Source organism: Ctenopharyngodon idella, chromosome 2, assembly GCF_019924925.1.
Source record: "Ctenopharyngodon idella isolate HZGC_01 chromosome 2, HZGC01, whole genome shotgun sequence".
In the NCBI taxonomy this organism is placed as follows: domain Eukaryota; kingdom Metazoa; phylum Chordata; class Actinopteri; order Cypriniformes; family Xenocyprididae; genus Ctenopharyngodon; species Ctenopharyngodon idella.
The window spans coordinates 22,871,337-23,361,300 of NC_067221.1; the positions used below are offsets into that span (position 1 = coordinate 22,871,337).

The 489,964-nt window shown below is 37.7% G+C and overlaps 17 protein-coding genes and 1 long non-coding RNA gene across 28 annotated transcripts; 8 read left to right on the top strand and 10 right to left on the bottom strand.

Moving 5' to 3' along the window:
- Nucleotides 1–7,423: 7,423 nt before the first annotated feature.
- On the bottom strand, nt 7,424–51,052 carry st6galnac5a (ST6 (alpha-N-acetyl-neuraminyl-2,3-beta-galactosyl-1,3)-N-acetylgalactosaminide alpha-2,6-sialyltransferase 5a). The gene is made up of 5 exons (XM_051914488.1): nt 50,365–51,052; nt 49,523–49,714; nt 20,995–21,407; nt 10,836–10,943; nt 7,424–10,169 (listed from the first exon to the last, which is right to left on the bottom strand). The coding sequence occupies exons 1-5, from the start codon at nt 50,377–50,379 to the stop codon at nt 9,923–9,925; spliced, it is 975 nt and encodes a 324-aa protein (XP_051770448.1). The 5' UTR covers nt 50,380–51,052; the 3' UTR covers nt 7,424–9,922.
- A 30,310-nt stretch (nt 51,053–81,362) lies between these two features.
- Nucleotides 81,363–188,507, bottom strand: st6galnac3 (ST6 (alpha-N-acetyl-neuraminyl-2,3-beta-galactosyl-1,3)-N-acetylgalactosaminide alpha-2,6-sialyltransferase 3). Of its 2 annotated transcripts, XM_051914499.1 has the most exons (5): nt 188,286–188,502; nt 146,169–146,363; nt 126,922–127,331; nt 95,339–95,446; nt 81,363–90,448 (listed from the first exon to the last, which is right to left on the bottom strand). In XM_051914499.1, the coding sequence occupies exons 1-5, from the start codon at nt 188,301–188,303 to the stop codon at nt 90,259–90,261; spliced, it is 921 nt and encodes a 306-aa protein (XP_051770459.1). In that variant the 5' UTR covers nt 188,304–188,502; the 3' UTR covers nt 81,363–90,258. The 2 variants fall into 2 exon arrangements, with proteins under 2 accessions (XP_051770459.1, XP_051770468.1); XM_051914508.1 differs by lacking the exon at nt 146,169–146,363 and having other exon boundaries at nt 188,286–188,507.
- On the top strand, nt 177,224–209,177 carry LOC127523651 (uncharacterized). The gene is made up of 4 exons (XR_007932913.1): nt 177,224–180,699; nt 201,959–202,069; nt 204,899–204,941; nt 208,332–209,177. It is a non-coding gene; the product is annotated as an uncharacterized LOC127523651 (long non-coding RNA).
- A 10,908-nt stretch (nt 209,178–220,085) lies between these two features.
- cope (COPI coat complex subunit epsilon) lies at nt 220,086–226,035 on the bottom strand. The gene is made up of 10 exons (XM_051914519.1): nt 225,832–226,035; nt 225,580–225,642; nt 225,194–225,294; nt 224,882–225,034; nt 224,750–224,803; nt 224,417–224,498; nt 223,365–223,520; nt 222,347–222,415; nt 220,432–220,506; nt 220,086–220,297 (listed from the first exon to the last, which is right to left on the bottom strand). Exons 1-10 carry the CDS (start codon nt 225,931–225,933, stop codon nt 220,250–220,252), a joined length of 903 nt encoding a protein of 300 aa, XP_051770479.1. The 5' UTR covers nt 225,934–226,035; the 3' UTR covers nt 220,086–220,249.
- A 1,641-nt stretch (nt 226,036–227,676) lies between these two features.
- On the bottom strand, nt 227,677–239,424 carry slc25a24l (solute carrier family 25 member 24, like). Its single transcript, XM_051914417.1, has 10 exons — nt 238,921–239,424; nt 238,644–238,770; nt 238,212–238,299; nt 237,804–237,915; nt 237,187–237,345; nt 232,481–232,618; nt 232,294–232,401; nt 230,194–230,361; nt 229,888–230,026; nt 227,677–229,221 (listed from the first exon to the last, which is right to left on the bottom strand). Exons 1-10 carry the CDS (start codon nt 239,041–239,043, stop codon nt 229,037–229,039), a joined length of 1,347 nt encoding a protein of 448 aa, XP_051770377.1. The 5' UTR covers nt 239,044–239,424; the 3' UTR covers nt 227,677–229,036.
- A 5,364-nt stretch (nt 239,425–244,788) lies between these two features.
- Nucleotides 244,789–249,251, top strand: dnajb4 (DnaJ heat shock protein family (Hsp40) member B4). The gene is made up of 3 exons (XM_051914462.1): nt 244,789–245,296; nt 245,658–246,235; nt 248,194–249,251. The coding sequence occupies exons 1-3, from the start codon at nt 245,086–245,088 to the stop codon at nt 248,425–248,427; spliced, it is 1,023 nt and encodes a 340-aa protein (XP_051770422.1). The 5' UTR covers nt 244,789–245,085; the 3' UTR covers nt 248,428–249,251.
- Nucleotides 249,252–249,754: 503 nt separating this feature from the next.
- gipc2 (GIPC PDZ domain containing family, member 2) lies at nt 249,755–264,488 on the top strand. Its single transcript, XM_051914475.1, has 6 exons — nt 249,755–250,314; nt 257,354–257,539; nt 258,075–258,255; nt 258,766–258,884; nt 259,009–259,090; nt 263,452–264,488. The coding sequence occupies exons 1-6, from the start codon at nt 250,048–250,050 to the stop codon at nt 263,601–263,603; spliced, it is 987 nt and encodes a 328-aa protein (XP_051770435.1). The 5' UTR covers nt 249,755–250,047; the 3' UTR covers nt 263,604–264,488.
- Nucleotides 264,489–265,857: 1,369 nt separating this feature from the next.
- txndc12 (thioredoxin domain containing 12 (endoplasmic reticulum)) lies at nt 265,858–274,499 on the bottom strand. The gene is made up of 7 exons (XM_051914601.1): nt 274,291–274,499; nt 273,711–273,771; nt 270,736–270,788; nt 269,862–269,935; nt 269,197–269,266; nt 268,774–268,857; nt 265,858–266,769 (listed from the first exon to the last, which is right to left on the bottom strand). Exons 1-7 carry the CDS (start codon nt 274,391–274,393, stop codon nt 266,690–266,692), a joined length of 525 nt encoding a protein of 174 aa, XP_051770561.1. The 5' UTR covers nt 274,394–274,499; the 3' UTR covers nt 265,858–266,689.
- Nucleotides 274,500–285,952: 11,453 nt separating this feature from the next.
- Nucleotides 285,953–289,592, bottom strand: zmp:0000001127 (uncharacterized). Its single transcript, XM_051914587.1, has 7 exons — nt 288,210–289,592; nt 287,951–288,102; nt 287,761–287,847; nt 286,942–286,983; nt 286,734–286,850; nt 286,532–286,573; nt 285,953–286,434 (listed from the first exon to the last, which is right to left on the bottom strand). The coding sequence occupies exons 1-7, from the start codon at nt 288,229–288,231 to the stop codon at nt 286,315–286,317; spliced, it is 582 nt and encodes a 193-aa protein (XP_051770547.1). The 5' UTR covers nt 288,232–289,592; the 3' UTR covers nt 285,953–286,314.
- Nucleotides 289,593–292,355: 2,763 nt separating this feature from the next.
- Nucleotides 292,356–302,923, bottom strand: zgc:153615 (uncharacterized protein LOC777747 homolog). Its single transcript, XM_051914531.1, has 7 exons — nt 302,756–302,923; nt 301,485–301,603; nt 296,477–296,594; nt 296,175–296,375; nt 295,894–296,017; nt 295,684–295,777; nt 292,356–294,013 (listed from the first exon to the last, which is right to left on the bottom strand). The coding sequence occupies exons 1-7, from the start codon at nt 302,783–302,785 to the stop codon at nt 293,923–293,925; spliced, it is 777 nt and encodes a 258-aa protein (XP_051770491.1). The 5' UTR covers nt 302,786–302,923; the 3' UTR covers nt 292,356–293,922.
- Nucleotides 302,924–306,743: 3,820 nt separating this feature from the next.
- On the top strand, nt 306,744–326,269 carry LOC127523566 (glutamate-rich protein 6). Its single transcript, XM_051914403.1, is given in 12 exon segments — nt 306,744–306,996; nt 307,705–307,763; nt 307,979–308,089; nt 308,184–308,276; nt 308,961–309,130; nt 309,776–309,849; nt 320,720–320,889; nt 320,974–321,056; nt 322,138–322,293; nt 323,798–323,837; nt 323,839–324,021; nt 324,160–326,269. Coding segments are annotated over 12 exon segments (1,428 nt in total). The 5' UTR covers nt 306,744–306,968; the 3' UTR covers nt 324,421–326,269.
- Nucleotides 326,270–328,383: 2,114 nt separating this feature from the next.
- selenot1a (selenoprotein T, 1a) lies at nt 328,384–333,073 on the bottom strand. 4 transcript variants are annotated; one of them, XM_051914554.1, is made up of 8 exons: nt 333,011–333,073; nt 332,559–332,653; nt 331,790–331,867; nt 331,171–331,281; nt 330,811–330,937; nt 330,302–330,389; nt 329,654–329,820; nt 328,384–328,889 (listed from the first exon to the last, which is right to left on the bottom strand). In XM_051914554.1, the coding sequence occupies exons 3-7, from the start codon at nt 331,834–331,836 to the stop codon at nt 329,696–329,698; spliced, it is 498 nt and encodes a 165-aa protein (XP_051770514.1). In that variant the 5' UTR covers nt 331,837–331,867; nt 332,559–332,653; nt 333,011–333,073; the 3' UTR covers nt 328,384–328,889; nt 329,654–329,695. The 4 variants fall into 4 exon arrangements, with proteins under 4 accessions (XP_051770514.1, XP_051770525.1, XP_051770532.1 ...); XM_051914565.1 differs by lacking the exon at nt 332,559–332,653 and having other exon boundaries at nt 333,011–333,029; XM_051914572.1 differs by lacking the exon at nt 333,011–333,073 and having other exon boundaries at nt 332,559–332,781.
- zgc:92744 (uncharacterized protein LOC436846 homolog) lies at nt 333,067–336,267 on the top strand. Its single transcript, XM_051914613.1, has 3 exons — nt 333,067–333,282; nt 333,516–333,591; nt 335,901–336,267. Exons 1-3 carry the CDS (start codon nt 333,202–333,204, stop codon nt 335,939–335,941), a joined length of 198 nt encoding a protein of 65 aa, XP_051770573.1. The 5' UTR covers nt 333,067–333,201; the 3' UTR covers nt 335,942–336,267.
- A 264-nt stretch (nt 336,268–336,531) lies between these two features.
- fuz (fuzzy planar cell polarity protein) lies at nt 336,532–340,700 on the top strand. The gene is made up of 3 exons (XM_051914431.1): nt 336,532–336,748; nt 336,805–337,853; nt 339,023–340,700. The coding sequence occupies exon 3, from the start codon at nt 339,090–339,092 to the stop codon at nt 340,368–340,370; it is 1,281 nt and encodes a 426-aa protein (XP_051770391.1). The 5' UTR covers nt 336,532–336,748; nt 336,805–337,853; nt 339,023–339,089; the 3' UTR covers nt 340,371–340,700.
- Nucleotides 340,701–347,104: 6,404 nt separating this feature from the next.
- gpt (glutamic--pyruvic transaminase) lies at nt 347,105–370,202 on the top strand. 5 transcript variants are annotated; one of them, XM_051914361.1, is made up of 12 exons: nt 347,105–347,349; nt 347,800–347,989; nt 362,049–362,138; nt 362,356–362,464; nt 362,964–363,097; nt 363,762–364,005; nt 364,793–364,872; nt 365,051–365,187; nt 365,877–366,051; nt 366,716–366,871; nt 366,956–367,068; nt 369,585–370,202. In XM_051914361.1, the coding sequence occupies exons 2-12, from the start codon at nt 347,849–347,851 to the stop codon at nt 369,673–369,675; spliced, it is 1,470 nt and encodes a 489-aa protein (XP_051770321.1). In that variant the 5' UTR covers nt 347,105–347,349; nt 347,800–347,848; the 3' UTR covers nt 369,676–370,202. The 5 variants fall into 5 exon arrangements, with proteins under 5 accessions (XP_051770321.1, XP_051770327.1, XP_051770318.1 ...); XM_051914367.1 differs by lacking the exon at nt 347,105–347,349 and adding an exon at nt 347,354–347,372; XM_051914358.1 differs by lacking the exon at nt 347,105–347,349 and having other exon boundaries at nt 347,418–347,989.
- A 26,310-nt stretch (nt 370,203–396,512) lies between these two features.
- Nucleotides 396,513–401,859, top strand: c1ql3b (complement component 1, q subcomponent-like 3b). The gene is made up of 2 exons (XM_051870484.1): nt 396,513–397,407; nt 398,120–401,859. The coding sequence occupies exons 1-2, from the start codon at nt 396,850–396,852 to the stop codon at nt 398,297–398,299; spliced, it is 738 nt and encodes a 245-aa protein (XP_051726444.1). The 5' UTR covers nt 396,513–396,849; the 3' UTR covers nt 398,300–401,859.
- A 434-nt stretch (nt 401,860–402,293) lies between these two features.
- On the bottom strand, nt 402,294–409,223 carry pter (phosphotriesterase related). Of its 2 annotated transcripts, none has more exons than XM_051877972.1 (5): nt 409,137–409,223; nt 407,885–408,329; nt 405,069–405,334; nt 403,152–403,292; nt 402,294–402,940 (listed from the first exon to the last, which is right to left on the bottom strand). In XM_051877972.1, exons 2-5 carry the CDS (start codon nt 408,314–408,316, stop codon nt 402,730–402,732), a joined length of 1,050 nt encoding a protein of 349 aa, XP_051733932.1. In that variant the 5' UTR covers nt 408,317–408,329; nt 409,137–409,223; the 3' UTR covers nt 402,294–402,729. The 2 variants fall into 2 exon arrangements, with proteins under 2 accessions (XP_051733932.1, XP_051733925.1); XM_051877965.1 differs by lacking the exon at nt 409,137–409,223 and adding an exon at nt 408,931–408,999.
- Nucleotides 409,224–440,629: 31,406 nt separating this feature from the next.
- On the bottom strand, nt 440,630–477,379 carry mmp16b (matrix metallopeptidase 16b (membrane-inserted)). Of its 2 annotated transcripts, none has more exons than XM_051878274.1 (10): nt 476,958–477,379; nt 466,446–466,594; nt 459,667–459,786; nt 451,900–452,204; nt 448,179–448,340; nt 447,134–447,351; nt 446,916–447,054; nt 446,225–446,375; nt 446,027–446,142; nt 440,630–444,641 (listed from the first exon to the last, which is right to left on the bottom strand). In XM_051878274.1, exons 1-10 carry the CDS (start codon nt 477,075–477,077, stop codon nt 444,277–444,279), a joined length of 1,845 nt encoding a protein of 614 aa, XP_051734234.1. In that variant the 5' UTR covers nt 477,078–477,379; the 3' UTR covers nt 440,630–444,276. The 2 variants fall into 2 exon arrangements, with proteins under 2 accessions (XP_051734234.1, XP_051734226.1); XM_051878266.1 differs by having other exon boundaries at nt 451,885–452,204.
- Nucleotides 477,380–489,964: the final 12,585 nt, after the last annotated feature.

The following is a 489,964-nucleotide window of genomic DNA, read 5'->3' on the forward strand; positions in this document are numbered from 1 at the left end:
TTATTCATTATATTTAATGAATAATCCAGAAACTCACTCTCTCAAAGTTCTGTGAACCCATCCCCTAAACTGCAACTAGCATCCCAAAGGAAGCTTAACATACAGACAGAACTAGGTGTCCTGTTACAGGACACAAGAAAACTGATAAGAACTTTTTATGACCGTCAGGAATTTGTGACTCTGACTACATTCTTTCTGAGAAGGACAAATAAACCCTCTTAATCCTATATATTCTATATATAACCCCATGAGAAATGTATAAACGTGTATCCAATTTTCCCCTCTCATGATTTTCTTTTTGTAGGGTTTATTCTATGTATTAATTCTCTCTTTTGAACTATTTTTGTATTAATGTTTCAGAGTTGCAAATTTATAGTCAACTAAAATCACATGGGTAGCATGTTTGGTATCTACGGACTCCAACTTTCGTTTCCTATTTGGTAATTTATGTTACATGTTACTAACTCTGTGACACATCAGTATTATAAGAATCTAGAAGGTTCTTCTCTCAAACATCGAATCCAATGTCTTATGCTAATATCTTGCTACAGAACAAAGACTCGTAAAAGTTTCCCTCCGAAGGGAAAACTCCTTATTGGCTCAGTCACCTTAAGAGGGTGTGGCATCTTCACGCTTTAAAATCACTGATCACCAGATCACAGGGCTCTTCTTTTTTTACTGAAAAATGCTGATGCGAAGATGATGCTGTAGGCCTATTGGAAGCTTCTAAGGAACCCCAAGCTTGTGCTAGGCTCCGGCCTAGACCTTCCATTCACCAAAGATCCTCTGAATCCAACTGGTTCTCTTTCATCAAGACAATATCAGCAAAGATTCAACGGGATTCAATGGTAAACTATGCATGTATGTGTGTGAATGTTAGAGTAGTTAAGTGTTTAGTCTAATTAATAAAGTCTTGTTCACGTCACACGTAAAGTTGTCCGTGTTTCATGCTCATATACTGGAGTCCCTAATTATGCCGATCCTGACTACATGCTCTGAGTAGTACTGTACAATAAGATTGTTATTTCCCATAACCTGAAAATGAACATTTCTTAGAATTAATAAACAATTAAGACTGAATGTTCATTGGCCAAACAGGTTAATTGGTTTAAAATATTAATTTTATTACATTAAGTTAATTTTATTAACTGATCCAAATATTTATAATTAATTATAACTAGTTATGATTAATTATCATATTTATTTTGAGCTAATTTGCTACAAAGTGCATTTCTTCCTGTTTTCTTTCATACAAAAAGTTGCATCGTATATGGACGTAAACGTGCTCTGGCCCGGAACGTTCAGTGCAGTGTGAGTGCGGGCCAGCGGGGGAGTGGGGAAGGGGGACAATCGCACTCGGGCACGAGTTCAAGGCAACCGTGCCTAGTGTGAGTACACCCTAAGTGGTGTACGCAGAATAATATAGGGTTCATAGACAATTGGAAAAGTTTTTGGGGTAGACCTGACCTGTTGAAAAGAGATGGTATCCATCCCTCCTGGGATGGTGCCACTCTTCTCTCTAGTAATATGGCACATAGTCTTAGAGCTGAACAAAGCGGGCCCTGGTCAGGAAGCTGATTGACTGGCTAAACCGACCGCCTGTCAGCTGTCTCACATCACAGAAGTCAGATAAAACCCAACACACAGAAACTCTTTTACCTAAATATCATCACATAGAGACTGTGTCTGTTCCCCAAATTAGTAAATACAAAAATCTCAGAAACCCATTTAAGGGTAAAAAATTAATTGGTGTTCAAAAAAAAAAAACAAAAAAAAAAAAACAGATATAAAACAGATGAACAAATGATAAAGCTTGGGTTGCTGAATACTAGATCCCTTTCTTCAAAAGCACTTATTGTAAATGATATGATCACAGATTATAAACTAGATGTACTGTGTTTGACAGAAACCTATCTAAAACCAGACGATTACATTACTTTAAATGAGTTCACCCCCCAAGATTACTGTTATAAACACAAGCCTCGTCTGAAAGGCAAAGGGGGTGGTGTTGCTGTAATTTATAGTAAATCTGCAGCAGAGCGATGACATCTCAGATCATTATATAGTCTCGTGTATACTACATTTAGCCAAGGCTGCAAAACCGACTCCCTGTTACAAGAACAAGAAATAAAGCTTCAACTTCTGATGTTTCCAAACAGCACAGCAAGATTGATAATATTAGAGAGAAAATTATAACCATGCAACCGTCTACTACAGTATCACATCAGACAGTGCATTTTAGTGTCCTTGGGGAAAAATTCCATTCATTCATTGCTACAAGAGAGGAAGAATTGTCTAAACTCATTAAATCATCAAAATCAACAATATGTATGTTAGACCCTATACCAGGGGTGGGGAAAGTTGATCCTGGAGGGCCATTGTCCTGCAGAGTTTAGCTCCAGCCCTGAAAAAAACACTCACCTGCCTGTAACTTTAGTAATCCTGAAGACCTTGATTAGCTTCAGGTGTGTTTATTTAGGGTTGGATCTAAACTCTGCAGGACAATGGCCCTCCAGGATCAACGTTTCTCCATCCCTGCCCTATACCGACTAAGCTATTGAAAGAGATGCTTCCAGAGGTCATAGATCCTCTTCTTAATATCATTAATTCATCTTTGTCACTAGGATACATACCAAAAACTTTTAAGCTGGCTATTATTAAACCTTTCATTAAAAAAACACAACATGATCCTAGAGAATTAGTCAGTTACAGGCCGATCTCAAATCTACCTTTTCTGTCAAAAATACTAGAATAGGCAGTATCGTCACAACTACAGTATGTTCCTTTTTAGAAAGAAATGGTATCTGCGAGGGTTTCCAGTCAGGATTTAGACTGTACCATAATACTGAGACTGCTCTCATTAGAGTTACAAATGATTTGCTCTTTTCATCCAATCATTGTTGTATCTCTCTGTTAGTGTTACTGGATCTTAGTGCTGCATTTGACACTATCAACCACAACATTCTTTTGAATAGACCCGAAAATTATGTTGGCATTAGTGGAATTGCATTGGCATGGTTCAAATCATACTTATCTGACAGTTTGTAGCAGTAAACGAAGAGATGTCATACCGATCACAAGTTCAGTGTAGAGTACCGCAAGGCTCAGTATTAGGTATCACTCTGTACATGATACCCTTGGGACATATCATTAGAAAACCTAGGTCCAAAACGCAGCAGCTATAGTTCTTACTAGAACCAGGAAGTATGACCATATTAGCCCGGTTTTGTCAACATTGCATTGGCTCCCTATTAAACATTTTAAAATCTTGCTAATTACTTACAAAGCACTAAATGGTTTTGCTCCCCAGAACTTGAGCAAGCTCTAAACACATTATAGTCCTTCACGTCTATTGCGATCTAAGAATTCTGACCAGTTGATAATACCTAGAATATCAAAATCAACCACAGGCGGTAGATCCTTTTCCTATTTAGCACATAAACATTGGAACAGTCTTCCTAGCATTGTTCGGGAAGCAGACACATTCTGTCAGTTTAAATCTAGACTAAAAACACATCTCTTTAACCTGGCATACACATAACACATTATCAATTTTTATATTCACATCCGTTAAAGGATTGTTAGGCTGCATAAATTAGGTCAGCCGGAACCGGGGAACACTTCCTATAACACCTGAAGTACTTGTTACATCATAAGAAGAATGGCATCTATGCTAATATTAGTCTGTTTATCCCGAGGTTTACTGTAGTCAGCCGGATCCGGGCCATATCCAGATCAGATGGAGGACCTGCAACTAAACATGAGCACAACACATCCCTGAAGTGTCAGCAGAGATTGTGTAAACTCTTTGACACGACAGCCAGTGGCACAGATCCTCAACAAACCCAACTTCATACCAGCGTGATGAATTCGATCTTCAACCAGTTGGAACTGGATTAAATATTTTGACTGTTCTGATCCCAATCTGACTTCTGACCTGTAATGCTGCCTGAATCATAATCATGCACTATTCGTTTGTTGGCCAGAGGAGAAGTGGCCCTCGACTGAGCCTGGTTTCTCCCAAGGTTTTTTTCTCCGTTTTGTCACCTGATGAAGTTCGAGTACCTTGCCGCTGTCATCTCTTGCTTAGTTGGGAACACTTGATATTCAACAATGTTTTTGATCTGCCTGCATTGACACCATTGTTTGTAAACTGAACTGAGCTGGACGATGACATCACTCTTTTCTTCAGAGCTGTATCGATAAATGCACTAAATTAATAACTAATGATTTTTACAAACCTGATTCCAAAAAAGTTGGGACACTGTACAAATTGTGAATAAAAAAGGAATGCAATAATTTACAAATCTCATAAACTTATATTTTATTCACAATAGAATATAGATAACATATCAAATGTTGAAAGTGAGACATTTTGAAATGTCATGCCAAATATTGGCTCATTTTGGATTTCATGAGAGCTACACATTCCAAAAAAGTTGGGACAGGTAGCAATAAGAGGCCGGAAAAGTTAAATGCACATATAAGGAACAGCTGGAGGACCAGTTTGCAACTTATTAGGTCAATTGGCAACATGATTGGGTATAAAAAGAGCCTCTCAGAGTGGCAGTGTCTCTCAGAAGTCAAGATGGGCAGAGGATCACCAATTCCCCCAATGCTGCGGCGAAAAATAGTGGAGCAATATCAGAAAGGAGTTTCTCAGAGAAAAATTGCAAAGAGTTTGAAGTTATTATCATCTACAGTGCATAATATCATCTAAAGATTCAGAGAATCTGGAACAATCTCTGTGTGTAAGGGTCAAGGCCGGAAAACCATACTGGATGCCCGTGATCTTCGGGCCCTTAGACGGCACTGCATCACATACAGGAATGCTACTGTAATGGAAATCACAACATGGGCTCAGGAATACTCCCAGAAAACATTATCGGTGAACACAATCCACCGTGCCATTCTAAAACTCTATAGGTCAAAAAAGAAGCCATATCTAAACATGATCCAGAAGCGCAGGCGTTTTCTCTGGGCCAAGGCTCATTTAAAATGGACAGTGGCAAAGTGGAAAACTGTTCTGTGGTCAGACGAATCAAAATTTGAAGTTCTTTTTGGAAAACTGGGACGCCATGTCATCCAGACTAAAGAAGACAAGGACAACCCAAGTTGTTATCAGCGCTCAGTTCAGAAGCCTGCATCTCTGATGGTATGGGGTTGCATGAGTGCGTGTGGCATGGGCAGCTTACACATCTGGAAAGGCACCATCAATGCTGAAAGGTATATCCAAGTTCTAGAACAACATATGCTCCCATCCAGACGTCGTCTCTTTCAGGGAAGACCTTGCATTTTCCAACATGACAATGACAGACCACATACTGCATCAATTACAACATCATGGCTGCGTAGAAGAAGGATCCGGGTACTGAAACGGCCAGCCTGCAGTCCAGATCTTTCACCCATAGAAAACATTTGGCGCATCATAAAGAGGAAGATGTGACAAAGAAGACCTAAGACAGTTGAGCAACTAGAAGCCTGTATTAGACAAGAATGGGACAACATTCCTATTCCTAAACTTGAGCAACTTGTCTCCTCAGTCCCCAGACGTTTGCAGACTGTTATAAAAAGAAGAGGGGATGCCACACAGTGGTAAACATGGCCTTGTCCCAACTTTTTTGAGATGTGTTGATGCCATGAAATTTAAAATCAACTTATTTTTCCCTTAAAATGATACATTTTCTCAGTTTAAACATTTGATATGTCATCTATGTTGTATTCTGAATAAAATATTGAAATTTGTAACTTCCACATCATTGCATTCCTTTTTTATTCACAATTTGTACAGTGTCCCAACTTTTTGGGAATCGGGTTTGTACAACAGAATGAATCAATACCGAACTTACTTAAGCTGGACAATAACACTATTTTCTTCTAGAGCTGCTGTACAGCCAAAATTATGTTCCCTCTATCACTGTAAAGCTGCTTTGACACAATCTACATTGTAAAAAGCGCTATATAAATAAAGGTGACTTGACTTGACAAAGGCTATCTTGTCAACAGAAGGTCTACTGTCGCAAAAGTCACAGAAAATTGTATTGATGGTTATGGGAGGAATGTGTCACAAGTGCATTACACTCTGATGTTTATGGGGCTGCGCAGACGCAGATCAATCAGAGTGCCTATGATGACCCCTGTCCACCATCGAAAGCACCTACAGTGGGCATGCGAGTGTCAGAACTGAACCTTGGAGCAGTGGAAGAAGGTTGTCTGGTCCGATGAGTCATGTTTTCTTTTACGTCACGTGAATGTTCTGCTGGGAAACACTGGGTCCGGCCATTCATGTGGACATAAATTTGACGTGCCACCTACCTAATCCTTGTTGCAGACCAGGTACATCCCTTCATGACAATGGTGTTCCCTGGTGGAAGTGGCCTCTTTCAGCAGGATAATGCACCCCCTGACACACTGCACACATTGTTCAGCAATGGTTTTGAGGAACATGATAAAGAGTTCAAGGTGAAAATTCCCCAGATCTCAATGTAATTGAGCATCTGTGTAGTTATATTTATAGTTATCATTCTTGGTGTGAACAGGCCTTTACAGTGAAATATTTTCAACTTAAGTAAATAGAGCCAATCCATAAACATTAAAATACTCACTGTATCAATAGCCACCAGATATAAACAATATGCATGTTAACATTATGTTAGTATGAAAAAAATTACACTTTACAATAAGGTCTCATTTGTTAACATTAGTTAATGCATTAACTAACATGAACTAATAATGGGCAGTATATTCTTGCAGCATTTGTTAATTAGCTGCATCATTCTTCTTTTTTCAAAATAGACTGAATTACTGTGGCCAGATCAATTATGATAACAGCTATATTAATTATAACAGGAATGACTTTAACTTGCAAACCCTTTTTCCTACTTGCTTTTCTCCACAGCTGTAAGCAAATAGAAATAAATCTCCCAGAATTCTAGTGCGTCCCCACAAGACAGACAGGCCTATATCAGCATTTATACAACGAACAGTCGCTTTTGCAATAATTCACGCTATAATAGGCCGACCCATCACTCATAGCTGCGTGGTGTATCTGCAAACATTTGTGCATTCAACAGCAATGCCAACTTGTCAGTCATCTGGGGCGCATTAATGCGACGGCTGCTTTAACAGTCCCGACGCGTGTGTACATTTGCATGACTGACAGGCGCAGCGCGGTCATGGTCACTGATGCGTGGCCTCCTGCTGTGACGGGCATAATTACACCTGTATGCGTCCTGTACATCTCTGACATGCTCCGCTCCACACTGACCACAAAAATAATGCATGTTGGGTTTCTATTTCATTTTAATACTCTCTGTGTTGCCTTCATGCAGCTGCATTTCTTGTGGGGTTCAATATGCTGTTTTACCGGATCTTGCACCAAGACTGCGTATCCTTACGCATTCCATCTGAAGTCATTTAAATATTTCAGTTTTGATAAATGTGAGGTAAGAACTCTAGATCAAAACTGCAGGATCAAAGTGCTTATTAATTGTCATTTTCTTTTTCGTTTTAATAAAACAAACTGTTTATTGTTCATGTTAAAGCATGTAAAATCAATCTCACAGTCAAGTAAAATCATTTGCTCCATTTATCTTCTGTGTAACGATTTCTGCAGTGTGCAACTTTCTTATCTCAGAAAATAGAAAAATAAGAGAATAAAACAAAGATAGATAGATAGATAGATAGATAGATAGATAGAGATGCATAAATAAACAGCAATCCAGTGTCAGTGGGGACAATAAAATAGGCATTTAAATATTATAGTGTTCATTAATAGCTACACAGGACATTATTGGTTTTGTTGGTTATTTAAAGCAAGACACTACAGGCAAAAACATGATTTTTTTCATGCACTGGTCAATTTTGGATTTTATAATTTTATAAGTTTTTTTTTTTTTTTTCATAACTTGTTGTTTAGTAAGGGAAAACTCCAAAATACACTTTTAGGTGTTTGTTTTAATGTACTTGATCTATTTGTGTCTGATAAAGGCTGTTTTCTGATTTATGAAGTGTCAAAAAGAGAAATCCAAAATCCCCTTAGTAAAACCCTTAAACTGTAATATTTCAACAAAATTGAATACAAATTGAATACAATTGAATTGAATACAAAATATGAGTGCATATTTAATTAGAAAGTGTATATAATTTGCATATTTAATCATAACATTTCATAAAACTTGTAATAAAAAAAAAATGATTGCAGTTTTTAATGTAATCAATCAGCTTTTTTTACCTATTCACCTGGGGTGTCTTGCCTTAAAGACAACATGAATAAAAATGTACTTGTTTACTTTCTTAGGGTACGTTTACACGACAACAATGTACTAAAACATTTTAAAAACGTTAAAGACAACAACATTGTCAAAACGATCCCGTTCACACGGATCCGTGAAAACAACTAAAAGCGCTGTATTATTTATGCCAGGCCAGTAGTTGGCGATGTCACTTTGTAAAGAAACACTATGCATTTTTGTAGTTTACATGGAGACGATAACAGTATAGTTTTCAAAAACTTGCATTTTCAGGCCCCCAAAATGCTGTTGTCATGTAAATGAACGACCTCACGTTTTTAGTTGAAAATGGTGTCATGTAAACGGCCCCTTAGGGGGTTTTCACACTGGGCTCGTTTGCTGCGGTCCGAGCCCGGGCGCAATTGTTTCCGGTGCCCCCCGCAGCGTTGGTCTGGTTTCACACTCAAATTGATTCTATCGAACATTGGTGCGTTTGCGATCATCTTACATCATCACAGACGTGCACGCCGCATGATAGAAAACAGAACGCAGGTCAGTAAATTGTGTTTTTTTATTAATTTGGTGCTATTCTGTGCAGCAGAGTAAACGACACTTGAGTTTACTGTATGTGCGTCGCATGTAGATGTTTTTCCGCTGCTTGCAAACAGACTATTTTGAGGAGACAGCTGATTACCATTCATTTGCCGCGAATACACTGCAGGCTCACTCCTGCTCGAATCCAAGGTAAATCATCAACACTATCATCTCTTACATGTGTTTTATTTTAGTAAATATATTATCATCGGCTAAAACGTATGTGCAGGTTACTTTACTTCCTGAACAAGTGCGCACCCGAGTCTGTGTTGTTTTCATATTCATGTGAACCGTGGCACAGTTCAAGTGCAACCGAACTCAGACCACCTCCTTCAGGTAGTCTCGGGTTCGGTACCCCAGTGCACACCCGGGTTCGCATGACAGCTTTCACATTAGCGATTTTTCACGCGAACCGTGCCCCGTTTCGAACTAAACTGCCAGTGTGAAAGCCCCCTTAGTGCACATTCAATTCTCATTACAAATTGTTTATCGCTTCATGCTGTTCCAATTTTTAAAAAATAGTACTCATAATCAAAATTAATAAAAAAATATTGCTGTTCAGCTGATGTCACAAACAACTATCTCCAACCACCTGTCATATAGAGACCATGTTTCACAGTCAAATCAATTCCAGCTGAATAAAATGAAGTTGCACCATTTTGATCTCTCATTGAATATCCTGTTTCTCTTACATATATACCATATTATGGAACTAAAATGACTTACACTTTTACATTGACTTTAGCATACGTTTTGGTCCAAGCAGATTCTCAACACCCCAGAGCTCTTGGATCCACCACCCTTTTTCTTTCACACTGTATAAAACTAAGAACTCCCAGTGATACTCAGTTAGTTGCTGATGAGAATTTCTGAAATTTGAATGTGTACAGATTGCTGGAATGCTTTTCATACCAAAAAACAAAAAAAACAATGAATATGCAAAAGAACAGGTTTAAGCATCAGTTCTCCATGAATCGCTGTCCTCCCAGAGCTCCCTGTCCCAGCCAAGACACGTAAAGCTCCATCCACATGGCAACAGGAATTAGCCACTGATCCGTTTGAGGCAGTTTGAGATCTTTTGAAGGCTCTGGTAAGAGTCACGTCTTCTGCGATCGGGGAAATGCTGTGGTTGCCGTGTTATTTCTCGGTAAGGGCGGAGGACTCCAGTCCGGCTGGTAGAAATGGATGTTGAATGTCCGAGCCCAGTTAGCAAAGACCCGCTTCTCTGTGATGAAGCGATGGTGGCTGCCTCGACGGCCTCGCTCGTGGGAGATGTACATGGCACATTCGTCCGGACCCGTGGGTTCGTAGTAGTGATATGGGACAGAGGGGTGCTGAGACTCCCTGTACACAATGAGAGCAGAGATTAAAATGGGGACCGTGTTAAACTTACCATTGCATTCCCAGATTCCCAAATTAATCCTGAGCTAGATATTCATTTTCAAGGCAATTAACCTGATTTGGTTCAGAGAATAGTTTGCTTTAAGGGGAATAAATTGATTTTATGTAATACATTTAGGTTGGGGGGAAGGTCGTGTTTCAGCAGGGAATCACAATGAATCATTTCATTTTCGCCTCTCGGTTATTTTTCCCGTAGCTCTAGTGCACAGCAGAGACTGCCAAGGCAATATTACACACTATGCAGGGAGAAAATCAATAAATAAATATATAGAAAGATTTGATCTTTGACCACATTGTAAATGTGCAATTTAAACAGATTTTGAAACACTGAAACATGACAAAAAAAAAAATGCACTGATGAGTGACCTATTTCTAAAAGTGATGCATGATACATTGATAACTTATCAGTTTTCAGCTGATATTAGTGATTTATTTATCATATATTTATTTATCATATAACTTCTTTCAAAAACATTTTAAAAAATCTTGAACGGTAGTATATGTTAAATCAGAAAAACACAAAAGAGAGACATTTTCACTAGTGGTCTCAGACTTTTGGACCTCACTGTATACCAAAACCCAAAAACAATGCATTGAAATCTGACTTACCTACAGAAATCTGGAGGCACCATGCCATAAACATTGATTCTGTCACAAAGCTCTAAGGCAATAGTCATTGTAAACCAGCCTGTACTTAACCACGAGTTAGAGATTCTCCTGAAAAGAGAAACAGAGAGAGAGAGAGACTGTCTGCTGAGAACAATACATTGAATACCAAACTGCGAGGTATGCTGTAGTTAACATTCCAGAAGACATTTCCGTTAGAAATTCTACACACGCAACCCCAAGATTCTGTTGCGTTTAGAGTAACGTCCAGATGTCAGGATCATTTCTACAACTGAACGTTATCATCAACTGTTCATCAGTTCTGCCAACCTGCCGTCTGACATGAAAGCCCTGGTGAATCTTTGACAAGTAACACATTAATAAAGGAAAACAAACAGCATTAGTGAACAACAGCCCAGACATGATTGATTAGAAGCCTCTGATTAATGTTAAATTACCTCAGACAACAGAGCATCCACTGTCTGGCATATGCAATGTAAATAATCTCTTGTGCATGTGCTAGAATATACAATGGAATTGATCAACATCTAAACTATAACCTTTTCACAGTTATGGGCTCTTCACACAGAACGTGACTTTCCATTCCACTTCAATGCTTTCCTTTTAATTTATATTTTTTTCCGCATGATATGGCATTTCAAGAGCACAGCACTCAAGATAAACAAAAATTAATTTTTTAAAGCACGTCTCTAAACTTTTTTTTAACTTTTAGTTTGCATTTTAAGGTCACATTTGAAGGCTGTATACGTCAGAGGCGGTCTCATTTAAGAAAAGTAACTGTCAGATTCCAAAGTAAGAAAGAAATTACAATATTTTACACCTTATGAGGAATACCAGTCAATTTTATTATGGTTACTTTTCTTGATGACGTATACAGCCTTCAAATGCAACCTCCAGAGGATTCAGCCTCCGAAATAAGACGCAGCTTTGGAGTCTCTACTAACGAGTTGAATTGAATCAGGTGTGTTTGATTAGGAAGAGTTCAAAAATGTGTAGTGTTGGTGTGCCTTCAGGAGAACACGGTGGGGGAACGCTGCACTAGATGGATAGCTTTGACCTTCACGTTGTGTCAAGTTAAACACGCACTTCAGAATCTCGTAATAGCCGTAAATAGTAGGTCATCCGGGTACTTTTTGCCTACTGTTTTATGAATGCTGTAAATTCGTACATACTACTCTTTTCACATACTCTTTTTGGCTGGAGTATGCAGGGAAGTATATATTTGGATGCAGCCAACCACTCTTTTTTTAATGAATGAATCAGTGTTTTTGAACAAATTGGTTGAATGAAAAATTCAATGACTCACTCATAAAGACAGCCACTTATCGCAATCTACTAGCGACTCAAATCCTCAACACTATACAGACTTAAAGTTCCCCTATTATGCTTTTTTAAGGTTTCTAATTTGGATGTCTTCTACAATAGGTTTACATGCATCTAAGTTCAAAAACACTTTCATTTTTTCATAATATACACTGCAGTATCACCTCTTTTCCCACAGTGAAATGGTTCAATAATTGATTTAGTCTCTCCTTTCCGTGAGCCTGCTCTGCTCTGATTGGTCAAATGACCCAGTCTGTTGTGATTGGTCTACTCTGCTTTTATTGGTCAGATGGCCCAGTCTGTTGTGATTGGTCTACTCTGCTCTAATTGGTCAGATGGCCCAGTCTGTTGTGATTGGTCTACTCTGCTCTGATTGGTCAGATGGCCCAATCAGTTGTGATTGGTCTACCTCTTACGGCTTACCATATATGAATTTCAGCTCTGGAGGCTTCCTCAGCACTTGCTATACAGTGATACTAAGGGGCTGTTTACACGTCACCACTTTCAACTAAAAACGGAAAACTTTTTATGCGTTTTGGCGGCCTGAAAACATAGTTTTTGAAAACGCTCTCCGTGTAAACATCAAAAACGCGAATCTGTGAAAAAGATTTCGTCATGCGCATGCATATAATATACATGTTCAATCTATAGTGTTTCATCGCCATCTAATGGCCTGCCAGCAGAATACAGCGTTTTTAGTCGTTTTCATAGATTCGTATGAATGGGGATAATTTTGACAATGGTGTTGTCTGTATGCGAAAAACGCAAAGGAAAAACTTCTCCGTTCTGAGCATATCGTTGTTGTGTAAACATACCCTAAGACTAACAATAGTTTTTACCATATCAATTACAGCGTGAATCCTCATCCTTTGGAAGTGCATGCAAAGTGGATTTGCTTTTGCATCACAGAAAATAGTGTCTTATATCGACAACATAAACCAAACTCTTCCACGCCTCAGTTACAACTACAGTGTTTGAGGGTGGGTCAAAGCAGATGTTGTTCGAAGGCAGCAAATGATAACCATAAGCTCCATAAGGCATTATGCAAATTTGTTACAAAACAACGTAGGTTCGTGCAGGAAGTAAAACTGTAATTACTGACAATTCTTTCTTTTGTCAGACAATAACTCCATTTATCTTGCACTTTGATTTTTGAAACTTTGCAGACCTTTTACATTGACAAACAGATATATAACACACTACATGAAAGGTAATATCTGAAAAAGAATAATAGGGGCACTTTAACACAGACAACTGAAACACTGTTATATCAGCACTCTTGAAATGCCACTCAGTTAATCAAATTCCAACACCAACAGTTTTGGGCCATAATAAATATCAAATAAGTTCTGAGTGGCTGTTATTGTGCCACTTCAAGCACCAAATTTAACTTTTAGTGTGGATATACAAATTGCTGAAAACTTGTGCAGTCACTCCTTTTTGAGTTTGAAAGTTTAGTAATATGTACTGGTAATTTTGCTAGAGGACATGAAAGGATGGTGCGTTCAAAAGCAAAAATATATTGGATTACTCATATACTACAGTATGTATGGTGATCAGGAGGGGACATTCGGTTCGGTTCGGTTACTTAGTTTTGTCATAGCCATAACAAATTAACTCGTGGAAACATGATAATATGTCTTAGCCACAAGATCATTTTGTCGAGGTAACGACATTTTTATGTTGTGGCCAAGTGATGCGAAGTTGTGGCCTTAAGATCCTATGTTGAAGGAATGACATTAATATTTTATTTTGAATGAAGAATGACAAAAAAAAAAAAAAAACTGCGTATTTAAGAAATTATTTTATTAACCTATATCATAGGCCTACTATTATATAATAGGCTATTATATTGCAAGAATGCATCATGTATCTCTTTACCTAATTAATGTTCTGTATATTGTGTTACTTAAAATATGTTTTGTAAATACTGTGAATGCCTGACAATCATGCCAATAAAGTTTTGACTTTATGACTTTATGACTACGCCAGTATATGACAATAAATGAGTGCCTGTTTTCTTTTACAAATGTAGGCTATAGAGGTTACCTCATGCCTGTGACAGCATTTGAATGAAGTTTGAATAATTTTTAATAATTAAAAGAATATTTAAGCTCCAAAAAAAAAAAAAAAGGATCTCATCCCAGTGTCGTTTAAATCCATTCACTGATATGTATGCTATCTTCATTGTCGTGCACGCTAGAAGCCACATGTTACAATCATGTTCCCACGAGTTGATGGCTGCATCCGAAATCACATACTTCCCTATACAGTAGGCAAAAAACGTATGTGACAAAAGAAGTATGTCCGAATTCACAGTACTCATAGAAGAGTAGACAAAAAGTACCGAGATGACTTATGGAGAATTATGGAGGTGGAAGAACTAATAAAATTGAAAATCATTATCTGTAATGGATGTGTAGATTTTCTGGACTTCCAGCTGTACTTGAAGTGCAAATAGAGGATGTTTGACTCATTATTGAAAAATATGTATGACTGTTAGTTCAAGGTTGATTCATTTATCTTATAGTCTTAGGAAAATATCCAAGCATAAAGATGCCCCCAAAGACATGAACATATTGTGTCATTTGAGGGTTAAATGAAGTCAATAATTGAATACATTACTATTTTTGTGCTATTTTCTTTCAATGATTCTTCAGAAGAAACAAACGATTTCTGGAATGCACAGGTCGATACAACACTGAGTCTTTGATTAGAGGATGATGATGCCTGACAATGTTTAGTACATAAGGAGCACTTACAGAAATGTGTGTGGTACAGTATTACATGAGACTGTTCATAAATTAAAGGCGGCAGAGAGGATGACCACAACCTATGCATTTCAATTATCCAAAGAATTCAAATGTGTATTTTAGCCAATAAAGTCACTAAAAAAGACTTACCAAACATAATATTCAATATTCAATATCCGGCAAATACTATCCAGATATCATGGAAACATATTGCTTAGATTTACACTTATAATCCCTGTGAACACAGTCTGGCAGACCGTATTCTTCAGAGCAGGGGTGTTTAGAAGCCAGTATGACCAGATACAGGAGAAAACAACAGAAGAGGAGACAAACAAACTGCTAAGTCGTGTAAAAACAAAATGCCAGAATATTGGGCTGTGTTTGTACCACAGGACTGTCAGTCACTGCCAGGCCAGAGAGCAAAGGCACTACGTCCCGACTGCCAAGTGTTCTTGCAACGACTATTTATATGACCTACAATGCACGAATTATAGCACCATTAGCCTGAATTATGTTAAAAGTAGTCTTGGGGTCTAGCAGTAAGAACCGCTTCAGAAGGGCTTAACAGATTGAGTCTCTCAGGGCCCTGTGATTCTTTAATAAAGCAATAAGCCATGAGACGCCATGCGTTACAGTGATTTTACCATGGGAAATGGGTGTCCACAACATGACTAGTGTAGCTTATTGCTTTTGTAAAAAGGCAGCTATATGATGAAAGACATCACTTTTCAATAAAAAAAAAAAAAAAATCATATGTTTAACACATTCCTTTTATAATTAATAATTTTGAGGAGGAAAGGACAATATATTTGTTATATTGCATAGAAATGTATACATACAGTACTGTGCAAAAGTCTTAGGCACGTCAGTATTTTCAGCTCCCCCAAGCCACTTATTTATATCTTTTGCTATAGTGTGTCAGTAGTAAATATCAGTTCACAATTCAAAACATTCATTTTGGTATTAATTTTAATAATCCAGTGAGATTTTTGAATACACAAGGAGTCTGACAACAGCTGGTGCTCCACACTGAGATCTGATCTCACCATCATTGAGTCTGTCTGTGACTATATGAAGAAACAGATGAAACTGAGACAAACTAAATCCAGAAGAACTGTGGCCATTTCTTTCTTTGCGACGTCTCGCGCATGACACGGCATTTGAATTTGGAGAAGAAACACAAAACTGACGGGAGCCGCTCCGGTAGGAAAACAGTGATTGGATCTAACACCTTAAAGGGATAGTTCACCCAAAAATGAAAATTCTGTCATCATTTACTCACCCTCAAGTTGTTCCAAACCTGTATGAATTTCTTTGTTCTGTTGAACAAAGATATTTTGAAGAATGTGGGAAACTGAACAGTTCTGGGGCACCATTGACTTCCATAGTATTTATTTTCCTACTATGGAATTCAATGGTGCTCCAAAGCGGCCTGGTTACAAACTTTCTTCAAAATATCTTCCTTTGTGTTCAACAGAACAAAGAAATTTATAAAGGTTTGGAACAACTTGAGGGTAAGTAAATGATGACAGAATTTTCATTTTTGTTTGAACTATCCCTTTAAGATGACGCACAGCTCATATCTCTGTCGCTGTAAATTACTGAAAGCGAAACCACACACAAAACACCGGCTCTATTACACTGTATGACGTGACAGACAACTAGTTGTCCAGTCCTGTCCCGTTCACACAGCGCGAAAATTCCGAGAATGCGGTTGTGAGTCCTGAAAATTTACGGGTGTGAATTCAGTTATAAAATGCGGTTGTCACACCTGTAAATAACCGTACTGTGTGTGAACGTAACCGTATTAAGGACTCAAATACAGGACTGACAACCATATTCTGCTGCTGTGTGAACGTGGCCATAATGACAAGCTGCTTCTTTTTAGTTAATCAAAAACATACAGCGCAACCTTTATAGTTCGACTGATAAACAAATTACTCCAAACAGCCGGTTTTCTCAGTAGTATTTTATAAAAACAAGCTAATGACTGACATATGTTATTAAGTGAAGTTCCTAAACATAATTTAAGGAGGAGCGAGCCCATCTAATCTTCCAATCAACAGCCAGTATATAAGCAGCTGCTTACCTCTCTTCAGTCTCAGCTGTTCCAGCATCCCTCCACCTCCCCAAACTCCACCTTCATCTCAGGTACCTTGCCCTATGTAATCATATCCTATATTTATTGACTGTGGGGGGTATATCAGAGCTCGAGTTGAAGCTGCTTCATCGAGCCCCTCATCAGTGGACAGCAAGCCAAATTAGCTAACCTAATACCCTAAAGATTATATGGGCAAACGAACTCGTTAAATGTTTGTTATATTTAGTATTGTTGTATAATATATGTATAGGGCCAATGATTGAATTGCATTTGATGCGTTTAAAAAGTCTTTGTAGACACACCTTTGAAACTCTTTTAAATTAATTATCAATATGATTTTCTGTGGAAAGTCCAAGATACAAATTCTATTGTGGTAAAGGCACATCTCATTGAATATCAATAATGTCACATGACTGTAATTTTTGAATCTTAATCCCTGGTTATTGTTTGTGATTAATGCATTTTTTTGTTTCTTAGTTTCTGTTTCTTAAAGTAACTTTTGATAGACCAGCTCTTTGAAATTCTGTATGCAAACAAACATGGGAAAACACTGATCAACCCAATAAAACGACAGCAGCCATCCTTCTCCTGCCCAAGTCTGCCATCTAACAGTGGCAGATTTTTGTTGAGTGTTGTTGAAATGATTCTCACAGCAATCTTTTGTCTTCTCCACTTTTAATTTGCCACTTTGGAGAATAACACCAAAGAAACAGATACAAGATGAAAGAAAGACACACTTTGACATCTGCAATACGACTGCTGTGGTAATAAGGGACAGAAGCTACAAAACACTCCTTTATCATTCTAAGCCAGTTGTTGTAATATTTGCATTTCTTACTAATAAGCCTCCAAAGAGTTTTAAGGAGAACTGCACTCTGTAAAAAGAAGAGTTTTTTTTTTCTTTTTGCAATAAGACCCACATGAAAACACATTCATTAATGAGAGCGTCAGGATGACATATCACCAGGGCTTGACATTAACACCCGCCAACCCGCCAAATGCGGGTGGATTTCAGCAGTGGCATTTAACGCAGTCACTCCTACTAGCCACTTTGGTGTGTTAAATTTTATTTATAATTTTTCAATTGTAGTCTTTTAAAAAGGCATCTGAAATAATAAACTAATTGCAATGTACTGTAGATTTTTCGATACATATCGATACTGAAATATCTGAACTGCTTCCAATACTCATTTTCCGCAGAATAGATACTTGATACCAGCTGCGCTTTCTCACTCTCTCATTTCTCCGACAGTGAGTTGACACACAAGCCCACCTTACTTATTCATTTGCTCCGGATGAATATTGTTGGTGTTACAGGGCTTGAATTTTGGTGTGGGATTTGGTTGAATTTTGGTTTACTGGTGGGTTTTCGCAGGAAAAATCGAGCATGTCGCCGTTGCCTTTGCGTCACGTCTGTATACATAAAGAACGAGTCCCAGCTAGTAGGCTATATCGCATGTGAGGAGGATCACTTATAGCCTTTTTTCACAGCAGCTGGAATAATTAAACTTATCATTTTAATGGCGGATTGTATGGTATGACAAATTAACGTTAGTGATTAGACTGTACAGAAATTGAAATCTACAGGTAATGCTAATACACACTAAATACACATAGTCACGCAATGCTGATGTTGTCTTGTTAACAATTTGAGAACAAAGTATAACAATAACAATAATTTGCACGGTTTGACATGATATGAGCTAAGCGATCGTTAGATTTAATCACCATTGGCAGCGCAATTTACTGTAATGCTTTTTTTCCTCAGTTATTTGTGTAGATGACATTCTCCAGTGAAAATTCTTACTTTGGTCATACTTCCAAGACTACAATCTGTGATTCCGAAGTACAGTATCCACACCGATGTGGTGATTGACAGCAAACATTAGATTCATCCACACTGAGGAGCCGTGCCGAGGCACAACGCATGTAAAGATAATAATTCCGCAAACAACTGCAATTGCAGGTTTCAAACAGAGATGGCGACAAAGAGGCAAAATTATGGACTGCAGCTTTGAACAGTCAAATACACACAAAATAATGTCAAAACGCCAGTCTTGGGGAGTATTCATGTAAACACAGTCAGTTGTGTTTTAAGTGAACGTAAACAGTTGAGAAAGAAAATGTGTAACAGTGTAATGGATCCACACGTCAGGTCTTAAAGTGACAGCAACCTAATATACCTGCTGCCAAATTATGAGATAATATTAAAAATATCTATATGACAGTTATTTCATGGTATCAATGACAAAATTGTGGCCAGTAAAAAATTCTGAGTGGCTATAACTTTGGAAAACCATTAGCCACAGTGACTGGTTAGCAAAAAAAGTTAATGTCAAACCCTGCATATCACCATAGGTATATTAGTGTTCATTTGAAGGATCGGAATAAAACCAGGGCCTATATCCTGTAAATTTACAGTATACACTCTTTAAAAAATAAAAGTTCCAGAATGGAACAGTGCCAACATCTTCACAGTGATGCCATAGAACCATTTTGGGTTCCCAAAGAACCTTTCAGTGAACAGTTCTTTAAAGAACCATTTTTTCTTAGTGTAAACAACATTTAAATCATCTGAAGAACCCTTTTCCACTTTAAAGAACTTTTTGTGCATTTGGAAAGATTCCATGGATGTTAAAGGTTCTTAGTGTTTTTAAGAGTGTACAAAATTACAGTTGTGACAAATTCATGTTTTGTGGGCAAAGATGACTACATCCGGCTCCATTCGCTCCACACACACACACACACACACACAGGCGCCGAGCGCCCACGGAAAAACACAACATATTCTCCATTAATTTTAAAAAATAATGCTAAAAAAAAAAACGATTGCAGCTTTCAGACACGACTTTCTTCTCATTTTTATAGCTCATTTGAGGCCATTTTTATTGCGTTATTGTAATGACAATGTCGAGAGCGCATTATTGTAACGTGAGAGCGCATCCATGTACCGAATCTCTCCACACGCGAGGCGGATTTCATGGCTCTGCTCTAGCTCAGATTTTACGTGTGCGCGCTCAAATTTTGTTCTGTACACTCGTGAATCTCTACTTGCTCTTTCTCTAGAGTTGTCTTCTCTCCTGGATTTAACATTGCCAGAAGCTTTCAACCACCAGACTTTCACGATTGACTGATGAAATAACACAGTGTAGGCCTACCTTTAAATTGTAAAGAAATAACGGATTCCTTTTGATGAGATAGCATTTCAAGGTGATATTGGTCAGTAAGTTCTCTAGTTAATTTATTATTTATTAGTTATTGTTTAGTCAAGCACTTATTATAAATAGGTATTTATTGAATTTTATTTAGTGAACCGCTACTGATCATCCGGTATAGGCTTTATGGGGGGGGGCGGGGGTGAAAACACCAGCAGAAACATAAATTGGCACCTACACACACACACACACACACACACACACACACACACACACACACACACACACACACACACTAAGCTCCTTTTTGCTTTGATTAAGTGGAGATCTTGGCTTAATGTTCAAATCTAGAATCAAACACAAACTGATTTCCCATGTGATCCTGGAGTTGAAAGGGAAAAAGAGGTTGGTCTTCTCAGAGAGCAGTAAATGTGGAATAAGAATGGCCTCTGCAGACTCTATTCTAGGACACTTATCATCTTTCCCCATATAACACCTTTTTTAAATAAAAAATAGGTCACAAAAAAATTAGGGCATGCCACATGCATAGTATTGGCAGCTTGATGAAAACGTCTGTCATCACAATCATGTAAATGCATGCTTTCAGTTAATCATGTTCTGAAGATCCATTTCAGTTCAGAATTGGGTTTGAAAATATTTCGCTTTATACAATGTAACATCAAAGTAGTATATCATGACATATTTAAGCTTATTTTCTGGACCGTAGCATTACAGATACTAAAATTGGCCTCACATCAAATAATACCATTTTAAATTGACTCTGTAGAACGTAGTAAAGTGCCCATTACCTGTCTTTGCCGGTCTCTCTCTTGAATAGCTCATCAAACTGGAGCATTTTCTGCCAGGAGATGATATAGACCTTGAGTTTGGGCAGCACTTGGTTCATAAGCCGCAGGTTGTTATAAACCAGCCCTTTCCCATCCCGTCGCATGTAACTGCTGGGTCCCCAGAAGATGAAGACCGTGTCCTGACTGGAGTTGAGGAGTTCATGGCGGCTGCGCAGCACTCTCTGCATGCTGGAATGAGCGATGACCCTCAAGCTCGTGCGGTGACCCACGTCCGCCCCGTAGCCACGGGCTGTGGGTGCATCATTCATTCGGATGACGCACTCCGCCTGATCGATCTCTTTTCCACGACCCCCACCGGTTAAATGACCCGAGCTGGTGACCAACGCGCAGCTCCTGCAGTGCATCTTCAGAGGCTGTGGGGAAGAGAGAAAATATTAGCTTTATGCAAGCATAAAATCGTAGTCAATATTTCATACTGAGTCTATAATACATACAGCGGTCATTTAAATAATGTATATGTAAGGAAATGTGGTCACCAGTGTACCAGTTCAAGGCAAACAAGATCAACATCAATGTCTTATTGGTGTTTCCTCAACTACACTTTCATGGCTTAGGGGGTTGCGTTTTATTAAGACGAAGAGATTTCAACTTTTTTCTGCTTTTTGTTATATAAAGGTCAAATTAAAACTGTTAAAACCTTTTTACCATGCCTTCATCAATTATTTTTAAGCTTGTTATTTTCAATTGCCTTTAATTTAGTGTTGTTTTACCCAGACTTTTAATCTGAAGGCAAAACAATATAGGCAAAGCATTATTTGCAGGGGTTTTTTTTTCATGCATGGTCAATTTTGATATTTTGGGCTATTTGGCTTTTCATTACATGTTGATGGCTACTGGAAAGAAAACATCCAAAACACACTTTTATTGCACTTTATCTATTTGCATCTGAAGATTTTAATTACAGTACGTATCTCTAAAAGCCATTTTCTTGAAACAAGAGTTTTGTCATGCACTAAGCCAGAACGCTCCACTTCAGTAGCACTTACATACATAAAACTTTAGAATTTCATTCCTGTCTAATATTTTGAAGGTTTTTGAAAAGAGGTTTGTTCATATATCATTCACCTGGTTTTATACAACATTTAATTTTAAAGTTTTATAAACATTTGAGTGAAAAACAAAATCCCCTCAGTAAAAAAACCTGACTCCAAGGGCTCTATCACACACCTGGCGCAATGCGACACCAGGCGCGACGCAAGAGTTTTTTGCTAGTTTCGACGCAGTTATCATTTTCATGTCCTGTGCCACGTTGTTTAAATAGCAAATGCATTTGCGCCCATTTGTGCGCCCATTGGCATGCTGGTCTGAAAACGAGGTGTGTTCAGGCGCATTGTTGGCGCATTGCTATTTTGAGGCAACTGAAATAGACTGCTGAAACCTGGTCTAAAGTCAATGGCGCAATATTTTTTTGTTATTTAACCCTCTGGCCCTCTTCGGTCAATTTTGACCGAAGAATTTCATATTTTGAAATGTTAAAAATCGTAGCTTCATCGGAATGAGATGACACTTGGTGACTTTTGTCGCATTACCAATATGAACACACAAAAAAATCAAGGACATGATTCGGACATGTTAAAGGGTCAAAAAAAAAAAAAAATAGCCACACTTACATTCTTTGCGGTCAAAAATGACTGACATAGGAAATAAATGGGAAATACGAAAAATTATGAAAACTCAGAGAATCTTTTGGTGGTACAAACTACAAATCAGCCACTGTGCAGAAAAAAGTACACAGCAATGAAGGGGTGACACTCCTAATGCCAAGAGTGCAAAATAGACACATACACCCCCTCCCCCCACACACATATATATGAACTAGCACGACTATAAGACAGAGCAAGTTAATACAAATGTGTGAAATAAAATCAATAATTCAGCCACAATGCAGTAAAAAAAATGAACAGCAAGAAAGAGGTTACACTCAAAAACAATTAAGAGTACAAAACAAAAACACCCACTCAAACACACACTCACATGAACCGGTGTGGCTGTAACAATATGGTAAAATTGAGCCAAAACTCAAATAAGAGGTTGAAATCAGATCAGACCCAGATTTGTTAAGCTGTAATAAAACATACCTGTTCATTTTTGTTATATTTTTTATTAAATTTTGATGTTATGTGTAACAAAATGCCCTCCTCAGGTTTGACTGTAGTAAAATTAATGCAAAAACTGACACTTCAAATCAACATTTCAAACCAAAAAAAATCTAAACCTTGACAAAAAGTAGTCTTTGAGAATGTCTAAGTATAAATCCAAATCCAAAACTTAATAAAAATAAGTATTTGTGTCTAAAAACCACTAGAGAATTTATAAGCCACTTTATATAGAACTGTATAGGAATCTAGTGGTTACAACCACTAGATTACATAAGTATTACATTGGCATTACATAAGTTTTTCTTTTTTTACCCCCACCAGATGGCACTAATCTACCTCCAAAAAAATGTTGTCTCTATTTTAACATGGAATACTGCTTTAATTGAAAAATAATAAAAAAAAATATATTAGAAAAAAATTAGTTTTAAAATTAGTAAAATTTGTATTATTTTCAATGGAGAAAAATAGCTAATAAAAATTTATAAATATTGCATAGTATCGTAAAATACCCTCAAAAAATCAAAAAATATTATTGAACAAAAATATATTACATTGGTTTTCCTGAAAAACAAAAAAGTTACATTTCAAGGCTTCGGTAACTTTTGACCGTAAAGAAGGTAAGTGTGACTCTTAAACGAGCCAGAGGGTTAAAGAGCACATTAGTAATATGCGCCTATATGCGGGTACACAACGCGCATACACTCTGCTTATTACACACACACAGGGACGCGCAGCAGCACACAAAAATGCCAAATGTTAAAAATAAAAGGATTACAATGTAAAAGATTATTATTGTGAGCATAAAGATAAAAATGCTTTGATGGAATCTGGCTTGTCCAGTAGATGGTCTGCTTGCGCGTTTAACCTAGTGCATGAGCAGATCCGTTTCCTCACTAGAGAAGCATTCAGTTTTTCCGCTTGCAAATTCCGCCATGTAAATAGTGAATCCGCCATGGTGTGAGTGCAACTGGCTTTTAAAGGGAATGGAAGATTGGTTTATTGCACTTTATGCTAAAAACACGCCAATTACTCATTAAGAGAACAGGGACAACCCTTTTAGACCATGCGTCGGACAAGCCGACCATTTTTCCAGTCATTAAACTAGCAAAATAGGATTCGGACTCGCCGTGCACTTTAGACCATGCGCTTAGATCATTAAAATAGGGCCCTAACGGAACGTTTACATGACAACTATGTACTAAAAACTGAAAAGTTTTTTGCGTTTTTGAAAAATTTCATGACCTACAGATGACAACATTGTCAAAACGATCCCCGTTCACAAGGATCTGCAATAACCACTAAAACCCCCCTGCTGTATTATGCATGCCAGGCCAGTAGTTGGAGATTTCAGTTTGTAAAGAAACAATACACGCCTGTGCACATATGCATACTTCTACGTTCAGACTGAACATGTATTACATATTCACATGATGTTACAGTTTACACAAATTCACATTTTTTGAAATAAATTATATTCAACTGTGTTTCTTTTAAAATATGCACAAAAAAAGAAGAAGAAAAAAAAAAAGAAAATATTTTATAATTGTGTGTATTTAGGATATATAAAATACTAGCTATGAAAATTAGCCTTAGCAAGACAAAGGAGTCAGTCATTTTATTTCGAAAAATGGCATTCTCATCAAAGAATGTTACAAAGATAATTACTCCCAATGTCCAAAAGTGAGTAAATGATAATGACAAAAGCTTTATTTTTGGATTTTTGGGTCAACTATCCACTTAATATCCATCATTGACATGGTGGAAATTATATGTTGGTTTTAGAAAAAAAAAAATCTTTGGTGACAGTAGACAAATTAAAATTTGAGAGTGAGAGTGTAAAAACTGTGTTTTTAGAGAATTTATTTTAGAGAGTAGTTAATTTCCCCAAGGCTCAAAATTGGGGAATTGAGGTCCATTGGTGAAAAAACATCCGTATATGACTGAACAACAGTTTAATTTTGTCTCCAGACCATGTTTTGGTGCTCTCAGTTATGGGTCAGGTAGAATGCACTGAGAATCAAAGCAGGCTCTTCAAATTAAAAGATCTATTCAGAGGAAAAAGTCCCAGTTTCAAAGATGTTGTTGACATATTGCACTGCAATTTTTCTTAGGGTTGTATTTATTCACAACATCTTGGTCAAATATAATCGAAGCGGTTAGTAATTCAGGCCTCCAGACCTGAATAGTTTGAAAATCCATCCAGTTTCTCCTGTACATCTCCACATTCATACCACATACTATTCCACTGCATGCCTTTCCATTCTCTACAGCTTTCCATGAATTATTCCAAGCTGACATAAAAGCACCATTGGTATTCTTATAGTGATAAGGGCACAGTCCCTCCAGCCCCATCCTTGGGGGATAAAGTGTTTCAGGAATAAAGGCCCATCTCCGCTTCTCAATGAAGTGTCGCATTTACGGTGAATTTCCTCTTCCCCATCCTCTGTCACGCTCTTTAAATCAATAATATGCAAAGAGCGCAGCCAGCGTTGCGTAATTTGTCCTGGATGAAGGCATCTGCTGTGAGAGAAATAATAATAACAAATGGCGCCATGTATTCTGCAGGCAATGCAGCAGCATTTGCATGTCTCCTCTTGGCGTCCGTTGCTCTCTAGGTAATGAAACTCAGCCGCAGGTTAAAGAAGACACAGGTGCTGCTCCACTGACATAATGTTTAATGAGGCCGGGAGCAGCTGAAATCCTTGTGGGCCGCATGAGATTCCTGTGTTGCCCAAAAACCTTCATTTAACGACTGAAAAACATCCTGGTATAGTCGATACTTGCACAGGAGACTCTTAAGATCTGTTCTGTACAGATGTGGCATTAGTGAGGGTTAAATGAACACAATAGCAGTTACTCAGAGTCATTGTCCAACAAATCTTACCATGACTGTGGACATTTATATCTTCCCTGGGAAAACAACAATAAAATTGATTTGAGGGCATATGCAACTCAAATCCATCTGTTTTGTAGTCTAAATATCACACAAACACATGATAAACCTAATCCATACCACATTTATACATTTATACATTTATACATTTATTCAGGCTATGTCTGCTCTAATCTGGATACAAGTGAAAATGCATAAAACAAAAATTGCACCACTAGTCCACCAAGACAATCTAATATTAATTGCGGATCCATGTATTTATTGGCTAATGTAAAAACTCTTAAAACTAACAATATATTGTATTATAGTAGATGTAAGGAGGAAACTATCATAATAACCATGAGGTTTATGTCAATAAATTTTGTGCATTTATTATTGTAATGATACAATTACAATACAACTCTACAATTTTAGGAAAGATGAAATACGGGACAAAATTTTCTTAATAAGTCGGGACACAAAAAATAGAGCTGAAATATGGGACTGTCCCGGGAACAACGGGACATCTGGTCACCCTACATATGTTGCTCTAAAACCTTTACATACCTTTCAGCATTCATTGTGCCTTCCAAAACATGCAAGCTGCCCATACAGTATGCACTTATGCACCCCCATACCATCAGAGATGCTGGCTTTTGAACTGAAAGCTGATAACACGCTGGAAGGTCTTTAGCCTGGAGAACACAGTGTCCGTGATTTCAAACAAGAATGTCAAATTTGGACTTGTCTGACCATAGAACACTTTTCCACTTTGAAACAATCTATTTTAAATGAGCCTTGGCCCACAGGACATGACGGCGCTTCAGGACCATGTTCACATAAGGCTTCCTTTTTGCATGATAGAGCTTTAGTTGGCATCTGCAGATGGCACGGCGGATTGTGTTTACCGACAGTGGTTTCTGGAAGTATTCCTGGGCCCATTTAGTAATGTCATTGACACAATCATGCCGATGAGTGATGCAGTGTCGTCTGAGGGCCTGAAGACCACGGGCATCCAATAAAGCGTCCCCTTGGAATTATAAGGTTCTATCTGCGTTCTGAGCAGTTTTGAGATATTGAGCTTCAAAGTTTTTGCATTCCATATAGCAAAACCTATATGGGGAACAAGTTTCTTTCAAACATGAAAATGACAGGGACCCTAAATGTATTCTAAATATACAATATCAAAATCCTCTCAAATTTGTAAATGGTGATTTTTGGAAAGGGTCAAACGCAGATAGAACCTTCTAATTCTAAAAAAAACACTTGAAATTATAAGGTTCTATCTGCCAAAAAATTAATTGAAGCAATAATTTTCAAGAAATCCTTTTAATTGCGCTGCTGGCTAGCGTGATGTCTAACTGAAAATAACTCCTCAGCAATCAGGTACAGCAAAACACACAAAAAGACTAATTCCCTGGAATTTGGGCTGCTGTCATTGACAAGATCATAAATAAAACAGTCAATCATGAGGTTTCTAATAAACAATAAACAAATTATTTAGTCTTCTCTTCACTGATTTAGCGTTTATCTGAACTCTCTTCCGCTATCGCGGCAACATGACAAAGAACGCTGATCCTGATTGGTCCTCGTGTGTGCATGTGCTGATTGGCTCACGCAGATAGAACCTTATAGAACCAAGTTAGAGTGAGACTTTGTAGATAGAACCTTTTTGTTTTCTAAAAAAAAGTACCAACATGTACATAACTTAAAAAAAGAAACATCACATAATGTAAATAAGTTGTCACAGAATATGAATATGTGAATAACTCAGTTTTGACAAAAGTGTCAGATAGAACCTTATAATTCCAAGGGGACGAAAGATCTTCGGCCTTGTCCCTTACGCACATAGATTTCTTCAGTTTCTCTGAATCTTTTGATGATGTTATGAACTGTAGATGATGAGATTTGCAAAGCCGTTGCAATTTGACATTGAGGAACATTGTTTTTAAAGTATTCCACAATCTTTTTATGCATTCTTTCACAGCTCTGCCCATCTTTACTTCTGAGAGACTCTGCCTCTCTAAGACATCTCTTATATAGCTAATCATGTAACAGACTCATGTAATCATTTAACTTAATGAGTTGCTAGATGTTCTCCCAGCTTTTCAAAACTTCTTGCTTTTTTCAGCCATTTGTTGCCACCGTGCCAACTTTTTTGAGACCTGTAGCAGGCATCAAATTTGAAATGAGCTTATTTAGTGGATAAAAGTGTAAAATTTCTACGTTTAAACATTTGTTATGTTATCTATGTTCTATTGTGAATAAAATATTGGCTCATGTGATTTGAAAGTCTTTTAGTTTTCATTTTATTCAAATTTAAAAAACGTCCCAACATTTACAGAATTTGGGTTGTAAAATGACAGTGCCAGATGAATAGCATGAAAACTTTATCATGTCTGGTCTCTTTGTACAATCTCTGTGAGCTTTTATTTCGTCAGTGTGTACAAGAAACTTTTTGAAAACACTTGAAAGTGCAAGTGTGGACAGAGAGTGTTTTGAAATAAAAACACTGTTTTCAAATGTATCCAGATTAATGTAGATGTAGCCTCAGTCTAAACAGTCTCTGATTTTCAGATCATTTGGAGAATTGTTTAAATTTCATTTATATGACTGTGCCACATTCGCTGTGTAGTGAATAGTGAACGAGTTGACTGAGTCAGCAGGTTTAAACAATGTATACACATGAATGCATAATATGTGTCTGTCATCCAAATTGATTCATGTGTCTCATGATTTTCCACAATGACAGTTATTCACAGTTTTAGGAGAAAGTTTCTTGGCATGCTGCTAACGCTTACATCGTTACTGTAGAAACCGTTGTAAATACACCACATATTGATTACAATGTCTGAATAAACGGATCAGATTTTATCACTTGCAAAATGACAAAGTGAAGAGAGTCAATCCTAAAGATTGATTTGAAAACCAAATTGGATTTGTGTGCAGTTTGAACAAAATGCCTCACTGTCCTGAGTGTTTTCTGCAGTGTTTCAGCTTTTACTTCACACTGTGAATTACATATTGCAGAGAGAGCAAGACTCTGTCCATCAAGCTTGAGGAAATGTCATTGGAAAACGGCAGTATCAGATTGGCAGCCATCTGAGAAGCAGTTGACAAGAGTAATCTTACAAAATGACACATGAATGCTACCCTGGCATGACGACTTGAGAATGGAAGCATTTTGTGTAATTCTATTAAAGGTCAGCAAAGGTTATTTGTGCTATGTGAAGGTTCAAAATAACATTTTACAAAAAAAAAAAAAAAAATAAATTTAGCATTGATTTACTTGATTATTAGCATTAGTTAGTTGTAGCATTAAAGGGTTAGTTCACCCAAAAATGAAAATTCTGTCATTAATTACTCACCCTAATATCTTTCCAAACCCGTAAGACCTTTGTTTATCTTCTGAACACAAATTAAGATATTTTTTATAAAATCCGATGGCTCAGTGAGGCCTCCATTGCCAGCAAGATAATTAATACTTTCAGATGCCCAGAAAGCTACTAAAGACATATTTAAAACAGTTAATGTGACTACAGTGGTTCAACTTTAATGTTATGAAGCGACGAGAATACTTTTTGTGTGCCAACCCCCCCCCCCCCCCCCCAAAATAACGACTTTATTCAACAATATCTAGCGATGGGAGATTTCAAAACACTGCCTCATGAAGCTTCGAAGCTTCACGAATCTTGGCTTTCTGAATTGAGATTCCATGATGTTTAGTCGGTGCTTCATGGAACTCATGGAAGAGAATTAAGAATGAAGGCAAAAAGACACAGGGAGGAAGGGAGGGAGGGAGGGAGGGAAAGAGGGAGTAATTAGTCTCAGTGTACATGCTGCAGGCAAATCTAGAATTAAAAAATAGATATCTCTTTCAAATCAGAGCAGAGAGAGGAAATAAAACTGCATTTGCATTGTGGGAGGAAGTGGCTCTGGGGCATCATCGATTAAAGGGCCTGCCGAGATCGCTGACTCTCTGCAAATCGCTCTGCTGACCCGAACGGCCCACGGTGTACATGATATACGGAGCTAACAAAGGAGACGCGATGGGGCGCACCAGCCATAACGAAACGAACGGCAATTAGCCAAATCCCATCGGCGTCCCATCATCACCCTGCTGATGCTCCAAGCTGCATGTTCTTGCATACTCTTAATTAGACAAAAGCTTTTCATTTTTGCTACACAGTCCACTAAAAAAAGAAGTTTATCCCAATTATTTGGAGCTTCCAAATAACAGCACAGAGGCCAGATGATGGAAAAGGGAAGAGAACAGAGGAGTTTTATTATGTTTCAAACAGAACCAAATAGCTGTAGATGAGGGTATGTCTCTTTCCCGAAAATGAAATGTACCGAAGCGTCTAGTGATGTTCTTGTCTATGATGTTTGAAGGAAACAAGTCAAGTCATCACCACACAGACTCATAATGGAACAGCACAGAACATTAATCTCTAAATGACTGTTCTGGCTGTGAGACTTTCTGACAAAGTTGTTTTTGTTCCAGAAAAACTGAATATTATTATTATCTACCAAATGCTGTTATTGTCAGAGGGTGTTATTCTTAAATCTTCACAGATCTGTGTTTTTGCTGACACTGGCTCATTGGTAAAACGTGCCTGCGGTGACATGTGTAAAATTACGTTGTTACTTACACGTTTTTGCAACACTTTAAAACTGAGATATCCAGTGAGTGGTGCTAAAAGCATATTCAGTTTTATCCGAAAACAGATGAACACGAATCTGTTGATGTTTTATTGCTTTGGTTGTTGTATGTATCGCAGTTGTATGGAAATGAAATGCCCAGTGAGTGGAGCTAAAAAGTTAATGCTCTTTAATCATTTTTGAAAGTAACGTACCACCTACTAAACCGTACACTAAACCTAACCAATAGTGTTAACATAAGCAAATGTGAGATTTAAAAAGTGTTAATTTCAACTGGAAACTGCAGAGAATCGTATGTATAGGTACATTTTTGGAGTTTTGCAAAAATGCAGGTAGAGGAAAGGTTTTTTTTTTTTTTTTTTCAATAAGCCTGGTCTTTTTTACCTTCTCTCTCTCTCTCTTTTTTTTTTTTTTTTTGCAGGTTATGAGAAGACCAACATGGAATCTGCACTCAGGCAAAACATTCTGCAGATATTGCAGACCTGGAAAATGGAGAAGTGTCTGAACTTCATAAAATACTATCCACTCCTGACATTTCATTTATTAAATATTTAAGCTAATCTTATTGTGCTATCAGCTGCCAATAAGAGACTAATACTCTCAGCTCTGTTTACTTTATTTTTTTTTACTAGATTTAAATCCATTTCTCTGCAGATTCCTTTCCTCCATTCTTCCCCAAAATTGCATTGAAAATGCAAGGCCAAAGATTCTGTTTGCACCTAGATATTATTGAAAACCTTTTAAAATAATGTCCACTTGGATAATTATCCATGGTGTGTATTATCAGCTTCAACATGTGCCGTGTTGTCAATGGATAATGTACATTTTTAGCAATAAGTTTTAAATATAATTTATTATTATTTTATAAAGTTTTGTGTTTGTTATTTGCTCACATTATATTTGTGTATATCAAAGTTAACCTGCAGAGCCACAGCAAAAGAAATTTTAAAAATTGGTTAATTGACCCTTCGCAAAGTAACCCTTAGTTACCGCTGCTTTGTCTGACAAGCCAAGGCGCTGTCACGCCACACAGAGTAAAAAATACATCGCGAAGCAAAGAGGACACTGACAACATGACAGACAAGACAGAGCAGGTTACTTGTGATATTAAACAAAGTCCCATCTTTCAAACTGTGTAATTTTTTAAGAAATTCGAACAATAAAAACCGTTTTGTGGCTCTTTAATGTATCGTGACAGATTGCTGTAGCGCCTCAGCTCAAGCTGCTCGTGAACCGATCATCTCTTCCTAACTAGTTAATTTATAGCATCAAATAAACATGAATGAACATGAGAAGGAATGTTGTTTCAAACGCGGAAAGACGTCAATACACACCATTTTTCAAGTTCAAGTCCACCAAGGTTAATCTTCTAGCTCCTGAGTCCTGACTGCTTTGTCAGACAAAACGGCGGATTTGGCATTGTGATTGGTTAGATCGCTTGTCAATCAAAACTCCCGACGAAGGGTCAATTGAGATAGCGGTCTGTGAATGTGATTAAACAGACCATGCACTGCAAAACAATGGCAAGAAAATACAAATTTCTATTGAGAATTTATTATAGAGTGTGTCACAGACTCTCGAACAAATGATTCGGTTCTTTTAATAAATTGAAGAGTTGGAATCAACTAAATTAACTGTAAGTTTTCATTACTTTCTCTCATCTCCATCTCAGAATAAAGCAAAATTTGTTTACTTATGGTTAAGTGAAATTCATCACTATATATATTATTACTATATTATTACTATGAGTGAAATTAAAGTTGCTATTGCTAACCAGCAACTAACAGGTTTAAAATCAGTCACCACCATTACAGTAGTGCTGTACGAGTGTTTTATTTTTGGCAAATGAGTCAAAATGCATTTAAAGTATCACTCCACAACCTATGACAATTTTGGCCAGATGTGTCCAATCTTGCCCCAATTAAACACACCATAAACAACTAATCAACTAGAATCATACTAGAAACTTCCAGGCAGGTGTGTTGAGGCAAGTTGGAGCTAAACTCCGCAGGACAGTGGCTCTCCAGAACCAGAGTTTAGACACCCCTAATTTAGTTCCCGACAACATATTATTCAAGTACTGGCATATCATTAAATTACACATAAGCATTGCAGGAGAGACATGTTTGTCAGGGCAGTTTGAATGTAACCCTTCCAGCATCATCTGTGTTTGTGAAAGGTAAAGCCTACAGATTCATCTTCATCCTCCAACTTAATCTCTGAGCCACAGAGGCTCCTCTGACTTCATACTGAGGGCTCATAGCCTCCTCAGCAGGGAAAGAAACACAGAGAATGTGTCTCCAGTACTTCTGTTCCTCTTAGGTAATATGACTGAATGGGAAAGGGAAAGACAGCAAGTGCGAGATAGAGAGAGAGAAAGAGCAGTAAAACAAGAAAAAAAAAAAGAAACAGGAGACACTGTCAGAATTGAGATGAGACGAAGACGCTCCCCATTGGGATGATTGCTTTGCCCTGAATACAAAAGGTGCATCCCTGCAAACACTTCGTGTTGTTTGCGAGCACAGATTAGGTCTGGCCACAGACATCCGCAATTCTTTAAAACAAGCCCTCAGGGAGGAATTAGCATCCATCCCCGGGCTTATAAACCAGAGATGGGCCGCAATGATAAAAAGCTCCTCTCAAGGAGAGCAATGACGGGGATATAGAAAGGAGAAATGCACTGTAGAAGGGACAATCATAGTACAAGTGCGAGGATGGGTTAGGATTGCAAGAACAAGTGCTTTAAAAGGGGGGAGGGTGTTCTGAAGAGGGGACAAAGGAGAAAAAGATTCAAGCATGAATCATGGGAGTACTTGAAAGAGCACTTTTCTGAAGTATACGATGACATTTTATAATAACATGCAGGTCTGACTGACCCAGAAACACCCAGAATAGTATATTTTAATGTCAAAAACATGTTATAAATACATTTATGTAGTTAATACTAAAGTGTATACATTTTACAATGTCACACCGTGTCCTAACCAGACGTGACGTGACGCCACGGCACGCGATAAAAGGTATCTTTTCCACGTTAATCGGAGTTTTTGTCCTAACCAGCCATGACGGCGACACGCGACAATTCTATTTTAGAAACAGTTTCTATTTGGTATGGCAATGATAATATCAGGTATTGTTTATGTGCTTTATTTTATGTTAAAAGCGTCTAATCCGTATATCATTCTGTGTTCCCAGCTTTTTAGTTGTAATGAAAACAACACTGGCTAATTCACCTCAGATCTTGAAAATAAATAAATTTTCACAAGAATGTTCAAACTGTCAACTCAATGCACACAAACAAGTGTATTCTATGACAAAGATCGGTTCAGTCACTCCGTATGTACTTTAAATAATGTTTAAATTATGTAATATTTATAAATTTTACTATGTACTTGCGCATTTCATTGTGTCTGCTGTGTTCTTGCCAAGAGAGCCCGCCCACACTCTCTTCTGATTGGCTGTGGTTTTTGATTGATTTTATCGCTTTTTATCTCTAGTAATTGTATGTAGGCTTTAAAATACATAAAATTTGTGTTTATTTGTGAAGATTATCAGGATGAACAAAATGTTTAAGAATCATACAATTTTTTTGGTAACAGAGCTTATTTTCAGCAGTAATCCAAAAGCAAATAGAAAAATCCAGTTGGGTTTTTTGTCGAGGGAACCAGGGTGATGCCAACCTACGGGTTGGCCTACAAAAATATGTCATCAATGCAGCACTCTCTGCAGCATAATAAAATAAAAGTCACAGGGACCCAGTGCTGTCACTGTTTGGACAAAATAGTTGAAAGAAACTTTAAAACATCTTCCTTTCTGTTCTGCAGAATAAAGGATGTCAGACCACAGATATATACCACAAGTAGTTTACTTCTGTTAAACGTCCCTTTCAGGTTGCTGTTAAAATGTTATTTTTCAATCATTTGCTGATAAACAAAAGTCTGGCTATGGGATTGCAGTAGCTGTGCAACACAGAACAGAATGAAATGGCTGTAATGTAGGTAAATGAATTAAGTGTGTATTAAATGCATTAACAAATTGAACATTAAGCCCTATTCAGACGGGACTTGTTTTCCTTGAGGAGGTCAGGTAAATTTGTGTTTTTAATTCACTTTTTTCATCACACAAATTGTGTAAAAAATATGGAGCAAATTATCCACCTAGCTGTTCAACAAACTGAGAGGTCCTCTGAGAAATTGAATGCTGTCTAGATTGTTTGAGGAATGTGTGAAATTGCAGTATTTTTTATTTTTCACAATGCTTCTCTGTATGTATTTTGACCTTAATAACTGAGGCAAAATTTATTGCTGCACTGCCTGGTGAAACTTCATTATGGATTTAAAGCTGTCAGCCAACTTTTCGAGTAAAATAACAGTTGGTTCAGCTGGCATCCCATCTGATGTAAAAAGGGATTAAATCAATAATAAGAGTTCTACCTCGAACTGCACAGAACGACCAGCATCAGGTTTGATGACCTTCTTAATTAATTACTTAATTAACCTTTAATTATATTATAGATAATGCAATAGTTATATCACAATATAAGTCTTGTGTTCAATAGATTTTGTGATGAGCAAGTAACTTTCAATAAAACAACTTGAACTGAATTTAGTTGAATGATGATCGTCCTGTGTAGAGCTGCTTATAAGCTTAATCGAATTTGTTTCATAATTGACAAATTTTGCAACATTGACACTACTGAACTGAATTAAATGAACAGTGAACTGACTCAAGCTGAATAATGACACTTTTGTCTTCTGTAAAGCTGCTTATAGCTGAATTGAACTCGTTTCATTATTGATGAACTTTACGCAGTTATTGAGCTGGACTGAATCAACACTGAGCTGAGTTTAATAATGTTGTCTTTTAGAGATGTTTTACAACAGATTTTGAATGTGCCTCACTGATGAAGTTTGCATCGTTATTTTCCTGTTTATTACTGTGAAGCTTTGAAACAAGCTGTATTGTATAAAGCGCTATATATAAAATTAAATCAAAAGGTGATTTAACTTGACTTTCCATAAAGGCCATATCCAGGCTAATAATAACTAAAGAGATCTCAATCCTGTCCATATCAATATGTCCTCTGTTAATAAATGGTGTTTACATATTAATCCTGTCCAAAGAGGTCTATTTAATTAATCGTATAAATTAACGTTTTAACTTTAGCAGCCCAAAATTATATGAAGTTATTTGGGGTGGAAGTCTTTCAAACAGCAGAAGTGCCAGTGTGGTCAAAGCCGATCAAAGTGTGATCAAGCAGATGAGAGAATGATTCGAAAAGTTCACAAACACAAGAAGTAAGTAAACAACTTCAGATAAGATGCTTCACAGAATAAGAACCCAAATGCTTCTGAAGCTTTTTTAGGGTGATTCTATTTGACATTTTATATACATGCTGAGTGTATTTGAGGTTTTGCTGGACTAAATCGGTTAAAAGTGTGCAACAATAATAACAGACACAGCTCTAAAGACATATAATGTTACCCATAAAGACACACAGTATTCATTAGAGACATCCTATCATCTCCATATAAAAACAGGAATGCACGCATGCTCTGCCAGTCATTAACTTCTCTTCTCTTTATCAGATAATGATAATGATCCTGGGCTTCTGCTGAGCTACTGAGACTCTAACCTTGTGTTGATAATGCTCTAAATTATGCCTCATTTCCCCATGGGCTGTTGAGCGGATAGTACTTGTTTCATTGGTTGCACACTTGTGTCGCACGAGTTGAACGCAAAAAGCTCTTTTCACACTCCACATTCAAACATAACCACAGACAATACAGCTGTTTATCGATCATCACAACTTAGGCACTATTGCACTATTCTAGAAAGTAGTCTGCTGTATTAACTTTGCATCATTAAATACACATTATGTTTATGAACTGTAAAACTTACATACCTGAAACACTGTCACCATATTTTTGCATATCTCCTAGTAGCCACAACTGCCAGTTTCAAGTTCACCAGGAGTATAAAGAGGCACATTTAGTGCAATTAACCCTGAAGACTCGGTTCATTTAAAAGTGATTAATGCATTATGATTAGACTTGATAACAAAGTCCATTGTCCATCTATAGGGTTTATTATCATTTGCGATTCACCACTCAGACCTCTCTTTAAACCCCTGACCTCCATAATAGCTCTAAAGAAAGTGCATTCATATCTCTAATAGCTGGCAGATATCAGAAAGTCATTAAAGCGCGCAGATCAAGGAGATGCTGTCGCAAACGTTCTCCATTCATCTCTCACATTCTTGCTTATCCTTCAGCAACAAGACTGATCCCGAATTACTATGGAGTCCCAGCGGGGATCTGCATATGCATAAAAATGAATGATAATGCTGTGCTATAAGGCTTAGGAAATCTCACACAATGGGCTGTCAAGTGTGTTTGGGACCAAACTATTGTGCGATATTTCAATCTGTCGTGTTACAAGCGCTGATGAGAGCTGTCAACAGCATCAATCATAGCCATGAAGCTGTGCTATTAGTCAATGTTGAAAAGTGGGTAAAACCGGCAAATTCCTCTCGGAATACCACTTTAGTTTAAGCTAGCAGAAAGTGTCAGCTTGTTCTCGGATCGCTGTGATTTGAGTCCAGTGGGGAAACTAAAGGATAAATTGATGTAAGAAATCATTTTCCTTTGTTGCTATTGTCGTTTGATAAAACCTGCACTGCTTCCTCAGGATTATATTTTAAAGGGCCCCTATTACTCTCATTTACAGGGTCATGATTTATTTTAGAGGTTTACATGATTTAATGTTCCAAAAACTCATATTTTTCTTATAATTTGCTTTGTTGTCGCACCTGTTTTCAGCCTCTGTCTGAACGCTCTGTTTTAGGTTTAGTTTCTTTAAAACTCACCTTCTGAAATGTGCAGTCTGCTCTGATTGGTCAGCCGGCCCCAGTCTGTTGTGATTGGTCTACCTCCTACCTATCAGTTCGAACATGAGTCTTATAATGACAGTCAGGAAGAACAAGCTGATTGACCCAAACCACCATCGCAAGCACAAATTGTGCAGAACGTTTCATGGTGGTAATGTTTTATTTTATTCCTCACTTACATTTCAGATGTTTTGTTATAACTTATGTCATTTCTTTACATCACAGTAAAACTGTATGTCCATTAACACACTGACCTGCATGATTCAGTAAGCAGTCGTTAGACCAAAGGTTGTGGTTGTCCTGATTAGGAATAGTGTTAAAAATACATTTTACCCACTGATTCTTCGATTCCTTTGCCTTTGGAAGTCCATGTAATGATGTTTTGCCCTCCCAGAGAAAAAAAACAGCATTTCCTTAGAAGTAATAAACTCTTCTTGGTGTCATAACTGCCTTTGTTTGACGGCTAGCTAAAGAAGCCAGCAAATATGCAAATGTGTTACATGATGACATAGCTAAATTACAGAAATAATGGCAGGACTACAGATGAGGCGTTTCAGTGTTTTCTATTGGAGAGATTCAGTACCTTTGCCGTGGACTGTGCTTTGTAACTTTACAGATTGTTTACATGCACAAACAGATATTACACATTAAAGGAAAATATAAATAGCATACTAGGTTCCCTTTAATGTTACTCTTTCATCTAGAAACATACTTTAATGTTTATTCCCTCCTTTTCTTTTTTTTCTTTTAACTACGAAAAGCTCATTTGGAGCGACTTTATAAGAATTATTTGACTTGGTGGAGCAATAATGAATTGCTCCATGTGGTTCACGCAATATGTTCCGACTCTCCCGGGAAATGTTATCGGCATACAAACTTATCAAGGCCAGATTACATAGAAAACACAAATAACAGCTTGATCGCTCTTTTCTGAGGCTGAACGACAAACTCATCAATCACTGCTAAATAGCTGCATAATGCCTTGGGCTTCTAGAGCACTATGGGGCAAAAAAAAATCATTAATATCCAATTCATCTGCTGCTTTCCCCTCTACATTTTTCACCAGGAGAATAGCCAGAGGAAGATCAATCCTTCTGTTACGTATGTACACCTTGCTGCAGACCGTAGCGAGAATATGTCGTTGTGTAGCGGTTTGTGGTTTGCGCGATGCCTCTTGAGACTCAACTGGCAAACATCATTCCCTCAAGCTGACGGATCAGAGAAAATAAGAGTTTAAACATGAAAACCATAAAATCATCATTCTGTACAGACAAGTGCTTCCCAAATTCCCCTATTTCTTGCTTTGTACTGAAACATCGAGCAGGTTCCTGACCTAGAATGCCCAACTGGCCTCGTCCACAATATTACATTCATGAAGGAATTCTTGTTGGAATAAAAAATGTTGGGGATGCACAGACATTAAAATTCTAGACGATGCTGATAAGCTGATAATTAATGTCATGTTATGGATGACAAGCGCTAAATGGATGTTATTAAAATTATAAATGATTTATATAAACACGGGCCAAATTGTTATAGCAAAGCAACTGGGTCAGGGTATCTCTGTGTCTTGTGTCTTGTTCCTGGTCAGCAGTGGTGAGAATTTACCAACAGTGATCCAAGCAGGGACAAACCACAAACCAGCAATAGGATGTTGGGCACCCAAGGATCATCGATGCATGAGGAAAACAAAGGCTATCCCATCTGGTCCAAGCCAAACCTAGGTCTAGTGTGGCACAAGTCACACAAAATTTATTGATGGTTATGGAAGAAATGTTTCACAACACACAGTGCATCACACTCCGCTGCGTATGGGGCTGTGTAGCCGCAGACCAATCAGAGTGCCTATGATGACCCCTTTCCACCGCCGAAAGTGCCTGCAATGGGCATGTCGGAACTGGACCTTGGAGCAGTGGAAGAAAGTACCAGGTCCGATGAGTCCCGTTTTCTTTTACATCACGTGGACAGCTGTGTATGTGTGCGGCGTTTACCTGGGGAAGTGATACCACCAGGATGGACTGTGGGAGGGAGTGTGATGCTCTGAGCAATGTTCTGTTAGGAAACACTGGGTCCAGCCATTCATGTAGATGTAAATTTAACGTGCCACCTACCTAAATATTGTTGCAGACCAGGTACACCCCTTCATGACAAATGGTGTTCCCTGGTGGAAGCAGCCTCTTTCAACAGGATAATGCACCCTGACACACTGCACACATTATTCAGCAATGGTTTGAGGAACATGATGAAGAGTTCAAGGTGTTGCCCTGGCCTCCAAATTCCCCAGATCTCAATCCATTTGAGCATCTTGTGGGATGTGCTGGACCAACAAGTTCGATCCACAGCGGCTCCACCTTGCAACCTACAGAGCTTGATGGATCTGCTGCTTACATCTTGGTGCCAGATACCACAGTACACCTTCAGGTGTGAATGTTTGAACCTTTTTTAAAAGTTGTGTTTGAGTCCCTCAGTTGTGCTCAGTGTGAAAAGACTGATCTCAAAATCATTCAGTCACTGCTGTAAAGGGTTCAAATATGCAAAAAATGCTGGAAAACTGAAGAATCTGCAGGACCTGGAGATTTTTCTGAAGAACAGAGCTCAGTTTAACTGCTCAGGACAAACAAGAGACTCATGAACAACCATCACAAAACAAACAAACAGTCGTAGATCATCCAGGTAACCACACACAGTATTAAGAATCAATGGTTCACATACTTATGAATGGGGTTAATTTAATAAATTCAGCTATTTTTTTTTTTGTCTTGTGGATTATATGTAAACATCTTTTATGTAAAATATCTTACTCAGGAGAGTACTAAATAAAAAATAACATGCATTTTGTATTATCTCCTTTATTTTGTTAAAATTATTCACATTTTCACAGATTCTGCAAGTGGTTCACATACTTTTTCTTGCAACTGTACATTTTGTATGCACATTTTGGAAATTTTATTCAAATCTTGGTGGTTCCATCAGCAATTTTTATGAAATATTCTGTAATTCTCTTGAAAATATTTTCTCATCTCAACTTATTTAAAGGAGGATGTATAAATATACCTTAAAATTTAAATTAAAAAACCCATTTAACACTTAAGGTTAGAGTTAGTTTAAATCCATAAAAGTAAGGAACACCAAGCACCTTAGCAAGCAGCACTAATAACTTTGAAAATGATGAATGAATTTTAGCAACTACTAGGCCATCATAGAAGTCAAATCTGCATGACAAACAAGCTTTGGGAGGAACAAAATTGTAGCACCTAATGGAAATGAGGTATCAGGCACATAGTAATATCTGAATTGGCAGATACTGACTGTAGGGGAATGGCATTTACAACCTTCCCTTCCAAATACCCTCTAAATTGTGTTCCTGATGTGTACATATCAGTACGCATTCAAAGCTCCCCTGCTGGTTACATCCACAGGTTGTGTGTTTTCAGAATGAGAGCAGAGAATGTTTTCAGCCCAGAGCTGAGAGCCGTGCAAATCCACCATCACTGGAGACATCAGCCCGGCTTGGTGAGCTGAGGGAAGACCGTTGGGATCACTCGCTCTCTCTCGCTCTCTCTCACTCAGATTCTCTTCCCTCTCCACAGTCGAGAGAAGAACTGACACTCATCTTGTCCCACACTGGGAGGATTCAAAGGAGCAGTCATCCAGCAAATGAAATGCAGAGAGAGCTCAGCAGAGAGCAGGGGGACCAATCCTATTACTATCCACCTTTCGGAAACTGTTAATTGCACAGGCTGGGATAAAATCCTTTCCGAATTGTGACTGACAAAATTAAATGAGCCTCTTACCTCTAATATTTGACTGTGCTGTGTCAACATTACTTGACCACAGCTCAAGACAATAATTACTTTTGACCATCGGAGTTGTTTATTCGCTCACACCATTTGCGTTATTGTTGCACACAATTCACTATAGAAACTATGCAAATCAGGTAATAGTGGGAACTAGGTCTGTCACAATATCAGTGAAAGTATTCAAAATAATTATTCAAATATTGTTTTATAAAAATCACAAAAAATGTGGTTAAAAATTTAAAGAAATACATAATGCTATCAGTCAAATTTCATCAGTTTTTTTTTTTTTTTAATCTTTTACTTTAATTTGCATTTTAACAAAAAATAAATAAATAAATAAATAAAAAATAATCGCACTAAAAATACGAGTGAGGCAAAGATCGAGTTTGTAACACAAAAAGAACCTGCACATCTTTTCTTCTGGAATCCAAAAGTCAGGTTTGTTTACAGTGTCCTGCTTTCGCATTTTATATCCTGATTTTGTACAGCAATAGTAGCTACACATTGCGTCTTTTCCTTTTTTCCATTTTATGATGGGTGGCAACCAGAATTAAGGTGCAATACCACCACCTACTTGTGTTGGAGTGTCAACCAGTTGCTGGATTATTTTTGATATTATTGTACAAGAATTGGACAATGAAACTGAAACACCTGGTTTTAGATCACAATAATTTATTAGTATGGTGTAGGGCCTCCTTTTGTGGCCAATACAGCATCAATTCGTCTTGGGAATGGCAGATACAAGTCTTTCACAGTGGCCAGAGGGACTTTAAGCCGTTCCTCTTCCAGAACAGTGGCCAGGTCACCATGTGATGCTGGTGAAAAAAAACATTTTCTGACTTGCTCCTCAAAAATATCCCAAAATGGCTCAAAAAATATTTCGATCTGGTGACTGCAGGACATAGGAGATGTGCAACTTCATTTTCATGTTCATCAAACCATTCTGTCACAAGTCTTGCTGTGTGTATTGGTGCATTATCATGCTGATACACGGCACATCCTTCCAGGTATACGTTTGATCCATTAGGTGCATGTGGTCCTCCAGAATGGTTCAGTAGTCCTTGGCTGTTATGCGCCCATCAAGCACAGTAGGGAATGCCTATTGCAGCCCAAACCATCACTGATCCACCCCCTTGCTTCACTCTGGGCATGCAACAGTCCAAGTGTTAAGCCTCTTTGGGGTTTCTCCACACCGTAACTCTCTCGGATGTGGGAAACACAGTATAGGTGGATTCATCAGAGAACGTTTTGCATTGTCCACAGCCCAAGATTTACACTGTTGGCACCAACGAATCTGACATTTGGCACTGGCTATAGCAGCCTGACCATGAAAAGTGACTCTGTAGAGCTCCCGTAGAACAGTTTTGGTGAAAACAGGAGAGTTGAGGTGTGCATTTAATTCTGCAGTGAGTTGGGCAGCTGTTTTTTTTTTTTTTTTTTTTTTTTTATTCAATCAGGGTTAGTACCTGGATATCCCTTTCAGACAGCTTCCTCTTACGTCGACAGTTATTCCTCTTAGATGTGGTTTGTCCTTCGTGGTAGTATGCCGACATTACCCTTGGGTACCACTCTCGATACATCACAAAGACTTGCTGTCCCGGCCACAGATGAGCCAGCGAGATGCACACCAACAATCTGTCCTCTTTTGAACTCTGATATATCTCCCATTATGTTGTGTGGTTTGCAATATTTTATGTGCAGCTGTGCTTTTGCTCTGCTAATTCAAACTTTACACTCTTGTAATTGTATCATTGCAATAATAAATGGACAAAATTTATTGACACAGTTTCATCCTTACATCTACTATAATACAATATATTGTCAAGCTTGATAGTATTTACATTAGTTAATAAATGCGTGGATCTGTACTTTATATTGGATTGTCCTGATGGACTAGTGGTAGAACTTTTATTCAGCGTGCCAGAGGTTCTGGGTTCTAATCCGCCCTCGTATCATTTATTTTATTTTTTTCTCATTAAAACCAAAGATGTTCATCAGTGATTGTATATCAAGAGCAGGGACACGTTTATGTGCATTTTGTTTTGTGATTTCACCGGAACTAATAGAGAGTCTCCGATAGATTGAAGCGCACATCCGTGTGAAGACTGCGCAGTGTGCACGAGCGCAAAAGAAAACACTGTTGCGCCACTGATAAAAAGAGCACTCATATGATTTCAAAAACACATCCCAGCGCCAGATCGCCTATTATTTAACACAAACGAACGAATTGCTAATCAACTATGCTTCTTTTGTATTAGATACATCTGTGCTGCGAGATGTTTCAAAAAGTGGTGGGGACAATATCGACCCTGGCAAAAAGTGGTGTCCCACCCGCAAATTATGACTATGTTGACGGAATTTAAAATCTGTGAAGATTGGCCACCAGGATATAGGTGTGAATCCTCCAATGCTATATTAGCCAGTGTTTCAGTTTCATAGTCCAACCCCTGTATTTGTAGTATTAACATGATATCAATATTTAATTTTTTTAAATTTACATTTCACATTTCAAAAATTCTGTTTAAAAATGCAAAAGGTCTGCACTCAAACATTTCAAACAGGAGATAAAATAGTACAAACGTTTCAGCTATTTGCCTTCGCCAGTGTCAGTGACATTTCAAAAATTCACATTTATCTTCAATACAGTATATTGCGATTTTTTTATTTATATATTTATTTTTTATTTTTGGAGCTTTACAGCCCCTCATCACCATTCACTTATGAAAAACAGCAGTGCAAAAATTAAACTAAACTGTTTCAAAATCTTTCTGGTATAATCATCCACAATCGCAGAATGAGGTTAATAAGCATAAATCCTTTGATGGCCACATTCATGCAACGTTCGTATATATGTCCTCTCAATTACTGAACACTCAAAGTGTACACAGATCCGAACTTGTGTGCAACTAATGTGGTGTGTAATGAGGAATTATAAGAGCTATGGACTATAAAATTGTTTTCTGTTATCCTAATAGTTTATGGAAAAAATGAACATTTTGTCATTATTTACTCACCCTCCTGTCAATCCTGTTTTTTTTGTTTTTTTTCTTGTGGAACACAAAAGGAAATATTTTGAAGAATACGTGCCTCTATTTTTCATTGTATGACAGTTCTTTGTAACCATGAGCTGTCAAGATCAAAAATGACAAAAACATCATAAAAATAGTTTGTTCAATTTGTGTTCAGCAAGTCTTTTGAAGTCATAAGTTTTGTGTGAGGGACACACTGAAATTGTTATCTTTTTTGTGTGCAGTATGTCCAAAATCTCACTGATGTGATTTGAATATGTGCATAAATTCAAATTTCAATTCAAATTTCAATTCAATTTCAATTCAAATTTCACACATTGTGATCAGTTCTGACACACACACACACACATGCACGCACGCAAGCACGCACACAGGTTTTTTATCTTAGTGAGGACATTCCATAGGCGTAATGGTTTTTATATTGTACAAACTGTACATTCTATCCCCCTACACTACCCCTACTCCTAGACCTACCCATCACAGAAAACATTCTGCATTTTTACATTTTTAATAAAACATTAAATATGAGGACTGATGAAATGTTCTCATATTTCATGTTTACGTCGTAATACCCATGTCATTATACAAATTTGTGTGACACACACACACACACACACACACAGTTTAACATGTTTTGAATATACACACATTTGAATGAGATGCCATGGGTCATTATTGCCTTTTGTGAAGAAAAAAAAAACATTAAGCCAAATTTCTCCTTTTGCATTCCACAGAAGAAAGAAAGTCATATGAGTTTAAAATGAAATGAAATGAGGGTGAGTAGTTTTCTTGTTCTTATTTGGGTGAACTATCTCTTTAAGTTCTGTGAAACGTACAGTATCTTGGCATTTCAAATAATTCAGCTGGGTTTACAAGCATTTTAAATAGTATTTGATAATTCTATTTGCGTCCGTGTGTGGTTGTTTCAAACTGAACCCTTCCAGTATCTTCAAACCACATTAGCAGGCTGTACATTCTCTAACATGCTCTTGAGAATTGTTTCCTTTGAACTGGCAAGTCTGAATTTGGGGCAGTATAATATGCATTCTTTCTATACTGTCAGCCAGACATCACTGATGTAATGGTGGACTTTTTAATCCACCCACATAATCCGGTGGCAAACAAAACAATAAGCAGCACTTGGCATCTACTTTAAAAATGTGCAGGGGTTTAATCTTTAAAGTCTTAAAGCAGCATAAATGCATGTGCACTCTGCCGTCAGTTATACCAACTGCTTTTAAGCAGATTCATGCGCTTTGACCTTACTGTCCTGAAAAAATCACAAATGCTGAAATCATACATTGCTTTCACACTGACAGCCACTGATCAAATGCAGAATCTCAAATTCAGATGCTGAAAGAAACAGACCTCCCAGACATCCATTGAGGCTGAGGTACTTAAACAGTGCTTGAAAAGACATGCGCTGAATTCTGATCCACTGAGCTTGAGTCAGACAGTCATAAACAAAAGTTGCAAAAACATTCATTAAAACACACATAATTCTGCATATACAAAAACAAATATAAATACATAAATACATTTTGTGTATCTATCTATCTATCTATCTTATAAATAAATTTTTATTATAAATAAATTCTGTAATTTTTTTCTTCTACACTAGATAGATAGATAGATTTTTTATTAGCATTAATTAAATTCTATCTATCTATCTATCTATCTATCTATCTATCTATCTATCTATCTATCTATCTATCATGTTGTGTAATAGTGAAGACAGAATTTAATATCCAAATCCAATATCATCACATTTTTTATCAAACCACACTCATATATAAAGTTGAATAAACATATGATGATAATGTATTTTATTTTCAGAGAAAAGAAATTACAAAAACATTGGTGACACTTCACAATAAGGTTTCATTTGTTAACATTAGTTAACTACGACATTAACTAACAGTGAACAATACTTCTACAGCATTTATTAAATGTTAATTTCATCCTTTACTAATACATTATTAAGATCAAAAGTTGTATCTGTTAACATTAGTTAATGCACTGCACAGCAAAATCCCCAGAGTTAAATAAACTTTGCTCAGAGAACATACTGTATGGTCCCTCTCTACATATAGAGTTAAAATAACACTGAAGCAGAGTTAAAGTTAATGAGATAATATGATGTTTGTGGAGTTGTTTAATCAGATCTTGAGAGATTTATTGTCTTTTATCTTTAGTTGATTTCATCTAAGGCTGTGGCTGGAAGTCATTTGTAGTTGTTGTGTTTCTCTTCAGTGATTCTGCTTGTTAACAGCAGGTGTTCATCACTAATGCTCAATCATAACTTAATTAATCTCATTAACTTTAACTCTGCTTCAGTGTTACTTTAACACTATATAGGGAGGGACCATATGTAATCTGAGCAGAGTTGATTTAACTCTGGGGATTTTCATGCATGTAAACTAACATGAACATGTACATTTTTAACTAACATTAACAAAGGGTAAGAATATATTGTTCATTGTTAGTTCATGTTATTGCATTAACTAATGTTAACAAACAAGACCTTATTGTAAAGTGTGTTTGAAACTTACACAAAAAAAACTGCTAGAGAAACATTTGTAACTTTTATTAAGGTATAGTGCTTGTGGCAACTTTGTGAATGACTACCTGTGAGGATACATGTTGATGATATGTTTAAGATTAATTATTAATATATGTATAGTACAATATACTGTATTTCACAAAGGTGTTAACACCCTGTAAGATCATTGAATATTACAAAACATCTGCTGTCTGCACTTGTGTCTTGCTCAATAGCAGGAATTATTCCACCATAAAGACAGCAACAATGAAATAGCAACATGTTTATTGGTCATTATCAAGGTCAAAGTTTAGGGTATTTGCATGCTACTCGTGTAAAGATGCTCAGTCCATATTTAGGTTCTGGCCTACATTGTTTAAACAACATGAGTTTTAAAGAAAGAGTTTTGATTAATATATTATAACTAATGTCATTATTAAATGAAATCATTCAACAAATGTCAACTCAAGCCATCAGATACTTCGCAAAAATAAAACTGAGCACCGGAAGACCAACTTACAGAGAGCCGTCAAAGTAATTCTGCAATCGATCACAGAGTCATTTGGCTTTGTCAACAGCTCTTCTGTGACTGAAAGTGCACCGCAACTACCATAACAGTACATTTTCTATCAGCCCTCATGTGAACAACAATGGCAGACATTGGCAGAGGCATCAGACAGAGGTGTCAAATCTCATTGCAGAAAAATTGCTTTGGGTTATCAATAACAGAAAGAAGAGGGCAATGAGGGATTTCGCTTGAGTTGAAGCTGATATTGCTAAAGGCAGGTGAGTATCGAACCACCCGTCTGCCTGAGCCAGGGGTAAATAGTGATTAATGGGCAATGGAGGAAGGTTTCGCAAAGAACTGTGCGAGTGCCTGCGATCTAATTCTTCCCTTCAGCCCTTCTCTGTAGAATCTGCTAAAGCTCATGCAACTCAGATGATTTGAACAAGAGAAATGAATTCAGTGATGGAAGTGAAATGGAAAAAACTTTTTTTTTTTTTTTTTTTTTTTGACTGAAACTGCTCAAGTTAAGATGAGCTTAGAGAACACCAGCACTGATGTTATGATTTTTCAATCTATCTTGTTTATTGATTAGAAGTGTCAGCAACTGAATGAGCTTTAAATCAGTCAGAATGGCTCAGGCAGCATTGACTGAACTGGCTCAAAGCTTGGAAAAAGCTAAGAGAACTATGTCTGTCTGTAGACATTTTAAATGCCACAGTTTAATTTTTAACCACAAGCCCTTCCAAGATCATTGTTCAAAAATGTATTGAGGTACTTTTCTATTGCACGGCCTAGATGAAACTGGTTTCCACTATCTAAAATTCATAAAAAGCTCACCTCTTAAAAAATGGCATTGAGCCATAATAATTTAAAAACACCAATCAGACTAGAGACAAAGCATAACCTTTTATTTCATTGTTAGAGCAGGATTAATTTGAAAGTCAATTTCCTTAAAAGCTATTGAACATTTTCACCTTTATTGCAGAGGGAAACATATGGTGATAACATGTCCCAATACCACAATCATGAATTTATAGTATATTTCTGGTTACTATTTGTTGTAACTTACCAGTATTTTTTACAGAAGTAGTTCTACAATTTATTACAATTTCAAAGGAAACTGATTTCACAGTAAATATGAAATAACAGTGATTAGCTGTCTGCATTTCAGTGATCTCTTGAATATAAGTAGTATAATATTATATAATATTTTTATCTAAAATTATGTCACCATTCTAGACTTTTCTATGAGTTTTAGCCTAATTTTCTATTTTTGAGGTCAAGTCAACAGACAAGAGATATAATTTAAGATTATTAGCACAAAACAGTCTAAAAATGACGCAAAAGACAATGACAAATTTATTTACAGATCAGTTTCCAGTTAATCAAGCCCAGCTTCATGGTTAATCCTTTAAAAGTATACATCAAAAGTTAGATATAACAACCAATAACAACCAATCCGATCTAACACAATAGTATCGCAAACCCTCTCCCCCATTATATTTGGACTGTTAAGCACAAAATGGCTACAGTACATAAAGTGCAGATTGCAAGTTATGATCAGGCTTAAAGGTCAATCATAATGCTCAAACCGTTTTCTCTATGTAACAGTGGAACCAATTGTAACACTATTATGGGCTGGGAGAAAATGAAAGCCAGCCAGCAGGTACACTAATCACCATAATGGCTTCAAACATAATGGACTTCAAACCAAATCACTGTTGTTATCCCACAGATATCACAACCACCTAGCCTGCATTGATTCATAGTAAAGTTGTGAATATAGTATTTTATTGTAGGAAAATTTATATTTAACCTGATACAATGATATAAATATAAAAATGTATAATTTAATATATTAATATTTACTATATAACTATATTTACTTCGTCTATTGCTAATAACCACCTTGGGTCAGTTATAAACTTGCTATCTTCTTATAAAACACAAATGGACATACAAATGTGCATCACTCTTGTAATAACCTCTTATATTGTTACGATAGATATTTGTTTATCCGTTGGTTACAGCCAACTTCAGCTGAATAGATAAAGTACAACCGTTTACCTTGTGCTCAATGATGCTGCTGTATCCCTGCAGTGCTGGAGGCGCGCGCGGCGCTCTGGTGGGCTCCACTTTCTCACCTGACGCGCCCTTTGACGCGCTGGATGCTGTAGTATTATTATTATAGCTGACGCTGTACACGAACAACAGACTGGTGCACATGGTGATCGCGAGAAACACGGCTACTCCATGACGCTGGAAAACACGAGGGCAAAAGTTCAAATCAACCACAGAGCGCAAGGTCATAAATCATCACCAACTCATGCGCTCGGCGCAATCAATTATAGGATACAAATCACATTTCCATGCTCAATTATTAATAAGATTGAGATTATAAGAACTTGCAGGTTCTTACTAAATGTTGATGCCTAAAACTATGTGCTTCAAATCATGCAATGATGGTTTTGCAACAGCAACATTAAACAAAGTAAAAATATTGTATTTACTGTATGTTGATCATGTCATACCAAGAAAGCTCCCTTATTTCAACGAATGTTATTTATTTAATAGTGCAACACTAAAATAAGAAAACTATTAGCATCATTTTACAATACATAAAAATTCATAATAATCTCATGAAAATCATTTTATAATATTTTTAAATAAATTTACAAATGCCACGTTCTTTCCACAAAGCAAAATTTCTTCTCTTCAAAAATTTAATTTCCGACAAACTCCTCATTATTCAGAAATGGGGATTAACAAGAGGTTTTTTTATTTTTATTTTTTTATTGTCTTTAATCTTCTTCATTCATCATGTGAATACAACAGAGAGCCGCAGTACTTCAGCAACAATGCTGCACAGGAGAGATGCGAGACATTCAAACTGTTTTCAATACAATTACCATTGGTGTCTTCATCCTGAAGCCAGCTGGAATATTCCTGGGAATGTGCGCATGAAGATCCACTTTTTCCCCTGATTGTTGCTACTTCATCAGATTATGCCGTCATTAAATTGCCGCGCTCCGCTCGCGCTTGGAGATGGCAGTGTGTGTGCTGTGCGCGCGGATTGAACCCATTCTTGAGAGTGGCGAGCACAGACCGATGTGACACCGCGCGGTCCTAAAGAACATTGTGTTTGAGTGTGAACTCTGATTCAGCGTTTAGGACAAATTGCACATTTGGAGTCATTGAGGCGACATGGAAATACAATAAACATCTGTTGTAAGAAGCTGATATTTAAATTGAACCTAGTGCTTTCTTTCAACATGTGCCTACAACTACAGATAATATTCCAGGTTGAATACAATTAAACAGTATTTGTCACACTCACTTCCTAATGCATATTGCACAGAAAAAAAGAAAAAAAAAATGGTAATGAAATAACCTGTCCCGATCTGATTGGCTGGCTGCAACACAATTTGAGAGTCGGGTTGCCTCAGTCAGATGGGAAACAAAGTCAAACAAGGTACCAGGGGGCTATATATAAATGAACAGATATTATAAATCAGGGGTTTCCAAACTCGGTCCTGGAGGGCCACTGTCCTGCAGACCTTGTCCTCCAACCCCAGTTAAACACACCTGAACCAGCTAATCAAGGTCTAATTAGGCATACTAGAAACTTCCAGGCAGTTGTGTTAAGGAAATTTGGAGCTAAACTCTGCAGGACAGTGGCCCTCCAGGACCGAGTCTGGACACCCCTGTCATAAATTGTAATAATACCTCTGAACAAAATTTAACTGTACTGGAGTGTGAAACAGCAATTCTGAAGGACATCTATCACTTTATAAATATAAGCAGTAAGGTACGAGAGACAGGAGTGCCTGCAACCCCACAATATACAAATATTAAAGCCAAAAATATATATTTTTTCAAATTAAATTCATTAAATGCCATCTTTCTGCAAGAAAAACAGCAAGTTCTTTGGTGCAAATGCCTCATCTGATAGCAGATCTCAAATAAAAAGAGACGGAACAGTTTACATGCGCTGTGTCAGTTTTATTTATTTTGATTTTTTAAACGTTTCCTCACACATACGTACATCCTACTGCCACACAATAAAAAAATAATAAAGGTAGGCCTAATTGTGACCTTTTATCTAGACTTTTTTTCTTGCAATTGCGAGTTTAGGCCTACAACGGGGCTAAAAGGCACATCCAAAAAAAAAAAAAAAAATGTTGTGCTTTTCACTACTCCCAAAGTGTATGGTTGCAGAAAAAAATCTGTTTTTATTGAGCATTGATCCAACAACATATTTTGTGTGAAAATATATCATAAAAGTGGTTTGTTTGTTTGTTTGTTTGTTTAAAAATCTTATAAATGTATGAGGTGGCAAGGTGGTCACCAGCATGGGGCAAAAGGCACAAATACTTTAGGTAAAATAATGTTTTTAATAATGTTAAGTTAACATAAGTTAATACTTGTTCAAAACAATTACTTCAGCAAAGTTTGTATAGCTATTATTTTTGGTTTATTTTGATAAATAAAAGAATAAATTTTTGTTCAATAAATATACTGTCATTAAAATATGCTCATTTTCAAATAAGTTATTTAAGTTATTTAAAAAAAAAGTAAAGATTCTGAAAGATTGAATGATCCCATAATAATTTAATATAGCTTTACAGTAGTAAAAAAAAAAAAAGATGTTTTATTATTAGGGCTGTCCATTTAACGCGTTACTTAGATTAATTATTTTGAAAAAAATAACGTGTTAAAATTATTAACGCATTTAATGCACTTGCCCCGCCCTAGAACTACGTAGGTCATGTGACATTTCATACAGTTGATGACGAATATGATGCAGGGCAACAACTCACTGCGTAATGAAGCCTATAGAATGTAGTTAGAATGTCCATAAGAGTCAAGATATGGGGCAAAAATTGCCCCGTTGGAGTTTTTGTCTCATATTTACATAATGTGACATAGTTAAGCAAAACGAGCAACGAGTGCAAAATCACACGAGTGCTGCACAAGTGCAAATGTAATACTGATTACAACAGTTTAATAAATAAGAAGTTAATATTGTATTTTAGACACAATATTGTCTGTTTTGCTAAATTTTGCCAGCGAAAATAGAGTTGTGCTCAGAATTATTGGCACCCTTGGTAAATATGATCAAAGATGACTGTAAAAAATAAATCTGCATTGTTTATCTTTTTGATCTTTAATTCATAAAATTAGCAAAAATCTAACCTTTCATTGAAGGAAAAGAATTGAAAATGTAGGGAAAATCACATTATGAAATAAATGTTTTTCTCCAAAACACGTTGGCCACAATTATTGGCACCCTTTTATTTAATACTTTTTGCAACCTCCTTTTGCCAAGATAACAGCTCTGAGTCTTCACCTATAATGCCTGATGATTTTGGAGAACACCTGACAAGAGATCAGAGACTATTCCTTCATACAGAATCTCTACAGATCCTTCAGATTCCCTAGCTCCATGTTGGTGCTTCTTCTCTTCAGTTCACTCCACTCATTTTCTATAGGGTTCAGGTCAGGGGACAGGGACGACCATGGCAGAAGCTTCATTTTGTGCTCATTGACACATTTCTTGTGTTGGTTTTGATATTTGTTTTGGATCATTGTCCTGATGGACAATCCAACCATGGCCCATTATAGGATTTCTAGCAGAAGTGGTCAGGTTTTGATTTTTTATCTGTTGATATTTGATAGAATCCATGATACCATGTATCTGAACAAGATGTCCAGGACCTCCAGCGGAAAAATAGGCCCACAACATTAAAGATCTAGCAGTATATTTAACCGTGGGCATGGGGTACTTTTTATCTTTGTGTGCACCAAACCTATCTGGTGGGTTTCCTGCCAAAAAGCTCTTTTTTTAGTTTCATCTCACCATAGAAGCCGGTCCCGTTTGAAGTTCCTGTCTTGTCTGACAACTGAATATGCTGGAGATTATTTCTGGATGAGAGCAGATAATTTTTCTTGAAACCCTTTGTCCACTCAAACTCTCCTCCTCACCGTGCATTAGGATGATATAGACACACGTCCTCTTCCAGGCAGATTTGTAACATCTTTAGTTGATTGGAACCTCTTAATTATTGCCCTGATGGTGGAAATGGGATTTTCTTACAGCCACTTTCTATTTTGTGAAGCTCAACAATCTTTTGCTGCACATCAGAACTATATTCTTTGGTTTTACCTGTTGTGATGAATGATTACAGGAATTTGGCCTTTGTGTTTCCTCATGTTTATACTCCTGTGGAACAGGAAGTCATGGCTGGACAATTTCATGTTCATTATCACCCTGGTGTGCAAAAAAAAAAAAAAAAAATGTAAATATAAATGGGAATATACTTCAGAGATATTTTACTCATAAAAAATTCTTGGGGTGCCAATAACTGTGGCCAATGTGTTTTGGAGAAAAACATTTATTTTATAATGTGATTTTCCCCCCACATTCAATTCTTATCCTTCAATGAAAGGTTAGATTTTTGCTAATTTTATGAATTAAAGTTCAAAAGGATAAACAATGCAGATTTATTTTTACAGTCAACTTTGATCATATTTACCAAGGGTGCCAATAATTCTGAGCACAACTGTATAAAGACAAAGCAGAACTGTTCATCTCCAGGCAACACGCAGCGCGTTTCATTTCGGAATCTACGTTTTGAATGAATCGGGTGAACCAGGACTTGAAGCGGCGCTGCACAGACCAATCGGTGTAGCCTATGACATCAAAGTACCACAAGAGCGATTCAAAAGCATATGGGGCTGTCTGCTCTCTAATCCATTCATAAGACCATTCATAAGACCATTTCATTTAATAACACAACATTAGTATTGTTTGGAGACACAGTAAACCTTGGATTTGTTTGGAACCATTTGCATTGGCAAAAAAGCAAAAACGGACAATATTCTCAGTCTAAAATGTAGGTCACCTTTATTGAACTGTTGTATGAAATCAATATCACATTTTGCAATCCTGTAGCAGATCTAGGCAGGTGGAGCAGGGGGAGGTGCTGCAGGACTAGCTTACATAAAACACTAAACCAGACTATTTAAGTGCTGAATATCTCATTATTGGTTGCAGGATCAGCAGAGGCCAATCACCTTGTGCCATGATGTGATTGCTTGCAGACTGCATGTAAAGGACCTATCAGCCTGCGCCCTCTAGAGTTGCAGCACTTTAATTTTCATATGCTGTGCAATTAAAAATAACAAGTTTAAGTTTCCTTGTTGTTTATTCACTCATTTATTTAATAGTTCACTTAATTTTATTATCACAGGAAATGACGCGAACGATTTGTGAATCATTGTCCATCATTTTGCGAGCAACTGGTAATAAAGAAAAATGCCACGTCGCAATATTGAAAATATTTCCATTTTAAACCATGAAGGCTAGTGGATATCACACAAACAATGGAGACAAATCGAGATAATCTAATTTATTTTCTTAATATTTCTCTTGTGGCCCATAGTGAGAAAAATTAGTATTTTAAATTAGTAAGTTTTTTAAATGAGGAGTAAGCTACCTAATATTTTATTATCCTCGCAGCGCATCGGTTATGCGGTGATGCGCTATGATATTGCGGGGCAAATTGTGAAGGGCTAAACGGTGTTCAGGCACGGCATTAAAGCGATTAACTGTTTTATCCAAATCTACACCCATGGACCATGCAGTGTTCAATATTGCAATGTCCGAGTCTCTCCTGTCTCATGGTGTTTCTCGTGTGTTTTCAATCGGTGCAAGTGTAACCCCTCACCCAGGTCCTACTCGCCCCGCTCTGCGCGGGCCTCGAACACGGGTCTCCAGTGTGGGAGTCGGACGCTCTAACGAGGAGGCTAAAGGCTGCAACCTCTAGCATCAGTTGCTAAAGCCTCTTTTGAGATCAGAGAAGTGAGGTTCCTCCGTTACACTCACCCCCCTAAACCTCACTCCCATCCGGGTTGCGGCACCAATGTAACCCCTCACCCAGGTCCTAGCCTAAAAACAGAAAACTTGCTTTGGTAACACTTTATAATAACTGCACACTATGAAGCATTAGTTAAGCATTAAACAGTCAATTCATCATTTATAAAGCATTAATAGACATTAATAAGCAGTTTATAAATACACCTATAAATGCTTTGTTCTTGATTTATAAGCATATCTATAATGTGTTTAATAATTGTATTTTCATACTTTATTATTGATCAATTTATCATTTCTAAATTAAGTATTACATTATTTACAAATCAGTTATTTAGGAGTTGTCAGTGGTTCATAAGATCATTTATAAAGTGTAAGTAAATGATTAATAAACTATTTAAACATACATTTATACATCTTATTATTTAGACATATAGTAATAGTTACTCAGTATGTTAATAAATGCTTTATTAATACATATTCCTACTGTAATTCATGATTAATTCAGGTAGTTATAAAACATTTAGTAGTTGTCAGTTAACTATTGTTGTGAGCTCATCTAAAGTGAGCACTATTCATGCCTCGTAAAGCTTTACAAAAAGATTTAAAGGCTCAGCGATCTTCTGCACTGCTGTTCTCTAATGTTTTAAAGTTAGTACTGAGGTAGTTTTGACACTGTGAAATATTTTATTACATTATTAATGTTTTATAAGAACATTATTTGTTTATTTTGGCACTCCTGTAATCCTGTGTTGGCAGTGGTAAAATTTTATTCAGCAATGTTTACACTTTACAGAAATGTATTTTTATATCAGATTGCAAAAGCTTAGTTTCATTTTACTACACAGTTATGTTTTCTGGAGGAGTACAGGGATTTTTACTTTCTGTGAAATTGCAGAGGTTTACTTTTAATTTTATATCAAGTTACCCATCGTAAAGTTTCATTTTTTTCCTTGAAATAAATATTTCTATGTTCTGTATCCTTTACATCTCCTTTATAAAAGCTTTACGAGGCATGAATAGTCCTCACTTTAGATGAGCTCACAAAAATAGTTAACTGACAACTACTAAATGTTTTATAATTACCTCAATTAATCATGAAATACAGTAGGAATATGTATTAATAAAGCATTTATTAACACACTGAGTAACTATTACTATATGTCTAAATAATAAGATGCATAAATGTACATTTAAATTGTTTATTAATCATTTACTTACACTTTATAAATGATCTTATGAACCACTGACAACTCCTAAATAACTGGTTTGTAAATAATGTAATACTTAATTTAGAAATTATAAATTGATCATTAATAAAGTATGAAAATACATTTATTAAACACATTATAGATATGCTTATAAATCAAGAACAAAGCATTTATAGGTGTATTTATAAACTGCTTACTAATGTCTATTAATGCTTTATAAATGATGAACTAACTATTTACTAATGCTTAACTAATGCTTCATAGCGTGAGTTATTCTAAAGTGTTACCCTTGCTTTTTGGCTGTTCATTTACACGACAACAGCATTTTAGGTGCCTCAAAATGCAAACTTTTGAAAACAGGTTTTAAAGTGCAAGTTTTTAAATTGCAAAACGATAGGCCCTACCATTTTTGTCTTTGTGTAAACTACAAAAACGTGAATTTGTGAAAATGGTGACATGATGTGCATGCGTATTACATGTTTAGTCTAAAGGCACGTAGTGTTTCTTTACAAATTGATATCACCAAATACTGGCCTGGCATGAATACAGTTGTTTTCACAGATCCATGTGAACAAGGATAGTTTTGACAACGTTGACATCTGTACGCAAAAAATACAAAGGAAAAAACTTTTCCATTTTTAGTACATCATTGTCATGTAAACGTACCCTCAAACAAAACTCAAACCCAGAAAAAAATGTAACAGTACCCTAAAATCTCAAAATAATAATAATAATAATACACTTTTTCATTCATTGTACTCATCAAAGCAACACCACCTCCAGTTCAATGTTATGAAGACTGAACTCACTGTCATCCCACTAGACAGTCCATCAGTACTGTTCTGTATGCTCCAGCTTTAGTCTTCTCTGCTTTACTCTTCAAACTGGGTATTGCACCACTGCTACTATTGTTTGCAAATTGTCATTTCGACCACAGAAAATGTTAATGACTTTCAGAAAAAAACAAAAAACAAAACAAAACAAAAAATGCTCATGTGTAATCTCAGATCATGGCTGATAATGACATTGGGGGAGACAACATCCTCTTTAAACTCATTGATACAATAAATGTCTACAAAGACCAGGTCCAGCATTACCTCGACTGCAGTGGTGTGGGCAGGGCTCCACACCATGCTCTCGAACTCAATGAGCAGCCCCACGGGAACGGCGGTTGTAGCTGGCACACACACCTGGCTGGTCTCTGGGCACAGAGTGGGGCTGGCAATGTCCTGGCCTGGGCAGATGGTAAAAGGTGATTTGTTACACACAAGCACCCACTCCACAAACACTACAAAATCGTCCCGTGGACCGTCCACTGGGAGGCGTGCCTTGGACCGCTCACTAAAGCTGGTCTGGGTGGCGAGTTTGTATGGGTATGGCCCTCCAGTGGAAGTTCACAGCAGGCAGGTCCATATCACACACACACAAAAAAAAAAAAGCTGAGAAGGAGAAAGAAAAAAAAAAAAACTTCTCGCACAATATTTAAATTAGGCGCGTTTGAAAGGCAGACGCTTCAAATGGCCTCATATAAAAAACTTTCACTTTAGCCTCTATCAATGCAGTGCACACAGCACAGAATTTTTTCGATTTATTCCACAAAAGTACAATCGATCACAAATAGAGAGCATCTACCAATTTAAGTTTCCCAGCATTAATCTTGTATGGTGAAAAAAAAAAAATATATATATATATTTCAATGGATTTCATGATTGAAAGGAGTGCGCAGGCATTTTGTTTGTGTAATATGTAACGGCAGAATCCAAACACTTTGTATTAAAGAAACAAAAGAACGCACATCACATTAAAGAGCATTAATTAGAACTAAACAAGGGTAGGCTATAGGCTACGACACCAGATAAGAGTAAAGACGATACAAATTTAAACAATGTCCTATTGCTTTCACTCACTACTTTGCTTTCCGATGCAATCTCCAGTCTTAGATCAAATTAATTTTTGTTGAAAAATAACTGGGTTGATCATGCTAAGTCCCATCATACAGGTTTAAAATTAAGTTAAGCATCCAATATTGAAAATAAACTGAAACAATCTAAACAAGGTGATCGCGTATGTTTTTATAACGTTGCAAAATGAAAAATGACACACAAGGTTTCATGTAAGTCTAAATAAACTGTTTTAAAGATAGACGTTTATTGTAAAGTTCAAAGAATTTTAATTTCTTGTCAAAACTGTGTCTGTCCATTATTTTCTGACAGCCATGCGAAGAGAGTGGGCGGGTATTTAAATTATGTCGCCCTCTGAATATAGTTACGATGGCTGGATCGCGTTTACATTACACTGAGATCCGACCACAATGCGTCCTCGACTACCTCCGAACCAGGACACGTTGATCGGATAACCTTCCGATCACAAACGCGTTTACACTTGTCTTTTCAATGCGTATGTGGACAACATTCAGACACAGGTCGCATGTTAATGCCAAGTGTAAACACAGCCTAGGTCATAGCTGCCTCCCCTGTATGGGTTACTAAGTAGGCAGCGTAGGAGCCTCCCCCACTTGGGGTTTACTTAAGCAGGCAGTTTCCTCTTGGGCACCAGAGATCATTAATGTGGTAGGTCTTCTGCTCCCACAAGAAAGCTCGAGATGACCCCCAGACTACAGGGGCTATTGTGGAGGGTACTCTCCCTGTTAATGGGATACCGTGTTTCTTTGGACCTCCATGCTCTGTGTTACCCAAAGTGTCCTCTAGAGGATGCAGTGTCTCGTTCCCCTTCTCAGAGAACCATGGTTACATGCGTAACCTGAGACGATTCTATTATTGTTGTTATTTACTAATTTATATTATTATTATTATTATTGCTATTATTATTATTTGTAACTGTATATTATACTGTATGTTGTTATTATTTATGTTATTTTATATATTTTAACTAATTTATTGGTTAATTTATTATATATTTTATTATAACTTGCTTGACATTTACTCCACAGACTCAGTCAGTTCCCTTGTGCCCCCCACTATTTCCAGCCCTGGTCTATTCATCTCTTATTGGAAAGTTCTTGACCAGCATAAGTGGATCAGACTTTATGCTGCTAGCCAAAAGTCTGGCTCTGAGAGACTACCTATATTCCGTCCTACTGATATAACATCTTTTTCCCTTAAGCAGTTAACTGCTCCAACTGAACTGTAACTTCAATCAGTGCTCTCTACACCAATTTAGATAAAAAAAAAAGCCTCTGCTAAAAGAGAATGTAAAACTAATGTAAAATCTACTGTGTTTTCAAAGCTTATTTAAAAGAGGATGGTAAGATCAGTCCCCTGACACTGTCTGATGCTGGAATGAAGAGGTGTATGCAAGACAGTTCGCTTTAGATCCTTGTTGATATTAATTTTTGTGAAGACCACTATGCCGAATGAGTCTTCCAAACCACACTCCATGCACACTGTGTGTGCTCACCTCATTACATTTGCTGCCAAAAGGCACTTGTGTGGATGTTGCTATGACAGCCACATTAGGAGAGAGAGAGCACCAGGGAGAGGAGCAGTGCCTGATTTGTTATGTGTCGTCAAGATCATGCATATATTTCATAATTCTTTCATTTTTCAAGTCCCTTTGAGAAGTTGTGAAAATTAGCAAGGCTTAGCGACACACATGCAATGCAGTGGGATGTTTGTAGGTACAGTAAATGGCAGACAACACAAAAAAAAAATAATGCTCTGTATGAGTTTTATGCTTAGTGCAGACATTGTGATTTTTATCTGAACGCCACATAGTTATGGCTCATCTAAAAGCGAAATTTGAAAAGCAGCATTTCTCGCCTCCATTAAACAGACTAATACATATACTGGTGTTACACAAGTTCAGTAAACAAGAAGTTTTGAATGACTTACTGTATAGTTTAGACACAATATTGTCAGTTAAAGGGATAGTTCAAAAAATGTTGTCATCATTTACTCACCCTCAATTTGTTTCAAACCTTCCTTTCTTCTGAAGAGTGTTAGCTATTGACAAAAAAACAAAAAACTATGGAAGTCAATGGCTACCGTCAACTGTCTTGTTGTGTTTCTTTTCTAAACAAATCAGTGTTTTCTATAGATCAGTTGAGTGAATGAACCAATGAATAACTTGCCCAAACTGAATGGATGTCAATGAGTCAGTGAAACGTTCCAGTGCTGTTGTGCTGTCAGCGCTCTTGGAACAATGTTTGAAATTTAATGATCTTTTATGTACAGTGGCAAGAAAAAGTATGTGAACCACTTGCAAAATCTGTGAAAATGTTAATAATTTTAACAAAATAAGGGAGATAATACAAAATGCATGTTATTTTTTATTTAGTACTGTCCTGAGTAAGATATTTTACATAAAAGATGTTTACATATAATCCACAAGACAAAAAAAAAAAAAAAAAAATAGCTGAATTTATTAAAATAACCCCATTCATAAGTATGTGAACCATTGATTCTTAATACTGTGTGTGGTTACCTGGATGATCTACAACTGTTTTTTTGTTTTGTGATGGTTGTTCATGAGTCCCTTGTTTGTTCTGAGCAGTTAAACTGAGCTCTGTTCTTCAGAAAAAATCTCCAGGTCCTGCAGATTCTTCAGTTTTCCACCATCTTTTGCATATTTGAACCCTTTACAACAGTGACTGAATGATTTTGAGATCCGTCTTTTCACACTGAGGACAACTGAGGGACTCAAACACAACTTTTAAAAAAGGTTCAAACATTCACTGATGATCCAGAAGAAAACATGATGCATTAATGGTGAAAACATTTGGAATTTGAAGATCAAGGTAAATTGTATTTAATTTGTCTTCCGGGAAACATGAAAGTATTTTCTGTTGCTTCCGAAGGGCAGTACTAAATGAAAAAAAAAAAAAAAATGATATTCAAGTGAAATAAGAAAAATCTGGACCTCTTCATCCTGTTCAAAAGTTTTCACCCCCCCGGCTCTTAATGCATCGTGTTTCCTTCTGGAGTATCAGAGAATGTTTGAACCTTTTTTAATAGTTGTGTTTGAGTCCCTCAGTTGTCCTCCATGTGAAAAGATGGATCTCAAAATCATTCAGTCACTGCTGTAAAGGGTTCAAATATGCAAAAGATGGTGGAAAACTGGGACCTGGAGATTTTTTCTGAAGAACCGAGTTCAGTTTAACTGCTCAGAATAAACAAGGGACTCATGAACAACCATCACAAAACAAACAAAAAAAAAACAGTCGTAGATCATCCAGGTAACCACACACAGTATTAAGAATCAATGGTTCACAAACTTTTGAACTGGGTCATTTTAATAAATTCAGCTATTTTTTTGTCTTATGGATTATATGTAAACATCTTTTACGTAAAATATCTTACTCAGGACAGTACTAAATAAAAAATAACATGCATTTTGTATTATCTCCCTTATTTTGTATTATCTCCCTTATTTTGTTAAAATTTTGCACATTTTCACAGATTCTGCAAGTGGTTCACATACTTTTTCTTGCCACTGTATGGTTGTGTTAGATCTGATGAAATCTCCATGTCAGAAATATCAAATCCAGCTCTGGACGCCGGATTTTGTCAAAAGATATCCGCTTGTCTGGTGTGTGCAACCCAGCAAACCTGTCAACAGAAAGTCTTGTCTGGTATTCTACTGGTACTCTATACAGTTTTTTACAACTGCTTACACACAAAATCCTTACTTGTCACACAATTTTTTGAAACCTGACACTCAAACACCAATGGTTGCTTTCTTAAAATAAAACAGGTTGTTATTGAAAACCCTTGGATCCTTCAGTTGTTTAATGTGGAAATATCGAAATGTACTAGTTCTGGGCGATACGTTGGAATGAGAATGTCGATGTGAAATATGGTGGGAGACAAGTCTGTTGTAAATGGTAAAAAATATTTTACATTTTTAACAATAAAATAATTTATTTCAATAAAATTATCCTATGACAGAGCTTATAGACAACAAATGAAAGGTTAATCACTTCTTTCATGGTTTGCCATATGCAAAATAAATGTTTTGTTAGATACTATGTGTAAATAAGTGATAGAAATGGAAACAATATAATAATGTAGAATATCATAAAAAATGAAAAACGTTTGGATGTTTTAATTTTTTTTTTATACTTCCATACTTTTTCAAAGACTTACCTATAGTAGGATATTTCCAGGTGCACTTTATAAGGTAAGACATTTCAACAATGTGGTTGTACCTTAGTATATATTTACCTCATGGGTTATATTATTGCATGTTTTTATTAATAACACATGTTCAGATTAAAAAAATAAAATAAAATAACTTGGTGAAAATTAAATACTTTCCAAAAACATTATTTGAAGTCATATAAGGATAGAAGAGGTCTATCATTCTGTTCTACTGAGGTCTTTACACATTACTTTTTTAGAGGAGACAGATATTTGGCATTTTTATTTGCTTTTCACACTTGGCCAGATATTCAGTATAAAACAAAGTCAAATATAGACCAATATTCCCAATAAGATCACACATATGTAGCTTCCTTACAAGTAATCAACAGACAGGTGTTTGAGACAGTCATCACCAGACGGATGGTTTTGAGCTATGAAATATTAAGGAGAAACAAATTAAAGATCAAGAAGAACATAAAACAGGAAAGTAATAAATGGCACCTGGGTCAGAGCCGGAGGGGGTTAGGAGGGCACCAAGGCAATAAAATCTAAATGGGAAACGTGAGGCACAGGCTATTATTTATGTTTCATACAATCTTTTCATTAAAAGAATGGCCATCGCTAAGGAGCTTTCCTGGAAAAGGTAATCAAGAAATGTGTTACCAAGAAACACTGGGATGTGAGCCTTGTAAAGCACAGCGTGTGCTTGGATCTTTATAAAGACCTCAAAGGTGTCAGAATATTTAAAAAGCCTCTTTGCAACATCAAGCATGTCAACATCCACGAGAGACATGTTAAAAGCTTTAACCTTTTTGTGGTATTATAGACAGTATTACAGATAATAAGGCCCAATTATGTCAAATAATCATTGATGGACCTTTTTATGGCCTATTAACAGGATGGGTTCAAAATGCCAAGAAAAGTGCTAGCTTGCAAGATCATACAAAGATATTTGTCCATATCTTCTTGTACTAAAGCATTAAACTAGAAGAGTCAGACTAATGATGTGAAATAATGATGTGAAACTGCCAGTGATTTTGTCAGTGATGTGTTCTCACCTGGACCTAAAACACTGCTGAACTCCCGCATAGTGAATAGAGCTAATTGGGATCCTTGTGAAACTTGATGATTTTCACAGAAATGCAAATGATCCTTTACCTATTTCAGAGCTAAAATTACTCTTACTCCTGTAATGGGTCTTACATCATAATTCAACATCAACATATCCAGAATATTCCTTTTTATATGACACAGGCTTAGAAGCTGGAGATCATAAGCAGAAACATCGCCTGTCGCGATTACTGATTAATCGTGGTTCCCATTCAGTCAGTCACGTTCGACGTTATGTCAATACTGATGTAATGGGGTCTCGCCTGGGAGCCCAATCACCTCCAAAGGTACAAAACAAGCCAATGGGAATTGGCCAGTGAGATTTACATGCCAGGCCACACCCCTGGTCCCGGGTATAAATAGGACCGGCATACTCACTTCCATTCATACTTTTGCTTCGGAGCCGATCAGTTGTGGATTGTTCTCTCACCTCTACAGAGTGAATTTCCTCTAACTGAGCAAAACCAGCAATTTTAATTGCTTGGAGTCATCTCCAAAACAGCAATTTTTATTGCTTTTATTGTTTTTGTTCCGGTGGCAGCTCGGATCTCGCTAGCTGGTGGGAAGGCACGTTCAGCGGTGGGTGTGTCAGCGCGCTGGCACAGGACGGTGCAGTACTTATCCCTGTGTTCTTCAGCTGGTGGGTATTCTAAAAGAGCGAGCACAGGCGATCAGCGTCTTTTTTAAGATGTCTTTTCGTCCGTGTGTTTCTGGATGTGGTCGTTTCCTGACCTCGTCTGACGGCCACAATCACTGTATCACTTGTCTGGGTAAACAGCATGCTGAGTCAGCGCTCGTGGATGGCACATGCCCTCACTGCGACCTCACTGCTACCGCTGGACAGGCGGCCTCCGCCATGCACGCCATGGCCATCTTACAGGTCCATCAGGCGAAAGCTCTCAAGGAGCTGCACGAGGGTAGTTCTGAGCCAGGGCTCTTGCAAGAACTGCGCACAGCGACTGACCTTGCCCTCCGGGCGACGAAAGTCACGGCGCGGGCCCTGGGTCAGACGATGTCCACTCTGGTGGTCCAGGAACGACATCTTTGGTTGGACCTGGCCGAAATGAAAGACTCCGACAAAGTCTGCTTTCTCGACGCCCCCATTTCCCAGGCCGGCCTCTTCGGCGACACTGTCGAGGACTTCGCACAGCAGTTCTCGGCAGTGCAAAAGCAGACGGAGGCCATCAAACACATCTTGCCCCAGCGTGATGTTGCCAGTATTCCGCCGTGGGTTGGCCACCAGTCTGGTCCTCGCTGAGGGCGTCCCCCTGCGGCTGCACAGGCTCCCGGGAGGTCGGAATCTTCCCATCCTCCCTGAGCTACCCGCAGGAAGGCGATGCCACCCGCCCAGGCCGCTAAGCCCTCGAAGAAGAAGTCTAAGAAGCGGTCCTGAGACGGATGGCCTGGAGGCGGAGGGGACTGCTCTGTCCCAGGAGACGGTGAAGGCTCCGCTCCTTCCCCCGGGAGAGGGCCGGGTGGAGAATCCTGTGTTTCCTTTTATTTCTGTACCCACTTTTTCAATAAAAGAGCAGTTTTTAAAATCTCTGGGCCATACAGGGTCTGTGCTGACAGTGGGAGATGCACCGCTTCTTCACTCTCAGCCACACCCTCTTTCGCCACGGGCAGGGCTTTGGCGCTCCGGGGACGCGCAGCCGGAGGCGTCTGGCGCCAGGTCCAGTACTCGTGTGCATGCCCGATGGGTCAGCCCTTGTACTGGGCTAGATGCCCATATGATGTGATTCCCCTCGGGTAATCCCATATGTGTCTGTCCACATTACGGTTTCCCTGACGGTAAACCCGTGTCTTTTCCTGGGCGGCTCTGCTCTGCCCTGTCTCTGAGCGCTAGAATTCCTCCCGGAAGGTAGTACCTACATCAGAGATCTTCCATACGCGTTACTCCCCCTCAGGTCAGTCCATATGTGTTTTCTACACGTTACCTCCCTTCGGGCAGGGTGTGATCTCCGTAGCTTTCCCCTCCTCATGGAACGCTTTCCTGGCGTTTTGGTCATGGCTGAAAAACGTGGGAATCGAGTCCCGAAGCACTCTTCCCCAGGGGTAAGGAACAGCAGCTTCGACCATCTCCTGAGTAACGCCCTGTCCTCTCCATCCCACTGGTATGGAAGACACCTCAGGCTTACTCTAGACGCTGGAGGGTTACAAGTCTGTGCTAGCACCTGCATTTGGGCAGGCCACAGCTTGCCAGCATCTGCTTCCCTAACACTCGTGGATCAGTTGCTATGGCGCTTTCCATTGGACCCCATTACGTCAGTATCGACATAACGTCGAACGTGACTGACTGAATGGGAACGTCTAGGTAACTACTACCCTGAAGGAGGGAACGGAGACGTTACATCCCCTTGGCCATCACCGCTGAGCAGCCAGGTACCTATCTCGGCTCCTCAGCAAAATATGAATGGAAGTGAGTATGCCAGTCCTATTTATACCCGGATGCCAGGGGTGTGGCCCGGCATGTAAATCCCACTGGCCAATTCCCATTGGCTTGTTTTGTACCTTTGGAGGTGATTGGGCTCCCAGGCGAGACCCCATTACATCAGTATCGACGTAACGTCTCTGTTCCCTCCTTCAGGGAATGGGGGTTACAATAGTAACCTAGACGTTATTCGATATAGTCACAATTATTTGAGACAACGGCAATAATTGTGCAGTTTCAATTTCAGTCACATATGGGCAAATAATACTTTAGAAAATTTTATAAAATACACAAAGATAATCAAGGGTCTTCCTTAATACAAAATCAAGGTTTGAGTTTAATCATACTACATTATATATTGGTAACACTTATACAATGAGGTTTCTTTAGGTAACATTAGTTAACTACTTTATTTAACATGAATTAAGAACGATCAATACTTCTACCACATTTAATAATCTAAATTAATGTTAGTTTCAACATTTACTAATACATTATTAAAATCAAAAGTTTTGTTTGTTGACATTAATTAATGCACTGTGTACTAACATGAACAAACAATGAATGACTATATTTTTATTAACTAACATTTGCCTGCTTTATATGTTGTGTCTTTGTTTAACGTCTCCATGTTTGTTTTGTGCTTGAGCACATGGCTTTGTTTATGTTGGCCATGTGCTCCCCTTGTCTTGCTTCCACACTCCCTCATTTAGTCCTTTTTTCATAATTACACTCACCTGGACCTTGTGTGCTCTACTCCCTTTATATTGTGCTTCCTTGCTTCATGTCTTTGCTGGATTATTGTGTTGTGTTTGTGTTTTAGACCTTTCTCTAGTATTGTGTTCATACCCAGGTGTTATTATCTATATCTGTAGCTTCTTGTATTGTTGCAGTTTTTGCTTTGAGGTGTTCTTCCCTTAGATGTATAGGTTTAGTTTTTCTGTCACATAACTCTAGTGTTTGCCCTGCCTTGTCCTTATTTAATGTTTGAATGGTTTTGTTCTTGTGTTTTGTTTCTCCCCTGTTGTGTTGTGCATCTGTGTGTGTTTGAGTCCTGTCCTGGCCAGCCTAAGACTTCACTGACTGCTGGTTCCCGGCCTGCTCAATCCTGTGCCCAAGTCTCCTGTCTAGACCTCTGATGCCAGTTGCATGAAGCTAGTTGAACAAACTCTGAGTTTCAGAGTAGGTTTAGTGTTAACAAATCCAGATAATTCCAACCTGGTTTAAATCAGGTTCAGTGGTCTCACAATGCTCGGTATAAACGTTCTCTGTCAACTCAGGTTTGTTCCAGAGTTTGCGGATTAAGCTTGATTTATACTCAACGAGTCCGCAAGTTCGCTTGGGTGCGAGTGATAAAAGTTATGTCATCACGGCATTGGCAGAAGTGTGCATTGAGTGTGCACGAACCCATTTCACATGGCGGTGTGCACTGCAAATTTTGTAACTTTCCACGCAGCTCCTCATCCGAAGATGCGCAAAAGCAAGGAGAATCTGAGCATGTACGACTCACCTCATCAGCACCCAGTTTGCGCGTCTAAATTAGTTGCTTACATTTACAAAATGTGCCAACAATACCAGAAATAATATCTTATAATGAAAATAAAGGTCCATGTTGAATCTCAAGGTTTACTGGGTTTTACACAATTCTTTATGCATTGTCGTTTTGGTGTCTATTTTTGGTGAAGTCATTAGAATAAATATCGTCACGTGTACCTTACTTCTTCTCACCACTGCTTCCTGCTGATTCAGAGAACAATTTCTCAGAGTCGCCCCCTGTCATTTCAAAGAATAGAACAACGGCGAACGTGTCAAACATCTTGTCCGTTTGGGGAGATGCGTGCGCAGTCAGTGGAGGCTCGCGGTGCGGAGCCAGGCGAAAGTATGGCTGAATCCCAAATGGTACACTTCTATGCACTTTCGGTCTTGTGGACTTACAATGGCTACCGTGTGCACGTGTCAGTTAAGTCTACGAGACTGTAGGGTGTAGGGTGTCCCATTCACCATTTTAGGTTTCCCCTTTGTGGCTGCTATGCGCCCTCGATGTGCACTTCTGCTGAGTTTAGGGTGCCATTTGGGATTCAGCCTATAAATCAGGCTTTACTCTGAAGCGCGTGCACCTACGTGTGGCAAACAGCCAATCACACGGAACATGGATAGCGTCAGTTTGATTCACTTCTTGTGAAAGAGACGGCAAATTCACTTCTCTTCTGAAGATTAAGAGATCGTTATAAAAAAAAACATGAACACATTTACAAGGCAGGAATAAACATTGCTGCTGCAGTGAAAGCTTGAGAAGGCAGCTGAATGAAAATATCTGACTATGCCTAATAATTTATATAGGTTTAAAAGCTTTATATATTATATTTATATTAATTTAAAAGCAAAGTTTAATATTAATTGTCAATTAATATAACAATTATATGAATATATTACATTAAAGGATTAGTTCACTTCTGAATGAAAATTTCCTGATAATTTTCTCACCCCCATGTCTTTCTTTCTTCAGTCGAAAAGAAATGAAGGGTTTTGAGAAAAACATTCCAGGATTCTTCTCCATATAGTGGACTTCAGTGGGGTTCACTTGGTGGAAGGTCCAAATTGCAGTTTCAGTGCAGCTTCAAAGGGATTTACGTGATCCGAGACGAGGAATAAAGGTCTTGTCTAGTGAAACGATCTGTAATTTTCTAAAAAAATAAAATAAAATGTAATATACTTTTTAACCACAAATGCTTGTCTTGCACTAGCTCTGCGATCCGCACGCATGATGTAATCACGTTACAAAGGTCATGCGTGACGTAGGTGGAAGTACCAATCTAGTGTCTACAAAGCGAACGTGCAAAGATTAAGCCAAATATCCTTTACAAAAAAAAAAAAAAGGTAAAACAACGATATCGGACAATTTTAAAGTCAGAGGAGAAAATTAGATGAAGTTCTTCACGCTACCGTGGTACTTCCGCCTACATCACGTGTGACCTTTCAACATAATGCGTGGCGTATCGCAGAGCAGTGCAAGACAAGCATTTGTGGTTAAAAAGTATAGAAATTTTTAGTTAAAAAAAAAAAACAAAAAAAAAACGACCAATCGTTTTGCTAAAGAAGACCCTTATTCCTCGTCTAGGATCATGTAGAGCCCTTTGAAGCTGCACTGAATCTGCAATTTGGACCATCCACCCGATGAACCCCACTGAAGTCCGGTATATGGAGAAGAATCCTGGAATGTTTTCCTCAGAAACCTTAATTTCTTTTCGACTGAAGAAAGAAAGACATGAACATCTTGGGGTGAGTAAATTATCAGGAAATTTTCTTTCAGAAGTGAACTAATCCTTTAATTATACATAATAATAATAATACTAAATAAATATAATAATATAATAAAACATTTGCAGCAAACGATGAACAATTTTGCCTCTAAATATATTTCACTCTAAACTGCTTCAATTTGGAGAGAGAGATACAGGGGAAGGGCTTTATTGAATCAGATTCATGTCACTTTACTTACATCTGATTGGTCCAGTTTGGGTTTGCAATCTCTAACCCCAAATAAAAAACATGCTCTGGAGCAGGTTACCATGGCAGTGAAACCCGCTAAAAACCAATCCACCTTCTTGAGCCCGAAAAACCAGAGTTTGCTCAAACTTAGCTGGGTAGCGACTGAAATTATCTTTAATCTTAATATTTTAATTATATTTATCTTTAATCACTCTCATGGTAGTTTGATGTCATACACTGATCAGTCTACGCAGTGCCACTTCAAGTCGAACACATCTAATGACCGTTAATGAGAGGAGACTGGAGAGCACGCACTTCTTAGATAGTTGGAACAGGTAAGGAAACACAGGTAGGTAATTGGAGAGTCTTATGAGGAGAACACTGGAGGAATACAAGGAGATCTAAGGAGAATAACTAGGAATCTACAGGAGACAACTTCAGATAAGTAGAAGTAGATCAGGTAATGAAATGTTAATCGACATTGGAGACCAGACGATGAGTGACTGAGAAGTGTGTGCTCTTATACTATGGTCAGTGGCCCTCCAAGGCTGGATTTGAGAAAACCTGCTCTAGATGGTGCAGGCGGAGAGGTCCTTAATTCAGTCTGCTTGCAGTCACATTGTTCTGGCACAAGCTGATTGGTTCCTGTTGCATCAGCAGCCGGTGAGCTTGCTGCTTAACATTAAAATATTTAGTCTGTGTGTGCTATAGCTGTTTGCAGCATGCTTTCAGAAACTCTCCACCTGTATAGATTTCATGTACTGCATGCTATAGGCCTATTGTGCAGCAGCAGCATGTCCTAAGCCCTATTCGGACAGGACTAGTTTTACATGGAGAGGTGGGGTAAAGTAATTATTACCAGAGCTTCTCAGTGATTTTAGTCCCGTCCGAATGTGCCATCTCAGTAATAATTACAGACAATGTCAGTAAAGATTACGGCGACTTTTACCTTCTATAAAAAGGTCCAGAAAAATTACCTCGGATAATACTAATCCCGTGCAAATAGACCTTCTGTAAATATGTACGTAAATATTCCATCATTTCCTTTTTAAAAGTAGTTTTCCATGTTTTTTTAAAGTATGGAGGCACCTCAGTTGCATTCTAGGCAGTGGGACAAGTCTGTGGCAAAACTTAAGTATTTTCCACATACCAATTAGATCAAAAAGAAGGTCGAAAGCACTTGGCAGAGGCACAAAACTAATTTTAGCTTTAGCTAAGTGTCTATTACCAACAGAATCCAATCAGAATTTAATTAATAAATCGTTTGACCGGACCTAACTGTTATATAGGTTATATATTTAGATTATATGTGTTTGCGCACATGGTATCAGGAATATACCCACATGACGACAGGGAGGTGACGGCAGTGCGTAAGTCGAGTTAACCCTCCCACTTCTGCTAGTTTTACTGAGATTTCTTATCCTGTGCGAATTGGCCATTAATATTACAGACATCCTGTGGCAAAATAACATTACCCCATCTACCCATGTAAAACTAATCCAAAATAATGGATATCCAAATAGGGCTTTACATGCTCATATCAGCATGTTTGTGTATGAGTTGGCAGTAGCAAGTCTCGTACTTGCTCTGCAGCAGCAATAATCAATAGCAGATCTATTCCAGCAAGACCAAATATATTACAATTTTCATATCCATTACCGTGCTAAACACTTTGAGTACTGTCATGATAGAACTGTTATAATGTACACAAAGATAGTCAAAGGTCTTCCATCATGCATAATGATGGTTTGTGGGTTAATTCAGACTGCATTATATTATGTTAAAGTATATTCCATTATATTATATTATTGTCAGGAAATACCAGACTCAGAGACAGAGACAGTTCAACCCAAACATTTATTGACAGAGATGATATGCACAGTTAAGCAGCTGAGTACTGAAGCAGTCAGAGTAATGAGCAGATGAATACTGAATGACAGAGTCTCTTTCTCTTTTACCGGAGTAACAGAGGACTGATGGTGACTGGAACTTAAAGGGAGAGCATACACCTCTTTGCGGAGTATGGTGAGTAGACAGGTAAATATAATGTTTCAAACAATAACATGAGATCGCTGGAGTTTCACAAGGAGATAGCTAAGTAGAGCAGGTAAGTAGCCCGTAATCCATATTGGAGACCAGACAAAGGGTCATTGTCAGGTGTGTGCAGGTGTGGATGATAGCCAAGTGCAGGTGAGGGACAGGAATGATGCTGGGAAATGTAGTTTCTGACTAGATGACTGGACTGGGGAAGATGGGCAGATGGAGAGTGTATGTGACAATTATATTATAATTAATTGTAGAAATATTAATTAGCATTAAATATTAACAGCATTAAAGTAAATCATATGGGCCTATTATATTATATTATATTATATTATATTATATTATATTATATTATATTATATTATATTATATTATATTAAAAACAGAATTAAATCGTTAATCACAATTATTTCTGACAATTAATCATCAGCACAAAATTCAAAATCGTGACATGCCTAAAGGGGAATGATGAAGACAATCTAAAACAGACTTCCATTAACAAAATATAAAGACTATTTCATGTAAATATACATAAAAATATCCTTAACGGAAGCTCTGTTGAGTTCTCTAATATATAGCGACACAGTATCGTCCATCACCTCAATGCGTTCCCCTCAGCAGTGCCATATTTCTGCAGGGAACAGATACTGGAGTGAAAATAGGCCTCCCTCCCATTTGTCACCAGCGTTTGGATAATGAACAAGGTGGATTGGATGTACTTGCTAATTATATATAGGACAAAGAGCCGACCAAAGCCTTGATTCAAGGTCTCAGCGCTACTGCGGCAAGAGCTCTGGTTGATGAAGAGAATGCACTGAAGTCTTAAATTTGTCGTGGAGTAAAAAAAGAAATACATAAAAATGCTCATTATCATCAGGGATGCAATCATCTAGTGGAGAGTCATGCTGAAACGACATGTGTAGCCATTCTTTAGCTGCTGTAATGAGCTCATTTGGCAAGTCATCACTGCACTTCTGCAGATTCCTCCGTGGCATAAAAAATGTATTCATTCATTGGTAATATTACTGCATTCACTTTATTGATTTTGGAGGCCTGTGCATCTCTTCATTTACCGGAATATTATACTGTAAGTGTATTATTGGGGTCCAATTTAGGTAACCCTGTTGTTCTTCAAACAGGGTCAATGACATTATGCTCTTTTTTGTTACACTTTATTTCAATGATCTATTATAGACATTCTACTAACTATAAGTAACTTTGCAACATGTCAACTAACTCTCATTAATCTGCAACTTGTAGACAGTCTACTAATACTCTAATGACTTGAAGTTTACATCAAAGATACTTTTAGTTGCGGGTGGGTGGGGACTGGGGGTGGACAGCAATGACCCAGGCGAGAGACAGCACAGTAACTTGCAGGAAAATTAATGAATACTAACACAGTCCCTTTGATTACAGGAAACACGCTGCTGAAGAAGATGAGGAGGCACCACACATGGTATTGAGGTCTTACAAACTCAGGACGAGACAAGACAATGATGGTAAGGTGAGTATAAATATTGTCCATGATAAGGGAGTTAGTAGTGAACAGGTGAAGGTGTTCTGCATTCCAGCGAATGTGAAGGAACCGGGGTGGGAGAACATGGTAGAGGTGTGACAGGATCCCTGCAGACCCACATGACTGTGTCAAGGTCAACAAGTTTCTCAAAATTTTGGTGCGACTCCCTAAAAATATAGGCTAATGATACTTATTTATTTTTTTTAAATGTGCTGATGCACCAAATGTCAAAGTACTGCCCACTAAATGCTTTTTACTTTTTAAAAATACTTCAAAGCTATTTTTTTTTTTTTTTAAATGATGATTGAGATGGTTGGATTCATGCACCCATAATGATAATGATTATAAAATATATACATTTTTAGAGTCAATAAATTTAAATTAACTTAACATATATATTTTAAATGATTTTTCATTAGACTTATTTCCTACTTGTCAGACGTTTGAACTGTACCCCGTCTAAAGGAAAAAGCAACGTCCAGTAAGATATTCTTCTTTTTTACACTTGTTCCTCTCTCAGTTTGGTTAGAGCTGATGATTGTCCTTTGCTCAGAGCCGAGCTTTAATTAAATTGCTCCCTGAGGCATGATGGAGCTGGAATCTAGTTTCAGGGGTGACTACACTACAGGAGCTGTGAGACTCCCAGCTCTTATGCCTGGCTAACTTATACACACCAACCCTTGTAGACATTTTGCCCTAATCCACATGACACAAAAAGAAAAAAGCAACTACATCTTGTTTTCCTTTATGTTTGTTCCTTAATAATTAGTCTTCATGACTATCCCTGTTAGGGAATTACTTTTAGGCTAATAGGCTGAAGATCTGATAGTAGTAAACAGGGGTCCCTCAACTGCAGTTCTTTATTAGTAGTGCTTGCTGACACGGTGCTAGCTACATCTATATTGTAGTTAATAAGTATAGTGGCATTAAATGCACTTATCCTCTATTTGTCTCATCTTGAGAAACTGATGCTTACTGGTTTTTATGGTGCATTTTGGGAATTTTTAGGGAGCAAATGACAATAGGACAGTCCTAGAGATAGCTGATTTCCTGGGCGGTGCACTTATAGTATGCAGTTATGTGTTCTGAAAGTTTTTAGCATAGTGCTAATGCTAGTTGCTAAGGGAATATATGATACATGAATGAGTGTTAACTATGCAGTGGTGGCTTCAAGATTTTTTTTTCCTTGGGGGTGCTAAGGGGGGGAGGGTATCTTAACAGTTCGAGCCTACGTTTGTTGTTATCTTCTGAGATATCTTGAGATGTGTCTGAATTCTTTTTCTTCACATTTATATTTGCTTATGTATGGACGCTTGTTGCCACAGAATACAAAAAATAAAAGATAATTACGACTTTTTATATCAGAATCCCGACTATTTTTCTCACAATTGCGAGTTTATATCAGAATTGCGAGATATAAACCTGCAATTGCGAGTTATAAAGTCAGATTTGAGAGTTATAGGCTAAAGTTAGAATTGGGGATATAAACTTGCAATTCTGTCTTTTTTCCTTGCAATTGCGAGTTTATATTTCTCAATTATTACTTTTTTCTCTCACAATTACGAGTTTATATCCCACAATTCTGACTTCTTTTCTCAGAATTGTGAGATAAAGGCCTAAAATCGTAATTGCGAGTTATAAATTCCAATTCTAAGGGGGGCATTTTCTTACAATTGCAATATCTCGCAATTCTGACTTACTTTTCTTACAGTGGTCCGCTACCAAGCCACTGGTTTATAATAAATGTTTTCTGGTGGCCCACGGTCAGTTCACGGTTTATAATCAGTTCCTCCGCTAACCAAAATGCTATCAACTAAGACTTTCCAATATTTTTTTAGGCACACCACCCTTTGAAAATTTTCAATAATTTGTGGCATCCTACACTAGTGTTGTCACGACACTGGAATTTCTAACTTCAATACAATACCTTGAAAAGTATCCGTATTCTATACCATTTTCGATACCATGGGGAAAAACCTCCCTATATGTCGCATAGATATTTTTAATATTATCTCATTTTTGTCCATCCATTGAAAGCCTAGGCAATCAATAATTTCTTCTGAAGAGATCACTTTATATGATGACAGATTTTAATGTAGGTCTTAATTCATACATAAACATTGCTCAAGTACTATTACAACAATCTCACCTAAATGTTTGCTCACTCAATGTATTTGTGTTTTTACAATGGGCTAATTTTGTTGCAATAGCACAAGATAATTTGATTTTAATTAAAAGAAAGATTTAGATTGATTTTTTTTAAAGAAAAAAAAAAGACAACAGGCGGCAATAAAATAAGAACAAATAAACAAATAAATAAGATACAAAAATAAAAAGAATAAAGTTTTTTCAGGTAGGTCTAAGAGTAGTAGGGCTATTCAGGTAAGAAATACTACAGAAAATGAATGTAAAGTAATCAAATGTAAAATAACACTGGATAATCTTCATTGTAAAAATTTAATCCAGATTAATCGATTAAAGTTACAAAAGTTAATCAGTCAAGAGCAGCAAGTGATTTTTTCTTTGTCTTTTGTTGTTTGATTAACATTAACAACATAGAAAGTGGCATGTTTATTAAGCTGCTTTCACTTTAAGACCTGATTTGCGTACCCTGTATACATATGTTTTCTTTCTGAACTGTTTACGTTTACTTAGGACCATTGTGCTCAGGTGAATACTTGACATGACTAACATTGTGACATTATTTTTCTGTGTATTTGACTGTTAAAGTGCATTTGGCACTCGCAAATTGTATGAGAGGTGGTGCATGCTTTGGATGTGAGCGCGGGAATGAAAATTATGCAACCCGCGCAATCCTGTGATAAAACTCACACCAACCTTTCTTATGATTTGCATTTTTACTATCCATTTGTGTGTGTTCTTTGTTATTATTAGAGACATCAGAGATTGGTGATATATGTTAATGCTTTATACACCTTTTCAGCAATTTAAAAATGTCTGAAGGATTTTTACACGGCATCCCTGCTCTCACCAGACGGCACCCCAGGCTGGAAATCATAAAACTAAGATACTGAATCACATTTTCTACTGTTTGATATGTCTATTTAAATTTCTTAAACCTTATAGGATCTCTCTCTCTCTCTCTCTCTCTCTCTCTCTCTCTCTCTCTCTCTCTCTCTCTCTCTCTCTCTCTCTCTCTCTCTCTCTCTCTCTCTCTCTCTCTCTCTCTCTCTCTCTCTCTCTCTCTCTCTCTCACTCAGAGCCGGCAAGCATTTATATATTCTTTATAGCTAATTTCTGTTCTCTCATCAGATATTTTATATATAATCATCTTATTTGAGGTTGTGGATGATTGTCCTGACATGTATCTTTACAAAGTTCTTCTGTAAAAAAAAATCTTTCCTTTTATTTAACATTTAGTATTATTGTTAAGTAATTTAAACTGGTCTTCTTAAAATTTTAAAGGGTTAGTTCACCCAAAAATGAAAATAATATCATTTATTACTCACTCTCATGTCATTCTACACCCGTAAGACCTTCATTCATCTTCGGAACACAAAAATATATTTTTGATGAAATCTGATGACTGAGTGAGGCCACTATAGAGAACAATGCCACCGAACCTCTCAAGATCCAGAAAGGTACTAAAAACATATTTAAAACAGTTCATGTGAGTACAGTGGTTCAACCTTAATATTATAAAGTGACAAGAATACTTTTTTTTTTTGCACAAAAAAACCCCCAAAATAACAACGTTTCAACAATATTTCATGATGGCCGATTTCAAAACACTGCTTCATGAAGCTTCTGAGCTTTACGAATCTTTTGTTTCGAATTAGTGATTCAGATCTCCTATCAAACAGCTAAAAGCTGAAATCACATGACTTTGGTGCTCCGAACCACTGATTCGATTCGTAAAGCTCCAAAGCAGTGTTTTAAAATCGGCCATCGCTAGATATTGTTGAAAAGTCTTTTTTTCCCTTTTTTTTTTTTTTTTTTGCCACACAGAAAGTATTCTCGTCGCTTTATAATATTAAGGTAGAACCACTGTATTCACATGAACTGTTTTAAATATGTTTTTAGTAACTTTCTGGACCTTGAGAGGTTCAGTGGCTTTGCTCTTGCTGCGAGGTCAGCAGCTTGTACTGCAAGTGTAACACAGAGATAGTATGTTAAAAGCACATTTTAGTTCATATTCATGGTGTCTCAAAATAGCACAGCTGAGTACACTTAGATGTTCTTAAGATTATCTTAAGAAGTACTAAAGAAGAATTTTTAGTATATTAAGTACAAAATTAGTGCGCGAAAAAGAGCACTTTAAGTACATTATAGAAGTGTACTTTTTTCACCTGGGTTGGTACACATATAGTATAGGACTCATACAAGTATACTACTAGTACATTGATATTAGTATGCTTACTACATAATGTATACTCAGAAAATACACAACTTTACACAAGTTAACTTGGAGTATACTTCTTTTTTTGTAAGGGTTAGCAGCATCGCAAACCTGCTCAGTCTAATTAACTTGACATTACTTGAAATTTGTTATTTCTAGAGTAGATGACAACTGATCCCATCCTCATCAGCTGTAAAACAAACTTTATCTCTCCATGACTCCAAGAAAAAGTGACACATTTCAGTAAGGTTATATAGCTTGAAATGTCCCCATGACGAAATATGATGTTATCTGAGTGATTCTTTGAACCGTTGCCCATTCTCTAGCAAGTCTCAGTCTGCCAGCATGTTCCTCATTAAAATTTGATTGGAGGCGCTTTGGTCTTTGACTTCAGAGAGAGCTGAGCTGATTGATATTGTGAAAAGGAGGTATTAGTGTGATTAGAACTCCACCACTTAATAGCCTCCATCATTTAAATTGGCACTCATGCAGAAATATGTTTAACTTCTGTCACATTAAGGTTAATGACAATTAATTTAAGCTAAGAAATCTGATTAAAATATCAATTACATCATAAAAATACCATGTCATTATTCTTAGGTGTGTGAAATCTGTGTTTATGCAACCCAGTTTTATTTCAAAATTTAAGATGACCAGACTCACTAGCAATCAAACAGTTTAAAGGGACCATTTTTTTTTTTAACTGTCAAGTATTCATTCTGAGAACCTCTGAAACAAGCAAATAAATTTAGATATGCAGAAAGTCTAAGCACATAAGACAAATCACAAATTAAAATTGTTTCTCTTAGACAACAATATTAAGCAAATGGAGAGTTTATACTTCCTCCTTCTCACATGTTTCTCATGAGAAAAAGATTCCATTTATCTCACATGTGCCTCATCTCAAGTTTCATAAGAGGAAGAGAGAAACTCCATTAAGCCTCCTCAGAGCAATAACATTTTGCTCTGGGAAGACTCTCCCTAGCAGAAGCTTAATATGGCATATTTACAATACATATTTCTCATAAACCCATGTGGTCATCATTGCCAGCAGCTGTATGGACTCAGCTGCAGGTAAAAATCAAGCCGTTTATCAACTTAGAACAGGCCACCAGCAGCAATGAACCCAGAGGCTTTGGCTTTGAGGGTCTATATTTCAGCCTGCTTATCAGTTCTCCATTTGGCTCATGTTGTTTTACCTTTAAATGGGAAAACACAAAATGCTTTTTATCTCAGGCTGGAGTCAATGAAAAGATATAAAAACTTTAATGGGGAAAAACTCATTTATTGTAAACATTCTGCAGGAGAATGTGATTTTACAGCATCTGCTTCAGTCTCAGAGTATCTTTGAAGCAATCTGTTGCAGCAGGCAGGGAGCAGTAGTTAATTGGGTTGTGGCAGAAAAAAGGATAGCTGATGTGATTCAAGTCCCCTGTCAGGGAAACCTTGAATTACAGCATTATTTTTTAAGAAACTCGCCTTCTAAAAGTCAACAGAATGTGACCGAGCAACATTACGCAAATACGGCCTATTTTAATGATTTCTTGGCCTGCTCAACACCACTGATGTTATTTTGTGGAACTATTTGTTAGTATTAAGATTGTTAATTATGCATTAAGGTCAGTTTTAAATAAGAGTGTCCATAATAAAGAACATATTTGGTTGACTTATAGTTTTGAGAAAAGTTTCCAAAGAAAGAAAAGAAAAAAGTTAGAATAAGTTTTAATGATTCTAAAAATGTCAAGTGGTGTAACCATCAAATAAAATGTAATAGCATATTTTCTTTACATATTGAATACTGTATATGTAAGCATACACATCCCAATAATTATTTTCAAAAGGTGTATATATATTCTTGGAAAACATTGTATATATGGTATATGGTATATAGCAGCAGATTGGCAGCAGATCCTGTATGATCACTTTCGCCTGCAAAATATCATGAATGATTAATAAATATCATTAATAAATATAATATTGCACCACAAAACAGCTTGAACTTGAACAGCTTGCCATGTTATGAAAAGGTCAAATTATCTGGATTAAAAAAAAAAAAAAAAAAAAAAAAGTCTTATTTTTTCTGTATGTTGGTTGCACCACATGACGTTGATGTGGTGGACAAATATTTTTTAAATAAGCAGTGAAGCTTATTCTTTTAATGATGTGTTTTTTCTTCATTATGATATCAAGACAGTTGTACCACCCTGATATTTTTGACTTTAGGCCACCCAAAATATCCAAAAGATTTTGAATTACAAGTCCTATACTGATTGGTTTCATCACTCTGTCTATAAGCTGGTGTGTGGTGGGCGTTCTGGTGTAATATGGCTGCCGTCGCATCATCCATCATGGATGATGCACATTGGTGGTGGGTGAGGAGAAGAACTAAATTGTCCTAAGAAGAAGGTTTTAGGACAACTTTGATATATATATATATATATATATATATATATATATATATATATATATATATATATACACACACACACATACTTTCATTTTTTTTTCATTCATTTTTTGGACCAAGACAAAAAAAAAATAAATAAATCACATCACATCACATCATTGTGTCAGGAAAGGGTGAAGGGATGAGGCATGGACTCAAGGAGGCAGAGTAATGGGCTTTTATTTAAATAAAAGTTAAACAAAACACACAAAAACTACCCCGTAGGGGAAAACCTGGCAGCTGGGAAGAATAAATAGGGAAGGAAATCAGAAGGTTAACAAGGGAGAGCAGGTGGGGCAAATGAACCAATAATCAGGTAACAAGAAGGGCGGGTTAAGACCATAGAAAGGAGAGCACATGGCACATAGAAACAAACAAAAAGCTATGTGCTTACACAAAACATGACACGAACACGCAGCCAACGAGAGCTCACACAGACTGCATGTCCACACAGAATATGACATGAAAGCATGCGGCTGATGAAAAATACGAACCACGTGCTGCAGTATACAGAACATGACAACAGAAGAACGCCTGGCCAAATAAACATGTAAACCAGGCGCTCTACAAAAACACACAAGACAAGAGCACACGGGCGAGTGAATGAACACTTTTGTCATGAAGAGACAAAACATGGAGCATGAATGTCCGAACCCCGACACTGATCCAAACTAGACAGAAGTGTCGGGATCCGTGGAACACCATGATCTGCACATACAACACAAGTGGACGAAAGAGCATAAGGGTCAAGTGAACTTATAACACCCACACAAAGACAAGAAAATAGGAGTGTCAGAGCTCTATCACCAAACTAAGGGTACGTTTATGCAAGTGTTTCCTGCGGGATTTTTCACATACAGATGTCAATATGATCCCCATTCACAAGGATCCGTGAAAATGATTAAAAAATGCTGTATTATTCATGACAGGCCAGTAGTTAGCGAGGTCACTTTGTAAAGAAACTCTACACGCCTGTATACTGAATACGCATACACATGATGTCACTGTTTTCACAAATTCACGTTTTTGTAGTTTACACGGTGATGATAATGGTATCATTTTAAAAAAACGTGCATGATGTAATCCGTTTTCAAACTTTTGCATTTTCAAGCCCCCAAAACGCCACTGTTGTTATAAATGAATGGCCAAAACACATATGTTTTTTGTTTTTAGTTGAAAACGGTGTCATGTAAACGGACCCTAAGAATAAACCAGACCAAAGTGACAGAACCCTGACACATTGACCGATAATTAAAGATTTTTTAGAATGCAATATGCTGCATACTCATTTCATAGGACTATCAAACACAAAAGTCACATATTTAATTTTATCATTTATTACAAACAGCCAGACAGCAAGTACAAAAATGAGTGTGACAATCACATTGCTTAAAAAGCGAACATTTTGTGAATGCGTAACATTTTTTTTCTTTAAAAAAACCAAACACTGCAGTGCAACAGACAATAAGGAAGACAAGAAAAGAAAAAAGCAGCATAGTTACAGATGTTAAAGAAGACAAAGTGATAATATTAAACAACACGGAACAATCAGCTTCCACAACAGCAAAAATTTAAACTCCATAACAAGAAAAATAATATATTTTCCAATAATATAAATAAAGCATCATATTAATATGTGCTGCTGAAAAAGAACTTAAACAAACCTAAGATGGTTTCTGATCTTAGCTGGCATTTGGTCTGACAAATATGCCCATCTAAAACCAGCAAACTATCTTAGTAGATGGTTTTCTTTTCTTTCCCAGCAGGGTTATCAACAATATAGCTTTAAAACTTAGAAAACAATTATTTTATAATGCAACAAAGTGAACTGCTGATGTACATGTAGATACTCCATGCGGGTGTTTTCTCACACAGTTTTTCTTACAGTCATTGTAATTCCACAGAACAGCAGTGAAACTGGGGTTTTAAACTGTGAGCAGAAGCCTAGATGGGAGCACAGTACATATGGCAATGCCATCTGTTCAATGAAGGGCATCAGCACATTCCGGGAGAAATTATTTTGCAGGGAAATGTATGCATTTGATTAAAAAAACTGAAGTGATGAGTTAACTGACCTGCTTCAAAAAAGTTTCAGATGAACTACAGAATGTCGAGTGAATATCATTGACATAGCGGTCAAATGCCCACTGGCATTTAGCCTTAGAGGCCTTACAGGACTTTTAGAGTTACAGCACATATAAAGAATGTGAAAATGACAGATATGTTGAAATGAGATTTGCAAGCTGGAGTTGATGGGGTATTAAAGCTCATTTCCCCTCACTGTCCCATGGTTCATTTAGATTTTAATGAGGAATGTAACCATTGTTCATTATCACTTCCACTGCTCAAATGCAACCACGTCTGGAAACAACAGAGCAGGAAATCATCAATTCCACAAAGGCTTCATTAATGTATGTCACCAACTAATAATCTGTAATTTATTATGTCATTTTCCGACCTGGACTTTCTTATACTCACCAAGGTTGCATTTATTTAACAATATAGTTTTAAAAAATAGATATAATTATCATCAATGTTGAAAACAGATTTTAATGCTCAATATTTTTGTGGGAAAAAGTTATACACTATTACTATTATTATTATTATTATTTTATTTTTTTAGAAACTAATACATTTCTTCAGCCATATATATATATTCAGTGTGTGTGTGTGTATATATATATATATATATATATATATATTCATGTTTAAACAACCTTTACACAGGTCTTTTCCAGTCAAGATTAAAAAAGCAAAGTCTAAATCAATCCCTCTAATGCTATGATGATATTCACACATTCTTAGACAGCAGGAATGAACAGGACATGTCAAGACAAATGAATTACACCTAACTTCAACTGTTCTACTCATAAATGAGCATGAAGAATCTGTAAGTCAAACTAACTGCTCCCTATTTGATTGTGCACTGCTGATACACCCCAAAATACAGTAGACTGACCTGTAAATAAATATAATGTAATTATATCATAGCAGAGGACTATGCCCAAACAGTTTGAATCCAATAGGTCTCTTTTGCCTTGAGAAACAGACATCTTTTATGCACACCACAAAATAGTTAACATAGAAAACAAGGTTCACTGATACACTGTGATACACTTTCAAGGCAAGCTTCATATCACAACACAAGATGATACAGTGCTTTGCAAAGGTTTTCAGACCCCTATTTATTTCTCTCATTACTCAAATCCAATTTTAAATTAAATGTTTTACATTTTTAATAAAAAGAAAAACTGTGTATGTCTACACATTTGACTATATCACAGAGCTAGTATTGAAGCAATGATAGTTGGAAAGCTGGCTTTATAAAAGTCTTTTGTGGCATGTACCGCTTTTCACAGCTATATTGAGGCGTAATTTTGTCCCATTTTCCCCAGACAGATTGATATTTCAGGTTAGTCGGTGACTCTTGTGCACTGCTGATTTTCAAATAGCACCAGAGATGCACAATTGGACTGAGATCAGAGTTTTGACAGGGCCATTGTAGGAAATTTACCTTTTAGGCCACTCCATTGTTAAACCAGCCTTGTGCGTGGGATCATTTTTGAGCTGATATTCTAGAATTATCCATTCTTTTTTAGTAAGATGCCAACTCCTTACTTTTGAAAAGCAGCCCCACAGCAGGATGCTATCATGACTTTACTTCACTGTAAGCATGATGGGTTTTATTTTAGTTATCATTGTTAGGTGAATTGAAAAGCAATTCATCTTTTCCCATAATTCTGTTAGGTCACGGTTATGCTTTTTAACTCCATGTGTTATATGTTATTCGTTTGCACCACCTTCCAATACAGGATATATAAAGATATCTTTGCATAATAACATGTCATTTTTATTTTTTTAAAGAGTTGATTTAGATGTGGCTTTCTTTATCATTAATTAAATTCAAAGTGTAATGAACATTTCACTACAGGTTGTGACTTTGGCACCACTTTGATTTTACTTAAAAATTCAAGGCAGTAATTAAACAAAAGTTTTCCATTTTAATGGGCTGAAGTTTTTACAGTCTAAGTAAATGATCTTATGATTTTTACCCACCAGATGACAAAACATTCATAAAAAAAGCAAAGTCTAGGGTTCTGAATATATAAAAAAAGTGCCGGTGGGATCTTTTGGCCTAGACCAGTATGCAAAAATCAGTCAGAACACCGTAGCAATCTAGCTTAGAAAGACGGCGTCGAGTTTTCCATGTACTAACACCACTGTAAAAATAAAATGCTTAAGTAATAGCTTGTTATATTGTGATATTCTCCTCATCTATGAATTTGTTTTACATTCTCATAACTAATTTATACATAATTGTCTGTGGGAAATCTAAATGATGATCCTTTCATTGTTTTTTACAGAAAATGTGGAAATTATTGTACTGATTCACAGTTAGAGGACAATTGAAAGGCAATTGTGTCCTTGTTAGTGGGATTGTTACTTTTGGAAAGCACTGTGTATTTGACTGTTAGTAGATTGCTCTAACAATGGCAGAAAACACTCAGGAAATCATCACTAAAAAACAGACATTTCTGATTGCAGTAAATGGCCAAAACCTTAATTATGTGAGAACATAAAAAAGAAAAACAAAATGCAGCAAAAATACAACAGGCTAACTAGAATGAAAGATAAAAAAAAAAAAAAATAAAAAAGGACACTTTATGCTGCAAAGTGTACACCTCGAGCACACACCCTTTCAAAAGGTTCAAGAAAAGCACTTACGACATTTGATAAAGAAACAACCTAACAAGTTAAGCTCAAAACTAAAGTCAGTATTGCGTTTTTCTACAAACAAAAAGAACACAAAAAGTGTGTTTGACTCAGTCGGGCATCTGGGTGACAAGTCAACATTCACATGCTTGTGCTGAACCGCTAAAGCTGCTGCAGATCTGTGGAAAGGCATCGACTGCATCACGCAGATCATGAGACTGAGATAACAGAGATCAAAGATTCATGACCTCTCCTTCCGAAGCTCTGATATACACAACATGGCCGCAAGCATGTGGACACAAATTTTCAGTTAACAGGTGTAGCTATTTCAGCCACAGCCATTACTAAGAAGTTAATTAAATCAAGAATACAACCATTTAATCTTCTAAAACATCTTTAGAAGAATGGGGCCCTTTTCTCTTTCAGTATTACAAAGTCACTGTGAGAAAAGAAAGGTCCATGGAAGAACTTGACTGGCCTCCACAAAGCATGGCATGAATCCCATTGAACAGCTCTGGAATTAATTTGGAAAGCTAAGAGAGCCAGACTCCATCATCCAGCAACAACACCTGACCTCACAGATGCTCTTCTGTCTGAATAGAAGCGCATTTCTGCATCCATATTCCAACATCTGGTGGAAAGCCTTTCCACCTCTGTGTTAATGCCAATGGCTTTGAAACAAGCACATTTTGGGTATGGTGTTCAACTATACTGCAAAAATACTGCAAAGTATTTTTGTCTTGTTTTCCAGCATCACACTGTTCAAAAGTTTGGGATCGGTAAGGTTTTTTAAAAATGTTTTTGAAAGGAGACTCTTATGATCACCACACAGCAAAATCCCCAGAGTTAAATCAACTCTGCTCAGAGTACATATGGTCCCTCTCTAAATAGTGTTAAAGTAACACTGAAGCAGAGTTAAAGATAATGAGATAATTAAGCAATTAATAAGACTGTGACTTAAGTCACTTGTAGTTCTTGTGTTTTTTCTTATTTCTTCAGTGATTCTGCTTGTTAACAGCAGGTGTTCATCACTAATGCGCAATCATTTCTTAATTAATTGCTTAATTATCTAATTAAATTTAACTCTGCTTCAGTGTTATTTTAACACTATTTAGAGAGGGACCATATGTACTCTGAGCAGAGTTGATTTAACTCTGGGGATTTTGCTGTGCAAGCAGTAATACTGTGAAATATTATTACAGTTTAAATACCCGTTTTCTATTGTAAAATATTGTAAAATGTAATTTATTCTTGTGATGGCAAAGCTGAATTTTTAGCATAGTTACTCCAGTCTTCAATGTCACATGATCCTTCAGAAATCATTCTAATATGCTGATTTTATGCACAAGAAATATTCTTATCAATGCTGAAAACAGTTGTGCTGCTTCATAATTTTGTGTAAACCGTCATATTTTTTCAGGATTTTCTTTTCTTTTTCAGTGTTTCTTTACCAAGTGACATCGCCAACTACTGGCCTGGCATGAATAATACAGCGTTTTTAGTTGTTTTCATGGATCCGTGTGAACGGGGATCAAATTTGTCTAAAATAAAAATGTTTCCATATTTATATATCGTTCTCGTGTAAATGTCCTCTTAGGCCCCGTTTACACTAGTGCGTTTTTGTTTTAAAACAGCGTTTTAAAATGAAAACGATCCTTGTCTATACTGGTATTTCCACAGCGTTTCAGAAACGATCTACGTCTACACTACATGGCCGAAAACGCATGTCACATGACTGTTCATGCACACCGGGCATGCACGTACAAGTGTAAACAGTTGCCTCTTGCGCATGTAGGTAGCTGCAGTATAAAAAAAAAATGCAGAGTTTAACTGCACAATGGCTGCTAAAAATGACAACAAAGCCAGCAAAGATTGCAGGTCAGTCTCCATGTTATTGTTTACATGGTCGTCAAGGATACGCAGAGTGAACCTGAGCATCGTTTTCAAAAGTCTCCTTTTTGGTCTGTTTACACTGAAACGCAACCCCGGCGTTTTCAAACTAAAATGGGCTCTGCAGCGTTTTGTTCGAAAACACCGGTGTAGTGTAAACGGCAGGCGTAACCGTAGCAAAACTTGAGCGTTTTAAAAGGAAAACGCACTAGTGTAAACGGGGCCTTAGTGATGTTTATGAACAAACAATGGGGTAAGAACAATATGAAAAATAAGCAAAATATCTTACACTATTTATCTCCACCAAATGTATCTTTTTTTGTTTTAGATATTTTTAAGGGGAAACAAGACAAAAAACAAAATTTTTGCAGTGCATCCACATACTTTTGGTCATGTAGTGTATATCATGAGAAGATCAAGTAATAACGGAGTCATGAACAGCAGAAGCTAAAGTCAAAAATACATAGAAGAGTGAAAGTGCTGTTTGTTGACCAGCTCTTTTTTTATACCACATGGTGAACAAAATCAATATAGACAACAGGAAATGATGATCCCGGGTCAGCACTCTGAGAAATTGAGCTGGCATCAATTGTTTTAATGAACAGGTTGGCCAGAGGTGTGAGCAGTATCTCATCAAAGTGCTCCAGCAGTGGTGCTTCCTTCCCGTTCTGTGTATCAGTCTTATATTTTCATGCCATATATAATTCTCTCTTCACACAGCTAGCGCATCCAGCACATCTTTCTCTCCAGGAAAAAAACTGTCACGGTGCTCAGGCGATGTTGCAGTGCTGGTCAAACATGCACAGAGTGGTGCATAAGAAAAGAAAGGCTGTCCGGGCTAAGCTGCCAGATGATGTCAGAATCACAAGCTGATACGAAAACTTGTACCGGTGACGATGAATGTTTTCGATATACATGCAAAAACAGTGCATGCTGTGTTTGATGGGGAAAAACACAACGACAAGAGCAGCATCTAAAAGCAGTAGGGGAGCCTCAAGGGCGCTGCATTGTCTGCTGGTTTATATGATGCTACGACACTAAGCTACAGTAGCTGATCAAATTAACCTGCTGATCTGACAACAGGGACAGCATACCTTCATCTCATGGGAATTCAGGATTCTGACAGTTGGTGGACAGGAGTGTCATTTTTAAATAAGCAAATAAGGCGTAAAAAAGGAAGGATAGGTGCTGAGTTGCACAGTCAATGTACCTTATGCTACACTTCATACAGGCACAGTCTTGACATTCACATTCACTCACTCTGAATCGTACCTCATGTCGTTTGTCGACAATAGACCTACTTATCGTAAGCAATGCTGCTTTCTTGTCATGGCACATAACAGAATATCACTACAGTCTCAGATCAACTACCATCTGGATTCTACTTCGTTTTGTACAGGGAGTAAATAAAAACAGAAATAATAAGTTCCTGAATGACCTATTAAGCGGTTTAAAGGAAGTTATGCGAGTCACTTTGGGAATTTTAGGATTTGGGGCTCATTGGTTTTATGAGTTTTGTACTAAAGTAAAATGTTTGACAGTGGCAAACTGGCTTCAGTCTAATGCTTGTCTATGAGATGAAAATAGCCTATATGAAACTAGGGCTGGGAGATATATCAAATTTTCACAATATATTCATGATGATCATGATGACTTTGCAGGCAATATAAAAATAAGGAGCACTGTGAATCATAATGTAATGTGCTTTTCATTTAGCCATTACGTTTTTCTTAACACTGTCATACTCAAGTATGAAAGTGTTTAAAGTAAACAGAAATGTTTTAAAGGGTCATGAAACTCTAAACCAAATTTTCTGAGATTTTAACAGAGTTATATGTGTTGAACATCATAGAAGTCAATGTCAATTTTAAACCTTTTTGCGCTGTTTTCAACTTCCGGGTTAAAATTCGTCTTTGTGCCAACGTCACAAGATATGACGTTTTCTTGTACTACAGTAGGGTGATGACTCATCGGTGTCTGATAATTATTCATGAGACTGCGTGTCCTTATCCTATGAGAAGACGTGTTGCTTAATTCAGGACAGTAAGCGCTTAATTATTCATGACAGCATGCACTGATTTCCTCTGACAGGCGCTTCAAACAGTGAGACTGCATACAATAAGCAATAGATTCATTAATGGATCAAAAACGAGGGTTTGTTTTTGCTTTCTAAGAGTTTCTGCGTCGCACAATTTCTCTTCAATATCTGTGTCTTCGACACAAACACGATTTATCCACACTGTGAGTGTAACCGGTCTTTACGGCTGTTTAACCGAACAAACGGCTTATAAACATGCCGCAAAATAAGTCTCAAAAGTTATCAAAGATGCAACAGTGTGTTCATTTATGTATTCGATGTAGAGAGCAAAATGTGAATGACTGTGCATTTATTTGTGCATTAAACTAAAGCAAAAACCATGTGTATATTGTGTTGCATGTAATGGTAATGCAGCGTGCATTTGTGGGAAGCTTTGATGCTTTTAAAAAGCTAAATAAAACCGTCTGAATCAGAAGCCGTTGATGTGTTGTCAGTTTCCCCCAAGCGGCAACCTCCCCCCTGTTTCTCTTGAAGCCAATACGGAAGTGACTTAAACTGCAATTCATCGACTGGCCTCTAGGGACAGAGCAGAATCTCATTGAGCTCCATGTTAAAATGGCCAACTTTACAGCAGAAAAAAAAACATGTTTATAGCTTTAGGTTTCAAAAATGCTCTTCAGAAACCTACGGGTGACGTCACGGACATTACGTCCATATTTTTTTTTACAGTCTATGGCCTCCCCTCATCCCCCTCCGCTCCGCAGCTTAACCACGCCCACTTTTGTAGCATTTTTCAAAACTGTGGTGAGAACTGACTGCTGCTGAAACAAGGGGTTTCATGGCCCTTTAATAGCATATCTGATTTCGACTTTAATAGCAAAAACTTCATTAGAGTTTATATGTTCAATTACTTTCTGTGAATCAGTTGATTCAAAATTTTGATTCTGCTATTTGCACAGAAGTCTCTATGGCATATTTAATTTTCATTTGTTTTACTATGTTGCTTTAGTTTCAGATAAATTATTAAATTAATTAAATATTGTTCTTCCTTGGGTTTATTTGGTGAAAAACTTTTTTTTTTTTTCCCACAGATTTTTACTGTATTTTACTTCTTGCACTAATCGTTTGAATCTAACTACAGCCACTGCTGCAGTTAGATTCAAACAATTAGTCCAAGAAGTAAAATATATATTTATATATAATTTGGTATATTGGCCAGCCCTAATATAAGGGGATAAAAGATAAAACAAGGAAATTACGTTCTACTGTAGCCCATCTTTTCTGCAATAAGTGTATGTGCTCCGAAAGAAATATATACTACTTGATTGTCCAGATGAGTACAACATGAGAACATGCAAAATCCACTATTTGATCACACCAGTTTCATTAGAGACCTGTCCTCATGGTCACGAAGGGGTACTTACTTCACTTGGACAACTACCGTTTGAAATCACATTCGGAATGATTCATTTAGCCACTACATGACAAGTTTCATGTGTGTTACTTTAAGATGGAGGGGGAACGAGCCAACAGGACCGTAGTGTTAAGGAATATTCTGAAAGAATGGGAGTCTTGGTCATGACAGGTGCCATTCTGGACTGAAAAACTTGATAGGGTGCGTCTTTGCCCACTTTGCAAAAACTGCCTTCTCTGTGATGAAACGGTGCCCGCCATAAGGGGCGCTCTCATGCAAGAGGTATTCGGCACATTCGTCACGACTTCCTGCTTCATAGTAGTGGTACGGGACCTTCCTGTAGCCTTCTGATCTAAAATTAAAAAAAAAAAAAAAAAAAAAAAAAAAAGGTGAATGGAAGAAAGTGTTATTTTGTTATTCCATGACAATAAATTGTACTGTAAAGTGCCATTTTCAATAGCCTATATTTTAAAGGGTTAGTTCACCCAAAAATGAAAATAATGTCATTAATTACTCACCCTCATGTCGTTCTACACCCGTAAGACCTTCGTTCATCTTCAGAACACAAATTAAGATATTTTTGATGAAATCCGATGGCTCAGTGAGGCCTCTATAGACAACAAGTTAATTTACACTTTCAAACATACTAAAAACATATTTAAAACAGTTCATGTGACTACAGTGGTTCTACCCTGATATTATAAAGCGACGAGAATACTTTTTAAAAAAACAAAATAATGACTTTTCAACAATATCTAGTGACGGCCGATTTCAAAACACTGCTTCGAATCTTTTGTTTTGAATCAGTGGTTCGGAGCACCAAAGTCACGTCATTTCAGCAGTCTGGCACGCGATCCGAATCACTGATTCGAAACAAAAGATTAGAAGCAGTGTTTTGAAATCGGCCGTCACTAGATATTGTTGAAAAGTTGTTATTTTGTTTTTTTTGGCGCACAAAAAGTACTCTCGTCGCTTTATAATATCAAGGTAGAACCACTGTAGTCACATGAACTGTTTTAAATATGTTTTAGTACCTTTCTGGGCATTTGAAAGTATAAATTAACTTGCTGTCTATGGAGTCCTCACTGACCCATCGGATTTTATCAAAAATATCTTAATTTGTGTTCCAAAGATGAACGAAGGTCTTACGGGTGTGGAACGACATGAGGGTGAGTAATAAATGACACTATTTTCATTTTTTTGGGTGAACTAACCCTTTAAAAGGCATTTGCAACTATATTAGGTAACATTTTATTTCGATGGTGCACTTTCGACATTCTACCAACTATAAGTAAATTTGCAACAACATGTCAACTAGCTCTCATTAGAGTATTAGTAGACTATCTGCTAACACTTTATTATGATGGTCCCCCAACAAACATTTTAATAACTATAAATATCTTTGCAAATACATGTCAACGTATTCTACAAACCTGAACCCTAACCTAACAGCTTACTAATACTCTAATGAGAGTTAGTTGACATGTAGGTGACAATTTGCTTATAATTAGTAGAGTGCCTGAAATGGACCTTCGACCTTCAAGGATATTTTCTCTGGAATGCACTGATGACAATAAAGACAGCACAATAAAGATTATGAAGCATGCAGCAGTTTTGATATTGTTAAAGCTTTAACCCATTGCTTCTTTTTATTCAAAGACCGAGTCCATAAGGAGAACTCCCGCTGAGAGCTTTGAAGACTTTTTTTTCCTCTTACTAATAGATTAAATTTTTTCTCGCCCAGTAGCACCTGTTGAATTTTAATTACAAGAGATCCAGCGAGGTCAATTGCAACAACAGCTCAGCACATTATGCTAAAATAGATACTTCCCAGCTGAACTGCCTTTCATCAAAATGAATTTGTTGTAGCCACTGTTTTCTCATTTGCCAGTCTTTACAGGTGACTGGGATTTGCTGTGGAATGAAAATTGCTCATTGTTTTGAAAGGGAGAGCGGAATGAATAAATGGTTGGGAAAACAGACTATAATAGCTACTTTACAAACACGCTAATCACATCATTGCGTGCATTGCTTATGTCTGTCTGCAGTAGGGGGGTTGTGAGGTTGTTAAGGACACTATCATTAAAATGGAACCATAGTGTGAGACTTATGATAAAGGGGCTTATATGCTGCTAGTGAACTATTAAAAACAATGTCAGGCAGCAATGTGTTAGAAAACAGGACAACAGAAAAAACATTTTGACACCAAAACTTATTGTAGTAGTAAATAAATCAATTGTACTATTGAAAAATGTGTTTAAAATATTATCAACATATAAGTTCACTTGTGGAATAAATTAACCTTATATCATGGTCTGTTTGAATACTTGATTCTGATTGGCTAGAAGGTGTGTCAAAACGTATAAATAAAATAAGCACCGAAAAAAGGATTAATTCACTTTCAAATGAAAATTAACCCAAGCTTTACTCGCCCTCAAGCCATCCTAGGTGTATATGACTCTCTTTGTTCTGATGAAAACAATCAGAGAAATATTAATAAATATCCTGACGCATCCAAGCTTTATAATGGCAGTGAACAGGGGTCACTAGTATGAGCTGAATAAAGTGCTTCCATCCATCATAAACATACTCCACACAGCTCTGGGGGGTTAATAAAGGCCTTCTGAAGTGAAACGATGCATTTGTGTAAAAAAAAAATATCCATAATTTACAAGTTATGAAGTAAAATATCTAATAATAATAATAATAATAATAATAAACTTTATTTTCTATAACGCCTTTAAAAAGTAGCATCTCAAAGCGCTTCACAGAAGAAAAAAAAAAATGCAATTATACAAACAATACTTTAAAATAAGTGAGATATAACAAAACACACCAAATAAGAACATACTGTCAAAAACAAGTAAATAAAAATATCAATTTCAATATAATCAAGTAAAAGCTACTCTAAAGAAATAAGCTTTAAAGGAAGATTTAAAAACACTAAGGGATTCTGCTTGCCTAATTCGAGCAGGCAAGGAATTCCATAGTCTTGGAGCGACTGAAGAAAATGCCCTTTCACCCATAGATTTTAAACGGGTATGTAGAACGATTAAAAGGCCAGTTTCCGAAGAGCGGGGAGCACGCACAGGTGTGTAGGGGGCTAAAAGCTCAGAGAGATAGTGAGGAGCCAAACCATTCAAAGCTTTATAAGTAAGCATGAGAACTTTAAAATCCACACGAAATCTGACAGGGAGCCAATGTAAAGACTCCAAAACTGGAGTGATGTGATCCCTTTTCCTGGTTCCAGACAGGATTCGGGCGGCTGAATTTTGAACCAGCTGTAATTTATTTAGGGTAGCATTTGAGTCCCCAACCAGCTAAGCATTACAATAATCAATGCGAGAAAACACAAAGATATTGATCAACTTTTCAGCCACCGGAAGTGACAGCATAGGATGCAATCTGGCAATATTTTTTAGATGAAAGAATGATGTCTTTACAGTGTTCTGAACATGGGGATCAAATGTTCAATGTGCATCAAATATCACCCCTAAATTTTTAATTTTGTTTGAAATTCCAGTGTAGAGCCATCCACACTTAAAATTAAAGACCCAGCTTTACGTATCTGGTAGGGTGAACCAATGAGCATTACCTAGCTCATGATCTAGCTTCCGCCAGACCGCCTTCCGTATTCTACGTACGAAGAAAGTGTAAAACTCTTAAAGTTCAAAAAGCTTACGCTACGTCCTACGCCTTCCCTATTCAGCTTACGGAAAAAGTGTAACTGACGCGACGCCACTTTACACTTTCTTTGTAACTTGAATACGGAAGGTGGTCTGGCGGAAGCTAGATATTTTACTTCATAACTTTTTCTTACACAAATGCATCGCTTCACTTCAGAAGGCCTTTATTAACCCCCCAGGGCCGTGTGGAGTACACGTTTATTATGGATGGATGTAGACGGAAGCACTTTCTTCAGCTCATACTCGTTGGTCCAGTTCACTGCCATTATAAAGCTAGGATGCGTCAGGATATTTATTAAAAAATCTTTGATTGTGTTCATCAGAAAGAAGAAAGTCATATACACCTAGGATGGCTTGAGGGTGAGTAAAGTTTGGGCTAATTTTCATTTGAAAGTGAACTAATTCTTTAACCTAATTAACAATTATTTATATCCGTCCAATCAAATTTAGGTAGCACTTTATTTTACAGTCCTGTTCCCCATGTACATATTATGTATATTTATTACAATAACTGGGTAATAACTAGGTACTAACCCTGAACCTACCCCTAAACCTAACTTTAACCCATGTAGTTACCTTATATTAACCAGTACTTTCTTAGGTAAGTACACTGTAAGTGCATGTAAGTGCACATGCTGTGAAATACAGTGCAACCCAAATTTGTGTTGCAAACATCAATAAGAGCTTTAACTTTTCCATGCTGGCAAGTGACCATGGTCTAAGTGTGATAATTTTAATGCACTTCACTTTGCATTGAGTGGTTCTTTGCCTCCACTTTGTGCATTAAAATCGTTAAATGCACACCTAGCTGTCATTATCTCTTATCTCGCTTACTGTGAATAGACAATTTCTAAATGGTTGCTTTTGTGTGATGCTACATCCGCATCCCTAGGTGTGGCTACATTTATTGTTGCTCAGCAACATTTCATAATAGGAATCTGTGCAATGGGAGTTTCGTGTGGGGGCAAAAAAGTTTTGCAATATGACATTAACACAAGTTACTTTTCTAAATGTAAGTACATAATAGTTAAAAACACCTAATATAAAGTGTGACCAAAACTGGAGTTATGAGGTTTAGTCACAAGCTCAAGTATAAAGCTATTTACTATAAAGTTCTATTCAAGCTCTAGTATAAAGTATAGGCAATAAATAAATAAATAAATAAATAAAAATAAAATAAATAACTTTATTAATCAGTATTTTTTTCTAATCAAACCGGTTTGAAACAGACTTCAGAGAGAGGGTCAGAATGAGAATTAAAAATAATCATTTTTGCAAATATATGATTGTCTTTTGTCCAAAACCCTTTACTAACATTCTAAGTAAACCTCAAGGAACATAAATAAAATAATTTAAAAAAATCTCTCTCTTTAAAATTTTGAAGCAAAGATATTGGTGTGTATTTTTGTTTTATGACAGAGGGTTTGTTTCCTTCCAATGTTCAACTGAAACTCACAGCACTGCTCTTGTATCAGCTCTGCTGTCATTACACTCTGGAAACCAGTGAGGCTGCTTTAAAGACCACTGTCAAGTGATAGATTGCATGTCAGTCTTACTTGCAGTATGTGTCATTGATCATTCCGTAGACTCGGATCTCTTTGCACATGTCCATGGCCAGTATGAGGGTGAACCAGCCGGTGCTCAGGTACGACCCCGACTGAATCCTGCCAGCAAAAAATCATGATGTCAGCACTCAAAATACCCTATTTACATGTGTAGATTTTGTTATTCCAAAAGAAAGAAGTGGTTGATAAAACATGCATTTGAGAGATCTACATTCAAATAATCCTCATTATAGTTCCCAAAATGTTGTAATATCTCTTTCAGAAAGAGAAATGAAGCACCTTTGTGTAGAACATAAACCTTACTGATGAAGATAGTTAGTGAGGGTGAACAGGACTAACAACATAGAAGCTGCTCTATCTAGAACAGGAAAGAGCTTTACAGGTAAGAAAGGAATAGTTTGCGTGAAATTAAATCCCCAAATCAGAGATCAGTTTGAGGTAAATAAAGTCTCATCATGCTCCCTTGCCTTATAAAAGCACCTCCACCGCCTCAGTACCTCCATCACACAGTCCTGATGCTTATATTCCCTGCAACTTGAGCCTGTGAAACTCTCCCCTGCAGGGCTCAAGAAAGTGGTCAATCATCAAGACATATTAGAGCACGTGGCCATTTAGAGAAGCTATTGGCACCTGTGGAAAAATCCATTTCCCAGGCGTTTTGTAAAGAACACCGGTTTCATCAGAAAGAGCAGACCTGCTTTCAAAGTAAAGGCATTAATTCCCAGCCATCTACCCTCCTCTGCTCTGTGCACCATTAAATTGCCATTCATACAGTTTCTGAGACATTGTTCAGCTGAACATAACAACCCTTAATGACAGCTTCTCTGGTAGCTAAAGAAACCTAAAGGGATAGTTCACCCAACAATGAAAACCCATATGCTGTTATTTTTTTCTGTGACAAAAGAAGAGAATTTGAAGAATGTTCATGTAGTTCTTTTCCATACAGTTCATCTTGAACATGAATGATAAACTCTAAAAAGGAAAACACCACAAAAATAGTCCATACAACCAGTGTGCTATATTCCAGGTATTCCAGGCTGAAGACTATGTGTGAACTGAAATTTAAAGGGTTAGTTCACCCAAAAATGAAATTTCTGTCATTAAGTACTCACCCTCATGTCATCCCAAACCCGTAAGACCTTAGTTTGTCTTCGGAACACAAATTAAGATATTTTTGATTAAATCCGAGGGTATCTGATCCACACGCAGGCAGCAGCAATGGCATTGCACCTTTTGAGGTCCAGAAAGGTACTAAAGACGTCATTAAAACCGGCGACGTGACTATAGTGGTTCAACCTTAATATTATGAAGCGACGACAACACTTTTTGTGCACAAAAACAAAACAAAAATAACGACTTTATTCAACAAATTTGTCTGTCCCCTGTCATACTGCTATGCTATTTTCCTTGCAGAGCTTCAGTGTTTACGTTTGAACGGCGGCTCAGTCTTGGCCAGCTCTGGTCACGTGGCACGACGCATGCGTGTGTTGCTGACGCAGGAGCCGGCCAATAATGAGTCGGCGTTCTGACATAAACACTTCAAAATACATTCTTCAAAATATCTTCTTTTTGTTTTCCAAAAGTAAATGTGCCAATTTTAATCTCCTTTTTTTTTTTTTTTTATTATTATTATTAAGAAGAGATTTTTTTTGCAGTGTTGGAACAACAAATAATTTTTATTTTTGGAGGGCACAATTGTTATAGCTAAATACAAGTGAAGTTTTCGAAGCTCATCTGTGCCATAGAAAATAATTTCGACTTGTTTTTCATGCATATAAATGCAACCAAAATCATGTTTTCAGTAATGCATATACAATGGAAGTATAGAAGACACTGGAATGAGCCTTCAAATAAACACTATTTGGAATATATAGCCACAATACTTACACAACATTATATATATGCCACAATTGTGATAGAATTGCTTAGTAACTTTGCGGAAATGGAGAAGCACTGCTATTCTTTACCTAATTGATTTATCTAAACAGCTCATTTTTTATGGTGTGGTTCTGCTGACTAATACGGCTGAACACTGCTTCCCTAAGATGTTTTAAACTATTTCTTCCCCTGGGATGAGTTTTTCATTTAGCCAGAATAGTAGAGTTGCCTAGCGCTCTTGGTCTGTGCCAATTTATCTTTGTGAGGAAACTAAGTACAGCCATTATTACCCGACACATTAAAGAAGACAGACAGTCGCTCCAAGCTAAGGTTGTGTTTACTTTCACTTCGGCAAGATCTATTAATAACCCCGAGGCTGTCAGCAGTTGCTAGTAAATGATAGGCCTTTAGTAAGTGCACCAGCTCCTGTTCTTAAGTGGTTTTACCTGGTCAGCACAACTTCAATTTATCCACCAGCAGCTAATGGTGCCGTATCTGTTTTCAGTCATGTCAATATACAGAGAGTTTGTCACTCCTTTATTTAAACTTTTTACCTCAGCCATTGCTGAACTCATTCTGTGAGAGCAATAAAAGGTTTGAAATGTATTATTTTTATTTTACTTTTTAATATTTAAAAAAAAAAAAATATATATATATATATATATATATATATATATATAATTTAAAGGGGTCTTATTATGTTTTTTTTTTTTTTTTTTTACATTTTCAACATTCTTTTGTGTGTAGTGTTGCTATTTGAGCATGAAAAAGGCTGTTAAAAAGCACAGTCACTCCAAAGAAAGTAATTCTCTATATCTGTGCGCACTGTTTCTGAACTCCTTGAAACACCTCGATTGTAGTCTTGAGTTTTCTTCCAGGAAAGAACACATCACAATATTTCTCAGTTAAATAATTCCCGCTCAAGGCATACGCAAACAAGGGGCGAGGTCTGGTTGAGTTGTGGTAGTACTGTGTTGAAACTCGCGGTTATGGTAAGGTGCTTGATATTTCCCCAAACACGCTCGAATCGGTTGACCAATCACAACACACTGGTCCAGTCGACCAATCAGTGAGCATTGAACTTTTTGGAAGAAGGGGTTTCATAGAGACCATAAATAAACAGAGTGTTACTAACAGACTGTAAAAAGAGGTGCTGCAACAATGTCAAATATGTGAAAAATAATGTTTTTTGAACATTCAAGCAAAGCCTATTCTAACAGACTCCAAAAATATAAATCAAGACATTGAAAAAGGGCATAATAGGTCCCTAATAATACTGCATCAATTAAATAAAGTATAGCCCCAACACAATAAATAATTATTTTCATGATTTTTTTTTTTCTTTTGTCAAATCACCTTAGATTCACTAATATTGTTCAGATAGCATAATAATTTGAGCTTCTATTGATTGAAACAAATCCCTTTCTTTGTATTAATTTAAATTTCTAGTTTCGGTGAACTCAGAATTTTAAGGCAACCAGGTTACATCCTTTTATGGTAACACTTTATAATAAGTATAGAGTAATAGAGTAGGTGTCACAATTCTATTCAGTTTAGTTTTGTTCATGCTCCTTTGTTTAATTTTCCCGCCACTCATCAGTTACCACTGACACTAACGATCAGCTGTTTGTCCTTTAGCTCATCACCTTTGTGTATTTAAATTCCTGCTGTTCACTTAGTCTTTGTCTGTTCACGTTTGTGTTATGGCGTGTTTCTCTGCCTTTGTTGGATTACTTTGCCTGTTTGGATTAAACTTCATATTGGATTTTTTATCTGTCTGACTCTTCATCTGTTTGCTTGCATGAACACCTAAAAGTGTGACAGTAGGCTACTTATACAAATCATTTGCAAACCAGAGTTGGACAGTGATGGAGAGACTCAGGAGGAAGTTAAAACTTATAGAATGCATCTGGACATTTCTGAATGGTTAGTGGGTAAATTTATGTAGTTGCTGTGGAGTTGATTCAACTCATCTTCTAGCATGCGCCGTCATGTTAATCTTTTTTGCAAATCCAGCGTTGAATTGACCTTCGTTTGTGAAGCAGTCCAGTGTAAAATGACGGCATGGTAACAACACTCCACTACAACAACTCTTCCTCTTCTCTAAAGCAGCCCGACATGACCTCGCCCCCTTTGTTGCGTGTTCTCAGGGGCAGGGTTTATGTCAATTTTAGGGTTAGTGTTGTCACTAACCCAGGAAGCAGGCCATTGTAGTCCCTACCAGCCATTTGTTGTAGTCTTTAAACAGAGAATTCTTTAAAAGAAAATATCTCCCTTTGCATTGAACTTTGAGCGTTGTAACTTCACAGACGCTGTTTATGCTCAAACAACAACATTGCACACTAACTAAAGTTAAAAAAGTGAAATCATTATCAACCACCCCTTTAACCAAATTATTATTTTAGCTCATGTAAAGAGTTAGATCATGTTTTTTTATGCGTTGTTAACTTATTAATCATAAATTTAGATTAGGTCACAGAAAATGTTTGTAGAGTATAAAAACCATTACGCCAATGTAGAGTTCCCATAAACAACATATGCAACATATGTCAACATGTATGTGTGTGTGTGTTTGTGCTTTTTTGTGTTAGTGCTTAATGTATTTGTAAACATTTTAAGGAACACTGACTATGAATGCAATTAATTTCTAATAAAGGTTGGTTTAAAGCACTTAATTAATGACATTTTTCCATTTTAGACCTAATTTAAATTTTATTTAATTCTAATATTCAGTTAACAATTCCTTTACTATGAGCTAATTAAACAATAATAATCGTGTTAATTACAGTCACAATGAATGAAGAACTCACTATTTGTATATAGCCTATTAATATATTAACTATGAATTAACTATAAACTAATGGTTTGTTAATGATTTGTAAGTACTTTATTACTATATACTTAATATAAAGTGTTACTGTATTAATATAAAAAGAAAATAAGATCACAACATGCTGAAAGCAAGAATTAAACATGTATTTTCCAAAATAACCATTACAGCCATAGTTGTCATTTACAATAGTGACAGAGACTTTTTGCCTTGGCCAACTGAATACATCAACAATGAAAGCATATCCAAATGCTTAGCAGGAGTTTCATTTTGTTAGTGTGTGTTTTGAGAAGCAATCTGATGAAGGAATTTGTCGAGATTTATGTTTTTCTGAGTGATCGTTGCGGTTGTCATCCGTGACATAAAGCGACAGTGTTCTCTGCTGTGCACGGCTCTCAGACACGCTCTCTGCTTCTCTGTTGCTTGTTTGTGTGCTTTAAAATTAAATCAGATAGACGTTCTGAGATGTATTCATTAAAACAAAAACTTTAAACACTTTAAAATAAGATTTGTTAACATTAGTTAAATACATTAGTTAAATTGAACTAACAATGAACAATATTTCTACAGCATTTATTAATCTTAGTAAATGCACTGTGAATTAACATGAATATGGACATTGTATTAACTAACATTAAATTTATAAACAAAGGTTTATAAATGCTGTAAAATATATTGCTTTAAAATATATATTAATATAAAATGTATTGCTCATTGTTAGCTCATGTTAACAAATGAGACCTTATTGTAAACTGTTACCTAAAAACTTCTATCAGTGCAGGTTAAAACCCTGAACCCCATAAAAAAAAATTTGCAAACAGGTTATTTTCCAAGCAGTCATGCTCAAAAATTCATGCATTTATGCATTCACCTACAAAATCCCTCAATCCTCCCTCAAATCACTGTAATGAGAACAACAAATTTGATGTTAAAAAAAAAAAAAATTACTTTAATAATTGTATGCTATTAATACATTGTTTACATTGCAGTGAAATGGAAATGGCAAATACTTTACTACAGACCTGATCTCTGATCAACAAATTTAAATATTAAGCTTAACTTAATTAATATTCATAGGTCAAGCCTTTGTCGTTTTGAGAGATTGCAATGGCACATATGCAGCCGCTTGAGTAAATCTTGATGGTTGTCTTGGCCCACTTTGCAAAAACAGTTAAGTTAGCCATAAGGGATGCTTTCATGCACGAGATGCATTCATCAAAACATCATGATTCATGCATTGGCATATTCCTGGATGTTTTGAACCCTGAACAAATTCTCAAAGGAAATCTAGACAGACATAAGTTTTGTTTGTGCATTCTGTAAATAGTGCTCCATAAAGTTTCAAGAGCTAGAACTCTTTATGAGTCGTATTATCTCAGTCTCAGCAGTGAATGAATGGCCTCAAAGGAAATAAGTGCACCAATAAGGTGAGCTCAAATAATACTGAATCTAACTGAGTTTCTGTACATAGACGAAAAATGGAAAATTCCAAAATGTTTAATGTGATGAGTCGATGCATTATCTAATTTATCACACTACTCACTTTTTCCTGTTTTGGACTGCTTACAGAACAGATTTCATCTGCAGAAATATTCATTAATCTATGACAAGATAAAGCCTTGTGTTCTGATCTCTATCAGCTCAGAAACAGCACTGCATGCTTTTACCATCTTTCATGGTTGGAAATAGATCTAATGTCTTTAATATCAGTTTCAGCTCATCTTGTGCATTTAAAGCAGGGATTTCTGGATTTAATTCACTGTGAAGTTTAATTTCATAAATGTGTGTGGATTTTTTTGCATCAAGTCATACTAAGATCAATACATGTCAAAGATCCTTATTATTCTTAAAAAAACAAAACAAAACTGAAACATGCACAAAATCCCGCTATCCTCATTTACAGATAGAGATTAATATTGTAAATAGATTAAAATTGATTAAAGATTGGTATTATAAACTCATACTGTGTTCATGAATTTATTAAGTATAACTTATCGAAGTGTATCGAATTGTAATTTAAAGAAACATCCGAAACAATTACATCTAAGTTAGGTTTTGTATTGCTATTCCGGTTCATCTCATTCTAATTAATTTATCTGCACTTGAATAAACAAGAAAAAAATACACTTGATTCATTTTTGCTTGTGAGTAGCTGGTGCGTAACAGTTAAAATTGCATATGCAGTATATGAATGCATATTTTAGGTCATATAACAGGTCACCATTTCTTTTAGGTTTTCCAGATATAAAATAAGGAAAATGCTATTTAAACCGATTTCGATGGAATCGTCACACCTGCAGGCTGTTACCTGTTTCTGTTACCAAACGCATGCACTGTTTTGTATGTGTTAAACGCAAGCGAAATGTCTTCTTTCTATCATCTACACATCAAAACAAATAAAATAACTTTACAGAGACAGCCAGAATTGACATTTTTTAGATCTAAAATCCATCTTCAAGGGCTAAATTGACTTTGTTGAACTACAAATCTAATCTGGGCATAGCTGCATTTGCTGCAGGGAGGAATATGAGTGAGCAAAATAATGAACAATTTCAATATTTGAATTCTGCTCACATCCCATCTCTGTAATGTCTCTTTCAAAGGCTCCAGGATCTGTGATAATAGCCAATGAATGATGAGGCCTTTTGAATGCATTAGGACTTTTATTCCCTCACTCTATTCATAGAGTTTTTCGGCAACGCTTGGATTCATGGACTATAAAGCCATCCATCCTGACACACGGTTGATTCAACAGAACTTTCCCAAGAATACACAAATGGCGGTGCCTCAGGAAGCACTCTTTGGATAATGGTAGGTCATTTCTGCTATTTTGCTGACATTCAGCCAAATTCTACAAAGAGCGGAAATTACAGTGGCTGCTAAAAAAGAGGAAATGGATTTCCTAATACCATAAGTATGTAGTAATATGTCAGATAGGTGCTAGGGAAGTCAATATCGAATATACTTATTAAAATTATGCAGAGCGACTTTGTGCAGCCGAGCAAAATAACAAATAAATGAAAAGATAAGCACATCTCAAAAATCCTCTGTGAGCATTCAGAACGAAAACAGTAAGCTGAAGAACTAATCAAAATAAATACCTTTGTGCCTCCAGTATGAAATAAGGGATTAGATTTGAAATAGGGGTCAATGCTGTTGAAAAAGTAGATTTCAGACTTCTAAAGGTATTTTAGTGCAGTGCGACATATTCACATGGAGCCTTTCCTTTACATTTCAACATTTAATAAATCAACTACTGTAGAAACATATGCATCAGGCTTCAGATGGGTCAAAATGTGTTAACTATTCTATTACCTTTTATTACTTTTTTTCACACGTCATTGGAAATATGTCATCTTCTAATGTGCATATAAAAACCCCTTTTTTCTTAAATTGAAGAATATTTTAATAATCCAAAGAATCTTTTTTTCCACTGTAAATAACCTTTTATGCAATGGAATGGTTCCATTGATGTTAAAGGTTCTTCACGGAACCATAGATGCCAATAAAGAACATTTATTTTTAAAAGTGTATAATCACTGTAAACAGGTTTCGGTTTCCGGTTTTCACCCAAAGAGGTTTATACTGGAGCAGAAGAAAAATCACATCAAAAAATGCCACAAATCATCGCCAACGAAAACTGCATTGTTGTTCATACTTCTAAGTAATGCTACACGTGCCCTTTCAATGAACACACAATGCAATATATCGATAAAAACTCAATCCAGATTTACTAATCACTAATACACTAATACACAAGCTTTAGAAGATTCAAATGAATGAGAGAAGAATTATCACGATTAGAATGATGGCTTATTATCTTGAATGTATTAAACGATATTCAAAGAATGAAGCTTGATTTAATGCAGCACATTTCTGAATGCTCCCAAGCCAGCTGCATATTATTCTCCTGCTCCATAAGTAAATAAGTCAAGCAAAGCCTGAAATGACTGGGTATAATTTAGGTATATGTGATTCCAGCAGTTTGGCAGTTTGACACGTGATCCGAATCACTGAATCGAAACAAAAGATTCGAAGCAGTGTTTTGAAATCGTACTCGGTTACTAACGTAACCCCGATTCCCTTAGATACGGAACGAGTACTGCGTCGTTTGCCTTATTATTACTATAAGGCAAGACACTACAGGGGAAAACTCTGTTTTCACCGATTTCTGAAGCCTTTTTCAATCACGCAGTGAAACTGCACGGCCATTGGTTCGTGGAGCTGTATGTAAATGAACCAATGATGGCGTGGCAAAGCCGCGCGAGCTAATGATGAGCGAGCCCGCCAGTGAGAAGAGCTTTAATAAAAATAAGCTCTATAAGCTCACCTGACAGAAGACAGCAGGTTGGATGAGCTGAAACAGGTGCTCTAGGACGCTGCAGGTGGCTCGGTAACTCGTAATCGACGCAGTACCAGTGTAGTATCGAAAGGGAACGGCCATCACTAGATATTGTTGAAAAGTCGTTATTTTGTTTTTTGCCGCACAAAAAGTATTCTCGTTGCTTTATAATATTAAGGTTGAACCACTGTACTCACATTAACTGTTTTGAATATGTTTTGAGTACCTTTCTGGATCTTGAGAAGTTTGGTGGCATTGCTGTGAATGCAGGCTTCACTGAGCCATCGGATTTCATCAAAAATATCTTAATTTGTTTTCCGAAGATAAACAAAGGCCTTACGGGTGTAGAATGACATGAGGGTGAGTAATAAATGACATTATTTTCATTTTTGGGTGAACTAACCCTTTAAAAAATGCCTCCAAGCTTTCAATTAACTACTGACAACATGGTGTCTACAGTGTTTCAGATATGCTTTTGTTTTTTAGAGCTGCATCTTGGCAACTTGCTCATCATGGCTACATTTAAAGTCCACTCAGTGTGTTTGAACATAAAGTGTATTTAGTCTGATTATTTCCAACCAAACAGTCAGCAGATCTAATTATCTCTAATGACATTATACTGTCACATTATATTGCGTGATGTGCAGGTGCACTCATTAATATAGAGGGCGAAAGGGTCTGATTCAAGTAGGCATAGAGCGGAAGCAGACCAATGATTTCCAGAGGCAGAATTGTGACTACTTGACAACTGTTGATGAGAACCATAAGAGTCTTTCTAGGCAATTAAATGTTACATTTAAACCTGCCTGTTAAATGACAATAAAAAATGGACAGTTCAGACTTCAAATTCTGATAGGACGAGCCACACAGTCTGTGAAGATAAATGAATTATGTACTAATACGGCAAGTTTCTACATTGCTTGGTAACTATAAAAAGCCTATAGTCCCGTACATATCCACTGATGCGGAATGAGCTCATTTTCTTTATTAAGGGTCTTTAATTCAGTCTTTTTGAACAATTAGCAATTATTGACCATAATAAAACAACCACCCTCAAGCACATTTTATAGACACACCCAGAAAGTACAACTAAGTATTACAGTGTAATACAGTTGTAATAAAGTGATTATAAAGATGTAACAGGTAAAATGGTGGCAAGCAAAGTGAAGAATTCACAAAATGGAGTCTCTGATTATCAGTAATATCTGCAGTGACTTAGCACCTGTGTGTGTGTGTGTCAACACAGAGGTCAACAGGACTATCATGGCAACAAGGTAATGTGACAGTGTGATTTAGGAGGGCTGTCCGCTGTTATCTGCACATAGTTTACCATGCCAACCCCACACACAGCCTGACAGCGAACCGGTAAATGTGCGACATTTAAGATAAAAGAACTCTGTCTGGAAGATTCTGCTTGGCACAACGCACTGCAGGTACTGTTCAGATACAGAGATTGCACAAAAGTTTACACATGGTCTGGGAGAAAACATGGAAAGGTGAAAAGGTAAAAAAGGGGGGAGAAATAAAGGATAATTAAAGCAGAAAGGAAGAAAGATCAGAAGGAATGTTAAAAAAAGGATCAAAGATAAAGAAAGCTAGGAAGTAAACTAAAATCTTTTGTATTCAAGTATTTATCACAACATCACCACTGACAGCCACATTTGAACATTTTAAAAATGTCAATAAAACAATTTCAAACTTTAATATTTCAATTTAATACAATTTTATTTTATTAAAATTTAATAAAATTTAATTTGAATGGAGTTAAGTGGTTTAGGTTAAATTTATGGAGTAGATTTAGAACCAGAATATTTTAGAAATAATATAGTTCTAGCCAGGGGTGGCGCTAGGGGTGGGCTAATGGTGTCATGACTTCGGTTTGATCAGCCAGGTTTTGTTGACTTTGTCTTTATTGTCTGTGTGCTTTGTTGTCTAGAGCACATGGTCTTCGTTTTGACAACTTAATTTTGTACTTAATGTACTGAAAATTCTTCTTTGGTACTTCTTAAGATAATCTTAAGAACATCTAAGTGTACTCAACTGCTATTGAGACACCATGAATATGACCTAAAATGTGCTTTTAACATACTATCTCTGTATTTTAAAAAAATTTATTTAGTAACCACTTGTAATACATTAGTGTATGAAAGATGGGTTCAAGTGTAATACATGTTTTTGAGGATCCAAGTGCCATTTTCTCCCCTGCTTACTCTTTCTCCTTCTTGTCCCACCACACTTTACATCCTGTTTCCTGTCTTTGCATTCTCAGATCCATTGAGACTCAGCTTCACCGCTCTAACACTCTCTTCACTCTTCACCCTCTCAGCACTCTCATCATTGGATTACGAGTTGATTTAGTCGTTGTGCTATTGGCGACTTGCGGACTCCTCTTCCCACTTTGGCTCTGCTGAAATCTCTTGCCCCAGTGGATGCTGATATGGATGCTCAGTACTGCCCGGCTTGTCCTGCCTGCGGCCTCCAGTTTGGACTCTCTCTCTCCCAGTCTTGTGTTCCTGTCATTTTTTTTTTTTTTTTTTTTTTTGTGCTCATTGAGAATAAAATAAACTTTTGTGTTGTACCTGCAATTGAATACGTATCTCTCCCTGACAAAACGGTCTGACCAATATGGATTCAGGAGGCTCAGACCAAGTCAGAACTGCGGTAACTCAACAGGGCATTTTTCTGGGCCAGCATTCCAACCAGTTAACTGGCACTTCACGGGAAGTCAAGCTCCTGATAGCCCAGGTAGCCGAATTCAATGCCCAGATACATGAACTCCAGTGCGAAGCCATGGCCAGTAGATCAGATCCTGCTAAGGTAAGGGACATGGCCAAGTGGCCATCCCCTGACTCTAAGAAGGTGCTGCAGCAGTTCTTGGGGTTCTCCAAATTCTAGGACCGACATCCCTAAGCCATTCCATTCAGGGAGATGGTGGTGTGGTCCCTTTCCTGGGATGTCGAGCGGCAAGTGAGGGAGGCCATGGGGGGTTGGTACCGAGGGAGTGTCTGGTGGGGGCCAGTTGTTTGTGCCGGCTGCACTGCATCCTGAGGTCCCCCGGTGGGGGCACAAGTCCAGGGTAGCCTGCCATCCGGGGGTTTGGAGGTTGCTGGCTGCCATCCGTCAGTGATTTTGGTGGTCATCCATGGCTTAAGATGTCAGGCAGTTTGTGCTGGCTTGCTCGGTGTGCACGCAAAATAAGATGTCTAAGTAGACTCCTGTTGGTCTGTTGCAGACTTTGCTTATTCCCTGTCATCTATGGTCACACCTGGCCCTTGACTTTGGCAGCCCATTTTGTACTCTGGCCCAAGCTCCCTTCAGCCGGATCCATGGTCTTATGGTGGAAGTGTTCTCTGACAGAGGACCCCAGTTCGTCTCCCGGTTTTAGAAAGAGTTCTGTAGACAGATCAGGGCCTCAACAAACTGGTTTTAAGGTTTTCACCCTCAGACCAATGGGCAGCCCGAGCAAGCCAACCAGGACCTCAGCAAGCTCTCTGCTGCCTGGCATCACATAGTCCAAGCTCCTGGAGTCTGCAGCTACTGCGGGTTACATATTTCCACAACTCCCTGTAAGGTAGCGTCTCCTTTTCAATGCCCAGAAGCCACGGTCCCACTTGCCTTGGCTTTTGTCCATATGTGTAGCTGCACTTGGATGAGGGCTAAGGAGGCCTTGGCCTAGGCTTCCAGATGGACCAAAGAGGCAGCTGATCATCTTTGGACTCAAGCTCCCCTGTACGTCTGCAGGCAAAAGGTATTGCTGTCCACCAAGGACCTGCCTCTCTGGGTGCCTTATAAGCTGGCACCCAGGTTCATTGTGCGACAGTGCGGCTCCCTTTCAATTCACAATTTACAACAAATGCTAAAAAGAGGTGCTCTACCAACAGAAGAGGAGGTGCAACCAAAAAAATCAAAATGCATATGAACTGGAAAAAGGTGCAACACTCACTCTTACAGTGCTCTAACTTTATTAATTAAAAAACATGTTTTTTACGTTGTCAGTAGTGACAACTGCTTGTAAATGTGGCAGTGAATCCACTTTATTGTTCCACATCACTGACAGACGTAATAAGCAGCAAATATCTCACATAAAGCAGAATATACACACATTGTGATCTTCTCAAACTTTAGTAATTCCAGCAACTATTTTTGGTTACACTTCATTTTAAGGTGTTTAAGTACTGAGAAATATTAATTAACTACATGTTCTTAATATATAATTTAGGGTTAGGATTATGGTAGGGTTTAGGGTTAGCTTCTGTTAATTATGCATAATTTATAGTTCTAGTAACTACATGTAATATGTGTAACAAGGACACTGTCAAATAAAGTGTTACCCTATTTTTTGTTTATTTAGTTTCTATTTTGCACAGACTAGTTTAAACAGCTTAATAACTGAAAGTTTAAAATGCTGCTTGGTGAATTATTATAATTATATTACAATAACGGTCACCTTTATAGCTCCTCGTTCTACAGAAAGGCTGCAGGGACAAACTTCTTGTGTCATTTTTTTTTTTTTTTTTAAAACAAGAAGACTTCAGGCATGCTTGATGCTGATACAGTTAGAATAACCTATTTAGTTTTGTCTCCAGACTCCAGTGATATTTTAAAGTATATGACAAATATTCCAATATTAAATCAAAGGATGGCTCCATTTGCGTCCACAGAAGTCTGGGCTAAAGCCTCGAATATCGAATACAGCCACTGACCCTAGAACCACCCATGGTGCTAGCATTTTATCAACAATATTCAAGCAACTTCTACATTGATATTACATTTTCACAGCTGAAATATTTTTTTTCACTTTTACTTCCAAAATTGGCTCATTGGCAATGCATGCCTCTACCTACATTTTTGCAAAACTCCAAAAGCGTAGCTATACATACAATTCACTTGTAGCGTCTGGACCAATCAGACACACAATTTTTCATTATATTTAATGAATAATCCAGAAAACTCACTCTCCCAACAAATTTCCGTGAATCCATCCCCCCAAAACTGCAACTAACATCCCAAATGAAGCTAACACACAGGCAGAACTAGGTATCTGGTTACAGGATACATGAAGACTGATTTATGACCGTAAGGAATTTGCAGAGACTCTCACTTAATTCTTGTTGAGAAGGACAAATAAACCCTTTTAATCCCTTATATTCTATATATAACCATTTGAGAAATGTATAAGCATGTATCCAATTTTCCCCTCTCATGATTTTCCTTTTATGGGGTAAGCGCTTGCCGTTTTACTGCCTCTAGCGTTCATTTCTGTTGGAAACTGCAGTGATATGTACACATTGGTACGTATTTTGGCGACTCGCGAAAACGTTCCCACAGGTACGTATTTCCTATGAGACCGGGTTGATTAATTCCAGTGATGGGAATAACGGCGTTATAAATAAACGGCGTTACTAACGGCATTACTTTTTTTTAGTAACGAGTAATCAAACAAATTACTTTTCCTCCCATTACAACGCCGTTACCATTACTGAGAAAAAAAATGTCGCATTACTACAATTGAGCTCACTGAAGCAAAATTTTCATCCGAGTAGGCTCTCTCTCAGCCATAGGACCTGCAAAGTTTTTTCTCTGGTGTGTGTTTGGGTTAGTCATACACAAATATAATTTTAAAAACTGATAATAACGTACAATACTCTGTGTGTGTGTCTGTGAGCATGCGAGTGAAGCGCGAGCATGCGAGAACTAGAATACCCTTTGTGACATGCTGAATCGAAAATATGTGAAATAAGTTTTTTTCTAGTCGACTAGTAGTTGTTCATTTAAGCCATTAGTTGACTAATCACATTTATATTAATTTGATTTCTTAAATACTGGAGAGAATAAACCATAATAATGAGCGTTTACGTGATATAGGCTACATAGCACTCAAGCGCACGCATAAAGCTTGCCATAAAGAACCGGCAAAAGTAATGATTATGAATGTGACAGCAAGGAGACATTTTAATTGTTTATTAATAAAGAAATGTTTTCTGAATCAGTGTCGGCTGCAAAGATGAAGTTGACATTGCTGACTCTCATCATCTTCGCATAAGCTACTGGACGCGCCTAGAGAAAGAATGCACATTTCATTCGGATTACATCAGAGTAGCCTATTTCTTTTCGTTTTTAATTATTTTGTTTTAAAGTAGATATTTCAAGCTTTCTATAGATATTTTTCTCATGTCTGTTAGGCAAGCAGCCTATACGCTGAGTTTCGGTTCATTTAGCCTATAAGATGCGCTCTAGTTCACGCGCCAGTGATAGCGCCGGCGCCTCCATATCATGATTATATTGTCTGCTATATTTGCTTCTTATTTATTAAATCCAGGCAATTGGTTGATGAAACATTGATTAAAATTAAGATACGATTTTTACAAAACGAAATTCACTTTAAAGAAAGGCTTTCTACAAAACAAAACTTAATGAAGTGGTCAAAATCATGTCTGACCCACTCCATGTCTCCCAATATATTGCACATCTTATGATGCATCTTACTCATGATGTTCACTTTTCATAATCAAATAGATGAATTTCAAACATAACATAGGACTATTTAAACATAAATATGAAACTACGTTTTCTTAAATGGCTACCAACACGTAGTACAGTACAGAGAAATTTCATGTTGTGAGCAAGAGCGGATCATGAGTCACGAGTCGGATCAAGAGTAATTTATTTTTAGACTTATATTTAATATTAGGGGCATCCAAGTTATTTGACATATTTTAATTTTTACTTATTTATTTTTTTAAAGTAATGCAATAGTTACCTTCCCTGGTAACTAGTTACTTTTATAATGATGTAAGTACTATTTGTGAGAAGTAACTAGTATCTATAACTAATTACTTTTTGAAGTAACGTGCCCAACACTGATTAATTCTCTCTTTTGAACTCTTTTGTATTAATGTTTCAGAGTTACATACTATGGTCAACTAAAATCACATGGGTAGCATGTTTGGTCTCAACAATCTTTGTTCTCGATTTGTTAATTTACATTACATTTTGCTAACTCTGTGACATATTAGTTTCTAGAAAGTTCTTCTCTCAAACACCCAATCAAATGTCTTATGCTAATATCCTGCTAGAGGACAAAGAGTTGTAAAAAAAAGCTCCCGCCAAAGGAACAGCTCCTTATTGGCTCAGTCACCTCCAGAGGGTGTGACATCTTCACACCAAAATCACTGATCACAAGATCACGGCAGTTCTTTCTCTGATAAACTCTGATGTGAAGATGATGCTGAGCTAGAAGACTTCTAAGGAACCCCAAGTTTGTACCAGGCTGCAGCCTTGTCTTTCCATTCACCAAAGATCCTATAACTCCAACTGGTTCCCTTTCGAGGGAACTCGCGCTGCGTCCGATGGGATCGCTTTGGGAAAGCCCCCAGCATGATCGTGTCTGATGCACGTCTGTCAACTAGTCGAATGGCGAGAGTGAACGTCACGGGCGGGTGACGTCACGACCAGGAAAGGATAAATACACATCCGGTGAGACCGGCTTCAGCTTTTCTGCCTCAGCAAAGCGCTCTGTGTGTGAAACTGTCTGTCATATTTATTGTTGTCTGTCCCGATATAGTACAGCTCAATATATATATAATGGCGAACCAGACATTTAAATCGTGTGCTTCTCCTTGCCCTCGTTTCCTTATGGGTGGGGATACACACGATTTATGTGTCATGCGTTTGGGAGCGGAGCATGCTCTTTCAGCCTTCGAGGGGGCTGAATGTGAGCATTGCGAGAAGCTTCCTCCCAGAACACTCTGCTCCCGCCTCTCACTTTTTGTGAAAGTGAGCAGGCCAGCGTTCCTCATGGCTCTGGACCCGCGGCTGCTGAGGCAGTGTGGAGAAAGATGTCATGGGGTTCGCAAATGGATTTTTCAGCGGGGCTTGAGATGGGCACGAGTGCCTTTTCTCAGCCCTCACCTGGTAGATCCATCGCCCCCCCTCTGGTGTCGGAAGCCCACCCAGCTGCTTCTTCCGCCCAGGGAGAGGGCTTGTCGCTTCAGCACTCCAGTTCTGAGGAGGTGGATGTGCTGAGCATCGATATGGGGGAAGAAGACTCGCCATCTCTTTCCCCAGAATATGAGGAGCTGGTGGAGGTGATCACTCACGCTGTGTCAAAGTTGAATATTGAATGGCCAGCCGAGAAACAGGGCGCTCATCCTAAAAGCAAGCTTGACGAGCGTTTCCTACCATCAATTAAATCATCTCCACCAAGGGGCCTTCCTTTCTTCCCTGATCTACATGATGAGTTAGCTAGATCATGGAAGAAGCCATACTCATCAAGATTTTTTAGCCCTCACATCAAGCACTACTCAGATATAAGGGGACTGAAAGAGTATGGCTATGGGGCGATGCCCCGGGTTGAACAGACGCTCGCGAGCTATCTGTCCCCGGGTTCAGCATCATCCCTGAAGGCCCCTACGCTTCCCACTAAGCCGCTAAAAGCTACATCAGGGCTGGTGGGTACAGAATATATGGCAGCAGGTCAGGCTGGTGCATGCTTGCATACTATGCCATTTTGCAAGCGTACCAAGCCGACCTGCTGAAGGATGGCGGGGAGGGGATTGGCCCAGATCTTTCTCCACAGATCTGTCTCTGAGAGCCACCAAGGAGACCACCAGAGAAGTGGGGCGGTCTATGGCAACCTTGGTGGTGACGGAGAGGCACCTGTGGCTCAATCTGTCCGATATGAAAGAAAAGGACAGGGCCTTTCTCCTCGACGCCCCGCTTGCACCATCTGGCCTGTTCAGCGATGCTGTAACCTCGGTCGTCGACAGGTTTCAAGAAGCCAAAAAGCAAGCGGAGGTGTTTAACTCCCTCGGGTCGGCGGTCACGCCGGCGATACCACCTCCTTTTTTTCCTTACCAGTGTGAAAGAGGCTCAAAATACTCCTTCAATGTTGCACATACAATTAAGAGTTATACACCATTTTAATCTGTGGAATATCTTCTTTTATTTGTGTAAACAAAATGTTGTGCTTTTTGCAAAATAAAGAAAACTAACATGATGCGTGATCTGTCGTCTCCCTCTGAACGAAGTCCAATCTGATAGTTCTCAGAAAATGAACTGTAACTTAGTGAATACTAATCACAAAAAAATTAGACTTATGTCTAAATAAACGTTGAAATGTCAGGTTTTAAATTGTGTAAGTCAAATCGAAAACAAAAATTCTGTGTTTATGTAATCTGTATGAAAAGAGACACATGTCAGAAGTCCGTGATTCAGCTCATTATCCACTAATGCAGCCACGCCCACGGAGCGAGCGCTATTCTGAGGCAATACACATATACATCGTCTCAATCGTGTATTTATTGTCTTGAAAAGTGTTTATCTGTATGTTAAAGCCATGGTTAGAGACCTCTGGAAGACATGTCGTTAGTTCCTGGAATGTCCTGTTCTTCTTTAGATTAATTTGTGGTCTAAATGTGCACAGAGCGCCCTCCGGCTGCAAGTATGAATTGAAAACACAGTATCCAGCGTTCATAGTGATGACAATAAATATTGAATAAATATTACTCCTCTGTCTAGAAAATTGACAAACATATGAGAATCCATCAATATTTCTCCAAATGTGCATGCTTTTAAGCTAAAAGGCTATATGAAATTCCATAGAGGTAACATGAATGTTCAGACGCTTTGCATCACAGAAATACATTATAAAGTATATAATAGAATACCATTATTTTAAATTGTAATAATATTTCACAGTATTGCTGTTTTTTCTGTATGTTTGATATACACCATGATGAGCTTGAGACATAATCACAGAGGGTTTTTTCAGAGCCTACCTGACTGAAAGGCCTCATTATTATGCAGGTCATTAGAGGTCTTTATGCGATTCTTTTGTCTTCTCAGGTGTGAATTACCTCATTATTCATGACGATTCACGCCTCCACGCATACTGTGTTTCTTGACAAAAAGTGTCTTACAAAAACTAAATCAATATATTGTTTTATATGAACGAGTAGGCAGGATAATTTTTACATCATTTTGAAGCAAAAACTCTAGTCTACAACCTCCAATACCCAGAAGTCTTGTGAACACAGATTTAATATATTTTTTTTGGCTTTATTTCAGTGACTTAAGTTTTTTTGTTTTTTCAATAACCACGCATAAACGTTATTCCTTCAAAAACACAAACATGTACATACATGTTCCTCACATATTATTGAAGCCTAGTTTGTGCTGAATACAGTGTAATGACACTTTTTCCATTAATATGTTTATGAACAACTGAAAAAAGTACAAATGTCAGGGCATGTCAAAACTTCTCCAGGGCCCCAAAAATCCTCAGACCCCAGCTCTGGGGTTGCTGGGCGTGAGCAACCACAGCCGTATAGCTCCTCATATCGAGCGCAGCAGAAAGAGAGTGTCTCAGAGATACGGTGGGCCAGGACGGCACTCTCAGCCCAAGCGAGGGTCGTACTTCAGGCTAAGAAGGCTGCGCAGAAGAAGTCCTGACGCCAGAGGTGTCAGACCTCTGAGGGCAGCCCCACATGGGGTGGAGCGGTGTTCACCTCAGTATACGGTGCTCGTCCAACCTCGTGGCCCTCAGGGGGCCGTTCTGCCAACCCTGCCACCCTTGGTCCTTTGGAGCACAGCGGTCTGATGCCAGCTGCGTCCAGCGTGATACCTTTTGGCCTGCTGTACATGAGACCCTTACAGTGGTGGCTCAGGACCAAAGGGTTTTCCCAGAGGGGGAACCCACTTCATATGATCAAGATCACGTGGCGATGTCTCCACGCCTTGGTCATATGGAAGAAAAATTGGTTCCTGTCCCAGAGCCCTGTGTTAGGAGCCTGATGTCATCGAGTCACTCTCACGACGGACGCTTCTCTCAAGGGGTGGGGAGCGGTAATGGAAGGCCGCTCAGCTCAAGGTCTTTGGAGGAGTCATCATCTTTTGTGGCACATAAATTGCCTGGAGATGATGGCGGTCTTCAATGCATTGAAGTATTTCGTCCCAGACCTGAGGCGCCATCATGTGCTTGTCCGGACAGACAACACGTCGGTGGTCTCTTACATAAATCGACAGGGGGGTCTGCGTTCGCGTCCACTATGCAAACTGGCACATCAGATCCTCCTGTGGTCCCTGGGGAAGATGCTCTCCTTGAGAGCAATCTATATTCCGGGGACCCAGAATATAGGAGCAGATATCCTGTTGAGACAGGGGCTGAGGCCAAGGGAATGGAGACTTCACCCAGAGGTGGTGAAGCTCATATGGGAGATTTATGGCCAAGCGGAAGTGGATCTGTTTGCATCTCAGGATACAACGCACTATCCACTTTGGTTCTCCCTCAAACATCCAGCTCCACTAGGACTGGATGCCATGGTACAGACGTGGCTGAGGCTGCGTCTGTACGCATTTCCCCCAGTTGTTCTGCTCCCGGGAGTTCTGGAGAAAATTTGCCGGGAAGGGATAAGCCTACTGCTAGTAGCACCTTACTGGCTGAGTCGAATGTGGTTTTCGGACCTGGTAACTCTCCTCGATGGCTCACCTTGGAGGATTCCGATCAGGAGGGACCTCCTATCTCAGGTGGGGGGCATGATACTTCACCCCCGCCCAGAAATGTGGAACCTGTGGGTTTGGCCTCTGAGGGGGCCCAACTCATAGAATCTGGTCTCTCAACTGAGGTTGTAGAGAGGTTGTAGATGAGCGACAGTTAGATCCAGTCTACTGCCCTATCGGTTCAGTACTAGAGTTCTTACAAAGTCGCTTCTCATCCGGGTTAACCCCATCTACACTAAAAGTCTATGTTTCTTCTATTTCTGCCTACCATGCCCCTGTGGATGGTACTACTGTGGGGAAAAACCCATTGATGACTCGTTTCCTTCGTGGCACCCAGAGGCTGAGGCCGGCAACATGCACTAGGGTCCCTGCTTGGGATTTGGCTATTGTTTTAGAAGGTTTATCTACAGATCCGTTTGAGCCACTTGAATCAGTATCAGATAAGTTTCTGACACTAAAGACTGTCTTCCTTCTTGCCATTTCGTCCCTAAAGAGAGTAGGAGACCTTCAGGCCCTTTCAGTATCCCCTACGTGTCTTGAATTTGCACCTGGGATGGTCAAAGCATTCCTTTACCCTAAACCTGGGTACATTCCTAAGGTTCTGACCAATGTTCCTTGGCCTATAGTGCTGCAGGCCTTCTGTTCTCCTCCATTCTTAACCCCAGACCAGGAGAATTTGAATCTTTTGTGTCCAGTGCAAGCATCGGACACATACGTCCACAGAGCTGCCCTGTGGAGGAAAGCAGATCAACTGTTTGTGTGTTTTGGACTGCTTAACAGGGGTCGCCCTGCATCCAAACATACAGTAAGCAAGTGGACCAGGAGTATGGCGGCCTCCAAGGCCTTAATTTCGGGAGTTTCCCTTAAAGAAGTCTGCGATGCGGCTGGTTGGTCCTCGCCTCTCATTTTCGTGAGGTACTACGACCTTGACCTGGATGCGGCTCCAGGGTCAGCAGTTTTACTGTCTTAGTGTGCCACAGTTTCACACGGACAGGTATTTTGGGATTACGGCGTTTTGGTATATTGTTCCCAAAGCGATCCTATCGGACACAGCGCGAGTTCCCTCGAAAGGGAACGTCTCAGGTTACGCATGTAACCATAGTTCCCTGAGAAAGGGAACGAGACTCTGTGTCGCGTTGCCATACTCCCTGCATCCCTGTGATCGATTTGCTTCGGCAATTGAAACTGAAGCCGGTCTCGCCGGATGTGTATTTATCCTTTCCTGGTCGTGACGTCACCCGCCCGTGACGTTCACTCTCGCCACTGGACTAGTTGACAGACATGCATCAGACGCAATCACGCTGGGGGCGTTCCCAAAGCGATCCTATCAGACGCAGCATCTCGTTCCCTTTCTCAGGGAACTATGGTTACATATGTAACCTGAGACGTTCTCTCTCATCAAGACAACATCAGCAAAGATCAGCGGGAGCCTCCACAAATTGCATCAGGACAGTTTAATTCAAATGGGTGAGACATGCAAGTATCAAACTCTCATTATTTGATACATTAAGTATCCTTACCCCCCTTTTAAATAAGGGCGTGTTAGAACTAAACTGATGGTTTGCTCAAGGCTGTTGATCTGCTGAATTTCAAACAATGCTATAACTTCTTGCTTTCCTGTATTCTGCTTCAGCTCTCTCTTTCCCTTGGCAAACTGTATGCATGTATGTGTGTGAATGTTAGGAGTTTAATTGTTTAGTCTAGTTAATAAAGTCATCCGTGTTTCATGCTTATATACTGGAGTCCCTAATCATGCAGATTTTGACTACATGCTCTGAGTATTACTGTACAGTAAGAATGTTATTTCCCATAACCCGGAAATGAACATTTCTTAGAATTAATAAACAATTAACCAAGTGTTCGCTGGACAAACAGGTTAACTGATTGTAATATTAACTTTACTAAATTAAGTTAAATCTATTAACTGATCCAAATATTTATAATTAATTATAACTAATTATAATTAATTATTCATATTTCTTTTGAGCTAATTTGCTACACACTGCAGAAATGAATACTATTGGCAAAAAAGTGTAATTCTTACTTCCACAGAAGACGAAGATGATGATTTAATAACAATAGAACAATTAAGATTTATTACAATACTCAGAATAACCAGCCAACATGCGAGACAGTGTGCTATCGCACAGACAAAAATCGACAATGAACATGAAACAAGGAGGAACTTAAATACACAGAGATGATTAACTAAAAGACAAACAGCTGTGATGATTAGTGTAGTGTCCATGTTGACTGATCACTGGCGGGAACAAAAAGACAAGGAAACACGTGATGAATGTAAACAAGCTAGAGAGTGAATGCACTGAACTAAATAGAACAAAACTGTGACAAAAAGACCAACATAACTGAGACAAAACGACCAACAACTTTTATTCCTGTTTTTTTCCTGAGTCAAAAACTTGCTCAAAGTCAAAACAAGCTCAAAGACTTGTAGAAGCAAGCAAAAAATAGCATGGTGCTTTAGTTAATGTGTTTTTATCTCACGTTTTATTTTGTTTACACTTTTGGTTAGGGTTCAGGTAGGGTTCAGAGTAGGTGTGCGTTATTTTAACACGATAGAGCATTAACCTTTTAACGCCACTCACTGCACATTTCATTTACGAACTGTCACAATAAATGTAACAACTAGCATAATAAAATGTTGTGAGATTCACTTTCATCTTTTTTCATCTATTAGCGCTGCACACTGGACATTTGTGCAATATCATTTTGCAAAAAAATGTTGCCACATTTTTCCAATGAGCCTGGGTTGTTTACTTCCTGTCTTAAGCCTGGTTAAACAGTGATTTTACTATAGCACTTTTTGTAATGTCTACTGTTAGAACTGACAATCAGCCTCAGATTGCTTCCACTTAGAACAGTACAGTATCAGGAGACCTCGCAATTGCTCAAACTGAGCACAGTCATTCTCCTGGAATCCTTAAGCTTTCATTCATCATGTGCAACATTAGAGCTGTCATCACACATATCTGAAATGTCATTGCTGCTCACAATCAGATGGGTGGATGTCTGACACTCAGAATAATGGAGTGTCTTTCACTCGCTTCCTCTGCTGCTGGGTTCACACTGTTGGCCTGATTGATGGTTCACACCGGACTAATGAGACAGAAATGGATGTTCTGATGTACTCTTGGGATTTCATTCAGTGTCTGACAGGCATTCAAATCTGGAATTAGATGCTGAACAATGTGAAAACTGAGATTAAAATTAAAGAGAGATTAATAATAAAGCACACATGCATTCAAATGTCTAAAGCATATAATACAAGAGCAAATCATCAGTGTTTTACTAGCTGCCATTTCCAGAGGTGTAATGTACTTGAGTAAATGTAACTAGTTACTGTACGTAAGTTTCTTTTTGGCTACTTTGTAGTTGTACTGAGTATCAAAGATATTGGCAACTTTTACTCTCTACTTGACTACATTTTTGAGCAAGTAAATGTACTTTTTACTCTATGCAATTACAAATTACATTTTTCATGGCAGCTAACTTTTTCTGCAGCAGTTTGTTTCTGATATAAAGAAGCAATATTGCCATCTAAGGGCATTGAAGGTACTATATCTTGTGCATTTTGCCTTTACTCACCCAAAACTTGTCAACAAGGATACTCTACATGAATGTGAGTGCATTAGCAGGTAGTTGCTGATCGCAGATGTTTTATTTATTGGATGAGGAAATGACTGCAGCTGGTGATGAGGCTCAAACCAGCACATACAGTAGACTTTGACTATTTAATTTGACTTAACTTTGTTTTATTTATCCGCTATATTGACAAGACTATTTTGAAGGATATTGGTTTACTTACGGCCTTTCTGTGCACTTGAGCTGTAGGTGTTTAAAAGGTTGTTGTGCCGACCTTGATTTATTGCAACATTTAGGTGTTCAGTTTTATTTTGATTTTAGAAAATAAACTTGATTTCTCATCTTACAAATCAATTGTTTCTTATTTTCACTGGCATGTCTCTCAGGACTAGTGCATCTCTGAGCATACATTCAGCATGAGTAAAATACTTAAGTACTGTTAAAATCAGATACTTTAAGACTTTTACTCAAGTCATATTGGAATTGGTTACTTGTAACTTGTAGTGGAGTCATTTTCGATGTAAGGTATCAGTACTTTTACTCAAGTACGGTTTTCAGGTACTCTTTACACCTCTGGCCATTTCTGAATGAAACTACAGTTCCCTTTCATTCAGTCATGAATGTCAACAAATAAACTGACATTATGGGATCTCACTTGGGAGCCCAATCACTTTCGAGTGGTTAAAAAACAAGCCAATGGACATTGGTGAATGAGATTTGCATGGCAAGCCACTCCCTGTACTGGTATATAAGCTCACGTGCAACTCGCTCATTCAGCTTTTTGCTTCGAAGCCGAGCGTTTGTTTTAACAGCGCTCTGCCAAATCTGCCTTCATGTGAATTGTTCTGCGTTGGATATACGGCACATTCAGCGGTGTTTCGCCATTGATAGAACAAACCTTGCACAGATAAGTGCAGTGATGACACCCCTGGGTGCTTCAACTGTTAAAAGAGCAATTTCCTTAAAAGAGCAAGTACGGGTGACATGCGTCTTTTTAAAGATGGCATTCCACCTTTGTGTTTCTGGATGCGGTCATTACCTGGCCCCTTCTGACAGCCACGATCACTGCCTCACGTGTCTGGGCTATAAACATGCTGAGGCAGTGTTCATTGATGAAAAAGGTGGAGTCCCCTCTGTTGTTCCCCATTCTGGTTTCTCTGTACCGCAGATGACCACTTTGGTTAATACAGAAGGTGATCTGAGGATTGTAGTGGGAGCTCTCCCGCCAGGCCAGTCTCCTAGGGCCTCACACTCCTCACATACATCACAGGCTGTGGAGTTTCCCGATGAGCCTGCCGGTGCTTCTCATAAGGGATAGAGCGTCTCATTTGGAGCTCCCACAGAGGACCAGATGATTATCGCTGCATTGGAAGGTAGGCTTGAGTCCTCCGGGGTAGAAGACTCAGCAGCACTGCCTCCTTCGGGGAGAGTGGTGCAGGTCGATTTGGATCCAGAGTTGACTGCCATGCTTTCCTGGGCCGCTGCAAGCGTCAGGCTTAAGTGGAACCCTCCACCCTTTCCCAAACACTCGCAATTGGATGATTGGTTCCTGCACTGCATCATCCTACCCCAGTTCCTTTCTTCCCGGAGGAGCATGAGGAGGTTACGAAGTGGAAGGTACCTTTTACTATCAGAAGCCACTTTGCTGCCTCCTTCACTACCCTTGATGGTGGGGCAGCCAAGGGTTACACGGACATTCCCTAGGTGGAGTGTGCAATTGCGGTGCATTTATTCCCATTTTCAAGGCATGTAAGTTCTCGGCCGTGCTTGCCGCCAAGGCTTACAGTGCTGCTGGACAGGCTGCCTCCGCCCTGCATGCTATGGCCCTCCTGCAAAATACATCAGGCACAAGCACTAAAAGAGCTGCATGAGAGTACTTCTGAGCCGGGGTTGATGCAGGAACTGTGTATGACGACTGACTTCGCCCTCCGGGTGTCGAAAGTCACAGTACGGGCCCTAGGTCAGATGATATCCACCTTGGTGGGCCAGGAACGCCATCTTTTGCTGAACCTGGCTGAGATGAAGGAAGCCAACAAAGTTTGCTTTCTCAACGCCACCATCTCCCAGGCTGGCCTCTTTGGCAACACTGTCAAGGACTTTGCCCTGCAGTTCTCGGCAGTACAAAGGTAGGCAGAGGCAATCAAGCACATCCTGCCCCGGAGAGATGCTGCTGCCACCAGACCAGTGAGGGCTGCACTTCCAGTGTGCTGTGCGCTTCATTGCCTTCCTCACTCTCATGTCCCTCTTCTTTCACCACAGTAAGTTTCTTTGGTTAGGCGATTCAGTTCGCCCGGCGGCCCCCAAGGTTCAGCGGCGTCCTGTTTACCTCAGTCCTGTGTGTTGAAATTACGCTCCTGCTGGCAAAGGACGAAATAGAGCCGGTCCCTTCAACCCTTGCTTTCAAGGGTCCGTATATTAGCACAAGGTCCTCCCTTCAGGCTGTTCCTATCACCCTGCATCTTCACGAAGGTCATGGAGTCTGCCCTTGCCCCGCTAATGGAAGTGGGCATTCGTGTTCTCAACTATCTCGACAACTGGTTCATTCTAGCTCACTCTCGAGATTTGTTGTGCGAACACAGGTACCTGGTGCTCAGGCACCTCAGCAATCTGGGGCTTCGGGTTAACTGGGAAAAGTGCAAAATCTCCCCTATGCAGAGTATCTCTTTTCTCAGTATGGAGTTGGACTCAGTCATCATGACGGCACGTCTCACGAACAAGCAAGCACAGTCAGTGCTGAACTGCCTGAATTCATTCAGGGGGAAACAGCGGTTCCACTGAAACTATTTCAGAGGCTCCTGGGTCATATGGCATCCACAATCATATTGCTCGGACTGCATATGAGACCACTTCAGCACTGGCTACACGGCCAAGTCCCGAGATGGACATGGCGCTGTGACATACATTGGGTGACCATCACACTGATCTGTAATCGCACTTTCAGCCCGTAGTCAAACCTTTCCTTTCTACGGGCCAGAGTGCCTTTATAACAAGTGTCCAAGCATGTTGTTGTCACAACAGATGTTTCTAGGACGGGCTGGGGCACTGTATACAATGAGCATGCAGTCCTGGGTTCCTGGATAGGACCTCAACTACACTGGCACATCAATTGCCTCGAGTTTTTAGCAGTACTGCTAGGCCTGCGCTGGTTTTGACAACACATCAACAGTGTCATACATCAACCATCAGGATGGTCTACGTTCTTGTCGCGTGTCGCAACTCGCCTGCAATTTCCTCCTCTGTAGTCAGCAGTGGCTCAAGTCGCTCCATGCTATTTACATGCAGAGTGAGCTCAATCATGCAAATGATGTGCTTTCACGACAGCTCACTCTCCCGGAGGAATAGAGGCTCCACCCCCAGGTGGTCCAGCTGATCTGGAGTTGATTCGGAGACACACAGATAGAATTGTTTGCTTATCCGTAGTCCTCACATTGCAAGCTGTTTTGTTCCCTGTCTGAGGAGACCCTCGGTACGCATGCTCTGGCACACAGCTGGACCCCTGGGGCCTTTGCAAGTATGCATTTCCCCCAGTGAGCCGGCTCGAACAGACACTGTGCAAGGTCCTGGGTCAAGGTGGGGTGGCTGCCGTCCGAGAGGGAGCGGAGGAGTCGCCGCTGTTCGCCGTGGGCCGGAGCCTACTGCCGTCTGCCATGAAGGGGAGAAGCAGGGAAAGGGAGACTCGCTGCCCTCAGTTGGAGGAGCCATCGCCGGCCGCCAGGGGGCGGAGGAGGATTGAGCCGTCCACCAAGCGTCCAGTACCATCGCATGGCACCACGAGGAAAGGTCTCTCGGCTGGCTGAAGACTGCGGCAGTGTGTCCGGGAACCGGACCAAGATTTTTTTTTGGTCTCTCCCCTCCCCTCCCCTCTCTTGTCTCTGTCGCTCCTTGTGCTTCCGTCTCCTTTTTTCTCGTCTCATGTGGCTGCCGAGACTGGCCCCCGGGGGGAGTAGAGTGAGATTAGGAGTACCCCCCGGCCTGCGAGGGGCGATGGGGTTATGTGACGAGCAGGGCGGGGTGAGAGCCGGGAGAGAATGGCGTGAGGCCGGTGGCGTGGTGGTCTCCTATCTCACGGAGGAGCTCCGGAAGCATAAAAGGTGGAGCGATAACAGTGAAGGACGCGAGAGGACCAGGCCTGGATTTTCGGCCGTGAGGGACTTTTACTTTTACTACAGCATTTTACTTTCATTTTGTTGTTGGTTAATTTTATATTGTTATTAAACTTTGTTGAACGTTCACCGGTTCCCACCTCCTTCTTCCCGTATATACAAACTGTGTTACAGAAGCATAGAAAATAAAATAGAAAACAGTTATTTTGAATTGTAATATTATTTTACAATATTACTGTTTTTACTGTATTTCTGATCAAATAAATGGAGCCTTAGTGAGCAAAAGAGACTTCTTACAAAAACATTAAAAAAACATCATGTCATTGACACTTAAAACATAATCTTAAATCTGACATCAGTCTGTATGTGCTGAAATTAATCCAGTAAAAACAGATATTGATATACCAAAAGATAAGCAAAAGTGTTTATTTCACACGCCCCCCAAAACCAAACAGCCATTAAAATCCATTACCATCTGAGTAGACCTCAAAAGGATTAAAAAGTGTGTTAAGTGACATGTTGCAATCTCTCGTGTCCATATACTCTATATTTAATAGTTTTCATAGAACCTAACCAGAGAGTGAAATTGGTGCAACTTCATTTGCCAAAGGAAAAGAGTTGTTAAAGGATGCAAGACACAACAATTAATTTAATTAATTACATGATTAATTACACTGTTCACCCTTCCCTTACCAGTATCCCACCTCAATCGCAGTGTTAAAATACAACATGAACATAATAAGTTCAAAGTACCTAACAATTATTATCATTATTATTATGTAAGTACATAGTAGTTAAAGACACCTAATATAAAGTGGGATCCATGTTTGACTGCATAGTTGAACTCTCTGTATCTGTTTCTTTGATATAACAGCATCCAAAGGCATACAAGTTCTTCTTTTGAATTCTGCTGCAGTCTTCTGTGATTTTAGACTGTATTAGCGATAATTCTATGCCTCTCAACTACACAGTCCAATCGCAGGTGTTGTGTATAAACGAGGTTTCTCCTAAAATGTGATTCAAAACAAAGGCTTTACTGCCAACTGTTTCCTGACATGCCAATCTGCTCTATTAAGGCTGATTTATTACTGACATTACACACACATCTGCTCATGGCCATGCATTCACTCACACTCACACTATAAGTGGCTCTTCTCTATGCAGTAAATGGCCACATCTCACCTACCGGATGTACAAACTGCAGCACACTGTTAGGGACATCACTATCTGCTTGCTTTTCCTCTAAAGGAATTGATGTAGGATAAGCGATAATCCTCTTCAGCCCTCCTTAGGAATATCTCTTATCTGTGCTATAACACAACAGCATTAGGACTATCATGTGGGGATTACTCTTGAAAGGCAGAACTATCGCAGGATTTCAGTCGGACTGATCAAATGTAATCTAAGCCTCTCCATGAAATAGAGATTTTTTGGAGGCTTTTTAGAGAGTAACAGTGAACCTGCTGACTTTGTGAGCGCTCAACTTCAAATGAAACATTCATGAGGGTGTTATGTTATGGTCTGATGACTGTAATGAGTAATATCAACAGCTGATTAATTCCTGCGCTATGAGCGCACAGTGTGCCAGACTCATTAGCACACAGCGAGTGCTCTTCAGAACTCAAATAACCTTGAGAGTCCATTGATTTCTTCTGACGACATCTCACCTTTGGTACCACTGGGATGTTGACAACAACACAAGGAAGATTTTACCTACTCCGCCTTCCTGAGAACATGGAGTTATTGGAGTGGCATTTTACAGAAAGCTACAGATTTTACAGTTATATTGCGTATCTAAAGAGGACAAAGAACACATTGGTTTTCAGGTGTGACTTTTTTTAGGTATGTTTTGTAGGCTGTTACATGTGTCTACAGTTTTGTAGGTGCTATCGAGCCATTTTGCCACACCTAATTCTGAAACCCATATCAGATGTAATTTTCACCACTTCTGACGTGTGTGCAAAGTTTCATGAGTTTTCAAGCATGTTTAGGCCCTCAAACATGCAATTCATTTCAGAGAAGAAGAAGAATTGACCGAGCAATTACAATAGTGTCCTCACACCATCAGTGCTCAGGCCCTAAATAAAATGTCATGAGGTGTAACCATCATATTTTATTAATTAATAAATATAATTACATTTTTTGGGGGGTTAAGTTGCACCACATGATACTTTTCAACTTTGCCATAAAAATATATATTTTAATATTAGACTTATTGATTAATATTATTTCCTGTTTTAGTTTTCTGCATGTTAGTTGTACCACATGACTTTGACTTGGTGAACAAAAGTTTTCCAAATATTAATACGTTTTTGTTTTTTTTAGAACCTATTTGTAAAGTGTCACCAATGTAATTCTACTTCCTTAAATTTAAATTTGAATAGCAATTATCCATCCTATTTGTTAACTCAATTAAAATTCACTGAACTGCAATTTCAATGGTATTCTCAATTTAGTTCTGAATGGTGCACAACTCACAGATACAAGCCACTGCCTGGAACCTTGAGAGTTAATGTTGTACAGTTACGTAATAAGTTTTACAGTTTTAAGGCTACGTTCACAGTCACACTGTCAGTTTTTGGGATTGACAACTGCATTTACTCACAGGTGTGAGTTTCAAAATGTCCCGTTCATACAGCAACTTACAGTAGCATCTTGAATAATGTCTGTACAAATGTGCAACAGGAGTCAAGCCCGAATTCCCTTACCAGTAACCATAGCGACAGTGATCAAAGAAATATCAAAAATGGCGATGTTCATAAAACTGAAGAGTCCAATCGAGCGAGTTCATCCATAAAATCTTCATTAACTGACAGCAGCTTTTATATCTGGTTGGAGAGTGGAGCATTTGAGTCACGTAACACAAAACTGACAGGAGCAGCTCCAGCGGAGAACAATGACTAGATCTAAAACCTTCAGCAAGATACCGAAAGCGAAACCACACATGAAAACCCGCAACACAGGGTAAACACATGTTTGTGCAGCACAGAGCAGCTCTTTCGCACTGTATGACGTGACAGACAACTAGTTGTCCAGTCCGGTTCTGTCCACACAGCAAGGGTTTTCTGAGAATGCAGTTGTGAGTCCTGAAATTTACGGGTCTGAGTTTGGTTATAGAATGCGGTTGTCACTCCCATAAATAACTGATATGTGTGTGAATGTAACCATATTAAGGACTCAAATAGAGGACTGACAACCGTATTCTGTGCCGTGTGAACGTGGCAAAAGATGTTTAATGTTTAGAATCTTGGCCAGATTAACTACCTCCTCCATACACAGACATGTCACAGACTACAGGAGGTGGTTACGGTGCTCTCACCTGTCTTTGCCTGTCTCCTTCTTGAAAACTGTGTCACAGTAATTCATGCGCTCTTCTGTGGTGACGTAGATGCGAGACTGTGGGTAGTTTTCCACCGCTTGCCGCAGCATGTTGTACACAATGCCCTTGCCATCCTGCCTCATGTTGCGCAAGGGTCCCCAGACCACATAGACAGTCTCATTCCCCTGGCCGAAGAAGTGCTGGGGCTTCTGGATTAGCAGAGGAACACTAGTGTGAGACACCACTCTCAGGTCCGTCCTGCGGCCCACGTCCCTCTCAAAGCCCCGGGTGGGTGCGTTGTTCATTCTCCATATGCAGGAGGACTGGTCGATCTCAGTCCCTGCCTCACGCCCCAGCATCTGGCCAGAGCTGGAAACTATACTGCAAACCTCACAATGCAGCTTCAACGGCTAAAAGAAAAGAAGAGAAATGGGGCTAATTAGAATTAGCGGTTCATTTAAATCATGCATTGCAAGCTTTCATAGTCTATTTTACCAAATTAAAGAAAATAATTATATACAAAATTACATATAAACTATATACAAAATAGTGTTATTATTTTATATAAAATTATTATTATAAGTGATGAAAAACTTTGTGCTGCTTTTGTGGAATCTGTGATATGTTTTTTGTTTGTTTGTTTTCCAGGATTCTTTGGTGAATAAAGAATTTCAAAACAACAGCATTTATTTGAAACAGAAAACTAACATTTAAAATGTTTTTACTGTAAGTTTGATCATGTAAGTTTGATCATATATAAAAAGAGCAGCATCCTCTCACATTCAACAGTTTTTTACCAGCAAATTTCTTAACATGTATAAATATTTGTATGAACATAAAAAGATGAAACAACTGAGACATAAACTAAACAAATTTCACAGATGTTTGATGAACAGAAGTGGAATAAGGAGTCCCTGAACAAAGGGTGACTTATCAAAGGTCAGTATTTGTTGTGGCACCAAATGCTTTAAGTTCTACAGTACATCTCATCCTTATGGACTGCAACAGATTTGCCAGTTCTTGCTGTGAGATATTACTCTACTCTTCCACCAAGGCACTTGCAAGTTCTCAAACATGTTTGGGGACACAAATGGTCACATGTGGTTTGGTGCTGCAAGGATGATCAGTTGTCCGTCCTGTCTCCCTGTCCTTACATTACAGACTTTGCAGTTTATTGTTCTGTTCACATCTGCTGTCTTCATGGCACCTGCAGCAGGTCTATGGCATGTTTACACAGGTGATCAGGGACTCTAGGCATCTTTCTCCTGGTGTTTCTTAGAGTCAGTAGAAAGGTCACTTTAATGTCCTAAGTTATTGGAAATGTGACCTTAATTGCCTACCACCTGTAAACTGTTAGTGTCTTATGGACTGTTCTACAGGTGCATGTGCAAAAATTGTTTAAGGTTCACTGAACAAGAATGAAAAACATTATTTTGTTAGTTTATTTGAATTTTACAAAATTATTTGAAAAAGGGACATCTTATATATGCATTAAATTGACCAAAACTTACAGTAAAGTTATTTTTAAACTTTTTTACTAAAACAATATAATTTGATTCTGTCTTTTGTAACATTAAAAATGACTAGTCGACTTTAAAGGGTTAGTTCACCCAAAGATGAAAATTTTGTCAATAATTACTCACCCTCATGTCGTTCCAAATCCATAAGACCTTTGTACATCTTCGGAACACAAATTAAGATATTTTTTGAAAAAATCTGTGAGCTTTCTGGCCAATAATGATCCGCCGTTCTGACATAGAACCTGGAAGTGCTGCACTGTGTTTACTACGAGAACAGCGTAGGAGACTGACATGGAAGAGAAGAAATTGTTGAATAAAGTCGTTATTTTTGTTTGTTTTTTACGCACAAAGTATTCTTGTCGCTTCATAACATTTAGTTTAAACCACTGTAGTCACATGGACTATTTTAACGATGTCTTTACTACCTTTCTGGGCCTTGAAAGTGGTAATAACGTTGCAGTCTATTGGAGATCAGAAAGATCTCGGATTTATCAAAAATATCTTAATTTGTGTTCTGAAGATTAAAGAAGGTCTTACAGGTTTGGAACGACATGAGGTTGAGTAATTAAGGACAGAATTTTCATTTATAGGGGGGTCTAGGGGCATCGTCCCCCATTTTAAACAGCTTATTGTACATTTAAATTAATCGTCGTTCTAAACTAATGCGCTGCTGCATTGTAACATGCACACACATACAGACAGTTGCTCGCACATGTGCAGATCGCGCGCACATAGTAGCGCAGAAATGTATTGTCAACACTGTTCTGAGATTTATCAATAAAATAGCTTAGAAACTGAAAAGTTCTAGCAAAAATTTCTTAGTAACTAAAACCCACAGTTTCACTATTAATAGAGAGACTCTGCCATATAGATTAACTGCAGAACATGAGATCCAGGGGGTGAGGTTGGATCCAGATCCAATTCCTGCCACTTTACATATCCCTAAACCTACCCATCTCCACCCCCTGGATCTGGATCCAACTCCTCCCACTTTACATATCCCTAAACCACCTCAGGTTATGACTATAACCATAGTTCCCTGAGAAGGGAACGAGACGCTGCGTCCAGGACGCTTTGGGAACACCTCAGCATGATTGCATCTGATGCACCAGTGTCACCTTGTTTCTCGGCTGGCCAATCAATATTTAACTTAGCAACAGCATGAGTAATCACCTCCACCAGCTTCTCATATGCTGGGGAAAGAGATGGCGAGTCTCATCACATCCACCTCCTCAGAAGTGGATTGTTAAAGCGACGGGCTCCCTCCCTGGGCGGAAGAAGCCGCAGCGCGGGCTTCCGACACCAGAGAGGGAGCAACTGATCCTCCAGGTGAGGGCAGAGAAAGAACGCTCACGCCCGTATCAAACCCCTCTGAGAGATCCATCTGCAAACCCCATGATCTCTTTCTCCGCTGTGCCTCAGCAGCAGCGGGTCCAGAGCCATGAGGAACGCTGGCCTGTTCACTTTTCTCAAAAAGTGACAGGCGGGAGCGGAGCGTGCGAAGCGGTAGCCTCTCACAATGCTCACAGTCAGCCCCTTCGAAGGCTGACAGAGGATGCCCCGCTCCCAAACACATAACACACAAGTCGCGTGTATCCCCACCCATGAGAAAACGAGGGCAGGGAGGAGCACACTGCTTGAATGTTTGGTTTGCCATGACTGTGACTGTGACTGTAATATGTAACTTGACAGACAACAATAAATAAGACACACAGTTTCACACAGAGCGCTTTGCTGAGGCACAAAAGCTGAAGCCGGTCTTGCCGGATGTGTATTTATCCTTTCCTGGTCGTGACGTCACCCGCCCGTGACGTTCACTCTCGCCATTGGCTAGTTGACACACGTGCATCAGACGCAATCACACTGAGGCGTTCCCAAAGCGTCCTGGACGCAGCGCAATTTCCCTCGAAAGGGAACTACCCGTCTCCACCCCCTGGATCTGGATCCTGGATCTTGTGTTCTGCAGTGAGAAGCTACTGGAAACCTGTGAGAAATATAATGACCCAAAGACAAAAGAACTTATAAAAAACAGTCTGTTATGTAGGAGCAATTTCCTTGTAAGCAGCGCTGTGTCATATGCTATAGCTGTGTACAAGGCAACCCACCTTCGAGTCTCAGCTTGAGGTTCAGGCTTATTTGATCATTAATGTCACCATTAGCAACTAGTCGACATCGACTCGACTTTAATCACATAAATGTCAACTTAAAAACATCTGAAGTTATTCTTATTTTAGAATAAGTTTTTATTTTATTTTTATTTTATATATATTGACATACATACACAACACAAAAAACATCTATGCCACTATAATGCTTTAAAATAGAGTAAAGTACACTGTATTTGTGAATTGGCTTGACAATTGCCTGTTTCTGGCATAAACAACAATGAAATACTTTCCCATTAAATTGTTCACCTAAATCTCAGTCTTACAGCTCAATCTATTGAGAGGCTCTGTGGATACATGACATTGCGGTGATGAGAGATGATGCTGTGTGCTTTCAAGTGCAGCCAAGTGTGGCATTATTGTGAACGTTACTGTTATATTCAGTTTTTGTTAGAGTCATGCATTCCACCAGATAAGGATCCACTTTTATGGTGGAAAGAAAATATGAAGCAATGTAAGAAACTTAGCACTTAAACTGGGCCCCAACTCAAATAATCAGGTGGTAAGGTGGAGGTGGTAGGTGGTACTTGGCCTGAAAAGTCTGAGAACCACTGTAAAATATAAGTCTGCTTAGTCTGCTTAACAAATATACTAAAAATGTGAGTATGCAGAGTGTGAAATGCATACTTTGACAGGACCCTTAAACACTTACCCCTCTAACCAGCAATGTAATGACTAATCATCAACATCATGGCATTAAATCTATCACTTTGGTCTTTCTATTTATCCGCCTAGAATACCAAAGGGATGCTAAATGCCATGAGATTGCCCTAACAAATTGGAGCATGTTTGCCCTGCTTGGTTGATCTGCAAATCCGAGAACAATTTACTATTGCTCAAGACAGGATAATGGTGGCAGGGACCGATCAATAGCTTATGACTGACCAGCAGATCAGTAACAATTAGGAAGTAATTTGAGTTACGCCTCCTTAAATGTTACATTACTCACATTATTCTATTGGGAACAAATAACCGATAAGACAACCACTGAATCACTGTGACTGTGACAGTGAAAAACAACAGCAGTAAGCCTTCAGACACACTTAGTGCATGGCAAATGATAGATATTTGGCATCCAAAAATGGAAATGAGATTATGTGTATCATCATACCAAAGAAACATGGAAATTAAAGTAAAGAAGATGCACAAGATATTTGTGCCATATTGAGATATTCTAATTTGCCTCAAATTTATAATAAATATGTCAAGTAGGACAGAAGATATTGGCTAAATCCACACTGCTTTGACTAATATAATAAGTAACTACCAAACCTGTTTTCCTGCATCACTATATGTACAGTAGGTATTATAGCATAACCCCTATTTAGAAAAGCCAGTCATGAACAGGAACAGTCAACTTTAGGTCTGTGGGGTAGAAAGATGACTGGAGCTTCCTTGAGTCTTGCCTCATGAGTATAGCCAAGGTTTCTTGATTGTCTAAATCATGTCAACTAACCACCAGGGTGCCTCAGGGTTCAGTGCACAGCCCCATCCTCTTCTTGATATATACAATCTCACTATGCCCAAACAATTTAGTTTTTTCTGATCTTTGTTTTGACTCCCACCTTATGCCTTTTATTTTGAAAGTTATTGTCTCTCTTGTCTATAGTGGCTCAGTGGGTAGAAGGCAGGAGGCCTTTTTGTGTGGACAAGTTATTCTCCCTCATCCACGTGGATTTCCTTCAGGTGGTCTGGTTTCCCCCACAGCCCAAAGACATGCAGATTAGGATTAGATTGGATGCTGTTAAATTGGTCATAGGAGTAAGTGTAAGTGTGTGCTAGCACTGGGATTGCATAAGTTTACTGTCAGTGCTGGGTTCCGTCAGGAAGCGCATCACACAACACTAAAGTCTGATTAAAACCACCAGTCTTTATTTTCACAGAAAACTGAAAGATGACCTTTCTCCAGCCAAAACTTTATGCTAGATGTCAAGAAGGTTTTTAACACTCAAGGTTCTCATAGTGTTTTGCCAAAAAAAAAAAAAAAAAAAAATTGGCAGTGGCTATTTGCACTAAGTGAAAATAGCGATAGATGCTATTTACACTAAGTGCAAATAGCGATAGATGATGTTTACACTAGTGTAAATAGCAATTAGATGCTATTTACACTAAGTGGAAATAGCAATATATTCTATTTACACTAAGTGACAAAAGCAGCATTTTCTTGCGATATGCTATTTATACAAGGTGAAAATAGTGATAGATTCTGTTTACACAATGTAAATGTAGCAGTTCTTTGCAATAAGAGTAAATAGTAATTAGATGCTATCTATACTTTATATTGGCAGATACTATTTGCACCTCAGTATTTTTGTACATTAACAGGATGCAATAAAATCATAGAGTGTAAATGATTATATTTATTAAAATTATTAAATAGATGCTGCCTTATTGGGAGAATAAAAACCCTCCCTACACCTTCCCCTAACCCTACCCAATAATCACTTTTAATATTATTAAACACTCTTTCGCATTTTTTTTTTTTTTTTTTTTTTTTTTATGTTTAGAAGATTGTTTTCATTTTTATTGAAAATAAATGCGAAAAGTGGATTCGAACCTGCGTTGATCGCATTAAAAGTCAGGTCTGTGAACCTTACTTGCTACTGCTGCGCCACTGAAAACATAGAATTATTAGTGTCTTTTTAGTTAGTGCAAATAGCGTTTGCCAACAAGGGATGCTATTTGCACTTAGTGTAAATAGACACTCCGAAAAAAAATTGAGCACTCCAAATGAACCTAGATGTAAACTAAACTAATATCTTGTAAGATGGTCAAGTGTGTTTTGGTTATACCTACAATTGCAACAGGTATGAATTTAATAATAATTTCATTTAATTTTTATTTTATTTTATTTTTTAACTAAAAGTTAATTAAAAACGTGCATCATGTTTGCTATCTCAGTTCAGTTTGAATTGAAATAGATAATAATTTAAAAAATAATAATTAATTAAAAAAAAAAAAAAACATTCTAAACTTCTAAATGATGAACAATAAAAGTTAACACATCGTGAGCACAACCAGCACAAAATCATTTAAGGGAGACTGGGGAACATTTCAGTGCAGCCATAGACTCTCACTTGTTCTTCTAAACCTAGTCTGTCTCAACCTGCTGCTGGACATACAACTCACACTGATGTACACATATTGATTGTTTGGTTGGAGCAGGAACACACTCTCTCTGAGTTGGTAGTCATTAAACTGTTCTGGAACATCTGGACTGTGCCTGGATTTCATTACCAATCTGGCCAGAATAACAAAGAATATATGAGCACACGCAAACACACAGGAGAAATTAATAAAGTGATCTGATGTATAACAAAAGAATTACAATGCACCGCTATTCAATATCATATCATATTTCATCTACAACAGGAAGCCGTGTGCAGCAATATATATTAAGCAATAGGTTATTATGTCAAATATAAGGTTATTTAATGTGCTCCTAATAAAATATTATGCTAAAAATATCAACAGTAAAGCCTCCCCTAAAATTTTCAGAAGGAGATTATATACTTTACACAAGCTTTTTTGAAAGTTACAATAAAGCACGTTGATAAGTGAATAGCATAGTTTATGCGTACTGTTATGCTATAACTTCATTGGTTTGTTTTATGACTGGGCTTCACGCATTAGCACTTTTGATCTAAAACCTCATGCAGAGTTCAGCACCTCTGGATATGTTAAATCAGAATGAAAACAAGGTCATAACAAAGAGAGAGAGAGAGAGACCAAATGCAAATAGCAATGACTAAGTGAGTGTGCTACAAAGCAGACCAGAGCTTTTATCATAAAAAATAGTCCTGCTGATTAAAGACACAAGTATGTTTGTCCTAGATTTTTCAGTTCTACCCTAGAGACAGTGTTGAGTAGTTTACTGTAGTTTAATAATATGTAATAAAAGCAGGTAATTAATGCACTTAAAATCAGACTTTTTCAGACTGCCGCTTTGTCATGATGCTGTAAAGAGAATATGCTCCTTTTTTGCAATTTTTTAAAAACAGAAATCTTCTTGTGAATGACATCAAATAAATGATTAATGGAAGATTAAAAGTAACAAGATTAAATTACTTAAATCTAAATCTAATCTACCCAACACTGCTGGAAGACATAAACAAATGGTTTGCATTGTGGGATCCTAATCAGTTAGGGATGGATACACAAACACATGCGTTTTGCTGAGAGAATGAATAATGGGCTTTTAAGAATATGCACACACTTTAAGCCTGGAACCTTATTTGAATCAAATTTATTCATTTACATACTCATTTAATTTTGTTCTGAAAAAAAAAATGGCATGTGGTACTGTAATTACTGCAATATTCAATGCACACTGCTTATACAATGCTGATAGACAAAGGAGAAAGAGAAAGACAGGGAGAGAGAAAGAGAGAAAGTATTCATTTTTCATTTGGTATTCAAGCCAGAGATGGAATACAATGCTTCTGACTACTGTGAGCCTTGATAAACTGAACTCTTCAAGCTTTTTTTTTTTCTTTCTTTCTTTTTTTTTTTTTTTAAAATGTGTGTGGCATTTTAAGCACAGAATTAATGTTGCCTCCCCCACTCAGCAGCCTAACTCCAGTAAACATAATAAAACCAAAAACTAGTCCTGATTCACCTGTCAAAACAAACACAGTCTCTGTGACAAGATACAGAGGAGATGGTGCATAAATTACTGGCTTCAGGACTGCTGAATAAACTTTATTTACCATAAGCTCTATTTGCCAAGACTAAAAAGCATACACAATAAGTGGTAAAACTAAAAAAACATAAACAAGTGAAAATGAAGATAAATATAAGCTATAACTAATGGGCCATTACTAGCTGAGAATGTTACTTTTGCAAATTTAGTTTAGTTGGTCCATATGGTGAAGCATTAATTTAATTTTCACAGCTTGAAAAGGCAAATTCAATTTAATTCCACTTTCCTTTAGAAGGCTTAATACATTATATATCCGTGCTTAATTAGTAAACATCTTGTTTAGAGTAAAAATGTGAATATTTTCACTGCAATATTCTGACGGAACTGTGTAAAAATGTTAAGCAAATGAATCTTTAATGAGAAAACTGCTGGAGACAAATGCTTATGTCAGTTTGAGATCAAATTTCTGTTTCAGTTAACAAAAGCATATTGATCTTATGACAGCTTGAAATTAAGCAACTCTTTGAATCAAAATTTAAATCTGTTTGTAATTATTAATTTAAGGAGTATAATTATTTTATTGGATTTTACTCTTTTTTTTTTATTCTTTAAACTTTCTAGGATCTGCTGATGATTCTAGTAATCTCACATGCTCTTCCCATCTTGCATGAATAGAGTATTATACATATATCCTTGAAGAAAGGGCTTCAAAATAAGCATAAGACAATGTGTACACACACAAAAAACACTAGAACAGCATACAGTCATACTAAGTGATATCATACTTGATAATCAGTTATAATAATAAATCTTATGGGATTACAACTAACCCTGAAATTCATTAAGATGCTTCAGAACTATTCTATAAATTATTCATTAAGAAAATTATATATCTATTTGTGCCAAACAGGGGCCTCTATGGGATTCTGTTCCACCACTTCATTTTAGGCCAAAAAAGTGATCTTAATATGCATGTGTGAAGGTAATATTATGCACAAAAGGTTGGATAAAACGTCCTCTGCTGACAGAGCCCAGTTTTTAGGCATATAGCACTATGTCCTTGGGATGGCTATCAGCCTAAACATCGCTCATTGTTAAAGGGCAAGTCGCATATTTCTGTCAAAATAAATGCCAGTGGAGACACATTTATGGTCTCTGATAAGATTAAGGCATGTAGGAACATAATCCTGTGCTGATAATATGCACTAATGACATACTCAATCAAACACCCCGGTTTACTGCAAACAAGGACAAAAACAGAATAGAAAGGGAAAAAAAAGAATAGATCCAAAGTGAGTTACCAGGATCAACACAGACAATAGACTAACACTACTTTCCAAATGACATGCACGATGCCAACGTAGAGGACTACAAAGGGAGAATAATCATGATCCCAAACCAAAAAAGTATCACTTCAAAGGGAACTTTGATATGAATGCTTTCATAGGATGTTTTCAATAATGTTCTTTGTTATTCTAATATAGAAGGAATTGAAAGAAAATAGAGTTACACTTTATTTTGTCACGATTGTGTTTAGTTCTATATTTGATAGGCTGTTCTGTTTCCCTTAGTTCCTGTTTCCTTGCTCTGTTTAGTTTCGGTTTTCTTGGTTCCCTATTTGTTCTTATGGTTACTTATAATTATCAGCTGTGTCGTATTTAGTTCCTTGTTCATCCCTGCATATATACTCCCTGTTCAGTTTTGTCCTCTGTCGATTATTGTCTGATGTAATGTGTTGTGTTACTCCCGTGTTCATCATTAAAGTCTATTTAGAGAAATCCTAGTTCGTGCGTGTTGCTTATCCTTCCCAGAACATTACAATTTTAAGGTGTTACTACAAATTTAAGATACTATGATTAAATAATTCTTAGTTAACATTTTAATTTTATTTTCATTTTAATTTCACAACTGGTGTTACAGTTGCCCTCGACTTCACAGATTAAATGGGACATGAACTGAGAAATCAAATTTTCCTTGATCTTTTGACATTTAAGAGGTCATCCTACTACAGAAATATACGTTTCAGAAATCAACTTCCTTGTTAGTCCAAAAACAGCTGTTACTGAAACAATGCTCCAATAATGACTTGTTTTGGATTTTGTCTCAGTATGACGTCATAGTGCGACGAAAGCAGAAGATCATTGCCTACTTCTATATCACGTCTTTGGCCCCGCCCACTGATTCACACATGTAATAAGAGGTGAGTAAATACAAGAGAGAGACTTTAAATCCGACAGTAACTTTAAATTCGAAAGCATCGCAATTTTAGACAGCAGAAGAACAGTATAGAAAATACAAAAATGTTATATACAAAAATGTTTTTCTTCTCAGAAAAAGTGTTATCCCTTGTACAACTGTCCTCTGTTACAGTCACCCCTGGTCTTCCTTAAAGTAAGTCCATCATTCACATGGAAAGCAAGCAAGAACATGTGAGAACGATAATTTAGGAGTTACTGACAGCTTACACAGCAACCTGTCTGAAAGTACACACAACCTTGACAGAGGGCCACAATCTTAACCTTTTTGACCTCATGGGACACCATGAATGATTCATGGGACGCACTACACAAATTTTGCTGACACTTGGCCTTATGTTACTTGCGGGTAGGAAAGAGACGTATTGATGTTGGACATTTTTCTAAGTGCTAAAAGCCTTCGCTCACTCCCTACGGCTTTATGAGACAGATTGAAAAAAAGTGCTCTGAAGTCTGGGTTGCTTTTAGAACAGTGATTGTGTTGTTTGCGTGGCTGACGGGCCATTGTGGACCGAGTCCCTGTTGAGCCAGATCAGTTACTTGTGATTCATGTGTGTTTCTAAGGGGTAGAAAAGCAAAGTTGCTTGAAATGCAAATGGATATGGGCTCTGGGCAGCTGTGTAGACAGTTCAGATGTTAGAATACGTTAATGTTCATTGGCTCTGCTATTGTGGAACTTATGAAAGAAAGTGAATGATACACCACATTAGTCCAACAGCCCAGAGAAAATCAGACAGCCTTTTTTCATTAAAGCTGAGATGAGAAAAACAAGAATATGCCGCATCTGCGACTTCACTTTGTCAAGCTACACCAGGACTGTATAAGCATGTAAACAAAGTACAATATTTTATAAATATATATATATATATATATATTTTTTTTTTTTTTTTTTTTTTTTTGCAGGACTGTGCTTTATTTCTGTGCCAAAAAAGTTTAAAGACAAAGAAAAATCAATATTTCTGGTCAGCAAGGCATATTTTCATTTTGATATATCATGAATATTTTGTTTTTGTATTAATGTTTCTTAGATATTGTCTTTTTTTTTTTTTTTACTGATGCACCAAAATGTCGGCAACTGAAAATATTCCTTCAAAACAGTTTCAGAGTGCCAAAATAATTGTTCGAAACTCTTGACGATTAATTAGTGCTTCTACAAAGCCGTGTTTTGACTCTGTCAGTCAGACAGTGTCTATTTGATGAACACACACATGGATAAGTTGCCTACAAGTACAATAACAAAACTTCACTAAACACTCCTATTTTTATGCCTACCATCCAATAATCACAATAAGCTTTGTGTTTTGTTACTTTTGACATTAAACAAAGTCTAAGTGTCCATATTCTGTCAATTGTATTATGAAATTCAAACAAACGTTTTGATGCTTTTTAATGTTGCATGACATATAAATTCAATTTTTATTTGAGTGTTGATTATTAAATAAATCTGATCATTATAATCGGTTTTCAGCATCACTATTTTAGCTCTTTCCCTGCCAGCATTTTATTTTGTAGTTGATAAAAAATATTCAAGTTTCATTCATTCTTTTTTTTTAATTTTTTTTTTTTTTTTTTTTTTTATCAACACTTGAATGTGGATAAGTTTTGTTAAAAAATAAATGAATAAATAAATAAATAAACAAAAAGTCGGGAAAATCATGTTTTTGTCAAGGACTTCATCCGGATCAGACTAAGAATGATGATCAAACCATAGATGGAGTAGTTTGAGACCATCAACACCCCCAAAGCTTCACAGTCATATTCCCTTTTCAAGGGTTTAACATTTCCTTCGGTAAAGTTAGGCAGTTTTGATATGCTGTTGAATCTTTGGTGATCACATTAGTTTATTTGTGCGTAAGCAACTTCTATCCACTCCTTCTGGTTTACGCAGATCTTCTTCTTCGTTTGTTTTTGGATACAGAGATGCTGTATTATTTTAGAAGATCTACAACAGTGCCTCTACTGTATAACAGTGAAAACATGGATTGCCGGAAAAACTTGTCAATGGCAGGGAAAGAGTCGCCTGATACAACAAAAAGACTATGGCTGTGTTCGAAATGGCATACTATTACTATTTGAGGAGTAGTATGTATACTGTGCTTAATATGCAAATTTTCTGTATGCATGGAATACCCGGATGACCTACTATATTTGCCAGCATCTAATAAATACAACTCAAGAACACTGAAATCAGTATGAAAGCTGTGTTCGGAATGGTATACTACAAAACAACTCCTACTATATTGCACTATACAGTGTGTATACTGTGAATAGTATGTGAATTTTCTGCATGGAATTCCTGGATTACCTACTACATTTGCTGAAATCTTATGTATATATCTGAGGACACTGCACGGAATACTGTTTCCCACAATGCAACACGCTTCATGTGACGTTTCATCTTCGTGAAGAGTGAAGAGTGCAGCGTGAGTGAATTGGAGGTGGGGAATAATTATAAATGTAACCTCTAACACTTTTATAAGTAGGCTACATGTCACTGTATAGTACAAACTAGCTGTTTCCGAAAACACAATCATTACATAAATTGCACTTTAATCTCTACTGAATGTTTCCAATCAAGTCAAATCAAGCCACCTTTATTTATATAGCGCTTTATGCAATACAGATTTCAAAGCAGCTTTACAGTGATAGACAGGAAAATAATGATTCAGTGATGCAAACAAAGTTCGATGCTTCAACAGACCACTTAGGCTATTTAGAGCATTATGTTCAATAAAAACAAATCTTTCTCATTTTTGCGTTCTCATCCAGATTTAACCAAAGGCAAAAGTGTCCCAAAATAAAAAAAAAATAATAGCCTAATGGTTTATGATCTATGCCCCAAGTATATCCATAGTAGTTCATTTGCATCGTGATGCACTCATGTCCATAAGTTTCCCGCAACGATTAGGCTACAGGTCTCATAATGATGACCAATCTGTTTTGGGAAAACGTGCACTTTGTAGTATCTGCTTTATCTAAAACTTCAAATTATAATTTTGATGCTGAGTCAGTCATATTAAATTCTCTTGACCAAAAAAAAAAAAATACATATAAGCATATCAATGACAAAATATAGCCTATTTACCTAATATGTATGGCATAATTTCCCACAAATCTTTTGGAAAACCCAGCTATAGAGTTATTTTTACCTATGTAAAATTGAAATTCTACACAGTAAAAAGTGGTAGGTGTTCCTGTAAGGACCTATATTGTTACCTGGACTCTTAAAAAACTTACCCTCATATAATCAGTTTGATTCAAACATTATATTTTTGACTTGAATCAAACCAGTTAATTTACATGTTACCACAATAAGCACATTTTTATGTTACATTTTTTTTCAGTGAACATATTTGTTTTATTTTAAGTGAAAAACATGATTTAATTTCACTGAATAAACTTGACTTTAAATAAACAAACAGAATTTTTAAGGGTTAGATCAAGACTGTTAATGAGGACAGTCGAAAGGTAGAACATTTTCACTCAGATTTACACATAAAAAGCACATTTATTTGTAAGGTAATAAGCTGCACAGCTGTGCTGAATTAATGTTCAATGTTTGTCATGTGACAACACTGTAGCATACTACTCTGAAACATTATTAGTTGCATATTGTATACTATTTCACACACTATTCTTAAAAAAAAAAATGTAGACAGTATGCACTGTATACTGGGCAGTAAGCAGTAAGTAGTAAATTAGTGTGCCATTTCGAACACAGCCTATTACAGCAACAGTTCTCCCAAAAATAGCAAGCAAAGGTATAGCAACAACATGAGGGTGATTAAATTGTGACAAAGTTTTGTTTTGGGGTTGAAATATTCCTTTAGGACTAAAGGAAAACAGTTTGGAGGAGCTAAATATCATCTTAAAAATGTGCTCTGCTCCATGTGATGTCAGAAGGTATAGGTACATTTTAACTTCAGCCAAAAAATGTTTAATAAGCAAACAGACAGGGCAAACAGAGTTATAATTGAAGTTTTAATGTAGCAAAGAATTAAAAGAGAAATATAAAAAGAAACTATTGGCACACCAAACACAGGTGAAATTGAAATACCTCCTCAAACAACCTGCTTCAGTAAGTATTAAAATAGACACATTTTGTACATTTTTAAAATTTCATAGCCATTTCATTAAGCTTTGAAATTGTGAAGTGGAAAGGTTTGAAGATTTTAAACAGAATTAATTAAATCCTGTCGTAGTTTGCAATTATCCAGAATATTTCAATGCAGAAATATTACAATAAGTAGAAAATATTACATTAAATGATTAATGAAAATGTGGAATTCCAACTGAGGGTTGCACGCTTAATATGAAATTCTAACCTACCGTAGTACTAGACAAATACTACAGCAGATGCCTTGGTTTCATTGAATAATGATAGGAGCGCTGAAACAGACTTACCCACCTAATCCATTTCAGTGCATGGCAGAAGTTCAGAGCAAAGTATTGACAAGAACATCAGCAGGAAGATGAGAAGCATTCATCTCTCTTTGAGCTGACAGACAGACACTGATCTGACAGGAAAGCCTGCTCTACTGTGAATGTGAGAAGCTTGACTACAAACGCCCACACTCCATCATTCCAGATGAGAACATACAGCCTGTTTCTAAGTTCTATTTATGAGTACAAAACAATTAAAATACAAAACATCATAAGGACAAATGTAAGAATTATAGTAAAGAAAAATGCTGGTGAAAGAATGTACTAAATATGTAGATGTATTTTTGATGTTACCCTTGGGGTGGCAGTTTTGTAAATGTAAAAAAAGGACTACAGTAGTATAAAAAAGTACAAATAATAATAATAATAATAATAATAATAAAAAACAAAGATCAAAAGATCAAGAAATACTCTCTCTCTCTCTCTCTCTCTCTCTCTCTCACACACACACACACAAACACACACACACATTATATATAAAGACAGATAGGGCGAATTGTTCACTACACCAGTAACAATAAAAAGTTTATGTGACCCTTTAAAAATTATCAACGTTTAGAAGTTTTCAAGATTATTATTTCAATGAGGAGTTCTTTTCAAGCGAAAGTAAGTTTTATTTAGAGCAGTCAAGGATTAAAAAAAAAAAAAAAAAAACATTCTATAATAAAGCCCATTTCACTGAGATTTGATTCACTGAAGCATTTCAAAATTGCCTTGTAGCAATCTGCGGTGAAATCAGTGGTGTTTTCTATGGAATTACAGGGGTGCAGATTTCAAGCAGCTTCAGTTATTAATAATATTTTTCATTTTGGCTTGCTATGGTCTAAAATAAACAGTTTTTGGTGTGGAGAGGTTTGTGACTTTGAAAGAGCTCAATTAGTTGGAGGTTAGAGAGGCTGCCCAGCAACTAAAAGATCTTTCATTCAGGCATGACTGTTGTAGCAGCACTTTGTAACCTTGACAAAGGTATTCAACACAGCATTAGTATTAGGACCCTATCTGCCCCTGTTTTTGTGCACAAAGCAGCATGAAAGCACTAACAACAAAATAATTCCAACCCTCCTGGCCCATTTCATCTATACTAAATTGCTTTCAAAAAGCTAAATGCTTTTAAGAGATCAGATTGGAACAATAAATTTAATTAACTTTTCCTCTTTAATTTCTTTAGTAATTTTCTTTGTTCTATTGTAAGTTGGAGAACAAGCCGGCCTCTCTGCACTAATTGTGGCAATAAATCACCTGAGCAGTTGAAACTACATGAACTTGGCAGTTATGAGTCAAAGCCTCATCTGTGTGTGGGGAAAACTCTTCAATGACCTTGAATATGGCATAGATGACTTGGCAAAACTTCACTTAAACATTTGGGCTGCAGATTCTTTCATCATCCACACATCCTTGAAAACATCTTGAGGCAAAATAGACTAAAATTATTGTTAACATCCTCATAAATATTTATGCTAGTAGAATTCAGTCTTAACAACAGACTCATTAGCACTCAATAACATAAAAACCTTTTTTTATTTTGGAAAACCTTATTAAGTGGAAAAAAAGGTTTCAAGATTATTTAAATCGCCACCTGTAAAACTCTCAGTGTGAGTAACTCATAACCTACTAATAATTTACAAAGTATACTGAGAATGATATGACTGACCATAGTGCGCTTAAAGTAAAATAGTCATGTGGTGACAGCAAGTCCACCCTCACTTTTTCACACAAAGTGACGGCCACTGCAACGAAACAAAATGAAATTCACATTTCATTGCTTCAGGGCAAAGCAATGTAGCATTGTAAAATATTATAAGACACTTTTGTTTGCAGTAAACATTAATAACGTGTGACAACTGGAAGTGATCAGGCTATTTCTAACTTGCTTTCAGTGATGCTGCATCCACATGGGTGATCTACGACAACAAACTGTTAAATTTTAAAAGTTGCAAATAAAACAAAGATTATCAGAGTATGTTTTCTTTCTACTTAAAAATTTCATGTTTAACCCCCTGGGGTCGGCGGTCGCGCCGGCAATACCACCTCGCTTTTTTTCTTATCAGTGCAAAAGAGATTCAAAATACTCCATCGACTTTGGTCATACAGATAAGTGTTATACATTATTCGAAACTGTTAAATAAATACTTTTGTTTGTGTACAGTCACAATAACGACAAAACTTTGTGCTTTTGTAAAAAAAAAAGAAGAAAACAAACAGTGTGCGCTTTCTGCTGTCTCAGTCTCTGTGAACTTTTTTCTGAAACACGTTTCAAAAATGAACTGTAGCTCAGCGAATACTTGCCACACAGACATGACAGATATATCTTTAGAAAGCTTGAAGGTCTACTTTTAAGTGATGTTAGTCAACTTGAAAACAAATATTCTCTTTTTATGTAATCCATATGAAAACAATGAGAGGTATAATCTTCCCTGCCTGGCCTCATTATCTGTAATGTGACCACACCCACGCACAGCGCAGCCTTTCACACACAAATCGTCTATGTGCGAGGCATGCAAACCTATATACACCCCCATAACCTCAAAACAGCTTCATCATTCCTCTGCTTTCATCGAGTTTGGAAGACGCGCTCTGAGTTTACCTTGAATTTACTTCAGATGAAGAAGAACGTGATTGATATCCAGCGGAGGTAAGTCATTTATTCCCACTTACATTAGTTAACATGTTATTGTTACATAAACTGTTCTTCAAACAGTCTTGCGTTTATTGTCTTCATATTTAATAAGTCAAATCATTTCTATCACCTTTTTATTCAGCTACAGTGATAGTGGTATTAGGGATATCTTTGAATGGCATGTTATTTTACTTCTGTGAGGCATATTTGGACTTTCTGCGCAAGGGTGCCCTCTGGCTTCCAGTATGAATTAAACATACATAACATTTATAATGATTTATAGTTATAGGCTGCCTGCATTTTTCTCAAATGCAGGCACTTTTCTGTAAAGTAAAAGTATTACCATTATTATTATTATTATTATTATTATTATTATTATTATTATTATCATCATCATCATTATTATTATCATTATCATTATTATTTTATGCAGCCCTACAAGCAGGCACAACAAACCTGGTATTCTTTATATTTTTTTAAATTTTAAATCACAATTTTAACCAAAATCACAATTAGATGCAGCCCTAGTTGCTTCTGATATCAGCATGTTCACAATTGTTTTGTTGTTTTTTTACAGGGACCAGATGCCACCGATGAGTCCTGCTGACTCAAACTTTCTCAAGTCTCTTCAAACTGTTTTTCTCTGAATGCGCTGTACCAACACCAGCAAGCTGCACTACGTGAACATGGTAAAATGAAAACCAAACACCTTGGAAATGACAGGTATGTTGAACAGGAACTGTTTCAGGAATGGCAGGTGTGTGACTGTTCAAGTTTCTGTCTTTAGATCAGTGTGCTCAATAATGTGCCTTTTTGGCCTTCGTTATGTATATTTGGATTATATTGTGTTGTAAATAAAATACAATCAATCAAAAAGCCATTCTTTTAAATCTCCTCACATTCTTTGTTCTAGTTCCCTCACAGTCCCACATGACAGGGCCATTAGGGAGGGGTCTTTGTCTTCCTAGGTGTCACATCATTATTCATGATCATTCATGCCCTCCCCGCAAACAGCCTTCTGACACAAAACATGTCTTACAAATTTTAAATCAATATATTGTTTTATGTGAATGAGTGGATAGGATGATTTTCACATCATTTTGAAGCAAAAATTCTAGGCTACAACATACATTTTTCAAAAGTTTTGTGAACAAATATTCAGTATGGGTTTTATGGCCTCATTTCACAAACCACGCATAAATGTCAGTTTCTCAAAACCACAAACTTTTACATACATGCTGCTCACATATTATTGTAGCAGACTTTAGCCATGAAAATGTTACAAGTAACAGAAATAAGCACAAATGTCAGGGCATGTCAAAACATCAGGCCCCAGAGGGTTAATTCGATGTTACTTGCCGTTTCTTTGTAATTAAATTTACTAGCAATTTATGAGTGAAAATTGTTTCAAAGCCAATTTTATTTTTCAGTGCAGTTGAATTGGTGAAATGAGTGAGATGTACAGTATTTGTATCCAGCTTTGACTGTAAGACAAGCCAGTTTGTATTTTTTTTTTTTTTTTTTTTTTGTTTTTTAATATAATGCAGCTCAAGAGTGTAAAACAAGGACAAATCACTAAATATTTTAAGTGTGCTCTAGTCTCACCTCCTGGCTGGGGACGCTGAGGTATCCACGGTGGGGTTTGAAGGCTTTATGCGGTGTGCGGGAGAACATCCAGTTTCTACTGAAGCTCTGGCCGAATACAGGCTGCAGCAGGAAGTAGGGTTTCTCTGAGTAATTAATCACCACCAAAAACAGAGACACCACCACAATCAGACTGGTCACTATCACTGACTTCTTCTGTGAGGAGGGAGAGAAGAACAGAAAATATGGCGTCATTTGGTTTTTCTGATTCATGGGCAAAATGTGGCATTGAAACTTTTAGACAAAATAGTCATAGTCATAGTTGTTTTTCTTTTTTAAAAAAATTATAGTGAAAAGAGGTGCTTAACCTCTGAAACAACCTCAAGAGGTCAAATTAAGTAGTATATTAGCTGTTTTCATTTCTACTCATTTCATAGAAGGTTTACCTTTTTTGCAAAGTAATAAACATTAAATAAACATCAGAATTATTAAGTGGTATCATGCCGTTCAGCTTTAAACATGATGTGGTGCAACCTCTTCTAAAACGCTAAAATATCTCAAAACTGTCCTTTTTATAAAAAATCTCAGAAACAGATTTTTAGCATCCTTTTTTTTTTTAAATGGAAATGTCATTTTTGATAAACTGGAATCTGGGCTTAAAACACATCACAGAGTCAGCCTTCCTTGATGTGTGTTGCAAACTGTTGCTGGCTGATGATTCAAGAAAGTGTGAAGTTCTACTTTGATCTTACTGATGCATTCGACACCACAGCTCATGCAATTTTGTTGGAGCATTCATGACAGTGGGCAGGGATTTAAGGGACTGTTATTGAATGCTTTTCCTCCTATTTTAACATAAGAACTTTCGCTGTAGAATTGGGAAATGTTTCCTCTTCCCCTGAATCTATTCTTTTTGGTGTTCCACAAGGCTATATGTTGGACCCAGTTTAATTTTCTTTATATATGCATCCATTGGCTCATATTTGCTCATATTCTACCATCTTTAGGCTGATGATATTGAAATAGTTTTTACTATATCAATTCATAACAGATTATTCGAATAAAAAAAAAAAAAAATGTTAACTATATAATCGAAAAGGTCAAGACCTCAAAGATGAGAAAGGGTGTATTTAAAACAACATATTTATCATGCTCAGTTATTTATATGTTAGATAATACTTTATATAACCATACAACGAAACATGTTAAATGATAATAAGCCAAATCAATAATATCTTAATAGAACAAAACTCTTATTTCTCAGTAATGTCCTAATGGTCTAAGCAGTCCAAAAACTCAACCCTTGCAAACAGAAGTCAAAAGTACAGCAGAAGTCATTCTGTATTCCTTAAAGAGGATTAAACTGAAGCTCTTTTCTCTGTTTTGCACTCAACTGATCGCAGAGGACAATTCAAGCCAATGAATTGTTCATTTTTTTCCCCCATTAAAATATTCTCCTCCTTCTCATGTATCTGATATGACATATTTCCACTGAGTATTAAAAAAAAAGTCAGAAAGCTCTTAAAATTTGACTTCTTCCACTCTCTGTTCTCTATTCACGGTGGAAGATGGAGAACTGTCAAAGCTATCTCTGCATAATGATGTGTGGGTGCGTCAGAAGAAATGTATAAAACTCAAGAAAAATTACTCGAAACATGCCCATCCCGATTAGACTAAATGCATATGGTTTCTGGTCAAGTACTTGGAATATTATGGACATTCTATGTCAGACATGAAATATTATGTAATATAAAATAGGTTAGGTCATTTCTCTTTGAAATAACACTCTCTATACATCTTATGCAATAAATGTTATAGCAATTCAACTTTTAAGAAACCCTATGAAATCAAAATCAAAGTTTTTTGGCTTTTGCTCCAGGTCAGTTATCTCTGGAGTCATGAAGAAATGTACTAAAAATGTTAATGAACCATCTATGAGATGACTAGCAACAAGTAGCAAATCTTGGTTCTAAAGGGCTGTGAAGTAAGCTAGAGGACATTTGAACATTTAATTAGCAAAATTTCAGCAACATTTTGAGGGCAAAAAAGGCCCATTGCCTATTGTCAATAGTGTAGCGATATACGAAGCACAGCTCACATAAAAGTTTATTTCAAACCAAAGTAGTCTGTTGGTCAACGTGGCGAATTTTCATGACCAGCTGAACCTGGTGTAAAATCTGCATGGTGAAGTCTTCCATGGAAAATTCCAGATCCCAGATAGGATTCCTACAGAAATGACTGGGTTTTCCCAACAAAAATTCTCCAAGCAACAGTAGATATGACTGCATCTTTAAATAGGATTAAAATTATTTAAGTTTCAAGTGCTTATCTTTGCATCATGCCTCAAGCAACTTGTGTGTACAGCAATGTAACCGATGCATCTCCATGCAATAGAGACATATAAAAGCAAAAGCCCCCTCTTTCACTGCTAAGGTGTGGATGTCTATGTTCTTTGATGTAGTTTGATGGCCCGAAATTTGCCATCTAGAATGGAATCGTGTCTGGAATAATAAGGTGGCTGTCAGCAAATCTTTCTGAGCCAGTGGGGCTCAAATCTGGCACATCAAACATCTCAGGGAGGGTGTTTGGGTTTGCACTTCACAGGAAGACATCAAACATGAAGAGTTCATTTCAAAAAATGACCATTTAAATCTCAGACTAAAAGATTGCATTGCATAGATTGCTGGAATGTTACATCATTATCTCAGGAATGGTCTCACATTCCTGTTGTGTCATTGAGTTGAACAGTGCAGACTTAAAGGATAGGATGCAGCTTGAATAGAATCAAATTTTTTGTGTATATATTTATTTTTTGGTAGAGACTTTCTCACTAAAGTGTTTTGAAATTAATTTATGCTAAAAAAAAATAATAATAAAAAAAATGTAAAAACACTTAACATCCCTGTTTGATGCACCTTGCATGTAATCAATATTTTTGCATTGATATGTATTTTTTGGTAGAGCCTTTCTAACTAAATTGATTTGAAATTAAATTATGTTGAAAAAGAGTATTTTAAAACACTTTCTAATATCTCTGTTATATCCTGCAAAAACAGATTCCTTCTCACTGCGGTTGTTAAAAGGCTGTATAATCATATTACAGACTAAAATTTGATTTGGTTTTGATAATCATCCAAGTATCCAAGTCATAGAGCAAAACTGATTTAGCCCCTAAAGCGCTTCAAAACTCAACCAACAGAGAGCAAAAGGAGAAGGGAAAAAAAAAAACATCTGCTTGACCGTTCATCTCATCTGTTTTCATGGCGAGGGGGAATAAAAAGAAAATATCCCTCCACCATGATTTGGATCTGTGGCCACAAATCTTGGCAAAGTGATGTGTCAGATTCAGGAGTGAGGTAAAGGCTTATAGGGGAGAAGAGAGCAAGTCGAAGAACTTCCATCAGCAACAGCATATGACTCATCTCATCGTTGTACTATCCATCAGGATAATCATTGCACAGGCCTTGTGTTCTGCACAATTTCACCCATTTCGGTGGAGAGGAATTATTCAAAAGCAGGGACAAACAGAAAGAGATGAAAGAGAGAGAGAGAGAAAGAGAGCAAGAGAGAGAGGGCAAGAGCGCCATCATAAGACTATTATGATACTCAAAATAAAAGAGACCAATATGATCCAATTATGGACAACTGAGTGACCATTAATAGAAAAAATCCTAAACGCTACCATTGCTACCATTAGGAAGCTATTACAGACATTAGTTATACAAGAGGAGAAGAATAGTGGTGAAGTGGTAAACTAGATTTTTATGTTTTCTGAAGAAAATATGAGTGGCGACAATGTAAAAATGTGACTGAGAGGCTATGTGGTTGCTAGGTTATTGAGGGCAGCTGCCCCTGCTTTATTAAGTGGTTGCTGAGGTGTTTAGAGTGATTTTAGCATATTTCTATGGATGAGATATGGCACACTAGGTCATTGATTTATGGTTTCTTACATGCTGTGAGTGTTTGGTTACAAGGTTATTCTGGGTGATTGGTATGGTGTTTTGGGTGTTTTTATCACATTGCTATGGCTGCTAATGTGTTGTGGGTGGTCAGGTGTTTTGCATAATTCTTTAGCACATTGCTTGTGGTTGCTAAGGTGTTCTCAGTGGTTGCGATGGTGTTGCTATGCAGTTATTAGGGTGTTCTGGGTGGTTGCTATAACATTGCCAAAGGATTCTGGGTGGTTTCTAGGACATTGATATGCAGGTTTACTGGACTGTTGTTGTTTTGCGTAGTTTTTAAATACATTGCTTGTGATTGCTAAGGTGATCTGGGTGGTTGCTATGGCGTTGCTATGCAATTGTTAAGGGATTCTAGGTGGTTTCTGGGACACTGGTATGCAGTTCCTAAGGTGTTCTATGCACATTACAATGTGGTTGTTAGGTGTACTGGGCTGTTGTTGTTTTGTGTAGTTTTTAACACATTGCTTTTAGCTGCTGAGGTGTTCTGAGTGGTTGCTATGGTGTTGCTATGCCGTTATTAAAGTTGTTTTAGGTGGTCTGGCACCGCTAAGCACTTGTTAAGGTGTTCTGGGTGGTATCTAGGGCTTTACAATACAGTTTTGAGTGGTTGCTACAGTGTTTCTTTGTATTTGTTAAAGGGATAGTCCACCCAAAAATGGAAATTCTGTCATCATTTACTCACCCTGAAGTTGTTCCAAACCATGTATTTTTTTCTTCTGCTGAACTCACGCACACAAAAAAGATATTGATATATGAATAATGTTGGTAACCAAACAGTTGACTGGCCCCATTGACTTACATAGTATTTTTTTTCCCCATACTATGGAAGTCAATGGGGCCCATCAACTGTTTGGTTTCTGACATTCTTCAAAATATCTTCTTTTGTGTTCAACAGAAGGAAGAAATTCATACAGGTTTGGGACATCTTGAGGTTAAGTAAATAATGAGAATTTTCATTTTTGGGTGAACTATCCCTTTAAGGTGTTCTAAGTATTTGCCAGAGTGTTTCTATGCAGTTTCTATGCTGTTCTATTGCTATGTGGTTGCAAGGTGTATTGAGCTGTTGCTAGGGTATTGCTATACAGTTGTTAAGAAGTGCTAAGTTGTTGCTAGGACGTTGCTATGCAGTTGCTAAGATGTACTATATGGTTTATAGTTGCAAAGTAGTTCTGGATGTTTGCTAGGGCCATTGCTATCCATTTGGCGCATGGTATTAAAAACATCCAGGTCTTCTAATAGTTTAAATTTCTTCAATAAACCAAGTAGTGTTCTTCCACTATTCATTATGGATGATTTAAGCACATTGCTATGTAGGTGCAATTATGTTTTGGGTGCTTGCTAGAACTATTGCTATGCAAGTTCTTGTGGGGTTTTGGGAGGTTGCTAGGGTGTTTCGATGTGGTTGATGTGTTCTGAGTGATTTTATGTTGAATTGCTATGCAGTTAAAGGTGTGGTAAGTAGACTTTGAAAAACACTGTTTGGAAGTTAGTCGGGCCGACACCAACATCAAACGTGTAACCAATCAGCATTAGGGGGCGTAGCTATAATGGTCGAGGAGACAGAATGAGTAAGAGGGAGATTTGGAAAAAAAAAAAATGCAGAGAGATGATGAGACAATACAAAACAGCTCAAAAGAATATCACTGTAATGAAGGGTTATGACTGGGCAAGAGGACCCGCGTTAATATTAGAAAAGCTTTCCAGCGCTGGAGAGAGCTAAGCGGGAAGGCCTGAAAATAGACGCGGAGGCTGCTTTGATTCGGCCTCACATGTGAGTAGCACTAGGTTTGAGTGTCATGATTGTCTGGAGCTGCTGTGCTGTTGGCGAAATGTAATTGTAAAGAAATGTAATTCTGGGTTATTGATAGGGTGTTGCTAAGTGTTTGCTACTGTGCTTTTGGTGGTTTCTAAGTGGTTGGTTGCTTAAAGGTGCAATATGTAAGAATTTTGCAGTAAAATATCCAAAAACCACTAGGCCAGTGTTATATATGTTGTTCAGTTGAGTACTTACAATATCCCAAATGTTTGCAACTATTTGTAAATCTTGAGAAAATTGCAATTTTAACCAAGGCTATGGGACGTGTGAGGAGTCGCCTGTCAATTGTGTCATACCCACGTTACCCTCGGTTTCTGGTTTTATTTTGTAGAAACCATGGAAACACCAAAGACACTTTAATATTTACATGTTTTAATAGACAAGGGAACAACTGTTTTGATATATTTATAGACAGAAAACTTATTATTGTTATATAGCTCAACACGTTTAGTCTTATGGTTTAGGCTAAATCTAAGTTTCTTGATTTTTTTTTTTTTGCGAGTACCATGTTTTACCATGCCTCAGAGAAAAAACCCTATTTTGTCAAGTAGCTAACATAGCATAATCAGATGCAGCTTTATTTTTAGTAACAGTAATACAGCATTTTCTCCATCATACAATACGTTTTAAAATGAACTGCATGCCAACACAAGCCATCCAGCATTTAATATGATATTCTAAAATTGATCTAGTTTACTGCAGTGTGTAACAAGTGTCTCACAGTAGCCGCCGAGCGAATGCACAGAGTAACGTTATAACATTTTCAACACACTCAAATGTATCTAATATGATAAACAGAGCTGCGTTACCTCATACTCATGACTGTGCCATAATAAAAGTTCCGCTGCTCGCGGTGTGTGTTGCGCAATCGCTCCAGTGGCCTCGTTCATCTCCCACAACATTCGGTCCTGCTCTGCTTCATACTACAGTAACGTTAATAATCGCATCCATGAATATGATTTCTTCCCGAGTCCTATCCCAATTCTATTCCACTGTCCGTTGAGGTGAAGACCACATGTCCACCAAGATTCCGCGCTCAAACTTGGCGTCATCAAGCTACGCCTTTGTTTTGAATAGGCCTCTAGCAACCTCTAGCGGACAGAAAATATTACATATTGCACCTTTCAGTCAAAAAAGCCTATACCCCATTCCCCATTCACTCTTATTAATAACAAAACTATGTGTAGACGTAATTGTTTAGCACTCTACAATATGACTGCCAACCATATTATACTGTGGGTATTAGAGCTGCACGATTTTGGTTAAATTGAGAATCGCAGTTTTTTGTTTCAAAGAGAGATCATGATTCTCCCACGATTCTAAATAGACATCAAAACAAAACAAAAATAAAATAATGTAATTTACTAGAGATTCTGACAAAATGTTAATTGCTGCAGTCTATTTAAAATGTTTTATTAATCTGAATGATTAAAAAAAAAAAACAGTTTGAATGATTAAATGACTCATAAATACTTCACTTGTTTCATTGCTGGATGAATCAGCATTTTTGAACAAATCTCTTGAATGAATGATTCAATGAGAAATACATTTTTTATGATTCAATGAGAAATACATTTTTTAAACAGTCACTTGTCACCACCTACTGGTACAACGATACAATCAATACAATCATTAAAGTGCCAAGTTACTACTTTCAAGAGGTGATTTGCTCCATTTTAATTGCTTTCATAGACAACAGTGTTTATATCAATATTATAACCTTTTATCTTAGTACTTCTGTGATAATAATGAATATTTGTAACACAGATATAACAAAACTGTGTGGTTTAAAAGACTTTGTGAAGCGGTTTCATACATGACAACTGCTCTCTCTGGGCCAGCAGCAGCACCAATGCAGATTTGAATGTTCCGGTGTGATTTTGTCAAAGGTTTAATAGACATATGTGAATCGTTATCATTTAGGAAATAGATAACAAGGGTATTTCAATCGAGATTGCAAACTTTAAATGATTAATCATGCAGCTATAGTGTGAATGTGGAAATTTACATGAGATGTTGACCTATAGAAGTATAAAATACACCCTGAAAGAAACAATTCCTCATTTCAAGGGATATCCAATCATCCAAGTATGAAGAGACACCATAAAAATCAAGGTTCCTCTCTAGACTGGACACTCAGTTGGATATATTCTGTTTCTTTTTATGAAGCTTCTTTACGACTGGGTCTGACAGGGAGTTTTACAGTGCTAGAGATTGCAGCTGACACTGTGGCTAACAAAGCTTTCTCTGTGGAACATCTCTCTGCTGAGGGCTATTTCTAGAGCCACGACCAGACTCATTTCAACAAGTATTGATCTCCGTTCACAGACTGAGCACTAGGCATCACAGCAATCCCATACACTGACTAGAATCATCCTGTCAGCCTGGTAAGTATGTGTGAGGAGGAGAGTAAGCGAGTGAGAGAGAGAAATTGGATTTCTCCCAGATATAAGGTGGGAAATTAAACACATCTGGAGGAGCAAAAACATGGACGGCATGCTGAGATGCATGCTAATAATGCATGGGAGGAATTCTGATGGGAGCATTTATATATCTATTATCATGTGTGTGAGAAATAGTGAAATATTTATGTATGACAAGTCCAAATCTTGGTAATGATGAACAACAAGCCACGAATGAGAATGAAAGGTGAATTTCAACCACAATTGTTAGAGAAACAGTATGAGGGAAAGGTGACGAAAGTTGAAGTACCTTGGTTCGATGCAACAATGTATTGTTGCAAGCACATTGCTGATCAAATTAAAGGCACTGGCATATCGGGCATAAGCATGAAAAGAGAAGATATTTAAAAAAAACAGTGGTTTATTAACAATTAATTAGGTATATTTATTATTTTGTATATGTTCTACACTTTTACAGTTTTTTTTCCGCATAATTAATAAAAAGTCTAAGCATGTTGGATACATTAGACAGACGTTGGTTTTCGTCGCTGTTTTTCAGCATCAACTTTTACCTCATTGTAAGGTTTGAAAATTGTCTTTTAAGATAATTATTCATTACTTTTCTGTCATTGTGACTGTCTTATAATGTACGCATGGCATACATCTAACAGCTAATTTTAAATTAAATTGGCTGCTCGAGTAGGTTTATCATGGTGTTACATGTGATATCTAAAGCAAAGACGAAGAAAGAGCACAAGCTTTACACAGAATCTATTTTCAGAACTCTTCACAGTAGTAGCAAGAACTGCAATAGCAAGCATGGAAATTACATTTGCAATGCAAAGATGTTTCCCCGACAAACTGTTTCCACACCCATGGCAGAGTGAACCATTAAAGTCCAATTTCAATTAATAATAGATTTTAGAAATATTTACTGAGTGTTTGTGTTCTATCCTCTCCTCCAGTCCCCAGCTAGTTCTCAAGAATCATTACTAGCCCTCAAAGGAAATGAGATGGCACAACTCACAAACAAAAACTCATCTTCTAATAAAGTGGATTTAATCACGTGATTGCATAAGATTTTACTTTCTTCTAGACAACAAAATGAGATGTTAGACAGGATGTTCATCCTGCTTTTTGTATGCAATGAAAGTGAATGTTAAGACTTTGAATACAGCGTATAATAAAGTAGGTCTTTAGCACCACTATTACTAACAGGCATCTGCTTTTTATTGTCTGTTTTGCCTATGTTGGTCAACAAGAGATGTCAGAAATAGTACATGTACATTAGGACATTGCATTTTTTTACAATGGAAAATTGTCAGTTTGACCCACATAGACAGCTGTTGTGCTCAATGTGTTAAGAGTTTTGAAAAAGTGACTTAAGTATTGAGAAATGTGTCATAGTGATTGTAAAGAATTGTAATGTAGCTGTGTACAGTGCACTATATGCCCGAGTGCTGTACTGACAGTAACCAGCAGAGGGAACCCTGCTCTGCCTGACTGTATGTCATGCTTTGCTAACCAGAGAACACAAGCAGTTTTCAGTTCTGAGACAAAAGAGAGGAATCTGGAAGCCTTGCAACATAAGTTGAGTTTGTTATTTTTAGTAAGAGTGTCATAGGACACGTTATAGGACATCAACTTCAGCATTTGCTCTTACAGAGCACACATTTAAAACTAAACAAAAACTTAACTTTTCAAATAATTACAAAGAAACAGCAACACATTGAATTAAACATGAAATTGTAAATTAGAAAGACTGAAATTAAATCATACTGGATATTTCTGTTTTATTTACAACTTCAAAAAATAATTTTAGTGTGTTCTGCTGTTCTACCTCGCACTGAAAAAAGACTGTAGAAGAAACAATTTTCACTAGTAAATTTTGCAATTAATTACACAGAAACAGCAAGTAACATGTTAAAATAAATGTGATATTTTGAAGTAGAAAGACTGAAGTAGGCCTAGTATTTCTTGTAAAAATCTTTTTATTTACAACTTTGAACATTTTTTTTTTTTTTTTTTTTTTTTTTATGCAATATCACAATACTATTTTATTTCTGTGTACTTTGTAGTTTATTGTGTCTCCAATGTCAGTAGTTTCCATGCACTTATTTTATGCAAAGTTTGGGATATTGCATAAACATTCTGGTCTGAAACACCATCATGTGAATTCCAAGTTGTGCTTGCTTGAAGTGGATGCATTTTTTTATTCAATAAGGAGAAAAACTACGATAGAAACACATTTAAACAATTCCTAGATGTGCATCAAAAAATTGGGATTTGGACCAATATCATTGCACAGCATCAAATGTTGCTCAGGTCCTTCAGAAATGCCAGAGCCAAAGCTTGTCGTCAATAACTGGCTACTGTCACTTAGACCTGCCTGCAGACACAGGAGTGTAGCACCGATTCCTGGGCCCTACGCAAAGACAGTGTGTTCCTATATATATATATATATATATATATATATATGGTAACACTTTATTTTAGGGTCTTTTAACTAGTTGCTTATTAGCATGCATATTACTAGTATACTGGCTATTTATTAGTACTTATTAAGCACATATTAATGCCTTATTCTGCATGACCTTATTTTACATTCTTAATCCTTCCCAAATACCTAAACTTAACAACTACCTTACTAACTATTAATAAGCAGTAAATTAGGAGTTTATTGAGGGAAAAGTCGTAGTTACTAGTTTATATGTGTTCCCTATACTAAAGTGTTACCATATATATATATATATATATATACACACACACAGTAGTGGTCAGAATTATTGGCACCCTTGGAAAATATGATCAGAGATGACTGTAAAAATAAATCTGCATGGTTTATTCTTTTGACCTTTAATTCACAAAATTGGCAAAAATCTAACCTTTCATTGAAGGAAAAGAATTGAAAGTGGGGGGAAAATCACATTATGAAATAAATGTTTTTCTCCAAAACACGTTGGCCACAATTATTGGCACCCCTAGAATTTTTAATGAGTAAAATATCTCTGAAGTATATTCCCATTCATATTTACATTTTTTAGCACACCAGGGTGATCATGAACATGAAATTGTCCAGCCATGACTTCCTGTTCCACAGGAGTATAAACATGAGGAAACACAAAGGCCAAATTCCCGTAATCATTCATCACAATGAGTAAAACCAAAGAATATAGATCTGATGTGCAGCAAAAGATTGTTGAGCTTCACAAAATAGAAAGTGGCTGTGAGAAAATAGCTAAAGCATTAAAAATCCCCATTTCCACCATCAGGGCATTAATTAAGAAGTTCCAATCAACTAAAGATGTTACAAATCTGCCTGGAAGAGGATGTGTATCTGAATCGTCCTAATGCACGGTGAGGAGGAAAGTTTGAGTGGCCAAAGACTCTCCAAGGATCACAGCTGGAGAATTGCAGAGTTGAGTCTTGAGTCTCAGAAAGCCTAAAACAAATACACGTTCGGGAGGGTTTCAAGAAAAATCCTCTGCTCTCATCCAGAAACATATCTCATATTCAGTTGTGAGACAAGACTGGAACTTCAAACGGGACCGGCTTCTATGGTGAGATAAAACAAAAAAAAAAAAGAGCTTTTTTGCCAGCAAACCCACCAGATGGGTTTGGTGCACACATGGATAAAAAGTACCCCATGCCCACGGTTACATATACTGCTGGATCTTTAATGTTGTGGGCCTATTTTTCTGCTAGAGGTCCTGGACATCTTGTTCAGATACATGGTATCATGGATTCTATCAAATACCAACAGATAAAAAAATCAAAACCTGACCGCTTGTGCTAGAAATCCAATAATGGGCCATGGTTGGAGCTTCCATCAGGACAATGATCCAAAACAAACATCAAAACCAACACAAAAATGTGTCACTGAGCACAAAATAAAGCTTCTGCCATGGCCATCCCAGTCCCCTGACCTGAACCCTAAAGAAAATGAGTGGAGTGAACTGAAGAGAAGAAGCACCAACATGGAGCTGGGAATCTGAAGGATCTGTAGAGATTCTGTATGAAGGAATGGTCTCTGATCTCTTGTCAGGTGTTCTCCAAACTCATCAGGCATTATAGGAGAAAACTCTTATAGAGCTGTTATCTTGACAAAAGGAGGTTGCAAAAAGTATTGAATAAAAGGGTGCAAATAATTGTGGCCAACGTGTTTTGGAGAAAACCATTTATTTCATAATGTGATTTTCCCCCCACTTTCAATTCTTTTCCTTTAATGAAAGGTTAGATTTTTGCAAATTTTATGAATTAAAGATCACAAGGATAAACAATGCAGATTTATTTTTACAGTCATCTTTGATCATATTTACCAAGGGTGCCAATAATTCTGAACACCTCTGTGTGTATATATATATATATATATATATTTATTTATTTATTTTATTTATTTTTTTGACACACTTTTTTTGTTGTCACACTTTTTAAATAATAGTGCACAATTATACACAGAGCACTCACTGATAGAAAAACAGTTGTACTATATATCATGTAACACTCCTGTGTTTGAATTGTGCATCCAGACATAAAAATGAAGTTTTGTGTTTTATTAACAGACATTGTGCCTTGAATTCCAAAACATTACAATCTTTCTAAACTATTTAACATTGCAGGTACCTCTACAATCATGATGAACACAGGATTGATATTATCCCGAGCCATATACAGGTGCTGGTCATATAATTAGAATATCATCAAAAAGTTGATTTATTTCACTAATTCCATTCAAAAAGTGAAACTTGTATATTATATTCATTCATTACACACAGACTGATATATTTCAAATGATTATTTTAATTTTGATGATTATAACTGACAACTAAGGAAAATCCCAAATTCAGTATCTCAGAAAATTAGAATATTACTTAAGACCAATACAAAGAAAGGATTTTTAGAAATCTTGGCCAACTGAAAAGTATGAACATGAAAAGTATGAGCATGTACAGCACTCAATACTTAGTTGGGGCTCCTTTTGCCTGAATTACTGCAGCAATGCGGCGTGGCATGGAGTCAATCAGTCTGTGGCACTGCTCGGTTGTTATAAGAGCCCAGGTTGCTCTGATAGTGGCCTTCAGCTCTTCTGCATTGTTGGGTCTGGCATATCGCATCTTACTCTTCACAATACCCCATAGATTTTCTATGGGGTTAAGGTCAGGTGAGTTTGCTGGCCAATTAAGAACAGGGATACCATGGTCCTTAAACCAGGTACTGGTAGCTTTGGCACTGTGTGCAGGTGCCAAGTCCTGTTGGAAAATGAAATCTGCATCTCCATAAAGTTGGTCAGCAGCAGGAAGCATGAAGTGCTCTAACACTTCTTGGTATACAGGCTGCGTTGACCTTGGACCTCAGAAAACACAGTGGACCAACACCAGCAGATAACATGGCACCCCAAACTATCACTGACTGTGGAAACTTTACACTGGACCTCAAGCAACGTGGATTGTGTGCCTCTCCTCTCTTCCTCCAGACTCTGGGACCCTGATTTCCAAAGGAAATGCAAAATTTACATTAATCAGAGAACATAACTTTGGACCACTCAGCAGCAGTCCAGTCCTTTTTGTCTTTAGCCCAGGCGAGACGCTTCTGACGCTGTCTGTTGTTCAAGAGTGGCTTGACACAAGGAATGCGACAGCTGAAACCCATGTCTTGCATACGTCTGTGCGTAGTGGTTCTTGAAGCACTGACTCCAGCTGCACTCCACTCTTTGTGAATCTCCCCCACATTTTTGAATGGGTTTTGTTTCACAATCCTCTCCAGGGTGCGGTTATCCCTATTGCTTGTACACTTTTTTCTACCACATTTTTTCCTTCCCTTCACCTCTCTATTAATGTGCTTGGACACAGAGCTCTGTGAACAGCCAGCCTCTTTTGCAATGACCTTTTGTGTCTTGCCCTCCTTGTGCAAGGTGTCAATGGTCGTCTTTTGGACAACTTTCAAGTCAGCAGTCTTTCCCATTATTGTGTAGCCTACAGAACTAGACTGAGAGACCATTTAAAGGCCTTTGCAGGTGTTTTGAGTTAATTAGCTGATTAGAGTGTGGCACCAGGTGTCTTCAATATTGAACCTTTTCACAATATTCTAATTTTCTGGGATACTGAATTTGGGATTTTCCTTTGTTGTCAGTTATAATCATCAAAATTAAAAGAAATAAACATTTGAAATATATCAGTATGTGTGTAATGAATGAATATAATATACAAGTTTCACTTTTTGAATGGAATTAGTGAAATAAATCAACTTTTTGATGATATTCTAATTATATGACCAGCACCTGTATTACGCTACATGTCTGATATTTATGCTATCATAATATGTGTATAGTTTAAGAATAGTTGCTGAATAGTATACATGGTAGAAATAATGACACTTGTGATATTATTTTAATCTTTCATGACTGTTACTGAGACGGCCAATTTTTATATATTTTAAATATTTTAACTTGGTCTCTTTGGAAAGAAATTTATGAGGAATTGTTTTCCCTTACTGTTTACTTTTTGCCTGATCTCAGCTTGAACAGCGGCAGCGCGATTCGAAGATCACCACACTCCGGAGTCCGGCGAGTCCGCTCTCCCTCACAGCCATTTAGCGCTTTGCAACGTTCCTAGACAACCAATCAAATCATGCGAATTGTGTGCATGCTGTGCTTGTAGGAGGCGCCAACACAGACGTGTGCCAAAGCTTGCGAACAGAGAAATAGCGCAGACATGGTATATATGCGCACAATTGTATAATAATAATAATAATAATAATAATAATAATAGTAATAATTTCAGGATCGTTGAGGGCCCCTCACACGCCAGGGCCCTATGCACTCTGTCACCCTTTTCCCCCCACTTTTCCACCCCTGTGCAGACACATGACATCTGCTGCAGATCACTGGCAAACATGAAGTTTGTAAGACAGGCCTACATCTAGCTTGCATTGATTAATGGTTTCTTTTTATAGAAAAATAAGAATTATGTTGGCAGGAGTCTGATGTAATGAGGAGGCGGAAGCCGAGTTGGAATCCATGTGCTGAAGTTTATTAGGAACAGTCCAAAAGAAGCGTGAGGCCAGGCAAAGGGTCAAAACCACAAAAACAGTCCAACAGGCAAACAGGTTAAAGGGTAATCCAAAGGCAGGTGTCGTAAAGGCAGGCAAGATGGTAAAACACAAAAGCAATCCAAACAGGCGACCAAGTCAAAAATGGCAATCCAATAATCAGTAATCAGAGAAAGCAGGCAAAGGGTCATACACAAAGAAAACAGGCAGCAGATACAAACGCTCGGTAAGGCAGTAGAACTGGCAATACTTCGCAAGGCCTGTTTGGTCATGCCACGCTTAAAATGGCTGCCAAACAGGAAGTGACTGTAGAGTGAGCAGAGGGAGTGGCACACAGTCAGAATTCAGGTGAAGGCTCCCTCTGCTGGTGTGGCATTACAGAACCCCTCCCTCTAGGAGCGCCTCCTGGCGCTCTACGTGGACGTCCCCGTGGTTGTGGTGCTGGTCGATCGGGTCTGGCTCGATGAAAGTCCTCAATGAGAGATCCAGGTGCCTGCAGAAGGCTTTCCAGACCTGAGATGTGAATTGGGTTCCTCTGTCAGTGACAATGTCGTCTTGTAGGCCATAGACCCGAAAGACATGATGAAATAGGGCTTGTGCTGTCTCCATGGCTGTAGGAAGACCTTTTAAGGGAACCAAACGGCAGGACTTAGAGAAGCGATCAATGATTACCAGTATAGCCGTGAAACCATTTGAGAGGGGCAGGTCAGTGACGAAGTCTATGGACAAGTGTGACAAGGGACGTTGTGGAGTTGGCAGTGGTTGGAGGAGGCCCGAGGGCAACTCCTTGGGGGTCTTGGATTGTGCACAGGCATGGCAAGATTTAACATAGGTTGCAACGTCTTTAGTCATTGATGGCCACCAGAAGGAGTTTTGTAACAGGCGGAGGGTACGGGAAATTCCAGGGTCACCTGAGCTTAGAGATGTGTGGACCCATTGCATGACTCGTAGACGAAGAGCTTGTGGTACATAATGTTTGTATGGGGGACTGTTGGCAGGTGGTGGTTCTTGTTGATGGCCCCGTTGGATCTCTTCCATTAGGTCCCAAGTGACTGGAGCTATAATGACTGATGGAGGGAGAATAGACTCAGGTAAGATACTGTCAGTGGGGGGATCATGGCATCTGGACAGGGCGTCAGCCTTACTGTTCTTGCTGCCTGGTCTGTAGGTGACTGTAAACTGGAAGCGAGTGAAGGGACCAACGAGCTTGACGTGGATTCAGACGTTTAGCACTTTTAATGTACTCCAGGTTTTTATGATCTGTGATGACTTGAAAAGGATGAATAGCCCCCTCAAGCCAATGTCTCCACTCCTCAATAGCTGCCTTCACTGATAACAGTTCTTTGTTTCCCACATCATAATTGCGCTCGGCTGAAGTCAGTTTTCTTGAGAAAAATACGCAGGGGTAGAGTTTACCTGGTTGACAGTGACGTTGTGAGAGCACGGCGCCAATCCCACAATCTGAGGCATCTACTCCTACCACAAAGGGGAGATTGGGGTCAGGATGCTTCAGGATAGGAGCTGTGGTGAAACTGTCCTTGAGTTTGGCGAAAGCTTTTGTGGCTTCTTCAGACCATTTGAGTTTTGCAGGTTTTCCTTTTAAAAGTGATGTCAATGGGGAAGCAATCTGACTAGTTTCTAATGAAGCGTCCGTAGAAGTTCGCGAAGCCTAGGAACCTCTGTAATTCCCTTATCGTAGTAGGTTGGGGCCATTCAGTGACTGCTTGAACCTTGGATTCATCCATCTTAACACCTTGATGGCTGATTTTATATCCCAAGAAGGTTGTTTGTTTCACATGGAACTCGCACTTTTCAGCCTTGACATACAGTTGGTTCTCCAGAAGACGAGTGAGCACTGTCTTGACATGACTAATGTGGTCGGTTTCAGACTTGGAATATATTAGAATGTCATCTATGTAGGCCACTACATACTGGTTCAAGAGATCACGAAAAATTTCATTGATTAAGCACTGAAAGACTGCAGGTGCGTTAGCCAGTCCATAGGGCATGACCAGATACTCATAGTGCCCCCTAGTGGTGAGGAAGGCAGTCTTCCATTCATCCCCTTCACGAATTCTGATCAAGTTGTAAGCACTTCTGAGATCAAGTTTTGTATAGATCTTGGCTTCACGTAGCTGTTCTAGGGCTGCAGGAACCAGTGGAAGGGGTTAACGGAACTTGACTGTGACATTATTCAGTCCTCTGTAGTCAATACATGGGCGTAAGCCTCCATCCTTCTTTTCTACAAAGAAAAACCCTGCAGCAGCTGGTGATGTCGAGGGGTGGATAAACCCATTGTCCATGGCTTCTTCTATATACTCCTCCATAGCCTGGGTTTCACTACGTGATAGAGGATACACTTTACTTTTAGGGGGCATGGCATTGGGCAAAAGGTCAATGCCGCAATCCCATGGTCGATGAGGTGGAAGTTGTGTGGCTTTAGTTTTACTAAACACTTCGGTCAGGTCATTATAACAGGCTGGAATCTTTGTGGTTTGTTTGGTGTCTGGGCTTTCAATGCTTGTAGTGAGACATGGTTGGGTTACGGTGGAGTGCATGCAATGGGCTAGGCAAAATTCAGACCAATGAGTCAGCTCACCGTAATGCCAGGAGGTAACTGGATCATGGATAGATAACCAGGGAAAGCCAAGGATGATTTCATGTCTGGGTGAGTCAATGACGTAGAGAGATATGGCCTCTTGATGGAACAATCCGATTTGAAGTATAAGGGGTTGTGTCTGTTGGGTGATTCCTTCTCCTATGGGTGCGTCATTAACAGCGCTGATCTTGATAGGTGGTGTGCACGGTTGAGTCGGAATGCTGAATTTAGTGAAGAGATCTTTATGAATAAGGTTCAGGGCTGCTCCAGAGTCGATCAGAACTGTCGAATCAATAGAAACATTTTCAGTAGTCAGCCGAACAGGAAAGGTAAGTGACTTGATAGGGAGGAGAGAAAATTGTTCAATATTTACGCGGGTAGTATTCTTGTTGGTTTTCCGGGCCTTGTGAGGGCATTCCATGCTGTGGTGGCCTGCTTCACTGCAGTAATAGCAGAGGTTGAGCTGTCGCTGTCGAATTCTCTCCTCCTCAGAGAGCCTGGAGAACCCCAGTTGCATAGGTTCCTGACTTGGCCTTGATTCAGGTAGTGAAGTGAGCTGAGAAACATGGTGAAACTGATGTGTGGTAGGAGTGCTTGACTGTGACCATCGAGCCGATCTCCTCTTGGGAGTATTTCTCATTAAGTTATCAATTCTGATTGCAAGTGTCACATACTCAGAAAATGAAGAATTCTCACCCTTGCAGGCCAGTTCAGTTTGTAGATCAGCATTGAGACTTTGTTGAAACACAGCCTTCAATGAAACATCATTCCACCTACTCTGAGCCGCGAGTGTTCTGAATTCAATGGCATACTCTGCAGCGGTACGATTACCCTGAGACATTTGAAGTAGTTGTGCCGATATATCCCTGCCCCCAGCGGGATATTCAAACACATCTCGTAGCTGATGAATAAAGTAATCATAGAAAGTCCTAAACATCAAATCAGCCTCCCAAATCGCTGCAGCCCAGTCGATCGCTTTCCCAGAGAGTAGTGTCATCAGAAAAGCAAATTTTTTCCCATCAGAATTAAACTTGTCCTTCTGGTTATCAAAAAAAATCTCCACCTGGCGAATAAACCCTCTGCACTGTTCAGCAGAACCGTCAAACTTATCAGGCATAGCAAAGCTTACCGTTTGCGGCGTGGGTGGAGGAAGCGATCGAATGTAGTGGGTCAGGTATTCATTGGCAGACTGGAGCTTGTCGAGCTGTTCCTGGTATCCTTTAAGCATTTTACTTTGATAAGCAAACGCTGCTTGAAGCTCAGAAACTTCTGCTGGATTCATCGGTGGCGAAGTATTCTGTAATGAGGAGGAGGAAGCCAAGTTGGAATCAATGTGCTGAAGTTTATTAGGAACAGTCCAAAAGAAGTGTGAGGCCAGGCAAAGGGTCAAAACCACAAAAACAGTCCAACAGGCAAACAGGTTAAGGGGTAATCCAAAGGCAGGTGTCGTAAAGGCAGGCAAGATGGTCAAACACAAAAGCAATCCAAACAGGCGACCAAGTCAAAAATGGCAATCCAATAATCAGTAATCAGAGAAAGCAGGCAAATGGTCATACACAAAGAAAACAGGCAGTAGATACAAACGCTCAGTAAGGCAGTAGAACTGGCAATACTTCTCAAGGCCTGTTTGGTCATGCCATGCTTAAAATGGCTGCCAAACAGGAAGTGACTGTAGAGTGAGCAGAGGGAGTGGCACACAGTCAGAATTCAGGTGAGGGCTCCCTCTGCAGGTGTGGCATTACAACTGACTGCATTAATAGAACAATCATCCGGGGTTATTATTGTTTAAACTAAAAAAACATTTTCAATACTTTAAATAAATGTTAACTGAAATAAAATAAAAAATATATATAAAAAAATATATATTTATCTTTGTGTAATTAATGCCCTAACATGGTATGTTTTCTAATAATTGAAAAATCAGGGCTGGTCGGCTCCAACACATTGCGTGGAGGCATAAAAAAGAAAACTTTTTCATATTCTTTAATATTTAACCACAGAAGATTTAATTTGGCATTTTACACCAGTGGTTCGAAACAAGGGGGCCACAGGAAGATTACAGTTTTTTAAATAAACTAAAATCAAGGTTGCAAACTGCAATCATGTTTCCACTACATTGCTTCACAGTTGGGATGGGGTGTTTGTTGTGATGAGCAGTGTTTGGCTTCTAAAAAATTCGATATTTAGTCTGATAGCAAACAGCAATTTTGGTCTCATCAGACCATAAAAGCTTCTCCTGCATGCATGCTCCCTCCTCAGCAACAGTGGAGTGTGTGTGTGTGTGTGTGTGTGTGTATACTATTGTACTTTGTTTGCTATACTATTGTACATTAAACAATGTACAATATTACATTGTTTAATTTATCAACATAGAACTCATGTTTGTGATAGTTTCATCCTTTCATCTAATATACAATATGTTGTTAGTCCCGAGATTCTTTATGTTAGTGAATAAATATACAGACCTAGATCCACTGTTAGTGTTCATGAGTTCTAATGGTCTAACGGTAGTCGTGCTTCCCACACATACTTTACTTATGCGGGCCGCACAGGTATATTAATGGCCGCAAAAATATATTTTGGTGAGACATTTTTGCTTTTATTATTTTTATCCTCTGATACTTTTTATCCGCCCAAGATGATGAAACCATCCTCAATCTATTTAGTCACGAGCCACGTTCTCCATGAAGACAAAGAAGTTTCAGCAAAGAATAAATGGATTTTCAGCCCTTGCATTGGCTCTAATAGCCTACTACTAGGTATATTTATGGAGATGAGAAATAAAAAACCCGCTCTGTACAGCTATGATCAACTGTTCGCTCTTCAACGCATTTTGTACCTGCTCATTCTGTGTGCACGAGAACTGTTTACTCCCGCTAACAATCCCACATGCGCTGCAGAGACCCACATGACGTGGATATTTCACAGACAAAGACCTGGTATGTGTGTGATCATGTTCGTTCCAAATTGCATTTATAAGAGCACCTCGCCACAACCAGAAAATTAATGGGTCTCTAGTCCTCTGCTGGATGTATATGGTAATTACACTCGTTTATTTCAACGGAACGAATAGAGAGTCTCCGCAATGGTTAGCGATGCTCCGTAGTATCTTTATCGCACGGTCACTCAGTTTTTGAGGACAGTATGTGTTCTAGGTAGATTTACAGCTGTGTCATTCTCTTTCCTTTTGTTAACTATTTGTTTTAGATCACTTTATAAAAAATAAAAAACAAAACAAATGAAGTCCACTGTGATTTAAAACAACAAAAGATGAAAATGAATACATTAATACTTTATTATTTATAACAACATTGCCTTTAAGGCCCAATATACTTACGGCGAAGTTCTTTTTTTTTTTTTTTTGTTCTTCGTTTAGGGGTAAAATTAAGTTTGAAATACGTGAGCAGCGATATACTGTTATCGAACATCTGACGTCACCCACAATGCTGAGAGTGGCATTTAGAGGAATATGTAAATATGTTCTGCGTGCTTTCCTCACAAAATAAACACAACAAAAATTAGAATTTTTGGTTTTTTTAATAGAAAGCAAGCATTTTTTAAAGCGAGCTCTGCAAATTAGCACTCCAGTAAGTCACGGCATGTTTATTTATATGCCATTTTTTATTCAGTAGATTGCTTAAAAGCAAGCAGCTTTACAGTATCAAACATGAAAAACAGTGTCAGTGCCTCATTTTATCAGAACACAACATCATTTTCTACTATAAAGCGGCTATCCAGTGTGTTCCAGTCTAGTGTCCCCAGTTTCTCTTGAAGCCAATACAGAAGTGACTTAAACTGCAACTCATCGACTGGCCGCTAGGGACAGGCTCCAAAAGAAAGCAGAATCTCACTGACCCCCATGTTAAAATGGCCAACTTCACAGCAGAAAAAAACGTGTTTACAGCTGGTACAAATTGTGGTTTTGGTCTATACTGCTAATTTTCCCCTTCATGACAACTCTGAGGAGGGTGAATTTGTTTTTTTTTTTGTTTGTGCTTTTTTTCTGGATTATTTTATACAATTATCAAATAATATGGCTTGCTGTGTTAATGGTCAAGACTCGAGACAGATGTGCATCTGTGTACATGTGCACGCATGTGGAAGATAAACAGAACACACGTTGTTGGATGGTGGCATTGGCCAAAAGTTTTGTTTGTGAGATTTACTATGACAAACGCTGGAGAATATACTTCTCTCAAGACACCACAAACTCTGACAGCACTGCTTGGATATTGTAACTAAAACTGCTGCACTATTTTGAAAAATTATACTTTGGACGCAGGCTCATTTGTTTGTGAGTCTAATGTATACGATCCAGTTTTAAAACATAAACGCTGCTCAGGTTGCATAATTTCTGGACGCTCATGGACATTATACCCAAGTGCAACGGACTGGATTCATCTCGCGATCGCTATTTCATTACAAAAGTATGAAGGCCCGTTTTGATTTTGCGTGTTGTCATTTGCACACCCGACACAAATTACAATATTACTGGTGCTGGAGCATCTATATTGTACGGAAGCCCTAAACGGCCATGGATTATTATTTTTTTCTATCTTGTTTTGTCGTGATCACGACTTATTTTCTCGTGATCTCGAGATAACAAAAGTTGTTTTGTCGTGATCACGACTTAATTTTCTCGTGATCTCGAGATAACAAAAGTTGTTTTGTCGTGATCACGACTTGATTTTCTCGTGATCTCGAGATAACAAAAGTTGTTTTCTCGTGATCACGACTTAATCTCTGCTGTAAATTACACAAATGTGCCAACAGGTGTCAGTATATTACCAAATATAACTGATGATGTGCGGTAAATTTCCACTTTACTGTATTAGTTCATATTGGCCCAGATTGTACGAGTTTCGGACAGAGTCTTCGTGATCGCTTTATTTTGTGCAGTATTGTGTGCGTTAAGTAATTAACTTAACTGTTAAATGCTTGAATATGATTATTTTGCTTGAAAGTGTATCTGTTATCGTTCTGACTAGTGCATGACTCACCACAGTTTCACGACCGCAATAGTTCGGTGTGATACTAAACTTATTGCTTATTAAAACTAATTTTGATGTCACTGTATTCTGTTTGCACCTTATTGTGTATCTTTAAGACGCCATTTTAATCATCGCAGTTTCAGTGTTCGTTTCACTCACTCAATGTATATTGATAAGAAATATGATTTATAGCCTATGTCATTTAATTCAGTGATAGTGTGTAACCTATTTTCTACATTTCTTTGTTGGAAACAACACACATACATAAACACTCTTCTCAAACAGCATCCCAAGATTGTTTTAGCCTATATCAACTGGATTCAAGTTTTGTTTTTTGGAAATCTGGAGTATTGCACCTCTTTTTAATGGAAACTGGAGGAAGACAGTTTAATCACAGCCTATCCTACATGACGAATAAAAATAACAAACACATTATGTAATATAATTTTATTTCAAACGAATGAGGAAAATAAAGTGGGTTTAATCGAATAATTTATAGAATTATAGAATAATCTGGCATCTTTCTGAAGGTATACTCTGGCTGCGCTTGAGATGTTGAATGCTCTGTTGATCATTAAACATGTTAATTACACAAATAAAATGTTTAGCATACATTTATTGAACAGTGATTGATTAGCCTATATGTAGGCTATTTATTTATTGTAAACTTTATTATTAAGTGAAGTAAACATTTTGCTGAAATATCCACAAGATATAAGAGCGCATGATTTATCCGTCGATCAGATGCGCGTGAAAGTTGTGTTCGTTACTATAGCAACAGTAGAATCCGGGTACAGTGTGTTTCAGAATCAATCACTGTAAAAAGAACTTTTATCTCGAGATCACGAGAAAATTAAGTCGTGATCATGACAAAACAACTTTTGTTATCTTGAGATCACGAGAAAATAAGTCGTGATCACGACAAAACAAGATAGAAAAAAATTATAATCCATGGCCGTTTAGGGCTTCCGTAATATTGTAAAAAAGACACCGTATATTGACAGTAAACCTTTAGAACTTTCAGATGATATAACTTATCTTTATTTATATATTAGATAGTGTCTGAGATAGATAGATAGCTCCTTAGCCTGATAACATGATCACGTTGTGCTAGGCGGGCGTGGTTTCAGCAACTAGGCACCTCAGTTCCAACCACGTCCTGCCTCTTTGCCCGTTTTCAGTTATCCGGGAGTGATGCGTGATGACGCGCTGCCAAGATGGCAACGCCCTCTTTTCCGCTTCAAAAATGCTCTTCAGGAATCTACGGGTGACATCACGGACACAACGTCTATATTTTTTTACAGTCTATTATTTTCAGCCACAGAGATCATACCTCGACATACTCAACAGAATTGAGTCAGAGAAGCGTTCCGCATAAAAGAAGGCAGAGTCTCAGCGCACACCTCCTATTACATTATTGTCACAGACCAAGGGCCGGCGTGTGCCTATAGGTGAACTAGGCAGCCGCCTAGGGCGGCAGCACAATCATGGCAGCAAGAAAGAGAGGGATTTAGTTTTTAATTTAATTAATCTATTTATTTTTTGGACATTCGTTTGGAATTACTTCACTTATATCAAAAAGTTATCACCCAATTAGTTATTCTAAATCTAAATGAACTATCCTTCATTCTACCAAGTACCAAAACCCGCTCGCCCTGCCACCAACCAAGAGCAGCATATGATCTGCATGCAATGTAGCCAAACACATACATATCTGTTGATTTCACAGTGGCCAAGTTAGCACTGAACAAAAACTCTGTTGTTTTGAGTGGTGAGTGGACTCTGAGTTTTGCATGCTCACAAATCTTCTCATAATAACAAAGAAGTGTAGACATTTTGTAAATAAGAGATTAATTGTGCAGACAGCTTCATTTATCATAATAATCTTTGTGAGATCGATAATATGACAACGGACTAACAGACTTTTACAGTCATTGTCATTCTGTTAACAGATTGTTAGGTGGGAATCAGCGATGCTCGACAGTTTTAACTTGTTTTTGTTTGCAGTGCAATTGTAATGTAAAATAGTCTAGCCATCGTGATAATGCGTTGTCACTCACCCATAGTTACTACACTTACCATAGTAAAACCATGTTCTTTCTTAAGGGTGTTTATCAGTCAAATTCATTTAAATGTAAATTGAACAGGTATGAAATATGGTGACTAAGAGAAAAAAACACTGCTAATGAGAAGACAAGAGTTGCGTCCCAAATGACGCACTATACACTATGCACTTATGCACTATGCACTTATGCACTATGTACTCATCCGTGTAGTGCGTGAGTTGTATCAGGTTATTTTGTTATTTAACAATGGAGTCTGACAGCCCCTTCCCCTCCGCTACGTAATTAAAGCTGCGACAGTTGAGTGCATGAAGTGTCCAACATTCCACACTTCGTTTTTTCCGTTAATTTAGTGCATCATCCGGGTATTTAAAGTGTACTTTTTTTGGGGGGAATTTCAGTGTGAACGCACTACTTGCACTATTTATGCTTAAAAACGTCATAGAATAGTGCATAAGTACGTGAATTGGCACTTGACGGCGGTAGGTTAGTGGGGAAATATATTTATTTATTATTCAGAATGCGCATTTGGAAGGGAATTATATTAATAAACATTTCAGCAGGTTAAAGATAATTAATGTTAATGCAGAAAATATGATTAATTGTTTAAAAAACATTTGGCAGCCCTAAAATGTAGTAATAATCTGCGTTTTCATGAGAAGCTCTCTGTACATAAGTGCGCTGAACGCTGACCGGAAACGCTCGAGCCGTAATAAGTACAACGCGGAAGTAGTTGTGCAAGTAGTCCATTGTGATTGTGAAGTGGGGGTGGCACAACGGTGTTTTGCCTAGAGCGGCAGTTGAGCTTGTGCCGGCCCTTTATGGACCAATGGTAGTACGAAGGTTTTTTGCAGCTGGAGCGAACTTTTCCTGAGAGTTCACTTTGGCAAGCCGTTTCGAACTCCCAAAAAAAAAAAAAAAAAAAAACACAAAACGAACTTCGTTTTGGCCTGATTTTGTTCGAAATGACGTCACATAAGTTCGTTCTTCGATTTTGTTTGAACTATATTGGGGCCTTTGGTGTCTCCATCAAACGGACCGCATGGACTGCTAAACTCCTTTAAACAACCCAGTAGGCCGAACTATAATGAGAATTTATACTGAAAGTTTATAAGTTATATATATATATATATATATATATATATATATACACACACACACACACACACACACACACAAACTATAGGTCTACCAAAGTAAGTTTTGTAAAAAGTGACAAACCCCTGATAAAGTCTCCAAAAACACTATCCTACTGAAGTTGTTCGATGTATTGTTCTTCCTTTATTCAATTTTTTCATATCAAATTCTTGCATAGATATTGCCAAACTGAATGCTCAATATCTGTCCTACCTCACCCATCAACTGTTTAGCATTTAAAAGGCTTTCATAAACCAGGTCACTGAAGATGTAATCTTGGTGACATGACACATCTCTAGAGAGCTCTGAGCCAGTTTGTCACAAATTCTCCACAGTGCATAACCTCGTTCCTCCCCCAATCACCCGAATTAAAACTTCATTAGGGGGAGTGAAATTGAGAAAGACCAGAGTATGTGGCTTTAGGCTTTTGAAATATAAAACACTATAAACTAGCTCATTGGTTACTATACTCATGGATCATCACAGCAGTATTTGACGTCAAAGCATAATCCCTAAAATAGAGAAGCCTAAAAATAAACGTATAAATTGTGATCATGGCACAACTTTAATGATTTATCTTCTTAGGGGACCCGGACCAAGCTATCAATACACATTAGGCAGTGGACATATATTTTTATTGAATATACACAGGGTTAGGAGTTTTTTTTTTTTTTTTTTTTTTTTAATTAAGTATTCCACTCAAGGTGGAAACATGATGCAAAATGTTATTTGTAAAGGTTTTTTTTTTTTTTTTTGGTAAATTAAAGACTTTGGATTATTTATTAAAGTCCAAATAAAGTGGAAATCATGTTTGATAGCACATGCATGGCAAAGCATTTTAGCTTAGCATAAAGCTAAATCTTCTCGTGACAACTTACTGCTGCAGAACCTACCTCAAAAGTTTATAAAACAACTTTGTTTTCAAATTGCATGTGGAATCTGTTTATAGAATAAGGCAGAAAATATATTTATTGTAGCTTTTTACATAATACTAAATACTATACCTGCTTATTATTTCTCATACAAACATCCTCTATCCTTCTAAGATACCTGAAACAGGATAAAGAACATTGACAAATCATACATTTTATTATATTTTTTATTGGATACATGTTTTATCTAACTATTCTGGCTGATGGCGCAATAATTCCAAATCCTTCACAATCAACTATCTTGAGCTGTGACGTCAAAGATCTCCAAAAACAAATTTAGGCAGTGGAGAAAAAAAATAAAGAACACAAAACAATGAAGATAATCCACACTGGAGAACTCAAGGAGAACAAGGAACAGTGGTACAATTCAAGACAAAGAACTGATTGAATCAACTAGAAATAGGGCTAGAAATATTCAGGGATAACAAGGAACTGAACAAGAGACAGGTGGGACTAATCACACTCATTGGTAACCATAGAAACAGAAAACACAGGAACAATATGACCAGTAAAAAGAACATAATCCTGACAGGTATAAACATGGTAAAGATATCTCCACTGGAATTTCTACTGTCATTATGACAATTCTGCTTGTTTTCAGACTATTAACAGAAAGTGTTGTTGATATAAATAATTAACTACAATTCATTTTGTTAATCCATAAAGAATCCAGGTTCTAATTTGGTATGTTCTTCAATAAAAACAACACTTTTATTGAAGGGAAAAAATAAATATGATTTCATCTATGATTTCATTGTTTTTGTGTCACTGCAATACCAGCGAGAGCACCCCTGGGTGTCAAGAAACACTCAAAAAAAATTAAGCCTTTTTTAAGATTTACGGATTTTAATTGTTTAGTAAAATTCCACCAAATTGAATAATCCTTACATATTATTTATATTATCAAATAAGAATTTTAAAGGAGTAAAAAAAAAAATTAAAGCTTAATAAAACATTTTATATAAATTTTAATGGAACAAGGGAATGAACAATTCCAGTTTTAAATATTAAGTTCAGAAAATATGTTATATGAATAACATATATATGAATACAAATCACATAAACTAAACACATAAACTGGTAAATTCCCTTGTTCCAGTAAGATTCATACAAAATGTTTTATTAAGCTGTATTTAAAAGTCTTTTTTTTTTTTTTTTTTTTTGTGTGAAGGAAGATGATGTGAAAATTATATAATGGCCATTTTCGTACACAGCAAAAGTTTTCCCGCTCAATTTTTACCATGCAAAGCAGCATTTCCCCTAAATATAATCTCCACTGCCTTTGAACTTAATTTTTGCATTTGAACATGTGACAATTGAAAACAAACCGAAAGTCCATGAAACTAAACTAACTGAAGATAACTGTTACATCACACCCCCCTCTGGCAAGGCGCGACCTCGTGCCGTAACAGGATGATGGTATAGGGAGGGATGAAGGGGGCTTGGGAGGAGGATGTGGATGAGGCGAATGGATGGTTGAAGGATGTAGAGAAGGGATGGCAGGACGAGACAAAGGGATGGTGAAGGCAGGATGATGAGACCCAGATGGTACAGGTGGAGGAAGTCTGATGGCACAGACCCAGAGCTCCACAGAGTCAACAGTCTGCGGAAGGAGACAAAGGCGGGAAGAGCCAAGATGTTGTAGGTGTGGCTGCTGACATCTGGGGTACGACCAACGGAGACAAGGTGACAAACGTCGCAGGTGGAGCCAGAGTAACCAAGGACTGGGAGGAAGAAGGAAAAGGAAAGGAGGAAGGACACCACTGCAGCCTTAGGGGAGGAGGGACGGAGCGCATCGGCGCAGTGGCATAGGTGGAGTGACGACTGACCAAGGGGGAGCCGGTGGGACGAGGGAACATCCAGCGTTAGCGTCAGTTCTGGCAGGTCACGTCAGTCAAGCTCACATCAGCTGACTCCCAGGTGACTCACGTCAACCTATAGGAATACACTGCCTATCACAGCATCCATATATAAGCTCCTCAGTATTATCAGTAGCTATCGCATTTATCAGGAGCTAATTACCCTCCTCCATCCCCAGCTCCTCCTCTCGTCAGTCAGGATTTGGCCTTATGATTCCCCTGAATCAGACTAATTCTTGAAATATGTGTACGTTATTGACATTAATGATATCTGCATATGTTGGTTCTGTTCTGTTTACCCTAAGGGGGTTTATTGCTTCTCTCCCGGCTCTTATCCATGCTAGGCTGCATGGATGCGCAGGGAGCTCTTGCCCAGAACAGAATCATACCGCCAATACAAACTCTATGCATTATCAATCATATTTGACGACAGTGGTCCTGACAGAACCAGTGGAGCCACTAGGCCGAGTGTCCCTGGTGGAGCCAAAATTGGGAGGAGCCAGGATGGAGCCGATAGGGCCGAGATGGAGCGAAGGGATCCGAGGCCGGAGGCAGAGCCGCAGGACCCAGCAGGATATCTCCAGAGATGGCGCAGGGCTGCAAGCTTCTAGCAGCGGTGGGGCTGGAGGACTGGCTGAGCTCTGTGACGATAAAGGTGACACAAGATTGTACATGATGAAGGTGAATTGGACACAGTCCAAACAAATCAAAGAAATGAGCAAATCACCATCCATTTCGTTCATAATTCTGTCTTTAAACAGCGACGATGGTCCAACTGAAGAATTATCGTTCTCAGTGCTGTCCTGGAACAGTGATGAAGCATTAGATACTGTGTGGGCTAGGGTGAGAGTCGATCTTTCCTCACTGGCATCTCTGCGCATTCTCTGCGGTTAAAGGTGGTAACTTCATGTCTGGGTCTGGCTGTGCTCTGAATCGGGGCCGTACGCTCTTCAGTCTGGTGGTGTCTAGGAGATTTATGGGGTCATGAAAGTTCACCCCGATCCAGAACAGGTTCTTCAGGGTCTCGTCATCGAGTTGGCAGATAATGGCAAGATGAAAAAACCCAGCAGAAAAAGAAAGGAAATTGGTGCTCTCCTGAGTCACCTTTATGAACATAGTGTTCCAATCCATGTTTGGTCCAGTCATCTATTACGGTGTGTGCACGGCAGGCAGATGAAGACACAAAAGAGTAAGGTTCCAACACAAAGTTTACTTAGATTAATCCAAACAGGTAGCAATCCATACAGGTAGCAGACTAACACACACATATGCATAAACGTGACCGGACAATGAGTGCAGGAGAAGGTGCCGTATAAATAAACTCAAACAAGATCAATAATCAAACACAGCTGAAACAAACTAACTAATAATGATGGTAGCTGAGACAGATGAGTGGCAAGAATCTGAACACGTGACAATTGAAAACAAACTAAAAGTCCATGAAACCGAAACTAACTGAAGATAACTGTTACCAGTGGCGTGTTTAGGCTATTGGGGGCCCTAAGCAAATCTCCGGGAGAGGGCCCCAGCGAGCGTGTATAATATATTATTATATATTAATTATAATAATATAATTTATTACAATTTATTATAAGCAACACAAGACTTTAACAGCTAATGACATTTACAGCTGGAGAGACTACACTTTTTTTTTTATGTTTATTGTCAATCTCCATCTAACTCAGCCAGTTAATATAACCTTAGATGTTAAATGAATATGGTCCCTGGAGGATAGGTTTTATCAGCTGGCAATTTTCAATGCACATTTGCACAAGAGTGCAAGTTGCAACTATTATTAACATTAATGGAAAGATGAGGCTTATCAGTATGTCACAATATCATCATAGTTATGCATTTGGATTCACAAGCTTGCATCGAGTCAACATGTTGCTTTACTGTATCAGGTAGGCTACAGTACATGGCAAATTTTCTCAAGAAAAAAAATCTCTCAACTAATGCTGTATAATACACATGGGAATCAGTTGGTACATTAATATTGAAGGTTAAATGAACCAATTTTTAAACAAACTTAAATTACACTTAAAGGGTTAGTTCACCCAAAAATGAAAATTCTGTCATTTATTACTCACCCTCGTGCCGTTCCAGACCCGTAAGACCTTTGTTAATCTTCGGAACTAAAATTGAGATATTTTTGTTTAAATCCGATGGCTCCGTGAGACCTACATAGGGAGCAATGACATTTCCTCTCTCAAGATCCATAAAGGTACTAAAAACATATTTAAATCAGTTCATGTGTGTACAGTGGTTCAATATTAATATTATAAAGCAATGAGAATATTTCTGGTGTGCCAAAATTTCAGCAGTTTGGCGGTTTGACACGCGATCCGAATCATGATTTGACACGCTGATTCATTACGCTCCGAATCTTCCTGAAGCAGTGTTTTGAAATCGGCCATCACTAAATAAGTCGTTATTTTGTTTTTTTTGGCGCACCAAAACTATTCTCGTCGCTTTATAATATTAATATTGAACCACTGTACTCACATGAACTGATTTAAATATGTTTTTAGTACCTTTATGGATCTTGAGAGGAAATGTCATTGCTCCCTATGTAGGCCTCACGGAGCCATCAGATTTAAACAAAAATATCTTAATTTGTGTTCCGAAGATCAACGAAGGTCTTACGGGTGTAAAACGGCATGAGGGTGAGTAATTAATGACAGAATTTTCATTTTTGGGTGAACTAACCCTTTAAGGAAATTTTTATAATAAGTTATAATAGGCCTACTAACTTTAAAATTATTTCTACTCTAATCCTTTTTTTTTTTTTTTTTTTTTTAAACATTTAAATAATGGCTGTCAACTTGATGGATTTATTCAAACATGCATTATATAGGCTATTGAATAACATTAAAAATTATAATTAATATGCAATATGGTGCATATATTTAGCTAAATGCTCATCTCTAGAGTTAATTTTTCTAGCTGACTAACGAGTTTATTGTCACTGAATATGTTTGTTCTGAGGTAAATATGACGTTACGTTTGTTTGTTTACAAGCTGTTACCGTCATTTCGCGGTTGAAACACTGATTAAACGATTACACGAGACATGATATGGATGACGGAAAGTTGTTCTGTATCCTTTAACATACCTTTAGGTGTTCATTCATGTTTATTTCGCGCTGTAACTGGTATAACAGCGGAGGAGAGGATCAGTTCACGTGCGCGTCAGGCTGCCGCTTCTTTTGAACTGAAGCACTGCGATCTGTCGCGTCACATTAAATAGCGCCCAATCCGTATTCTCGTGCTTTTTTAAGTGGATATACGGAAATCCTTGACCTTTCCTAGTGGGTATAAGGCATATACCTGCGTATCACGTTAACTACACCACTGGGGGATCCCCCTAGGGAGAAATCGCGGGGGCCCCACGCAATTGCGTGCTTTGCGTGGTGGGTAAACACTCTACTGACTGTTATGTGGTTGTCTACACAAATCAGTGTCATTTATTTATTGGCATATTAATTTATCTATTTATTAAATATTAAATAATATTAAATAACATTTTAACTAATGTTTTAGTAAATGTAGATGTCAATACGTGAAACACATTTTAGTTTACCTGTCAAAACATTTTACAGTCTATGACATTTTAAAGGTTTAGTCTAGAAAAATGGGACAATTTGGAAATCCAAAAGTGTTTGCAATACAACTATAGCCTTTTTATGTCTTGTTCTGTAAGATTTCTTGTCAATCCACACCTACAACACTCACCTTATAACTTACTACAGCCGACACAGCCAGTGATTTCTGTGCTATGCTTTCCAAGGCCGAGACAATGTCTGTCAGCTCTGTGGGTGATTAATGTGAACACTGAGCTGTTCTCTGACACCCTGCACTTAAAACAATTGAACACCATTATTCCTGGTGAGGGTCAAACAAAAAAGGTTCACGTTTGCTGATGTACTTCCTAGGCTTTATATTTTGGTATGACCTGGAACTTTGCCCGGACACGTATATCAGCTCAGTTGCTGCCTTGTGAAATTATCATGGCATTTTTAGATCTAGGACGCTGTGTACTCGAGGCAGGTCCCCGGCAATGACCATCTGGTTCAGGAAATGGCTGTTAGAGAAATACTGAGCCAACACTGAAAATACTGTATGTTATATGCACTGACTCTACCTTCAAATTCTTTTAAAATCTCTGTCTTTGTCTATGACAAGAGAAAACAATTAGCAAGACATTTAACCCTCTATTGCATGATGTTAAAAATATTAAATACATTACAAGCTCATGATACATATAAGATGGCAATAAAATGGTTACAAATGAAGAGATGACTTTGAATGAACCAATAATAATATTATAAACCAATAATAAACTTAATTTAAATATATATATATATATATATATACATACACATACACACACACACACACGTGCATCATATCTTTTTATTTAATTAATTTTTGAGGTGTAAAAATAGTGAAATAAATAGAAATAAATTAATAAAATAGCTTTCCATTATCACACAATGTAGCCTTCTAGCAACATAAATAACCCTCACAAAAAAATTTACATGTGAAATAGAGGGTTAAGTATCCACCAAGTGGACAAGTATCCACAAAGTATGGCACTAGCCAATCTTCTATTTTCAAGTTAATACTGAAGAAAAGATTGAAAAGAATCAGAATCTGCTTACTCAGCAAATGTATTTATTCTCTGAGGGAAAGATTAATGCTTGACAAAACCACAACATCTGGGTTTGGGTTGGAAAATTCACTGCTTAAATAAACATTTCTTTAAAAAAAATTCATGTCACTTAGGACCTTGAGACTGAGAGTACAGTAACAAACACCTAGGCATATGTACATATTGCTAAACACAAACACAAACTGGCATTTTTCTCTGTCAAGTTTCTAGATGTCAATCTAGTCTATGAACATATCTAACCCTGTGAACATAGAATTACTCATAATTTTCATCCAAAAAGACTCCTTTCAATTTAGGACTCAAGGATAGGGAGACCAAAATGTAGACAAACATACAGCTTATCAAGTGGAAAAGGAAATCTCAACTTACTCCCTGATTTTGAGCTAGTAAAAAGACGAAAGGGTTTGGCAGAACCTGGAATGATCTTTTTTAATAACACAATGCAGATGTAAGCCAAAGTGGCTTGAACTCAAAATTGTGCTGTCATGTTCTATAAAACATTTTGTACCTGAAGACTTTTAAAGTGGGGGTCTAATGCTATTTTATGCATTCTGACTTATTTACACTGTTAAAGAGTTGCATTCTCATGCTAAACATGGCCAAACTGTCAACACAGGAGTTGGACGTATGACAGAGTATTTCTGTGCCAAATACACTCCTTCCGGATTAGGATAAATTTCGGAAAGTTTTTTTTTTTTTTTTTTTTTTTTTTTACAGGTATTGCGTAATAAAGGGCAGAATTCCTTGTATGGGCACTTCTCTCTGATCAGCGTGTGCCCGCGTCACCCAGAGCAAGAGCAAGAGCACGCCCATCAACGTGCTTCGTTCAGGTTATGAAAGCAGAGAGATTTTTTAAACAATGTCACCAAAGAAGTGTATTTTTTCTTGTGAGGGAAAGATACCCTTTTTCAGTTTCCCAAAGTACCCAGCGTTAAGGGAACAGTGGATGCAGTTTATTTTTCCGGGGCAGCAACGGAGTTTGCATGTATGTTTGTTTGTTCCCGGAATTTCGGTGATGAATGTTTTGTAAACAAGTCCCAGTTCGACACTGGATTTGCAGATTGCGGAAGGTGAGTAAAACTGCATTGTCTGTGTCTGTCTGTGTTTTGATGGAAATCAAACGTTTTTGTTCCCTTTTTATTTATAATGATGTCGCAGCTTGCAGACGATCGCTAGGAGGAGCTCGGCTTTTTCGGAAAGAGTCGGTACAGCGTATCTATCTTTTATAAATATGATAAAACTAAAGATTTTCAGAGATATGAAGGATGCAATACTACTCTATAGGTACTCTAGATTACCATGAGATTGGCAGAAACTGTGTGTGTTATGTACCCTTTAAACTAGGTTGACACATGAGATATGTTTGACACCACAATGTGATTTCTAAAAAGCGGTTCTGATCGGAACCTTTTTTGGATTACGGGGGAAACCGGAGCACCCAGTCAAAACCCAAAGCCAGCACTCCAACCGGGGAGAACAGAGCCAATTGAACCAAACTAGAAGCAAATGACAAAATAGAACAGACCAGGAAAAAATGAACAAAACAGAACAAATACGTGACAGCCGGTTAATCGACATGGGCAAATTGCAATCAAGGATTTTTTTTAAATCAAGTACTCAAATTTATTTGAGGAATCGTGACAGCCCTAAATGACAGATTTTTTTCATTTTGGGGTGAACTATTTATATTTATAATTATTTTTTATTATTATTATTCTTTTTTATTTTTATTTTTTTATGATAGAGTGCAACATATTTTCACCACAAAATTTTATCCTGATTTTGATCCTTTTTGGTGCTTGTCTTATTATGAGTAAGAACTTGATTACTTTAATTACACCACTTATTACAATAAATGTTGATGCAACATGAACTTCATCAAAATAGCTTTATAAACTGATCTCCAGATTTTAAGAAAATTCTGATTTATCACAAATGAAAACAATGTTTGGTATCCAAAAGCCCAGCATATAAAATGCCTACTTTGCCTTTGTCTTTTAAATTATTATTATTATTATTATTATTATTAAAATCAATATTTATATTATTATTATTAATAATTATTATTTCAAATCATAGGCATGCAGTGATATTGAGTAACACTGTTTACAAATTCATCTAAATCAAAAGTGACACTTGGGTTGACGGTCCAAGATGTCACCATAATTCATCACATACTGTTTATAATTAAGGGGATGGAAGTATACCGTACAATAATAAGAGCACAACTGATTCTGTGCCATTCACTGCATAGGGTTGATTAATTCTGTGCTAATTAATTAAGTCAAGCCACTGAGGAGAAGAAATATTTATATTTAAAGTTTCATTTTTATTAAATGAATATTTGATTTGCATCTTATTAAACGATAAATGTGAGCTGCAATTTCTACAGTAAATGATGACATATGATTTGCATTTCACAATCCAAAATCATCCATTAGAAATTAAACTTGATTACAGAAGGTAACCAAAATTCAGTCTGGATTCACATCTGTTGTGTGCACATGGATCAGAAGTCTAAATCCTCAAACAGCCACACAAGCAGATACCTACATTATCTCTCCCTGTCCTCCTCACATTCCTACTAAGCTACTTACCCACATCAACACTGTTACCATTCCAAGCCAGATTACCAGTCAAATGAGATGTCATCCAGTTCCAGGCCTAGCTGTTTTTCTCCTCCTCCTAAATAAGGCTGAGCTACCATTACAGAGCTAAATTCTGCACAATAACACATCCAGACAACAGAGAGTTCTTGCTGGACATCTGAATGAAACAAGGACCAAAGTGGACTTAATAAAGGGTAAATCGTCTTCTTGGAAGGTTAATGAGTAAAGTGCTTGCTAATCTGTTTTACCTCCAACCTTTTAAGCTTGGTTTTGTTGAACAGCAAAACAGGTGCTTTGAATTGTTGCATGTGCCACACCTCAGAACCAGGGCTAGTTCAGCCAAAAAAAATATCAAATTTTGTTTCTATTAGGGATGCACAGATATTAAAATTTTGGCCAATAAGGTTAATCAACTCAACGGTTGCTGAAGCATGGCACCTAAACCCAAAGAATTTACAACTTTAATGTACATAATTAACTAACTAACTTTAACTAAGCCAAACGCATCCTATATGAGATTAATCAGATATATACACAAAATAAACATAATACTACAACTTAAAGTGTCGTAAAATGCTGCGAATGCTCAAGCGAACTTGACTATGCTTGTCATGAAGGCTGAACTCCGTACACGCGCTCTTTCAGCCAGAACGCGCTCGTCGCACTAAAACACACAATTTTTAAAGTCCCCCTCTAGTCAATAATTTTATCCCTTAAAATTCATCTTTGATCACCAAAATTACATATTTAAACATTTTTTCCTGTGAAAAAAAATATATTTTTATACCAGCAACACCAGCAACTTCAAACTGCAGGTTTGAGACTGTCTTTTTTCACCGCAGAAAATTTGCACATGGTTTGTTTTAAAGCATATTAAAAACACCACATAGACATATAAACATTAAAAACTTGATTTTCACCACAGGGGGACTTTAACTGTTGGACAACTCAGAAGTTAAACCTCTTAAAATTAGCCTAATAGAATTGAGTGTAATCCCATCCAAACTGTCTGTTTCTCATCATCTTACTGATAATCTCTGGATTTAGAATCTTTGGGTTTAACATGTTTGCAACATTCAGTTTGATTTCGTCTAGGGGTTCCCAATTACTCGTTAGAACATCCCGACTGACAGGTGTTGTGTTCGAAAACGCCCCCTATTCCCTCATTCACTATTTCGTACATTGGTCCACTAATTTAGTTGAAGGAGTGAATGAAAACGAGTGAGTGAATTCGTACACTGAGTGTGCTGGAAGGGCTGTCGCTTTTGCATAGTTTGTGCTTGCTGTTTAATAATCATTTGAAACCTTAAACTGGCAGCTCCAGTAGTAATGAAAATTATCTTGAGCTCTGTCATGAAAACTAGCATGTATAAACCTTAATTAAACAATTTAATAATCAAGTAAAAATGAATTTATACCTGTATCATGTTACGCTGTAGCCACTTTGGGAAGTTGATGGATGGAAGATTCAGCTGCAGGCACCATCATATGTTCAGATGCGAGAATACATTCTGCGCATGGCGCGAATCTCACAGTGCATTATGGGTATTCCCTGGCCATTGAATGTACATCAGTTGTACACTCGTTATTGCGGTGCATTGTGGGATTGAATGAGTGCACTTTGTATGGTTTCGGGCACCCTTACAAATGGCTGTTCCCTCAAATAGTGCCCTATTTAAGGGTATAGGGCACGATTTCGGACATAGCCAAGGTCCCTACTCCCTGTCAATATCACACATATTAGAGGAGTTTAAGGTTTGATGACATTAAATACTTTTACAAATAAATATAAATTACCATATTTCATTTAATATACATGTGTATAAAATCCATATAAATATTAATTTTATTTTGTTTATATAGTATCCATATACATATTAATTAATTATACAATTCTCTTAATCTAATCTGTTAAATTCAAAAGCCCTAAACTGAATGATAAAATGTATATTGCGATGTTTAATATGAAAATAAATATATAATTTGGTTACATGTCTTTTTATCTTATTTAACCTGTAATTATGATAGTTGACTTGTAACTGTTGCTTCTCACACAATTTACACCCTTGAACAGCCGCATAAAACATACCTGCTTCGGCCTTAAGATGGCGAAATACCCTTTTAAGTCCACTTCGCAGTGCACATATGGTGGAATGGAACCACCCCTCAAATGAGTGTGTCAGACATAAAAAATGTGCAGAGCAGGGAGGTGCAAGGACTGGAATTGGGAACTCCTAATTTAAAACAACTCAAAACTGTCTAAAGCACAGCATACATTCTTTAGAGTAGATAAAAATTATGTTTAGAGATAGACTCATATAAGACATCCTTCCTATTTGAAACATTTTTTTTTGTGTGTGTCTACATAATCTATCGATTAAGATCAGTAGGTAATTACAGGAAAATTCATCAGAATAAACACAAAGAAAACTTTCACACAGTGAATAATCCAATATGGATTATCTAAACAGTGTGCAATTACCTAGATAACATTTCACATTTTCATAATAAACAGAAAATACTTTTACACTTCTCAACAAAAACTAAAATTGAAATCACAATATGGCTTAGTGTGATTATCAAATCACAAAAGGCTGTGGTTTATTATACTTAATTAAATTTAATAAATATAATCTGTTTTGCTACATGTGTCAGAGTGACACAAGCCACTGTGTTCATTTACACATGTGCTGTTCATGATCCAGTTTTCAGTGTCTCAAATGCAGAAAACTCCATGTGATGTGAATTTAACCTGTATTTGGACATGCAACATGCAGGTTGGCTTTACTTTACATTTTTGTGAATAGATGATAACAGCATTTCACTGGATTTGTAATGACAAGAGTTCTGTTTCCAAAACTGCAGTTTTCCACCAAAATAAAACCTTAAAGAAAAGTGAAGAAACTAAGACAGGGTATATTGTACGTTTGCTACAATCCACTCTTAAAAATCATTGTTCCAAAATGGGTTTTTGTTTACACTTTATTTGGATTTCCACTTTAGACATTCTAGTAACTATAAGTACATGTATAACTATAACTACATGTCACTTAACTCTCTTTAATTTGCAACTTCATGTCAACTAGCTAGTAAATAGACTGTTAGGTCAGTAGAAGTTTACTGTACATGCAAAGTTACTTATAGTCAGTAGAATGTCTTTTGGGGACCATCAAAATAGTGTTAGCAGATAAGCAGACAGTCTACTATTCTAATTACCGGTAGTTCACATGTAGTTACAAAGTTACTTATAGTTAGTAAAATTGTCTAAAGCAGACTATCAAAATAAAGTGTTGCTGGGTTTTTTTGCAGTGATTCCATAGAACCACCATTTTTGGTTCCCCAAAGAATCTTTCAGTGAACAATTCTTAAAAGAAAATTTTTTTGTCTTAGTGTGAAGAACATTTTAATGATCTAAAGAACTTTTTTCCACTATAACCTACAACTGAGTATAATACTGAGTCGGCATTCTGATGTAGAACTCGGAAGCGCTGCACTATACAACGTAAACAGCATAGGAGAATGACAGGGAAGAGATGAATTTGTTGAATAAAGTCGTTATTTTTGTTTTGTTTTTGCGCACAAAAAATATACATAAAATTAAGGTTGAACCACTGTAGTCATGTGGACTATTTTAACAATGTCTTTTCTACCTTTCTGGGCCGAAGATGAACGAAGGTCTTACGGGTTTGGAACGACATGAGAGTGAGTCATTAATTACAGAATTTTTTATTTTTGGGTGAACTAACCCTTTAAATTTGCTAAATATCAAAATTGCTGTTGAATCAACCTAAATATACAACATTTAATTTAGTTACACTAACAAAATCAAAGATTAAATGGTTAGATCTAGTAGAAATGGCTTTTTAAGTTTACAATTTGAGATATTTTTACAGTGAAGTGAGCAGACGTGCAGAAGGCTGAGTGCTGAACTGACCACTGCAGCCATGTGAGGTGGACAACACTGGAACTAATTCTCAGCAATTACAAAGAGGCACTCAGTGGCATACTGCACTCTGACCAGCTCTTGAAGGTTACATTACCATCACAAAAAAGTCCAAACTGTCCAGAAGAAAAGCAATCTGCTTAAAGTGAATTCCTACCGAACTCCAACACTTCACATCAACATAAGCAGGAACATACATTTTATATGAGCAGCTTTAAATAGTTAATCTGTCCCTCTTCTCTGTTTGCCGATTGCTGTCTGATGCAGACGTATAGATTAAGAGCGATGATAAAGCGCTGACAAAGGCACCTCTTTATCAGACAGTACAGCCAACTGAGGCTATTTACAGCCACACACGAATCTCCTGATTATATGTCTTCAGTTTCAATGAATGGCATAAAACATTGTAATTTAAACTGAAATTGTTACTTGTTAAACATGCTTGCTCTGTGTGAACAACCCTTTGCGTGTAAGACATCACTGCTTCTTTTAAACATAACTGTTAATCATGCCTTTGCATTTACTGTGAATATTCACAAAATTAAAACATTTTAAGCACAATGTACAAGTGCTATGCATAGTCTGCCCAACTTTACACAGCTGGTTTCCAAAAACTGAACCCCCTAGTTTCACCAAAAAGAAAAGCAAAAGAATATTGTTTTCAAACAAGTTTTCTGAACACAACTCATCTGCAAATGGTGAGACACAAAGACAGTTCCGCCCCCAACATGAGTCAATGATGCTGTTATCAGGCTGTTTAGGATGATCAAACAAACAAAGCAAAGTTTTGATAGTACAAATCAAACCTATGAAAGGTTGTCTTCACTTGTTAAGATGGTAAAACATTGGGGAAAAAAATACACTTCAGCTTTAATACTGGTTGGATCACAGTAGTGAACAACACTAGCTGAACAAAACTATTTTTTAAAAAAATACTACAAGATCTAAGATGTAGATAGAAAGGAAATTAGAAGTGTGACAATGTTGGGATTTAAGGCTGGAATACACATCACTCTAGGCATTATACACTTACCATCTTTGTAAATGGTTACAGAGGAAAAACTGAGCATTGTACACTAAACTAATGAGGATCACACAATACCAGACTTTTAAGTCTTTCCCAAGTTTCCAACACAACAAACTCACACAGAAACATCGTTGCTGAAATGAATGAAAAATGAAAACAATATGTGTTCTAAAATCAGCTCAAAAATTAGCTCAAAATCAGCTCAAAATAATAATAACATGTTTTCAGACTATGGAATTATAAAACAATGTCTGCATCATATAGCCTCCACTACATGATTTTCTGCAAAATATTCTTAATTTTATATCTTTTATATCACCATTTGTATGGTATTAAATCTAACTTTCTTCAAACAATTCACTGCCCATGTGAAGTTTCACAGTTTGCAAAGAAAAACCTTTACAAAGGTTTTTTTTTAAAGGGATTTTTGTTTTCTGACTGACAAAACAAAAACAGAGATTCAAGCATGTTTGAAAACGCAATCTGTCTGGATGTTTTTTTCTGTCCTTTTTCACATCACAATGGACAGAATGATTCATCCAGACAAAACAAACCCTCAAACCACACATATCTTGAGTAGCGGTTCATGATGCATGAAAGTCTTTATTTGTTTATGAACAGAAGGTTGTAAAACGTCCAGTAGACGATATAAAAGCATGAATTTACATTACTGGTTGTAATAAAGTGCATATAACGGGAAAACTAATAACTTTGTTGCATTTTATGCCTCTTACAACGAATGGTCTTTGTAGAATCAGACATTGTCACTGGTGTTTTTGGATACATTAAGTCCCATCATTGCATAAACCAGCATACATCAAGTAGCCTAAATCTGGTCGCAAAGTCTAAGCAAACTAGGCGATCACACGTGTCGCACATGAACAATGTTTAAAGACACGAAGCTTCTACCACACAGTTACATTCATTACAAAAACACCGATTTATATTATATAACCCTCCGTTTCTCGCTGCACACTTCAGATTTTAAAATCCCAACACTGCGAATGTAATCTGAGCAGCACATTAATGTGCATTACTGAATATAAAGCGATACAAACACTCAGCTGCTCGACTTACCTTCCAGATCCAGGCCATCTTAAGACTGAATAAATAGCTCACAGCGCTGAAGTGCTCGTATCAATCTATAGGCGAAAAGGCCAATACTGGCTGTTTATTGGTTTATTTATATGTGCCATGGATGCCCATCGTCGGTGTGGCTTTGAAACATTTCAGTAAATATTGTGGAGTACCGTTATTCATGCTCTATTCCATGATCTACAGAGCTCGGGTTGACGTGCGCTCCTATTGGCTCGTGGCTGCGACAGTCCCGCCCCCTTCATCATGTGACTGTGATTTTTCATTTCTGTGCTATTCAGTGTAAAGTAGGATGATCAGTGTGAATGTACTTCACTATTGTAACAAAGAGAGTATATTTATGCAGTAGGCTACTCAAGAGTAACACAATCATTGTCTTTTTATAAGACAATTTCATTTTCATTTCTGTGCTATTCAGTGTAAAGGAGGGTGATCAGTGTGAGTGTACTATTGTAACAAAGAGAGTATATTTATGCAGAAGGCTACTCAAGAGTAACACAATCATTGTCTTTTTATAAGACAATGTCATGTTATTGCTAGAAAAATTATAGCTTGTAAAAAAAAAAAGTTATTGTTAAAAGTCAAACGTATCATGTCACAAGGACATTACAATATGTTTTGTCAGATAAAAATATTAACATGACAAAAATACATGTGGCTAATAGGTTATAAAGTAATTTATGGTGCTGATCAGAGAAAGAAAAAAAAAAATAGAGAAGAAAAACGAAATGAGGAACATACCAATAAAGGAACACAGTGATACGAATGGAAGAATCAGTTTCCGGTCAATGAGCGAGATGGGCAGCCTTTGTTTGCTCTGTAGTAAAGTACTTGGCATATACAAAACCTACAATGTCAAAAGACATGTGAATTCGATGTGTTTGTATGATGTATAAATCGATAAAAATAACCGCATGGGCGCACTCGCAGCTACTGGCGGATGCTGCGCGAAGGATTGCGACGTGACAGAACGCTTGATATCCTCAGAGATTGTGATTACAATGCGCTCAATGTTGTTTGTAAAACGAGTTGAGAAACATTTGCCTTTTTAAGGCGTTTGTGGCCTATATAACATTCTGTCATTGTTTGGTGATGTTGTTGAAGAGAATTTACATCCAGAGTTAAACAGTTAGGCTACTTAAAGTACTACTGTTGTGTGTTCATTGAGCATTATTATCTGATTACTGTAATGTCAGTAAGTTAGTTTTTATTTGCTGGAATACATTGTTCTCATTTTCTGTGACATACTGTAGCCTATATCAGGGGATTGTGTACGTGTGTTTAGCCTATTGAACAAGAGAGTTTCACTTTGATATGAAGAATTCACTCTCCCAGCTATTTCAACACACTAAAAAACAAAAACAAATTTCTTATTTGTTGATTTTGCAGAGTGTGACAGAAATAAAATACTGTATGTGCAACATCTGTATAATAATAATATTATCGGCTAATACCAAAACATTAAATCTGATTGGTTTTCATTGGTGACATCATATGTAAATGATATAAGGCCCGTGAGACTTGCACTTGGACCATAGTGCGGTCCACTGGGAAAAAAGGCTGAGAACCACTGGGACAAAATGTCCTCAGAAAGATGGTAATATCCAAAATCCTTGTCCTTGTGGGGACATTTTTAATCCCCTTATGGAAAACAGCTTATAAATCCTACTAAGTGACGTTTTTTTTTTTTTTTTTTTTTTTGAAAATGTAAAAATGCAGAAAGTTTTAGGAAAGTTAAGGAATACAATATATAGATTGTACAGTATAAAAATCATTATGTCTAAGTCCCCATACAACATGGAAACTGGCACATGCATATCAGTATTATAAAAGATATACATCATAATTATATTGTATGTTTTTTTTTTTTGTTTTTTTTTTCCATGTTCTCTAGAAAGTGCTAACAAATGCTTAGAATCTAAAAGATCACAAGAACCATTCATTAAAAATCAGTTTACATATGAAGACAATTTAAAAATAAAGCATGCTGAAAATGGTGAGAGATTTGATGAAATGTGCAAATGTTATTGAAGCTAAACTAGGTCACAGTAACATGAAACAGAGAGAATTGTGGCTGATTCTACATGATTACACAGCATGGAAGGTCATGAAGTGCACAGCACAATGTAACACTGGCTCTGCGTTAATTCAGGCATTGTGAGGCTCTGTGAGATGGATTCTGAATGATGGTCTCTCTTGGGCTCTGTAATCCTCTGCCTGCACTGACAGACTCAACAATGCAGCTTGACTAGAGAAACTTCCCTTCATAAGTTTTCAGGCCCTTCTTGACAAAACAGTGCACAGGAATGCTCATATTTTCAAAATACTCTCAGTGTCAGCTTGCACAAAGCCATGCACATTCATTTTTGGTTTTCGGGAAGTAGTTAGTGCTATGAGACATTTACTAGAGAGAGAGAGAGAGAGAGAGAGGAGAGAGAGGTTTATAACTAAAACACAGCTATGAGCTACTGAGCTCGGTGCCCTCCTCAACCATTATTTAACTAATTCAGCATCAGGGAGATAACCCACCCTTAAAGGGTTAGTTCACCCAAAAATTATCACTTGATTTACTCACCCTCAAGCCATGCAATAGGTGTATATGACTATTTTCTTTCAGACGGACACAATCGGACATATATTTAAAAATATCCTGGCTCTTCTAAAGTTTATAATGGTAGTGAATGGGGCACAATTTTGAAGCCCCCAAAAATGCATCCATCCATCATAAAAATAATCCATACGGCTCCAGGGGGTTAAAGGGTTAGTTCACCCAAAAATGAAAATTCTGTCATTAATTACTCACCCTCATGTCATTCCACACCCATAAGACCTTCGTTCATCTTCGGAAAACAAATTAAGATATTTTTGTTAAAATCCGATGGCTCAGTGAGGCCTGCATTGACAGCAAGATAATTAACACTTTCAATGCCCAGAAAGGTACTAAAGACATATTTAAAACAGTTCATGTGACTACAGTGGTTCAACCTTAATGTTATGAAGCGACGAGAATACTTTTCGTGCGCCAAAAAAACAAAATAACGACTTTATTCAAAAATTTCTAGTGATGGCGATTTCAAAACACAGCTTCATGAAGCTTTGAAGCTTTACAAATTTTTTGTTTCGAATCAGTGGTTCAAAACTGCCAAAGTCACATGATTTCAGTAAACGAGGCTTCATTATGTCTTAAGTGTATCGAAATGTCAAAGGTTCACCACTGGGGGGCGTGACTTTGGTAGTTTGATACACGCTCCGAACCACTGATCCGAAACAAAAGATTCGTAAAGCTTCGAAGTTTAATGAAGCGGTGTTTTGAAATCGCCCATCACTAGATATTGTTTATTAAAGTTGTTATTTTGTTTTTTTGGCGCACAAAAAGTATTCTCGTCGCTTCATAACATTAAGGTTGAACCACTGTAGTCACATGAACTGTTTTAAATAAATCCAACAGCCCTTTTCTGCTAAATTTCTGCTACTTTTATCATATCCTGACAACCTCCATAATAACACTGCTGGTAAATATAAAACCACATGATGAATCAAATTTCATCACAAGCAGCTTTTCCACAAGCTGAGGTAAATACTAATATATAGAAAGTGCACAGTGTCATGCTGTACACAAATACAAACACCATCATGGTAACACACAACACTAAAATAATGCAATAAACATTCATTTAACAACATAAGATGTAACATCTTATACAGTAATGCAACTGTTAACAAATTAACAAGTTTTCTAATGTAGCATTTTTACAGTCTTTCTACAGTCTTCCAGTAAAATTACAACATTTTGTTTTACAGTGTATGTTTTCATATGTGTTTGGATTCTTGGATAAAGGAACATACATTATCAAGCAACTGATAAAAATAAAACAGCATATTTGTCAGGTAAGATAGCAGCAACAGATAACGCAGATATTCAGAATGAAGGCATTATTAGACACTTTGTGGCCTGAAGTTTATTTGATGTTGGGAAACTGGATTATCCAATAAAGAGGGTAAATAACTACCACTTTGAACTTTGCTTTGAAGTGTTTCATGCACTAATTAGGACCGCATCGCTAATCTGTCAACAACAATTAAAGGGATAGTTCACCCAAACAACATTCTGTAATCATCTACTCACCCTCAGGTCATTCCAAACCTGTATGACTTTCTTTCTTCTGTGGAACACAAAAAGAGAACTTTTGAATAATGTGCTGGTCACTCTTTTCACGTAATTACAATTAATAGGGACTGAAGCTTTGGAGCTTCAAAAAGGATGCAATTTCATTAAACAGGTCTTTACAAACTAAATCTAAAGTTTTCTAAAAGTCAAATGATAGCTTTGGGAGAGAAGTAGCAATGTCCATGACCAAAATGTCATAGCATAATGCAGTTAAATCATGACTACTCTCAAAGTAGTTCTAGCATTGTATTGAATATGACAATGTTAAAGGGGGGGTGTAATGCTATTTCATGCATTCTGGCTTATTTACACTGTTAAAGAGTTGGTTAAACATGGCCAAAGTTTCAAAACATGAGTTGGACGTATGTCAGAGTATTTCTGTGCCAAATATACTACTTCCGGTTGTGGACATGTTTTGCCAAATTTTTTTCGAGTATAGCCTTTATCACGTAATAAAGGGCGGAATTCCTTGTATAGGCACTTCTCCCTGATAAGCATGCACACACACACCACCCAGAGCAAGAGCAAGAGCACGCCCATCAATGCGCTTTGTTCAGGATATGGAAGCCGAGAGATTTTTCAACAATGGCTGTGTCTCAATGCAGGAGCTGCACCCTTTGAAGGCTGCATACATCATCGAGGCAGTCTCATTTAAGAAAAATAACCGTTAGATTGCAAAGTAAGAAAGAAATTACAGTATTTTACACCTCACAATGAATATCAGTCAATTTTATTACGGTTACTTTTCTTAAATATGACATCCTTGATGCAGCCTTCAAATGCGATCTCCGGAGGACGCAGCCTCCGAAATGAGATGCAGCTCCTACAGTCTTCCAGTCTTTACATTTTCAAAAAAAAAAAAAAGGATGCAATTTCATTAAACAGGTCTTTACAAACTAAATCTAAAGTTTTCTAAAAGTCAAATGATAGCTTTGGGAGAGAAGTAGCAATGTCCATGACCAAAATGTCATAGCATAATGCAGTTAAATCATGACTACTCTCAAAGTAGTTCTAGCATTGTATTGAATATGACAATGTTAAAGGGGGGGTGTAATGCTATTTCATGCATTCTGGCTTATTTACACTGTTAAAGAGTTGGTTAAACATGGCCAAAGTTTCAAAACATGAGTTGGACGTATGTCAGAGTATTTCTGTGCCAAATATACTACTTCCGGTTGTGGACATGTTTTGCCAAATTTTTTTCGAGTATAGCCTTTATCACGTAATAAAGGGCGGAATTCCTTGTATAGGCACTTCTCCCTGATAAGCATGCACACACACACCACCCAGAACAAGAGCAAGAGCACGCCCATCAATGCGCTTTGTTCAGGATATGGAAGCCGAGAGATTTTTCAACAATGGCTGTGTCTCAATGCAGGAGCTGCACCCTTTGAAGGCTGCATACATCATCGAGGCAGTCTCATTTAAGAAAAATAACCGTTAGATTGCAAAGTAAGAAAGAAATTACAGTATTTTACACCTCACAATGAATATCAGTCAATTTTATTACGGTTACTTTTCTTAAATATGACATCCTTGATGCAGCCTTCAAATGCGATCTCCGGAGGACGCAGCCTCCGAAATGAGATGCAGCTCCTGTCACCAAAGGAGTGTGTTTTTGGTTGTGAGGGAAAAATTACCTTTTTCAGCTTCCCAAAGAACCCAGCGTTAACGGAACAGTGGATGAAGTTTGTTTTTCCGGGGCAGCAATGGAGTTGTGCACGTATGTTTGTTTGTTCCCGGAATTTCGGTGATGAATGCTTTGTAAACAAAACTGCATCAAATGTCTGTGTTTTGTTGGCAATCGGCACATAGTGCATAAAATGTAAACAACACAAACGTTTTTGTTCCCTTTTTATTTATAATGATGTCACAGCTTGCAGATGATCGCTACGCAAAAGCTGTGTGCGCTTGTGACTCTTTAGCTCTGCCCACGACATGCCTCCAAGAGCTCGGCTTTTTTCGGAAAGACTCGGTACAGTGTATCTATCTTTTATAAATATGATCAAACTAAAGACTTTTCAGAGATATAAAGGATGCAATATTACTCTATAAGTAGTCAAGATCAACATGTGATTGGCAGAAACTATGTGTGATACACCCCCCCCCTTGCTACTGCCAGTAGATACATTCTCACAGCAGCGTGTCTGTGTAAGATATACTGCTGCTGCATTAATAGACATACATAAATCCCTTAGCAGATCTAGACAGGTGGAGCTGGGAGAAAAACACTGAACCAGACTATTTAAATGATGATCAAGTAATCTCATTGGCTGCAGAATAAGCAGAGGCCAATCAGCTTTTGTCATGTGGTTAGGGTGTGATTGCTTGCAGATTCAGCCTGTGCCATCTAGAGTTTCATGACTGAACTAGATATTTGTTCCAATATCAGCAGGGCTGTGATTCAGCAATAGTGTGTTACTGATTTTATACAACAGCTCAGGAAACAATAAGCTAATACTGACTAACTACTAACCTTGATGACATTGCCATAATAACAAGAACTATTTCACAATGAAAATTTACTGGACAAATTAGCTTTACTTGATTATCCATACATCATTTTTTTTAAAAATCTTAAATCTTAAAGGTGACCTATTATGCCCCTTGTCTTCAGAATGTGTCTGTGAAGTTTCAGCTCAAAATACCCCGTGGATTTTTTATTATACCACTGGCTATTTTTGGGTGTGGAAAAAAAAATGTGTTGATTTGGTGTGTGTACCTTTAAATGCAAATGAGCTTGTGCTCCCCGCTCACAAGCTCATGATTCCAATACAGTGAGGAATAAATTATACAGGAGAAGCTCACACAGCAAATATAACTCTCAAAATGGATCATTAAAAACTGTTCGTGATGCAGCATATCAGATCACGTAGGTATGGCATGTATTTTGAGGATGTTTGCTAACATTTGATTCTAAATGAGTTTGATAGCGTGCTGCATGGCTAACATGGCTAAAGCTACACACTGTTGGAGAGACTCAATAAGAATGGAGATGTGTTTATGCATTATACAGACTGCAAGCATTTTGGGGTTAAAAATGAAATTAACAACATGGCTCTGGTCTCCGTGAATACAGTAAGAAACATTGGTAACTTTAGCCACATTTAACAGTACATTAGCAGCGTGCTAACAAAACACATTCAGAAAGACAATTTGCAAACATCACAAAATATATATGAAATTGGATCATGAACAGTTGGTATCGATCCATCTTTGAAAATCATCTTCTGTTCAAATCCTGTGTTTTACTGACCCTCGTGTGCAAAGCAGTCTGGTGTAAAATGACTTGCACATACTGATATGAATTTATCTGGACACATTACCTTAGTGGCTCAGATGCCAGGAGTTTATGGAGACTCATATGTTTATTATTATAGCCATTAACAGATCAGTGATAATGTTTAGATAGCTTAAGGACGGTCGCTCGAGTGCTGCTGTCCTGCAGAGTTTTGCTCCGACCCAACTCACCTTCCTTCACGTAGCTTTAGTAATCCTGAAGACATTCAAGTGTGTTTGATCAGGGTTGTAGCTGTACTCCAGGACCAGTGTTACTGGTACACCATTGTCGCTTGTGAAAACAAAATGGCTGCGCTGTGGGTGGAAACATACAGATTAAGGGGTGGTAATATTATAAGATCCCCTTCCTACGTCACGAGGGGAGCGGAATCTGAACGGCTTGTTTTTTCACATGCTTGCAGAAAAAGGCTTACCAAAACAAAGTTAGTGGGTTGTCCTTTTTCACGTTTTCTGGTTTGGTAGATGCACTGGGGATCTGATTATAGCACTTAAACACAGAAAAAGAACAGATTTTTATGATATGTCCCCATAAAATATATGTATCAAATATGATCAATCAGGCTTTTGAAGAACATTTGTACATCTCTCAGTCATCATTGCATTGCAATGTTTAGTCACAATTAAGATCAAGACATAGTAATTATTTTCTTGTTCAGGAAGCCTTTTCTTTTGGATAAACGTCACAATTTGATTGATTGTCTGGTTAAGTGTGCTTCCACTGTCACAGTTCTGTTCTGTTTGGATGCTGCTTTCATCTAAGGCTGGCCACACAAAGATTTTAAGCCCGATTTTGAGCCAGATTTGCACCCCCAAACAATCAGGTGGGTGCAGCCTGATTCGAGGCATATTGCAAATAATTTTTGTGTCTAAAAAATCCTCTATTGTGTGGTATCATGTCATTATGATTATTTAACTGCTCCCAATAGAGACGGAGCATCCCCGATCTCAAATCTTATGACTCTTGATCGGGCTGCCTCTAACAGGAGAGCCTGCTAACAACGTCGATTGTCCTCCATTTGTTTTTCTTCTTAAGTTCGCGTTCAAGTTCTCCGTGAGATCTCGGGTCACTATGAAATCGTTCCTACAATCAACAGCTGTGCGGTCTCACAGTCCGGCTGAATCATCCGGGGTGCTTCTCAATATCCCTCCTCGTTTTCCCGATGGGTCAAAGGGGAGAGTCTGGGGCTCTGTGACTGGAGGTGGAGACAGGGGATCCTCGTGCCAAGGCGATGCTGGGGACTGGAAGTCCCACGGCGAATCCACAGTACTGCACGGAGACAGCTGAGGATGAGATGAGGGGCAGACAGGAACCAGAGGAGTAGTAGCTTAAGAAATATGCTGGTTAAATAGAGGAGGTGGGAGAGGGAGGGTTGTGGGCAATCCGAAGACACAGAAGGCGCTGGAGATACTTGGAGCACAGAAGACACAGAGGGCGAGGGAGATACTTGGAGCACAGGAGATACAGGGGGCGCTGGAGATACTTGGAGCACAGGAGATACAGGGGTGAAAGACATAGGAGTATCTGCAGAAATAGCCTCTGTAAACCAGTCTATTAAATCCTCCTCTAAATAACCTAATAGGTTCCCAGGGTCCATATTATATTCACACGCAGCGGCGGGAGTGTGGGCGGGGCTTCCATCCGAGTCCTCAAGCTCCACTAAAACTCCCTCGGGGACAGGCGTTGTTGCCGACTCGCACACCTGGTCAGACATAATATTGGGCTCAGGCTCCGGGGTGAAACACGGCTCAGCAGGGCTCGCTGGGACTTTCTCCGCGAAAGGCGCAGGCTCCGTGTCTGCGCCGGAATCAGACTTTAGCTTCGTCTGGCTGGGTGTAAGCTGACTGGGAGCTGGGTTAGGTGGAGGGGTGCTGATAGGCTCCGCTGGGCCGATGGTGAATGTCGAGTTGTTGTTTACCAGCACCCACTCCACACATGTGGCGAAATCTTCACGAGGACCGCTCCCTGGGAGGCGTGCCCAGGACCGCTCACTGAGGCTGGAGATGTAGAACACGCAGAGCGAGTGGTCAGGATAGTGCGTGAGGCACGCCAACTCCAAAAAATCCATGGAGTGTGACTCCAGGGAGCGGTCCTTCTGCTCCAAGCAAAGCAGGGCAACAGTGGGTATGTCCATGGTGACGAAAATAAATAAACAAAAGAAAACACCGTAAAATTAATTGTGCTGGTCCGATCTTCTGTCACGTAACGGTATGTTTAGTAAGTCGCGCAACAAGGGAGAATTCCAAAACACAGTATTTAATATATCCACAGGAAGGTAACACAGGCAAATCCACACACGAACATAAACATTATACATCGACGAGATCGGACAAAGAACTGAAAGACACAGGGAGAATATATACTAGAACAAATGAGAAGTGATTAACAGGGCACAGGTGAATGACATTACTAATTAGACAGACTGGGGAAAAACTAGGTCACCAGGACTGAACCAAAAACACACAAGACAGAGGATACATGTGACACTATGCATAGGTCGCACATGCGCATTGAATTTGTTTTGCACTAATCAGTTGTTCCACAAAGTGGCAACACTGGCCCAGGCCATTGTTTCACAGTAGAAAACATAACTAAACAGACACAACAACAACAAAACAAAATACCGGAGACTGCAACAACAACAGACACCCGTGTTGACAAGCGCTTGTGTGAGGAGGTTATGAGATAGCCGCAACTTTAGTTTAAAAGAATACAAAGACATTTTATTTGTCATAACTTCTGGAGAGAAATAGCGCAGACACTGGACAAAGATGAAACTTTCTAGGGCGCATGTGCTTTCACGCACGCCATCAAATGGAGTATACTTTGAAAGGCTATGCCTTCAGCTATACGCATAACGCGTAAAAAACTAAGTATACTTTGGGCTCACGTTGAACATCTCTCTGCACTTAGATTGCACTTTTACTCAGGCTAAAGATTGATTTTTTTTTTTTTTATCCATATTTTAGAGGGCTAGACAATTGTTCGTAGTTTGTTAGCTCACTGTATGTCACTGGTGGCAGCAGTTCACTATTCTAACTAAACAATTTTTATGCATCTGTTAAATGGGTCTGTTACGCGCTATGTACATAACTTTTGTGTTTCATTCATATATTGTTATCCTGAGTAAACAGTGTGCACATATGTGTTAGTGTTTCTCTCTTTCTTTCTCTCTTCCTCTATGCTCATTTGAATGTAACAGGTCCAACTGTTTTCATGTGCGGGGCAGAAGTGACTCAACGTGTGGATTTAAGCTGTGTGAGAAGCCTGCTCTTTGAGTTCCCTCTCTTGCTACCTTGTTTTGTAGCGCATGTGTGTACGTGCTTCCTAAACATTGTGTGCCATTGCCGGTTTGCTGTGTGCTCTTATGCCCTGTTAACCTCGTTGCGAGGAGTCTGAATTGTTAGCAGTATAGGCCGGTAAATGTATTAGCTATAATTGCCTTTTTAATCAGATGGACTGCATGTGTGTGCAGTGGGAGGGCCTCTTTTGTTTAACTATACATTTTCTCCTCTTTATTGGTAAGCAGGGAGGTAAGAACTGTATCTTTTATTTTTCTATCTTTTATTTTTAAGAATTGTATCTTTTATCTTTCTTTACCGCTTTTTTGTTGTTTTGGCAAGCTTTCCTACACAAAATAAACACCTTTTGAGCTAATTTAATGTGGTGTGTGTTTGTGGGAGCAGGAGACAGAGCTCCGGGCACTCTCCATGTTACGCTTAGCTGCTCAGTGTGTAGTACATAACAGGTCACATGTGTGTTATAGTAAATCAGTCACAATTAATTACTTTTTTAGATGGTGCTATCATGGTTACTTTGTGTATCTAAAACACATTTCTGTACAAAAATGTGAGAAAAAGATCATGTCTTCTAAAATTGGCCTACAGTGTGTACAATATACAAACCTGCCTCAACTCACCATTTCGTTAGCAGAGACCTGAAATGGATGGATCAGGTAGGGAGACATCCAAAATGTGTACTGTTGGTGTGCCTCAAGAAACAGAACTGGGGAACTGTGCATTGCCGTCTGTGCATCGATTGCTATTTCTGCATTGTGTTGGAGAACTTAGTTTATCAGCAGTGTATGGAACATTACCTAATAGGAGTATTTGGAGATCAGTTAAAAGGGCAATTTATTTACAATTTCCAGTACGTTAGCTAACAACCATACTATAGTGTTAGGTAGGTAATTTCTGAAACGTAAAACAACATGGAGAATGCAGTGTCATGAAAGTGATATCTACTGCCCTCATGTGGCGGTGAGAGGAAACAACCACTGCCACCAGCCACTTCAGCTGGAAAAAAAAAATCACCTACTGTTCTGTACTGACTAGCAAAATTCAAACCTGTAATATGATACTTCATACTTCTAAAGATAGAAATATTACATTTAATATACTTGCAGAAACACTAGTCTACTAGTTATGTAGGAAAGCCTGGGGCAAGTTGAACTATATTTTATGGTTTTTAGACAAAAAGTACAAAAATAGTTAACTTCCTGCTCACATGTTTTCATTTTTCAGAAAGTCTGATTTTTTACAATAGAATCACATGGTCAGTAGCACAATATTTAAATGAATTAATAACAAAACACACTTCTGATCATAGACTTCAGATATGATCACTGAATCAGACCTCTTCACCAAAATGATAACTTCATATGTTTGTTCCTCTTTCCTTCAGTGATTCTGTTTGTTAACTTCAGGTGTCATCACTAATGGTCACCCTGAGCAGTGTTCATTAAACACAGGGTATTTTGTGTAACATCCAACCTTAAAGGGGGGGTATAATGCTATTTCATGTATTCTGACTTATTTACACTGTTAAAGAGTTGGATTCTCATGCTAAACATGGCCAAAGTTTCAAAACACGAGTTGGACAAATGATGGAGTATTTCTGTGCCAAAAATTCTCTTCCAAATCCTTACAGGATTCGGGATCTTTTTTTTGAGTATCGGCCTGAGTGATGTCAACAAGGTCGGAATTCCTTGTACGGGCACTTCTCCCGGAAGGGCGCACGCACACACGTCGACCAGAGCGAGAGAGCAAGAGCACGCCCATCAACGCGCGTTCGGGTTTACGGAAGTCGTCGGCAGCACTGCACAGGTCACAGGACTTCACGAAATCAACAATGTCACCAAAGAAGTGTGTTTTTGGTTGTGAGAGAAAGATAACCTTGCTTCCCAAAGAACCCAGCGTTAAGTAGAGCTGAGAGTTTTGTGCTCACGCAATACATTGATGCGCTCTCAACATTTGTTATTAAAATAACCATAGAAACTGATAGTTGCAATCACTTTTTTATTGGTTAAAATGAATGGAGTATATCTCGTGTTTTTCCGTGGCTGTTCGAGCCCTCAGGATCGGCATTTATGGTTTCATAAACAAGGCCTAGTTCTATGCTGGATTTACAGATTGTTTGAAACTGAAAGATGGAGCGGTCACAGCGATAATGATCCCGGTTATGAGTCGGAACTGCAGGTGGTGAGTAAAACTGCTTCAAATGTCTGTTTTGTTGGCAATAGGTGCCTAAGTGCATATAATGTAAACAACATGAATGCAGTGAACTCATAAATTCATTATTCATCATTCACTATACGCTATATTCATTATAGTGATTCAAAAGTTATCCAGGGATAATGCGATGGTGTATTGTGTGTGTTTAAATACATCTATTTAACTGACCATTGATAGCTTGCAGCCGATCTCTACACAAAAGCTGTGCGTGCTCGTGACAGCTCGTCACTCTATCTCCGCTCACAGGACATGCCTCAAGGCGCTCAGCTGTTTTCGGAAATACTCGGTACAGCGTATGTATCTTTTATAAATATGATAAAACTAAAGACTTTTTGGAGATATGAAGGATGCACTACTACTCTATAGGTACTTAAGATTAACATGAGATTGGCAGAAACTGTGTGTGATACTCTGATGCCGGAAGTGATTGCTCGCACTCATTGACATATACAGGCAAGAGATCACTTCCATCATCAGAGCGCGTTTTTAGACCTCACCAACCGGATGCTCAAGGCAGTTGGATATAGTGGTGTATCAGAGGTAAAAAAAAATGATATAAATACTGTTCGGTTTCGCGCACAAACCGATAGTTTCGTGTCTTAGGACATCAATGTGTCGTCACGAGCCGCAGGGTTTAATTTGGATTTGTCTGTGCATGTTTTTTTGACTCTTATAGATGGAGTTCCCATTGACATGCATTATGCGACTGAGACACCACAACGGTTAAAAATCATCATTTGTGTTCTACTGAAGAAACAAAGTCACCTACATCTTGGATGCCCTGGGGGTAAGCAGATAAACATCAAATTTTCATTTTTGGGTGAACTATCCCTTTAAGCCATTTTTTTAGCCAGAAAATTAGTTATCCTTAATGTAAAGGATGTTCAAAGAATAATGTTCAATTAATGTTTTCTGCCAACAATATGAGAACATTCATCAAATACTAATGACAATATGTGATGATTTCATGAACATTATTTTGAAAGTGTTTAATAAAGAGATTTAACTAAGAGAAAGGTTAGGAACAATGACTATGGGATAGGCTACAAAACTTTCCCCACAAGTTAGTTGAGTTCATGAGTTCACACTTACAAATAAGTCAGATAGAGTAAACGGTAAGCATATTTGGCATGCTCTCCGAGAGGGCTCCGTGCCCGGTATTTGGCCCGAACCCAGAGTACTCCCCCCGTATTCCTTACTGTGGTAGGAACAAGCCAAGAGTGAGGAGTCGGGGTGGTGGAGGGATGCTGAAAACTGTTGAGGAATGTAGGTGTACACATAGGCTTCCTCTCATACTGATAGGATAGACGTGGTAATTGCTGATGACAAGTTGACTGGATAGATTATTCGCATGTGTTCCTCCCGAACTTTGTTAATGAAACATCATTTCATGAGTTCACACTTACAAATAAGTCAGCTAGAGTAAATGTTAAGCATATTTGGCGTGCTGTCCGAGGAGAGGGCTCCATTCCCAGTATTTGGCACGAACCCAGAGTACTCCCCCAGAAAAGATGCTGATAAAACCCTAAAACTTGCAGAGTGCAAAGCTGATGGTGTGCCAATCGTAGGGAGGGGGTTAGTCGCTGGATCGGGAGGGCTTCTTGCAACATCAGACTGGAGTTTGGTGGTCATGGCATCAGATGGGTGAGCCTCGTTGGTAGTTGACTGGGGATGGTCTTGCGTGGGCGAGCTCCTGCATGAGCGAAGGAAATGACACTGCTTCGGCAGTGGAAGCACTTTGGATGGAGAAACGAGCTCCTGCAGGAACAGAGAAGATGACGCTGCTGTGGCAGTGGAAGCACGTTGGACGGAGAAATGAACTCCTGCGGGAACGGAGGAGAACACGGCTGCGGCAGTAGACCAAACTTGCTTTCAACTTGCTTTTCAACTATCCAATTAGTAAGTTTGACGGAGAGCTGAGCTCCAGCGGAAGAGATAACACTGCTGCGGCAGTGGACCAAACTTGCTTTTCAACTTGCTTTCAAACTGCCTAATGGGCGAGTTTGGACGGAGAATTGAGATCCTGTGGGAGCAGAGCAGATGACACTGCTGCGGCAGTGGAGCAAACCTGCTTTTCAACTTGCTTTCCAACTATCCAAATCTGTATTTGTGGGATGGACTTTTGGGTTAAAGCTGGACGTGATGGTGAGTTCTGAGCATCTGAGAAAACCGAAAAAAGCCAATATGAGCATTGCGTCAAGTGTGAGGGTGGTATTGATGGAGTGGTAGCCTCAGCGGAGGGTGGAGATACATTTGGTGAGTATGTCTAAAGTTATGGGTTGTCTGGCACCTGGGTGGGTGGGTTTGAGTTTTGGATGCCTTTGATGAGCAGAGATGTCTGTGAATTGGCTATTTCTGAGAAGAGCTAACCGAAAATAAGTTTGTGGAAATATTGAATTCTGCTTAAGTAACCCTTGCTGGAGCTGGCTGGGAGATTCTTGATGCTGTTGAGATGAGATATGAATGAGGTAATGGTGAGCAGAGAAAAATCGGGAAAAAACAGGTTGTTTGTGAAGTGGAAAGACTTAAAACATCTCCATGCAGTTAGATAGGATTGGAGGGTTATAAGTGAGACGGCTTGAAGAATGGAGTTGAGAGAGGCGTCAAGGAGAGGTTTCAATGGGTGGTTTATGGGAATATCAACTCTGAACAGTGAGGTACTGGGGTTGGGATTGGGTCCGTTTCTGGTGTCAGCAGCCTGAATTTTTGTGAGGATCTGTTTTCTGATGTGGCAGGTGATGGGGGGGTGGTTCCAATGCTTTAGCGTTCGGTGGGATGGGTATTGGCATTGCGGAGAACAGAATGAAAGGAGATCTAGCTTGGGGGAGAGTGTTAGAAAGAAGAAAGGCAGGCGGGCGGAGGCATACTCACACTAAGAAGGCGACATGTATTGATGGAGGCTGGTATTGCGAAATGGGGCACAGCGCTGGGGAAAGCTGTGATGTGTAGCTCGGCGCAGCGAAGAGGAGGCCTGGCAGCGGCGGAATCTGGGGCACGGCCCAGACTTGCTGAAGGCCTGCTGCCACTTGAAGACCCAGTCTTGCGAGGGAGGTAATTAGTCTGCGTTAAACAAAGTTAGCTTTATATTCTGTTACTGATGCCCAGTTTATGTATGCCGATACGGTGTTATGTTGTGTTGTGTGTTGATGTTATATGTTGATATGATTACAGCCAATGATTTGGCAGAGGTGTCATTAGTATACGTTATGAGCCAATAGCTTTTAAGTATCATAGCTTCACGTGCATGTGACAGGCCAAGGTATTTGACTCATTTGCCATGCAGATCATCACTCGCGATGAAACGAGAGCATGACGGCTGGCAACGTCGAAGATCCATTGTTAATTGTTTTTGCGGATCCGTGTGAACAAGGATCATTTTGACAATGTTGTCACCTGTAATTTAAACTTTTCAAAAATGCAGAGGAAAAACTTTTAGGTTTTTAGTACATCATTGTCGTGTAAACGTACCCTAAGATTATATGCCATTTCAGTCAGAATACAGTGGGAAGACCTTAAGAAAATGTACAAAATAAGCTTGCGCAATTTACATATGAATGCACCCAGAGTCGGCGGAAAAACATACTACCAGCATCAACTTTCGTTTCTGCTCTGACAGCCGCAAGACCCCGCCGAACATATACATCTGGGATGGAAGGAGGGTGAGTAAATGATGAGAGAATTAAATAGTATGCCATTTAAATAATATATCAAAGGGTGGTCACACCAAATATTGATTGTATTTAGTTAATAGAAGTTCATTAATAAATAAAATCTATTTATGACAGTATTTTTTGAAAGCATCCTCACTTTACAGCATTTTTACACAAGTGCCTAAAACTCTTCACAGTACTGTATCTTTGCAGGTCAGTGTCCTACTGTCCTACTGTCCTACTGTCGTTAGCAGCTCTTATATGGTAGACTGAGTACAGTTGTAACATTTTTGCTCTTTCCTGTACTTCACAAATACTCACCAAAATAAATGTTGGGTTTTTCAGTTGTAATATTTGAGTTATTTTAGGAATGTGACAGGAATTGTTTTACTGTTTCTAATTCAATTCAAATCAAATCAAATCAATTCAATTCAATTCAATTCAATTCAATTCAAATCAAATCAGCTTTTATTGGCCAAGTATGCAAAGCATACAAGGAATTTTTTCCCGGTATCAGTCGTCCCACATGTATATGTACTGTATTATAATACTTGCAAATACCAATATACAGTGCCTTACAAATAACCACACGACAACGCAATAATTATTAGCTAAAATACTGCCCTTAGTTACGATATTACACAAGAAAGAAGTGACAAGTAAATCAGAGTCTTTATGGCTACCGAAAAGAAGCTATTCCAAAATCTATTAGTCCTTGTTTTAATTAGAGTATAACACCTTCCAGAAGGTAACAACCTGAAAAGCTTGTGTGCGGGATGATGAGGGTCACGGACAATCTTCTCCGCCTGTTTCAAGACACGGAGCCAGTGCAGATCCTGAAGGGAGGATAAATCAGTCCCTATAATGCGTTCAGCCGTTCTGACCACTCTCTGAAGCTTATACTTGTCTCGTTGGGTGGCAGAACTGTACCAGACAGTGAGTGAGGAGCACAGGACCGATTCAGTCGTAGCCTTGTAAACTTTACACATAACTTCTCTTAACAGGTTGCACTTCCTTAATTGACGGAGGAAGTACATGCTCTGTTGAGCTTTTTTAATAATGCGGACAACGTTGCTCTCCCATTTCAGATCACTGCAGATGGTAGTGCCAAGGAACTTGTGGGATTCGGTGTTACTCACTGTACAACCATTGATTATAAGTGGAGACAAACAGGATAGACTTTTCTTAAAATCAACAGTCATCTCCACAGTTTTACTGATGTTAAGTTTCAGATTATTACATATGCACCACGAGTAGAGCTGTTCCACTTGCTGCCTGTATACTGACTCATCTCCATCCCGAATAAGGCCAATAATTGTAATATCATCAGCAAATTTTAAAAACTTAACTGTGGAGTCAGAAGAAGTGCAGTCATTTGTATATATGGAGAATAACAAAGGGGAGAGCACACACCCTTGAGGGGCGCCGATACTAAGGATGCTTGTGCTAGATGTAAACACCCCCATTCTCACCTGCTGCACTCTATTAGTGAGAAAATTAATGATCCAGCTATGAATAGGATATGGCACCAAAAGCTGTTTTGAGAATAAGAAGCAGTTTGAGATTAAGAATGTCAGGTATAATTGTGTTGAAGGCTGCGCTAAAATTCACAAAAAGAATACGTACATAAGACCTTGGAGAATCGACATGCTTCAGAGTAAAATACAGACCCAGGTTCAGCACATCTTCCACAGACCTATTAGACCTGTACGCAATCTGAAATGGATCCAGCAATGAACCGATGATGACCTTTAGATATGCTAGTACCAGCCTCTCAAAACATTTCATAACCACTGAGGTTAAAGCGACTGGTCTATAGTCATTCAGGCTTGAAATAAAGGCTTTTTTGGAAACATGTAATTGGTGTTACATATAAACATTGTTTAACTTAAAAAAAAAACAAAAAAAACATGTAAATGTAACTATTGTAACATCCAGTCCTTGTTACTGCCAAGCATACTGCTAAAAGGACAAAGAAAAACTGCATGAATCACTTGTGACATTGTACTAGACCAACAAAATGATTTCTGTTAAATGAGAGAATGTGCACGTTGTATTCAAGGTTCTTATCATGTGACGACAAGTAACGCAACCAAATGGTATCTTAACATGAATCCTCAAAACCCTAGCAAAGCAGCTGGACCCAGTCTGCACTTACATTGTCAAGAGCTCGGTGACTCGCCCTGAGGTTTCAGTCTGACAAAAAGTCTGTCAATATCGTAAACATAATCACAGAAGTACTTAAAATGTGACCCACGAAGTCAGAATGACCAGCTATTTAGTTATTCTTGTCTTACAGATTCATGTGTCTTTCCAGGTTCCAGTGATATTTTAGCATTAGGATACTATTATAGTTTTTATTAATATTTTTATTATTTTGAATTAGATGTTTATATCTTCCGTTTATGAACCGGCCGTACGTGTTGTGTTCGTTTACAGACAAAGCATTATGAAAATTGATTAAATAAATGCTTTGTTTATTATGAGGACCAGCCCATGAGTTTTAGTCGAGTATGAAACTTGCAGGATGTTTTAATGGTACAAAGACCTCTTCTATGTTAAAAGATTAAGGCAAATTGTCATAAATGTTTAGGTAACAACTACATCTGTCTGGGGGGAAAAACAGCAGAGATTAATTCAATATTATTGTTATTTTCACAGCTTATTACCACAATATACTCTCATTATAAAAAAAAAAAGAACATTAACTGTTCTTTTATTTCGGTAACCGGTAACCTTTTGGGAAGGAGACCTCAGAACACTGTTCTCAGTTTTTGAATGCGACACGGACATCATCCGCCATGTTGACATTATCATGTGACCTATGACGTTATCACAAGTGCAACAACTTAAAAGATATGAGTGACAGGTTTAATTCATCTGTAAATATCTTGATATTTATTAAACTTGTTAATTTTGTGGTCTTGTTGAAGAAACAGCATTTTTTGATTGTAGTATAACCAATAAATTTTGGGTTAATTTAAGTTCTTATATTTTGAATTCCTACTAATCTGACCCAGTTTTATGGCACTATGAGGTGTTAGTGCACCTGTCGCTCATATATATTTTTTCATTTTTATTATTGCAGAACTTATAATTACATAGAAGATCAGGGAAAATACCATAGTTGTATCTTTAACAATGAACAATAATAATGACAAAAATTTTCATCCACAAAAATGGCTTAAATCTCATTTATGTTTTCCTCTTTTTCTTGTTGAATTTAACTCTCGTTGCATCCCTCAGGCTTATAAATATAAATAATTTTTTTATGCATTATGATGAATTATTCAAAGATATTTAACCTTGTCATTGTGCTTTTTTCTGTGTATATAATCTCATACTATCATGTACGCAAACCCATGTTTTTTTTTTTTTTTTTTTTTAAATGAGCGACAGGTGCACTAACACCTCATAGCACCAGTAACTTGACAACCTACCTAGTACAGTTTTCCTCAGCGTTTGCAATGTCTGCAGAAAGGAGACAATGGGCGAAGACCTCACCTTTGGAAAAGACTGTTGATTTTATACTCTAAAAATGTAAGTATCACTACTTAAAAATTAAGATTACCCCAGAATGAATTGCATTGCTAGCCCACCCCAACACTTACGCACAATAATAATGATAAATTCTGACCAATACTTAATTATATTACTTTTTTTTTTTTACTGAAAATTGCTTTGGTAAACAAGTAAAATGTTTTATCATATGACATAGCTATGCATGAATACACACCAGACAAATGCAGCCAAAGTGAATACATCTCAATTTATTTTCAGCCAAGCAATGAATTAATGCAAGAATTAAAATAATTTTATGTACAATAGGAAACATGAATAAATGGGGAAAAAGAATGAATAAAAGTAACCATCACAATTAAGAAATACATATACAAGTCAAGAACGCATGAAACAAAGCTTTATTCAAACTTATTGTTCTAACAATCATGTATTTACAGGCAGTGAACTCCACATTCTACTGCCATCTCAACACAGCTGTGCCAATTCTGCAGCTGACCACTGTGGCCACCTTCGCCTGTCTTTGCTGTCCATCATGTCCCTCATTGCTGCTCTCCTCAATAGGGACATTGTTGAGCCAGAAGATGAGGAAGACCATGTCGTCGGTCCCCCTGAACCCCACAACCTTAAAGCAAGAGTGGGAGAACGTGTCTGCTCCAAACATTTGTGTGCCTGAACATGACTACCTGTAAAACATTTAAACAGATTAAAACATTTTACTATTCATGTCAGCATTCCTTTATTACTTTTGTGGTGTAGGTTAAAAGGTTAAAAGTATTTGGCGTGCTGTCCAAGGGGAGGGCTCCAATTTTGGCCCAAAACCCAGAGTACTCCGCCAAAAACCAAAGAGCAAAGGACAGCCGCCAGACTAAAGACCCCCAAAATGCCCCAGGATTTGGCGGGCTGGTGTTTCCAGAAGAAACCTCGCTGGACAGAGAAAAGAAAAAAACATAACCGCTTGACCGGGAGGGCTCTCGCAGCATCCAACGGGAGATCAAGACTCACTGCATCGGACGGGTATGCCTTGCCAGACGGAGACAGAGAAAACATGGATGCTCGACCAGGAGGGCTCTCGTGGCGTCCGACGGGAAATCAAGACTCATTGCATCGGATGGGTAAGCCTCACCGGACAGAGAAAGAGAAAGCATAGACGCTTGACCGGGAGGGCTCTCGCAGCATCTGACGGGAGATCAAGACTCACTGCATCAGACAGGTAAGCCTCGCCAGATGGGGAAAGACAAAACATGGACGCTCAACCAGGAGGGCTCTCGCATTATGGTTGGATTGGTGACAAAAAGTTGAAAATATACTAGATGAAATGTCCTTTTTTAGCTTGGTCTGTCTTGCTTTGTTTAATCAAGTATGAGATTGTTTCACTATCAAGTACTGATAAGTGGATTTTTGGATCGAATTTGGAAGTGATAGCAAGTTCAGAGCATCTAAGACAATAAAAAAAAAGGCTAGAATAAACAGCGTAGAGTGTGTGCGGATGGTATTAAGGGGCTGGTAGCCTGTGTGGAGGGTAATGCATTTTGTGAGAATGTTTAGCGTTATGGGTTGTCTGGCGTCGGGACGGGTGGGCTGGAACAGTTGAATCCCTTTGATCAGGACGGAAGTTTGTGAATTATTTATCTTGGGGGGAGGGAGCGCCATACATCAATTTGTGGAAAAATTGGACGCTACTCAGGTAGCCTTCGATGGATCTGACTTGGAGGCCCTTAACACTGTTAAGGTAGGAGATGAAAGAGGTGATTGAAAGGAGAGAAAAATCGGGATACGGCATGTTATATGGAAAGTGGAATGCTTTAAAATATCTCCATGCTGTCACATAGAATTGGAGAATTCTGGTAGAAACTACTTGGAGGGTGGTGTCCAGCGTTGCATCGAGGAGGGGTTTTAACGGGTGGGTTACGAGAATATTAGTTCTGAATAGTGAGATACTGGAGTTGGGAATTGGTCCCCCTCTGGAACCAGCGTCCTGAATTTCTGAAACGGAAAGCGAAACAGAGAGTCAGCAATTTGATTTTCTGACCCGAGACATGTTTAGCGATTATGATAAAATGATCGCATACCGAGATCCAGATTAGACGTCTTAAAAATGGCATCAGAGCAAGTGAATTGGAACAGCCTTTGGTAATGCACTGGACTGTTGCTTTGTTGTCGCAATGCACTAAAATTCTGCTAGTAGTCCATCCTTTCCCCATTGCAGTCGGGGTTCAAAATGATTAGAAAATCATCTAGCAGGTGAATGAGGTGAGGAATTGCGTAATTGTTCGACAAAATCCAGCAAACAGCTTCACATTAAATGGTAAAAATTTTGGGGCTGCTTTTGCATCCGAAAGTTAAGCGAACAGCGAAATAGAATTTCCCGTGCCAGGGCACCCTGAATAAGTGCCATGAATCCGAGTGAATGGGCATCACTTTGAAAGCAGACATGATGTCGATTTTGGCAAGCCAAGCGCCCTGACCCATGATTTTTATCATTTCGATTGCATGATCTATGTCGTGGTATTTGAGAGAGAATTCGTCGAGTGAGATCAAGCTGCTTATGCTTGGGAATGGGGAATTATGCAGAGCTGAGAGATCGATTATGAGGCATTTCCTCCTCGAAAATTTTCTCGTAGCTACTCCAATGGGGCTAATACGAAAAACTTTGAATGGGGGATCGTCAAAAGGGCCGATCATGAAGCCTGACTCGACTTCTTTTTTATTCAGGTTGTTTACAATGTTGGGCTCAGCGACAGTAGATTGGAGATTATTACAGATGGTGTTTTGGGAGAGTGGGCATTCCACCCCAGTTTTAAAACCGTGTTTAAGGCTGGGCAGCAGATAATCAGTGCAGTCCGAGTCCGGGTGGTGAGCTAGTTCGATAGCTAGACGAAAAATATTCACAGGAGTCGGTCTGTCATTTTTTTTTGATTGACAGCTTTAAACACAGGGCATACAGGACGGGCACGAGCACCGCCGCAGAAGTTGCATATGTGTAAGTACCGACAACGCTGTCTGGTGCACATGCCAATATTAAAGTTGTTGCAAGGCTGTCTGCTGTCAGCAAAGGAAGATGCTCTACGTCTGAAGTCAGAATTGTGTGGATTTGTGTTGATTGTTGCAGGTCTTGGTATGTAGCTGGTTGATTTAACAGGGGCTGTGTCTGGGCAGGGGGGGATGGAAGGGTTCATTTGTGGGCACGCGCATGAAATATTCCTGCAGCCTAGGAATACTTTGCTATGTAGGTCGGGGTCGAGTGCACTTCAGTAGGGGCACTATAGGACAATGCAAGCTCCGCCATGAGTGTTTAATAATTGTTCAGTTTGCACCGCCAATGGGGGAAGGCTGAACAAATTATTTCTGTGAAATGGCTGAAAGCGACAGTGAATTCAGAAAAAGAAATTAAACATGATGAATATGGGTTTTGATTTTTTAAGGTGACAGAAAAATCTCCGCAGTCTATCTGGCAGTTAGAATCACACACGGGAAGCTGTGAAAGTAAACTTGAAAGGTCTACTTCCGCACCTGCCAGGATCTGTGCTCGGATGTTGTGAGCCACTGGGGGTGGTTCCGAGGCGACAGCATTTGATGGGACGGGCTTCGGAGTTGCTGTGAACAGAGAAGTGAACAGAGAATGATGTGATTTTGTATTTAGGAGAAAGCTGTAAGGGAGAGAAACCGGGGCCACGACTGTCGGTGGAGGCAGCCTCACACTTGAGTCGGCCTGTGGGGCTTGAGGAGGGAGATTGAGAGAAGTGTAAGAGGGACATGGAGGAAAAGACTGAGAAGGTCTGTGTTGCAAGTGGAGGTAGCCTCACGCTTGCTTGTGCTGCTGGAGCTGCAGGCCACTGAAAGGGGGAGGGGTTAACGGTGGTCACAGAAAGATGATGAAATGCCTGAGCGTACGCCGCTAGTGGAGGCAGTCTCACGCTAGCATCTGATATAGGAGCTGGAGGTGACTCCAAACGAAAGGGGTTAGAAACAGCGGGAGGAAAAAACTGAGAGGCTGCGTGGGGGCCGGCAGGCCCAGCTGCATATGGTGCTGCGGCAAGAAGAGCCGCGGTGAAAGGCTGAGCTGAAGCGGGAGGCGAGTGAGGTCTTGTAGAGGTGGAATCTGGGGTGTGGCCCAGGCTCGCTGAAGGCCTGCCGCTGCGGCCCAATGCTCACAGAGAATCAGATCTTGTGCGGAAGGAAGGTGTTGGTCTTGGGCGAGGCGAATTCGGGGCCCCATGGGTTTTGCTCTGCCTATTGGCCGCTTTGGAGGTAAGGTAACGTATAGATTGTACAAATCCGCTTTGTTCATCCTGCACGAGGGCTGAACGTCGAAATTAATCAGTGCTTGCCTCAGACTCAATACTGTCCACTTCCCAATAGGTGGAATCATTGACACGGGCGAACAATAGTTGGATGCCGGGGAGGAAGCTGGAATTCTCACCGGTGGTGATGAGGGTAGGCCTGGGCGTCTTAGCAAGCGAGTGGCTGCTTGAGCAGGCTGGCGCCCGCTTGCGCTTGGTGGCAGTATCTGGTGAAGAAGGAGTGGTCCTGGGGCCGGCTGATTGCGGCGGAGGATCAGGAGAAGAGCTGAACTCGTCGTCAGATGGGAGGAGTTGAATTTGAGACATCATAGCAAACGGGTGAACCAAATGCGGATAAACTGTCAAGCGAACAGAGGTAAGACTGCTGTATATATACCTCTTGTCGTTAATTGAGTTGATTAACTGAATGCTCTCCACTCATGTTAATTAGGTTAATTATCTGAACATGCTCCTCCCAAACTTTGTTAATAAAACAATATTTAAATTGTTGAGGTAGTTGCTGATGTGTTAACACTTTTTATCCCACACAAATGTTCCTTAATTTATCAACAGCACTAACAGACAAATAAAATAGATAACTTATGTTTAGTTACTAATTGTAGATATGTTTTTTTACATTACTTACATTCATGTAATGTAAGCAGTGTTGACAACAGTGAATTCTACTACATAATAGCACACATACATCACTCACATGTCTATTTCATGTTGTAATTTGCTCATCATCTGCAATAATTATCGAAAAATGTTCCTGTCAGATGTTAAATAAACATTTATTAAACATCTCTCTAGCAACTTTACACATCCAGCAATTCAACAGTTTACTGTACAGTAGTTCAACAAATGCGATTTTAACACAAAGAATCGTGTTTTTGGTTACTCATATTTGAAAACACCTACATCGATCTTCTCCGCTTACATTCGATTATGACGTATCCTCTCCCGTGGACTTACTACTCCTTTCACTTACTGTTTTATCCTACTATATAGTAGGTAAGTAGGCATATTCGAATGCACTATTAGTAAACGCACGTCCGACCCCATTTCGCTTCCAGCAGGTGGTCTTGGAGGCATTTCCCCTCCTGACTCAAGCATTGTACCCCCTGCCTTGCAAAGTGCTTTCTTCATTATAGAAATTTGATGAAATAGCATGTATCACATGTTCTTATAAAGCATACGTGACGTATTCCTCAGGGTGGTGCTAAGCGCTACTGGCCAATAAATGGTGTGATGGTATAAGGGCTTCAGACATTCGTCACAACGAAGGTGTTCCCATAGCCATGGCTACGCAGTGTCTTGTTACCTATTCAGGGAACAAAGGTTACATACGTAACCGAGACGTTTTGATTTATTTTGCATTCACATTCACTAAAATATAATATCTACAATGAACATACATGATGTTTTTAGACCTGAAAACTGCAACAAAATAATGTGTCCTCAACTAATCGTAAAAGGATGGTCAATTTTTTCAGAACACCTGCATTGCACAGAGCTGCTGCCTCAGCCCTAAATAATTGGTTTCTCACTATTCACCTATGACTGTCTCCACTTCAAAAACCACATTATCAAATTTACTGATGACACCACCATTTTTTGTTTCATCAGTGATGAATGAGGCGTAAAACAGACTTGGATGTCAGCAAAACAAAGGAAATTATTTTTGGGCAACTCACTATTTTGCAATCAGATTACATTGGACAAACTTTTTATATGACAGATTTTCCTTCAAAAACTGATCAGATAAAAAGATAAAAAGACAACAGATATAATTTCCTCCACTGGGATAAACTGAGTCAGCACTTTGTCCTATAACACTTTCTGTTCTTTCTACAAATAAGGTCACACTATTCATATTTTGCAATGTTTAAAAATTAGTCTTATGTACCCGTGGCCAAAAGTACTGGCAGTGACATCAATTTTGTGTTTCCAAAGTTTGCTGCTTTAGTTGTTGTGGTGTCAATTCACATTGTTTCTAGATGAGTGATCAGATGAATTTAAATAATTGCCAAAAAGCTTCATTGTTCAGAAAAAAAAAGAAAAAAAAACTTTATCTCAAAAACCCAAATTTCACTGTTTTTTGTCCTTGCATGGCAAAAAATGACCAGCTTCACTAATCATATCATCAGCACATGGGAAAGTGTGAACAAGTACTAATCAGGTAAACTAGCTATCATTCACGGGTATGTGTTTCCCAAAAGCATCGTTAGCCAACTATGGTCGCAAGTTCCATCATTATCAGCATAGTTCAATGAGTCAGTGTTTCGTGAAACCATAGTTCCAACAAACATTTGCAAACAGCATCGAAGTTGTGTGGTTGGAACGACAGCTCTCAAGCTGTGGTTAGAAGCATGATTTCTTGTTTTCATGACATGTGGACTTATTAAATTCTTATCTTGAGCAAAATAAGCAAGCTGACATTCAGTACAATCTATATCTTTTATTTTAAATATATACAAATGTCATTTACATCTTTTAGTTTGTCAAGAGATTTAAAGCATCGTTTTTGAAGTGTGTGCATGTGCTCTAGTACATAAGAACGAGCCTATTGAATCTGGAAATAAAGCAAAAATGAGAAAATGAGAACTGCCAACAGATGCAATGTCTGTAATTTATAGCAAAAAAATAAAAAAATCTCAAAAGGATTCATTAAAAGAAGTTATTACTCCACCACCTGTATGAAATTATTAACTAACGTGGTTAAACAACAAATTTGCAACAATACAGTTGTGGGAAACAGTCGTGACTAGCTAGTAGATTTTTTTCAACGATGTATTGTAAGTGTACTATAGTTATGCAGCGAATTACGTCATTGTATGGGAAACGCACCCCTGATTGGATTATAAGAGCAGACTGATTGCTATTAAACGAGGGAAGAAGTGCTTCCAATCATTGTGTTCTTGTGTTAGCAATGGTTGCTTTGCATCAACATGGCTTCACATGCAAGGAAATGGCAAAGAATATTGCACCTCAAAGAACATTCATCAAGAACTTCAAGGAGAGAGGTTCAACTGCAGTGAAAAAGGATTCAGGATGTCCCATGGTGTCCAGCAAGTGCCAGAACTTTCTCCTCCTAAGGAATCAGTTATGGAATCATATTACCACCAGTGCAGATGTTCTGCTCAAAGTTTACTTGTTGCTTGTATAGTTTTGTATAGTTGTATAGTTTGGCACCCCCTAGTGGCAGTTCTCTAGAAAATTAGTGATCAAATTTCTCACACAGTGAGTTGTGATATTAAGTTTATTCATAGCTTTGATAATAGGTATATATACAACAGACTTCTGTTGAGTGGCTCATTCCACCATGTCCTCAAATTAACCCTCGCTCTCTCAAAACATTGTCTGTGATAATCGCCAATCTGCTCTAGCAGAGCCCGATATAGTAGACAATCTGATTAAAAAAGAAGTCGAATCAGGTTTCATGATTAGCCCTTTTAATGCTTCCCCCCTTTGAGATTTTCCATATTAGCCCTATTGGAGTGGCTGCTAGGAAATTCTAGGGTAATACACGCCTAATAATCAATCTGTCAGCCCCGCGTAAATCCCTGTTCCCAAGCATAAACAGCCTAATTTCTCTCAAAGAATTTTTTTTCCAATACCACGACATAGATCAAGTGATTTCTATGAATAAAATTCAAGGTACACTGGTGTGGGAAATTCTACTTTGCCATACAATTAACTTTTGGATGCAAAAGCAGCCCCCAAATCTTCGATATGCTATCAGAAGCTTTTTGTAAGATCCTGACTTACAACTATGCATTTCACCTGCTTGACAATTTCTTAATCATCTCGCCTCCTGACGCCATCCCAGCTACGCATATCTTCACAGTTCAAAACATTTTTCGCAGAGCATTACTATCTCCCAGGAGAAAACTATGGGCCCAGCCACATCCTCCAAATCCCCCCCCCAGCTTTTAGACACACTACAGTCCCATTCGAGTGTCTGTTCGAGCTTTACCCTCTTGTCCTAGCACCCTTTTTGCGGGGAAAGAACGGACCAACAACAGTATTCTAGTTCATTGTGACAATGAAGCAACCATTTAGTGCATTAATAAAGGCCACGCTCTGATGCCACTCTTAAGACGTCTCATCTGAATCTCAGCATGCGACTAATTTATCATTACCAATTTATAGTGAAACACATGCCCTGTTCAAAAAATCAAATTGTTGACTCTCTCTTGTTTTCTGTTTCAGAAATTCAGGTTGCTGGCTCTAGAGGCGAACTCATCTCCAACTCCAGTTCCTCACTATTAAGAGCTAATATTCCCATTTTAACCCACCTGTTGAAACCCCTCCTAGATGCATTGCTTGACTCCATCCTCCATTTCCAGACAGCCCATAACACTAAAGATACTCACTAAATGTAGCTCCACTCTCCGATTAGGATATAATTCCATTAACACTGCCCATACTCTCAACACTGTTTATTTTGGCCTTTTTAGGCTTTCTCAGATGCTCAGAACTTGCCATTACTTCCAATTTTAACTCTAAAATCTCTAAAACTGCTCCCACTGGATGCTGCGTGGTCCCTCCCGGTCGAGTGGTCAGACACCTCCCCGCAAATGCTAGCCTGCCAATTTGTGGCACACAATTTTTTGGGGGGGTCAATTCATCTCTGGCGGCTGTCCCTTGCATACTTGCTCCTTTGGGGGAGTTCTCTGGATTTGAAATTCCAAATTTTGAGCACCTTTACTGATTATATGTTAGTGTGAATGATGTTTTATTAACAAAGTTTGGGTGGAGCATGTTCAGATAACAAACTAAATTAATAAGATAAGAGGTATATATACACAGCAGACTTACCGCTGTTTCACAACAGTTTTCCAGCATCCCTCCATCACCCCATCTCCTCATTTCTAACTATTCCTATCTCAACCTGGGATGAGGAGGGGTTTACTCTGAATTCGGGCAAAATTCCGAGCTTGAAGCCCTCCCCTCGGACAGCATGGCAAATATGCATAACCTTTACTCTATCTGATTATAGGTAAGTGTGAACTCGTGAATGGCAGCAGGTGGGTGTAAGTGCATCTGCACGCACAGTGAGACTTTTGGACTATCATGCGGGCTCCCACAAGGGTCCATACTGAATCCAATTCCATTTTCCCTGTATATGTTATTTTGGGGTCTACTTTCAGGAAATATGAGATCGCATACCACTGCCATGCTGACAACACACAACTGTATGTCCCATTACACCCAGTTTGACAAGTCTTGTTCTAGCATAAGTGGTTGTAAAATACTGAATTTTCTCCACTTACTGTAAATGATAGCAAAACAGATGTTGTTGTTGTTGGCCCTCTTAGCTCTTTGCTCCTTATCTCTAGCTGCTTGGGGTCCCTGTTTAGAAATGTTCACCCATACACAAAAAAATCTGGGTATATTTTTTGATTGCAAGTTGAATTTTGCAAGTTAATACTGTGGTGAAAACTAGTTTCTACTACACATCTATAGATCTGGAGACGATCATCCATGCTTTTATATCATCTAGACTGGACTATTGTAATGTGTATTTAGGACTCTCTCAATCATTGGTGAATCGACTGCAGTTGGCACAAAATGCCGTTACTAGACTATTGACCAGTCTGAGAAGGGGGGGCAGAATCACTCCGATTTTAACATTGGTAACCTGTCAAATATCAGGTCAACTTCAAGGCCCTATTAATAATTTTTAAAATTTTAAATGGTTTTGATCCCTCTTAACTGTCAGATCTTGTTATTTTACACCAGCCAATAAAGAATCTGAGACTGGCCGATAAACTACTGCTCCAGATGCCACGGTCCCAACTCAAGCGAAAAGGCGATCGTGCCTTTTCGATAGCCAGACCTAGGTTATGGAGTAACTTACCACATGCTATCCACTCTGCCCCCACTTTGAACACTTTTACGTTTTGGCTTTTGAGTCTGACCCAGGAGAGAACTAAATATTAGTATTTTATGTTGTTGTGTTTGTATTGTCTTTGTTTGGCTTTTCTTGATTGCTTTGTACATCACTGTTATTGGGGCTGCACTTGTGGCTTTATAAGAAACTAAACTAAACTAAACTAAACTAAACTAAACAATGGCCTGGTGTCAAGAAGAGCAGCAAAGAAACCACTTCCCTCAAAGAAAAACATCAAGGACAGACCGAAATTCTACAGGAAGTACAAGGAGTGACCAGCAGAAGACTGATGCAAAGTTATTTTCTCTGATGAGGCCCCCTTCCCACTGTTAGGGATATCTGGAAAATCAACTGTCCGGAGAAGAAAATGTTATCATAAGTCTTGTGTCATGCCAACAGTGAAGCATCCTGAGACCATCCATGATTGGGGTTGCTTTTCATCCAGTGCCTCATTCTGCCCAAAAACAGTGCCAGGAATAAATAATGGCATCAAAACGTCCTCCCAACAATCCAGGAGCAATTTGGTGATGATCTGTGCATTTTCCAGCATGATGGAGCACCATGTCACAAGGCTGAAAATGAAGTGGCTTGGAGGTCATTACACTGAAATTTTTGATCTATGGCCAGGCAAATCCCTGGGTTTTAATGATAGAAAACCTGTGGTCACTTCCCAAAAGGCAAGTAGACAAGCAGAAGTCCACAAATTGTGATCAACTCCGAGCACTAAGGCAATGGATTGCCATCAGTCAGGATTTGGTTTAGAAGCTGATATCCAACATGCCTGAATGAATTGCAGAGATTATGAAGAAGGCGGCTCAACACTGTAAATACTGACTCTTCGCATATATTAACTTATGAAACTATTCATATTAACTTATGAAATGCTTATTCTTTTCCAGAACATTGTATACCATAGAAACATGTGAAAAAAATAATCAAAATACTGAAGCAGCAAACTTTGAAAAAAAAAAAAAAAAAAAATTGTCACCGTTAATACTTTTGGCCACGGCTGTACTGTACCAAAACGTTACCATTGGTCATACACACAAAAATTAATATATTGATTATTATTGTATGAGATACTGAACTTTGGAATGTCGTAGCATTGGTTTTTGTCCATTACATAGGGCCTTCATGGATCTGACTTGTTTGTTCAGCACAACCCACAGATGCTTGAATGGATTGAGATCTGGTGAATTTGGAGGCCAAGTCAACACCTCAAACTCATTGTTGTGCTCCTCAAACCATTTTTGCTTTGTGGCAGGGTGCATTATCCTGCTGAAAATATGTGTGTGTATTTGCTATTTATATATATAATTTCATCTGCAACATCTCCCAAAAACCTGAGAGACCCGAGCACAGAACATTGAAGAATGTATTTATTTTTCTTCTTTTTTTTTTTTTTTGTAATCGCAACATGACTATTCAATAAGACAACAACACCATGTGTGCTCATGTATGATAAACATGTTTATTTAACCATGATACAGGAATGTTTGTAGAGCATTTGGGCATGTCAAAATGAGTTTTTGTTTAAAGGCATTAAAAAAAAAAAAAAAGGAGAAATAACATTGTGTTGCATTGTAGGAGACATAAATAGAAACCGTATACTTCTTTCAGGCGCTGGGGGCGTACTGCATGGCAAGTCTGTCAAATTCATTCTCCTGTGGAAACAATTGAGTTCACATTAAACTTAGTAGTTTTTTTTTTTTTTCCATAGTTATTCAAATAATGCTCTCACAATATGTTCTCAAAAAAAGAAAAACAGAACAAGATGTCCCATAATAAATAACCTTACCTTAGCAAGATAATCCCTAATAAAAGGATGTGACTTGTGTGCATCTTTCAGTTGAGACAAATATCGATTTGTCACCTGTGCAGAAACAAAAAGACAGACAATATGATAATCTGTGATGATTCCTCAAGGGTTTAAAATGAAGATCACATACATTGAAGAATGCAGATGATGATTTTTTTTATTTTTTTTATTTTTTTATGTTAACATGTTAATTAGGACCGATGCACCGAATGTTCAGCAACCAAAACTATTCGGCTGAAAATAGCAAAAATATAGTGTAAAAAAAAAAAGTGAAAAGATAGAATAAATTTTACAGAACAATGATGTTTTTGATGAAGCAATCAAATAGCAAACAGTGTAGAGTGAGAGGCGCGCACGCTTTACAAAATTCAGCAAACATGTCAGCAGTGTGGAAGCAAAGTGTCCGAAAAAGACACAAAAATGGCCAGTTGCAGACACTGTTTTGCTAAATTGTATAGAGCAGTGGTTCCCAAACTGGGGTGTCAGAGGGGGAACACAAACAAAATGCTGAGTTTTGCCCTTCATTTAATTCTGCTCCCCTTTAAAATAACATTAAAACCAAGCATGTACTTCTAATAGGCAAAATGCCACCTCTAGTGTAAAAACAACAGGAAAATGGGAGTGCCGTAATATGTCAAATACATGAAATCCAATGAAATTACCTCATCTTTTGTAATCAAAACTGACTACCATCCACTAAAGCAGCATGCATCTGATAGGTTGCGTGCAGAGTCTGCTACCTTAGCAAACAGTGGTACATTACTGCAGTTCTCGACAATGTACCTTTGTAAAAGTGACGTTTTAGCACTTACTAGCATGAAGAACAAATATAGACACTGACTGTGCATAGAGATCGATTTAAGACTCAAACTCTATTTGATACAAAAACATACCCTGTACGACGACTTATTTTTAATGTTGATAATGTATTATACAAAAAAGAATGCCATTCTCCCATATATCCACGATTGCAAATGTGACATTGATTTTTTTACATTTCAACAAACAAAAAGGTGATATTAAGAGATGTACATTTTAAACAGTATTGTTGTTTGCTCTATTTTGCAGTGAAACAATAGTTCCACCGAAAGCCACAGCAGAACTGTTGTGCATCTCCAAGCAACACACAGCAGCAATGATTAATGGTCCATTGATAATACAGCCAGTCTTGCATTGTTAATGAATGAATAAATAAATGACTCACTCGTTAAGACAGTACCTTGCCGCCAGTAGTTTTTAGTTTAGTTTAATATTTAAAAGTAGGCCAATCACTTTGTTTTTACCGTCATTTCGTATTTCTCTATTGAACATTTTTTATTTAAAACATTATCTCATAACATTATCTATGCCACTGTAATTGCATTCATACCACCTCTGAGCAATATTAAACGATGTGTAAATGCATTTAGATTGTCCAATGTGCCACTGCAGGGCAAATATGGCTTTTGTTGATTTCATTTGATTGAAACTGTTGATTTAGTTTAATTTATTGATTTATTATATTAATAATGAAATTAATGGAATTTGACATAAAAATGTCAAAATGTAAAGACAAAAAAATGCACCTGAATATCAATTTAAAGGGGCAAATATTGTCCAGTCTAAGTGGAAGAGAGAGGATACGAAGGAGGATATTAAATGCCTCTAAAAAGTTTGAGAACCACTGGTCTAGAGGGGGCGCATCTGCAAAAACTTACAGCAGAAATAAACTTATTTAAATATTTTTAAATTGATTTTTTCTTTGAAAAGCACATTTTGACTATTTAATTTATGCAATGATGAAAAAACGGTCAAAATAAATGGCCTTCAACCAAGTGTTTCATTATATTCGGTTTCAGCTTCGGCCAAGATTTTTAATTTCGGTGCATCCCTAATGTTAATTTATGGAGTTTACCTCAGGAGGTTTGCCCAAATGCTGTGTCAACACAATGAGGTTGATGAGTGTCTCCGGGTGGCTGCTGTCCTATAGAAGATAAAGGACAGATCATGACATTTCACCACAGTTAAACCTAGACCACTGACTGATCAGTATACAGCGCATCTTCATGAATTCTGCTTTCAATTTTAATAGTGATTCTAGTAATCCAGAAATGCTCGTTTTCCCTCCAAGCTAACAAATTTACTGCCTTGTATGGGTCAGCATAAGAGATTAATGGGATTTATAAGAAAATTAACATTCAGTAATATTAGCGATTTAACTACACTGACAGATGATAACACAATTTGAATTGAATTGAGCTGGATAGCTTTGAACTTTACATGTTAACACCAACTTTGCAACATTGACAATGTTATTGAACTGAATTTAATCAACACTTTACTGAATTGAGATGAATAGTGACACTATTATCTTTTGTAGAGCTGCTTTACAGCTGAAACTGAATTTGTTTTCTAATTAATGAAGCACTACATAAATAAATTTGACTTGACCAACAGAAAAATAAAGCAGAATTGTCCCCAATCAGAATAAGAATGCATTAGCAATAGAACTGCTAGTATGGTCTGTGTCGTGAATTCAGCCAATCTAAGTCAATCTGGTAAAACTTTATTTTGATGGTCTACTTTAGATATTCTTCTAACTATATGTAACTTTGCAACTACATGTCAACTATCTCTCATTAGAGTACTAATAGACTGTCTGCTTAATATCTACAAACACTTTATTTTGATGCTCCCCAACAGACATCCTACTGACTACAAGTAACTTTGTAACTACATCAACTTATTCTACTAAGCCTAACCTTACAGTCTACTAATACTCTGAATTAGTTGAAATGCAGTTTCAAAATTATCAATCAATACTTGTCAAATATATTTTCGCTATGCAGACTCTCAGGACCAAAGTTAAACTTTTGTTTGCAGTGGGAGATGAAACTTCCTTGCAATTGCTGTACTGAAATCCAGGCTCTTACTTTGTCCAGAGCATCCTGTAGTACTGACTCTGCCTCATCCCACTTATTCTGAGCCATGTGACTGGCAGCCTGACCGTTCAGCAGCAGCAGTGTGGGCGAGTACTTGTCTGACATTTCCTGGAAGATGTAGAACGCATCCTGCAATTTCTCTCCCCCCTGTTGGTAAAAGATTGAGAAAGACATTTAATTCCCAGTTGATAAGGAAGTACCATAATTCAGCAACACCAGCAAACACTGAATAGGCAATAGGCATGCAGAGAGATTTTAAAGAAAACAAAATCATCTCAAATGTTTCAGCTCACTACAACAATGCACATGTCTAAATGAAAAAATGTACAGTAAATGGATGTAGTATTTGGGTAGCATAAATTTACATATTTGTTAATGATTAAGGCTGCTGAACCTCAGCAGTCAAAACAGAATGATTAAGTGTATTTTAATTAAATGAATGTACTATATTTTTAATAATATTTACTTTAAAATTTTGAGGCATGACTACCATTTCATGGTGCTAGACAATGTTCATCTGATGTTCACCTCTAAATCATGCAGCATTTATGTCTACACACACATTTTATTGATATTATATATATATATATATATATATATATATATATATATATACACACACACACACACTGTATGTTTACAAAAAAATATAGCAAAGGTATTAAAATCCAATGCATGCAAGACCATCTGGTGGGAGAAATACAGAAATTCATATGTAATTTATTTAAATCCGTATGAAAGCATGAAGTACATGCTGAGACTGGAGTAGATAAGAGTAAGATATTTAGATTTTTTTTTTTTAAGCCAAACTGAATTAAAGTTTGCTAAAACAATGCTTAAATATCTATTTGGTGATTGTTTAACATTATCCAACAGCCTGCAAAGTTATTTCAGAGGAAATTTATTACATTTTGACGAAGGATAATAAAGACAAAAACTTTTTTCTTTGGGATGACACGCACCAATTAATCGGTCACAGGAACACAAGGAATGCCCATTAAAAAAGCAAATCATTTTAATTTCACATTGATTTGAATACTCACGATGGCAAGGTTGACCCAGGCTGTAGCAAGCTGAGTCAAAGTGGAGTCTTCATCTTGGTCTTGCATCTTCTTTAGCTCCTTTCTGCGAACACAACAGATCCATGAAAATAACATATTTAAAAGTTATTAACTAAAGGCAGGTATAATTTCTCATTTGTAGTTAAAAGTCAGAAGTTAGGCTAAATAATATATTGTCAAATAATATCTAGCAGGTTAAAAGGTATTTTTAATATAACATACAAACAGCTTTAACGCAAGCACACATAAACCAAAAAAGAAATAATTAATTAATACATAAACAAAAAAAACAACAACAACAACAAAAAAAAATACCTTGCCATATCAACTCTGTCCAACTTGAGAAGTATCTGGACAGTCATGGCCATGCTATGAGAGAAATACAAAATGACAGTGAACAACTTATACATTATTATTCCAAACTATTTATGAAAACTCCAGACTCACCACTCCAGACTCTCTCCCTGGTGCAGGGTACGTAACGCAGCATCTGTGTTCATCTCATGCAGATAGATGGAAGCCGCCATCAGCAGGAAGGTGGTGTTGGAAACATCAACACTCTTAGCCATCTTTTTGTCCAATTCTGCCACTATTGCATCTCTAAGAAAAGCATTGTGCCACCAGATGTACGGTTTAGTTCACTTTGAACGTAATCGTTTAACTGACAGACCAAATGGCTAACCTGCATGCGTCTAGGTTTTTAGTTATAAAAGGTTTGAAACAACGAATAAAAAAATGTGACAGTTTGACTGCACAAACCTCTTGCCTTCATTGGACAGGTACTCGGCAAACATCCTAACAGCCTGCAGCTCCTCAGAGGAGCTGGGCTTTATTTCATCCAGAACCACAGCATACTTCCTCTGAAAAGACAACAGAAATCATCACTGTTAATTAGAACTCAAAATAACAGCACTAACTCAAAAGCACATATAACGTACATTATATATATATATATATATATATATATATATATATGTGTGTGTGTGTGTGTGTGCTTTCAGCTGTGTATGCTTTCTGACAGAGAGGGAAAAAAGACATTGTAGCTTGACATTTACATCGACATACATCTAATTTTGTATGAGTTTATTCTGAACAACATCAAACCAACACAGCACCACAACAGACTGATGCTAAACAGAACTTACCTGAGCAATGTATGCTCTGTACAGAAAAATGTTCTTCTCTGCATCCTTTTCTGGCCCTGATGTCTGAAAGAAATATGACACTTACACGTGGTTGTTTATCATTTGTTAATTACAGTATCGTTACAATATTTAGGTACTGAATATAGAGAAGGTATAATGAATTAGCCGCAGGCTAACAGACCTACTCTAGAATCTATAAGCCTTTCAATCGGAAATGTTTTCGTGTCAAGGAGATATTTTCAGGACACTCACCTTTACTTTTTGGGCTTCGTTAATGCAGTGTTGATAACTGCCAATGTAAAAAGCGTTTTTCACATCGAATAGCTCATCCACTTCACTCTGCTGCGACGCCATGTTTGTGAAACGTCAACTTTGCCGACGTCACTACGGCCACGTAGCCAGAACAGCTTGCTTCGTTTCGCTGATGAATTCAAACTGGTTTGTGTATGGTGTCCTCTTGTGGCATCGTCAGGAATAGGCGAACTGCTGTTATTTCGTCCAAGTGGTCTAATAACTACAGTATATTCCTGCAATACCGGAGGCTGCAGTTTGAGTACCGTATTTCTAGCACCCTAGTTGTTTGTTTTTTGTTTTGTTTTTTACCGCAATTCTACTCCAACAGAGGAGACCTGATTCAAACTTCAAACAAACAGATGCAAATACTAGACCCACGGAAATTATTCACTTTTCATTATTTTTCCAGCTTTTTTAACGTAAGTGTGCTCACTGCAAACGACGCCCAGCTCTTGGACGTAATGGGTGGAGCTTGACCTAGTTATGTTTAGAGATAGGGAATAGGGATATGGCTATTGTTAGGGTGTGGCTGGACCTTCAAAAGTCCTCCACCCATATCCAAAGAGTTTTAGTGTTTGACTTGTCTGGCTGTAGACATGCACAGATGCACTCTCAGACATGCATTATTATCAGAAATGCATGTGCCATATAGGGCCAGTGCAGGCTTGTTTACAGGGCAGTCAGTCATAGGCGATCCACACTCCAATCCAGAAGGGGGCACGCACGGTAATGTAACGCTGTTTGCTAACCGCCACAACAGGTTAAAGCGCAGAAGAAGAAGAGATGATTGATCCTGATCAATATGTTTAAATGTAATCTCTCAACCAGTGTTTCAACTGCAGAAAGATATCAATAAAACAGCTTGATATATCTCACGTAGCATTACATTTACCTTAGGCATTTAGTGTCGACAGATTGTTAGTTCACTAGAGAAATGAACTCTAGAGAGGAGTATTTCGTATCAATGCATAACATCAAAGTACCATGAGAGCGATTCAAAAGCATATGGAGCATCTACTCTCTAATCACTCTTGTGGTATTTTAATGTCATGCACCGATCAGTCAGCGCAGCGCCGCATCAAGTCGAACACACAGAAGTGTGTGCCTGACAAGCACATGCACACAATCACTGGGGGGCCGTTTACATGACACCATTTTTAACTAAAACCTAAAACTTTTTATGTATTTTGGCCATTCATTTACACTACAATGGAGTTTTGGGGGCCTGAAAACGGGTTTCAAAGTGCACGTTTTTGAAAACGATACTGTTATCATCTCTGTATGAACAATAAAAACGCAGATCTATGAAAACGGTAAAGGCATTTTATGTGTTCAGTCTATAAGAATGTGTGTTTGGCGCGAGTGCTCTGTAAAAGAATGCGTATGTGCGGAAGCGCGTAGTCTTTCTTTACAAAGTGACATCGCCAACTACTGACCTGGCATGCATTATAGTTTTTAGCCGTTTTCGCGCATCCGTGTGAGCGGGGATCTTTTTGATAACATTGTCATCAGTACAAAGAAATAAAATTCCTGTTTTTAGTACATTGTTGTGTAAACGTAGTCTGAATACATCAATAAAGTTACATTTTCAGTAACAATTCTTTCTTTAGTAGCCTACCACTGGGTGTCATATTTGTATTTTTGGATACTTTAAATGATTTTTGAATGTAACATAACAGTGATTTTTTAATTTACTTAATTTGCTGAACCTGTTACCTAATATTAAAATAAAACATGCAACATGCCCTGACCTTGAATTTATGAACAGTGATATAAATAATAACAGATCAACTGCTTGTTGACTCGTGTCTGAATGTACTCATTGATTTTATTGTGTTTATTTTGAGGGGAAAAAAATCCTATAATTTTAAACAATGGTGGTATTTGAAACCAACATACAAAAAAGAAAACAATCATTTGTGTAATTCGACTTTTGTCTCAAAACCATAGTTAGCAGTTAGTGAGATATAGCCCCAGGCTCCCCTATATCTTTAGTAGAATCATTTTTGTCTAAATAATTCAAATATATTGTTTCTAAAAATCTTCAGAAGTAGGCCTATATGATTATATTCAGGGGTGCACATAACTTTTTTGGTCTGGTTCTCAAGGGAGCACCTGAAGATGTTGCTTGGTACTCACACTTTAGGCGGCACACTTGTCCTAAAAGCTGTTGTCATCACTTTCCTCCTGACTACTCTCCTCACTATCTTCTTTTCTCTCGAACATGGTAGATGATGATGATGTTGTTTTATTTTATTTTATTAACATTAATGACACAGACAACAGCAATAATATTAGGCTACTGTCACTTTAAGGCGGAATGCACGGACCAAATATACTCACATCCGGTTTCTTTCTCAGCTGTTCACTAATGACATAACCGAGAGAATACTTGCAGAGACCGGTATTTTGACATAATTATAATAACGGTATTTTTTGTGTATTTGTCCCTTCAAGTGCAAGTAAATGCAAAAGACTAAACAATTCGGTGTTCGAGCACTGTGTGAAACACGCGTCTCTCTCTCTCTCTCTCTCTCTCTCTCTCTCTCTCTCTCTCTCTCTCTCTCTCTCTCTGCGTGCTTCGGGTGTGTGAGGCTGTGTGCACAGATAACAGCTCTCGAGTCCCGACTTTTGCCTCTGCTTCCGCGTTTAAAATCGTTTGAATGTGTTAATTGGCAAGACAAACATTCACTCTATGATGGTTAAACTTAGCAGTTAATCCGCGAATCACATGCGTGCCGAACCATTGGACCTTATCCCCTAATAATTAAAGAACACACTTATCATCATGATTGCTATCTTACCAGAGATGGAGAAAAATCCTACTCCAGTAAGTAAACGTGTCCCGCCACCCTGTCCCCTAAAATGCTGGTACTCAAAAGCGCTTCCCTCCACGGTTTCTGGTGCACATTGTTTATTTTTACCACGCATGCACACCACTGATTATATTACAAGTTTGAATTTCCCTAGTCCGTATACTCACTCAAAACTGATACTATGCTCTTGTACTTGTTAAAAGGCTCAACTGACGCAATGATACTCATACCATAGTTATATGTTGTCACCATAACAATAGGTAACACAAGAATGTACGTGATCAAACATAATTCAAAGAAATAAAAAAGACAATCAAAAAACATACACTCTAAGCCATTATTCTACATTAGGACAATGAAGAAAGCAATGTTTCAAATTTTGAGGTCAGGGTGTAATTCAGCAAAGCACAAGGAACAGCTCTCACAAAGCTAGCACCCATTCCATTATAAAAACCTCTGACTCCATATTTCTCATAGATTCCGACGAGTCCTTGAAGAGCATCTGCAGACTTCTGTGAGGTCGAGCAGAAAGCTGAGATAGTGAGAGGAAAAACAACAGTGATCAAATTACAAATATTTTTAGTAAATGCTAAAGAAATTCACAAGACAAACACTGATATATTCACACAGTCTGGGATGAACATATCCTACACATGTTCTAAGAATGTTTTGCTAACGTTCCCTTTAAGTTATGAAAACATTATTTCTGAATGTTATCTGAACATTCAAAACATCCAATGTGTTTACATGCTTTAAAAACATTTTTTCTTGGTTATGAACATTAAGGGAACATTCCTTTTTATAATTCTTCAAACATTATGGGAATGTTACTTTTGAATGCATTCTGAAATGACTTTGTCTAACATTTTAAAAATGTTAGACGAACGTCCAACTGAATTTCAGAAAAAAGTTCCATGAGAAATGTATATAACGTTTGTTTTGAGAACCTTAGAACAGTAAAGAACAGATAACTTTGAACGAACATTTAATTAACGTTACTGGAAGAACGTTTGTTCGTAACTTTGAAAGAGACCTTGCCAGAACGTTCTGAGAACAGCTGGGATTCTGTTTCTGTGTGAATGCAGACAGAGGATGAGCATGATAAAAATTTACCAAATTTTACAGCACAGATATCAATTATTAAAAGTCTTAGAAGACACCTTAGTTGATAAAGGAAAACATTCAGGTTAACATTCACCTTGAGCTTGCTGTTGTGTTCTAATGACAGCAAGTGGGTAACTGGTGGCCTGTCCTGATGCAAATGCTGCAAAACTGAAGAGGAAGAGCTTGGAGTCACTGATGTGCTCTGGATCCTGTCTTACCCAGCTTATAATTGACTGCCAGAGGAGAAAGACTTCATGTTAATGACTGATGCCTTTTAACTTGGTGAGAAGAAAATAAAACTTGCAGCTTGCCCAGCCACACTGCCTGAAAGTAAAAGCAGTTTTGTAGTTTGTCTCTTTTTGATTGAATACTCAGATACCTCCTCCAGTGCCCCAAATACCTGATGCACTGCACATTCCACTCCAGCATAAGGTATCATGCAGAGTATGCTGGGTTTGAACCCTCTGTAGAAAGCTGCCACAGACTCATTCTGGTAAATCAACTTGGCACATCCCAGTACTCCATTGTAGGTGCCAGCAGGCTGGAGATTTAGTCTAACTTTCAGCACCTGCCGTTGGAAGAATAAAAAACGTGTCAATCAACTTACAATACATGTATAAGTCAATAAAGATAATTGGTGTTGCTCTAATAAATTGTAATTGTGAATTTGAACTACAACTTAGTATGTGTTGTTGATGAAAAATGACTAATATGGAAGGTGTATGAATTCTCATAATTGCAACATTATTTCTTGTAATTCACAGTTGCGACTTCATATTATACTATTTCGACTATTTCTCATAGTTACACATTTTTTTCATAATTGTGACTATATATATCACATTGTCACTATACCTCGCACTCAGGGCTTAACATTAACTTTTTTGCTCACCAGCCACTGTGGCTAGTGGTTTTCCAAAGTTACTAGCCACTCAGTATTTTCACTGGCCACAACTTTGACATCAATACCATGGGGAAAAACTGCCATATAGATATTTTTAATTTTATCTCATAATTTGGCGGCAGGTATATTAGGCTGCTGTCACTTTAAGACCTGATGCACGGATCCATTATACTGTTACACATGTGTTTTCTTTCTCAACTGTTTACATTCACTTAAAAAATAACTGACCGTGTTTACATGAATACTCGCCAAGACCGGCATTTTGACATTATTTTGTGTATTTCATTGTTTAAAAGCAATAAGCAGCAAAAAAGAACTCAATTTAGTACTGAGGCAGCTTTATGTGCGCACACTTTGGGTGTAAGCACAAAATGCGGGAATGAGTAAATCCCATGCCCAAATTCAAGCCCAGTAACACAAACTATTTTTTTATCCAGAGCAAATGAAACGAGTGAGTGAGAGGAGGCAGGTCTCTGTGTCAACTCGCTGTTGGAAAATGAGTATTAAAAGCATTTCAGATATTTCAGAAAAGTCAATATTTTTGACAATATTACATTGCACTTAGTTCATTATTTCAGATGCCCTTTTAAAAGACTACAATTGAAAAATGTATATTATATACAATATGTATACCATATAAAATTCAATCCACCAAATTGGCTAGTAGGAGTGTGACTGCGTTACACACCACTGCTAAAATCCCCCCGCATTTGGCGGGTTGGCAGGTGTTAATGTCAAGCCCTGGTCACACACTTGTATTAATTGTGAGTTTAAATGTCATATTGTAACTTTATATTTTGCAGCTGTGACTATATTTCTTGCAACTGCAACTTTATTTATTATAATTATCACTTTATACCTCACAAGACATTTCTTATTTTAATCTTTTTGTCACAATAAGTGTTATTTTAGTATCACTGAGATACTACTAGGTTTATTTATTTTGAATTAAATTGAATTTTAATTTTAGTTAATATTTTGGTATGTTTTTTGCCATTTCTATTAGTTTTTTTTTTTAGTTTTTTTTTTAAATGTCTATATGCTTTTTAATTATTTTTTTAGCTTTGATTTTAGTTATCTTAGTACATCAATTTAAATTAAATGAAAACGAGAAATGTTGCCTGAAATAAAATTAAAAATCTTTTTTTTTTTTTTTTTTTTAGTACACATTTTATTTGAAGTAACAATTTTTTATGCTTTTTGTTTTTATTTTAGTTAGCTATATTAACCAAGGCCAAAATTACTGACAATTATTATCATTTTATTTTTTTAATCTGAGGCAGAAATTTAGCCATTTATTTGTGCATTTAGTCATTATGTGAGGCAACAGGCTTGTGTGACAAAATTACATTTGCCATAATTCTTTTTGGGAGCATGAATGTAATACAATACACATAAAAATTCAGTTATACACCTAATTTGCATCCTTAGCTCTTCATGTTGTTATATTAACACTAAAAAGCTTCCTGTCTTTGCCGGAAAGTGAAGAAGAAAGAGATATGAAATTACCCAATGTGTACAGCATTCTGAAAAACTCATATTTGAGAGACAACACCTAACAGTAAGGAACTCCAACCTGTTGTGTCACTGTGATACCTCTAAGGGGTAGAACACAGCATGTGCCACAGCCCCTGACACACAGCCCAGTCCAAACCTCTGATGGACTGTCAGACTGTCCCTCTCGCCAAGCGTGGACAACCTCATCTGTCAGGAGAGTGACATAAAGAATGTTTGAACATCTGTGCACATGTGAGTGAATGTTTGTGCAAGTTTGTGTGCTCACCTGGGCATAGATGAAGCACTGAAGCGTTGATTGTGGTGTTCCTTTAAGAACATTCACAGCATTTCCTTGCCACAAGGATCTAAAACCTCCAGTCTGCAGCTCCCGGAGTCCCAGAGACACAGCTTTGGATCCAAAAACCTATCCAGTATACTGCAGTGTGTTAGGCTACTGTTGTTTTACAAATAAAATATATTTTATATACTCCCAATTTAACTGAAATACTAATATTCAGTATAATATACTGCATTATCGATTTGACTGCACTGACACTTTTGGATAAAAACTAAATCTTGAACTGAATTGAGGCTGGATGATTATACTAATGTCTTCTGTAGAGCTGCTTAAAAAATGAAACATAGACACTTTGTAATATTCAGTTTTGGTTTCTGTTTCGTTTTCCTGGACTTTTAGGGGGAGTTTACACGATACAGTTTTTAACTAAAAACATGACAAACGCAAACTTTTTCAAACGGGTTTCAAAGTTTTTGAAAATTATATACCGTTATCATCTCCGTGCAAACTACAAAAACGCGAATTTGTGAAAATGGTGACGTCAATGTTCAGTCTATAGGCGCGTAGTGTTTCTTTACAAAGTGACATTGCCAGCTACTGGCCTGGCATTAATAATACATGATAAATAGGCATGATAAATAGTTTTTAGTTGTTTTAGCTGATCCGTGTGAATGGGGATCGCTTTGACAAAGTTGTCGTCTGTATGCAAATCTTTTAAAAAACGCAAAGGAGAAACTTTTCAGTTTTTAGTACATTGTTGTTGTTATGTAAATGTACCCATAGTTTGTAGATCAGTAGCTACGTCTCATTTCAAAAGCTACATTCTCCGGAGGTCGCATTTAAAGGATGCATACATCATCGAGGCGGTCTCATTTAAGTAACCATTAGGTTGCAAAGTAAGAAATAAATTACAGTATTTTACACCTCACGAGGAATAACAGTCAATTTTATTACATATACTTTTCTTAATTAAGACATCCTTGATGACGTATGCAGCTTTCAAATGTGACCTCCGAAGGACGCAGCCTCCGAAATGAGATGCAGCTAGTGTTTCCTGTGCTTGCTTTTTTTGTTGTTGTTGTTGTCATGGTAACTCATTGTTTGATTGATTTGAGCCACCTGCTACTTGTTTAGCTGTTTAGTTATTCTATGTACAGTGTTCAGCGTAAATGAGTACACCCCCTTTGAAAAGTAACATTTTAAACAATATCTCAGTGAACACAAAAACAATTTCCAAAATGTTGACAAGACTAAGTTTTATATAACATCTGTTTAACTTATAACATGAAAGTAAGGTTAATAATATAACTTAGAGAACAAACTTTTCAGTTTTCCTCAAATTAGGGTGATGCAAAAATGAGTACACCCCACTGAAAGTCTCTGGAGCAAAGCTAAATTTTAGACTACAAATGTCTAATTTAACAAGAATTCAACCACAGGTGAGTCTAATTATTCATTACACAGGTGTCCAGCAGACAGTTGACTATAAAAGGGTGTTAAAACCCCTTCCTATTTCATGCTGTCAGCAATGGCACCACATGGAAGAGAAATGTCACAAGACCTGAGAAAGAAAAAAATTCGGCATGCAAGTTCACTGCAGTTATCTAAAGAAGTAGAAAGCCAAACTGGGGTGACTATTTCCCATGACACAATACGGCGTACACTGCAGAGGAATGGTATGCATGGGTGCCATCCACGAAAGAAGCCTCTCCTAAAGCCCAGGCACAAAAAAGCCCACCTAGAGTTTGCCAGGGCCCATGCTGACAAAGATGAAGACTACTAGGACTCTATACTCTGGAGTGATGAGACCAAGATAAATGTTTTTGGAACTGATGGCTTCAAAACTGTAAGGTGTCACAAAGGTGAGGAATACAAAGAAAAATGCATGGTGCCTACAGTGAAACATGGTGTTGTCAGTGTCCATATGTGGGGCTGCAAGAGTGCTGCTGGTGTCGGGGAGCTGCATTTCATTGATGGCATCATGAATTCACAGATGTACTGCTCTATACTGAAAGAGAAGATGCTACCATCACTCCGTGCCCTTGGTCGTTGTGCACTTTTCCAACATGACAATGATCCTAAACACACATCTAAGGCCACTGTTGGATTTCTGAAGAAGAACAGGGTGAAAGTGATTCAGTGGCTCCTGATCTGAATCCAGTCGAACACCTATGGGGAATTCTGAAGAGACGAGTTGAGCATCACTCTCCATCCAGCATCCAGTCTATAAAAGAGGTCATTCTTGAAGAATGGAAAAAGATAGATGTTGCAAAATGTCGCCAACTTGTTCATTCCATGCCATTCCAAGACTTGGTGCTGTCATTAAAAATCATGGAGGCCATACAAAGTACTGGATGTAGTAGTTTTTGTTGTGGGGTGTACTCATTTTTGCATCACCCTAATTTGAGTAAAACTGAAAAATGTGTAATCTAAGTTATATTATTAACCTTACTTTCATGCTATAAGTTAAACACTGATGTTATATTAAACTTAGTCTTGTCAACATTTTGGAAATTGTTTTTGTGTTTATTGAGATATTGTTTAAAATGTTACTTTTCAAAGGGGGTGTACTCATTTACGCTGAACACTGTATATATTTATTCCTCAGTTTGAATAGTTCATTTTTAGTTGGTTGTGTTTCTCCTTTGCTCTAGTACTCTCCTTTGTTCTAGTATTCTTTAGTAAATCGAGGGAACGAATAAGTAAATAGTGCACACAATTTATAAATTGAGGGAACGACTTAGTAAAGTGTGTGCACGATTTAGCCTATTTTTCCTGCATGTCATGTGCGAGGCTCCGTACATATTTGATGAAGTTTGCATCATTAATTATTACTGTGAAGCTGCTTTGAAACTGATCTGTATTGTACAAGGCACTATATAAATAAAGGTGACTTGGCATGACAAATTCTTTCTAAACTAAAGTATTGCTCTGACTGTACTTTTCTTGAAACATTTGGTTTGAAAGATCAAGTGAAAATCAAAATGAGTGTTTCTATAATAATGTATGCCTAAAAGTTGACGGTTCACTTGTAGATTTTTCTAAGGCAACATTGTTTTTTTCATGCACTGGTCAATGAGATTTAGCTTTTCATAATGTGTTGAAAACTTTACAGTTTTATTCTTATCTATATTGAAGGCTTTTACAGAGGTTTGTTCATATTTCAATCATGACAACTCTGAGAATAGAGTTAAACAGCAATTTATTGATAAAAATGGAATATACACAGATGAGCTAAAACATTATCACTACCTGCCTGCTGTTGGTCCTCTGCGTACTGCCAAAACACTGCCAACCCACCATGGCATGGACTCTACAAGACCCCTGAAGGTGTCCTATGGTATCTGGCACAAGACGTTGGCAGCAGTTCCTTCCTGTAGGTTGTGAGGTGGAGCCACCATGGATCAAACTTGCTTGTCCAGCACATCCCACTGATGCTCAATTGGACTGAGATCTGGGCAATTTGGGGGCCAGGGGAAGGCCTTGAACTCTTCATCATGTTCCTCAAACCATTCCTTAACAATGTGTGCAGTGTGTCAGGGTGCATTATCCTGCTGAAAGAGGCCACTTTCACTAGGGAACACCATTGTCATGAAGGGGTGTCTGCAATGTTTAGATAGGTGGCACATGTCAAATTTACATCCACATGAATGACTAGAGCCATGGGTTTCCCAGCAGAACATTGCCCAGAGCATCACATTCCCTCCACTGGCTTGTCATCATCACACAGTGCATCCTGGTGCCATTTCTTCCCCAGGTAAACGGCACACATGTACACGGCCGTCCATGTGATGTAAAAGAACACGGGACTCATTGGACTCATAGACACTCAGATTGGTCTGCGGCTACGCAGCCTCTATACGCAGCACAGTGCGATGCACTGTGTTGTTACACATTTCTCTCATAACCATCATTAAAATTTTGTGTGACTTGTGCTACAGTAGACCTTTTGTTGGCTCGGACCAGACGGGATCGCCTTTGTTGCCCTCATGCATCAATGAGCCTTGGGCGCCCAACACCCTGTCACTGGTTTGTGGTTTGTCCCTCTTCAGACCACTGTTGGTAAATTTTTCAGATCTTTTTTTCCTTTTTACAAGAAGTGATTGTTTGCTTATCATCTAATCTACCCAGGCATTAATATGTGGCCTTGTAAGAAGATGATCAACGACAATGTTTTGGCTCATCAGTGTACACAGGCTTTGTCTTAGCAGACTAGGTGCCAGATTGTGCCAGCACAAATCCTCTTTTGGTGTTAAAAAACTATTGTCAGGATTTACTAAAGACACGAAGTGAAAAATTAGCGCTTAAAAGGTTTGGACACAGTTATTTTTGCAGTTGATCTTATTGCATATGCATTTGTAGGAGTTTCCACAAAATGTAAGTGAGTAGAGTATTTTAATGAATCATGCAAGGTGATTTAGTAAGAATTGCACAAGGCAATTTACTGGTATTTGCATCAAGATTTACCACCCAAAAAAAAACATGTCTAAATATATATATTGTCTACACTTGCTATTAAATTCACTCAAATGTCTTTGATTTTAAAATCAATAGAAAAAAGTATGAGCACTGTTGAGCACTGTAAAGATACACCTTTGAGAAATGATTGCTCAAGACAGACCAGACAAGTGAGTATATATATATATATATATATATATATATATATATATATAGTTGTGACTGACAAAACCTACCTGAAGTCGTGTCTTTAACATGTCAATTGGTGCTGTCACAGTTCTGGAAATTGCATCTGCCAAGCCTGCGGCCAATATAAAATTCCCCCAGACTGACAAGTCAGTCTCATCCTGGGTTAACTCAATAGGCAAAGAGCGGCTCTCTCCTACATCAAACACCTAAAATGACAACATCATTTTATAAACCTGATGGTGAACAGTGCAGATTAAACGCATATGTGCAAAACCTTGAAGGAATTTTTTAGTCAAAATGACATTTTTCCCATACTCTGTATGTAAAGTGTGACTTTCTCTGCAGAACACAAAGGTTTTTACAATAATATCTTTGCTCTCAAGGTCCACACAATGTAAGTGAATGGTGACCAAAATTTTAAAGCTCCAAAAAGAACATAAAGGCCCAGTTTCACAGACAGGGCTTAGACTTAGCCAGGATTAGGCCTTAGTTCAATTAGGACATTTAAGTAGCTTTTATAAACGTTCACTAGAAGAAAAAAAAAAAAAAAAAAAACATTACTGGTGTGCATTTTGAGACAGAACAATGGCACTGACATACTTTAAAAATTTTCCTTTTGGGTGAATTATTTTAGAAATAAGTATTTAAAAGCTGAAATTTTTACCAGGTTATGTTTCCAGGAAGATACTAACTCTCCAATGTTTTCTGCTGGGTTAATGATGACGTGCTGGAGGAATTCCTCCCAGTCTACTGTCATAGAGTTGTCTTCATCCATCCTAATGACAATCAGAATATAATGTTAATAATCTAATAACTGATTAATAATACAATCAATACAAATTCCAAACCATTTCATGGATTTCATGCATTTAATATAAACTGTACACAAGGTCTACTTAAGATGTACATAAATCCGTATATGTCAAAGTATCTGACCCCATATTACAAAATGTGATCTTGATTTGACATTTATTTTCATGGTCTTGTTACCAATGCCATCATTATCATTATCATTATCAAATATCATTATTTAATATTGCAAATGTGGAGGCAGCAGCTGCAGGTCTCTTACATTTGAATGATTCTCTTTGCATTGGGTTTTGATATGACCAAACCTAATTCCTTAAACAGGGTCATTATATCATCCAGGTCAATTGCCCCTAATCAGAGGAAAGAACGTAAATAGCCATTCAATTCACAATCGTTTCAAAGCAGCTTTACAGAAAATGCATGTTTTATCTGTAACCTGAGGTATTTGTGTATATCCAATTTGCAGAAATGTACAGACATTACAGATCATGCAGTTAGCTAACATCATGTATCATTTAAACAAAAACAGAATATAGGTCTACGTGTATATTTTATAATAATAATATTAATATATTAATTATATATTTTTGACACTTTTTTACTTTGTTTTGTGAGTTGAGAGAACATCTTACACCACTGCACAAATACCAGTTTAATAACATTAAGCTGTTTCGATAGAATAGCTATAACTTACCACATTTATTTCTGTCAAGGGCATGGAAATCTATTTTCCATTTCTTCTCTCTGTCCATAATATAAATAAGAAATTCCTGATAGCTTAGACGCCCATCCTCGTTTTGGTCATAATGGGACAAGATTGCCTGAGCGAAAGAATAATATAGTATAATAATATAGGCTATTATTTGCTCACCCAGAAAATAAGTGTAGCCTAATCCAGACAGGCTACATAAAAGAATGATTACTTGAACACTTATGCGATTGATATCTAGATATCCAATAGAAAATCTTACTTGAACCTTTTCACAAACTGGTTCCACACCTATCCTTCGCATTTCACTCTGCAGCTCCTCACGAGATATAAAACCGTCTTTATTCTTATCGAGTCTATCAAACAAGCCGCGGAAGTGATCCATGATCCGATGTAAAAGACAAAATGTTATTTAAATGTAATTCATATGAATAGTTTTATAGAATAACAAAAAGTTTTAAGTAAGCTTATTAGTTTAATTTGTGGTCAGTTATTATATTTTGAGCTTATTTACTCTGATAACGCTGAGTCATATCTCCTGCCGGAGGATGGAGTACAATGCGGTGGTCCAGCGAAATGCCATCCTCTCACCGGGAAATCTCGTGCTGTACCGATGCTAACCAGCAGATGGAACTGCGGTGTGTGTTGTAGTGCGGCTCATCAATATTGTTCACAGACCAAACATGGTCATTTCTAAAAGCAAACAGGTGGGTGCCTGATCACATTTTACAATGTAGCCTATTCATATTAGACTCGCTATCTAATATTTTTTCAAAGATTAGACTACTTCAAATATGCAAAGCCGGTCTGGGTGAAGGGGAAAGGTTGGGATGGAGAGGAAATCCGATCTTTTGCTGGCACTGGCAGGCTGCCACTACTATACTTAGAGTGCTGCCTTTTAATGTCAGATTTTCCATCTATTTTCAGAAAATGACGTCTAATAGCCTGCATCTGTGACAACTTTGCTTAGTTTCTGTTGAGGATAGCGTGCTTTACAGTTTTAGAGTATCTTTCTGAGCTAAAGCTTTACACTGGGATTTTACTTAGCCTATATAGCCATAGGCCTCATACTTAAAGAGATAGTTCACCCAAAAATGAAAATTATCCCATGATTTACTCACCCTCAAGCCATAGGTGTATATGACTATCTTCTTTCAGACGAACACAATCAGAGATTAAAAATATCCTTAGTCCTCCAAGGTTAATAATGGTTGTGAATAGGGGCTGTAAAAAATAATGCATCCATCCATAAAAAAAGTAATCCATATGACTCCAGTGGGTTAATAAAGGCCTTCTGAAGCGAAGCGATGCATTTTTGTAAGAAAAATATCTACATTTAAAACTTTATAAATTCAAATAACTAGCTTCCGGCAGACGACCGTATGCAGGATGCACAAGTCGACTTGCGCCAAATGAGTAATCCTCTGACGCGATGTATGACGCAAGATGTAAGCTTAGATGCCTCTCGCGGTTCAAACAAATAGGGCTGTGCACCAAATTTCTTATATCGAAATCCTCTGAAATTTCTCTTAAAAAATGATCATTTTAGACTTATAATCCAGGACCGGTGATTTGTTTTGCTCTATCCTCTGCACCTCCGCATTCATCATTACGTTGTGCGTCCGGTCAAAGGATACTCTTCCACCACAAATCGACTTGCACATTTTGCGTATGGTCGTCTGCCAGAAGCTAGTTATTTGAATTTATAAAGTTTTAAATATGGATATTTTTCTTACAAAAATGCATCGCTTCGCTTCAGAAGGCCTTTATTAACCCCCTGGAGTCGTATGGATTACTTTTTTTTTTGGATGGATGCATTATTTTTGACTTCAAAATGCGGCCCTCATTCACAACCATTATAAACCTTGGAGGACTAAGGATATTTTTAAATATATCTCTGATTGTGTTCGTCTGAAAGAAGATAGTCATATACACTTAGGATGGCTTGAGGGTGAGTAAATCATGGGATAATCAGTCAATATATAAACACTACAGAGCATTCAATAGACACTACATCAAAAAATGGAGAACACAGCATCCAGTGCATGAGGTCACAGGAAAAAAAGTATATTGTATACAGTAAGCACATTTTGCAGGTTAAAAAGTAGGCGCAATCGCAACTTAGTAAGATGAATATATTGTAAACTGTATAACTGTATAAAATTTCTGTATATTCAGCACTTGCATACTACAAAAATGCAGTAGTCAAACTGCAAAAGCCCAAAAGGTAAAAAAAATCTAAATGAAAAGCATGTTCAAAAAAGTTGTTCAAATGCAAAATCAAGGTCAATGAGAGATGACAGCTTTCACAAAAGACACATTTCTTGAAAATATCATCCACTACACTAAACACAAAACCAAATCTTCAAACTACATTCGCAAAACCCCTGACTCTTCTGGCAAAATCAAACAATCGGCTCAAAACCATTTCATCTATACTCGAAATCAAATAAGATCATGCACACAGCCAATCAATATATAAACACAACAGGTCGTTCATTATACACTACATAAAAAATGGAGAACACAGCATCCATTTGAAAGAAAACATTTGGCAGCTTGTTGTCATATCGTCAGAATTACAGGTTTTTTTTATGATTGCTTACGCACTAAAATTAAAAATAACGCACAGTCAGTGAAACCTGAAACTCAAGGAGCAAAACCTCAGCCACATCCACTTCACAACCACTTCACACTTTTTGCAAAACACTAAACACACTTCTCTACATTAGACACAGAAATCTAATATGATGACACTTCTTTGCCATTTCAAGGCACTGCTTTCCAAAATACCACACCTATAAACCAATTGATCAAACACGGCCATCTGGTGTGCAGACACTTAGGTGCTTAAAGGTGGACTCAGTATTATTTCAAATACACTGTTTGGAAGTTAGTCGGGCCGATACCAACAACAAACATGTAACCGGTCGTATGACGGTCGAGGAGAGCGAATGAGCAAGAGGGAGATTTGAAAATAAGAAAAAAAAAAAAACTGCAGAACGAGAGATGGGACACAATACAAAAGAGCTCGAAAGAATATCACTGCAATTTAAGTTTATGACTGAGCAAGCGCTTTAGGACCTGTATTTATATTAGAAAAGCTTTCCAGTGCTGGAGAGAGCTAAGTGGGAAGGCCTGCTTTGATTCCTTATCATGTAAGTAACACTGGGTTTTGATTGTCTGGAGCTGCTGTTTCGTTTTCGCGATTAACAACAAACTTGTTTGTATTTACTCTTTTGTACTGTATGTTCATTTTTTGTGCTTCCTTGTCGTTCGTTCATCATCTGCGCTTTATTTTTTGTGAAGCATTTTGTTGTGCGTCAGCTGTGATAAACAGACATCCACTCGCATTGCGTGTGTAACAGTGGCCAGATGGTGAGAGTTTTGCAGTTAAACTACTGCACACAGCTAGAGAATGTGGTGTTTAGCGTCATTGGTAGTGCATTCAGGGGGTTCGAGACCGACTCGGAGCAGGGTGGTTAGTTTTGGAGTGTGAGTTTTGGAGGCGGAGCAATGAAGAGAGGGGTGGGTTTGTTTGGGTTGATTTCAAATATCAACAGTGTTTACAACAGCACCTTTAACTGTAAACTCAACAATCAGGTGTAAGCACTATAAAAAGGCAACAGGTTACCATGTCTTCAACAAAACTGGAAGGCAACGTTGCAGTAAGAGTAAGAGGAAGCGGGAGAAACATCAATGGTCACAGAGCTATTTTGAATGTCCCGGGCCAACGTGGAGGTAACAATCACAATGTGTGCTGCAATCACGCAGAATGGGGTCCTCCACCGGCATGCCAAGGTCTTTACAACAAGGCCCACATATTCACAGTTTTAGACTGACCACACAACATCATCACAGCAGAATTCCAAATGGATGCAAAGCATATGAGATACATTGTCATCTGGGACAATGTATCTTTCCACTGATCTGTTCTGGTCCAAAACTGGTTTCATACCTCCCACCATACACTCCCTTCCTTAACCTCATTGAGGAGTTTTTTTTTTGGCATGGCAGTGGAAGGTTCACGATCTCCAGCTCTATGTCAGGATATCCCTCATTCAACCCATGGAGGAGGCCTGTGACCTAATTGATGCAGGGTCTGTGCAAGGATGGGTTTGCCATTCAAGAAGATTCTTCCCTCGCTGTCTTGCAAGAGAGGACATCGCCTGTGATGTGGACGAAGTGCTATGGCCAGATGCAGCTAGACGAAGAGATGATGCTTAGTTTTGTTTTTTTTTTTTTTTTTTAAATCATGCTTTCTTTTTGTCTCCACAAATGTTTTTGTTCATATACTATAATGTATTTAGAATATGTTCTGATTTTCAGTGCAAAATGCAACCTTTGGAAATGCATGGATGTATTGAACGATTTTACAATGTGAAGAGAAGTTAATATTTTCAAACATTCACTGATGCTCCAGAATGCATTAGGAGTCAGGGGGTGAAAACATTTTGAATTTGAAGATCAAGGTAAATTGTACTTAATTTTTCTTCTGGGAAACATGTAAGTATCTTCTGTTGCTTCCGAAGGGCAGTACTAAATGAAAAAAAATTGATATTTAAACGAAATAAGAAAAATTTGTACATCTTCATCCTGTTCAAACGTTTTCACACCCTGACTCTCAATGGATCATGTTTCCTTCTGGAGCATCAGTGAATGTTTGAACCTTTTTTAATAGTTGTGTTTGAGTTCCTCAGTTGTCCTCAGTGTGAAAAGATGGATCTCAAAATCATTCAGTCACTGCTGTAAAGGGTTCAAATATGCAAAAAATCCTTGAAAACTGAAGAATCTGCAGGACCTGGAGGATTTTTCTGAAGAACAGAGCACAGTTTAACTGCTCAGAACAAACAAGGGACTCATGAACAGCCATCACAAAACAAAAAAACAGTCGTAGATCATCCAGGTAACCACACACAGTATTAAGAATCAGTGGCTCACAAACTTTTGAACTGGGTCATTTTAATAAATTCAGCTATTTTTTTGTCTTGTTGATTATATGTAAACATCTTTTATGTAAAATATATTACTCAGCACAGTGGTAATTAAAAAATAACATGCATTTTGTATGATCTCTCTTATTTTGTTAAAATTATTCACATTTTCACAGATTCTGCAAGTGGTTCACATACTTTTTCTTGCAACTATATATCCAAAAATAGAATATTATGGCAAAGGTGTTTGCAACGTAAGACAAATGCTTGTTTTTGAGATGTGTTTGTGATATTTTGAATGCAGTGCTTCATTTTGCAAGAGTTGTGAGGCATTTTGCATTTTGTGTGTGCAATTCTTGGATTTGTATGTAAAGTTTTGAAAAAAAGAGGCAAAGTTTTAAAATTGTGTGTAAGCAGTTGAAAAAAACGAAGGTTTTACAGAGTTATTCGACAAATTGGTGTAGGTTATTGAGAATTTGGTTCAGAGAATGAAGTTTAGTGTTTTAGCAATTCAGAAAACTGTAAATCATCAATGATAAAATTCTGAGATTTATGGAACAGAAATTGAAAGAATAACACCTTTGTACGTTCAGCTATATCTAGTTGTTTTGACAGTTTATAATTTTTTTTATTTGGAATATATTTCAATATGTTTTTACTGAAATGTAGCAAATTGCTGTCTTATTCAGTGTTGGATTATATTAGGTTTTGAACTTAAGTTTAACAGTTTTGAAGAGTATGTACATATGTGCAAATTGCCTGTAGGTTCAGGTTTGGTGGTGTTTGATAGATAGATAGATAGATAGATAGATAGATAGATAGATAGATAGATAGATAGATAGAATTGTTTTTTTAAATGTCACCTAATAATTTTTGTCATAAAATGTCTTTCCATTTTACCACTTGTATTATTATTAATATATTTTAAGGTACAAATCAGATTTTAGTAGTTTTGTATAGCCTACATAGAAAGTATAATAACAGTATACAATGCACTGAAATGTACATTAACTGTAAAATATGCAGCCATGCCATTCTCTAATCCTCAGATTAGAGATCCCCAGACAGACAAGATAGATAGATAGATAGATAGATAGATAGATAGATAGATAGAATCTACACACACAATATTATATACACACACTATTCTCAGGATATTCACATGTGCTTCTGGTTCGAGAGAATTTAGATTTCTGAAAATGGGAAATGACGTCCCTCTACGTTCTAGAAAGCGCCCTCTGATTATTCCAGAGCTGCAATGGTACAGGGGAGGGAGCAATGGCTATTTAAAGAGGGTAAAATAACACAAGATCTTTAGTGCTGAGTAACCGCCTCCAAACAGACACAACAGGATCAACTGATCATCTGTATCACGGTTTAAAGAGGCAGGATTTGACACCGTAGCCACGACGGTGCCTTTATTCACGTTCTTCTTTTTCAAGAGACTGACGAATCCTTGGGCAGCGGCACCAACCCGGTCTGCATAGGAGAAAATGGGCAAAGATTATTACAAAATATTGGGAATCGCGAAAGGAGCATCAGACGACGACATCAAAAAGGCATACAGAAAACAGGCTCTGAAATGGCATCCTGACAAAAACAAGGCGGCTAATGCGGAGGAGAAATTCAAGGAGGTCGCGGAGGCTTATGAAGTTCTCAGTGATCCAAAGAAACGGGAAATATACGACCAGTACGGCGAAGAAGGTAGGCTTCTTCCATCTCTGTAATATATCCATATCAGCAGTGAACATTATGTGAGCCCGAATACTTATTTCCTCTGCTCATCTTTTAAATATGTCGGATGTACTGACAAATATGTTGAAATGAAAAAGAAATCTCCGGAGTCCGGACATTTACCGTAGCCTACGTACAGTATGGCTGTAGGCTATACAAAGTTGACCATATGTAGGTTTTATTGTCCTGACAGTGCTCAACCAGAAAGCTCTACATCAACCGTCGAAATTAGATGTCACCAATGTTGTCTAATTATAAATGGTCTGTATTTGCGTATACTTAGTGTTTATAAAAAGATAAAACGTGTTTTCTCTCAAATCTGTGCATTTAGGCCTTAAAGGAGGTGGAGGAGCATCCGACGGGCCAGGAGGCAACTTCACCTACACCTTCCATGGAGATCCTCATGCAACGTTTGCCACGTTTTTCGGGGGAGCCAATCCTTTCGAGATATTTTTTGGCAGGAAAGTCAATGGACGAGATGATGATGACATGGAGGTGGACGGAAGTGACCCCTTTGGTTCTTTTACGAGTTTTAACATTAATGGATTTCCACGCGAACGGCACGTTGGCCAGGGCGGCCCGCCGCGCAGAAAACAGGACCCCGCGATCCATCACGAGCTCCGGGTGTCTCTAGAGGAGGTCTTTCATGGGTGCACCAAGCGCATGAAAATCTCACGCAAGCGCTTGAATCCGGACGGTCGGACCTTGAGAACCGAGGACAAAATCCTCACTATTGAGATCAAGCGTGGCTGGAAAGAGGGAACCAAAATCACGTTTCCACGCGAGGGTGACGAAACGCCCAACACTATTCCTGCCGATATTGTGTTTGTCATTAAGGACAAGCCTCACGGCCACTTTCGACGAGAGGGGTCTGACATCGTGTACCCGGTCCGGGTCAGTTTGCGCCAGGTGAGAAGAGCCTATCCATCCATCCATCCATCCATCCATCAATAAAACTGTAAAAGTGGTGTCTTGCTGAATATATGTAATTTTTCACACTCAATTATATGGTAATTCATATACTCCCAAAAACATTTTACAATATTTTACAGTAGGCTAATGCACATGATGTGCATGTTATGCACATAATAACATGCAATATAATTTTGCAGTTTTACAGTATATCCATCCATCCATCCATCTTGCTGAGTGTATTATTTGTCATTTTTACTTAAAAAAAAAACATAATTTATACAATATTTTACAGTATCCATTAAATAGAATATAATTTTCCACTATGTAAATTAAATTACAGTACATAAAAATTACAGTTTAGCATGTTAAATTTAGCAAATAATATTGCTTTTCAATCAAAATTACAAACCCTTCATACTGACAGTTTTATAGTCTATATCTTCAATAGATCTGTGCAGGTTTCTCTAAGGCACTGTTTTGTAAATTTCCATAGCTAAAATGTTACATGCTTTGTGTGAAATTCTGTCTCTTACATAATGCAGTTTGGACAGGAAGGAATATGAGCTCGATCAGCTGTTGTGAGATGCCAGAAAAGGAGCTCGCCCACTTAAACTGTTACAGGGCCATTAAGATTACTTCTATGGTAGAATCATCCTGTGTTTGTAAATGTCACTACTGTACATAGAGTACCAAACCCATCAAACCAAATATACTTTTAGACTGTTGAAGTGTGTTGAAAGGAAAGAGTTAGATACATTTTTGCACACTATATCGGCAGAATAATGAATGAATTGAAACGATGGTAGTGGTTTGCACAGGTTACTATCTAAGTATAAGTATGTTTCATACTGTCACATGTAACATCTGAAATTCTCAACTTCCCGTCCTAATGCTGGTTGTTTAAGAAGAAAGTGTAAGAATACACAGTGAATCAGGATGAATATGTATTCATAACATAAAAAATTATATGAAATTAAGGCATATCTAAAAGCAAGTCCAATTACCTTCAAACAGCGGCTCACACCAGACATGCATAAAACTGTTTGCCTAATTAGTCAATTAATTTTTCTAGATGGATGACGATGAAAAATTGAACTATTTATATTGTAATTATGCATTATGAACAACAAAACTGCTTTTCGGTATCCTTGTCTTATTAGTACACTGTAAATATATGATCAATAAGACATAGCAACATATGTTTTTCCAACTCATCCAAATAATGTAACCACTTTCAACTTTACTTTGTAAGTTATACATGATTTAACTAATTGTATTAAAAAAAAAAAAAAAAAAAAAAGGTTGAAGTTGATTATATTTAAAATTTAAGGCAGCAACTGAACTTGAAGTTGAATTAGGGGTAAATTTAGAACTAATAGCACACTTAAAGGTGCAGTGTGTGAATTTTAACGGCATCTAGCGAAGAGGTTGCGTGATTTGAGAAGCTACAGTGGCCGTCTGGCCGACACAAGTCAAAGATGTCGTCTGAGACAGCAGAGAGTACGTTAGCCAGTCAATGAGGTTTCTTCTTACTTCTAACAAAGAATGGTCTCTGCTTCTAATAAACCAGACGACTACTACTACTACTTCTTCTTCATGCGTATTCAATGTAGTGACGATGTAAGCTGCCTCTAAAAACACGAACGATTTAGAAGAAGAACAAAATAGTGATGAAAAGCGCTCTCTAGAGTGTCCATTTAGGGCTGCTGTAGGAACATGCCGGCGCAAAATTATCACTTGACATGGAGGGGGGACCCGCGGTGTGTGTAGATATAAATGGCTCATTCTAAGGTAATAAAAACATAATGGTTCATTATATAAGGTCTTTATACACCACTGAAGACATAGTTATGAATATTGAATTGCATTTCTGTCAATAGATCCTCCGAAATTTTTTTGAGTTTTAACATTTCTTATCCTACTAACAATTTACTGTATTTCTTTGATCATAGTCATTGTGTGGCTGCTCCGTCACCGTGTCGACGATAGATGGTAAAACGTGCAATATGAAGATAACTGATGTTATAAAACCCGGCATGAGGAAGATCATTGCTGGACAAGGACTGCCCTTCCCAAAGAACCCAGAACAAAGAGGGGACCTCATTGTGGAGTTTGATGTGAACTTTCCTGACAGTCTGCCATCTAATGCCAAGGATGTCCTGAAAAGACACTTACCAGTCTCATAAAGTGAACTTGGACAGACTTTACTGACATTTCTACATGAACAATTCAGTCCCCTCGCATATGTGGACTAAAATGACAAATCAAATTTTGAGAATGTGCAATTTCTATTTTTTATCTAAATGTTTGTTAAATATATATGTCTATGTTATATATCTAACACACACACACACACACACATATATATATATATATATATATATATATATGTTGCATGCCTATGTATGTCAATGCAAGCTTAGAGTGCTATTTGTGTCTGAAAGGTTTTAGTTTTTTTGCTTCATTTTAAATGTGCATTTGAAATGTTTTATTGAAATGTTATACAGCATCAGTATTTTACAGACTACATTAGAAATATGTATTTGTTTGCCTTTTTCAAGTAGAAAATCCAAGTAGAAAATTAATCTGTACTGACAGATCATGTACTGTTCTTCTCTCTAAATGCACAAAGTGATATAATTTTAGTAAATGATGGCTTGAAGTGAACTGTGTGATGCTATCATGGATACTTGCCTTCATTCATGAGATAGCATTTAGCTAGATTCATAATGCCTTTTCAGATCTGATATGTCAGATTCCTGTAAATGTGAGCAACAGACTCACATAATGTACCTGTCTTTGACAGAGACCAAAAAATGGTGACTTGTGCTGTGGGTTCATAGCATGTTTATTCATTGAAAGTTTGGAGAGCATTTGCATAATTGGTATTATTTTACCTTACATTTTTACTCTGTTGACTACTTCTAGTGTCTTGTGTTTGGAAGTTTATTCTGGCTAAATCCTTATTCAATTAATAAAAACTGTTGGAGATAGGCTACAGAACCCTCAACTACTGTGCACGTGATTCATTGAAACATCCGCCAGAGGACGCCACATGTTCAAAATTAGGTCCAAAATACTAAGCAACATTTGCTACTGAGAATTAGTCACCATATCAGAATGATGACTGTGAATTATGAAAGCAGAATTTCGGGCATAGCTTAGCTAAATCTCAATGAAAACCCTGACAAAGCTAGACGATTGTCTGTATCCTTACTAAATGATTAAGAATGAATGAACGTATTTGCAGTAGGCTACTGGACGAAAGTATATTATAAACTCGCAATGTGTATTTATTGGTTATATAGGCTATAGTTTCTACACACTCGTAACGGTTATGTAATCTGTTAATTTAGAGATAAAAATGTGTCTTGTAATAGGCCTACCCTATTTATGGCATAATAATCACAGTTTTAGTCGTAGGCTATGTTTATCTTCATCTGCTTCCACCGGTTGGAGTTCCAAAAAAAAAAAAAAAAAAAAAAAATTCATTAATTGACACCTGAGCCAGGTAAATGAGTTTCTGAATGACGTCACAGCGTCCTGTAGCGCGCGTGCGTTTGGCCGTAGAGTTGTCCATTTTCTGCTCCTCAGCGGCTAGAGCGTTTACAGTAGATCCGCATACCGTTTATTATTACTATTTGTTATATACCACCGTTTTAGCCTCTGGGTCGCTTTCGAAGAGAGGAAACAAGCTCACCGAACTAAAAGGACCCATTCAACAGGTTGTTTTCCGTCTTTCAATGCTCTAGCTGTCCGGTTCCCGTGCACTTCAGTCCCCCTACGGATTTACAGGAGGAGCGAACATGCCTTTGGGACTAAGAAAAAAGAAAAATAAGTCGAGGGAAAGCTCTAACTTAGTGGAAAACGAGGAGGTCAGCGGACACGCAGGTGTCGGGAAGTCAGCGGTGAACGGTGGCGGACTCCCTCCTCCACCTGCCAGCCTGCGACCGAAACTGGTGTTTCACACGCAGCTCGCGCACGGGAGTCCCACGGGGAGAATCGAGGGCTTCACAAACGTCAAAGAGCTGTACAGCAAAATAGCGGAAGCGTTTAATTTAAGTCAAGATGAGGTAAATATCTACTGTTAAATACAAGCTATTTCAATATCTCAGTGTGAACTTGAGTCAGTACGCAGGCAGTGAGTCAGAAATAAATTATACAAACGAAGTTGCGAATCAAAAGCCTCCTCGTGAAATACACTGTCTGGTGTTTGCATAAGGTGCGTCTTTCAGGGAGCTTAAAATCTCAGGGAGTCGTTGGCTTTTTTGTTTTGCTTTCAGAAATGAGTTTTGGTTGTATCCTGAAAGCACTCTTTGTAAAGACACATTTTACATTTTACAGGGAGTTGCCAAAATAAAAATGTTATAGCCTATGGGTCAATGACAAATAAGGAGAAAAATGAGATTCTTAGCTATACAAAAATCTAGTTTAAAACATTCTAAAAGTGCTTAGAAATGCCATTTTTAGTTAGTTTAGTGGTTCTCAACCAGGAGTCCGGGGCCTCACGATGACTTAAAATTATTTTAAATAAGATAAAACAAGCATTAAAATATGATAAATTCTTCAAGATTGTGCTCTTTCAAAAAACTTTTTTCAGTTTCAGTGTTGATTTAATTCCTGTTTTGCCTTTGTAGTGCAACAAAGAATGTGTTAATTTTAACACATAAAGTTAATTTTTGTATTTAACATACAAAAAAAAAAAAAAAAGATGAGCATTATGTCACTGACTCATATACATGAAGTTGAAAGCACCACATAATTCAGGTAATAAACCTTCAAGGTGAAATTCCATCACTCTCATGTCAATTTGTAACTATTTTATGTTTTGTTGAATTGGTGGCTAATTCATATGATTTCATAGAACCACATTTTCGTACAATCTGCTTATGCCTCACTGGCGGGTTGGGTTTAGGAGTGACATCATGCTTGCTTTTTCCCAAAAATCGTGAATTTCCAGGCTAATTACATTATACAAATTTATACGAAATCACCACCTCGTAAAATAGTTACGTTTTCTCATGATAAAGTTGGAACTTTTTCCAATAGTTCCTTGGAAAATGAATCATTTTTCTTTCTTAAGGATGTAACCAGGTTTTTGAATTTGGTATTTGAAACTTGAAAGGTTCTTGAATTTAGAATTTGGTTGTTAGAGATTAAAAATAATTCTTGATTAACCATTTTAGACTTAAGTATATTTGTTTCTGGGTGCATAGATACCTTCTAAATCGCTAATAAACTAAAAAGTTCTTTGTTGAAAACAGTAAGGTTCTCCTATGGCATCAAGTGTTAAAAATCTTTTTGGTTGTAACTGAAACGGTTATTTATGAGAGTGTGAATGAATAGTGTTGTCAGGCCTCATATATCAGTTGATCCTCATTGGTCCTCACAAGTTTCCTGCTAGTTCCTGTACTAAAAACACTTAAGGGGGTTCATGCCAAAAACCAGTCAGACAAGTAACCAGACTGTTTAGACAGATCTATCAGGTGTGTGGCGTTTAAAGGATTTGAAGGTCAGCCAACACATTGGTTTGATGGTATTCTAAAAATAAATCACTCGATGGCCTTGTGAATTTTATCCATTGCTGATCCAACACAGTTTCTTTATGATTAGTCATTTGCGTGTTCAAATGGTGGCTCCTGATGATGGTATAGGAACATTGCAGGTCCTAGGAGGAAGTCCCTCACATCCTGTTACAGTGGGTACAACCCAAACACATGATGATAAATCGCTCCGGCCTCCCCGGGGATGGAGGGTATGCAGAGTAGTGCATACTGTGCACCATTACTCTTTTCCATGTGTTGCCTATTGATTGCTAGATGACTCTGTCGTTCCCAGGATATTGGGATGAATTTTGTAGTAAATTGGCTACCTTTTGCATTTTGAGCAGTAATTTGAAAGCTGTCATATATGTAATGGATTGTTTGGTCTACTGCCAATATCATAGCACACAAGGCATTCAAAATTTCACCATGTTGACTTTGAGAAAATTAAGTACCGGTATACCCGGTTAAAAGGGCAGTGTCAATTAGGTTAAACTGCTCTCTTTTAACATGTTAACGTGTGTACAACATTCATTACCTTCCTATGCAAAATTAATGTGACAAAGGGACTCCTCTTGTCAAGTAAATTGCAGACTGAAGCCAGACTTCTCAGCTGTAATTGTTAAGATGGTTTAACACAGGTAAAACAAAGACATTGTAAAGATGTATCTGTAATTTAACAGAACTTCACTGGTCAAAGTCTGTTTATTATCTCGACATAGGAACTCTATTGCGCTTGCTGGACTACGTGACTTCACTGAAGTTTCTTTTCATGGAGCCAAAATGTCATTTGTTTAGCATTTGCATGCAGGTGCTCATGTCTGGACATTGTGTTGTCTGCTCAACAGCTTTCTATGTTTTTCAGTGTCAGTTATTTAGAATTATTGGTATTGGTTGTTTGAATTAGCAGGACTAACCTGAATATTTGAAAAGCAGTTTTTGTTCTTATAACAGCAAGCCAGTATAGTGCAATCTGAAGTAGTCTCCTCATTAAAGGCCTTATTAATACTAAAAATGAACTGGGAAGTTCTGTTCAATGGGAGTGAAAGTATGTTTATAGTATTGCTAATGGAGTTATAATGGGAACCCAAATAAAAGTTGTGACCTATGAATTTTCCATTAAGACTGAAGAAAGCAGTACTGAAAATGTTGTCGTTTGTGTTATTTTTAAAATTCAAATGAGTAGTCAGGGAGACTGTCTTTTTAAAAAGCTGGATAGACCGCAGCGTTGTTGATTAGCATGATCCTTATCTGATGTGATAGGAACACACAATATATCTCAGTGTGATTAGCATACGGCCCCTGGTGAGATAATTTACAAATATTCCTGTAATGTTTCATAGACAGTATCATCCATCGTAGAAACAAAATCAGTCCCCTGTGTAACCCTTCGCAATCCGACCAGACAATAAATTCAGTGTTTATCAGGTTGATTTATGCACTGACAAGGTATGCAATTCCATATTGTTGTGTTCAATAAGGAGAATTTTGTAAAGCTCAGCAAGAACATGTGCAGGTCATATTTTACCCCAAAATCAAAGAGAAGTAAAACATTTTATATTTTGCGTATAAAGTATTAAGCCTATTTTAATGTCTATTAAAGACAAAGAGCTGGTGTTTTGTTGTGGTAAAAGTTGCAGATATAGACTACACTGTTTAAAATGTCTTTTTATCTTTTTGTCCAATTAGATCTTACAATTAGAATGCCCCACCTCTAACACCACCAGCCTAGAATTATAGTTTATGGAATTATAGCTCAACTAAAGCATATTGGCCATTTATGGATATGTCAGAATTTCTATTTCCAGTGCAGACTTCCTGTTTCAATATATCAACAATGGAAATAATGTCAACCTTACTTCTCCTACTACTCCATTACATTTCATTAAAAATGTTATATATATTGCTGTGGTTCTACAATCATTAACTCAATGATTCAGTGATCCAATCCTTGAATTATCAGTATTTGAAACTGATATTTTACAATGTTGAAGTTTAATTTTCGTAATCAAGTACTTTTATACTCGAAAAGGATTAATATTTTGTTAGGGTATCTGTACTTTACTTTTGCTACTTACTTTTACAAAGTAGCTTGACTTCCACCACAAAGCTCAAAAGTAAAAGATGTGTTACAGTAATATCTTCTTAATATCTTGTGTAATATCTTTGGGGATGTATTGACACCCTATAAAGCATATCCTATTATTATATTGCAGTACTTGTCACCCACACTGATAACTGGGGCTGATCCTACAGTACTCAGGGTTATTATAAGGAATATGATTTATCAGTGCTGTAACATGTCCTTCAAGTATGTACTTGCTGTTGTCAGCTAAATGGAATGTGTTCAAACACAACATAATTTGAGTCGCGCCTTTATTGAAACCCGTTTAGATGGTTATGTTGTAACTTCAGACGTCAGTCTGTGTATTTTGAATAAACGCGTTTTAACATAATGGATGTTAGATTGGTTTATTACCTTTTACTTTATGAAAAGTACAAGGTAATGACAGAAAAAAAAAAATCTATTTGACCTCAATGGGATAGTTCTCCCAAAAATGTTATTAATGTCTTTCCAAAACTGTATGACTTCTGTGAAACACAAAAGAAGGGTGAGTAATTGATGAGAGAATTTAAATTTTTGAATGAACTATCCCTTTAACAGTTGTCATGTTTGGTTTGTTGATAAATATAAAAGTAAGTTGACCCAATTTCACTCTAATTCACAGGGTAAGCACAGTGAAGTTTTGAATCCTTCCTTTACCCCACCAATGTTAATGGGTTACCTGTGGAAAAATGTTGATGAGTCTTATTTTGCTGTTGTGAATGGATTTACACAGTAATATCTAAGCTAGCTAGTTAGTCAGTCGCTGTAATGAATGATTTGATGATTCTCTTCACTTCATCAACAAACATGTTGGTGTGGTGTGAAACCTGGCTGCTTCAGCATTTTGACCTGTTAAACTATTAATCTCTCAAAGCCTCAACCTGCTGTATACATCATGTTTGTTCTTTTTTTCTTTTGGTCTGTTATTAATGCCGGCTTAATCTTTAGGCTTTGCTCATTCATTCATTAGAGCAGATTGCCCTGCCAAGACCCCAAAATAGCACCCGGTTACCAAAGAAACGGGCCACTCTCTATCCAACAAAAATGCAGATTTGTCCCACAATCCACTTTTTTTCCCCCACAGATGTGTTGTAGTAGATCACTATAATCCTGTATATTGGCTAACAAAGTTGCTTTGATAAGCTCAGTTGATTTCCTGCCTGTTTCAAGAATGTGCTTCTGAAAGGTCGGCTTGTTGCAATCCTGTGGGTGTGTCCCGTATCGAAGGTGAAACATTTGCCAGTTGAAGGAGGTTTTTCTCACATGATGTGGGCGGGTACGTCAGAGCGTAGATCCGCTGTGTCTCTAAAAACGTGCAATGTGTAAGAGGAAGCATGATGTCAGTCGCAGCCTTGGTAACACAGTGTAGGTGTCCGTGAATACGCCCCCAGATATGGCAAAGATCCGCCCCCCTCCTGTCCCTGCGAAAGCTCTCCCTTAATCCCGGCCCTTTTGATAGGCTCTGGTAACCAGGGCAACAGTCTTGTATGTCAGCTGATGTGTGTCCAAAGTGCTTGCAGAGCACAAAAGGGGGAGAAAACAAGTCGGCTTTGTTGGAGTGTCTGCTGCACCACCAAAGGTCGTTATAAAGAGCTGATATGGACTGATCTTTTCTCTTACGCCGGATTCTCGTTAAATTGCGTCCAAAGGTTGTCCTTAACATGCGTGTGTTCTTAAGATCTTGTTTACAATCAATTTATCATGAAGCAAGTGAAATACTTTAGTCTTTCTTGACTTGTTATACAATACTGCTGTGCAGCAACTAAACGTTTAGTTGTCATCAAGTGTTCATTGGTCCGGCCCATTAAATCTGGTGTCTCAGGTTGCAAGGTCTCATGTTTCCTCGCTGCTGCCAGACACTGACAGACATGATGCCAGATTTTTAGATGATGGACACCAGGGTGACCCCGTCTGTCTGTGTGGACATTGGTTATGGGGGTTTGAACATCCTGCCATCTGCATTTGGTTCTTCTTGCTTTAATGTATTATTGCATATATATGCCATACATATTTTTTTTGGACAGAAGCTGTAACTTTATAAGACACAGCAGCATTTGTGACTAAATAATTTTGAAGTAACTTTTATTGTTGCATCATTGTGTTTTTTTTTTTTTTTTTTTTAATAGGGGTAACAATAATTATCCTTTATAGTCTTGTAGGTATTGATTTTGGGGTGAAATTCTGTGAAATGCATTTGAATGTTGTGAAACATGTTAAGTGATTACAACTGGTAGTTAAAAATTAACCAGAATATTTAAAAAATACTTTTAAAAAAATGCAGTATCAAAAGGAAGATGTACAGTATTCCTGTTGGAATTATATCATAATTTAGAAAAAGTCTGAAACAATCTTTATGGGATCATAAGAATATAATTAAAATCAAAAAAGGATCCACTATGTGTTCTTAAAATAATATCTGTTGGATAAGGAGCCCCTAAAGAGATATAACAAGCATGAGTGAGAAGAATTATATTTGAATTATTTTGCGTTTGGTCACGGAAAATTTATGTTCCCCTGAAAAACTGTACTTTTGTGGTTAGCGAATGCAAAGTTTCCTGGGGGAGCAAAATACTTTTGCGAGAGAACACAAAAGCATTGAAATATAATTTTTCCTCCCATCTTGTATTTTTGCTATCACCATGTCCTTTTAGAGGCCTCATACCTTGGGGGCTAAAACCCTGGGTAAACTTTGTTTTCTTTTGCGTATGCTAGTGTACTCGCACAGTCAAACGCACAGCCTTGGAAAGCATACTTCATTTGACTTGTACGCATACACAGGCGTTCGACGTTTTACCTTTGTTTACCTTTGTATACTTTCATGCTAGAGTTGTACAAATAGGGGTACTTTCTAACCTCTTTGCACAATCTCTCATCTATGTAGGTCTCCATTGTCGCTGTAGCTTGCATGCGTTCTGTTTATACAGTTTTTCTTTGACTACTTTGTGAATCGTCGCCCCTAGGGCACGGTTGCCACTTTGTGGATAAAGTAATTACTGCAAAAAAAAATTAAATGGGCATGTGCGACCTGCGGTTACAAAAATCCAGCAGTGCGCGTACTCCTCTGATGACAAAATTTGCATCACTGACCCTCACGTACCTGTAAAAAGTGAACAATACTTTGGGCTTTAGCATGGTGAAATTATTTAGGATTGCATCCAAATTGTGACACAGAGATAATAGGCGTAAAAACAAATTTCTGTCAAGAAATCTGCAGAGCTTTATTGAATACTGCAGTGCACATTCTTATTTCTGTTTTATCTTCTAAAAATATTACTATATATTTGGTGACATACAACATTTTCTAATATAACAAATGAAGATTGTATATTTCTGACTGTGGGATCAGCTACTAAATTAAATTTAGTAAAGTTGCATAAATCCTTAATGTTCTCACTGGATGTTTTATTTTAAAAATTGCCACGTTATTATAGTTGAAACTCTTTTCTAAATGTATTACAACAGATCCTATTTTGCACACTCAACACCCACAAAATTGATATGGAAAAGCTGCTGGGAGGGCAGATAGGACTGGAGGACTTTATCTTCGCTCACATAAAAGGGATCAAAAAGGAGGTGGAGGTGTACAAATCTGAGGAGGCACTTGGGCTTACCATCACAGACAATGGAGCTGGATACGCCTTCATAAAGGTAGACTCACAATGATGCTTCTTTCTAGAACAGGCTGTTATTATGGGATGCCGCCCTTTTAGCTGCAGTGTAATGCACATAATAGCTTGTCGTAGTACTAGCCCTTCCTGTATAGATAATGATTTGCATGTTTTTGAAAGTAAACAAATCTAGTGCCTGAAGACTATTATATTTTTGTGTAAATTGTAAGAGATCCCTCTGCACAAATAAAAACATTATTTACCATTTTGTCTGATGTTGGCTTTGTTTGGCCATGCTTTGATTGAGAGAAGTTATTAATTATATTTATAAGTTGTAATTTAAAAGGACGTCTTTGTAAGATCACATGCTGTAGTTGTAACTCTGAAAGATGGATTTGTATCTTTAAAGCAAAGTGTCAGTTGTGTTTCAGACCCATTTTTTGAGTTGTTTATACATATTATTTTAAGCCTATAATGTGTTAAAGTAAAAGTACACCCTAAAATATATTTGTTCAATTGCTACTTTAACATAAGTTATTCTTAAAACTAAAGCATGTGTGTTTTCCATTTGGCAGCGTATCAAAGAGGGCAGTGTGGTGGATGGGGTGAAGGTGATCTGTGTGGGAGATCATATCGAATGCATTAATGGAAAGAACATTGTGGGGATGCGGCACTATGAGGTGGCACGAATGCTGAAGGAGCTGCCCAAAGATCAGTCCTTCACCCTCAAACTGGTGGAGCCCATGAAAGCCTTCGGTTTGTTATTCATGCTTGTTGAAGTACTATTTTTGGATATTCTTAATTTTGAATGTACATGACTGGAACAAAATCTAGACAATAGAGTGCAACAGTTGGTTTCTGAAGTAAATATCCCATTAATTTTTTCCAGAGAGAATTTTATTTTCAAAAAAGTATAAATCTTTCGAAACAAAGCTTTAAGGTTGATAAGTGAAGGTATTTGCTTCTCAACAAGCCACAAGTCAATGACTTCAATCTGGTTTTGAAATAAAAATGTTTAATTGCTGAATTCCCAATGAAGAACTACACTACCCATAATCCTCAAAAGAGATCCACCAATCAGAAGCTATAACAATGGAAACTGCAGCAAAAGAGCTCAGCAGTGTTCGGTCACTCCCATAAGGCATTGCGATTGACGAGTCTTAAATGAGTCTTCTATTTCTCCTCAGAATTCATTATGTGATCTAGTAAATGTTGACGTGTAAAAAAAAAAAAAGAAAAAAAAGAATATGTTTTTTCACTTGGCAGAAATGCTTGAACCAAGGTCAAGAGGAGGTGGAGGCAAAACCTCAGGAGAGGGCAAGATAGGCACAGGCAGAGAAACCCTCAGATTGCGCTCAAAGGGACCTGCAACAGTCGAGGAGATGGTAACTGTGTTTTCTCAATGTTTCCATAGCTTGTAATAGTATTAGCAACATGGTCACTGATAATTGAATAGTACTATGGTCATAACGTTCACTTAAAGTCTAATGCCTTTTTATTCCTCTACAGCCCACTGAGTTTGAAGAGAAGGCAGTGAAGAGAGTGGATGACCTTCTTGAGAGTTACATGGGCATTCGAGACACTGAATTAGGTGAGACTTTTGTAGTGTCCATCATGTCATGAAGTGTTTATCACCTATTTTTATAAGATCGTATAAAGGTTCAATTTTGACATTCAAAAAAAAGTGTATTTTAACAAAATACCCTACCGTTCAAAAGTTCGGGACACAAGTCTCTTATGCTCACTAAGGCTTCATTTATTTGATCAAAAATACAGTAAAAACAGTAATAATGTGAAATATGTTTTTTTTAAATATAAAATGTAATTTATTCCAGTGATGACTCCTGTCCCCAGTGTCACATGATTCTTTAGGAGTCATTTTAATATGCTGATTTGCTGCACAAGAAACATTTCTTATTATTATCAATGTTGAAAACAGATGTGCTAATTAATATTTTTAAGCCAAACTGTGATGTTTTTTCAGGATTCTTTGATGAAACTTTAAAAGAGTTTAAAAAGTTTAAAAGAGCAGAATTTATTTGAAATTGTAGTCTTTTGTAACATTATCAATGTCTTTTGTTACTTTTGATTAATTTAATGCAGCCTTGCTGAATATTCATTTCTTTAACCATGTAAAAAAAAAAAAAAAAAAAAAAAAAAACTTATTGAGATTAAAATCTATTTTACAAGAGTGACCTGGCCAAGAGGGCAGCGACAAATAACATAAATTTACAAATTCACAACATCATACAAGACAACACAATCAAGGATCACAACAACAAATTACCAGAGGATAAAACACAGAGTACCTTAAACTCATTCAGTGATGGAAGCATGGTAAGCTTTAAATTATTTAGTAGATTATTCCAAGCAAAGCATTATATTTAAAGTCTTTTTTTTTTTTTTCCAGCTCTGTTTAGACCTGAGAAACTTTGAGGTATAACAGATCATTTGAATGAAGATTATAGCATACTCACCGACCACTTTATTAGGCACACCTGTTCAACTTCTCATTAACACAAATATATAATCAGCCAGTCACATAGCAGCAACTCAATGCTTTTAGGCATGTAGACATGAGCATGTGTTCGAAATCGCCCCCTGTACCCTCATTCACTTTTCCCTACATTACTCCACTAATATAGTCCACTTAAAGTAGTGAATGAAAACTGAGTGCGCCGGAAGGGCTGATGCTTTTGTATAGTTTGTGCAACTCCAGTAGTAAAATTATCTTGAACTCTGTCATGGAAACTAGCATGTATAAACCTTAATTAAACAGTTTAATAATCAATTAAAAAGGAATGATCTGTATGATATTACGCTGTACCCACATTGAACCAGCAGTTTGGAAAACAAATAGATGGATGATTCAGCTACGGGCATTACAGTGCATTATGGGTATTCTCTAGCTGTTGAACATTTCATTTTGGGATTGAATAAGTGCACTCAATAATGTCGACTATGGTTTGAGACACCACTACAAATGGCTGTCCTCTCAAACAGTGCCATATTTAAGGGTATGGGGGTGATTTCAGACACAGCCATGGTCAAGACAAACTGCTGAAGTTCAAACTGAGCATTAGAATGGAGAAGAAAGATGATTTAAGTGACTTTAGTTGGTTTTTGGTTAGCATGGTAGTTGGTGCCAGACAGACTGGTATGAGTATTTCAGGAACTGCTGATCTACTGAGATTTTCACGCACAATCATCTCTAGGGTTTACAGAGAAAAAGAGAAAATATCCAGGAAGCAGCAGTTCTGTGGGTGAAAGTGCCTTGTTGATGCTAGAGGTCAGAGGAGAATGGCCAGATTGATTCAAGCTGATAGAAAATCAAAAGAAACTCAAATAACCACTGGTTACACCCGAGGTATGCAGAAGAGCATTTCTGAACGCACAACATGTCGAACCTTGAAGCAGATGGACTACAGCAGCAGAAGACCACACCGAGTGACACTCCTGTCAGCTAAGAACAGGAAACTGAGGCAACAATTCACACAAGCTCACCAAAATTGGTCAATAGAAGACTAGAAAAACGTTGCCTACACTGATGAGTCTCGATTTCTGCTGCAACATTCAGATGAGATAGGGTCAGAATTTGCTGTAAACAACATGAAATCATGGATCTGTCCTGGCTTGCTTCAACGGTTCAGGCTGCTGGTGGTGTAATGGTGTGTGGGATATTTTCTTGCCACACTTTGGGCCCCTTAATACCAATTGAGCATTGTTTAAATGCCACAGGCTACCTGAGTATTGTTGCTGACCATGTCCATCCCTCTATGACCCCAGTGTACCCATATTCTAAGGCTACTTCCAGTAGGACAACGAACCATGTCACAAAGCTCATATCATCTCAAACTGTTTTCTTGAACATGACATTGAGTTTACTATACTCAAATGGCCTCCACAATCACCAGATCTCAACCACTTTTAGGATGTGGTGGAACAAGAGATTACTAGCAAGGTGTAACTAATAAAGTGGCTGGTGAGTGTATTGGATAAGCTGAGAGACAAATAAGATGGAGGTAACCATAGATAGGATTATAAATAAAACGATACCAGTTAAAACTTCTCCGCATATACAGAGATGGTAACTCAACCTTATTATATAACATAAAGTGATGTGTTTGATAGCTACAGCCAGTAATAAAACCTAAAGCACTGTGAAAAACAATGTCATGTTTTTTAGAGTGTACTGAAGCATTCATATAAATCAGATCTCCATTGTCCAATAGTGGTAAAAAGGTTGCAGACACCAAATATTTCCTTCAACTAGACGAGACAATTTCAAACATTGATTGCAAGTATTGAAGAGGTTGTGCTGATGATGCGCAACAATAAACAGCAGTATCTTCTGCATAAAAATGATGCCTATTATTAGGAATGTTATCACAAATGTTAGTTATATACAAGGAAAATAAAATGGGTCCTAGAACTGACTCCTGAGGTACTCCTTTAGAGACATATGAAGTACAATCCTTTAAAAGCACATACTGAGTTCGTACTGAAAGATAGTTGGCAAACTATTTTATAGCATTATCCGAGAGACCAACAATTAGTCTCTTTTAAAAGGATGTCATGATCAACTGTTTCAAAAGCCTTCGATAATTCAAGAGAGCTGAACAAATCTGTTTACAATCCAAGACATTAATAATGTCTCTAAACACTTTCATAGCAGCAGTAACGGTGCTATGCAGCTTTCTAAAACCAGACTGAAAAGACATTTTTAAATTGTTCATTCACTAAAAGTATTAGTTTCTTTACTGACCACAAACATTTGAACAGTTGCCTCCACATTATTTATTTATTTTTTTATGTAAAAATTATTGTTAAATTGAAAATGTGTGTGTGCACATATATGTGAATGTATATTTATGAATAGTGTTGGGGGTAACGCATTACAAGTAACTTGAGTTACATAATCAGATTACTTTTTCTATTAACTAGTAAAGTAATGCATTACTTTTTCAATTTACAACAAAATATCTAAGTTACTTTTTCAAATAAGTAACACAAGAATAAAAACTGTGAAATACAATCTCAGAATTTTACGGAAACCTGTAATTAGCTATATTAAATTACACACATATACTTTGTATGTATTTAAGCTCACTTTATTAACCAATGTTTTTGCTGCTGACCTTCAATGATCTAATTCAACCATACTAATAAGCAAATATGAATTTAGATTAGATTTAGAAATAAGAGTGTTGAACTTCCTTCTCCTGTATCCTATTCTTCTTTAATCCAGAATGGCAGCACAGCTGAAAAAGCTTTGTTTGAGCTGCCGTACAGGCGTAAATATGCATTTCCTACAGCCTGAGGCTTATTCATTTCACTTTTGTTGTGAAAGGGCCTTTACATTTGCCAAAAATAGAACTTTTTTTTGTCGTTATTAAAAAACAAACAAGCACGCCCAGCCCAGGTGAGAAAAAGTAATGCAAAAGTAATGTAACGCATTACTTTTCTTAAAACGTAACTAACACAATTAGTTACTTTTTGGGATTAATGCAATATTGTAATGCATTACTTTTAAAAGTAACTTTCCCCAACACTCTTTATGAATATATGTGAGTATAAATGTTAACATCATAAATATGTGTTTAGATTGATTTATAAATTGTAAATTTAATTTGTTGTTGGCAGCAGGGGTTTTTAACTAGTGAGTCACAACAGACAATTCAAAATGCAAATTAATAATCCAGATACTTAATTCAAGTAACCATAAAATATATTTAGGACAGCAATAAATAATTATATTAAATGATTTTGGTACTGTGTTGGGTAACCACATGATGTAAAATATTGTTGTCAATACAAGATGGCTGACCTTTGCATTGTAATTTGAAAAAAAAAAAAAAAGATTCATTGCATTAACAAATACTGCCAATATGTGTCAGGCTCTAAAGTATTGCAAAACGGGATGACTTGATCTTTCTTCTCAATTCTGCACAGCGGCCACGATGGTGGAGGTGGGCAGAGACAAGAAGAACCCTGACGAGTTTGCCATGGCTCTGGACGAGGCTCTTGGTGACTTTGCCTTCCCAGATGAGTTTGTGTTCGATGTCTGGGGAGCCATCGGTGACGCCAAACAGGGACGGTTTTAAACGCTGCTACACACACACACCACAACACTGAAAAACTGCTCTACTCTGAACAGGATCCCCTTGATTTCAGCTGTTTATAGCTAGCATGGGGAACATTTGAATTTATGTGACAAAGATTTTTTTTTTTTTTTAACAAATAAAAAATAATAGTACATTTCACCACTGTATTTTTCTTCACATAATACATTATCAAGCCTTTAAAAAAAGCTTCAACAGCATTTAGTCACCAAGTTTTGACCTATCATGAGGAGAATCTAGAGAAATTATTTCTGTTAGTAGCATAGCTGAAGTAGGGAGTATATGATATTTAACACAAGCCAAGGGAAAGGGTGATGTTTGAAACACTCTTTTGCATAGAGAGAATTTTGTATAGAATTATGGATATACGTCAGTTGTCTTTTTAGAACTATTTTAGACTTTTTAATTTATTTAATAAAGTGATAAAAATTTTTAAAAATTGCAGCGTCTATAGCTGATTGTCATACTTTAGTGTATTCAGAATATACACATGAACATAAAAACATGGTCATAAGTTGTCATATTAACCATAAAAATAGTGCCATCCAGATGGTTAATTTCAGAAATGTCACAAATGAATTGATATCACATTGTTGATTTATTTTTTTTTTTTTTTTTGACTTTATTGTAAAATACAATCCATAAGGGATCACTTTGATATATGTTTATTTTTGTGCCTTCACTGTTGTGTTGTCAGTTTAATTTTGTATGAACAATTTCTATTTTGCTCAAATCACAGGTATTTGTCTTTGCCTGGTTTTTTTGTTTTGTTTTTGTTTTTTTTAAAGGTGAAAAAAGATGTACTAAATTACTTTGTGAAGTCGATCATTCATTGCTGATCAAATAATAAACTGTTGCCTATCTTGATCTTTATAATTTTTTGCTTAACATCTTCATGTAAGATTGCTGTTTATCATTCATAACGTGCCATTTAATTCTAATTTAAAGCACTGCATTGTGCTCAAACTGTTGGTGTCGTTTGCAGCAAGTGCAAAAGCACTAACAGTAGAGAAGTGGAACAGAGGGAATATCTGGATAATGACTGCCCTCTGCTGTACCACAAATCATGAGGTTATTTGGTTTTTATAACAACCCTTTTAGATAAAACAGCTCCATAATATAGAACTGAAATATCAACATAAAAATGGTTTTAAGTTATCATTTCATTAGTACACTCTTAGAAAAAGTTTAATGGGGCTCTATAATTTTAAAGAACCCTTTTGTCAAATTTCTTAAATTATTCCATAATAATTACTCCATAATAATGATCCCATGATAAGAACCCTTAAAAGGTTCTATGTAGAACATTTTCTTCTAAGTGTATTAATGAGACAATTTCAAGGAAATTTGAAAAGAAAATCATAATTGTTGGTCTTCTTGTGCGTTTATGCAACTTTAATGCATTTACCCCACCTTTCAAAAGTTTCATTTATTTGACAATGATATCTTTTGTAACATTATAAATGTCTTTACTGTAAATTTAGATCAATTTAATGCATCCTTGCTGAATAAAAGTATTAAATTCTTTCAAAAAGGAAAAAAAAAAAACTTTTTTGAGCCCAAAATTTTGAATAGCATATAGAGATACTTTTGTATTAGTTTTTGTTGTCAACAAAAAATAATTTCTATTGTGCTCAAAATACAGTTGATACAATGTAGCATATTGGATTTTTACAAAATTAATTTAAAAATTATAAGAGAAGGGCCATCCCTTAAAGGTGCAATGTGTAAAATTTGGGAGGATCTGTTGACAGAAATGCAATATAATATACATAACTATGTTTCCTTAGAATGAGACATTTCTATCTACATACACCACGGGTTCCCTTACATGTTAAGTCGCCATTTTGCGCCGCCATGTTTCTACAGTAGCCCAAAACAGACGTCATCAATACGTTTAATACGCACAAAGTAGTAGTAGTAGTAGTAGTAGTCGTCTGGTTTATTAGAAGCAGAGAGCATTCTTAGTTAGAAGTAAGAAAAAACCTGTCTCAACAACATCTTTGTCTTGTGTCGGCCAGACGGCCACTGTAGCAAATGGAGAAGCTTCAAAAGGGAGGGGTGAGTGCTGTTGGTTGCAGTTCGCAACCTCACCGCTAGATGCCGCTAAAATTTATACACAGCACCTGCCTGAGACAATATTTCCATAAAGTACCTTTGTAACTAAAATATAAATGTATTAATTAATTGGTCACTCAACTCTCAGTCACTATAAGCCAACACTGAAATAACTATATTACAATATTTTATATCAACTTTATTTGTAGCCTCATTTTACATATTGGTAAAAAATACAGTATGGCGAAGAAAGAATTCCCTCTCAATCCCAAAAAAAAAAAAAAGCCAGTTTACATTACAGGCCTTAAATCACAAGTATTGTCAATAGTAAAAATCTCTCCTTTAAAACCAAAGGCATCTCCATATATTGAGGACTAAAACTTGGCAAGTTTAAGAGACATTGTTCACATTTATAATAGCCTTAACATAAAAGATCTCTTACACTCATGAAAACAAATCATATGTTAGTTTTTAGGGGGGGTACAGTTTGGGGATTATAAGGCCCTTCATATATGTGACTGGGTAACTGAATCAGTTTTACCGCAGCTTGCAAGATATGGCTTGGAAGCACAAGAATTGCCTTAGTGGTGTGCTAAATGTTTCTTAGTCGGACAAAATGTGGAGTGCCTTGAAAATGCAGTCAAGAGGGTTGATCGTCAACATGAATAATCAATATGGACATGTAAGCTTTGAATTTCTGAAACGCAAGACGAAAAAAAAAAAACTTTTAGCACCCTGTATGTGACATGGACAGTAAGTATGCTTTGGTTCTCAAAGTAATAAGCCAATCTACCGCAAACTGCGATACCTTGAAATATAATCAGTAGATGCATTATAAATTCCTTCATTTCTGAAGCTTGTCTTGTGCTATAGTAGATCAAATGAAATCACAGGAGGAGCTGAGGTTGGGGATGGATGGATGGATGGATGGATGGATGGATGGATCTAGTGTGCCTAGCAGAGTGATGTAGTGTTCTGGCTGAGATCTTTCCATGCCACTTCTGCCCTTCTTAGAGTTCGTCACCAACGTGAGCAGTCCTGAAGGCATCTCCAGTCAGCTTCTCTTGAGCTTCCTTCATGCTAGCCACAACTGCACATGGAAGAGATGTGTGGTCAACAAACATTTTGCTTGTTTTGGTCACAATGTACATGAGTCTAATTTGTTTTTCAAATCCATCTTTAAAATGAACTGCACACACTGTCAATGCTGTTCTGTGTTGCTATTAGAATGTTTCATCTAGTAAACTGTGGCAAAGTGAACAAAAACTAATAAATTTGGGCACAGCTAAAGACAATACAGTGTATTATTATCCAGGCTCGTTGGGGAAACGTGGCAGTGGCGACATTTCTGCAAAATGATATATTGTTGTTTCTTGCATATTTCGCAACACTTTAAAAATAAAATGTCCATTGAGTCTGGCATGTACATTACAGGGTTCAAGTGACCCAATTCCGATTTTTTCCTCCCACATGGCACAGATTGGATATGACCCACGAACGTGTAAGCAGGAAAAAAGCACAGGGATTCCGATATTCTCAGACCAGTTTCAGGCCTCATTCATATGTGGAAATAAATCTGCTATGAATCGGATACATGCATTTGCGTATGCCATGTAAGCGGATATTCCCCATATCAGATATTCCCTGTCAATGCGAGTCATACGTCATTGAAATAGCAACAGTGGCGAATTATATCAACCACGATCACATGACTCTTTTCAATGGATGACAAAAGCTCAACCCAAAGTTTTGCCTTTAAAGGAAAAGGAAAAGCTTGTATTATTTCATCTGCGTTCATTGCAAATCGCTCCATTTTTACTTTCTTTTTGGCTTAAAGGGTTAGTTCACCCAAAAATGAAAATAATGTAATTTATTACTCACAATCATGTCGTTCTACAAACTGTAAGACCTCATTCAACTTCGGAACACAAATTAAGATATTTTGATTAAATCCGATGGCTCAGTGAGGCCTGCATTCAAAGCTATGACATTTCCTCTCTCAAGATCCATAAAGGTACTAAAAACATATTTAAAACAGTTCATGTGAGTACAGTGGTTCAACCTTAATATTATAAAGCGACGAGAATACTTTTTGTGTGCCACAAAAACAAAATAAGGACTTTTCAACAATATAGTGATGGACTGATTTCAAAACACTGCTTCGGAGCTTTACGAATCGAATCTGTGACTCGGAGTCACATGATTTCAGCAGTTTAGCCGTTTGATAGGAGATCCGAGACACTGATTCGATTCGTAAAGCTCTGAAGCACTGTTTTGAAATCGGCCCATCACTATATTGTTGAAAAGTCCTTATTTTGTTTTTTTGGCGCACAAAAAGTATTCTCGTCGCTTTATAATATTAAGGTAGAACCACTGAACTCGCATGAACTGTTTTAAATATGTTTTTAGTACCTTTATGGATCTTGAGAGAGGAAACATCATTACATTGAATGCAGCCATCGGATTTAATCAAAATATCTTAATTTGTGTTCCGAAGATGAATGAAGGCCTTATGGGTGTAGAACGACATGAGGGTGAGTAATAAATTACATTATTTTCATCTTTGGGTGAACTAACCCTTTAAGCTTTTCCAGGTCAGTACTTCTACCTTGGGTTGTTTCGGCAAGTGTATAGCATAAATGCAGATATCGGATATGGGTCACTTTTGAATGATGATATATGCTGGTCGTTAAAAAAAAAAAAAAAAAAAAATCTAATCGGAGTCTAATCGGAACTGGGCAACAAGACCTGCAGTGTAAATGCACATTTAGTCTTATCCAAAACAGATTAACATGCAAACATAAGATAAAAAACATATTTTCTGAAGAAATCATGCCATTTTAGCTTGCTTCTACGAGACTGTACCAGGTGAGCTACCAAGCAAGTTTACTACGTCAGAAAAGCCATACATATGGAGCTGGTTATTTGATGCAAACGTGAAAATTTATTAGTCTACAAATCATGTACTAATGGTAAGTGTTTCGAGGTCATAACATTATTGTGCAAGGAATTGGTCTTTATTAATCGATATTTTGGCCCTGTAATCTTTAAGGAATAAAGGTGGTTGGTGTTTTACTGTTTACTTTAATCTTACCTTGATCTGCATTGCTGTAGAAGTACTTGTAGTTAGGGTTTCCATTCTTGTTTGTGATCTCAGAGTGGACTTTACCAGTGGGATCTACCAAAGAACAAAAAATATTTTTTCCCTCTCTGTTGTGACAGTCACCTTGGCCATTTACTGACACCTAGTGCTGTGGATGTAGCTTCATGCAAGAGTAAAATGTTTTGTTACTAATGGTATTGTAGAAACACTATTCAACCATGATTCATTGATTAAAAAAAACTGCTTTTATTAGGCCACTAATATAGCCTTCATCAAGATGAATTAAAAAAAATCCTTTATTTCTGTAGGAATAAACCTTTTTAATGAGAAAGGAAAAGGAGTCCAGTTTAAGAAATGGTTGATGTTATAAACTACTGCATTTGCTTAGCTGATTTGTTTATGTATATAACCTACCGAGAAAAAGTATTCTAGGGATGTAACCACCATCTGGGCTGAAGGCCTCATCTTTAGGCTCCTCTTCATCCTATAGCCAAATGGTACATGTAATGAGAAGATGCCATATAATAACCAATACTTACTTGACAATATGTGTACTAGGGATGTGCCCACCACAAAGCCTAAATCTGAATTCGTAAAGGCACGGAAAATGAATAACGTTTTGGCTTGCTGCGGTAGTCAGATACAATATAGTACATCAGATTTCACTTATGTGAAGATAGTAAGGAGAAATGACTGACAGGACCATGGTGGAGGATTTGGTGCGCAACAGATCCTAAGCATCATTGACAAATCTCATCTTGTAAAATGTGTGTTCAGTACAGCTAAAAAGCGAGAGCGTATTCAAATGCGATTTCAATACCCCGCATATTGATAGTGGCTCCCTGATGCCCGCAAATTTTATACAATACAATTATATAGTTGGGTAATTATAAGAGATTGCAAAAGCACTGGAATATGTTTTTTCCTCTCATCTCATGTTTTTTTTTTCTATCACCATGTCCCTTTAGGGGCACAATAGAAGGCATCATTTCCTTTCCGAACATGATGTTTGGCTTTGGGCACATACCTAGTGTGTACTACCATGTGTTTTGTGTAAAAAAAAAAATAAAAATACTCACCTCCAAGTTAATCATGACAAAGTTGTGAGCCAACTCAGAGATGTCCTTCGATTCAGCAAACTTGGGCTTTAGTGCTGAAGTTATTTTCACAACATAACAATTAATGTGTACACTTCAGAATAACTGAATAAGCCATAAATACACTACCGTTCAAAAATTTCAGGTCAGTAAGATTTGTTTTAAGAAATCCAGGCCCGGTTTCACAGACAGGGCTTAGACTAAGCCAGGATTAGGCCTTAGTTCAATTAAGTAGCTTTTATAAACGTACCCTAGAAGAAAACATTACTGGTGTGCATCTTGAGACAAAACAATGACTCTGATATATTTTAAGATGTGTTAGTGCAAGTTGCTTTCAGTTAAAACAGCTCACGCATGCATTTTAGTCTAGGACTAGCTTAAGCCTTGTCTGTGAAACCGGGGTAATAGTTTTATTCAGCAAGGATGCATTGAATTGATCAAAAGTGACAGAAAAGACTCATATACTGTGACGAAAAAAAAAAAAAAAAAAAGGAAACAAACAAACAAATAAATGCTGTTCTTTTAAATTTCCCATTCATAAAAGAATCCTGAAAATAAATGTTTTACATTTTCCACAAAAATATTAAGAAGAACTACTATTTTCAACATTAACTGTAATAAGAAATGTTTTTTTAGCAGAAAATCAGCATTTTAGAAAGATTTCTTAAGGATCATGTAACAGAGTTTTCAGCTTTGCATCACAGGAATAAATTACATTGAAAAATATATTCAAAAATAAAAAGTTGTTTTAAATTGTAACTTACTGACCCCAAACTTTTGAATGGTAGTGTACTTCCAGATATTCTGTTGCATATTATTAGCTGTACACTGACAAAAGATTCAACCAGCCACAAACCTTTACAGGCGCCACACCAAGTCTTGTGAATAATGACCATCAGAGGGAGTCCACTGGACAGAACAAGGTCAGAATTACATTTGAAAATCATTCGAAAATGAATGCTGTAAGATTTAAACCTTATGTAAGCTAACTCTTAGTCCCTCACTGAGCATTGGCTATACTTAATTCCATCCCATTAGAAATCCTGGTAATTTTCTTGTTATTGTGTAAAACAATGAAGTTATAAATAGTTCAACCCTGTGAAGTCTAACATCTAAAATAATAGTCAGAAAAATCAGTTTATTGAACCTTTAGACAATATTTTTTATATATAAAAAAAGGTTTGCACATGTGTTTTTTTGTCGAGTATCAGACATAAAGGGTTATTCTGTTCTGTAAAATTTCTGTCATTAATTACTCACCCTCATGTCGTTCCACAGCCTTAAGACCTTCGTTCATCTTCAGAACACAAATTAAGATATTTTTGATGAGATCCGAGAGGTTTCTGATCCCCCATAGAAAGCAACGCAAGTACCACATTCAAGGTCCAGAAAGGTAGTGAAGACATTGTTAAAATAGTCTACGTGACTGCAGCAGTTCAACCTTAATGAGAGAACAAACATCTTTTGGAAGCTCAAACGTGCTGCGTAACACACGAGAATGAACCTCACTGGTTCTCGTACGTGTCAAGCAAGCATAATTGAGCTTCCGTTTACCATAACTGATGTGTGCGTTGATGAATGTTTGTATGCGAGTATGAGACACTGTAGTGGACGTTATATATTAGCAATATTCTCTGACACCGTACGTTTCACAATTTTAAGTCTGGATGTCCTGTAAAGCCCGGAACACACCAAGCCGACGCCGACGAACTAGTGGCGACGAAAGCAGACTGCAGGGTTGGCTCACGTCGGCAGCGTCTGGGTCCAAAGTTGCCCTGACACACCAAACCGATGCTCGACACACTACGGCCAAGTAGCACGTCTGTTCTGCACCCACGTAAGAAGAAATGCCTTTCCGTACCAGCAGGTGGCAGTAGCTGAACAGCCAATCAGAATGATCCGACTGACTGACGAGCTCTGACGCCGATTCAACATGTCGAATCGGCCGAAAAAAAGCAGACGAGGACCAACTTCAGCCGATGGTGCGGAACACACTGAGAAAACTTAGTCAGCCGACGAACAAAAACTGCCCAACAGCCGATCGTCGGCTTGGTGTGTTCCGGGCTTAAAGAGCACATTCAGGGCTTTTCAGAAATACCAAATGTTTGGAAGTTTCACAATGACAACTGCCTCTTCTTGGTCTTAAATATGACTGACATTGACTGAATTATCAAATTTAGCACTCTTATGGAAATATAATAATATTTTGTAATTATCATGTAAACCTGGCTAATTTTCAAATTGTTTGTCTTTGTCATAAATCAACATCTCAGGAAATTTATGTTATGGGGTTTCAAATCAGAATGAGACTTTCTATTACGAAACAGGACATCGATTTTTATACATCCACTGTAGTGGACACCTGGACTTAAAGCATGTATATCAGGCATTTTGGGAGACACAATGAGTGAATAGGGAAAGAAATTATACATCAATATTCCTATGACATATTAGTTATTCTTCTGGACAGGTCTAATTATTACTCCCAGTATTACACTTATTTTTTCATTACATGTTGCTCCAACAACACATTAATATGCAAATTAGATACAATGTATCAATGCATTGTATAGAATGGGAAAAGCCGCTTATGGCCATTTTACACACATATCGCATAAAGTAAAACAGTATATCAAATCATTCTGTTATATCTTTCATAACAGTTGAGAATCATCTTTATACAATGTTTGGTTAAAGAAAATCCTGAAACCTAAAATTTGATTGGTGAATGAAAAGAAAAAAATCCATTGTTTTTGCCTATACATGTCTATTCATGCCTTGTTATTTTTTGAAAAACAAAGTCCTGATGTCCTCTACAGTGGACATTGCATAACATATGAATAAAATATATTTTTTCAAAAAAAAAAAAAAATTCAATTGTTATGCTCCAAGCAATGTAATGACAATAAAAACCTAAATTCACAAAACATTTTTTCCCCTGGGTCTCAGGAGGCTATGGAGGGACAGAAAGCTCCCAGAATCCATCAGAAAGATCTTCATTTGTGTTCCGAAGATGAACGAAAGTCTTACAGTTTGGTGAAGTTGAGTAAATGATGACAGAATTTTCATTTTTGGGTGAACTATCCCTTTAATACATAACGATTTTATGACTCATATAGTATGATATAGGAGAAGATGGAGCTCATACTTTTACACTAGTACTCAATTTTTTTTTTTCTTCAGAGGACTAAACTGAGCCCAAAAAAAGAAGCAATTTGGTACAGTTGCTGATATTTATATGGCAAAAACATAAGATGAAAGATGAGTTTGTAATGTAAATCAGAGAGATCTTTATACAGTATAGCAGACTGCTTACACAATATGCTTATAAATATCAGGTGTCACTCTGTATCTTCCACTCTATATCTGAAGATTGTATTTAAATGCTTTTTTTTTGTTTGTTTTGTTTTGTTTTTAATCAAAGCTATGTAATTTCTATTGTAGTGGGTAAAATATATAATGCAATGCCTGATGTATCATATTTCACTTTATAAAAATCAGTAAAGATTTCACAGCAAAAAGACACGATAACCACAACCTGAAGGTGGACATTTTTAAAATGATACTAAAAGGCCTTTTACTTGCTAAAAAATATAAATCAATCAGATGACAGAAGGCATGTAGTATATTGTGTACAACAGGTTTTTCAGCAGTTTTGATCAAGCTGTCACTTAGAGGTCTTAGAAATGCCTGCATCAAATATGATACAGTAGGATTTATAGTGTAAATCTTGACCAGATTATATTTCTTAAAGTCTGGTATAGGCCTACCTTTCATTAAAACACAAACTACAATATTACAGAGTTGAAAGGGTATTGCAGTCATATATACCTTGCTTCAGCCTCCTTCCTCCCATCTTCAAGGCTCCGCCAGTGAATGTGGTCCCCAAATCCTATAATAAACACAACAAGTGCAATACAGAGATCTAACATGATACATCCGGTTGGGAACAAGTGTACCTGTTGGAACAAGCCATGACTACAACAAAAGAACAAAGGGATCTGCCAGAAAACGCCTGTGATCAGAGATCCCATCAAAGTCTTTCATCCAATTCACAAATGCAATGACAGAACTGACTTTGTCGTTAAACATACATAACTCTGGATTCATCTTATCATTTCTGATCACTTATATTGCGTCTGCAAAATCCCACCAACTCAGGTTTAAGATGAGCTAATATAAGAATAAAACACTCCTTTTACCTAACGTATACGGGAATAGATATACGGTTGAATACTAACAATAGACAGTCACCCCTTACTAAGATAGTACGTTACTGAGTTTCATCTCGGTCAATCGGGAGTTACATTAGATCCGTGTTCCGGGTCAGAAGCCGGTGGTAGTCTATAGCACGGCTAGCTTTGATAGGGATTAATCTAGAAAGATTATCTAAATTTATTGACATTTTTACCTCGTCCATTGCCATCAGCTAAGACATCCCCGAAATGTGATGCAATAAAAACCAGTATAAATGAAACCAGCGTAATGTTGAATAAAGACGACGGCATTTTCATTCCGATGGTCGTTAGCCTTGAGCTGCCTGGATATTACGGATAGAAACCGCTGGGTCCTAAATACTGCCGGATTAAAGGATCGCGTTCACAGCGTTGATGGCTTCTTCTTCTTCTTCTGTTTATTGCAATGGGGCAGTGCATTACTGCCATCTACTGATAACTTTGATCAGAATTATAGGCTTATATTTAGCCTATTATTCCTGTGTTTTTAAAATAGCCTATTGAATTAATACAGTAGTAGGCTAACAGTATTAGGCCTATTTATAGTTGAATTAATTAATATATTTTCCAGTGTTAACTCTTTCCCCTATACCCTTATTTTCTCTCGTAATCTCTTCATCATAAGGCTTACAATTAATAATGTTCCACAGTTTCAGCCTGTCCACACTATTCACACAATCCTGTTGGATGTTTAGATAGCCTATTAGGTGGAGTGTTTTATTCGTATGTCCCAATCTTAATCTTGATATAATATTTTCTTCTCTCCAATTTTTTCCACTACTTCTACCCCTCCCACCTTTTATTCTTTTATTGAATATAAGTTCATTAGTTCTATTACTCCACTACCTTTGTTAGTATCATTTTTTTCTTTATCACTGACTTGATTTCTGTCATACTATATTGTATTTCAGTTCCTATCTCTACCTCAACTGCTTGTTTGGCTAATCTGTCAGCATCTTCCTTTTCCTTTAATTCCCACATGTGCCGCCCAGAAACCCACATAAACTGAACTATTATTCCACTTTGTTCCACAAACTACCTAATACATTTTGAAGAATTTCTAATATTACATCTGGCCTTGTTCCTGATTTTTTATTATCAAAACTATTTAACGCTGAGCTTGAGTCAGCATATCCACATTTTATATTTTTTTTATACTTAATCGATTGTACTGCTATCAGAATAGCCATCATTTGTCATTTAGGCTATGCACTGATAACTGATCCGTTATTCTAGCCTTTATTGAAATCTTTAACTTTAGGATATTAACTGCCAGCACTACCTGGCCTCCATTTGAATTATTATCTCTGTATATAGAATACCATATATTCCTTTCCTTCTTATTGCCTCCATTTCATTAGGCCTACTTCCTTCCTTTTGTCTCATTATCAGTAATGTTAAATCCACATTTGGATGTGTGTGTGTGTGTGTGTGTGTGTGTGTGTGTGTACTGAAAATGTCATTTATCATTGTTATAAACAGCATAGGACTTATTACACTTCATTGAGGGGTGCCATTTTCTAAGATGCCTTGAGATGATAGATTAATCCAGTTAAGCATCCTGCCACCTATCTCCAGCGTTTAGTTTCACCAACAAACTCTCTCTCCATAGCATATCATAAAGAACACTGATACTACTGATTATTTATTTGATAAGGTTTTTTTGATTTTTATCTCTAAACACATAACTGGATCCATTGTTCCTCTTCCCATCCTAAATCCACTCTGATAAGGTGAAAATTTTCCATCCTTTTCAAAACAGTCTGTCCATCACCGTTCTCTCCATTACTTTTTCCATATGTGTTGTGAGAGCTATTGGTCTTTAATTAGTTGATATACCCAGATCCTTCCCTGGTTTCCTTACTGGTAGCACCACTGCCTCTTTCCAATTTTGAGGTAACGTTACCAACTCCCAGAGTTATTTTATTGGTTATTATAAAATGCTAAGTTAACTGTCAATGCATTAATACTTAACTGCTTGAGCATAACTTGTATCATCCTGACCTGGGGTAGATTCTTTCATTCTCCTTAATGCTCATTTTAATTCAGACATTCCAAATAAAATTGACATCCATTGCCCTTAGCCTTTTTCTTTTACTATATGCTTGTTTATGCTCCATTAGATCTTGATAGTTATGTGTTCTCCTAACTTTCCTATATGCTTTCCTTTTCTTTTTAATAACTTTGTCACACTCCTTATTCCACAATGGCACTATTTTAATTTTCCTTCTTTCTTTACTCTTGGGAATATTATTTCTTGCTGCACATTTGATGAGCCAAATAATTTTCCCACTAATAGATTCTACAGTATATTATCACCTTTTATTACATCATTTATACATAATCCTTCCTCAACCACCTTAACCAATTTTGTCCAATTAGCCTTCTCATACTTCCATTTTCCTTCTCTTCCCTTACTGATGCAAGGGTGGAACAACCTGTCACTCGTGAGATCACGGCAATGCACCCTTTTCACATTTCTGGGGTTCTCAGAAGCAGATGTCGTAATAGTTGAATAATTTTTGTATTTCCATTTGCTCCAATAGCAAAAGAATAAAAACTGATAAAGTTTACACGACTTTCCAAAAGAAAAGAAAAAAAAAAAAAAAATAGAGAGAGATTAATTACATTGTCAGAAGAGAGAAATAAATATGTCAAATTTGCCAAGGTAATATAACAAAATTTATACTACAGAGCTGTTGAATGCTCGAATCTGATTGGTTGACAAGTATGCTATTATTTTCAGGGAAACACACAGCTAAAGTAGTTCTAGGCAGGTCTTGACCTTATTGCAGTTCCATATCACTTCGCCAAATGATTTCAGTTAGCCTGAATGGACTATATGCACGGTTACTTCCTGGTTTTCGTTAGGCCAGCTCGGGCATTTCCTGTGAACTTTTAGCTGTTCATTCTGTAGTCGCTGTACATCGACACAAAACCATCAATAGTTGACTTTTTAATGTTGTATTCATATTTTAATGCAGTTATCACATTTACCTAATTTGCCATTAAAACAGTTTTACTGATTGCAATAGGAAGCTATTGGGACCGTTTAAAAACGCTGTCTGTAATTAGACACACACGCATTTTTTTACCCAGCACTTCAAATGTTATTTTTAATGTGATGACCACAAACATTATTTGTTCATCCTTCTGAGATTGTCACCATTGTAAAACCGAACGTTTAAAAATGTAGGAAATTCAACATTTGATAGAAAACACTTATTTAAAAATAAAAAATACAATAATTACCACTTTAACCAGCAGGTGGCGGCAAAGTAGCATTTATTTGCGCATATATCAGCCATTTCCTCTAATCGTTTTTCACTTCGTTTTTGACTAATTATTAAACATTATAAAATAACTAGGTTTAAAAATACATTTTGTCAATGTGAAGTATGAAGTACTCACAAAATCTTAAGAAAAACAATAACTTTTCTTGTGAATTAATTACACAGAAAGCTAGCACCGCGCTTTCCCTTTGTAATCACAGCAGCTGTCAGTCAGTGCAGAGCAAGATCAATGATTTCAGCGCACTTGTAAAAACACACATTTTATTCAATTAATCTAACTAAAGTGCACAATAACTATTTAATTTTTGAAGCTTAAAGCTTTTTCACATAAAAGTGTGAAATGGTCGAATTGAATTTAGCCGAGGAGGAACAATGAGGTACATCTTTATTTATTTATTTTTTATGCCGTCTTACGTTTGAATAACTAAATTAATGCTATGCCTGACTATTTAAGTGACTATATTCTGATTATAAACTAAGTATTACACTACTGATGCTCAACACACCAGCAAATGACATCTCACCGGAAGTTTTCGAGCTGGCTTATATTAATGCGGAAGTTCTAAAGAACGCTCCGTGCATAGCCTATAGTCCATTCAATAGGTCATTACAGCCTACAGCCACAAAAGAAACAAAACCCACAATGACACTGACCAAGCAAATAAATATAAACAATAGGATGAAAACGACAAGTTTTATTGTGTCCTGAAAGCTCATACTCTATCCCACTCTCTCTCTCTTTCAAACATACATGTACTGTAGGCCTATAGTACGGACACACTCGCACAGAAACGTCTCGGTTACGTATGTAACCCTCGTTCCCTGAAGGAGGGAACGGAGACGTACGTCAGTAGTGACCACGATATGGGGGAGTCCAGGAACCGATACTTGTCGGTATCCCTCATATCAGCAAGTGTCAGCCACAGGTGGCGTTGCTGGACCACAAGCGTGGCCATCGCCTGACCAACAGAACGTGCCGTCACCTTAGTCGCTCGGAGGGGACAAGACCTCCCTGGGGCATTTCCATCAACGCTTTTGCCTGATGAACTTGCAAAAGGGTCATGGCATGCAGGGCGGAGGCAGCCTGTCCGCAGGCTCTGTAAGCTTTCTCTGTCAAGCCTGACGAGAATTTACAGGCCTGGGATGGGAGACGCGGCTCACCGCGCCAGCCGGAGGCCGTTGGACACAGACCGCAACAGACCTCTCGACTGGGGGAATCCGTGTATATATCCCCTAGCCTCCCCGCCATCCAGGTTGGTGAAGGCAGACGAGGGACCAGGTCTCGCACGAACGCTATAGGGCGTCCACCAGGACCTGGTCACCTCATCATGCACCTCCAGGAAGAATAGCATCGGGGCGGGGCGCTGGGGACCAGCGCGGGCCGCCCCGAGGTACCAGTCATCGAGCCGAGAAGGTTCGGGACACGGTGGAGGGTTCCAGACGAGCCCGACCTTCTCGGCAGCCCGGGAAAGCATAGCCGTCAACTCAGGATCGGGCTCGGACAACACTACGGTCCCGGAGGGAGGTAACGCAGCCGAGTCCTCATCTCCCGAGGACTCTTGCTCACCTTCCGATGCCGCGATCGACATGCGGTCATCCGCCGGTGCTCCGAAAGAAACGGCTGGTCGCTCCGTAGAGGGACCAGCACGCTCAGTCGGCAACACCACCGGTTGCAGTGAGGTAGAGGAGACAGGGGCCCGCGGAGCGGCGCTCGGCGGGGAAGCCCTGACCGTGATCCTCAGATCACCCTGCCTACACGCCGACGCACCGTCACCCCGGCCGAAGCCAGAGAAAACGGCGGCACGGGGCATAGGGGAGGGGACCCCCGCTCCCTGAGAACCAAGGAATGAGAGTCTCGATCTCAACACTGCAATAGTCATGTTCCCACAATGAGAACATGAACTATCCACAAAAGCTGCTTCAGCGTGCTGAAAGCCCAGGCACGTGATGCAGCGATTGTGGCCGTCAGCGGGGACCAATGAACGGTCGCATCCAGTAACGCACAGACGAAATGACATCTTGAAAAAGACGCAGGGTTCGTCTGTGAAGCTCTTTTAGGAGGGGAAAATTCAGCTCTCTTGTGCTGAAGCACACAGGGAGTGTCACGATGTGTTCGGGTACACCACTCCCCGAACACAACGGAGGAACCGCCCCAAATCGCAACAGACAACAGCTGGGAATTTGGAAATTCTGTGCTGTAAAAACAGCAGTTGAGAGCTTAAGCTCAGGCTCCTCGGGAAGCTCGCGACCTCGCTGAATTGCCGTCACACCAACACAAGAAGTAATTTTCCTTTTTTTTGGCTTGAAGAATTCACTCAGAAGTCTGAAAGCTGGAACACAACTAGATGGCTCCGAAGCGAAAGACAGAGTGCGATGGCATCTGCTCCCCTATTTATACCACCTGGCGGGGGCGGTGCGCATTATGCAAATATCGCACGCCAACTCCATTGGCCTGTTGTAGTTCACTCGAAGCTGATAGGGCTCTCTAGCGATATCCCAATTCGTCGGTCACTACTGACGTACGTCGAACGTGACCGACTGAAAGGGAACCTTTTGTCAGCGCTGCTCTGACAAATTAATCAGTAAAATAGTTGAGCAACTTAAAAGCTATATGACATTTCTCACCAGAGAGGTAGGCTAGGCCTAATAGCCTAACTATGCGGTTCTCCACTTCGCGTCGTGGCCGCATTACCACCTCGGGGAGAATTCAGCGGCCCGTCGTCAGTTATTCCTTACATATCCTATAGCATTATAAATATGTATTAAATGTTTAAAAAAGTAGAAAAAAAGCATCCGCACAACAGAGGCCTCAAAAAGACGTGCAAAAAAGCGCTGTAAAGTGCAAAACGTTTTCGAGATCAACTCTTCATCAGTGCCATCATATAGGCCTCTGTTGAAGTAGGGGGAGACCGGGGGCAATTGTAACAAATTTTGGTTATGTCGTCATTACTCAAAAACTTTTTGAAATATTTGGATACAATTTTTATGTCAGTAACTTGTATCTGTGTTGTTAACAGTCACCAAATGTTTTTACAAGCAATGTTAGAGTCACAATATTGATTGAAACATTGGAAGTCAAATGTTACATGCATGCGGAGGCAATTGTATCAACACATGTAATACCTTCATATAAATACCAATGACCACAATAAACTCCAAAGAATATAGATATAGATAAAACTATTCAATATCCATTACATCCATATTATCCAGAACAATTAATTAAATCCCATTGCTGTTTTCCTTGGTCTGAACCTAGACATGCTGTGAACAGAGAGTGTACAGGGCCTATACTCAGTAAAATGGATCCCCAGATTGAGAGGCAAAAACAGTTTTCTTAAATGATTGGAATCTATCAATCTATTTTGATGTCCTTAACAAGCTAGACAATATTTCGATGGTGTCTGGGGCAACTGTAATGCAGTGTTACAACAAGTTACCAACAAAGCTAATTGTTTGACAAAGATATAAAGTATTATACAACAGAATGGTCATCAAAACAAGACAAATTTAATTTCATAAACATTAATGGTTAAGACAGTATGAGGGAAATACTGAAGATGAAAAAAATTACTTTTATACCTTAAAAATGATTTTTTGTAGATAAACTTTAACAAGTATGATTTAGAAGCTTGTCTTTTGGCATGCAGAGAGGGATCTCCACAGAGCACATGCACAATGAGTTTCATGGTTCTGTCTCATTTCTGATTGGTGTAATTTGAGATGTTACAATTGCCCCCTGTTACATTTGCCCCCGGTCTTTCTTTCACCATTATTACATTTTAAAAAAATGAAAATATGAAAAACTTAATTGATATGGATGTTGATAACTGTGGAAAAGTGTCATCACCATTACAAGTAACATGATTTACACAATCAGATTACTTTTTCAAGTATTAAAGTAACGCATTACTTTTAAGTAGGCTACTTTTGTAAATAAATGCATGTTCAATAATGTTACTTTTTCAAATAAGTAACGCAAGTCTCATATTTGTATTTTTAGGGTTTTTTTTTGCTAAGAATGAACTTCTGTACAGGTGTGAATTTGCATTTCCTTCAGCCTGAGGCTTACTTGTTTTTTTTGTTTGTTTGTTTGTTTTTTCAGCCGAGATGAGATAAAGAAATGCAAAAAATAATGTGATGGTAAGTGAATCCAGATAAAAACTTTTTGTTTTTAACAAAAAACTAAAAATAGTTTGTGGGTGATGATGTGATGATAATAAAAGCCCTTTTTCTTACAGATGGCTGATGGAAAGCTGACAGAGCTGGCAGATGAAGCACACACCTCAGTTGACTGGCTTTGGAGCAATGAGCAGGTAAGTATAGTGATAGGAAACCTTTCGAAACCTTTACGAATCTTTTGTTTCGAATCAGATGAATCATCGTATCATACATTTTATACGTTTTAATTAGAAATTAGTGTAATTAAAAGAAATAATAGTAGTTAATAGTCTCTTATTGGCCTATTTAGCTGAACCATTCATAGAACAAACAAAACAAGCCCTGAAATTTATACAAATACGTGATATTTAATCTTATTAGATGATAAGTTAATTGCATTTGATAGATTTTACTTTCAATAAAACATTTGGAATGGATTTGTAAAAGGTGTTTTAATGCATGTTTGGCCTTAGTTTTTGTTGCATTTACATTGTTCTGACCACCGGGGTCACCAGCGTGTGACGTTTCGAACACTTCGAAGTTCGAAACAGCTTCGTTTCTCCCATCTCTAAAGCTGCCTTCACGTGCTCTTGGAATTATCTTAAATACGCGTTTCCAAGGTAAAAAATTGCACATGAACGCCCTCTCATGTCGAAACTTGAATGCGATAAGCTCGAATTACGACTCACGACTTAAGAAGTGGGAAATATTAAACTTCCTATAGTATAGCACGTGAAGGCAGCATTAGTAGACTTTTGCAGGTGAATACACACTTGGAAGCAGACTTGGAAACATGAGATAATAAACCCAAGGATATACTTCTTGGAATCGTCATATGGAACTTGAAATCGCGTAGAGATCGCTGAGTTGGGTCCATGTCCTTATTCAAGGCAGTCAAAGACTGAACTGAGGTGTGTGCTCAGTATTGGCAGACGCTGTTCTTGTGAGCAGTACTACACTGTGCACTCCTACAAAGTACTGTGATGCTGATGCAGGAGCCGGCCAATAATGACTCGGCGTTCTGACGTAGAACCTGGAAGCGCTGAATATAAACAGCGAGAATGACACAAAAGAGAGGATATTGTTGAATAAATTCGTTATTTTTGTTTCATTTTTGCGCACAAAAATGTCGCTTCATAATATTGAGGTTGAACCACTGCAGTCACGTCGACTATTTTAACGATCTCTTTAATACCTTTCTGGAACTTGAAAGTGGTGGTTAAATTACTGTCTATTGAGGAGTCAGAGAGCTCTCGGATTTCATCAAAAATATCTTAATTTGTGTTCCGAAGATGAATGAAGGTCTTACAGGTGTGGAACTACATGAGGGTGAGTAATTCATGACAGAATTTTCATTTTTGGGTGAACTAACCCTTTAAGAATTTTCTTAACTTCTTTCTTAAGAAGATTTTTGTGAATCCTGTTATTTTCTTCTTAAGAAAAAAATTAAGAATTTCTCAAGATTTGCACTTAGGAACATTCTTACAAACTTCTTAGAATTTATCTTAAGTATTTTCTTAACTTCTTTCTTAAGAAGATTTTCATGAATCTGGCCCCTGGTGATCCCCGGTCCCGTGACATATAAAATCAAGAATTTTAAATTAATAGATTTATATTTCTCCATTCTTTTTAATTCAATTGTGTCATTTGCAATTCTTAATGGGATTGTAGTTCTTTCCCTCACTAAGCCATTAAGTACTCAGTCTTGTCTTTTTGTCTGATTTTCAAGTACTTTTTTGTAATGTTTGTAATGTTATGATTCATCTCATATCTGGTTGGTTTGGTTCATGGTGTCACAACTAAGACTTTTAATGAAGATACTTCAGAGGATAACAACTCAGGAACATATAGGGCAACATAAAGAATCCACACAGGTAACTTAACTTGATAATCAGTCTTTGTGTCTATCTTGCAGGTCTCCAGGACAGATGAGGATCCAGAGGCTGCCGGGTAGATGAAGAGGACAAAGAAGAGGAAGTGGGTGGGCACTGATGCAGTACTTTATGATGCAATCATTACGGACATAAAGAATCATGTAAACCCACTTCTAGCCTATTTTATATTTTAATTTTACCTTTTAATGTGGGATGGACAATGAAATATTTATCTAAACTTTTGCTTCCTTAAAAGTCAGTTTCATTTATTGTACCTAATATTTATGTACCTTTAAAAACAAAATATGTGTAATATCCAAGGCTGTCCAGTATATTTTGGAACTGATGTGAGGAAATGCTAACACTTCTTTAATGTGTCGATGCCAATATTTGATCGAGGGTTCAAGGTTTTGCTATAGCCCCACTAAACCTTGTTGATAGATGTAACTAGTTACTATAAAATCTTAATTTTTTTTTTTTTTTTTACATATTCTGTTTTTGAATTGCAATACATATTATTTATCACTAAGATTTTGATTACGTTATATAAACTATTTTTTCGAACTATTTGTAGTAATAAGTTACATGTTCCAGTTTGATGTTGTAGTTCAACTGAGGTAGATGCAATGCAAGAAACAGTCTCAGACCCGTTAGTTTATTACTTTGTAACTTTTCAATCAAATTCAGAAATACAATTACATTGAGACATCAGAGCAATTCCTTTGGAAGAATCAGAGGAAGCAGACCATTTATTTGCCATTAACCTTGATGACTGGAATTCTCATGGAGAACTGTTGCCTTAGTTTGCTTGCTCAGTTATACATTTGTAATTATTATTATTATTTATTTATTTTTTAAAGAATTTAAAGAATTTATTTTTCTGCAGAAGATTGTTCATATTAATTTTCTTACTAAATCCCCCTATATACTCTATTTTTTGGCTGCAGAAAAATGTTCTGAGCCACTGAGTTCAGCCACTCGACTATTGTTTTTTTCTCTTTCTTTGGCTAAAGATGAAATGAAAATATTCTCAAATTTTGTCATATTATTGAAACTATTTCTTGAAATTACAATGCAGTAATTCAGTGGTTGGACTTCCTCTCATGTGATGACATCAGCTCGGTTAAAACTATTTTTGTGGTTATTAAGCATTGTGAAACCAAAAGAAAAACAGAACTAGAATTTCTTAATATTTGGTCGCACTGATGATGAAACTGCAAAATGTCAACCATTTTTACATGTTCAATGTAGGGAAGTGGAGAAGAATTGTATTGGTTATGTGTATATTTATAGATATATGCAATATATGTATAGATTATTCATTGTATTGGTAATATAACAATGGAAATTAGTATACCTGTTAAGCAATTACCACATTTTAATGCCTTGTTAAAGGGATAGTTCACAAAAAATAAAAATTCTCTTCCAAACCTGAATGAATTTCTCATCTGTTGAACACAAAAGAAGATATTTTGAAGAATGCTGGTAACCAAACAGTTGATGGTAGCCATTGACTGCCGCAGTATGGAGGAAAAAAATTAATTCTATGTTAAATACCATACTATATAAATACCAGTTGACGGCAGTCAATGGCTACCATCAACTGTTTGGTTACCAGCATACTTCAAAAGATCTTGTGTCCAACAGATGAAAGAAACTCATTCAGATTTGGAACAACTTAAAGGGTTAGTTCACCCAAAAATGACATTTCTGTCATTAATTACTCACCCTCATGTCTTTCCACACCTGTAAGACCTTCATTCATCTTCGGAACACGTTAAGATATTTTTGATGAAATGCGAGGGTATCTGATCCACACATAGGCAGCAACATCATTGCACCTTTTGACGTCCAGAAAGGTAGTTAAAAACATGGTTAAAATAGTCAATGTGACTACAGTGGTTCAACCTTAATGTTATGAAGCGACGAGAATACTTTTTGTGCGCAAAAATAAAACAAAAATAACGTCTTTATTCAACAATTTGGACTGTTGTCATACGTAGTGAACTCAGTGCAGGCTTCCTTGTTTACATCTGTAAACTGTAAGTCACGTCGACTATTTTAACCATGTTTTTAACTACCTTTCTGGATGTCAAAAGGTGCAATGCTGCCTATGTGTGGATCAGATACCCTCAGATTTCATCAAGATACCCTCTGATTTCATCAAAAATATCTTAATTTGTGTTCCGAAGATGAATGAAGGTCTTACGGGTTTGGAACGACACGAGGGTTTGTAATTAATGACAGAAATTTCATTTTTGGGTGAATTAACCCTTTAAGAGTGAGTAAATGATGACAGAGTTTTCATTTTTGGGTGAACTATCCCTTAAATATAACAAAATAATAATAATAAAACAAAGAAAGGATAACCTGAGCAATCCTTTTTCTTTTCTTATTTGTTGTCCCCATTATTAAGTTAATAATTGTTTGACTCTCGTTTGGCAGCAATAACCTCCACCAAACTTTGCACTATTTGTATATGCACAAAAGTGTTTCAGTTCAGCAATATTCTTGTGTTGAAGCTATTTTGTTTTATTTACCCTTGTCACTCAGTTTCTGTGTTTGTTATTGTGACTTTGTTCATATTCCCACCAATTTATAAGAAAAATTATATTGCAGTATTAACAAATGATATCTTACTATGCAAAAGACAAATCATGACTCCTACAAAGTTTTACTGAAATGCATGGCCACCTTTAATAAAACAGCAAGAAACAAAACAAAAGTTCACAAAAAAAAAAAAACAAACAAAAAAAAAAAAAAACATTACTTCATAAATAAATAATACTTAAATACAATAAATAACTTAATAATAAATAATCATTCCTTTTAGTAACAGTAAGCTAAATGACTGCTGGCCAGTAACAACTTGCTATTTTGCCAAAATGTAGTTGAAAACTCGATTTATTGTTATTGTTCGAAGGTTGAAACCCTTTAGGACTTTGCACAGCTGCAGTCGCTCTTGAAAAGATTTTTGGTAATCCATGGACACCTGAAAAAAATACATAATCATACTTACTTACACATCAAACTCAAAGAGGTTAAAAGATTGTATTGAAACAAGCATCAAGAAATATAACCTGTTTTACCTCGGCTGGAGAGTTGTCCATCACAGAGACAGAAAAACAGTTCTATTGTGATGAATATAAAATATATATATCATTATAAAAGAAATATCATATATAATTCTAAAATAAAAGAAAGAAATTATAAAAGAAAACTGATTGAAAAAGAGCCTTGCAGTTACATAGTTACTTAACAGAAATTAAGTAAAGCTGTTTGTGTTTGTACCTGCATGAGGTCATCAATGCTTCTAACGACTGTTTTGGTGAGCTCTGAGTTCGAGTACGCTCGAAATGTTTCCCGATAGTAGTGGAGATCTTCTAGAATTTTCTGTAGGCATTCATTCTACAAAGATACATGTCACCGTATGTCAATGTAACAGACAAAAGACACTGCCAATAAACAGAAGAATTGGGAAAATGGATTGTAAATTTACCTCATCAATATTTAGGACAGTACCGTGAGTGCAGCCGGAGTTCTGTTGAGTAAAAAACAAATAATAGTTGTCAAATTATGATTTTGATTATGTTGAAATTCAGCAATCAAGAATGAACTGTGACGAAGAAAGGAGAGTAATCAGTAATGATTTTTGAATACATTGGTTATATTTAGCAGCAAACCTAATAAAGGAAATTGAGGCCACTTTGTTTCCACTGTGGCATCCATTGACATTGATTAAAAATTATACTTTTAAATAAGGTTTTAAATAAATTTTATTTTCACAAAAAATATCATTTCAACAAAATGAACTTTTAAGAGTCATTTTACAGTTATAATAATATAACAATAATTATTATTATTATAGTATTTTGTTATATAATAATAGCAATAATACTTATTATTTTTATTAATATATATAGGCTAGTTTTTTAACAACAAAAACAATAATAGGCTAATAATGTTGTTTTATGACAAGTGAATATTTGTCATTTCAAATATTTGTCACATTTCATGCCCATTTGAACTTACTTTGAAAAAAGATCTTTAAAATAAATGAAAATGATGAAAAATAAAATATTCTGTTATACATAGGACTCTATATGTAAATTAAAAACAATATTAAATATATACTATACTGAATTCTTGATGTTTATTTTAAAAAATTGACATGTCATTCTTTTAAAACGTAAAACGCATTGTACACTTCTTTGCTATCACTCAAAAATATCTATGACGGTTTAAATAATAATTCCAAAAGTGTGCTCCACCATTTGAGCATCATGACATCACTGTTAGTCTGACTGTCTTCTCTTACCTGCGGTGTGCAAGCAGACATCGTTTGCGTCCTGATGTGCACCTCTGCGTTTTGCTGTGTGCAGTCGAACCCGCTGAACAAGTGGTCCTGTAAGCGGATAATAAATATTATCAGACCACTTTTGTGTGTGTGTGTGAGTGAGTGTGAGAGAGAGTGTGTTATATGAACTGGTTTATTGAATAACACTCACCATTGTGAGCACCGCTGACACGTTCCAGAGCAGAGAGCGCGCGAGGGCGTTGCATGTTGTTCCAGTGAGGCTCAACTGCGAGTCACGCGCTCCGACAGGACCGGCGATGCCACTGCGCCACAGCGCGAAGCACAGAATGCTTACGGCCAAATCTGTAAAAAAAAAAAAAACAAATAAAAAACATCACATTCAACATTGGTTGAATTGGATACAATAGAGCCCGAATCGTTTGTAGATTCAAAAAAGTAACAATACTTACAATTACAGACCCTGGGCAGCATCGTTGCGTTTAGCTGTTGCTTGTTCTAATGCTTAGGATTATTATTTGTCCTGTTTATAAATCTTTTGAAGATATGGGAGTTTCCTTTTCAAAACATATTAACTAAAATGAAAACAACACGCTGCCCATGTGTTTTGTAATTTCCGTGGTATTACAGATGTTGAGTTCTGGAGTTTAGGACACACCCTTGCATACTTTGGGAATTAACGCACGTTTCGATTTATACATACTTCACAAGTACAGTGTGTGTACAGGATAACAATCTTCAGACTTCTTATTCAGTAAAGCCCCTTTCATCCTCGTCACTTTAACAGTATTTTAAATTTAGTTGCATTCTCGTTTACAGTCATAATAAACATTTTAACGTCATATAAGAATTTTATCGATGGTTGGTCACGACAAAAATTAATCTCTTTTTCTTTTTCTTTTTTTTTTTTTCCTGGGGGAAAAAAAGAACGTGTAAAAAGGCATGTGAATGGGGTCAGTCCCTAAATGTTAAAACCCTCTATGTGACTAATTATGAAATCACAGTTAGAAAAAAAATTAATGGCTTTATATTTGACATATATTTAAGGCTAAAATCATTTTCCAAAATTAATTGTATACATTTGACCCTTTGACCTTTTTAGGGTTTCATCATTTATAACTGATATTGTTCTATTAGGGTAAATTATGTTTGGCAAATTATCTGGAACATCACACACATTCAGATGCATTTTAACTATCTTAAAAGTAGTAAAAATGTCTTAGTGTTTCAAAAAAATAAAAAAATAAAAAAAAATAAAAAGCTTTAATAACATTCCATTTCATCTTGTGCTGCTATATTTCATTTGGAACTCTCATGTGAAAATGTCAAAAACTAGACAATTTCAGATGCAACTTTGCTGCCGAGAAAATCCTGAAACCATGTCTTAGTGTTTCAAAAATCATTAAAACAATGTTTCACTTGTAGCACAAGTGAAATTCAACAAGACTCTTCTTTTTCAGTGTACCCCACACTTTCCAAATGTTTAGTCATCATTTTTGAAGCATTTGCTTGTTAGTGTAGTGAGGCCAATAAGCAATGGCATCTTTCCTGACCTTATAGTATGGAACACATCTTCCAAACTGGCTTAGGCTAATGTACCAAAATGCCTGACTTCCAAAACAATCTATGACTTATATTCTTCATCTCTGCCATGACCCTCACTGCTTCTATCCTCCTTGATCTTCAACTTCTTCCTTTCTTACTACAACCTTATTTTCTGATGCACTGCCATCACTATCATCAATACTTTCTGGAAAAGGAACAGATTTTCCTCTTTGTTTTCTATAAAAATTACTAACATCAACCTAAAACACAGGCAAAAAGGCTATTATATTGCCTGGCAGTAATGAAAAATAGTGCAGCTATAGAGGAAAAAAAAAAAAAATTATATATATATATCCCCTAAGGACTTTGTCATTTATGCATAACACAGAGATTTTTTTTGGTATTTGTGTTATTGAATTTACAAAATGTGCATTAAAAATGACCAAAAACTTTAGAAAACACATTTTGATGTAGAAAGATTTTATTTTTTTAAAATTGAATTTATATGTATTTCCTAGTCTAAAATGAACTCACAATGGAGCCTTGACAGCATGTGGCCGAACATGTGCTCATGTCTCCTTAGTTGACAAAAATGTCAAGCACATGGCTAATAGATTTTAATTTTATTGGCTGAAGGGGATGTCATATTATAATACTAAAACGTAATATTTTTTGGTTGAATATTATTATTGTATTTTAAATGAGATTTTCTCTGTGTCATTTTTAAATGACGATACACCATAGAGGGTTAAAGTCACCATGAAATCAAAATTGACAATTCTTAATTTTATTAATGGAATATTGCAGTATTTTTAACATTTTATCCGTGCACATCATTCTTTTTTTTTTAATTCATGAGCTCTCATAATCTTTAATCAAAGTAACGTGTTTACTGGCGCAAGGGCGGGACAATCTGTCACTCACATGAGATCTACCAATAGCAAACCATAACCATCCATTCAGACAAAATCAAATCCCGCCCTACATCTTGTTCGAGAAGCCGCTTCCTGGCCGTGCGTCACAATAGGGAAGAAAAAAGGCTATCGCAACTTAAAGGGTTAGTTCACCCAAAAATGAAAATTCTGTCATTAATTACTCACCCTCGTGCCGTTTTACACCCGTAAGACCTTCGTTGATCTTCGGAACACAAATTGAGATATTTTTGTTTAAATCCGATGGCTCCGTGAGGCCTACATAGGGAGCAATGACATTTCCTCTCTCAAGATCCATAAAGGTACTAAAAACATAATTAAATCAGTTCATGTGAGTACAGTGGTTCAATATTAATATTATAAAGCGACGAGAATATTTTTGGTGCGCCAAAAAAAAAAAAAAAAATTATTATTTAGTGATGGCCGATTTCAAAACACTGCTTCAGGAAGCTTCGGAGCGTAATGAATCAGCGTATCGAATCCGCAGTTCGGAGCGCCAAAGTCATGTGATTTCAGCAGTTTGGCGGTTTGACATGCGATCCGAATCATGATTCGACATGCTGATTCATTACGCTCCAAATCTTCCTGAAGCAGTGTTTTGAAATCGGATATCAATAAATAAGTCATTATTTTGTTTTTTTTGGCGCACCAAAAATATTCTCGTCACTTTATAATATTAATATTGATCCACTGTACTCACATGAACTGATTTAAATATGTTTTTAGTACCTTTATGGATCTTGAGAGAGGAAATGTCATTGCTCCCTATGTAGGCCTCACGGAGCCATCGGATTTAAACAAAAATATCTTAATTTGTGTTCCAAAGATCAACGAAGGTCTTACGGGTGTAAAACGGCACGAGGGTGAGTAATTAATGACAGAATTTTCATTTTTGGGTGAACTAACCCTTTAAGTTCATTCCGACTTTAAAATTCCCGGTCCAAGCTCAACAGCCGTTTATGAGCACCATTCATTTATAGCACACCTTTAAGTAAAGGAATATTATTTGAACCTATATTTTAACGATTCATGAAAGATAATGCATGTTAACAAGCTTTTACTTTGATAAAATGATACTAACCTTTTCTGTGTAAAAACCCTAAAGTGACTGTTAAAATAATCATTTATTTACATTTCAAATAACAAACACGTTTTAACAGAAAAAATTAATTATTTTATGAAATTATAAGCTTCAAAAAAATAATTTCTTCACTGTAACCTTGATATTTGCTGCTGCTGCTTCTTTTTTCCCTTTCACATTTCCAGTAAAATGATCACATTTCCTATCTTTGGCACCAGTGATTTTAAAATGAAAAAAGCTTTCCTAGTATCATTATTTGGAAGGTTTTTCAAAATTTTTCATTGAAAATCAAGAAAAGTGTTAACTGAGGCTGATATTTAAAAAAAAACTATCATGGCTTGCCCCTTTTTGCAAGTGACATTGCAGTTCCTGGAAATGCCTCATTACTGAGTTTACGTTCTATATTGAAACTGTACAGGCCCTTACAGTCATAATTTGTTCATTCTTTAATTTTTATATTTTATATATGAACATACTACATTTCAGATACATTCCTACTGTATATTTTTGCTTTTGTAGGCCACAGTGTTTTAAAAACAATGGAAAACCCACCAAAAACAACTTAACTGTTTTTATTTTCCTTATTATTTACGCAGAGCAGACACGTCATATCTGATGTACTACGACGTAATATTGTGGAACTGGCCTCTTGCCAGGGAGAGAGTGTGAGTGCGGTACTGATCTGGAGTGTTTTGTGTAATCTGGCCACAAAAATGGAAGCAAAACTTCTCAATTCTCAGTTCAGACACTGTATACTAATACTTTATGACAAAGTGCTATTTTTTCAGATTCTCTGCTGAGATCTTAAATACAAAATGTAGATATGAAGTGAACTCAAAGAAAGAGAGATATGTTGTTTTTTTGGTTTGTTTTTTACAGTTATTTTAATTTATTGCATTTTATTTCTTTTAAAAGGTTTCATTTTTGGGACTGACCTAATTCAAACCACAATGACACTTGTTTGGTGTTGAGTGCTTCATCCCTTGTGACTAGTTTAGAGTGAAACTTAGAAGATAAAAAAAATACCATGTCATACTGGCCCATATTAAGTCATTTATTTGACTGTAATTTCCTTTTACAGTTCTGTGCACAAAGATATACAGAATAGTGTGTCACTTACATGTGTGAAATAGGAAATGCCACATTTAGAAGAAAAAGTAAGTAAAATAGGGATTCTTAAAAGACTGACATAATAGTTCATTGTGAACACAAGAATATATTTCCACCACACCAGGCAGCTTCAAACAAATATTATGCTAACATCATCCTACTTTTTACTTTTGGCTATGTTTTCTTTGTTTTAGGTAGGAGAGCTTAATTCACAGCACATCAGCCAGTGCAAACACTGCGTCAGAGTAAAAACTAGAGAGTAAACGTATTCATCCCTAAGGAGAAATATTGCAGAAGGTTAGTAAGCGAATCCAGCAATAATCTGCACAGAGAAGCAGTTTACTATAGTTCATAGTGTGTGATATGGAAGCTTGTTTCTTCCACAGAATAAAAAATAAAAAAGGTAATTGCCACTTTTTATCTCACAATTTAGACTTTAAACCCCGGTTTCACAGACAAGGCTTAAACTAGTCCTAGACTAATTTGAGCTGTTTTAACTGAAAGCAACTTGTACTGACGTATCTTAAAATATGTCAGTGCCAGTATTTTGTCTTAAGATGCACACCAGTAATGTTTTTTTTCCTAGCAAACGTTTATAAAAGCTACTTAAATGCCCCAATTGAACTAAGACCTAATCCTGGCTTAGGCTAAGCCCTGTCTGTGAAACCAGGCCTATAACTCGCAATTGCAAGTTTACTGTATATCTCACAATTCTGATAAAAAGGTATAAACTCACAGTTCTGACTTTTCTCACAATTGTGAGTTTATAAATCGCAGTTCTCGCAAATGTGAAAAAAAAAAAAAAGTCTGAATTGTGAGATATAAACTATCATTCGCAAGAAAAAAGTAAGAATTGTGAGGTAAATTTATTTCTTTTTTTCCATTTTGGAATCAAGCTTCCATAGTTCAAGGGATAGTTCACCTAATAATTAATATGCTTTTCACTCTATGGAAAGTAAAAAGATATTTTGAAAATGTCTTCATGTTTTTTGTCCATACAATGAAAGTCAGTGGTGTCCAGTGTTATTTTGGACCACATTGATGTGTACGGACAAAAAAAGTTCTTTGAAATATCTTCACGCAGGTTTGGAACGACATAAGGGTGAGTAAATGACAAAATCATTTAATCGTTGGTGAACTATAGCCCATAGTTGTTTCCTATAAGGTCCATATGGAGTCATCTAGTATTCATCAAGAAACCAGCAGACATTCTGCACAGGAAAAGATCCAGCCTGTCAGTGATTGATTCATGTTGTATGTTTTTTTTTCTGTGTTTATACATTATGAAGGATCAACAGGACTTTCTCAAAAGTGAGTGTGTAACCCTCAGCTAAGGTGCGGGCATGCATGAACACTTACAGCATGTAAAATTAACATACATCCACACAAAGCTTAACATAGGCAAAAACACACATTTAGTTGAAAAAGGGATCTATAGCGAGTACACTGCTTCATAATATAGTGAAACACAAATGGTCGGACCCTGTGCTGTTTGCCTCAAAATGGAGAATCACAGCGACCGTGACAAACTGCTTTGCCTTTTGCCAGAGACTTCTCCATCATGTGCCTCTGCTGGCTATGTGCATGCCTGTTCAAGAACATGAAAGAAAAGATGTAATTTCATCAAAAACTTGTTGTAGGCTCTAATTTAAAGCACCCCTATTATTCTTTTTCTGATATTAAAGGATTAGTTCACTTTCAATTGAAAATTAACCTAAGCTTCACTCACACTCAAGCCATCCTTGGTGTATATGACTTTCTTCTTTCTGATGAACACAAACGGAGACATATTAATAAATATCCTGACGCATCCGAGCTTTATAATGGCAGTGAACAACGGGATCAACGAGTATGAGCTGAAGAAAGTGCTTCCATCTACATCCATCCATCATAAACGCACTCCACGTGGCTCCAGGGGGTTAATAAAGGCCTTCTGAAGTGAAGCGATGCGTTTGTGTAAAAAAAAAAAAAAAAAAAAAAAAAATCCATATTTAACAAGTTATGAAGTAAAATATCTAGCTTCCGCCAGATCGCCTTCCATATTCAGCTTACGAAGAAAGTGTAAAACTCTCGCAGTTCAAAAAGCTTACGCTACGTCCTACGCCTTCCCTATTCAACTTACAGAAAAAGCTTAACTGACGCGACGCCAGTTCCATTGGTTTTTTTTTCGTAAGTATAATAGAGAAGGTGCCTGGCGGAAGCTAAATATTTTACTTCATAACTTGTTAAATATGGATATTTTTTTACACAAATGCATCGCTTCGCTTCAGAAGGCCTTTATTAACCCTCCGGAGCCACGTGGAGTACGTTTATGATGGATGGATGTGGATGGAGGCACTTTCTTCAGCTCATACTCGTTGGTATCGCTCACTGCCAATATAAAGCTCGGATGCGTCAGGATATTTATTAATATATCTCCGATTGTGTTCAGTAGAAAGAAGAAAGTCATATACACCTAGATGGCTTGAAGGTGAGTAAAGCTTAGGGTAATTTTCATTTTAAAGTGAACTATTCCTTTAATGTTCATGTAGTGTTATAGCTATAAAAGGTCTGCAAAGTTTCAAAGATCAGAGGGCAGATAAATGGAGTTATTATCTCCCAAAAGAAAGACTAGATTCTGAACTGCCTGAAACAAGTCGTCAGTAATTCCGATACTTCCTGCTCGAACCTACATAGGTTTGCAACAAATTTGCATAATCATTGGCTGCTTGTGAACAATGACCCGCCCTCAGAAACTTTAGTTGTAGCTGAGGCCTGGAAGAGTTTGGTTCGTGTTGTCAACATGTCGACAAGACGCTGTTTTCAGTGCTGTGATCCCACTTTGCCGCACCTCCAAAAAGAAGGACTCGCGCTGGAATTGATACTGTAAAACCAACGGAATTGTTCCTGTTTGTATCACTGTGTATCAAGTGCTGAGGAGCTGAAATTCAGATATGGTAATGGGTGTTTCGTTTCTGATACGCACTGTAAGCGGTAGACCAATCACAACAGACTAAGCGAATCTGACCAATTAGAGCAGAGTAGACTTGCAGAAAGAAGGGGTTTAGAGAGACCGAATCCTTTATCAAGCTGTTTCAGACACTGTGAGAAAAGAGGTGATGCTGCAATGTTTATTATAGAAAACTAAAAGTTATGTTTTTTTTTATCTTGGATGCACGTAAACCTATTGTAGGAGACTTCCAAAACAAAATTAGACACCTTTAAAATAGCATAATAGGGGCACTTTAATCTGTGTTTTGATTGGGATACAGGCCTAACCTGGTTAGATCCTCCACATCTACCAGCATGGCATCCTGCTCCATGTGTAGTTCATCTCTCATAAGCAACAGCTGAACCAGCTCCTCATTCAGACCTGCAATGCAATTACAAATCAAATCAATTAGATAAAATAACTTAAAAATATATAAAATAAATACATAATGGAATGTCAAACTGCTTATTTTGAATATTTCTGTCTCCTGTCTTTACCTTGAATTTGAGAGTGCAGGTCATTGGTGATGACCTGTAATTGACCAAGACTCATGTCCCTCAGGTCCACAGGCCTCAGACTCCTCTTCATTAGGCTCTCACTGATGTGTGGCAGATGTGGAAGCTATAGCACATGGACAAAGTTGAGTCAAATTGAATGTATTGTGTTTTTTTTTCTTTTTCTTATTAGTTAACGCTCTGAGGTGAAATGAAATTCCTTTTGAAAAGTAAAGCGAGGATAAAATAAGCTTTGACTATTCTTGGACACTTGTCTCACTGACCAGGTCTGCCACGGGGGACCTGCGGTGTAGCTGAATCTGTCTCTCCACCTCCACCTGCATGCGGGCCATGGGACGGGCCAAAGCTAGAGCCACACGCGCCTCCTCCTGCAGCCGCCGCTGTAGCCGCCAGAATTCTGAATCCTCTGTGTCCAGGTCTTCCTCTCCTGTATCCCGGTCAGACAGAGATGAACTCTGTTTACTCTATAGGGAGACAGAGGGAAAAAAACTGCTTTAAGTTGCAAAAGTTTCACTTTCTAAATGCAGAACAACTTTGTTTAATAGACATTCAAGGTGCCGTATACCATAGGTGACAATGGGGTGTCCAGGCTGGTCTCTGTTCTGCTGTCCTCTGCATCACTGTCCCTGTCACTGCTGCTGTCATTCACAAAGCACATCTGTAGATTCACCCCATTCTGAAGCCTATAATGAGAGTGCAGCGAGAAACGATGAAGGGTGAGACATGAAATCTGATTTTGTTAGAAATGTTTAGCAGGTGTACATTTTGAAGAACCCCATAGCACAAAACAGACATGGACACCGGTTGAAATTTTTTAATTTATTTTATTTTATTTTATTTATTTTTTTATTTTATTCTTTATTTTTTTATTTCACCGATATTCATTATTTAAGATTTGTTTATTCGGACTGTTTTTGCATAAAAATAAAAAAAAAAAGTGTTTGGCAATAAAGAGACAAGGAGAGAGATATATTTTAATTTTAAAGATTTCATTTACATTACTGATTTGCAACAACGCAGCTTATTGCCATTTTATTCAATCCCATTGTCCTTTGTAATATTGTTTAGTATGCTAAATTTATATTTTATTTTGTAGTGGTGTGAAATACACGACCAAAGACTTAAAATTAAATTATGCTCTTTGGAATGCATTTCAATTGGTAATCTACTGGTGTCATGTGAGGAAAAAACAAACAAACAAACAAACAAAAAAAAAACTCTTAGTCACATAGCAGGAACAATTTGAAGAAAAAAACTGAAGTATAGAAAGCATTTAAAACTGAACAGAGAAAAGTGAAAGTTCTATTTGTAGTGTCTGTGAACCACAGTGAAACACACTTCCCACAGAAAGCTGTGTGTTGACTTCTCTTCAATTGCAAGAGAATCTTGTGGTTAATAGTATTCTAAGAAAATACTGACTATAGTCTTCAAGTAATTCTAAAATTACAGTTGAAGGCTTCATTGGCAGAGTTTTCTCATAGACTGAAATGAGACTGAATCAGTGTTATCTCTTGTAAAGTTAAGGTAAAGAAAGATAAAAAGTATTACGGGAAAACATGCTCATTCTACTTCATTTAAACTCTTTGGACTTTCTTTTGCTTAGCTTTCTAGGAATCTTCTTGAAACCTAGTTGCAAATTGAGAAAAGCAGCACCTTCCATGCCATTAAACATGGCCAGCCCATGGATTTGTGGTGAAATTATGACAATGGGCCCCACTGAGGGGAAAAAAAAAAATAATAATAATAATATAAGTGATAGATGATGAGAGGTTTCTGACTTTATTAAGAGAAAGCTCTAAAAATTATAATTGTACAGTACATAACTATGTACAATCAAACCTAAATTTAGGGTATAATGTCACAGTTTATTTTGCTATCCTCACTTACATATATGAACTATAGTGTCTTGCACCCACTAGTAAAAATATATCAAAAATATTAAAAATGTCTGAATAATTTTTGGTTTGACTGTATATACAAACCCGATTCCAAAAAAGTTGGGACACTGTACAAATTGTGAATAAAAAAGGAATGCAATAATTTACAAATCTCATAAACTTATATTTTATTCACAATAGAATATAGATAACATATCAAATGTTGAAAGTGAGACGTTTTGAAATGTCATGCCAAATATTGGCTCATTTTGGATTTCATGAGAGCTATACACATTCCAAAAAAGTTGGGACAGGTAGCAATAAGAGGCCGGAAAAGTTAAATGTACATAAGGAACAGCTGGAGGACCAGTTTGCAACTTATTAGGTCAATTGGCAACATGATTGGGTATAAAAAGAGCCTCTCAGAGTGGCAGTGTCTCTCAGAAGTCAAGATGGGCAGAGGATCACCAATTCCCCCAATGAAAAATAGTGGAGCAATATCAGAAAGGAGTTTCTCAGAGAAAAATTGCAAAGAGTTTGAAGTTATCATCATCTACAGTGCATAATATCATCCAAAGATTCAGAGAATCTGGAACAATCTCGGTGCGTAAGGGTCAAGGCCAGAAAACCATACTGGATGCCCGTGATCTTCGGGCCCTTAGACAGCACTGCATCACATACAGGAATGCTACTGTAATGGAAATCACAACATGGGCTCAGGAATGCTTCCAGAAAACATTGTCGGTGAACACAATCCACCGTGCCATTCGCCGTTGCCGGCTAAAACTCTATAGGTCAAAAAAGAAGCCTTAATATCTAAACATGATCCAGAAACGCAGGCGTTTTCTCTGGGCCAAAGCTTATTTAAAATGGACTGTGGCAAAGTGGAAAACTGTTCTGTGGTCAGACAAATCAAAATTTGAAGTTCTTTTTGGAAAACTGGGACGCCATGTCATCCGGACTAAAGAGGACAAGGACAACCCAAGTTGTTATCAGCGCTCAGTTCAGAAGCCTGCATCTCTGATGGTATGGGGTTGCATGAGTGCGTGTGGCATGGGCAGCTTACACATCTGGAAAGGCACCATCAATGATGAAAGGTATATCCAAGTTCTAGAACAACATATGCTCCCATCCAGACGTCGTCTCTTTCAGGGAAGACCTTGCATTTTCCAACATGACAATGCCAGACCACATACTGCATCAATTACAACATCATGGCTGCGTAGAAGAAGGATCCGGGTACTGAAATGGCCAGCCTGCAGTCCAGATCTTTCACCCATAGAAAACATTTGGCGCATCATAAAGAGGAAGATGCGACAAAGAAGACCTAAGACAGTTGAACAACTAGAAGCCTGTATTAGACAAGAATGGGACAACATTCCTATTCCTAAACTTGAGCAACTTGTCTCCTCAGTCCCCAGACGTTTGCAGACTGTTATAAAAAGAAGAGGGGATGCCACACAGTGGTAAACATGGCCTTGTCCCAACTTTTTTGAGATGTGTTGATGCCATGAAATTTAAAATCAACTTATTTTTCCCTTAAAATGATACATTTTCTCAGTTTAAACATTTGATATGTCATCTATGTTGTATTCTGAATAAAATATTGAAATTTGAAACTTCCACATCATTGCATTCCTTTTTTATTCACAATTTGTACAGTGTCCCAACTTTTTTCGGAATCGGGTTTGTAAACGTTTAGTGGTGATTTAATATAAAGTAATCAAATAAGCACTACTAGACAGATTTATTTGTCATGTGTTTGCTTTTCAGCATTTCAGAGTCTTTCTAAATTTCATATTCTCTCATTTACGGTGTTCTTCACATTCAGTTTAAAGGCAGAACGAAGTATAATAGCAATAATAATGCTTATGAAAACAATAGCATTTCCAGCACTTAATGCTTGGACCACAAATAAGTATAAATAACAATTAAAAGTGATAACTACAAAAAGATTATTTTGCAGATTAATTGCTGATGTTTTCACTCTTTGTATCATCTTTGCATTTCCACATCAGCAATGTCTGAATTCCTTCCCCATATCAGAGAAAATGTGAAAGTCGACAGACTCTCTCTCTACCATCCCAATGTGCTCTAAACATGAAACGGTAAGCACACCAGACTAAAATAGCAACAAAGTAAAATTTTTCCTTTTTGTTGTCAAACATTTTGTCTGAGCAAACAATGGAAACAAAGTAGAGACTGGTGTCAAGTAAGAAATGGGGTTGACTACCCAAGACAACAAGAATTATACGCTGAAAACAAGGGTTTGGTATGCTGCAATGACTACAATTATACACGATTATGAGCCCTGGCCTTACTGTCACCAAGTTTTTGGTTCATTTGGAGTGGAATACAGGACTCCATTTTTAATTATTTAAGACTCTTTTATAAAGATTCTCCTTTAAAAACACACATCTTTTTGACATCTTTGTGTCTGGCTTAAACGGATAGTTCACCCAAAAATGAAAATTCCTTCATAATTTACTCGCCCTCAAGTTGTTCCAAACCTGTATCAGTTTCTTTCTTCTGCTGAACACAACTTTAGTATTTTTTTTTCTATAGTATGGAAGTCAATGGGGCCCATTAACTGTTTGCTTGCCCATATTCTTCAAAATATCTTCTTTTGTGTTAAGCATAAAAAATAAATTCGGTTACACTTTATTTTAAGGTGACATAGTTACATTGTACTTACTTAAGTACTGAGTAATATTAATTAACTACATTACAGTTAGGGTTTGGTTTAGGCTTAGTTACTTGTAATTATGCATAATTTATTGTTAATACTATAGTAAGTACATATAGTAACGTTTAACTACGTCACCTTAAAATAAAGTTTTACCAGAAATTCATGTTTAAAACAACTTAAGGGCGAGTAAATGATGACAGAATTTTCATTTTTGGGGAACTATCCCTTTAATCTCCTCCATGCTCTATCACTGACACTGACGCCAGATCCCGCCTTCACTATCAATAGGCAATTGTGATTGGATGGTGATTTTGTTGTCCAAAATATACTATGACATGATTGGCTACCTTTGATTAGGCTATTCTCGTGTGACAGAATCTCTTAGCTAGAAATTTTAGGAAAGAAATACAGGACAAAACATTTTTTCATAGTAAGTTGGGACACTAAAAATGGAGCTGAAATACAGGTCTGTCCCAGAAAAAAAAAACGGGACGTCTAGTCATTTAACTGCAATGACACTATCGGATTAGAACAAAATTTGAGTTGAACTGAGCTGGATAATGACACAATATTGTCTTCTGAAAAGCTGCTTACAGCAGAATTTAACTAGTTTCATAATTTAACTTTGGAACAGTTATTGAACTGAATTGAAACAACACTAAACTATTTATGAATTTTAAAACACTAACACTGTTATTTTCCTGTTTATTAATGTGAAGCTACTATTGAAACATTCTGTATTGAATTAAGTGCTACATAAATAAATGTGACTTGACCTCTTGGCGGAAAAAAAAAAAAAAAAAAATCGTCATTTTTCACTTTGTCATCCAGTAGCAAATGAGACAAAAGCAAAAATATTCTCAGCAGAACCTTTTAAAATATTTAAAAAAGTTATTATTATTATTTACCAGTAGCTATACCCTCCCAGTCAATGCAGTTATACACTAAAAACAATCAACATTACATAAGACACAGCATCAATCCACTGATCACAAGCGCACACTGACCGTGAGGACAGGCAGTTTTTGCTGCTCTTGCTGCAGCCAGTAAAGGTAACCGGTCCGTCGTCATAGAAACTGCCCAAGGCCAGCTTCTGCCTAATGGACTCCCTCTCGTTCCTCTGGGCCTGAGTGGAAGCACAGTTGACTTCAATAAATGAAGAGAACGCTCACTGACAGTCAAACAACGTAGTAGGCCACAGAAGACCTCACGACCGGGAATATTTCATGAGGCATTTTAAAGTAAATGTCATCCACTTTAATACATACAGCGTCTATTTAATGTTTGGGTTAAAGTGTAAACAACTTGCTAGATTTCAAGGACGTGAAGAAATAGGTATGGGAGTGTGAATAGGATGGTACAATATAAATTCTGATTTTGTGCTTGTGGGGAATTCACTGCTGCCTCGACGAACAGAAAAATTAGACAGAGAAAATAAAAATGGAGCAAGACCAGAGGCAAAACACATGAAGGCACAAGCACACAACAAACATACCCACATAAACATAAATACACAATTGCCTGACTACTTCTGATGATGTTATATTGGTAATAATTTGCTCTCAAATGTGCATACTACACTGAGTTCATTGCCATGGCAACACGGTTTCCTTCTGGTGCTCAGAATGACTAATATTTAAAAAAAAAAAAAAAGCCTTGCACTCATCTCTGGAATAATCATAAGACCTACTATTGTGAAATTCAATAACTTTATTTTCCTATACCCACATACACACATTACTCATTTTCTATTTTCAGGCTGATTGCAGACCAGTTCCATTGAGATTAACATTTGGATGGAGGAATATATGGGGTAGAAGAGAGGCTGATTCATGATGCACTTGAAAAGCTGAAACATCAATAGCTCAGCTTGCGTAATCTTAGCAATCTGTAAAGCAGGTTTCCTGTGCATTGAAAAATGGTAACTACTAAATTTGATTGCTTTTATTAGTGGGTGAGATGTTGCCATTAAACTAGCAGACAAAGCTAAGCAAAAACAGCCATCCATATGTACACACACACATATACGACCTTGTGTGGGATGGGTGGAATTGGTCCAAATTGAAGCAGTGCATTTTTTTTTTTCCTTCAGTTTAGATCATTGAACTAAATCTACAATAACTTTAACATCAATCAGAATGCAATTCCTTCCTTAATATAAAAACAGAAATATTTCATTTAATCTTTAAGCCACCTTACACAATGACTTCGCAAATATACACACAACATCTATATAAGGCAGTTGCCACACTATAAAAGATATATAGACCTGTCTTACCTGGTAAACACATTTCTCTTGGTGCACCATCTTTCAACGCATTGTATAGTGCAGCAGCCAAGCCCTACCTTCTACTGCAGTGTCTGAGCTACACCCTTGAGACCAGCATCACACACACGAGAGGGGGAGGAGGAGGGAGAGCGCAAGCAAGCATGCGAGGAGAGCACAAGCGTCTCACATTAAAATGCAGGAACTTGAAGCAGTTAACTAGATCCATAAGGCAATGTCACTAGATTTTATTTAACAAACAAAAAAGCAGGCACCATTAAATTGAGGTGGGGGAAATTCACATTGACCCAATTCATAATTCAATCACTTTGAATCAAGGAAAAAGTGAAACTGATGAGGATATTTGACCATATTTATTGAATCGTTAAAGACAACTGGGACAGAATGAAGCAGACACCAGCATGTTATGAGCAAGAACCACGTTGCAGTCACTCCATACATACACTCAGCCTATATTAGCATTAAAGCTGGAAGAAATCTTTCAAAACCATGTGCAGCACATTACCAACCTAAATCTAAATAGGTCCACAGTCTTTACATATTAAAATTTCATGGGAAAGAGTCAGCAGACTCTGACAAGTCCACAAATTGAAGTGCAAAGGGGTCTTTTTCATAAAGCTTAGAAATAGGTGGTATATAGACATGCGGTGGCTCATTGGGAGGCTGGTTGGCTGATGGTTTGCATTCAGCAGCTGCAGTTGTAGTACAAGGTTGAGGGGTGGTAGTTATTGGAGGTGTGGCAGTGGTTTTGGGAGGCTGCACTGGGTATTGCGGATAAAATGGCTTTGGTTTGCCATGATTGTAATGAGGGTAGTAATATGGCCAAAACTCCTGGGGATATCCTGGAAGTTGAGGCTTCTGGGTCGGCGCTTGGGCAAATGATGTGGTAGGGATAGAGGTTGGAACTGGTTTTTCTGTGGGCTTTGGTTTTCCATGATGATGGTAATGAGGGTAGTAATACGGCCAAAACATCTGGGGGTATCCTAGAAGTTGAGGCTTCTGGGTTGGTGCTTGGGCAACTGATGTGGTAGGGAGAGGGATTGAAACTGTTTTTTCTGTGGGCTTTGGTTTGCCATGATAGTAATGAGGGTAGTAATATGGCCAAAACATCTGGGGGTATCCTGGAAGATGAGGCTTCTGGGTTGGTGCTTGGGCAACTGATGTGGTAGGGAGAGGGATTGGAACTGGTTTTTCTGTGGGCTTTGGTTTGCCATGATGGTAATGAGGGTAGTAATATGGCCAAAACATCTGGGGGTATCCTGGAAGTTGAGGCTTTTGGGTTGGTGCTTGGGCTGGTGCTTGGGGAACTGATGTGGTGGGGAGAGGGGTTGGGACTGGTTTTTCTGTGGGCTTTGGTTTTCCATGATGGTAATGAGGGTAGTAATATGGCCAAAACATCTGGGGGTATCCTGAAAGTTGAGGCTTCTGGGTTGGTGCTTGGGGAACTGATGTGGTAGGGAGAGGGATTGGAACTGGTTTTTCTGTGGGCTTTGGTTTGCCATGATGGTAGTGAGGGTAGTAATATGGCCAAAACATCTGGGGGTATCCTGGAAGTTGAGGCTTCTGGGTTGGTGCTTGGGCAATTGATGTAGTGGTGGGGATAGAGGTTGGAACTGGTTTCTCTGGGGGCTTTGGTTTGCCATGATGATAGTGAGGGTAGTAATATGGCCAAAACATCTGGGGGTATCCTGGAAGTTGAGGCTTCTGGGTTGGTGCTTGGGCAATTGACTCTGTTGGCTTAGCTGTGGGATAAACCTTGCCAGGATAATGGTAATGAGGGAAGTAGTAAGGCCAAAATCTTTGCGGAAATGCTTGAGGGTACCCATGAGGTTTGAACATTTCTTGGGATGTGGGCTTGGGCTGTTCACCAGTTTCAGGTGTAGATGGTTCTGGTATTGTGTCTGCTGCTGAACTCAGTGTATCAGGAGGAGAGTGAGGCAGTAGAATCTGCAGATACGCAGGATCATGATGTCCAAAGAAAGTTTCATTTGTAGAGATCACAGGACAAGAAATGACTGCAGAGTTTCCCTGCCATTGAATCTGCACCACATAACTCCCTCCCTGAAAAACATCATGAACATCCAGGTTGGTCCTGCTTATTCCATGCTCACAATAGGGGAAATTGGGGGGGAAATACCTGTTGCATGACACCACATCCATCATAAGGTGTAGCATAGACAAGACCTCCATAAGTGGGAAAGGTGCGTCCACAGTGAGGTGGCAACGCAGCAAGAGAAACAGGGGCACCATTATCTGTGATTTACATACAAAGGGGATTAGGACTTCAACACATGGCATTCACATTAAAAATCAAGTCTGAGTGGGACAGTAAAAGACTAGTACAACACCAAGATATTATGTTGGCATCAAATTCTTTAGTAAACAAACACAGGTTACCTCGACAAAGCTCAACCTGTGCTACTTCTGGACCACTAAGTTGCAACTTCAGGAGATCGTCACCACACCTCAACTTTGGAGACATGGCATCCCAGGCTGCTTCAGAAGAACTGACTAGTTGCCCTTTAATGATCGATTTCTTCTGCAGCTCTGAAATTTAGAATGTTTCCCCCAACAAAGAGACACTTTACAAATTCTACATGTGTAATTCCTCCTTACATCGGACAAAACTCATTTCATTTATAGTAAAATTAAACCAAGCGCTCATTGCATACCTGCAACACTGGCGTCGTCACCGAGGAACTCAACATCAGCCAAGAGCTCATCATATCCCTCGTGGCCTGACATGAATTGTTCTGACATAATTTTATTCTCTTCATCCTTTGCTTCTTGCGTTCCAGATAACTGTAGTAAACTTAGGCAATCTATTAAAATAATGCATGTGAAAAAACTTAGTATAACGAACAGTTTTTCCCATATTTTCCCATACGCCATTCTGCTACACGCACGGTCGAGTGACATGCTGTTTTAAGCATTTGGCACGTTACGTAAATTAACGCGCACAAGTAAAATCACCTGTTTCTTTTAATGATCACGCGAGATTCATTACCTGGTCTGTGTTCCTCGTTTCTATTCGCTTGTAGAAATCTATTCTACAAGCGTTAGTTGCATTACGAAGCCGGATTCTGCAACTGAACAAACAAATAAAAAGGCTATAGTCCAAATCTCACTTTTATCTTACAGTATATCGTGTTTTTTTTATTATTATTTATTTATTTATTTATTTAACTTAACATTTAGTTTTCTGTATGTTCTAGCCCTAACAACGTATGTGTACCTTATTTATTATTTAAATTGAAATATATATATATATATATATATATATATATATATATATATATATATATTCTGTCGGCCTAATAAAGGCTGGCCTGAAAGTTTAAACAGTCGTTAAAAGCTTGAATTTGTAACGTTTTAGAGGTGTAACGTTTTAGGTGTTGTATCTGGTTGCAGGGCTGGTTATTTCCGTGTTACATAGACTAGTTGAACATGAAAATTTCCACCGCTTCTCAAATTATGTATTGTGTTTGTTGACATTGTGTGATGAATACAACTCAAAATACAAACATATAGGCCTGATTTCACAGACAGGGCTTAAATTAGGCCTTAGTTCAATTAAGACATTTAAGTAGCTTTTACAAAGGTACCTTAGAAAATATCATTACTGATGAGACAAAACAACGGCACTGACATATTTTAACATATGTCAGTGCAAGTTGCTTTCAGTTAAAACAACTCAAACATGCATTTTAGTCTGCTACTAGGCTTAAGCCTTGTCTGTGAAACTGGGGGATAGTAAAAGAAAACAAAATGAATTATTATAAAATTATACATATATATATATATAAATACTAGTTGTGCAAAGATCTTTAGAAACAAATGCACCAGAAATGTGCTTCTGGTGTTTTGGCACTCAGGTCTGTCTGAACGCTATGGTCTCCCACAGAGTTTGATATTACAGGCTGGACAACTCCCCTAAGGGCTCTCAAATATCCATGGATACCATCAACACTGACCTGGGTGCATGCCTTCAATGCACTGCTGTGGAACGATCCAAATGGTCTAAACATTCCTTCCATCAGGTTTGGTCATAATGTGACAAAAGGGAATAAAACTTTATTAGACAGTATTTCTTATCATTTTTGACATAAATTTTCACATATAGTGTGTATATACAATAAACTGTAGGTAAAAATTAGTCCAGACCATTGGACTAGTCAACATACCTCAGGAATACTCATGTGATATGGAAAATCAAAAGACTTTCCAGCCAGGTGAGCATGTGAATTCATCATCTTTTGCAGACTTTGTTTAGAATTTAGTGTTGTTTAGAAGAAACCTGTAAAATTTTGTAGTTATGTTTGTACAAAGTGACTTTGTTTAGGGTTTTTAAACTTTTTCTACAGCTCATCAAAGTGATAGCTGATAACTCACAATTATTGAAATAACCAGTTTTCCCCGTTTACATGCAAACCAGTAAACTGACCGCAAGCAAACAGCGTTTACATTACTTTATTAATAAATCGGATTATTTCACACATGCGCACTTCAATAAGCCGACAGAAAGCAGGTTAATGCATTTACATGCCACGCGAAATCGGAGTAAGAGGCAAAAAAAAGAAAAAGAAAAAAAAACTACCTGTTCCGACCGGTTTATGCTTAAGCCGTTTATGACCTTAATCCGATAAAAGAAAACAGGTTACCGCGTTTACATGACCACGTTCGTTATTAAGCATAATCGGCTTAAGAACGTGCGTAAACGCACTCTGATGAGACAAAAAGTGGGATATTTCAAACTCGCATGCAAGAATAAACTAATCGATCTATGCATTTTTTTTTCTTATGATGTTAAGACATCTAACTAAAACCCAAAAATAATACTACCTAATGTGTACCACAGACCCAAAAAAGTTACTGTAGAAGTGATTATAATTAGGCTACATCTATAATGTGCATATTCAAGTTGCTTTTCACATTATCAGATGCTGATTCTGCAGTGATGGATTCAGAGATTGGAACACTCCTCAGTTATACTGATTGTGTAAGAAACATTTCTTGTGATATTTCTAGATGTTGAAAGGTTTTTTTCTTTTTGTACTTTTTCAAATCACTTATAAATCTCTTTATTATGTGTATGAATTTAAGTACAACAAGAAAATGGGTTCCACTTTTAATAGTGTTTTAAAAATTCATGCAGATTCTTGTATCTAGTTCACCCTTATGGTCTCGCACACAATTTTCTGTACTGTCCAGCAGATGGAGCAGGAGTATTTCCAAACACTGGAATCCTCACCAGAACTCTGTCATGGGCTTCCAGGATTCCTAAGATACAAAAGAGAGTCCCAGGAGAGGATGTACAGTCATCAGGTAGCCTATTCATTTGATCTCTGCCATTGTAAAACTGTAACATTTTATAAAATTATTATTTTGAATAAATAATAATAAATTGTGTTTTGTCCAGCCCCAACCTCAACGAGACTCTCCAATTTGCTGTCAGTTCTGTGGTTCAAGAGCTTGGCCTCCTCTGGATCCAGGATATGCGGAGACACAAGAGGTTCGTCTCTTGAGAAAGGACATAACCGACAAAACACTGTTAGGGGAAGTTACTTTTTAATATAATGTGTTTCGATATGGTGTTACTCTCTAAAAAAAAGTAACAAATTTGCGTACTTAGTTACTTTTTATGGAAAGTAATGTTACGTTACTTTTGCGTTACTTTTTCTCACCTGGGCTGGGCTTGCTTTTTTGTTTTTTTAACAACAACAACAACAACAACAACAAAAGTTCAATTTTTGGCAAATGTAAAGACCCGTCCGCACCAAAAGTGAAATGATTGCAGAGTTTACATTTCACCGTTTTTATTCATGTTGATGAATACTGAATCTGTTTTTGTGCAAGTAAGATGAGTAAATGCATGCTCACATTTAGTCTAGAACTACAATAACCATCTTTACGCAGCGCACACAACACATCTGCACTTACTCACGATTTCTCTCAACATGGGGACAGGAGAAGTGTCAATCAATAAATGGGAAAACAAAGTAACTTGCATTACTAATTTGAAAAAGTAACTCTGATATTTGATTGTAAATTTAAAAGTAATGTGTTACTTTACTAGTTACTTTTGCAAAAGTAATCTGATTACATAACTCATGCTACTTGTAATGCGTTACCCCCAACATTGTTCTTATTTCTTCAACACTTTTCTTGAATCTATGAATGTCTAACTGGACTTCAGGACTTCTGCTGTGGGAACTACAGAGAGTTGTTTGAGATTGTGGTCCATGAAAAGCATCTGTCTACGAGAAGTTCTGAGGCACGGCTTAACAGACCTGGTGGAATAGATGACCCCTTCATCAATGAGAATGAAGAGCTACAAGATAAAGCACAAGATAGAGGAAAACACAGGTTTGTGTTGTACTACACTATTGCTACTGTTTGGATCAGTATGAATTTTTATTTACTTATTTATTTTTAATACAGCCAGGATTAAATTGATCAAAAGTGACAGTAAAGATATTTATAATGTTAGAAAAGCTGTCTATTCCTATATTTCTATTTTTTTTTTTTTTTTTTTTTTTCTGTTCATCGAATCCTGAAAATTAAAAAAAAAAAAAAAAAAAAAAAAATCCACAAAAACATAAAGCAGCACAACTGTTTTCAACATTGATAATGATAAGAAATGTGTTGTCTCCCCCAAAAAAGACTGGAGTGATGATGCTGAAAATTCAGTTTTGCCATCACAGGAATACATTTTATTTTAAAATACATTTAAAAATTAAAATACTGTTTCACAATATTGCTGTTTTTACTGTAATTTGATCAAATAAAAGCAGCTTTGGTGAACATAAGAGACTTCTTTAAAAACATTAAAAAAAAAAACATAAAAACAACAACAAAAAAAACTTACTGACCCCAAACTTTTGAATGGTAGTATACATGGCAAACAGTATGTACTGTGCTGTGTTGTAACTTGAGCATGTTGTTATGAAAACTGAAGTATGCTTTCACAGAATTAAATAATTTCGTTTACTTATCATTCCTTTGGTTTAGTTTCAGACAGCAGCAGAGAGAGATGCAGAGATATGACAGAGTTGCTCACTCCAGTTTATTGGCATCGACGAACAGTGAGTATCCACAATATGTGAGTGAGAGCATGTGTTGGACAACAATGAAAAATTCACACCCAGAAATGAAAATTCTGTCATTATTTACTCCCTTGTTACTCCCATGACTAGAATTTACCTTTCCATGCACACAGTCACCATATCACAAAAGTGGTTCATAAGACAATATTCAGAGACTACTAAAGTCATGGGAACAGACACAAATTTAGTTTAGTTTTGGTGATGTCTGATTCATGACTTCTTCAAGAGGAATCGTGAGTTGGATCTTTTTCAGTGAATAAGTGGATAAAATTTTACATCTAAAACATATGAAATATAATGTAACGACTGAGACAAATCAGACACAATTATTTGTCATATTTAACAAATAATGTTTAAAACTCACTCTGGGGTCTGTCCCCATCCCCTGAGAAGACCAGCCTGAGCAAGGGCCTCAGTTACCACAAACACCATCAGATAAGACTTTTTATGACACAGAACTATGCAGCTATGCAAAACTCTGCACCAAAAGTCATTGTGAGTCAGGCCCATAGGAAAGACACACAAAGCCTGAAAACAGACCTTTCTGCATTAATTGACAGACAGACTGTTCTATAAATGAACATGCATATCCCCAGGACATGGTATCCATTTTTACTGTTTGTGTATTGTCTCTTGTATTGTATTCAGTATTGTATTCGCATGTTTTATGATACATTTTATGTAACTTCAATTATGCCATGTTTAGTGTCTATGGGTTACCGTGGAGATTTAAATGCTTGTGTATATGAGATGTTGATACCTATGCAACATATTAGGATGACAAGAAACTTTAATAGTTTCTTCAAAACAACTCAACCAGTTTCATATGCAGATGCCCTGCTAGAAACACAAAGGCTCGTAAAAGCCCCCATAGAGGAGTTTTGCCGCTCGGAAATCCTACCTATCTCATTGGTCAGGTCAACCCTCAGGGGTGTGACTTCTCCCGGACCTTAAAAGCCAGCGCACAATGCTCCTCCCTCTCTCTCGCTTGCTTCTTCGTCGGACTGAAGAGACCCCCTGCTGGGCAGCCTCTCAGTCCAAGGCCTGTGGGCCTGGGCTTGCCCTGCACCCCAGCCATGTGCTTAACTAGGAGAGAAAAGGACTTTTCCCCACTATGATTCAAAGTAACCATGCAAGTTTGTCACTGGTTCTTCATTCAATGCATAAGACATCGATTGCAACTTAAGCACCATTGGACTGAATTCTCAGGACTTCCTGCTGCAATAGTGTATCCAGACGCTCTTCAAAAAGGCAGAGGCCTAATGCAAGTATCGTACGATATACTAAATTGCTGCTAGTTAGTTAAAGTTGTGAACCTCCTTTGTTAACAAAGGAGATTTGTAATGAATACTGATGATTCTTTCCGGGTTTTTGACTCTTTTCCGTAGCTCCTCCGGTTTCCAAATTATGGTCTCACTCTGTCATTCCTCGTTTTACCCATGTATGTGTGACTTGTGTGTATGTATGTGTTTGTTAGTTTAGTTATGTGTTCGTGATTTAGTTAATAAAACTTGTGCACAATACATATTTGGTTCTGACTCTCTGTCTGCAATAGATTGTCTCTTAAATGATCAGATCATATTACCAGCTCTAAGCACTGTAAATGCTAAGAAATAATTATTTTTCTATCATGAAAAATACCATTCTCTTAGAATTATTTAATAATCAATACTGAGTGTTCACAGGATGAACTGATTTATTGATTGTAATTTTAATGTAGCTACATCAAGTTAATCTGATTAACTGATTTAAATATTCATAATTAATAATCATAAGTTATGAATAATTATTAATATTTTCCCTTTGAGCTGATTCGCAACAATAATATAAAAAATAAACACACACACACACGCGCGCGCACACACGCGCGTTTTTAGTTCCTTTGTTTGCCTCTGTATATTTGTAGCCCTCAGTTGTTTTTTTGTTTTGTTTTTTGTTATTAGTAAAGTGCTGAAATTAGATAATTTTCCTCCTTTTGCCTGCACACTGTGACAGAACACAAGACTGTCAAAAAAAATTGATCTAGCAGCAAAAAAAAAAAAAAAAAAAACCCTGTAGGACCAGCACTTGACCAGCTTAAACCAGCTCATGAACAGCATAAACCAGCTCAAACCAGCTTCCATGCTTAAAAACATAGCTAACCAGCATATACAGTTTTTTTCAACAGGGTACTGTCCCTATATCAAAGGGGGTGTTCGCTGGAGGATTATGTGGGTGATTTCCTTGAACTGTGCCTCCAAGTTCACTGGAATGAGGCCCCATGGAAGACTGTCGGCTTGTTGCCTGTGGGAAATTCCAGGTGCTCTTTACTTTAATACATTGAATATGCACTTTGTATGACTGGATCTCCCCCTTACATTTGAGGAGGTTAGAGAAGGATGCCCACTCCACAAATGCCATGCCCATTCCAGCTACAGCCGCCCATAGTTCTCCAGTGAAATCCACGCTGCATCCAGAGCCCAGCCAGCAGCCCACACTGCCCGTCACAGACTTCATGCCTGAGCCTACAGCAGACACTGAGCCCGAGCCTGCCAAGGAGAAAGTGCCAGAGCCAACGCCTGTACCACACTTCGCCTTGGAGCCCAAGCCCAATGGACAGTCTGAGCTGGTGCGTGAGCTGGCTACATCTTCCATTCCTGTGGAGCTGTTTGTGGAGATCGAGTGTTTTGTGGAGCATGGAGGGAAGCCCCGCCCACAACCACGCTGCTGTGGATGAGTTGTGCCTGGCCTCTGGAAATTTTTTTAGAGGAATTGGAGGTTTTTTTCCCCATTTCTAACATCCCCACTGGTTCCACCCAGCTCAAAGTCTCCTGTGTCTGCAGAGTTCCCACCCAGCTTCTCTCTTCCGCCTCATGTGGATCCCCCAGCTACGCCTCCAGCCGCTGATCCCGTCACTCCCCCATTCCTCCGGCTCCACTTTGGTCAGAGGTCACCCGACCTGCGCCACAGACTTACTGCTGTGCTCTGTCTCTCCACCCTTTCTGCTCCGTCTGGCTCTGCCTTCCCTCTGGTTCTACCTTGGTCCTCAGGCCCACCGGCTCCACCTCAGTCCTCTAGCTCCTGGCTCCACTTGGACGCTCGTCACTGCAGCTCCGTCTCGGTTTCCAGGAACAACGTGTCGCCCAGTCCCATCTGCTGTCCGTCTCTGCCTGGGTCTCCACTTCCATTGTCTCCATCCATTGTCCACCTGGTTTCATCAGCCAAGACTCAATCATGTCTCCTCCCTCCCTTGACTCCACCGTGGGTCATCATCCTGGCTGTGCTTTGGGTTCCCACCTGGCTACTCCTGCTCCTGGCTCCAGAGTTCCCACCCAGGCTCCCTCTTCCACCTCCTTCCAACAGCCAGTTCCTCAGCTAGTTCCCTTCAGCCTGGCCTTCAGGTATCCAGCTTCGGCCAGGCAAGTGGATCCCCCGCTCTGCCTCCAGTCGCTGATCCTGTCACTCCGCACCTCAGCCTGTTGACCTGTCAGCTCTGCCGTGAATCCTCCCTCCCCTGGCTACACCAGATACCATCGTCCTTGCGGCTCCACTGGGCTCCCCCATTCCTCCGGCTCCACTTTGGTAAGACCTCACCCTACCTGCACCACAGACTAACGAGCCATCTGCTGCGCTCCGTCTCTCTCCCTTTCTGCTTCATCTGGCTCTGCTTTCCCTCTGGTTCTACCTTGGTCCTCAGTCCCATCGGCTCCGCCTCAGTCCTCTAGCCCCTGGCTCCACCTCGGGCGCTCGTCACTGCAGCTCTGTCTCGGTTTCCAGGAACAACGTGTCACCCAGTCCCATCTGCTGTCTGTCTCTGCCTGGGTCTCCACTTCCATTGTCTTTATCCATTGTCCCCCTGGTTTCATCAGCCAAGACTCAATCATGGCTCCTCCCTCCCTCGACTCCACCGTGGGCCATCATCCTGGCTGTGCTTTGGGTTCCCACCTAGATGCTCCTGGCTCGGGGTTAAGGGGGCGTAATGTAACATGTGTATTCTGTTTTGGTTTGGTTCTGTTTCTGTTTTCCTGTGTTCCTTGTCATTGTAAGTTGACCTAGTTTCCTCTTATGTTCCTAATCTTCACTAATTAAGTTCACTTGTTGTTCATTTAGTTCATGTTCATTTTGAATTATGGGTGGCACTTCTGGTTTGGGGAACTTCCATTCAAAAAGACTGAAAAGAATCATTTCAAATCACAAGGTTGCCCTACAAATAAAGCTTTTCCATCAGTTTGACTGAATGAGCTGTCAATTTTCCTTGATGTTTTATTTTCAGTCATCTCAGACATGAGAATAACGTAACGCTTGGTATTTTAACGTGACATGTTATAACAAGAATATCTATGGCAAGAGCTCATTTCAGTTGCTGCATTCTTTTACTCATGATTATTTTCTTTTTTCCCTTTGCATTCCGCTGTAATAGTATGAAAAAGGACAACATATACTGCACATTTGTGGTCTCTTCTCCCGATTTAATTTACAATATATCCCATTAATAATTCACTGAAATGCAGAAAGAATCTCTTGTTCCCTTTCAGTCTGTCACGTTCGACGTACGTCAGTAGTGACCGACGAATTGGGATATCACCAGAGAGCCCTATCAGCTTCGAGTGAACTAAAACAAGCCAATGGAATTGGCGTGCGATATTTGCATAATGCGCACCGCCCCCACCAGGTGGTATAAATAGGGAAGCAGATGCAATCGCACTCTGTCTTTTGCTTCGGAGCCAACCTGTGTGTTCCTGCTATTAGTCTGAGAGTGACTTCTCAAGCCTTTGAAGAGCTTTTCTTCTACAGTGCTGGCGTTATGGTACCTTACAGCAAGGCCGCAAGCTTTCCCAGAGTGAGCTTCTCGAGCTATTTATACAGCTCTCAACTGCTGTTTTCACAGCACTTTTTGCCCCGTTTGGTTTGAGATTTGGGCCGGTTCCTCTGTGTGTGTGACTCAGGGAGTGGTGTACCTGCAGTCACATCGCGGCTGTTTCCTGTGTGCTTCAGCACAAAGAACAAGAGCTTCTAAAAGAGCTTCACAGATGGACACTGCGTCTTTTTCAAGACGTCATTCTGTCTGTGCGTTTCTGGAGGCGGTTGTTTCCTATCCTCACTGACGGCCACAATCACTTTCTCTCATGTCTGCTTAGCGTGCTGAGACTGTGTTTGTGGGTGGTTCATGTTCTCTCATGAGAGCATGCCCACGTCGGCGCGTTGTGCGTCTTGCCTATCTCGTAAGGGCTTGAGAGCTCAGCGCGCTGTGTGCCGTCGAGCTGCTGGCTGACAGCGCCATGGCAACCCAGCGCGTTGTTCGGCGCTCTAGATGCGTGGTCGAAACTCTAGTGCCTCAAATGAGGTGGAGTCCCCTCACCTATTCCCCGATCTAGTTTCTTTTTCTGAATCAGAAAAGTGCTACTTTGGTGAATAAGCCAGGGTGACCAGAGGATCATAGTGGGGCAATACCCGCCGAGCCAATCTCCGTGGGCCCCCTACTCCTCTAGCGCATCGCAAACATGTTGTGACTGCGTTCGTGGGTGGTTTATGTTTAGTAACAACATGGCCACATCGGCGCGCAACGCGGCGTGTGTCGTCCAGTTAGACCACATGGCTGGTAGCTTCTGGGTGGATTGCTGGTCCTTCTCATGGGGGACCTAGCGTTTCAATCAGGGCTCCAGCAGAGGATCAGATGTTGACTGCTACATTGGAGAGAGGGTTGTTGGGCTCTGGAAATGAAGATAAGGCTGAGCGTCCCACGGTTGTGATGTGTGCTCATGCTGAATCAGATTCAGAGTTGACGACCATGCTTTCCCGGGCCCCTGGGGGCGTAGTGCGACGCGTTGTCGCCTTGCCTTGCCCCGCCCCCTGTCTTTAGCCCGGACGTGCAGGAAAAACTTGGCAGCATGGAAGCCTTTTGGTGCCAAATATGGAACGCCAAAAGGGCCATAATCTGCATTAAAAGTTTTTTTTTTCTCTCTCACTACCCTCTATGGTGGGGTGGCAGTGCTACAGGCAAACCACCTCTGCCCTGCATGTGTCTTAGCCCCTGGCAAGTCTGTGGAAGGCCAAGCACTCATTGCATATGGGTAGTTCTGAGTCGGGGTTGAGCTGCGCACGGTACCCACGAATTAGAACTGTTTCCCAATCCTCCAGGTCCCAAGGGGGCGCGGCTGGCAGTGCGCGAGGCCCCGCCTCGCCATTCTCAGCCCCCTCTCACTTCGCCAGCAGGTCCCAGTGTGTTGGTCAAGGCCACCTCCCATGTGCCGTCTCCCATACACACTGCCACCTCGCAGAGTCTGACCCCACTTCGGGCCGCTATGCCGTCCGAGTCGGGTCCCAGCACTCTGCCTCGCTGCCCCATGCCCAGTACGTCTGTGGTGCCTTTGGTCCTGCTGGCTCGGTGTCTGGAAGCCTGGCTAGCGCTTCCCAGCCTGTCCCGCTGGCTCATTCCTACCATCAGACTCGGCTATGCGATTCAGTTCGCCCGGCGTCCCCCGGTGTTCAGGGGTGTCCATTACACTCGCATGTCCCTGGACAATGCACCTGTTCTCCGCGCGGAGATTGCTGTCCTCCTGGCGAAGGATGCAATCGAGCCGGTCCCTCCAGCCGATATGGAGTCAGGGGTTTACAGCCCCTACTTCATTGTACTCAAGAAGGGCAGTGGGCTACAGCCAATCCTGGATCTGCGCGTCCTGAATCGGTCCCTTCACAGGCTGCCGTTCAAGATACTTACACAGAAACGCATTTTCGAATGCATCCGTCCCCAGGATTAGTTTGCAGCGATCGACCTGAAGGACACGTACTTTCACGTCTCGGTTCTGCCTCGACACAGACCCTTTCTATGGTTTGCGTTTGAGGGTCGGGCATATCAGTACAAAGTCCTACACTTCGGGCTGGCCCTGTCGCCCCGCGTCTTTACGAAGGTTGCAGAGGCGGCCATTGTTCCGCTCAAGGAACAGGGCGTTCGCATTCTCAACTACCTCGACGACTGGCTCATTCTGGCCAGCTCGCGGGAGCAGTTGTGCGAACACAGGGACATGGCGTTAGCTCACCTCAGTCGGTTGGGTCTTCGGGTCAACTAGGACAAGAGCAAACTCTCCCCCGGGCAGAGGATCTCTTATCTCGGTATGGAACTGGACTCGGTCCTGAGTACCTGAGTACGCTCAAGCGCAGGACAGCGACCCCACTGAAACTTTTTCAGAGGCTCCTGGGGCATATGGCATCCGTAGCCGCAGCCGCAGTCACGCCACTCGGATTGCTTTATATGAGGCCGCTTCAACACTGGCTTCATGGCCGGGTTCCGAGATGGGCGTGGCAGCGCGGTATGTTCCATGTTCCTGTGACACCGAACTGCCGTCGCACCCTCACTCAGTGGTCGGACCCTTCGTTCCTGCGGGCTGGAGTTCCCCTCGAACAAGTGTCCAGGCATGCTGTGGCGTACACAAATGCTTCTGCCACCGGGTGGGGAGCCACGTACAACGGGCATGCAGTTTCTGGTCTGTGGACGGGGCCTCAACTGCATTGGCATATCAATTTCCTCGAGTTGCTAGAAGTACGTCACCTTTATTTATATAGCTCTTTTTACAATGTAGATTGTGTCAAAGCAGCTTTACATTGATAACTGGTACATTATTTGGCTGCACAGCAGCTCTTAAAAGAATAGTGTCAATGCAGGCAGATCAAAGCACTGTTGAATATCAAATGTCAAGTCAAATGTCAAGTGTCCCCAACTAAGCAAGCCAAAGGCGACAGCGGCAAGGAACCCAAACTCCATCAGGTGACATCAGGTGGCAGACAAGTGGCAAATAGGTGTTTAAATGGAGAAAAAAACCTTGGGAGAAACCAGGCTTAGTCGGGGGGCCAGTTCTCCTCTGGCCAACAGTGCTTTGTTACGATTCAGGTAGCTATCATAAGTCCGACAGGATCGCAACATTCAAAGTATTTATTCCAGTTCCATCCAATTGAGGATTGTATTCATCACGGCTGTTGAGGAACTGTGTCGTGGCTGTCGTGTCGATGAGGCCCTCAGAGTGGATGATCTAGTTGACTCAATCTCTGCTGGGCCGCTGTTGACAGACAAGCACGTACTGGTCCGCTCGGACAGCACTGCAGCCGTTGCGTACATCAACCATCAGGGTGGTCTACGCTCCCATCGCATGTCGCAACTCGCCCTCCATCTCTTGCTATGGAGTCAGAAGTATCTGAGGTCGCTTCATGCCATTCATGCCCCAGGCGTGCTCAACCGTGCAGCCGACGAGCTCTCACGGCAGCCTCCGCTTCCGGGTGAATGGAGACTCCATCCCCAGGTGGTCCAGCTGATTTGGCAGCGCTTCAGGGCCGCACAGATAGATCTGTTTGCCTCCCCGGACACTGCCCACTGCCAGTTGTTCTATTCCCTGACCGAGGGCATGCTCGGCACGGATGCTCTGGCTCACAGCTGGCCCCGGGGCCTACGCAAATATGCGTTTCCCCCAGTGAGCCTTCTCGCACAGCTCCTGTGCAAAGTCAGGGAGGACGAGGAGCAGGTCTTGCTAGTGGCTCCGTATTGGCCCACTCGGACCTGGTTTTCGGATCTGATGCTCCTCGCGACAGCACCTCCTTGGCCCATTCCTCTGAGGAAGGACCTTCTGACTTCGGAGGAGGCAGACCCAGCCCTGGCTTTGCTCTGTCCCGTCCATGCTCTGCGCCTGTACGTGGATAGAACGCAAAGCTTTAGGACCTCAGATCAGCTCTTTGTCTGATACGGAGGCCAGCAGAAGGGGAAGGCTGTCTCCAAGCAGAGGATGGCCCACTGGATAGTGGACGCCATCGCCTTGGCTTATCAGTCCCAAGGCGTGCCTTGCCCGCTTGGGTTGAGAGCTCACTCCACCAGAGGAGTTGCCTCTTCCTGGGCGCTGGCACATGGTGCCTCGCTGACAGATATCTGTAGAGCTGCAGGCTGGGCGACACCCAACACGTTCACTAGATTCTATAGCCTTCGTGTGGAACTGGTATCTTCCCGTGTACTCGCTTCCAGTAGCCGGTAACACGAAGAACCCGTTCTAGTGTCGGCTTGTAATGCCATTCCTGCCCCCTGGGAAGGATACGTGCATCCATTACTCCAGTAGAGTTCCTCGCTTGGCAAACCCTGTCGAGTTCCTCCGCCTCCCTTGCGGCTCAGACATTGCGGAGTGTCTGATGCCAGGCCAAACGTCCGTCACCGACGTTGATGTTTGGCTGGGTGCCATATGTCGTGACCCCTCCACATGAGTGGTCCCATATGTGTATTGTCCACGGTTAACTCCTCGCGGTGAGCCTGTGTCTTTCCCTTAGTAGAGCCAGCTCTGCTGTCACCTGTCAGATGAGTCTCCCTCTATCTATAGGCTGGAGCCATCCCAGGGACTCCATATGCATCCATATGTGTACTTCCACGTAAATTCCTCCCCTACTGGTAGGTTGTGGTCTCCGCAGCGTCCCCTCCGGGTTCGCTTCCCCAGTGTTGTCTAAGTCTTACTGTAGTGGGTCTTGCGGAACAGCAGTAGACTCTCTCAGTGTAAGCTCGCCCCCTTCTCCGCCCCCCAGGTGCGCCGGGCGGCTGGAGCTTACGCTGGGTGCTGGAAGGGGTCAGTAACTGTGGCGTTTTATTTGGGATCCCAATTCGTCGGTCACTACTGACGTACGTCGAACGTGACCGACTGAAAGGGAACGTCTCGGTTACGTATGTAACCCTCGTTCCCTGAAGGAGGGAACGGAGACGTACGTCCCGTTGCCACAGTTCCTGTGCCTTCGCTGTAGTGCAGACTCAAGGTTGTCTCCTCAGCGAAAAACAGAGTGCGATTGCATGTGCTTCCCTATTTATACCACCTCGCGGGGCCGGTGCACATTGTGCAAATATCGCACGCCAATTCCATTGGCTTGTTTTAGTTCACTCGAAGCTGATAGAGCTCTCTGGCGATATCCCAATTCGTCGGTCACTACTGACGTACGTCTCCGTTCCCTCCTTCAGGGAAGGAGGGTTAAATACGTAACCGAGACGTTTTTCTCCTCAAATCCTCACGTCTCTTTCCAGGTTTGTTTTCATAGGTAAATACAATTTATTTTCTGTCAAAATGACAGAAATTACTCTGAAATGGTATCACGCAATGCTGAAGTTAATGAACATTTTTGATTAAGGTGTGTTACATAATAGATATACATTACTACAGTGATATTTGTTCATTATTGCTGTGGAAAGAATCGCTTTTTAGGGGTTATTCATGGTCTGTTGAAAGTACCTTGTTGATACTTTTACACACTAAATGTCCTTTTAATGTTTGATGGTTGGAGGGTGAGTAGAATAATGTCATCTCATTGTACCCAGTTTTAAAAAAAATAAAATAAAAAAAAATTATTGCGTTCATAGAGGGAGCCTTTCACGGTTTACAGCTTATTGGAAGTTACACCCATAATTCACGCAAACATCATGGGGCGTAGAAATAAGGTGGATAGCCCTTAGTTTCAGTTCTTTGTCTTGTGTTGTTTGCTGTTAGGGTTAGGGTATGTCTGTGTTTTTTTTTTTTTTTGTTATTAATAAAGTGCTGCAATTAGATGACATTAGACATTAGACGACACTCGTGACATTTTTAGAGTTATTAAATTTAAATTTTTCTTGATGGTATATAAACAGTATAAATGGTAAAAAAAAAAAAAAAAAAAAAAAAAACCCATAGCAGTCCAGCACAAATGCAGAGTATATTTCTAAGAACTTTATTTTATTTAATGTTAAATAATGTTTGATTGACTGCAAACACCTATTTCTCATAGTGTAAATTTAATAGTTTTGAAGGATGTGCGTGAGATATATATTACTGAGATATCATTCAGTGACAGCATGTTGAGGGGGTAAATGAACACTTTCTCTCCTCAGATGTGTCTCATGATAAAACAGTCATCAGTTTCCGTCTTTCTAACTGTGCACCCAAAGAGGATTTTTGGAAAGTTAAAGAGTACAAGCATGTGGACGAGATCTCTGGACAATGGCCATGTGATGAGTCTTCTGTACTGGGGTCAGTTGAGTTTGGCTTAACTCATCACCAGGTAACTGAGCATAATTATTTACTCTGTTAGAATGCTGTATTGTAATGTCATTCCTTAAACTAAACATCTGGTCTCTTTTTTCAGAACAATTCAAGTTTCTTGGAGAAGTACTACTCAAATGGAAATAAATTCCTCACTGTGTTTCCAGATGGTTCTGCACAAGTTTTGTATCCTTTTGGTTATAATCTGAAATACTAAGTGGTTCCTTAGTAGCAATAGCTGTGTGAAAGTGGCTTGGTCGTATCATATTTGATATGCAAAATTCTAAGGCTTCTAAATGATTGACATGATCAAAACTTAAAAACCTGTTGTACATAATCTACTACATGCCTTCTGCCATCTGATTGATTTAGTGAGTCTATATTTTTAGCAAGTAAAAGACCTTTTAGTTAAATAAAAAAAAAAAAAAGTCCCCATTCAGGTTGTGGTACACGTCTTTTTGCTGTGAAATCTTTACTGATTTTTATAAAGTAAAGATAAGAATAACTTTTATATAGTTAGTAATATTTCAAGATGAACACTTGTTGGAGAAAAGAAACTTTGGTTTACTTAATTATCCATACATATTTTTTTTTAGAAAAATCATGTTAGTGAGTATCAAACATGATACATCAGACTTTTGAGGGATGTTTATTTATTGCATTGGATTATATGTTTTGCCCCCACAATAAAAACTACACAGCATTGATCATAAAACTAAACATTTAAGTATCATCTTACTAAGCATATTATTGGGAGATATAGAGTGACAATTGATATGTATATGCATTTTATGTAAGTAGTCTGCAAACTGTTATAAAATCTCATTGATTTACATTACAAGCTCAGAATTTCATCTTACTTTTTGGTCACATATCAGCAACTGCACTAAATTGCATATTTTTGCTCAATTTGTGCCTCTAAATAAAACTGAAGGTTTTTTTTCCTCCAGTGAGCTCCATATTCTCCAAGGTCCAAATTCACTATTCCGTATGCCAGGCTTTACAGTTTACAAGTGTAAATGAGTAATATTTGGGATTGAAGTGTGACTTTAGATTTCACTAAAAGAGAGAAGACACTATAAGTATTTTAATGTACACAAATGTAGGCTAAGGGCAAGAGTTTGGTACAATATATCATATATCATTATAAAAATAGGGTATTTCTTTAATGACATTTGCTTTTGCATGATGATGATTTTAAAGTGATTTGAATATGAGTTACTTTGTTATCTATTGCTGTTGTTTATCCTTATTGTCATGGCAATAGCTATCCTTCAGGAAACTTGGCTCTCATCATTCTCAGCTGTAAAAAGGAAAGGATCTGTATCGTACGAGATGACATGACGACGACTCTTTGTCCAGTCAGAGCCCTCTTTCAGTCTAATGGCAGAGCCACTTGTTACCATGGCAAAGGCAGCATTTGGTATGGCTGAATTGCTATTACACTGATCTAACAGAGGAGGCGAAAGTCTGGAACCTTAAATGAAAATTCTGTCATCATTTACTCACCCTTATGTCGTTCCAAATCTATATGAAATCTAAACACTAATGAAGATATTTTTAATGAAACATGAAAGATTTTGGTCCCTCCACTGCAAGTCCACACAACCAAAACATTGACACTTTCAAATGTTTGTAAAACATTTATAACATGAATAAAATGAACACTTTATAACATGAACATATTTAATTTAATTATTGATCAACACATCATATATAGTAAACTGAATGTCAAATGTGCTCAAATGTCTTTTGTACTTTTTAATGTGTAAACGTTTTGGTTTCATGGACTTTTAGTAGATGGACAAAAAGGAAAAATATCTTCATTTGTGTTCCGAAGATGAATAAAAGTCTTGTGGTTGTGGAATGACATGATGGTGAGAGTAAATGATGACAGAATTTTTTATTTTTGGGTGAACTAACCCTTTATAAATTGAACTTATAAATATAGCTTAAAGGGTTAGTTCACCCCAAAATGAAAATTCTGTCATTAATTACTCACCTTCATGTCGTTCCACACCCGTAAGAGCTTCGTTCATCTTCGGAGCACAAATTAAGATATTTTTGATAAAATCCGATGGCTCAATGAGGCCTGCATTGCCAGCAAGATAATTAACACTTTCAGATGCCCATAAAGCTACTAAAAACATATTTAAAACAGTTCATGTGACTACAGTGGTTCAACCTTAATATTATGAAGCGACAAGAATACTTCTTGTGTGCCAAAAAACAAAAAAACAAAAAAAGACTTTATTCAACAATATCTAGTTATGGGTGATTTCAAAACCTTGCTTCATGAAGCTTCAAAGCTTTATGAATCATTTGTTTTGAATCAGTGGTTCGGAGCGCGTATCAAACTGCCAAAGTCACGTGATTTCAGTAAACGAGGCTTCATCATGTCATAAGTGTTTTGAAATTTCAATGGTTCGCCACTGGGTGGTGTGACTTTGGCAGTTTGTTACATGCTCCAAACCACTGATTCGAAACAAAAGATTCAAAGCTTCATGAAGCAGTGTTTTGAAATCGCCCATCACTATATATTGTTGAATAAAGTCATTATTTTGTTTTTTTTGATGCACAAAAAGTATTCTCGTCGCTTCATAATATTAAGGTTGAACCACTGTAGTCACATGAACTGTTTTAAATACGTCTTTAGTAGCTTTCTGGGCATCTAAAAGTGTCATTTATCTTGCTGGCAATGCAGGCCTCACTGAGCCATCAGATTTTATCAAAACTATCTTAATTTGTGTTCCAAAGATAAACGAAGGTCTTGCGGGTGTGAGTAATTAATGACAGAATTTTCATTTTTGGGTGAACTAACCCTTTAACTATAGTATAATATATCTTTACCTTATCAAGTTAAGTGAACTGTGAACATACAAATGACTGAATCTGCTGTGATGTTGTTCTCGTTTCCTGTGGAGCAGGTTGAGTATGGATGCTTGGGGTGGGCGGTGTCTAGATGAGAGCCGGGAGGAGGATCAGAACATGGAGCTGGACAGACCAGGCTCAAACACCAACACCCCTGAGACCACTCTTTCTGGCACTCAACAGAAATATAGGGGTTCGGGTTCTTGGGCAACAGTTGGTGTTTGTATCATTCCTTGCTTCAGGACAACAAGCCAGGTTCAGAGTAGGCAGCTGTGAGTCGGTAAGTTTTGTCTTTTAATCTGATCACCAGTTTTAGCTATTCATATTGGAGTTTTAAGACATTTTCTTGATCTGTCACAGATATTACTCACCTCAGATCGGTCCAGCTAAGTGTTGTTTGCCATGTCTTTGCTTACAGTCCAAAGAACACAACACACCTCCTCAACCCCTCATGTGCAAAGAGGAGCTAGTACTTCTGGCATGCAGGGTTGGCCTTCACATGGCTCTGATACGGTTACAGCAGTGCCAAGCCTTCCCATCCAGCCCCACACATCTGCGGGTCAGACCTCCACCTTTCCTTCACTCGCTGGTCCGAAGGCTGCGGAGTTTGAGCCACAGAGTACAAATGGAAGAGCCAGACAAGGCCTTTATCCAGCGCTGTCTGCAGGCCTATCCATGAACTGACACAAAACATGCTAGAATAGTCTCGTTTGACTTAACGGTACAGTCACATTAGCAAAATTACATGAGAAAATAAGTTCCATTGTCTATTGTAAATAGTGTTGCGATTGAGGCACAGCTCACACAGAAGTCACTTTCAAACAAAGAAGCTTGCTATGGCCAACGCGGCAAATTTGCTACTTGAACCCATTGTGAAATATGCATGGGGAAATCTTTTGCCCTCACTCGAAATTCTAATGGCTTGGTGTCCTATTAGAATGACTGCTAAATTGCCTGCTGAAATATGCCAAGCAATGGTAAATGTGACCATACCTTGACAAACTTAACAAAAAAGTTAACGATAGAGGATCACCATCAAAAGTGACTATAGAAGGATATCTTAAAGGGAGAGTAAAACCCAAAAATGAAAATTCTAAATTCGAATCATTTACTCACCCTCATGCCATCACCATAGGCATAATTTGCGGGTGGAACGGGTGGGACATGTCCCCACCACTTTTTGCCAGGGTCGATATTGTCCCCACCACTTTTTGAAACATCTCGCGGCACGGATGTATACTAATACAAAAGAAACATCTCTAGTTTATTAACAATTCGTTCGTTTGTGTTAAATAATAGGCGATCTGGCGCTGGGATGTGTCGTTTTTGAAATCACGTTGAGTGCTCGTTGCCGCTGTTATCAGTGGCGCAACAGTTTTCTCTTTGCGCTTGTGCACAGTGCGCAGTCTTCACACGGACGAGCGCTTCAGTCTATGGATGTTGCGGCCGCAGACTCTATTCGTTCTGGTGAAATCACAAACAAAATGCACATAAACGTGTCTCTGCTCTTGATAAACAATCACTGATGAGCATCTTTGGTTTTAATGAGAAAAAAATAAAATAAATAACACGAGGGCGGATTAGAACCCAGAACCTCTGGCATGCTGAACAAAAGTTCTACCTCGAGTCCATCAGGACAATTTAATACCAGATGCAGATTTACGTATTTACTGACTAATGTAAATACTTTCGAGACTAACTATATATTGTATTATAGTAGATGTAAGGACGAAACTATCATATTAAACATGAGGTCTATGTCAATAAATTTTGTGCATTTATTATTATAATGATACACACACATTCCTGTCCCACCCACTTTTTAAAACAAAGTTACGCCACTGGCCTTCACACATTTATTTGACTTATACCTGAATGACATAAGCACATATAGTGAAGCTCTCTTTGATGTTTTACAGAAGCGCAGAGGACTATAACTTCTTTCATGAGCTTCACAATGCGTTTGTCAAAAAATTTGACCCTCTTGAACGTGCGTACAACAGTTTGCCGTAAGCGATGGTTTATAGTTAGAAAAAAGTTTAAAATATTAGTATTTTTCTTACACACACCTATCATTTTCTTTCAGAAGACTTTGATTCATCCACTGGGTTCATATGGATTACTGTTATAATGGCTGTATGTGCTTTTTAGAGCGTCAACATTTGGGTGCCCAATTTCTTGTATTATAAGGACTCACAGAACTTAAGTCTGATCTGAAGAAAGTCATTCATATACAATCTGGGATTGCAGGGGGTTGAATAAATGCTAAATTTCATTTTTGTCGCCAGCCACTTTAAATGCTGGAGTGCTTTAAAGTTGGGTGGATTCTGAGTGGCTCATCATTCATCATCTAGAAAAAATTATTCAAAAAGTGATTTCAGCAATACTGTTAATCTGCATCGTTATTGCTGCGGTTTGGGCTATTCTTAGAGAATGAGTGATTATTAAAGGTCTTAAACATAGATCTAGACTATTTCTTTTAAGAGAGAATTTCCAATGTTACCTGAACCTAGATTTATCAAAATTAAACAAAGTGACCGAAACATTTCACAAGTAATCCCACATTTTATGTGTAATTTACATGGAACGTTACCAAAAAATCCAGGTATTGCAATATAATGTACTATAACTTCTTTCATGAGCTTCACAATGCGTTTGTCAAAAAATTTGACCCTCTTGAACGTTTTTGATTTCATTTATATTCCATGTTGAAAAGCAATCAAAGTGAATCTTCTTGTACATTTCAATTAACTATTACGAACCAAAATAAAATAAAGAATTCACTATAGAAGTTACATTAACTACAAATCTGGCAAATTAGAACAATCCAAAACTAAGACTAAGTTCACAATAGGATTCTTAGACAATGATAAGAACATAAGACTTTTCACCTGAAGTGATCTGGGTAAAACCAGACTAAACCCAATTCTGGATTAGATTAATGGCATTGGAAGACAAATGAGTGAACAATGCAATTTAGCAGTAAAAAGTGGGTCAGTGGGATATAATATATATATATATATATATATATATATATATATATATATATATATACAGGTGCTGGTCATATAATTAGAATATCATCAAAAAGTTAATTTTTTTATTATAAATTATTTTTAAAAATGAAACTTTCATATATTCTAGATTCCCTACATGTAAAGTAAAACATTTCAAAAGTTTTTTTTTTTTAATTTTGATGATTAGAGCGTACAGCTCATGAAAGTCCAAAATCCAGTATTTCAAAATATTAGAATATTTCCTAAGATCAATCAAAAAATGGATTTGCAAAACAGAAAAGTTCAAGTTCTTTAAAGTATGTTCTTTTGTGCACTCAATACTTGATCGGCAGGACATATTACAGCAAATGACTTGCTCCTAGCACAAATTACAGCATCAGTGAAGTGTGGCATGGAAGTGATCAGCCTGTGGCACTGCTGAGGCACTATTGAGCCTTCAGATCATCTGTATATTGTTGGATCGACTGTTTCTCATCTTTCTCTTGAAAATATCCCATAGATTCAGGTCAGGCATGTTGGCTGGCCAATAAAGCACAGTAATATCATGCTCAGCAAACCACTTGGAAGTGGTTTTTGCACTGTGGGCAGGTGCTAAAGTCCTGCTGGAAAAGGAAATCAGCATCTCCATAAAGCTTGTCAGCAGATGTAAGCATAAAGTGCTCCAAAATCTCCTGGAAGATGGCTGCATTGACTTTGCACTTGATAAAACACAATGGACCAACACCAGCAGACGTCACGGCCCCCCCAAATCATTATTGACTTCAGAAACTTCACACTAGACTTCAAGCAGCTTGGATTCTGTGCCTCTCCAGTCTTCCTTCATACTCTGGGACCATGATTTCAACATGAAATGCAAAATTTACTTTTATCTGAAAAGAGGACTTTCGACCACTGTTCACTGTCCAGTTCTTTTTCTCCTTAGCCCAGGTAAGATGCTTCTGACGTTGTCTCTGGTTCAGAAGTGGCTTGGTAGTCCTTTTCCTGAAGATGTCTGAGTGTGGTGACTCTTGATGCGCTGACTCCGGCTTCATTCTACTCATTGTGAAGCTCTCCCAAGTGTTTGAATTGGCTTTACTTGACAGTATTCTCAAGCTTGCGGTCATCCCTGTTGCTTGTGCACCTTTGCCTACCCAATTTCTTCCTTCCAGTCAACTTTGCATTTAATATGCTTTGATATACACTCTGTAAACAGCCACCCCATTCAGTAATGACCTTCTGTGACTTACTCTCTTTGTGGAGGGTGTCAATGATTGTCTCCTGGACCATTGCCAAGTCAGCAGTCTTCCCCATTAGTGTGGTTTCAAAGAACAAAAGATACCTGGAATTTATACTGTAGGGATGGTCATTTAATGAAACTCAAATGTAAATATTCTAATATTTTGAGATACTGGATTTTGGACTTTCATGAGCTGTATGCTCTAATCAACAAATTTAAAAAAAAAAACTTTTGAAATGTTTTACTTTACATGTAGGGAATCTAGAATATATGAAAGTTTCATTTTTTAAAATAATTTACAATAAAAAAATGAACTTTTTCACGATATTCTAATTATATGACCAGCACCTGTATATATATGTAATATATATATTTTCTAGGCTATTATTTTCAATAAAGAATAACAACATTTTGTTAATTACATTTTATTTTCCATTTCAAGCTATACAAAGCAATATAAAAACCAGGGCTCAGAAATATAATTAATGTTACTTAAATGTTAAATTATCATGATGGGGATTGGCTGTATAAGTTAGAAGCTTCTCATATCAACTTATTAAATAAAACATAAAGACCAGGATTTAGTCATACATTAGGATCAAATGAAAGGAATATATGCAATCATAAATTCTGTTGACTGAGCAAACTGAACTCAAATAGAAAATATTTATTACATATTTCTTGTGAACATATATCCAGAAACAAATGGCTATTGCACAAGAGATGGGCTGCAGTCATATTTATATGGCCACTGTTGTTGCCATGGATCCCGCACCAGCGTCTGTAGGTGGTGCATCTCCGAGGGGCATGGTGAGGAGAACGCAGAACATCGGGCGTGCGCTAGCAGAGGCTCTACTTTCAGCGCAAACCTTCATAAACGTCACCTCACAACCGTAGGAGAGCTTCACCACAAAACTAAAAGAGAGTATGTGAGTAAAGAGAATTAATTAATCTGAAAGATGAATAAAGAGAAAAAAGCATTATTGCTAGTCATCTGCTTTAACACTTCTGTTTCATAAAAACATATTGTATATTAATATATTTTGCTGTGCAAAGGCAAAACTCAGCATCTACACATTTTTAGCTTAACTACGCTCAGATTTTGCACCTTGGCTATTACACTACCGTTCAAAAGTTTGATGTCAGTAAGGTTTTTTTAAAGAAGTTATAAAAACAAATTTAAAAACTGTACATTTAAATACTTTTATTCAGCAAGGATGTATTAAATTCATACAAAATGACAGTAAAGACAAATACTATTCTTTAGATCTTTCTATTCACTAAATAAACCTAAAGAAAGGTATTCTTCTTCTATCGACAATAATAATAAATGTTTCTTAAGCAGCAAATCAGCATATTAGAAAGATTTATGAAGGATCATGTGACTGATGACTGGAATAATGATGCTGAAAATTCAGCTTTGACATCACTGGAATAAACTATATTTTAAAATATATTAGAAAACAGTAATTTTAAATTGTAACATTTCACAATATTACTATTTTTACTGTGTTTGTTTAAATAAATGCAGCCTTACTGAGTATAAAAAGACTTTTCAAAATCTTACTGATCCCAAACTTTTAAATGATAGTTTGTATATTATAGATATTTTTTAAAACAAAAGACAATATTTTAAATAATAGAAATTCATTTAGTAAGGTTATGATGGTAACACATACGTGGAGGGGTTCTAGGCTCCATTCAGTGAATCAGAGGCAAGGTTACGAGCGATGGTGTGGAAGTGTGTCCATGTGCACGTTCATCTTCATCTCATTCTCCAGAATTTGAACTAGTTGCTGCATGGAAGGCAGGTGGCCTGACTCCAGCTTGGACCAAACTGGAACATCTAACCAGAAGAAAAAAAAAAAAAAAAAAAAAAGTGTTACCATAGTGATAGTGCAACCATGACATTTTTCACTTCCGCCAGACTAAACCACTGAATTATGTTACAGCCAAAGTGCCTCTCTCTAAAGATGCCAACAAACCTGTATGATAGACAGTGAACACTTCTAATTCTTCAGATTTGATAAACAATACTTTCTGATTTAGTATGATTTTATGCGCTATTCCTTTTAAAGGGGTAGGTTATCTTAAAAAGTGAAAATGTCATTGGTCAAGTTATGTTGTTCTGAAAGGGGTCATAACAGGGAATTTCTAAACCATCTAATCATTCAATCATCCCTTTTTACAAACAAAAGCTTAATGTATAGGGTTAGGTAAATTAATATATAATACAAATAAAATTACAATTATACTAGATATTTCATCAAATACTATGTAAACAATTATATTTTATTATACATTTAAATAATATAATAAACACTTACCATTGAGTGTGATTTCAAAAGCACCCGTAGACATACATTGATTTTCAATCATATTGCTGAAGAAGAACACCATCATACAGGCATATATCTAACAAAAAGAAACAAATCCCATCAAATAAGCGTTGCTGCAGCTAGTTTGGTTGTACACATTTAATGTTTAAATACTATATTTTGTGGATAGTTTATACATTACTTATTTTTCTAATTAAAACATGCTGAATGCTGAAGATTAATATGTTCTTTTTTGTCTACATTTTAGGAATTGCACATTAAAAGTCAGATGAACATTAACATGAGAGCTTGTTCTTTGGTCTCTTGAGTATTACATTCTCTCCTATAAATGCAGACAACACTGAGGTGACAAAGTTAAAGACTAATGAGGTCCGTGGGGAAAAAGTCTGTATTTGAACCCATGTTGGATCTTCAATCTTACCTACTACTAAAAGAGCTTGTAGTTAAGGACCAGGATTTAAACCCCCAAAAGAAAATGTCTCAACAAAAGGTCTTGCCTTATTCTCCTGACTCCAAACCCAGATGCCTGGAGCCTGCATACCAAACAGGGCAAATGGATCTTTGCCTAGAATGATCACTCCAATTAAAAACAGCTTAAACATAGACATAAAGGAAGCAATGTGCCTGGAGGAAAGAAAAAAAGAAAAAAAGGACACTATATAAATAGTTACACACACACATATATATATATATATATATATATATATTATAAATTAATATTATATATTAATAAAATTAAAATAAATGAAAAAAAAAAAATTGCTATTGTTTTATTTACATACGCATTCCAGGCCACGGGGCTAGTAGGAATGTAAACGTGACTATGTAACAATGAGCAGTGATGTGTAAAACATTACCTGTAGATAGGCAGTGGAAGGTAGTTCTCTCCTTCTATGCGGATGTCTGGGTACCGCTGGTACAAAACCTGCGTGTACTCCTCAAACACCCGCTTGTATCCTCAGGAGACACTGCAGTCAACAAACAAGATGAAGAAACACCTCAGAGAGCCTTTTCTTCACTTCCACAGAGTGACATTTAATACAACTGCACTGTTGTACTGTAGCTATATAAGCAATGATTTGCATTTCAGATTGATAAACGACCTGGCAATGGATACTAGATATTATAGCAGCATCAAATGTGCTTTATAAATAAATAAAAGCTGCATTATTAAACGTGCAGCAGTTCAAAAGTGCAAGCACACAGACAGACTCGCTAATGGACTAATCCTCAAATGAGAGCTCTCCACTTAACACCGGATTACTAGCAGATTATACCATCCTGCTGAGGTTGCTTGAGAGACTGCTTGTGCCATATGAGACAAATTAACACTTGTTTGTGCATACCGTAACAGAACAGTTTCTCTGCCATGTTAATCACCACAAGCAGTATCAACACACTCAATGTCATTGTACACTGAACGGCCTGTTCCGGGGACCGACCGACCGAGATAAAAGTGTCCAAACCCTCACTCACCAAATCTGGAATTTGAGAAGTGGACCAGTGGCAAACTGCATCTTCATCTTCTTTACGCCATTGTTATCCGCAGAGGCACTGTAAAGAGAACAGGCCCATAATATTACAACCGAAAGAGGCAACCAACGCATCTTCCCCCACGACTATCGGTTACTGAACTGAAAGCAGGAAGTGGACTACTGAATTTCATACGGGTTATCCTGGAAGCGACGCTGTGATTGGTTCGTGACTGACGGGAAGTCCGTCCCATTTCCACGAGTCGGTTCTTTTGAACAGTTCGTTTCAACGAACCAGCACCGGTTAAAAAAAAGTAATTTACGTCATCACGCAATTGCGTTACTCATGACGTGAACCTGATATCTCGGCGTGGCAAACGTTTTGGTTGGCTTGAGAATCTACCTTCATTTTTTTTTTTATTATTAAACTAATTCAAATTTAGCACTCAAATTTAACTTAAAACTACTTACAAATTTTTTATAGGCTTTCTGAATCCAAAAAGATTTTTTTTTTTTTTTATCTAGTTGTAAATTCAAATGTCTCAGTTTAGTTAATTGCAAACAACACTAACGGTCAAACGTTTGGAATAATTAAGATGTTTTTAAATTAAGTCTTTTATGCTCACCAAAGCACTTAATTATTATTAAAAGCACGTAATATTGTGATTATTGCGATTTAACCTTAATTATTCTAGACTTTTGACTGGTAGTTTACATAATATAAAGTAATTAAAACATTCATATTTCATCAATCATACAGTAAATCAACTCACTCGTCGGTTCTCGGCTCACTGCGAGGGTACGTCCGAATCGTGAAAGAGTGGGTCTGTTCCAATGCCCACTGGGACAGGCCCAATTCAGGCTGTTTCTGCAAACCGGTTCAATCCATTCATTAAAAAGATTCGACTCAAAAGAACAATTCGTTCACAAATTGAACATCACATTTGTTGTTGTTGTTTTTTCTAGAAATAGTGTGACATTGTTTTAAAACTCATATCCATTAATTGGCATGTAATGTAAAAAAAACAACAACAAAAAAACCAAACAAATAAAAACCAAAAACAAATTTTAACACCACAGACAGTGCAAAAATCCAAGATTTACATGCCAATCTAATGTCTTCATTAATATGAACTATTTATATAAGCCGTTTGACAACACTATGTAAGGTCGTTACCGAATTTTAAAAAACAAATTTAGAAAATGTAGCGTTGACGTTTATTACCAGCTTTTTTCAAAAGGCGGGGTCCAAGCATCAGTCCATTTGCAAACTTCCGGTGTGGGCGGAACTTATATTCTGAGTACGTAGACAAAAATCGACGTAGTTTTCTCTTCATCCTCACTAGTAGTTTGTGTTGTGTTCGTCATATTTGTGACTGACCAGCTCCCTTTTCCAACACACCAGTATTTGCAACGATGGTCGCCAAACAGAGGATTCGTATGGCCAACGAGAAACACAGCAAAAACATCACCCAGAGAGGCAACGTCAAATCGTCGGTATGACATCCCTTCACGATGTTCAATAGTGTAACCGCAGAAGTGAAATGAAATTAATGTAATGTGTTAACATGGCTGAGTAATTTTAATAAATTGATATGAGTTATGGTTTATCTTTCTTTGTAGTGAAATATTGTTCTTATATTGCAGTATGCTTTTGTCGCTAAAGCCCACTGCACTACTACAATTAAATAATGCACGATTGAAACTGATTTGAATGTAAATTCACACAGAGAAACGTGAGTGATGATAAAGTTTCGGTGGGACCGTGGCTCTTGGCACTTTTCATCTTTGTTGTTTGCGGCTCAGGTGAGTGAACATACCAATACTAAAGATTAACAAGTGATCTATTGTATCGTATACCAAATGATAAACACGTTAATTTGAATACTATTTTGTTTTTATACGAGCTGGTGTTGCACTTTTTATTGCGTCCAAGATATGTAGACAAAGCTGACCTCCACTCAGTTTTTTGGCACACTGAAACCTTGCACTGCAGTGAAGGCCGAGATAATAATGCACACTATTTACATGGACAAGGCTGGACTGATAGCATGACTTTATCTGTTCATTTTTCACGGGGTACAACACGTGGATTTGCAGGTGTTGTTACTCTCAAAACAGCATTGAAGAACATTGCCAACAAAACTGCTTAAAGTCACCATGAAATCGAATTAAAAAAAAAAAAAAAATTATGGAATACTGCAATATTTATAATAATGATTTATCCATGCACATCATCATTATTGTTATTATTATTATTTTTAATTAATGTGCCCTTATAATCTTTAATCCAAATAACTTACCCTCTCTCTTGAAACCTCTCATCTTTGATGACGTGTTTACTAGCGTGAGGGTGGGGCAACCTGTCACTCTCATGAGATCGACCAATAGAAAACCACAACCGTCCAATGAATTCAAAGGCTGAATCCCAAATGGCACACTTCTATGCACTTTCGGTCTTGTGGACTTACAATGGCTGCTGCGTGTGCGTGTCTATTAAGTCCACGAGACCGTATGTCCCATTCATCATTTTAGGTTTCAGAAGGGTGCTCGCGAGCGCCCCCCTTTGCAGCCGCTATGTGCCCTCGATGCGCACTTCAGTTGAGCCCGCAAGTCTGCGAGCTACACAGAAGACTTTACCCGGCAGTCAAAGCGGCATTACGTCATGAAAGTGCAGACTCAGGGGAAGACCGTGAGGGTTTAGGGTGCCATTTGGGACCGGGCCAAAGTCATGTCTTGCATTAAATTTTTTATTGAGAAGGCGTTTCACTTAGATATATGTCCCAGTAGGCAAGAAAAGACTATTGCAACTTCTGTTTCTTGTACTCACAGGAATAGTAATGGATCTCCTTGCCAGCTGGCTCAGATCACCAAATTTTTTTAAGACATACAGTTGGTTAAAAGGTTAGTTCACTCAAAAATGAAAATTCTGTCATCATTTACTCACCTTCATGTCGTTCCAAACCCATAAGACTTTCATTCATCTTCAGAACACAAGATGAAGATTATTTAATACAATCTGAGAGCTTTCTGTCCCTCCATTGACCGTTCAAACAACTACTATTTTGATGCTTCAAAAAGTTAATAAAGAAATTGTAAAACTAATCCATATGTATCGAGTGGTTTAGTTTAAATTTTCTGAAGAGACACAATCACTTTATATGATGAACGGATTCATGAACAGGCTTTTATTCACATATAAACATTTATCACTGAACTTGCTTGATGAGTAAAAACAAACCTCATTGGTTCTTGCGGAAGCTCATACGTGCTGTGTGGCACATGAGAATGAACCTCATTGGTTCTTACACGTCAAGCAAGCATGTTTGAGCTTCTGTTTACCACAACTGAAGTGTGCGATGATGAATGTTTGTATGTATGTATGTAAATAAAAGCCTAAATTCAGTATGTTCATCATATAGATAGAGTGATCATGTCTCTTTGGAAAATTTGGAATGGACCGTTCAATGCATATGGACTTGTTTACGATCTCTTTATGAACTTTTTGAAACGTCAAAGTGGTAGTTGCGTAGGGACAGAAATCTCTCAGATTTTATTAAAAATATATTTGTGTTCCGAAGGTAAAGTCTTATGGTTTTGAAATGACATAAGAGTGTGTAAATGATGACAGAACTTCCATTTTCTTAGTAAACTAACCTTTAAAATGATATAGTGTTTTTGACAATGTCATAAACGGCTCTATCCGGACTTAATGTGGCATTTGCTCTGACCTGGGTTTCTTCCACTTCTAGCAAGATCTGTACCCCGTTGCCTTGTTTGCATTGAACGAATGACATTTCTGTCCAATGATTTCAGGTCATCTTGTTCTCTGTTTGACTGCCCTAACTTTTGTGCTGTGGATGATTTTGCAATCTTTTAATCTGATTCGACCCAGAAAGCATAGGTTTACTCTGTTAGAGTTGGCGCTCTTTGGGAAAATCTGTTTATTTTTGGAAGGAACATAAATAGCTCAATGGCCCATTATACCCCTTTATGTTGTTATAAACCTTGACTTCACCAAGTTCAGGTTTTCAATATTCTTCCTCCTCCTCATCTTTTCCAATCTGAATGTCACTCTGAGCGTCATTGTTTTTTTGTTTTTTTTCTCTCCTCAGCAATATTCCAGATCATTCAGAGCATTCGAATGGGCATGTAAAGAGGACCAATGATGTCTCAACTATCCACTCCTTGCCACTTCCACATACTGCACCCAACTTTGCCAAGGAGTTTTTCTAAAAGGCTTTTTGTTGATTTTATTGATTTATCTTCTTCTGTGAGGTGCAACAATCCTGTCATTCCTCTCTGGTGCCTTTTTAATGAAGAAAAATCAAAAAGCCATAAAATTGCATTCCTATCAATTGTAATGTTATCTTCTGTCAATCTACCTTGATGTAATGTAAAAATCTTGATATGTCGCAAGGAGTGATGTGATTTGTAACGCCTGACTTCTCGATCATTCCTGAAATAATTGTGCAAAAATGATTTAATGTGTTATTGTTTGGTTTTTGGACCCCAGAACACTTAACCATTTTGTAGTTTGCACAGGATGAAATATTACGAATGAAAAGCCAGTCAGCTCATCTAAATCACAAATCACACCTTGTATTACTTTTCTTTTATCTGTTTTCTTAATTTAATAGCTGCCTTCTTTCTTCCAGAATATGAAACTTCAACCTGAATAATGTAGTTCTCTGGCACATATTCTTGTTATTGTGGTACAATTTACCGTAATAAAATGAGGCTTAGCAGAAATTCAGCTTTTCTCAGAACAGATGATGTTATAGTCATGTGTCATGATAGCGTAATGGAGGAAGAGGAACAAAGCTGGACTAAAATAAACTCTTAAAAGATAAAAAAAACATGCGTTTTACTAAAATGTATTGTAATGTTTTTATCAAAAATGTACGCAGTTTAATCAACAGTTATTTGTTTCAGTTATGTTACTCATTAAATCTGCAAGCAGGTATTTATTGGTTACATTTACCCATGAAAAGACTGGTAGAGCAAAGAGATTGAAAGGCATTCATAGTTTGTTTGAATTAACACGCCAACAAAACAGTAAAGTGTCATAAAAGTGTAATCTAGTAGGTTGAATGAAACAAACTGTCTGAGCTGTTTACACTAGCTTAAAATGAGGAACAATTTACTCGCCAGAAATTTGCTGACTAAAGTCTGAGGTTGAGGAAAATGTCAGCGGTGTCAAACCTGTAAAACGGAAATCGGTCCAGGCCTGTGATTGATTGCATTTTAATTGTCATTTCTTCACTGTTTAGATGAATAATATTGGCTTGTTTAGATGGATAAGCAATGCCAAAGACAGCATCATTCAAAGATATCCAGTGCTTAACATTTTGACTTGCCAATTGTAAAGTGTTGCACAATGGGAATCGATACAGAGCTGATTACATAACAAGATGTGAATGTTCTTTATTCTGGTGTAAATTCAGCATTTCATTCGTTAAAAACAAAGATAAGTGGCATTTTGATTTTTACTGTAGCATCATTTAAGCATGCTGCTGATGAAATGCTGTGAGTGTGTTACGTTGTACTTACGTAATGCCAGTGTGGAATGAATTCTCCGTACTAACAACTCTAGCAAGTAACATTTTATAAGTAACGTTTAAAATGTTTAGTACAGAAAGACCAACTTATTTTGATTAAAATTGTTACATAGTATCGTGCTGTTAAAAATCTTCTCTCCCTTCTAAAATTAAGCACCCAGGCAGTTATTTCTATAGAATTATTATAGTAATAAGGATTTTTTTTTTTTTTTTATGAAAATTAGTCCTCAATGTGTTAACCCGTTTTTATTTATCAAGAGTGTCGAGACTGTTCAGGATTGATAAAGTATAATAAAATATAAAATAAAATATTAAGGATACATTAAACAGATAAACATTTACTTGCAGTTCTAAACAGAATGGTATGAACTTGTTTTTATAGACGCTACTTGAGTCTCCGCAAGGTGGCGGTGTAGAGCCGTCAGTTCTCTATTACTTTCATTGGCTTCGAAGAAGAGCGGAACCGCTGTTGTCAGAGGTGTTGCTGTGGAGACAACACGAAGTCAGGCAAGACAAATAATGAATTAATTTTCTTATTAACAGTTACCAACTCAAGTTATTAGCTCCGTATTTCCGTGTATAGAAATCTTTGGTCAAACTTAAGCGAACTAACGCTGATTACAACAGTCTGTGAATGTTTCAGCTTGCATTAGCAGGTCAGTTAACGTTAGTTCAAAGTTTGCATCGTTACGTTATACTGACAAAAAACAAACATGCAAAATGTAATTTTGGCGCAGATATGTCACGCTTGCATACCTGTTTTGCATGAGGACCAGATTTTCCTGTTAGTAGGGGACGTTGGGGAAAGATGCCCTCTGGGGCAAGATTATCATATTTTTCCCACTGTATCATGACACAAAATCTCATCTCAGCACACATCAAACTCAATTTTGTCATTGCATCTGGATATCAACATCTGTGAGATTTAGTCGGTCAAGTTAATTTATCTAATTTTTAAAATATTGCATTATGTTTTTGTGTGTACTTGTTAATGAAGAATTTCTGGACACACGACTGTAGATTTTGGAGTAAAAAAATGTTTTAATTTTGAAGTGAAAAGATAATATTAGACCCTTGGGGTAAGATGAATTAAATTAATAATTCCATAAATTAGATGAACATTTCAGACACCTTTTGCTTTTCATTAAAACATATAAGCCATATATATATATATATATATATATATATATATATATAAATTTTGCTTTCAGATGAACCTCTTTTACTGATATCATGTTATCATTGGTTATTCAATTATTCAACTAATTGTAAAAACACAATTTTAAATACAGTAGTTGATTCAGTATTTTACATTAATGACACTTTAATAGATATAGGCTACAGTAAATATTAGAATATAAAATGATATCAGATCAAGTGATTTATACATTCTGCAGAAGTTTACCCAGGGGGGTTTCTTGCCGAAGTTAGTGGGATAAATAACTAAAATAACAAATGTTTCTGTTTAGTTCCCTTAATAACACATTGGCTGATATGTAATGACCCTGCATATGCTAAACCTATATTCAAATATGTTACAATTTAAAAGTAAACGGCAACGCACATTGTTCTTGCATATTCCCCCATCTTACCCTAGACAGGTGTTCAGTACAGGTGTTCGAATGTTCGATAATAAAGTTCTCATGTGTTTATTTCTTGTCTTTGTGCATCTATAGGCATTATACGATGTCTTCATCACTGATTGATGTTTAGAGACACTCTCCAGCCCAGTCTGAACTCACTATGCTTCAAGCAGAGACCCTCCAGCTGCTGTGCCTCACAGCCTCCAGTGGGGTCCCTCTGTTCTCACGAGGCTCCACCAAGCAGCTTCCCTTTTCCATCATCGGCTCCCTAAACGGTGTCCATATGTTTGGTACCGGCCACGGGGCTCAGTTATCGAGCTGTGAGACAGATCGAGGCAGCCGTGTGGTTTGGGGGGTCTTTCAGGAGAGCCTGATGCTGATTGCGGTGAGTGGCAGCGGGGGCTCCGCCATCAGTGAGCTGCAGTTGCGCCGCCTGCTGGAGAACGTGTGGAACTGCATGGTCATGGTCCTGGGACAGGACGAGCTGGCAAACATACGCAACGTGGAGCGGTTAAAACGAGAGTTGCGCTCTTGCTACCGCCTGATCGACATGCTCTTGGAGCGCGTCAGTGACGATCAGGGCTTTATGGGAGATCTGACACAATGTGCTGACTGCTTGCTTCCCTCCAACTCCGGCTTGCTTCAGGAAGCTCTAGACTCCTTCGCCCAAGCGGCGGAAAGCGAATTTGGCTGCCTGCTAGTGCACGGACGTGTGGCACAGGCCACGGAGAAATGGTGGTCTCGACTGACTTCCCAGGAAGTTGTTGTGCTCTCAATCCTGGTGCACTCACTTTCTAGTGCATCGTCATGTGACTACCCGGTCTTCCTGCCCCAAGGCAGTCCCACCGTCGCCATTCGCTTGCTCAGTTTCCAACTGCTTCCTGGGGTTCACGTGTGCATCCTTTGTGGCCCCAAACCCTCTCTGTACAAGGCGGAGAATGAGCTTGTGAGTCGTTTTTGGTCTACTTTGGTGGAGAATCTACGCATCTGCATGGAGCAGGCCGACCGTTCCACTCTTCCTCCGTCTGTGAGTCTTCGCTGGGACGTCCAGGCTCTTTTGCTCATCAACCGTGAATCTCGACGTGCGGTCACCGTCTGCCCTAGGGTTCGTGGTGGTGCTCCTGTGGAGGCTGTGCCTCTTCTTTCATCAGAAAGGCGCTTGGAGCTCCTTCGCCTTTTTTACACATTTGCCATGACCCGATATTTTACCTCGCAGGAGACATCAGTCTCACCAGCCTCACCTACCTCGGAGGATTTTTCTCAGGGATTTACCCACGTCCCTGTGCAGTGCTACCTTGTGACTGATGAGTGTAAGTGTTATGGCCTGCAGAGTCCCCAACACCAGCTCTTCCTCCTCATGGATCTCTCTGTGCCAACATTTGCCTTGCGTACGGTGGCTACACAGACTCTCTCTGCGATTACTGCTGCAACTGGTTTTTAGGACATCGATTTGCTCCTGTATGGAATACTGAACCAGGTACCAGACCTACTGGATTTGTAAACATGAACCGTTCAGGCATTAAAGGGATAATTCATCAAAAAGTGAAAGTTATGTCATTATTTTCTCACCTACATTGTTGCATAACCTGTTTTACTTTGTTTCTTCTGAAAAATGCTAAAGAAGACATTTTGAAAAATGTTTCAGCTGTTTTTTTGTTTTTTTTATCCAAACTTTTTTTGTATGGAAAAACTCACCAAGACATTTTACCAAATATCTTCTTTTGTGTTTCCCAGAAGAAAGAAATATATACGGGTTTGGAACAACATGAGGGTGAGTAAATGATAACAGAATTTTAATTTTTGGGTGAACTAACCCTTTAACCATTAAGTAAAAGGGATAGTTCACCCAAAAATTAAAATTCTGTCATCATTTACTCACCCTCATGTTGTTCCAAACCCATAAGACTTTCGTTCATCTTCAGAACACAAGATGAAGATTATTTTTTAATAAAATCTGAGAGATTTCTGTTCCTCCATAGACAGCTACGCAACTGACACTTTGATGCTTTCAAATGTTCATAAAGAGATTGTAAAACTAATCCATATGAATTGAGCGGTTCAGTCCAAATTTTCTGAGGAGACACGATCGTTTCATATGTTGAAAAATGTACATTTAGGCTTTTATTCACATATAAACATTGATCAGAGAACATAAACAGTACCTGCTTGACGCGTGAGAACAAACCTCATTGGTTCTTGCTGAAGCTCAAATGTGCTGCGTGACACATGAGAATGAACCTCATTGGTTCTCACATGTCTAGCGAGCATGCTTGAGCTTTCGTTTACCATAACTAATGTGTGTGATGATGAATGTTTATATGTGAATAAAAGCCTAAATTTAATCTGTTTAGCATATAAAGCAATCGAGTCTCTTCAGAAAATGTGTTCAATTCATATGATCTAGTTTTCTGATCTCTTTATGAACATTTTCATGCATCAAAGTGGGAGTTGCTTAGCTGTCTATGGACGCTCGGATTTTATTTAATATATCCTCATTTGTGTTCCGAAGTTGAATGAAAGTCTTACGGGTTTGGAGAAACATATGGGTGAGTAAACTTTTTTCTGTGAACTATCCCTTTAAGCTTGTGCCTGGTTGCATATTAATCAAAAGGAGATTTTTTTGGTAACACTTTACAACAGGGGTCAATTTGTTAGCATTAGACATCATCAAACTAAACATGAGCAGCAATTGTGCACCATTTATTAATACCTTTAATGTAATGATCATTATAATGTTAGAATGTTAAGTTTTGCATCTACTAATAAAAGTGTTGTTAATTGTTAATGTTTGTTCACAATAAAGTACAATAAACTTACATTCATTTATACTTTAAACTTTTTTTAAGATGTTCAAAATATAGTAGTAGATACTGAAATGAACAATAGCAGATTTGTAGTAGATTAAAAGAGTGTTTATGTTTAATGTAGTTTGCATTAATGTTAACTAATTGAACCTTATTTTAAGTGTTGCCAGTCCCATTTTGTGTTCTTACTGCATACTTCCTTAGGAGCCAGAATAACAGTAAAATTACAGGATTTAAACAAATGAGATTCTGTGAATCAAAATATGGACACACAAGCACTTACTGACTGTACTGTATGACTGTTTATGTAAAACATTCACACTGTGATACCAAATTCTACCTTTGATTTGTTATTGTTACTGAACATGAATGTAAAAGTGAGTTTGGTATTAAGGACCAACATAACATCATTTTTGAAAGCTGTGTATGTTAATGTTCACTTAATGACACTGGTGAATAAATTAGTTTATTAGTGGTGTTAATATTAATGTAGTGGTGTGAATAAAAACATATTGTTTGAAATGCATCTTTAGATTTTTGCCGCATGTTTTAACAACAACACGGAAATAAAAACATTCTGCGCTCTAGCAATAAATCTAATGTTACTATTTCTGACCCACAGTCAGATTTTTTTTTATAAATATTTTGTACAAGTCTGTAGAGTTCTGTGTAACCACTCCCCCTGCTGGCCAGTATTATTATGTTCAAAAACAGCTCTGTATATTTGTTTTTATAACAAGAGTAGACAAAAAAGTACTTATTTAAACACACTGTATAAGCAAGCTAAATAAAGACAGCATTTTGGGTGTGAGTATCACTGCATGGATATTTTAGGCAATTAATAGTATGTTTATCTTATTTTAAATATAAATAGCATTGTACAGCCTGCAGAAAAGTTAACCAGCATTACACCCAACAATTGAGAAGCTAAAAAAAGAGATAATGACAAAATAAAGTTGTAGTGCTATATTATATTTAGTGCTCATTTTAGTGATATATTCATTGTTATTTTGTTAATATATAATTAACAATTAACAAATTAAACTAGTTGGTGGAGAACACTTCTGTAGTCAAAGGTCAACACAGTCTGATCTTCACAAAGCTGAAATATTGTTGCAGTACAGTCAATAAGCTCTATAAATGACTAAAAACTCAAGGCATGTTTTATATTAAGATATTCAACCACACCCAGTTTCATTATTTTTGCTTAAAAGGAATAATCCGGGTTAAATACCAGTTGAGATCTGTGACATGCCTCAGTTTGCAAAGACAATGTGTCGATAGAAATGCGCTTACAATGGAAGTCTATGGGGCCCCTTAGACTGTACTGTTTACTGCCTCTCCCCTGTCTCACTGAAAAACTAGTTTGAGTATTAGATCAAATATATCACAGAATAAAAGCAGAAGGCACTGCCTTATGTCCTTAACTTAAAATATATATAGCTTCAACTGTTCGTATTAGTTTTTATAGCACCCTGAGTGCCTGTTTAATGGTCCTAACTGCATAATAAGGGTAGTTACATGTTATAAATTGCATTTAAGTAAATAGTTCACCCAAAAATCTTATCTCTAAGCTAGTGCATAGGATTAGATAATATCATCGTGGTCTCTACAAGTACATACATACACATACAATTAAGACACATTTATTGAAGGGCTGTGCTACTGTTTACCAATTTATCCTGTTTAAAATATATTTAAAGCCACCTTGATTAATACTATCGCAACCCATTGTTGTGACTTAAACCAAATTGACATCAAAGAGGAATTAGAAAATTGCTGATAAAGTACTATCTGTATTGTGTGGCTGCATTTATCACTGAGTCCACAAGAATTAATATTTGGCAACTGTGCATAAAATATGTACCTCATATGCACAATATGGGCAGTTCGCAATGGAACAATGAGGAATTGACAAATATGAGGAATATGCTGAATATGGTTGGTCACATGTTTCTACCCTTAAACCGAGATGCAACTTCATGACAATTTGCTTCTCACTGTCATGCTATTATGACTGCAGTATGAGTTGTGTGTGTTCCTTTGATTAATTGTTGAACTCTGGGAATGATATGGTTGACCCTTCTCTGAATGTATTCCAGTTATGTGTAGAAGTCGTTGCTTTGTTATGAGATAGAATGCCCGGAAAAATGAATTTCATTGACGTCATTCGGAGTAACCAATATAAAGGGACCATTTTGGATCAAGTCATTCGTTCAATATCATGTGACAGGATGTGACATCATTCAGACACCTGCAAAGGACCACATGGTCATGAAGCAAAGTAACGAGCTCTCTCTTAACTATTTAAAAAAATCATGTTTTCACTTGCTCATACGCATGTCCCGAAACGTCAGGTCATTCGGTACAACCGCTATAAAACCGAAAATGTTGTAATATTTTTAAACCTTGTACTAAATATAAAATGTTTGATTGTCCTTTTGCTAGCTAGCTAGCTAGATATCAGCCTGTTAGCATTGTTTGAAAATATCGTCATTCGGTATAACCAAAGGTGTCATTCTGTTAAACCTAAATTTTTGTTAAGCCGAATGACTTTTTTTTTTGGTGACAAATTTTGTCCATCTTGTAAAAAAACGACAAAAGCAGTGTCAATTGATTATAAAAAAACACATAATCTCATTGTTAGCACTTAATAAAACTTCAAAATTAATTATATCTCCATTAGTTTTTTTTTTTTACACTTTTAAAAACTTTATTCGTCAATAACCTATATATATATATATATATATACAGTTGAAAGAAAAAGTATGTGAACCCCTTGCAGAATCTGAGAAAATGTGAATAATTTTAACAAAATAAGAGAGATCATACAAAATGCATGTTATTTTTTATTTAGTACTGTCCTGAGTAAGAAATTTTACATAAAGATGTTTACATAAAGTCCACAAGACAAAAAAATAGCAGATTCTTCAGTTTTCCAGCATCTTTTGCATATTTGAACCCTTTACAACAGTGACTGAATGATTTTGAGATCCATCTTTTCACACTGAGGACAACTGAGGGACTCAAACACAACTATTAAAAAAGGTTCAAACATTCACTGATGCTCCAGAAGGAAACACAATGCATTAAGAGCCGGGAGGTGAAAACTTTTGAACAGGATAGAGATGTCCCAATTTGTCTTATTTTGTTTAAATATCATTGTTTTTCATTTAGTACTGCCCTTCGGAAGCAACAGAAGATACTTGCATGTTTCCCGGAAGGAAAATTAAGTACAATTTACCTTGATATTCGAATTCAAAAAATTTTCACCCCCCGGCTCTTAATGTATTGTGTTTGTTTCTGGAGCATCAGTGAATGTTTGAACCTTTTTTAATAGTTGTGTTTGAGTCCCTCAGCTGTCCTCGGTGTGAAAAGATGAATCTCAAAATCATACAGTCACTGCTGGAAATGGTTCAAATACACAAAAAATGCTTGAAAACCAAAGAATCTGCAGGACCTGGAGGATTTTTCTGAAGAACAGAGCTCAGTTTAACTGCTCAGAACAAACAAGGAACTCATGAACAACCATCACAAAACAAACAAACAGTCGTAGATCATCCAGGTAACCACACACAGTATTATGAACCAATGGTTCACAAACTTTTGAACGGGGTTATTTTTATAAATTCAGCTATTTTTTTGTCTTGTGGACTTTATGTAAACATCTTTTATGTAAAATATCTTACTCAGGACAGTACTAAATAAAAAATAACATGCATTTTGTATGATCTCTCTTATTTTGTTAAAATTATTCACATTTTCACAGATTCTGCAAGTGGTTCACATACTTTTTCTTACAACTGTATATATTAGGGGTGGGACGGTTCAGATTTCTCACGGTTTCGGTACAGTTCGGTATGTGCTATGTTCAGCAAAAAATAGGACAATTGTCAAATAAAGATAAAGAAAATAAAAACAAATAATCTAACTACAAGAAACAGCACAAATAAATACATGAGAGCTAAGATACAAATAAAATAAACAACGCATTACAGGTTTTTCAGGTATCTAACAGCTTTCAGGTACAGAAATTGAATAAAGTAATCAAATATAAAATAACACTTCATATAAACTTCTTTGAATAATTCAATAAAGTTGAAACATTATTGAAGTTACAAAAGCTATTCAGTCGTCCTTTGTCGTTTGATTAACATTAAAAACACAAAGAGCAGGAATATTAGACTGCTGTCCCTTTAAGACATAATTCAAAGACTCTCTACATATGCGTTGTCTGTCTCGTTTTTCTCTTAAGACATAACCTACTATGTTTGTTAGGATACTCGCTAAGATGGGCATGTTGACATAATTTTTGTGTGAATTTGTCTGTTTAGGTGCAAGACTTGAAAGAGAATTTGCGCGAGAGTATTTGTGACGCGGCTCTCCGTGGATGCGCTTCGGATAGACACAAAAATCTCCTCACAGCGCGCGCGAGTTCTCTTTAGTTCTCGTCTTACAGTTGAATGTTTAAATTGGCAAGGTTTAAATGAGTTTAGTTTAAACACAGATAGCAACGTGAGATGTACAGGTGTCACCTGCGCTCGCGTCGCGCGCTATTAACACCCGGCTGATGACGGCGTAAATGACTGGGCGTAGAGCTTTCGGCATGTCATTGCAGTCATTGAACATTTGTTTACAACGAGTGACTGTTTTGTCCATGTTCTTTTGATCATCGCTGTTGTAACGTATTGGGAAACCAGAAATGCATATCCATCGACCGAAACGTACATTAGCCGAATCTGTTTTGCAGTTGTTTTCAACAAACCATATTATAGATGCGTCGTCAGATTTGGGATGAACCGCGGTGCAAGCGCGTGCCGAACCGTGGGTGGAGAACCGAACGGTTCGATTTTTTTTTTTTTTTTTTTTTTTTTTTACAGCGAACCGTCCCACCTCTAATATATATATATATAGGCTATATATATATATATATATAGCCTATATTAGCATAATAAGAAAGTTTTAAACTGCATGCACAGTAAAAAGGAGATCAGTAAGTCATGACAACATATATTGCATGTTTTTCATTAACTCATCAAAATAATTTAACCAGTTTCAACTTCATATTTTTAATCGAGATACTACTAGACAAGATTTTAAAAAATGTTGAAATGTCTCAGCGAATTTGATCATACTATACATTTGATGCAATTGCACTTTTAAACCTCATAGTTACAGAGATACAGCCCATAATATTCCCCTCTTTAACAACCACACCCCTTCTCCCATATTCTAATAAGTCAAGTGATTGAATAATGAAGAACATGCTGCCTGGCACAGAATGGTCTCTGATCACATGACAGCTGACTAGACTCTTCTATTTCCTTAAGTTTGCCTGTAACTTTGCGGAACTATTCTGTCAAAGAACACACAATCCTGTAATGTGATCACACTGCTTGTTAATCTCTCCTGCAAGACACACACAGCGCTTAGTCAACATGGGAGGAGCTGACGTGTTTTATTCTCAGTTACTGGATCAATGGGAGGAGGTTCACTCACTGTGTAGGGAAGTTTTACACAGGTCAAAGTTTGGAGCCGCATCAGACACTTCACACGGGTCCATCGTTGCTATCTGTCGTCTCGGCAACCGAAGAAACTTCCCTTTCTACACTTCTGGTGCGTAATACAGTCTGGAGGAGGTACTGGATATAAAACACCCCATTTAAAAGGGGTGGCAGTAATGGAAAAGTTACTGGGAACACTGAATATACTGTTTGTGAGCCCCGTAGATAAAAAGAGGCGTGGGGATTTAGTGGGGGCCAGCAGTTGTGCTTCTTATGAAATCTTGTATTATCTGATACTCAGTCCAAAGTTCTTCGCGTGTTGATATTTGAAGGTTTTACTACGCGCATAACAGCGAAACCTGCGCGGAAAACCAAAGTTTAAGAAACCAAATTTAAGTTGTACCTCTAAAATTGTGCTTTAATTGTTTATAAAAATGTTTTCTAATAGAAGCGTGAGGGTTTTGAAATTGGGAAGATGTGAGGCTTACGCGACGGTGTACCCCAAGGTTCCAAACTGGGTCCTGAACTTTCCCCCGCTGCCTTCTCTTTCTTCTCCCCATAGGGGTCTTTCTGCTTTCCCGGCGGCCCAAAGCGACCATCTACAGCAGAAGATGTCCGAAAACGGTGCGTTACCCCATCGGGGGAAAGTGCTCACCGTTGACACCATGAACGCCAACGTGAAGAAGGTTGACTACGCGGTCCGCGGACCTATAGTTCAGCGAGCAGTGCAGATTGAGAAGGAACTGAAAGAGGTATGAACAGTTTTTATTTAATTTTCTCAAGAAAGTGATGCATTGAGCTAAAGTTTATGGGTAACACTTTACAATAAGGTTTATTAGTTAACATTAGTTAACTACTTTAGTTAACATGAACTAAGAATACACTACAAAATTGATTAATTATAACATTTACCTATACATTTTGGAAATCAGATGTAGTTGTTAACATTAGTTAATGCACTGTGAACTAACATAAACAAACAATGAACAGCTGGATTTTTATATATAATTATAACATTAACAAAGATGAATAAATACTGTAACAAATGTATTGCTCTTTGTTATTTCATGTTAGTTAACACTTTAACTAATGTTCACAAATGAGTCCTTATCGTAAAGTGTTACCAGTTTTTGTTATGTCAGGCTTTCACTTCTGCTATCAATCCGTCATTTTCTTGCACATAGTTTGGTAGAAAGTCATCCACGTAGAACAACTGGATAATTATGTGTTTATGCAACTATCACCCCCACCTTCGCTCTGAAGTGAAAACAACTTGGTGAACTGATGCTGTCCTGAGCTATACTGTAACATTTGTTTTAATAGGTTAGCAAAAAGATGTTTTTTTTTTTTGTTTTTTTTTTGCTTTTAGCTGAAATAGCTTTTATCGGTCTAACAATGTTGTCAGGCTCAGATTAAATAATGTTTTTGAATAGAACCATTTTACCACATAAAGCACAGTTTTAGGTTACCTGACAAAACAGTCGTCAAGTGCATTCTGAACCTCCCAGATGAGTCTTTCATATCTATTTCTATACTGAAAAAGGGTCAGTTTTACTTTTCTACTGAACATCTTTCCTGTTGTGCAGTTGAAATTCAAAAAAAGTCCTGTGGATCTCTTAGTCACTCTCTATCCTCCAGTTTCCAGCTGACATAACTCATTAGTGGATAAAGTCCACTCTTTGTTACTCATTTAGTTAGTTTGGCTACAGACATCTCATAGCAATCCTCATTTTTCTTGGCCAAATGAGTGGTGCTCGGAGTAATGGTAAACTCTGAGGTCATGCCCTTGATAAGACCACAGTCTAGAGTCAGCACTGATTGTCATGGTAACAGAGAGCATCTCTGTTTGTCAAGTCTTTACCTCACTCTTTAAATTGGTGGCTGTATCTAAGTAAACCACAGCACTGGCAAGAGAACTTCCAAGAACTAACTCAAATGGAAATTATATTAGATGTCAAACATCTGTTGCCATACAGTTGCAAAACAACAGCTGAAGTAGGATTTAGTCATATTTCCTTCCAGATTACATTTATGACCAAACACATGTGCATTTTTTAATCTTTTGTTTTACCCTTGTCTCAGAGACAAAGCAATAATTACATAGGTTACACTTTATTTTAAGGTCTCCTTGTTACAGTGTAATTATACATTCAAGTACTACTATTACATAGTAATACTATGTAACTACATGTACTTACTATAGTTTTAGGGTATAGATAATTCATAGCTATTACTAAGTAACATGCAACAAGGACACTGTAAAATAAAGTGTTATCAATACACATTTTCTTATACAAAAGTGTGAAAATAAGTCATTTCAATATTGTGTGACAATGATTTATGTCCAATTTTTACACAAATTACAACTGTCATTTCCAAAATTACTTTAAATTTGCCTCTAAGCACATACAAAAGGCATTTGCTTAGAAGCAAGGTACCGGCAGTCACAGTGACAACATCCACACACACTGCTAGAGACTGCAGGAACAATGAGTAAGCAGATATTAAAGGTGTCCATGGCAGTTAAATTGTGAAAGAATTCAATCATAACTTCCTACTCTCTACTCTGTCATAAAAAAATGTGTTTCCCACAAATATGTTGTAACAATGCAACCTAGACGTTTTTTTTTTTTGTTGTTTTCAGCACAATCTTCCAGGGGATTTCTTGATCTAGAAAAGAATATGTGATCTGTTTTAGTCTTGGCATCTGTTTTAAGGTCCTGTGGTTTTAGGTTTCTGGGAAAGACATGCATGACAAAGGTGGCCTTCACCTAATACTGTACAAATCTCTCTTTTTTTCCTTCTTCCTTCTTTTCTTTTATTTACTTGTCTTACGGTGCTATTTTTATAAACAATTTTACCTTTTTTTTTTTTTTTTACTGCTTTTGTCTTTCTTCATCTTTCAGAAAAGTTTTATTGGTATGTAAAATATTAAAATATTACAAAAACAAGTAAATATCCATAGTTACAAAGTACAAATGAACTTACGTCAGAGGTGGCCCTTGAAGTCCACTGTCCTGCAGAGTTCAGCTCCAACCAAAACACACCTGAAAAATCTAACCAAAGTCTGCAGGATTACTTGAAAATCACAGACGGTTCTGTTTGAATCGGTTGGAGCTAAACTCTGCAGGACAGTGGACCTTCGAGAGCTACAGTTGCCACCCCTGACATACATAGTACACAATATAACGTTTATAAATGATTATTTGGTGAAGTAAGTACAGAAAGTCCAAAGATGAGGTCACATAAATGTGTCAGGAGCAAGAGAGCGAGTGTATAATTATATAGCATTGAGATGCATGTGACATGGTATGCATCATTCAGTAAAAAACTCTTTAACAACCATGTAAATCATTTGCATTTGTTCTTAAAATGACTAATTCAGGTTAAACAAAAAAAAAGTTTTTAGAATAGATGTGTTAGTCCATCTGTATTCTACTCCTAAAAGTTGATGTAAAATCTGTCTTTTCTGGGAATATGGACCTAAAACATTGGTGACTCATCATGTGCTAAACAGATTTTTTGTCCAATCAGATGCTTGCTAGAATACATATTCATTAATAGCATGTTAGTGTGATTTATTTGCTCACGCTATGACTAGGGTTGGGAACCGAGAACCGGTTCTCATCCGGAACCGGTAATGTTTTTTGAAAAGAACCGGAACCGTGCAAGATTTCTAAGTTTCGGTTCCGAAAACGGTTCTGGTGTGATGGGTAGGCGAAGTGCGGGGAGCGTATCCTTTAATAGAGACATCTCACATCGTGAATATTATAGCAATGAATGCACTGGAAAGCCCTCGCGCTACTCATATACGTCAGATTACAATGCAGAGAGAGAGGTGCCCAAAGCTGCACGATTAATCTTTAAAAGGTCACGTTCTCGATTTCATCATCCACATGATCTAATTCCTAAATGACAACGATTCGCCCGTGTATGTTAAACATTTGAACAAAATAAAATCGCGACATTCAAATCTGCGTTCGCGCTGACGTTGATCTAAAGAGAGTTATCATAAACAGCTTCACAAACAATCTTTTCAAACGCACAGTATCATTATTTCTGTGTGACAAATAGGCCTGTTCCAATTATGGTATACAAAAGCTTATTATTCAGATAGAAACGCTGATGTTTATGTATAATAAATTACCTTCTGAAAGTAACTGGACTTCAAATAACGACTGTATCGATTGCATTGTTACGCCACTAGGTGGCAACAAATTTACTGTTAAAATGTGTCTATCACTGAATCATTCTTTCAGAAACAAGTCTTTATGAATCCAACTCACAAAAATATTGTTTCACCTGTCTGAATCTTACATGTGTGTTCAAGCATCTTATCTAATTTGAGGTAACACGTTACAATAAGGCTCATTTATGAACTAACAATGAGCAATACATTTGTTACTGTATTTGTTAATCTTTGTTAATGTTAGTTAATAAAAATACAGCCGTTCATAGTTTGTTCATGTTACTTCACAGTGCATTAACTAATGTTAACAAATACAACTCTTGATTTTAATAATGTATTGGTAAATGTTGAAATTAACGTTAACAAAGATTAATAAATGCTGTAGAAATGCAGTTCATTATTAGTTAATGTTAATGTAGTTAACTTATGTTAACTAATGAACCTTATTGTAAAGTGTTAGCGAATTTGTTGAGATTAACAGTCATTTTACAAGAATAATAAACACAAAAAGGACTGTTTGAGTCGAGTATTGTGCATTTTTCCCTTACTACTATTTTTTATTAGTTGTTTAATTATTTTAATGTAACCGGAACCGGAATTGTTAGGCAGAGCCGGAACCAGAACCGGAAGATTTCTCACGATTCCACGATTCCACGATTCCGTCTATCCATCCATCCATCCATCCGTCTATTCGTCCATCCATCCATCCATCCATCCATCCATCCATTCATCCATCCTTCCATCCATGTCTATCTATCCATTTGTCCATCCATCCATCCATTTATCCATCCATTCATCCATCCATCCATCCATCCATCCATCCATCCATCATCCATCCATCTATCCGTCTGGTTTCCCGTCCATCTATCCATCCATCCATGTCTATCTATTCGTCCATCCATCCATCCATCCATCCATCCATCATCCACCCATCCATCCATCTATCCATCTCTATCCATCCAGCCATCCATCCATCTACCCATCCATCCATCTCTATCTATCCATCTAGCCATCCATCCATGTCTATCTATCCATTTGTCCATCCATCCATCTGTCCTCCCATCCGTCTATCCATCCATCCATGTCTAACTATCCGTCCGGCCGTCTGCCCATCCATCCTTGCTTATCCATCCATCCATCCATCCATCCATCCATGTCTATCCATCCATCCGTCCATCTGTATCCATCCATCCATGTCTATGTCTCTGTCTGTCTGTCTTTTATTCAAGATAAATATATAAATATTTTATAATATATCTTACTATATACTAAAATATACTATCTAAAAAAATAACAAAAATCAGGTCCACATGCAATCAAAGACAATAAATTATAGAAATAATGTTAAAAAAATAATAATTTCAAACATTTTTAAACCTTTTTAACCTTGCAGTTCTTTTGACATGTTTACACCAATGCTAGTTACATTATAGTTTTTTCATTAACTTTTTATCCTGCACAATCTTTAACGTATATGCTGCAGTCATATGTTGACTAAATGAAAGGCATGTTTTTTTTTGATAATGCAGGGAAAGGCCAACTGTAATAACTACAGGAATGCTTAGTGAAATCTGATCCACTGTCCCTCGCGCTTCGTACTGCGAAAGTCTGCGTGACTCAGTTTTACAGTTCTGAAAAACACAAACCATCAGGATTAAAGGTTGTCATTCTTTTAGGGGCGGTAGTCACACCTCTGTCTCTGATTGGCTGCCAGTTAGAATCATCTCCCCTTCCCGACCAATAGGCGAAGGGTTGGGAAATTAAACTTTTGGACTTTTATGGGGGAGTGGGAGTTTCTGGTAGATGCATCAGGTTCTATTGGACAGAGACTCAGTCTCAGCCTAGTGAGAAACAGATGTGCTGCTTGCAATCTAGTCCCGTCCGTACCAACTACTGGGAGTGCCGCTGTTGTTTGTTGAATTCCAGACAGCTGGAGCCTGAGGGACAGGATGAGAGAATGAAAGAGCCATAATCAAGTGCAAGTACACTGAGCCTATATTTTTTCCACACAAATAGTGTGCTGAACACTATTGCAAGAAAGGCTTTTATGAAACAACAAAATATTTGGTGTGTACTACTCACCTCTTGTTAAGAAGAAGGCTGCGTGGCTTGATTGAAGTGAAAGCTGCTGTCCGTAACTTTTTTTGTGTTCAAAATTTACAAAAATTATATAATGAGCAAGTACATCATGAATCCATTTTCCAAACCGTGTTTTTGTATTATCCTGAATCACTACGGTACACCTATAATAAGTGTTGATATTCCGAAATGGTAACACTTTATTTTAGGGTCTTTTAACTAGTTGCTTATTAGCATGCATATTACTAGAATATTGGCTGTTTATTAGTACTTATTAAGCACATATTAATGCCTTATTCTTAACAACTATCCTACTAACTATTAATAAGCAGTAAATTAGGAGGGAAAAGTCATAGTTAATAGTAAATATATATGTTTTACCTATATAGTAAAGTGTTACCTTGGAAATTCCTTTCCGTTTAAATGAATTATCATATGGATGGAGTGTAAACATGATAGTGTTGTTCTAGACTAAATGTGAGCATTTACTCATCTCACATGCACAAAAACAGATTCAGTATTCCTCAAAATGAATAAAAACAGTAAAACACAAACTCAAAATATTACATAATCCTGCGATAATTAAATATGTTAAATAACACAGATATACTTTATGTACTGTATTTAATCTCACTTTATTAACCAATGTCTGCTGACCTTCAATAAGCCAATTCAACCATATAATCAAACATTACTTTAGATTAACCACGTTTTTGTTGTTGTTGTTGTTGTTGTTGTTGTTTTGTTTTTTAATTTTTTTTTAAATCGCTGAAGTAAGAGTGTTGAAATTTCTCATCCTCTCTTCTGGAAGCCTGTTTGAGCTGCGCCATCTACTGCACAGCCATGAATTTGTATTTCTTTTTTATTATTTGTTATTAAAAAGCAAACAAGCAAGCCCAGGCCAGGTAAGCGATAGTAATGCAAAAGTAACATAACATTATTTTTCATAACACAATTAATTACATTTTTAGGGAGTAACAGGGAGTTCTAGGAACATGTTGTACTTGGTGAAATCATGTTCACCCAACAGGTCCTCACCCTAATGCCATTCCAAACCTGCATGATATTCTTTCTTCTGTAATATTCTTCTCCAACTCGTAAAATAGCTATATTTTCATTTCATGAGATCACGTTGGTTCCCCTTATTACTCTGATAGCAGTAGCGGCTCCTGACCGTAAATTTAGGTAGTGCAGATTCCGGATCTTAGTGGTAGTTTATGATAAACATCATAGCTTTATATTCTAATCGCTGAACACATGCAGACACACTTTTGTCAGAGGTCCAACGTCCTTGCGTTATTGAGTGGTGCTCTAATGTTGATTGACAGGATTTAAGTGCACACCACACACGCATAGATTGCAATCTTAGTATTGCCTTAATGTAGTATTTATTGCCTCCGAATGTTGTTTTAGAATGTTACAAGTTGTGGAAAAATTATGGTGAGGAAAAGAAAGTCATTTCTATTCTCAGAACAAACATAAAACAAACACAACAGAACTATATATTATAAAGGCTATTCACATTTGCATGTTTAAACTTTAATTAATTTGATATGAAGAACAGGCATGCCAACTAGTTACTGATCAGAAGTGTCTTATTACTCCTTAGCTCTTGTATATTTTCCTTGTTTTTCCATGGTTTATGGTCAGGTCTTTTTTGTTTTCTAGTTTCTTGTACTTTTGTTATTGTATTTTAAAGTACCTCATTTGCATCCAAATCTCACTCGTTTATGGCTTGATATCTAAAAATCTGACTCTCAGTATATAACATTTTATGAGATTGGATTCAGGACATTCCTGAATGATTGGATTCATTACACATTCCTGCTGATCATGTAAGGACCTGCTCTGGCTGCTTTAGTGCACTAACATTTTTAAGAGAAAGTTTTTGACCATTCCTATTAAAATGTTGCAACACTGACATAATAACAATAATATATAATGATTTTTATAACACATACATTATTACCCTTGTTTGAAGAACAGCCTATTATCATTATTTCTAAGGTGTGTGATATTCTGTCCTTTATTGACACTGAGCAAATTCATGTATTTACACATTTTTTACCTATAGGCTTGACAACTGCAGTAGGGACATTCCATGTCAAATCAACCAAATTTTGGAAACTTCCCTGGCTCAAATTTTTGGTTTTGTTAATATTTTTTCTGAAGAAAGACAAACATAAATAGTAATAATGAAAGTCAAAATAATAAATGTAACATGTATATTGACTGAGTAATCCACTATTTTGTAGAGGGGGGTCAAAATGACAATTTTCATATGAGATTTGGAGCCAAATTACAGGAGGGTAAACGTGACTTTAAAAAGATGGCAGCATCATTATTTTATTTGTACACAAAGATTGGTAGGTGTATTAGTTAAATCTATTAACATTAGCAATCTTTGTTGCAAATGGCATCGGTGACAGTTCAAAAATGGGAAAAATCTATTGTGTTTTTTGCCCCAAGTTTGCATGCCCGAAGCTCAAGATGTATTAAAGATATCTTAATATCCTTTTATATTGTACAGCTGATACTTTTTGTTTTAAAGAGAAATATCTGAACAAATAATGTTTAAACTAGAAATGTATCTCGTTTTTTTCTATCAACACAATTGCATAGAATATTCCTGAGTGCCAATTTATCTTTTTTTCTAAAGTTTGTGTGCCTGTCACTCAAAAAGTATTAAAGATATCTCAATATGATTTTAGATTCTGGTTCTTAACAAACTTTTCTTTTGAAATGGTCAAAAACTAAATGTGGTTCACTTTGCACACAGCTGATACTTATTGCATTTAAAGAGGAATATCTGAAGAATAAATAATGTTGAAACTAGAAATGTGTATTGTTTTCATCTATCAAAACAATTGCATACATCATACCTCTCTGAGTGCCAAAAATCCAATGAAATGTTCAAGTTGAGGCACATTAACTTGCTCTCAAAAGTGTATTTATAAGAATCTATATTTGAATCAGTTTTAGTAATATTTGGAAGAAGGAATTTTGTTCAATTTAACAACTTCTGAATCTACCAAGAGTTCAAATGTGCAGTATCGTAACTACATGTTACCACATTGACGTGACAACCCAATAATATCTCTGGGATTGAACCATAATAGGGCCTTAAATATTAAGATGCAAAAAGAAAAGTTTCATTGGAACAAAAATCTGAAATTATATTAAGATATCTTTAACACTTCTTGAGTTACAGACATAAACTTGAGAAAAATATTTTTTTTGGCACTCAGAGAGGTGTGTTCTATGCAATTATGTTGATAGAGGGAAACAAGATACATTTCTAGTTTCAGTGTTATTTGTTCTTCAGACATTCCTCTTTAAACACAATAAGTATCAGCTGTTTGAAACGTTAACCACATTTGGTTTTTGACCATTGAAAATGAGTAAAATTCAACAATTTGAACATGACTTGCATTGGGATCCCCATATGTGACTCATCCCCATACTGAACCATATAGGACATAGGAAATGACAAAGGAAATTCCAAAAAAAAAGTTTTTTAAGAATTAGAATCTAGAAGGATATTAAGGTTTAATACTTTTAGAGTTACAGGCATACAAACTTTGGAAAAAGAATATTTAAGCCACTCATGCGGGTATGTTCTATGCAATTGTGTTGAGAGGAAAAAAAAAAAACGAGATACATTTCTAGTTTCAAAATCATTTGTTGCTCCGATATTCCTCTTTTAAAGAATAAAAAGTATCAGCTGTATGCAAAGAGACCCACATTTGGTTTTTGACCACTAAAATGTACAACTGACCAATTTACTCATAGAGCCACATTAAGATCTCCATATCTCTGGGACTGAACCATATAGGAAATAATGAAAAAAAAAAAAATGAAAAATGAAAAAAAAAAAAAAAAAAAAAAAAGGTTTGTTAAGAACCAGAATCTAAAAGGATATTAGGATATCTTTAATACTTCTTACAGGCATGCAAAAAACACAAGAAATACTTTTTCCCATTTTTCATAGTTGGCATATAATGCAACAAAAATTGCTAAACAGATTTAACTAATGGACCTATCAATCTATGTGTAAAAATAAAATAATGGTGATGCCACCTTTCTAAAGTCATTTTTACCCCCTGTAATTTGGCTACAAATCTCAGGTGAACACAAAACAGTCAAGCACACACATATGCACACACACACACACACATATATATATATATATATATATATATCAAAATTTTTAACCAGGGACCTCTGGTTGAGTTGACACGGAATGACCTAGTAGTGTTTTAGCTGATTTGCCAAACACTCTCTCACACACTTACAGAGAGTTGAGAATGCAGCTGCAGAAATGCTGACTCATACTAGACTTTCAGCTCTTCACTCCCTTTTCTGGCTTCCTGTGTCTCACACAACTGATTGCAAGATCAAGATTCGTTTTTAATATGACCTCAGTAATATAATATCTAAATGTTGTATTCTTTAATTTCTATCTACTGATTATATTAAGCAATTTTGGAACTGCATGTCAACTTATTGTACTACCCTGAACCCTAACTCCTAACCCTAAACTAACAGTCTACTAACAGTCTACTAATACTCTAAAGAGAGTTAGTTGACATGTAGTTGCAAAGTTACTTATAGTTAGTAGAATGTCTAAAGTGGACCATTGAAATAAAGTATAACCATATTATTATATTATATTATATTATATTATATTATTTTATATTATATTATATTATATTATATTATTATAGACCATTTATATATGTGCTATATAAGTTTTACTTACAACAAATAATTAGTTAAATTCTGATTGCATGGTAATATTAAAGTTGATGGATTATCCAAGAATCGTCAGTTTTCTCAGTGCTCTCATTGCTCAGGAGACTTAATGGAGTTTCATGTAAGCATCAACTGTACCTCAGATGTTTCTTCTAAAGAAATAAAAATAGATATACAAATGAGACAATTAAACAAAGTGCATAGCAAATGTTTGGTTTTGGAAGAATTTGATGAGAAATCTTCATATTGAAATCTCTGACTTTTATCACAGACATTGATATGTTGGCAAATGAACACAGTTTAAAATATAATAGGGATTTCGCCTGAAACTCTGCAGGAGGCACATATGGGGTTAAGTCTTAATTTGCTCTCCATTTATTCTCTTTGTTGTTTAGCAGCAACAATTGAGCTATTGAAGAGATCTCATTTCTGTCTGTCTCCCACACATTCACATTCGATGTTTGTATATTTCACTCCATCTTTGATCATTGATTTCTTTTATCATTTCCTTAAACAGGCAATAATTTTATGCTGACAAAAAAAAATCAGATGACAGTAAAACAACACATTTTATTATCTAACTCTGTCAGAACCATGTGTTCCACTCCGGAGGGGACAACATATTTGGAAAAACAAGTGTTTGTGTGTTGCAATCAGCATGCAGTGAGAGTGACAGGGAGGTTGTTTGTGAAGCTTCAGCTGCACACTCTGTTAAAGTGCTTTTGAAATGAGCAAACAGAAAGAATGGGACACAGAAGGGGACTGGGTGAACCCCTGCCATCAGCAGTAATACTGACCCTTGCTGCTTGTTTGTTCGCCAGATAAGGCATTTTAAGCACTGCGGCATTTTAACCCTCTGCTGTTCAGACAAAGTTGGGTTTAAATAAAGGTTTTGTCACAAAACTCATCTTGCAAATTTGAGACAGATGCGATATTACTTTTCTAAGCAATCAGATTTAAATATTTTGCTGCTCAATGATAAAACTTTCAGTAGACTTACAGTAAGAGACCCGAGTTGAAAACGTCTGAAATTTAGGATGGTATAGGGGAAGGCTGCTACCTGATTAGTACCTTTGCCTAAAGCCTACCCCAGAGTGTGTGATTTTTTTTCCCCAAACCGGCTTAGCGGAAATCCCGCCCTGCAACCAATTTCATTGTCTGAGGTTACAGTGACGGGTAGGTTTAGGGATCAGTGTTTGGTGTAGGCAATCATTACTGTGATTGACACGGCCAATGAAATCTTTAGAATCGGCTCCAGGGTAGGATTTCCTGAACTGGTTTGGGGGGAAAAAAATCATGCCTGCTGATCAGCGTGCTGTTTCACCAACCACTGAGGTAGAACTTTCATCATGAATATTAATGTCCCTGCCCCCAACCATTCAACTCACACCAAGGCCATATCATTAAGGCTTGTGGGTGGGCACTTTTGACTTGGCCACCCAGAACACCCTACCAACCACTTAGCAACTACTCTGAATTCCCTGGCAACCACTCAGAACACCTTAGCAACACCTTAGCAATCCCCCAAACCTAGCATCATACCCAGCAAACAAAAATATGTTCTAATGATCATCTAATGATATACTGATGTTCCCATTAAAGGGTTAGTTCACCCTAAAATGAAATTTCTGTCATTAATTACTCACCCTCATGTCGTTCCAAACCCGTAAGACCTTTGTTCATCTTCAGAACACAAATTAGGATATTTTTGATGAAATCCCCCATAGACTGCAACGTAATTACAATCATTCAAGGTCCAAGAAGGTAGTAAAGACATCGTTAAAACAGTTCATGTGACTACAGTGGTTCAACCTTAATGTTATGAAGCGACGAGAATACTTTTTGTGTGCAAAAGAACCTGGCGTAGAACCTGGAAGCGCTGAACGTAAACAGCGTAGCAGAATGACAGGGGAGAGACGAATTTGTTGAATAAAGTTGTTATTTTTGTTATGTTTTTGCGCACCAAATGTATTCTCGTCGCTTCATAACATTAAGGTTGAACCACTGCACTCACGTTTTTTATAGACTATTTAAACAATGTCTTTAATGTATTACAAACCCGATTCCAAAAAAGTTGGGACACTGTACAAATTGTGAATAAAAAAGGAATGCAATAATTTACAAATCTCATAAACTTATATGTTATTCACAATAAAATATAGATAACATATCAAATGTTGAAAGTGAGACATTTTGAAATGTCATGCCAAATATTGGCTCATTTTGGATTTCATGAGAGCTACACATTCCAAAAAAGTTGGGACAGGTAGCAATAAGAGGCCGGAAAAGTTAAATGTACATATAAGGAACAGCTGGAGGACCAATTTGCAACTTATTAGGTCAATTGGCAACATGATTGGGTATAAAAAGAGCCTCTCAGAGTGGCAGTGTCTCTCAGAAGTCAAGATGGGCAGAGGATCACCAATTCCCCCAGTGCTGTGGCGAAAAATAGTGGAGCAATATCAGAAAGGAGTTTCTCAGAGAAAAACTGCAAAGAGTTTGAAGTTATCATCATCTATAGTGCATAAAATCATCCAAAGATTCAGAGAATCTGGAACAATCTCTGTGCGTAAGGGTCAAGGCCAGAAAACCATACTGGATGCCCGTGATCTTCGGGCCCTTAGACGGCACTTGTTTTAGCCGGCAACGGCGAATGGCACGGTGGATTGTCGGTGAACACAATCCACCGTGCCATTCGCCGTTGCCGGCTAAAACTCTATAGGTCAAAAAAGAAGCCATATTTAAACATGGTCCAGAAGCACAGGCGTTTTCTCTGGGCCAAGGCTCATTTAAAATGGACTGTGGCAAAGTGGAAAACTGTTCTGTGGTCAGACGAATCAAAATTTGAAGTTCTTTTTGGAAAACTGGGACGCCATGTCATCCGGACTAAAGAGGACAAGGACAACCCAAGTTGTTATCAGCGCTCAGTTCAGAAGCCTGCATCTCCGATGGTATGGGGTTGCAAGAGTGCGTGTGGCATGGGCAGCTTACACATCTGGAAAGGCACCATCAATGCTGAAAGGTATATCCAAGTTCTAGAACAACATATGCTCCCATCCAGACGTCGTCTCTTTCAGGGAAGACCTTGCATTTTCCAACATGACAATGCCAGACCACATACTGTATCAATTACAACATCATGGCTGCGTAGAAGAAGGATCCGGGTACTGAAATGGCCAGCCTGCAGTCCAGATCTTTCACCCATAGAAAACAGATGCGACAAAGAAGACCTAAGACAGTTGAGCAACTAGAAGCCTGTGTTAGACAAGAATGGGACAACATTCCTATTCCTAAACTTGAGCAACTTGTCTGCTCAGTCCCCAGATGTTTGCAGACTGTTATAAAAAGAAGAGTGGATGCCACACAGTGGTAAACATGGCCTTGTCCTAACTTTTTTGAGATGTGCTGATGCCATGAAATTTAAAATCCACTTATTTTTCCCCTTAAAATGATACATTTTCTCAGTTTAAACATTTGATATGTCATCTATGTTGTATTCTGAATAAAATATTGAAATTTGAAACTTCCACATCATTGCATTACTTTTTTATTCACAATTTGTACAGTGTCCCAACTTTTTTGGAATCAGGTTTGTACATAGTGTATGACAGACTTTTTTTTTAGCTTCAGACTATAAATGTTAAAATGAATGTTAAAATCTGTTCAGATTGTAAAAAGTTGTGTACTGTATTCCAACCTCAACTCTACTCATGATTGATAACATCTATATGCTAAAAATCATTGTTTGCTTTCTTACGTTTTGTGTGATATATTTGACTCCATTACAGGGTGTCAAGAAGCCTTTTAAAGAGGTCATTAAAGCCAATATCGGGGATGCTCACGCTATGGGGCAACGGCCAATCACCTTCTTTCGACAGGTAGCTGACTCCTTTCCTTTTGCTGACTAAGAGCCTCACTGAATCATCTACTCTAGTCATTTCCAGTCATTTTCAGGTCCACTGCACCTTCAGCTGTTCCATGCATTAACCAAAGTCAACAGTTTAGATGGACCAATTTGCACATATCCAAGTTATTTAATTTTATTAATTTTGCTTCGTTTGTTTTTATGGCCTCATAACTGAATTGTTTTTCAAGGTGATGGCACTGTGTACTTATCCACAACTACTTGATGACAACAAGTTTCCAGAAGATGCCAAAAACCGAGCGAGGCGTATTTTGCAAGCATGTGGAGGGAATAGCATCGGTATGTGATTTGTGTATAATGGGAGTTGACATAAAAATATAAGATGGTTTTTAATTGATATTTTTACTGTTTCATACAATGGAAGCCATGGGCTTCAATGTTTTATTTATTTATTTATTTTTGGACCCCATTGATATTCATTAAGTGGATAAAAGCATCTTTAATCATCTCTTAAATGGTTAAATCATCTTTTGTGTTCTACAAAAGAAAAAAAATAATGGTGACCAGTTACGGGACATAAAATATACACTTTACCTTATCTATGCAGTATATGTAAAATTTAACCTAATATCCCACATAAAATCATAAACTAAACTCTAACCGTACTAATTGTTAACTGATGTTACTTTGTATTCTTCAATCTACCCAGGGATGTTACTGATTAAAGTGCTGATGTTAGTCACTGTCCAAAAGGCGGCAGAGGTTTTAAGGCTCTGTAATATGAAATTCTTTCCACATTTACACCTCCATTTACTCTGTCCCTCCTCTTGTTTGTCAGGTGCATACACAACTAGTCAGGGCATTGACTGTATAAGGCATGATGTTGCAAACTACATACAGCGCCGTGACGGCGGTATTCCGTCTGATCCTGATAACATCTACCTCACAACAGGAGCCAGTGACGGCATTGTGGTACGTAAGGCAAACGCAAACACAGTTCTTTGTAAACTTAACTTGTGTACTCAGAGTCAGCCTGCTCCAGTATGCCAATTAAAGAGACAGTCCACCAGTTTTCTGCTCTGCTGTATCCAGTATACTTATTATTCCATATGTGCACTCATAAGTAGCAAAAGAAATAAAACAGCACCAGGGGTATTCCAAATGAAAAGGTTTTTGGTCTTTCGAAATCTGTTCTTGTAAATCATATTGTGTAAGATACCATAATTTAGTTTATTTTATTTTAAATAAGTGACTTTTTTCTCAGAATTATAAGATATAAGCTCGCAATTGCGAGAAAAAAAGTCAGAATTGTGAGATAAAAAGTTGCAATTACCTTTTTTTTATCTTTTATTCTGTAGCAGAAACGGGCTTCTAGCAATCAGACTAAGGATTTTAATGTAAAAAAAAAAATCCATAGTCTTACACTACATTGAGCCATATATAGAGACCAGAATATTATAGAGACTTTAGGGTGCCTCTTTTGATTTGGACTTGTAAACAGCCATCCAAAAACCACATAACAAGGCCCCAACAACCACCTTCCTCCCCCTAGCATCATGCACCTCTCACTTTTTTATTGAGGAAATGTGAAAATCTAGTTTTCCCTATGGTCTTATTCTTTCTTTTTGTCTTTTAGACCATACTGAAGTTGCTGACAGCTGGAGAGGGTCGTACACGGACGGGGGTCATGATCTCTATTCCTCAGTACCCTCTGTACTCTGCATCTATAGCAGAGTTGGGTGCTGTTCAGGTGAATTATTACTTGAATGAGGAAAAGTGCTGGAGTCTAGACATTAGTGAGCTACAGCGCTCTCTACAGGCAGCTAGAGAGCATTGCAACCCCCGTGTACTGTGCATCATCAACCCCGGCAACCCCACTGGTAAACCATTTAGATCATTTCCATAAGAACAATTTCAAATTGATCATCTGAAATGCAGTTTATAATTATTAAGTATACATTAATAATACATAGCTATCAAATTATAATATAGTATATTTATACAGCTTTATAAAATATAAATATAGGCCTATTCAAAGGTTTGGGGTCAGTAAGCTTTTTATCTTTAAAGAATTTAGTACTTTTATTCATAAAGGATGCATTAAATTGATCAAAAGTAACAGTATTACACTGTTAAAAATCACTTTCAAATAAATGCTGTTCTTTTGAACTTTTCTATTCATCAAAGAATCTTGAAAAAGTGTATCACAGTTTTCACAAGAATATTAAGCAGCACAACTGTTTTCAACATTGATAGTAATAATAAATGTTTCTTGAGCAGCTTGATTTCTGAAGGATCCTGTGACACTGAAGACTGGAGTAATGATGCTGAAAATTCAGCTTTGACATCACAGGAATAAATTAAATTTTAAAATATATTCAATTAGAAAACAGTTATTTTAAATTGTAACACTATTTGTATTTTACAATATTTACTGTTTTCACTATTTACTCTTTGATCAAATGCGGCCATGGTGAGACTTTCAAAAACTTTACAGACTCCAAACTTTTGAACAGTGTAATCAACCAAAACATGGTATAAATAACATTTTTCAAGATTTTTTTTTATTTTTATAATTTAATTAAACTTTCCAGTTTTTCTTCTCCTACACTTTTTCCTATAACTGATTTTCTTTCTTTTTTTTTTTTTTCTTTTTTTTTGTAATAGGTCAGGTACAAAGCAGACAATGTATTGAAGATGTAATTCGATTTGCAGCCAAAGAAAACCTCTTCCTAATGGCTGATGAAGTGAGTTAATACTGGGGATTATATGGTGTTTACGTATCATACTATAAATCTGTATTCACATCACATCAGCATCTACAGGCATAGAAGTGCACACTTCCTTGCAAGTGTTTAAGGCATGCATTTCTCACCCTACTTGCTCAGCGCTAAACTTTTCTTTTACTATGCATCTGTTTCTTAGGTGTATCAGGACAATGTATACGCAGAGGGCTGCGAGTTTCACTCCTTCAAGAAGGTGCTTTTCGAGATGGGTCCAGAGTATTCAAGAAAAGTAGAGCTGGCGTCGTTCCATTCCACCTCTAAGTGTTACATGGGAGAGTGAGTACATTTCTGTCAGGCTTGTAATTTCACAGAGAAACACACTACATTGGTATGGACCTGGCTCTGTTGTGTACATATCTAGATCAGTCATGAAACTCTAGATGACGCATGCTGATAAGTCATGCAATCTGTAAGAAATCACATCATAACCACTTGGCACAAGCTGATTGGCCTCTGCTGATCCTGCAGCCAACGAAATTGCTTGCTCATCATTTAAATAGTCTAGTTCATTCTTTGCTGTAGGCTAGTCCTGCAGCGTGATATCAGAGTTCCTCTGAAACCTTCCACCTCCCCAGCTCCACCTGCCTAGATCTTCTATGGGATTTATGTATGTCTATTCATGCATCAGCCTCAGATCTTACATGCTCACAGCAGCGTGTCTGTGAATCTATTAGCAGTAGCGAGTCCATACTTGCTCTGCAGCAGCAGCAATAACCAACAGCAGCAGCGTAGCAGATCTAGTCTGCCAAGACCAAATACTTAAACATTGTTCAATAACATGCTAACTATTTTGAGAGGTGTCATGATTGAAATGTATTTACACAAGAATCAATGTGCTCAAAAGTTTATTTCTGTGCACAAAAAACAATCCAATAACAATGTAGAATTTTTATGTGCACAGAGTTCATCCAATCCATGCAATGTACTTTCTTTTCTAACATACATAATCAAACACATACTTTCAGATGTGGTTTCCGAGGGGGATACATGGAGGTCATCAACATGGACCCAGAGGTTAAAGCTCAGCTCACCAAGCTGGTGTCAGTGCGCTTGTGCCCACCTGCGCCTGGACAAGCCCTCATGGACCTGGTGGTCAACTCCCCTCAGCCCGGAGAACCCTCCTATCAGTCGTTCATTAAGGTGTCTTCCTCTTTCCAACTTTTACCACAGCGAGTAGACAGTAAACTAACTTGGTGGTGTACAACTCTGGTTATGGGAAAAGTTACACTGTATATATACTGTATATATAGTTTCAATTGTTCCTACATTTTTTTTTTTTTTTTTTTTTTTTTTTTCATAAAAAAACTGCTTTTAGTATAAATTTTAGTACAGAAGTTAATTGATAAATCATGATTTGCTTGTGAAAACGTTTGTACATATCTGCACAGTTAGTGAATGAGAATTGTCTTTATTCTGGAGAACACAAAATAAGATATTTTAAAGAATGTTTAAAGTGTTTTTGTTAATATAATTGGTCAGTTTGGTCTTTGTGTTCTGCAGAAGAAATTAAATTATTCAGTTTTAGAACAACATGAGGTAGATAATGACACAATTTAAAATTTTAAGTGAAATATCTTTTTAAATGTTTAAATTTTAAATGTAAAAGATGGCCAGTTGCTCAGTTCTTTTGTCTGTATTTAGTTGAGAACATAGATACAGTTTTCAACTGCTGTACAATGTTTCTTCTGTTTATACAAAAAACGCTGGGTATTTTGCTCCCAGTTAGCTGTATATAATCCAGTTAACCATACTGGCTAGTATCCCAGCCTTTCTTTTTTCATTCCTCTTCCTCTGTCTTGTGTAGGAGCGAACAGCCGTTCTGAGTGCCTTGGCTGAAAAAGCCAAACTGACCGAAGAGATTCTGAATACAGTGCCAGGCATCAGCTGTAACCCTGTGCAGGGAGCAATGTACTCCTTCCCCCGTATCACCATACCTGAACGTGCCATCAACGAAGCCAAGGTCTGTTTGTGTCACATGTTCTTTATGTATTCTGCTTGGTCTAATTGGCTTGGTTCATGGCTTGTTGTGTGTGTGTCAATACAGGCGAAGGGTCAGGCTCCAGACATGTTCTACTGCATGAAACTTCTGGAGGATACCGGGATCTGCCTCGTTCCTGGCAGTGGTTTTGGTCAAAGAGATGGCACTTACCACTTCAGGTGTGTGTGTGTGTGTCATCAAGTGTTTGGATCTTTCTTCTCATGGTTTGTACAGGGAATTGTTGACAAGTAGTTGACATGAAATATTAAGCAGTGACAGCAGTTCTTTTAAAGTCATGAAATGGAAGTCACATCAAATCTTTTCTTCAGAAATGTGATGTACATCTAGATGAATGGATTATTAAAAAAGAAAAAAAATTAGGGGCGGGGACTTGGTTCTAAGGGTTAAACAGATTGTAGTTGAGCCGTAAACCATATGGACAAGAGGCCTGATGTATAAGCGTTGTGTACTCACAAAATGGCCATAGAAATGTGCGTATGCAATTTTCCATGCACATATCAGGATTTATAAATAAGAAACTAGGCATAAATATGTATGCTCAGTATGGACACTCTGGACTTTGCGTATGCTCTCTTTTACTGGAGTAAGTGAAGTAATGAAGTAAAAAGAATTATTTAAACTGTTTTACATGATATACACATTTCGATTAAATATACCACTCTCATTAAAGGAGATAAGCGCTGAAATTTCATGAAATCATTAACCAGAAGTTACAACATTTTTTATATCAATTAGAAATATTGGTAACACTTTACAATAAGGTTCATTAGTTGACCATTAGTTAATATAGTAACTAACATGAACTAACCATGAGCAATACATTTGTTACTGTACTTATTAAATGTTAATAAAAATACAGCTGTTCATAGTTTGTTCATGTTAGTTCACAGTGCATTAACTAATGTTAACAAATACAACTCTTGATTTTAATAATGTATGAGTAAATGAAGAAACCTTCTTCAAGCGTCTTGGAGACATGGCCACAGTTCTGGATTTAGTTTGTCTCAGTTTCTTCTGTTTCTTCATGTAATCACAGATAGATTCGATGATGGTGAGATCAGATCTCAGTGTGGAGCACCGGCTGTTGTCAGACTCTTTGTGTATTCAAAAATCTCACTGGATTATTACAATTAATGGCAAAATGAATGTTTGGAAATGTAAACTGGTATTTCCTACTGACACACTATAGCAAAATATATAAATAACTGTCTTAAAACCCTTTTTTGGGTTTTGAGGTGCCTAAGACTTTTGCACATATCTATCTATCTATACAGTGGCAAGAAAAAGTATGTGAACCACTTGCAGAATCTGTGAAAATGTTAATAATTTTAACAAAATAAGGGAGATAATACAAAATGCATGTTATTTTTTATTTAGTACTGTCCTGAGTAAGATATTTTACATAAAAGATGTTTACATATAATCGACAAGAAAAAAAAAAATAGCTGAATTTATTAAAATAACCCCATTCATAAGTATGTGAACCATTGATTCTTAATACTGTGTGTGGTTACCTGGATGATCTACGACTGTTTTTTTTTGTTTTGTGATGGTTGTTCATGAGTCCCTTGTTTGTCCTGAACAGTTAAACAGCTCTGTTCTTCAGAAAAATCTTCCAGGTCCTGCAGATTCTTCAGTTTTCCAGCATTTTTTGCATATTTGAACCCTTTACAGCAGTGACTGAATGATTTTGAGATCCATCTTTTCACACTGAGGACAACTGAGGGACTCAAACACAACTTTTAAAAAAGGTTCAAACATTCACTGATGCTCCAGAAAAAAACATGATGCATTAATAGATGGGGGGTGAAAACATTTGGAATTTGAAGATCAAGGTAAATTGTATTTAATTTGTCTTCCGGGAAACATGAAAGTATCTTCTGTTGCTTCCGAAGGGCAGTACTAAATGAAAAAAACTGATATTCAAGTGAAATAAGAAAAATTTGGACCTCTTCATCCTGTTCAAAAGTTTTCACCCCCCGACTCTTAATGCATTGTGTTTCCTTCTGAAGCATCAGTGAATGTTTGAACCTTTTTTAAAAGTGTGTTTGAGTCCCTCAGTTGTCCTCAGTGTGAAAAGATGGATCTCAAAATCATTCAGTCACTGTTGTAAAGGGCTCAAATATGCAAAAGATGGTGGAAAACTGAAGAATCTGCAGGACCTGGAGATTTTTTCTGAAGAACAGAGCTCAGTTTAACTGCTCAGGACACACAAGAGACTCATGAACAGCCATCACAAAACAAAAAAACAGTCGTAGATCATCCAGGTAACCACACACAGTATTAAGAATCAAGGGTTCACAAACTTTTGAACTGGGTCATTTTAATAAATTCAGCTATTTTTTTGTCTTATGTATTATATGTAAACATCTCTTATGTAAAATATCTTACTCAGGACAGTACTAAATAAAAAATAACATGCATTTTGTATGATCTCTCTTATTTTGTAATTTTGCACATTTTCACAGATTCTGCAAGTGGTTCACATACTTTTTCTTGCCACTGTGTGTATATATATATATATGGATACCTTTTGTTTTTATTTATTTATTTGCTAGCTATATGGAATATTTGATAAAATATAGTTTGTCACCACACAGCTTGTATATAATGAGAAATGTAATTTTGGGACATTAAACTCTCCATTCCTCTTCTGTGTTCTTTGCTTTACCAGGATGACCATCCTTCCTCCAACAGACAAACTAAAGATTATGCTCCACAAACTGAAGGAATTCCATCAGACATTCACCCAGCAGTACGCTTGACCCCAGTTCAATCACAGCTATACTACCACAACCCCACTGACTAAAAGTGCTACAGTAAATTTCTCACTTTGCACCTTCTTAATGTTTGGTCAGGATGTGGCCAAATAATCACTTGAGCCTTGATGGACACTAATTTGCAACTTTTCCACTGGACAATGTTATGCCTTGTAGCTAAAGATGAATGAGCACACTATAAAACTCTCATTATGGACTTTTAACATGCAATGGGTAAAATTAGCAAGACTTGATTTCTCATTTCACAAGATTTTAACCAAATGATAACACCGTTTCTGAACATCCAGATCTTCATGATGTGGTATAATGCTTAATGTATGTTAGTGTGGTCCGTGAATAGTAAAATGAAAATAATGGGCATTCAAGAGACATGATTTTGCACTGGTTTATCTTCAGTGCTTTGTGGCAACTGTAAGTATAAATGCATTCATGAATCAATGTATGCTATAACATTCCTGTATGTGTAAATAATAATTGATTTTATGGCAGATATAATACAATATAGATTAATATTTTTGTGCTGGGTGCTGTTTTTGTTGTGCAAGCTTCTCACCACTAGAGGACACACCACTACAAATCACACTTGATCATGTTTTTGAATTGAAGCCTTGTTTTGTAACACCTCTGTCTCTCTCTCTCCCACACAGAGGCACTACTGAGAAGCCCAACTGCTCCATTCTTTGATGGTGTCATTTTGTTAATGAGTAAAGAGACATAATGGGATGAGATGTACTTTGAGAACTTCACATCTCAGAAGTTTTAAAAGCTAATTGTCTCTTGTCACAGCTCTGTTAGAAGTGCTTTGATTTCAACTGCTGCACTTTTGACATTCTGCTGCAGTTTTTTAAAACCTAATTTTACAAAAAGGTCATGTTTGGTAAATGCAGTGCCACAAATATTATACACTACCGGCCAAAATTTTGGAATAATTGCTATTTTTTTTAAACATTTTTAAAAGAAGTCTCTTTGGCGCTTAGAATTTTCAACATAATTTCTTCAGTCTTCAGTGTCACGTGATCCTACAGAAATCATTCTAATATGCTGATTTGATGCTCAAGAAACATTTATTATAATTATGTGTTAAAAATATTTTTTTTGCTGCTTAATATTTTTGTGGAAACCATGAATTTGACCAAAGCTTGGTGTAAGAAAGATAAAAAATTGACAGTAAAGACATGTATATTACAAAAGATTTATATTTCAAATAAATGCAGTTCTTTTGAACTTTCATCAGAATCCTGAAAAATCCTGAAAAAAAAAAAAAATGTATCACAGTTTTCACAAGAATATTAAGCAGCAAAAACTATTTTCATAATAACAAGAAATGTTTCTTGAGCAGCAAATCAGCTTATTAGAATGATTTCTGAAGGAACATGTGACACTGAAGACTGGAGTAATGATGCTGAAAATTCAGCTTTGACATCACAGGAATAAATTATATTTATTCAAATAGAAAACAGCAATTTTAAATAGTAATATTTTACAATATTACTGTTTTTACTGTATTTTTGATTAAATAAATGAGGCCTTGATGAGCATAAGACTTTAAAAAAATCATTAATTATTCCAAGCTTTTGACTGGTATTGTAGCCTGTATACATAGAGACAGAAATAGTTCCAGAAACAATAGGAGTAGGAGACAGATGTGAATGAGAAAAGTGCAAAGTTCAATACAGCACAACATAAGGCTCTGACCCCTGGTTTCACAGACAAGGCTTATAGGCTAGTTCTAGACTAAAATGCATGTTTGAGCTGTTTTAACTGAAAACAATTTGTAGGGCCTAATCCTGGCTTAGACTAAGCCCTGTCTGTGAAACCAAGCCTGAAAGTTTAAAAAAAAATCAAAAAAAATTTTTTCGGAGAAATTGTATAGAACATCACAAGTGAACGATTGACATAGCAATGTACTAGCTAAGCGAACATCTAGTCTTCTGTGTTTCCACAGAGGAATAAAAGCAGATTGCAAGATGACAAAAAGAGGATATGCTCTAGCAGACCCGGAGTGGGCATCGGAAGAATTGATAAATAAAGCCGCTCATAAATTAGTAGTAGGCCACCACTTCAGAAGCGCAAGTCATAGTTCATATTCAGTGAGAGACACACAGCGGCAAATCACAGGTAATTCTAGTAGCGACGAAGACAGTGCAATGCTATCTCGTGCTACTGTGATTGAAATATTTTATGTAATGGCATCAGAAGTGATCAAAAGGGTATTTTCAACATGAAATGTACAGAAAATACAGACTAAGGATGCTCGGGTCAAAGACAATGTAGACTTACCCAGTCATATGATTAGCTTAGATCATTACAAACCAATCACCAGAACAAATCACAGTGAAGAAGACATTGATTTTTACTCAACTGTAAGGCTTAAATGTGCATGTATCTTTCTATTCATTGAGACTCACTCGGTTGTTGTGACCAGTGATCTGGCCATAAATAAAACTTAATTTCTGCAAAGAGCAAGAAGTCATCTCAGGTATATGCTGTGCAGCTAATTACCCCGAGATACTGTAGTATTGTATTAACAACTAGGAGTTGTTTAAATTGTCTGTGGTGAAGTCAGATTTGTATTGAGAATTTCCACGACAATACCCAGAGAGAAAAAGTGAATCAGCATAGGCCCATGTACAGAACAGATATTGTAAGATAAAATTTTAGGTGCTATGTTTATATATGTTCTTTTTTTTTCTTGTCAAAATAACGGAAAACATTTTGAATTATCCGTCTGTTTTTAAAAGTAAATGAGTGAACATGTCTGTGAGCCAATCAATACTAAAAAAAAAAAAAAAAAAAAGATTATAAAATATATGTTACAGTCATGGTGTAACATTACATTTTATAGATGAGCATATAGTTTAATCCATATAGTCTACTGCTGTCTAATTTTATTTATTTCAGTGTTTAATTTGTATGTGCGGTATATTTTAGCTTTCCTAAATTAATAAGATTGATTATAGAATGTTTGCTAAAAAAAAGTTTAATATGTTATTTGTTATTTATCTGTCTATTCCTGTTGAGACATGAGTTAAAAAAAGGGGGGGATCTTGTAGGGCTGGTCTTGGGCATTAAAATCCTGGGCTGAAAATAGGCCCCACTCCGGCCCTGTTCTCTAGTGAGTCTATCTAGGCTTTAAACAGTCTCTCATACTGTCCCTGACCTCTGTCAGCCCATATTAGCGATGGGAAGCAGATTCGGCTTTTTATTAAGTAGCATCTTGTTCATACCGCCCGCTGCCTTTGTCTTTGCACCTGATGACCGCCTCTAAATGCTGCCTCTTTTTGCTGCTGAATGACTGATCTTGATGTGCTTGTCTTAACAGGGAGTGACAGCGACAGCAGAGGCAAATATCTAATCTGCCAGCCGCTCGTAGATGAGTGTGGCACAAGAGAATCACACATCCAGAATGTTCTGCACATCACAGTTCTAACATGTTTATAATTGTGTTCTCAACAAACATTTCTTACAATAGAAATAAAAACCCACACTCACCCAGCCATTTGATATATAGTACAGTGGTGTCCAAATGAGACCACATTGAGCTTGATTTTATTTGAATTTTTTTCAGTCAAGCCATGAAATGAAAGAGCTTTCTTAGAAATAGTAAAAATAAAACAAAAAAACATTGTTATACAACACTTAGTTCCAGTCATTGAATTTGATTTGCTACGTGACTTTCTGTAGGTTAAATTGCTATGCCATAATAAATGAGTCACACTCACTGAAATGTTCAAAAACACTATCGCTACAGGAGAGCATTTGTGAATGGCAGTGAAGTGACTCAACTGATACTGGTAGGTCACGTGACAATGACAACATGACACATGTAGAGTACATCTGGATTACGTTCATAGTATACACAATGTACTTTTTTATCAGTAGCAAAGAAATTTCACAAGTTCACCCTTACATATAATTAGATATACTAAACGCATGCATATGTGCCATGCTGTTCCGGGGGAGGGCTCCAAGCTCGGAATTTGGCCCAAATCCAGAGTACTCCCCCCATCCCTGGTTGGGAGGATAGGAAATATTTAAGAGTGAAGAGTTGGGGTGGTGGAGGGATGCTGGAAAACTGTTGTGGGATAGAGGTAGATCGGCTATATATATATGGTCTCTCATGCTAATTAGGTTGATTATCTGAACATGCTCCTCCCAAACTTTGTTAATAAAACATCATTTAAAAGAAGTACCTACTCAGAGAATATTTGATTTCGGATGCAGCCAGACTGTCAGCCCGTGTACTGTAGTGCATTACTGGTGGGATATTCATGACTCTTTCTGCTGGTTAAATTGTTACCCCTGTAGGTGGCAATAAATGAATGAGTCATTGAATCATTCACTTAAAGGGTTAGTTCAAACAACACAAAAATAACAATTTTATTTAACAATCTATTCTCTTCCCTGTCAGTCTCCTACGCTGTTGACCTGGGCTGCGTTCCAGTTTTTTTTTTTTTTTTTTTTTTTTATGCCCTTCCCTCGCTAACTTCCCTGCTTACGTTGCATGAGTGCCCACTACTGGCGGAACCTTTGCAATGGGCTGAATTAGAATTATTTTTTTTCCTTAAAGGGTTAGTTCACCCAAAAATGAAAATTCTGTCATTAATTACTCACCCTCGTGCAGTTCCACACCCATAAGACCTTCGTTAATCTTCGGAACGCAAATTGAGATATTTTTGTTTAAATCCGATGGCTCCGTGAGGCCTACATAGGGAGCAATGACATTTCCTCTCTCAAGATCCATAAAGGTACTAAAAACATATTTAAATCAGTTCATGTGAGTACAGTGGTTCAATATTAATATTATAAAGCGACAAGAATATTTTTGGTGCGCCAAAAAAAACAAAATAATGACTTATTTAGTGATGGCCGATTTCAAAACACTGCTTCAGGAAGCTTCGGAGCATAATGAATCAGCGTGTCGAATCATGATTCGGATCGCGTGTCAAACCACCAAACTGCTGAAATCACGTGACTGTGGTCAAAAACGTACATTTACACACAAACTGACCAGCAAACGTAACTTTTGGATGCCAGCTTTATTTTTCTAGCTGAACTCTCACAGAATGGAAAGCACAGGATTATGGGATATCAAAGGCAGCAAAGGATTCATCTATGCTGCCTTCAAAAATAGATCAGATGAAGGTATCTCAGGAAACAGGAAGTGAAGCTAACACTGGATTTGGACGTGCCTTGATGCCTTCCTACCTTGAAATGTGTCCTCCGAAGGCAGCATTTTCCAGTTTTCAGACGCAGCCCATATGTGAGCCAAATAGTATGCCTAAATTCATAGTATTCAAAAAATAGTAGGCAAAAAGTACCCAGATGACCTACTACTTCTGGCGAAATTCTGAAGTGCGCATTCAATGAACTATTACTATCCCATAAGACCGCAGGAGAGGATTTGTGAATGGCAGTGAAGCAACAAAACTGCAGTCTACAACCTGCAGTCTACGACCTGCAGTCGTAGGTCACATGACAATAACAACATGGCGGATGTAGTACGTCCAAATTTCTTTCATACTACATTTACATTTAATCATTTAGCAGACACTTTTATCCAAAGCGACTTACAAATGAGGAGAACAATAGAAGCAATCAAACCAACAATAGGGCAACAATATGAAAGTGCTGTGACTAGTCCCTGTTAGTCTAGCACAGTACATGTAGCAAGGTTTTTTAATAAATAAAAAATTAATAAATATACACAATAGAATAGTAAGTGTTAGTATTAATGGGTGAGTGTTGACAAAAAAGATACGTCTTTAGCCGTTTCTTGAAAATGGCTAAAGACTCAGGTTGAGTTCCACCAGCATGGAACAGTCAAGGTAAAGGTCCATGAGCGTGATTTTGTGTTTCTTTGAGATGGCACAAGGCACCATTCACTTGCAGAACGCAAGCTTCTGGAGGGCACATTCTGTCTTTGCAAGGTTAAGTTGAAGGTGGTGGTCCTTCATCCAGCAAGAAATGTCTGTCAGGCAGGCTGAGAAGCAAGCAGCTACCGTCGGATCATCTGGATGGAATGAGAGGCAGAGTTGTGTGTTGTCTGCATAGCAGTGATAGGAAAAACCATGTTTCTGAATGACAGATCCTAGGCCCTGTTTATACCTGGTATTAAGATGCATATTGTTTGATTGGATCACAAGTAGACGAGGGAGACACATACCCGTTTACATCTGGTATTTTAATCCATCTCTTTTGTCCACTTTCAACCACTTCTGTCCTGATTTCTTTGAGGAGAGGGTCTATGGGCAGGTAAATGTATGTGTTTTTTCAGATCTTTCGATCTAATGGACAAAATAAGCTTGCACAATTTACATATGAATGCACCCAGAGACGATGGAAAAACATATGTAGAGCAGCAGCTTTCGTTTCTGCTCTGACAGCCGCAAGACCGTGCCTAACGCTGTGAGTGCATGTTCGAAATCAGGAATGGTGCTTGGTATGTTTTTTGTCTTCAAACCAAAATTGGGTCTTCAGTCGACAAAAGTTTGAACCCTGTCTGGCTAACGCGCTTCCCATAATGTTTACGCATTTGGTTAATGGACAGACAGTAGACAGTCTTTTGTGGCTGTTCAAACACATTTGACCACATGAGCGTATACACTAGTATGAAAGCAATCCGGTCAAATGCGTTTTTGACTACCTCTGGAAGTGGTCGAAAGTGGACAAGCTCAAAAAGTTTTAGACCCCTTTTACACCTGTATTTAGCGTTGTCCACTTGTGATCCAAACTACCAAAACACATCTTAATACCAGGTGTAAACAGGGCCCTAGTGAAGACATGTAGATGGAGAAAAGGAGTGGTCCAAGCTCTGAGCCCTGAGGCACCTCAGTAGCTAGAAGTTGCGACTTAGATACCTTACCCCTCCATGACACTCTGAAGGACCTACCTGAGAGTTAAGATTTGAACCATTGGAGTGCGGTTCCTGAGATGCCCTTTGTCATGAGGGTTGACAGGAGGATCCAGTGGTTAACTGTGTCTAAAGAAGCAGGCAGATCCAGCAAGATGAATACTGATGATATGAAAGCTGCTTTTGCCGGTCTCAGAGCTTCAAAAATTGAGAGCAGGGCAGCCTCAGTTAAATGTCGCTTTTGAAACCAGACTGGTTGTTGTCCAGGAGGTTATTCTGTGTAAGAAAGGTAGAGATTTGGTTGAACATGACTCACTCAAGTGTCTTAGCAATGAATGGAAGAAGGTATACCGGTCTGTAGTTTTCTAAAACTGCTGGATTTAGAGGGGGTTTCTTAAGCAGTGGGGTTATCCGAGCCTGCCTAAATGCTGTGGGAAAGGTACTGGTGTTGATGATATGAGTGAATACAGGTACAATCGAAGAAGAAATGGCTTGAAGGAGACAGGATAGGATCAAGCGGACAGGGTTATGGAAAAGGATGAGTTTACAGACTTCTGCCTCCGAAAGTGGAAAGAAGTAGGGGAAAATGTGTGTGTTTGCTGTTAAGATGTGTGTGTGTCAGTTTCTGGTGTGGAAAATTGGCCGTTGATGGTTGTTTTTTATTTATGAAGAATGTGGCAAGTTTTCAGCTGTTAGGGTTGATGAAGGAGGGGGAGGAAGAGGACTAAGAAGAAAGGAAAAGGTTTTGAAAAGCATGCGAGAGTCAGAAGAATTGTTAATTTACTACACTCATTATACTACACACATTCTATATATATAGAACATATTCTTTTAATTGTCGCAAAGCAAGTTTCAAACCACATGAAGTATACAGTATATGATTTCGGACTCATTGGGACACGACTTTACAGTTTTATTTATGTTGCCATCTTTGATATCACTTTAGTCACAAATAGAATACAGAATACTTGACTTTCTCTGTATTACTTGGGCAGCTATTTGTAAGCTGCTGTGTGAACAGGACATTTCGAGATTCACACTTGTAAATAAATGTGTTTGTCAATCTCAAACATTGAGAGTGAACGTAGCCATAGTAAGGCAGCAGGCATATTATTGGGGAGTTCATCCAACACTGAGACATTCTGACAATCATATTAGTTTTTAATATAACTTTTTAACTCAAACTGTTTTGCTGATAATATAATTTGTTATAAACAAAATGTATTAAATAAGGAAAATGCAAATCATGCTCAGTAGAGGTCTCACTTTTGGACCCTGTATATTTTGGACCACTGTATAGAGATATGTATAGATGATATAGATATTTTCATGTCAGGTAATGTTTTTGATTAATCATTCATTGATAATACTGCACTCCAAACACAAATTATTCTGACTTTTTATCTATTTTTGAACTGGCTTGTCAAAACACATAGTTTTAATCCTAACAAAAGGCTATTTCACATTACAATAACAAGTGTGTACAAATTCTCTAGAAATTTGTCTTTGCCGGCACATATTAAATTCAAGAAATTTGTCTTTACCGGCATAATTACTAGTAATTCCATCATATGCCTTATTTTTCCATATAAAATTCACTGGAAATGCATAGCTCTAGCATGCACAAGTGTGTCTAATCACTATCATTTTAAACAAGTGCAACAATGTAAAAATACTGTGCATAGATTTCGTTTTATATTCCAGACGCTGCCTCAACCTCCATCGTTCATGCTTTCTCACCTTTTAGTCACTCTCTTTGCTTTCATTCCCATTCTCAGCATGGTTCCTTTAAACATTACAATTAAGACATGCATTTAGTCAGGCTCTTGCCATTATGAGAACAAACCCTCCTATACGCTGTCACAAAAAGCAAAATGGCAATCAGTAGCTCTATTGTTCAGTGGGTTTCAAAACTGGCACCTCAGCCTCACACTCCAGTTTTTTTTTCCTTTCAAACTCACATTGCAATCTGAAGCAAGCTTCTCCTAAGTTTGCCATTGATTTTCAGTACCTAAATATGAGGATGGCTGCGCTCCGAATGACGCACCATGTGAATTTTGGAATCTCATGAATATCATGGATTGGTTTCCAGAATTTATTTTAGGTCCTGGACTCAAACAAATTTGTACCGCATTGCGATTTAGTCAAAGCTTAGGCTTAGACTTTGTCATGGAAATGTTGCTCGATAGTATGGAGAAGACTCATTGTCAGTGCCGAACAAAAGCAGTTTTACATGCTCATTTATATGCTACTTTGTTTTCTCTCACATCCTCTCCTTCTTTCTCCATACATGTTTTTCTGTATCTCCTCTGGCCCGTCATCTCTGAGAGCCTCTGTTGCTCTGTTTGTGGCAGATTAGTAATGCTTCCCCTCTGTCACGGACAGCAGAAGGAGAGAGACATGGTGCGAACGTGTGCCAGTCCTGAGCAGCTAACACCCAGTAGGGTCTCTGAGCATGTTCACCCATTACATAAGCACAAACAATTCCAGTGGCTATAGATACAAAGCTGACTGCATCTTGGAACAAGTTGTTGATATTGTAATGACTTTTACTGTTTTTTTGCATTATCTTCAAATATTTGATTCATATGAAATGCATTTCAGAAAAAGAAGCTCCTCAGTCAAAATTAGTTATATTTTTTTCAAAAAAGTGGTTTATTTCAAAACTAAAATCCTGATCCATTCAGATTTAAAAAAATAAAAAAATAAAATAAAATATTAAAAACCACAGTTAAAAAGATATTAAAAAATGACCATAATTTTAATGCTAAAAGTTTCATAAAAAATGCTCGCTAAGTCCCTTAGTGAAAAATTTTGGTAACACTTTAGTATAGGGAACACAGTATAGACTATTAACTACGACTTTTCTCTCAATAAACTCCTAATTTACTGCTTATTAATAGTTAGTAAGGTAGTTGTTAAGTTTAGGTATTGGGTAGGATTAAGAATGTAGAATAAGGTCAAGCAGAATAAGGCATTAATATGTGCTTATTAAGTACCAGTAAACAGCCAACATTCTATTAATATGCATGCTAATAAGCCACTAGGTAAAAGGCCCTAAAATAAAGTGTTACCAAAATTTTATTAAGTCTAATGGTACTTTTCACATAATTTTATAGTAAAATATGGTAACACTTTATAAGTATACAGTAATTAATAAAGTACTTACAAATAATTTGCAAACTTTTAGTTTATAGCTAATTCATAGTTAATATATTGTAGTCTCTGGTAATATATATTAATAAGTAATATACAAATAGTGAGTTCCTCATTCATTTTCACTGTAATTAAAGGATTAGTTCACTTTAAAATGAAAATTACCCCATGATTTACTCACCCTCAGGCCATCCTAGGTGTATATGACTTTCTTCTTTCAGACGAATACAATCTGAGTTATAGTAATAATCACCCTGATGCTCCAAAGCTTTATAGTGTAATGGCAGTGCACAGAAAAGCACCTGTTAGAAGTTTGAAAAAAGTGCATCCATCCATCATAAACATGTACTCCACACAGCTCCAGGGGGTTAATAAAAGCCTTCTGAAGCAAAATGATGCGTTTGTGTAAGAAAAATATCCATATTTAACACGTTATAAAGTAAAATATCTAGCTTCCGCCAGACCGCCTTCTGTATTCAACTTACGGCGTAGGACGTAGCGCAAGCATTTTGAACGGTAAGAGGCGTTACACTTTATTCATAAGTTCTTTGTTCGAATACGTAAGAAGGTCATTTACAGTGTATGAATGTCATTTCATTATAAAGAATTATACCACAATCAGACATTTCCAAACATTGCAAATACATTTAAGGCCACAGTATTTCAAAGTTCACCAAGATGTATCGGGTTAAAGTTTGGTCTTCAATAACACGCCTACTTGTGAAAGAATGTAACTGAAGTGAAGCGACACGTTTGTGTAAGAAAAATATCCATATTTAACATGTTATAAAGTAAAATATCTAGCTTCCGCCAGACCGCCTTCTGTATTCAACTTACGGAAAGTTGAATACGGAAGGCGTAGGACGTAGCCCAAGCGTTTTGAACTGCGAGAGGCGTTACACTTTATTCCTAAGTTCTTTGTTCGAATACGGAAGACGGTCTGGAGGAAGCTAGTTATTTTACTTTATAATGTGTTAAATATATGGATATTTTTCTTACACAAATGCATCACTTCACTTCAGAAGGCCTTTATTAATCCCCCGGAGCCGCATGGAGCACGTTTATGATGAATGGATGTACTTATTTGAGCTTCAAACAGCTGTTTTCCGTGCACTGCCATTATAAAGCTTAGGAGCATTAGGGTGATTATTAATATAAATCAGACTGTATTCGTCTGAAAGAAGAAAGTCATATACACTTAGGATGGCTTGAAGGCAAGTAATTCATGGGGTAATTTTCACTTTGAAGTGAACTAATCCTTTAACCAAATTATTATTGTTTAATTAGCTCATATTATGTAAAGAGTTAGATAATATTTTTATGCTGTGTTAACAAATTATTAACTGTAAATAGTTATCACTTTAGATTAGGTCACAGAAAAGTGCTTTAAATCAACCTTATTAGACATTAATTGCATTAGTATTAAGTGTTCCTTTAAAAAAAACTTTTATATTGTACCAGTTTGTACAATATAAAAACCATTATGCCTATGGAGAGTTCCCGTAAACAATATATGCCAAAATGTATGTGTGTGTGCGCACGTGCGTAATGTATTTGTAAACATACACTGAATATGAATGCAATTAACCTCTAATAAAGGTTGGTTTAAAGCACTTATTTAATGACATTTTCCCATTTTCTGTGACCTAATCTAAAGTGAGATCTATCTACTCCTAATAACCAATTAACAATTCCTTTACTATGAGCTAATTAAACAATAATAATTGTGTTACAGTGACAATGAATGAAGAACTCACCATTTGTATATAGCCTATTAATATATTAACAATGTAGAGAGTAAATTAACTATGAATTAACTATAAACTAGTTTGAAATAGTTTGTTAATGATTTGTAAGTACTTTATTATTGTATACTATGTAAATAGGCATTCCCAGATTTCCTTCACATTTGAAGTTTTTTCTTTGAAGTAAATATATGTTACTGATTTTATCAGTTATGTTTTATGCTACATCTTATTTTGTTAAATTAATGTTTTTTTTTTGTATTATTTTAGTGTCATATGTGTTACCATGATGGCGTTTTTTGTTTGCGTATATGAAACTGTATATTAGTACAGTATATTAGTTATAAATACCTCAGCTTGTGGAAAAGATACTTGTAATGAGTTTTGATTCTACAAGTGTTGTTTTTCTCATTACCACCTATGTTTTTAGGTGTCTGTCAGAGTATTATAAATGTACAAAACACATTTTGGTATGTTGGTGTTTTAACATTGTATCATTTAATTAAATATGTTTTTCTTTATTTTTTTTTTAAATGTAAATTTAAGTTAAATCCATAAAACCTAAAATGTTGAAGGTCATTTACAGTGTATTAATGTCATTTCATTATAAAGAATTATACCACAATCATACATTTCCAAACGTTGCACAAACATTTAAGGCCACGGTATTTCAAAGTTCACCAAGATGTATCGGGTAAAAGTCTTCAATAACATGCCCACTTGTGAAAGAATGGGCGAATACGAAGATGTAGATGCACAAAAAATACTAATGAAATATACTAAGACAGTGATCAGGGTTGCCATGGTGATGGTGACAAATCTCTTTCTTATCAAGGTTATTCAATACTTTGCCTCTCTGCTGTCTGAGGAGTGTACAGAGTAATTGATCAATACTAGACTAGATCTATTGACCAGAATTGGTGAACTCAAAGATTTGTCGATTGTGCCAAAACACTCTCTGCAGCCCATACATCAACCAACTCCAAGATGTTTGCTTCAGTTTTAGGAGTAATTAAATGGTGGAGAGAATAATTATTAAGCCCTTTTGAATGCTTTGCAAAGCAATAGAGGGCAAATCTGAGTATCAGAACAACTAAGCTTCTAGGTCCAAATATTTGTTATTTAAACCAAGTCTAGTTGAGTCCTTCTGCCAGTCTTTCAATTTAAACAGAAATTTCTATCATCAACATTATCATCATCTACCCACCCTCATGTTGGTGGAAACTCAAAGAACGTTCGCTAGAACAAAGATTCTCAAACTGCACTCTTAAAGTTCTTTATTGGCATTGATGGTTCCACAAAGAACCTTTAACATCCATGGAACCTTTCCATTGCAAAAAAAAAAAAAAAAAAAAAAAACTTTTTTGGCTGAACTTGATTTCCTTTAGGCAAGTTTAAAAAAAAAACGGTTTGTTTTTGCCATCCTTCCTTATTTTGAACTCTAGAGATCACCACCCACTCAGAGATGTGATAGCGGTGTCCAATTTGTAAATGAGATGATTCTTTTCAAATGACCTGTTAAATCGGTTTGCAAATCATACTGAGCTATTCATTTGTGAATTGTACAGTTCACTGAATTCACAAGTCTGACTCAAAATGAGCCAAGAACAGGATATCTTTGGAACTTGAATGTACGAGCGACAGATGGCGCAAAAAGTTACTAATGCCGAATTTTAGGATTTATTATTGTAAATGAAATTCATATTTAGGTCACAACTGTCATTTATTTGTGAACTAAATCTGCTGTAAAAGGGCGAGCTGTTTTAGCCCATTGTATTAATTGCTTAATAACGCAGTATGTAAGCTTGCCACTACAGATCGTTTATTCAAGAAAATAACAAAGGTGTAGCTTGATGACACCGTGAATGAGCGTGGAATCATGGGAGTTGTTGTCTTCACCTCCACAGCCCATGGAAAGCAATCCAACGTGACTCAGGCAGAAATCATGTTCATGGATGATCTAATGAATTAAAGTTTTATTAACATTACTGTGGTATGAAACAGAGCGAAGCCGAGAGCCTGGGACATTTTACATTGCTGTTTTTATTATTTTTATATGCTGCAGTCGACCGCTGCCGGTCCTTGCGTTTATTTTACGATTAAAGTTATGTTTAATGTCTGCCTTCTTCTTCCCTGAACTGATCAAACGTAACTCAAATTCACATTATTTTATTTCATTCTAATAAAACAGCCACTGAATTACTACTCATACAGGTTACTTTATCAGACAAATTGTGGGGTAACGCAGCGCTGTTTTACTTGGTCAAAACAATCATACTAAAAATACATTTGAGTGTGTTGAAAGTTATGTTAAAGGGTTAGTTCACCCAAAAATGAAAATTATGTAATTTATTACACACCCTCATGTTGTTCTACACCCGTAAGACCTTCGTTCATCTTCAGAACACAAATTAAGATATTTTTGATAAAATCCAATGGCTCAGTGAGGCCTCCATTGCCAGCAAGATAATTAACACTTTCAGATGCCCAGAAAGCTACTAAAAACATATTTAGTACAGTTCATGTAAGTACAGTGGTTTAACCTAAATGTTATAAAGTGACGAGAATACTTTTTGTGCGCCACAAAATAACGACTTTTCAAACAATATCTAGTGATGGCCAATTTCAAAACACTGCTTCGAAGCTTTACGAATCTTTTGTTTTGAATCAGGGATTCGGAGCGGAAAAGTCACGTGATTTCAGTAAACGAGGCTTTGCTACATCATAAGTGTTTTGAAATTTCAATACAGGTGCTGGTCATATAATTAGAATATCATCAAAAAGTTGATTTATTTCACTAATTCCATTCAAAAAGTGAAACTTGTATATTATATTCATTCATTACACACAGACTGATATATTTCAAATGTTTATTTCTTTTAATTTTGATGATTATAACTGACAACTAAGGAAAATCCCAAATTCAGTATCTCAGAAAATTAGAATATTACTTAAGACCAATACAAAGAAAGGATTTTTAGAAATCTTGGCCAACTGAAAAGTATGAACATGAAAAGTATAAGCATGTACAGCACTCAATACTTAGTTGGGGCTCCTTTTGCCTGAATTACTGCAGCAATGCGGCATGGCATGGAGTCGATCAGTCTGTGGCACTGCTCAGGTGTTATAAGAGCCCAGGTTGCTCTGATAGTGGCCTTCAGCTCTTCTGCATTGTTGGGTCTGGCATATCGCATCTTCCTCTTCACAATACCCCATAGATTTTCTATGGGGTTAAGGTCAGGCGAGTTTGATGGCCAATTAAGAACAGGGATACCATGGTCCTTAAACCAGGTACTGGTAGCTTTGGCACTGTGTACAGGTGCCAAGTCCTGTTGGAAAATGAAATCTGCATCTCCATAAAGTTAGTCAGCAGCAGGAAGCATGAAGTGCTCTAAAACTTCCTGGTATACGGCTGTGTTGACCTTGGACCTCAGAAAACACAGTGGACCAACACTAGCAGATGACATGGCACCCCAAATCATCACTGACTGTGGAAACTTTACACTGGACCTCAAGCAACGTGGATTGTGTGCCTCTCCTCTCTTCCTCCAGACTCTGGGACCCTGATTTCCAAAGGAAATGCAGAATTTACTTTCATCAGAGAACATAACTTTGGACCACTCAGCAGCAGTCCAGTCCTTTTTGTCTTTAGCCTAGGCGAGACGCTTCTGACGCTGTTTGTTGTTCAAGAGTGGCTTGACACAAGGAATGCGACAGCTGAAACCCATGTCTTGCATACGTCTGTGCGTAGTGGTTCTTGAAGCACTGACTCCAGCTGCAGTCCACTCTTTGTGAATCTCCCCCACATTTTTGAATGGGTCTTGTTTCACAATCCTCTCCAGGGTGCGGTTATCCCTATTGCTTGTACACTTTTTTCTACCACATCTTTTCCTTCCCTTCGCCTCTCTATTAATGTGCTTGGACACAGAGCTCTGTGAACAGCCAGCCTCTTTTGCAATGACCTTTTGTGTCTTGCCCTCCTTGTGCAAGGTGTCATAGGTCGTCTTTTGGACAACTGTCAAGTCAGCAGACTTCCCCATGATTGTGTAGCCTACAGAACTAGACTGAGAGATCATTTAAAGGCCTTTGCAGGTGTTTTGAGTTAATTAGCTGATTAGAGTGTGGCACCAGGTGTCTTCAATGTTGAACCTTTTCACAATATTTTCTTAGATACTGAATTTGGGATTTTCCTTAGTTGTCAGTTATAATCATCAAAATTAAAAGAAATAAACATTTGAAATATATCAGTCTGTGTGTAATGAATGAATATAATATACAAGTTTCACTTTTTGAATGGAATTAGTGAAATAAATCAACTTTTTGATGATATTCTAATTATATGACCAGCACCTGTAGTTCACGTGACTTTGGCAGTATAATACGCAATTCGAACCACTGATTCGAAACAAAAGATTCGTAAAGCTTCGAAGCTTCATGAAGCAGTGTTTTGAAATCGCACATCACTAGATATTGTTGGAAAGTCATTATTTTGTTTTTTGGCACACAAAAAGTATTCTTGTTGCTTTATAATATTAAGGTTGAACCACTGTACTCACATGAACTGTTTTAAATATTTTAGTACATTTCTGGGCATTGAAAGTGTAAATTATCTTGCTGGAAATAGAGGCCTCACTGAGCCATCAGATTTTATCAAAAAAATCTTAATTTGTGTTCTGAAGATGAACGAAGGTCTTGCGGGAGTAGAACGACATGAGGGTGAGTAATAAATTACATAATTTTCATTTCTGGGTGAACTAACCCTTTAATGTTCACTCTGTGGCTGGTATGAGACACTTGTTGCAGTATAGCTAGATCAGTATTAGAATATCATATTAATAAAAACTGGACGACTAAATGCAATGCAATTCATTTTAAAATAGGCCTATTGTATGGTAGAGAAAATGCTGTATTACTGTTACTTCAAATAAAGCTCATTCTGATTATGCTGTTAGCCACTTGACATAATAGTGTTGTCTCTGAGGCATGGTACAAACATTTTACTCATGGTAAATCAAAAAAACAACATGACTAACTGTGTTGAGCTATATAACAATGATTAGCTTTCTGCTGATAAACGTATCCAAACAGTTGGTCACCTGTCTAATAAAACATAATATATTAAAGCGTCTATGGTGTTTTCATGGTTTCTAGAGAAGTAAAACCAGAAATCGAGGGTTAAGCAGATATGACGTCATTGACAAACAATGCAATGACACAAGCCGTTACACTGGTTAAAATAGCTGTTTTCTCTTGTTGGAAACATTTAGGATAATATAAGTACACAAGTCAACAAAATATATAACATTATTATAGTGTTTTTTTTTTTTTTTTGGATATATAAAATCTTACATCTTCTTAAAATGTTAACGCATTTTGCTATATGTGATGTCTGTTTTTATATTTTATGTTTATATTTGTCAAGACACATTTACATAGTTTTTCCCTCATATTATATACTATATATGGTATATTTTGTTATTTTCACTTGTTTACACACACTTGAATTATCAGTAATTGTTTTGTTTTCTTACATGCAGATATACACATTAAGTGTCTGCATAATCTACCTTATTGACTAGTGCTGGCTACTTGACAATTCACAATAATTCATAATGATGTCAGACTGAGCTTTAACCAAGCTCAAGCTGCGTCTACATACTTTCCCCCCATTTATCAATCAGTACTTTTTACTTTAAATACTTACTAAAAATCAAGTACTTTTGTACTTTTATTCAAGTAAAATTGAAAAGGAGTACTTAATAATTTTACAGCAGAAATAATTTAATAGGGTATCTGTACTTTTACTCAAGTACTTGATTTGCGTACTTCGTCTACCACTGCCCAGAACTGCCACTGTTGGAATGAATGAATGAATGAAATTGACACCCTTGCTTTGATACACAAGTCAAATTACTTTTGTCATAAAAGAAAAAGTCATATATATATATGGTACTTTTCTGAGCCATTTTTGAACTAAAGACTTTCAACCAACTTGTGTGGCATGCAGTTTTTAGTTGATGTATCAGAGTAATCATCGGTGTAGTTCATTACATTAACATCATATATGACATGTATATCCATTTATATTCATTATCAAAAACAACCTTGTAACTAACTACCAGTAATCACATACTGATTAAGATGTACAACTGTCAAGTTGCTACAAACGCTAGCCGCAGAACTATGATTTGAAGAATACATAATTATGCTTGCATAGGGTGTGTGAATGTACTAAAGTAAGTAAAGAACTGGCTGGTTACATAAGTCTAGTTAATCATCCCTCGGCAGGAGTGAGTGGCAGCACGGTAAGAGGCCATGCTTTGAGGGGGTGATGGTGTGGTCGCACCTACTCTTCCTTTCTGTTCATCTGCTCTCTCCATTCTGGCTCAGGCCCGGTGCCACAGACCTGCCGAGTGACAAACTTAACAAAGACCACAATAGAAACAATTAGTCACAGAGCAAAGAGAGACAGAGATCCACAGAAAATGAACTTCTGAAGAGGTCCTGGCTCGTGAAGCACGTTGTTTGAGGTAGTTGGAAACATGATGTAGAAGGAAAGCATCTGCATACTTTAGATGCAGTAAGATACCCAACTTACAGGGATAAACTCTTGTGACTTTTTTTTGTGGCACACAATAGTTCTTTTGAGCTGAATGTCCAGGACATTTTTTCCATGCACCTGTAATAATATTGAATAGAAACTGGGGTTGTTAATGTTAAGGTCCAAACATGATAAAGCAGTATTGAAAAATCATTATTCCATACTACTGCACTATATTACAAGTCTTTTAAAAAACTGATAATGTAGTTGATTTTTTTAACATATTAATTTAAATTTGATTTCATGCCATCATCTGGATTTTACTGGTCTGTTATTGCCTTGAAATTTGATGCAATCTATTATCATTAGGAAAATTATGTTCCATGGTTTCCTAACATATACTGATTAATAAGAAGATATTCAAGAGTTTTGTTTGAGGCATTTAGTTGAACATAAAAATGATATTGTTTGAATGTGAATGTTTGCACCTTTTGTAATAGTTGTGTATGCTCTATGCTCACCAAGATTACAAACTATCAATATTAGGCCCAGTTTCACAGTCAGGGCTAAGATTAAGCCAGGATTAGGCCTTAGTTTAATTAGGTCAGTTAAGTAGCTTTTATAAACGCATCTTAGGGAAAAAAAAAACATTACTGGTGTACATCTTGAGACAAAACAATGGCACTAACATATTTTAAGATATGTCAGTGCAAGTTGCTTCCAGTTAGAACAGCTCAAATGTGCATTTTAGACTGAGACTAGGCTTAAGCCTTGTCTGTGAAACCGGGCTACTTGAAATGTAATTTATTCCTGTGATGGCAATGCTGAATTTTCAGCAGTCATTACTCCAGTCCTCAGTGTCACATGATCCTTCAGAAATCATTCTAATATGCTATTCTAATTTCTGTCTAATGCTGTTCAAGAAACATTAGTATCAGTTAGAATTAGAATCATTAGTATCAACAAAATGTATGCTTATATATATATATATATATATACACACACACACACACACACACACACACACACACCGATCAGGCATAACATTATGACCTCTGACAGGTGAAGTGAATAACACTGATTATCTCTTCATGCGGCTTGCCTTCTTCCCACTATTGCAGTGTGATGCTTTGAGCAATATTCTGCTGGGAAACCTTGGGCCCTGCTATCCATGTGGATGTTATTTTGACACGTACCATGGAACCACATACCATGGAAACAGTGTTCCCTGGTGGCTGTGGCCTCTTTCAGCAGGATAATGCGCCCTGCCACAAAGCAAAAATAGTTCAGGAATGGTTTGAGGAGCACAACAACAAGTTTGAGTTGTTGACTTCCCCAGATTTCCCAGATCTCAATCCAATCAAGCATCTGTGGGATGTGCTGAACAAACAAGTCTGATCCATGGAGGCCCTTCCAAGCAACTTACAGGATTTAAAGGATCTGCTGCCAGGTGGTGCCAGATACCACAGCACACCTTCAGGGGTCTAGTGAAGTCCATGCCTCGACGGGTCAGGGCTGTTTTGGCAGCAAAAGGGGAACCAACACAATATTAGGAAGGTGGTCATAATGTTATGCCTGACTGTGTATATAATGTTATGCCTGATTGTGTGCATGTATATACACACACACACATATATATATATATATATATATATATATATATGAAGAGTTCAGATGCAAAAGCCTCCAGTGCCTTCTGAAAATTTCTTCTAAAATGAACATTTTTATCAAGCTTGTATGTTTAGGTTCAATAATTTCACTTTAATGGCATTTAATAGGTCCTTTTCATTGCCATTAAAGTTAAATAACTTAACATAAACATACAAGCATGATAAAAATGTTCATTTTAGAAGAAAATTTCAGACGGCACTTAGAGTCTTTCGCATCTGAACTCTTCATATATATATATATATATATATATATATATATACATACATACACAATCCAAAAGTTTTTGGGACGCCTGCGTTTTCGTACACATGAACTTTAATGACATCCCATTCTTAATCCGTTGGATTTAATATATAGTTGGCCCACCCTTTGCAGCTATAACAGCTTCAACTCTTCTGGGAAGGCTTTCCACAAGGTTTAGGAGTGTGTTTATGGGAATTTTTGACAATTCTTCTAGAAGCGCATTTGTGAGGTCAGGCAGTGATGTTGGCAAGAAGGCCTGGCTCGCAGTCTTCGCTCTAATTCATCCTAAAGTTGTTCTATCGGGTTGAGGTCAGGATTAATCCATCAATATAATGTGCAGGCCAGTCAAGTTCCTCCACACCAAACTCGCTCACCCATGTCTTTATGGACCTTGCTTTGTGCACTGGTGCGCAGTCATGTTAGAACAGGAAGGAGCCATCCCCAAACTGTTCCCACAAAGTTGGGAGCATGAAATTGTCCAAAATGTCTTGGTATGCTGAAGCATTAAGAGTTCCTTTCACTAGAACTAAGGGGCCAAGCCCAACCCCTGAAAAACAACCCACACCATAATCCCCCCTCCACCAAAATTTACACTTGGCACAATGCAGTCAGGCAAGTACCGTTCTCCTGGCAACCATCAAACCCAGACCCTGTCCATCGGATTGCCAGACAGAGAAGCGTGATTCGTCACTCCAGAGAACACGTCTCCACTGCTCTAGAGTCCAGTGGTGGCGTGCTTAACACCACTGCATCTGACGCTTTGCATTGCACTTGGTGATGTAAGGCTTGGATGCAGCTGCTCAGCCATGGAAACCCATTCCATGAAGCTCTCTACACACTGTTCTTGAGCTAATCTGAAGGCCACACGAAGTTTGGAGGTCTGTAGCTATTGACTCTGCAGAAAATTGGTGAATTCTGCGCACTGTGCGCCTCAGCATGTGCTGACCCCGCTCTGTGATTTTACGTGGCCTACCACTTCGTGGCTGAGTTGTTGTTGTTCCCAGTTGCTTTCACTTTGTTATGATACCACTAACAGTTGACCGTGGAATATTTAGTAGTGAGGAAATTTCACGAATGGACTTATTGCACAGGTGGCAACCTATCACAGTACCACGCTTGAATTCACGGAGCTCCAGAGAGTGACCCATTCTTTCAAAAATGTTTGTAGAAGCAGTCTACATGCCTAGGTGATTGATTGTATACACCTGTGGCCATGGAAGTGATTGGAACACCTGAATTCAATGATTTGGAGGGGTAAATTGTAAATTGTAATAAGTATATTTTTCTCTGAACTTTTATCAATATGAAAATGATGTGCTATTGTTATGATAGGAGACAGTTAAACAATATTCAGTTTTGTTTGAGGCACTTAGTTGAATGTAAAAAGATGACTGTAAAACAAAATGTAAAATAGACATCCTGACGCCACCCATGCTGCTGAGAGCGGAGTTTAGATAAAAATGTTAATATGTGTTGTGCGCTTTCCTCTCAATAACAAAATAAACACACAACAAAAATGACAGCAGTGAGAAAACAAGTAGTTAAGAAAGCATCTGATCATAATGATGTGGACATCTGCACAAGCTCCACAATTCGGCATTCCAGCAAAGTCACGTCACGTTTATTCATATACTTTATACAATATATAATGTAAAATCAAGCAGATTTACAACATTAAACATGAAAAAAACAGTGTCAGTATCTTTTTCAATTAGAATTACTGTACGACTTCTTTTTCTACTATAAAGCAGCTCTCCGGTGTATTCATGTTTTTACTCACGGACATCCGACCCTGAGGGACTGAACAGAAGAAATGAACCGAAGAAGAGTTCCATGTCAAAGAAGGCTCAGAGCACACCTACCTATTCATAATCACCACAGACCAGTAGTGGTTTGAAGGTGTTTACCAGCCAGAGCGAACTTTACCAGAAAGTTTGCTTTGGCAAACCTGTTTTTGAACTCCTGAGACGAAAATACAAAACAAACTTCGTTTTGGCCAGATATTGTTTGAAATGACATCACACCATTTCTTTCTTCTAACAGGAATGTCTTATTGTAATGGCTGTTTACAAAGTGCACACCATATAAATAATCACTGCTTATTTGTTGTAAATGAATTACAATTGTGAGAATAAACTTTTTTTAAAAAGTTTCTACTACTAAATTCAGAAAAAACAGAAGATTCTAATTATTGGACCAAACTTCTGCACATAATGACCCAGAATACTGTCTAACACTTTCATTTGAAAGCCACATTTCTAGCATTTGTAAAACCACATTCTTCCATCTTAAAAATATATCTAAACTACGACATACAGTATGATCTCAGTGACAAATGCGGAACAGTTAGTTCATGCATTAATGACCTCAAGGCTAGATTACTGTAACGCTGTACTGGGTGGCTGCCCTGCTCGCTTGATAAACAAACTACAGCTGGTCTAAAACGCAGCAGCTAGAGTTCTTACTTGAACCAGGAAGTATGACCATATTAGCCCGGTTCTGTCAACACTGCATTGGCTCCCTATTATACATTGTATAGATTTTAAAATCTTGCAAATCACTTACAAAGCACTAAATGGTTTAGCTCCCCAGTATCTGAGCGAGTTCTTAACACATTGATAATACCTAGATTATCAAAATCAACTGCAGGCGGTAGATCCTTGTCCTGTTTGGCACCTAAACTCTGGAACAATCTTCCTAGCATTGTTCGGGAAGCAGACACATTCTGTCAGTTTAAATCTAGACTAAAAACGCATCTCTTTAACCTGGCATACACATAACACATTATCAATTTATGTTTTCAAATCTGTTAGAGGATTGTTAGGCTGCATAAATAAGGTCAGCCGGAACCGGGACACACTTCCTATAACACCAGATGTACTTGTTACATCAGAAGAAGAATGGCATCTACGCTAATATTAGTGTCTCTGTTTATCCCGAGGTTTACTGTATCAGCCTAGATCCGGGCCGTATCCAGGTGAGATTGAGGACCTGCAATAAACAACACAACAACAACGCATCCCTGAAGTGTCAGCAGAGATTGTCAACTGGACCATCCCCTATGAAGGCCTCACCGACACGACAGCCAGTGGCACAGATTCCCAACAAACCGTCCTATACCGGCGTGATGAATAAGATCTCCAACTAGATGGAACTGGACTGAATATTTTGACTGTTGCAATCCCAATCGGATTTATGACCTGTAATGCTGCCTAAATCATGATTATGCAAGGTTCACTGTTGGCCAGAGGAGAACTGGCCCCCCAACTGAGCCTGGTTTCTCCCAAGGTTTTTTTTCTCCATTTTTATCACCTGTTTATCACCTCATGTCACCTGTTGGAGTTTGGGTTCCTTGCTGCTGTCGCCTTTGGCTTGCTTAGTTGGGGACACTTGATATTCAACAATGTTTTTGATCTGCCTGCATTGACACCATTGTATGCAAACTGTTTTCTACAGTGCTGATATATAGATAAATTAACTAAATTAATAATTATTGATTTTACAACGGAATGAATCAATATTGAATTTATTTAAGATGGACAATGACACCATTTTCTTTAAGAGCTGCTGTGCAGCCAAAATTATTTACCAGTTATCACTGTAAAGCTGACACAATCTGCATTGTAGAAAGTGCTATATAAATAAAGGTGACTTAACTTGACTTAAAATAATAAAATAAAATAATGGTTGGATGGTTCTTGGCCAAGTGAAGCAGCTATAGAGCCCAGACCTTATGCCATCAGTCAAATATCTGACAGAGTTCCTCTGAAACCCTCCACCTCCCAGCTCCACCTGTCTAGATCTGCTACTGGATTTATGTATGTCTATTCATGCATCAGCTTTAGATTTCACATGCTCACAGCAGCGTGTCTGTGTATCTATTACCAGTAGCAAGTCCACAATTGCTCTGCAGCAAAGCAGATCTAGTCCACCAAGAACAAATACATTAACAATGTCATATCCATCAATAAGTTAAAACTTTTCAGAAAGTTGTCATGATTGAACTAGGGTTATTCAAGACACTCAATCATCAAGATCGAGAAAACATTGAGAACTTCACAATGTGCCTGTCTGCTTTTCAATGAAAAATTGCATAATATTGTGCAATCTTCCCCTAGAAGGGTTTTCATGTGTTTATTTTTTATTTAATTTGTGCACCAAGAGGTCAGAAAAGAGAGCATTGTTTATTTAGATATACTACACAATGGTAGTGTGATACAAGTAAATACATATTATGGGAAAAAAGTTTTAATGTTTTTTTGTCTGTTGGAGCACTGCTGTGCACATGAAGATGGCATGTGACTCATGATTAGCAGTGATCGTCCAATCACGCTGAGTAAGCCATGAGAATGCCAGCTGGAGAGGACAAGACAGGACACAAGTGCTCATTGACTCAGAGAGGGTGTGCGCGCACTGGTGCATCTGTGTCTGTCTGTGTACATACAGTACAAGAGGTGTGAGTGAAGCAGTGAGCTTATGAGATATGGCACGAGTAAGAACATGTTCTGTGAATATTATTATGGTTTATTGTCACCGTCTATGCTCTTTAAAGCATAGAATGAATATAATTTATGTTTAATTTATCCTTTGCAGTAATTTTACAGGCCAGAGCTTCCTCAGGGAGGAGTGTTTTATGCAGTAATCTTCATCAGGCAGCAGACCTCTCTCTCATTCACAAATACCTGATGTCACAAATGCCAGTTTAATGAGGAGAGAACTTCATTTTAGTCATATTGATATTAGTGTCTAAGATGACAATATGTGGAACTTTTTAAGGTGCTCCATCACTCTGAATGGGTGCAATTGATTACATTTCTCTAACTGATTTATGGGTAAAGAGGGACTTTGGGAGACACTATTACTGTATGTGCAGAATAACAGTTTACACTGATCACAGTTTGCTTCTTGGGCATCAATGAATGTTAGCACCTTTTGTAATAGTTGTGTATACCCTTATGCTCCCCAAGACTACATTTATATGATAAAAAATACAGTAAAAACTCTGATATTGTTAAATATTATTACAATTTTAAATAACTGTGTTCCATTTTAATATATTGTAAAATGTAAATTATTCATGTGATTTTATTCATCTATAGAGAGCAACAGTTAGGTTCCAGTACAAGTCGAAGCTCTCCGAAAATTCTGAGTTGTAATTCCGAGTTGTACGAGGACATGAACGCTTTTTACAAGGCGGAAACTCGTAATTAGGGTAATTCTGACATGGCGTGAACGCACCTTGAGTCAGGCTCAGTATGCTGTCAAAATACTTAAATACTGGTAACACTTTACAATAAGGTTCAACATTAGTTAATGTATTAGCTAACATGATCTAACTAGCAATACATTTGTTACTGTATTTGTTAATCTTTGTTAACGTTAATTAATAAAAATACAGCTGTTCACTGTTTGTTACTTCATGCATTAAATGTTAACAATTACAACTTGAGTTGATTACAACTTAATTTTAATAATGTATTAGTAAATGTTGCAATTAACATTAACAAAAATTAATAAATGCTGTAGAAGTGCAGTTCATTATTAGTTCATGTTAACTAATGTTAACTAATGAACATTATTGTAAAGTGTTACCTAAATACTTGTATATACATGCATATTTTGCAATAAACTTAAAATGCATTGTATCTATATATATTCAACAACTTTAAATTAATAGTGTTACATTGTTTATAATTTGTCATTCGCAATGCTTCATGGGATTGTAGTTCTTTCCCTCACTAAAACTGTTAAGTACTCAACTGTTAAGTAGTATCGTATTTTGCTCATCTGCAATACGTCTAGAACGTTTCCTGTCAGATGTCAAATAGATGTTTAGAAAATGTCTTTAAGATGTTTATGATTTAGAATGTTTGTAAAACTAACATCTTAAAGACGTCTATCAGATGTTTGTAAACAGTAGATGCTTTCCAGGTGAAGTGATCTTTAACAGACCATATATATATATATATATATATATATATATATACTTCTGGAATGAACAACTGAAAAAAGGGGGGACATTTTATTAGTGCAAGGTTCATTTAGTGCAAGGTTTTATTCAGTGTCACATGATCCTTCAGAAATAATTCTAATATGCAGATTTGGTGCTCAAGAAATATTTCTTATTCTCAATGTTGTACACTGTTATATATATATATATTATAAAAAAACGTGATACATATTTTTCAATATAAATACAAAGTTCAAAAGAACATTTTAAATAGAAATATTTTCTAACATTGTAAATGTTTTTACTGTGACTTTTGATTAATTAAATGCATCCTTGCTGAATAAATGTACCAATTTCTTTAAAATCACACACACACACACACACACACACACACACACACATTTTGTAATTGAAAAAATTTATAAATTACATTTATGTATCTAAAACACTTACTCCAACTTGACATTTAAGAAAAATATCCTGAGTACACAGTTCAACATTAATCTCTTATATGGCTATAAAAGAAGATAACTTTAATTACTTTTTGAATTTGGGCCACTTCAACGCATCAATCTGTGTCTTTCTAAAGATACAGCTCACGTGCGCGCGCACACACACACTCTCTCTCTTTCTTTCTCACGACATACCCGCCCCCCACCCACCCTCAGGTGAGATAGCAGGGATGTAATGCATCTCTCTCATACACATTTCTCTTTGTGTTTCCACTGTTTAACTTTCATTCGTTTTCTCTAAAAACAAACAAAAACTTCTTCAGAGGTCCGTTCAGGTGACGTTTACATCAGTTCAGGGATTATATAACGTCTTCATTGCAAAAGTTAACGGACTTTCTCTGGAGCAGCAGGGAAGTTTAATTTTTGATTTTGGCATCGCTTCTGCGCCTAGCAAGATTGCGCATAAATCGCAGCGCGAGGCGCGCCCGGTGCTGTCGAGACTGGGCGTCAGAGCGCGGGTGATCGCCACGGGCGTGCTGGGTGTTGTCATGGTGCTGGTGCTGGTGATTCTCATCCCGGTGATGGTCAGCGCGGCAGGATCCGACGCGCGCTACGAGATGCTCGGCGCGTGCCGCATGGTGTGCGATCCGTACGGAACAAAGTCTCCATCACCAGAACCGGCGGACAACCGCTTAGTTCAGTCCCCACCAACTTTCATCCGCGGTCCTAAAGGAGAGTCAGGGCGCTCAGGAAGGATCGGTCCGAGGGGTCAGCCGGGTCCGCCCGGACCTCAAGGTCCCCCGGGGGTCATAGGAGAACCAGGGCCACCTGGATTACCCGGTCCGCCCGGAGTCACCGGTGTCATAAGCGCAGCAACGTACAGCACCGTTCCCAAAATCGCCTTCTACGCAGGACTCAAGAAGCAACACGAAGGCTACGAGGTGCTGAAGTTTGATGATGTGGTCACTAACTTGGGCAACCACTATGACCCCTCGAGTGGTAAATTCACCTGCTCCATCCCTGGGATCTACTTTTTCGTGTATCACGTATTAATGAGAGGTGGTGACGGGACCAGCATGTGGGCTGATCTGTGCAAGAATAATCAGGTATATCATAAATCCAGCTGCCACAGCCCGCAGGTGTCATAACCTATTTATTTTATTCATCAGTCAACGAATCCAGTTTTGGTGCATAAGAAGAATATGTATACCCTATATTATATAATATATATATATATATATATATATATATATATATATATATATATATATATATATATATATAAATAATGTGTACACATTTTTTAATAAGAAGTTATTATTTGGGGAAAAACAAAAACAAAAAACGTTTCTTTAATTATTTGCTGATAACCAATGAATATATAAAATGTTTAACTAAATTAAATAAATATTTCTTACTCACCAAAACTAGAGTAATTAATTTTAATAAAAATGTAATAATTGATATTTTTCAATATTTAATTTACAGTTTGTCTTAATATTATCATAATTACATTATTATATATAGTTCTATATCATAGCAGATGTGGCTGAGAACAATATTATATTGCAGTAAAAGCTAGAATTTACTCTTAGTACAATGGCATTTAAGAAATCAGAAATACTTTATTTTTACAAATAGGCCTACTTCAGTGGACAAACTAAAATGTCTTGTCTTAAGAGAATAATGTTAAATTTCCTTGGTTAGAATTTAGTTTTAAGTATTTGGAAGTACTAAGGAGTCTTAACTTAATGTGCACTTCACTCATGGGATTAATAAAATATTCATCTAACACGAGTCATCATCGTTTTCTTGCAGGTGCGTGCGAGTGCAATAGCGCAGGATGCAGATCAGAACTACGACTATGCCAGCAACAGTGTGATATTACACCTGGAGCCCGGAGATGAGATCTACATTAAACTAGATGGAGGCAAAGCGCACGGGGGAAACAACAACAAATACAGCACGTTTTCAGGCTTCATGGTCTACGCCGATTAACGCCTGTGGCATAGACTGCACTTTCAGATGTACCTCATTTTGACGTCACAGCGTAATCAGAGTGAGGTCACAAAAAGTTTAATGCTTAAGCTTGTGACATCTCATCCACGTCAGAGTGAAGGATAAGCAACAGATCGTCCAGTTGAGAACTGGAACTACTGAATGATCATAGCATCTCGAAGCATGTGAACACCCTCTACACGCAAATTAGTTTTTAGAGAAATCACTGTGATTTAGAAAAAAAAATCTTACAGTGTAACACTGATGATTGTAGTATATTTATTGAGAGATTAAACAGCAGTGAAAGCAGAAAATCGTTGACATCATTCCATTCCATACGTGCCTATTGAAACTGACACATGGCTGATCTGAAGAGGCTGTTACAGAGCACCCGCCATTAGCCCGGAAACATAGTTGAGATGACATTTCTTTAATAGTTTCTCATTCTTCACACACACAATGTCACATTTAAACCACAATTCTGTACTGTTTTATATCAATGTTTTCATTTAAAAATATTATCACTGTCTGGTATGTGCAGTGTCTTTGAACAAATTGTGAATAAAATATATTGTATGATTTGCATGTGTGTATACATTTCCTATAATACTAAAATACCTACATATATAGTGCAATTACAGCAATCACTAAATGCAATCCTATGAAATATCTTTGACTTGATTACTTTAAGTATTGTCATCCATTTGAAATTGTCTGCTTTAAAAACTACAAATTACACTATATGCTACTGTAAAACGTCCTCACCTATATCCACAAAAAATAAAAATAAAAAGGGAATCGGGTTTTGTAAGAAAAATACACATGCTAGAAAAAAAAAAAGAACATTTTAAAGTGCCCCTATTATGTTTTTTTTTTTAATATTACCTTTCATGCATTGTGTAATATAGCTGTCTGTGAATGCAAAAGGTCTGCTAAGTGCACGATAAATAAAGTTATTGCCTCCTAAAAGAAAGTATTGATTCTAAACTGCCGAAATGAGTCATCAGCAATTTAAGTCTCACTTCCTGATACATACCTACGTAACAATGTAATAAATTTGCATAATGCCAGCCTACGGTCTTCATTGGCTGTCTGCGAATAACGTCTATTTTGACCCACCCTCAAACACTGTAGTTGCACTGTAGGCCTGGAAGAGTTTGGTTCGTGCTGTTGACATGTTGAGAAGACGCTGTTTTCAGCGATTTGATGCACTTCAAAAGGATGAGGGCTCGCGCTGGAATTGATAAGGAAAAAACTACGCCATCGTTACTGTTTGCATCACTGTGTATCAAGCACTGAGGAAGCATCCGGAGCTGAAATTCATATGGGCAATGAGCATTTTGTTTCCGACATGCGCTATAAGTAGTAGACCAATCACAATAGACTGGGCCATCTGACAAATCCGAGCAGAGTAAGTTCTCAGAAAGTAGGGGTTTAGAGAGATTTTTTGAACAAACCATTATCAGACTCTTATCTGACTCTTTAAGTAATTAGTTGATGTGCAATTTATATTATGAGAACATTAAAGTGTTTTCTGACCTTTAATGCATGTAAATCTATCGTAGGAGACCTCCAAAACAAAATTAGAAACATTTAAAAGGTGGGGTCTAATGCTATTTCATGCATTCTGACTTATTTACAATGTTAAAGAGTTGGTTTCTCTTGCTAAACATGGCCAAAGTTTCAAAAAACGAGTTGGATGTATGACGGAGCATTTCTGTGCCAAATACACTCCTTCAGAGTTCGTACATGTTTCTGAAAGTGTTTTTTCGAGTATGGGCCTATATTACGTAATAAAGGGTGGAATTCCTTGTATGGGCACTTCTCCCGGAAGAGCACGTACGCACACAACGACCAGAGCGAGAGCAAGAGCACGCCCATCAACGTGCTTCGTTCGGGTTACGGAAGTCAACGGCAGCGCTGCACAGGACTTGCTCGAGAAAGAATTTAATCACTTTGTTTTTAGACCACGAAATCAACAATGTCACCAAAGTGACAAACCACCGTTAAGTGGAGCTGAGAGATTTGTGCTCACGCATTACATTGATGTGCTCTCGATATCTGTCATTAAAATAACGTGGCTGCTCGAGCCCTCAGGATCGGCGCTTATGGTTTTATAAACAAGGCCCAGTTCGACGCTGGATTTACAGATCGTTTGAAACTGAAAGATGGAGCGGTCACAACGATAATGATCCCGGTCATGAGTCGGAACCGCAGGTGATAAGTAAAACTGCATCAAATGTCTGTTTTGTTGGCAGCCGGCGCGTAAATGCATATAATGTAAACAACACGAACGTATAATGTATCAAAAGTTATCCAGGGATAATGCGATGGTGTATTGTGTGTGTGTTCAAATACATTTGTTTAGCTGACCATTGATAGCTTTGCTACGCAAACGCTGCGCGTGCTCGCCACTCTTTAGCTTTGCCCACGGCACGCCTCGAGGAGCTCGGCTGTTTTTGGAAAGACTCTGTACAGAATATCTTTCTTTTATAAATCTGATAAAACTAAAGACTTTTCGGAGATATAAAAGGATGCTATACTACTCTATAGGTACTGTGTGTGTTATGTACCCTTTAAAATAGCATAATAGCAGCACTTTAATTTGAAATAGAAGGAAACGGGATAAGATGTTTTGATATGCCGTCATCTTATAAGAACTGGACGACTCACATGGCATGTTTTTTTTTTTTTACCTTGCTGTTACACAGGAACAGAGCAAATGACAGTGTAATTATTTTACTAGAGGAGTCACTGTGAGCAGCCACCTGCTCCAGAGAAACTCATCTCTCTGTCCTACACAATGACCTGTCAGAACGCACACCTTCCAATTATTAGATGCGCTGTGAAACATCAGGCTTGCCAAAGCGAACGTGTACGGCAAGCAGTCTTACTTTAGACATACGGTCACATTCAGTCACTTCAGTACTAATAGTCAGTTGTTCCAAAGGGGCAGCTGTACATTCAGCATTTTATTGCCATTAATTGGTTGAGACGTTTGCAGCTACACAATATAAGAAAGCACATTTTGCACACTATTACAATGTGTGATTGATTAAAAAAAATAATTTTGCAGAGGCTAATTTAATTAGACCTTTGTTAGCACTAGTACCGTTTATTATTTTGTGCTCATACACTTTTTTATTTTTTTGGCTTAATTGTGATTTCCTGAGTTTAATTATTAGTCTAATTACTTAATTACATTTTCTTTGTTAGTTCATCAAAAAAATAAAAAAATAATAAAAAAGAAAAGAAAAAAGATGCATTTAAGTAAAAAGCACCTATTTCCATGACTCAGAGCCATGTTTTTATTTTAACCACTTGTTTGTGGTGAGAGAACTTTAATCATTGAAGCCTGGGTAATATTTGATTTGAATATCTGAACCTATTAAGTCTAGTTAGTGTTAAATCTATGTGTGATCTATTGGTCCCAACTCTGCCATCTTATGTAGATTAATGTTCACCAAAAAATGTTGACTCTTCAGATCACCAAAGAATTTAGCACCAAAATCAACTGGACAGAAATGTTCTTAAAGGGTTAGTTCACCCAAAAATAAAAATGATCCCTCAAGCCATTTTAAGTGTATATGACTTTCTTCTTTCAGTCAAGCACAATCGGAGTTATATTAAAAAAATATTCTGGCTCTTCCAAGCTTTATAATTAGAGTGAATAGTAACTGAAATTTTGAAGCCCAAAAAGACACATCCATCCATCATAAAAGTAATCCATATGACTCCGGGGGTTAATAAAGGCCTTCTGAAGTGAAGCAATAAGTTTTTGTAAGAAAAATATCCATATTTATAACTTTATAACCTAGAATCACTGGGTCGCGAGTTGATTCCGATGAAAGTGAACTTTGACCTGATGCACGAAATATTGACAAACGCGGAAGTGCAGAGGATAGAGCAAAACAAAACACCAGTCACAAATTAAGTCTAAAATTAGAATTTTTAAAAAGAAATGTCAGAGGAGCTTGAGTTTGTTGCCCAACTCTAATTGTTTGAACTGCGAGAGGCGTCTACTTTCACCTAAGCTTACGTTACTACCGGAAGCTAGTGATTATAGTCTATAAAGTTATAAATATGGATATTTTTTTTTACAAAAACGCATCACTTCGCTTCAGAAGGCCTTTATTAACCCCTGGAACCGTATGGATTACTTTTATTATGGATGAATGTGCTTTTTTTGGGCTTCAAAATCTCGGTTACTATTCACTCCCATTATAAAGCTTGAAAGAGCCAGAATATTTTTTAATATAACGATTGTGTTTGACTGAAAGAAGAAAGCCATATGCACCTAGGATGGCTTGAGGGTGAGAAAAATATGGGATAATTTTATTTTCGGGTGAACTAACCCTTTTAACAATAAAAGTTAGAAATCAATTTTTGGTACGTTAACTTGAAGTAAATCGGCTTTTAAGGCAGTTGATTTATTTAAATGTCAGCCAGTGTTTAGGATTCTCTATCAGTATTTTGTCCACCTGGTTCTGAGTGATTCCTCGAGACAACATTTTGGGAACAATATTGTTCAGGATGTGGGAGAAGCCATGACCACCATACTTGGTCAGTCGGTGCTTGGTGTGGATATCATGAGCGATGAGGATTCTGTCTTCGTAACCTTCCTTGATCAGGAAAGCCAAGCTGGTGGAACAAGACAAAATGACTCTCAATGATCTGCTGACAGTACATAAAATAGATAGTCTCATTAAATTTGTGCAATCAATCAAATTTGCATGTTTATAGAACACAATCATTAACAAACAGTACTGATTACCAGAAAGAGAAATTAAGGCAGATGTTTATGACCCATCTAATATAATGCCTGTCGTGCTTGTTGGAGGCAGATACTTACCTCTGAACTCTCTGGCTGTCGCTGGGCATGTCAATACCAAGGTTGAATGGGTAATTTAGAATCTCTGTGCCAAAGAGGTCATATTCAAGGTAGCTTCCCATCTTTGCAAACTCCAGCAGCTCTAGACGATCTAACAAGGTTCTATAAGGGACACACAATAGAGTGCTACAGGAGTGATGTATTTTTGTAGGTCAAAATCCAGATACAAAGTTAGCATTTTAGCACTTCTGGGTTCCATCGTCCTGAAGTCAATGCATTTTTGAATGGGGTTTTGGTTAAATGCATGAAATATGGTCTGAGGTTAACACAAGCTCAAGATATTATCATGTTTTTTTCTACAACACAAACTACGTCAGTATCTATATATATATATATATATATATATATATATATATATATATATATAAAAAAGGTTTTCATTATACAATCTACAACTAAAACAATAATGACAGAGAAGAACGATATCATTGAAATCACTTTCAGAACAATTTTTTTTCCAGCTAATGGACACTAAAAACATTGACAACCAATCAAATTCCACCCGACTATGAAGAGCTTGCGAATTTAAAGACTACATAACTGTGTGCGCACTTATATATCATTATAGTTATCTTTAGAGTTATCATTTTTGGTGTGAATGTGCTTTAATGGTGGTGACATTGAAGTCATTTGACCGTAGTGTTGTTCATATATAGCCTACGTTTAGCTTTTTACTTCTGCCAGTTGTATTTAGGCTTCAAAATTTATAAAAGTTGTGTTCATTAGTTAAGATTATAATGATGAACAAATTGTGTAAGAATCATAAAATGTTGTTGATCACAGAGATTATTTTCTGCAATAAGTCAGCAAAAAACAAGGTTTTGTGAACTGTAAATATTGTGAAAAATAATTATCTAATTCGCCTGTTATTGAATTGTATAATGTACAGTATATGGGAGGTTCTTCAACAATGGGCACTTTTGTCCTTCCCTTAAAGGGTTAGTTCACCAAAAAATGAAATTTCTGTCATTAATTACTCACCCTCATGTTGTTCCACACCCGTAAGACCTTCGCTCATCTTCAGAACACAAATTAAGATATTTTGATAAAATCCGAGAGGTTTTTTTATCCTCCATTGAAAGCAACGACATTACCGTCATTCAAGGTCCAGAAAAGTAGTAAAAGCATCTTTAAAATAGTCGACGTGACTACAGTGGTTCAACCTTAATATTATGAAGTGACGAGAATATTTTTTGTGTGCAAAAACAAAACAAAAATAACGACTTTATTCAACAAATTCGTCGCAGAGCTTCTGCGTTTATGTCCGAATGCCGGCTCAGTATTGGCTGGCTCTGGTCACTTGAGCAGCACAATGCATACGTGTGAAGCTGACGCAGGAGACGGCCAATAATGAGCTGGCGTTCAGACGTAAACACAGAAGCTCTGCAAAGAAATAGACCTCCTTGAGGTCCACTTTCCTGCAGAGTTTTGCTCTAACCCCAATCAAACTCACCTGTCTATAACTTCCTAGAAGAGATGGTTATTGGGAAATACGAGGATGCGTGGCTCTACCACTGGAGAAAGCATAGCAGCTAACTTGGATTACGTTTGCCTTGATAACCAATCACATTACAGCCTAGATGCTTTTTTTGGCTAAGGTTGCAGGCTTGCCTTCAAGTGACTTTGTTTCTAATAATCCTGAAGACCTTGATTAGCTTGTTCAGGGGTATTTGATTAAAGTTGGAGCAAAATTCTGCAGGAAAGTGGACCTCAAGGGCCAGAGTTTAGAACTCCTGCTCTAGGTATTGTTATCAGACATTTGTTATCGGAAGGCTGTTAATCAGAGCTCAACAGCCTCATATTTTATGGCTTTCTTCCTCATAGTAACCATTTATGAAACATTTTCCAGTATGCAGATGTTTTTCCACCCCTTCTTACCTATCAAGATGAGACATGACTGTTTTGGAGATATCTCCACCTGCTTCTTGCAGAATGCGGATGGCCTCTCCAGGAGCGGCTTCATTCCGCCCAGGGTGAATGATAACCGGGCAGCCGAGCTGAGTTTGAGCGTGGGCAGTGGCTCGCAGGACCTTTTTCTCACTCTCTGTGATTGGCCAGCTAGTACCGATCTCTCCAATCACGCCACAGCGGATATCTGTGCCGTCTGCTCCATGGAGAACCTCACTGACAATAATGTCAGTAAGCTTGTGGGGGAAAAAAATTACATTTGAGAAATGGGAACAAATCATTTCCATCTAGGGGTGTGCGATAATATCGTAACTGTTGTTTTATAGTTTTTGTCTTATATTTATAAAGTTAAAACTGTAGTTCCAAATAAAGCTGCAACAAAACTGTAGTAAGCAACAGTGTTCTGTTCCTGAAAGAATCAGAATTTTCTCAACAGATCAACTATTTAATGATCTATTCATAAAGACAGACACTTGCTTTGTTCCTGAATGAATCAGCTTTTTTGAATAAATCAATTATTCAATGATCCATTCATAAAGACAATGGCTGCATCCATAATCGCATACTATATAGTAGGCGAAAAGCAGTATGTGACTGAATTTACAGTACTCATAAAAGAGTAGGCAAAGGCTGGATCCCAAATGGCACCCTAAACCCTCACGTCTTCCTTTCGTGACGTAATGCCGCTTTGACTGCTGGGTAAAGTCCTCTGCATAGCTCGCGAACTTGGGGGTTCAGCTGAAGTGCGCATCGAGGACACATAGCCGCCGCAAAGTGGGCACTCCCGAGCACCCTTCCGAAACCTAAAATGATGAATGGGACACCCTACGGTCTCGTGGACTTAACGGACACATGCACGCGGCAGCCAATTTTAGTCCACAAGACCGAAAATGCTATGAAGTGTGCCATTTGGGATTCAGCCAAAAAGTACCCAGATGACCTACCACTTCAGGCGAGATTCTGAAGAGTGCATATGATGGATACTTTACCATCCAATGAGGCCACAGGAGAGGATTTGTGAATGGCAGTGAAGTAACGCAACTGAAGCTGGTAGGTCACATGATAATGACAACATGGCAGATGTAGTACGTCCGGATTATATTCATACTACACACATTAATACTATATAGAACATACTTTTTTAGCAGTCAAGAAGTAATTATTTATTCAAAATAAGTACCTACTCAGGAGAGTATGCGATTTCGGACCAGGGCTGCAACAAACGATTATTTTGATAATCGATTAATCTACCAATTATTGGAACGATTAATCGACTAATCATCGATTATTATACTGGTTAATCAGTATGCTTTGTTCGATTATTCCACTAGCAATTAGTTAAAATACTGAGTTATACTTTAATAATTAAAACAAGGAAATCACTTCAGCTTCTGAAAGTGTATTTTTAATGAATTTGTTAAAAAATACTGTTAAAATGACGTACTGTGTTTTTAGTAAGTCTGGGAATTGTAATAACTTTTTAGTAAGAGTAAAAAATATGTAATATTGTGCAAAAATTTCTGAAAAATGCTCCTCTCTAGATTTCTTCTTTTTTTTCTCTTTTTACTAACTATCAAGTTTATGGTCACTGAATGGCTTTCCTGAGGTAAATGTAACATTTCACGAGTTTACACGTACATGAAATCAAAATAAAGTAATTCGTATAGTAATTTATGCGTATTTGGCGTGCTGTCTGGGGGAGGGCTCCGAGCTTGGAATTTGGCCCGAACCCAGAGTACTCCCCCTCCTTAACTGGGATAGAAACCAGCCAAGAGTGAGGTGATGGGGTGGTAGAGGGATGCTGTGAAACTTGTCACGGGATAGAGGTGAGAGACGGCTTTATATACCAGCTTCCTCTTGCACTGATTGGTTGATTACCTGAACGTGCGCCTCCCGAATTTTGTTAAATAAAACTTCATTTTGTGACATATTTGTTTGCAAGCTGTTTTATTGCCGTCTTTCTGCAGTTGAAACTTTGATTAAGTGATTACATTAGAGCTGGATTCATTTCAGTAAATTGTACTGTATCTTTCAACATACTTTTTAATATTCACTCAAGAGGAGATAATAGGTTCATGTGCCACGTGACCCGAGGCGCTACAGTGATCTGGCACTCCACATCAAAAAGTGCCAAAACCACATGTATTGTTTGAATCCCGTAGTAAAATTAACAGAATTTAAAAGTTTTGTTTTATATCAAAAGTAACCTGATCTGTCTTATCTGTTCAGCCCTATTTCGGAAGCAGCCAGTCGCTTTCTTCCTGAATGAATCAGCCAAATCAGTTTAAAGAATAACTCAATGACTCACTCATTAAGACAGTGACTTGTCGCCACCTACAGGTGGTTTTAATTTCACATTTATTTAAATTTTCAAGATATATATTTTTTAAAACATTAATCTTATAGCATTATTTATGCAATTGTAACTGCAGTGTAAATGCTCATTTAGGTGCAGCTTCTGATGATGCACACATCTAATAAGATAAAAATACTACTGAAAAATCAATTTAAGGTGGAAAATATTGCCCTTTAATGAAAAAGTTCATTTCTGTCACTGCTTTGAATTAACCACCACAGAATATGAAGAATATGAAAAGCTTTGGGAGTCAGCGGTCTATGACAGGCCTAAACCAGTGAAGGTACCAGCACTAAATATCGTCTAATTGTCGAGAATATCGAGATATCATTTTTTTGTCAACATCGCACACCCCTATTTCAATCATTCTGAAAACAGAAAAGGCACCTGTATTGTTTAGCAATGTAGTCACAAGACCACACGCACCAACCTTCTCAACGGTCATCTTTCGTGTCTCATCAGAGTGGGTCACATCCACATAGTACCCCGCTCCAGCTATGACATGCACACCCGTTTCCTTCGCCAACTGACGCAGAACGGGCAGGTTTCGGGTGATGCCCGTGGTGGTGTTCTCCACTATGGATCCTCCTCCTGCTTTACGGTAACACAGCAACTCTTCCTTCACCGCCTCAATCTCCTGATTCAACAGCAGGTTCTCTTGGTGGCTGTATGGATTCTGCTGCAACCAGTGAATATGCTTCATTTCAATGGGAGCTATGGCAAGACCCTCATCTCCAGGTGCTGGAGGAACATGGCTGCACTTAAATGTCATGGTAAGGTGTTCATGTGTCATGGTGCGGCCCAGCTGATCAGGCTCTATCAGACCCAGCACTGTTTGGACCTTGCCGCTCTGCTCAGACATGATTCTGGTGATCCTGTCCAACAAATAGTTATATTCATTAATACAATACTATTTGTACAGTGCGAAATTTGATTTAAAGTATAAACATTTTTTTAAACCCCTAACTTTTTTTGAACCAAGAAAGAAAGAATTGTTTGTTTGAAGAAGAAGTGAATGTTTGGCTGTAGGCTGCTGTATAAAGACTCATCTTTGGTGTCTCGTGTAATGGGTTAGACACGCCTTGGTGGTTTGGACTTCGCGCTGATTGAAGACTGCACATATGCTGTTTATTTAATTTCCAACTACGCTTACATAAGTAAATGCACTTGCAATACATGTAAACAAATGCATGCATGAAGATGTACGCACGTGCCGTCGAGAATCTTAACAGTTCCAATACCTGGTTTAATAAACCCAGTATTTAACGCTGCAACATTATTAGTAGCTTAAGTATATATGTAACTGAACACAGAACTACTGCACGGACTGCGAGACTTCCTTTAACAATCGTTTAAAAAGTCACACAACAGACGATTAGCATGCAATGTAACTAACTGTTATTCTTAAATCGCACGGCGTGATGCAGTTAGAGAGTTAGCGATTCATAATAAACAATGCAAAGTGAAAAACAAGACCTGCAAGGTAAGTTCAACTTCCAGTCTGCAGAACTGACAACAGGAGCAACAAGTTCTCGCGATTTTATGCATATATCGCGAGACACAGCTTTCATATTCAGATTTAATCCTTTTACAGTCTATGATTTAAACACAATAAACTGAAGTGCTTAAAACGAAACAATTAAAACAATAAACAGTTAAATAAGTAAGAATGAATGCATTACCTCTAGTTTGAAGATGCAGTACCGTTTACGCAGATCGCCTGTTTTTAAACTTTGAAGCACTTATGCCACGCCCCTTTCTGTTCACTGACACTGCAGTTTGTGAGAAGTGCACTTATTATGTAAGGGCTCTTTGTGGAAATCAGGATTCGGAAAATACATCGTCATTCAGATGAGTGCCATAAGGAAATAAAGCATGTTATTATGGAACATAACATTTGGAAACTATTTATCATTATGAAACCAAAATCCAGTTTGTGAATGGTTACATGGAATGTTTGACCAATAATTGTTGTGTTTCCATTGGAATCCATGGTGGAAAACAGCTTAAACCAGCTTAGACCAGCAGATCATTTTTAACTTTTATGCAGAGTTATTAAAAAATTAAATTAGCATGTTTAACTATTAATTATTGGATTCGTTTAGCCTATTTATTGAATTAGTTCGCTGTGCTTCTTTATTTCATTTCTATGCCCTGCTGCTAGCTATTTTACAGCCTAATGAAAACAACTTGCTAGATGAGTTTGTAGCTACATGAGGGATATCAGAAATCTTGGTAAGTTTTATTCTTTGTTCTATATTACAATCAAATCAAGCGACAACCCCAAATCTACCTTCTGCTGGGAAAAGCAATTTGTATGCAACAAAGTGCGCATATGCAAAACTCGATCTAACCATTGATCCATGATTTTAAAGTGGCATGTTGAGCCATAATACATTTTCTCTGTGCAAGTCTGATCTAACTAATAGTGACAGGTCCTGGGGAGTTATCTGACCAGGGATTCGTGTACAAAATTAGTCCTGAGAGAGAGCAAGAATGACTATTAAGTGTCAACCAACTGCAAATTGCCAAACAGCTGTGGGCGTCTCTTGTCACTTCTAATTCATCCTGTGGAATAGCCTATAAAAAGCCTGCGCACACTGTTAGTAAGATGTTTATTATAAGTGGTCAGTAATTTGATCTTGATTTGGCTTGTTATTAGTCTTATTCAGCTTTTCCTCTATACCTTTAATAATCCATTAGCAAGAATTCAATACAGGTTCAGCTCAGTGTGGATGATGCACTCACAGACATTCTTCTCAATACTGTCTCTGTGTACAGCCACATCTAATAATAAAAAAGCCCATCAAAGACTAAAATATACATCTATATATGGAACAAAAGTATATCTGAGGTGTCATTATAATCAACCATTATTTTTAAATATGTGGCTCAGCTGAACAATGGCTCAGATGAGTCACTGGCCCTTAGGATGTCAATCAAATCACAGAATAATCCAGTTATATTTGACATGTCTGGTCCAGTGTGAAGACCTTATCAAAAGTAAGTGTATAAAGTGTTTAAAGGGATAGATCACCCAAAAATGTTTCTGTGTTCTGACTTTCACTGCATGGACAAAAATATTTTCCACAAAAGAAAGAAAGCCATACAGGTTTTAAACAACATAAGGGTAAGTAAACAATAAAACAATTTTAATTTTCGGGTGAAAAGCCTAATTTAAGATTAAATTAACAACTGACTATAGCCTACCTCAAATAATATGAGATCATTAAAATAAATTATACAATTAAGGTGAATTCAAGTAAAGTGGGACTTTTGTTAAACATGAAATGTATGTACCCAGAGGGAAATTGTAATATTTTCCATTTAAACTCAGTTCATATAATAAGTTATTTGGAAAGTATATACCAATATGCTGGAGTCTATCCCAGTGTCTGGGAAACACCCTGGACAGATGGTGAGCCTAACACAGTCGATTATACATGTCAATTATAAAGTAATCAGTGAATGGCAATCACTTTTAGTTTTAGTTGCTTTATTGGCATGACAAATATTTGTACATTCGTATTGCCAAAGCATTGCAGTGTAGCTGCATACAATTAAAACTGCAATCTATTATATATATTTGAGTGGAATTACTGAAGGTTTAAAGTGCACATTCAACTAAAGTGGGCCAGCAATGTCTAAACACCTTAGAAGAAAAACTAACCTTTTTGTTTTTAATTTTCCTTTTTTGCAATTTGTTACCTGCAGTAAAAGAAAAATAAAGGGTACGATCATAATAATATTTGTTTACATTTAATGTCATATTGCATCAACCAAAATGATTTTATAATTTAATTACTGTCACATAAGGCTGCTGCAAAGAAGAGCACAATGCAATAGAATATAATACAAATAGTCTTTCATCCAAAAACTCACAGGAACACTCAGGGAAACTGACCTAACAATCATATAACAGTGACACCAAACAAAGAACTGAATGAAGACAGGACTTAAATACACAGAGAAACAAAGAAGCTAATTAATTAGACAACAGGTGAACTGAATCATTAATCAGGGAAACATACTGGCATACAGGAAAACAGGCACAGGGAAAAACAGAACCAAAACACAATGAAATTCCACCAAAACAGAACATACGAGAATATAACCATTACAGTTACTTTAACTCAAGACCATGCTCTGAAAGCATACCCACTGAGCACAATACAATCAAGCTTAAATTGCCTGAATTCACACATAAAAATAAAGGTTCAAAAGGTTTTTTTTTTCTTCTCAATATTACACTATAAAGAACCTTTTGTGCAATAAAAAAGTTCAATGGATGTTAACGGATATATATATATATATATATATATATATATATATATATATATATATATATATATATATATATATATATATATATATATTTATTGGCATTTATATTGATATGAAGTGTTGGCTCTTTTGTGCATCTCTTGAAGCTCTTCTAAATGCATGCAGATAAACCATCTCTTTGATGTCTGTTTGTATATTCTGACAAACTTCTGTATCTCACCTGAACAATCAAGTAAATCATTTGATTGGTGGATAAAGTTTATCTTGACACATCTGTAGAAGCATCAGGCAGGAGATTATTGAAAGCTGACACGGTGCTGCAGCCTTGGGTGTGAATTAGTTCAGCATAATCACTCTATTCTGCCTGATAGACTTGTGAGCCATCAGTTTATGCAAATCAGAGATTCTTTGGCGCAAGACTGAGAGATTTATATCAGCTGTGGTTCTCTCATAACATGTCTGAAGTGTTGAGAGAGGAGTTCAGTTTATGCCATGCCAAAAAAAAAAAAATGAAATAATAGCTGTATATAGTGCAACAGAAGCTTCCTCATAGATTTTTGAGAGAAGCTGGCCAGAAGATCTTTTTTGATCTTTTTAGTAGTCACTACCACAATCAAAGCCCAAACTTCAACATGTACTTTTATGCTTGTGCCGATACTGTTATGCTATGGACATGAACAAAACCTCAAATGATGGCTGCCTAACCTAGCACAAAAAGCATAAACATGATTTTATTTTATTTTTTTATTTTTTTTAAAAAGGGAAAAAATTGATTATCTAGCATAATCATTTCATTTTGACCACTGTGTGTGTTTTTCAAGGCCGGTTCAAAGTAACTGGCCTGACTTATGCCATGTGGTGTGAAACAGACACCTGTTGAACGATACACTGACTGGAACAAGAATATTTCAGTTGTTCATTTGTTAACCCTCTGGGGTCTGAGGCTGATTTGGGGTCCTGGTGTAGTTTTGACATGCCCTGACATTTGTACTTTTTTCAGTTACTTATAAACATATTAATGAAAAAGTCTGATTATACCGTATTCAGCACAAACTAGGCTACAATAATATGTGAGCAACAAGTATGTACATGTTTGTATTTTTGAGAGAATTACGTATATGCATGGTTTTTGAAAAAACAAACAAAAAAATAAGTCACTGAAATAGGGCCTCAAAACTTTTGGGAACTGTATATTTTAGTCTAGAGTTTTTGCTTCACAATGATGTAAAAATTATCCTGCCTACTCGGACACATAAAACAATGTATTGATTTTAAATTTCTAAGACACTTTTTGTTTAGGGAGCCCATATGCGAAGAGGCGTGAATCTTCATGAATAATGCTGTGATTCTCACCTGAGGAGATTAAGACCCTGCCCCTAATGAGCCGCAAAATGAGCCATTCAGTCAGGTATGTGACTGAGTGAACAAAGAAAGAATGCAATGACAAAAGAAATTTATATTTTTTTTGTTTGTAGTTTATTTAGAATATAGTTAACTATATAAATGTGAGTCAAATACACATTTTGACTACACAGTTATACCTGGAAATAAATCCTGTTCAAAGATATAAGTGAACATCACATACCTGGCATTTGGTGTTTCTGCACTGGAGAAAAAAGAAAGAAAGAAAGAAAGAAAGAAAGAAAGAAAGAAAGAAAGAAAGAAAGAAAGAAAGAAAGAAAGAAAAACACTCTCCTGCTTCCAGTCAGTGATCTCAGTATCATATTCATGCAGTTCAGTTTATATGTGGGCAAATGTCTGGTTACTATGATTCTCAAATCTCTGAGATATACGAAAAAACCATCTGTGAGCATGCTGATAACAGGATCATATCAGCTATTGTATTAATGTCAATATAATGTCCACTCTTAACAGAAAACATGATTTTTGTGATCAAAAATACAGAAGAAAACAGCAATATTATGCAATATTACAATATTAAATATTATTAAAATTTAAAATAATGGTTTTCTATTTTAATATACTTTAAAATAAAATGTATTTCTGTGATGCAAAGCTGAATTTTCATTATTCATTGTGAACAAAAGCTTCACTGATATGGCACTAGACTATGTTTGTGTCAAGGGCTGTATGGAGGATAGTTTGTTGCAAAAATATCCCATCTTCCTATGCCAGCCAGAGTATCACAGCTCTCCAGAACCAGCCCATGAGCCTATGCAAATTGATCATGCCTGCCTCTCTCTGGCCAAGCGGCATCGTCGGCTGACCTAGGGTCTTTGTTTATACTGTGGATATGGTGGACATGTTATACAAACATGTCCTCTTCGCCCTCCAAGACCTTTGGTGAGTTATGCCTCTGCTTCTCAAGTCAGTACCAATCCGTTAACCACTCTAGTGACACTCACTACTGCTTACCATTCTATTACAGTTCCTGCCCTCCTTGACTCTGGGTCAGCCAGCAACTTCATCTCTGGAGAGTTATGCCACCAACTCAAACTCAAGAAAAGGTTCAGCTCAGTCCCATTCAAGATTCAATTAATAACCACAAAACCACTCGGCTGAGGCAAGGTCCGTCATTGTGTGGGTCCTCTTCAACTTCAAGTTGGCCAGCTTGATGTAGAAAACATCTGTCTGCTGGTTCTGGAGAATTCCACTGCTGGGATAATCCTAGGGCACCCTTGGCTCATTTCCCATATTCCCATTCTGTCCTGGACAAATGGTGAGGTCCTGAAGTGTGGCAAAGAATGCTTCCCTCTGTGTTTTCCATGACTTCCTCAACCAGCCTCCTCCAACTTTCTAGTGATCTCCTTAAACTCTACCTCAATCGAAAGTACCATTGAGAAGCAATCCATTGATACCCCGGAATGTTATGCCTCCTTCAGTGATGTGTTCTGCCCGAAACAAACCTCCCAATTGCCACCTCACCAACCATGGAACTGTGCCGTCGGCCTCCTACCTGGTGAGCCATTGCCAGTGCCCAGAGGCAAAGTATATCCTCTATCCATTCCCAAACAGAAGGCCATGGAGGAGTATATTGAGGAGGCTCTACAGCAAGGCTATATTCGTCCACCAAGTTCCCCTGCTGCTTCAAGTTTTTTCTTAGTTGCCAAGAAGGACAGAGGATTGAGGCCTTGCTTTGACTACTAGGCATTGAACCAGATAACCACAAAGTTCCGTTATCCTCTTCCTCTTGTCCCTGGTACTTTGGAATCGCATTGCGGAGCCACCATCTTCACTAAGCTGGACCTCCATAGTGTAGCGAATCAGTACAGGTATTTAATTAATTTATGGGTGAAATATATGAATATAATAAATCATAAAGCTTTATGATTAATTATAATACATATACCGACCCGAGAGGGAATTATACATATATTGTGAATTAATTACAACGAATTATAATCAATCACATATATGATTAGTTCTGGTTTGATAATAATTTAGAGAAACTATTAGTTTGTCCAGCAAACCGTTAGCTCCTCATAGCCGATTATAAAAGGAAGGTTTTTCTCTGGCCACGAGAAAGACTTCCTATTCTAGCATCAATGCGTAAAGCAAGGATACTGGATCGAAACGTTAAAGTGACCTGGGTTTGTTGCATGAGCAAAAAAAACAATCGAGCATGAATATAATGTATTTAATATATGAAACTACGGATACAGAGACTATACTACTAGACATACACAAACAATACACATATATGGAAAACGAAAGTAAAGTCAAGAAAATAGAGGTGATCAAAGGAATGGCAACTTACTAACAGTTAAAACCTTTGAGAGCCAGCAAGGAAACTCAGCTTACACATCGAGCTTAAAACGCTTTGGAAAGAATGGTTCTATACTTGCATAGGTTCAGGTGCTGTGGTCGTTTCGTGTTTCTGCAGGAGTTTCGGTGCGTGCGGCTGAAGCGATTGGTCCTTTTCCGAGAAGGTGTTCTTCGGCGGGATTTTCAAACAAGGGTTTAACTTAAGAGTAAGATAACCGGAAAGGAAAGAAAAAGAGTCCGTCTCCTAGGCGATGAAGAGTGAAGACTTAGGGCGACGGATGAAGAGGGTTTGACAAAGAAACTTGTTGCCAAAAGATGGTCGTCCCGAAGAGAGGGGGCGCGTGATGGAAGCGCGGTCGCCGAGACGTCCGGGAGAGACGTGTGTTAAATGGCGAGAGACAATCGAGAGACAATGAGAGATGCGTGTCGATGTGTTTTAAGGACAACAGGCCAGAACGCCTCCTGGGATACATCAGCCAATGATGAGGGTGCGATTTTGGCGGGCAAACTCTTTCTTTGTCTCCATTTATGACCTAATTTACATGGTTTATGAAGTGTCCGATCTGGGTACATTTTCTTCAAAGTACCATTAAAAATAGAAGAATGCATTTTACAGTCATGTGACATACATTTTCAATTAGAGCATAACGAAAGCTTTACAATGAGACCAAACTTGTCAGATGGCAAAGACATAAAAGGTGAGATACAGTTTATACTTGAGTTTTATCGTTTAGAAGAAAACTAATACAACTACAGTCGTAGCTAAGCTTATATACTAGGGATAAATACATGCACCTTTAAATACAGCGACGGGGACATATTGGCACAGTCATATTTGGAGGATAAATGTACATTCACAATCTCCATGCGTGTTTGTGAGTGTCTGTATGTGTGTGTGTATTGGGGTTGTGGCCAGTGTCTGTGACCATATGTCCTTTAGTCCCACCAGGGTGACTCTTTGAAGTCTCTGGGGCTGGATAGAATGTGTTCTGTTTTTCCTTTACTGGGGTAACAAAGGTGCCAATGGGGCAATTGGTCCCGGACTTGCCGGAGCCGATTCGTGATTTACATGCACAGTTCAGGAGGCTAAAAGCATTCTGAAATGTCCAAACTTGATTGACTCTGCCGGATCTATCCAGACGCTACAATAGTGCCTACAACCTCATCCGGATACGTGTGGGGGACATGTGGAAAACAGCTTTTGTGACCCCTACAGGACACTATGAATAACTTGTGATGCTGTATGGACTGGTCAGCACCCCCTCCGTATTCCAGGGATACATGAATGAGGTGTTCTGGAAGTTTCTCCACCTATTTGTAATTGTCTACATCCACGATATCCTTGTGTACTCCCGGAACCTGAACATTGCCACGATGTTACGTGGGTCCTCTGAAATCTCCATGAGCACCAGCTATACCTCAAGGCAAAAAAGTGCACCTTCCATCAGCCCTCGACTCAATTCCTTGGGTACAACATCAGCCGAGAAGATATCCAGATGGACAAGAGGAAGGTGGAAGCTGTCAAGTTCTGGCCTCTTCCCACAACTATAAAGGAGTTACAGATATTCCTTGATTTCACTAATTTCTACAGAAGATTCATCCAAAATTACAGTTCCATCATCTCTCCTCTGACCAACCTTCTTAAAAGGCAGGCCCAAGTCTCTGTCCTGGACCCCCAAGGCAACCAAAGCCATTACCACATTCCAATGGGCATTTACTTCTGCACCGCTCCTGGTACATCCCAAACCCAATCGCCAATTCATTGTGGAGGTAGACACTTCAACCTCAGGTATGGGAGTGGTGCTATCTCAGTAGCAGGGGCAGCCTCCTCGACTCATTCCATGTGCCTATTTCTCCCGGAAACTCCCCCCGGCGGAGCAGAACTAGGACATTGGTAATTGTGAACTCCTTGCCATTAAGCTTGCGTTGGAGGAGTGGAGGCACTGACTTGAAGGGGCCCGCCATCCCTTTGTTATGTTAACAGACCATCATAACCTGGAGTATTTATGGGAGGCCAAGAGATTGAATCGCTCCAGAGATTGCCTGGTGGGCCCTCTTCCTAACCCATTTCCAATTTTCCATCTCATACCGTCCAGGGACCAAGAATGTGAAAGCAGATGCCTTCTCACGTCTACATGCTCCTGAAGAAACTCCTGAGAACCCTGAACCTGTCCTTCCCCCCAGGCTCTTTGTGTGTCCTATCCATTGGTCCCTGGATGAGGAACTAGCAACAGCCAGTGCCTCCGAGCCACACAAGGAGTGTGCTATGGCAAAAACATCACGTCATCTACCCATCGGCAAATTGCTTCTTCTGCCTGTTCCACATTGCCCATGGTCACAACTGGGGATGGACTTCATAATGGACTTACCTCCCTCAGATGGTAACACTTATGTCCTCGTGGTGGTTGATCGATTCTCCAAGGCCTGGTGTCTTATACCTCTGAAGGGATTACCCACAGCCATGGAAACAGCAGAGATCCTGTTCAATCACGTCTTTCGCAACTTTGTATTACCCGAGGACCCAAATTTATTTCCAGAGTATGGAGGTCCTTCTTCGCCCTCCTGGGTGTGACTGTGAGTCTCTCCTCTGAATACCACCCTTAGAGAAATGGGAAGATGGAATGCAAGAGCAGCCACTTCCACAGTACCTTCTGCCATGGCCACCAGGACTTCTGGAACCGGTACCTTGCCTGGGCTGAGTACGCCCAAAACTCCCTCCAACAACAATCAACTAGATTAACTCCATTCCAGTGTGTACTCGGCTTTCAGCCCCCCTTGTTACCCTTGTCCGGGGAACAATCAGAGGCACTGTCAGTCACCCATTGGTTTCAGGAGAGTGAGAGGGTCAGAGACAAGGCTCATCAACACCTGCAGCAGGCAGTGTGCAATCAACAAGCCATGCTGATGCCTGGAGAACCACAACTCCCATCTACCAGCCTGGACAGAAAGTGTGGCTATCCACCCGTGACATCCGACTGCACCCTCCTTGCAAGAAGCTATGTCCCAGGTTTACTGGTCCCTTCCCTATAGTCCGTCAGATTAATCCTGTCACGAATGAGAGAAGCATTCAGGCAACAGGAGGAACAACATACTGTAAGTGTTTTAGTGTTTTTTCTCATTTGATTTTAGCGCTGTTGTCATTGCTAGGAAACTTTGTTTTGTTTACTGTGTTCACGTACTGTAGTCACGTGCTGAAGTCATGTTTGCTCTCATTTGTTCTCATTTCGCTCTGTGAGATAGTAAGGTGTAGTAAGGCAGCCCTCGTGTGAAGCCCTCGTCGTGTGGAGACCAAAGAGTGTAAAGACCAGCGACTCTACCTGCGTGACTCCACCGAGCAAGAACACCAACAAGGCACTTGAGAATTATTCTTTATTATTCTTTTAGAATTATTATTTTATATTATATCCTTTTTTATACAGTTTGTTCTCGTCTGTTTGTTTTTGTGACCTGTTTTAGCTATGTGCTTCCAAATTCCCACTATTACTAATACTCGTAAATCGCATGCCACATGTTGGAGGCAATCTGCTGTAAACATAGCAGACTTCATTACATCTATTGCTACTCATTCTGTTCTCTACCTCGTGGCCCTGACTGAGACCTGGATCAAACCAGAGGACACTGCCACACTTGTGGCCCTCTCCTCTAATTACACTTTTTCCACACCCCAAGCCTGACTGGGAGTGATGGTGGTACTGGTCTGCTTATGTCCAATGAATGGAAGTTCAATCCTTTGTGGCAATAGCTCATTTGAATCACATGCAATTACTTTCACCCACCCTGTTAAAATCCATTTTGTAGTTGTTTATCGTCCCCAAGGTCAGCTAGGTAACTTCTTGGAGGAGTTAGATATGTTACTCTCAACCTTCCCTGAGGATGGTACTCCTCTGGTAGTACTTGGAGACTTCAACATCCATCTAGACAAACCTCAGGCCTCAGGCTGACTTCCACGCTCTGTTTGCCTCGTTTGACCTCAAGCGAGTGTCTACTATGGCTACACACAAATCAGGTAACCAATTGGACCTCATCTGTACACACTGCTGCTCCACTGATAGTACACTGGTCACTCCACTACACACCTCAGACCGCTTCCTGATCACTCATAACCTCAACCTGACTCCTGACTCAACACACACTCCCCCACAGGTCACTTTTTGGTGTAACCTAAGCTCACTCTCACCCTCCCGTCTATCCTCTTTGGTCTCATCCACACTTCCTCCCTCTAATACGTTCTCATCACTGGATACTAACAGTGCTACTGACACTCTTTGCTCCACTCAAATATCTTACTTAGATGAATTCTGACCCCTTTCATCCAGACCAGCCCGCGCCACCCCCTCTGCTCCCCGCCTATCCGATGTTCTCCGTGAGCATCGTTCTAGACTAGTGTTAATTTTGTTAATGAAATCTATGATGAAAAATATTTGTCAACAAAGTTTTTCCACTGACTTAGACGAGATGATAGCGAGACGATAATAAGGCCATTAAACGATAACTGTGACTATATCAGCATGCAATATTGTCGATTAAAAAAAAGTAGTTAAAAGAACAAAAACTTTACCAAAAACTTAATTTTTTTATTAAAATTAACGCCACAAAACAGGAAGTTGTTGTAACTCAGGCATACAATGTCCAATCTGCCCCAAAATTTACATGAGAAGAGTCCAGTTTGAGAAGAGTCCTGCCCTGAACACATCTACATGACAATATTCAGTTATAGTAATAGCGCCACCCACTGTCAACAGGAAGTGACGTGTTTAACACTGTGATGCACTACTAGCAACATACTAAAATTTGTAATTGAGAACTAAACATGCTAGAAACATTCGAAAGCATGCTAGCAACACTTAGCCGAGTGCTAAAGCATGCTATTACAAGCATACAATGTCCAATCTACCTCAAACTTCACATGTTTGATAAGTGCCCTGGCCTGAAGACATCGTCATGCCAAAATTTAGTTATAGTCATATCGCCACCAGCTGGTACCAGGAAGTGTGGCAAATACAAATGACTGATGTAGTCCTCCTATATTTATATACTTAAATGCGTTTTGCCCACCATGCTCTATTTTCCTAAAGCAACCGGGCCCTTGCAGCTTTAATTTAGCTTATAATTGATAGGCTTTAATAAATATGTACTCTTGATGAGGTAAAATAAACTATGCATATGAATCAATATTCTGTTGATTTGTGCTTATTGGTGAGAGAGCAACTTCTGATGAAATGTAAAAATAAATTTCCCAAACGACAACAATCATTGCAATTTAAATTGAGCAATTTTTTTTTTTTTTTTTTTATCATTTAACCATTATACAGTATGTCGAAAAAAGGACGAAAATGTGTAAGTTTCCATTGACTAAAACTAGACTAAAATGCTCGGACATTTAGTTGACTAAAACTTGACTAAACAAAAACAGGACAAGTTTGACTAAATATGATAAAAACTAAAAGTTACATTTGACACAGGACTAAGACTAAATTAAAAAATAGCTGACAAAATGAACACTATTCTAGACTCAGGGCTGCAGAGAGGAAGTGGCTCAAATCGAAAGATCCTACCGACCTTAGCTTCTTGTATTAGTCACTCTTCTCTTCCTTCTCTGCAAATGTCTCCAATACTAAAACCACATACTACCACAATAAAATTAACAATTCTTCTGATTCTCACAGGCTTTTCAAACCTACATCATCTCTTAAAGCTGATGAAACAACAAACAACAAATGAAACAACAACCATCAGTGGCCAATTCTCCACACCACATGCTGACAAACACATCTTAACGGCAAACACACATATTCACCCCTCCTTCTCTCCGCTCTCGGAGGCAGAAGTTTCCAAACTCATCCTTTCCAATCATCCCACTACCTGTCCACTTAATCCTATCCCCACTCATCTTTTTCAGGCCATCTCTTCTTCAATTGTACCTGCACTCACTCACATTATTAACACTTCTCTTCACACTGACACATTTTCCACAGCATTTACTGAAGCCCTGAGACTGGCAAAAGCAGCTTCCAAATCATCAGTACTCATCTTGCTGGATCTCTCTGCTGCTTTTGACACAGTTAACCACCAGATCCTCCTGTCAACCCTCATGACAAAGGGCATCTCGGGAACCGCACCTCAATGGTTCAAGTCTCATCTCTCAGGTTGGTCCTTCATTGTATCTTGGAGGGGTGAGGTGTCTAAGTCGCACCATCTTGCTACTGGGGTACCTCAGGGCTCAGTGCTTGGACCACTTCTCTTCTCCATCTACATCACTAGGATCTGTCATTCAGGAACATGTTTTTTTTCCCCTATCACTGCTATGCTGATGACACACAACTCTACCTTTCATTCCAACCAGATGATCCGATGGTTGCTGCTCGCATCGCAGTCTGCCTGACAGCCATTTTTGCCGGGATGAAGGACCACCACCGTCAACTCAACTTTGCAAACACTGTTTGTGGTCGGTGCCAACCCAACGCTTTATCACAACCTCTCCATTCAATGAGGTTCGTCAACCATAACTCCTTCCAGGACAGCCAGGAACCTTGGAGTTGTGATGGATGATCGTTTAAGCTTCACAGATCATATTGCTATAACGGCCCGGTCCTGCAGATTTGCCTTATACAACATTAGGAAGATTAGACCCATCCTATTGGAGCATTCCACACAAATTCTCATCCAAGCTCTTGTTCTATCCGGACTGGACTATTGTAATGCTCTCTCTCACTCCTCAAGCCATATCACCAACCTGTTTCTGATCTCCCCACAGAGCCTGGTCCTGCTGACGAGCCCCCTCAGCCATTGTTAATGGAGGATGGTTACTGGAACACTATACCAGCCACACCTGTTCCCAATCACCACACTTATCACCAGCTTTATAAGCTTTATACATATCTACCTAACTGCTACCTGTTCTCCAGCGAAGTTCTCTGTCTCTGAGTCTGGTTTCCTGTTACAATATCGGTTATCAGGCACATAAACATGCAAATAATTGGTATCTGTTATAAAAAATCAATATCTGTCTATCTCTACTTGTTACCCTCTGTGTATATATACAGTATACCCTAGTGTTTGCTATGTCAATTGTTGGTTGTTCTCCTTACCTGGATGTTGTGTGCTGTTGAGCTCAGTTTCTTTTTTACCGTGTTCCTCAGTTTCCTTAGTTTTCTTGTTTACTTTCTTTGTTTTATTCTTACATTTTGTTAATGAACATACACCTTGTGCATAGATCCTGCTCTCCCTGGTTTTCTGTGCTCTCAACTCATTACACACATCATGTGCTGCAAGAGGGAGGGGAAGTTATTTTGATTAAAGATTACGAGGAAACTTATGGAATACAGACTCAGAGACAGAGAAATGCAGTAACAGGTTCTTTATTTTGCAGCAATGAGCATTCAGGCAGGAAATAGTTGAGTAGACAGTGAAAAGATTATTTACATTGAACTCAGATGGATGATAATGAAATGTCTTCTCCTTACAGATGATGGAGAACATGGATGGCTGAAGCAGACGGATGGAAGAAGCACACATCTCACTAGCAGGTAAGTACGGAGCACACATACACAAGAAACAGGAGACAAGAGGGGAGACAAACACTGGAGAAATGTTGCAGGAGAATAACGTTGGAGATTGTCGTTGGAGTATAATGCTGGAGAATCACACAGGAGTCAGGTAAGTCCACAATGTCTATGAATGAGACTGGACAATGAACTGGTGCAAGGTGTGTGCTTTTGTATTTTGTAATATATAATGTATTTTGTAATGTATAATTACAATGAAACAAGGACACCTTAAAACAAAGTGTAACCACAGTCTTCATGTACTTACAGCAAACAAATAATAATAGTTACATACAATGAACCTATATTATGTACGGGTAATTTCAGGTTGATTGAGACTCTTTTTCCAAGTCATCTCAATGGCAAAACATGCCTCAATCACCCCGAATTCACCCCTAATTATAATTGTTAATTAAATATTGTTATTCATTTAATTTACAATTACAGGAAATAACACACAAAAGTATGTTTACAAGTAATTATTTGTTTTCACACATCACATTTCATATTTCATATTACAAGATCTCCCCTCACTGTGTGTTGAATGAATCAGAACACCTTAGCAACCACTCAGCAACACTTAGAATACTATAATCAAAAACATAAACTGCACTATAAAAATTCTATATTATGTTCATTTGACTTTATTTATCAGCACACTGGTTAATGGTTAATCTTTAGTGGTTTGATTTGGATCTTGGACTAATAAGCATGGGTGTGAATTAACATTCCCACTATAATGAACACAAGAGGAAGAGGCAGATACTGTATAAAAGTAAGCAAGATGCATTAACCTGAACATGTTTCTCTCACCATGCAGGAATGCAACTGACTGCTGTTTGTCTTTCCCAGGGCTTTTCATGCAGCAAACCTCTGACTGCAGCTCATCTGCATTAGCGCTCTCATTACCGCTGCTGATGTGATAACTCACTCTGCTGTGTTGTGGAGGGAAAGCTGAGTGACAGCAGAGAAGTATGAAAAAGAACCGAAATCACCTCATTCATCGTGATCTCCCAGCAAGACCTCTGCCTAATTTATGGAGAGCCCTGCTCTCTCAGTGTGGGCTCATGGCTTTGAAAGAGGGGGATGAGAAATGATGCTTTGCATCTCAATTTCAAATCTCAGTAGAATAAAACACCCACTGTGTCAATGACAGATGTTAACATCTTGAGTCTTCAGAGATAAATGCCAATGACTTGTTTTATTCTTTTGATCAAATATAAAGTCAAAACAGAAAACACACAGCTTCCAGGCAAAAGTCCCATGTTAAATTTCCAGTGAGGCTGTTTTAGCTTCTCCAATAGTACTTTTGTTGATTTTTCATTGTTTGCCCTGAAAGGCATTTAATGGACAAGCACTCTAATCCAGTCCATGCTGATAGCTACAAAAAAGTACAAGTAAATGTTTTGAAAAGAACTTAAAGGGATATGGTGACTACAAACACGTGAGTAGTTCAGATTTTCCGTCACGGCATTCTCTGCATACTTACGATTCTATTTGCAGCCTTTAGCCGCCTACAACGCGCTCGATCCTTCACTGGAAACCGAAAGTAACTCCAGCTAAACTTTTAGGGTGCATTCACACTTGTAGTTCGGTTCGTTTGGTCCGGACCAAAAAAGAAAAAAAAAAACATTTAGTCCTGGACCGATTAGCGTTCATATTGTCAATTTTATCACCAAACCAAAAGATACCGAACCTAAATGCATAGGGATGCATTCACAACTTGATTGGTCGGTTTTTATGATGTATTGCCTATTTTGAGACGGAACTTACCAAACATCCAAAACGATGCTGCGTACTGAGGTAAATGCGCTTGTTGTGTGTGCGTAGCCTGCATATGATGGTATTTTGGCCAGCTGGGAACTTGTGAAGAGCTTATAAAATGTGTAAAGGAGTCAAAACAGCAACGGGAATCCATCCGTCACACACACAAACGATCTGCTGCGTGGAGACGCGCCTGTGATGGGCAAACTCGCGACTATGACAAGAAAAAAACGATATGAGTGAGGATTCTGTCCTTTTTAGGGTCTCATCTTCCTGTTTTTGGTTCGTTTACACATCTTTGGTCCGTGTTGCGTACATATATCATTCGAACCACACCAGAGTTCGTTTAGAAGTGGACTGAGACCCATCTTTTCAGCGGTCTCGGTCCGCTTGTTTGGTGCGCACCAGGGTTCGGATGGCAGCGTTCACACGTGTTCAAATGAACTGCACTAACAGAGCAATCGCACCAGGGTTCGTTTTAATCGAACCAAACATGACAAGTGTGAACACACCCTTACTCTTTGAATTCTTGCACCCAAGAACAATACAAGTCAACACCATTATGACTAAAAGTTTGCTAAGAAGTATTTCCTACTTAGGCAAGGCAGTTTTTGACTCTGGTAAGCATATCCAGAGCAGACTGGTGGGAGTGGCCTTGGATGGCAACATGCCCAGTGCATTATGGGCCGTGATGGGAATAACGGCGTTATAAATAAATGGCGTTACTAACAGCGTTACTTTTTTCAGTAACGAGTAATCAAACAAATGACTTTTTCCCCGTTACAACGCCACTGACAAAAAAATGGCACGTTACTATAATTGAGCTCACTGAAGCGGTTTTGAGTAGGCTCTCTCTCAGCCACCTGCAAAGTTTTTCTCTGGTATGTGTGTTGGGGAGGGACACATGCTAACTGATGATGATTGGTGTGTGACTAGCATTTTGTTGTAAAGAAATAGTCAGGTTAGTCATACACAAATATAATTTTAAACTGATAGCCTAATAATGTACGATGCTCTGTTATGTGTGTGTCTGTGTCAGAGCATGCGAGCGGAGCGCAAGCTCAAACCAGAATACCCTTTGTGACATGCTGGATCGAAAATATGTGAAAGAAGTTTTTTCTTGTCGGCTAGTAGTTGTTCATTTAAGCCATTAGTTGACTAATCACATTTATATTAATTTAATTTCTTAAATACTGGAGAGAATAAACCAAAGCGTTTACGTAATATAGGCTATATAGCACTCAAGCGTAAAGCTTGCCATAAAGAACCGGCAAAAGTAATGATTATGAATGTGACAAAAACAGCAAGGAGACATTTTAATTGTTTATTAATAAAGAAATGGTTTCTGAATCAGTGTCGGCTGCAGAGGTGAAGCTAACATTGCTGACTCTCATCAACTCCGCATACTGGACGCGCCTAAGAGAGAGAATGCACATTTAATTCGGATTACATAATCAGAGTAGCCTATTTATTTTCGTTTTGAATTATTTCATTTAAAAAGTAGACATTTTAAGCTTTCTATAGATATATTTCTCATGTCTGTGAGGCAAGCAGCTGCTGAGTTTCAGTTCATTTAGCTATAAGACGGGCTCCAGTTCACGTGCAAGTAATCACGCTGGCACCTCCGTGTCATGATTATATTGTCTGCTATATTTGCTTCTTATTTATTAAATCCAGGCAATTGGTTGATGAAACATTGATTAAAATTAAGATACAATTTTTACAAAACGAAATTCACTTTAAAGAAAAGGCTTTCTACAAAACAAAACTTAATGAAGTGGTCAAAATCATGTCTGACCCACTCCACATCTCGCGATATATTGCGCATCTTATGATGTATTCTATCTTACTCATGCTGTTCATTTTTCATAATCAAATAAATGAATTTAAAACATACCATAGGCCTGTTTAAACATAAATATGAAACTACGTTTTCTTTAATGGCTACCAACACGTAGTACAGTACAGAGAAAGTAATGCAATAGATACTTTCCCTGGTAATTAGTTACTTTTATAATGATGTAACTCAGTTACTAACTCAGTTACTATTTGTGAGAAGTAACTAGTAACTATAACTAATTACTTTTTTAAAGTAACGTGCCCAACACTGATTATGGGTGCCCAGTGCATATATAAGTTTTCCTACCTATTTGGCAAATGGGAAAACAGCAGCCTTAAATTTCAGTAAATATTTCTTTCTTCGTTACAGAAGAAAGAATGGCATGCAGTTTTGAAACAACATGAGGTTGAGTAAATGACGAATTTTTATTTTTGGTTGAACTAACCCCTTAATGAACTAGTAATATTCAAGCTAGAAATGCTATTTAATAAGACCAAATCAACCTGATTACATTATTACACCAACAATAAATATATATATAATTATATATATATATATATATATATATATATATATATACATACTTTTAACTCAAAAAATAAAATAAATTTAAGTTTGTTCCTCACACAAAGCTATTGTATGACTTCAGAAGACTTTCTGAAGACTGTTGTGACTTAAAAGGATAGTTCACACAAAATTGAAAATTATCCCATGATTTACTCACTCTCAAGCCAGGTATACATGGCTATCTTCTTTCAGACAAACACAATTGGAGATATATTTAAAAAATATCATTAGTCCTCCAAGGTTTATAATGGTTGTGAATGGGGTCCTGCGTTTTGAAGCCAAAAATAATGCATTCATCCATAAAAAAAATTAATCCATAAAACTCCTGGGGGTTATCTGAAGTGACGTCATGGGCTTTTGTAAGAAAAATAACCATATTTAAAACTTTATAAATTCAAATAACTAGTTTCCGACAGATGACCATACGCATGCTGCACAAGTCGACTTGCGGCGGAAGAGAATCCTTTGACTTGACGCACAACGTAATGACGAACGTGGAGGCGCAGAGGATAGAGCAAAACAAACCACCGGTCACGGATTATAAGTCTTAAACAATTTTAAAACGAGATAATTTCTTAAACAAGAAATGTCAGAGGATTTCGATATAAGTGAATTTGTTGCACAGCCCATCATATATCGCATCAGAGGATTACTCATTTGGAGTAAAGTTGATTTGATTTTCGCAAGTTGTTTTGTGCATTCTGCCTACGGTCATCGCGCTGGAAACTAGTTATTTGAATTTATAAAGTTTTAAATATGGATATTTTTCTTACAGAAACGCATCGCTTCGCTTCAGAAGGTCTTCTCGCAGGTCCCCATTCACAACCATTATAAACCTTGGAGGACTAAGGATATTTTTAAATATATCTCCGATTGTGTTCGGAGCTTGAGGGTGAGTAAATCATGGGATAATTTTCTTTTTTTTTTCTTCAATTTTGGAGCTTGATTTACTTCCACTATATGGAAAACAGTGGCCAGAATATTCTTCAAAGAACAACACATAGGTTTGGAACAAAATGAATCTGTTTAAGGGTTACTGTATATCAGGTCTGTACATAGCTCTGTACATGCATACTACTTTCTTGCAAGGTTTGTACTTTTCTGTGAAGATCACTTTCTGATTTACATACTTGCAATGCAAAAATTGTCTCTCATTTGATGCTATAACGGGTCTGTTCAAGATGGGGATCGAACCGGGTCTCTTGTGTTCAAAGTCACTGAATTTACTGACTGAGCTGACTCCCCAATAGTGAATCCAAGAGCAGAGGTAACAACAGCATAAAGTCGTAGGTCTTCAACAAAAGATAATCTTTAATAAAAAGGACAAAACAAAGAAGTCAAACTTCCTAGAGGGTCCAAAAAAAAAAAAAAAAAAAACGAAGAATGAAACAGACTTAGCTTTTCAGCAGGCAACGGGTAACAAAGGCTCAAAACTGAACAAAAAGCATGGCCAAAAAAAAAAAAAAAACTTACATAGGGCAAAACACAGGTGTCACACATGAAGCTTAATGAGTGGTAGTGTTCAGCAGTTGACTGGAGAGAGGCGCCACCTGCTGACCAGGAGGAAAACAACAGTCCAGTAATGATTTCTTACAGGAGTCCCTCCTCTAAGAACGGCTTCTGACGTTCCCTTGATGAAGTCTTTGGGCACTGTGGAAAGCCGTAACGAGTGTCGGACCCAGAATGTCTCAAGCAGGCCCCCATGAACGCTCCTCTGGGCTGTAACCCTCCCAGTCAACCAAATACTGTATCTTTCCATGGGTCTGGCGGGAATCCACCAGTCTCCGCACAGTGTAAGCTGGTTGTCCATTGATGATACGGGCAGCTGGGGCAGGCTTGTGAGCTGGGGACAGAGAGGAACAAACAACAGGCTTTAATCGAGAGACATGAAATGTTGGGTGGATCTTCCTGGCCCTGGGTACTGGGTTTATTTTCCTCAGGATCTTAAAAGGGCCAATTGTAACGTGGAGCCAGTTTACGAGATTCCACCCGCAGAGAAAGATCTTTGGTTGAGAGCCACACCCTCTGTCCTGGACGAAGCATTGGTCCCAACCTCCGACGCTGGTTTGGCTGCCTCTGCTGTTGTTGAGTGACTTTCAGTAAAGATGCCCTGGCCAAGCCCGTCGACAACGGTGAACTAGTTGAGCAGCAGCAGGAACTCATACCTCCGGCTCCTGTCCAGGAAATACAGGTGGAGGAAAGCCATACTGGCACTCGAAAGGGGACATGCCTAGGAAAGAATGGTAGAGTGTATTATGTGCAAACTCTGCCTAGACTAAACAAGAGCTCCATGTGGTTTGATTGTCTGCTGTCAAACATATCAAAGTCTTCTCTATCTCTTGATTTACTCTCTCTGTTTGTCCATTAGACTGGGGGTGAAACCCAGAAGACAGACTGATGTCAGACCCAATAAGCGGCCAAAAGCCTTCCGAAAACGGGAGGTGAACTGGGACCTTCTGTCGGAGACCATATCTTGGGAAATCCGTGAATTCTGAACACATGCTGCATTAGGAGCTCTGCAGTCTGGCTGGCTGTGGGAAGTTTGGGTAAAGGCAGAAGGTGACAGGACTTAGTAAATCTATCCGCCACCACAAGAATGAGTTTATTACCTTGAGACTCAGGTAGACCTGTAACAAAGTCCAGTGATATGCGCGACCAAGGATAGGTAGAGTGTGCAGTAGTCCCTGGGGGTGGGTTCTGGGTTCCTTGTTCTGGGCACACACAGTACAAGTGGCAACAAAATCTCTGACGTCTCTTTGCAACTTAGGCCACCAAAACCTCCTCTGGATGAGTTTGCAAGTTCTTGTAACTCCAGGATGACCAGAGGGGAGGGAAGCATGTGCCCACTGCAACACATCAGAACGTAGTTGGTTAGGTACAAAGAGATGTCCTGGTGGACAGTTACCTGGAACTGACTGCTGCTGTTGCGCATTCCTAATGGCAGCCTCAATGCCCCACTGGATAGCTGCTACAATTCTGGAGGTGAGTAAGATAGGTTCTGGTCTGGGCTTCTCCTCTGGCAAATAAAACTGCCTCGAAAGTGCATCTGGTTTAGAATTCTTGGAACCTGGTCGGTAAGAACGAACAAGATCAAACCGGTTAAAAAAAAAAAAAAAAAAAAACAGCCCAGCGTGCTTGGCGGGAATTCATCTCTTGGCCTCCCGAATGTAGGTAAGATTTCTGTGATCTGTCCAAATGAGGAATGGATGCTTAACCCGTTCTAACCAATGCCTCCACTCTTCCAGTGCCACCTTAACTGCCAAAAGCTCCCGATTTCCAATATCGTAATTCCTTTCTGCAGCAGTTAGTCGACGAGACAGGTAAGCACATGGGTGCAGCTTGTTGTCTATCCTGGCTCTTTGGGACAAGACTGCCCCTATCCCCACACCGGAAGCGTCTACCTCCATTACAAAGAGCAACTCTGGGTCTTGAAGAATTAAGATAGGAGCAGACGTAAAGAGTTGTTTCAGCTTATTAAAAGCTTGGTTGGCTTTCTCTGTCTACATGAATGGCCGGGCAGACTTCTTGGTGAGTGCAGAGAGAGGTTCTGCAACAGAGCTGAAGTTCTTGACAAATCTTCGATAAAAATGGGCAAACCCAAGAAAGCGTTGTACTTGTTTAATAGAACTTGGCTGAGGCCATTCCTGCACTGCATGCACCTTGGCAGGATCCATCTGGAGACTGCCCTTGGAAACAATGAAGCCGAGGAATGGGACTAAGGACACATGAAACTCGCTTTTCTCCAGCTTGACAAAAAGACTGTGTTTGAGTAACTGGGATAGGACCGTCGCACATGTTGAATATGTTCTTGGTAGTTACATGAGAAAATGAGGATGTCGTCAAGGTAGACGAAAACAAACTTGTTCAACATCTCCCATAGGACATCATTGATAAACGCCTGGAAAACGGCTGTGCATTGACCAGACCAAAAGGCATTACCCTGTACTCATAATGGCCTGTCGGAGTGTTAAATGCCGTCTTCCACTCATCCCCTTCTCAAATCCTGACCAGATTGTAGGCATGTCTGAGATCTAATTTAGTGAAAATGGTGGCCCCCTGCAGGATCTCAAAAGCAGTGGTCATCAGAGGCAGGGGGTAGCGATTCTTAATGGTGATGCAGTTAAGACCCCTGTAGTCAATGCAGGGCCTAAGATCACCATCCTTCTTCTCAACAAAGAAAAACCCTGCTCCAGCAGGTGAGGTTGAGGAACGAATGAAACCATTATCCAAGGACTCCTTAAGGTATTTCTCCATAGCAGCCCTCTCAGGGGCAGAGAGGGAGTAGAGTCTACCCCGCGGAGGGCATGCTTCTGGCACCAAATCTATTGCACAGTCATATGGTCTGTGTGGAGGAAGAAAGGTGGCTCGGGACTTGCTAAAGACCTCATTGAGATCAGCATATTCTGGAGGAACCTTAGAGAGCTCAGCAAGGGACACAGGAGGCACTCTATTCTGGGTATTCGAAATAGGAAGCTTAAGTGGCTCTGCCAGCTGAAGAACTTGAGGTGGCTCGGGACGAAGGACTGGAAACTTTGTGATGGCAGATTTGAGCTGAGATACAGGTAGCCCCCGAGAGTTAGGCATGTCTGGGTTGAGGTTGGCAGGCCACCTGGGAGGTACTGACGAAGGCCTTAGGAATGCCTCCAGTTTCTCAGGAGAATGGCAAAAAGAAAGAGCAGAAACGGTTAGTTCCCCAACCTTTAACTACACCTTTAGACCAGTCAATATTTGGGTTGCGACAAGTTAACCATGGAAATCCAAGAACTAAGGGAAGTTCAGGTGATTGGATCAGAAAAAAAATTGCATAAGTTCCTTATGACATCCAATTTCAAACTGAAGAAATGAAGTACAATGACTGACCTGTCCTGACCCCAAAGGTCTGCCATCTAGAGCTGTGATGGTTAAAGGTTTCTGGAGAAGAACAGATGGTACGCCCAAACATCTGGCTACATCCAAATCCAGAAAGTTCCCAGCTGCCCCAGAGTCAATGAAAGCATCAAGCTGGTGATACTGATTGTTGTGGAATATAGTGACTTAAATCATAACTCCAGAGGTAGTCTACTCTCGTTCCAGTTCCCCCTTTCCTGGACGAGAACTGGCTTCTCTCAACAAATCAGGGCAGTTAGAACGGAAATGGCCAGACCATTAGAGGGTGGTGAAGCCTCCTCCGTTGGATTCATATTTCTGGTTCAGTTTTGCTGTAACGGGTCTGTTCAAGATGGGGATCAAACCCGGGTCCCTTGTGTTCAAAGTCACTGAATTTACTGACTGAGCTTGCTCCCCAATAGTGAATCTAAGAGCAGAGGTAACAACAACATAGAGTCATAGGTCTTCAACAAAAGATAATATTTAATAAAAAGGACAACAAAACAAAAAAGTCAAACTTCCTAAGACAGAGAAAAATAAAACAGACTCAAGGGTCCAAAAAACAAAGAATGAAACAGACTTAGCTTTTCAGCAGGCAATGGGTAACAAAGGCTCAAAACTGAACAAAAAGGCATGGCAAAAAACCCACTTATATAGGGCAAAACACAGGTGTCACACATGAAGCTTAATGAGTGGTAGCGTTCAGCAGTTGCCTGGAGAGAGGTGCCACCTGCTGACCAGGAGGAAAATAACAGTCCAGTAATGATTTCTTACAGAAGCGAAACCACTTTTTGTAAGTCACTTTTTTTTTTTTTTTTTTTTTTTTTTTTTTACAAGAAATTAATTTTATTCAGCAAGGATGCATTACAAAAGTGACAGTAAAGACATTTATAATGTTAGAAAAGATTTCTATTTCAAATAAATGCTGTTGTTTTCAAACTTTCTATTCATCAGAGAATATATGCATCCTAAAGATTTTTCTCAAAAATATTAGGCAGCACAGGTATTTTCAACATAATAATACATGTTTATTGAGCAGCAAATCAGCATATTAGAATGATTTCTGAAGGATCATGTGACACTGAAGAGTAATGATGCTGAAAATTCAGCTGTGACATCACGGAATAAATTACATTTAATTTACATAAAATTTATTCCAATAGAAAACAGTTATTTTAAATCATAAAATGTTACATTATTAAACATTATTATTAATATTTATAAAAGCATAAGAGACTTTTAGAAACGTAAAAAAATCTTAGACCCCAAACTTTTTAACAGTTGCATATTTATACATAAATGTCCAGCAAGCTAAATTATACATTTAAATATTGTAAATATATATATATATATATATATATATATATATTATATACAGTATTTTACTGTAATTTTACTATAATACTGCAGACTGCTGACATTATGTTACTGTAATTTCTACAGGATTGTTTGGCCGTATATGTGCTAAAAAAATAATAAAAGAGATTTGTTTTTCCTCTCAAGCAGACACTTACAAAATAATCTTTATTTATGTTGAGATTACATAAATATTATTATACATAAATACATATAGTACATAAAATATGAATATATTAAATATAAATATATTATTATGATTCCCCCTATCAAAAAAATAAAAAAATAAAATAAAATTTGACCTTTTTAAATTTGTTGGAATATTTTTTTTTTTTTTTTTTTTTTAGCAGAAATTGTGTTTTGGTCCCATCAAACAGCAGAACGCTCCTTTAAATTGTGGAATGTTTCGGGAAAACACCCTTTAAACACCAGGAAAGATTAATGCAGCAAAAGCTTTCATCTATCCCTACATTTGTGAAGTGCATGTAAAATTGTTATCATACACTGCTTCTCTCATCTCTGTCATGGAGGATTGTAACTCTCAGATTTTAAAAAGTCTCCGGGCAAATCCAGAGTTGTTCCACATTTTCCTGTTCAAGTGTCATGAACAAAAGGCTAGAACAAGTACAAATAGAACACATTTTTTTTTTTTTTTTTTTTTTTTTGGAAGGTGTGCTGATATGCAAAGAAATTATGCTTTAATCCATATGAAACACCAAAACTGAACTGGAATACAATCAAATAATCAGGAAAAAAAAAAAAAAGAAAAAAGTTAGTCACATTAGAAAGACCTAAATGTGTCAAAGCAGGGTTAATACTTTTTTTTTTTTTTTAATTTTTTTTTTAATCCAATAAAATGCCAGAATTGTCCATAGTAACATTATGTAGTTGCCTAATTTACACTATTAATCCCAAACATGCACTGATCATCAACACAGAGAATGAGACAGAAAATTGTAGAATGGCGCCATCTACTGGTAATGTATTTAAGAACAACTACACAGTTGTGTAGTCGTGTTTTCTAGCAGTGGTCTCAAACTCAGTTCCTGGTTGCTCCATATACCTATAACTGATTTCTTGTTCCATGTTTATAGAAATATTTTTATTTTTTTATTTTGAGCTGATTGTCTTAACGTTGCACTTAAATGCATTATATTCAGTTTAATGCATATATACTCAGTTTTGCATATTTTATCGAAAACAGGAAAAAGGGTAGAGAGGAAACAGGATGGGAACATGGGCAACAGGATGAACTAGATTCCAGTCAGCATGTGCTCAATACACTGTGTTCCAAATTATTATGCAAGTGACATATCAGTACAATAAACATTCCGATTTTAGTTTTTCAAAGAATGTGTTTGTTTTATTTCTCCATATCTTTTAAGATAACTGGTATTAATCTGAGACAGGTTTGTTAAATAGTTAGCCAGGCCTACTTAGGTAAATGGAAACTTAAAGAGGTTGTTCCACATTATTAAGCAAGTCACAGTTCTCATGCAATAGTGCCTTCTGAAATAAAAAAGATTTTCCTTTAGGACAATGCACTATCCTGTGCTGCAAAAAAACACCACAGCAATAAAACTGTCACAGTTCCCTTGTTTCCCGGACTCCATTTCCCAAGTTCCTCCTGTCTTCACACCTGCACTCACTTCCCTCGTCATCTCCCCATCAGCACCCATCACCTGCACCTGGACTTCCTCATCAGCACTCCCTTTATAATGGACTCACTCCCTTCACTCCCTGTCCGATCTTTTTGTTGGTTAATGTGTGTATGTTGTGTTTTATCTCCTGCGTTACTCATTAAAACCCTGTATTGTGGATATCCGTTCACGTCTCGTCTCTTTAGCACAACACACACGTAACAAAAACTGTTTGAAAATGTATTTCTAAACCCACTGTAAACATTTCTTTTTGTGAGCTTTGGTTAAAGTAGGCTGAGATTAAACTTTCACCCAACTGCCAGCCTGCATGGAGAAGTTTCTTGAGACTCGTTTTTTTTTTTTTTACAGCTGTCATTTTTTTACAGAAACTTTCCTTAATAAGCGTTTATCTGACTGAGTTCTCTTGTGCTATAAATTACTTACAAATCTTATGATAGTCTGATCATCTCCATTCAGTTTTTATACAATATTAGTTGTTTTCATGCCTTTTAAATAACATTGCACCATTTCATTCTTTTTATCTTCAGAAAGATCTTTCTTCCTCCCCATATTGCATGAGAACTGTGACTTGATTAATAATGTGGAACAACCTCTTTAAATAGGGTTTCCATTTACCTAAGTAGACCTGTAAAACTTTTTAACAAACCTGTCTGAGATTGATACCAGTTATCTAAAAAGATATGGAGAAATAAAACAAGTCTTTACAGATGAGTCTTTGGGGAGACACTCTTTAGTGTCCCATTTCCTATGTGGTAGGCTACTGTAATGTCATGCAAGAGTTCCAGCCTGGGACTAGGCTGTTGTATTGGAGGGTTTGTCTATGGCACCCTTTGAGCCTATTGAGTCTGCATTAGAGAAATTTCTGACTCTCAAGATGGCATTCTTACTTACAATAATTTCACTTAAAGGTGCAATATGTAGGATTTTCTGCCGCTAGAGGTCACTAGAGGCCTATTCAAAACAAAGGCGTAGCAGTAAGATAGATCGATTTTAGAATATCATATTAAATGCTGGATGGCTTGTGTTGATAAATGGCATGCAATTAATTTTAAAACGTATTGTATGATGGAGAAAATGCTGTATTATTGTTACTAAAAATAAAGCTGCATCTGATTATGCTATGTTAGCTACTTCACAAAATAGTGTTTTTCTCTGAGGCATGGTAAAAGCATGGTACTCGCAAAAAAATCAAGAAAATTAACATAACAGTTGTTTCATTGTCTATTAAAACATGTAACATATTAAAGCATCTTTGGTGTTTCCATGGTTTCTACAAAATAAAACGAGGGTAAAGCAGGTATGACGCAATTGACCGGCGACTCCTCACACGTCCCGGAGCCTTGGTTAAAATTGCAATTTTCTCACCATTTACAAATAGTTGGAAACATGTGGGATATTGTAAGTACTCAAGTGAACAAAATATATAACACTGGCCTAGTGGTTTTTGGATATTTTACTGCAAAATTCTTACATACTGCACCTTTAAAAGAGTAGAACATCTGCAGGACCTGTTTGTTGCCTCCTCCTGCTTAGAGTTTGCTCCCGGCATGGTCAAAGCTTTTCTTCGCCGTAGACTTGGTTATGTTCCTAAAGTGCCTACTAATGTAGCATGCTCCATTGTTTTGCAGGCCTTTTGCCCTCCTCATTTACAGATGGTGGACCAAGAGAAGCTCAGTTTGCTTTGCCTAGTTTGGGCCCTCAATTGTTACATCCATCGCTTATCTCAGTGGTGTTAAGTCGACCAGTTATTGGTGTGCTTTGGTTCCCCCACACGGTGTTCTTCAGTGACCAAACAACGCAAAAGCAAATGGATCGTATAGGCTATCTCTGTGGCTTACGAGGCGCGTGATCTTCCTTCTCCCCTGGCCATCAGAGCCCATTCTACCATCAGTATGGCTTCCTCTAAGGCATTATTGTTAGCAGTTTCCTTTAAACAGGTCTGTGATGCGGCCGGATCGTCCTCTCTGCACACCTTCATTAGATTTAATAGTCTGGATATGGAGTTTACCCAGGCTCTCAAGTGCTTGTGACTTCAGCTTTTGTGCTCGTTATGATTCACAACTTTTTGGTAGGCATTTGTCCAGTATGGCGTAGTGGGTATCAACCCATAGTGCACATTCTGATGCAGAGCTGAGGGAACATCTCAGTTACACTGGAAATAAGGGACCTAGCCTAACTCCTGAAAAAGAGCCCGGTTACACTTTATTTTAAGGTGACGTAGTTACATTGTACTTACTCAAATAAGTACTGAGTAATATTAATGAAATACAAGTACTTACTATAGAGTTGTTAGGGTTTGGTTTGGGATTAGTTACTTGTAATTATGCATACTTTACTGTTATTACTATAGTAAGTACATGTAGTAACGTGTAACTACGTCAACTTAAAATAAAGTGTTACCAAGAGCCCATACCATTATCCCTCTTCCACCAAACTTTACAGTTTGCACAAAGCAGTCAGGCAGGTAACGTTTTCCTGTCATCCAAGTAACCCATACTTGCCCATCAGACTGACAAACAGAGAAGCGTGATTTGTCAAATGTTTCCACTGCTCCAGAGTCCAGTGGCGATGCTTTACACCATTCCATCCAACGCTTGGCATTGTACTTGGTGATGTGAGGCTTGCATGCAGCTGCTCGGCCATGGAAACCCATTCCATAAAACTCCCACTGATATTAATCCTGCAGACATTAATGCCAGTGGAAGTTTGGAACTCTTCAGCTGTGGAATCAGCAGAGTATTGGTGACTTTTATGCACTATGTACCTCAGCACTCTGGTGACCTCACTCTGTGACTTTGCATGGTCTTCGGCTTTGTGGCTGAGTTGCTGCTGTTCCTAAATGCTTCCACTTTCCAATGATACCACTTACAGTTGACCCAATACTGACTTATTGCAAAGGTGGCATCCAATCACAGTACCATGCTTAAATTCAATGAGCTCTTCAGAACGACCTTTTTTTTTTGTTCTTCACAAATGCATTTCAGGGTTACAGACCTAGATGAATGATCCCACCACCATCACAGTGCCAATGGTTTTCTTTCCAGTGTTTACAAACCTTTTCAACTTAGCGGTATGAGTGAACCTCAGATCTTTAATTTCTTCTGAGATGCAGTGACCCAGCACCTACAATCTACTCTCTACCAGATTCATTTAAATTACATGACTCTGTTTGACATCGCACAGAACTTCACACTGAATGGAAATCATGAGGGTGACCTATTTTAATATTGTGCAGATAAGACACTGCCTTTTTTAAATAGGCAGTGTAGTATCTGCACAATATTGCAGTGCAACATAGCGAATTAAAATATCCTGCTCGAAAGTTATATACAAATTTGTAAATAGTTAAAGTTTATAGTATATTAAAGTATACAAATATATAAAGTAATATACAGGTGCTGGTCATATAATTAGAATATCATCAAAAAGATGATTTATTTAACTAATTCCATTCAAAAAGTGAAACTTGTATATTATATTCATTCATTACACACAGACTGATATATTTCAAATGTTTATTTCTTTTAATTTTGATGATTATAACTGACAACTAAGGAAAATCCCAAATTCAGTATCTCAGAAAGTTAGATTATTGTGAAAAGGTTCAATATTGAAGACACCTGGTGCCACACTCTAATCAGCTAATTAACTCAAAACACCTGCAAAGGCCTTTAAATGGTCTCTCAGTCTAGTTCTGTAGGCTACACAATCATGGGGAAGACTGCTGATTTGACAGTTGTCCAAAAGACGACCATTGACACCTTGCACAAGACACAAAAGGTCATTGCAAAAGAGGCTGGCTGTTCACAGAGCTCTGTGTCCAAGCACATCAATAGAGAGGCGAAGGGAAGAAAAAGATGTGGTAGAAAAAAGTGTACAAGCAATAGGGATAACCACATCCTGGAGAGGATTGTGAAACAAAACCCATTCAAAAATGTGGGGGAGATTCACAAAGAGTGGACTGCAGCTGGAGTCAGTGCTTCAAGAACCACTACGCACAGACGTATGCAAGACATGGGTTTCAGCTGTCGCATTCCTTGTGTCAAGCCACTCTTGAACAACAGACAGCGTCAGAAGCGTCTCGCCTGGGCTAAAGACAAAGAGGACTGGACTGCTGCTGAGTGGTCCAAAGTTATGTTCTCTGATGAAAGTAAATTTTGCATTTCCTTTGGAAATCAGGGTCCCAGAGTCTGGAGGAAGAGAGGAGAGGCACACAATCCACAATGCTTGAGGTCCAGTGTAAAGTTTCCACAGTCAGTGATGATTTGGGGTGCCATGTCATCTGCTGGTGTTGGACCACTATGTTTTCTGAGGTCCAAGGTCAACGCAGCCGTATACCAGGAAGTTTTAGAGCACTTCATGCTTCCTGCTGTTGACCAACTTTATGGAGATGCAGATTTCATTTTCCAACAGGACTTACACAGGCACCTACACACAGTGCCAAAGCTACCAGTACCTGGTTTAAGGGCCATGGTATCCCTGTTCTTAATTAGCCAGCAAACTCGCCTGACCTTAACCCCATAGAAAATCTATAGGGTATTGTGAAGAGGAAGATGCGATATGCCAGACCCAACAATGCAGAAGAGCTGAAGGCCACTATCAGAGCAACCTGGGCTCTTATAACACCTGAGCAGTGCCACAGACTGATCGACTCCATGCCACGCCGCATTGCTGCAGTAATTCAGGCAAAAGGAGCCCCAACTAAGTATTGAGTGCTGTACATGCTCATACTTTTCATGTTCATACTTTTCAGTTGGCCAAGATTTCTAAAAATCCTTTCTTTGTATTGGTTTTAAGTAATGTTCTAATTTTCTGAGATACTGAATTTGGGATTTTCCTTAGTTGTCAGTTATAATCATCAAAATTAAAAGAAATAAACATTTGAAATATATCAGTCTGTGTGTAATGAATGAATATAATATACGAGTTTCACTTTTTGAATGGAATTAATGAAATAAATCTACTTTTTGATGATATTCTAATTATATGACCAGCACCTGTATATATATATATATATATATATATATATATATATATATATATATATATATATATATATACACTACTGTTCAAAAGTCAGCACATTTCTTTTATTTTTATTCAGCAAGGATGCATTAAATAGATCAAAAGTGACAGTAATGATTTGTAATGCTACAAAAGATTTCTATTTAGAACAAATGCTGTTCTTTTGAAAACAAGTACCACATTTTCCACAAGAATATTAAGCAGCACAACTGTATACAACATTCATAATAATAAGAAATGTTTCTTGAGCAGCAAATCATCATATTAGAATGATTTCTGAAGGATCATGACTGGAATAATGATGCTGAAAATGATTACATCAGAAATTATATATGAGGATAGAAAACTTATTTTAAAATGTAATATTTCACAATATTACTGTTTTACTGTATTTTTGATCAAATAAATGCAGCCTTGGTGAACAGAAGAGACTTCTTTCAAAAACATAATAAAACTTACAGTCCCCAAGATCTTATTGAAGTTCCCCCTTACTATATAAAGGTGTGATATTAGAGAGACAATATTTTCATGAGTCAACAATATTATTTAATATATAATTGTTTAATTATATCATCCAAACAACCTTTCATGAATCTCAGTGATAAATTACATGTTTAATGTCTTATGGTTGCCTGGTACATTTTGTTAACTTCTTCATTTGAGTTCACAAGAATGATTCACACGCCACATCTTAGATAATATCTTATTATTGATGTACTGCATAATTTGCCTTTCATATCCGTAATAAAGACACTACATGAGAAATATATACAGCATGTTCAGATACACATCCAATACTCAGTGACCTCAAGGGTAGAACGGGGCATATTCTTGAGATATTCTTCTGTTAATAATGAAAACAACAGTTCACACATGGAAATTCATGTGCACATCTCAGTATTGTGCAACTGGAAGGCTGATGCTGATGGCATGGTGAGAAACACCATAGTCCATTATAGATCAGTTCATAAAATGAAAGATAAAACAAGACATATGACATTATACACCACTTCCAAGAAACACTCAAAAGGAATATCAAATGGCAACATTTGGAGTGTTCCGTCACAGATACACTCTGAGAATGATCATGCTAACAAATATTTTCACATGGTCAGCATTTTTTAAACAGAAATTAGCAGTAAAGCTATTTCTCTGATTGCAGTATCTTAGTTCCCTTTAGCTGTGCAACAAATGCAATTTTACCCAAACCCATGCCTGAAAGGAGCATTTTATGACACTCAAGCGTGGACTTTATTAGGTAAACATTAGGGCCTGGTTTCACAGACAATTCTTAGATTAAACCCCGGATTAAGCCTTAGTTCAATTAGGACATTTAGATAGAATTATTATTATTATTTTTTTATTTCCCTAGAGAAAAACCCCCATTACTGGTGTGCATCTTGAGACAAAACAATGGCACTGACATATTTTAAGATGTGTTAGTGCAAGGTGCTTTCAGTTAAAACAGCTCAAACATGCATTTTAGTCTGGGACTAGGCTTTAACCTTGTCTGTGAAACCCGGGGTAGGTGTTTGCAAGGCAGCACTGTAATAAACTTCTCTTTTTATTCTTCTTTTCTGATTGGTAAATCACAGCTTTCAAAGTCAGCATTCACCATTGTCTATGGCAACACTGCATATATCAGAGTGCTCATTCCGTGTGACCAAAAATGACGCTACAATTGTATCACACCGTGGATGCACTTTCTCACTTCATACAAACGCAGCTGGTCGTCTTGCATCAGTTATCGACTGCAGTGAAAATTGTTTGATTGTAGTGAGGATTTCAGTTTTATAGCTGCAATATTGTTGCAGTTTTTATCTTGTTACTAAGTTCTGAATTGTAATGGACTGTTTTTCTTAGTAGAAGTTACTAAGTAACTAATATAAAGGTACATTTATAAAATAATTTAAACTCAAATCAATATTTTTCTGTCTACGTATTTATATATTTCATGTAAAAGTTTCTTTATTTTGGCTGTGAAAAATAAAGTGGGATAATGTACAGTCAGCCATTTATTATCACAGAATGACAAAAATTGTGATAATGACTGGCTGACTTTATACATTACCCCCTTTTTTTTTTTTATAAACTTTAAAGAATCGTAATATTAATGTTTGAAAATTAGTATTTGAAAACTTGTTAAATGTTCAGCATTCACAGTCTGACAGTGATTTGTGTGGTAAAATGGATCGGTCTGTTTTCTGCATTAATATGCATCCTGCATCCTGATTGGCCTGTTCTTGGCATCTATTTAACATTATATACCTTAGGATAATATAAAGGCATATTTAATTTGACCTGAATTGAAAATAATAATAATAAAGGCTGTGAAAGAACATTTTAAAGTTCCAAATGTTTTGCAAAGATATATTTTCAGTGTTTTGATGGATGAATTATCAATAGTAAGGTACAACGGTTATGGATCCATTATTAGGCTTTAAGCTTAGGCTTAAGGTTTACTTCAGTTTTTATTCATAAATTAAGGTATATGTACAATGAGCATGACTTTATTCATCAGATTCATCATCAAATTTCCTCATTAGTATAGTGCATACTGTATGCCAGTGTTGGGGAAAGTTACTTTTAAAAGTAGGCTAATGTGTTAGAATACTGTGTTACTCCCTAAAAAAATAACTAATTGCGTTACTTTTTATGTAATGTGTTACATTACATTTGACAAAGTAACTCAGATATTAGACAACACTGGCTGAAAAAGAATCAGAAGAGACAAAACAACAACAGCAGAGTCCATAAAAAACAATGCCGGTGTTGACAACTACTTATGTGAGTGAATTAAAAGATACCCGCATCTATAGTTTAAAAGACACAAAGAAATTTTTATCAGTCATAACTTCTGGTAAGAAATAGCACAGACACACGACAAAGATCAAAATTTTTAGTGTGCATGTGTTGAACCGCCTTGCTATCAAATGGATTATGGCTTTACGATGAGCCGTATAGGCATATGCTAATCGCTCGTGTCTAAACTGAAGTGGACTTTACACTGCAAAGACATTACATTATGGGCTGTTTTTCAAACACGGCCAACAGAAGATACATAAGTGGCTCTGATGCAGCATTTCATTCACTGAACCAACGCCCAAAGCTAAACTTACCCAAAACCTTAGCACTACTCTCTTGCTGCCTTGCAAGCACAAGTATTTCCTTCAGGAAATGCAAATATAGTCTACATACTTCATTGCAAACTTAGCTAATATCAGTGGTTTTTATATAGCTTTAACATTTTCATGGTATTTTGTTGATAATCTATTGTTCCTTAAGAGCATCAGAAAGGTTCATTAGGAATTTCTGCTAAACTGTATCCTTCCGTTTAATAAATTCTCTACAATTTGATTGGAAGCACTTAACTATAAGTCTAATTTTCTATGCTGCAGCTTGAAGTCTGGAAAAATGCAGCAGTACAGAACATGGACAGCAGCCATTCACTCATTTTCAATTAAACTTTTCAACAATCAGTGGCACTTTAAATTGTACTGCAAGTTTCCATCAGTCAGCAGTGCTTCAAAAGAACAGTGAGGAACAAAGGAAGTAATGGAAAGGAGTCACATTCACATAGGCACATGTACACTAACATACATAAAAATAAACTCAATATGTGATTAAGGCATTCGACGAAATATTGCATGTAGCCCCGATGTTATATGTCAAGGTCCTTCTGATTTCCAAGCAAACAGATCCCATATATTCTGCAGATGAATGCAGCCAAATGGAACTCAAATAATGATCGATAAGCGAGTCATCTCAGGATATCCCATGTGAATGAAGCAATCCTCTTTGGACACTAAGGGCATATTTGGTTTGGGCATCAGTTTTTCAACACAAGCAAGTATTTCGGAGTGACAGGTGAGTTCGCATGTTATGGAGTATTGAGATCAGCAGTCTGAAGATAAATAATTCTTGAGTTAATTGAAAAGTTGATAATTATGGTTTGTAGAGTAACAGTTTACTCTAGGACTCTGGGAACCAAAATGGCCGCCCAAAGTCAGACAGAGTTCCAAAACCATACAAAAACAACACACTGCCACCTTCAAAGGCTGACAATGGGAGAAGGAAGTTGGCATGCTGTTCATTTATGTCATCCTTCACTTCTGCCAATTACTTTGACCTTTTGAGGGGATTTTTAAGATGGAAATAGTTCTAGCAGTGGGAGTGGGACCTTAATTTCTCAGACCCACTCCTGCATGGATCGCTTGCAGTACAGTATGTGGCGCTGCGTGTCCTTCCTCTTGAAGCGGAACACGGTGTAAAGCAGCACCATCATGCACAGGGCCAGGACGCAGGGGATGGCAATGGCCACCGCTTTCTCTGCTCCACCGCTGCTCTCCAGCTTGAGCACGATATCAACGTCATCATGGTCATATTGCGGCGGTTCCTCTTCTTGTGGGGAGCTCCAGTCCCAGTCGGGGTCGGCGGGCAAACCGTCACAGCCCATAAAATCCCGCAGGATAGATCTAGGGTAGCCTGGCTCCACTCTCAGCCGCTGGTTGTTGAACTTCCAATACTCCTTCCCCTTGTAGAAGTATGTGAATCCTTAGGGAAGAAGGAAGATATTTGAACCACACATAATGGAAAACATAACCATATGTTATTCCTAGAAATTTTACCCAATCCAATCATTGCTTGTCCAGTGATACTGGGTAATAAAACATTGTAATTAGAAGTCAATTATTTGTCATTATATTATATTAACTTGAAAATTTAACATGATTTTTAGAATGTACCATGGTACTCCAAGAGTACCATTTTGTTATCAGAGTTGAAATGATTTTGACACTATTGGTTCAATTATGAGGAACTAGAAGTAGAAGTAGAAGTAGAAGTAGAAGTAGAGGCATAAGTTATAAATCACCCAAATGATGCCTAGAACCGGTTGTTCCTCAAAAACTCATAGAGATTGTTGAGAGAAGCCACACTGAGGCCAATTATCACACTGAAGAAGCTCAGGGATCAGGTGAGGACTCACTATACTTGCACAGAGTGGAGACATCATACACTAGTTTAGAGAAACTTCTCTTCTGCCAGTTGACACCAGCACAAACTCTGAAGCTCAGCACCTTAGAGTGAGCCAATTACTTAAACCCTGCACCTCTGAGGGGATTCTAGGATGGAAAGAGTTGTAGAGCATTTCCAAAAGACAAGTCTAATTCAGGTGGCTCAACAAAATATTTATATTTGGGGTAAGGTGACCAGACGTCCTTTTTCTGTCCCAGTTTTTAATTTCCTGTCTCTGACTAGAGCTGTCCCCAGAAATGTCCCCATTTTACAGCATGTTTAAAAACCCTGCAAATACACTGCAAAAACCCTGACCATCAAGGCCTGCCAAGTACTAGAGCAATCGTGTAGTGATTATTTTCACCAACAGAGGGGGCTGCAAGCTAAACTGATATCTTGGTCGCACACTACTACTTTAGCCATAAAGTGCTGAACTCGGGCTGAGCAGAGAGCTATTATGTTGGCTGCGTTCGAAATCTTAAAAATGCTCCGAATGCTTCTGAGTTTGACCCGCAAACATCATAATAATTAATCATTATAATAATACTAATTGAACTAGGAAATTCCAGTTTCAGAAATCTTAATGTGTGGATTTAGTTACGCAAAACATAATATATCACTTTGTAATTAAAAATATATATTATATAAAAAAAATAAAAAAAAATTTTTTTGGCCTTTTTCCATTTTTACTTACAAGAGTATAAAATGCAGGCATATACAAACTTGCATCGCCCACATAAAAAGTCACAGCTCAATGTGTCTGGGCATATGTACACCAATGAAAACGCAATTATGGCATTTAAAAACAATTACTTTTTATTTCCAGTAACTCAGTAACTATATTTTAAAGCTAGATTTGTAATGTGAACAAATTGGCTTGGGGTCTTTTCCAAGGCACTGCACTATTCATTTCAATATCTTACCATTGGCTTTGTCCACAAATGCTCCCTGTGGAGAGTCTGGGATGCCTTTCCACACAGTAATAGGTTTTGGATATCCAGGGTCCATGGTCCTCATGTCCTCATTGTACCTCCAATACCTGTAACAGTAGACAGAGAAAGAAAAATCAGTGAAGGCAGTATTTACTGGGTCCCATTGTGACTGGAAGCTATAAAACTGACCTATCCCCTTTGAAGAAGTAGGTTTTGGCCACGTCTTCCCACCAAACAGCCGTTTCAATGCTCTGCGTGGGCATTCCATTGCCAAAAAGAGAAATGTCCTGAGGATATGTGGGCTGCAGAGTTGTATCCTTAAACACCCAGAACCGGTTGCCTTCAGAAATCCAGAGAAATGGAAAAGAAGTGTTTAAAGAAATGCATCTTCTGATGATAATAATATTAATATTAATAATTTGAATAATAATACAGCTGATGACAATTATGGCTGCTTTATAAGAAAGCTTGTTTCCACCATGGAATAAAAAAGTAAAAAAGGTAATCGTGAGCTTATCTCTCACTCTGACGTTTTTTCTCAGAATTGTATATCCCTTACAATTCAGACTTTATAACTTTCAATTGTCAGTTTATATCTTACAATTCTGAGAAAAAAATTTGATATAAATTCACAATTCTGACTTTTTTTTTTTTAATCTCAGAATTGATATAAACTTGCAATTAAAAAGTCAGAATTGCAATATATAAACTCTGAATTCTGAGGGAAAAGTCAGAATTATGAGATAAAAAGTCACAATTACCTTGGTAGAATCAGGCTTCCATAGTTTTAATAGATCCTAAAAGCTGAGGCCTTTTGTTTGCATATTCACATCTACATTTAGGCTGTAAGATTTAAAAGTCAGAAGGAAAATCGTCTTACCTTTGAAGAAGACAAACTTCCCCTCGCTGTTTTCGTAGACAGCATCGATCTTGGGAGGCAGACCTCTCCAGAAGTAGCTAATTTGCATCGGGTATCCAGGCACCACAGAGTTATCTCGCACCCTCCAGAACCACTGATCCTAATAAGAGTGTACTGGTGTTAGGAAACGCACTATTTATACAACACTAATTCTCACTGAAGCTGTTCATTATTCATACCTTGAAGACAAACAGCTCCTGTCGTAGGATTGCCAGAGTGTTGAAACCTCCATCACAGATGTTGGGTTTGGAGTTGGGGTGGGCGGGTTTGGACTTCTGTGGAGGGCGATGAGGGCGACCCTGGCGGTCATGCTTTCGAGGGTCAGTTGGTGGGTGCAGGCGAGGAGGCGTAGCGGTCGTGAGCAGTCGTGTTGGCTGAGGGTTTTTGTCTGGAGGACCTGCAGAAATAATGAATTCAAATCACAAATAAGAGTGTCAAGAAAAGGAAAAATCTTTTCAAGATCTAGTTGGAAACATTTGTGGCAAATAAATTTACACTTTGTATTTAATGTGGTTGTTAAAAACGTTCATATCATTTTCAGGAAATGTAACGACTCTAAAAATGTCATACATACATGGTCATACAAACATTTTCCTTGCGCTTTCAATGTATGCGAGTGTACACGTCTTAATCAGATGTTACAAATTAAAACATTTATTTATTTATTTATTTAGTTTTTAGTGTGTTGGTATGTGGTTGTTTGGGTATTATGGGTGTTTGCTGTGGTGTTGCTAGGTTGCTCTCAATTGGAAGGTAGTTGCTATAATAACCTGGTAATAACCTATAATAACCATTTCTATAATAACCTGGGCAACATGATATGGCTCGGCTTAATTGTTGGCCTTTTTATCATCGGCAAAGTCAAAATTCTAACATTGCTTGCTTAGAAAACTAACAGCAATAAACCTTATGATTTGAGGTCATTTTCATTTTGGGGTAGAGTTTTATTCAAATCCTTAACCCTAAGTATGATCAGTATTATAATTTTTGTTGTTGTTGTTGTTGTTTACAATTGCTAGGACCCATTTCTTAATACTTAGGTCACTTTTGCAAAACTCTTCTCAAGGAAAACTGTTTTTGGAGAGTTTTGAAAAAGTGACCTAAGTATGGAGAAATGTGTCCTAGTGATTGAAAAAAAAAAAATAATAAATAAAACTTTAACAGTAATACTGTAAGCAATTTTGTAGAAACCAGTGGATTATGGTAAAGGAGGTTTAAACGCACCATATATTTTCTGGATGCCCTGGAGATCATCATGAGGCAGTTTGAAGCTCTCAGTGTCCATATACTGATAGAATGGAGCCATTATAGCCGTAGGGTCATTAGAATGTTCCAGTCCCAAAGCATGACCAAGCTCATGGACCGCCACAAGGAACAGGTCATTACCTAAGGAGTATAAAACAACAGTGAAAATACAAACCCAGGATTTGCTTTGTTTTTTTTTGTTTTTTTTTTTTTGTTTTTTTTGTCGTGCTTCTGTTCTTATTTATGAAAAGCATCTGGCATCATGACTCACTACTCAAGTGCTTGACCTGAGATCCATCTTAATATTGTAACATCTTAAAGTGTACGGTGTGTGGGCATGAAAGAAACAGTAGCATTGGAAGCAGAACGCAAAACAGATCCCACATTGCTTTATATCATACAACAAAACTGGAAATATCTTTCATCCTGAAGTAATGATGAATGAAAATGTTATGCTAAAAATCCTTCTCAGCAAAAGGATTGTTTTGAATGTAAATGTGGGAATTTTTCAGAACAACTAGTCATGTAGGTATTTAATGTTGGTAGTTAAGGCCACCTAATGTAAAGTGTGACCAAAAGAGTAGTTGGCTCATCACATTTTGTGTTCCACTCACGAAAGAAAGTTATACTGGAGGGTGAGTAAATAATGTAGAATTTTTGGGTAAACTATCTCTTTTTTTTTTTTTTGCACTTAGTGTGAAGAGTCATCTTGTCAACTTCACTGACCCCCTCACAAAACATATCTGGTAACAGTGAGTGAATGTTGTGGAGGCTTTCACCTCTAAATGACTCATCAAAAATAATCCCCTAATTGCTGTTTATTCTATATGACATGCTGATGGCAATCAGCCTTACCATAAAGAAATCCACACAGTGTTGTCCATATAAACTGTGGTGACTATAATGAAGCCTGAAACCACAGCAAGCTATTATGCCAGGCACGTGTAACATCAGAGACGACAGCAAAACAAACAGCCGAAGAATGCAGGCGGCAGTAAAAGTGCCAGTAGCGAATGTAGTCGCAGCCATTCATTACTGTCTCGGCCGAGACATTTTGTGAAAGGAGATGAGCATCTTAAAAGCTCTCTGCATCCAGCCAGCCCAGGTAATTAAAGCTGAGTGCCTCTAAGTGCGGCTCGCAGTGAAGAGATGGATCTGATTACCTCTCATTTAATGGGCGCGACCGTAACACAAATACTACATATCAAACAAAGCTGACACCTGAACATGAACACACGCACACACAGACTCAGGGTAGAATACCTTAAGAATTAACTGTGACCAATGATAGCATTGTTTATTTGCCTTGTTTTAGCACCTGATTCCCTAAAGGAAATATAAAAATCATACAATGACTCAAAAATGTGCTGAGCACTATTTGCATGGCACAATGCATGTCACAAACATCTTGCAAGCCAGTTTTAGGCGGCTGTTTATGGAGAATGCAGCAGATTACCGCAATCTGACGGACTTTATCAGGACTGTGCAACTTCAGACCACCACTGTGATATATGTCTGGATATATGACCACCATTTACTGCCATGATCATTAAGTTGTAATCTGTCTTTTTTTTTTTCTAGTTTACCACATGATTTTATAATGCTTCAACAGGGCAAAGTAATGGCAGTAAATGCAAAAATACATGAACAGAGATACCAATAAAAACAATGATCATTAGATTTGATCCATACCTGTTGCAGAAAACATTTTTACAGATCTCAATTTAGCACAGAGCATACAAAATCTAACAGTTATTTATATACTACCATTCAAAAAAGTGACAAAAAAAAACAAAAAAAAAAAAACATTTCTGTTAAAAAATATTTCTGTTATTTCAAATAAATGCTGTTTTTTTTACTTTCTATTCATCAAAAAATCCTGAAAAAAATGCATCATGGTTTCAACATAAATATTAACTGTTTTCAATCTTGAGCAGCAAATCAGCATTATAGAATGATTTCTGAAGGATCATGTGACTCTGAAGACTGAAGTAATGATGATGAAAATTCAACTTTGCCATCACAGGAAAAAATAACATTTTTAAATATGTTAAAATAGAAAACAGTTATTTTAAAGGGGACCTATTATGCCCTTTTGTAGTCTTGATTTTGTTTGTGGGGTCTACTAGTATAGGTTTTCATACTTGAATGTTAAAATTTATTTATTTTTCACATATTTTACATTATTGCAGCAACTCTCTTCCCAGTCTGTCAGTAACACTCTGTTTAGTTCAGGTCTCTATGAAGTCCCTCCTCCCAGAAAGCACAATGTGCTCCGATTGGTTAGCAGGACCAGTGTATTGTGATTGGTCAACCTGTTTCAGCCCTGCCCCTTACCATAACCGCGAGTTTCAACAAACTACTAACACAACTCAACCAGGCCTCACCCCTTTTTTTGCATATATGCCTTGAGCGGGAATTATTTAAATGAGGAATTTTGTGATGTGTTCGCTCCTGGAAGAAAACTCAAGACTACAATGGAGGAGTTTCTGGGAGTTCAGAAAGTGCTTATGTCAATGTTAAATTTGACTCTACGTTAAAATTTTGGTTAGTTCACCCAAAAATGAAAATAATGCAATTTATTACTCACCCTTATGTCGTTCTACACCCGTAATCTTTGGAACACAAATTAAGATATTTTAAATAAATCCGATGGCTCAGTGAGGCCTGCATTCACAGCAATGTTACTTCCTCTCTCAAGATCCATAAAGGTACTAAAAACATATTTAAAACAGTTCATGTGAGTTCGGTGGTTCTACCTACCTCCTACCTCCTATCAAACGGCTAAACTGCTGAAATCACGTGACTTTGGCGCTTTAAATCACTGATTCGATTCGTAAAGCTCCGAAGCAGTGTTTTGAAATCGGCCCATCACTATATTTCTGAAAAGTCGTTATTTTGTTTTTTTGGCGCACAAAAAGTATTCTCGTTGCTTTAAAATATTAAGATAGAACCACCGAACTCACATGAACTGTTTTAAATATGTTTTTAGTACCTTTATGGATCTTGAGAGAGGAAGTACCATTGCTGTGAATGCAGGCCTCACTGAGCCATCGGATTTAATCAAAATATCTTAATTTGTGTTCCGAAGATGAACAAAGGCCTTACGGGTGTAGAACGACATGAGGGTGAGCAATAAATGACATTATTTTCATTTTTGGGTGAACTAACCTTTTAACTTGAGGTCTGTAAAACAAAATTTGTACAGAAATCACTGCCATTACTCCGCCCTGCCAATGATAATCATAAATATGGCTGTAAAAATATTGTTCATGATAACTATGCATCAACTAATGCTAACACTTTATTAGTGTTAGCAAATGATGTACTGTACTAATGGGTTCAGCACACTTAGTGGCTGCTTAAGCTGGTTGAGATTGAACTTAAATACCATGCACAGGTGGTGCAGCGGTTTAGTTAATTCTCCCCTAATGTATTTATGAAGCTACAGCACAGTTCGTTCATTTCAGCATGTAAATTATAGCACTAATTACTTTAAGTGTGTCTTGTTTTGCAGAATTGCTGTTGGTTTTAGCTATTACACATCCTAAAGTAATTTATTTTTCAGTGGTACTGGTGAAAGTCTCCAGATGTCATTAACGATTTAGCTGCTCTGTCACATTTGCATTCCTGCTGAAACGGCAACTTTATTTGTTAATTGTTGAAATTGAAAATGTGGCCTAACCTGCCGTTCTCTCACCATCATGGTTTGGGTTGCCTAGCGTCCAGGGTTCATCTGAGTCAAAGTGTGTGTCGCCCCCTATGCCCGGCCCTGGGAAATAAGCATGTGCCAGGAAGCCTCCTTCGCCATCAAAAGGAGAGCTGTCACCATGGAAACCAGAGGCAAAGATGATGGTGATGTCGACGTCACGTTTGCCGCTCTCCAGAGCGCTGTAGGGCACTGCCTCAAAGCGTAGCGGTGTGACACCTTGCCATACGTCAAACGCCCGCCGGATGGCCTCATGTGTTTCTCGTGCTCCGACTTTAGGAGTCACATTTTTAATGCTGAAAAACAAACAAACAGAAAAAAAGCATTATTTAACAATGGAGTTGGTCTCTCTAGCACAAATTAAGACTAAGTTTAGAACAGCATGAGGGTGATTAAATGATTACAGAATTTTAATATTTGGCTGAACAATCCCCTTTAATTTCTTAAAGGATCTAAAAGATATTTTTACTTATGATTTAAAATTGTTTTCAATTTCTTTGACATTACATAAATTAATTAAATGATATATGAGTTAGACAAATTTAAGTTGTTTAGTGTAAAGTCTGCCAAAATAAATAAAAAATGCATCAGTATAATGTGCAATATTACGGAAGCTTGTTTCCACCATGGAATAAAAAATAAAAGTTAATTGCAACTTTTTATCTCATAATTATGACTTTTCGCTTGCAATTGCAAGTTTATATTTCACAATTTAGACTTTTTTTTTCTTGTGAGCTATAAACCTATAATTGCAAGAAATAAAGGCAGCATTGCGAAATATATACTTGTAATTGCGAGAAATATTTGGAATTGTGAGACTTTCAACTTTCAATTCTGAGAAAAAAAGCCCTAACTGTGAGATATAAACTCACAATTACCTTTGTAGCTTATGTTATTTGATACTGAAAGCACATACCAAATTTAAGCTGATGCAACTAATTTTTCAGTAGGTTGAGTAAATTTTAAGAAATCTGAAAAAGTTGGTAAAAGCTGTGCAAGTAAACCTCAATTTCCTGGCCTCAAGAGGCGCACTAGCGTCAGACTTTAGAGGCTGCGGTCTTTAGCATCCTTGTTAGCGTGCCCCCCTCCCATGCCAGAGACACTGGTTCGAATCCCGCTCGGAGGGGTGCGAGTAGAAAGCTAATCACATTGGTACCGTGACCTGAATGGGAGTGAGGTTTAGGGGGGTGAGTGTAACGGAGGCCAGCTAGTAAGAGCTGTGCGTGTAAACCTGACTCCCCTGGCCTCAAAGGCACAATAGCGACTGACGTTAGAGGCTGCAGTCTGTAGCATCCTTGTTAATGCAACCCACTTCCCATGCCAGAGATGCCAGTTTGCCAGTTTTTTACACTTATTTAGTCATATTTTATCCATATAAAAATCTAGTCTCAATTTATTTGTATTAAAGGGTAAAGGGTTATGTTGCAGTTTCTTCTGGTACCAGGGAGTTTGTCTCTACTAGAGTGTCTCTATTATCTTTAGCAAATCTTCGTTCCATGTGTGCTATTAATGGGCTGTTTTGGGATTGTGTCTGTGTGAGAATTTTTTTTTTTTTTTTTTTCAGTTTATTCAGATATTAACATCAAAACATTCCCCCTGATTGAAATCCACCACTATCAAATGCCATAGTAAAAGACCCTCACCATTATGATTTGTTAATATAACAGAAAAGACAGAGAATTTTCATTTCCAAAGTGAATTTCACTGACTGCCCTTAGACTGGAATCTTTGCTGAATTCCCCACATTGAAGTCTTTATCTTCCTCTAACAGACTGAAAGGCCCTGAAAATTCAGCTGACTTTTCTCTATAGAGGCCAGTCACTCACTGCCAAGCCTGTCTTCATTTACATTCCATTTGCATAGGTGGCCCATCAATTAAAAAAAGCAGGATTTGAATAAATCATTTCCGTTATCGCCTGCTGTAACCGGGAAAGTCTAAATTGAGGTGAGAGAACACTCTATTTCCTCTGAGCCCTTTAGAAGGTAATCTTCAGGGAATTCAAATATGTTTCTAGAAGGTTAAAGAGTGAATGCTGGAGGTTATTATATGCTTGGCTATGTCTTCATTGCAGTGCAGGATATTTAGGATTCCAGAGACGGGACAATTTAAGGAACGTCAGCTGTTCCAACCTATTAGGTGTTGGTTGATCAAGCTAAGGTTCGGTACACTGTTCCTCATCTATATTAAATATCAGATCTCAGCGGACATCTAGGCCAGTATTTACACAAAGCATCAACCAACATCTAAACAGGAAGTGACATTAACGCAAAAGCAAAGTGAAGAGCGCTTGAGGAAAGTAGACTCAAACAATAGTAACCCAACCTTTTAGCCTTAACCTGACCTAAAGTTAAGTTAAGTGATTCCTGAGGAAACTATTCTGGAAATATTGTTGCTTTCGGGCAGCAACCTTCTTTCTCCATATTTTGTAGCTGTTTTTTTTTTTTTTTTTTTTTTTTCATAAATCATTACTATTGGTCACGCTTTGCACCTGTTTGTGGGTTTTTCAAATATTTAAACAATGAAATGTATAAAAAAGAGCTTGTGACTAAAATTGTAACTACACTGTATATCCAATTCCATTGGATCCTCAAACTGTCAATAAAACCTCATAACTCCACTCTACATCTATAGGCGCTTTTCCACTGCATGGTACGGTTTGGTACAGCTTGGTATGGCTCACTTTTTGGTGCTTTTCCACTGCATGGTACAACTCGGTACGGCACGGTTGGCTTGCTTAAATAGTGCCACCTCAGTGGAGGTTCCAAGCATGCCGTAGCGATACTAAATGTGACGTGTAAACACTGCAGATCAGTGATTGGTCAGAGAGAATCGTCACTACCAGCGTCATTGGATTTGAAACACGAGACACCAAACCCACTAGATTTAAATAGTCAGTAACAGCCACCGCAATATCATTAGTTTGTGCAAATCTTTTTAAACGACTTGCTTCCAACGACCGTCGCAGGCAGAAGAAAAGCCACAATATCAAATTTGACAACAAATACTCAGAAGTGTAAAGAGTACCTAAAAGCTTACTGTACTTCAGTAAAAGTACAGATATCTTACAGTGAAAATGCCTCAATTACAAATACAGTGTTTTTTTCCCTCTCCTGAAAAGTACATGCACCCACCCGACAGCGATATGTTAAAGCATACATGTTCAAATACGACTGTCTATTCATATAGAATAATAATTGTAACATAGAAAATATGCATTTCATATGCATTAAAATTCCCATCATAACATTTGGTCCCTTTCGAATGCGAACTCGCACTTGTCCAAAGACACATTGGGTAATGCCTCCGGCAAGACGATGTCTGAAGTACGTGTATCAAAAGTGACAATGACATTGGCCTATGAGGAGTGTGAATTCACTACTGGTGCGACTGTAAGTATAAAAGGCCACCTAAAATACACGTCATCAGCTTTTTTGTCTTCAGGAAACCGTTTGTTTTGAAGCGTGTAAGGCGAATTACAATGCTGTTCTCTGACGTGTGAAGTATACTCTGAAGTGTGCTGACTCCAGAGGATACACACGACCTATGCATTTTTGTCTTGGTGAGGAACAAGCGCATTCTGTTCTTGAGGGGGCAGAATACACACACTGTGAGAGCTTTTCCATGAAAAAGCTCAGATCATGCTTGTCCTTTTTCTCAAGGGAATTAGGAAAGGCATCTGTGCCCTGTGGATCGGGACCTGCTGCAGCTGAGGCCCAGCGGAGACTGAGATCCTGGGGTTTGCAGGTCGAGCTGGTGGAGAATTTCAAGCAAGATATGTGTGACAAGCAGGGGAAGCCAAAAGCCATGGGAATGGAGCCCCACACTGGTCTCGAGTCTCATGGAGGAGCTCCGGATGGATAAAAGGAGGAGTGACGACAGTGAAGGACAAGAGAGGACCAGGCCTGGACTATTTATGTTGTTGTTTTATTATGTTTTTATGCGGCAATTGTCCATGAGGGGCTGCCTCTTTACTTTCGTTACGTTTCGCCGGTTCCCGTCTCCTTCTTCCCTGAGCCTTTAAAATCGTTACATTGGTGCCGAAACCCGGGCTGGGCAGAGTCTGTGGCCATGGACACCCGAGGCAGTGGGCGGATGGATGGACAAACTCGAGGAACAGGGGAATCGCTGCCAGCTGCCCGAAGCCGGAGGAGTTGTCACCATCCATCAGGAGTCAAAGGAGTTAGGGCCGTCCACCGAGGGGTATCCAGTGCCACCGCCAGGCATCACAGAGGAGTTCACCCAGCTGGTGGAGGACCTGATGGCAGAGCATTTTGGGAACCGGACCAAGATTTTTTTTTCTCTCTCTCTCCTCTCTTGTCTCTGTCTCTCCACATCCTTCCGTCTCCTTTTCTCTCGCCTCCTCTGTCCTTATCCCCAGGTGCTGCGGGGGGTAGGGGGAGAAGTAGAGCACAGTTTCGAGGGTACCCCCAGCTTGCAAGGGGTGATGGGGGTATGTGGCAAGCAGGGCAGGGCCGAGAGCCATGGGAGCGGAGCGAGGCTGGTGATGTGAGTGCTAATGAGTCTCACCTGCATGCCACACTGGTCTTGAGTCTCACGAAGGAGCTCCGGAAAGATAAAAGGAGGAGTGACGACAGTGAAGGATGTGAGAGTACCAGGGGCTGCTGCTTTACTTTCATTTTGTTTCGCCAGTTCCTGTCTCCTTCTTCCTAAAGCCTTTAAGATCAGCATGTCTCTTTCTTGTTCCCCTGGCACTGACTCGAGCGATCTGCTGGATGCAGATGTACTTTTGCTTGAATCATCTGATCCAGCAGATAGCTTCTGGCTTTGAGCCAGGAAGAGCAGGATGTGGCTGTGGAGGGTGAAGAAATTGTAATGGAGCCCTCTCAGGCTGCTTGCCCTGTGTATAGTGAATTGCTAGAGCTAATGGCCCACACTTCTTATTAGAGGGATTAGATCTTCCATGGAAGCAAGAGAAGCCACAGGTTGCTTGTGGTACATTAGACAAGCATTTTTTTTGGCTGGCCATAACTGCCTAGTTCCAGTGACTCTTTTGTTTCTGCCAGACCTTCACGCTGAGGTGGAGAGGTTCTGGGAGAAACCATATTAGGCTCACGTTCATCTCTTTCACCACGCAAATTATTTCTTCTCAATGTGGCAGTCTCGCCCTCTGAGCTAATCAGCACATCCATTGAGATGGTGGTCAATAAGTTCAGAGAGGCGACTGCACGGTTTGCAGCTTATAAGAGATTAATACCGCGCCGATCCAGGTCTGTGCCTCAAACCATGGGGGACCCTGGGCCATCTGGGTCTGCGGACCACAGACAAGCCCTGAGGCAGAGTGTTGCCATGCTCATCCTCCCATGAGGAGCAGGACACAAAAGAGGCAGGACTTGAAGAAAGCCAATAAGGATTTGAGGGAGGTTACTGAAGCTAAGAATGCGGGCAATAAAAATCCTCCCTGTGCTAAAGGGAAATAACATGTCCCTTCCTCCCCGCATCCTTCTGGGTCCCTCCCCGCTCCCGCTCCCCCTCCCCCTCTAAAACCTTGAGTGGGGGGTGACTTCCATGCTTTCACATCAGGCCCTGAACTGAACCTATGATGTTATAGCGGAATTTGTGTCTCTGACTCATCTTGCTATTCTGATGGAAAAAAGCCTGTTTGTGTTGGTTTGGAAGATGCACTCTCGCTCTAAGCAAGCATTTCTGTCAAGGCTGTGCAGTAATATCAAGCAGACCAACTCTCTCCGCTCACCTGAGCTGTGGCTAGGCAGCAACATCAAGTGTGTCGGCTTTCTGTGGGCCACTGTGATGGCTGTCTCTTAGGTTGAATGTGCTTGGCCTCCTCTCTTTCTAGAGAGTAACTCTATTGGGCCTCCGCTCACCTGAGCTTCGGCTAGACAGCGACATCAAGTACGTTGGCCCTCCATGGGCCTCTGTGATAACTTTCTTTTAGATTGAGTGTGTCTGTCATCTTCTCTTTCTAGAGAATAGTTCTGTTGGGCCTCCGCTCACCTGAGCCATGGCTGGAAAGTGACATCAAGTGTGTCAGCACTCCATGGGCCACTGTGATGACCGTTTTTTAGGTTGAGTGTGCTGGTCTCCTCTTTTTCTAGAGAGTAGTTTTGTTAAGGCCTCCGCTCACCTGAGCATGCGATTAGACAGTGATATCAAGTGTTTTGGCTTTCTCTTGGGCCACTGTGATAAGCTGTCTTTGTATGGTTGACCTCCTCTTATTCTAGAGTGTTGTTTGCATGAGGCCTCTGCTCATCGTAGCTCCAGCTAAGCATTAATATCACGTGTGTCATCTCTTTATGAGCCACTGTGATAAGCAGTCTTTAAGGTTTGAGTTTGGTTGGCCTCATCTCAGGCCTTCACTCTCTAGAGCACATCTAGACTGTGACATCTGACTGTGTTGGCTCTTTTTTGGGCCGCTGTCTATTTCGGCCTCCTCTCACCATGAGATTTGTATTATTTAGGCCTCCCCTGTTGAAAAAAACAGCATATGCTGTTTAGGTATGTTTTGAAGCATGGCAGCTGGTTTGAGCTGGTTTAAGCTGGCCCTTAGTTGGTCCTTAGCTGGTCATGAGCTGGTTTAAGCTGATCAAGTGCTGGTCCTAAGCTGGTTCTAAGCAACTAGATCCAGCTCATTTTCATTTGGCATCCTCTCATTCTCCTCTCATAAGAGTCATTATCAGGAGGCCTCTGCTTTCCATAGGACCCATCTCCGGCCCCTTAGTATATTTGGCCCAGAGATGCTGACTGTGAGTCAGGCAGGGTTGAGCTTTCAGCACAAGAACATTAAGCCTTTGTTTTTCCACCACTATTTCCTTGAAGTTAATGCCTGGCAAGATGAAAAATCTGGCGCTACCAGACTGTTAAGCTCTGCCCCGTTAAGGAAGGATTAAAGACTTTCCTTGCATAGGGCGTGAAGCTTATGTTGTGGCCTTAGGGAATAGCGTCACTGACAGTTCCGTGTTTAGACCTGACTGAGGTATTGGTCTCCAGCATCTAAGTCTGTTGAGCCTTTCTTCGTGCTTGTCATAGCCATTTAGACAGTTATTCCCTCAGCATGGCGGAGTGGGTACTCATTCCCCAAAGTGTCTTTGGATGCAGCGCGAGTTCGCATTCGAAAAGGGAATGTCTCAGGTTACGCATGTAACCATGGTTCCCTGAGAAGGGGAAAGAGACACTGTGTCTTGCTGCCATGCTTCAGGCATACCTGGTCACGTCTCCTTCAGACAAAAATGCTGATAATGTGTATTCTAGTTGCCCTTTTATACTCATGGTCACATTAGCAGTGACATCACGGGCTGTCGCAGGCCAACATCATTGTCGCGTCTGTTACACGTACTTCAAAGATCGTCATGTCGGAGGCCCAATTACTAACTCCCAAGTGCTCCCCGGGTGCAACAGCAAAATAGCTGCCCACTGCTCTGAGTTTGTGTGTCCAAAGTTTGCAGTGTGTGTGTGTGTTCACTACTCCTAATGTGTGTGCACAAACTTGGATGGGTAAAATGCAGAGGACAAATTCTGAGTATGGGTTTCCATACTTGGCCTTCACATGTCATTTTTACTTTCACAAATTTCTGTTGTTTCCATAATGTCATTATGGAAAATAAATACAATAAAAATAATAATGTAAAATGGGTATACTTTACATTTAAGACGACGTATTTAGATTTATGTTATAAATTTAGAGCTTTTTTTATTTCACAGCTCTGCCAGTTAATGTTTGTGCTTTATTTATAGATTGTTAGATCATTCACACTAACAGAGGCGTCATGTCTCTCTCTAACCTGTATGTGATGTGTGTGCGCTGCCACTTCTGTCCAGTTAGTGCATAGCGCTTCTTCCTGCGGGATCCAGATACACCCTCAAGCTGGTCTGGTACCCCACATCTGGGTTTCTTCATCCAGCTAGAGGAGAAGGGAAGAGGAGTGAGGTAATTTCTGCCCTTCATCACGTAAAAAAAAAAAACTAGGTTAGATAAAGTTGCAGCTTTTTGCAAAGGCACAACTATAAAAGACTGAATACGGAAACGGAAAGTATTCAGACCCCCTTAAATTTTTCACTCTTTGTTATATTGCAGCCATTTGCTAAAATCATTTAAGTTGATTTTTTTTCCTCATTAATGTACACACAGCACACCATATTGACAGAAAAACACAGAATTGTTGACATTTTTGCAGATTTATTAAAAAAGAAAAACTAAAATATCACATGGTCCTAAGTATTCAGACCCTTTGCTGTGACACTCATATATTTAACTCAGGTGCTGTCCATTTCTTCTGATCATCCTTGAGATGGTTCTACACCTTCATTTGAGTCCAGCTGTGTTTGATTATACTGATTGGACTTGATTAGGAAAGCCACACACCTGTCTATATAAGACCTTACAGCTCACAGTGCATGTCAGAGCAAATGAGAATCATGAGGTCAAAGGAACTGCCTGAAGAGCTCAGAGACAGAATTATGGCAAGGCACAGATCTGGCCAAGGTTACAAAAAAAAATTCTGCTGCACTAAAGGTTCCTAAGAGCACAGTGGCCTCCATAATCCTTAAATGGAAGACATTTGGGACGACCAGAACCCTTCCTAGAGCTGGCCGTCCGGCCAAATTGAGCTATCGGGGGAGAAGAGCCTTGGTGAGAGAGGTAAAGAAGAACCCAAAGATCACTGTGGCTGAGCTCCAGAGATGCAGTCGGGAGATGGGAGAAAGTTGTAGAAAGTCAACCATCACTGCAGCCCTCCACCTGTCGGGGCTTTATGGCAGAGTGGCCCGACGGAAGCCTCTCCTCAGTGCAAGACACGTGAAAAAACACCTGAAGGACTCCAAGATGGTGAGAAATAAGATTATCTGGTCTAATGAGACCAAGATAGAACTTTTTGGCCTTAATTCTAAGCGGTATGTGTGGAGAAAACCAGGCACTGCTCATCACCTGTCCAATACAGTCCCAACAGTGAAGCATGGTGGTGGCAGCATCATGCTGTGGGGGTGTTTTTCAGCTGTAGGGACAGGACGACTGGTTGCAATCGAGGGAAAGATGAATGCGGCCAAGTACAGGGATATCCTGGACGAAAACCTTCTCCAGAGTGCTCAGGACCTCAGACTGGGCCGAAGGTTTACCTTCCAACAAGACAATGACCCTAAGCACACAGCTAAAATAACGAAGGAGTGGCTTCACAACAACTCCGTGACTGTTCTTGAATGGTCCAGCCAGAGCCCTGACTTAAACCCAATTGAGCACCTCTGGAGAGAACTAAAAATGGCTGTCCACCAACGTTTACCATCCAACCTGACAGAACTGGAGAGGATCTGCAAGGAGGAATGGCAGAGGATCCCCAAATCCAGGTGTGAAAAACTTGTTGCATCTTTCCCAAAAAGACTCATGGCTATATTAGATCAAAAGGGTGCTTCTACTAAATACTGAGCAAAGGGTCTGAATACTTAGGACCATATGATATTTCAGTTTTTCTTTTTTAATAAATCTGCAAAAATGTCAACAATTCTGTGTATTTCTGTCAATACGGGGTGCTGTGTGTACATTAATGAGGGAAAAAAATGAACTTAAATGATTTTAGCAAATGGCTGCAATATAACAAAGAGTGAAAAATTTAAGGGGGTCTGAATACTTTCCGTACCCACTGTATATCCATATTGAAGTCAATGCATTATAGTGCTGGAGATGCTTAAAAAATATTTAATGCACAAAAACATGTCTGTCACGTTGTGGCTGTAATGAGTGCACAAAGATCAACAAAAAACTGTCTTTATTAAATCCAAAAAAGGTAACAAAGAACACAGGAATCAGATCACAGGAATAAGTTTAGCATAACCACACTAACAGAAAGAGACTGAACACTGAACAAAGTTGAACTATAAGGGCTTAAATACACAGGGAGACTAATCAAAGGAACTGGGAAAAGGTGAGTATTTAATTAGAAACTATGACAACAGATGAGTGATTAGGACTAAACCAAACAATGACAATGAAAAATAAGGGTACATTTACACAACAATGATGTGAAAAAAAAGAAAGAAAAAAAAAAGGAAACTTTTTTTTTTGTTTGTTTTGTTTTTTTGTATAGATGACAACACTGTCAAAACGATCCCCGTTCACACGGCTCCACAAAAATGACTAAAAACGTTATGCATGCCAGGTCAGTAATTGGCGGTGTCACTTTGTAAAGAAAGACAGTTACAGAGCACTGGCGCCAAACACGCATGCCTATAGACTAAACATGTAATACGCATGTGGATGCCGTTACCATTTTCACAGATCCACGTTTTTGTTGTTTACACAGAGATTATAACCATATCACTTTCAAAAGCTTGCACTTTGAAACCCGTTTCAAACCCGTTTTCAGGCCCCCAAAACACGTGTAAATGAGTTTTCCGTTTTTAGTTGAAAACTGTTGTGTAAACAGTCCCTAAGACTAGACGGAACATCACAAGACAAGAACATGACAATAAATAAATATCACAGACATTAAATATCACAGACACTCAGCACCAAATTATAGTAATCAAAATCACAATATCTGTAGCATCATGAAAAATTGCTCTTGAAACTCACTGTTGTCTTTCATAATAATCCTATTTTCAACTGCAAGTTACAGTAGAGATGAAATTTCACAATAACAACTAACATTAATTAGCATTTGCAAACCTACTTACACAGGATGTTTAGATAAAAGAAAATATATTTATTTATATCACAGAATGTGAAAAACAAGGCCTCGTCTTAATTATCAATAAACCAAAACACAAAGAGAATAAAAAGAACCGTTGAAAGAGAGAATGAAATTGACTGCAAGGTCAAACAGAGAGTGTTTATGCTCTATAACACTCTGCTATTCTCCTCAAATAACTTACACAAGCAGTAGAAAATGTACTCAAAATATTTTAGATTAGAAAATGGCTTGTGGTGTCCAAGCTAAACATCAGAGACCAGTGTTGAAACTTTCAGTCCAAAGAAAAAGTGATAAATTTTAATTAATGACTCATTTCCAGGAAACTGTGTCATTTGTGTCCCATTTGTGTCCACATGACTTACTACTGATATAATTACCATGGAAAACAGATACTGGATTTAGACATATTGTTTGATAGAGTTAATGTTTAGAGTTTTATGGACTTTTTGGAAAATCAGCCAATTTGCATCTCCTTATTCATTACCATTACAGTTTAATTGGATTACATAGAATATTTATTATAAAACTTTTACTGCAATAAAATATCATGGTTTCAGTATTTTTTTTTTCTTTCTGGCACCATATTAGGGAGTGAAGTCAAGTTTTTTGGACTACAGTACATGGTTCATTATGTACATGTCACTATGTTTGTGGTGTCATGATATTTTCTATTTAAGACCATTTCTAGCTATATTTGTGTTGACCTTAGTGAACTCAGTAACATTCAACCCTAAAACATTTGGAATGTAACTGAGTGAAATAGCTGTTGCACAAAAGATGTTTGGTAAGAGAAATGGGTCATTTTTTTCTTCTCTTTTTTTTCTATTATAGTGTGTAATTTATTACAAGGTACATTAACCGAATTTACTCAATTATCTATTCAGATTATAAGAAGCATACATGAATTCCAGACTTAATGTAACAGAGTTGAAAAAATAGCGCTTTAGGGTTAGGCTAATAAATAACTATTAGCATTTTGCAAGGCTGTAACCTTAGGATTAGAAGTAATAGTTTAAGAGTCTGCCATTAAAATACCATATAGTATATGGTTGGTCAAGTACCTGGGCTGGATTTCCTGATAACGTTGTCTCTTAGCTCGCTACGAAGACTCTAAAAGAAAACATTAACTGAAGATATACCTTTTCTAGGCTTGTCCCCGAACTATACCTTAGAATCAACCTTTCTTAAGTGCGACGTTACCAGGTGCTGTCCATGGCGGTGGTGATGAATTGGTTGATATCGATGACTCAAGAATTGATAATTCACTCTATGCAGGGGCTGCTTCACTGTGTTATGTGAGAAAGCAGTGGTCTTTATAAAATAATCACTTCAGAAGTAGAAATTGCATTTATCATGACTCATGGGATCTTATAAAAATAATACAAATTGCAAACTAAATCTATGTTGTAATTTATATTCTGAGGGCTCTATATTCTCGTGAGTTTAAGGCTACCATTATTTTAGAACATTATTTTATAACGTATTAATTCCTTGGAGATGCGTCATGCAGCTGATAGATATGTAGGTATAGCGTATATATAGTTATTTTCTTTTTTTACTCAAAATATCCACAAACTTGTTAACTATTTCATGAATTGTATGATATATTCTGATTGTAAAATATGTGGAAGTGAATGTGTTTTGTCACGCAATGAGTTGGCACTGCAATTCAGAGCTGTCGGATTTACAAAATTTTCCCCGAAATACATAAAAGTATGTAGCCGGTGAACTGGGAGAAGAATAAACTTTATTGTTTCATACACAATGTGTATCTGATGAATAAAACACTTCGTCAATTATATAACTGAAAGTGTTATTATTGCAGCTTCCATTGACATCAGTGTATGGATTTTTAACAAACTATAAATGTCTTTTTTATATAGTCTAGTACTTCATTCGAATGTGTATTTAAATGTCCGAAACCTAAAATAAACCTGATGTGGCTGAAAACACTGAATAGTTGTGATATACGACAAGCGCTGAGTGTGTCTGTCTCTGGCTCAGCGGCAAAGCACATTTGAATTTAGCAGTAAATCTTTGCATTTTATTCTTTGCCTAATTGAACACAGGGTGTATTACAACTTCAGAATTATATTCGTATAGACTGTCAACAGTGAAAAGGTATAGCTAAGAGTGGTCCAGACCAACCTTACAAACAAATGACTCACAGAAGGTATACTTAACTAAGAGCATTTCTGGAAACACGTATTAACGTTAAGGTACAGCTTAAGGTATAATTTAAGAACAACTTAGAGTTAAGAAAGTTTCGGGAAATCCAGCCCTGGAAAATATTATTTCCTTATCGAATTAAATAAAAAAAAAAATAATAATAAAAAAAAAAATCAATGCAGCTTCAAAACACTATACGATCCCAGCCGAGGGATAAGGGTCTTGTCTAGTGAAACGATCAGTCATTTTCTAAAAAAAAAAAAAAAAAAATTGTATACTTTTTAACCACAAATGTTTGTCTTGCACTAGCTCTGCGATGCGCCACACATTACATAATCACGTTGGAAAGGTAACGAGTAACGTAGGCGGAAGTACCGAGCAAGTGTTTAGAAAACGAACGGACTAAGTCAAACGGCCTTTACAAAAAAAAGGTAAAACAACGATGTCTGACAATTTTGAAGTTGGAGGAGAAAATGAGATGAGTTTTTCACCCTATCGCGGTACTTCCAGCTACGTCACGCGTGACCTTTTCAACGTGATTACGTAATCTATGGCGCATTGCAGAGCTAGTTCAAGTTGAGCATTTGTGGTTAAAAATTATATACGTTTTTATTTTTTTAGAAAATGACCGATCGTTTCACTAGATAAGACTCTTATTTCTCGTTTGGGATCGTGTAGAGCCCTTTGAAGCTGCACTGAAACTGCAATTTGGACTTTCAACCCTTGAAGTCCTTCAGCCGTTGAAGTTCGCTATATGGAGAAAAATCCTGGAATGTTTTCCTCAAAAACCATAATTTCTTATCGTCTGAAGAAAGAAAGACATCTTGGATGACATGGGGGTGAGTAAATTGTGATGTAAACATGAGTAAATTATCAGGAAGTTTTAATTCTGAAGTGAACTAATCCTTTAAATAGTGTACTTTGTAATTGTCACAAAAGGTAGTTTAGTACACATGATGAATATGATCAGGTTCAAAAGTCTTTAATGAATAATCCACACAAAAAAAAAAAGAAGAAGGCAGGCAGCGCAACAACCATCATACATAGACAATACCGGACGACTTACTAAAGAAACAAGGGAACTTATATACTGTAAGCAAACAAAGGGAACTAATTAGGAAACAGCTGAAATAAATGACTAAACAAATGAGTAACCATAGTAATTAACAAAACTCAGGCAGGAAGAAAACGCAGGAATGACATACATAATTACAAAACATAACTGTGACAGTAATAATGTTAAATGAAAGTTTTACTCTAAAGCACATTTTAAATCAAGTTTAAATGTTTTAATAATCTTTTGTCATGCTTTAAATAAGTACACTTGATGTGATAACCAACAACGTACTTGTAAAGAAGTAACATATAAAGTACTTGATTATAATTTGATTATATTATAATTGAATATATATTTGCTTAAATGTACTAAACTGCAACCATCCTTACAAATGTGTAATTACAAATAATTTAAATACATGACATACAGTACAAGTTTTAAAAAAAACAACTACATTTAAAGTATATTTTAGTTAGTTTTATTTAGTTTATTTTAGTGTTTGTCAGTACATTCAACAATGCATGATATTATTTCCGTAATAAGTACTCTTTTTAAAAGTGTACTTCATTTTCACAAAGGGTGTTTTGTTATAGTGTGTTGCTTCAGTGTAACAGGGGACACTTTACTGTATGTATGTGTGCGTAGCAGTACTCACTCTATAGTGTCCTTGTCTAGAGTCCCTGTGATGTTTAGTCCGTACTTGTGCTGCATGGCAGCAATAGCAGAATGCATGGTTTGGGCTGATCGCAGGACGGCCATGTTAGGTTGTGTATGGTGGAGGTAGCCATACCTCTGTAACCACGCCTGCAAGAGACAGAACAAACATAACCTGAAAACATGTCCTCAGCTAAACCCCAAGGATCAGCTGTAGCTTGAACAACAAAACAATGAATAAGAAGCTAAACATGCTCTCACAAGGCTTGGAGGGAAGCCTATGTTTAGGGCCTCATTTTACCCTGGTTCTCAGATGGTTTTGCTTGAGGAGGACCAAGATTGTATATTAGACACTGAGTGGTAGCCCATCAAAATACCAAAATTGTTTATCATACAAAAGTAACAAAAATTCCCTTAAAATCAAACATTGCAACTGATTAATATTTCCATGAATTGCACAGTCCCAACTTATATTTGACATGATAATAAATTAATAGAAATATTTACAATATTGTAAAAACAGCATCAGAAGTGCAATTTACCAGGCAAACAGGGCAACTACTGAGCTAAATATTGTATTTGTATTACCCATAACCTTGTGAAAAAGAAGTGTGCTTAATTGTATTGAATTTGCACATGTAGTGTACTTCAAATCTTAAAAGTATATTTAAAAAAAAAAACCTGTAGTTTGCAGGCAATATAATAATAAAAGACCACTTAAAGGGATAGTTCACCCAATAATGAAAACTCTGTCATCATTTAGTTGTTCCAAACCTGTATGAATTTCGTTGTTCTGCTGTACACAAAGGGAGATATTGGAAGAATGTTTGTAACCAAGCAGATCTTGTCCCCCATTGGGATCTGCTAATAATAAAAATACTGCCGAGTTTGGTTGGACATGTCATATTGCATTTGATGTCAACAATAAAAGATTTATATAGCTTCTTGCCTCTCTCTCTTTTTCTTATGTTGTTAAACATTACATATTGTTAGCTGCATTTTATTATTAGCAATTAGCATTGTTTCTTTTCTGCTCTCTATGATCCCTATGAACACAGTTGCGATCATATTTGGATTTCTCTGGTTGCCAACCACTTTTTTAGATGTTAAATAATGGCCAAAAACTTTCACAGTTACAATTTCATCATCAGTTTTAACATGTAACACCTTCCAGAAATGCTAACTGTGATAGCCTCGGGATTTAGATGAAATGTACAGAATACAGAATGGCATACTAGCATGCTGTTCTTACTACTTTTACCATACCTTTATATAGCAGAAATAGTAAGAGTAGTATGTTAAAATGTAATACTGAATACATCAAAAGGCACAACTAGAGAACGCTAATGTTAACATGTGAGCAAAATAACATTTTATTAACTCTTTTTATTGTAGAAATGAACTGTAATGGCCTGTTGCAATGCGTCCTATGAGAGCAGTGATTCGAGCAGAGTGGTGTTCTGAAGGTACATGTTAAGATCATTTCATTCCAAACAACATTATGCTGGAAAGAGCTTTTAAGATAATGTACTTGAGGTCAAATATGCTTTGAAACAATCCATAAACAAAAGGCAAACTAAACGTTTTAGTGCTCTGCATCCACTTAAGTCAATAATTCAATATGAATGTCTGTACGTATGATATATACGTGTGTGTTAGAGAGAGAGACACTGTATATATATAAAATATACCGTATATAGAAAAAATATTTAATACAATCTTAGTGTTGTACCTTGTAAAGGACATTAGGTTATATATTGTAGGCCTAGTTCTCGTTATGAGAGCAAAAACGGTTGAGAGCCAAATTGATTCTTCAGCACTAATCAGACCCTGCGTCTCTAACAAACACAAGGGCTGATTACTAATTTATATGAAGAAAACACAGATGTGCCATAGAGCCGTAGGGGTCTGGGATGGCAGGGTGTAACCATGGTGATAAAGAGTCATAGACAGCAGCAACTTTTGTCATCCTCCGGGTGTTGTAATCACTCTCTTGTGAAGCTATAAATACAGAGCACAGCCAAACTGATGCGCACTAAAGATGTCAATGAAAGAAAAAAAAAATCTGCCACGTTAATATACTCAATGTGTGTCAAATAAAACCAGGATCGCTCTGCGGGTAAACACACAGGCACTTTCACACTCATGTTTATTCATAAATAAAGCAATGTAATGAAAACATTAGGTGAAAAATGAAGCATCTAGCAAACATGATCGTATAATTAACATATTTTTTGCAGTCCAACAGTGTTCAAACATCCCCAACCAAAGGAATTTAATCCAAACGAGCCAACTAATTTCTTCAAGATTTGTTTTTTATATTTTTTTCACAAGTTTAATTGTTTATTGAGCCAACCAAGCAAAGAAAGAACAAAGAAAGAGGAAAAAATACAAATTTAAATCGTATACAAGATACTCTACCATTCAAAAGTTTTAGAAATAATGCTCATTTATTTGATCAAAAATACAGTAATAACAGTAATATTGTGAAATATTGTTACAGTTTAAAATAACTCTTTTCTATTTGAATATGTTTTAAAATGTAATTTATTCCTGTGATGTCAAAGCTGAATTTTCAGCATCATTACTCCAGTCTTCAGTGTCACATGATCCTCCAGAAATCATTCTAATATGCTGATTTGCTGGTCAAGAAATGTTTATTATTATTATCAATGATGAAATCAGTTCTGCTGCTTAATATTTTTGTGGAAACAGAGAAATAATTTTTTTTAGGATTCTTTGGTGAATAGAAAGCTTAAAAGAACAGCATTTATTTGAAATATAAACCTTAAACTTAACATTATTAATGTCATTTCGATCAATTTAATGTGTCCTTGATATTAATTTCTTTAAAAAAAAATAAAAAAAAATCTTTGAACGATCGTGCTGTCAGGTGTGTGCTTTGGCTCTGTTTAGTTTCAGTGTGTTTAAGGGGCCGTTTACATGACAGCATTGTAAAAAATTGTATTCGTTTTGGCTGTTCTTTTACAGGACAGCTCCATTTTAGGGTCACTTTGAAAACGGGTTTCAAAGTGACCATGTGAATGGGGATCGTTTTGACAATGGTGTCGCCTATATGCGAAAAATGCAAAGGAAAAAACGTTTCCATTTTTAGTACATGTTTGTTGTGTAAACGTACCTTGAGTTTGGTTCTACTTGTGCCCGTTTGCCAGTGTTCTTATGCTGTGTTCACGCCACCGCGTAATTACCGAAATGTCAAGATGACAACACGTGACGTTATATTCGTAGCTGTTCACGTCCTCAGATTAGGAATTATGAATCTGCAGTGGTCAGGGGGTACAGGGACCATGTGGAGCTACCACTTAGGAGTTTTCAGAAATTTCCCAGCTTACAAGCTGTAATAACAAGCTCTACGAGGACGTGAACGCTTTTTACGAGCCAGAATCTCGTAGTTACAGTAATTACGACATGGCGTGAACGCACCTTTAATCCTTGTTTGTTTCTATAGTTACTGATTACCTTCACCTGTTGTTCTTTGTGTTACCTCATTACTCTCTGAGTATTTAATAGTTTAGTTCACCCAAAAATGAAATTTCTGTCATTAATTACTCACCCTCATGTCGTTCCAAACCCACAAGACCTTCGTTCATCTTCGGAACACAAATTAAGATATTTTTGATGAAATCCGAGGGTTTCTGAACCACACATAGGCAGCAACGTCATTGCACCTTTTGCGGTCCAGAAAGGTATTAAAGACATCGTTAAAACAGTCCATGTGACTACAGTGGTTCAACCTTAATTTTATGAAGCGACGAGATTCTTGTGCACAAAAACAAAACAAAAATAATGACTTTATTCAACAATTTCGTCTCTACCCTGTCAGTCTCGTACGCAGTTGATGCATACAGAGCTTCCGTATTTACGTCGGCCGACATTGTTGAATAAAGTCGTTATTTTTGTTTTGTTTTTGCCCGCAAAAAGTATTCTCATCGCTTCATAAAATTAAGGTTGAACCACTGCAGTCACATGGACTATTTTAACGATGTCTTTAATACCTTTCTGGATGTCAAAAGGTCTTACGGATCAGATACCCTAGGATTTCATTAAAAATATCTTAATTTGTGTTCCAAAGATGAACGAAGGTCTTACGGGTTTGGGACGACATGAGGGTGAGTAATTAACGTCAGAAATTTAACTTTTGGGTGAACCAAATCTTTAAGACCTTAGTTTTCTCAGTTCTTAGTTCTGCCATAGCTAAATTACGTGGTTGTGTTGTATTATTCCTGTGTCTCCTGAGTTTTGTCTCTTCGTCGTGCTCTTTCTACTACAGCCGCACGTTGCAGGAGGCACAACCTGATTTCACCAAGTGCAACATGTTCCTGGATCAACATCTTTGTTGATCCTGGAACAACATTCCAATCAACCAATCAGAAGCCCTGTTTACACCTGGTATTAAGATGCATTTTGTTCAATCGGATCACAAGTAGATGTTTACACCTGGTGGGTTTTTGAGGGATAAGTTTACAGTTTATGTCAAGTTTACAACCAGGGTTAAGTGCTTCTACATCAGTGTTATTCCACTATCATTTCCCTCTGATTTTAGGAAAAATTTAGGTTTAAGAGTAGGGATAGGGTTAGGACTAAATTTTCGGACAGGAATGTTGTTCCTGGATCAACAAAATATGTTGACCCAGAAACGCGTCTAACTTTTTAAACATGCTGTAAAATCATTTTAAATAATCATTCGACCTAATACTTGATTCCATGTCTTACCATACTTCTCTGGTTGTCTAAAATTATTCATTCTGGGTGAATGTATGATATTGTTTTACACTTTTTAATAAAAAAATATTTTAGCTCCAGTCAAAATAATAAACCTTCTTATACTTTCTAAATCATACTGGTAAGAATTTGTCAACTGAGCAAAACCAGCTATCTTTGAATGACGCCCCATTTGTATTGTTAGGGAGAAAATCGTATTATTTATTTTGTGTATATCACCCACTTGCCTAATTGGCTTGATTCACTCAACACTGCAAGTTGATGGACCATTAATATTTTTATAACTGTAGACAGTGGTGCAAATTTGATCAAAATGAGCCAAATGATCTTTCCAGGATTTCTCTATAGTGTTTACAATAATACAGGCTTTCTTAATTAAAAGATTAAACTTTAAAAGAACCTGAATTATCTCTGTTTGACAGCATCTGACAGGAGTGAATATTACCCACCGAGAGACAAGATGCAAAAAAAAAAAAAAAAAAAAAGAGATGATGTGAATCTTTGTAAAAGACTAAAGCTGAATTCTCATAATGCATGTGCAAGCAGAACTTTAAAACATGAGGTATGATTTGAAAAGCGAGCCAGCTCAAGACAGGTTTTCTTGATGTTCAAAGTGCTTAGTCATTCAGTGGTGGTGGCGTGCATCCTGTCGCACATCTCGCCCTACCATGACAACATGAAAATGATCATTACCCAGAAGCTGCTGCCACATTTATACCAGATGGCAGAGACAGACAGAAAAAGGGCATGACGAGATGATGATGAAAACATCCTTCTGGAGGGCGTTGGAACAACAGTGTACCTTATGAAGACCATTGAGTGAATACAGGTTTTCTTGAAACAGAGTGCAACATCTGATCAGAAGCTGCAGTTTTATAGACAGATATGAGACTGTGTGCATTTGCATATTCTATAAGTACAGTCACATTCAAAGAGTCTGGTTTGAGTGTTTTGTCATTTATATCTGCAATACTGCACTGTAAAAGTTTTTGTTACATTTATGGCAGCTTTGAGTGCAAAAAAATTTTGCTTTTTTGACTGTATTGTATATTTTATTGTTCCCAGTTTTATGTTATTTAACCCAACTATTGTTTAAAATTACTATATGACTGGCTTAAAATGAACCCAAAATAGGTTGGATATTAAAAATCAGACACATAATTACTAGAGGCAACAATAATAATCTTTCTTAAAAGATAATGTTTCTTGTTTAATTATTATTTATTAAACTTATTAATAAATGTTAATTTCCAACATACTTTGGGTTCATTTTAAGCAAGCAATACAGTAATTTTTAAACAATAGTTGAGTTAAATAAAACTATCCCAGCAGGTTGGGCAAACATTTAACCCAACCGCTGGGTATGTCCATTTTCAACCCAACTTGGGTTGTTTTTAACACAGCATTAAACCCAGTGTATAGTTAGACAACTGACAGGTTTTTCCAAAGTATCATTTTTACATTCATTTCTCTTTAAACATTTTACGCTTTGTGTGTACATGAACCGCTCAAGTTCCAACTTGGGTCAGGGTCCAATCTGTTTCTGCTTAAGGGAGCATGTCTTTCTTCTCTTTCCACTGCAGAATTTTCTCACTTGTCTTTCTCTGTAGCTCATTCTCACTTTCTCTCTCTCCCTCTCACTTCTCTCATTTGCATCTTGCAGCAAAAGCCAATCAATGAAGTCAATTACAGGATTCAGTATATTGAAATGCAGTTGCATCCAAAAATGTGCTACTGTTTCCAGGCAAACCATTCTTTGTGCAAATTAGCTGCCATATTTTCCCGAGTGCAACACCATCAGTTTCCTAGAGGTCAGTGCCAGAACTAACCAATGGCACAGAGGTAAAACCTAAAGTACTGCTATGTAATCTGCCCACTAACCAGCAGCCAGGAATATACTAATCTCCTCTACCTCTCTCTTGCTTTTCTCTATCTCTTCCTCCTTCCGCTTTTCTTTCAGCAACTTACTGCTTAGCTAAACAACCCCCTTTATCTGCTTTCCATGCCTTTAATCAGTGAGTGTGTGTATGGTGAACATTACAGGTTTCAGGCCCACACAATACTGTGAAAATTGGTTTGTTTGCACTCTCTTCTCACAACACTCAAACAGATTTTTGGTGCTTGTCCACGCAAAGCTCGCAGCCATGATGCTCGGTTGTTGTGGATGGTTGCCAAGATGTTGCTATGTAGTTGCTAAGGGTTGATTTTTCACACGTTATTTTTCTCTGGGGTGCATTTCCCGTACAACGATGTAACTCGCTGATTAACTACCATACTATGATGCATCGTTGGAGAAACTAACCAACTAGTCACGACTGTTTCCTGAAACCATAGTAACATGGTCGTGCTTCTGTCGTTTAAACCACATTGGTTCAACAATATAGGACATCACGTGCAGAATACCTTCTGCTAATTTGATCTCCGAGATGCTGCTGTACTGAACATCGCACCCTAATGACTACTTCACTTCCATGGTATTTTGTGTGCTGGTTTCAGAAAACTCTGAACTGCGTTGGTAACGACTAAACTTGCGACCATTGTTGACTAACGATGCTTTCAGGAAATGCACCCCTGTTTAGTTCCAGTCACTATAAAGCCCCTCCTCCGAAAAGCGCAATGTGCTCTGATTGGTCAGCTAGACCAGTTTGTTGTGATTGGTAAACCACTTCGAGTGTTTGTTTTGGAAATATCAGTTCAAAAACAGTGTGCACTAATTCACTTTCATTGCAAGTGCTTCCCTGAGAAAACATAACTGTTTAATGTTTTGGCAAATTGGCGGTGAATTTGTATGAATTTGTACAATTTCATAAGAATTTTTACATTTAAACACATTGTTTACGTGGGTATACTACTGAAACAGCGAGTATTTTAACGTTTTCAGATTCCCTGTTCACTTCCAAGTGCTTCCAATTGTAAGTGCTTCCAACCCAATTTCATGGGAAAATGTAGCTATTTAGCATTTTGGTGAATTGATGGTGAGTTTGTACAATTTGATTGTATGATGATTTTTAGACAAAAAGTAAGCATGAAGGTCCACCTCTAAACTGCACCCTCAGTGGGGTGTAAGCAGATATGAAAACTTAAAAATTAAATTCACCACCAATTCGTCAAAATGTACTATAGTTATGAATTGCTATGAGAGTGTTTTTAAAGAGAAGTAGGGATATGTCAATATTAATTTTAACCCCTTAGCATTCCTGTAAAATTTGCCTAAAATGCCTAAAAAAGGCATACCCAAAGTAAATGGGTATGCTGCAGCACAGTACCATTTGGATTATATGCATGGTTTTGGTCTCTTTTGAAAGGTATGTGTACCGCGGGCGGTACAGTGGAATGCTAAAAGGTTAATCAACATTATGCTACAAGTGCTGTTCTAATGAACCAGGTATATCTAAGTCTATGGATTTTTTTCACCCTTTTTATCATGAAAATCACAAGTCTGATCACTTAGAAAAGTAATAGCATATCCATCTTTCATATCCATGCATGGCACAAATGGTTTTATGACCCCTTTATGACATCATGACAGATTCAAATGCATTTAAAACTTCTTAAATTGATCAATGGTCTGTGTTTATGTCCACTTATCATCTACAAAACCCACATCCCTTATCTGAACCGGTATGACCGTTTACAGTATCTCAGTGGTCAATAGTATGTAGCAACAACCTCTGACTCTCTATTAATCACATATAGAGCCAGCACTACATGAAATGTCATTACCGACTTAGCACTAAGCTAAGCACATTTGCACCTGTATGCGAAAGACACACGTAATTAAAGCCCTAGGGGCCCAATCTTGATTTCACTGCTGAATCCTTGAACCTTGCGCTCTCTAGTCTATTCCTAGTTCGGGATCAGAAGTCCCCCCTCTGAGCAGTCATTACTCATCACACACACACACACACACACACACACACACACACACACACACACACACACACACACATACACACAATCTCTCTCTCTTCCCCAAAGACCACTGACCTGTGCACTCAACTCACAACTGCTGCCAACCACTGCAGCCCTGCCAGCAAAAAAACCCACACAGGAGCTACAGTACATGGGTGGCAGAGAGTTGAGAAGAAGAAATAGGCTCTAGCTACTTAGAAAGTGAAGACTATTCATTTAGCATTCTGATGGCTCTGTCCCACTGGTATTGTTGTAAATTTGTGAAGGACAGTTTCATCAATACAGCCTGTTCCAAAACAGCATCAATATTATCATGACAATACTATGTCCACCGCAATCCACTGGCACAGCACCCTCTACATCTCTCGCCTCCCAGCCAAACAGAACCAGGCGGGTGACAAATTCTCTCAGTGTCAACAAGCGCTGCCAGCAGCACTAAACATCACATTTGCGCCCATTCCAGCCCAAAGGAGTTTGGGAGAGAGTTGCTAAGCAACTTACATAATCTTTATGTACTTCACATTATCACAAGAGTCTGCAGTTGAGTGAATCAAGGTCTTGCTTTCTCTGTCACCCCATTGATTGTCACATGACCAGCTAGAGGCATTTGATTGTCATCTCTGAGGGAATGGATTTGGACCTGAGGAAGGAGCAATAGCTCTGATTGTTCCTGATGTTTCTCTCTCTCTCTCTCTCTCTCTCTCTCTCTCTCTCTCTCACTCATGCCTCGGGTCTGTGAGTGTGCACTGTTAGGAGCTTGTCCATTATATTGCATAACAGTGTACGATTAAGTATGAAGCATGTTTAAAGGTATACTTCAGATGTCCATCAGCACACAAAATTGAATAGAATAGAATACTGTAGCATTCCTACTCAGTGCACAATTCTTGTCTACTAATTACTAAGAATGGTATTATAGAATTGTATCATTGTATTCTATTCTGGTTTGGTCAAATCTGCCTAATTCTATTTTGCAATTCAGAGTATTGCATAGACAGGAATTGTATTCTATTCCATTATCTTCTATTTTTTTTTTAGTACACCGGATTGGATTGAATCGACTAGACTAGAATGGAATAGAATAGCATTTCAGTTTACTTTGTATTACAAAATAGAAGCATTCTATTCATTCTTGTTTAGTCTAATCTACTTTATTCTATTCTGTAATTTGGTGTGCTAAGTAGACAGGAATGAAAGTCTTTACTTTGCTATTCCATCATTCAGTATAGAAAGTAGATTGGAATGATATTTTATTCTGTTCTTTTCTAATCCAGTGTAAACAGGAATTGTATGTTATTCTGTAATACAAGGTAAACAGAAATGCTTTTCAATTCTACTCTAGTCTATTTTATTGTATTCTGTAATTTGGTGTACTGAACAGAACAGAATATCATTCCTTTTTACTTTGTATACAGAATTGCGGAATACAACAGCATAGAATATAACATAATAGAACTGCATTCTTATCTTCTTGGTACACAGAATAACTGAAAAGGGTAAACCAGACTAGATTAGAATAGAATAAAACAGAACAGCATTTCTGTTTACCATACTAGGTATACCGAACAACAGAATAGAATTGTATTGATGTTTACTGAGCACAGATTAGACTAGACTAGAATAGAACAGAACAGCTGTATATAGCCTACCATAGCATATATTTAGACGGCACATGGTGCAGATCCACCAAGAGATTCAATGTGATTCTGTGCTGTCCTGGTTTATTTATGACCTGCAATAAGCTATATAATAGTTTTTGTAGGTCTTAGTAAAAGCAGGACGCGTATTCTCAACACAGGTTTTTGTGTTCATGACTCTCAAGCAGAAGATGCTGATGCTGATGTTGGGCCAGTCTTACCTCAACGCTAAAATGATACTCTTCGGCCGCTGAACAGCACATCCACACAGCGTGATGGAGCCAAAACAGCACCGCATACACACAGTCCAGCCTTCGCTTTTTAAGCAACGTAACGTTCATGTTTGTAGATTTGCTTTATATCCCTTTATCAATGACTGTTTATGTCTCTATCCTCGTATGTCAGTTAAGCAAGTGGCATTTTGGACCGAAGATGAAACGAACGGAGCGCGGAGAAGCATCGGCGTCCGCACATTTTGTCATTTGGCTGGCAATCCAAATTCCATCTTGCATATCTGATGCACTATTTCGAGACATTTCTTCTCCTTTAAATCGTTACTTTGGCGAACTGGCAGCTTGCTTTTCTATATTGAGCAGCATCCAGAGCGTAAGCACTGCGCATGCGCTCTGACTCACTGGGCAGTGATGCTTGTTGACTAGTAGGCACCATTCATTCTGCCTTCATTCTTCTTTCTCACCTGCCAATCACAGATCAATGAAGGAGTAAAAATGGGTCTTAGGTAGGCGGGACACTGAAACGGCTGGCTGATGGTAACCTCTGGCAAACGGCTGTTAAATTCGGTCACTCTCAGTATTCCCAGGCGTCAAGTATCCTTTTGTTTAATAATATAATACTACTTCTAATAATAGGCTAATAATAATCACTGATTCCTTAAGGAGTGAGCAGAACAGGGAACTTAATTTTTTTTTTTTTTTTTTTTTAAATCAAGGAATTATTTTCAGTTCCATATTTATTATTCTCTATGTTTGGGTGCAACCTCCTGCTTCCATTTTTTCGTGTTTTTCCCCTTTGTTCAGTGTGGTTAACAACCTTCGAATGACTAAATGTGTCAGATATGTATCATAAATATCCACGAAAATAGAAAAGTTGCTATTTTAAAAATGTTTTGGACATTTTGGAGACATTAAATAGCCTAATTAATTTTTTTTATTATTATTATTTGTATCACATTTATTTACATCTACATTTATCGTTGCATCACAAATATTGTGCAAAAATAGATATATATTGAAAAATGTAAGATTTGAAAGGTAGGCCTACATCTGTTGAACAGCGGACATTTCATGCCCACCACAAGATGGGGGTGGTTCACTATATTAAGAAATGTACAAGAAAATACATAAAAAAAAAATAAGCGTGTGTGTGTGTGTGTGTGTGTGTGTGTGTGTGTGTGTGTGTGTGTGTGTGTGTGTGTGTGTGTGTGTGTGTGTTGATCCCTATGAGGAAAACAGCTTAAATCATACTAAGTGATGTTTTTTGAAAATGGAAAAATACAAAAAGTTTTCTGTGATGGGTAAGTTTAGGGTTAGAGGATATAATATATGGTTTGTACAGTATAAAAATCATTATGTCGATAGAAAGTCCCCATAAAACATGAAAACCAAACATGTTTGTTGCTGTAATTTTAGTATTAAATTTATAGTTAAATGATTAGTTCACTTTAAAATGAAAATTACCCCAATATTTACTCCCCCTCAAGCCATCCTAGGTGTATATGACTTTCTTCTTTCTGATGAACACAATCGGAGTTATATTAATAAATATCCTGATGCATCCAAGCTTTATAATGGCAGTGAATGGGACCAACGAGTATGAAGCTCAAGAAAGTGCATCCATCCTTCATAAACATACTCTGTCACTGCGTCAGTTACTCTTTTTTCGTAAGTTTAATACGGAAGGCATAGGATGCAACGTAAGCGTTTTGAACTGCGAGAGGTGTTACACTTTCTTCGTAAGTTGAATATGAAAGGCGGTCTGACGGAAGCTAGATATTTAGCTTTTTTAAATTGTTAAATATGGATATTTTTCTTACACAAACGCTTCGCTTCGCTTCAGAAGGCCTTTATTAAACCCCTGTAGCTGTGTGGAGTACGTTTATGATGAATGGATGCATTATCTTGAGCTTACTCATTGGTCCCGTGCACTGCCATTATAAAGCTTGGATGCGTCAGGATATTTATTAATATAACTCCAATTGTGTTCATCAGAAATATGAAAGTCATATACACCTTGGCTTGAGGAGGAGTAAAGCTTGAGGTAATTTTCATTTTGAATTGAACTAATCCTTTAATACAAAAAAAAAAAATCTAGTGCCATATAAAGCATACAGACCTGCAAATTAAAATCAATTAACACTTCAAAATAGAGACAAATTACATTATGTGGTCATCATTTTTGCATATAAATAAAAAGATATTAAGTAGGATACTGCAGGATATGGCAGAATAAGTTCCAGCTTTTAAATAAAAAAGCCAATCACTGACTGATAAAATCATCGCTTCACTGCAGTGAAACATTTTTTATTTGTGCATCCTCACTTCCTTTCCTCATGTCTTAGCTCCACCTCCTTAGGATGCAAAGGAAGGATACACCTGTGTATCCTCACTCATGGCTCCTCTGAAAGCTTCCTTGCTCCGTGTTCCTCGCCTCCTCGCGGTGCAATTAGAGAATTGAGATGTCCTTCAAGATGGCTGAATTAGTTCGGTTTCTGGGTCACGGGCTGGTGGACAGAGGAGCGAAGAAATGAGGAAGCATCAATTTCAGTATTGAAAAGCACCCTCAGTCTTCTGAGACGCACGCTTAGGACTGCGCATGCACATTGGCTGATCTAACCTAAAAAATAAGCTTATTTAATGCTATTTGAGCATAAGAAACAACATTTATGGGACAGTCCACGTTAGATTTTGTTGCTGATTTGAAATATGTCATTTAATCGCAAGTTCAGCAAACAGTTTTTGAGATTTCAGGATTTCCCCATTCAAGTAGATAGGATTTTGTCTTGGATGTCTGAAATAGCTGCATGGAGATGTTGCAAATATGGCCACCGAGTTAATCTGATAAAAGATTACAAGGGCACATGAATTTTAAAAAAATTAAATAAAATAAAAATAGTAATGATTTAGATGGATAAATCATTTATAATGAATACTGCAATATTCCATAAAAAAAAAAAAAAAAAAAAAAAAACTTGGTGACTTTAAGACATATTTGGAAATGTTGTGTATTTAATACAGTATCACTGCAAGACAAATTACAGCAGCAGAGCACAGACCAATCATGGCAGGTTGGTCTTTGAAAGCTCAGTCATGGGAAAATGAATTCATCTTCTTCACACATTAAAGAGTGAAGATAAAGAGGTATCTGCAGTGGCCTCTGGTTTCCTGGGTATTAATAGCGCTCAATTAAAAATAAGCTCAAGGTTTTAATTTTCACAGAGAGGTTGTGTTGGTGAGGAGCCAGTGATGCACACTGCAATTTAGCTTGAACAGCTGATCCAAAAAACAAAGCAATTATGTATGATACTTCTCGCTGCTGGACTCAGCCACTTGAAATATGCTGTGAACTGAATGACAATAATTCAAGATGAAGTCCTGACTCAAAAACATATACAGTGGTTTCTGTGTGTGTGTACCATTATTCAAATTTCATCTGTGTCTTTACATTTCTGTTCAACTGAAAACAATAGATGGCATTTAAATAGGTATCTAAATTAGACACACAATATTCTTCCACCGCAGATGTTGCACACATTTATGGATAATGTTTGTATTCTAAACTTAACTGCGATTGTTTATGACAGAGGCTGTCCAAGCCATGTCTATGAGGCAAAACCTATTTCATACTTTTTCAGACAAAAAGTTTCTTCTTGTATAATGTGGCGTTTGTTTAACCATATGATATAATGGTATTCTGGATAATTAATAACAAAGTGAAGTGTAATCATTTGCCCAGTGATGTACTTTAGATTCAAAGAGATGAAATCAGTTAACGCAAATGATATTTAGTGGTAAAAACAGTACTGAGAATTTTTGATGCCTCCACTGAAAAGGCATCAAAGAAGAATTTGCTAGAATTTAGAATGCTAAAATTTGCATCTGTAATGTTTTGCATCTGGATATTAAACTGAAAAACCAACGCTTTCAAAAATATTCTGGGTTCAATAGCAACAACCTAAACAATAACCTAAAAAAAATGCCTCGTCCCTCATTTTCTTAAAAAAGAATTAAAAAGTGAGGCACTTAAAATGAAAGTAAATGGACTCTCAGAAAACAAGGTTCAAAATCTGTCACTGGGGAGGTACCTTTTCAAAAGGTACTAATATGTACCATTTAGGTACTAATATGTGAACTTTAGGTAAAACCTTTAAGGTACTAAGATGCACCCTTTAGGGGTAAATAAGGTACAAAGGTGTACCTTTTGAAAAGCTAATGTCATATTGACAGATTTTGTACTTTTTTTCTGAGAGTGTGGGGACAATTTTTTGGAGAAATAAAAAAATCAGAAAAAATGTCACATAAATATGAAGCTTATTATATATATATATATATATATATATATAAACTGTTTTGAAAAACATGCACCTGTAATATTATTCATTTCATTTTACGTACATTAAAGTTCTACAGCATTAAATTGTAGGCTAATGGCAAGTTGGATAAAACTTTACACAGAAAAGGTTAAAAATCTATTTTATGATACATAAATCATGTTAACACACATATTGTTTAGGTCATGTGTTTATACTTTTGAAACAATACATATTTTAACTTCTAACAGATTAGCCCCATTCACTTTCCATTGTAGATGACTAAGTACCCCAGATTTTTTTTTTTTTTTTTTTTTTTGCATGTAGAATTCAGAAACTCTTCACTCTAAAAAAAAAAAAAAATTGTGCTATATAGTACTAAAAGTGGTTCTTTGGCTCGTAATCTTAGAGGAACCACTTTAAGTGCTGTATAGCACCAAATCTCGTGCTTCAGTGGTCTTCAGCGGTGCTTCACTGGGTTTTTGGGATGACTGAGGTGCAATATAGCACCGCTACCTTATACAGAACCTGTTAAGCCCCTGTATGGTTCTTCAGCGGTTCTTTGGGGTGGTTAAGGTGCTATATAGCACCACTGCTATACAAAGAACCTGTTAAGCCCCTTTAAAGGTTCTTTACGAGCCAAAGAACCACTGTTGGTGCTGTTTAGCACCATTTTTGTTGAATAAATAAAATGCGATATGGCACCTCTAATGGGTTCTACACAGCACCATTTGACAAAGGTGCTGTAGAGCACCTTTAAAGATATGGTGCTACATAGCACCAAAAGTGGTTTCCCTACGATTATGAGCCAAGAACCACTTTTAGTGCTATATAGCACTTTTTTTTTTTTTTTTTAGAATGTTGTTATTAGTGACACCGGTGGCTGTTAAGTGAACTGCAGCAACAGTTCAGTGAACGCCAGCAATTTATTGCTCATGCTTGCACTAGTGCGTACATGACATACAAGAGACTGAATGTGATTCAATGCCCTGTCATGGCTAAGTTCTTTAATTAGAAGTAAAAAGAAGTAGGAAATATCTTTGCAAAGATATATTTTTAACAAACATTCCAATGCCATCAACACTACTGCGAGAGACATTTAGATGAATATATGTAAATACGTGCTTAGTAACAAAGTAAACAAACAACAAAGATGACAACAGTAAGAAAACAGCACTTAAGAAAGCATCTGATTATGTGGATGTTCTGCAATTCAGCGGTTTCATGTTAACAGATGAGGTTATTAAAATCACTGTTATGTGATTTATGTTATGCTTCACATCAAAATCAGTCTACAGGCTTTTTTAGACAACCTAGTAATAGGTCGAAAATAAAGTTTGATGGTAATTAACATTATCTACGGACAGAGCATAAAGTGATCTTGTGAAGCCGATTCACCTTGTATTTAAAAAGCTTTACTCAGTTACATGAGTTCAAGGTATTTATTGTTTAACCAGGAGAGGAGCCATGGTGACATGCATGCTATGACAAGTGTGCCTTGGCAACGGTCTGATGTGCCCTTGCACAACACACCATTCTCAACAGAGAGCAAACTGAAGAAAGAATGCCTGTGTTGAGTAAGAAAATGAGTGTTAAGTAAATGTACCATTTCCCCACATGTATAGCTGCAAGAGCGATATGTACGTCCATCATCTTCTGAAATTCTGGTGGATTCTTGAGAAAATGTTTCTGAGCTTTCTACCATTATTCCCATATTCTCTCTTTTAGAATTCTGTCGTTGCTCATTTGGTAACACTTTATTTTAAGGTGATGTAGTTACACGTTACTACATGTGTAATAACACTAAATTATGCATAATTACAAGTAACTAACCCTAAACCAAACCCTAACCCTAACCGTAACTCTATATTAAAATAATACGCAGTACTTGTACTTTGAGTAAGTACTATGTAACTATACGTCACCATAACATAAAGTGTAAGTTTGCTAAAACATAGCTATTTTGTCATTATTTTAACATTACCAGCAAAAAAGGAATTTTTATGAAAAAGAAGTGTGCTTAACGGTATTGAAGCACACTTGTAGTTTACTGTATTTTAAATCTTGAAAGTATATTTTAAAAAAACTATTTGCAGATAATATAATACTAATGAAATAAAAGGCCACTTAAGTGTTCTTAAAGAGAGTACACTTTCACTGTTTCTTAAGTACACCTAAGAACACTTTTAAAAGTGCACTTTGTAATAATGTCAAATTAAAAGTTTTACTTTAAAGTATATTTTAAATCATTGTTTTTATTGTAATATTTTGTTGTGCTTTAAAAAAGTACACTTATTTTGATGTGGTGACTAACATACAAAAGCATATTTTGTTTTAGTGACTAACATACTAAAGGATATGTTAATTACTTGATTATAAATTTAAACTGTAGTGTGTTATTTGATATTACATTGAAAGTTAATATATTTTAAATGTATTTTAAGTTAATACATTTTAAAATATGAACTGAACTGCAACTTCAATATTACGAATGTCTAAATACAAATATATTTAAATAAAAGTTTCAATAGAAATTACTTTTAAGTATATTTTAGTTGATCATAAATGCTTGTTAGTACTTTTGATGGTAGACTTTAACCACATTTCAAAGACAACAGAAACCACTATAATATTAAATATAACTTACTTAAGTCCTAGTTATGTAGACCAAAAAAATTACTCTTAAGTTCATCTAATTGCATTTCATATAAATTTAAACCATGCTACATTTTCATTTAATAAATATATAACCTGTAATTAAGTGTCCAAAACATTACATTCATTTCACATTTAAGGGTATATTTACACGACAATGACGTACTAAAACGGAAAAGTTTTTCCTTTGCGTTTTTCGCATACAGACAACAACGTTGTCAAAACAATCCCTGTTCACACGGATTCGTGAAAACGATTAAAAATGTGTTATTCATGCAAGTCCAGTGTGTAAATGGTGTTGTGTAAACAGCCCCTATATTCAAAGTGTATTATTATTTCATATTTTTTAAATAGGTGTTGAAATGTAATTCTTTTTCACAATAATGAATAAAGTTATTACATGTTAATTATAGATTATAACAACAAACAATTCCTTTCTTTGGAATAACATAAGCTGATGAATTGTCCTCAATGAGACCAGGGATATGCATTAAGAACTTAAATGGGTCATTTTTGCCTTCATGTTGTCTTTAAATGTAATAATGTCACATATCTTCATCTGTATGATTGGCAGGTGGGGTGCAGACAGCCTTAAGGAAAACAGCTGCTATGGAATGTTATAGACATACTCCCCTCCTTAATTAAGTCTAATTATTTCTCTTCTGTGTTCGCACTGCCTGCAGCAGTTTCAGCACTCAGTCAAAGAAGCGGCACAAGATTCCAACAGAGTGTGGGGGGCGCAGTTCTCTAAAGCACAATGGCTACTTAATAATTAGAGCAGAACCGCTAAACAGTGTTTGATTTTTTAGTGGTCTTGGATTGAAATAACAGTTGAATGTACTGTGGTTGAGTTAAAGTGGTTGTGACTGATGTGTTAATCATTTGTCATGGCGGGTGCTGCATGAATTCATTGTCAAACCTTTCCTAGGGCAAAAAAAAAAAAAAAAAAAAAAAATGAAAATGCACAAACTTTACATCAGCACCACATAATACAGCAGACACAGAACAAAAATGGGCTAAAACTGCTGTACATTTTTATTGTTGTTGCCCAAGAAAAATAAAAGATAGTTCATTTAACACACATAAACAATGTTTTACAAACCTGGAGCATGTAGTCACACTATATTTTGTAGCGCAAGTTGTCATATTTGTACTCATCATTACATTATAAAGGCTTATTGAAAGGTTCAAGACAAAAAAAAAAAAAAAAACAATGAAAAGAAAAGAAAAGAAAAGAAAAGAAAAGAAAAGAAAAGAAAAGAAAAGAAAAGAAAAGAAAGTCTTTAATTCAAAACCTTGTTAAAGTGCACTGCCAAATGTACTAACTGTCATGATCATGTCTTGTTTACGTTCATTATCTTGGTCTGTTTAGTTTCACTGTCATTGTTTTCTTTGTCACTGTCTTTGCCTGAGGGCCTTTTACACAACACTGTTTGCAGCTAAAAATGGAAAACTCTTTATGCGTTTTGGCCGTTTAAACTTGCACTTTGAAAACAGGTTTCAAAGTGCAAGTTTTTGAAAACTACAAATGTGAATATGAATTTGTGAAAACGTGAAAAATGTGAATTTGTGAAAATGTTAACATTATGCGCATTCATATTATGTGCTCAGTATAGGAGTGTGTTTCTTTACAAAATGACATCGCCAACTACTGGCCTGGCAGCACAATACAACATTTTTAATTGTTTTCGCGTATCTGTGTGAACGGGGATCATTTTGACAACGTTGTCGTCTGTACGCGAAAACAATTAAGTATATAATTATTAATTTTTTTCCGTTTTTAGTACATCATTGTCGTGTAAACATACCCTGAGTTTTTATTTGTTACTATGGTTTCTGATTAGTGCACACCTGTTCCCTGTTTCTTTGATTATCATTCTCAGTGTATTTAAGCCCTCAGTTTCTTCAGTTCTGTGTTTGTTGTTAAAGGTTATGGTTTATGTGTTGTGTTTGATCACTCTCTGTGTTTATTAAAGTTTCTTGTTCCATTCTGCATCACACATCTCTTTTTGGATTCAACTACATACCGTGACACCAACAAGCATTTATGGTCAACTAAACTGTTACTAACTTACAAAAAAAAAAAAAGTATTTAAAGTCATTCAACTTTTGCCTCAAAACCTTAGTACTGAAACTTAACACTTGTGACAGTTTACATGACAACTCAGTGTGAAACTCATTTCATTTGAGGAAACTGATTGCCTCAAATCAATTAAATTTCAATACCAATATTTATGTACTGTGAACTTATTTCATTTGAGTTTGTGAAAAAAAAACTGTATTTCCTAATATCAAATAACTATAAACTCTGTTCAAATACATTGTGTTGTTCAAACTTAGCTGAATAAACACAACTGAATGTAGTAAAGCAAAGATCACTGCTCTGGCATGTTATTAAATTTCAAATAAAGCAATGCTTTATTTGATGCTTTAATCTCAACATAACAGAAAACTGAACAATAATAGATCTCTTGTTAATCATGTGCAAAAAAAAAAAAAAAATCATAATGCCCTGCTTAATATAATCTGAGACACTTTTCTATTGAGTGTAATGAACTTATAATTGAAATAAACTTGTTTTATATATTTTGTTGTTATTCTTTTGTAGTAGCCCATGTGTACCCTACAATAAATGCCATGATGGTTCTTAAAAAAAAAGAAAAAAGAAAAGAAAAGAACCAGATCCTTACACAACCTTCTAATTGACCTCATTACAGTGTTGTCTTTTGTTCGTCTGCCTGTCCAAGCCTTATTCCTTTGTGATTTGGAAGGCTCCTTCACCATCCAGCTGGATGTCCTCATCCAAGATCAAAGCGGGCAAAAAAAAATTGAGAGGCCCTCCTGCACGGTGAAATCACACATTCACTTTTCTGCATCTATAAACAACTTAATTACTTTCTTGTCTGATGGGAGACCCGGCAAGCAGGATTTAAAGTAAAGAACAAACCAGCTCAAAAACTCTTTACACCTAAAGATGTGCTGTTTAGTCATGCTTTGCCTTTGCGAAAATGATTAAAGAATTAAATAATATCAACAGAATGGAGCAGTTAATAATTTCTGTGCACCCAGATGGCATCCTTGAACTTAGTCGTGACCCCTGCTGTCTGTGTGTGTGTGTGTGTGTGTGTGTGTGTGTGTGTGTGTGTGTGTGTGTGTGTGTGTGTGTGTGCGTGTGTGTGTGTGTGTGTGCATGCGTGTGTGTGTGTGCGTGTGGATGGGCTAAATAAGTGCATTGTGCTGTGCAAATGTATGTAAATTACCTTATGTCCACCATTTCATATATGTGCCAGTCCATCTTCTCCTACATTCAAGTCAAGTCAAGTAAGTTTTATTGTTGTACCTCACAGAAATACTGTGTTACATATAAACAATATACAAATACATACAGCCTATATAAAAAGAGGTCATCTAACTAAAGATATAAACATATACATATCTGAAACATTCAGGGCAAACCGTGCAAACAGAAACAGTGCAAGAGGATATTAAAGGCATATGGATATGATTATTTAGTATACATGACAATATGACAGAGACAGGTTCACATTATTAAAAAAAAAAAAAAAAAAAAAACGAATAGAAGAAACGTAGGTGCTTTAGACAATGTATGTAAACATATGTGTTTTCCAGGTAAGCCTGGATAGAAGTGAAGACGTTAAAGTGGTCTTTAGTCGTCTTTAACATTAAGTAGTCTTGTACACAGGTAAGGACTGTGCACTCAAACAATATTTAGGCATAAATTCGAGATTTATGTTTTAAATTTCATATAACATTTTAACATAAAGTAGACCCTGTAGTTTTAACATAAAGAAACTAAGCTTAATGTGGTGCATATTCATACTCAAAAAATCATGACATAGTTTATTATTAATTATTTGCATCTATTTGATTTAATTTAAATAATCATATTTTCAAAATGCATTTGTTCAATTGCTTAGAATCAGTCATTGTGAAAAAGTTAGAACATGGTTGAAATTGGGCTAGCTGGAACAAGCAATATTCAGTTTGATGATAAAAATGGAGTGCTATTGTGTATTTAAAACACATTTGGCTTATTATTATAGAGTTATAATAGTATTATTACGGAAATCTTACCCGTTTCATTTATGACTGACAAATATGCATCACATTAAGTTTGTTAATTTGTTTATGTCAAAATTGTGTAATCCAAGTGGTTGGAAAATTTGAATGCAATTCAAATACATAAATTTTACAGTACATTTAGGCATATTTTTTGGAGTGGATACAAGGGTCATGTGATGTATCATGGGGGAGGGTCTCTTCTGGAATCAATCATTCTGTACATGAGGGATTAAAATAAGCTTTTACTATTTTAATCTTTTCAATTCGAGAGGCATATGTGCACATATGTCTCGGATTAAATTTGCTTTTACAATATCTGTTTGACTCTCTAATGAAACACCGTCCTCTGATTATGTGATTACAGAGAACTATAAATATTTGACTTTATTTGAGCATTAATTATTAGGCAAAAACAAATTCTCTAACAGTTCAGTCTGTTGTTCTTCCAGTCATTGGCAGCAGCATAGCAGACATCATATCACACTGCTATTAGTGAAGATTGTTTTAATTTAAGCTCAAGTGCTATTTTGGATGAGTATCAGGAGCGTCATGTGTCACTTATTTGTCTGTTTCATCATTGAAATTGCACAAATGAAGGCAAAAGACGTTTAAACGGTGTTGCAGAAATCTCCACTTCAATCAAGTTGCCCCTTCTGCAGATCGTTTGCTGTAATCTAAAAATTCTGTCATTATCTATTCACCCATATGTACTCAAAATGTTAAAACTGCTCTTTTCCATACAAGAAGAATGTATGGTCATGGCTTAAATTTCAGTTTAAATTTTAGTTACTTCATTAAAAATGATCAACATGATCTCATGAGTATTCGTGTGTATTTTTACGTAAAGTGTGGTTCTACCACACATACATTAACTTACATCGTAAACACTGAAACATATAATATATTGACTGCTCTAAAATGTAAATTATTTATGTATGAACAACTTTTAGACATACAATTGTGTACAAATTTTTCACTATTAAAATCATGCCATTAATATTTTGATTCTGTTGTATTCAATTGTCATTTCGATTACATTGTTTTCAGTCGCATTTATTAAACAGTTTCGCTTTGCTCTGTTCTGTATGACTTGTGCTGCAAACTTGTCTTAAAGGATTACATAATGTTAAACAAGACTACACTTTAAACCTTTAAAATGAATAGCATTTCTGTAATTGTTTATCCATTATCATGTAATATTTATTTTGTTTGCTGTGGGACACAAACGGCATTTTCTCAGTATGATCTTATGCTGTGACTGACAATAGAACTATAAAATATGGCAAATCTTTAGAATCCATATGTTTACGAGGAACAGACCCAAATTCAAGACATTTTCCTGCACATTTCTGTCCGTTACATTTATATATTCTTTTTATATTCTCTATAAAATGGGTTTAGGGGTTACTGTTCTGAAGTCACTGTTCTGGATCGGGGCGAATTACCATCACCCCATAGACTTCCCAGACACCTCTGGACTGAACTGGAGGGATGCTATCATCAAGTGTATGGATAGTGAAGATAAGAGGTCAGTGCGGACCCTCGCCCTGGATGAGGAGTCCCCTGGTAAGTGAGCCCACGACATAAGTGGGTGAGGGTATTTTGGTGGATTTTGAGACTGAGGACTGGCTGATTGACTTCAGCACAGAAGTATCATCTCCCACCCTATCCCACCCCATTTCAGATTTTTCATCGCTGTTCCTAGACAGCACCATGGACTGTTTGATCTTTTTTCCTTCTGAACCTTCATCGCTGTTTTAAGACAGCACAAACACTTGCATGGACAATGTTGTGTTACCCTCAACCCTGTCTAGCCTTCATCTACCTCTGTCACCACCCTGCTAAGCCAGTCCTCCAGGTCCGTCTCTGCTGGAGGATGTCAGCTCTTCACCATCTCTTACGATGCCAAGCAGTCATGTCGAGCCTCAGATCCTACAACCACCA

Coding starts and splice junctions, on each gene's coding strand:
- c1ql3b (XM_051870484.1), top strand. CDS start 396,850: ATGGTGCTGGTGCTGGTGATTCTCATCCCGGTGATGGTCAGCGCGGCA. Junction 397,408..398,119: donor ATCTGTGCAAGAATAATCAG/GTATATCATAAA, acceptor GTTTTCTTGCAG/GTGCGTGCGAGTGCAATAGC.
- zgc:92744 (XM_051914613.1), top strand. CDS start 333,202: ATGGTCGCCAAACAGAGGATTCGTATGGCCAACGAGAAACACAGCAAA. Junction 333,283..333,515: donor GAGGCAACGTCAAATCGTCG/GTATGACATCCC, acceptor AAATTCACACAG/AGAAACGTGAGTGATGATAA. Junction 333,592..335,900: donor CTTTGTTGTTTGCGGCTCAG/GTGAGTGAACAT, acceptor TTCTCTCCTCAG/CAATATTCCAGATCATTCAG.
- pter (XM_051877972.1), bottom strand. CDS start 408,316: ATGTCTGAGCAGAGCGGCAAGGTCCAAACAGTGCTGGGTCTGATAGAG. Junction 403,293..405,068: donor GTCATGTCTCATCTTGATAG/GTAAGAAGGGGT, acceptor TGTCCCTTATAG/AACCTTGTTAGATCGTCTAG. Junction 402,941..403,151: donor GACAGCCAGAGAGTTCAGAG/GTAAGTATCTGC, acceptor TTGTTCCACCAG/CTTGGCTTTCCTGATCAAGG.
- dnajb4 (XM_051914462.1), top strand. CDS start 245,086: ATGGGCAAAGATTATTACAAAATATTGGGAATCGCGAAAGGAGCATCA. Junction 245,297..245,657: donor CGACCAGTACGGCGAAGAAG/GTAGGCTTCTTC, acceptor CTGTGCATTTAG/GCCTTAAAGGAGGTGGAGGA. Junction 246,236..248,193: donor TCCGGGTCAGTTTGCGCCAG/GTGAGAAGAGCC, acceptor CTTTGATCATAG/TCATTGTGTGGCTGCTCCGT.
- st6galnac3 (XM_051914499.1), bottom strand. Junction 127,332..146,168: donor TCAGCGTCCCCAGCCAGGAG/GTGAGACTAGAG, acceptor CTTTTCTTTTAG/CCGTTGAAGCTGCATTGTGA. Junction 95,447..126,921: donor AAGGAGACAGGCAAAGACAG/GTGAGAGCACCG, acceptor TTTTGCTGGCAG/GATTCAGTCGGGGTCGTACC.
- zgc:153615 (XM_051914531.1), bottom strand. CDS start 302,785: ATGGTGCACCAAGAGAAATGTGTTTACCAG. Junction 301,604..302,755: donor AAGAGAAATGTGTTTACCAG/GTAAGACAGGTC, acceptor GCTTCCACTCAG/GCCCAGAGGAACGAGAGGGA. Junction 296,376..296,476: donor ACACCCCATTGTCACCTATG/GTATACGGCACC, acceptor GTCTCCCTATAG/AGTAAACAGAGTTCATCTCT.
- st6galnac5a (XM_051914488.1), bottom strand. Junction 21,408..49,522: donor GCAGCATCATTGAGCACAAG/GTAAACGGTTGT, acceptor TCTTCCCCACAG/CCTCTGAAGATGCACTGCAG. Junction 10,944..20,994: donor AGAGAGACCGGCAAAGACAG/GTAATGGGCACT, acceptor TTCTCTTTTCAG/GAGAATCTCTAACTCGTGGT.
- cope (XM_051914519.1), bottom strand. CDS start 225,933: ATGGCGTCGCAGCAGAGTGAAGTGGATGAGCTATTCGATGTGAAAAAC. Junction 225,643..225,831: donor ACGAAGCCCAAAAAGTAAAG/GTGAGTGTCCTG, acceptor TATTTCTTTCAG/ACATCAGGGCCAGAAAAGGA. Junction 225,035..225,193: donor CTGTCCAATGAAGGCAAGAG/GTTTGTGCAGTC, acceptor TGCTTTTCTTAG/AGATGCAATAGTGGCAGAAT.
- slc25a24l (XM_051914417.1), bottom strand. CDS start 239,043: ATGGATCACTTCCGCGGCTTGTTTGATAGACTCGATAAGAATAAAGAC. Junction 232,619..237,186: donor TGTTAAAGACACGACTTCAG/GTAGGTTTTGTC, acceptor TATACTGGATAG/GTTTTTGGATCCAAAGCTGT. Junction 230,362..232,293: donor CTGTGTTCTACCCCTTAGAG/GTATCACAGTGA, acceptor TTCCAACGGCAG/GTGCTGAAAGTTAGACTAAA.
- gpt (XM_051914358.1), top strand. CDS start 347,672: ATGTTTTCTAATAGAAGCGTGAGGGTTTTGAAATTGGGAAGATGTGAG. Junction 366,052..366,715: donor CCTATCAGTCGTTCATTAAG/GTGTCTTCCTCT, acceptor TGTCTTGTGTAG/GAGCGAACAGCCGTTCTGAG. Junction 367,069..369,584: donor GATGGCACTTACCACTTCAG/GTGTGTGTGTGT, acceptor TTGCTTTACCAG/GATGACCATCCTTCCTCCAA.
- fuz (XM_051914431.1), top strand. CDS start 339,090: ATGCTTCAAGCAGAGACCCTCCAGCTGCTGTGCCTCACAGCCTCCAGT.
- zmp:0000001127 (XM_051914587.1), bottom strand. CDS start 288,231: ATGCTGCCCAGGGTCTGTAATT. Junction 287,848..287,950: donor TGTCAGCGGTGCTCACAATG/GTGAGTGTTATT, acceptor ATCCGCTTACAG/GACCACTTGTTCAGCGGGTT. Junction 286,574..286,733: donor GCATTGATGACCTCATGCAG/GTACAAACACAA, acceptor TCATCACAATAG/AACTGTTTTTCTGTCTCTGT.
- txndc12 (XM_051914601.1), bottom strand. CDS start 274,393: ATGAAAATGCCGTCGTCTTTATTCAACATTACGCTGGTTTCATTTATA. Junction 269,267..269,861: donor TTGTCATGATTAACTTGGAG/GTGAGTATTTTT, acceptor ATTTGGCTATAG/GATGAAGAGGAGCCTAAAGA. Junction 268,858..269,196: donor CCCTAGAATACTTTTTCTCG/GTAGGTTATATA, acceptor GTTCTTTGGTAG/ATCCCACTGGTAAAGTCCAC.
- mmp16b (XM_051878266.1), bottom strand. CDS start 477,077: ATGAACGTTACGTTGCTTAAAAAGCGAAGGCTGGACTGTGTGTATGCG. Junction 452,205..459,666: donor CGCACACACATCACATACAG/GTTAGAGAGAGA, acceptor TTTGTTTTTCAG/CATTAAAAATGTGACTCCTA. Junction 448,341..451,884: donor TGATGGTGAGAGAACGGCAG/GTTAGGCCACAT, acceptor TATACTCCTTAG/GTAATGACCTGTTCCTTGTG.
- gipc2 (XM_051914475.1), top strand. CDS start 250,048: ATGCCTTTGGGACTAAGAAAAAAGAAAAATAAGTCGAGGGAAAGCTCT. Junction 258,256..258,765: donor GGAGCCCATGAAAGCCTTCG/GTTTGTTATTCA, acceptor TTCACTTGGCAG/AAATGCTTGAACCAAGGTCA. Junction 258,885..259,008: donor CTGCAACAGTCGAGGAGATG/GTAACTGTGTTT, acceptor ATTCCTCTACAG/CCCACTGAGTTTGAAGAGAA.